Source organism: Micrasema longulum, unplaced genomic scaffold, assembly GCF_059751315.1.
Source record: "Micrasema longulum isolate JH-2025_06_02 unplaced genomic scaffold, ASM5975131v1 h1tg000331l, whole genome shotgun sequence".
NCBI lineage: Eukaryota > Metazoa > Arthropoda > Insecta > Trichoptera > Brachycentridae > Micrasema > Micrasema longulum.
The window spans coordinates 635,643-1,057,767 of NW_028277535.1; the positions used below are offsets into that span (position 1 = coordinate 635,643).

The 422,125-nt window shown below is 31.9% G+C and overlaps 9 protein-coding genes across 15 annotated transcripts; 6 read left to right on the top strand and 3 right to left on the bottom strand.

Annotated features, from left to right (window-relative positions):
- Nucleotides 1-38,995: 38,995 nt before the first annotated feature.
- On the top strand, nt 38,996-47,484 carry LOC148282414 (basic helix-loop-helix transcription factor scleraxis-like). Its single transcript, XM_088225106.1, has 4 exons — nt 38,996-39,302; nt 40,491-40,624; nt 43,942-44,039; nt 46,312-47,484. The coding sequence occupies exons 1-4, from the start codon at nt 39,103-39,105 to the stop codon at nt 46,369-46,371; spliced, it is 492 nt and encodes a 163-aa protein (XP_088081232.1). The 5' UTR covers nt 38,996-39,102; the 3' UTR covers nt 46,372-47,484.
- Nucleotides 47,485-50,185: 2,701 nt separating this feature from the next.
- Nucleotides 50,186-272,116, bottom strand: mew (multiple edematous wings). Of its 2 annotated transcripts, XM_088225104.1 has the most exons (17): nt 271,642-272,116; nt 79,094-79,221; nt 77,225-77,254; nt 70,488-70,605; nt 68,085-68,198; nt 67,419-67,630; nt 66,004-66,214; nt 62,911-63,307; nt 60,702-61,091; nt 57,926-58,127; nt 57,575-57,726; nt 57,244-57,494; nt 56,636-56,738; nt 56,017-56,143; nt 53,710-53,975; nt 52,728-52,952; nt 50,186-50,912 (listed from the first exon to the last, which is right to left on the bottom strand). In XM_088225104.1, exons 1-17 carry the CDS (start codon nt 271,821-271,823, stop codon nt 50,691-50,693), a joined length of 3,330 nt encoding a protein of 1,109 aa, XP_088081230.1. In that variant the 5' UTR covers nt 271,824-272,116; the 3' UTR covers nt 50,186-50,690. The 2 variants fall into 2 exon arrangements, with proteins under 2 accessions (XP_088081230.1, XP_088081231.1); XM_088225105.1 differs by lacking the exon at nt 77,225-77,254.
- A 2,615-nt stretch (nt 272,117-274,731) lies between these two features.
- LOC148282416 (uncharacterized) lies at nt 274,732-309,767 on the bottom strand. Its single transcript, XM_088225107.1, has 8 exons — nt 309,500-309,767; nt 302,353-302,521; nt 300,641-300,733; nt 282,678-282,872; nt 279,622-279,891; nt 278,717-279,065; nt 276,502-276,758; nt 274,732-276,004 (listed from the first exon to the last, which is right to left on the bottom strand). The coding sequence occupies exons 2-8, from the start codon at nt 302,509-302,511 to the stop codon at nt 275,672-275,674; spliced, it is 1,656 nt and encodes a 551-aa protein (XP_088081233.1). The 5' UTR covers nt 302,512-302,521; nt 309,500-309,767; the 3' UTR covers nt 274,732-275,671.
- A 10,407-nt stretch (nt 309,768-320,174) lies between these two features.
- LOC148282417 (HEAT repeat-containing protein 6) lies at nt 320,175-345,862 on the top strand. 2 transcript variants are annotated; one of them, XM_088225108.1, is made up of 16 exons: nt 320,175-320,556; nt 320,667-320,909; nt 321,957-322,238; nt 322,444-322,650; nt 323,478-323,762; nt 325,734-325,924; nt 327,136-327,365; nt 329,636-329,988; nt 331,624-331,831; nt 337,005-337,171; nt 337,568-337,690; nt 339,571-339,695; nt 340,914-341,001; nt 342,186-342,410; nt 343,289-343,504; nt 345,308-345,862. In XM_088225108.1, the coding sequence occupies exons 1-16, from the start codon at nt 320,404-320,406 to the stop codon at nt 345,563-345,565; spliced, it is 3,354 nt and encodes a 1,117-aa protein (XP_088081234.1). In that variant the 5' UTR covers nt 320,175-320,403; the 3' UTR covers nt 345,566-345,862. The 2 variants fall into 2 exon arrangements, with proteins under 2 accessions (XP_088081234.1, XP_088081235.1); XM_088225109.1 differs by lacking the exons at nt 320,175-320,556; nt 320,667-320,909; nt 321,957-322,238 and having other exon boundaries at nt 322,505-322,642.
- A 310-nt stretch (nt 345,863-346,172) lies between these two features.
- Nucleotides 346,173-351,415, top strand: LOC148282418 (uncharacterized). The gene is made up of 2 exons (XM_088225093.1): nt 346,173-347,534; nt 351,308-351,415. The coding sequence occupies exons 1-2, from the start codon at nt 346,173-346,175 to the stop codon at nt 351,413-351,415; spliced, it is 1,470 nt and encodes a 489-aa protein (XP_088081219.1).
- A 2,762-nt stretch (nt 351,416-354,177) lies between these two features.
- Nucleotides 354,178-367,104, top strand: LOC148282419 (uncharacterized). 2 transcript variants are annotated; one of them, XM_088225110.1, is made up of 10 exons: nt 354,178-354,413; nt 354,619-354,727; nt 354,890-355,015; nt 355,151-355,236; nt 358,139-358,307; nt 358,714-358,882; nt 359,308-359,635; nt 362,199-362,846; nt 364,467-364,557; nt 365,424-367,104. In XM_088225110.1, exons 1-10 carry the CDS (start codon nt 354,395-354,397, stop codon nt 365,626-365,628), a joined length of 1,950 nt encoding a protein of 649 aa, XP_088081236.1. In that variant the 5' UTR covers nt 354,178-354,394; the 3' UTR covers nt 365,629-367,104. The 2 variants fall into 2 exon arrangements, with proteins under 2 accessions (XP_088081236.1, XP_088081237.1); XM_088225111.1 differs by lacking the exon at nt 362,199-362,846 and having other exon boundaries at nt 354,181-354,413.
- A 6,612-nt stretch (nt 367,105-373,716) lies between these two features.
- LOC148282420 (uncharacterized) lies at nt 373,717-381,783 on the top strand. 3 transcript variants are annotated; one of them, XR_015822103.1, is made up of 11 exons: nt 373,717-373,839; nt 374,074-374,227; nt 375,203-375,421; nt 377,960-378,205; nt 379,189-379,395; nt 379,803-379,989; nt 380,211-380,326; nt 380,537-380,773; nt 380,859-380,966; nt 381,241-381,484; nt 381,744-381,783. XR_015822103.1 is itself a non-coding variant. In XM_088225130.1 (10 exons), the coding sequence occupies exons 1-10, from the start codon at nt 373,748-373,750 to the stop codon at nt 381,379-381,381; spliced, it is 1,707 nt and encodes a 568-aa protein (XP_088081256.1). In that variant the 5' UTR covers nt 373,717-373,747; the 3' UTR covers nt 381,382-381,499. The 3 variants fall into 3 exon arrangements, 1 of the variants encoding a protein (XP_088081256.1); XM_088225130.1 differs by lacking the exon at nt 381,744-381,783 and having other exon boundaries at nt 381,241-381,499; XR_015822104.1 differs by lacking the exons at nt 380,537-380,773; nt 380,859-380,966; nt 381,241-381,484; nt 381,744-381,783 and having other exon boundaries at nt 379,808-379,989.
- A 3,503-nt stretch (nt 381,784-385,286) lies between these two features.
- LOC148282421 (translocon-associated protein subunit gamma) lies at nt 385,287-391,502 on the top strand. Its single transcript, XM_088225115.1, has 4 exons — nt 385,287-385,529; nt 387,700-387,919; nt 389,503-389,634; nt 391,313-391,502. Exons 1-4 carry the CDS (start codon nt 385,394-385,396, stop codon nt 391,377-391,379), a joined length of 555 nt encoding a protein of 184 aa, XP_088081241.1. The 5' UTR covers nt 385,287-385,393; the 3' UTR covers nt 391,380-391,502.
- A 258-nt stretch (nt 391,503-391,760) lies between these two features.
- LOC148282422 (uncharacterized) lies at nt 391,761-420,950 on the bottom strand. 2 transcript variants are annotated; one of them, XM_088225113.1, is made up of 3 exons: nt 419,566-420,948; nt 394,729-394,839; nt 391,761-393,769 (listed from the first exon to the last, which is right to left on the bottom strand). In XM_088225113.1, the coding sequence occupies exons 1-3, from the start codon at nt 420,857-420,859 to the stop codon at nt 393,651-393,653; spliced, it is 1,524 nt and encodes a 507-aa protein (XP_088081239.1). In that variant the 5' UTR covers nt 420,860-420,948; the 3' UTR covers nt 391,761-393,650. The 2 variants fall into 2 exon arrangements, with proteins under 2 accessions (XP_088081239.1, XP_088081240.1); XM_088225114.1 differs by lacking the exon at nt 394,729-394,839 and having other exon boundaries at nt 419,566-420,950.
- Between the last annotated feature and the right edge of the window lie 1,175 nt (nt 420,951-422,125).

The window sequence follows — 422,125 nt, forward strand, 5'->3', positions numbered from 1 at the left end:
CTGTCTTTACCAGTTAATTTAATCATGAATGTTTTGAGAATGTCCAAGTCCTTGTAGACAGGCTAGATTTCCTGCCTAGGGAGGTATTTTTTTGATTTTATTTTTTATTAAGCAATATATTTCACAAATAGTACATGTTTTTTTTTTTATTCTATACAAATCAACTTGTATACATCTAGTAAATGTTATAACTGTAACTCTCCAAAAAAGTGACTCTTGTGCTTGGAGAGTGACTTACTCTGTTATAGTTATTTATTTATTAGAATTTATATAATTTTGAAAATACGAGTACCTTTTATGATATAAAAGGTAAAACAGAAAATAATAATACATGCAAACCAATTGACATTAAATGCAGTTTTTACACTTGTTCAAAAAACTGGTTTTTTCGTTAGATCTATGGAATCTTAGTGAAGGAAATGTGAATGTTTACACATGGGCAGAATGGTAAATGTTACACAGTATGTTAAGTGGCCACTTGAACCAACCAATGACAGATCATAAGCCCTGTAAATGGTTAAGCTTCCATACTGGGAATATTTGGCTACAATAGTTTGGAGAAAATAAGAAATGCATATTTGCTCATGTATTTTTTCGATTGATCCGTGGTATTACGATCAACAAAGGTGTAATGGAGAGTATTTTTCTTTATGTTCCCAATGACTACCTTAGATATAGGTAGCTCAAGCTGTTTTATCTTCCTGCTTGCAGAACCAACCTGCCGATGGTAATGCCAGTAGGAAAAGCAATGTCTTTACTCAATCGTATCTCTTCGGATATCGACATCTTTTATATTAGTGAAAAAAAAGTTTATGAAGGATAGCATTCTTTCTCTATAATTTGTATATTCTTTGTATATTCGTTGAAAAGTATTCATTTTTTCGTGTTATGTATGCATTGAAATATTTTGCAATGTACATAAACGTTTATAAAATAAATAAATTGAAATTGAATTCAAAATGATAAAATGTTAGTCTTCCGGCATTCGTTCATTTCTTGTTCTATAAAAGTCTTCACTGACCATTTTGTTAATGTTATTAATACTTATGTCATTAATTATCACCTTCGCACCCACGCTGATCTGTATAAATGTCACATTCCGAATTATAATGGAAAACAAATATAATTGTATTCTAATTTCCTAGTCGTCCGCCTTATGGAGTAGTGATTTGTGCATCTGACTACCTTACATGTGGTCCCGGATTTGATCCCTGCAAGGTCGACACGAAATATCTAATTTAGGCAGGTCCGTGGACACAAATCTTATTGTTTTGCGTTTTAGTCATTAAATAAAAATTGAACATTCGTTTCTTTTTCATTGTTAATTTGATGTATTACCTTTTGTTTCGTGGTTTCTTCTGACTAGCATAATAAAGCATTAGAATAAAAAACATCTTCGTGTAATCATAAAGAAAATCATAAAGACATGTTTTTAACAGAGATGAATCTTATCATACTACAGAAGAGATTAAGAACGTTTTAGAGAAGGTAATATGAAATTCAAGGCATTTTTTAAAAATATTTTTTTTAATTATTGGGGATATCAACAGTAATACATGTAACAAAAATGTAACAAATAAAATATACAGAGAAGTAAAAAAATGACAGATAACCACAGAAATACATTAAATACACGTACAATACATACTAGTGTGTTCGTGTGAGTGTAAGTGAGTGAAAGGGTGATTTACGGGGCATATTACTTGACTGGTTTAAGTGACCACTTTACACAGTGTGAACAATTATCATTCTCCCTATGTTTGATACCACACACTTCTTCAATTCCTTTATCTGTCGATTCTCGCAAAATTAAAGTGCCGTTAAAAAACCTTTTGGTCAGATGAATCCAACATCATGAAACTTGAAAAAATATCAGAACACTACCACATACAACATTCCAAAACAAGACAAGGACAATCGTTACTAATAAATCAGGGACTGAAATTATACAATAAACTACCAGACAAAACTAAACAAAAGACTTAGACAAACTTTTTAAAAGGCGTAAAAAATAGGATTATCAACAAAAGAGTATAAATACAAATTAAGTTAATAAATAAATTTAAAAAAAAAAAAACGCATCAATAAAATCTTAAAATCACATATTTTTTTAACTCGATTTACCTTAACTAGCAACTATTAGAAGTTAGGTCACATTTAGTTAGTGGTCAAGACGCTTGACTCACACACGGAAGGTTACGGGTTCATCACTTTCCTTTTCTCAAATGAAATTTATTGTACGAGAACTTTCTAAGAAAAGTTGCCTGGTTTGCTCGGATTACAAAGGGGTAATTATTCCTGTTTTGAAATAGAGCAATCTCTTTATCCGTGTTCATTGGAGAAACGTAGAACAAAGATGGACCATACATGTACTTTCAAAATGCTTCATGCTATTACTGATGCCCCATCTCTGTTGCAATCAATTTCTTTTCATGTTCCCAACCGTGTCACCAAAAGTCAAAATCTGCTACTTGTCAAATCTTTTTAGAGCAACTTTTATGCCCCAATGTCCAGAATGTGGAGATTAGTCAATTCGTCACCCAACTTAGAAATATTTGGGATAGATCTTTCGTCTTTTCGTAGATCTCTTCACCGTTAACGCATTGTGAGATGAAGATGGATTGGTATGGTTAGCTCGAAGTTCTAAATGTTGATTGTATGTTTGAATATATTGTATGCCATTATTTATTTTTTCATTTATTTATTATTTACATACATTATTACGTTTTAGTTATTTTTAAAACATTAAAAAAAATATGTATTTTTTTGCAGGACTCACCAAGCCAATTAATATGGCTTGTCGGTAAAGATCCTTTGTAGTTGTATAATAATAATTACTACTAACTTAAATATAAGGAGCGAAAAAAAGTACAAATAATTTATGCTTTCAAAAAAATATTGAGAAAAATGTAAAAAAAAGCAAAAAATATGTGAATGATAACTCAATTATAAGATAAAAAATAAATAAATACAGAACCGGAGTGCCAAAATTTAAAACAGAAGTGTGTACATAATTGATAGGCACAAAGCATTTTATTAAAAACATTATTTATTAACATATCCATATCTATATCTAAGTCTATATCTATATCACATCCTCATCCATATCTTTACATATATATACCCATACATGCACACATACATATCCATACATACATATATACACATATATACACAAACATACATATGAACATACATATACACACATAAACATCCATGAGAATATTACATAGTTAAAAATTCTATTTTATATATATCTTTATTTACAAATATTCCATTTTATTCATATTTAAACTCCTGATCGAATAACCAGTCTATTATTTTGCCTTTTCCCTTTTGGTAGTGCCATTTCTAAGGTTGTTTGGTAACAAATTGAACATAACGGGAACCACATTTTTTAGAGTATATTTTAATACATATTTTAATCACATATTTTAATTACCCTTTTTCGACGAATTGATCATGTCCAATCAATTCACTCCCCTCTTTTCTCAATCCAATGAGGTACATATTATGTACTTCTGGATTACTTTCTTTCAGCACAAAGATGCTAAGGCTAACAGATTACAGAGAGCTCCTTCAGGCAGCTTTTCTCGTTTGATAACGAGCAAACTTTCCGTGTATGCGGGCACTGCCAAGGAGACTTATGTCCTCAGATGCGGTGCGCGGTATGTGGTAGGCAAGCTGCAACCCTTGTTTGTTTTTGCTACACAGTTTTATGTTATTTTTGTACAGTTTCTTGCACATATTTTTCTTCATGTAACTGTTGTATTTAGGTATGGCGTATTTTTAATAAATAAAGGTTTAAGTTGTGTAAGAAATAAGGATATAACATAATCAACACAAGGTGGAAGACGACGCAAGAAATTGGCTTGATATTTGTATATTTTTTAGCTATAAAAAATGATTGGTAGTTAAGTGGAAAAGCATGATGATGACCACAAAGTTCGTGGCTCGCTCAATTGGAGCAATATTTTAAATTATGCATATAATAACTAGTTTTAATACCTGTTTCTGCCTAATTATAGACATCTTACCTCATCTCACAATATAATGTGTTATTAGTTACATACTACGATTCATCTTTGTACGAAAATATTCCTAATTTGATATATTTTATGCATAAATCTAAATCGTTTTGCAAATTCATTGACCAATGTAGATATTTCGTCGTAATTACTACCTTTCTCGAATTCAATGTTGCATCATTATAAACGATAGAATTTTTATCATTTTTACGAAATTGCACCACGAAAATTTAGTTTAAATGAAGTATTTATGAACGCAAGGTTTTTGATGTGCGCAGATGATAAAAAAATATACTTCAAAGTTAAGAATCCCCTTGGCTGTCTTAAACTTCAAGATGATCTAAACCGTTTGACAGAATACCATTTGAAAAATCGTATTAACGTCAATGTATCAAAGTGTTTGCTTATTTCTTTTTCGCGAGGTCGACATCCCATCCCATATCATTATATATTAGAAAACCAACCTGTTCAGAGAGTTGATACCGTACGCGATCTGGGTGTTATTCTTGATAGCAAACTTACATTTCAGAATCACTTCGATGACATATTGACCCGTGCACATAGAAACCTTGGTTTTGTACTTCGTACATGTCAGGTATTTAAAGATATCGCGTGTATTAAAATGGTCTACTTTGCTCATGTTCGCAGTTTGCTCGAGTATGCCTTTTCTGTTTGGTCTCCACAATATGTCACACATAAAGAAAAGTTCGAGAAAATTCAATGGACATTTCTTAGACATCTTAACTGGAGATGCAGGTATATCGATCTCAATTATATGTCTTCCTGCAAAAAACACCACTTGCTTACTTTAGAAGATCGCCGTCTACTGTTGGACATGGGGGTGCTTCATGACATACTCAGTGGACGCCTTGATAGTCCGGCTCTTTTGTCGGAGTTATCATTAAATGTCCCCGGCTACCGCACCCGTCACACGTCGAGCTCTCTATTTCATCTGAAAGCAGTTCGTACGAACTATGCCCAGAACTCTCCACTTATACGTTTTGTTAGTGAATATAATTTGAACTTTCCCCTTATTGATCCATTTGATTGTAAAAAAATAACATTTAAAATGCGCGTCTTAAAACATACTTTTTTGTCTTATACTTAGTTTCAATAATGAAGTCTTATTCTATCTTATTTTATTTATTTTTTTTATATTTCATCTCTAATTCTTAATATTTTAAATATATTTATATTTTCGACACTTGACACTTGCGAAATATTACACACATGTCCACCCTCATTCCAATATAACACCTACCCTCTCACTCACTTACACTCACACAAACACAAACACACTAGTATGTATTGTACGTGTATTTAATGTATTTCTGTGGATATCTGTCAATGGTTTTATTCTCTGTATATTTTATTTGTTGTATTTTTGTTACATGTATTACTGTTGATATCCCTAATAAATAAAATAAAATTAAATTTTAAAAAAAGAGAAATCTGTTTTTTTTTTTTAAACTCCAGAAGCGTTACAAAGTTTTTTTAAAAAGCCCCATAAACATAACTCTTTGTTATACCGGTTTCGAAACGTACCCGTCACTTAGGTAGACAGAAAAATCGGTAGGTGGTTATAAACTATTATATTTGAATCGGGTTGTGGTCCCGTGGCTAGTGTTGCGGACCCACGGGCCAGAGGCCCGAGGTTCATCCCCACTCTACCCCAACTTGATTTTCATTTTCTAATAGTGAGTTATTTACAACTCGTTGAAAATGGCCACCAAAATTGAAATATTTGTTTAAATTATAAGAACGCTAATATTTCTTTAAAAAATATATATATATATAACTACTTGAGCAACATTTAATAAAATATTTGACGACAGAGTGAATGTTTAAAATGTTAACAATATTACTTTCTGTTTCCAGGCCATAGAAACAGAAGGCGACTAAACTACTCGTTATGGAGTAGTTTTACGTTTTGACCATTAGTTTCTTTATAGACGTCGCTTAGGACGCAACTCCCGATTTGAATTCAACTATGCCATGTTGTCGTTTTAAAGTGTAGAAATACTGCTAGGATAAAAAAAGGATGGGATCACATTTCATATGTAAGTAGCAAATTCATTACTTAGAAATTTAATTAGTTTTCCATTTGTCAAATTGTCAAAGAAAACAAAATTGACATTTTTTTAGTGTTGCCAGAGTAGTAAATTTTTTACACTACTTTGCTCATCTAATGAGAGAACTATCGAAAATTGGACTTTTTGGATTAAACAACGCCGTGTTGGACATTTGACCTACATTATCTTTAAAACATAATTGCATAAAATATTATTTAACATGGCATAAAAATATTCGCTTTATGTAAAATAAAATTACTAATTCAATTACTCTATTAAATGACCCTTTACTTATCTACTCTGTTGTGCCAATCAATGTTCCACGCGTACAGTAAAACTTTAGAGAAATTAACAAATAGCGTTTTTTTAAATATATTTATCTGACATTTGTGTTGTGGATATATTTTTCGCGATCTGGCAACATTACGCGGCGACTTCACGTATGCGCGCGGCAAAAGAAGGGCAAAGTGGAGGGTTTTTTTGACACAATCCGATGTATTCAATTATAACGGACTCAGTATTGATGTAGACATTTTTAACTGCACGTTGTATTTGTACAGAAAATTTCTTCATGGGGTCGATTATTTGGGATAGTTGCTGAATGTGCATCTTGAGTGGTTTATGCTATGTATATGTGCCGCATATAATGTATATGTTTGTGTATGTTTTATATGTGCGTTCATGTGTGTGCGTGGATGGCTCGGAGTGTACATTCGGTATTTTTATTTATTTTAATTTATTACCTCCATGGAAAACGCAAATGTCAACAATTATTCTTTTCTCACTTAAAATTCTTATTTATTTTTTATTTTTTGTCACATTTAATGTTTATATCTTTTTAATTTATGAAAACTTAATTGGTCTTTTTATGTTAAGAAATTGTTGTTTTTAATACTTATTTTGTATGACTGTATGTTTTCTGAATAAAATAAATTAAAATAAAATAAAATAAAATAAAATAAAATAAAATAAAATAAAATAAAATAAAATAAAATAAAATAAAATAAAATAAAATAAAATAAAATAAAATAAAATAAAATAAAATAAAATAAAATAAAATAAAATAAAATAAAATAAAATAAAATAAAATAAAATAAAATAAAATAAAATAAAATAAAATAAAATAAAATAAAATAAAATAAAATAAAATAAAATAAAATAAAATAAAATAAAATAAAATAAAATAAAATAAAATAAAATAAAATAAGATAAAATAAAATAAAATAAAATAAAATAAAATAAAATAAAATAAAATAAAATAAAATAAAATAAGATAAAATAAGATAAAATAAAATAAAATAAAATAAAATAAAATAAAATAAAATAAAATAAAATAAAATAAAATAAAATAAAATTAAATAAAATTAAATAAAATTAAATTAAATAAAATAAAATAAAATAAAATAAAATAAATAAATAATTCTACGCTCCTTCTGGGCTATTCTTAATTCTATGTTCCAGGCGTATGAAAAATACATTTCTGTGAGTGGAATAAAACCAGAACCCTGGGCGATTGTTTTCGACTTGATGGCAACACTCACGTTAAAATCCTGAATAAGGAAATCGAGTGGAGGTAAGTCAGCCTCGTAGTGTAATGGTTAGCGTGTTTGCCTACCATGCTTAAGGCCCCGGGTACGATTCCTAGTAGGACCGACGTGAAATATTGATTGGAAAGGTGATTCTATAATGTAATATTTCAGGTTCATATTAATTTTATTATCAATTATTCATTTATATTTTTACTTTGCAATGCACTGCACTCATACACACAATGAGAAACTGCCTTGGACTGCAACCGATATGTTTGTAATTAAAATGTTTTGAGTATGTACAAATGTTTGTAGACAGGCTGGATTTATTTATATTAAAATTTGTATTGCATGATAAAGGTTTTAGTTTTTTTAACTCACAAAAGTCAACAGACGGAAAGGTTGAGGAAATTTAGATGTTTAAATATACATGAGCAGAATGGTGAATATAAAACAGTGTGCAAAGTAGCCACTTAAACCAGCCAATGACAGATCATATGCCCTGTAAATGCCTAGACTTCCATAATCCGTTCTCACTAATATTTTATCTCTCTGTTGTAACAAATTAATATGCTAGTAATTATTGTAGTAACATTTGAAGTATAATGTGTTATTATTTGCAATTATGAACTGTTTATTTATACAATAATTACCGTTAGAAAATCAATTTATCCCAAGTCAAAACATGGCTTTTGCAAAATCAATTAATTTTATACACTTAATGAACAGATGCACGATTCGGGTCTGCATTGAAAATGTTTCTGTAACCATAAACTATGAGGAATAATGCTCCTAACAGATCGTTATACTTACGGTATATTATATAATAACAGTTATCACAGATAAGGTCTACTTTTACTTTCCCAAAGCGAAGCGTGATCAACCATTATTGTAAAAGATTACATATTTCGTGGTGTACCTACACCAAACTATCCGATAATGTACCAACAGTTAATTCTTCAATAAAGTGGGCTGATGTGCTGTGTGACCCTTTTAGTTATCAATCATTATTTTAGTGGGGTTTTTAAATGCTTAATATTAGAAAACATATTTTATAACAGTTAAATAATACTGTAAAAGAAAATACATTACAAGTTTCAAGAGCAGTTATTTTTTCAGTAAGATTTATTTTAATTAAAAAAAATAGTAGGTACATTTAATAAAGTATTATTCACATTGTAAAATTATTCAAATAATTAACATACCTGCCATAGAATTAAGAACAGTCCAGAAACCGTAAAAGGGTAGTTTTACGTTTTGACCCGTTTGTTTCTTTATAGACGTCGTTCAGTACGCAACTCCCGATTTGAATTCAACTATGCCGTTTTGTGTCGTTTTAAAGTGTAGAAATACCGCGGGGATCTTTAAGAAACAGGATGAGAGCACATTTCATGTGTAATTAGCAAACGCATGTGTAAGTAGCAAATGCATTACTTAAAAATTGAATTATTTTTCCACCTGTCAGATTGTCAAAGAAAACAAAATGGACATTTCGTTAATGTTGCCAAGGAAGTAAAAAAGTTTACCCTAATTTGCTCATCTAATGGAACTAGAACTAAAAAAAATTGTATCTCGGATTAAAAAACGTCGTGGTGGACATTTGACTGACATTATCTTTTAAACGTCTAATATTATTTAACATGATATAAAAATATCCGTTTTATGTAAAATAATTTTTTTTTATATTACTTTACTTATCTACTCTGTTGTGTGAGTCAATGTTTTCGCGCGCACAATAAAATTTTTGAAAAATTGCTTTTTTTAACCTTACATTTGTGTTATGATTATATATTTTCCTATCTGGCAACATTACGCGGTGGCTTCACGAATGCGCGCGGTGGAAATGGGGCAAAGTGGGGGGATTTTTTGACACAGTTCGATGTATTCAAATATGATTCTAATTCTATGAATTAAGAATAATCCAGAAGGATACATGCATTACCTGCATGGAATAATTATCCAGGTACATTTTCTTTATATTCGTCATCAGAAGAGGAATAATACGTATTTGTGCATTGACATATCAATACACATAGACATCCCTTGAGCCCTTCAAAATGATGACACTTAACTCATACCCAAACGCTCAGTCGTGCCCAGCGCGGACTTAGTCATTCTTCGACCACCATCCAGGTGTGACGTTCTTGTGCCACGAAAGCGTGTAAAAACCTTCGGGATAAACATTGTAAAAAGAATTATGTAACGTCTCATTGGTAAATATTTGCTCGTGGGTGATCAACAAAGATTAAAACAATTAATATTCAGTTATAAATATTATGTTTTGTTAACGTCAAACTACGCCTGGCGGCGCAATTGCGAAGCTCTTTTTGGTTACAGAAATGCACTGATAGGAATACGTTTTCAAAATATAATAAACCTGAGTCAATATTAGTTTTTCATTCCCTAAAATCCAGTGCAAACAAATGTTTGTCGAAATTATAAGGAATTTAAAGAAAGCATCTGATTGTAAGCTATCAAAACCGAATTTTGACTGTCAACGTTAAAATACAAACTTAAAAAATAAGTATCTTTCAAGTTTTGGTAGCATATGCATGATCGTCGAATGCAGCCCTGATTAAAATAAACAAACTTAGTACCTATAAGTACGTTTTCATGTCACTACTATTACTTTTTCATGTTGCTATAACAATAACAATCAGTTGCTAAGTTTGTTTTGGCTGGATTCAAAGATCATGCATATACCAACAAATATTTGCATAAAACAGTTTAAAACATTGTGAAAAGATGTTGGACGACATGATGTAACAGTGCAAATAAACGTGAGGCGTAAGATCTTGTAATTGAAAGGTAAATTGAAAATAAAAAACATTTTTTTTGAAATATTGCAACTGTCAAAATAAATCAACTGATAAAACAGTCTGCATTCTGAATACATGCAGTTTTGCAGCAATATAGCGGAGGTCTAAACCAATTCAATTAAACTTTGAAAAGTGTTCAATAGAGGACATCACAAACTCAGTGGCGTGCGTCGTCCGCTATTGTCACGTGCAGAGCTCCCGTGATAAGTTTACAGTTTAATATGATTTGTTCGTGTGAATTGAATTCTATCAATGTTCTCAAGGAAGTAAGGGCTCTGAATTTAAAGTTTGACAAAGTTTTAGAGTTCTTAATGAATTGTTCGCCAATTCTTAAAATCAAAAATGTGTCTAGAGAGTTTACCTCCGACTACAACGTTGCCAAATAGTGCGGTGTCAATTAGTGAAACAAGCCATGGCAATATTGCCCTCCCGCTTGCACCGGCTCTGCCGACTACAGCGCCAATGCCGGCTGATCCGACTCTGTTGACCGACTCAGCTCGTATACCTACCTCGGCGGGAATATCCGAGGATTGCCGTTTAGCGAAGTCGCAAACTACTTACGCCTCTAGAGCTGCGGACCCGCCTCCACCTCTTACCCGCGTGGCTCCGGCTCGCCCTAGTGCACCTCCTGCGACAACTATATTGACTAGACGAGCGTCACGAAATATAGTTTCTTCTAAGGGAAAGCAGCCACTGAACGGTGTGTCAGTGGCTAAAAACAGAACTAGGAAAAACTCCTTGTTGTCGCTGCCAGTGGCGCAGATCTCTCCCGCGGCTCCCGTTACGGCGCGGAGCGGCTCCCGGAGTACTCCGACGTCCCGGTCCGTGTCGCCCGCTATGTCGGCTGCTGTGCCGGTCCCGGGGACATCGGGCACCCGGACTCCTGGACTGCCCGCTCCATTACCGGCCAAAGAAAAAGGAGAATGGACGGTGCCCAAAATGCGCCGTACAAAACCTGTGCGTGGGAATATGAAGATGGAAGAAGATAATCGTAATTCTAGATTGTTATACTTCCATTTTTATCCTTTCCATAAAGACACTACTGTGAATTGTTTTCATGACTATTTAAAATCTTTAGTAAGCTCAGCCTCATTTAACGTCTTTAAAATTAAATCGAGGGGAGACTACGCTTCCTTTAAAGTGGGAATACCCTCTACTGCAGTGGGTGAAGTTTTGAAACCTTCCCACTGGCCATGTCACTCGTACGTGAAGGAGTGGAAGAACAGGATGGTGACCCCGCGCCTACCTGGGGCGCGGGAAGAATGACTAGGTGGCGCCACTTCTGCTTCTCGCACCTTCAATTTAACATTTTTATATCAAAATACACGCGGCCTTAATTCTAAATGTATAGATTTCTACAATGAAGTGGTCGGGTGTGAATTTGATATAATATGTTTGACAGAGACATGGCTCAGTGCCAGCGTTTTAAGCTCGGAACTTTTTACTCCTGACTTTGTAGTGTTTCGGAGAGATCGTGTCACTTCTAGTAGTGCTCACAGGCAGGGTGGGGGGTGTTTGTTGGCCGTGAGACACAGAGAAGCGATGAATATTCAGCGGTTTTCTGAGTTGGAAACAACCAATGAAGACTTATGGCTTAAGCTAACCTACAATGACACGATTATTTTTATCTGTGTGGTTTATTTTCCACCACAAAGTACTGTAGAATCTTTTAAATTATTTTTTGATAAATTGTTATGTAATTTACATTTACTTGTTGATAAGCGTGTCATTGTGTTGGGTGATTTTAATTTGTACTCTGCACGAGGGGGGGAGGTGGATACTGACCTTTCTTTCCTCTGCTCTGTGCTGAAACTCACTCAGTACAATGGCATTCTTAACAATAAGGAACGAACGCTAGATTTAATGTTCTCAACAGTTCCGATATCCATTTTTCGAAGCGAGTCTCCTCTCACTAAGGAGGATGCTTATCATCCTGCATTGCTTTTTCAGTACAAAGTTAAATCTCTAAACACACGCACCGCCGTTCCCATAACGCATATAACATCGGAAAGGGGATGGGATTTTACTAAAGGTGATTTCCGTTCCCTTTACGACTCCTTTTTTAATGCTGATTGGGACGGCATAATAGATTTAACTGATGTTAATGAGGCTGTTCATTATTTTTATAACACTGTTTACAATTGTTTAGATATGTGCTTTCCGAGGAAACACCCGGCTGTGAGTAACAGGAGATATCCGAGGTGGTTCTCTCGTGATATTATCAGTGACATCAGAAAAAAACACGGATACCACAAAAAGTGGAAGTCTTCTGGTGATCCATACTACTACTCTCTTTTTAGTAATCTTCGAACCGAGGTAAAACAGAAAAGAAATGCAGCCTTTGACTTTTATATTTCCGATATCGAATCAAATATCTTGCGAAATCCCAGTGACTTTTGGAGATATATTGGCTCTAAGCGCCGGGATGGAGGGATCATGGACTCCATGACCTGGAAATGTCAAGACGTTCGAAATGTGGATATTGTGAATGCTTTTGCTAGTAATTTTAAATCTGTTTACTGTTCTACTCCGAATAAAGAGGTGCATCTAAATAAACAAAGTTCGTCTCAAGGCTCGCAAAATATTTCAATAGATTATTTCAGCGAAACTGATGTCTTCAAATCTATTAGTTCTTTAAAGAACACTTGTTCACTTGGTCCCGATTTTGTTCCAACCGCTGTGCTGAAGAGTTGTGTACACATTTTCAAAAAACCACTAACTGTTATTTTCAATCTGTCCTTAAAAACAGGTGTCTTTCCGGAGTTATGGAAGATCTCCAAAATTTCTCCAGTGTTTAAAAAAGGGAATAAAACATGTATCGAAAACTATAGGCCGGTGGCAATTTTATCTGCTCCTGCAAAGGCATTTGAATGGTTGATATATCATTTTGTCTATCCCCAATTAGAACCATTCATATCAAACGAACAACATGGATTTCGGCCTGGGCGTTCAACCAATACAAATTTGATGGTGTTTACGAATTTTGTCACTAAGTCACTCGACAAAGGTGCTCAAGTAGACTGTTCGTACAACGATTTTTCCAAAGCGTTTGATAAGGTAGATCACCAACTTTTGCTTCTGAAACTTCAGAGGATTGGCTTTAGCGACATTCTTCTGAAGCTATTCACAAATTATCTTACAGATCGTAAGCAATATGTGTCATATGGACTGTATCAATCTGAAACATTTAATACCTCTTCAGGGGTTCCTCAAGGATCTAATTTGGGACCATTGTTATTTTTAATCTTTATAAATGATATTGGTAAAGTCATAAAATTTTGTAATTTTCTCTTATTTGCTGACGACCTAAAAATTTTTTGTGAAATACTGACTTCTTCTGATTGTATTAAACTTCAGTGTGACATTCAAAATATAATTCAATGGAGCAAACAAAACAAATTGTTCTTCAATGTTTCCAAATGTTTTGTAATGGCATACACAAGAGCATCCAAAACAATATACTATCGTTATCTCATGGACGGAGTAAGACTTGAAAGGGTTTCAACGTCCAGAGATCTCGGGGTGTTGTTTGATGCTCAGTTATCTTTTAATCTTCATATAGTTAATATATGTAATGACTCCCTTAAAATGCTTGGTTTTGTTCTTAGAAATGCCAAGATCTTTTCTAACACTCAGATTTTGAGGACATTGTATAATTCCTTGGTAAGAAGTCGTTTGGAGTTTAGTTCCATTATTTGGTCGCCACATGAGACTCGATACTCTTTGATGGTGGAGAGAGTGCAGAAAAAATTTCTGCGCTATCTGTACCTTAAAGAGTGTGGATATTATCCTTGGCTCTTCCCAACTGACTTTTTACTGGGAATGCTAGGCTATCAGTCATTATGGAGGAGGAGGGACGTTCATTTGAGTGTTCACTTTTTCCAGGTGATCGGTGGTCGCATACATAACTCAGAAATTCTGATGGATGTAGGTCTGTTCGTACCTGATAACTATCTTCGACAAAGACAGCATCGATTGTTTTACCTACCGCGATGCAGAACCAACCTGCCAATGGTTATGCCGGTTGGTAGGGCAATCTTGCTACTTAATCGCATCGCCTCGGATGTCGACATATTTCACGACAGTGGGCCTTCCCTTAGGAAAGCACTTTCTAACATTTAATTTTTCTTTTTACATTTTGTTATATTATTTTAATAACATAATTATCTACTGTAATTTGTGATTTATTATTGTATTTAGAATGAATTGGGTCTTTTTCTGTAATGTTCTAAATATCTGAATAAATAAATGAAATAAATGAAATAAATGAAATAAAAATATTTTACTCTATAGGGCGTGTCTATGTATTATATGTCAATGCTATTTATGACAAAACATTTTTTTTCCAATACCAGACAATACAAAAATCAGTCGGGTCAGTACTATTTAAGCTCCTAGCGTCACTGCGACCCTGGTAGATCTATTGGGAGGACTCCCCGTAAATAAGTTCTCGTCCATCAAGTACTAAGAGGAGGACGAGTTTTCTCTTGTTGCTAAATCACCCACTCCAAGCCTAGATCCTTGAAGTATCGGACTATTAGGCAGGGGACAAGCGCTCTAACATCCTCAGGGCCTCGATTATGAAAGGCTATCTTCATCGGTAAATACTGAGACGGTATAAATTTATGTATATTTATCTACGAAAGTGTGTATATTTGTATGAAAAATCTAAGTATCTTCGTCCGTTACCGGTAATTGAACATGTTTAGAAAAAAAAGTTGTAATCATATTCTATTTTACAGAAAACTTAATTTTACTTTGTATATAATCTTGAAGATAAATTTTATCTTCCCATCATAATCAAGGCCCAGGTTAAACCCGTGGTCCCCCGAGGATGCGACTTCTATTGTGATATTTATAAAGCATCACATTATCTGCACTGCAATAAGAATAACCTTATATATATATTTGGATAATTTATATAGCGCCGTTTTTGTGAAAATCACATCAACCTTAATATTCTTGTACACAATTTTAACTAATTTACTTGTACACAAGTTAAACTAATTTTTTGAGTTTAAAACTGAGCATGGAAGTATAACGAAAATATAATATAAAACGCCATATTCAAAAAATAAAACTTTGTATTACATTTACAAATACTTTAATAAAAAATATAAATTTGCTTTTTAAATGAGTAATTTTATTTATCACAACGACAGCATACCTTCATTTGAACGTAGTTATGTAGAAAGCAGCCAGCCATTGAAAAGTGAAACTGAGATAATAGCACTTTTGTGAAAACAGTGAATAATCAAATCTGCACAACAGTTGGAATGTTTTTTACTTCGACAGATGATAAACAATAAATACATCAGTTTTTTTAGATTTCAAACAAGTATCTTATTACGTATTTGACCAATTTAAGTAGTAGTTTTAAAGTGCCGTAAGATTTTCTAGAGCTGATGGTATTTTCTGCGAATTGAGAAATGCCGTTTTTAAGATCGACAGTGTTTTCAGAAGGTGATTATTACATTATACGAAAGTGGCCTGGCTGTTTTTAGCAGATCATAGAATTGACTTTACTGCAAATGATAATATCAATATGTCATTTTCTCCAAATTGTAGACTGGGGGTTTTTGCATAACTACGTTCAATTGTTAAACCTTTCGTTGTTTGTTTTGTATTTTTTAAAGTAAAAAAAGGCTGTTAAATATCATTAAAATATTTTTTTATTTATAGGTGACCTAGTAACAAAAATTAATAAGCAATAAAATATCTTAAAACATTTATAATATAATTACTATGACTAACAATGGTTTTAATTTAATTGAATTTTTTAATATTAATTGCTCTAAAAATTCATACAGTCTTAAAAATCACTACTACATTAAACGTACAAATTACTCATAAAACATTTCTGTTTTATAAGTTTTCCAAAAAGGTATAAAAACCCATATTTTTTATTTTGTCACTAACGCCCAAAAATGGGTATTTTTCATCTTCTTCGCAGTCTCAATCCTCGGGATTAGTTTGCAGCAAAGTCTCGTCCTCTCGTCCTCTATTGGTCTCTATTTTCTGCAGCCCTCTTCAGCTCGACATATGAGGTGCAGTTTAAATCTTCGCACACTTGCTCCAAATATTCCCGTCGGGGGTGCCCTCTCTAATTTGTCCCTTCAGCCATTCCCTCTATGATGTCGTGCAGGAGAACCTCATGGCGCATAATGTGGCCGATCCTAAAATCGCTAAATTCCAAATATCTCATAAACTATTGGCCATACATTGGTTTACTTAATTTTAAGCATTTGTGTACCCCTACCTCGTTCTACTGGGAATACGTCGAGTTACCAATAGCCCTGTATTGATAGATCCTCAAATAATATTGCAATTTGTCAATTATTGTGATCTAGCATATTTTAGTAGATAGTACCATTAAAGGTTTGAATAAATCTAGATGCATACCATTTACCCATAACTTGGTACGTAAAATTAGACGCCTAGGAATGCAACCTTACTAAACCCGTTAGTTCACAAATTAATACTTTGAGCCTGCTTTTGTGTGCTGACCACTGACCTAGTTGTTAGGTGCATACAAAGGAATGGAGAAATGCAACGCTGATCCGATAGTTAAAAAGATTCAATTGATAAGGGATTGTATTTTTTACTTTCAGTGCTGCAGAATACCATTTATTAACTATATTTAAAGTTACATGTCATAATTTTAGCTACCCACTAAATCTAGAGGTTTAGTGGGACGCGTTTTTTTTTAGCAGGTTAGTTTTATATACCTTACATAATAATAAATATAATAAAATCAATAATTGAAGGATTTAGGATATAAAGGATGGGTAATAATTTTCATATGTTTTTTTAGTTTTTCAGATAAAAAATATAAGTATAAAATAATGCAATTATATACTAATTTTATATAAATATAATGCACATATTTACATTAACGTTTCCCATTACGTAATAGAAAAAACATTGTGGTCACGATGTTGACGAGATGGTAGAAAATAAATGAGAACCATAAACCATTATAGAATATTTCCTATTATTTTTGCATTGAATTCCTTTAAATTTATTGAATTTTAATTCCGATATTTTAATATTTTTTTATTAAATATTGAACTTAATATTGTGACCACCAAATTGTAATACATTTTTTAATGAAAAAAAATTAAAACATGATTTTTTTTTTGTTTTATTAGAAAAATATTTAAATGCTAAAAGGGAACTAGTCCATGGATTAAAAAAAATATAATAAAAAAACTTACCAACAAAATAATATTTTTCATATACTTTGATATCAGTATTACTTATTTATACTAAATTATTAATTAAAAATATGACAAGTTCCTTAAGAAAAAAATAAAAGACAGTTTTTATCGATTTACTCAAACATTGAGTCTATGTGTGTAATAGTCTATTCTGTTAAAAAACCCTTCTCTAGTGCCACAATCCCGGAAAAAAATATTACGATTGTATGACAAAAAATTCAGACTGCGTATTCTCTTAATAAAATGACTAATTGTTTTTATTTTTAATCAAAAAAATCGTTTCACTCAAGGAATAGAGTTGCAGTTATTATTGCAATTAACCGAAAAATTGAAGGTAACGTCTTTGTAAACATTTAACATAACATTTTCTGATTATTTCTAAAAATTACATTTGTATCTGCGTACATATTAGATATGGTAACAAATTGTCTTCTTTTCTTGTATATAAATAATGAAACTTTTTATAAGCACCTGGTTATAGCGTATAATTAATGGTTAAATTGCAATTTGTAAGATTGATTTTCGCCGTTTAACAAAATAGATAAGAACAGTTTTTTCTTAATTTTATAACTCTTTAAACGCATTTCAAAATTAATAATAGATCCATGTTTTGTTTACTTTTAATGTTTGTATAAAACAAACCAGGATGTTACATCTCAATATTCAATTTAAATGGCAGATCTAATCACTAAATGGTACTTACCGCATTTAGCTTAAGTTAAATTATTTGAATTGATAAATCGTTTTGATTTCCCGATAAATGTGCGAATAAAATTCATGATCCTAAATTCCGTACCGAAATTGGAATTAAAATATGTTAATACAATTTATTTTAAAACCTTTTGTTTGTAGTCATGCTGTGATTGCTGTTTAAATTTGAAAATACAAATTGAAATTATAGGTTATTGACATCATATCACACACCTAGATATATAATAAATATATCATAAGAAAAGGTAAATAAATAAAACAGAAAGTAATATTTATCTTGAAAAGTTCTGAATCTGTTACGGCTTTCTGTATGATAGTAGGTATCGGTTAAAATGCGATATTTCCTTTAATTTTGAAAGCTCGTAATATTTTTTTTTATATGTATTTAACGTAAAAGCAAACGTCGGCCTCGTGGTGTAGTGGTTAGAGCGTCTGCTTACTATGCAAGAGGTCGTCCGATTCCCGACATGGTTGACATAAAATATTTATTTGAAAAACATGTTTTTACACTTGGATATTTCGTAGTCCCTGGACTGGCACCTCACACTTAAGACTGATCATCTTACCTTCATGTAACAAAAATAATCAAGATATGCTGCGATTTGTGTACCACTGCAGTGCCCCATGAACTATTAGGAGTAGAAGGGGAATGATAACGATGATAAAAATAAATCGCAATATAGAAGAGAATGCTTTCTTTCGAATTATGCATAAAATTGACTGTTTTACTTTTGGTTATGATTTTTAAATTTGGAAAAAAACGAACACCCAATTAGTATATAATAACTTGATAGGTCTTGTATGGGTAACATTTGTTATAAAAAATTCCTCATTTTGAAACTATATTTCTACCATTAATTAACCAATGTGTTCTACCTGTCATAAAATACGGTGCGGAGACATTGACTCTGACCAAGCTGTCTTCTTATAAGTTGAAAGTTGCACGGAGATAGAAAGAACGCATTATACTTGGAATAATATTAAGGAAAATAATTTAATCTACAGTCAAACCAAAGAATGTGATGTGGTGGAAAGGATTGGTTAGTTGAAATGGAAATTGGCAGGCCATAGCACTCGAACGTCTGATAACAGATGGACAAATCGTATTCTCGAGTGGATACCGAGGAATACGAGGCCCCAAAGACGACCGCCAAAAGTCGAATGATATTCGGAGGTTTATCGGGAAACAGTGGATGAAGACGATGCAGAACCTTGATTAGTGGAAGAAACAGAGCGAGGCTTATGTCCCACAGTAGAAAATATTTGGATGTCGTAATTTGGCAAAACATTACAACTAAATAAAAAAAACATTAAAAATGAATTATTATTGATCATTCGATAGACTTACTTACAGACGAACAGAACATAATCCACTTTCTCGTTTGTGTAAGTACCTAAGTCAATATAATCAAATATTCAAGAACCTCTCCGAAAGTGCTTAATTAATTACAAATATTTTTATTGCTATTTTGCACTATCGCCCTGGATATTTTTTATTGATAGTTCACCTACTAGCTGTTCCGATTTTATCTACGTTACTCTTCAACTTTTAAGAATAATTTTTGATTAATTTTCATATTGTTAGCAGTTACGTACTACGACCACGTTACGAGGTAAAGAGATAAAATGACAAAAATATAATACAAGAACAAGTAGAGGGAACTCGATCTCTCCTAAGAGTTCTTACAAGTCAGAGGCGACTGGTGTCTTTCAAGAGGCCTCCAGAAGCGGATGGAGGCGGATTTTAACTACTTGCTTCCCTCCTGCTACCGCACCGTGCCTACGACTCTGCCAAAAGCAAACGACTAAGACAGGATCACTATTATATCTGCTCGGGAGTGTACGAGTTGTGAAGAAATACCTCGTCCCGAGAAGGATAATTTGAACACTGGACTTGTTGGGGTTAGGAAGAGTGCGCAACTTCACTAACCTGCTAATGATGAGGCGTGACATGATGCTGGAACTTGGTGGAGAAGCTGGCGGTCGTACGAAGCTGGCACAGCTTGTATGGAGATAGCCCTCGATCTCGTAGATTTCCCGCTCAGCTTTGCCAAAAGGAAAATAAGAAGCAGGACCCTTCAACCCTGGAACGATCGTTATTTGAGTGAACCTACCGGAAGTATAAATAAAATGTTTTTCCTTACCATTTTCCATGCCTATGATTTCAGAAGAATGCAGAATGCTGGCTACGAGCTCACCCAGATGCTTACGGGTCATAGTGGGTTCATGAGCTACCTGCATAGCTTCAAACTCTCCGAGATCGACAGCTGCCCATGCGATGATAAAACTCTTCAAGATGTCCCTCACTTGTTGATGCATTGCCCCCTTTTCTATGCGACATCCCATCGGTGATAGGTAATAAAGAACTCACACGAGAGGTAGTATCATACATGGTCAATATAGTGCAGGCAATTGGTAAAATAAACCACAGGAGGGAACAAAATGCCGAACACTCCTCTAGTGGAACGGAAGGCCTGTTGACTACGGCCAACAGGCCGGCTGCTCCTGAAGAGTTTTAAGTGGTTTCCTCTCCACGTGAGCAAATGCTGAAAAGTTCCTGATTGGCCCACATTAGTATATCCCTCCTGATCCCAACAGTTAAGATAAGTTTAAAGAAATTTAATTACAGAAAAATCCTATTTTGAAATATAAACCTTGTATATTATAAGCAAGGTAAATAATAAAACAACTCCCATATAAAAAAAGATAGCGGTCTAGATAGACCCTTGCACAGCTAATGGATAATAATTTGTTGGGACCACTTTACTAACGATTTATTTATTTATTGACGAACTTATGCAGTCCATTCTAACAATGGTAAATACAAGTTCTTATAATAAATACAGGCACTAATCAAATAAAACACAACTAAATCAAATTAAAGCTAGGACAAAACAGGACTTGTAAGATGTTCGTATGGTACTGATAATATAACGTTTTGTCCGATACTCACACATATAATTATTGTTACGTGGAGTGCGCTAGGGAATGGGAAAGAAGGGTAGGTCCGAACACTATCAATTTGTTGTATCTGTAAATGTCTTGTTATTCACCTAATTAATCAATTATGAAAATAAAAATGGCATTATATTTACAGTAAAGTATTTTTTTCCAGTATAGTGCACTAGAAGATGTTCGATTAGGAAAATCCACTAAATTTTCTCATAAGGCTCTTGATTGGAAATCCCAATGAAAAAGTGTATCCGGCGCACCGCCTTTGATCGAAATACAAATTTAATATTGCAGTAGTAATATATAATATAATTGTATCCCCGTCCAAGATCAAAATATGTACAATTAATAATTGGCCGATACTATCTTCATAATGTCTGTAAGTATATAATATATATAAAGCCAGAGTCGATTATTGTAATGGTATCTACGCAGGTCTACTAATGAATAAAATGACTCGCCTACAGTCTGTATTGAATACCGCAGCGAGACTTATTTTTGGAATCTCTAAGTTTAGTCATATCACTCCACTACTTCGGGAATTACACTGGCTACGTTTTGTTAGGGTGAAATACAAACTCGGTTGGCTTATGTATAAGTCACTGCACAACTCTGCTCCAAAATATCTAAGGGAGCTCTGCATTCCAGATGAACTAGCTGACATACGTCTTACGCTTAGATCAGCTACATCTACGTCGAAAGGAAAAGTTATTATACCTCTACGCAAACAGCGCACTAAATTCGGCGAACGCGCATTTGCGGTCGCAGGCCATGGATGGAATACGGCATGGAATGCTCTCCCAGCAGAGGTTTGAAACTGTGAGAGTGAAGTGATGTTTCGGAAGAAACTTAAAACCCACTTGTTCTCTAAATAATTTGAATAAATTCTTACCATGTACGACAAAGTACATTATTTTTCTTAAATTAAAAAGTTAAAATTAAATTTATATATTTTTATTTATATCCCTACAGAGATGAGGGAGAATTTTTTCAAATTCAAGGTTCAGGATTATGGATATTCGAGCGTTTACAGGGCTTATGACCTGTCATTGGCTGGGTTAAGTGGCCACTTTATGTAGGTACTACAACATTCCCCATTATTAAATTTACATCTTTATATAATCACTTTGTAAAGCCCCCTTGAGGTATTATATTACGAAAATGGCGCTTTATAAGTTCCATAATAAAAAAATTTAAAAGTAGGTGGGTATGCGCAATATACAATATACACTCAATTTATAATTATTTAAATTTTTGTGTAGTAGGATGGTATAAAAGTTCCTAAACTATAATCTAAAAAGTATCAACCAGTACTAAGTAATTATTGCCAAATCTGTACCTTAAAGCATAAACCGACTTTGAGCGAAATGTTCAGGAAACAAGACTTTTTGATTGTGCGATTTCCAAAACATCACTTTTAAGACAAATTAATTATTTCAATATATAATGAACTTGCAATGTAAAATAACGATAATTATGGTAATAATTAATAGTACATATTATTAGGTGGGATGCGCACGAATTGATAAGTGGATCAGGCCAAATAGGTAGAAAGATGTTATGTGTGTTTCTATTTAGTGTTTTTATTTGAGAGATTCCTGTAATTTTATTATATTTTATAAGTATTTGATTTTATGATTGAATTGTGTTAAGTAAAGCATCTTTCAAAATTATTTAAAATGTCTTCCTCGGCACGGGACACCTTATCTTATATTTTCAAAATTGTTTTATCTTGGTTAATCTTAGCAAGGGAGTGAAATCCAGCATTGTCTACTCAAGCATTTGGACGTACTCAAAAATTTGTTTTAAACATCACCACACCGCTGATTACCAGTTATATGTTAATTAACTCAAATTCACTTTAAATGCGTATTCATTATAATTTCCCAATATACACACAGTGGTGATTAGGGCACTGCATTAGTCCTCAAACTGCAGTGTATCTATATCGTTTAGATGATATTCTGAAATTAGTCTGCAAACATCAAGAAATACTCGAAATCATATTTTATGTAGATAAAAAAAAAAAAAAATAAATGTACATTATATTATTGTTTATTTCAAATCCCAAATAAGTGCCCGGGCGGATAAAAAATACAGTTCTGAGTGTGAAAAAGAACCAGAACCTCGAACGAGCGTTTTTGACTCGATGGTACTATTATTGTTTTCATAATATATTATTATGGTGTAAATATATTATATATATAATAAAAGCAGCTTTAGAACATGCATTTTTGAATCTAGTAAGCTGCTAGAATTATTTTCTTGCATTTCAATCATACGTCTAATATTTATTTTGTATTGCATGTATGTTAATACTTTTATTTTTTGCCAATAAACGCCGTATTTTGGCAGTGAACCTGATGATAAGAATTCTGAAAAAGGAAATCGAGGGGAGATAAGTCCACATTCTCGAAGTCCTGGGTTCGATTCCTGGCACGGTGGACGTGATATATTCGTTTTAAAGTTGGTTCTGCACTGCAATCTTTCAATTTTCCTGGACTGGCACCTTTAGCGTAAGACTGTTCACCTTACCTTTCACGTAACAAAAATCATCTAGATACTCTGCAATTGCAGTGACAAGGCCGTACCCTATGCACCACTCAATGCGGATAAAGAAGTGGCCATGATTTTTATAAAAAATATTCTAATTATTTTAACAGACCGTACTGTCGTTTTTTTCGAATGTAGAGGTTTGGGAAGTACTAAATAGATTTATTGTCGTAATTGAATAAATAAACGAAATACAAGATTTGTATTTTGATAAAGGTATTTTTAACCCTTCCTTTACTGTGCAAAAACACCGTCGCATTACTGTTTCTGTGTAAAGGCCGTTCATCATTACAAGAATTTCCAAGTAAACAAACCAATCGCATGATACCCGACGGAGAATAGCCTTTTTCATACATATTATCTCAATCTAAACGGTACTGTAAAATTATAGTGGATTGACAATAGTTAGATTTGTTAGTACCTATGAAATATTTGCGTTCTTATTATTTACCCAAATACTTAATTTTGATGGCCATTTTCAACGAGTTGTAAATAAATCACTATTAGAAAATGGAATCAAGTTGGGGTAGAGTGGGGTTTGAACCTCGAGTCCGCAACACTAGCCACGGGACCACAACCCGATTTGATTATTTATTAGAGGAATATTATTACTTTTTTCATGTGAAATACCTCCATGTTGTTTAATTTTAGTCCTTTTTTATTATTTGAATGCAAAATTTAGACTCCTGTATGCTTATTGAAATCTTGATTTGATCTCTGATCTTCTGTGACCTCTGATCCGTGAGTCCGCAACACGTGGAACTACAACCCGATTCAAATAACACAGTAGAAGTTAAGAACACAAAATAGATTTTAATGATAATTTTATCAACATCATTATTCAAATTTAGCGAGTATTCTCAGGTAAAAATCCCTCAAAAGGAAATGGACTGGAGATTAGTCGCTATCATGGTGTACTGGTTATTTCGTTTGCATGAAATAAGTCAATGATTGTAAAACAATAAATATCAATCCACCGTATTATATTTTATCATGCCGTATAGATTTTTTCCGTGGTGTGAAATAGGCCAATCACGCGATATCACGCAGTGGGCTCGTGGTTTGCACGTTCACAGCAGTCCAGTCTCAGTGAATGTACGGTAGTCGAAACTAGTGGTAAAACCTCAGAGTAATAATTCACTAGAGAAGCCCTTTAGCTTTATCGCACAGAACAAAAGCGTTCCAAATTTTCGGTTTGGATTTTAGTTTAACAATATATCGATATAATACACCAATACTTTAACCCCAGAGGCTCTTATACTTCACAAAAGTTAACAGATGGAAGAGTTGAAGAAATGAAGATGTTTTAACATAGGCAGAACGCTTAATGTTACACAGTTTGTAAAATGGCCACTTCAACCAGCCAATGACAGTACATAAGCCCAGTAAATACCTAGACTTCCATATTTCCTTCCCAAAATGTTTTCCTTTTGTTGCAACAAATTTTGATTTGAATATCGGATCCTTTTTACCATGAGAAATCCCGCTAGTCGAAAAGCTAGTAAGTCATAAAACAGTTTTATTTATTTGCTTCCGAGTTGAAAGACAAAAGAATGCACCGGACTCTAATCTCCAGTCAATTGATATGAATTATTTGTTATCACATCATCTGACATCACATCATCTGACTTTCTTGGCAAAAATAGCCCGCAATTTTTATTCTTTATTCAAAATAAATATACTGAGTAATAATAACAAGATATTTTATTTAATATTAATATTTTTAAGAAGCTTCGTGTTTTTTGTTTTGTGTTTTTTTTTGTTTTTTTCCTTTTTTTTTTGTTTTTTCTTGTTTTTTTTCTCTTATTTTTTTGTTTTTTTTTGTATTTTTTGTGTTTGTTTTTTGTTTTTTTTTTCAAACATCATTCAAGTTTGTTGGATGGTAACTAGGAAGTTTGCTTTAAACTTGCATCAAGTTTAAAGAGTTGCAATCTCAAACTTGGGTCAAGCTTGAACTCTTGATACTTCAAACTTGATACAAACTTGAGGCAAGTTTAAATTGCTATCTGGGTTTGAATCGTAAAATGTTTTTTTTTAATAATTGATTCAATTATTTATAGTTAAATTCAAAAGTCTTAAAATTTTTCTATTGTATATGTGAATTATCTCCGATTTCCGATAAAATGCTTTTTCTTTGCCCAATAAGTAATTAATATTTGATTAAAATGTGTTTTAACCTATTAGTAAATGTATAACGGAAGAATACCGAAATATTTAAAACTATAATAAAGTTATTAAATGCAATGTGCGCTGGCTACACTTCACCGGGAAGGAAGGGTTAAGTATGGATGTGTTTTTGCTATTTCGATTGGCGTAGATTAATTCCTTAAAGATTTATTTTCCGCTTTTATCGCCCTGTCAATCTTACCAGAGGCGTAAATACCCATAAATAAGTGTTCCCCAAATCCTCCGGCACCCTAAAACCCGGACATAATAACGCTGACTTGACACAATTTGTAAATTAAGTTGGTTCATTGAAAGAAAATTGAAAAAAAAAGCTTCCAAATATAACAAATGGTTTACCAGGAAGGTCAGTGAGGTATATTTATGGCGTATATTCTTGGTAATGCAATATTTGAAAAATAAAAAGGAATTTAGTAAACATAATGGTTTATGCTTGTGAGATTTAAAGAACCACATGGATCCCATTGAAATTGATTGAAAAAAAAAGTTTGATTTATTTTTAATTCTATTGTATGCAAAAATAAAATCAGAATCCTCCACAAGTGATTTTGACCCGATGGGATAGCTAGTCTCAGGTAAAAATCCTGAAAAAGCAACCAAGTGGAGGTAAGTGGACCTCGTAGTGTTCACCTATACTTTGGTCCCTGGTTTGGATCCTGGCAGGGTCGCCATAAAATATTTGTTTTTAAGGTAATTTAACACTACAAAAAACGTGAAAGTGATTCTTTTAAATTAAGTATTTATTTATTTAACTTTTTGTACATAATGTTATTTGTACATTGGCGGGCTTATTGCCAAATGGCAATTTCTTCCAACCAACCAATAAAATAAAAGTTTTATTTTTATAATTCAAGTTACAGAACGTATTCAATAGTAAAAAAGATTAAAAAGCTAAAGGTATATTAAAATAGAAATAAACGTAATAAATAACCTTAAATCAAAACTATTACTCAATGGGAAAAAGGAAAAAAAGAGAAAAGAGGAAAGGAGGAAAGATTAAGGAAGAGAAAGGAGATGTTTCTTCAGACGTGATTTAAACAGAGATAATGTAGTAACATCTTTGATGGTGGATGGGAGATGATTTCACAGTCGAGCCGCATGGACACCATATGAGTTAGAGAAGAAAGAGGAATTGTGGATGGGTATTAAGAGAGTGCCTTATACGTGCCTTAAGTACCCTTGTATAAATATAAAATAATATTTTCAATACACAATGACACAACATACATCAGAAATTTAGTGGGGCTGGCTGTTTTCTGCAAAATGCACATCTTAGGTTGTGAGGTCAGCCAGACTTTAAAAATCATTAAAACTAGTCAATAATCGGAAGAAAAAAATTATTGTAAAAAACCGAATGAATGCATTATTTATCATTTGTCAAAGTAAAAAAAAAACCAACTGTTGTGTTGATTTGATTATTCACTCTTTTCACAAAAGTGATTTTATTTCAATTTATTTTTTCTATGGCTGGTTGCTTTCTGCATAACTGCGTTTAAATAATTTTCTATTCTTAGAATGTAGTCAAACTACATAATTTGTACCGAGATTTTTTTAAAGGTGACGTTTTTTAACCATAGTTTTGTATCTTTAAAAAAATGCAATCTTCTTCGATGCTGGTATCAGTGAACTTTTTCACATGTAGTTCACACTCATAAGGCAGCGGTTGCGAATCCTTTTTCGTTTTAATTAGCTAATTGTCGTTGCGCCGGCAATATCTATTAAGTGAACTTTCGTTTTCAAAAGTATTTACAATTATTTTTACTAACAATTTGGTTTCAGCAAAGATTACACAAAAATCTTTTTTCAGTACGAAATTACGTGTTTTTTTGTTATCAATAAAAAAATTATTACGGTTTTACTGTTATCCCATAAACATCGTATTTTTTACTTAATTAAAAATTAACATAATAAATACGCGAAAAGTTAAGATGATTCATTCGAATGAAAATAATCGTATGCATTCGATTACTAAATTCATTCGAATGAAAGTCCGAATGCAGTAATTCGTTCCAAGGAATTAGTAATTGAATGAACAAATGCATGAATGAATGAAAGAACGAATAAATTGATTGCCACAAGACTTTTTTTAAAATCCGTTTACCGTTTAACCCCTAATACTGACATTGATGATGCTGACTTTTATGCTAATTCTGTGGGCACTCCTCCACCCCTATGCTGATCTCTATTATCTATGGTATGCCGGAAATTAATGAACAATTACAAACAAAAAAAAAGTTTTTTATTTTTATTATTTTACAAAAAACTCATTTGGGACCGTACATAAAAAGAAAACTTTTTTGTGACAAAACATAGTATCCGTTATCATAATTCAAAACAGTAAGAAAACATCCCGATCCCTCGTATATGTGAAGCATTTAACAAGAATTTCAATAGTCTTGATATATTTTAACACTCCATATAATAAGTACAGAAGGTTTTATTTAGAATAACAGAGAATGAACGTTTTGTCTCTTTTCTTGCTCTTAATAATTTAATCAAATGCAATTTTCCACTCCTACTTCCTTAAATCTTCCTTCACCACTCCATATCAATTTCCTTATTTTCCTTTCCCACTATATTCTTGTTTTGTCCATATTTTTTTTATGTATAAAGTATATTTATTATTTATGCAGTTTAAACTTTGAGCCGTCGGCGTCGTCGCTTTACTGCAGAATAATTTAGTGAATACATATAATTGGATGGCAGGCCCTACTATGTATACATTTTTTTTAGTTTTTATTTATATGCATTTAACCTGGACATCTATTTGTATTCGAAATAAATAAAATTAAATAAAAAGAATACAAGAAACATAAAACACATTATTATACACTATCTTAGAATAATATATCAATAAATAAATTAAAAGTTAATCTAAAGAAATTGTTTGAACACTTGTAAAAACAACATTAAATTTTAATTAGTATGAATGTATTATTGTTTTATGTTTTATGTTTTTTCTTTAAATATCCTATGTTTTTATTTTTATTTTTCATGTACTTGTATTTAAAATTATATAAACTCATAAATAAACAACTAAAACAGTGTAAGTCACTCTCCAAGCACAAGAGTTAGTTTATTTTTTTGGAGAGTTACAGTGATAACATTTACTAGATGTGTAAAAATAGATATGTTTAGAATTTTACAAAAATATGTACTTTTTACGAAATTTATGAATAAAAAATTATTTTTTTTATTTTTTAAAAAAAAAACCTTAAAAATTACATTAATAACTATTACTATCAAAAAAATTAAGTTATATTTTTTAATTGCGACACTTTCAGGTTTGCTATTCGTCTTTTCGTTGTTTATTTCATCAGGCAGTTTATTAAATTGGGAATGGCCAATATTTCCAGAAACTTTTAACCAAACTTCGTGGAGCAATATTTAGATACATGAAGATTTTTTGAGTTTCTGATATTGTGGTTGTGAATATCTTGAATAAAGTGTATTTTAAATATGCGTGAGCCGATAAGTTTATGATATTCAAAATAGTGTTAGCGACGTCATGCAGTGCCATTTCCTTGAAAGGAAGAATGTTTGTCTGTCGGTAGATATCCTTGTCATGGGAATCCCATATCAGTCCAAGAATGTTTCGATTCAATTCTTTCGATTATTTCATTCATTCAATTACTTATCATTCGATTGCTAAATTAGTTCGATTATTTTAATCTCTAATTACACATGACAAGATCTTATGGGTACAGGTTCGAGTGCCCATGGTTTACTATATATTCACTAGCCGACTGGCCTGTAGCATCCGTGTTCTTTCAAATCTTTTATATTTAATGACAAGCCTTGTGCAGTCAGTGTTTGTAATTTTTTCCAAGACCATTTATTTCTGAACAACTTTTTTGTTAAACGCCAACGTAAGTCACAATGTCCGCTATAAACTGTTTTAAATTTCATTTTAAAAATTTTAGGATAGTTAAAGCCAATATATAATTTACAATTTAAATATTGAACATGGAAGTCTAGGCATTTATGGGATGTCTGACTGGTTATTTTCTGATTTTAGTGTCCACACACATCATCGTCTGTAGTAAGGTGTATACTAAAAATATTTTTTATACCATTAACATTTTTATGTTCACGCATTTTAACTTTTTAATTAAATGTCTGTATCAACGCATTTATAAAACACTTTCAACGAGAAGTACTTTCGAAAAAAACTATTTTAATAATTTAAAGTTTCAAAAAGAATACTCAACGTACTTAAACTGCCATCTATTGAAAATATTTTGAACTAAATAAATAATTTTTTTTAATAATGCTTCTGGCAAAGATCAAGAGATGTCTACTGTAAACACAAACATAATATAAATAGTGAAATGCAAAATTTATCCAGTGACTCCAATGATTTTTTTTAATTAATAAAAAACCTCGTTTTGCTTAATTGTTTATTTAAATTAGACAAGAATCACGCCTATATATAAGATACATATCTTCGGAGATACTGCAATACCACGTAACGTGTTTTTTGTACGAAAATGTTTCTCTAAAAAATGAAAGTTTTTCTGATACTCCAGAAATATTTTTGGTTGATTTAAAACGTCAGTAACGTTGGTTTTTGCATGTAATTGATTAAAGTTGATGTGTAAAACACACACAAAATTATTTTAATGCGCCAATGTGTCTCCTTGCTCATGCTGATCATCATGGTTTCGGATGTGACAGAGTTTAATGAACACTTGTATATCCCCAGAATCCTCAACTCACCGAGTTTTTACGGCGTTTTTCCTTTTTTTTCCTTAAATGTATTTTTTTATCCCTTTCTCTTTCCTTGGTTCCACTTTCACTCTCCTTCTCAACTCATTATTTGACCCTAAATTCCTCATCATTTAATATGTATAACATAATGTCTTTATTTAATATGTGCAAGCCTTATCTCCCAATTGAAAAACAGTTGTTATTTTTTAATTAATAAGGTTTTTTTTATTTTAACATGTGTATGTTTCTTTTGATTTATATTTATGGTTTTTTAGTACAAAATTTTGACCAATCTCTAACCAATCTGTTTTTTGGTTGGCTGGAAGATATTTCTCTTTGCAATTAGTCCGCCAAAATACTTATTCTTTGTTCTCAAAGTTTTAAATATGGAACTGGCAGAGGAAGGGTGAAAGCTGAGTGAACGCGGTTGAAATGCGATATATTAGACGAATGTGTGGGAAATCAATGTATGACAGGGTTACGAATGATGAAATCAGGCGAGAGTGTAAATCTGAGTCAAGTATAATTGATAAGATTAAGAAAGAGTCTCTGAGATGGTTTGGTCACGTAGGACGAATGGACGACAAAAGAATGGTAAAACAACTATACAGGTTGTTCATTAAACCCTGTCACATCCGAAATCACGATGATAAGTATGAGCAAGAAGACATATTGGCACATCAAAATATTTTTTTAGAACAAATATTTTTATTTGTTTTAAATATAAAAAAAAGCAAATGGTTGTTTACTTCTGCAGGGGTAAAACGAGGAGTGGGAAGGGGGGAGTCTGATACGGCGCCGCGCTCCCTTACTTCTCTCCTGCAGAATTAAGCAACCATTTGTTTTTTTAAAAACTCTAATCTTAAAAAAAATCTTTGTTCTAAATATTTTTTTAAATATGCTAATATGTCTTCTTGCCCTTACTGATCATCGTAGTTTCGGATGTGAAAGGATTTAAAGAACGCCCTGTATATGGCGAAAATGAACGGTAACGTGAGACGAGGACGACCAAGGAAGACGTGGCATCAAAAACAGACAGAACCGAAGGGTGTGTATGGCAAGATGTATGAATGTGGAAGAAGCTAGGAATGTATGCCAGGATAGACGTGTGTGGCGGTCCATTCTCTCTGCCCACCCCTACGGGGAAATGACGTGATGGTAGTAGTAGTAGTAGTAGTAGTAGTAGTAGTAGTAGTAGTAGTAGTAGTAGTAGTAGTAGTAGTAGTAGTAGTAGTAGTACGTATAAAATATTTTGTTCACCTACCTACTAAATACAAGCGATCAAAATATTTTATAAATTACATTGGACTTATTACTTTCTAAAAAAATAAAAAAAGCTTCATCAAAATATTATTTTTTATTTGTGTGGTACCCACCGCTCGAGCCCAAGAGTAAGTATGTTTGGGGTAATGAGCACAAATTCATGTTTTTTTTTTAATGCTTTGGATCAGAAGAGTATTTTATATCAAAAAATATAGTTCGGAGAGATTTTTTAGTCAGAAATCAAGAAATTCGTTCATCATAAATACTTAAGTCTTAAGTTACCCAATTATCAATATAACATTGGACCACCCATAAAAACATCATTAAAGTTATGTTTTCATGTAATTTTATAAATTTTGTGGTCAAATTTAATTATATGGAGCATTCAGAACACCAAATAATTAATAAATTTGCAGCTGGCTCGATCCAATAAAAAAAATTTAGAAAAAACTTGTTGAAGTGGTCCAATGTTACCCGAAATGACTGATTAGTGTTACACAATTTTTATTATTTTACAAGAACACTACTACAGTTTCGGGAGAGCACTCCTCCCATCGACGGGTTATATAAAACTAATATAGTAAACACAGAATATTGTTCACAATGTCATAGAATTTAAACAAATTAATCAGTGAAACCTAGAGAAGGGGGGTTTTTTTCCACTTATTTAAGGTGTTCGCATATAAATTGATAGTTATCTAAAGTACAGATATGAAAACATGATCAATAAGGGAAAGGACGTTACACTTGTAAAATAATAAAAATTGTGTAACAATAATAACAAAGTTTACTTTTCATAATTTTATTTATTTTTATTTCAAAGTTTTATTTATCGGCCTCGTGGTGTAATGGTCAACGCGTAAGCCTGCCATGCAAGAGGTCTCGGGTTCGATTCCCGACATGGTTGATACGAAATATTTATTTAAAAAGGGTGTTTTCACACTAGAATATTTCTTAGTCCCTGGACTGTAAACTGAAGCGTAAGACTGATCATCTTACCTTCATGTAACAAAAAGAATCAAGATACGCTGCGATTGGTGTACCAATGCAGTGCCCTATGCACCATTGGGTGCGGAAAGGAAATGATGATTATAATGAATAATGTATAATATACATATAAGAAAATAGTTTACATAATTGTATGTGTGCTATGTTCATATTCATGTAGTCCCTGGACTGTAAACTGAAGCATAAGACTGATCATCTTACCTTCATGTAACAAAAATAATCAAGATACGCTGCGATTGGTGTACCAATGCAGTGCCCTATGCACCATTGGGTGCGGAAAGGAAATGATGATGATAATGAATAATGTATAATATACATATAAGAAAATAGTTTACATAATTGTATGTGTGCGATGTTCATATTCATGTAGTCCCTGGACTGTAAACTGAAGCATAAGACTGATCATCTTACCATTATGTAACAAAAATAATCAAGATACGCTGCGATTGGTGTACCAATGAAGTGCCCTATGCACCATTAGGTGCGGAAAGGGAATGATGATGATGATTTTCATAATAATTTATAATGAAGTGTTACGAAGTGAATGCCGATTCAATTAACAATATATAATATTTTATATTTAACTTGTGTTTAGTTATCCCCTTTACAGTTCTAATTTATGCATAACTAAAGATGTGGTCATTTAACGAGTACAGTCATCTTTGTCTGCTAGATAGATTACAGTTTCAATCTGACTGTAATTAATTTCTAAATGCCATTACAAAATCGTCATAAAAATAAAATAAGTTTTGACTCGATGAGTTTATCTACCCCACAACATCTGCTACCAATCGCCTGGTTCACAGTTCACATCCCCCTAGTGTTTAAAACCAATAACGATCCGGAATAAAAATATACATGATTTTTTATCCGAAAATGTGTTCACTATCACAGTTTACACAACCAAGAACTTAAGTTTGCTAGTGAAAATTCATTCCTAATCAACGGCAAAACCAATATTATTTTGAGTTTGTCTAACTGGGGATTTAAAAAAATTGTAATCAATCCTTCTCTTAAATGTTCTTCATCTCTGTTGTAATATGTTAATATAACCAGCTCCCCAGGGAGTTGAATCCAGTCCTTGTCTACAAAAATTTGGACAAACTCAAAATATTGTTGATAAATTACCTGGTCCATGAAGAAGTATAGAAATTTAAAAAATAACATTTTCAGGCGTTGCCTAGTATGTAGGTGAAATAATTCAATTAGATGAATCTCACCCGCATAAATAAAGGTTTCAGCTCTTTAACTTCACAAACATCAACAGATGAAAGAATTAAAGGAATAAAGATGTTCAAATACAGGCAGAATGGTGAATGTTACACAGTGTGTAAAGTGGGCACTTAAACCAGCCATTGACAGGTCATAAGCCCTGTAGATTCCTAGACTTCTAAATTACCCTCTCTTAAATGTTCTTCATCTCTGTTGTAATATGTTAATATAAACAGCTCCCCAGGGAGTTGAATCCAGTCCTTGTCTACAAAAATTTGGACAAACTCAAAATATTGTTAATCCTTATGGAGTTATCAAGAATAACATATTACGACCGGCGCGACATGGAGAACATTATTAAGAGGGGAATATGGAGGTCTACGCATTTACAGAGCTTATGACCTGTCGTTGGCTGGATAAAATGACCACATAACACCCTGCGCAACATTTACAAAGAGGAACTTCAGCGCTATGGATACAAAAATGTTTTCTTGCGCTCGGTAAGAATTGGAGAATTAATTTTTTTGAAAATGCACGAAATTTAAAAAAAAAAAAAGTAAATGAACTACTTTGAACGTCACTAGTTCATATGAATCAGTCAATGGTGAACAATCAATTGAATGGACCAATCGGCAGAACCGACCAAGAAAAAGCAGAAGAGAACTTGAAACGTCATACGCGCAGTAATTTCATAAATACAAAACTTTAAAAAATCATAGTGCCGATAAAACAAAACACGTTTTTATTTTTTTAATTTTGGCTTAGTTAAATAGTCTATCAACAAATAAATAAAAAAATTAAAATAACTGATCTTCCTCATTCTGCCTTTTCTTGAACATCCATACTTCTATCATTTAGTATTCGTCTAGTCACACACCAGACTAATAAAGTCGGTCACAATGAAACCCGGTCACTGGTGAAAATTTTATAAATAAAAAAAAGCAAAGTTTCCAATAAAAAATGTAAATATGCTGAAATGTATAAATAAATAAAAATATTAAAAAATTAGTAACTATTTTTTTCAGGTGTATAAGTTGTGTCGGTTTTTGTTCAAATTTAAGTTATTTAGTTTACATTAAATTAGTCCATAATATACATATTCTCCTTTATTCCCTCGATTGAACGCGAACAGAAGGTGTCGAAAATGCTCACAGACTGTCGTCTTCTTGACATTTAATTTTGAAGGCTTGTAATCAAATAAAATAATATTTGTAACATAAAAGCAAACAGGTGCGAAGGTTTTCACGGTCACTGTTATCAATATGTTTATTTTTTGGGTGATACCGTGTGTGTTGGATTTGTTTCGACGTTTCGGCTACCATTGCAGGAGCCATCAACTCAGCTTACCCTGAAGATGGCTCCCGCAATGGTAGCCGAAACGTCGGAACAAATCCAACACACACGGTATCACCCAAAAAATAAACATATTGATAAAAGCAAGCAGTTTCTTGTAGAGAAAACAATTTTCTTTCGAATTACGTATAACCTTTACCATTTTGTTTTACTTTTCTGGCTAATTTTTAAATTTGCAAATTGAAAACAACTCATGTTAATTTCAAATAAATAATAATCGATTTTCAGAATAGTCATGTTATTTTAAAATGGGCTACAGTAAATCCATTATATTTTTATGGCGTTAGGTATTATTGTTGATAGTCAGAAGCTACAGATTCCAGCTACATATTTTAATATGTGCATATTATTATTATTACAGAAAACAGTGTGGTCTTTCTTCTCTTTGTTTTGACATTCAATTCATTCGTTGACAAATGAATCGTGCTTTATTCCAGGGCCGCTATCAGTAATATTTTTATACTTATTTGGGAAACAAACAATAAAAAATAATTTTAAAAAACAGTAATACGAGTATTCACACAAGAAAGGCATTTTCGCCATTGAGTTTTTTTTTTTTTTTTTAAATTTATTTTTCAAAAATATTTACAAAATAGTTAAATTAAAGTCCTGCTGAGTTGCATACATACAACTCGTCAGCAGGTTCTTATAAATTACATCGATTATTTTCACTTAACCTACATTAACAATAATTTGAAAAAACAATTACATATTACATTATGAAAAATTAAAAACTATCACTAATACAAAAAACTTTTTTCTAATAACCATAATTTGAGCAAACGTCTCACTCTTGTATTTAACTCAGTATTTTTAATATTGTTTGTTAACATGTTAAATATTTTAGGTATACTGTATTGCAGTGTCCTTTGGCCATATTTATTGCAATATCTAGGAACAGCTAGCCCTTCCATACTAGTAATCCTGATGTTGTAATCATGTACCAACTTGAGTTTATACTCAGTGCGACGCATGCTGACAAATTATAGAGATAACACTCCAGACATAATATATAGAGATAACACTCCAGACATATCCAAGCTAAAAAGTCGTCCCCAAAGAAAACGAAATGGCCAGCGGAGGGAGCAAGTGTCGCACGTCATATCACGTCGACTTTGGCAAGCAAAACGCGTAGAACAGTAAAAAACACTGACTGTTTACATCGGTCTACTGTAAGTTCCATTCAGTGTGTCACCTTTGTTTATCGTTTCGCTATACGCCCGACTAACTGAGCGGGACAGAGACAGGAGATAGCTTGTAACATATTAGAAACACATTTTTGAACAATAAAATAACTATTTTAATTAAGTATTTGATTGAGATAAAATCATTACTTACCGGTGAAAGGTTATACCATCGCTTTTTCTATCTTTCCAGATCGATTTGAGCAGTATCTTAGGGTACATACATATAAGCATTTTAGTAATTGCGAGGAGAAAAATAGCCGGCGAACGCTAGCAACCGACTTAAGTCTGTTATATCAAACATTTGCCAATTGGCCGCAGGTTGAGGGACCATATTTCGAACGCTCATGCTTACTCTAGTTATATACCACAATGATTTTCACAAAGCATATTCAAGAATGTGTAGATTGTATAATGTATAACAATATTGAAAACGCAGAGATTTGCATTTTTGACACTGAATTGTTTAAGTTTTAGAAGTGTCTATGGTTGCGCAACATTTACAATTTTTATTATTTATTGCACATTTACTGGGTTGGTGCGTTAAATTTATTTACTACCTACTGTGAGAATGTTGCAATTTCGATACTGTGGGTACAATCTTTTACACACCGACGCAATAATACCATACCCGTCAACGAATGTGGATGTGATCTTTGTATTCCCAGCACGAACGCTAAAAAGTTATTTTAGCTATCTATAAAATATTCAATCCACCGCACCGTGTCGTGTTGTCGCGTGCGTCACGAATCAAGAAAACGACAAGTGCCCAGTTCACCACAGGATATCTGATAAAGCCTGCCGCGAAAGAAGTTCGATCATTGAGGTTAAAAGACTCCCATTGAAAGGTAGGTGATTGAATTATTTTTTATCGGGGTTCAGTGGCAAAGTACATATTATATAACGATAACGCAATTTGCAATGACAAAAATGCGCAAACCAGCGAATCCTAGAATACGAGCGACTAACTGGTATCTGGCGAGTGGCGCGATCATATGCACAACCAGCACAACCATATACACTTCTTAAACGTAAACAATTCAGTGTCAAAAATGCCAATCTATGTCTTTTCAATATTGTTTTTTTTTAAGCCAATCAACGGGCTTAAGTAAGCCCTAACAGATTAGTTATACAATATTATACAATCTACCCATTCTTGACACTGCTTTGTGAAAATGGCTTTTTTATGTGAATACTAGTATACAAAATGTGTTTTTATATTGATGAACGAATTCTTACAATAATTATTATTATATTTATGGTGGAGTGGTCAGCTCGTTTGTCTACCATGAAAGAGGTCTCGGGTTCGATTCCCGACATGGTTGATATTAAATATTTATTTAAAAGGTGTTTTCACACTAGAATATTTCATTGTCCCTAGACTGGTACCTGAAGCGTAAGACTGATCATCTTATCCTCATGAAACAAAAAAATATCAAGAAACGCTGCGATTGGTGTAGCAATGCAGTGCCCTATGCACCATTAGGTGCGGATAGGGAAGGATGATAAGGTTAACCATTATAATACTAACATAGTTAATTGGAATATTTTTATAACTGTTTTCATGTTGCCCCTGTAATATATAAGTGATTTTATTTTTTTAAAGAATTTATATTTCTCATCTTAATGATTAATCTTAAGTAATCTTAATTACACAAATCTAGTTCAAAAAAATATATTTCAATATTTTTTTAAAACAAAACTCATTTCTCCTTATAGTTATCAATAAAAAAAATACGTATACAAAAACTGTTCTCAACTACTTATAATATTAATATATATTATACAATAATTTATTGACAGGTCATAAGCCCTGTAGATGCCTAGACTTCCATATTGCCTTCTCTTGAATGTTCTTCATCTCTGTTGTAATATGTTAATATAAACAGCTCCCCAGGGAGTTGAATCCAGTCCTTGTCTACAAAAATTTGGACAAACTCAAAATATTGTTTATAATTTAATGTTTACAACGTTACTTAACAGATATTGCAAGGACAAAGAAGACTAACAGATTAATAAAGGCCACTCATTCGAACGTAGGTACTGTATATTTCTATAAAATTTATTGTGGCATAAAAGTTTTGTTATTTATTATTTAAAAGTTCGTAATTCAACTCTGATCCTGGTAAGTCTAATCTACTCGCCATTAGGTACCGCATCGGTGCGTGGTATGTTATGTAGATCAACGAATAAGGGCTTGCTGTGAAGACGTTCCCTCGGATCAGATTCTATTTTTAGTTTGGTGGCTATTAAATTTTTCACACAATAGCCATAGAAAAAATACGCAAGTTTTTGTTTTCGAAAATGGAATCATACCAGAATTTCGTTTTTTTGGAAAATATGGCTGACGCTAATTCGATAAATGGCGATAAATGTCAAGTGAATTTCGTGTTTCCTTTGCCAGTTAGTGATGAAGTTAATAATAATTGCAATTTTGAAGAAATTGAACTTTCTGGAAGGCAGAGGTATCAGGCTAATGCGCGGGAAAGAGATCGAACCCAAAGGTTGGTTAATTTGCGTTTTACTTTTTTTGCACGCTGGTGGTGCAATATTATCATGGATACTTATCTTTTGTCAAAAAAACAGTTTGTAATTTATTTGTCTAACACTGAGACCTAGAATTAAGTCCAGAAGAGAGCGTAGAATCGTATTTAAATACATCGGACTGTGTCCAAAAATCCCCCCACTTTGCTCCACTTTCACCGCGCGCATGCTTGAAGACGCCGCTTAATGTCACCAGATCGCGAAAAATATAATCATAACACAAATGTAAGATAATAATAATGTTAATTTCTCTAAAATATTATTGTACACGCGGAAACATTGATTGACACAACATAGTAGATAAAGGGTAATTTAATAAAAGTAATTGAATTAATGAACTTGAAAAATAAAACAAATTTTATTTTACGTAAAACGGATATTTTTATGCCATGTTAAATAATATTTGATGCTTTAAAGATAATGTCTACCACGGCGTTGTTGAATCCGAGAGGTCAAATTTTTATTAGTTCTCTTATTAGATCAACAAAGTAGCGTGAAAAATTTTACTACCCTGACAACACTAACAAAATGTCCATTTTGTTTTCTTTGGCAATCTGAAAAATGGAAAAAATGCAATTTTTAAGTAATGCATTTGCTACTTACACATGGAATGTGATCCCATCCTGTTTCTTTAAGATCCAAGCAGTATTTCTACACTTTAAAACGACACAATACGGCATATTTGAATTCAAATCGGGAGTTGAGTATTGAGCATTGAGCAACGTCTACAAAGAAATCAATGAGTCAAAATGTAAAACTACTCCTTTAAGAGTAGTTTAGTCGCCTTCTGTTTGATGCGCGTATGCAGTTTCTGGAATATTCTCAGTGCTATGCACTGAGGTATAATTACATAGAGATAATGCTTCATAGAACGATAGTTTGAAATTATGTTCTGAAAAATGAGCGCTGTTGCATCATGCCATATCAACAATGCCGTGCAAAACGCGTAGTAGAATAAAAAAGACTTACTGTGTATGGCAGTTTACTGTAAATTCAAAGCTGTATGTCGCGCCTATTTACGCTGCTTCACGTCTACTGACTACAAGTTAGGTTCCGGAACTTAGGTTGAATGGAACTCAAGACGGGTGCTTAGTGCTGCATCAGTAAATACATATATATCAATTTTATCTAATGGTTTAATTTGTCAGCAGTGTTAATACAGCCTTTGCGGTCCTTCGTTCACTAATTCCAACAGAACCGCAGGATAGAAAATTGAGTAAAATTGAAGTTTTACGATTGGCAGGAAGCTACATCAGTCACATGGCAAATCAACTTCTCACTGGTAAATATTATATTTATTTTCACTTTTTTATGTGCTATAATTATTTTTTCTTCTTTTCCACTCCGCTCCTAAGTGGAGCATATGGACATTAACACCGAAGACTTTATCGCCAGCCAGCATTCAATCCCCTGTCCCTAAATTCCACCGAATAAAGCCGAAAATCTTCATCACCCAGAACGTTGGGGGCTCGCAGGTGTGAGAAGAGGCAACTTGGGTTAAACCTCTCCTGAGGCATCCGGAGCACGTATCTTAACCATGTCCACTACTATTATATACTAAATGCTCGTTATAGGAGGCTGCTGCATCCTTTTTTGGAATCCAATGTTGGTAATGAGTTCAAACCACTTTGTACGGAATATTCTTTTCAAGACCCAGACGAGCGTAGTATTCCTGTAGTCTGTTTACAATGTATTGAAGATTACCAATAGATTAAAAATAAAAAAAAGAACTGCACAAGTTTACTTCTATGCCTCGGTTATGTGAAATTGATTTACATAAGATGAAATGCGCTGATATAATAAATAACAATAGTGCGAGGACACAGCCTTGGGTCACTCCAGTGGAGACTAACCAATCAGTCAAAGTGCTGCCGATTCTTACATGACAATGATGAACTTCAGCTCTACGGAAAATTGGATACAAAAAATGTTTTCTTGCGCACGGTAAAAATTAGAGCATTAAATTGTACAGCAAAGTTTCTTGAAAATGTACAAAAAAATCATAAAAATATTTTGACAAAAATGCGCTACTTTGAACGACGTCACTGGTTCATATAAACTCTGTGAGCTGTGAAGGATATCTGGTTTGCTTACCTTAAACGAACCAATCGGGAGAACTGACAGAGAAGAACCTATGACGTCACACGCGGAGTTATTTCAGAAATACAAAACTTTAAAAAATCATGGCGTTGATGATATGATATAAAAAAGACATTTAAAAAATTTGGCTTAGTTTAACACTTTGAGCACTGGTCAAATACATATAGAATTTTCCTTTTGCCCGGCCCATTTTTGTGAAATTTTATGCTTTGTGAAGGGTTTCTTAAAAGTGTCATAATTATGAAAATACTAAGTTAAATCAATTGATACTTCTCAGATTTATTTGAAATAATTAAATAAGTCATTTTTGTATGATAGTTTTGCCAATATTGGCCTTTATGGAGAGCCACATTGCGCATTGCATTGTTCGCACATATACAGGGCCTCACTGCTTTTTTTGTGCTTTGTATCCTGGAGCCGTGGAAACACATGATTATAATAACCATGCATTGTGTCCCGGTCCCGTGTTTTCACGTGGTTTACCAGCAGCAAAAAAGTACTAATAAAGTCACTTGATGTTAATAAAATGCACTTTTTTAGGCAGCTAGTAAGCAAGTAAAACACGGGATCAGGACACAACGCATGGTTTACAATCACGTGTTTACACGGCTCTGGGATTCAAAGTGTTTATAGTCCATTAACAAATATTAAAAAAAGCACTGAACTTAGGTTCTTTTCCAAAGTTAACCATTTCCAAAATATGGAAATCGTGTTATATATAACATCATATAGATTTAAGGATGAAAAATATGTTGATAATTTAATCTTGATTGTAGTTTAAAAGTTAGTTATTTTCCAACAATATGGACGTATCGTAAATAGTCAGCTTTGAAAAGGAATCCTACAACGTCTATGTGGAGCGTCTTTATAACTTCGATGATCTTGGAAGGAATTCCTTTCATTTCGAGAATTTTCCAGAGAGATAGTCGATGAGGACTATTAAAAGCTAAAACAAAATACATTTCAACTACCCATTTAACTATTTATTGTCCATTATATTTTTATTTTCCAAGAAACATCAATTTGAATGTTCCTTGCGTACAAATCTAGTTATTATTATTGTTTCTAAATACATAATAATATTATATTATGTACTTTTATCCTCTGACATATATATATATATATAGACACGTTATTCCTATCTAGCTTCATCAAAGATATAGCAAATATTGCGATGCCCTTAACGATTTGAAAAAAAGAGAAAGCAATTAACGATAAAGATGCATGCCAATATTTATTTGTGAGAAAGAGATACAAGGAAGGCAACTATCTCAGAGCTGGTATTCTGAACGGAATTGAGTGCGAAGAAATTGCTCTGTTAGCGTGTATTTAGTATGTAAATACGTGTTAAAAATGTGTTTTCTACACATGCTTTTGCGTTCAGAATACCACCCCTGATTTTAAATGGCAATTAGTATGCGCTTGTAAGGTGTCTAAGATATCGTATTCAATTTTACGTCATTGCTTTAATCTTGTGTGCTAACAGAAATCTATAGAAAAATATTTACAATCATAATTTTAATTATTGTAAATAATAAAGTACCAACCTAACAAAAACTGCCTTTTTCCCTAAGAGTAAAATGAATCATACGAAACACACAATAGCTAACATAATAGGTTTCAGAGGTCAATGAGAAGTCTAGAAACTCAAATCATTTTTTTGTGGATAACTTATATAGCGCCATTTTCGTAATATAATGCCTCAAGGGCACTTGTTAATTACTTTAAACTAAACTTTGATTTTACTCAAAACACTCAATATTTTCAATCGCAGGTAGGTTTTGTAGATCTATATAAAATTTAACATTCTGCTCATGTTTAAACGTTCATATTTATTTTTTTTTAAATTAAAGTCCAAAATTTATATGTATAATATCTATGCTTATTGGGATGAAAACATTCACATGCGAGCGCCGAAAAATTCCTACTGCCATCTGTTGAATTTTTGGATGAGCCGAAAAGTTTTTTGGTCTTCTAAATTATTTGGAAATTTCTACAACAATCAACAAGTGGTTTTGTTTCTATTAATCAATTTATATTTAATTAATGTTAGTAAATATTATTACATAACCGCTTAACTAGACTTTTTATGTTCGTAAGATGGGTACGTCTCGAAACCGGTAGACATAAAAAGTCGGTAAGTGGTTCCATACTAATAAATAGTAAATACTAACATTTATTAAAATGTTTGACCACAAAGTAAGTGCTTTGAACGAACATAATTTTATTTCTTCCTTCTCTTCAATCTACAATAATTGTTATTGGTCGTAAAGCATAAGTAGATTTTTCAAATGATTTATTTAAGAGAGAGGAGTCATTAGGTGACCTCTGATATCTCTTTTATGAAACTGGTAGGCTTACTACCTATTTAGCAAATCCAGAATGCTAAAGAAAGCGATCGACACGCCTAACATCTTCACTTACTAGATAGTAAGCTGCTCCCCAGACTAATGATATGGTTACCGAGCCTTTAATAATATGTAACATATTATTTTCAAGGTGTTAGCGACCAGCCTTGTTTGCAGTGGAAAAATGCTGAAGAAGATTCTTCTAGAAGTCAAGTCTGTACATTCTGTTGGTCTTCAATGAAAAAAGAGGCAAGTACAGAACAATATAATAGGGACTTTCATAAGTTCTTGCTATTCCCCCGAGAGATGGTGTTATCTTAGCCTTTTTACATCTGACAATACTACAGCCATCTTCAACGTAAAGCTCACCATTATTGTTTATTTAACACTTTACATATATTTACATTTTATAAGGGCGGGCATATTGCCTTAAGGCAATTTCTTCCTACCTAGCCAAAACCATTAGACTTGAAATGACAGTATATGTTATTCTGCCGAAGTGTAAAGAACATATTTTTTAATAAGGTTAAATATATTGCATTTCGTGCCAAAAAAAAAGATTTGCTGTGAATTTTATTCCACTACATTTTTCATATTTTTAATCTGCAATTGAAGCACATAGAATTCTTATGGAGACTTGCGGTGACCATGTTCTATCAGCATCCTTGAAATGCTTGCAGGTGCTTATTTGAGGCGGAGAGTGTAACAATGTGACATTGATTTGGGTACCTGGACACTCGAACATCGACGGTAACGAGGCAGCTGATGAATTGGCAAGGCTGGGAGCTGAGACATCCCCAATAGGCCCTAAACCCTACTGTGGGTTGCCCAAATATGCTACTCGTAATAAGCTTAGGTCATGGGCCAGGAAGTAGAGCGTAAGGCTCTGGCAAAAAGTACCTGGTCAGCACCATGCAAAGGAACTGATAAAGGGGTACAAAGCTCAGTCGAAATCAAATGATTATCCCGCCCACGGCTCTGCGAATTGAACAAACACCTTGCTAGAATGAACCTTTCCGAAACTTCTAGATGTAGGTTCTGCAGTGCAGAGGAAACACCTATTCATATTCTATGTGAATGTGATCCTAAAGCATGATGTAAACATCATAAAAGAAGCAGCATCCTCGAGGGACCCCTGGGGTAACTTGAAAATGTAAAAGAGCTCGCCCCCTACCTAACAGCTCGATACTTTACGGATCTGGGCTTGGAGGGGGATATTAAACAAAATGAGAACTCTCGCCTTCCACACAGCAGCCAAGCTGTTTAAAGACCTGGGCTTGGAGGGCGAGAACTATTCATAGGGACCCGTCACAATAGATCTTCGCAGGTCGCAGTGACATCAGGATTTTGTATAGCACTGACCCCCCCCTTTTAGAATAAGACATGCTCTTCACTAATTAAAAAATATAAAGCTTTAATTTTCACGAAAAAATAGCTAGAACTTATTCGAGTTCCCAATATAAAATGAAATACTAGGATACATTTTATGATTCGTGTAACGGTGATTTTTTTATTTTTATCACGCACAAGTTCAACCTAAAAGAATGTCTGTTTGCTATTTATTTTGTTGGTCTTCCCAAAAACACCGGTCATTGACAGTGGCTTTTTTCTTTTAACCCCCTCATTTATTACATCTTGAATAATATACAGAATTGGATGTGGGGTGCAAGAGTGATGACAAAAGCTGCAAACTGTTTGACTCCTGAATTACTGTCTGAACTCCTGGCACTTTTCAAACTCCCGGTACCCAAGGGTGCTATTGCTTTTATAATAGTTGTCGTAGTTGGGAATCAAAGCCACCTTCTATTTTCCCTTCCGTCAGTAATTTGATATCTGTGCTCGTTAAACAGTATTCTGATAAACAATATTTTGAGTTTGTCCAAATTTTTGTAGACAAGGACTAGATTCAACTCCCTGGGGAGCTGTATATATTAACATATTACAACAGAGATGAAGAACATTTAAGAAAAGGTGTACACAGTGTGTAAAGTGACCACTGAAACCAGCCATTGACAGGTCATAAGCCCTGTAGATGCCTAGACTTCTATATTACCTTTTCTTAAATGTTCTTCATCTCTGTTGTAATATGTTAGTATTCTGATTGACTATATTGTTGTTTACGTGGAGGAAATGCACAATTTACCTCAACCGTTGCATCGGTTTCCAGTTAAACTTGGATGGTTCTACCATATCAATGCCATGCCCTGTACTTTAATAAGGCCGGGCTAAGAGGATTAAGATAATGATTTTTACCTTATTTTTTACACTAAATTTTTATTTTTGTTAAAAAGAAATGTTTACGATTTCCAGTTTTTTTTTTTTTTTATCAGAGATAGGTTATGTTTTTTCTTAACACTTGTTACTATGATTATGATGTATTTATTTGACATATTTATGTACAAAATTAGTATTGACAATCCCTTCTCAAAAATGTTTTTCCTCTCTGTTGCAATAAATTTAGTTGTATAATAAATTTGATTACCTCCTGTATTTTTTTTAACATGGTATGTCTTCTTTTCAGAAATTTGGGCTTCCAAATGATATGCTCATCCATTCGATGCCAGAAAATGTGTTTTACTAAATTAATCTTAACAGCTTTCTTGTACATGTAATTTTAAGGAATCGTATTTATGTATATACCCATAGAATTGTTGAAATAATTATTTATATACATAGTATGTTATGCCAAAAAAACTGTATTTATTGGTTTTATTATTACAAAATTTGCAAAGCATCTATACGCAATAAAGCGAAATGCCATCTCTACAACTATGACACTGACTCTGAGGGTTTAGACCACTTGGAAATATGTAAAAATAAAAAAACTATTCTATTTGATTTTTTATTTGTTGAAGAAATAACAATGTTAAATTGTTATGTAAAAGTCGTTGGCATAAATCACTGGTGCGATTTCATCCTTTAAAAATACACTAGAATTAGTTTATTGTACATTTAATAAGATGATATATATATTTCGAACAAATAACATGAACATATTCACCTATTTACACATTTTTTAATTACGCAATAATGGCTTTTCAATTTGTATTTATATTTCATATCAAAAGATTAGAGTAAAAATTATATATATACACCTAAAAAACCGTTTAAAACAAAGTAAATAATGCATTTTACTTAGAACAATAAGCCAAATAGATTGTCCTAAAAATAATATTTACAGATGATTATCGTATTGTTTTTATAATTAGTTGGCAGTGTAACAATAATAAACCTTTAAAGATATTATTATTATTATAGTCTAATTGAATCATTTATCTTTTATAAATATTCAGATTAAAGCGATACTTATTTACTGTCACATCTATTACATTTTTTGTTTGTGATATTTTTATATCGACAGTAAAAAGGTTAAGTGACTAATGCGCCACTATAGTGGTATAGCAAAAATTGAGTTCTATACACCGCTTTCCTCGTAATTTTAAGGTGCATCATATGAGCCGACACCCATGGATATCAGATGTAAATTTTGGCATTAACACTAAGAACCCTCTTGTTCGATGTTCATAAAACCAATGTATTTTTATGATACAGAATTTGACTTATTTTTAGGAGTTGTCATTGAGGTTGATATTAAAATCTGTTTTTGATATTTATTCTATGTAGTTCTAATAGTTTTGCATTACATTGTTTTGAAACTGTTTCAAAATAAATAAAAAACACAAGATCCGTGTCCGAGCGGATTAAGAATACAGTTCTGTGTGAAATAAAACCAGAATCCTCGACAAGTGATTTTGACTCGATGGCTACTACTCTCAGTTAAAAATCCCGCATAAGGAGGAAATCGAGTGGAGATAAGTCCACCTTGTAGTGTAGTTTGCCTAGCATGCTGGAGGTCCCGAGTTTAATTCCTGGGACATGAAATATTGATTAAAAGGGTGGTTCTAAGCTGCAAGATTTTATTTTACAGAACTGGCACCTAAAGCGTAAGGCTAATCATCGCCTTACATTCATGAACAGGTGATTGATATACACTACATTTAGTATGGCAATGCAGTGCCTAATGCACCATATGGTAATGATGATTTGTTCATTTTTAATTCTTTTAAATCTTTAATTGACTCTCGAAACTTTACTTTATGGCGTATTAGTCACTTTTACCGTTATATCGTTTTTTTTAAAAAAAACCTTTAAACTAATTATGTTTGTGGTGTTAGCACACATAAAAAAAATGATAAATTCAGTCAGTATTTTTTTAATCTGAGGGTTTTGGTAACTCAGTATCAAACTGCTTAGTAAAAATAACATGAAATATATATGCAATGAATAAAACTGAAAATTAGATTGTTTGTTGAAGTTGTTCCATTTCATATTTTTATTTATTATTTTGGTCTTGATATAAATAAGAATTAGGAACTTTAATATATTAAACAATACAAAATAATAGATATTAGAATAATATATATTTATACTTGTGACTGAATGCACCAGGTGGCTCAAATGTGCAGTTTACTATACATTTTCGATAAAACAATCACTTTTCTACCAATCAAAGTATTGCATACATGTTATAAATAGAGACTAAAATAAATTCAATATAATTTAACAAATAATGTAATTCCTAATTTAAGAAGGTACTAATTTTCATTTATGTAACTGGTTTGAATATTATCTTTATTGATTTTATATTAAAGCATCTTAATGATAAAGGCACCTCAAAAACTCACCAAACATCGAATAATACACCTAATGAATAATACATTGAACTACAATTAATACTAAAAAATGCATTATAATATATCGATCGTGAAGTATCGTTTAATTCATTTTTAAGTTAATTTAATTTGCTTATTCATCAAGAACACGAGAGCAATAATTTTTGGTAAAAGGGAATTTATATTTTTTCTTCCAAATTAAGGAACGAGTTTGATATACACGTATTCGATAGCACTGTTCTACAGGTCAATACCAATTTATATGTACACAAAAAATGCATAAAACAGTCTTAGTATAAATTTACTGTGGGTGATGTTTGATATTGAAACATCCCCAAGCACAGGGTCAAAATTTCAGATTCAAAATCATTCTAAACATATTTTTCATTGCAATGTAATATTTGTCTACATTTAAAAAATCAATAGACTGCACGTGTTTTTTAAGTGTATTTTTTCTGTTCCCACTTAATAAATTACTAAAACATCTTAAGTACATACATTCACATAAATATTTAATAATATTTATCTAGCTGTACAATATTGTTAAAATGAATACATATAAAATAAGACAATCTTATATTAACTTTAAAACTGGTATTGGAAAGATTAAAATTTGATTTAAATAAATTAAAATGTAAACAGTGTACATGGCTGGCTTAATTGGTGTATTAGGTGTTAACATAATTGTATTTTTTTCCAAATTTTAAAATAAGCACCAGTAATTTTTCTGCTCTAAAAGATAATTAATGTGTTTGCTTTTAAGTTACATATCGTCGCATTGGGGAAACAAGATTCTATCTAAAAAAACATGTTTTTTTTATGTGACTTTATTATATTTAGATTTAAATATCGGTTCTATTTGCATCATAATTTCAACAAAAAACTAAATCAATCCTTAATTATTATTAAGTTTTTTAAGACAATATTAATAAAAAACATTAGATAAAACAATGTCTTCATTTCAAACATTCATGTTTTAAAAAAATTATGAATATACAAAGAATCTTGTTTCCCCAATGCGACGATATATTATTTTATTTGATTAAAAGCCTTTCAAATGGAATGTCGAGCACACGAAAACGAGCATATTTGACACCCCTTTCTGTTTACATTCAATCGAGGGAATAAAACTGCCAAAGCTGCTCGCGATATTTGCGCAGTATACGGTGAAGATGCTATGAACTATTGGCTTATTTGTTGTAAAAGAATGAAAGAGAATACATTATATGTTGTATCCTCTAGATCTCTTCATTTAGAAAAAAAACTGACACAATTTGTGTTGACACCCAATAAATCTGTGGCTCGGGCCACTGGGTCAAGGGCCAATGTCGTAAATCACAACATTAGAGGAGAGTAATTTTATAACTATTTTGAGATGTTTATAATAAACTGTTTGAGGTGTTTGAAACTATTATTAATAAAAAAAAATTAAAATCACATATGTGTACATAATTTTTTTAAATACATATATTTTCAGTTGACATCGACCCTCTACAAAATGTTGGCAAAAAAAAATTTCATCCGACATTGGCCATTAGACCCAAGACACAGAAATTATGTATTTACAAATTTATATACAAATTACTTACAAAAAACATTGGCTCGTAAGTTTAAATGATTTAAATCTGTAATTTGATTTTGATTTATAATAATATATATTTTGTAAAATGACTTGTATGCAACAATATAAGATACTTTACACATGGATTTCTTACAATTCTATTTTTCTTAATTTCAGTCAATTATGGTGACTATTGGAATACATAAAAATATGTACTTTTTTCAATAACACTGATAAAATCGTCTCTTATTTTATGTCAATATTGTGCACAAATAAAGCATAAAAATACATTGTAAAAATTAAGAAAACTCCAGTCCTTAAAGTAATGATATCACAAGATATGTATGATCAATATCTACACATATCGTATAATGTTGAAATACATAAAAAAAAACTGCTGTCACCAAATCATAAAAATCACTAATCCACGAATAATTCCATACATAAATGCAAATATTGTTTATATAAATGTCCATTTTACGAACTAATTCACTTCGTGAAACCCAACTAATAGTGTAATTACCACTAACGGGCCCTATAAATCAGTTATCTGCCAATACCAATAATATTTCAATGCACAAATCAAGGTGGGATCATTTGTCATAAGTCACTAAGCTACAACACTTAACAAATTTGTTTTCAAGTTTTATTCACAATTCACCGGACCTAATGACCTTTCCCGAGGAACGGACTGTCTTCGTGATTTTTCTCAATGTTTCCGGAAAGTGTTGGGTCTGGTCTTCTTCTCTTGAAGAAGCCAAACTTCCACAGTATAAGGATGAAACAGATCAGGACTATCAGACCAGCAACTGCTGAAACGATGTACACCCACAGTGGTATTCCACTGGGTTCTACGGAAACTAAATCCGGATAAGCTATCGTTTCCACCTGAAAAATACAATCATATATTATTCATGGAGATTGGATATTTACAAATTTGTAGTAACTCGGTATCCTTTTAATGCTAAATGAATTGCCTAAATTAGTTGCACAGATGGATTTCATCCGCATCAAAAGTTAAAACAGCAGCCTACGTGGTGTAATGGCTAAGATGTTAGACTCACACGGAAGGTTCCGGGTTCGATTCCCGGTGAAAACAGGCAATTAAAATGTGAATTCTCTCGAGCCTGGGTGCTCTGTGCTGTAATTGGGCCTCCTGGCATTTTGCGATGCAAAAAAAGTATGAATAAAAAAACTATTCTTATAATTAAAAAGTACCTTCTAATCTTTGACAGAATATTTTCTTTTCTCTTACATTACACAAAAATATTATACCTGTATTTATTATAGGAACAAAAAATTCATTTGTGGGATTTTTTGTTTACTATTTTTACTGTTAATATGTATTTCATTTCTAGGTTATTATCCTTTATTTTTTAATACTCTGTTTTACCTCTTATGTATATTGTAAAAAAAAGTAAAAAATTATAATAATAATAAAATAAAATAAATTAAATCAGGCTAAATTTCTTTTTTGAAAGATTTTCATTTGTTTTCTTTAATCATACAGTCGTTGACAAACAATACGAGGTATAGAGAAAACATTTGAAAAAAATCAGAGCAAGAATTACAAACAATAATCATTAATAAATCTTGGACCAGTATAATCTAAAAACATTATTTCCACGGTTAGGAGATAAATGAGAGAAAAAAGGAGTGTGAAAAATACTGTTATAATTGTCATGTTTTTATGAAAATTGGCAAAATGGGTTGTTGTATTTAAATTTTATCATGCAACTTATTTTGTCAGTTTTGGTAAAAACTTGACAATAACGAAACAATATTTTTTTACTTGACTTGACTTTTTTCAATGCAACTGGCCAATTGGCAAAAAATCGGATTTGATACAACAGCACAGATAACAGAAAATGCTTGATACCAAATGTTACCATACATTATGTAAGGCTTTATATAAGGCTGAGATAAGTATTATCGACAAAATCAAGAAAGGAGTTTTGCATTGGTTTGGACATGTAGAGCGAATGGACAGTGAAAGAAGAGCTAAAAAGATTTGCGGTGTGAATGTTGATAGATGCAGAAATCGAGGAAGACTGAGAAAGACATGCATGACTAAGTCTAACAAATATTTTAAGATGGACATGTCAAAAGTCAAAGATGTATGAATATAAGAGGAAGCGAGTTCTGTGTGCAAAGTGATACAGTGTTCTATCATATCTGCCTACCCCTACGGAGAAACAGCGTGACGTTTTTTTTATATTTAAATGATATTCTTAGTCCCCTTCATTGAGATCTGTTATCTGTTTTGGCAAAAAGCTGCTACTCTTGGGATGTTGAGATCCAATTGTCCCTCCATCTTGTAGACGGTCTACCAGGAAGATGATGACTAGATGAAATTTCCTTAGCTGCAATGTTAGGGATTCTGGAGTTGTCTATTCTGTATACACGTCTCTCCTGTTCACATCTTCGGTGCCACAGGTCTGTCAGTTCTTAATTATGGATTGATATCTAAGCATTCTCCCTGTGATTGCTCTTAAAGTTTTTATTTCCGATGTTCTAAGCAGATTCTTTGCCTGGATGTGTCAGCTCTTGTTTCTGTCCAATATGTAATGATTAGCCTTTGCACTTATATATCAGTACTTTGCTTTCTAAACGCGTGTGTTTATTACTCCAAAAAAGATTACAAAGACATCCCGATGTGGTGGAGATACAAAATTCAATAAAAATAAACAAAATAATACTTACAGTTGTAGTATCATCGTCGATATTGTTCTGATGAATGTTGTAGTGATTGGGCAGGCGTAGTGTCGCTCGACTGGCTGCCGACACCCGCGCTACCCTCGGGTAGTCCTCCACGAGGGAACTGTTCCACAGGCGGCCGCGGACGCGGATGGTGGCCTCCTGGTTACGGGACAGCTTGTATATCACGCAGCGGATCTTGATACACTTGGCTGTACCTTGCCGGCAACTCTGAGAAGACAAAATACACTAAATTAATTGTTTTTATTCCACTATAGAGCATACTGCCTTTCTTCCGTCATATTTTTGTTCGTTTAAAAATGTATTTTATTTAAAAAGATTTTTTTGCACTACAATACTTCAAAGTCCTTGGACTAGTAAGCGATTACATTAATGATCAGTATTTATCAACTGATCATCTTCCCTTCATGTTATAAAAATCATCGAGATATGATGCAATCCGTGTACCAATGTAGTGTCCTACGCACCGTGGTGCAGATAAGAATATTATGATGATGATTGATTTATTTTGATGTATATATATTTTTTTAATTCTCCCGCTATACAAAGAAAGAATGGCCAAAAATATTTAGAATGTAAATGTTGATGGATGCAGAAAACGAGGAGGATCAAAATACACATGGGCATGACCAAATCCAACAATTACTTGAAGTTAGACATTTCAAAAGTCAGAAAAATCTGCAAAGAATCAACAAAGAATATGTGTGAAAACACATTTTGAATTTACCTTTCCACCAAAATTGCGGTCATCGGATTATGAAATTGTTTGCAAATTACATAATATAACTATCACGATTTACTTTTTGTTCTATGATGATTCTATGTTCAAAAAATTACACAGTTTTAAGATATACACATAGTATAAATTTATAAAACACTTATTCAAATTATACATTACTTGAAAAAAGTATATGCAAAAGGCCACGTTAACTGTAATTGTGTAAAGATTTAAAAAGAAGACACTCACCATGTTGACAACTTGATGCCTGTTCCCATCCTTATCTGTGTATGCCTCGGGTTTGACCACCATCTCACTGTCTCTTCGCCTCCTGCCTGCCGCAGACCTGTTGCTGGGAATTTCGGTCTCTTGGCTCCACTGAGGATCTGCTGTCCCGAGTAACGGGTCCAACCGTATAAGGTTCTCAAGCGGAATCTCTTCGCTCCCCGGGCGTGAAGTAAGACCGAGGGGGTTGATGTATTTATTATTTACAAAACATTCACCACCGCCTTGAGCTGAAAAAATCATCAATAATATCGGTCCCTACCCCAAAATTTTGTTTTTTGTTACTGCTTTACTTAAGTTTTACATTCTGAATAGTATCTTGTATTTTTCTAATTTATAAGTATCGTTAAACCTGTCAGTGGGAGGGAAAGATGCTTCGGTGAAAATACATTATTTGAAAATATTATGTGAAAAATATTTTATAGTTAAACTCCATTTGCTTGAAAGAGGAAAATCATTTATCATGTAATACTATTGTGTTTTATGTTTGACAAGTTTATTGCAGGTGAAGTGAAGTGAAGTAAACTCATTGTATAATCCAAAAACCTTTTTTCCTGTTTCTTTAGGAACAAAACCATAGAATTAAGAATAGTCCAGAAGGAGCGTAGAATCATATTCGAATACATCGAATTATGTCCAATAATTTCCCCACTATGCCTCACTTTCGCCACGCGCATTTGTGAAGTCGCCGGGTAATGTTGCTTGATGGGAAAAAAAATCATAACACAAATGTAAGGTAAAAAAAAGCAATCTGTTAATTTCTCTAAAATTTTATTGTGAACGCGGAAACATTGATTAACACAACAGTGTGGATAAATGAAGGGTCATGAAATAAGAGTAATTGAATTAGTGAACTTTGATTTTTTTTAAAAAGAAATTTTATTTGACATAAAACAAATATTTTTATATCATGTTAAATAATATTTGATGTTTTAAAGATAATGTCGTTCAAATGTCCTTCACGGCGTTGTTTAATCCGAGGTCTAATTTTCATTAATTCTTTCATTAGATGAGCAAAGTAGGGTAAAAAAATTTACTACCCTAGCAACACTAACGAAATTTCCATTTTGTTTTCTTTGACAATCTGACAGATGAAAAAATAATTCAATTTTTAAGTAATGCATTTGCTACTTAAACATTTGTTTGTCAATTACACATGAAATGTGATGCCATCCTGTTTCTTTTAGATCCTAGCAGTATTTCTACACTTTAAAAGGACACAACGTCTACAAAGAAACTAATGGGTCAAAACGTAAACCTACTCATATATGAGTAGTTTAGTCGCCTTCTGTTTGATGTGCGTATGCGGTTTCTGAACTATTCTTTATTCTATGCACAAAACATTCATGTCAATTAAAAATATCAAAATAAAACAAAAAAAATAGCAAAAAAGTCAGAGTGAAAAGTTTGACCATTTTGTCAGTTGGTTTACTCCACCTGCATGGGCTCAACTGAGCAAAGAAGCAAAAACAAGACACCGAAATGCAATATCTTTGGTTGCGCGAGTGGTTGATGGGATTGAGTGGTTTGTGGCTGGATGGACCACCAGTGGATGAAGGTCCACCTATCCTACCCATCCTGTGATCTCCCAACTTTCAATGTTTGTTATTATCCTCGTCTCTTTGGCCATGGGTAGCTACGGTTGCTATGGGAACAATTTTCCATATCCATAGCAACCAACATCAACAATCACACTGCCAACTATCCCATGTTCATAATTTTATCTGCCCGCATCTGCTCGCCCTATAATCATCTGCCCGCATCTGAACATTTTTACATCATCTGACTGCTGCTCCGCCACATTCATCTTGAAAAAGCCGTGTTCACCAAAAAGAAAAAAACTTCCCAGGAGCCAGGACTTGGAGATATCATCCGGATTCCTGTCCCTGATTCCCTTTCCTGTCTTCCTAAAGGTAAGATTTTTGTCTACTGAAGTTTGTTTAGCAGCATACTGTTTGATTCCGCATTTTTCATCTCCGCGCAACGCATCTCTTATTTCCTCGCAAAATTTAACACAGATCAACGATTCAGTCAAATAATATCACGTAAATTATAATCGCCACCCTGGCTGGCTCATGTGATATTATAGCTCAGAAAGTGATTTATTTAATGTCTATTGTGGTACTGAATATCATTACGTATAATTATTAAAAATACGTATTCTCCTCCATCCAAACATTGTAAATTAATATTATTCTAAAATTACTACATGAAAATTTACCATTCACTCGATGTAACAGAAGTTAGAAGAAACACTTAAAAAAAAAATACCTTCAACAGTTGGTACAGCATCTGGATACAGCAGCCACTTTCCTTGTGCCTTATTGTTAGCCACCTGATGCGGCCATTCCACCACAACTTCCACTGAGTTCACTCTCCACGGGCCCAGGTTGAATACCTAAAGGTGACAAAAGAAATAATAAACATTTTTAGGATTGCTGCTAATTACATGAGATATTTTTTTTTTTTAGAAACTGTATATATATTTTTTTTAATTATTTATACATGTTATCATACATATTTTTTCTATTAGAAACTTTGCCCAGCTTACAAGGGTACAATTTTCTCTGCCAGACTCTTATACGAAAGGATGTTAGTTTGATAAACTGTTCATTTTGATTATGATGTCCTTACATTAGTCAAGAATGGAACAGTTAATTTACCAATGGATGTCAAAGATCATCAAAATATAAGGGATTTAATGCATTTTACTATGGAAGGGCAAAATGTAATCAACAATAAAAGAAATTCAGGCGGGATTAGCCACATGACTACAATTTTAATTTTTGAAATCACTCATTCTTATTTTAGTAGCAAAAAGTTTAAAAAAAAACACCCTTTCTAACTATTATTAGAATAAGTTAGAACTAAAATTGTCTAAAAATATTACCTGGTAAGTATGAAGAACTCTAGATCCAATATCATCCAAATATTCCATAGCAGACTCTCCTTTAACCACGCCCCCGTAAAATACTTGTTCCGGTCTCGCTGATCTAAATTTATAAAAAAATTGTATTATTTACACATAATTTGAACGATACATATCGCTGTGTCTACTTCGGCAATGTGCCTTTGTGAAAATGACGACGAAACGTTAAATTATCTGCTCTTTACGACAGAAGCAAATAACTTTAAAATATTTGTGTAGAATATGTTTCCTCTTAATGTCAAATTCTTACTAGCCCTGAATGATTTCGATACTTATTTAATTTTGACATAATTCTAAAGGATAATTAATAAAAGTATTTGAATTTATTTACTTTAATTTTCCAAATCAAAATAATATGACTAACTGAATGTCCCTTCTCACTTAAGCCTATAATTTCAAGTATAATAGTTTCAATTTTACAGAAATAATATTATATTATTACATAACTATATAATACTGATTATAAACATCTCACATATTTATTTATTTCTTTTTTTGTCGTTTCCTTCAAACATATATTTTTTTACTTTCTTTGCATACAATTAAGTTTATAGATAATATTAAATTACCCCTTGATGGTGAGTTCTGCATTTTTAACAACCGAAGCCTCGACTTTCACTGGTTTTCTATTTGGCTGTATATCTTTCGATGTTGAATTTGCCCACACAACAAAGTCTACGGATAGTTCATGGTCCTCTAAAGATTTAGGGTCGAATCTCAAAGTGATTGGGTGAGGTTCTGGAATCTGCTTCTTGAAGGGATTTCCGAGCGAGCATATGACTAGAGTTTTGTTATGGATGTTACAAATGATGTGCTTGTCCTAAAAAATAAATTTTTATAAAAATACGAATTTTGATACGAATGTTCCAAATAACAATTATTACAGAAATATTTTCTCACAGTAACATTGGCAGCAATATAGTTGATTCCTGGATGATGCGATACAAAAAGTTGTGACTCATAAGCAGATTCTCCCAAGTTATCGGCTGTTACTACCAGATGCAATTCATTTTCTTGACCAAGAGTCAAAATGTATTTACCTTTCTTGTCTCCTACAAAATATGCAAAACGATTCAATGTGTGAAAATTTAAATACATATTTAGATAAGGTAAATTGTCTCTTCACCATTCATTTGGCATTAATAAACATTTTGTGTATTCACATCGCTACAATAAACTCAATTAAGATAATCCGAAGAAACTGTAGCTAAAAAATATGGAATCAAATAAAGTTACATGGAATTAAATTACCTATTGGTAATGCGAGCGCAGCACCAATAACAATGTTACTCTCGCAAATATCATCAGCTCCACAGTCTCGCAGTAAATCTGCCTGGAACTCGTTAGTGGCCTGAGTAGCGTTCAGTACTGGGAGGCCCTCCATAGATGAAAGTGGACCAGCACCGATGGACCAACGGGGTTCTGTCTGCACCAGAGTGTAGTTCACATGGAACTAGAAATACAAATAAAATTACATTCATTCATCCTAAGTATAGGCATACCAGAATCACTGAAAAGTAAATCAATTATCGATGGATCTCTTTATGTCAGTAAAACTTTAAAAATTACCTGCATCAACTTAATAGTTCGCAAAAAAAAAAATGTCTAACTGACACGTACATATTCATTTATGATTTAGGAGCAATAATGTTCGTTAATTGCAATACACTATGGTCTAATGGTTTATATCTTTGACAGTTGTTACAATGAGGAAGTTCAGTGGATTTTTTATATTTGCTAAAAGACTAAGCCAAAACTTTTTTTTTTCAATTTTTATATATTTCATTTTTTTGCACCACAAAAGGAGGCCCAGGCCAGGAGGACCAATTACAGTGGTGAATTACATCACAGAACACCCAGGCTTGATGAAAATCACATTTTCATTTATATGTTCCTCACCGGGAATCAAACCCGGAACCTTCCGTGTGTGAGTCAAGCGTCTTGACCACTACACCACGGAGGCCGCCATATATATATATAACTCTAATATCATAGGTTCATTCATATGAACCAGTGACGTCATTCAAAGTACTCGTAGTTCGTTTTTATTGAAATGTTTTTTATTATTTTTCTCATATATTTTCAGGAAACTTTGCAGTACAATTTAATGCTCTAATTTTTGCCGCGCACAAGAAAACATTTATTGTATTCAATTTACTGCAGGGCTGAAGTTCCTCATTATTAATACTTAGATCTCAACATCAACTTAACAGGCGGATACTGTTTTGATTTTTGCCACTAATGGAGCTACACGGCACAGGTTTAGAAAACCTTGAAAATGTATGGTAATGCATGTTCGACAGTTGTTCCATAGAGCACAGTGTTAAGGATGCATTATTCTACCCCATTCATTATAATATCAAATAGATATTTGAGCTGTGCATGCTATAAATAATACTTGATTTTGAGTTTCTCTTCTGACATTTGCTGGTGAAACAGCATTTTAATAATAATAAAAAGAGTACAGTTTTGACTATGTTTTAATTACAAATATTTCACCAGTTTACAGATTTTTTCTAGAATATTGTTTTCAGAAAATTACTCAATCACCCTGGACTGGGACACATCTGGAGCGCACATTGGAAGGAACTGTCAACTAGCGGCCCCTGGTATATTAAAAGAAAAAACTAAATGCATAAGGTTTGAACACTTTTTACTATGAAACTACATATAATATTCCAATAATTGAAATAAAATCATGATTTACAACCATTACTTTTACTTGTTTATAATTAGGTTAGTCACCAACCAGTCTAACGATGTCGGTCACAACAAAACCCGGTCACTGGTGAAAATTTTATAAATAAAATGTGGTAAAAACTAAAAAATGTATTATTCTTTTTTATTGAGTGTTAACATAAGTTGCGTTAGTTTTTTCCAAATTTAAAAATGAGCACCAAAAGTAAAACAAAATGGTAAAGGTTATTCGTCATTCGAAAGAAAAATTTCTGGTCTACAAGATTGTGTTTGCTTTTACATTACATGTATTATTTTATTTGATTACAAGCCTCTAAAGTGGAATGTAAAGTACACGAAAATGAGCATTTTCGACACCTCTTTCTGTTCGCTTCTAATAGAGGAGAAAACAAATAAGGAGAATTATCGGGGTTGGTATTAAATAAGAACGCCTTTCTCAAAAACCGCCATGAAAGTTTCATTACAAAGCTTTTATATAAGTATGGGTGTTTTTTTTTTTCAAATGAAGAGGACAAATTACAACAAATTAGTCAATAATATCGAGCCATAATCGGCAGAACAACGTAAGCGACAAATAGTGAATTGTACAGGAGGTTTTTTTAAATTTTTGTTCCATGTATATTTTTTTTAATAATTCGGCAAATGGGATTTATAATAGTTGGTTACTGCCAAAACTGGAATGACAGCCAAGTTGTTGAAATACCGTCCGCTTTTAAGATAGTGGCGGTAACGCTGTTTTGCCTATAACTCTGACAGTGGTGCGAGCTAGCGTAACCGCCTAGATTGTCGTCGGTTACGTTGTTTTGCTTGGTTAAAAGATAAAATGTCAACATATTTTTTATGTTGAGTGGAATGATGCGGAGTAATACATAAAAAAGTATAATTGGCTTATAATTTTGGTTTATTTGTAAATGTTGTTTTTTTTGTTTTTAAAAAAAATAAATATCCTTAAATGTGGCAGGTGAACTTTATAGAGCTATGATGTTTTTAACATTTGTACAGGGGACAATAAGGAACACTTTTCCTTCAAAAAACGTTGTTCTGACAATTATGGCTCGATATATTCTCGTTTTTCTCTCGATTGAACGCAAACTGAAGATGTCAAAAATGTTCACTTTTATCTACTAGACATTCCATTTTAAAGGCATGTAATCAAATAAAATAATATCTGTAACCTGAAAGCAAACACCATATCTTGTGTAGTGGAAAATTTTCATTTGAATCACGTATAATCTTTACCATTTTGCTTTACTTTTGGTGCTCATTTTTTAATTTAAAAGAAAATGGACGCAACTTATGTTAATAACTAATATAATTATTACGCTCGTACCTTGATGGGAGTCTGTATGTCTCTTGTATTCTCCTTGATGTATACAGTATGCTGTTGACAATGGAATCTATCATCTTTGGTCAGCTGAATATCCCTCTTGATGATATGAGACTTCTGGTCACTTCCTCCAAAGTAGACTCTAGAAAACTTCTTTCCACCAGCAAACGTCTCCGCTTCGATGACATAGTTTAATGTCAATATCTCGGCCGTGTTTCGTTTGATGAGGGATTCAATAGTGCAGCAAGTCTTGAACGAGAAGCAAGTATTGGGTGATCTGGGATCTCTGTCGCAGCCATGTTTTGATGGATCAATGTTCTTCAGTGTCTCGTTTGATCCAATGAACACCTTGATATCGATGATCGGACGGCCTCTTAGTAAAGCAATGCTGTCCTGTAATCATAATTAAAACACAATGAGGAAGTTCAAAGGTTTTTTATTCGTCAATAGACTATTAAACTAAGCCAAAATTTTTTTTTTTAATTCTTTATATCTTGCTATGCTTTTTTTATGTTCTTTATTTATTTATTTATTATATATATACGGCCTAAGCCAATTACAACAGAGTCATGAAGAAACATATATCTTGCTATGCGTTTTTTAAGTTCTTTGTTTCCGAAATTACACCGCATGTGACGTCAGAGGTTCTCTTCCGCTTATTCTCGGTCAGTTCTGCCAATTGGTCCGTTGGCAATAAGCAAACCGGATATCTTTCACAACTCTCTTCTCATTGGTCGATTCATATGAACGAGTGACGTCGTTCAAAGTAATTTGTTTTTATTTGCAAGTTCAGAGTTTTTTTTATTTGTTAATACACTATCAAACTAAGCCAATTTCAAAAAAAACATATTTTTGTGTATTGTATTATCAGCACAATGATTTTTTTTTAAGTTTTGTAATTTTGAAATTACTCTGCGTGTGACGTCACAAGTTCTCTTTGGTTAGTTCTGCTGATTGGTGAATTGGCTTCCTTTAAACCAGAAATCTATCACAACACGCTATCATTGGTTGATTCGGAAGAACTAGTAACATTGTACAAAGTAGTTCATTTTCTTTTTTTTTTTCATGCAGTTTCAAGAAACTTTGCAATACAATTTAATGTCTTAATATTTGAACTGAACTTCCTGACTGAGTGTCATGCAACAAGTATATAACATGATGGACCCAGAATCGAAAATGCTGAAGACCATTTATATCTATAAATCAATGTAAATAAAGTTTTGTAAACGGATTCATAAAGAAGAACTTTTAAACAATGGATTTTCACATTTATTTTCAGGTGAGAATCCTGAAAAGAGAAATTGAATGGAGATAAGTCCACCTCGTAGTGTAGTGGCTGACCCATTTATCTACCGCGCTTGAGATCCTGGGTTTGATTCCTGACAGAGTGAATATTGCTTTCAACCGTTTCGAAATTTTAGGCAAGTTTTAGAAACTCTCATTCGAACCGCTGTCGTGTCGATGATTTTAATAATTCCTCATATCCTAGTGTTTCATCAAGCTTCTAACAGATGTCTCTGAGTGTATGAAATCTAAAATCGTTCGAAAAACTTAACCTCGACGCGTAAAAAGGCACACGTCTTTATGCGCTTTTTTTGTATGGCTGGTCCTCTGAGCATGGAAACGGAGAGCGCGTTAACGCGCTTTTAGCGCTTAGCCAGATAAAGGCAGTTGTATATCTTCTTCATGTAACAGGTAATAGAAATATGCCGCATTTTATGTTCCAATGCAGTTTACTATGCCTCATCATCCTCATTCCCCTTTCCGCACATAATGGTGCATAGGGCACTGCATTGGTACACCAACCACAGCGTATCTTGGTCATTTTTGTTACATGAAGGTAAGATGATCAGTCTTACGCTTCAGGTGCTAGTCCAGGGACTATGAAATATTCCAGTGTAAAAACAATTTTTTTTTAAAATAAATATTTCATGGAATCGAACACGAGACCTCTTGCGTGGCAGGCAAATGCACTGCCCACTACACCGTGAGACGGACAAAAACTGTGCACCAGAAGAAAATGATGAATGGTGATGATATTGTATCAGTATCGAAGACTAATGATTTGAGCCCTGTTTTACTATAATTTGGTTTCTATTTTCTAGATTAGTTATTTACAGTACAAATATACTCCCAAAATTTTAATATTTTGGTCAATAATTATAATAACAAAATTACTTATATAAAATAATAGATCTAATCTTTCACTTACATCTTCATAAGCTCCTACAAGAAGATCGGGGTATCCATTTCCATCAAGATCAGTTCCTCCAGATAAGGAATATCCGAATGTCTTCAAAGTCATCGGCAACATCTCTGCGGTGATAATTTGCTTTGGTTGATTATCAAGCCCCTTCTGTCTGTTTCCGAGATAAATAAACACTACTCCATAACCGTCATACGGGCTACCGATGGCAAGATCATCGCACCCATCTTTATTTAAATCTCCCGCGTTCGCCAGAGCAAATCCAAACCGGGATTCTGGTTTTCCAGTCAGTTTCAAGTTGTAGCCAGAATCAAACCCATAGTTTTTGTTGATGTAAACGTAGACTGCTCCACCAGACTCGCGTCCAAAATGAAATGGGGCGCTAATGACCAAATCAGGTATACTGAAAAGGAAACATGAATAAGACACAAACTTTAGTAATTATATTGAAGACATAAAATGAATATATCGTGGGTGTTCTGCGAAAAAGCACTAAGTCAAAATTTTTCTGTTTTGACTTAATGATTTTGCTGTTAAAAAAAATACTCTACAATCTGCAAAAACACACTAAGTCCTATCTACACTACAAGTCGAGATATTTTCTGTTGTCAAGGTAACATAAATCCGTTCAGGGGAAAAGCACCAAGGGGCAAGGGACATTGATGGCCCCATCAATAATAATATTTCGGATATATTCAGCGGAGCTTATGGAGCTGTACTGACTTGAAAAAATGTGAGATTGTTGGTCGGCGACATGATATCCTGGGGATGTCTAGTAAGTGATGTCTACATGTTTCACTCAGGGGCAAACGTGGCAATTATTATTTCCTTTCTTTTCTCTTTTTACTAATTAATTATTATTTTACCTAATGTAATAGGTACTGTACATTAGATAAAATGATTACATAACTTTTTAATTAAAAAAAAACATTTCTCTCAAAGTGACAGTAGTAGGTACAATGTCACTTTAATTTGAATTCTTTACTGTGCTATTATGTATCAGCGAAAATGCACTAAGTCATGTCAATCCACTATTATTTTGAAAAAAATGTTCTGAAAGTTCAGTTATTATTTATTAAACCATTGAATAAAATGTAGTAAATAGATCAATTTATCATTTTTTCAAGTTGGCTTAGTAATATTTAGTATAAAAAAAATATTTCGTTACAAACTTTGAACTTCAATTATCGCATAAGTAGTAATTTTGACTTAGTGCTTTTTCACAGAATACCCATGATATCATGATTGATGAATTTACACAAGTAAAAATAAGATTTTGGGATTCGTTTTTTGAATATTTTTTTCCAAACAGTGTTGCCAGCAATAATTTAAAATTAAGCAGTACCTACATACATATTATTTAATTTTTCTTAAATGTAGGTATAATTTACACGCTTATTGAAAGTCAATATATAAATGAATAAACAAAACAACACAAGGAGATAGTCGGGTTTCAATAAATAACTACACATTCCAAAAGTAATCAAATGAACTAACACAAACAAAATAATATTGTCAGTGCCATATACTGCTATCTTCCATGTACTCATTAAGTCCATAATATGCCTTTTTTAGAAGTACGCTTTTTATAAAAATTTGAATTTATTGTCCGTCATAATTAGGACATTATCGGGTATTCTATTGTAGAAGCGTACGCAGTGCGCAGTGCCCCACAAACGATATGCTTACCTTACTGAGCTTTAATTTCAGGATTACCAATTTGTCTTTACTTCTAGTATTGTGATTATGTTTGTCGCTATTTCTTTTAAAGAGAGATATATTTTTACGCACATACATAATATTCTCATAAATATACTGACTATATACAGTCATAATGTTTATTTCTTTAAAAAGATTTCTTAAAGAATCGAGAAAATGTATGTTGTAAATACCTTGCACTGCCCTCTTTTGCAAAACAAAAACAGCGGAAATATCGACTGCCTGACCTGTGGGGTCTAAATGCCATAAGACATAATAGTGTGAAAATAGCTAAATAGTTTTTTTTATTTTTTTCATTTATTTACAATTTTAAAAAACCCGTTAGGGTTACATTAGAAATTTAATATTGTCTAGTCATTTTATGTCTCGTCTAGTCTAGTTAGTTCAGTCATCATGTGCTTTTTCAGATTGATTTTAAATTTGTCTCCAGTAAAAGTTTTCAAGTAGTAAGGTAGGTCGTTGTAGTGTTTAAGTCCATTATGTAGTATTTTTGACTGTCCTGTGTTTGTCTTTGCTTTTTTAATATGATAGTGTTGTTGTTGTCTGGTGTTATATTTGTATATGTCAGCATTTTTGACTAATATTATGTCGTCGTCTTGTATGTTTCCAAGTGTTATTTTGTGCACAATTTTTAAGGTCTCAATTTTAGTCAAGTAGTTTATGTCAAACTGGTGTGTTGTTTGTACAGTTCAGTCGTAGAGGTCAGGTAGGGTAGGTTGTATGTTAGTTTAAGAATTTTATTTTGTTGTCTTTGTATTCTTGTTATGTCTGTCTTGTTGCCAGTTCCCCAGAAGGCGATCATGTAACTCAATTTAGTTATGGTTAGTAACTAGGATAGCTTGCCTACCACATACCGCACACCGCATCTGACGACTCAAATCTCCTTGGTGGTACCCACATACAAAGAAAAACTGCCTGAAGTAACTCTCTATATTCTAGTAGCCTTGATACTTTTGTGCAGAAGATAATCCAGAAGTATATAATATGTACTTCAATGGATTGAGGAAAAGAGAGAAGTGAATTCGTTACTTACCGGGACATTGATTGATTGAACATAATTAATTTGCCTACTAGTACAAAATAAAGATTTTTCTTCGCAAGTGCAAAAAATCACAAAGTTAGATAGTGCAATAGTTAGACAGGCACTGTGGCGCAGATGGTCAGATGGATAATTGTGAAAATGGCGTCGCGAGTTCGATTTCCATGAATTACAAGAAAAAAAAATGGTCCGAGTATTGTGGTTTATTTTTCATAACATCCTTCCAAATCCTTACTTTCCCACCTGCTGACAACCCTCAAAAATAGAGGCTTAGCGAGTTATCCCCTTTTTCAAATATTTTAAAAAGTCAGAATTATAATTTTATCCTGTCTTGTACTTACCCGTCTCCATTTAAATCAGCTGTTGCAAGTTCATATCCGAAATTGGAAGCAAACTGCTCTCCACTGATAATAAGAGATACATTAATAGGATTCCACGGAGAGTATGAGTTCTTGGAGAATATAACAACTTGCCCCGTTCCCTCAGCCCGAGGGGCACCAGCTGCAAATGACATATTTGGACCGAAGTATTTCCCTCCAGTCACAGACATTCCTAAAAACATACATTTTTTTATGAGATTATGCACATTTATTCGTAACATACCATATTGATAGTTAATAAATCATTGTTGACAATATTGACATGTATAATAATACATTTAAATATTTTTCTGATGATGTACAGATCAATACTTTAAAATAATACAATTGAAAACAAAAAACGTCGCCTTCATTTGAATACAACGTTACTCTTTTTTTTTTCTTGTGTATTTGACATTATGATTGAATATTTTTCATCGTACAAAATAGCATTTATTTCTGTCATTTGAATGAAGATTGTTGACAGAAAAGATTTAAATTTCATTTCATTTTTCGAAAAACGCACATCTCAAAAAAGCCGTACATTTCTTGGGATACAGCGTAAGTCAATAGTTGGTCAGAAGTACAGTAGTTTACATATGTTTGGATCAAACCTCAGAATAATAATGCGCTACAGCAGTAGAGATGCCGTTTTGCTCAATTGCATAGAACAAAAGTGTTTTTGGTTTAACAACAGACGTGTGACGGACGGTTTCACTGCTGCGCTTGCGATTCTCGAACTAATTACCTACAGCCTATTGTTTTGCTGTAAACTATAGCTTACTTTGTGATTGATAATCCTAGAATGATTTTTCGTCCGTATGGGCTCTATGGCATTATACCGCTGAGGGTAAAATACTTAAAAATCATGTATACCTTAAAAACAAAATATTTAGTAAAAGAAATACCACTAAAAGTTCATACGAAATAACTGATTTATGGAGTTTTTATTGTCTTCTGTAAAGTTATCATTTAGTGACTTGCGTTGAATTAAAATCTGGCCACAAAAAGAATATTGAGGAATCAAACATTTTATGTAGTAGCATGCTTAGAGCACTACATTTTGAACACCAATTCTGTACGCCAAAATATAATAATCACTGCTTATAAAAATATTTTACAAACATGAAACCGATGTTGATTTAATAAATATAAAGGTTTATTCTGACAGGTATTTTTGTTTCTTTTGTTAATTGTAATCATTCTAAAAAGTTTTTTAAATTGTATTTTTCCATCTTTTCTTATCGTTACATTTCTTTATATCTTGATTTATGTTTTAAAACGACACATTTTAGGTAACGTAAAATACCTATCTAAAAATAGGAAATTAAAAATAGCAAATAATTTAAAGTTGTAGTAAGTAGTACGTAGTAAGACAAGAGGCTAATTTTCCATACCTAAATAGCTGTATTTATCTACAGGACTGGTTTCCTTCAAGAGAGGTCCTAAGTAAACAATTTTGTCTCTCTTAAGAAATTCGTCGATGGTATCCATGACGAAGACAGTTCCTCTCCAAGTGTATGGACCTGGACTTCCAAGGATCATGGTACCATCTTCCAGAAGAGAGCTGCTGGTACCAGCTTGACAGTAGCCAAACTCTTCGTGCTCTCTAAACAAAGACAAAAAAATCATAATTATGACACCATTTAAATTAATAGTAAAACTGACAATAAAAAATACATTTTTTTTTCAAGCGCTTGAGGTTGGCTGGCCATATAATTAGAATGGATGACGAAAACCCCATAAAACGCCTAACTCTCTGAGCCACAAGGACGACAAAGACCAGGAAGGCCCAAAACGGGTGGATGGACTGCATCAGTGCGGATACGGAAGGGCAGCAAACCGGGAGAGTGGAGGATTCTCCTGGATACAGCCTAGGCCCACCCAGAGCTGTTTAGCTTATGATTATGATGATGATCATGTCCAAAATATGAATAAGGAAGACGGGAAAAGACGAGCCAAGTCAAACGTTTAAATAGAGTTTTCTCAAAATAGGAAATAATGCATTTAGAGGGTCATATCAGTATACTGACGATACATTAAATTTTATATGTGTAACAAACCTGTTTATAGGACGGCCTTTGCATGGTTCCCAATTATTATCGTAGTTCAGTTCATTATCCAAAGTATAGCACAGTCCTTGACCGAACTGGGACTCTCCAGTTTTTCTTATATACCTGAAAGTAGTCAACAATGTTATGAAATATCTTCATAAATACTTTTTACGCTGTGGTGATGGTGCAGGTGACGGTATGTTTTAGTATTTACATGTTAATTAAGAGTTTTAATGAAGAGAAAGGTACGCCTCGAAACCGGCAGACATTAATAAGTCGATAAATGAATACAACTTTTGTACTTTTTATTTATTTTATATTTTTAAAAACCCATTATGGTTGTTATTTAAGAAACATTAGTGTAGTCATCATATGCTTTTTCAGGCTGATTGTCTCCAGTGTAATTTTTCAAGTGGTAAGGTAAGTCACTGTATGGCATTAAGTCATCAAATACAAATATTAATTAACATTAGATAAGTAAGCACCTACATTTTTTTAATATATTAAGTGTTTACATAAGTTGTGGCTGTTGTTTTCCTAGATAAACATTTGTTTGCCAAAGTATGTAAATTAATTTTAGTCTATTTTATTATATCTTATATGTTTTTAATTTCTCTCTTCTTTTCTTTAAAAAAAATCTTTCTTTATTTTTACCTTTCTCTAAACTTAATCTTTATTATTACTTAAATTGATTTTACACTCTTATTTTATATAATTTATGAAAGATGGTGGAGTTCTATAATTGAGAATATATGTAAAGAACGTTAGTTATGCTTACTTAAAAAATGTATGTATTTTATGTATTCTTGTTGAACTTCCAAATAAATTTTAAAAAAGTAGATTTCAGTGTACTGTTCACCCTGTTCCCGGCACTCACTCTTCGAATCCCACTCTACCCTAACTTAATTCCCATTTTCTAATAGTGAGTTATTTACAACTCGTTGAAAATGGCCCTCAAAATTAAATATTTGCATAAATTATAGGAATGCAAATAATTCTTTAATTTAAAAAAAATCAAAAATAATTCTTAACCTCTGTACTCGTATAACTGCTACCTTTTTTTGTTTATAGACTTTATTGTTTTATGTTTTATATAAGCAAATTTGTATTGTAAAAGCCCTATGGGCGTTTAATGTAAAAAAAAATTTTTTTTTTAATATGATCAATTATGTGTCAGGGTGAATCAAGAATACAATTCTGTGTGTGAAATAGAACTAGAATCCTAGACGAGTGTAAAAATCCTGAATAAGGAAATCGAGTGGGGATAAGTCCGCCTTGTGGTGTAGTGGTTGGCAAGGAAGGTTCACATGAAGTATTGATTAAAAAGGCGGTTCTAATCTGCAACGTTTCATGTTCCTGGACTGGCACCTGAAGCGTAAGGCTCACCTTACCTTTGTGAAACAGATGATCTATATACGCCGCATTTGACGTACCAATGCAGTGCCCTATGAACCATCGTATGTGGACAGTTAAGTATAAGATTAATGATATTTCACTGATTTCACTCTACCTTGGAGAGTGTGAAAAAACTTTCTGTGTTCAAATTCTCACATACAAAGAGAAAACTTGGAAAAAAAAGGCGGGTTTCGCTTGACTCGTGTCATGTTAATAAATAAATATAAATTATTAAAGGTTAACTAACATTTGTATGTGAAATATGTTTTGAACTGATTTTCCTGATATTTTAAAAACCAGTTTGTCGATTGTGTTCAGATATTTTACGTTACATGTCATGAAGTGTTACCCACATCAAGTAGATACATTTTATTCTCAGGCACTTGTTGAATTATTGTGTAAATTGTTATGGTTCTACTTAATTTAAGAAAAGTGGTTAATAAGCACTCAAGGACATTGTAAAACTAACTTTAAATTAGGTTAGTGAAGGTATTACATGAAATTCGGTTAAAAAAAATTTAAAAGAACTAACATCAGTTTTTGTTTTTGTTGCGCCACAACGGGTCAAGAGGCCCAATGACAGTGGTGAATTACAATACAGAACACACAGGGCTTAAGAAAATTCCTATTTTGTAATTTCGGCGCGAATCAAACTCGGGACCTTCCGTATTTGAGGCGAGCGTCTTATCCATTTTACCACCGGCTGCCATTTTATGCAATTTTAAGGAAAATAACTTTTAAGTTTAATAGTTAAAAAGAAATATGTCTCTCTATCTCAGTAGGTACTAAGATTTATTTAGATAAATTAACAAAATCTAAAGGAAATAATTCATAACTGGCTACACTACAAACTTCAAAATCACAAGTTGTGTAAAAGTTTATTACACTGTACATTTTTCACTTAGGTCTTTTCACCGTTAAAACTATGATATTTATATTCATGTCGTGCTCAGATAACTATTTTTTTTTTTTTTTAAATATTTATTTTAATTTTTTCAAAGAAATTAAATAGTTTACCTGTGTGCACAGACAACGACTTTCCCTCCAGAGCCTTGGCTTCTAACAGACACACCGAGCCATTGTCCATCCTTAATTTCATCAGCTCCAGGAGTCCTCAGGTCATCAGAATCGATGGCTATATTTTCAGTAAACATTTATCAGAATATTTGCATTGGAAAACAATGAGATCATAGTTATGAAACTATTGATGAAGAAATTATTTGCACATGTGCCATTAAAAAATGAAAAGGAATGTTTGCAATTTTGTATTCAATTTTAAAGATATTTTTAAAGTGTTAATCTAACCCCAAATATTTTATTTTATTTATCTACATGACACTGGCAAGTGCCTAGAAGAAATAATAGGTAAATTTTCTTTCAAATAATTTGATTTTGCTGTTTCTCAAAGTAAATTAAAGCAAGCATTTTCAAATATTATTTACAAACATTAATGTTGTCTCAGCCCCCTTGGTTATTATATTCCCCTTGTGAATATTTACTAAACAATTAAGAGCTAAAACATTGAATATTTAAATGTATTATAGTACAAAATAAAATAGAAAGTGTGACTTAACCTAAGTGTACAGCGATGCAGCAAATGGTATACACAATGTGTAACACCGAGAGAGACAGAGTCAATTTTTAAAGTGTTATTTATACAAACAGTATTTTGAATATGCCCAAATATTTGTAGGCACATAAATACCGAGTTCAACACTTAATGGATTTAATCAGGATTTACTAATGGCAAAAGCAGTTGCATTATTCCAAATGTGTTTTAAACCAATTGCACAGATCGTATACACATTCTGGCAAAAGGATTTAAGTCGATAGACATTTGCGGTTCAAATCCTTTTGCTAAAATGTGCATTAAACCTGTGAAGTTGATTTAAAACATATTTGAAATAATGAAACCGCTTTGGCCAGAATCGTGGCCTTGCACGATCGATATTAGGTCATAATTGACAATTACAAAGCTTGCATGGAAGTATTTTGACAAATTGGAAGTTAAATAAACTAAAATATTGTTAATGCATTATGATTAACAGCGTTATGATAATTATTTAGCAAATTTTGAGCATTTTGAACCAAACCAACTCGTCAGTTGAATTAAATCATATTAGAAAATTAGTAATTAAAACTCTTTGCAAAGTATTTTATGCATTTCTCTCGGTGTGTATTTTGGGTGCAGGTGATACTAAAAATAATTGAACAGGTTCCACAACATCTGGTGACTAAAATAGATGATGATTGTAATGGAATAAAGTACATCTGAACCTCGTGATGAAATCTAGATTGGATGCATTACGTCTGCAGAATATTCACAATGCTCCTAAAATAAAATAAATCCTGAAAATGCCATGCACAAAAACCTTTATATTTTACAATCGATTGTATTGCAGTTTTGTGTATTTGGCTAATAAAAATCAAGATATAATAATTACAGTGCTTTAAATTTAGTTTAAAAAATTGTGTTATACAAATACCTATAACGATTCCAGTGAATAATCATTAATCATTATTATTTTGAATTCCATTTGGTTTTAATTATTACTTGAGAAAAAAGTTTTCTAGTTGCATAACGTGTAACATGTTTTGCCTTCTTCTTCTTTCTATAGATCTTGCGATCTGTTTGACAGGAACAGAAAAATATACTTTTTACCATAAATAGTATTAGCTCATCTACGCTTGACAAATCTCTTATAAGTCGTAAACTTACTAGAAAAATTCATGAGATGCAATATTGTTTTTTTTATGTAAAAAAGAATCTGCATTAATTAACCTGAAACTTCTTACAAATAATTCATACTGTATTATGCAAGAATCTAAAATTAAATATGTTGAATATTGATAATATTTAAAGGGGGTTATTTTCCCAACAAATTAATGTACATCTCATTGATAAATTCCGTACAATGAAATGCATTGTCTGTGTGACTGATAGTAACTTGTGTTTATATTATTTAATAAATATAGAGATGTCTCATTCAAAGACCTCTCTACTGATATCGGTAATCATAAAACATTAATAAAAACAATGACTTTGTTTTATTTATATATAGGCACCACACTACATTCTTAGAAGAGTGTTGTAAATCAAATTTTATTCGAAAATATTATCTGCTGTTTTATTCTTTGCCTTGAAAGAATATGTTATAGTAATATAATGTCTTTACAAGACGAAACGCGTCACATATATTATTATAAAATAAAAGTAGAATCAAATCCAATAAAATGTTTTATTTTGGATACCTCGCCAAATTTAAATATACTTTGACTGAACTTTATTGAATTAGTTCATAATGTCTTAAAAACTTATGTGAATATTAATTACATCTCTTACGTCCTTGATTTATTAATATAAGTATATTTTTGAATACTTTAAACCTTTCTATGTCTTTTTTTTCGTATAACTTATTTTTTAACACCCTTCTTCTCACCGGTAATCTAATTTTTTTCTATCTCTAGATTATTGTATTCATGGAGCTGTTAAATTTAGACCCTTAATTGTTTTAAAATTGCATTTTATTTTATTTGTTGTTTTACTGTGACAAAGCCAATTTTCTTCTATGCATTCATTCTTTTTAAATTTTAATATTCATTTTTGTTGATTTTAAGTAGTATGTTTATTGCTTTGTTATGTAGAATTTGATTGTATTTTTTTTTCTAAAAAGCTTCCTGTCAAAAAAATATTTGCCTAATAACAAAAAAATGGATACCTACCATATAAACAAACGTAGTGATAAGTTATTGAAGAAAAACAAATACCAGTAGGTAATATGAATTTTAAAAACTTCACACATAATTTATTTAAATTAATTTTTCAAAAGTAAAAACCCTTTTTTTTCTCACATGGATCATAAAATATTGTGCCGTGTAATTATACAAATTGGTTAATATTTTGTAAGCAAATGCTCAATTTTAAAATACGTCCTTATTTTGATTCCGTTTTTTTATTCGGATCCTGCGCGTGCATCAAATTCTAGGTAAAAATAGAAAAGAAGGTGGCCATCACATTTTAAACATGGGGGGATCTAGTAAGAGTCTATCCATTTTCAAATATGAGATTTTTTTTTATTTTTATTCAGAATCTGCGCGCATGTACCCCCGAGTAGTGTGCGCACAACGCGTATTTATTGCGTATTATTTATTACGCATCGCCACAGACAGATTTTGAGTAAGAAAATAAACCATGTAATACGTTGAAATAGCATTTGCGAAATTAGGTACAAGATTTCTTGCTCGGAATTGTTTTCAGAATTCTGATCCATGTGATTCGGCCTTTACTGCGGTTAGGCTATGGCTATACGTACCTAGATCAAGGTTGGAGAAAATAGAATCGGCGCAGAGGGCTAATGTAAATATTTTCGATATTGTAAAACGGTTACGTCCGATGTCCGGCATAAATAACAATTTGATTCGCGGGTCGAGCGGGCATCGAACCCGTTCCACAGATAAATAATGAAATGAATCGGTGCCAATATCATTCATTACTCGAAACCCTCCGATTAGAGTTACTAACGCTACAAGATACTGATGTTCTTTATTGCCCACTTATTAAAATCACGTTTCAAATATTGACACAGTGTCAACACAGTTCATTGACAAACTGACAAATCACTCCTTTCTGATTGAGATATAAACCCATGCTGAAAAAAACAGAGGACATTCTCACTCTTTTGCCTCGAAAACGAGATTAACTCTTTGCATTTTATTCAACATAAATTAATTTAGGCTATAAATATAATACATCGAGTGTCAGAAAATTACGTTTAGCCAAAATTAAAACGTTAAATATGATTTAATTTTTTTGTAAAGAATCTAAAATTTTAAAATTATTATCGAAGTTTCAAGTAACATTGATAAAATTTTTAGAGGCTTTATAAAACTTCCGTTAGATGAATTTGATCTCCAGCTTTTTTTATCATTCTATTTATATTAAAAAACGTAAGTACATTAAAAAATGAAATAATCGCTTAAACATCAAAACAAAATTCACACAGCAGAATATAAAAAAAGCACGAAGAAAAATCCTTGTTAGATCAATGTCACAAAAAATCACACGAAAAAAGCAAATCACTCTGAATTAATTAACATAAATATAACTTTATCATATCACCTGCGGTAAAATATTCACTTAAGTCCTTTACTGAAGATACACCTTGCTAGATTTTTAATACTTAAATTTGCATTATTGAAAACATGTTGGCGTTGGAGTCATTTTATCAATAAGCATAGACTTCGACGAAGTGGTCCCAATCAATAGCGTGTTAAGGAAGTGATTAAATGATAAGGTATTCGTGGCAAAATTACACGATTTCGGAAAATAACGGTTAGAAGAAATATTCGACAGGCTAAGTGAACCTCATTAAATTTGTAAGGTGAAGAAATGTGAGGTGAATTAATAAGGTTACGTTGCTGCTAATTGAATATAAATTAATCGGATTATAAGGTTACCTTGGCGCCATTTCAACATCGATTACATTATTAGATACATTGAGTTATTTTATAAGATTCTGTTATATTACTTTTCGCTACCCCTCCTCCAAGATGGCGATAAACAATACTTACTCGGCAACGAATCTACGGATATTATTCAGATTATTTTTTATTCTGGTTCTATTAATGTTGTTACTATTCCTGTTATGTTTTAATCGCTAAAATATGTACGTCTGTAAAATTAATATAAGTTCTAACAAGACCAAAACCATTGCAACATTTTAATTAGTGTTAGTTATGTAGAATGTTTCGATAAATTCTAATATCAAATAATATTTGAAGTGTGATTTTTTTAGCTGGTCAGTTTTTTTTTGTAATGTTAGGAACATTAATTTCCCAAATTTCAATAATTACTGGAGCCGAATTATTGTAACAAGATTTTTCAACTATGGCAACATATTTTGTAAAGCAATAGGGATGGGACGCAGTTTTTTGAGCTATTGTTAGGCTCGTCGGACATAATGATTTGATTTTAAATGCCTTGAATAAACTAACAAATAACTCGCATCCGCATCATTACAACTACGATAAAAATATTTGTATTCCTTTTTATTTTCTTTTGTTGTCTCAAAAAGGAAACAACGTTACTATAATGATTGTAAACACAATTATAACTGTAATTTTGAAATTGACGGACTGGTTAGATATTTCATATCGATTATACAGCCTAAATATTATAGAAACATGAATACAGTAAGACATTAAAGTATAGCATCCTATATGCAGTGTAATAGGAAAATATTTTGTTATAAATTAACAAAAAATAAACGTATTTTTCACGTTACTTTATTTGGAGACAGCCTTGAATCATTAATTATTATGTTAATAAACTGAAAAACATTTCTTATAAGGCTAAGTAGCTTTAGAAGTGAATGTAATCGTCAACTTACGATCAGAGGGGAATTACTGAAGATTAATGTAAGATAAAAATGACGAGATGCGAGTCCATAATAATATACCGATGTTATGAAGCATAATGTAACTTTTATTCGCTCACCAAATACGGAATAATTTGTGAGTACTTACACGAGTAGATAATAAAGGTCAGCGCGAACGAGTTTAAATAATTTCGGTTAAAAATAATTCAATCAAAATAGCTTTCTGTGTTGAATTTTAAGACGTCATTAGTCCAAGTTGATCAAAATGGCGCCAGTCAGTGACGGAAACGAAGATTTTGTAACTTTTCCCCTCGATATTTAAATAAAAATTTTGAGAAAACTTCTAATTTTGCAAATTGATTTTGCGTTTTGCATGGAAATGGGACATTCCATTAATGGTAATAAAAACCTAGAATGGTTTTGATTTTTCTAGATGTTTGTATTTTACCAATAGGTATCTCATCTGTGAGAATGTTATTTTTTATAATATGTAGATATAAACGTTTATAACCTACAAATTTTACATTAAAAATCCCATAAATGTACGTAGGTAGGTATTAAAACATTAAATTAAACTCGTTTGTACTTCATCTAACATAGTTTATAAGCGTAGAAGTATCCATACATTTTATCATTTTATATATATATATATGTATATATATTTTCAAATAATTTTAATTTAATGGCGCGTTACCTTGGAAGTGTTTTGCCATACATTTTACCGTGTGGCATTCATTTATACCTGCGTAAATAATAATTCATTTAATAATTTTGGTAATTTAAAACGTAAGTAGAAGTAAATATTTAATTATTGTGAATAATGTACAAAAGTGGGATTTATAATATTTACCTGAAGCATTTTTCATGTTTAAATCCCAAATCAAAATAATATATGCGAATATGTATGTGGTTCTAAGTTTAAACTAACATGCATTTAAAAGTATTTGTAAAAAAACATGCACAAAAGCGTAAACCGTAAGCAAAATATCATGCAAATGCCCAACATGCTATCAAAAGCTCTTGGATATTATGGCGAAATCTTTCTTTGGCGAATTTCATTTCTGGACATAACGTTTTTTAAAGATGAATATTTTCGTACCTAAACAAATAAGATGATTTTATTTATATAGGCATGAGCAAATTAAAAACTCAATACCAACAGTTGGTTGAATTTGTATTTTTGGTTTGTTCGTTGAAAACTGATTGACCAAAAATGATATTCGCCGCAATACTTAATTTCAAAACAGCAGCTCCGAAGGATTGGATAGTAAGTAGATGATAAAAGAGTGAAAGATTTGGTTAATATATTTTAAGAGTATTAAGAATAAAAAGTTTTAAAAAGTAACAAGATATGACAGATGGGAGACCACCACTTACAGTTGTCATACTGGCCGCCAATTAGCTTCGCTTCACGGCGGCGCCACCGACAAAAATTAATCAAGTTGAAACAATTTGAAAAAAATAATCACAGTGTTCATTAATTATTACTCAATCAGCGAAATGTTTGTATTTTGGTGAATCCGCACAATTAACACACACCATCATTTCGCCGAAGCAAATCTATAATTCTAAAAGCAATTTTATTACTAGAAGAGGTATTCTGAAAAGTAAACTAAGCATATTAACATACAAATAACATTATTCCTAAGTGATTTATTTGGCATGTCTAATGTGAAGGTAAAATAATTACTAATCATCATACTAATGTCAGTAGGAATTTATAAGATTGTTTAAATAAATTATACTACCGAATATTTACCTAATCGATAATTGGATATTAATCGCTTGTTTATCTATTTGTTAATCTTATAAACTCCTTTATTCCTCTTTTTTAATTTTACTACGATTGGCTAATATTTTCGATACATGTCGAATTGTATCGTGAGTTAAAAAGTACCCATTTAGTATTTTTTAAATCTAATTTATACATAATGTTAACTTGGTTGAAGGCAGTACTTGTTGATAATATATCAATCTTAGCACACATTATTAAATTTATACTGTAGTCCTAATAATTATAAGTCAAAAGCAATAGTATGTATCTATAGCACTCATTTATAAATGAAAAAAACGTAAACCAATAACCCGTTCAACACTTCTTTCACAAAACAATACTTCAGCAGAGCATCTTGCACCATTATTTTGACAAACCCAACAAACAAACATCCCGCTACTTATATTAAGAAAATATGGGAATCATAACACATTTCTTTTGATTCTTTTCTTAGACAATAACAGTTGCATACAAACTGAAGGCCAATGAACGATGTATGAAAATCAAAATTCAAATTAAGTTCGGTAATGTTTTTATTAGAGATGTACAAACATGATATCGTCTCATGCCAAACATTTCTATGTGATTTCTGAAATGCACCATATACCAGATTATTACAAATTATTAAACTTAATAATAAAAACAATACTTTTATCCTGTAGTTGATCCAGATTAATATGAAATAAAATACAATACGAATCCAGAATTGTATGTTCATATTGTATTTCAATAACTCGATTCAACACAGTGGCATTTTGAAAAATTTTGACTCTGGGCAAAAAAAAACATATTTCGTAACCCCGGCGATAAAAATCAACAAATATAAAGTTATTTTTAAAAAACATGTATCTTCATTTTCAATAAAATATAATGGAAATAACATTAGAAATAAAATGAAGTTGTGAAATTTTTATTTTAAATTCTAAAATTATGTTTGTAAAAACGCATGTCTTAACTTTTATAGTTGAAAAATAAGCCGTACTGTGGTATACTATAATGGTTAATAGTCACTATTATCGCCGGAATGTATGTAATTTGCAAATGTTAAAATAAAACAAATCGATTTACTTTATCAAATCGAAACCGTGTAGAAACGGCACAGCACTAATTAAATCTATGAAACATCTATAGTATAAATCGAAAACTAGTATCTATGTATATACGTATGTACGTTTTTTCAATGTAATTTTATGGTCAATGAATGATTCATTGAATTCAGTGACGTTTTTTCCTTCAAACGAAAATCGGTACCTACAGCAAGAAAAATATTTCGAAAGTGAAGTGCTAAACTAAAAAAAATCAACTAAATTTGTAGTGTACGAATACTTTTTGTTGTATTTCAGTACCAAGTACCAACACACGCGTGTGAATTTGCTAAAGTGTGTTATTTTTATCGGTGTGACATTTGCTTTTCTTTGAACTATTGTTTCATGGGCTGTTTTTGTCGTTTATTTATTTAGATTGAAACTCACAGCGTTTTCCATCAGTCACAACCTGCTCGCAGTCATTTAGAAGCGTGGTCATAGGACACTTCCACAAGGCTCCGGATTTGTTGGTCCCCGGTTGCCTGTTCTGGTCCAAAGGCGCCCCCACGAGTAGCCTGTAACGATGACAATAACAATAAGAACCAATCAAAGATTCGAAAATATTTATTTATATCGTTGAGCACAAAATTCGGGAATTAAAAGCAAGAAAATAACATTCATAATTATGTGGTGCAAGTTATCAATGAGGACACCAATACGCAATGTCAACTTATTTTTATTTAATTAACGATATAAAAAAACCACGTATTACTTTTATAAACAATAGAGTAAAAATGTTTTTTTAAAAAACAATTTTTAAACTTTCCGAGCCTGAACGTGAGAAAAGTCCGCGAATTCCCGAGGGGGTACCAGGAATACCCCAGCTTTAATACGATAAATACGACTTTAAAAAAAGTCGTTACGATTGTCCTGGGCTGGTATTCCGAACGAAATTATAGCGTGGTATAGCGCGTTTTTACATACTAAATACGCATTATAGCGCACTGTAAACGCGTTCGGAATACCAGCCCTGGTAGTGTTTATAAAACTGTTCCATAATGTTTCGAGTTTTCTGCGAAATTCATACATTTTTTCATTAAATACTGTTGCAAGAAGTTGCTGAATGACATCGCGCTGCTCTCACTGTAACACTTTAAACAGCACTGATCTAATGTCACGTCACCCGTTAGCATAGAGGTACAGCAGGAAGTTGGGAGGAAGAATGCGTATAAAATGTAAAGCGCGAAATCCGGATTTTTGCGGTTATGACTAGAAAAAAACCACCAAATAGCCAAAAAACACGTGCAAACTGACCAACATATCAAAGAATATTAAACTGTAAAGGCCATAAATTGTTATGTTTGCTGTTTGCCCGGGGAAGCAAATATAAATGCGAATATTGAAAGAATTCGGCAAAATAATATTTTTATAATTTTGATGCGTTCTTAACATTATTGAGTAGGATTACGCAGAAATGAAATCAATGTGATGATCAACAAAAAAGTCATTGGAAAAAATACACCATCTGGGGGACCCTAGATCTAGATACCCAACGTAGGGGCCTAAGGAAGGGTTCAATTCAAATAAATATACGGAATATAAGAAAACATGCACATAGAAATATTCGTATTTTATCTTTTATGATACTAAATAATTAATGAATCGTAATAACAATTATTAATTTCGTATTTTACGGATAAATAAAAAAAAATATTACCATTGCAAAATGGGTCAGTTTCGCTAAAAAAAGATAAGTCAAAATGTGTCAAATAAAATATTTCTAGCATTACATAAAAATGAGTAAAATAAGTTACTTCGTCTAACTTATTTCACAGTAATTGTAATTTTTATCTAATACGCAACATTTTAAAATTCAATTTGCCTTACATTTTACAACAGTCGTAATAATTTAGAAATTTCTCAACACATACCTAAACGTCTAATAAATTATTGGAAATTTTATTTAGAAATCTTCAAACTTATAAAAGGTCTTATAACTAAAACCGTAAAACATCGCAATCTATTCATTATAAAACTTCATAAAATTATGCAATTTACAACTGTTTTTATTAAATACATTCAAACAAAACTTAAATTCATACGATTGTTATTACCTTATACTTTAATTATTTTAATTTAAACTCTTTTATTTCCATAAATATATAAAATCGTGATTTACAACTTCTGCTTGCAGTTGTATATAACATAGAAATTTGTTTAGTCTCCCGCCAGTCTGAGGATGTCGGTCACTGGTAAAAATTTGTAAATAAAAGTGTAATAAAACTTTATACGTATTTTTATTATTATAATTAAAATGTAGTTCCACCAAGAAATGTCAGTAGAAAAACTCAATATGGTAACCTATAATTTTAGAATAACGTTTTTTTATTAATGTTATTTACTCTCATTGCTGAACAAAGCTATTTCATTGCCTCCTTTTAAAATTTATATTTGAATTATTCAAAACAGTGATCAATGTTTCAATTAAATATTTAAATTAAACGTATCCAAATACGATAGCTGTTTCTTTGCATTTGTTCATTAAAAGAGAAGTTTCTCTAAAAATAGGAATGTCAGGTCGAGTATTAAGTATCCTTGATGATTTATGGAACAGGTCTAATAATAAAGGAGTAGAAATCACATTAATCAAGTGCAAGGTAAGAAACCAAATATCCCACGTAATTTATCATATAAAGTCAAGAATTTAGATAGTACACATAGGTAGATACGTCAAATGAACTCTGGTAAAAAATGACATGTCATGGGACATTTCAAGGACAATATTAATGCAGATGAATTATTATTAAAGTGCACCTATTCTTGGAGCAGTATTTTATCTTTTAACTAAGCATCTAATTAATCGTAAATGGATTCAACTGGTTATTTGTACCACGGGTAAGACGAAATAGATAATATTATCAAAACCACTTAGGAAAAGAAAGTGATGCCATCTTGTCACCATTTTATAACTCGACAGCTCATGTTCGAAATTAGGGCTCTAAGAAAAATATCATGATACTCGTATTCCAATAAATATCCGATATACATAATATAAATGAAAAGGTGTTAGTTATTTTGTTGGTATATTACTAAAGAGGAATAGACTCGATCCTTTGATCCCTGAACGTAGTAGAGTTTGTGAAATTTTTATTTTTGAATCATGTTAATTTTAGCTTTACAAACTATTACTTGATTACATTGTTTTTATTTTTAAAACCCCATATATACAAAAAATAGTAGTACAAATTTGTATCGTCAGGGAATTGCAATAATATAAATATACCCACAGAGGGAAACTACATAAAAGTTTTTACTTTATTTTGTAAATACAAAAAGCGGATTCAAATAAAAATATCAATTTTACACACTCACAATAATCAATTATTATATAAATAAATAAAATTAAAATAAAATACGTGGCTTTAAATTACGTAATATTTTATGATGTAATCAGAAGATGATAAATTGCAAGTTGCAGATAATTATTTTATACTATATTGGGATAAAAAATAAAAAATTTCAACTACGATAATTTAACACCAAATGGTATTTTTGAACGAAAATATCACCATTCAACTGAAAATAAAGGTCAAGTAAATTTATTAATCAATTAAGTTTGGCGAATACAATTACTATTTCGAGTTAATAGCTACGGAGTTGTTTATATGGAAATTCCAAATTAAGTCAACTGCGTATAAGGGGAATAAATAATTAAAATTAAAATGTCATGTGTACAATGTCCTTATAAGAAAAGTTGCGAGTTAAGAAATATTATAGTTATAAGTACCTAAAGATATTTCGACAATTTATTTATTTCAATAAAATAGTAACGTATTAGAGTTAGTGTAATAGGAAGCATATTTATTTATTTATTTATGCATCAACGGTTCAAAGAACCTTTTACAAACACATAATAATTTACAGAAATAATCACGGCAGTGCACAATAATCATGTAGTTCATAGTATGAAATAATAGAATAATTAAAACTAAACAATTTAGTAAACATATAATACAAAGAGTTAAAAAGAAACATAACATTTCTAAATATATTACATAATATATCGGACTTGACTAGTGGCATCATTCTAATTAGTTCGTTTTTATTAAAATAATTTCTTTCATACATTTTCAAGAAATTTACAATTTATTGCTCTAATTTTTACCGTGCGTCATAAAACATGTTTTATCCCAATTTCCCGTAGGGCTGAACTTCCTCATTATTTTTTTGAAGTATTTTGTTATTACACATATATTTGTTTCGCCCCCCCCCCCCCTTCCCAACATTCAGCAATGTTTGTTTTTTGCCGTTTTCTGACATTTCACGGCAAAAATAATCGATTGATTCGATGTTTGAATTCGATTACTTGCATGTCTCGAATGCTTGTATTTCGATTATCTAAATATTTCGATTATTCCCATCATTACATGAAATACTCGAGTCATAGAAACTTAAAATAGATACCGCTGTCATTTGTGGTATTTGAGAATGCTTGCCATAGATAAAAGAACAAAGGGGTGCCATACATCGCATCCCGTCTCGGGAGATTATTAGGAATTAGGTAAGACCTACCGTAAAGGATGGGGTAAGTACTTAATACCTAAGTAGCTTCCATAGGTCGTGAGCATATGGTTGGGTAATTAATTACTAGATAAAATTTAATACTCGTTTTTTTCCTAGCTCAGTTAGGGTGCATCGTTAAATGGATTTTCAGAGAAGGAGAAAAATTATTTAAGTATTTTCGTCTATGTAAGTTTGTAGAATTTTTTTCTGTACCTACGTACCTATTTACTATTTTACTGCAGCTTGTTATTTTCGTATTTTTATCTTAGCTGTTAATTATTATGGCTTAAGACAGGCTCAGCCTAAAAAACCATAATAAGTTAGTGTATGTGTAAACAAATGTAGTTTGAAATCAATAAAAACAATTCAAGTTCATTTCATCTTTGCATTAGCCGAATCCATATTACAGTACGGAATAATCGGATGGAGTGGTGCTCTTAAAACAAATATTTTACCGGTTGAAAAATACAAAAATGTATTATAAAAGTTATTTTTAAAAAACCGTCAACTTTTCCCACTGTTCAATTATTAAAAAAAAAAAAATTTTGATGTAAAATTGTTATATAAAAAAAAATTGTTAGCTTCAAATACATAAAGACAAAATAAATAGTACTATTTCTAGGTCACAAAACGTAAGTACGCGACTTAGAACAGGTCAAATTAAAAACAACTACAGCACAACATCATTATACTTACAGAGGAATATTTTTCTTTAATGAAATTAACAAAAATAATAAAAAGTACAGCCAGGAATACAATATATTTAAGAAAGAAGTGAAAAGTTACGTATATAATTATTCTTTATGTAACACTGATTAAAAACATCGTTTATAATTTATGTATGCTATCCAAAAAATATTCATAATTAAAATAAAATAAACTATTGTAAGACGTCACTCCCCATTATGTACACAGGAATTGTTTATTTCTTTTACGTAATGGGAAACGTTAATGTAAATGTATGTATTTAATTAATGTAAAAAAAATGTATATAGTTGTAATATTGTATTTTTAATTTGTTATCTGAATAAAAAAATAACTGTTTTTTTTAACCAAAATAACATTACAAATAGCATAAAATATTTCAGCTGTTATACCGGGACAACTTAAACCAGAAACGACCAGGTTCGACATAATTAAGGTATAATCTTTAGAGACTATACCTTAATTTTAATTATGTTATGCCCTTAGGGATATACTCTCCAATACTGAGGAGTATTTGCTAGATTGAGTTTTTCCTGTGATGATGATATTCCACAAGATTTATTTTGTATGTGTTTTCATTATAAAAAGTTTAATATTTTTACGCCCTACTAATAAGGTTTTGGTTTTTGACATTTACGACGACCAGTAAGCTAATAAAATATTGAAACCTGAGAATTGAAATAATATTGGTTGGTAAAATAAAGAAATTTACTTTAACATCCATAACCTACCCTTTCTCAGTAAAAATGCCCAAAACGGTGATAAATTAAAACTTTTATTTTGCTTGCTCACCAACGCGCTCGTATTCACTTAACATATATAAATAAATAAATAAAAATGTGTTCCGCGTGTTTTAGGCGGAGCAGTTAAGGGGGCAGTCCAAAATTAAATCTTAACTTTAACAATAGGGTATTTTCACATGTCAGTAATAATGTTTAAAACATAATATCATATTTATTCTGAGCAGATTTTGATTAATCAATAACATAACTATCATCAGAATCAAAACCAGTTTTTTTAATATTTTTAAATCGGGTTCTTAAAATAAGCACATGCAAAACGTCTCTCAGTTGGCGTCACGTCAACGTCACGCGTTATGCCCGCCGACTGCGCCTCTATCAAACATTGCGTACAAGTATGGCGCGAAAACGTCACACGTGCCGTTTGTCCCATAAGACGCGAAACGTCTCGTTTTTTGGATAATTCAAAATATACACATTTAAACCTTTGTAAAAAAATTATCCGAACTCCCACGAAAAAAGAATAGTACCATTAGCGTCGTACTTTTTTGTTCTAAAAAAACGAGAAAAAAACCTTTTGACGGACGAAAATGTTTTATTTTATTTTATTAAAATGCATATGCGATGGGATTTGAGCTTCAATTTATTTTTTGTTAAAATATCGAAAAAAAAAAGAAATTGTGTTTATTGAAAAATAACAACAACAATAATAATAAAAAATATGAAAATACGCTATTCTTGGTTTTTACTCTTATACCAACTTAGATCGAAACTATATGATTCGTTGTCGCATAGACTTAGGTTTTTTAAAAAAACATTTTAATGTTACAGTATTAACATGCGTATTTTTCTTAAATAAAGACTGTAAAAAATACACCATCAATGAACTAACGATTTTTTTTTCTTACGAACCAGGGGTGCTATTCTGAACCGCTCTCGCGGGTCGAGAAAAAAATTTGTCTTGTGTATTTTGTGTGTAAATACGTGTAATAACAATTTCTCGCCGTGGTTGTTTATCGTATTCGCGATCACAATGGATATCCGTGAAAACTTAATATTAAATATCAAAATATTTACGTTTCGCGACGTATAATCCTGGTGCGCAATTACATATTTTTGTTCACCGTTGTAAATATGAAAAGTATTTCAAAAGAGCAATTTTTATTTATTTATTTATAATTTATCATGCTATTTATTGCATTTAGCCAGCGGTTGGCAAGCCAAATGTCAAGAAAAACAGTCGCCATAGTAATTATATTTTAATTTTCTTTTTTTTAATTAGATACTCCTTACTATTTTGCAAATGCAATATATTGTATTATTTTTCATAGTAATTTATTTGTGATTGAGCTACTGGGATCATAAAATCGCACCCCCAGAAATACACTGTGAGATGTTTAAATTGACCAATTTGCCGGAGAGCAAAAACAAAGTTTCGAAAATTTATTAATGCTCGTAATTTAATGTATATTGAGATTATAATTCATAGTATTTTTTAGTATATTTGATAATTTGACTGATAAAATTAATATTTAAAGATCACGGTAGCATCATGTTACTGCAGTTTTCTTATCGATATTTTAATCAATTGATTTCAGTGGATACTAAAGTTTGTGGTACCTATATTTCGCTAAAAAAAATGCAAATATACGTGAGTTTTCTCCTATTTTTTGAAAATTTGGTTAAAGTACATTCATAACTAAAAACAGTCAAATTTAGACCTACGACAGTGTACTTCTGGGGATATGATACCCATTTTACGATCCGTAATTGGATGGTGGCATTGAATCAACCTGTTTTGTTCGACATATCTACAAGCCTACACTTCGTGATTGAGGCTCACCTCTGAAAATGAAAAAAAATAACTCCCACATTTCGTGTCGCGACATATGCCGGACACATTGTCTTTCTACTTGATGGTAATTATTGTTGGCTGTTGTATTGTATGAAGATTTTTATAATTCTGGGGAGTGGTCTGATGTTATTTGATTGTAAAGGAAATGAAAAAGAAAAAGCAAATAAATAAAACACGTCTCACGAAGTTCATTCACATTATCGGTTGGTATTATTCGTAAACTGTTTTAAATAAAGAATATGGCAATAATAAAATCTTATGTAGCCTTTTAGAAAGTGTCAAATAATGTGAAAGAACGCCAGCTTTGAATAGACATATGAGAGAAACTTAGAAATCTCCATTGAAGGAGTTACTGAGATATGTGCAAAAAACTTTAAAAAAATAATTGTGAGATTCCTAGTTATTCTTCACCAACTCAATGGAGGATGCAAAGTTTGCGGCGTCAAGTAGTATAATTGAAATCTGTTTTTGCAAGATTCAGAGACGGTTTTGAAAAACGCTATTATTTAGGTAGGTAGGTTTTTATGTATTGTTTATTTTGGCATCCATAACTAATTTTCGGTTTTTGGTGGAGATTTCTAAGTTTTCTTCTAAAACCCTTATACGCAATTTATAAAAAAAAAAATGTCTGACGGCAGGTGACATTCTTCCCAAAAGGGGAATTATTGTTATTCAATCTAAAAGCGATGAAACCCTTTGGGGTGCAATAGTAATAATTAATGAATGACACCCTTTGCAGTTTAAGTCCAATTTAAGAAAATTACAAAAGCAATTGTTACCCGCATGAGTGGTTAAATTTTTATCATTTTATTTTCAACCCCCGGTTCTTAAACCTCGTGGCGCGCTAAAATTGGGGCGGTTTTTGTAATCAATTTCATCAGGTCATATTAAACAAACTGCCGGGTCGCGTGACTGGATCAACCCGAATTGACGAAAGTACAAAGGGATACTTGGGGTTGATGGCTTAAACCAACGGGGAAGTTAAACTGTTTACATTAACTATTATTGACGTATAATAAATATACACGTTATTCCAATACTATCTACATCTTAGATATGTGGGACTCACCCAAAAACCAATGCCCACTGTCGCTTGACCTACAATCAATTCTTTATAACTCGATGACTTGGGGACCTTATGAGTTGAAGTACTCTCTTTCGGTGGAGAGGGTTCAGAAGAAATTTCTTCGGTTTCTCTACACGAGGGAGTGCGGATATTATCCATGGCTTTATCCCACTGAGTTCCTTCAGGGTATGCTCGGTTACATCAGTTTAAAGGCCAGAAGGAATGTGTTTTTAACTACGCTCTTCTTTCGATTGTTGCGCGGTATTATGGACAATCCTGAAATAATGCGGAGCATTAGCTTTTATGTTCCGGATAATTACCTTAGACAGCGGTGGCATAGACTGTTTCACACTCTAATATACAGGACCAACCTGCCAATAATTATGCATGTTAGAAGAGCTATCTCTATGTTGAACAATATTACTTTGGACATTGACCTTTTTCACGTCTCTGAGGGAGTTTTTCGTTACAAGATTCTCTTACTTTTTTAACATATTATTCTCTGGATATTATTTATACTTATGTGTTATTTTTATATGTATATACATAATTTTACCTTATTTCCATATGTATGAGATAAGATATTCAATTTTTTAATGTACATATATATGAATAAATAAAATTGAAAAATCATCTTAAGCATTTTGAGCCTTCCTGGTCTTCGTCGTCCTTGTGACACAGAGAGAGTTAAACATTTTAGAGGGTGTTCGTCATCCATTCTAAGTATGTGCCCAGCCCTCCTCAAGCGCCTCACCTTGATGGAGTTGAAGTTGAGTTTAAATTACGCGTATTCTGAATTACCTGAAAACGAGGCGTTTACGTTACTCTGCCAAAATTGTACGCAATAATTGTTAGAAGCGGAATCGGCGGGAATGACATGTGACGTCAAAGTGAGGTGACGCCGTCTGTGAGCCGTTTTTATGTACTCAACTTAAAACTAGAAAATTATTAACGAAAACTTATATTTTATGCATTCAAAGTCATATCATTAGAATTGTACAAGTCCGCTCTAAATATTTCATGCTTTTCCAACACTATTCCCGATTCGTGAAAATACCCTTTGCATATTTTTAAATACTCGTATAAATTAACAATATCCAGTTACGAAAAATGGACAAATGTAAATTATGCCCTGTGACTGTGACACATCAGAATTACTCAGCTTTATTAATTAATGGCTTGTGTTGTAATGTTTTATGACTGTTCACAGTTGGATAATATGGAAATTAAAATTAGTTGATTAAGTTCAATTAAAATTGTGAAACGTGCGAGGATTAAGCTTGTAAGTGTGAAAACAGCGAGTTTTAGCCTTCAAGTATCTATGTATCAGTGGCGGTATTTCCATAGAAGCCCATAAGCCGATCATGCCTATTAATTTTATTTTAAAATTACCAAATCTGGACCAAACGCTAAAAAATAATTCATTTCATTGTTTAAATTTCGCGCCACATGAGAATTAGAGACCTGTTTAACGTTGATACTGTTCGCATCTCGAGATCCGAACCGTCTAAAATCCGTGGGCGCGAACGACACTATGTCTTCTTATCTCGCTCACGCACGTGGGGTTTATATGGGGCTCCTTTCACGGCGCTATTCGCATGTGATGCAAATGGTAAACTCATAAAATGTTTGTCTGTATATGTTGAGTTTAATGTGGGAATCTGAAGCCAGCTTCTTTGGGGTAAAGTTAGCAGAGAGCGCCTCTCGTATTTTGAATCGGACGTAGGTACTTTACGATTGTTTATTATGCTCTTTTTTTCGGACTTTGATAATTTGAAACGGTTATTTTGATATAAACTGATTAAAAACCCGTACTGATTAAGATTTATAATAATTCACTTGCATTTTTGTGCAAACGTCATATATAAAATGAATCCGGAGATAGCCAACTTTCCGTTTTTATTTGCCTATCTGTAATGAACCTTTTCCTACATCGTATTTTAATAATAATTTATCATTATTATATTTATGTATCTGTGGGTTCTGATGACTTTCATTCAACTCTACGCATGCTATATTATTTTGATGTATTAATATATTACTTATTGGTAATGGTTGATATCTAAAAGGACTCTGAGACAGGGACTATGACATATTCTGGTGTAAAATTAAACAATTATTTCATGTCAACCATGTCGGGAATCGAAGCCGAGACCTCTTTCATGGTAGACAAACGCGCTGACCACTATACTACGAGGCCGTCAGTTAAATTGAAAAAATATGTAAATGGGCTTGGCCTTACTGGTAAACCCTAGGCACGCTACTGCTATGTACTATATTATTTGGGTAATCAATACGCTAGTACTACTCGTATCTAACATTTTACAACGATTACAGATAAATGATCATGAACTCTATTTTCAATCATTTATTTCGAATATAATTTTCAAATATTACTCATTTCAAATTAAAAAAATAACCGCACTAATTCCGATCCGTCTTATTGTCCGAGATTCTGTTTTTTTATGTATATATTCAGATTTTTATATGGTATGGTTATGGGGGTGATAAAAAAGTTTAAATGTTTTTTAAAGGATCTATGTTGAAAATATTGTAAACAATTTACCAGTCCTGAAAATGCCTTCTTAGGCGAAAGCGCTTGTTGGTCAAAATTAAATAAAAGTGAAACTAAACCAAGAACTTTTATTTTTCCAAAAATAATTAATATAATGAGCATTTGGTTATAACATGTACTTTTATGTACCCCTATAAATTCTTGAGAATGTTCATAATAATAACATTGCTGTAAAATTAATATCTAATCAAATTTCCATGTGATAAATGTACGGTCCAAGTATGATTCGTACAAAAACATAAACCTGAATAATATCAGATGTGACAGAAAGTTTGGGGAGTCTCGTAAAAGGATTTATCTTTACCTACAAAGAAATTAAAATGAACCCTCATCATGACTAACTAGGGGTAGGTTTATTTACTATTATTTACACAATATCAAACTGTGTAAAATGTATGAAAGGGTTTCTCACAAAACTTGACTTTCTTGACCTAAGGGATCATTCTATTGTAGTCGAATTTAACCAATTGAGAGTTGAATTGATCGACTATTGTCATTGATTTATATCACTTCGATAATGAAGTTGATCATGTATAAAATATGATACATTCATGTATTAGTTTATACATGTACATACAAGATAAAGCTGCATAAAATTATTATGATGTTTACATTGTTATAACAGTGAACAGAAACATTATAAAACAAGTATTTTTCCTTTTATTTTTTTTAAATCGTTGAATTTAATTTTGTTTCTACTGCCAAATCGATTTAATTTGTTAATATAATATTTTACTAATTTTTAAATTAATATTTAAATGCAAATTTGTTGCTACGCCGTTTTTATATTTTTTGGTTTCATTCCCGTCTTCCTTAAATTTTAGTTAATAGACTAAAATCAATTCTTTGTGTTTCTCATTTTGCGATTTCATTCTTTTTTGAGTATTATATATTTAGTAATTATAAAGAAAAAAATAAACACCTCATTAAAGATAATTTCAATCTTAACTTTTAATTACAAAATCATGCAATCAACCTAAAAAGACCTTATTCGTATTTTATGTCTGATTTTAATGTTTTTTACTATTTTTTTATTTTTAACGGTAGAATAAAAAAATATTTATTATTTAACAAGGTATTAAAAATAGTGAATGAGTATTATTAATATTAATTATTATCAACAGCAAAATATCTTAACCAACAATTTTGACCACATATTATTTTAGCGTGTTTCAAAAGCTAGGTTATTAATTTAGAAAGTGGAAACACTTGAATTAAATTGACGCTTTTATAGCCCTGTAAATAAAAATAGTACAAAACAGGTGTTTTATTATAAAAATACCATAAATCATGTTAATTTTATGTTATGTTAAATTTAAAAATTAAAAAAAGATAAATAGGCAGTTAATCATCGACATCTTCTATCTCAAAGAGGAATTGAGTAATGCAATATATTTTATTTTTTTATGTTTGAAAATGTGTCATTTAAATTTAGCGTCATTTCAGAGAAACAACTTTGTATCAAGTACTGTAAACCATTGGATTGAAGCCAAATACAAGCTTATAGTGACATCAATTAAAATTTTAGGTCATGCTGTCATTTGAAGTACCAATCTCTATACACCACAAACAGGAAAATTGCAGTGGTTTTACTACGGTTATTGTAAACTTATATTACAATGATAAAACATAATATTTATTCCATTTTTATTCTTAGCCTCTAATATTCCCACAGTACATTATTCTCAACAATTTTTGCTGGAAAAATTGGTCAATTTTCAAGAAAATTTTGCTAGCGTTATGGTCAACTAGATTTTTCTATTCTAAATTGGACGAAATTTTACGGGTAATATAAATGGTGCATTGGTACTTACGTATTAAATGTAAGAAATTACAACAGAGATGGAGAACTTTTTAGCGAAGGGAATATGGAAGTCTAGGCATTTACAGGGCTTATTACTTGTCGTTGGTTAGTTTAGGTGGCCACTTTACGCATTGTGTAACATTGACCATTTTGCCTACGTTTGAATATCCTGCAGTTGTAAGTGTAATTCCTTAATCTTGATGACTCCCTGGGGGTTGAAATCTAGTCTTTTGTCCACAAAAATTTAGACAAACTTAAAATATTGTATTAAATGTAGCTGACTAAGAGCCTTTAGAGGAGAGGCGGTCTGATTTTTATTGACACAAACGTATTTTCATATTTTCTCCTTGGATTTTGGCACTAGACCAGCTATTATTTTACGCACGATTGATATTTAGCATTGGCGTGTTTTTTATGGGAGCTTGGGCCATGCAAAAACCTAAAACAGAGCACAGTTTTATCTGCCGTCTTCGGAAGTACGGTAAACAAATTTGATAACTATTTTTGAAAAACGTAAGAGGTACAGAAAGAAAAAAGTATTTTGATACTTTTTCTACAAAAAACAGCTAAATCCGTTCAAATTTGAGATGGGGAAAACAGGACAGCGAAACTTTCGATTTTGTCAGGCATTTTAGTAAGGCAAAATTAGTCCGACATGCAGTTGTTTTTTTTGCTTAGTATCGGGGAGGCATTTGTGAGAGGGCGACAGAAAAACAATGTTCAAATAACTATTCATCAAAATTGTCTGGCGCCGCAGAGCCTTTTAATCTGAACAATATACTCTAAGGAACAAGGTAATAAAATATTCATATCGAAATTAAACTTTGAACTTTAATATTAAAATTTGAAATAAAATATTAACTATCTTAATTTTTAAATAAAACACTAATTTGTGTACGTATTCCACCATTTAGTTTATTTTTAGAACAATCATTTAATTCTTTGATTTAAAAAATCAAATTAGCTGGCTTATTTAATTTTTTTATTTTTTATTTCAAAATACAAAAATGTACAAAACATAATTGTATTCCTATGAGTTAGCAAACTCATTCTGAGATAGATACAATCAAAGATTATCAGATAAAAATACATTTAGTTGAACAAAATTAAAACAAAAGTTGACAATTCTCATAAAGACTAGAAGACTATTTATTTAAAAGCATTGTTTTATACTTGATTCTTAACAAAATATGTGACAAATAGTGAACAATGAAAACTTTCAAAAAATAGTGCACCTGTAACCTTAAAATCATAAAATTTTATATGAATCCATTAAAACCGTTTAAGAATGCATCAGCTTTTGACGCGAAAGTACCTAAATTTTGCTATTTGGAACACTACACCCATAATTAATAAATTACAACAGTGCTACTAATAGTGAACTGACATTTATTGATAAATACATAATATTTCAAATTTCTGCCTTCTAACAACATAATGATCAATCAAACCGCTCATACACGCGTTTGTGTAATATTCATGTAAAAAAAAGAATTAAACAGGAATGTTGCGTCTCATAAAACGAAATAATACGGACCAAAATGGACATCAAGTCGTTGGAACAATTGGCATAATCCCCCAGTAACTACACACGTGCGTTTTCAGAAATTATAACATGGCGACGGTATCTACCTACTATCTACAAAAGCTTCTCTTCGGACATCTATCTCCCTTTGTTAACCATGGAGTTGAAATAGTGTTTCGTTTATTTAGTTTTTTATTGCTTACTTCTTGGCATGAACACTTGATAAATTTACTACTACGCTCTATTTTTTGTAAATTTATTGATATCATTTTAACTTTGCTAGAATTCCACTCGTCCATGCGCTTTGTAGCTGCACGATGATTGGTTATCAAGCTTTCATATATCAACTATAAAACACTTAAATTTTGTAAATGGGGTCTAGAATTCCAATCGTCTATACGCTTAGTAGTTGCAAGACGTGTTGTAATCTTACTCCTTTTTATTACTCATGTTATTATTTTTCCAAATATCCTTAATACAATAAACTTATTTGTCAATTTTTAAAATGTGTAAATGGGGGCTAAATTTCTAACTGTCTATGCGCTCTGTAGCTGGAAGACGTCCTGTAATCTAGCTCCTATCTGTTATAATTTTTGATTGATCTTAATTGAAAACGAGGAACTAGAATCCCAACCGTCCATGCGCCCTGTAGCTGCAAGACGTACTGGGATATTTATTGATTGTACAGCGCCCTTGAGGTGATTTTCACAAAAATGGCGCAACATAAATTATCCAACTCTATATATATATATATATATAAACCTTTTTAAACACAAATTATAATATATTATTTAACATTAACTTACATAGGTCAAGGGTTATCGAAAAATAATTTAAGGAAATGATTTTTTAGTGTTATTTGATTTCCATTCGTAGACTGGTAAGAAATTGATTTAAGGTGAATAGGCAGGAGGTTATATTGAGTAGAGGCTGAAGAGAGCTGAGAAGCTGAGACTAAAATCAGTGTTTGATTTAAATTCATCATTTCACTATTCTATGCCCGCTCCTCAGTTGGAGCATATGGTGTCCACAAAGATCCTCCAAGCATTTCTGTCGGCTGCCAGCTCCTGTGCATCCTCCCATGTCAGGTTCGCGTCACGTAGTTCTGACACGAACTGCCGACGAACAGTCAGCAGTGAACGTCCTGGAGGCCGAGAACCTGATGCCTTGTAAAGTAGGCAAGCGTGGTTAAGGCTCTCAGAAGGCATCCTAAGCACATGGCCAAGCTGACCGTATCGCCTCCGCTTGATGATATTTGTCACCGGAGTTCTTTGCGCCCGTTCTTTTATTACTTCATTCCGCACAAAGTCAAACCACCGCTCACCTAAGATTCTTATGAGACACCTATTCTCAAAACTCAGAATTTTGCTGTTTTGGGCCCTAGTGAGGTACCACGATTCGCATCCGTAGAAGATAATAGGTGTTATGCAGGCGTTATATAGGCGGTATTTGGTTTTCACTGAGTAAATATCCGATCTTCAGACAGACTTCATACTGTTACTAAGTTGTGTTTCCAAAAGTGTTAAATACAATTTATAGTAAAAATTTCTCAAAATTCAACTGAAATTATTTCACGTAAAAACGTCTACTTTGATGCATTCAATCGATAAGCCATTTGGGTTCAATATCAAATTAATAAAACCTACCCTTATTCCTAGAATTGTGATCAGTCAATACCGTCAAGTATTGGCTATCCTGTGTCATTTATTCCGTTTCAACTTATTAGGGTGTGAGAAGAGATTGAAGGATATTTATAGAGGGGGAGAAAGGAGTGGCATTTTGGACAAGTGAAACCCTATACCATCGCTGGACAAACAATAAGATACTAAAACTGATTGGAAATGACAGGAGACTGAAGACCATCAGTAATTGAAATTGTATATGTGTTTGATGCTTAATGATATCACAATACTAATAATACGAGTAAAAAGTTTAAGTTTATTTTACCTTCATTTCGACTGCTTCAAAGATGGGATTTTGGTAATTTTGCAGGAGTGTTTTCATAAAATATTTGATTTTTCTTAGTATTTTCACGAAATTTATAAAGAAAAATATTAATAAAAAAATATATTTGAACGGATTTAACAACCTGTTTTTATTTTATTCAACTTGAACGTTGAACGCTCTCTTCAGTAAAACGATTCAAAGCCACTTATTTGTAATTATTATTTAAAAATAATGTTTCAACCACAATATATATCATTTGTTTATTTATTAAATATAAGGTCCAAGCTAATTACTTACTAATACTATTTAATAAACTAAGCAAACAGAACATAAATACATGTAGCAAAGTCAAACATGGACAGTAAAATAATAGTATATGTACAGTATATTTTCAAAAATACGATCTACATAATATACGACTTCGAGCTAAGCAATGCCAATCCTTCTTCATCACAAACTGTGTTAGTGGCGAAGAGATCTACAAAAAGCGGGAAGACCTATCTCAAATAACTCCAAGTTCTGTAACGAATGGACTATTGAATATCAATAAATTATGTTTGTGTATGTGTAGTAAAAAAATAACATATTTTCTAAGATACTTTATTTATATTTTATATATATATATATATAATAATAAAAATATTTGGCTGATTTGTATAGCGTCATTTTGTAAAAAATCACCTCAAGGGCGCTTTACAATTTTATACCTAAACTTATATTCTAACTAAACTAAAGGGATATATTATATTTCCAGATTTAAAATTAAGGGTATGATAGTCTGACGAAGTGGGATTTTAGGTGGGATCTGAATTGACTGGAACTATCGATGATTCGTAAGTTTGAAGGCAATTGGCTCTAGGCAGAGGGGCCGGCGGCGGCAAAAGCACGATCTCCAAAACTAGTGTTTGGGGAGCGCCGGATTTCGACAAGTTTTCATCTTCCTGAATCAAATGCTGACCTAAGAGCAGATTTTCTTTGACATGTATTTTTCCTAATACCAAGGTCAGATAGGTATTTTGGAGCCATTTCATGAGGGGATTTGAATACTGTCCAGCAAAGCTTGCATTTTATTCTCTCTGGGCTTTTTAACCAGTGCAAATCTCGAAGATGTATATATGTATATGTAGGTATATACATACACAGCATATTTCGTTTGATATTGATATATATTTTAAGTATATATAAGTATGTAGGTACTATTTTGGCATACATATACAATGTACTTACAAGGGGAGGTTAGCAAAATATAATATAATAAGACAATATTACACGTCGAGGGAAGAGATGTTTATTCTAGACTTAGCACAGTTCTTACTTAAGTGTTTCTTTTCAAATCGCGGAGCAGAAAATAACAAGTCGAAGGGCCATCGACATCGCCCTGTCACGAAACTAATTTCACTGAAAGCTTTATCACTCGTCGGGGGTGGCGGACTCGGCTGCCGGGCTGTCAGAAAGAACGGCGGATGATAAAACCATCCCTAGTTTGGGGGAGGAAATAAATCAACGGGTTGCACGAAGTGCTGATGGCATTTCCATTAACTCTCGAGTTATGGAGATTCCCCGCGCGACAGAAATGTTAAACAATTCAATTATAGATGTTACTCTTAACTTCGTTAATTGGACCGAATTCCGACTAGATTTCTTAAAATCCAAATTATATAATATCTATTCAAACAATACACAGCTTCAGAGGAACATTCCTAGTTGTAAACTTTTTTCTCAAACAACTCATTCTTTAAAAAAGTTTTTTTTAAATATAAATAATAATAATATATCTTTACTAACCATAATGTCATACAAACAAAAATAACAACAAAGGTACACATAGTTAAATGGCGGACTTATTACCACTAACAATTTCATGCAGTCTAACCAAAACCAAGTAATTCATGAAAAAAAAATTTTTTTTTAAAGTTTAGAATAAGCAAACAGTTAAACCATCGTACGAGATTATGGTGTCTATTACTTGCATTAATTATATCTGTACAATTCAATTTATTCGATTGCATTTTACAAATATTCATATATAGTATTGAAACATTTATTTATTAAAAACACTTTTAACACTAGACACTCCAATAAGGGTCTGATTCTACAGAGAGGAGTCAATACTTTTTTGGCTCAAAGGCAGCAATATTATATAGGCCCGAGGGTATATAACCTTATCCCAGTTTCGTGGAAATGTGGTGGGGTTGCCAGGCTGAGGAAGGTGTTGACGGCATTCTTAATCCATGGTCGGAGGGAGTCAGAGAATTTGTTGTCCGATGTAGAAGGACGTAAGCTTGTTTTACTAGTAATGACTTGGGACTTAGGATATAGAGATTTTGGTATTATTTATGTTTTCTCTGGATATTCATTGTTTACTTTTAAGACTGAAAAAGCACACATTATGATAAAACTGTAAATACTTTTAAATATCATTATAGATTACATAGTTTACTGCCTTAGAACGGGGAAGCTATCCCTAGTTAGGCAGTTTAGATGAACCAACAGCAAAAATAAAAAATATGTATGCTTACTTTTACTACTGAATTAATTTGTTGTATAAATAATTACTTGTAATAAATATGTAAAATAATAAAAAAAAAAAAATTAAAAAAACACTCCTGCAATTTCAGTTTATTTCCTTCATTTTATTGGGAAGCTTATAATATATATTATAATATAATCTGAAAATAGAGTAAATCCTTAATTTCTCAGACTAGCGTACTCCTCCCCTAACTAGCCGCTTCCCTGTCCTCGTCCGGTGCATATCGTTTCGTTGGTGAAATACGTTTTTTATGAGTAATTTACAAATGTTCATGAAAAGGATGAATACTGAAAAATAATCTAGCATAGGTATAAAGTAAATAATAAAGTCGCGTGGGGGCGCACAAAGGCGCGGTTTACAGCAATAAAATTATAATAAGGACGATCGTAAAAAATATGGGGTTCTGAAAATAGGCTAATGGACTTACTAACACGACACGAATGATGAACAAAACATGGTTTGAGATGCCACTAAACGCGAAATGTGGGGGTGAGTATATATTTTTTTCCCGATAAGTAAAACCCCGGTTTCGAAAAAATAACGGCTTTAAATGGATTAAGTGACCAGTGTTTTTAACCGTATTGAAAGAATCGCCCAAAAAACACGATATTATTTTTATAAACATTATGTATTTATTTCCTTTAATGTCATATTAATATCACATACATATAATAATATTTTTTTAAAAGTATCATTTTTTTATTAAAAAATATAAAAAAATAGTGAGATCCGTGAGCCTCATGTGATTGCGCCAATTTCTTAATTTAAGGTTCAAGTTTATTTATTTATTAGTGTTACTAACGGCCGTAGCCAATTTGTACAAAATTAAAGTTATATAATATTTTAAAAAAACATAGTTCATTGTTATGGTTAAGCTCTGTAAAAGTAATGTATAGTAAAAAAAAAAAAAGATTTATAGTAAAAGAGTAAAGTATAGAATAAAAGTAGTAAAAAGGATATGCATTTTAGGTTTGTAAATCTTACATCAATCTTGCATTAAAAAAATAATATATATTTTATTTATTAGGGATATCAACAGTAATACATGTAAAAAACAAAATATAACAAATAAAATATACAGAGAATAAAACCAATTACAGATATACACAGAAATACATTAAATACTCAATACATACATGTTTGTGTGAGTGTAAGTGTGTGAGAGGGTGGGTGAGTGGGTGTTATAATAGAATGAGGGTGGACATGTGTGTAAATATCATTGCGCAAGTGTCAAAAATATAAAAATATATAAAATATTAAGAATTAGAGATAAAACAAGATTATATTATAGAAACTAAGTATTAGACAAAAGAGTTTGTTTTAAAACGCGCATTTTAAATGTTAACTTGGTACAATCAAAGGGATCAATAAGAAGAAAATTCAAATTATATTCACGAGCAAAACGTATAAGTGGAGAGTTCTGGGCATAGTTCGTACGAACTGCTGGCACATGAAATAAAGAGCTTGACGTGTGACGGGTGCGGTAGCCAGGGACACTTACTGATAACTCCGACATAAGAGCCGGACTATCAAGGCGTCCACTAAGTATGTCATAAGGAACCCCCTTGTCTAATAGTAGACGGCGATCTTCTAAACTAAGCAAGTGGTGCTTTTTGCAGGAAGACATAATTGAGATCGGTTCCTTCATCTCCATTTAAGATGTCTAAGAAATGTTCATTGAATTTTCTCGAACCTTTCTTTATGTGTGACATATTGGAGACCAAACAGAAGAGGCATACTTAATGGCAAAAACGGACCCAAAAAACATTATAATCACATTGATTGAATATTATTTTGGCTTCGCAGTCATTTTGTAAGTCAAACTGCTCTTTTAAATTTGAACTGACACTTTCTAGGTCTGATAAAAATGGATTACCAGCCTCGGACGGTACAAAACTTTCACTCATAGGTGGTATTTTGAACTTTTTTGAATGGGCCTATATTTTATATAAAAACATGATATTGAACTTATTTTTCTATATTGAAACAATGCCCACGCGATCTTCTGCAGCGCCCCCTTAATGCTAAAAAATTAAAAACGCCCCGCCAGAATTTCAAAACGCCCACAAAAGGACGCTGGCGCCCCGGTTAAGAATCACTAGATTAAGTGATGTGATGGGAATGTTATTGTGTATTGTTTTATTTGTTTTTTTACAGTATACATAAGAGGTAAAACAGAGTATTAAAAAAAGGATAATTAGATAGAAATTATATACATATTAACAGTAAAAATAGTAAACCAAAAAATCCCACAAAGGCATGGCCTGTTCGTAGGTATACAAGAAATATTTATGAATTTTTGCTTCTATAATAAGTAGACAGTTTAAATATTTTTGTGTAACATAAAGAGGAAAAAAAATATTCTGTAAAAGATTCAAAGGTATTTTTTTTATAGTAATTAAAAAAGGAAATGAAAAATATTTTAAAAAACATTCTTTATTATTAGGGCAACAAAATATATCACAGAAAAAAGAGTTCATATCTTTAGTTTGAATCCAGGATAGTGCGTGTTTTCTAAAAGAAGGAAGTTTTTTAAAGTCTGTGATCAATGAAATATTATCAGTAAAAAAGAAATAAAAAAAAATTGGGCCTATAAAATACACATGTCTCTGCGCTAGACTCGTTTTACAATGCGGTATTTCTAACACACGATTCCTTCATTGACTTGATCTATTTGAATTATTTGTAAATAAATTTTGGTTCTTAAATTTATATTTAAAAGATTTAAAACAATTTATTTGTCGTATATCTAACAGTTTAGCTTCTTGGAACAATTGGAAAGAGGGAAAAGTGCAATTTTTGTAAAGCATTATTTTTAATATAAATTTTTGAACAGTTTCTAATGGTTTAATATGGTTGTTATAAGCTTCCTCCCATACAATTATAGTATAGTAAAGCGATGACTATGCAAGTGCATAATATTTTAATAGTATTTAGCTGGGTATTTTCCTTTGTAAGGTTGGAGCGTATGGCTAATAGCTACATTAAAAAATGCTAGATCGGATTTACCTAAATAATTGGAATATTTAGGAATAATGTATAATGAAAAAATATTTCATTAAAATTGCACTATGTTTAGGGCTACAGTTGCAAGTAAAAGTTGAAGGCGCAAATGAAACAAATTGACACAAATATTTGTAACAAAATATAACATGTTATTAAAATTTGACATCACTATTTTCAATTACTCATGTCAACTAGTTATCAAGAGTACTACCCAGATGTTTCCACTTTGCGGGTCAATTTTTGTAACCAAATATTACGTATACTTTTAATATATTGTTAGCAATTATTATGAGCAGGTGTTGTTATACAAATACAATTTGTTTAACTTACTCAACCAAAAAATGTGGTAATTACTGTAGTACCTATTTCCTACGTACGTGTACATAGATTAACATAGTAATATTATCATAAATACTAATATAAAATAATAAATATGAACGAAAAAGCCGACTGAATATGAACGAAGATCATTTAGTTTTGTTTAAGAAATTAAAGTATTTGAGAAAAAAGAAAGGACCACCGGAATGAACCTACTTTTAATGCGATATTGCTCTATGATATTCAAATAGTACACGCGGTGCAAACAAATGCACTTTTTTGTTAAAGTATGATTTTTTATTACACACTTCCACTAACAAAGACAGCTTAAATTAACATTTTACAACAGGGATGAAGGACATTTAAGAAAAGGTAATATAAAAGTCTAGGCATCTACAGGGCTTATGACCTGTCATTGGCTGGTTTAAGTGGCCCTTTTACACACTGTGTAACATTCGCTATTCTGCCTATATTTTTATTTTTTTATTAATAAATTTCATAAATGGTACATGTTTTTTTAAATGTTATCACCCTAACTCTCCAAAAAAGAGACTAACTATTGTGTTTGGACAGTGACTTACTACACTGTTGTAGTTGTTTATTGTTTATTATAAGAGTTCATATAATTTTAAATACGAGTACACGAGAAAAATATAAAAACATAGGATATATAAAGAAAAAACATAAAATAATAATACATTCATATTAATTAAAATTTAATGTAATTTTTACACGTGTTTCTTTAGACTTTCTTTAAATTTATTTATTGTTATTTTATTTTTAATAGTTTTTAGTTCATTGGACATTTAAACATGTATACTTCTGAAATTCTTCCATCTCTTGACGTTTGTGAAGTTATAAAGCTAATTAGAAGGAGGTCAAAAGCCCCGTGGATGCCTAGACTTCTATATTTTCTTCTCTAAAAAGTTCTCCATCTCTGTGGTAATAAGTAAATAATTGAAAAAATATATTTTAAAGGTTTTAAATGCATAAACGTTTTTTAAATCTTATTACCAAGCCCTCTCCAATTCGTACATATGCTCACATGGACACAAACGTCGCACACATACATTTATTGAAACTCTCCTATTTTTTTATTTTTTTTTATCATTAAATTTGCGGGGGTTTTCTGCTTATTATTGTGTAATAGCTGGAAAAATCCCTAGTATTTTAATTAAGTAACATATGTAAGTAGTAAACATCCTTACGAAACTCACTTTCCATGTCTCGTTTGGTTAAAAAAAAAAAAAACTCAAATTTGTGATTTGTAAAATGTGTTTAAATATTTTTTGCAAAAAATATTTTCTGGAATTCGCATGCGTTCAATATAAATTAATTGAACATACCTGAAACATTTATTAAATAGGTTATGACTAGTATACAACAGTGTATAAATACATTTATTGATATCTAAATAAACATACCTACGTAGCATTATTATCAAACATAACTGTCACTATTTGGGTACGGCAAAGCCGCGATAAAGCTCACTGGAGCGTTCTATTTCCTATTATTTGGAGCACGTGCAATTGTCGTGCATTACGTAATATTATTATGTAGTTGCTTTATGAATATTTCCTCCATTTCCGCAAACTAGTAGAACTTGTAACAAGAGGCGTTCGTTTCGGCTTATCGACTCAGTGTAATGGCCCATATTTACATAATTACCGGATTACTTGCCTAAATGCAACTGTTATGTCTTCATTACACTATTTTCTCAAATAAATGAGATGTTTTTACACAACTAAATAAAATTGTTCCATTAACTTATATTTAAACATAAATAAAATATTAACATAATACAACAGAGATGAAGAACATTTTTAATTCTTTTTTTGTATAAATCAATTTCATAAAAAGTACATGTTTTTGTAAAATTCTAAACATATCTACTTTTACACATATAGTAATGTTATCACTGTAACTCTCCAAAAAAAGCGACTAACTCTTGTTGTTGGAGAGTGACTTACTCTGTTGTAGTTGTTTATTTATAAGAGTTTATATAATTTTAAATATGAGTACATGAAAAAGAAAAATGAAAACATAGGATATATAAATAAAAAACATAAAACAATAATACATTCATACTAATTAAAATTTAATGTTGTTTTTACACGTGTTCAAAAAAATTCTTTAGATTAACTTTAAATTTATTTATTGATATATTGTTTTTAATAGTTTTTAGTTCATTGAGAAGATTATTATAATTTTTCACGCCTTTGAAGACAAAACTATTTTGACCATGACTTGTATGGAATTTAGGAATTTTAATATTATGTTGGTTTCCGAGTGACTTGTTCATCTCAAATTCTTTTATTTTTTCTTCTTTATAAATTTGTATAATAGAATTTATTTTATAAAGAGTGTCTACTGTATGAACCTTAAATATTTTGTATAGACATTCCGTATTGAATGTTGAGGGTTTCTTTAAAATTACTTTAATAATTAATCTTTGTACTATTTTAAAAGGGTTTAATATATTGGCATATGCACCACCCCATCCTGCAATACCATATTGTAACAAAGATTGTACAATTGAGTAATAAGCTATTTTTAAATGATTATTTTTTTAAATTTAATTGGCTGGTTTATTTATTTATTCATATTTTTTCCATTATAAACTACGATTAATATTAAAAATAATGTGACCTCACTGGGTTACCCGTGCTGAGGACACTTAACAAAATACTTTTTTTTTAAAAATATTTTTGCATTTGAGAATAAACAAAGAAGACTGAATAAACAGAGATAATTGACAATTTTTTTAGACAGTTTTAAGCACTACGTATTTATTTTTATAATTAATTTATGTCCTTCTAAATTATTCATATTACAAAACGCACAATGATAGAACAAAAACATAACATAAGCTATACATTTGTGGAGCAGTTGAGTCAATATTGGTTTTTGCGAATGAGACAATCAATTTTACTTCTACCTAGCTCCACTATCCATTTTTATAGCCTTTTTAACATTTTCTCGTTACTTATTGTTTTAATAGATAGTAGAAGTAGGTTAGATTTAAATTGAATAATACCCAAAATCCCTTTTTTCGAAGGTGGTATTTGTTTGCATTTGTTAAAGTTGTCTTTGTGTTGAGGATCTGGTGATTATATTTTTTGTATGTGATGTATTTTAAGTGGCCACTTTACACGCAGTGTAACATTCATCATTCTGTCTATATGTGAACATGAATATTCCTTCGATTCTTCCATCTTTTGACGTTTGCGAAGTTAAAGTGCTGAAACTTTTATTGTTGCGGGTGAGATTCATATGATTAATTTTATAAATGCTTTATTAAGTTAGTTTATAACATTTTAAGAACTAATATAAACTTTTAATAATATTACAACCTTTTTATCAAAATTTCTTATTAACATATTTTTTCAAATTAAGTTTAAATATTTCGTTTTTTTCTATTTCCTTTATTTCTTCAGGTAACTCATTGTATAGCTTCAATCCCTTGCACAATGGATTTTGAGATTCTGTTTTTCTCCTCATTGGTAATCTAATCTTTTGTTTACCCCTTGTTTCATATGTATGACATTGTTGTTTAAATTTTATTATTGTTTTTATTTTATTCATCCCCTTAATTATTTTATGTATAAAAATTGCTTCATTATATTTAATTTGTTTCTTTACTGTGAGCAAGCCAATTTTTGTGTGCATGATGAAGAACATAAAAAAAATAATATCCATGTTGTCTAATGTTAATATTAACAGCTCCCTAGGGGGTTGAATCCAGTCCGTGTCTTTAAAAAATTGGACAACCTCAAAACATTGTTGATAAATAAAATAATATTAAAAAATTTTAACATTACGAGAAATTGGATATAAAAAATGTATTCTTACGCGCAGTAAAAATTGGAGCATTAAATTGTAAAGAAAAGTTTCTTGAAAATGTACGAAAAACATAATAAAAAATATTTTAATAAGAAGAACTACTTTGCATGACGTCACTAGTTCTTCCAAATCAATCAATGATAAGAGTTTTGATAGATTTCAGGTTTAAGGTAAGTCAACTGACGAATCAGCAGAATTCATCGAGGAGAGCAGAAAGAGAACTTAAGACGTTATACATAATATAAAAAATCCTTTGTCGTGATAGTTTGCAATATTTGAACACAAAGAACTTTAAATATATGTATAAATAATAATAACTTAAACGTTATGTTATACCAGACCAGAAAACCAGACATACAAAATCTCCACTTTAATATTTCCTCCCAGCATAGATTTTTTGAAATTGTTTATTTGCATACATTTATGTAATATTCATATTCTTCCTATTATTTCATGTATATAGCTTTTTATTTAGTTTTTTTTAATTGCAAGTACATAAATTATTTAATTATTATTATTATATAATTATTATTATTTAACTGAAACTGAGTTCTCTTTGAAACACGTATAATTTCATATTATTTTTATTTTTACTAAAAGTTAAATGTAGCCTTTCGAAATCTTACGGACATAAATTAATACAACTTTTGTTCTAAAATAAATAGTACTTTCGGTACAACTTACACTTATCAGATCGTGCTGCATGTCAAAATGGATTAGGTCCATGAAAAATCTAAATCGCCCATGCCCCAGTAGACGCATTGTCCGAACGTCCCCATAAATATATAGAAACCGTGACATTTGGCGTTTGGAATTCACAATAATTACCGCGTGTCACATTTTACGCCATGCGAGGGAATTCCAGCATTTACGGTAAATATAAAGCTCACGTTAGTGATGCACATAATCGTAACCGGTTATTTGATAGATTTTGTAGTTTTTGCAATGCACAGAGGTTTATTGTTTTATAGGTGCGAAGGTTTTCACGGTCACTGTTTTCAATATCATCATAACATCACTTATTACCTCTGCAAAAACGTCGTGAAATAGCTAATATAATTTATGTATTAAAAAGTGCCTCTGGTTCGAATTGACTGTCCTGAACTACTATGCAAACTCTCTATTAATGTTCCTTCCAAAGTACTAAGGAATAACCTTCTTCTTTACATTCTTCTTGTTTCATCTTATTAAAGGCAAAATTCATATTCATGGCGAACTTTTAATATGTACTAAAAAAAATTATTAAACATTGATTTATTTGCGAATAATCATAATGAAGTTTGCTTTCGAAATAATTTGTAGTGTTTTTTCTTTTCTTTTTGATTTACATTAGATTACTGTTCATTTTAGGTTTGAGAATATTTTTTAACTTACTGTGATGTTACTTGTGAAAACCTGTGATTGGCTTATTTGTAACTTATTTTGTTTTATATTTAAGAAAAATATATCTGTTGGTTATCCAAATGAAGAATAATAATAAAAAATGTTTAAAATGTTTAAAATGTTTCTTTAAAATGAAACGTCGGAACAAATCCAATACACACGGTATCACCTAAAGAAGAAACATGATTGTTTCATTTATTTATTTATTTACGGACTTCTACAGTCCATTCTACAATGGCAAACACATTTCCATATAATACATACATACAATTGAAATAAAATACAGTTAAAGAAAATTAAAGCTAGGACAAAAAAATACTACCTTAAGTCAAGAGCTGGTATATCTTCTTATATTATTTTTAGTGGTGGGGGTCAGTGCTATGCAACCTCCTGATGTCACTGCGACCTATGAAGATCTATTGTGACGGGTCCCCGTGAATAGTTTGTTTCAATCATTTGAACAAAATTTACTTAGAAACATTATCTTTTCGTTTAAATTTCAAGAGGCGTAATCCGCCAGTCGAAAAGTAATTATATTTTAGTTATATAACAGTACATTTTTTATCAAAAATGCTTTAGAAATGTTTTTCTTTTTACCTGGTGTCTATTTAGTTTATTTTTTCAATGGTGCAATTTTAAAAGACCGGCGTTTTTAAAACGCAAAGTCGTTTGATTTCTTTACTTTTTATAGGGCTTCATTTCAAAATTCTGCCGACGATATAATATAAACATGGATATTATTTTTCATTATTTTTAATTTACATCAATTTTTATTCAATTACTATAGTTATGTACATAACATTTCCTGGCTAACTGAGATTCAAACCCCGTTGCAATCCTGACAAGTAAATATTATCAACTAAATTTAGTAAATGAAGTCTAGAACTTCAACCGTCCATGCGCTCAGTAGCTGCAAGACTTGTTGTAAACTAACTTCTATTTTTATAAATTAGTTTTTTATTATTTTTTTTAAATATCACTAAATCTCTTTAAAAAAAATAGGGGCTAGATTTCTTATTGTCTATGCGCTCTGTAGCTGCAAGACGTGCTGTAGTCTAGCTCCTGTATATCATAATTGGAGACGAGGAACAAGAATCCCAACCATCCATGCGCTCTGTAGCTGTAAGACGTGGTGGGATATTTATTTATTGTACAGCGCCCTTGAGGTGATTTTCACAAAAACGGCGCTATAGAAATTATCCAAATATATATATATATTGAAAGAAGTTATTCGATTATTTCCGACAATTGTTTCTACACATCACTAGCTTCAATCATATTTTGTGGAAGAGGGCTGTAGGCTGACGTCATAGTCGTGCGTAAATTGTAAATGGTTATAGCGCGGTTTGAGGCTCCCCTTTTAGTAAATGGATAGATAAAGGGATTCAAATAAGCCAGGAGAGGGGCTCCCTAATTAGGTGGTGACATTTTTATCTATGGAGCTCTAAATGTCAAACTGGGCGTTCGTAAATAAAACGTGGTTGCCATTTGTCCATAATGTTCATTACTGTCAAAAATATTAATTGGAACTTACTAATTAATGGTTCATATATCTAATCCAATGGCTTAATATTCTTCATAACTCCATGGCAATTTTCTAAACATTACCTACGAAGATTTAGGAAGGTAGTAAATTGGTAAGTCTTAGGTACTGTCCTCTGTCCTCGCTCATTGCTTAAGGGCCGTTTACATGTAGACAATACAATAGATAGGACAATGTTGTCTTGACCCAGATCCGTGAACAGCCTCGAGCGGGACAGACCGTTAGGACAATACGAAAATTCGGCAGCAGTTTACACATGAGCGCTGCGAAAATGAGTAGGACGGCGTTTATTACGAGCGAGTTCACGAAATATACTATTTATTTTATACCAAGATGTATTGGAATAGGGAAATATCACAGTCTACGAATACCGTTAAATATATATGAAACGGATTTTGAAAAATTAATTCTATTTTCGAAATCAATGTGGATATTGTGGAGAATTGTTTTTTGTACATAACTTTAAAAAATGAATTATAAAAAATATATCCCTAGAAAAACACGACATGATAATTGTGACGTCAAGATTGGTGAGAATGTTCTTTAGTTACAACGTTCAAAATAAACATGAATCGTGACGTATTAGGGGCGTGGCCAATGCAATGACCGATTTTACCTGAATTCAAAATTCAAAATTTAAAAATATATATAAGGGTAATAATTGTTCCGCGAATATAGCCTGCCCGTCTATCTTAGTGGCAATGGCTCGGAACAATTTTCGACCCACAAAATTGCTGTTTACACGTCGAGAATGGTCAAGTCCTAGGACAAAACAATATTGTATTGTCCACGTGTAAACGGCCTTTAAGGGTTAGTTGCGACAAAAAAGTTATGTTGAAAAATTTTTAAAGTAAAGAAAGTGATTGGTGCGTTTTCGTCGAAATGGACAAAACTGATTCATAAGTATAAAATAATAGGTTTACAAAAAAAATTGGCTGTGTTTAATAGTCTATTAAGAAATAAAAAATATTTTAAAAAACCACTAAACTTCCTAGTAATATAAACCTACAATATAATTTAACGTAACTAGGTGAAATAATTTGTCGAAAATCTACAACAAAGGCTTCATCTACCCCCACAAGATTTGGATGAGTACCGAAGGTTTATTTAACCCTTTACCGCATACTAAGCCGTGTATGGTTTCTAAAGTTTAATTTTGTTTTGCAACGTAATAATTTATCAAATTTAAAAAAAAAAACTCGAATTTTTAAAAGTGGTTCTTTGTAAAACGGAACATTTTATGTTTTTGTTTATGGCAAGCCCAATGTAACAATAATAATTGAACAGTATGCGCAACGCGCCTGGTTTGAGGAGTTCTACAAAAATAGTGCCACTTTTATCAGTGAAAAATAAATAGCCAAAGGTAAGTGACAAATATAATAAAAATAAATACATATAGAATTAAGATAAATACATACACAAATATAATAAAAATAAATACATTTAGAAATTCTTAAGAACATGGAATGTGTTTCGTATTTATGAAATTTTCTATATTTATCTTGTTTTTGAGCTATTTTTTGCAACCGCCATATTTAGCTTCGAATGCATTGCGGTCTAAAACATTGTCAAAGAGATATGGCTTGGTATGCATTTAACGTATTTGCTTTTTTTCAGAAATGGATCGTTTTCGCTTCTACGACACTTAGCATGTGAATCTTATCTCTGGTGATGGTTATTTGAGTGATGATGAGCTTGCTTGTGATTTTCATACATCATGATTAATTTGTCACTGAATCAATTTAAAATTTGGTTACTGTATCTATTTACATGATTGCATAAAAAGACATATATGGTTATGTATACATTTTACTTGAATGCATGCATACATTTATGTTTTTTTTTTCTTCTAAAATTCATGATTTTTTTTCATTTTGTATCATTTAGTTATTCTGAATTAAACATGTTTATGGAAAAAAATATTTTTATTTCCTTAATAATTAATGCAGTACAGGGTTTAAGAGGTATTTTTTGGGATTCGCAACAGAAATCAACAGATGTACGTAAGTGCATGAATGAAAGAAATATAATTTCAATATCAAAATTATTATATGGACTTCTTCAGAATAAAAACCAAGTCAATATATAAAATAAAATAAATATGAATTTTCAAACGCAAGCAGAAAAAACGTTCGACATATATTTATTTTATTAATTTTATTAATTTTATTAATTTTATTAATTTTATTCATTTTATTCATTTTATTCGTTTTATTCGTTTTATTCGTTTTATTCGTTTTATTCGTTTTATTCGTTTTATTCGTTTTATTCGTTTTATTCGTTTTATTCGTTTTATTCGTTTTATTCGTTTTATTCGTTTTATTCGTTTTATTCGTTTTATTCGTTTTATTCGTTTTATTCGTTTTATTCGTTTTATTCGTTTTATTCGTTTTATTCGTTTTATTTATTTTATTTATCCATCTTTTTTGCTTAAAAACTATAATTAACAATAAAAATAATGTGACCTCACTGGGGTTTCCCGTGCCGAGGACACTTAACAATATACTTTTTAAAATTACATTTGAGAATAAACAAAGAAGACTAACTTAAAAAAAACGAAGATAATTAACAAATATTCAGGCAGTTTTAAAAACATGTACATCTATATTATTTATGTTACAAAACACAATGAAAATAACAAAAACCTAACATAAGCTAAATTAATGTGACGAATATGAGATACCAAATTGGCCACAAAAAAATAATGATTCACTCTATGTTATCAAGAAAAAACCGCAAGTTTTTACATAATTTTTTTTTTTCCCAACTTTATGAGTAAAAGTTTTAGATTTGGATTTTAAATACGAATTATGAATTTCGTTTTGCAGATAATCATAACACACTTCATTTGAGAAATGACATAAAATGGGAGAGATAAAGATGATATCATCGTTCAGTTTAGTGCTTATCGCGGTTTTGGTGATAACATAATAAATGCTTTGAATGAATTAAAGTTACCTACTTCAATAATATATTGCACAAAAATAATTATTAAAAAATATTACATCAAATAGAACTCTGAAAAACAACCGAATCTGTATACTAAATATAATCTTCTCATACCAATTTGAACCGGAAATGTATACTCTACGTGCTGTTACCGTTATTTAACGCTTTGAAACGCATTTGAAAACGCAAAGAAAACATTACAAGTTTAATTATTACTAACTGGGTTCGAGAAAACATGGATAGAGAATTCATTGATAATACATAGTATAATATAACTACAACATTGCTTTATATATATTTATATATATATATATATAATAACAAACAATGCAGGTGAAAATGCCACAAACTTGGGAATATGTTAAGGGAGATATTCAGGGCCGCTGGAGAAGTGACGTCCAAAAGTAAAATGTGGGTGCCCCATATTGAGAGGTATCCAAATTACCCCCATGTAGATAGGTTTTTAGTTTTTGAACATTTTCGACCGGATCGGTTTCTATTACTTTTTTTAATTTCTGAAAGTTTTTTTCAGGATTTTTATTTTGTGACTATTTTTTCAAATGAATTTTTAAGGCACAAAATAATCCGCTTCGTAACATTAATGCAAGCTACAGAAGTTTTGACCTGAACGCAGAATTTAAGTTCGAGCGAGTTAGACTTGAACTTTCAACTTAAAAAAACAATTCCTTAGTTTCTGACCAACTTTAAGCTTTCAGAAAAAAACCTTCCAGAAATTAAAAAGTAATTAATTAATTAATTAATTAATAATAAAGTAATTAAAAACCGATCCGGTAAAAAAAAAAACAAAGTCCTATTACAAAATCATAACTCGAAAACTCCCCGCATCCACAGTATGTATAGACGGAACGCGCCTGGTATTGACATGCTTTTATGACACAAGCGGGTTTTGGTTTCGATTATAAACGTCACGCGGTCGAAGACCGACTAAACACGCGTTGGGCATGACTGAGCGTTTGGGCATAAGTTAAGTGTCATCATTGTTGGAGGCTCAAGGCATGTCTATGTGTATTAATATGTCAATGTTACCACTGAAATGACCTAATTGAAAAAGAATATTTATAGAGAAAATGTAACATTGTGTTTGGCTACATGAAATTAAAACACAAAAAATGAATGTGAGCCCCAAATACGATATTTATAGGAAACGTCTTCGTAAAAATATTTGAAATGGATTTAGAATAATTGATTTTATTTTTAAAATCAATATAAATATTGTGAAGAAATGTTTTCATACATAAATGTAAAAAAGAAATTTAACAAAAATACATTGCTAGAAAAATACGACGTGATTGGTCTGGTTGTTGTCACGTCAAAATTCGTGGTGTTGTTCTGAACAAATTTCAATGGCCAGAAACAAATAAACATGAATCGTGACGTATTAGGGGCGTGACCAATGAAATAACCGTTTTTGCGGTAATTCAAAATTACAAATTTAAAGTATTTTTTAAGCTAATATTTTTTTTATTTACTGGACATTATTTTATACACCTTTATTACTTTTGAAATGTTTTAAAAACCTGATATTACCCTATTTGTGCATCATTGAATCCCTAGGACTATGATTTACGAGGTATGTTATCCATTGAAAAAATATTTTCTTCTGTTTACTCTCGCGAGGAAACACCGCTATTTAAGCACTTTATAATAGTCAATAAATTGCATTCACGCTCGTTTATCTTATATCTTGTTTACAGTATTATTTCCTTTAAATATCTCCACTGAAAAGATAAATATGATGGAAATAAACTTTCGGGAATAGATGAGGCGCGAACGAAACTCGTTAAAACGAATTTGTATCAAAATAGCGCTGACTTAACGCACAATACTCGCATATCACTTGTTTTCCGACAGATTCATTTAATCTGTCAACGATATCATCTATTTTTATATTTTCGTATTAAATCTCATTAAATGTATTTTACGTGAAAATTAATATAATGAAACAGAATCACTCAAGATGATTTGTATACAGTAGCGCACCATGGTTTCTTTTCGGGGGGTGGGGGTTAAATTTTGTAGGTATAATAAGGTTAATAACAAAAAAGCTCTATCTTTTAAAACCTTAAAACATATTTTCTTTCTAAAACATTGAACACAAATTTAAAATACAAAACTAAACTTATTACTTAATGTGGTCAAGTTTACAAAGCTTTTCTGCTAGTTTTTTTTTGTTTTAGTACCTACGTAAATACGCGCTATAAATGCGTTCATAATTCTCTTCTTTTTTTTGCACCACAACAGGCCAAGAGGCCTAATTACAGTGGTGAATTACATTACAGAACAACCAGGCTTGAGAAAAATCACATTTTAATTTTTGTGTTCTCACCGGGAATCGAACCCGGAACCTTCCGTGCGTGAGTCAAGCGTCTTGACCACTACACCATGGAGGCCGCCGCTTATACCAGCTTAGGCGTTGGATTAATAGATTTGTAAATATATAACAGAGTTCAACCATTTAACTTTTTGTCGGAAGACGAATTTCGAAAATAAAATTGAATCGACGTTGTAAAACAAAAAAGTTATTTTATTTTTCGACGTTTATTGAATTGCTGATTTATTTATTTATTTATTCACACTCTTTATCAAAATAGAATTCCATGTTCACTTTGCCCAGCTAACAAGGGTACATACCCCGTTCCAAGCTAGGCAATTACATTTTAATATATTATAATAGTTAACAAATTAATATAGAGCACAGACAAACAAAATATAAACTTATTCGGATACACATTGTTAGTTAGTTAGTATTGCTTTTTACGTCACAAAATGTTCAATAAACATTTTATTTGATAAAAATGCATTGACCTAGATAGTATACTTCATGTCTTTTAAAGCTGTTGCGATAGAAATATAATTTGGGTGACCTAAAACTGTCAAACATCTTATTCAAATGTGCCCTAAGTTAACTTATCGTAAAAAAACATATATGAACACAATTTAGTGTGAGTTATTTCATTTGAGAACGCTGACATGTTCGTTTGTTTTATTTCAAATTTCAACCAGATGACTACTAGTGATGGGATATAAATTTATAAATGCAAATGCTTTGTGATTACAAAATTAACATACATATCCAAAATTCTACGAAACATTGTGTCCATCTCATTGATAATTATAATAATTGTGTACTTTGCGCTCGTAAAAAGTGTATTAATTGTGTAGATATTTTTTGTTTTGTACACCATTTTGTCAAAAAAGGACTTAAATTATATTGTAATGGTATTTGTTGAAATCAATATAGTGTAAAGTTTCCGCAAACCAGTTTTGTAAAATTTCCATTGAAAATAAACGTAAAAATGGCATTTTTCAATAAACAATTACAAAAGCGCCTACCTTGATAAACATATGACAAATACTTTTTTTATTGTAATTAAATACAAAAATTTCATTAAAACTTTGATAAAAGGCAGTTTTTCTGCGATTTCTGAAATGATTACATGATTATTAATAGGGTTTATCAAATGATCGATTCTATTATGTAGTTTAACTTTATTCTTTAGACTTTTCAGGACAATCAATCTTTTGTAATTCTCAGAACCAGACGACTCTCATCGTGAGTCCTATTGTAACATGTGTTACTATTTCATTTAGCATATTTCTATGGAATACTAGTGCGTGCCGTTGGATAGAAAGGTTGAAAACCATGGATAAGTATGTTAGGTATCCGTGTTGAAAACACTAAGTTTGCGCGGGAAGATTGACATTTGGAAAGGTGATATTAGACGTGTTAGTTCTGGGACAAGGGACGCCACCTGGAGCTCAATCACAGATGGCTATCGACATGCTAAAAAACGTGTAAAGTATTTGAGCGATCACCACGAACAATCATGAACACGCTGAAGCTATCGCGGTCGCGTTGCAAAACGAAATTCAACTTCGGTCAGTTCAAGAGGATTGGTTGAATCTCGCACACGCCTTCTTTCAATTTTTCTCGAGTGCCGTATTGCATTTAGCCGGCGGTCGGCAAGCCAAATGTTAAGAAAAGCAGTCGCCATAGTAATTGTTTGTAACTTGAAAACGAAATAACAAACCGGCACGAGATTACACGCGTGTTGACTTTTTTGATTTGACGTTTGACTATTATATGCGTGTAATCTCGTGCCGGTTTGTTATTTCGTTTTCAAGTTACAAACAATTACTATGGCGACTGCTTTTCTTAACATTTGGCTTGCCGACCGCCGGCTAAATGCAATACGGCACTCGAGAAAAATTGAAAGAAGGCGTGTGCGAGATTCAACCAATCCTCTTGAACTGACCGAAGTTGAATTTCGTTTTGCAACGCGACCGCGATAACTTCAGCGTGTTCATGATTGTTCGTGGTGATTGCTCAAATACTTAGCACGTTTTTTAGCATGTCGATAGCCATCTGTGATTGAGCTCCTGGTAATGGCGGCACGTTTGGGACGATCTAAAATTTAAAAGGTCTTTTTTTATGAAGCATCACTGCATAATATAAACTCGTCCATAATAATACGGCTTTAATAATTACTATATTTTAAAAACAAGTTCAGTTAAATTTACAAATGAAACGTCATTCACAGGTGCATTTAATTTTCTAATTTGTTTTATACTTGTTAAATGCATTTATTAAAACTATTTATCGTTGTAAAACTAAAATAAAATAATATAAGTTGTTCGTTTATTTTTCCCGTGTCCGGACGAATGAAGAATACAAATATGGGTGTGTAATAGAGCCAGAATCCTAAACTAGTTAATTTGGCAATGTATCCAAAATAAAACAAGTTTATTGGATTATAATTCTACTTTATTTTTTATAAAATATACAAAGGGTATATTGTGACGCGTTTCGTCTTGTTAGGACATTTTCAAACAAACTCTGGATACATTACCAAATTAAATATGGAATTCTACCAATTGTCTGCATACACAATAAATATCCTAAACTAGTGTTTTCGACTCGATAGTTACCCTTAAGTAAAAATCCTTAAAACGGAATTCGAGTGAAAATCAATCTGCCTTGCGATCTACTGGTTAGCTCATTTTCCTAGCATTCATGAGGTTCTGGGTTCGATTCTTAGGAAAGGCTTAAAATATTTGTTCAAATGATGGTTTTCACTGCAATATTTCATTCAGAAAGGGAATATGATGATGGTGAATTAAAAGAATATTGCGAAAAAATAAATAAAAATGACGATTTAGACAAACATAGAATTTGTGAGCCTTTTGAGAATTCATTGGGCTTCTTGAATACAAATTTAAGGTTCGATTTACGAAGAAATTACAAAAAATAAGACCTTCCATGTTTCTGTGATATATATGGTCCAGTACTCTAACCATCTTATTGGGCCTCATTGGTGAGTTACTTTGTTATACGAACGCGAATCTGTTATTATTCCTTTATTTATATAAATAAACTTATAAATCAAAGATATTCATTATTACTTCACTCTAGAAACTATAAACTCTATTGAAAAGACACCTTTACAAAATAAAACAAAAGAATGGCGAACATAATCCATATGCAAATCAATACAATATGACCCATAGAGTAGAACATTTGAGAACAGCTTATGGGTGATTTTCGCAAAACACAAAATATAAAACGGTTTGAATATAAATAGAACGGCGTTCTATTGTCATCGGGTGAGAGGACTGTAGTTTGTTTTGAAATTGGAAGGGAACGAGTCCATAGACCACGGATGATATTATTTAGAAGCTAAACTATTCACCGCGGGAGGTACAAGGACAATCATTTCAGAAAAAGAATGAAAATCTGTTCTTTTTGTGCGGAAATAAAAGAACGTGTTTGTGATTGGACAACTGCAATTTGTTCTGTATTTGTTGACCATTACTAACAAAATGGCGGGAATTCCGAAAGGTGTGACGCCAGGCGGTTTAAATTGAGAATAAACGGACGTCATGTTATTGAATGAAGAATACAGTTCTGTGTATATAACAGAACTAGAAAAATGAGCGAGTGTTTTCAACTTAATATCAGTCAAAAATCTTGTAGTGTAGATGTTGGCGTATTTACCTACCATGCTTGAGGTCCGGGTTTAATCCCTGGTAGGGTCGATGTGAAATATTATATTTAAAGGTAGTTTTACAATATATCTGCCCCTGGTACTATATGAGGTCACGGGAGTAACAGGGGAAAATTATAACACAAATCACCCAGACCTGAGAAAAAACATTTTATTTCTCAGAATCGAATTCGGAATACATGTGAGTGAAGCGAGCATCTTAAGCAAGCGCCATTACACTAATTGCGCTGTCTAAATGTTCCAAATATTTTTAATTTATTTTCGAGAAAGTGTTTCTTACCCTAAAACGGAACTGATTTGGTTGTTTTTTTTTAAGTAAAAGGATCAGAATGAAATTTTCTGTTTTGGTACTTTTTTCCGTTTTTCAAAATTATTTACCATATTTGCTTTACCGTACCGTTTTTCGAAGACGGCAGATACAACTGGCCGCTTTTTTGGTTTTCGGATAGCTTCCATAAGAAACAGTTCATCAAAAAAGCAAAACGAGACTCGTCAATGCTAAATTTCTATAGTATGTAATAAAATCATTGCTCAAGTGCCATAGTTCAGGGAGAAAATACGAGAACACGTTTGAATGAAGATACGTCTCTTTTTTCTTAACACAAGCTTCAAATTTGTGTATAGAAAATATTTAGCTTTGCACGGGATAATCCAGTAACATTATTTTTTTATTAAATATAAAAATACAAAAATGTAAACGAATAAATAATTAACATCTACAAGTTACACTATGTTTCAAATACTCGTGTTTCGATGTTTGACATTTTGAAACTTTATCTGCGAAATTGTATAAAACTCCTACGCAATGCGATTTATTAATGTTTTCATGGATACCGTGCTTTGCAAATAGTTAATTAAACTAACAGTTGTTACTTAGAAAGTCACGAACATGAAACGTTTGTACTGTAAAAGCTTGCAATACTGAACAACATTATCGTTACTCATATTCTTGTTTATTAGACACAATAAACGAGATATTTGTGTGCTATAGCGTTTTCGCAAAAATACGTAACCAAAAAATAAAACATTGAAATTTGTTGGTTCACTGAAATACGTATTTTCAAATATTTTTTTAATCAAATGACATGTTGACACAATACATTTAGACTATAGTCTGATAAAGAGTAAGGAAGTCATACGATTTTGCCATTTTAAAACGACGTTCTTTCAAAATTCTGCCATTAAAAAGAATGCGGAAATAAACATTAGATAAAAACAATAATTTTTAAGGCACTGATATGCTTAAAACATGCTCAAAAGTTTCATACAACTAAAATATAATTACTTTTCAAACGGCTCCTCAAATTGACACATAAATTAGGTACATTGAGAATCATATAAAGAAAGTGATTTAGTAAATCTTTTTCCAGTTATTTAAAGATTGAATTAAACAGGATAGTGTAAATGAAAGAAAACTACATTTTGCTTTTCAAAAAGAAATACAAGGATTTTAAATCACTCAAATTTTATGATATTTTCCTTTATTCTATGTTAAATTATGCAATAAAAAATTGATAAAAATAATTAGTTTTGTTCAAACTCTTATGGAATAACGTTTTTGGTATTTTTCTTAAAAGAATATTTTGGTTATAAATATTTAATTTATACAATATATTTTTGGCAAAATTTAAATATTTGACGGCAATAAAAAAAGCTTAAATCGTTTGCTAGGATAGACGCATATCTACAGATAAGCAACGCCTTTTAAAGGTACTACGGTCCACAGATACAATTTAAGAAGAAACTAAAGTATAAAAAATAAAACATACAAAACTTCTAGTGTTGGTTAGCTTAAGTGATCACTTAGTATGAACTTTTTTACAAAGATTAAGACGCGCCCAAAATATTGTTGAGTTATCTCTCGATCGAAAATTTTCAAATAAAAAAATAACGTTGTTAAAAAAAAACCTCTTCCATATAATAAAACCGTCAAATTAGAAAGGTCCATCTGTCATATGGGATTTTATCTGCTGTTGTACCCCATGGGACCTATGGCGATGTTCCCTTCGTGTATGAGAAACATTAATTTATTTATAACGCCGGTACCGCCTGCATTGGCGCACTGTAATTAATTTAACATTTATAAAAGCGCAGTCATTGTTTATCTGGGCGAGATATCGAACCCGAGTCTATGGGTCGACGGTCGGTCGGTAGAATTCAATATAGCCGGAGGAAAAGTGCGGTTTGGACCGCACGCTGTCAAAATATAACTGAGGGATGATTTCTAAGATACAATTTCAAATAAATAAATACATATTAAAATGCTAACAGTAATAATCGAGTTATTTAATATTATTCCATTTTTATATATTACAACAGAGATGAAGAACATTTAAGAGAAGGTAATATAGAAGTCTGGGCATCTACAGGGCTTATGACCTGTCAATGGCTGTTTTAAGTGGCCACTTTACACACTGTGTAACATTCACCATTCTGCCCATATTCGAACATCTATATTCCTTCAATTCTTTCATCTGTTGATGTTTGTGAAGTTAAAGAGCCAATATATCTTGGTTAAATCTTGTTTAAAAAGTTGTATAGCTTAGAGGCCAAAAAAGTATAATGCTTTTGTCCGTAGTTTGTTTTTTCCTTTGGGAGCAGAAGTATTGTTTTTTGTCTTTGCCTAATATCGTAAATTTGTTGTCCGTCATTATGCCTCTCAGGATTTTGATGGAAATGTCTTAAAATTGTTTTTATGTATATTTGTCTTATGTCTAGTACTGGAAATTCTGTAAAAAGTCGGTCTGTAAAGTATTGGTAAGGCTTTTTGTTGGCTACTCTTAGTAAGGCTTTTTGTGCTTTCATTAATAGCTCTAATATGATTTTACTTGTTTCTCCCCATCCTATTATATCGTAACTGATAATTGATTGTGATAGAGCATAGTACACATTAATTAAAGTTGTTTTGTTTAGGATGTTTCTAATATTGTTAAATGAATATATCATTTTTCTTAGTTTGGTCGCTGTCTTATCTACGTGTATGTTCCATCTTAAGTAACTATTAATGTAGATACCTGGATATTTTGTATTATCGACCTTAACAATAAAACTTTAAGAATATCTTCGGGACGACATTGTTGTTTACATTTAAGCCTGTAAAATATATTAATATTGATTGCAATCTATGTTAGACCAATATAATATAATACGGGCAATTCGAATTGATGTACCGTCATAAATATTATTACGTAAAATGCATGGGTATTTCAGAATACCTGCATCTCGCTGTAATGGTGATTACGTTCTGTCCTGTGGTTCTGCGGGCTGAAACAATTAATAATACTATTGTGCATATTGTGTGGGAGACGGGAGATCGATTAAACATTTTCATTAATTAGGTTGTGTGGGACGACGCTGAAACACGATCACAGGAACAAAAAAGCTTTACACCTTGTATTAATCTTATATCGTGCTGTGCAAATGTGAATTAAGTACTAACTTAAAGGTAATATGCTTATTTTATACAGCGAAGATCTTTTGATGTCAATGCCTACATTGTTGGTAGACAACTACGCCTTTTTGCAACTTGATTCCCATTTTCTAATACTGAGTTATTTACAACTCGTTGAAAATGGCACCCAAAGTCGAAATAGTTGGTAAATCATGAAAACGCTAATAAATCTTTTTTAGAAAAAAAATATTGGGGTAGAGTGGGGTTCGAACCTCGAACCTCTGATCCGTAGTAAGTCCGTAACACTAGCCACGGGACTACAACCCGATTATAATTCTGTAAGACTGTGTTTGTTTCAATAAATTAATCAAATAAAAGGTGCATTTTTATTAGGCAACTTTTTTTCTTTTCCGCGCCTATTGGTTTATAAATATTTAATTTTACAATACGCCCAAGGGGCATTTACAAAAAATATACAGGTAAGAACAAACATAGTAAGTAATAATTTAAAAAATAAACAACGCTTTTTTGTATACATGTAGAAACAATAAAAAGCATACTGTTATGCAAAATAAAAAGTGAAACTTTGCATAGTAAAAAAGAAAAATATATGGATATAAGAAAAGTGATTGAATTAAAATTATGAAAGGAATAGTTCCGAGATATTTTCAAAATAAACTAAAAAATAATGTGTTCTTTCATAGAAACTATGCAACAAGAGGATCTAAAAATATAAGACTGGAAAAGAAATCAAAAGCAATGTCCCAGAACTGCCTTATGTACAAGGGAATACAATTATTTGAGGAAATGCCAGAAAGCATAAAAAAATAAATAAATGTAAATATATTTCAAATTAAATGTAAAAAGTATATATGTGAAAAATATTAGGTAATATATAGTGTGAATAGTGAATATAATTAATGAAAATGTACATATGAACAAGTGAATATTATAAATTAGGATATTAAGTGTATAATAGTGATAAATAATATTAGAATAAGTACAGATGTAAATATTGTGTTGTAAATATATATTAGACATAGAACTAAATAAAATAAATAATACAAAATAAAAAAAAAGCAAATTGTAAATAATTTAAACAAAAAAAAAATAATAGGTATATATTTTTTGGCCTATAAGAAAGGTATTATGTGTAAAATAATTGTTATATTTGGTAATCACTAGTCTAACATAACTACAGTAATTTTTATCACAGATTTTTTAACTTCGATGACACACGTAGGTATAAATAATAGTCACAAGTTTATCAGCAAAACTTTTATTTAAACGCGTTATCAACATCTTTAGATATTATTTGACAGTTAAGTCGATTACCGTGTTGACAGATTAGAATACACCCAATTACTTCACGCCAGTAAAGGTGACATGACGAGATATCTTTTAAAATATTGGAGAGAACCAAAATTGCTAATTTGATGCACTGTTGATTGACAAAAATCAAGCATCGACACATGATCACACCCACTTCAAAGATGTTGACGAATGAAACGCGTGCTAAAAGTAAATCAGTTTGAGTCGTGATTTAATTTCGATGTAATCCTCTTCGGGCCTCAGAGGGGCGATTACAATCAGAAGATATGGAAGCCGTACCTCCACTGTGACGAAATAGTTAAGGATCAATCCTATATTGATAACGAATATACATTATCACTGACATTTTTTAAAACTTACATCTTGTTCGTTTTTAAAAATTTCATCTGTTTTTAAACAGGTTCAATTTTGACTACTTTTTAAAACTGTTTTTTAACTAGGCAAAATCGTGTTACGTTTTTTTTTCTAAAATAATAAACCAAAATTACTCGCAAACTATTAAAAATATACACACATAATAGTAAAATATCAATAAAATTTTATGTTTTTATCAACTTTATATAATATTTTATGTTTTTGCTCATATATAAATACCAATTTACTTCGAACGCATTTTAAACAACGATGGTCATAATTTCTATATAGAAACATAAATATTTATAAACAAATTACAACTGGGATGGAGACTATTTTAAAAAAGGGAATATATAAGTCTAACTATTTACAGGGCTTATGACCTGTCATTGGCTGGTTGTTGTAATTTGTAATTAAGTCTTTTAGTAATTTGCAATTTGTTAATCTTAATGATTTCACCCTAGGGGTTGAAATCCAGTATTTTGTCTACAAACATTTGGAAAATATTGTAAGAAATATTTATATTTGTTGCAACATACTTTTGTTCCTATCTTGAACAATTTATAATTTGTTTCTTACAGCACTTCTAATTTGAATTGACGATATTTATACATAATCAATGCAAGATACAATTTAAAACATAGATAGAATAGTTGCAAATTTATTTAATATTTTCTCGTTACTTTTCATTTAGATCTCCATCCAATCAACTTTGTTTATCTGTATTGAAATTACAATCTCATATAATCATAATTATTTATTGTAGAATGACTTTTATATAAAAGGATCTGCATAATTTTACGAGCAAAGATCCAGTAAGGCAGTGTGTGGGATTCAAATTGTTAATAAATTAACGTGTAACGAAGTATTACTATAATCCTTTTCTAGAATTTCGCAAATAATCTGCTTATTTATGAGAAAAGCAATTAAGAAGAATTCCAAATCTGTCTCATGAAAGAAACATTAATAATTTTAATGTTTTGTTTATTCTTTTTCATTGTTCTTAGTTGTTACAAAACTAAAGTAATTAAGTATCTTTTATGAAAACAAAAACAAACACAAAAACGATTGTTTGTTTTATCGTAGAAAACTCCAGAATTTTCGATAGAATTTGAAAATGATAATTTTAAATAAAGCCTAAGTATTTACAGGGCTTATGACTTGTCATTTGCTGGTTTAATTCGGTATTTTACACTCTAAAAATGAAAATTCATCATTCTGTCTTTATTTAAACACATTTAATCTAATTCCTTTAATTCTTCCATCTGTTGATCATTGTGAAGTTAAAAAGCTTTGGACTGAAGAAATGCGGACAATATCAAAATATTGTTAAATTAAATATTATTTATAATAAAATTGAAATAAATGAAATAACAGAGTTATCTTCGACTGTCTATAAAGAAAAATCGATATTTGTATACGAAAATGAGTATATTTGCATGAACATTCAAAGTAACCTATAATCAAACATGCTTAGAAGAAAAAAAAATGTATGCATGCTTTTCATACAGAAAACTTAATTTTACTTTGTTGATAAAATTTAAAATAAATGTTAACTTCTCATTGTAATCGGGGCCCAGTATACGTATTCTGATGGGATACTAAAATTTATCTTCAATTTTATCTACAAAGTAAAATTAAATTTTCTGCGTAAAAAATAGAACATGTTTACATTTTTTTTTTCTAAACCGACGATAATTTGAATTTTCATAAAAATATACATACGTTCATAAATAAATATCGATATTAGTTTATACCGTCTCAGTATATACCGATGAAGATAGCCGTTCATAATCGCGGCCCAGGGGTGCTATTCTGAACCACTCTTGCGGCACGAAAAGGCAGGTTTTCTCGTGTATTTTATGCGTAAATGTACGAGATTATACGGCCGCGAAAGCGTTTGGAATACCAGTCCTGAGCTTATTTTATAATGGGAAGATGACAAAGTTATCTTAAATGAAGAATACTCGTTTTTAGATCTTTTCGTTACCCAGTCTATTTCTAAATTTGAACTGAACCAAACCAATTAATGAAAAGTATCATGATAGAGCTGCTGTCGCCGCATATTATTCCCCGCTCCGGGTATATCCCCAATGAAGTTTACAACTCACAACACGCAAAAAAACGCGACTTTATGGTGCCCAAAGAATCTCGATAAAGTTAAAACGGAGAAACGCGGGAATGTCTCTTAAAAACAAAAACACCTATTAAATTGATATATTATGTCCTTCGAACCCTGATTTTTTGTCCCATTTACAAGCATAATCAGAAAACAAGTGCTTCTAATATGTATAAACTTTAAATAAATAAAATGGTTTCTGAGAAGACGCTTTCAACAAAATAAAAAAAAACATTAAGGGCGCTCTACCCTAATAAATAATCATCTTTTACGTTACACGCAATATCAGCGGGAGTCTTCAGATAAACGAAATAATCATTTAGGGTGTCGTTTTATTTGACATTAAAAACATGTTATAAAATGGGAAAGGTTTTAATGGGATTTTAAACATGCATAAATAAATCTGGGCGTTAGTTACCTGTGTAAAACTTAACACAATACCTGAGACAATAAAAATTGAGATTATTTACTTCAATGAAAAATTTCAGCATTCACTTGAAAATAATGAAAATTATAATTTGTTAATATATATGTTATTTTCTGGTAAAATATTTACATATTTCAAATGGAATGTAATGAAGGGTAAATGATAATATTAGTCAGAAGAGAAAAATAAAATAAACATACATAACTTTTATATAGGCCAACAAAAATGTGATTACGTATTTCTGGGTTATTATGCCGTATATTTATGTTATTCTTATTTGGCCAATTTCTGACGCATCGGATCTTACAAATCCACACGGCACAAAATTCCATGGGTGGAATATTTTTTATTTAGCGACAAACGCACTAACTAGTAACTACTACACCACGAGGCCGACTATTCTGCAATTGATTTTTTGTATGAGGATTTTTAAGAGGAAGTAGCCACTAATTAAATAAAAATAATAATACAATAAAAATCAATCTACCCTAATTGTATCGTGTCAAGTCTTGTGAATTTGTACGACCATAACTTACAGTGAAATATTGTAGTGAAAGCGTTCAGTTAATAAAATAAGGTGTGCACGACCGCTAGATAACGGCACCGCTCTCTTCTCTTGACATCTCCATAGCCGCTAGATAGCGGAACCGATTTCTTAGAAAATCATAGGTTTATATCTTCTCCCAGCGCTACTAAAAACGGCGCGATGATCAATTAGATGGCAATTTAAATTTAAATTGTTTAATAAAGTAACGGACTCCCCTGTGTTTTAGTGCATTATTTAATAAATATATTCCGACCGCTTCTATTAATAAAACATTTATCTTAAAAACGTGAGGTTTTTCTTAAGTTGGGCACAGTGCACAGTTAAGTAATTGAAAGATAGCGCAATGAAATAGGGAGCCTAACATTCACTTAAAAGGTCCATAAAACTTAGCGTGATAGAAGAAAAACGGGGCTTAGTAAAGTTACTTATCTTTGGAGAAACTAACCTCAAGTGAGTAAGAATGTAGAATGTAGAGACCTCTCTATACGGATGAAGTCATTAGCTTAACATTATGAAGGTTAAGTGAGTTTTAATCAGATATTATCGTTTTTATTTTAAGGAAGCTTAATTAAAAGAAACGTGTTTTATAATGGCTACAAACAAAGATGGTTCGAAGCGGTTTCCTCTTTTAGATACAATGCGTGATTCGTACATTTATAATATTTTATACTCGCGGGAAGCAGACAAACTAATTGATGAATTATATAGACGTATTTAAAAAAATCTTTTTTTAAAATTAAAATACTTTTACTCAATAAAAATATGTATTTATAAATTCCAACGATAAAAAAAGCATTGAGCTTTAGGTAGGTACATCATTATAATTTCCCATTATTGTGGCAACGGGGAAATATCACATACTACGAATACATGAAAACCCAATAAAAATATATGAAATGGATCTAGAAAAATTTATTATATTTTCAAAATCTTTATGGATATTGTGGAGAAATGATTTTATACGTAACCTTAAAAAATATATTTTTAAAAAATGTATCTCTAGAAAAACGCGACAAATTTGGCAGTAATAATTGTGAGATTCGTGTTGACGTTCTATAAAAATTTTAACGGTTACAAAAAAATTCAAAATTAACATAAATCGTGACGAATTAAGGGCGTAGCCAATTCAATGAAAGTTTTCGCAAAAATTTAAAATTATAAATTTAAAAATATTTTTTATGCTACTAATAAGTAGTAATTTTTATTTTTTTATTTTTATTAGACCCTTATTTTTTAATTTTTATTGTGAAGTATTGTGACAATTAAATATTAAGTCAGGAATTCTCTGGCCACTTCACTGGCTCATAGACAGCGTTGCCAGCTCTACCGATTTTTCAGTGGATTTACCGATCTACCGAATTCGATGGTAATTTTACCGATGTTAAAATATCTTGCATAATTGGCTATTTTTATCAGCAGCCACCCCTTTTCTCCGCCGCTCATTACAGTTTTTGAACTGTCTGTGATATGAAAACAAATTCTGGCCGGCAATGTGAAAGAAACAGTTTTTAGAGCAGTGTGGACCGTCACAAGTTTTAGCATAATTATTTTTTGTGAAACTGTTTCAGGTGACAATGAATCTACCAAACTAAAAACAAAAAAAAAAATAAATATAAAATACCGAAAGCTACAGATTTATTTTTCCTAATCTACCGACTTGTTGGAGGTTGGCAACTCTGCCCATAGATAAAGACGTTCGAGCAGGTTTCGAAATTATGTAGAAAAATTCTCTCGGCACGGGAGTATGTTCGAATATTTGTAAACAAGACTGGATTTTACTCCTAAAATGTCCACCTAAATCAGCCAATTACAGGTCATATACCATAATAAAAATAAATTTTAGACGCACTCAAAATAATGTTAAATTATACTCTAAATAAATACCGCTATGTGGTTATTGTTTGACATGAAATATTTATGTAAACACGTGTTTTCACACAATAATATTTCATAGTCCCTGGAATGGCATCTGAAGCGTAAGACTAATCATCTTACCTTCAGGTAAAAGGAAAAATGTGATAAAGATACGCTGCAATCAGTATACCAATGCAGTGCCTTATGCACCATAATGGGCGTAAAGGGAACGATGATGATGTGGTACTAAAATGAAGTAAAAAAACAAGCGTTTAGTAATAAATTTACACTGAAAATTTAAAGCTGTGTGTCATGCTGCGTCAAATAAATATTTACTGCCTTGAATAATAAGAAATAACGGCTACTTTGCACAATATATGGCTTGTTAGTTTAGTATTTAGTAAAGAGAGAACTCAAAAGACCACATGAATCACACGTTCTGTCTGCCTCGAACCGCACAGCATCATCGCTTATATGAGTCATAGGAAAATCAAAAGAGCTTTCACTGTAAATATATTTATATTCCCGGACGATCGTTTCTCATTGAAAACTGGATATTATAATTCCCCACCTTTAGAGTATAACATATTTATATATATAATATAAATAAATATAATATAAACTATAAAACTTCTTGTCATAAACATAATATACTTAGTCTTGAGGATCGTCGTTTGTTATTAGATATGGGTATTTTACATGACATTCTTAATGGACGTCTTGATAGTCCTGTTCTGGTTTCTGAGTTGGCCCTTAACGTACCTGGCTACCGCACCCGTCACACGAATCTATCTCTTTTCCATGTACCCACAGTTCGCACCAACTATGCTCAGAACTCTCCTCTGATTCGCTTGACGCGTAATTATAATTTATTTTTCAATAACATAGACATATTTAATTACAGTAAACTCACTTTTAAAACCAAAATTAAAAAACTATTATTTGAAAAAAATTATGTTTCGTTATAAAAAAAAAAATATTTATATTTTTACATTATAATTTTAAATTGTTTCTATTCACTCATATCAAATACACACTTACCCTGTCCTTAAACCTACCCTCACACCCATATACAATCACACACATATTCACATACCTACCAAAACCACACTCCACTTTTTTACACACGCATCCTCACACACAAAAAAAAACTCGCACACATGCACTTCTATAAATTATATTTAACTGAACTGGATTTTTATAATTGTATTTATGTGAAAAACTGATTTGGCTTTATTTTATGTTTTTTTTATTATGTTGTGTATATTTCTTTGTATTGCTGTTGTTTTTCTTAATAAACAAAATAAAATAAATAAAAATAAACATAATGTTATATTTCTGAACTTGAGAAATTAAGGAGAAAATGTTTTTTCCACATTTTTCCTCGTTATGTATTTTATAGATACAGTATAACATACTTCTTTTGACACAACACAACGTTATTTCATTCCCTTATCAATTGTTGCAAAAACGAGATGACATAGTTTGCAATCAATTTTGTACTTCCGTCCATTTCCAACTTCCTGTTTTCTTTAATGAATGAAAGAGCAGACAACAATAGCCGACTGAAATATATACAAACTCATGCAGAACGAACACACATATACAAACAAGTCGTATATACATACTTTACCCAATTTCCTATTAATTAATTACGAAAATAATTACAATTTTTCGAGCTTGTAATAACAAAGTTTTATTAGAACGCCCTTTGACTGCACCTGTTGTAAATGTCTTACAATCATTACGAAGGAACTATCAACCAACGGCCTATATTATTTGTTTTACAATATTTTTTAATACATACATAATACCTAGTTCCAATACGTTTTTACGAAAACCCCCGCTTTAACTTGCATATAACATAATAATGTGTTTAGTCTCTCACTAGTCTGACGATGTCGATCCCGATGATACTATAAACTTTTCCACTTTTAATTTTTAAAAAAATATTTCAAAAAGTGGAAAAAAATACAGTATTTTAATTAAAATGACATTCCACCAAGAAATTTCAGCAAAAAAAAATTATCTATGTAATTTAGTTACTGTAATTTAATCGTTGGTATGATTCGACAGACTCTCCGTTTTTTATCCTTTTATTTCCGTTTTCCGTTTTGAAGACTAGTATCGAGATTAATTTATTTATATTCTAGTTCTTGGTTAAAAGGCCCAGAGAGAAAAAAATACAAGTGTGCTGGACAGTATTCAAATCCCTTCATGAAATGGCTCCAAAATACCTTTCGGACCTTTATATTAGGGAAAATACATGTCAAAGAAAATCTACTCTTAGGTCAGCATTTGATTCAGGGAGAGGAAAACTTGTCGAAATCCGGCGCTTCCCAAACACTAGATTTAAAGATCGTGCTTTTGCCGCCGCCGGCCCCTCTGTCTGGAACCAATTGCCTTCAAACTTACGAATCATCGACAGTCCCAGTCAGTTCAGATCCCAACTAAAATCCCACTTCTTTAGACTATCATACCCTCAATTTTTAATCTGGAAACATAATATATCACTTAAGTTTAGTTAGAATGTAAGTTTATGTATACAATTGTAAAGCGCCCTTGAGGTGATTTTTTACAAAAATGGCGCAATAAAAATAAGCCAAATATTATTATTATTATTAGTTATATTTTTTAGCAAATACTTCATTTTTGTTTTTGTTCACAAATGTATTAAAAAAATTAACATCTTCATTTTTGTTGTTTGGTAGAAAGAAATGGCCATATATATTACTTTGCTTGGGTCGTTTCTCTACCAAGACAAATTTATTATTTAAATAAAAGTATTTTTATTATGCTTGTACGTTTAAAGGGGAAAAAACAAATAAATTATGGCGGCCACTAGTATTTTTTTTTTTTCCATTATAAACTATGATAAAAAATATAAATAATGTGACCTCACCCGTGCCGAGAACACTTAACAATATCCTTTTATAAATATTTTTTTATGTGAGCATATACAACGAAGACTATACAGAGATAATTAACAAAATGTTTAGAGAGCTAAATCTCCTAAAATTTTTGCGCGCTGTTCTATGTAGATATTCACAAACATCAAATCATATTAGTTTGTCATTTTTTGAAAAAACTGAAGATTTCTGACAACGTCCCACACGCAATAATCAGATTCTGGAAGATTTGCGAAGTTTCTCTATGTAATGGACCGTGAATGGACACGAGAACATACGGCGGAATATCTATTCGCTATCTCTCCCATCAATTCAATCCGCCCTCGTAAATCTCGTATTTTATACATTAGAGCACAGCTTACAGGAGTGTACTTACTTCCGGGTTCACTGATTCAGTATAATATATTGTACAAAGACAGTTTAATTTATGTTTTACGGCTGCGTTCAATGGGTACAGTACCTCCCCTACACTGGTTGCAGTAGTATCGGTAAATTTAGATTTTTAATTTATTGCAAACTTTGAGTTAATAGCGATTTATTGCAAAATCAGTATCAATTTGAATATTAAAGTCGTCGAGTTAAATTTTATTTGAATTCTAAAAATATTTTTTCGCGAATATTCAATCTGGTACTGCGTGTCACAATAATGTTAATAAGCCATATTCGTTAGTTTTTTTGCCTGGCAAACGTGTATTATTTGCCAGCTAATTTGGCCTACAATCAAGTTTTTGCTAGTGCATTTAGAAAACATACGCATGTTATTTACCAGGAAATTTGACCGGCACGACAGCGACACCATAAATTTATTTGTCAGTGGTTGATACATTCGACTGATAACCACAGTTTTTGCCATTGCATTTAGCCGACAACACAATAATATACATAAATATATATCCACCAGTGTGTTTGGCTAATAACCGCGTTTTCTCCAGGACATTTTACTTTGTAGTCAATATTTTCTTTTTTACGATACTTGAAGAATGTCCAAATGTTTGAAGACACAGCTGGATTCCACTTCCTAGGGAGTTAACAAGATTGAGATTTATTGCAACAGAGCTGACTTCTCAAAAATGATTTTTCTCTCCGTTGCGATAAATTTTAGCCAATCTATTATTATTTTATTTTGAGTTTTTGGCGTTGTTCTGATTAACACAAACATTTCGATATTGGACTAATTTTCTTTTAGTCGTAAAAACCGTGTTAGAAAATGTGAAAAAAGTTTTAGTAGGGCGAGATTCGAACCTCGGACCACCTGGTCCGAAGTCCGCGACACTATCCACGGGACCACAACCCGTCCCGTGATTTTTGACTGTATCTTATTTTTACATTGAAAATGTATTCGCTCAGTTAGCAGCTTGTGTATTTCGTTTAATAATAGTGGCTTCTATGCTAAATAACATGGATGCAGTCAACTAGTCGATGGCGTATCCATTCTTGGTCGTACGCATGTCTTTTTTTTATAGGAGTTTACTTTGTGAAGAAAAACTCTAGATGTGCAGCGTATTTGACAACTTTTTATATACTTTTCTCTTCAAATCTACAATGAATGCAATCAATACAAAATATTGCTACCGTTTGACAGATGACCATTTGGCAGCATGTTTATGAATAGTTATAATTAGCTTTGAACCTAATTACGATAAGTTTGCTGAAAATATGCTAATATAATAATATATTATGTTTCCAGCGCGCCCTCTGATACAAAATAAATTGTTAATATTTATGAATTGTGAAGTTAATAATTAGCATATTGCTTACGTTATTAAAACATAAATAGAAGAACAGACAATTTTACTTGCCAAATCCGGTGTGAAAATATATATTTGAAGATTACAAAAAATACAATAATTGAAATAAATAAAAGAGATATATCACGTCTCGCATCGAATGTAGACTCGGGTTACACCACAGCCACACAAGAATTGATTACTTAAATACTAATTACATACATAGGTTTCCTTTGCATATAAAGAGGCATCAAACAATTAGCTTTGAAAGGGTTTACACTTCCGACAGCTCGTGTAAATTGTGCACTTATATAGAACTTCCTAAATGCATTCCGATTATAAATATAAATAAGGCTCTTTCCGGTTCAAAGTCTTAAAATAATCGCTAGAGCCAGCGCTTAATCCAATGGTGTACGGTGTTACCCACAGATGGAAGATAAGTCCATTGATTTATACTCTGAACTGTATTTAGTTAATTGCGGGTACTTAGTACCTCGCTACGAGTAATGGGAGGATTATCTCAAGTGGATCAGCTTCATAATAATTAATCATGCGTGTATTGTGAATTGTGAGTACGTCTTTGTAGTACAGATGTTGCTGTATCGATCTTTATTAGAAGAAATAGATACTTAAGACTATTAAAGGTAGAATTTTTTGAGATTGATCTTTCTAATGTTCCTATTTTAGGAAATAAATTAATTAGTAAGCAAATTTGTTATTTTAATGAGGAAGTTTAGTGGTTTTAATAAAAAAATGTTAATAGGCTATCAAACTAAGACTAATTTATTTTTGAATATTTTTATGTGACGAATTATCAGCGCCATGGTTTTTTTTAAAGTTTTGTAATTTTAAATTTACCCCTCCAGTGACGTCACAGTTCTAGTCGGTGAGTTCAGCTGATTGGTGAGTTGACTTTTCGGAAACCGGATATCTATCACAACACTTTTTCATTAGTTGATTTGGAAGAGTTTGTGACTTAATTCAAAGTAGTTCTTTTTTATTATTTTTTCCATACATTTTTGAGATACTTCGCGGTACGCGTGTAACAATAATTATATATATATATATATATATATACATTTTCCCGTAGCACTGAACTTCCTCGTTGTGAATGCTAAATGGTTCTTTATCACAATAACATATCTTCCTTCCGAGCGGAACGCACCCGTTTTTTTGTTTTGTCCTCCCCTTACGGGGGTGGTATTCGGATTCTCTGCCTCTGACCACCCAGGGAGTCCTTTTTTATCAGTCGTCAATTTATCAAGTCGTTTTATCAAAGTCGTTCTCTTATTGTAAATATCCGTGTTTTTACTTATGTTTTGTGTAGGTTATGTTTGTTATGTTACTATAGTTTTAAGAAATTGTTTTTGTATATTTGGATACGTTTATTTATGTAAATTGTTTGTTAACATATTTTTGAATAAAAAAAACAGAGGCATTGAGGGGATCCTGAGGGGATCCTGAGGGGTGGGGACGACGTGTTGGCCTCTGTCCATGCGTACTCCCCCCCCCTCCTTAATCTGCATAGAGTTTGTGTTCCTTAGGAATATTTATAATAACTTTCCTCTATGCGCAGCTGACAGAGAGTCCCCCAGGACTCTATAACAGCTGCGGGAGGACGGTGGGCTTAAGGATCTCCCCTCAATAACATATCATATGAAAGAAAAACATTGTTGACAATTTTACTTCAATTTTTTTTTATTATTTAGTAGATTTTACGCGGCTTTTCTCGCGTGGTATCAAGGAGAAATTAGTTTTGTCCTTCAACAATAAGAATTTCCCGGGTGGAATGAAATGTTTTGTCGAAATAAAAAGTAGCCTGCATCGATTGGCGACCCTCCAACTATTGCTATGCAAAAAATGCGACATTTCGTTAGTCTATGGCGACGTAGCTTCGTTGTTTTTTTTTCATATGAATTCATTTTTCTATTAGCGATTTTCCGAGGGAGTTATATGTTTATCGGGACAAAAAGTACCACGTTACACTTGTCAGCTTTTCAGTTATCTCTATGCAAAAAAATACGTTGATTGGTTGCTCTTTTACGACGTAAAAGGAACACAAACAAACAGACAAACACACTTTCGGATTTATAATATTAGCATAGTATGGATAAACTGACACAATTAAATATGTGAATTCACGTTAATATAATTAAGTTATTCAATAATTTCTTGATAAGACTTTAAATTGCGACAATCGTCGGCCTCGTGGTGTAATGGTCAGCGCGTTTGCCTACCATGCAAGAGATCTCGGGTTCGATTGCCGACATGGTTAATACGAAATATTTATTCAAAAGGATGTTTTCACACTAGAATATTTCATAGTCCCTGAACTGGTACCTGGAGCGTAAGACTGATCATTTTACCTTCATATAACAAAAATGATCGAGATACTTTGCGATTGGTGTACCAATGCAGTGCCATATGCACAGTTAGGAGCGAAAAGGGAATGATAATGATAATAAAAAACAGAGACAAAATACTGTAGTGTCATAAAAGTAAGAAAATCATAGGATTTAGCCATTTTAAAACACTGTTTTTTTTTTTAATCGTGCAAAATTAAGCAATCATGCGTTATACTTGAAACTTTCATATAACTGAAATATATTTACTTTTACTCGACCGGCGGATTACGCTTCTTAAAATTTAGATCAAACTTGATACATTGGTTCTCATATAACCTAGTATTAAAGACAAATTTGTTGAAATGATTTAAAAATTGAATAAAAGAACTGCCGCGGCAAAGTCTTATTTTTTTATTTTTAAATAGAAATATCTACCTGGAAGCATTTTAATTTACATACATTTTGTAGTATTTTTATTTTATTATACTTTAAATTATGCCTTCAATAATCGCTTAAAAAAAGAAAACAGTCAAACTGTTTTAGTTTATATATTTTTTTAATGGAAATTGGTTTCAAATTTTATTTTATATTTTTGTATTTAACTGTTTTTGTTATAAATATTTCATTTCTACAATACATTTTTAACAAAATTCGAACGCCATTTGACGGCCAAAATTAACATTTTGCAAAAAGCGAACTGTAAAACTTACAACCAAAACATGTTCTTTTTTTATTATTTATAATAACGCTCAATGGGCATTTTTAAGGACATGTTTATACATAGAAAATTATTATGAAGGAAAGTAGAAAGACACAATGGTATATAGTAGACTTGGTGGGAGTGGAAGCAGGAGAGAGGTGTTTATAATTTAATTTGATTCAGTGGTCGTTTATAGGAAGACAACTTTTTATCAAAGAAACCAAGACTGGTATATTTGTTGGCAGACCTAAGAATGTTATTAACATATAAATAGCATTCGATCTATGAAGCTATTGAAAAAAGTTAACTTCCCCGATGAGTGAAAAATGTATTATGATACGGTATATTCTACAGCAAAAAAATATTCATTAGCAAACACAGTTCCTTAGATATTCAACATCAAAGTATACCAGTACATCAACTATCACTGATACTTAAAAACTTTTTCGTTTTTAGACAAATATTTCGACAGGCCTATCGAAATATCAGCAAAGCAATAAACAATAAATAAAACCGTGACAGGCGGAAACATCAACATGTTTAAGTGTTCGCTTCTTGACAGAGCAATAATATTATTTTAAAATGAAGGGTTGTGAGTTGTGATGGTATTCAAGTTCTACACGATACAACAGCCATATGTAACAGATGTGCTCCGATTATTTTAAGTATTTAAGTACACATTATTATACACAATTATGCAGCACGTGCATTGAAAGTCAAATCAATATTATCGTTCTTTGCTTTTATAAATAAAGTTACCTACGCATGATAAGATAATAGAAGTCACAGCTATTTTTATAATAAAATAATGTGTTCAATAATGTACATTCAATATTATGTTTAGTGAAATCAACTATAAATATCTTACACCTTGCTCCAGTGCACTAGTTGCATATTTCGGTTCGTATGTGGAGTGATATAGAAGGCAGTGAAATAGGCTCTCTTCTTCTTTATTTCTCCTGCCACGCTTGCCTAGCTGTCCCTGCAGTACCAGAGCCCTCCTGAGTTGAATTCAATATTTCAAGAATAAATCTCTCGAGAAAAACAACGCCTTTCACTATAGTCCACAGCTACGGTACTGTGCTGTAACTGTAACAGTAATATAAGAAGGAACTCTTACGCACGTACATCTACAATAAAGATGATTTTTAAACCGTTTTTATAATGCTATGGAGTTTCATTTTTTGGTGGTTGAAGAAGGGTACGTTAATTGTAATGCTTTTAAACAAACACAAACAAACACAAACAAACCATCACGCCATTTCTCCGTAGGGGTAGGTAGAAAGGATAAAACACCATATCACTTTGTCTTTGCATACAGACCTCGCTTCCTCTACATTCATGCATACTCTCATGCATGCATGCACGCCTATTATTCCTACTCTTGACATGTCCATCTTCAAGTATTTGATGGACTTGATCGTGCCATGTCTTTCTCGGTCTTCTTCGTTTTCCGCATGCTTCAACATTCGCATCGTGGATCCTTTTAGCCGTTCTTTCGCTGGCCATTCGCTCTACATGTCCAAACCAACGCAGCACCCTTTCATTATTCTGTCGATAATGCATGTCTCAGCCTTACACAGTTCACGGATCTCGACATTTGTGCGCCTATCACACATCGTTTTACCAAACATTTGCCTGAGGGAACGCATTTAGTCAGCATTTAACCTACTTTCATTATTATTTTTCCAATTCCATACTTCGCTCCCATACATCAGAGTTGGTACTAGAACTCCGTTGTAAACGCTAGTTTTGCCTTCTGCGGTAAACCTTTGTTTGCCAAAGTAGATTTCAGTGCACCGTTCACCCTGTTCCCGGTACTCACCCTCCTTTCAATATCTTTCTCAGTCTTCCCATCCCTAATAAACATACTTCCCAGATACACAAATTCTTCTACCTGATTCAGAATATCTCCATTCACACTGATTTCACATGCAAGTTATATTTTAACCCCTTTCAAAAACCTTCACTATGTAAAATTGAACAAAATTACTAAATAAATTCATATTCAATCAAATCTGTTGATTTTATTAACGTCGTACAATAGGGTTTTATCTAAACGCCAAAATTAACGTCTTATGTTCATGTGTGTTAGTTATGTCGGTTTATAAAACATAGTATAAAATTCTAAGTAACGCGGTACAATTATGCCACTCAATTTATACAACTCAATTAACAAGTCAATATACAACTCAATTTCGGGCATAGTGGCACACCAGTCACATAGCCTTTTCATGGTCAATTTTCAGTTACAGAAGTACTTAGTATTTTTTATTATGATTTACCGAATACTGGGCCGTTTTTAAATAGATAGGAAAAAATCATTCGAAACGTGTCAGGAAATGTGGGTTCGAACCTGAGATCTCTGATGAGAGGTACAAAGATCCAAGTTGGCGACAATACCACTGAACCAGAACCCGACTCCCAACTCCCAAATGCCTAAGTATCGTTCCGATGATATCTTGTACAATTTATTTATCAAATGATTGCCGAATCTTATCAGAGGTACGCACTGCATATTACGGACCAATAGCTGTTTAATTATGGAAAGCATAATATCCTTATCATTAATTTTATCTGAGGATAATAATATAAAACTACGAAGTCGAAAAGTAAAAGAGTCAGTAAGGTCTGCTTTCGAAAAATCTTGATTTTTTTACTGATTAGTCATTTTATTCTTCGATGTACTCCATTTTTTGAGTTTTGGAGTTGCGTGTTGACATGACGTTTCTTTTTTTTTAGTTTTTGAGCTTGTTTTTTTTCAACCCTCTATAACAGAGTTTGTTTTTATTACATCTCTAATAATGAATTATTTGCTGTGCAAATGAATTAAAAACAACACTTTTGTGGTTAGATTTTTATTGTAATATAATAATATATGTATAAAGCACATTTATATTCTGAACGTACAGCTAAAAGTTTTAAAGATATTCATTCCAGCGAGACGTTTAATAAGCCTGCAGTGCCCATGTAAGGGCTCTAATGAAAACCTTTGGTAACCTTTGATCGCTTTCGGTTAAGTTTAAAAACTTCAAACGTACAACTTATATATTTTATTGATGACAATGTATAAACGGGTGTGGAGGATTAAATGATATCAAATAATGGTGGGTAGAATGATTGCGACCAGTGCAATCTCTACGATTCTCGGAAACGAATTCGTGGGAATAATTTGCAAGGATCGTTCGTCGTTAGGTAGGAAATATCGTTTTATTTTGTGATGCAACCTCACCGCTTGTGCCTCGAGGCGAGACGACTGTGGACTGTGGAGGCGGATAGCTAGTCAGACCATAGAATATTATATCTCAAAATGTCGGTGGACGCGGACGTAAGGAAGACATGAGAGGCGAATAATGCCCACATTATTGTAAATTGTAATCATTATCAGCTCAAAATGATTATGTTCAGACTGTTCAGAGTTCAAACGAGCATATTATAGTGATTTTTGGAAGCTTGCATGTGGTTTTTTATTACGGTTATTTGCAATAAATACACGGCTCCTATCATATTCATGTTAGTACAATCCGCGATAGATGACTTACAGATGAGCTAAAAATAAAAAAAATTGACTTACAACTTATAAAAAAATATATATATATTGATAATTCTTTTTAACAATATTTTGATTTTGTCCAAATTTTTGTAGACAAGGACTGGATTCATCTCCCTGTTTATATTGACATATTGCAACAGAGATGAAGAACATTTAAGAGAAGGTAATATATAAGTCTAGGCATCTACAGGGCTTATGACCTGTCAATGGCTGGTTTAAGTGGCCACTTTACACACTGTGTAACATTCACCATTCTGCCCATATTTGAACATTTATATAACTTCTACTCTTTCATCTGTTGATGTAAAGTGGCCACTTAAACCAGCCATTGACAGGTCATAAGCCCTGTAGATGCCTAGACTTCTATATTACCTTCTCTTAAATGTTCTTCATCTCTGTTGTAATATGTTAATTCTTTTTAAAATGGCACTAAATGAAAACACTGTATATTTTGTAATTTTAAAAATATTTTTAAAGCAAAGGGGACATCATTGAACGACATCACTCTTTATTATAGTAGATAATTTTTTTTTCTTTGACGTAATGGGAAACGTTGAAATATTAGAAATATAATATGAGAAATGTTAAGATTTAGAATAAAATATGTTGTTCCAATAAAAACATAAAGACTTATTAATCGATTATTAGATATGATATTACCAGTTGGGGCCTTCTTGTAAAACCAATATTAAAAAAAAATTACAAAACTTTTCTCTAAAATAAATCAACACATCAGCTAAAATTTATATGGTACCTGACCTTTTTAAAAAGCAAGGGTGCCTGTCTGTAAATGCTATTCTGTGGCTTAAATTCGTTTCTAGGTATCGGTATCGGTCTATCGCAAGAGGCTAAATTAGCAGTTCATAATGGAGTTCTGGTACCAACCCTAATGTATGGAAGCGAAGCATGGAGTTGGAAAAAAAGGGACGAAAGTAGACTGAATGCTGTTGAAATGCGATCCCTCAGGCGAATGTGCGGAAAAACAATGTATGATAGGTGCCCTAATGTCGAAATTAGAGCAGAATGCAAGGCTGAGTTAAGCATTATCGACAAAATTAAGAAAGGTCTTTTGCGATGGTTCGGTCATGTGGAGCGAATGAATGATGAAAGAACGGCTAAAAAGATTTATGATGCGAATGTGTCTGGTTGTAGAAGTCGAGGAAGGCCGAGAAAGACATGGCATGATCAAGTACAACAAATTCTTGAAAGTGGTCATGTGAAAAGTCGGAATAATCGACGTGCGTGCATGAGAAGATGTATGAATGTGAAGGAAGCAAAGGAAGTGTGCCAGGACAGAGTGGTGTGGCGTTCTATCCTCTCTGCCTACCCCTCTGGGGAAATGGCGTGATGGTTAGTTAGTTAGTTAGTATCGGTTTGATAGTACCTACCAGAAAAGGCATATACATTTACATAATACAAGGCTAGCACAACGTGAAGGCTTGTCAGTACTGTGGTTTTTAAACAAGTGTGGCCAAAGAGCGCTTCATTATACAATTCCTAAAATTTTCAATAAGATTCCTAAGCAGATCTTAAAAGGAAATGTTGACAAAACTTTTAAGAAAAAAAAAATCAATGGCTAATATGTAACAAGGCTTTATATTGATTGTTATTTTATGTTAACAGTCAACTATTTAATTTTTTGCAAATATTCTTTGTGTGAAAAATATGTATGCTTTTAGTTCTTAATAATGTTTGTAATACTTTTTAAATTTTTGTAATTTCTTTAACTTTTTTCTTTGTGCGGTTAAGTGGGTCTTATTATTTTTTATTTTCTATTCATGTTTACCTTCTTAAATAAAAATAAATACAAAATTTACTGCTTTTTACTAGGTACTGTGTAAGAGAATATATTATTATCTTACTGTGGTCCTACAGTGAAAACCTGTAATTGACGTATTTGATATTTGTTTTTTTTATGTCTACATTTATTTGACTTTCACATAGATTTGATAATGTATTTTAGATTTAGTATACCCACGCACAATCCATGCCTATATGGGATTTATCGTTTTAATGAATTAAGTTATATACCTATGTAATTAAAATGCAATAAAAAAAAATACAAAAAATAAAAATGACACCAAAAAAAAATAGATTTAATTATAATATTTTTCCAGAATAAGATCGGTAGTTTTTAAACATTTTTTTTCTATTTTTAACCAGTGATGAATAGAATTCTGCATTGGTACGCCAAATGCATCGCATTTTGATTATCTGTTAATGAAGGTAAGGTGATGAGCCTTAAAAATCAGGTGCCAGCCGATGCACAGTGAAATATTGTAGTTAGCCACATTTATATATTTCACGTTAACCCTGCCAGGAGTCGAATCCGGGGTCTTAAGCTCGGTTAACGAACGCTTCAACCACTACGCTACGGGGCGGACTTATCTCCACTCGATCTCGTCTTTCAGGATTTTTACCTGCTATCGAGGAAAAAGAAACTCGTCCACCACAGCTAATCTAAATCTTCTCGCGGGGTAGAGAGTGGATAATTTGCAGATTTTTATTTTTGGCATGCTACTACATTTTGCTTCGTATATGGCCACATTGATGATTAAACGACAAATGGCGTAAAATAAACAACTTAATAATTGACATTTCATAGTTTGACATTATAAAAATATTTAAAAAAATCTAAAACGGGTTAGTCAATTCATCCTAATAAAGTGTTTTGGGTAATGCTTGAGATCGCAATAATGTTCTGAATAAAAATCGTCCTGTTTTGTCTTAACGTGTTCGTATTTCGTCATCATTCCCTTTCCGCACCTAATGGTGCATAGGGCACTGCATTGGTAGACCATTGCAGCGTATCTTGATAATTTTTGTGACATGAAAGTAAGATAATCCGTCTTACGGTTCAGGTACCAGTCCAGGGCCTATGAAATATTCTAGCGTAAAACACCCTTTTAAATAAATATTTTATAAACCATGTCGGGAATCGTGGAATCGGAATGTCTGTCACACTAAAATATTTTAAAGTCTCTGGACTGGCATCTGAAGCGCAAGACTGATCATCTTACCTTCATGTAATTTTTTTTATCAAGATACGCTGCAATTGGTGTACCAATGTAGTGCCCTATGCACCATTAAGTTTGGAAAGGGATAATGTGACGAATGTTATTAAAAGTTTATATTAGTTCTTAAGATGTTATGGACAACTCAATAAAACATAAATAAATCAAAATTGTTAAAAAGGGGGTTCTAATTTCAAGTCCCGACTAGCTAGAAATTTCAGCTGAGTTTAGGCTGGACCTCATTGTTACATGTGTTTTTTCGCCTTTTGCTTTTGATAAACCGTAAAAAAATAAACATTTCGAGAGGTATCTACTGAATTTTCCATTCGGGTCGACAGATGCAAGTCTTCAGATCTCAAATATCTATCGGTATTCTTAAGCTGGCTTACCTCTAATAAACAAATATATGACAATCTGCTTTTTTCTTTTCGGATTAATATATATTTATATTGATTCAAATTTAAGTCCATTCTCATTACACTCTGTGTGGTCGAGAGAAGTATTACTGTCATATTTATTATTATTATCTGTAAATTGATTGTTGGGCTCGGAACTAAACCCTGAACCCATACCGTGACATGCTCCGCGGGTTAATGGCTGCTATGTTAATGCGCAATAATGCTATTAAAATGGCTGCTTTATAAATAGTTACGACAAAGAATGATTATAATTATACGCACGGTTTATTGATAGCAATAACCTAGTATCTCATAAAAATATATTAGAAAAAACCTATGGCATGGCACATTCCATTTTTTTTCTTTCTTTTTATTAAAAAAAAAAATTATGCCTGAATCAATTATTGCAAAGATTCAATTTATTTTTTTATTTTCAAACAGTTGCATTTATAGGGGAACTCCTAAAAGACGATGATGACCCATAAATATATCAGCTACATTAAAAAACTTAGCCAAACTCTAAATATTTTTGTATATTGTATTTTGTATTTGTTTTTTTACTATCTATTTGACCATTTTTATCATATTTTATTTTATTAGGTAAACAAACAGTGTGTACATATTGCCAATATTTTTGTAATAGTAGTGTAAAACACCAATTTTAATTATGTTAAATAAAATATATTTTTATTTTATTTTATTTATTTTAACACTTAATATACATATACAGTTTACATGCATATACATAAGGGCGGGCGTATTATTTTAAGGCAATTTCTTCCTACCTACCCAAACCGTTCAATTTGAGAAAATCAGTAATAATTTCTTTATAAAACAAAATATTGATAAAACATATATTTTTTAAGAAGTAAAAATTGACTTAATATCTAGACTATATTACGAAGAGTAATACGTGGAAAACCAGAAATAAAATATAGCCATACTATAGTAATAAATTAAATATGTGTTTTTCTTAATATTTACATGACTTTTATTTATTTATTTAACTTTTTGTACTTAATGTTATTTGTACATTGACGGGCTTATTGGCAAATGGCAATTTCTTCCAACCAACCAATAAAATAATAGTTTTATTTTTTTAAATTTAAGTTACAGAACATATTCAATGGACAATAAAGATTAAAAAGCTAAAGATATATAAACATAGAAATAAATGTATTTGTTTATAAATTACCTAAAATCAAAACTATTACTCAATGGGAAGGAAGATTAAGGAAGTGAAAGAAAATATTTCTTCAGACGTGATTTAAAAAGAGATGATGTAGTAATATATTTTATGGTGGATGGGAAATGATTGTACTTTTGACTTAAATAAGTAAGTTAAGCGCTACAGAAAATTGGATATAAAAAACGTTTTGTTTCACGCGGACAAAATTAGGTAAAATAATATTAGTATGGCGAAGTTTCTCGAAAAAGCATGAAAAAATAAAATATATAAACTACTTAGAACGACATCACTAGTCCATCCGAATCGTATAGCAAAGTATACAGAATACCTTGAAGTGTGATTCCAAATCAGATTACTTTAGTTGGTCTACACCTGTCCATAATAACTACACAATAGCTCGGTTTGTGGTTAGTGGTGAGACTTATCACCGGTCTAGGCTTCCCCGATCGTCGGTAAAATGGCATCAAATTACATAAGCACTTTACTCGAGACGATTTAAAATATACATAACCTTATTTTCATAACGTGAACATGAACATAAAATAGAACTGACTAAAATCACGGAGATAAAGTAAAAATTAGAATAAAAATAAAGTATATATATTATTTGTGGGCGTTTTTTAATACACGAAATAATGCTTAAAAAGCTCACCTATTACAAAATATTGACTAGTGGAAAATTTAAAGAAATATTGAGTCGAAACAGAGATAGAATAGTAAATGATAAATAATGTTCGAACCAACCAAAGGTGACAGACACGTGATAAGAAGATTAGAAAAAACGTATACTCTTATTTTATTGCATTATTTTATAAACATATCCAATTTTTACGTCATTATATTTAGGCAAAAATACAAAAAAACGAAACGAAATACCGCACCAAAATGGAGACCACCTCTTATATTACATTATTTTAACTAAAATATAATTTAAATTTTATCAAATAAAGGTAGGTAATACCATTTTTTTATTTATATTACGGAGATAAAAATATTTAAATTGCTTGTATTAATATTCTTTACACAATAAATTTAAAATTTATATTGGTACTCCGTTAAATTATAAAAATCAAATTCAAATTTGTGTGATAAAATGTTTTTTTAGTTGTTTCATCTGTATCTAATAAAGATGTATAAAACTACTTAAAATATTACATAGTCGGCGAAATTTGAAATGTTGCAAGGCACATGTAAATTGTTCAAATTATAATTTTAAATTTTCCCGGTGACAAGTTTCTTTTTTTTGTTTGAATTTCGTTACACAAATAAATAACATTACAACATGATAGCGAAGAGGCATGGAGAATTAAATTTCTAACGTATTTAAAATAATGCTTTTTCAATACATTTTCCAGCATAAATGTCGATATTTGTGCCAGGCGTGACCGAATCATTATTATGGCATAATGGCATTAGAGCCGGTGAAAATATATTAAAATTCTATAGGCAAAAGTGTATTTGATATTCAGATAGGTGAGTTGTTGGCGCAAAATATTAATATTCAAACGCACAACTTCTGAATAATTATAATACATAATATATATTCGTGTTTAGAAAACAATGGGTAAAATATTTTAAGAATTAAACTGTCATACTTTACTATACATCAACAGTTATGTATGAATAATAATTGTGTAATAAAATATAGCTCAATGCACATTCCTTCTGGTGTTTATACGATAAAAATGTACAGGTAAACATAAATAAGGTGAAAACCATTAATAGTCAAATGGTATCTACCCAATAAATAAAGCAAAACGACTTAAATATTCGTCAAATGAATTGTGACGTTGGCAGGCAACAGGATGCAGGAATTTGAGAAGTATTTCTGTTTAAATATTATGACCAACCAATAATAGGTCTGATAAGGTAATACTTCGAACAAAAGATATTTATCAAGCGATACAGGCAAAATAACGAAATTGTTTTTCAAAAATTTAAAGGATGCCCAGATACTTTTGGGCGGACTTACGAGCTAACTCAAATGCTTTCAGGTCATGGTGCTTTCTGAAAATATCTTCCCAGATTCAAAAAAGGGATAATGATTGCTGCCCTTGCGATGGACTCATCTCTCAGGACGGCCTCCATATAATATATGCATTCATAATATATACAGTTTTTCAATCACTTTGCCCAGCTGTTTGAAACAGTACTTATGATTTTCTTGTTGTATTACTGTAGAATGTTTTATTATTTAAATTTGTTTTTTACATTTATTCTTAAATTATTTAAACTTTCTACTGAATATGCTGTATGATTTTTAGGTTAATTTTTTAAATATAAATTTTGTATAATTTTAAGGTTCTTTTTTTTTATAAACCTTAGGTATAAGGAAATTTATGTTTTAAAAAAAATATATATCAAGCCAATTATATTAGTATTATAACTTTTTGTAAAAGACAGATTTGCCGTTTATATTAATAAAATAAAATAAAAAAATAAAAAATATATATTACGTGATTGTCCTGTGTTTGACGCCGAGAGGTTAAATTGCAAACAAATGTGCGCACAATACGGCCAAATTTTTGAAAATCATGATGAAGCAATAAAAAATTTAGCCACTGTGAAAAAGTACATTGACTTTTTGAAGACCTTAGTTATAAAAATAAAATAAAAATAATAAAGGAATGGACCCATACTTATGAAAAATAACTATTGTACAATATTAACATACTACGAAATAAAGCTTTGTATGCATAACCAAAGCAATCGATAACCGAACAAGAGGAAAAGAAAAGATTTTTTTTTAAATAGGTCACTATCCTGTAATTATTTCATACCAATTTTCTAAAATTTTATCCTTAAAATATGAATGAAATCCAGTATTTTCCTTAAAGATTTTGACATACTTAACAGGGTACTTTTTAAAACAGGGAAACTTGAAATCAAGCGAGAGTGCAAATCTTAGACGGGTGTAACTGATTAGATTAAAAAAGGGTCGCTAAGATGGTTTGGTCATGAAGAAAAAATAATAACGAAAGAATGATAAAACAGATAATAAATAATATAGATCGGGAATCAATGGTAACATACGACGAGGACGGCCAAGACGTGGCATGATCAGATAAACCAAAGTCAGGCCATGTCAGAAGCAGACACAATGTTGGGAATGTATGAACATAGAAGAAGCTAAGAATGTATGGCAAGATAGACGTGGGTGGCGATCTATCCTCTCTGCCTACCACTATGGAGAAAAGGCAAGATGGTAGTAATACTAGTAGTATTAGTAAATTAATATTATTTTATGTCTTCCTTGTCAGAAATCGAATCTGGGACCATAACAATTATAGTAGCCATATGCTATAACTAATGAACGAAAACTGATTAATAATAATAATCATCATCATCATCATTCCCTTTCTGCACCTAATGGTGCATAGGGCACTGCATTGGTACACCAATCGCAGCGTATCTTGACCATTTTTGTTACACGAAGGTAAGATTACTTAGTTTCAATAATAAAGTCTTATTTTATCTTATTTTATTTTATTTAATCTCTAACTCTTAATATTTTATACATATTTCTATTTTCGACACTTGACACTTGTGCAATATTTACACACATGTCCACCCTCATTCCAATATAACACCCACTAACCCACCCTCTCACTCACTTACACTCACATAAACACACTAGTATGTATTGTACGTGTATTTAATGTATTTCTGTGGATATCTGTCATTTTTTTATATTTGTCATTTGTTATATTTTTGTTACTTGTATTACTGTTGATATCCCCAATAAATAAGAAAAAGATCAGACTTACGCTTCAGTTACTAGTTCAGGGATTATGAAACAATCTAGTGTGAAAACACCCTTTTTAAATAAATATTTCAAGTCAACCATGTCCGGAATCGAACCCGAGACCTCTTGCATGGCAGGCTAACTCGCCGACCATTACACCACGAGGCCGATATAATAATAACCTAGTAAAAAATCATTTTACAGCTGTATAAAATGTACCTTAAACTGTTTATTTATCAAGTGTTTTAAACTATTACAAATTACTAGCAACACTCCTACAGACATATACAAAATACATATTTTTATTGATCATAATTTTAAATGGGATCGTCATATATTTAAACTTTGTGATCGATTGCGGACTCTTGTGAGTACTTTTTATAAGTTATCTTTTATTTTGCCTAAAATCACTCTTAAAATTATTTATTTTTCTTTAGTAGAATCAATAATAAGATATGGTATAAAGTCGTGAGGACATTCGAATAAAACTAATATTAAAATGATCCAGGGTCTACAGTATTCTATAGTTAAGCGAATTGTACCTGCAGAGATTTACGAACAAAGAAGTAATAATGATCTCCTGTACAAAACAATCAAAACTCTGCCTGTTCGAGGACTACTGTGGCTTTGCATCATTTTGGAACAATTTCATAGTAATACATTCAAGTTTCTTCTCAAACATAACCATAATACACGCTTCACGTCTAATGATGGCTTATGTAATAAATATGGAAATAGAACTCTCAAATATTAAGTACCTAGAATTTTTAATTTATTACCAAAAGAACTTAAATTTGACTCACATTGTAACAAGAGCAAAATAAGAGAGTGGCTACTCGATCAAGAGTTTATATATGAATAGTAGCTTAGGTGTAAATATTTTATTTTTTCATATATTTTCTTGTATTTAAAAAATAAATTTATATATTATTATTTGTATAAACATGTTTATTCTGATCTTTCCGGCTGTTAATTTTTATATGTTATTCATTGTTTTTATAAATGTAAATAATATTATTAAGTCAGTATAAATATAATCTTCACCAACAAGCTACAAAAAGTGGCTTGGTGGGATTTTAGTTTTAGTAAAAATATAACAAGTGAAATTTTTTTTAAATTGTAAAAATGTATAATTATGCTATTAAATCAAATAAATTAAATTAAATTAAATGACAGTTTTATAACTGTTCACAGCATGCGAGTTAAATTTAACGAATTGATAAAATTATAATGCATATGGCTCTTTGCCTTATAACAATGCGTTATTTAAGAAATGTATGGACGTTTATACTTGGCAATGGTATTTCAAAGAAACGTCAACACGTACTGGAAGTTATTTCTGACTTAGCGCTATTTCGGTGTAAGAAAACGCAATATATTACGTTTATGTATTTTTAGTATTAGATTATCGTCGTCTCTTGACTATTGTTATGAGTATAGCAGTATTTAATGTACAGAAAACGAAGGCATAAAAGTAATAGATACACGCATTTTTCACACAAAAAAGAAGCCCGTATCTGTGAATTTTAATGTAAAAAGATAAAAACAACATTTATAGTTTTATTAATCAAATAACCCGTAATTTGGTCACCAAATCGTCGTTTTGGTTATAAAAAAACTGACCCACAGAAAAACAATTGTATTCAATATTATTTTTAAGTTGACAATTTAACCAAATATGTTACTTTCGGAGCACCGATATTTCTTCAGCCAGAATTATGAAACCTTTGGGAAAACTCGTTTCAAAAAAAATATTATGAATACTCTGTTACGGAAAAAAAACATTAGCTAAAAGATTCGCATTCTATGAAACCCACTGCATCCATCTGCATCTAGGAAATAACAGGGCTGAATATTTTGATTTTAAATGGTGTTTTTTCTAATACTTTTTGTTTATTTTTTACACGACAAAATTGTTGACATAAAATTGATATGAAATTTTAATTAATTTTTTAAAAGATAAGATATTTAAATAATGTATTGCCTTACAAAATACATATATTTAATATAATATGTGTTTTCTGTACGAGACCTAGAACAATTGGAAATTTAAAATTGGTCAATTGAAAAAAAAACAGGAAAACATCATTATGCTTGCGAGTTATAGAGGAAAAACATTTTTAAAAAGGAAATATGTAAGTCTAGGCATTTACAGGGCTTATAACCTGTCATCGACTGGTTTAGATGGCTACTTCACACACTGTGTAATATTCACACATTCTGACTATGTTGGAACATTCACATTTTCTCAACTCTTCCATCTGTTGACTTTTGTCAAGTAAAAGAGCTGAAACCTTTATCATGTTGGTGAGATTTATCCGGCTGAACCAATTCACCTACTAGGCAATGCCTTAAAACAATTTTCCAATTTTGTATACTTCTTCTTTTACCGGGTAGTTAATTAACAAAGTTTTGAGTATGTCCAAATGCTTGCAGACTGGCTGGATTTTCTCCCTAGGGAGATGTTTATATTTAAATTTGTTTCAACAGAGAGGGAAAACATTTTTGAGAAGGGAAAATGGGAGTCTAGGCATTTACAGGGCTTATGACCTGTCATTGGCTGGTTTAAGTGGCCACTTTACACATTGTGTAACATTCACCATTCTGACTATGTTTGAGCATCCACATTTCCTAGTGAATTTTTATAATTCTTCTTTTACCGGGTACTTAATTCGACAATATTTTGAGTATATCCGAACGCTTGCAGACTGGATGGATTTCCTCCCTTGGGAGTTATTCATATTTAAATTTGTTGCAACAGAGAGGGAAAACATTTTTCTTCTCAAAAATATTTTCCCTCTCTGATGCAACCAATTTAAACATTAAATAAATTTTTATAAGGCCTTTTTGAGAAGGGAAAATAAAAGAATAGGCATTTAGTGGGCTTGTGACCTGGCTGATTTAAGTTACCACATTACAAACTTTCTAACGTTTATTATTGTAAGACGTCACTTGGCATTAATGTTTATAACAATGTTTTTTTTATTTAACATTATGGGAAACGTTAAATATATATATATATCATTGAATTATCCCATGAACATATTTTTAATAAATATCATGTATCAATATATTATAAACACAAGTTGGAAGGGCTAGCTGTCCCTGGATATTGCAATAAATATGGCAAAAGGACGCTGCAATACAGTATACCTAAAATATTTTACATGTTACCAAACAATATTAAAAATACTGACTTAAATACAGGAGTGGGACGTTAGCTCAAATTACGGTTAATAGAAAAAAGTTTTTTGTATTAGTGATAGTTTTTAATTTTTGATAATGTAATATGTAATGTCTTTCAAGTAAAATTATTATTCATGTAGGTTAAGTGTGAAGAATTGATGCAATTTATAAGAACCTGCTGAGGTTGTATATATGCAACTCAGCAGGACTTTAATTTAAGACTATTTTTTAAATATTTTTGAAAAAAATATATATATAAAACATTATTAATACAGGAATAATACAGTAAATAAATCACTGAAATTACTTGGCTTCATTAACATAATATCCTCTGATTTTACTAATGTCCACACAATCAAAACTCTTCATTGCTCAACTTTTCGCCCTCTTCTTGAATATGCCTCAGTGGTCTGGTCGCCATTCTATGTCAATCGCATAAATCACATTGAATCAGTCCAACATCGCTTGCTTCGAAAAATAGCGAGGATGCTTGGACTAGAGAGAGATAATTATTCTTATGCTGAAATAGAGTCAATGTTAAATATTTCTAGTCTACAAAAACGTAGAACTAATATTGACTCCATATATATGTTCGGCATACTAAATGGTATAATCGATGTTTCATCATTACTGGGACAAGTAAAATTCAATATTCCGACTCGTAGATTGAGAAACAATGAAGTACTGTTCATCGATCAGCATAGAACAAACTATGGCCTAAATTCTCCAATGACCCGCCTTTATCGTATTGTTAACTCAAGACAAGATCTGGACTTTTTTGGTTTAAGTTTACAACGATTTAAACGAGCACTAAATAAATAGTCCAGATCTTGTCTCGATGTCCCTTATGTTTGTCAATGCTTCTTTCTTTTTTTTTTAAATGTTTTAAACTATTCTTTTATTGTTATATTTAAACCTTATAAATTGTATACATGGACAATGTCCGTTAATAAATAAATAAATAAATTATTAATAATAATGTCGTGAGAACCAAATAATTATTTAAATGAAATAAAATCAACGCAGTTAGTCAACGCAATAGAGGTTTTCCAATAGATAATTTAGGTGATGATACGATTAATAGGTTATAAAATAATTTTGCATATTCCGCATAGCATCTAGCATCTCGATTTGCTTCCACAAGCTGACAGCCTCATTTAAATTTTATGTTATGGAAGGGAATAAACTAATGAAATATTCATGTCATTAAACCATCACTGGGTCGGTGTTTATTAATCATAAGTCATAAGCTAACTGCGAGCCAAATCAGAAAGTCTCATTATAAATACTCCGAGTCTCATTATGAAGTGCACACTTTACCAGAAACGGGCGAGTACGTGTTGGCATTTCACGATTTGTGAAAAGACCATTGCAAACGGGTGAATAGGTTAAAGTTGCGCGTACACATTACACAAAAACCCTAAAAATTGTTTTCATTTCGGTTATTGGACCGAATGCGATGTATTCAATATTTTAACGCGTAAAAGGCTGTGCTAAAAAATCCTTTACACGCGGTGATTCAATTTTTCAATTTATTTTATTTACATTTGGAGGAAATCCAGCCAGTCTGCAAGCATTTGGACATAATCAAACATTGTTATTTTATTTACGTTTACGTACATTACAAAAATATTTCAATGCATACATAACACGTAAAATCATTTTTATATACTTTTTATATACTATATTGTATTCATATACTCAAATTTAAATATACAAAGATGGTAAAATAAAAATACCCAGCAATTATAGAAAAAGATGCCCTCCTCTCTGAACTTTTTTCACTAATATGAAAAATGTCGATATCCGAAGAAATACGGTTGAGTAAAGACATTGCTCTTCCTACTGGCATTTCCATCGGCAGGTTGGTTCTGCAAGCAGGAAGATAAAACAGCTTAAGCTGCCTATGTCTAAGGTAGTCATTAGGAACATAAAGAAAAATACTCCTATGTTGATCGTAATACCACGGATTAATCGGAAAAATACATGAGCAAGTATGCATTTCTTCTTTTCTACAAACTATTGTAGCCAAGCATTCACTGTATGAAGTCAGGCACGGATAGTATCAGCACTCCCTTAAGTAAAGATACCTCAGAAATTTCTTCCGAACCATCTCCAGCATAAGAGAGTACTTCAATTCATGGGGCGCCCAAATCAGAGATCCACACTCAAATCTGCTTCGCACCAATGAAAGAATCCTAAGAACACGAGAATTTGAGAACACCTTAGCTGTTCGGAGAACAAATCCCAACATTTTGCGCGCACTGATGATGATGATGGTGATGTAACATTGTGTTACCTTGAGCAAAAGACAGAATATTCACAAGTTCAGACATTTAAAAAAAAACATAAGGACTTACTGTTAAATGATTCCTTTTCCATAATTTATAAAAAAATATAATAAAATTTAGGCCTGTTATAGCAAAATTAATTAAAAATCATAAATACGCTGGTCATACATATACTAGCATGCACTCCTGCTCAGTGTTAATAACCGACTGATTGAACGAATTTCTTATTTGGTTTTTGTATCTTTCACACAAACTCCGGCCACAAAACAGCGTCTCTGTCTTCCTTGTTATAAGTTGTATTCTCGTGCTCTCACTTAAACAGTAAAAAATATTTACTGTGGTATTGGCATCACTTTCATTCGTATAATTGTTCGTCGCATTGCAAGAAAAAATATTTTCTGTAATTAAATCCACCATATTTATACAAATTTGATTTTTCAAATCCGATGCAAAAATGTCCATTTCAAGATAGCAAAAAATCCAACTTAATCATTTAAATAAATAAAATAGATATATCTAGTCTTGTATCCTATATATACTTGTCTTACACCACAGCCACAGAAGAGTTAGATGCGGAAAAAGTTTCGACTAGACCAGTGGTCGGAAAACCGCGTCTCACAAGCCGCATGCGGCTCTAGCCGCTTATGAGCATGCGCAGTCTGGCTTTTTTTATACAAACGTATTTCCGTATTTTCCCCCTGGATTATGACACCAAAGCGATGATTCTTTAAACAAATTCACAGTAAGATATTCACCGTAAGCATGTCTCTACTGTGTTGATTTGTTTTTAATTATTAATTGTTTCTTATGGGAGCTAAGACTATCCAAAAACCCTTAAAAGCGCCCAGTTTTATCTGCTTTCTTCAGACATACGGTATAAAAATAAGACAAATATTTTTGAGAAACGCAAAAAGTATTGACACAGAATATTTCATTCTTTTACTGTTTCTTCAAACATCAAATTCGTTTTAGTTTTGGGGTGCGAAAATGGAAATATGAGACCTTGATTTTGTTTATTTTAGTTAGGCATAATCAGTCTTAGGTGTGGTTGTCTTTTTTGCGCAATATTCACGGAGGCATCTGCGAGAGAATAAATAAAAACTATATTAAAATACCTATTCATCAAACCGCTCCTCGCTGCATATCCTCTTTAGTGGGGCTCTCATAGCGCAAATTTCACTTTTTGTTAATCTATGGATCCTTAAGGTAAACATTTGGGATAATACTACTGAAAGATCAAACACGTGGCGAGGATATTGCAAATTCTGTCATTTAAGGCTGGAGAAAAATCACATTAATCTCGATGGGGAAAAATTTTATCCGATCTTGAATCGATCATGTTTTTGCGTTTTAATTAATATTCCACATATACATTATAGGGAATCGAACCTAAGACATAGAAGCCTTATAACCATAGGATGGTATTTTTATAAATATTTTTTACCAACAAAAAACATCATTAAATTCATTATACCGTAGGGTCCTCGATAACAGATATAGGCAAGGAATGCCTTTTCAACACACGACAGTAAATAATTAAAAACGTATATATTAAATCACAGGTCCACATATATCAACCGAACAATGCACCAAGCGCGGCGAAACGGAAACACAAACCAGACCCTATCCGATCAGCACTGGTACCGGTTGACTGGCACGAAACAACCAACGAAATTAATTGTAAATGTAAATTCAATTCGGGATCATTTAACATGGCAAGATTTTATTCAATATTGGCTACATCTCTCTTTTATTATTGTTATTGCAAATGACACTCCACAAAATATGTAAAAGAATATTTTAGAAAAAAATTGAAAAGTCCAATTTAATATAATTATTTTTTACACAAAAACAATTCACATTTCAGTTTTGTCTAAAGTATTTAAATTAAAAAAATAACAAATAATCCAAGAACACTTGTAATTACTAATTGAACCAACTTCTATTTAATTAATAAAATTCATGCAATACATGGTACGTTTTTTTATAACTATGGTAGAAAAAACATAATGGTGTTTATACCATTATGTACATCGTGACATTGATTTTATCGACTGTCTATCAAACTGAATTTCGTAATCATAACAAACAGCCCACATATGGTTACAATAATGATTTGTTGAAAATACAATTAAACATGCCTCGGGCATAGAAATTGCAAAAGAAAAAACAATAAACGTGGATATCCTCGTATAATTGTCTTCAAATTGTAGTGTGCTGTATAATAACACAATTAAATTGTAGGTAAGAAATATTAGAACTTTTTTACTGCAATGAATTTACAAATTTTGTCTAAAGTGATTGTGAATATTTAAGTGCGTTTATTACATTATTTATTTACACATATTCCCGCAAATCAATTTGTAACTGTACTAGTACTTATAGATAAAAATCAGGGGTGCAATTATGAATCTTCTCTAACCCCTAGATAGTGGTTAATTTAGGGATATTAATTTTTTCCATGCGACCAATTTTTGCATCATATATGGCCAGACCGATGATAAAACGTCAAAAAATATGAACACGTGAAATCAAACATGATGGTTTTCATTAAGAAGATTATTGCGACCTTAAGCATTATTTAAAACACTTAATAAGGTTGAATTGACTTAACCGCATTAGTTTTATTTCCGTTTTTGAAGCAGGTTTATACACCATTTGACGTTCAATCATCAGTTTGGCCATTATATGAAGCAAAGTGTCGTCACAATAAAAAAATCTTCATATTAATTACTCTCTAAGGGGTGGGGATGATCCAGAATACCACCACCGAACTAAATAAGCTTCTGACGTCATCGCGACCTGAGTAGATCTATTGATACGGGTCATCGTAAGTAAGTTCTCGCTCTCCAAGCCTAGGTCTTGAAAGAGTTTTGACTGTGGAGGGCGAATTTTTTCATATCGCTAAATCTTCTCCTACAAGCCCAAGTCCTTAAAGTAACGGGCCATTAGGTAAAGGGCGAGTATTCTCACGCCCTCAGGTTTAACCAATGGTTCGCCGAAGAAGCGGCTTCTTTCGCGATATAATTCACATACAATGTGTATTTGTGTATAGGTGTTGCAATGTCTGCACTGTAGAACCTACAGCTATAAATTTCAGAAAAGATTAATTGTAGAGAGGTTTATTCATTCTTTCAATCTACATTGTCTTGTAAAGCCTCTAGTGAAAATCGACTCACCCATTATCATTTTTTACTAATTGAAATAACCCATTTAACCTTTTGATGAATTTAATCAATAACAGCATTTTCCAATAACATATACCTTTCGATGAATTCAATCAATTACAGCATTTTACTTCAGGGGTAATCATCTTACCTAAAACAAAATAAAACAATATATTAGATAAATTACTAATTACCAAGTGGTTGGGATCTCATTTATAAACTAATTAAATTTATTTTAAAGTACATAAAAGTTTATAGTTTAAATAACACAAAAAACAGGGAGAAACACATTGTTTTATGTTCTTCTCTTAGCTATTCAAATAACTCATATCATGGGTAACCTTGATATCTTTTACTCGTATATAAATCGTACTTAAAGTAGCTTTCAAATTGATAGGACATATATATTTATTTTGGTAAAAATATTACAATTTGATGGAATTGGGTATTAATTACCGCGCTAGAAAATGAAAAACGCGGTTGAGAAAACACGAACCTAGAACCTTGAATCCAGGACTCACGATTCTACGGCAAGATCACAACCTGACTTTTGGAAACGTATATGATAATACTTACCAATGGAATCCTATCAAAAAAAACAATTAAAATAGACTTTTTAAAATTCGGTAAGGTATATAAAATAAAATACTTTTATTTTGTATAACTTACTAAATTTCATTATGGAATTCTACCAATTATCTGCACAATAAATAATAATTGACTGAATTATAGTAAAAGTTATCGCCCAGTTAATGAAAAATAAATATCTTTTTTAGTGAAAATATTTTATAGTTAACTTTAAAAAATATTGATTAATCAATGTTATGCTATTTCAACTAACATTTATACTAATTTACCAAGCAAAAAATAATAAATATAATAATATGCATAAATACATTCAAAGAAAGATAATTTTCTAATATTATTTCATGAAAAATACATGCCTACATTTTCTAATAAAAATTGCTGTGTAATCTTTATTATCCCGAAAAACTACTTTTCTGACGGAGGAGAATTGAGCCTTACATGATTTGAACGCCTGAATTGAATGAAATGAAAATTCCCCAAATATCAGACGTAACAATTGAACTGTTTTGTCAACAACTTGACTGTTCTGCCAATAAAGCCGGGTGCGCCCAAGTGTTAGGCCCCGACAATCTAATAAGAGAACAAAGCGAGAATGCATTCCTGTTGACTGCGATTATTGCTGCAATTCTGTGTACTGCAGAGTGCCGTATAGGCGTAGATGTACGAGTACCTATAGGTAGTACGGAGAGACTCATGAGTCGGAGTGTTTGCTTATTGTTCTCGTAGTCCATACATATTGGTTTAGCGGTTTGCCATCCACCAGTTGTGAGCTTCCACTCAGCAAAAAGCAAAATAAACATCTGAAACCTCAATAAATTATATAGGAATGTCTGTGCTTATAAAACACGTAGAATAATAGAATATATAAGCAGTAAAAATACATTTTCAGAGGAATAAAACCATTTCAAATGGACCATGCGGTAATGCCGTTTTACTTTTAAATCGTACGCTATTGGAACTTTAACTTGTTAACTATAAAGGAATTACAAAAATATAAATATAAAAGAACTACTTTGTAACAGGCGCGTGCGGTGAATATTATCATTGGGGATGCTGACGAAAAATAATCATTTCCTTACTTTTAGAAAGTATAATAGTAGATACAGGTAGATATCTACTGATATTTTTATTAAATATAATGTTAATCAGTTATCTGTTTGTATATTTACAGCGGCGAAGTTGTAAACATTACGCGAAACAAATTGCAATAAATAGTTATTTAAAACTTTTATATTACATAAGAGTCGTTTTTTCTTTGCATTACACAAGTTGGATGCTCTTAGGTCTACGGGCCTCGTAGAACAATACGACAACGTTATGAATATTTACATGCGCCTGCGCGCAAATGCGAACATTTGCTATCGTATTGGACTCAACATGAATAGTAGCATCCATATTTCATTGAAGTAAATTTAATAGATTTTTTTTTTTGAGTAAACAAATAAATAAGTATCCCTTTGAAGTAAATATAAGCCTAGTACATTACAAGCAAGGTAAAAGAATAATGCAACTCACACATTAAAAATAAAAAAGTAGCATCCAGATTCCAGAGTATCCAACGTGTACTAACTACTAACGTATACCAAGGTATTTTTATACTTTACTGGCTGACCCGACAGACGTTGTCCTGCCCGAACGTCGGCATGCCTTGGAAAAAGACTTTTCATTGATAAGTAGGTACCTAGATACTTGTTTGTGATTAAATTCCAAAACTAAAAATTGTATAAAATCCAATGAAAATAATTTAATAGGTAGAAATGATAAGAAATTTAAGAAAATAATCTGATTGAGATCCACAAAACACAAATGTTGTTTGTAAACATTCAAAAAGAAACTTTTATACACAAAAAAACAACATCTTTCCATTTTTTTGCAAATGCATTCTCCTCGAATGCAACCCTGGTAGATCGATGAATGCTCCTAACTTCTTTTTTACACATTCGATTGAATATTTTAATATCTACGAACACGCACAGCGCAAAGATCTATATTTCTCTGAAAACCGCACGTAAATCGGTAAAGCCATTTAGGAGGAGTACGGTGACATCATACTTACAAAGGAATTATATATAAAAAGATATTCGGTACGTTAATATAGGCAATACGCATACATAGGTAGGTAAACTGTCAATATTATTTGAATTTGTAAATCGTATGCGTTCGAACATTTTCTGCGATAATTTTATGAATATTTGTAATTTTTTTCTTTTTTATAATTTTGAATAGTAAAATATATATTATTTTTAAATTTTCAAGGGATGCGCGGCATCCCCGGTATATATGGGCGGAACGCGCCTGCTATCTCAAGTCAGCAAATCACAAAATTAGTCTCGTGTTTGTTTTTTATGTTGAACAATGACAATACAATAACTAATTATTTAAATGAGCAACAATCCAATATCACTAATTACGCTAGTTTTTCACCCGAGTACAGCTGAACGTAATCAGACGCATCCCGGCCGAAGGGTTCGGCGGAGCCGAAGTTTCGGTCAATTTTTTGCCGAAACCGAAACCAAAACTTCGGTCGTTGACGTGATATTTCAATGTCTCAATGAAATATAATCATAGTAAAAAAAAAACAAAAAATGAAATAATGCAGCAAAGTATTCCAAAAACCAAAATTCCAAACTGTCGTCAAGCGGAGGTGATATGGTTGGCTAGGCCATGTACTGCGGGTGCCTCTTGAGAGCCTTAACCACGCTTGCCTACTTTACAAGGCATCAGGTTCTCGACGTCCTGGACGTCCACTGCTGACTGTTCGTCGGCAGTTTATGTCAGAACTTCGAGACCAGAACCTGACTTGGGAAGACGCAAAGGAGTTGGCAGCCGATAGAGATGCATGGTGGCTCTTTGTGGATACCATAAGCTCCAACTAAGGAGCGAACATGGAATGATAATGATAATTTAGCACATATATTATTAATTTTCTACATTCTACTACTGGTTTATAATAATTTCGAAAGCGTCAAAAATTACCCAGCTCTATGTCTGCAATTAAAGTTTAACCAATCGTCATTCAATAAAAAAAATAATTAACGACACTAATAAAACTGTTTAGTCTGATGCCAGAGGATATTCGCTTTAATTAATTAATTAATTTAAATCGGGTTGTGGTCCTGTGGCTGAGTTATTTACAACTCGTTGAAAATGGCCCTCAAAATTAAATATTTGGGTAAATCATAAGAACTCAAATATTTCTTTTTTTTAAAAAAAAAAAAAAATTAACGATTAGTATAAACATTTCTCCACGTTTCTGCAGTAAACGGAAGACATATATTTCTTGGTTGTATATTTTATCCAAACAGTTCACTCACAAGTCGATGCGAAAAGCAATGTGCAAATAATGTTCCAGGATAGTCCTAAATCCTAACCTAACTTTGTTGACATTATTGTTTTACAGTGGCGCACCCATTTTTTTCTCGGGAGAGGTTTTTAATATTGTAGGTATTAACGTAGGTGCCTATTCTAAGAATAATAAACAGTCAACAATGGCAATATTTTAATATTTAGCTGCATCAGCGTCTTTTCACGATATTCCAAAGCAGTTAGGGCGCGATATTTCGCTATTTAATATTTTGCTTATTGGCAAACAAGGTATTGGTGTGGGCCTGTGGGCGTAACTATTGGTATATTGTAAAGTATTCAAATATGAGAAAAAAGAAGCGAAGTTTAGAATAAAAAAACTTTTTCTTCTATATGCAATACGTGAACATAAATAAATCATGGGCGGAAATACTAAAAAAATGTCTTACCAGTAGAAACAATTAAAATTTTTACAGGCATGTTAACTTTAAAATGTTTCCTTATTACTAAAGACAAATAAATTACATTATAAATTCAATAATACAAATATTGATGTGCCATATAAATGTCCTGCCTTATGTCTCAAATAATTTACAATAAGCTTATGTATATAAATAAATAAAAAATATCATGCTTTGCCATTAACTTAAACATTCTTAATATTTATATGAAGTGAACCAATTGAATAATTTTATTTTCTGTCGAATACAAACTTGTCTTTAAAAATTTTATCTGAGATTGAGATTGGAGCCGGATGGACGTCGCATCACTTGAGGTATTGTTTTAGTGCTTCGGTGAATCGTATAAAATACCGAACTCATACCCTCTCCTTAAAGCATATTTCAGCTATTGTTTTTTACCAGTCTAGCGGTTAGTCTATACCAAAATTCAATCCACTTTCAGTTTATCGATAGTAACTGCAACGTTACTTCTTTTATATAAAACATTACCAAGTTTTTTATAGTGGCATCAAAAAAAGTTTAGAGGATCTGTAGGCAATAAACTCTGGAATACAACAAACAGAAAACCTTTATTTCCATTGACAGATTTGTAATATGCGATTAAAATGCATTCCTCGCAATTAGTTGGTTTCGAACCCTATTGGCGCTGTGAGAAGTATAGAATCGGAGAATATTTTTGAACATGTCAAAAGATTTCATCATCATCATCATCGCAATCCAATCGCAGTGTATCTTGACCATTTTTTGTAACATGAAGGTAAAGTGATCAGGGACTATATTCTAGTGTGAAAACACCGTTTTAAATAAATATTTCATATCAACCATATCGGGACTCGAACCTGAGACCTCTCGGATGGTAGGCAAACGCGCTGACCATTACGTGATGAGGTCGACAACGAACCGAAAGATTTAATGCATAATAAATCAAATAAAACTTCACTGAATCGGGTTGTGGTCCGTGACTAGTGACGTGGACTTATGGATCAAAGGTCCAAGGTTCGCACCCCACTCTTCCACATCTTAATTTCCATTTTCTAATAGTGAGTTATTTACACCTCGTTGAAAATGCCCACCAAAATGAAAATATTTGGGTAAGAACGCAAAGATTTCTTTAAAAAATAAATATATATACATGATGTTCATTAAACCCTGTCACATCCAAAACCACAATGATCATTATGAGCAAGAAGACATTGGCACATTAAAATATTTTTTTAGAACGAATAAAAATTACAAAAATAAAATATCAAAAATGCAAATGGATGCTTACTTCTGCAGGAGAGAAACGAGGAGGGGAAAGGGGGAGTCTGATACCGCGCTCTCCTCACTTAACCCTTATACTGCTAAACAACGATATATCGTTGTTGTTAATCCCTATCATAAAGTTCTAACTAGACTGATGCTGACGTCATAATCCCCAAAAGGGTAAATGAATTCGGGAACTGCTTGTTGCACTTAACCGTCAGTGGTATAAAACATTTTCAAAACATAAACATTACTTATTCGACGGGTTATTATTTAGTTTCGTACCTTTTTCAGGCCTACGGAAAATTTAATACAAAAAATATTTTCTTACGCGCAGTAAAAATTTAAGCATTAAACTGTACAGCAAAGTTTCTTGAAAATGATTTTCGAAAATTGATGAAATTCTCATTATAAATTTACTTATGATGTTTAAATTCGCAGTGCTTTTAGGAAAAGAGAAACGTCTAAACACAGGAAACTTCTAGCTAGTCGGGACCTGAAACAGTGAACTTTTTTACATTCCAGAAATAGTGAAATAAAAAATAATTCAATGTTAATAGTAAGATTTTTAATCACTTATATGACATTTGAGGAAAATAATTATATTCGGTGTTTTCCCCGCTATTAAACCCGATTCAGTGATTACGAAAATATCGATGTACTTCCGTAATGAATAACTAATTGAATACTTTACCTTTAATATAAAAACTCTTATCTAGTGAGGTCCCTATATCACCGGAAAACCCCATAATTAAGAATATAAACAAATAAGTAAAGAGCCATAAAACATAAAAATAATTCAACATGGAACCTAATGATTGTCAATTAGGACGTTTGAATATTAAAAAAAATCATTTGTTAATTTATTATAATGGGTACCCACAGTAATAAGAAATCAAAACGTTTTAGCTGTTCATTAGGTAGTAATTATTACTCTACTAACAAAACGTAATTATTACTATAAAACTCTATTCTACAAACTATTCTACAAACAAAACGTAAATGAGGTATATCAGCTCGATATTGATCCAAAAATACTTCAGAAAAAGTTTCTTCGATTTCGTGCTTTTCGGAAGAGTCATATTATTAATTATTATCACTATCACTTAAAAAAATATCGTTATTGTCTTATTCACTTTCGGAATAGGTTCAGCTGCTAAGCCTCCGAGTTTCTCGGCGAGGTACTATTATTTCTTTATCACTTTCACTATCCGTTATCATTTTGAATGATATATTTTGTTAATTTATTCATAATAAAAAGGACGCTTTGCAGAGTTAAATTGTTAGTTAGAGTAACAAAGTAAGATTAAAAATATATATAAATGTAATAAATATGTAATTTACCTCAGCTGTTTGTAATTTCGGCAACTGTTATCTATCTCGCTCAATCTATTATGCGTGAACTAGCTATTAGTGAAACGGAATATTTTTCTTAGAAGAGATATCAATTTGTGAGACAGTTGTACAAAAACATTTTTTTTTTTAATTAAAATTATATTATAACAACTACCAAGAAATAATATCACTTCTTAGTACATTTACCGGTTACCTTTAAGTTTCAATCTAAATAACTCCCTACAAACATTTGGACTTACTCAAAATATTGTTGATTAAAATAACTTGAAGAAAAATTTAAAGTATTTTTAGGCATTACCTACGAGGTAAAATAATTTATCCAGATGAAACTCACCGACATCAATAAAGGGTTCAGCTCTTTTAATTTGCAAAAGTCAACAGATAGAAGAGTTGAGGTAATGTAAAAATAATCATGAATGTGGATGTGTAAACATACCCAGAATAGTGAATATTTCGCAGTGTGTAAAGTGGTCATTTGAACCAGCCAATGACAGATCATAAGTCCTGTAAATGCCTAGACTTCCAAATTCCCTTGGAAAAAATGTTTTCCCTCTCTATTGCAACAAATATCAAGATATATTTTACTCAATTTTTGTTTAGCATGCATTGATGGAAGTGGTAGGTTTGATAATATATAACAGAGCACTTTGCCCCGCAATCAACAAAAAAACTATCATAATTATTTCGTTTCAATAATAACAATGCGCCTAGAGATTGCAGTACGAGATCAGTTTTGTTTTTTTTTATTTTCAATTTAGAAAGGGTTTACAACCGCTGTACGAAAATTGTCTATTTGCGGCACGAATTGCCTATCTTGCTCACTCCATTGGGTTTGAATTAGATATTTATGAAATGGAAGATTTTTCTTGGAATTGTTATTAATTGATAAAACAGTAGTGTGTTTGGAAAACAACGTATTCGATAAAATATTTTTGAAATGTATAAATAAGAGGATTTCTGATTAGATTCTTGAAAAACTGCGTAGCAGCGTAAGGGTTAAGCTAGGGTTTCCTAGGACAGCGGTGCCCGTATCTTAACGGCCGTAGTGAACGGTGATGCGGCGGATTGCCGTCGTAACGGTGACGGAAAACGGTGTAGATAAATGTTACCAACACCATTTTCCTTGCTTATAATTTACCCAAATATTTCAATTTTGGTAGTCATTTTCAACAAGTTGTAAGTAACTCACTATTAGAAAATAGGAATCAAGTTGGGGTAGAGTGGGGTTTGAACCTCGGACCCCTGGCCCGTGAGTCCGCAACACTAGCCACGGGACCACAACCCGATATAAAAACAATTCAGCGTAATATACCCGGTTTCTGACAAAGCGTTCATTAATATTTCGTGCAAAACTTTCCCGTAGTCTTGTACCTCGCGTTTTGTATAAATTGCATGCCAAAAGACTCTTAATGAGGACTTGTGCGTAATTTGGTGGTCAAGTAAAATAAAACACGCGATATTTGCATACAGCCAGGAAGCCATTGAAACGTGCCAAATCAGCAACCAGGCGAAACTGGAGAGTGACGAATGACGAATCGTCGGGGCTACCATGATGTGTAATATATACCTACCGAAGCTGCCTACAATGGTGACGGTAGGTACAAGAAATGGAATAAATACTTTAACCACTGCAGTCAAACATCTTAAACAATTAGGGCCCAGTTCCTCCAAAAAATGGCACGTTGAACTCTTCAATTTCGGTCAATTGTTGACTAGTACTATACATAACTTTCCTTGAAAACGAGAATCAGTTTTTATACGGGTTGTGACTCCTTGGTAGTCATAAACGCGGACCTCTCATATGCTGTATTAATGAGTCTGCGACACAACCACAGAACCACAGCTCGGTTATCCCATTGCAAATGTCATTCCAGACGTAAACAAATTAATAAAATAAACACAACTAAAACAAATGAATTTATTTATTATAAAAAAATGATCTTTTTTATTTTTTATTGTAAAATTTATTTATTAACCCTCACAGATTATTACATTAATTTTACAAAAATAATATATAATTTTTTATTCATACTCTGTTGTTGATAATATTTTTTACACCTTTTGAAAAGTTTGTCTGAGTCTTTTGTTTACTTTTGTCTGGTAGTTTATTGTATATTTTCAGTCCCTGATTTATTAGTCTCGATTGTCCTTGTATCGTTTTAAAATGTTGTATGTTATATTGTTCTGATATTCTTGTATTATGTCCATGTTTAATAAATTTCTTTTCAAGTTTTAGTTCTTTGGCTACAATGATATTATTGGCTAACTTATGAATACATTTTAAAGATTCTAGTTAAAAAGGTTCATTAATATTTAATTTATTCGTTTTTTTTAAAGAGTTTACTAATATGGAAGGACGAGCTGTTCCTAGATATTGCAATAAATATGGCAAAAGGACACTGCAATACAGTATACCTAAAATATTTTACATGTTACCAAACAATATTAAAAATACTGAGTTAAATACAGGAGTGAGACGTTTGCTCAACTTATGGTTAATAGAAAAAAGTTTTTTGTATTAGTGATAGCTTTTAATTTTTGATAGTGTAATATGTAATGTTTTTCAAGTAAAATTATTGTTAATGTAGGTTAAGTGTAAATAATCGAGGCAATTTATAAGAACCTGCTGACGAGTTGTATGTATGCAACTTCGCAGGACTTTAATTTAAGACTATTTTGTAAATATTTTTTGAAAAATAAATTTAAAAAAAGTTCTTTAGTTGGTGTTAGATAAGGGAGGTCATATACTAGCTTCAATATTTTATTTTGCTGTCGTTGTAGTATGTTTATGTCATTTTGATTTCCTGTTCTCCATAGTTGTTACATATAACATATTTAAGATTTGACATAGGCTTCATACATAAGATTTTTTCCGTTTTTGGAACAAAGTTTTTGATTTTTGAAAAAACACTCGATTTGTAACAAAATTAATACAAGTATATTCATTAATAAAATCGTTTAAAAGTTAAAATTTGTTTCCAAATAATATTAGGGCCTCTGATGGAACTGACCATAAGCGACGTCGCGTCTTCACGTGCAAAACAAAGGGGTTCTTTCTTTTCCAAGCGATTTAATTATAGATGTAATTCGAATTTCAAGGCGCCTCGCAGCAGTCCTGAATTCACTCGCCTCACATGTCATTAAGAACCCGCGCTCTCATCTTTCAGACAATAGCTATAAATAACATTATCAAAGTGACAATTCGCACATTAAACTCAACTTTGCTTGCCAAATTATGCAGCTTAAAAATTTCTCCGCACGCATGCGACGTAAACATGCTTACAATATTATTTTTTTGGTGGGAGTTTTTCACAATTTTTCGCCATGCCTGGTTTGCACGGGTTTGAAATATTATTGAAAAGGGTATGTTTCTTCTAACTGCTCCAACTATTGAGTGAGAATCTGGCGGGATGGTCGGCTATGGCTTTCTTTTTCTATATATACATACATATACTAAAAAATATATAATTGTGTATTTTAAATTGCTTTTCTATTTTTTATCTCTGTTGTATAACAGTTATTAAGAATGTTAGTTCACAGTGCATTTATTTTAGAATAGATCTGCTTGGAAATACATATATTTTTAATCCATCCTAATGAATTAATTTAATTTTTCCTTTTACATTTTGTAAAACATAGTTTTGTATGATAGATTTTATTACAAATGTTTTAAAAATAGTAAGAGTACATACGTTTTAACTGTAGATATTATTATATTAATTAAACCGTATTAACTGCTACACCGCGGCAACCGTGGTGTAGTGGTTAAGACCCTTGACTCACAAACGTAAGGTTTCTGGTTCGATTCCCAGTGAGAAAACAACAATTAAAATGTAATTAATCTTAAACCTGAATGTTCAGTTCGCCGCTGAAAAGGGGAAATATCACATACTACGAATACCGATTAAAATATATTTAATAGATTTTGAATAGTTAATTGTGTTTTTAAAATCAATATGGATATTGTGAAGAAATGTTTTCTTACATAAATGTAAAAAAGAAATTCAATGAAAATACGTTCGTAGAAAAACGCAACATGTTTGGCCTTGATTGTTGTAACGTCAAGATTCGTGAAAATGTTCTAAATAAAATTCAATGGATGGAACAAATAAACATGAATCGTAACGTATTAGGGGCGTGGCCGAAGGAATGACTGTTTTTGCCGGAATTAAAAATTACAAATTCAAAAATATCTTTTATGCTACTTATAATAAGCAAAAATATTTTTTTTACTGGACAGTATTTCATAAACCTTTGCTACTTTAAAAATGTTCAAAAAAGTGATATTTTCCATTTTGTCCTCTTGGCAAGTTGAGGTGCAAAAAATACATATATTTTTTCTAATGACTTAATTATTACCGTGGCCTGTATTACGATGGGAACATTTATTTTCAATTTTTATCTACTAAGTTGAATTAAATTTTGTGTATGAAAAATATAATACGTATAATTTTTTTTCTAAACATGTTAACAGGCAATCGATGTAAGTACATTAAATTTCCACATTAATATACATATTTTCGAATATAAATATCATTTTTTCCTTATAACCGTCTTGATATGAATCGATGAAGATAGTGTTTGTAATTGCGGCCCATATACATACGTATACGTGTTTTCTGAATGTGATTTTTTTCAAAAGTTTACAGAAAAAAATTGAAAACGGAATTTCAATTTGCATAGGCGCGACGCCAATGATGTGTGTAACTGTTTGTTTCAAAAAAATTGTTTGAAAAACATAATTAAAATTTAACAATCAACTCGTAACTTCACAATATATTTTTATCGACTAGCTAAGAATTCAAGCGAGCATTCTGAATGACATTGAAACTAATCCGTTTACCTGAGTGAAAGATAACGATACGTAAGGCCGATCTAAGATCCCATCACAGCGGTCATTTTCCGTAGCTCGACGTTGATCGTAATAAAGTACAATTTAATCTGGGATCTTCGATCGTGTATAAATAATTCTCGGGTCTCTTTAACGCCACAGGCTGGAGGTCCTCGCGTATATCTTCCGTTCCCGAGATCCAATCTCTCGGGGTCCAGACATTTCCTTCGTGCTTCGTAAGACAAATGGATCCAGCCGGACGGGAGGATGTGAAGGGAATTCTTTACCGCAGCTAAAAATACCCGAGCCGTTGACTACGAGGAATTTTAAAAAGCGATCATTTATTCGATGATGCGGTGTTAAATTTGAACATGAAATAATAAATTAGGAGAACGAAGAAATGGTATGTATTGATTAGGGACCGACCGAAACAGGATCGAATTTCGGTGCCTGTTCTAGTTCCGGTCGAAACCGAAACCTATTTAAATGGGTTAAAAGTCACTTCAAAACGACCAAAATTAGGCGAACTTTACGAGTTCGAGTGTTAAATAAAATACGCAAATATTCTTATTCTTAGAGGTGGGGGTGAGTGCTATTCAAGCTTCTGACGTCACTGCGACCTGTGAAGATCCATTGTGACGGATCCCCGTGAATAGTTCTCGCCCTCTAAGCCCAGGTCTATAAAGAGCCTGACTGCTCTGTGGAAAGCGAGAGTTTACATTTTGCTAAATCTCCCCCTCCAAGCCCAGTGCCTCGATTATGAACGCTATCTTCATCTGTATATATCGAGACGGTATACTTAACTTCTGTACTATCTGTATCTTACCTCGGTATGTTCTACCTACTTGTCATATCGACATCATAATATGATCGAAATAAGCCAATGGAACGACCGCAAACAATTAGTCCGCGTTCCTTACGTCATTAACATTTAAAATATTTCTCATTTATAGTTTAAATAGGCTTCTGTAATAAAAATATATCACTTCAAAGCGATTATAAACTCCAATAAATCCCAATTCAAGCAAAAAATGCTCGCTTTAACATGAATTTTGTATGAAGAAAGGTAAATTAAAGGATATACCTATCAGTTTTTTTAAAAAGTGGAAGAGAAGAAAAAAAATAATTTAGAATGAAAGTTTATAAGTTTGTATCATGGTTAATATTAATAATTATACAAAGCAATAATAAATTTTAAAAACACAAGAGTAAAGAGTTAAAAACTCAAGTAAATAACTAATCATTCTTTGAATTTTCAATTATTAATTTTTAGTTGTTTTTCATTTATTGAAATTTTAAATGAAAATAATATTTACGTAATGAGAAAAAACTCGCGGTATACAGTTGCATGTCTTTCAAAGTATGTTTAGTGATAATAGTTACCAGTAACTAAACCTGAAAAATAATGCACACTAAAATGTCGCAAAAATACATAGCTTTACCGTTTTTATCTAGTGCTTATGCATTTCATCGAATTATTTGGGAAAATGTTATTAACCTTTTGTATCAATAAACGTTTAAATCAAAGAAAACTGTTTGCTTAGAAAAAAAAAAACATTATTTTCTTACTTCGAAATCAACCACACTCAAATCACCTAAATATTATGATACTTTTAGAGTATGTTATCAATTATACGTATCTGCATGTTTGGTAAATAATTTTGTTTTTACACGATTTGAGAAAAATTGCGTTTAATTCTTGATATTATATCACTGACAATCGAACCCGTAACCAATGGCACTGGAGGCAAACATCTAAGCCATTCAGTCATATTTTATTTACTACTGTAAGTGGGTACCACTTTTACTACTATACATAAGGCTAAGTACCACTTTAATGTCCCTTCTTAAATCCATAACAATTTGTAAACAAATTTCTAAGAATTTTTTTTTAAATATTATTAGAAGCAAATAAAATTTCAATTTTTATTTTCTATTTGGTGTCATATAAAATGTTCAGAACGTAGGTTTATTGCTGTAATAATATTTCACAACCAATAACTTACACCATGGAAAATCAGTATCTATCAAGGTATCCATTTACGTAAAATAAATTTTATACCGACTCCATTTTGCGCCCAAAAATTAAGAATATTTCAATGGTATAGGCCGTAGGTGTGTACCAAAATAAGAAAGATAAAGCCACACGTCCCATGAGTTAAAAATTAGACCAAAAAACATGACACGTCTAATAAACTAACAGTTTTGACGTCAAAGGTTTTGATACGTAAAATTAATACAATAGCTGGTCAAAAGGGCCTAACAAAACACTAAACCTTTAAAGGCGTCGAGGAAATTTAGTTTACACAATAACACCTACACGATAAATCAATACAAAGGTGAAATATGGACACCACGAGATTGTTTATAAGTTGATACGAAAAGAAATCCACTTAGATAACGCGTGCAACAATGATCCAATCTCCACAGAATGGAGAGAAATGAGAACGAAGATGGAACAAAGATATCAAGGGATTCAACACGAAGAGAAGGTTAGGAAAGGTTAGGTTAACTCGAGTTCGGTTCTGTCGACAAGGTTTCAAGCACCTCTTTCCATTTATTGCTTTTCGAAGGGATTGTCAACTTCGCTTCCGCAAAAATATCCCTCCGGGAAGATTGGTTATCAAAGCATATACTGAATAAAAACGAGCATCTAAAATAAGGTCATAAAGATAGGATAAAAATATTTCATTCGTGCATAATCATATAATTAATTACAGGAAGCGGGAAGTTTACCTTGCATCTGCTAAATCGTGCTTAACCAAGAAATATTACGGACAACTTCAGATAAAAATTCAAGGTTGGCTTTAAACTCGAATAATAAATACAGAAAATATCGAATTTGAACTACAATAATCCCTTTAATAAACAATAACACCCGATTCGATAGCCAGATAGATGAATTAACCAGATAAATTTGATTAGCGATCTAGAACAGGTGGTAATATCTTCATTCTTAAATTAAGAACAACTACTGCACAACATCATTATACTTATATACTTATTTAATGAAATGAACAAAGATAATAAAAAGTACAGTCAGGAATACAATATATTTAAGAAAGAAGTAAAAAATTACATCTATAATTTATCTTTGTGTAACACTGATTGAAAACATCGTTTATATCTTTTTGTAATTTATTTATGTTATTCTAAAAATATTATTAATTAAAATAAAATAAACCATTGTAAGACGTCACTCCCCATTATGTACACAAGAATTGTTTATTTCTTTTACGTAATGGGAAACGTTAATGTAAATATATGTATTTGATTAATGTTAAAAATGTATTTAGTTGTAATATTGTATTTTTATTTGTTATTAATAAAAAAAAAATAATAAAGAAAGTAAACATTCCTCAATGATTGCATCTTGCAAATTTTTAAACTTTGTGATGGTTGATTATTTTACTTTTCCTCTGAAAGAAGGACGCGCTTTTATAAATATCTATTATTTTGATACCTTTAACAATTTATTAAATGCAATTAAATATTTGTAAATAACCACTTATCGACATGTCTATGTCTACCGGTTTCGAGACGTACGTAATGGTCACCCTATACCCATTACACTCTCGCCCCTCTCTACATCCTCTCCCCCTTTTTACAACTATTTCTCCTACAACATAAATATTTTCATAACCATATCAGTTCATGTAGGGGTTGCTTACTAAAATGCAAGTCGTGTTGGTTTTATATTTTTGTGCAACTATGCTGAAGGTGTATTGTGGGTTTTGCATGTTGGTTTAATTAGTGTCCTGACGAAGAGGCGGGTACGTCTTGAAACCGTTAGACATAGAAAAGTTGGTAATATACAAATATTTAATAACATTTAGTAAAATGTTTGACCAAAAAAGTTATGATTTATTTATAGTACTATATTTAATAATGTTTAGTTAATACATAGGTGATGGTTCTAGCAATAATGTAGATAAGAGGGAAATTACACATTTTTTTACATTTTTAAAGTAATAAGGGTCTATGAAATACTATTCAGTAAAAAAAAACTTTTCTACCTATTAGTAGCATAAAAAAAAAAAAAGAATTTTGAATTCCCGCAAAAACGGTTATTGCATTGGCCACGCCCCTAATACGTTCATTTTTAACTTTGTTCCAAACCACTAAATTTTTAATAGAACATCGTCACGAATTTTGACGTCACAACTATTAATGCCAAACATGTCGCGTTTTTCTAGTTTAATGTGTTTTTTTTTTTATATAAGTTTTTTCAAAGTTATATATGAAAACATTTCTCTACAATATTTATATTGATTTTAAAAATACAATTAATTAGCCTAAATCAATTTCATACATTTTTATCGGTATTTGTAGTATGTGATATTTCCCTATTAAGATCAACGCGCAACGTCCAATAGCTTTGACTTCCCTGCGGTCCAGTTTTAATAGCCATTGTACCGAGAACGAGCTGTTTCCTCATGTTCGGTATTGTCCAACACGTTCAGTGGTGTAGCGCATAATATACCCACATAGCCAGGTAGTCCCAGGTTCCAGGTTACATACCTGCTCAAAGGTGCAACGCTTAATCCTCTCGGAATTACTCGCAACATCTTTCGAGATGAAAGAGATTTTACAGGAAGGTAACAACACAACCCAAACTGGTAAACAACCATGCGCTGAAATCCATATTTTTTTCTACAATGGTGTAACATTAGTTTGTTACTGTATACCGTTTGATTTTTTGATACAGTATCCTTCAAATCAACTTTAGCAAAGTGTATATGTACATTCATTTTATAGTCAAAATAAGTTAATGACAGAATGCATTAAGTCAACAGTCTTTATATATTTCAAATATTTTTTAATATAATTGCAAGATGTTGATTTTATGCTTTGCCTAAAATAAAGATTACTCTTTAGAAGTTAAAAAAAAAATTGTGGAAGAAATAATACGTTGAATGAATAAAAAAGCTTTAAATGCGATTATCTCGGAATTTGTTTAAATGAATTATGTCAGTAAAGCCTCTATATTTAGCACTTACTCAATTACATTTTAAAATTATACCTAATTATTTGACCAACGTCACAAAATTTCAAATCTCAAAAAATGCGCCCTATTAAATTAACCTAATTAAGTAACAGAACTTTTCTTGATTTAACCCTTTGATCCCTGATGTAGTAGAGTTTTTGAACTTTTTATTTTTAAATTATGTTATTTATATAAACGATTACATATTTTTTCTGTTTTTTTTTGAAAACTCATTTTAGAAAAAAATTGTGGTACAAATTTGTACCGCCAGGTAATTGCAATATTAAAAGTTATTATTTTTCCAGTACGTTATACCTACCTAGTTACAAAAATAAATGAAAAACCCGCATTATAATCAAACCACAAAAAAATTAGAAAAAAAAAACTTACTTGCTTTAATAATTAAAATAATGAGATTTGCAAAGGAGTAGTAATTTTACATGACCTAACAGGTGACAGCTCTACGCAAAAATGATGCTCTGGAGTCATTTTTTGGATATAATTCTGTCGAAGTCCGTCAAAACTTCTTTCAACCAACTGATGATGATGATTTCACTAAATAAAGATCTTATTTAGTTAATTTAAGTTTTTTTTTATTTATTTTTCATTTTTTTTATTTTATTGCTCAAAAAACTTATAATTTTTTAAGTACGTATTTTTTAAAATTATTTATTAAGGAAAAAAAACAGTTGTTATATAAGAATACAAAATATAAAACATACATACATCCAGTTAAAGTTTTTCACAAATATAATTAGAAAACATGTTACACAGTAAAAAGAAAAATAATATATTATATAAGACATGAGAAAAAAAAGAGCTCTGAAAAAGATGAGGAAATAGAGTGGAGGAGTGGAAGAGAGGGATTTTCATAATATAGTTGACCAATTCAAAATTTTGATATTATAATAAAATAAACATGATTAAAGTCGGGTTGTGGTCCCGTGGCTAGTGTTGCGGACTCACGGGCCAGAGGCCCGAGGTTCGAACCCCACTCTACCTCAACTTGATTTGCATTTTCTAATAGGTAGTTATTTACAACTCGTTGAAAATAGCCACCAAAATTAAAATATTGGTGTAAATTATAAGAACGCTAATATTTCTTTTACTAAAAAAAAAAAAAAAAAGGAACATAAACTTATTTTACACTGACAAATGTTTTATTTTACAGTGTTTCAAAAAGTTTTTTTTGAAGTCACAAAATTTTGTATTAAAAATATCTAAATGGGAACAAAGTTATTAAAATTATGTTGTATTATTTTTTTATTAATATTATTATCTAGTTATTCTCAACTTTACTGTGTTATATTTATATTTAGAATATAAGATTTTCTCATTGATATTGTTATCTTTTATTTAGAGATTTTATGTTTCTTTTTTACTTTTTTTATTATATGTTCACTAAATTTCTTAGTTTTAATTGTTCTATTATTTTATACTATGTACTACATGATTATTGTGCACTGCTGTGATTATTTCTGTAAATTGTTATTTTTTTGTAAAAGGTTCTTTGAACCGTTGATGTATAAATAAATTAATAAAAGTCGAGCAGAATTTTTGGATAAATATAGTATGTTAGGAACTGTACTGTGGTTCAACTGTACTCGCACAGTTTGAAGGCCACGTTGCTCGAGCTTAGTACAGAGATTCCGGATGCAGTGTTAATGTGCGCCCTGCACGGAGCATATGATAATTAGGCTCCGAGCTGGAGATAAATTGGTCAGTCGTGTTCCTGCCTGGTGATTGCGCCCTTAAGGGATCTTAAATCGAACGTGATACCAAATTACTATAATAAAACGAGTGACTCCTTGTTTTTTCATGCAGCCGAACAGAAATTGGGTGTCTCGTATTGACGACGGAATGTAATCATGGTGGTTTTTAGTATGAGTTCAACGTGTTATTACATATTGTAGGGTTTTATTAATTGAATTTTTATAGCATTTATTCAAGATAATCGTTTTTTGTTTAGAATCTAGGATGCTTTTTTATAAGTCATTGCGTCATTACAGAAATTCACGGTCTTAAGAAATTGTAGATACCAACCCCAACGTCTTTACGTTAGTTTTATTTCGTGACTAAGAGGAGTGCCGATATCATTAAATACACATATGCGTTATCAATTTCATGTAATATCTTATTTTTACCCTGCTGTTTTTTAACTCTTGTATTCTAGAATAACAAAAATTACTTATCTTTTAGATACCGTTTACGCAAATAACCCGCCTCGGTTAAACGAAAGTCTGTTTATAACTTAAAAATAAATTTAAAATATGTATCTGGTATATACATAAATGTACATGGCATTAACGTCAGCATCATATTCCGAAAACATAATTATTTTTTTGGCTACAAACTTTGAAAATGAACACGTTCATACAACATCCGTATTTAGTTTCGATTGATTTGTCTCCGCTCCAAGTTTTACTTGAGCTTTAAAACATGCACATAAAGATGTGATTATGTGAAGAGACAGGAAATTTAACGATTCCATCTTCAATATGTCTACAAACAGATGTTGCTTACGGCATGATTTTCAGTTCTGCTGTCATTACTAATTACAAAGAAAAACTAGTTATTCCATCCATGTACAAAATGGAGCTTGGTTGTAGCGAGGAGCTCCTACAAATTAGTAAATCTTCACTCATTCAACATGGCAGCCACGTCTCTTTTCACCCCCGTCACTGTAACAAATGACTTTTGAATGACGCGTTACAGAGCATTTTTGAGAGACGCCATCTTGTTTTCGTCACGGCAGCCTGTCACGTCAGTTCGAATTAAAAAACATCTCATTGCGTTTATTTATGCTAAGGGTGTGCGCACGCTAGTCAATTTTTTCGAATAATTACATTTTATTGTTGTCTTTCCTTTTCATTAATTTTAAGCGTGTCGAGGAGTGGCAAAAGTTACGAGGAATTAATCACTCTTTTAAATTTTACGGGGAGAAATGTGAACTAGGATAAAGTCCCGAGTGTTTATTGCATCGAAGGCATCTAAAGGCATGAATGTAGTTCCACGGGTCAACCGAGGGTTATTTAAAATTAGATTGATAACCGATTGCCAATCCACTGGATAAACCTAGAATAAAATCCATCAATTTACGTTCATAAACGCCTAAGACACTTGCAACTAAGAAAATGGTAGGTAATCAAAATAAGAATAGGATGATAAAAACCATAGAAAATAAGTATTAAAATTACAAAGTCCTTGTCGTCATTGGCATGATTCTTCAGTTTTTCACGGTTGTTAATAAGTTCATTACTGTTTTTCAAATTATTATGTAATATTTATATTTACTGGCTGTATTAACTTTCGATGTTTCTTAACAGAGTACCCTTTAAATTACAATAAGAAAATACATTAGTTACTTTTGACTACACGCTAAATATATTTTTTACCAGTGAACATTGTCAAACCAGTGGGAGGCTGAACAAATTCCTATGATAAATACAAGCAAAGGCGCTTCTTAATACCTATGTGCATAAGTGCAGTGGACTGCCAAGTAAAAATGTGAATAAATAATTGATATTAAATTATCGCCAAAGATCTATCGACATCATCTCTAGCGGTCAGCCTATCTTATCTCGTCATCTTACGCATGCGCTAATAGTCACCGTATAAAATTGATTTTGCACAAGCTTTTGCCCTAATTTTGTATGACAAATACTAAATATATTTTTTCACAGTATTACAAAATGTTATTATCATTATTTTCCTGTCATCGCCCATTGGTGCATAAGGCACTGCATGGGAACTCCAATTGTAGAGTATCAAATTATTTTTTGTTACATTGGAAGTGAGGTTAATGAGTGGTTGAGACGCTTGACTCAAACACGGAAGGTTCCAGTTCGATTCCCGGTGAGAGCACAAAAAAATAAATGGGACTTTTCTTAAGTAAAAGTGTTATATGGTTCAATTCACCACTGTAATTGGGCGTCCTGGCCTGCTAATATAAAAAAATATAAAAAAACTACTAACATATGTTATTCTAGTAAATGCCCCTTCGGCGTAAAGCGGAAAAAATAAAAATAAATAAACGATATTATCGTGGTTAAGGACTATATTTAATTTATGTAAAAAAGGGTTTTTAATTAACTTGAAAGTACGTTACAACTGACAGACATCGGTAGATATTTATTATTTTTTGATTCCCTTTTATTTATCAGAATGGGGTTTTGCTTTATTGTGTACAATTGTGAACTTTAACTTATTAAATATGGTTTCGTACTTGCCATAAAATATGAGCTTTCAACAGTTATTATTCAAGAATTTATTTAAATTGCAGCTGAACAAAATGAACATCATAAGTTTGCAGGGGCGCGGGCGTTTGAATTAAGTAGACATGTTACAAATCGATTTGCATAATGTTCATATATCAGTAAAATGAACCACCTTGCATTATAACAAACAATAAGTGCAATAAGTCCATTATAAATAATAATACTGGTTCTTATAATTCACTCGATAGCTACATGCTTGTATTCAAATTAAATAATGCATGCACTTAAAGTTTGTAATGAGGAAGTTCAGTGGTTTTAAAAAATATATGTTAAAATACTATTAAACTAAGCTATTTTATTTATTATTATTATTCTTATGTATCGTATTATCAGCGCTATGATTTTTTTTAAATTTTGTATTTATGAAATTACTTCGCGTGAGACGTCTCGTATTTTTACAGGACCTCGACTCACATGTTTAGTATATTTATGATTCATATCATTAATTGTAGTGCTTTCACACTTTTATATTACGCAGACAGGGTAAAGTCTAAGCTTTTAACCGAGTGAAACCGGAAACCTTTCACAACTCTCTTATCATTGATTGATTCGGAAGAACTAGTAACATCTTGCCAAGTAGTTCGTTTATATTTTTTTTTCATACATTTTCAAGAAACTTCGCAATTTTTTATTATTTTTTAACGCACATCTCAATGCTCTAATTTTTACCAAGCGTAAGTACGTACATTTTTACATTAAGTTTTCCAAAAGGGCTGCACTTCATTGTTATAAATGTTTGCTAAAAAATGATAAACAAAAATTAATATAAACCTGTTCTGAGGAGGACTGTACAGTGTTTTATGTTTTTTTTTTTTACATATTTCGCAATCATGACATTCATTTTAATTTCTTCTTTCCTAATTTTCTTCAGCCAGATTTTGATTTCTGTATTAAAATATTGTTTGTTATCATTTAACTTAATTTTATGTGGAAACATAAAAAACCATTTGGCAGAAAATATAATCCTTGCAGCTTTATCCAAATGTTGTGTTAACTAATATTTACAAGTATTTTTATTACTATTTACTAATTTATACATCTGATTTGGATACTTATTTACTCTTGACTAAATTCTTAAAGACAAACAATAAAAATGTTTGAATTCATCTAATTTTATTGGCCAAATTTAAATAATAAGACTCTTTGATATATTTAGTTTATCTCTGCCTAACTTAAAAAATAAAGTGACCAACATATTTTTATCAAAAAGAGCAAATCATCTTCAGAAGATTGGGTTGGAATAGTTATAATTTGATTGATTAATGTATTTTGTTATTGTATAATTTCTTTAAAATATGTATGTATTTCAAGTAATTAATAATGTGTATAGTACGAGTATATTAATATTTCATACTCGATTTTTTTTATTTTTAATCTTTTTATTTCTAAGCACTCTTTATACTACATATATGTAAATGGCAGAAATGCCGTATATAAATAAATAAATAAATAAATAAATAAATACTGATTTTAAACATCTCACATTATTACAATATTTGAGTTTGTCCAAATTTCTGTAGACATCAGACTGGATTTCACCCCCTCGGGAGTCATTAAGATTAACAAATTACAACAGGGATGGAGAATACCTCAAAGAAGGAAATATACGAAATAAGGAAAATGACCTTAAAGGAGGGAATATGGAAGTCTAGGCATTTACAGTGCTTATGACCTGTCATTGGCTGGTTTAAGAGGCCACTTTACATACTGTGTAACATTTACAATTTTTAATGAAAGAATTAAAGACATATGGATGTTCAAACATAGGCAAAACGGTGAATGTTACACAGTTTCTAAAGTGGCCACTTAAACCAGCCAATGATAAGTCATAAGCCCTGTTAATGCCTAGACTTACATATTCCCTTCTTTAAGGTATTCTTCATCGCTGTTTAAATTTGTTAATCTCACATCACATATTTTTTTCCGGGTAGGTTTTTTTTGTCGTTTCATTAAAGCTATTTTTTATTCTTTAACTTTTTCTTTTATTCTTTATTCTTAAACATTCTTATTCTTGTTTTTAAGAGCCAAAATCACTCGCAAACGAGTGGAGGCATTTAAAAAAATATACAATTTTTGTTTTTTTCATTATACATATACTTTATTAAATTAAACATAATATATTTTTTTAATACTTAGTTTTCTTTCACACTTCATACTTTCAGGCATCTCGTCATGTAGTTTTAACACTTTGAATGAATAAACGATGTACCAAAATTAAGTAATTTTGATAGAAATCACGGGTTTTTAATTTTTTTAAATGTGCTTAATGTGTTTAGTTCTATTACGCATTACCGCTTACGGGAAAAAATACCCATTTATTTGGATTTACGCATTTCCAAAATACAACAAACTTCCTTTCAATAAATGAATGTTAAAATAACACGTCTTCTCTTATTCTGGTCTACGGTAATAAATTCTAAATGGAATAGGCATACAAGGCAGGAATCCCATTAGCGTAGTTAATGCTTCTCGGAGGAAATTGATCGTGGGATGTCAACAAAGGTTTGGTCCTCTTGAAGCCTAAACAAACTGTCCAAGACGACGTTCTTGGGGAGAAAATAAACAGAGCGAATGCTAGAAGGTCGCCTCGGTCAGAGTAAACAGACATTATGGGACGAGTCAGGAACAATACCCACGCGCGCTTTACCACTATTTGTTTTACTGGAAGTCAAACGAGAAAAACGAATAGAAAAGGAATCTTTATGCGTGTTCTGAACCATCGGTATATCTTTAAAAATCCCGCCATTCAAATGATTGTGGTATTAGAAAAAATAAGAACAGTATTCGACCCACTTCATACGTATTGTCCAAATTCACGTGATATAGTAAAAGTATTGTTGATTGATAAAATGAAATGTTTTAAACTATTGTTTTATTTATTTAGTGGCTACCTTAGATAAAAATCGTGCAAACTGATATCGACCAGAGATTACTTGACGTCATGATGTACTGGTTTATGCGGTTGCCGGCCACCAAATAAAAAAAAAACCAATTATAATACAATAAATCTGTGGCTTGTATACAAGGGTTCATATCTAATTTCATTTTAACATTTTTTTACAACATTTCATATGGTTGATTAATATTTAAAGCCATAGAATTAAGAATGGTCCAGAAGGAGCGTAGAATCATATTTGAATACATCGGACTGTGCCCAATAATTCCCCCACTATGCCTCACTTTCGCCGCGCGCATTCGTGAAGTCGTCGAGTAATGTTGCACGATGGGAAAAAATATAATTATAACACAAATGTAAGGTAAAAAAAAAGCAATTTGTTAATTTCTCTAAAATTTTATTGTGCACGCGGAAATATTAATTGACACAACAGAGTATATAAGTAAAGGGTCATTTAATAAGAGTAATTGAATTAATGAACTTTAAACTTAAAATATAAAACAAATTTTATTTTACATAAAACGGATATTTTTAAATCATGTTATATAATATTTGATGTTTTAAAGATAATGTCGGTCAAATGTTCACGATAGAGTTGTTTTATCCAAAATTCAATTTTCATTAGTTCTCTCATTAGATGAGCAAAGTAGGAAAAAAAATTCACTACCCTGGCAACACTAACGAAATGTTCATTTTGTTTCTTTGACAATCTGACAGATGGAAAAATAATTCAATTTTTAAGTAATGCATTTGTTACATACAAATTAATTTGCTAATTACACATGAAATGTGATTGCATCCTGTTTCTTTAAGATCCTAGCAGTATTTCTACACTTTGAAAGGACACAACACGGCATAGTGGAATTCAAATCAGGAGTTGCGTACTGAGCGACGTCTACAAAGAAACTGATGAGTCAAAACGTAAACCTACTCATTTATGAGTAGTTTAGATGCTCTCTGTTTGATGTGCGTATGCGGTTTCTAGACTATATTTGTTTAAAGCATTAATTTTGTCGTCAAACATTTTACTAAATGGTATTAATTTTTTGTATATAACCACTTACCGACTTTTCTATGTCTACCGGTTTTGAAACGTACCCGTCTCTTCATCAGGACGCCAATTAAACTAACACGCAATGTTCGTTTGCATGTTGGTTTAATTGGTGTCGAAGAGACGGGTACGTCTCGAAACCGATAGACATAAAAAGTCGGTAAGTGGTTATATACAAATATTTAAATAACATTTAGTAAAAAAAATGCATCGAACTATTTTTGTTTTTGCAATGTGCGGATCTTAAAAAAGACCACAAGACCTCTAAAACGTATTTGATTAAATGGATGGGGCACTTAATGTTTTTAAACTATTTCTTACATATATAAATATGATAATGCTTTTTTTATTTTCGTTTTAAACACAATAAACAGTTCACTATAACGCCACAAAATGGTTGAAACGCTTTAATTACACATATTTAATTACATTAAATTAGAAAAGGCCGAGTTGAAGGTAGGAGAAGCCGGGGTAGAATCCCATATAGATGGACTGACCAAATAAAGGTGGCTACGAGGCTAAAATTTAATGAGTCAGTTCGTCGGGCTGAGGACAGACTGGAGTGGATCAGAATTATCAGAAGTGTTCATGGTGATCACGATCCTCAGCATTGAGGGACCGACTTGGAAGAAGAAGAATGTTTTTTTTTTAATTTTCGTTTTAAACTCAATAAACAGTTAGCCACAAAATGGCTGAATGCTTTAATTACACAATAGCAATTGCCTACGAATCGATATGCCATCTATTACGCAATTTTAACATTTCTAATTATACGACATTGCTATCAAGATGATTCAAGATTTTAATATTTAAGTTTCTTAGCTAACTTAAAAAAGGTGTAATTTTGCTTAAATAGGGTTATCCAATTTGTTGATTTACATAATATCCTTATTTAGGATTTTTACACCTGAATTAGTCAAAATTATGTTTATCCAATACATGCATTTCATGCTATAGATATGTATGTAATATGTTAAAGGCGTATTTTTATTTGGTATGTTAATATAAAAGAACTTTAATCGAAACATTTGGATCTAAAATTGTAATTAAATCATCTCACCGATGATCTTAATAACCAAACATTTCCATTCGCTGATGGTTTCGGGGAATCAAGTCAGGTTATTCCTGTCTCTGTACAAGTCATCCATATTGCCAGCCCAGCGGTCAAGTGGATCAAACGAGATCCGCGTTGTCTAATATTAGTATGAAGTTATCAAGACATTGGTAAAACGCAGACAACCAACGCCTGAAGACAAACTTCCGCCACTTGAAGCTGATATTATCACAACTTGGGGTAGAATCATTAATAGAGTTCAAAGGAGCCGCCAAACTACCGGTGTGATGTTATCAATCATTAATTATTTAAATAGCCGCGATTACAGATATCTCAATACGGTTTTTAAAGTTCATATTTAATCCTAAATTTAGCGAATATGTGCACGTTTGTAGAGGTTAGGGCCGTTTTTACGCCGCCACAGTAAAAATCCTCCTAGGCCCCGATTACAATGGGAAGGTAACATTTATCTTCAATTTTATCAACAAAGTAAAATTAAGTTTTCTGTATAAAAAGCAGAATATGCATACAATTTTTTCTTCAACAAAGGTACTTTAAATGTTCATGCAAATATACTTATTTTCGTACACAAATATCGGTTTTTATTTATAGACAATCGAAGATAACTTTGTTACCTATCCATTGCAATCCTAGGCAATGAGTGCCAGGACGCTGGTGACTCATTTCACATGAAATTTAGTACATATAGAACGGCTCTTCTCCTATATTTTATTGGTAATAGTTCTAGGTAACTATTTGTTACCATTGTTAAAAATTGTTTAAACTTCTTTATTAGTGTTTTTTTTTATTTTTTCGTTTCTTTTCTTGAATTAATTTAAGTACAAAATATTTATCTTCATCTTTTTTTTACATCATTATATATTTTTATGCATAAATATATATTATTTACCCAAGTATTAGTTCAAATAATAATATATATATATATATTTTTTTTTGTTTAATGTTGTTCAAAATTGTTTTCTTAGTTTTTTTTTAACTAGTTCAAAGTATTTCACCAAATTATCTTTTTTAGACTTTCTTAATTTGTTAATTAATAATATTGTTTTTAATGCTCTGTATTACTTATAAGTATGCTTACATGTATGTATATTTAATTGTATTTGTAACTTATATGTAAGAGGCACTAAGTGCCGTTTATTTCAATAAAATAAAAATAAAATCCTGGCCCTGGCACGATAAAATAACATGGTTGGATTGACTTTTATCGTAAAATTATTAATTTTATTAAATATTTTATCTATTTATTGGCGCATAAACCCACTGACCAGTACACCACGAGGTCGAATAATTTCTACTCGACTACTGTTTGCAAAATTTACACCTTTAAACGAAATAGAAGTCTTTCAAGTAGATCGAGGGAATCAATTTTATAATTTATTAGTTTGTACAAAAATAATTGGTCTAAGATTACTCTTCAATTTTGAAGAGAGTTCATTCTATGGCACTACATAATTTCAACATAGTTAGAGAAGTTAAGGTTTACCGGTATTTGACCTGTTTAGAATTGGTGCTGGACCCTTTTTAATCTATTAATACTGTTATAGTAACATGTTTTACAATTAAATTTATACCTTTAAAAATATTATCATGTATAAAAGAACATACCTTATACTTTTAACGCTCATTAATTCATACGATTTCTGTTGTTTTTCCCAATAAAATTAAATAATTTATCATATATAATAGCATTGTTACCTAACAAAGGGTTTGATTAAAATGATAGACAATAAATAATGTTGCTTTCGACTCAATCAGTTGAAAATAACATTAAAAGTGTATTTAATGGAATTATTTAAATTTTCATAATGGTCACCTGCATAATATACCATAATGGTGTATTCTGATAATCCGGTTAAACTGTAATATTTAATAAAATTTAAATAATCTGGTGTAGGTCCAATTTATCACTTAAATCTTCTAATGTCATTATCAAGACTACAATACTAATAACGTACTCATTATGTACCCACATTCAGATATTCTCAATCTTAACGCACTAAAATGATAAAGTTTCATTAAGACGTCATAGTTGAAGATGAATTCTCCCTAGCGATTACGAAGATACACTGCCGATTTCCCCACCATCAAGTTTTGAAGTAAGTACATCAGTTTGTACCGACGGGTCTAGTACTTCTCAATACGCATAGCTACGCATTAAAAGTGTCAAAATTTAGTTCTACAGAGAAATTTTTCTTTTAATTACGATTTATTTAAACTTTTAATCGTTCTGTGGCTGGCACTTTTTTTTAAAAAGCCTATTAAAAATATGAGAGAGAATAAGGAAATTTTGAAGTCGAATTGAATTCTGACATAACTATCAGTTTTAAAAGCGAACGCCTAGATGCACCGATATTGTGGCTAGATTCTGTCCTATTAACATATGGAACATCTAGCCGTTACAATTTTGCAACTATAAAAAAAAATAGTAATTATATTTTGTCCACCTGTTTTACTATCTTTCTGAGTGTTATCGAGACGTTAAAGGAGCCGGTTTTGTAATCGCTCGGTAGATAAATAGAGACGATCGATAAGCATACTGTCTTGGTAATTGTCCAAAGTCATGTAAAAATCATGTTCAAGCGAGGCTTTTTTGCTTAAATTTGAATTTATTGGAATTTATAATCGCTTTAAAATGGCCACTTTTTATAACAGAAGCCTATTTAGAAAATAAATGAGAAATATTTTGAATTTTATTTAATTAAAGAACGCGGACTAAATTTTTGGGGTCATTCATTGGTTGGATTCAATCATATAATGTCGAGATGACAAGCCGATAGAACATACCGAGGTAAATAGAGATAGTACAGAAGTTAAGGATGCCGTCTCGGTATGTACCGATTAAGATAGCCTTTAAAATCGCGGCCCTGGACATGTAATCAATCTCACACTAATGCTATCAAAATGATATTTCGCACTCGTTTGGCTACATACGAACGAACGAACAAAAATGCTATTCTTGTAACCGAACACAGAACTGCTACGATTATATTCCTTATTCCGTCCCGTATACGGTTTTCAGAATCAGTTATTTTTTTTTAAATCATGGTTTTTAAGATTACAATGGTAATCGAGTGTTTCATTCGTTTTGTTGATCTCCCCTGTAAATTAACAGAAAAATATTATTAAAGATATGTATATATTTTCCATGGAACAGTATTAGGTTAGAGTTAACGATTTAGACCGACTAGTAATCCCATAATCCCCATAAAGCTCGAGTAATCCCATAATCCTCCTCGCAACAATAGGGGGGTTATTTCATGGCTGTTGGTCGCGTAAAATATGAAGACTTACCGGTCCAGTATAATGAAGTCCCTTGAGCGTGCGTTATGCTCATTAGCGTTAGGACAGGAATTGAGAAACAAGTTATATAACTCGCTTTAAAAAAATAACAATTCGAAAAAAATATCATAGCAAACATGAACATGATCACTGATCACAGTACCAGAGAAATGGCAAAAATCAGACTCTCATTTTATATAGGGCAGTAAAAAAATATTATGAATGAACATTGTTATTATTAGAGCACACACAATAATATGTTTGTGTGCTAATAAAAAAAAATAAAAGCAATAAAAAAACAATCATGTACTTGTATATTATGCAGCATACTACTGTCATAAAAACCTTTTAAATATTTTACCTTAAATAATACGAGAAGAAAAAAAATGCATACTAAAGATTTAAAAAAACTTTCTGTATATATCATATTTGAAGGGACATGGAAATTCATTATTAACAATTTAGTTAATTTTAGAATAAACCAAAAATAATAATAAAAAACTCATTTGCGGAACACTGGCTTCATATATTTAATTAAATATTTTTTTTAAAAAGGAATAATAACGTCAAATCTATATTTAAAAAAAAACGAGCTTAATGCAGCATTATTTACTGTTTTTTATCCTGACTGCGGTGGTATTCTGAAAGCTCTCGCGGCCGTAGAAAACACTTTTATCTCGCGTATTTAAATACGAAATACCCGAGATAAAAGTGTTTTTTACGGCCCCGAGAGCGTTTTTTTCGTTCTCTATGATTACCGAATAGAGCTTCTCGCTACTATCCGTGGCCCTGTTATAGGTCCTGTCGGATATACAGATATGGTGGCTTCTAAAAAGAATTTCAAGGCTTTTAAAAAGTTTTGTAATCATTTCGGCGAATTGATCATGTCCAAACAATTTAATCCCAGTCAGTGAAGAATTCACTTCCCTCTCTTCTCAATCCAATGAAGTACATATTATGTGCTTCTGGATTACTTTCTTTCAGCACAAAGATGCTAAGGCTACCAGATTTCAGAGAGCTCCTTCGGGCAGCTTTTCTCGTTTGACAACGAGCAAATTTTCCGTGTATGTGGGCACCGCCAAGGAGACTTATGTCCTCAGATGCGGTGTGCGGTAGGTGGTGGGTAAGCTGGCCCCGAGAGCGTTTGGAATATAACCTTTTTTTTTTTTTTGAACTCATATTTTTTTCAAATAGTTTAAAAGACAAAGATACTCATTTTGATGGTTTTTAATATTTCATACTCTTGAACTCAGTTTGAAAAAAAATGACAGTAATACCTTGAAAATCGTAAAAATGTTATGAGCCCGTTTTTTCTTTGTATCCTTCAATTATTATTTTTTTATTTAAGGGATAGGAAATTACGGTGAATTTAATATTACACATATTTATAACATGTACATATAAAATTAAGGAGAGTAAAAACCATTCGCTATCATGATTTTTCTAAATCATTGAAAGGTAGATAAAACCATATTCTTGTAGTCCATTTGCTCCGCTAAATGTTTAACAGGTTTGATCGAATTAGGAATGTTAATTATTAATTCAGTTTCATAATCGATCCAGGCAATTTAGCATTAGTTACGGATAAGTAAAATAATAACTTGTATAACAGTTTGATTACTATCAATAGTCGAAATTAAGGTATCGTTATAATATAATATCAGGTTAAATGCATGGTTTTCAATATTGAATGGTTTACGCAGTTGCCTACCATGCAAGAGGTATCGTTTCGGTTCTCGACATGGTTGACACGAAATATTAATTTTTAAAAATACATTTTTTTTAATTTTCTTGCGATAAAAAGCAAGTCGCGGAAAATGCACTAAATGTGGCAAACTGAAGTGAGAAAAAATCATATATACCGAACACGGTTTAACCTTCGTTTAAAAACATCATTTAATTGAAAGTTAAAATAACTTGTCAACCCATAATTTGTGCGTCAACGCTTGACCAAACAGTAAAATTGCACTCTGGCACTTAACCGCTCAAACTTTTTCTATGCATATAGTGATTTGACCGCCAAATCAATTATCAAGTCCACATTTCTCGTGAGTCGAAGTCACGTAAAATTCCAAGGCGTCTACAAAAATGTGTGGTTCGGCAACTCGTATTTTCTTTTGTCAAAACGAAGAACGAAGCTGAAACATGGACATTAATGGCGTATGAAAGGAAAATGATTGACGCTTTCGGGACATGATGTGGAGAATAATACTTGTGGATTGAACACGGCACGGATGTGTCTATGTTTGAAGAAATTTACATTGACTTGGGCTAGCGTATCTTATTCGTAACTCTTACAGCTAACAGCAACTCACCGAACGTTTTTTGGCAAAGATCACAAGTACACGTACATTTTAAACATTTTTACTGAAAAAATGCTAATTCTGATTGTTTTCTTAAAAGTCTAAAAATTAACTGGATGATGTAAGTTTACGATAAAAAAATACGAATAAGCGATGTTCAAGATGTTATGCAAACCAAAAACTATATTTCGTTCTGTTTACCAACTCAGATGAACTTCATCAGCGGATGTCTTTACGAGGATGCGCGGTTTGCAATAAAAGGAGTAATAATCTATGTCATGAAGAAGCCACCTAATCGATGGAAACAAATAACTATCCTCACATATTGTATGTCTGGTGTGTATGCAATAACTGATCGGAATTTGGTTAACACCATTAAAATGGACATCCATTCCGATGTCCATAAATTAGATCTCAAAATGTATAAACTGTTCTCCTCAATGTGTTACCCTGACCAAAAAATCTAAGATAAAATATCTGGGAATGATAATCGACCAAAATATTAAATGGAAAAAACAAATAGATTCAATGTGCAAAAGACTAAAAAAAATGTTCCACATATTTTTAAAGCTTAGAGGTATCTTATCGACGGATCAATTGAAGACAGTTTATTATGCTCTAGTACAGTCAATAATTCAATACGCAATAGTTGGATGGGGCTTTTAACGCTCAGCTTAGACCCTTAAATGTTATACAGAAAGAAAAAAAAAAATTATACTATTTAAACCATCTTGAACTGTTCAAAGAATTTAATGTTCCAAGAGTGGAAGATATCTACGGAAAGTGTTGTATGCTCCAGGTGCATAAGGAGAGCCTCCCATCGGACCGTATTACGGAAAGGTTAAGAACAGGATGCCTCGCTCTACAGAGAATTAAAACAACCACGGCCAAACATCATTATACTTATATAGGACGGAAGCTTTTCAATAATTTACCACAAAATCTACGTCAAGAAATAAATTACGGAAAATTTAGGGATAAATTAAAGAAAATCTTCCTGACGTAATTAACACTAACCGTATTTTGAAAATACAGATGTATGTATAATATGTGCCTGTGTACATCAATTTATAAATTTTGTGTTTTTTTTATTTGTTATTAGTGTTAATTTTTCTCAATTTTACAATTGTTTAATTTTTTATTTATTTTATTATTTTGTTTTGCATTTTTTGTTTCTTTTTTATAATATTTTGTAAACTTGCCGGACACAAGAGCCAGACTCTTTTTTGGCAAGTTCAACCTTAAGTGTTCCATTTTTTTAATGCATGTTTTGTTTTTTTTACGCCAATAAAGGTTTTTATTAGAAAAAAAAAATGTAAATATTGGATGGGTAAGAGGACATAGTGGAATTCTAGATAACGATAGAGCATATTAAAAGGCTTGGGATACTATGCTTAAAGAGCTTTCACCGAGTTTCCTCTTAGTTTTGCTAAGAAAAAAAACTAAATAGGACTCTGTAACTCTGGAATCAACGTTATTTGAACGAAACCACAGGACAGATAACTAAAATGTTATGTCCTTCTATATTTTTATGCATTTGATTTCAGGAAAAAGCAACGTATGACCCTCTAAATCACACAAATCCTCACGGGCCATAGCGAGCTTATGAGCTACCAGCACCGTTTAAAACTTTCCGAGATCAACTGCCGTCCATGTGATGATGAAACCCCTCAAGATGTTCCCCACTTGTTGATGCATTGCCCACTTTTCAGCGTCGAAAGACATAACCCGGACACGCTCATGCAGAAGCGTTGATGAGGATCTAAGGCAGAACTACTCTGTAATAAGTCGCAATGACTTATCAGAAGAGGTAGTATCTTCCATAGTTAGGATAGTGGTAATAAGAACAAAACACGATAACAGGACACAAAATGCCGTGAACGGAAGGCCTACCTATATTTATCAATAGTCGGGCTTCTCTTAAATAAGTTTTTTGTGGTTTTATCTCCATTAAGCAAATGCGGAGAAGTTCCTATAAAAGTCCACAACCAAAATTACCACCATTTCCCAACACTTCTAAGCCAGAAAATAATAATATTGCAACTCCCATAAGAAAAAGAGGTTTTACGGTTTTATTTTTCTTCAAACAAACGTATTTCACTACAGCGTACAGATTATGGCGCTACAGCGATGATTTTTTCGCACAGTATAGGTATGCACCAATGGCGTGTTCCTATTGTTTGTTTGCTTTCAAAGATCATCTAAATTTTTACATTATACGATAACTAATAACATTACATGTTGATTGAAATTATCACACCTTTCGATCTTTTGTTTAGCCTTTAATTTTTTTATGAACCTACGACTCAATAACAAACACAATAATGCAAAGACAACGGCAATATTGGCCCCTTGGGTGTTACGATAATTTCCGTTGAAATCATGCGAATATTAACGCACCGTGTGAACTCAATCCGACTGTTAAAGCCATGGGTGTAATTTGTTTTGCGTTCTGCGCTTATTCAGACAATTGCCCAGAGGAACAAAACTTAAGATAGTTCCTGACTATCTGTGTGGAGGGTCAGAGAGGCGGGAAAAGGCCACCCACGCGTTGGTCTTATCGAAAAATTAAAAAATGGAGTGATGAGATAGGGATAAGACCACCGTAAGATGATTCATTATAGAATTATATTTTTAGTTTTTGTTTTAGGAATAATATTTTTGTCGTAAATATTTCATTTCTACAGTACGTTTATTGCAAAAAAATAATATTCATATCGACCAATCGACAACATTCTGTGCTTTTTTTACTTTTTAACAGACGACAGCCTTATTACGAAATATCTTTCATTAACACGCGATATTTGAGTATGATTCTACTTACACGCACACATAAACATTTAATAATATTCTTACGAAGACATAAATATTTAAGATCCTATTACTGCAAGCTCAGTACAAACACATTTCATAAGAAAACAAGACAGTGAAATGCAAATTCCAGACATCAGGTTTCACACTATCGCAATACTAATCATCTTCTTGTAAATATTATCTTAACAAGCATCTTGAAATCGCACCAGACTGCACTCATATTAACCCCAAGTGCACATTAATATTTTTATTTATTTACATTAAATACTGACCATACAGCTAATAGCTGCAGCCGCCGATCAAAGTCCTCGATCATTAATTATATTACAAATTATATTGAAATTTTCCAACAAATCCAACACATTAGCAATATTATAAGATAGGTGAGGCTTTTTTCAATAAGTTGAACATCTACCATATATTTTGTTTAAAGATTTGTCTTCATTAGAAAGCTAGACTAACGATTTTTTTTAGAAACAAAATGTTATTTAATGATTACCCCAATATTTTCTAGTTTAAGAAACGCCTGAAAAATTATCATAAGTAATGCATATCCTTAGATCCTGAATTTCCCTTTATTTTATTACTCTTATTTCTTGGGTCCTCTTCCTATCTCCTCCCAAACTCCTTCCCATTCTTTTCCACCTCATTTAATACAATCTCTAGAATGACGATTTGACCATAGACTTCAAAAATATTAATACCATTAAAACGGCATTTAAAAAATATTAATACCACGGTGGCCTCCGTGGTGTAGTGGTCAAGACGCTTGACTCACAGACGGAAGGTTCTGGGTTCGATTCCCGGTGAGAACACAAAAATTAAATGTGATTTTTCTCAAGCCTGGGTGTTCTGTGATGTAATTCACCACTGTAATTGGGCCTCCTGGCCTGTTGTGGTGCAAAAAAAAAAATAAAAAAAATATAAAATTTTATTTTTTATTTTTTTTTAAATAAAAAAACTCTTTACCGCTAACTGGTTCAACCCCATCTAAAATATGATTCTCTGATTTGGTCTCTATTCTATACGACTCAACTGAATTCGTCCAACACCATATTCAAAGAAAGGAGGCATGGTGCGTGGATTGCAAAGCTGTAGTTATTCCTATTTTTAAATAAAGCAATCTGTCTTCATTGGTGAAACGTAGAGTGGAGATGGGCCTAATATGCATTTTCAAAATTCTAAATGCTATTAGTTATGTCTCATCTCTATTACTATCAATTTATTTTCATGTTCCCGACCGCATCACCAGAAGCAAAAATTCGCTATTCATCAAATCTTCTAAGAGCAACTTGTGTCTTTATGCCCCAATGTCCAGAATGTGTAAATTAGTAGATTCGTTACACAATTTGGAATTCTTCGGGACTTCGGGATAGATCTACCGGCTTTTCGTATATCTCTTCGCCATTAACACAGTGTGGAACGAAGATGGATTAGCATTGGTTAGCTTGAAGTCTTTTATGTTAATCGTGTTTGTGAATATATTGTAAACCGTTATTTGACCGCCCTTGTTTGTCTTTGCTACATATTTTTTATTATTTTTGTTCGGTTTCTTGTGCATATAACTTTTGTAATAGGCTTCGGCCGTGTATATAGTAAATGAATAAATAACCTTTAACATTTATTCTACCTACATTTTTTTCTATATTTATGTAGATTTTTAGCTTACGAATCGAATGTAAATAAATAAATAACGATAAACCACCGAAATTACAATTGATACCCACGCCAATTAATGTAAATATTGGAACAAACTATACAATTCTTGTTTTTTCTAAAGTTGTAGGTACATCACCTTTTAATCGAATATATTGTTTTTAGCTGGTAAAAAATCTTTAAACAATCGATAACGTAATATATTTCTTAAACGGATTATCGTTTGTTAGAAAGACAGTTAAAAAAAAAAGTAAAAGTAGGTTTTTTTTAATGTAAACTACAAGTTACATCTTTTAATTTGAGAAATTAAAAAAAAAAAAAAAAATTATTAACAAAACATACATCAAGAAATATTGCGAACAAAGACAGTCTCTTGTGTTTGGCAAGTCAGGTATTCGACAAATGATAGACAGATGTGAATATTAGAACTGAATTTTGTAAATTGAAGCTGAGTCAACCTCAGATTTTAACGCTCTCAGGATTTTCACTATAATATAGTAAATAATTATTATTTTTAACGGTTTCTTTCCATTATAATATTTCATTGTTTCCCTGGATTTGCTGTAATCAAGCGTAGGATTTATCATTTATAACTTTTATAAAATACTCTGAACTATAGTTATGCAGTTTTCTATGAATGTGTAGATAAGGATAAAAATAATATCTTTTGAATACGAATAATAAACGCATAAGCTGCAGGATATTCGAGGAAAATATTCCCATTGTTTATTTTGATATAATGTATGTATACAGCGCAGCGACATTATATAATTTTTATTCTGGCTTGGAAAGGCAATAAATCATGTTGATAGTTGATAGGCCAAATATCCTGGCAATGTTATCTCCAAGCCGGAACTAGACAGAGCGGAACCAGAAAGGAATCGATAATCTCTGGGAAGTGCAAAGCTAGGTCACAAACACCAGAGGAAAACAAACCGTGAAAAGGAGTATTAACCTCGATACGAATGTGCAATTCGATATATTTTGTAAGACAAAAAATCTCCGCTGGTGGTAAAATTCTGTATTCTAAAAAAAGTATCGATTGGGGATTTAACGATTAGCTTGATTTAAACCCTTGTGAATCTTATCGTTTAATAGTATTTGCTGTGTATCATATAACCCATGTGTTTTATGACACAAGTAAAATGGTGTTACTTAATAAATTCCTAAATATATACACTGGGTATTTTTATTTTACCCTTTTTTCACATTCATATTGTATTGCTAATTTTATTACGTGTTATGGTATGAATTCTTTTAAATATATTTTTATAATTAACATGAACGTATTAAATAAATTATTTTAATTTGAAATATTAAACGCCCAAACTACCATATTCTCTTTTCAAAATGTTTTCCCTCTCTGTTGCAACAAATTTAGAAAATGAAAAAAATTACATTAAAAAATAATTCCATCTGTTACCACTTTAAAATGAGTGTATGAATGATTAAAACATATATCATTTGTTTTATTACCGACTAAAAGTAAAAACATGGTGCTACATGTCCAAAAGAGAGGCAGAAAATAATTTTCTCCAAAAATCATATTATGTACATCACCTAAACAAGCAAGGAGCGCGAGTACGTCGGAGTACATTCGATATATTAAAAAAATCTATTATAAATCTATTTAACACCGGTAACTCGATACGCGTGTAACAAAATAAAAATGTTTTGTGGACATGTAACAAACAGATGATACAAAAATCAAATGCGGCCTTTAATGGATTGAAGAGCATTTCCCCGCTTACTAATAGGGTGAACTGTATCGACATAAAGGAAATATGATATTTGGATACTCTTAAACATAAAACATGCAATGATAGTCAATATTCACTGAACCGAGTTCACCTTGGGGTAGAATCATTAAATATATGTACACTGTAATGTCAGATTCTGAATTGAACTACGAAATAAATTCCCATAAAATCAACAGAGATTAATAGATATCATTTTATTAACTCTGTATATAAAATGTATCTCAACGTTGTGACTGTCTAGTAGCCATTATTAGTTCTGTGATTATTGATGTGGAGTGGTTCAATATTTCTTGGCTAACGAAAGGGAAATCAAAAGGTATTTGTTGAAGAATTGCAAGAACAGTTTTTTCTAGATAAGACCCAGTTTCAATTATTTATTTTTTCGATACTGGATATGAATAAACCCCGGGTTTAGTTTTATTTTACTATTTTGACAAATACAATTTATTGGAGAAATACAGGCAAGAATTTTTTCATGACGACTCGATGTACAGATTTGGCAATAAAATAGTAATTATATATTAAAATAGTTATTATATTTCCATACTGGTGTACTATAACATAAACTTATTTAAAATGCGAATGGTTGGAATATTTTATAATCGATCCACAGCTTAATCATTAAAAGAAAACGTGTAAAGGACGCAAAAAAACTATTTCATTTATAAAATAAATGGGAGTTAAATGAAATAATCAGTATCACAAAATTTGACTAACAATGCCATATATGATAGGACTAAAGATAAAAAATATAATATGACCAATGAATGATAAGAAAAATAAAAGAGTCTCAAAATTCGAATTATAAAGGGTTTGAAATTGTACAATGAATCAGTTACCCAAAGAAATAAATGAAATGAAAAGCCTGTAAATATTTCAAATGTTTTCTTTAAAAATACTTTCTTGATAAATTTTGGTATTAAATGTTTATAAGATTTTACGAGCTAACTCAATGGAACAAATCTTTTACTTTGTGTATTGTGATATAGGTAACAGATGCAGTGTGATTTATAGTCGATACAAAATTCTGTATCTCACTTTTAAAACATCGATTTATTCTACTTAATAAATATTCATAAAACTTCTCATTAATTGAACACAGTTCGCGTGGTCTCGTTCACATAAAATAGTAATAATTTAAAACCGATGTGAAGTGAAGGTTTATTAAATTGTAATGACGGTTATTAAATCCTAATATCGTAAATATATGTCCATTATAGATATGCGATTTTGAATTACATATTAAAAGCAATAATTACGTGATATTTATTTATATTATTTTTAATCGGAAAAAACACTACTTGGGATCGATTTCGGAAACAATCTGATGCACCACCGAGGTTTAAGGTGTCATGTGTCTTCAATAGTTAAGCATATACTTTAATAATGAACTATTGAATCCGTGCTGTTGTATGGAATGGAAGGATGGACTCTCAAAATATCCATGATAAATGAAATATAAGCGTTTGAAATATGATTGTACAGGAGAACACGGCGTATCTCACAAGCTAGTCGAGTGTCCAACGAAAGGGTATTGAATATAATGGAAAAAGATAGAGAACTTGTTACCACTATCAAAAGAACCGCATGCTTTGGCAACATGTTCTGTGGAGAAAAATATTCTCTTCTACAACTCACAGTAAAAGGGAAGATATAGGTTGACAAACATTGGAAGTAAAGAATCAGAATAATTATTAAGGATATTAATCTAAATATTTTGCAATTCCATTGAATCGTTTAAAAATCTGTTTTATATTTTTTTTATATATTTGTATTTTTAAAAAAATATTTTATTTTAACGTAAACTGTATATAAATATAATTTTTCTCTTTTGGGCTAAAATTGTTTTTCTATTTCTTCACAATTATTTTTATTTACGGGAAACATATTCGATAACCATATTTGCCGCAACAAATCAGTTTCTTAGAACAGGCATTTGCCTATATATTTCTGGCATGCCGACCCTTCATATACTGAGCCTACTCCCAGTACAAGAAAAAAATGTCAGATTGTCTTTGTGCTATTCTGTTAAGTATGAAATGCATGAATAAATAAATATGGTAGACGGGGTATGGGACGCTAAAGAGCAACATGGGTCAGAAATCTTCGGCAGATGCAGCAACGCTCATCAGAATAGTCCAGGATTGAGAGGTGTTTCAAGTTATGATCGCTAACCTCTGATACGAGCTGCACGAGAAGAAGAAGAAAATGAATTACTACTATTATTAAGATTGTTTGATTAAATATAGATTATTTTCTTAACTTCTTTTTGGATCTCAAATTTAGAACTTCTTTTACAAAACAGAATTTAATCCTTGATTGAAACAAAGTTACGTTTTCAAATTATGGAAATTATAATGCAACGGTTTTATTTATAGTTTACTAATAATTTATGATCAAACCGTTTCAAAGGGAAGAGGTATAACATATTACATTGAGTTTAGGGTACAGAATTTACGACTCCAGTCAACTTCAACGAAAGTTACAAATCAGTTAAATAGAAACATGAGAAGGGACTATTATATTGTATTACTGGAGCATCCATCATCCGTGCCATCAACACGTTTCTTCCAATCATCAATCAAATGTTGTAATTCCAACACCCACATGACAAACTCTCTCAATTCACCTTCATTGGAATCCGCCATTATCAGCTTTTTACTTTTGATATACGAGTACAAGGGGCGCAGACAGAACTTTAAAGGGGTATATATATTACATTATGGCACAGAGATGGTTTGGTAAAAAGGTGGTTTGTTTTGTTAAGAACCTCCCATAGCTAAAACAGTAATATTAACTACATAAGTATATTTGAGAATATTTTAAAAAGTAAATGGCTGAAAAAAACATAAGGAGCGCATATTTAAGTTATTATTACAATGAATTTTTTTTTGTTCAGTATTTTTTTTTAAAACATAATTTATATTATTAGTAATACGTCTTCGCTGTCGGTGTACACATTTTTTTGGTGTGTGCATGGTGTCCCACACTAAAAATACTAAACAAATATATTCATACATATATCATTGTTTATTTTACCCGATGTGATAATTAATAAGTTGCAACCACGAAAATGTCTTATTAATAGAAATTTCATTTTAAAGTGTGTTGAATACTCACTGACTCAACTGAACAATGAAAAATTCAGTCAGGTAGTTAAAATGAAACATTTTGTGCAAAAAAAACAACAAAAAAAAATATAAAAAAAAAAAAATAAACACACTTAAATGCCAGAATTATCAAGACAGTTTGTTAAGCGTATGTCTAAAAAACAATTATTTTATTTTTTAAATATGATATCTAGTCAGTTTTTTCCATGCGTACATTTTCTTTGAAGTATATTTGTAATTACTCGTATTATAAATTAAACTTCAATAAAATTAAAATTTCAATTATTTTTATGACAAATGATGAGGTGCATGAAAAGGTTTAGGACTGTATTAAAACGGGTAAAAAAAAATATACACAAACCTAGTAATGCTGTTAAGGTATAAAAAAAAATTGCCAAATTATCAATTGTATCAAGGAGTATCAGGGAGTTATTCATATTTAAAATGTAGGTGTTCAAACATGGGCAGAATGGTGAATGTTAGACAGTGTGTAAAGTGGCCACTTAAACCAGCCAATGACAGGTCATAAGCCCTGTAAATGCCTAGATTCACATATTCCCTTCTCTAAAATATTTTTTCTCTCTGTTGAAATAAATTTAAATATCAAATGTATGATGAAAAATATTACATTTGGTATACAGTGTTTATATGATATGAAAAAATATAAGCAAACATCTTTTTTTGGATAACTATGTATTCTGCTTTAGCTTCCATTCAGATGTGTTTAAGCAATCATGAATTAGGAAGTATTTAGATACAGACACTAGTCTCTATTAGAATTTCGTAAACTGTTTATATTCTGTATCAAAAAGATAATTAACAAAACAATCGTTATTTAACGTAGCCATGGCCTTAATTTTTGCACGTTTTAATGATTTTAATTGCTTGACTAAAATAAGATTCGATTTGAAGTCAGATTGGTAACTCCACATCGTGGTACTCCTGTTATAATAGAAAGTAGTGTACGGCACAAGAGGTCACATGGAGTGTAATTAATTGATTAACCTTTAACCACACCTTTATGTACAAAATACCTCGCGGGAAACCAGAAGTACTGTAAACAGTGTTTTTTTTTTTTTTTCTATATCCGATTAAAATGTTTATTTAACTCTTGTAATAAAACACTAACCAAAATAATACCACTGTAAACAATGATGTAAAGTCATGTTACACTAAGCAAAATTCGAGGTATTTTGGAATACAGAAATAAAAAATAAAAAATAAAAAATACTGATTATAATCGATTTGCCATAATTTATAAGGAAAATCATATAATTTAGATCTGTTTTAGCAAAATACGATCTTATTATTTAAAAGAACCCTGGACAAGTATTTTCGACTCTATGGCTGCTCTCATCTAAAAATCCTGAATAAGGAAGAAACGAAGTCGAGATAAGTCCACCTCGTTGAGTAATGGTTGACGTATTTGCCTACCATTCTTGAGGTCCTGGGTTAGATATCAGGAACGTGAAATATAGGTTTACAAGTTTATGTAAATTCAATATTTCATCACTCCTGGAGTGGAGCACTGGAAGTGTAGGACTGATCTAAGTACTATTAATTTTGTTTACCAATGCGGTGCCTTTTGCACCTCTGGATACGGAAAGAGAAATGACGATAATGTTAATAAAAAACTGAGAAGAATAATATTAATAATTTTTTGAAAACTTATAAATAAATTATTAACAGGTTGATTATAAATATTCCCAACCTTGTCAACAGAAGTCAAAATCTGCAATTTATCAAATCTAAAACAAAATTTTGTTTTTATGCCCCAATGTCCAGAATATGGAGATTAGTCGATTCGTCGTACAACTTGGAATCTTTGGGATAGATCTTCCGAATTTTCGTAGATCTCATCGCCATTAACAAAGTGTGGGATGAAGATGGATTGGCATAGGTCAGCTCGAAGTCTTATATGTTGATCGTGTTTATGAATATATTGTATACCATTATTTTATTGCCCTTGTTTGTCTTTGCTACATAGTTTTATATTCCTTTTGTTCAGTTTCTTGTACATATGTTTCTTCAAATAACTATTGACATTGGCTTCGTACATGTAATAAATAAATAAATATATTTTTTTTAATTCTGCTCAAAATCATTCTATCTTTATACAATACGAATCTTTATACAAATCCTGCCCAAATCCTCAGACAAGGCATAACTTTTTTTAGATTTTTTCTAAAATCACCGAGCATTTATTTTATTATATTATTTTCTTTTAAATTCCAGTTCTTGAACATAAAACAAAAGGCCATATGTAAATCTGTAACCGATGACAATCTCTCGGTTGTGTTCGGCAAAATATAGGGACGCTGGATGGGCATGAGAATAGACCAAAGTTATGGCTGGCGATATGGTCAGCATGAGCTGTCTGGTGATGTCCACACGCTCTACTGAGGAGCAAATGCGGAAAATAAGAAGACAAAACTATGTTTCTACACACTTTTCAAGGTTTGAAATAAGAAGATATGATGAATTTATTGCAACTTGCAACAATGACTGAACACAACAACCTACAGACCACAACTACTGAAGGAATGTTGTGTAGGAATCTTGATTTAAGATCATATCTTTAAATTAGCAGCATTCCTGTGTAACTTGATTTGCTGTATGCATTAGCCGATGCAAATAATATTGCGTATTGCAAATATTATTATTACAAATAAATATTTATTCTCTGAAGACAATAAAACAACAGAAAATACATTGCTTTGAACTGTTAAGTCTCACATATTTTCGCATCCCACATAGACCAACAAGACTTTATTTTATGTTTAACGGTCATCATAGTACTAATAAACAATTAGTCATTGAATTCACCAGTCACCCGCATGCAGCGATTACCAAATCAATACACTAATGATAAAGATTTATTTTATAACTCTCCGCTGATGATTAAGTTCTGTGTCCTGAAAAATAATCGATTACGAATTGAACAAAAAATTTGATTTTACTAATACTTGTTTTTAACTTCTTTTCGTATACCATTTGTATTTGCATAATATCTGCTTTTTGTGTAAACTATTATGTAAAAACTCTAAGGACGTGCATCAATAAATAAAAAATAAATAATATTTTGTTGTCATACAACAATTTCTGCCTCTTTTATTTAATCGTGGAGTAGTGGTCAGCGTTATTGTCTACCATGCAAGAGATCTAGGGTTTGATCCCCGACATAGTTGACACGAATTATTTATTTAAAAAGGTGTTTTCACACTGGAATATTTTATAGTTCCTGGACTGGTACCTCATCTTACCTTCATGTAACGAAAATGATCAAGAAACACTGCGATTGGTGTACCAATGGAGTGCTCAACGCACCATTAATAACGTTTCATCTTTAGTATTGGTTTCCAAGCATTTGGCAAATAACATTTCTTGGGAATTTTTTTCTTCTTTTATAAATCTCACATAAGCTTCGTAATGCTTCGTTTCCTGGTAATATTGACTCGTCAAGCTGTTGAGAGAATTCAGATGATTTTAAGTGGTCACATTAAGAGTTCTACACACTGAGCATATTGATTTTATTTTTTATTAAGTCTTGCGTGGATCCCCTGAATTGTTCAGGGACCCCCAAATCTATTATAATTTTCCACGGACCCCCTGAATGATCCCGGGGACCCTTGAGGGGTCCGTTAGGACCACTTTGGGAAGCATTACTCTAGGGGGTTGAATCCAGTCCTTGCTAAAAAAAAATATGGACGAACTCAAAATATTATTGAGTAAACCAACTGGTCCAAGAAGAAGTGTAAAAATACTACAATATTTTCAGGCGTTGATTTATTTGATTTAAGTTAATAAGTGAGATGAATCAACATAGTGAGAATTTTTAATTTTACAGTGTGTAAAGTGGCCACTTAAACCAGCCAACGACAGATTAGGAACCCTGTAAATGCCTAGACTTCATTCTTTAAAATGTTCATCATCTCTGTTGTTATATATTGACGATACCCTAATTTACAAATCCAATTCGTTATCTGCTATCGATTAATTGATAGTAATCAAACCGTTGAACAAGCTGTTTTTTTAACAGATCCGTAACTAATACTAAAATTGCCTGGATCGATTATGAAACTGAGTTAATAATCAACACACCCTGGCCACTACACGCCAGTTCAATTAATCATATTTTACATTTAGCGGAGCAAATGGACGATAAAAAAAATGGTGTACCTACCTTTATATGTTTTAGAAAAACAATGAATGTAAATATTATTTTAGAAACGTTTTAAAATAAGCTTCCTAATAAGGATATTTAACGTTTTTTCCAATTTCAAATAAATCAAGGTCTGTACTTATTAGTATTAATTTTTTTTTTATTTCCTACGAAAACGGTTCATCGCATCGGCCCCACTCCCAACACGTCACGATCAGGCTAAATTTTGAACTTTGTTTGTAACCGTAAAAAAATTAAATAGAACATCGTCACGGATTCTCACAAATATGTGACGTTTTTGTTAAGACACATTTTTCAACTATTTTATTTTTTTAAATATGAATGAAAACATATTGATTTCGAAATTACAATTATTTTTTTTAATTCCCTTCAAATATTTTTATCGGTATTCTAAGTATGTAATATTTCCCTATTTACTAATGCAAAAAGTAGTGAATGCTTCCAATAAAAGTTTTGACAAATAGGGAGAAAAAATATTAGTAATTTTCATTTATTTCATTTTTATTCATATTAACAGCAACTTGTGTTTTTTACAATAAATGTTGCAATAAATAAAATATACATAATATTATTCCGTGTCCAGGCGGATAAAGAATAGTGTGTGACTATGAAATATTCGGGTGTGACAACACCCTGTTTAATAAATATTTCGTATCAACCATGTCGGGAATCAAACCCGAGACCTCTTGTATGGTAGGCAAATGCGCTGACGCTGCGCGTTGATTTTACTCAGAATATTTCAGAATACTCCCTGGAATGGTACCTGAAGCGTAAAACTGATCATCCTACCTTCATGTAACAAAAATGATCAAGATACGCTGCGATTGGTGTACCGATGTAGTGCCCTATGCCCCATTAGGCGGAAAGATATTGATTATGACGACGATGATTATATTCCTACAAAAACGCTAATTTCCTTTCAATGTAAACAGTCTATTATCTGTATGTATTTGTATGTCAATGTGTAACGTACAGGCATAGATAAAGGTGCGGGTAATGCAATTAAGGTGTGATTAAGTTCTTAATTAAAACCTGTAAACGTTAATTAAAAAAGCGCACGAGTAATTTGAGCGCAAATTGTCGTTTCCAGAATTAAAGTTCAAAAACTTTCGACAAAAATAACAGTTTTACATTTATGGTAAGGACTATTTGGTGTATGGTAAGGTTTCAATATTGCCAGTGTCTGGATTGTGAATTTATAAACAATGAGAAATACCGATTCCTGCAGATAGCTTAATTTAAACAACAGCTAATTGAAACAAGGAAGATGTTGCACAATGCGTAATACAAAAGGTGACATGGTATACCTGAACGCATAATTTATTCACCTCTATTTTGTTATCTGTAAATCACACAAACGCTTATTAAAAACATATGTATTGTAATAAAACCAAGTGGTCCAGGAAGAAGTTTAAATATTGGAAAATTGTTTCCAGTAGCTTGTAACTTAATCACAAACAACTATCGACGTGCTAATAAGCGACGTGATAACAATTTCTCACCATGGTCGTTTATCGTATTCGCGATCACAATGCAAAATCCGTGAACACCTATTATTAAATGTCAAAATATGTACGCTTCGCGACGTATAGTCCTGCTGCGCAATCACATATTTGAACTTCAACGGCGTTAATATGGAAAATATTCTAAACTGCTATTTTGATTTATTTATTTATTATTTATCATCTTATTTATTTCATTTAGCCGGCGGTTGGTAAGCCAAATGTCAAGAAAAGCAGTCGCCATGGTAATTGTATTTTAACTTTCACTTTTTTGTATTAGATACTCCTTACTATTTTGCAAATACAATATATTGTATTATTTTTTGTAGTAAACGTCGATTTTTCGTCAATGAACTGTTTTTATTTATAAGGAAAACAAAAAACAAACTGACACGAGCCTTGACTTAGAGATTACACTCGCGTTGACTTATGACTGCGATAACTTAAGCATGTTCAGTATTGTTCATTGTGATCGCTCAAATGCTTAGCATGTTTTTAAGCACGTCGATAGTTATCTTGTGATTGAGCTACAGGCGTTGCCTAGTTTGTGAAATAATTTAATAAAATGAATCTCTTCACAATAATAAAGGTTTCAGCTCTTTAACTTCACTAAAATCTATATTAAAAGCCCCACTTAATTATCCGAATCTGCTTTAATGGTCTTGTGGCCTCTTTTCAAATCTGCATATTGCAAAAAAAAAATTTTTTTAGCTGTAATGAACAGTAAATTTTTTTTTTTTCAAAAAATCTTTATTTACAAAGATTTGCGTTTTTTTTATTTTTTGAATTAACATTTCCTGTTTTCAACGACCCTACCGCCGTCAGAGCAACCTAAGTATAAACAGTTAATTTCTCTGTCACCCTCAATCAAATTTCGCGATTCTGACGACGGCGATAGGATATGATAGTTCATTAGCTTTTTAGTAAACCGGAAGAAACAAGTCCGATCGAGAGAACCAGAATCGTTACCCACCACCGGCAAAATGATTCAAACCTATAAAGCCCAAAAGAAAATCATTGTTTATAAATTCACTATATTCCTAGCACCTAAAACAAATTAATAGATGGAAGAATTGAAGAAATCAAGATATTCAAACATGGTGAATATTACACAATGTGTAAAGTGGCCACTTAAACCAGCCAATGACAGATTATAAACCCTGTAAAATACTTCCATATTCCCTTCTTTAAAATGTTCTCCATCCCTGTTGTAATTTGTTAAGCTTCATGACTTCCTATGGGTTGAAATCCAGTATTTTTTATTATCATTATTATGGATAACTTATATAGCGCCATTTTCGTAATAAAATACCTCAAGGATGCTTTACATAGTGATTCTATTGTTAAATTGATTTAATTGAAGCTTATAAATTTGTAATTTAATTAAAACAATTTATTTTGTTGTCGCATGCTACGGATTTATTCAAATGATTTAGAGAACAAGTGGGTTTTAAGTTTTTTCCGAAACATCACTTCACTTTCACAGCCTCGCACCTCTGCTGGGAGAGCATTCAATGCCAAAGGGCCTGCGACCGCAAATGCGCGTTCACTAAATTTAGTGCGCTGTTTAGAGGTATAATAACTTTTCCTCTCGCCGTAAACGTAGCTGATCTAAGCGTGAGATGCCTGTCAGCTAGTTCATCTGGAATGCATAGTTCCCTTAGATATTCCGGAGCAGAGTTGTGCAGTGACTTATACATAAGCCAACAGAGTTTGTATTCGATACTCTGTGGAAAAAGTAGCCAGTGTAGTTCCCGAAGTAGTGGAGTGATATGACTGAACTTAGAGATTCCGAAAATAAGTCTCGCTGCGGCATTCAATACAGGTTGTAGGCGAGTCATTTTGTTCATTGGTAGACCTGCATAGATATATGTAGATACCATTATAATAATCGACTCTAGACACTACAAACGCATTTATTAATTGACGGGCGGCATCAAACGGCAAATTTTTGCGTATGCATTTAATTTGTCTCAGCTGGCAGAAGCATGAACTTATCGTTCTACTAATTTGAGCGTCAAGAGAAATGTCAGAATTGAGTAAAACTCCCAGTAGTTTAACGGTGGGTAAAGCGGTACTCCCTACATTGGGAAGGGCCGTATCCTGGATCAAATTCTGTCGTCTGGCTGAAGCCACCCATAGTTGTTCAGTTATTGATGGGTTTAATGTTAGTCTGTTTTCAGCCATCCAGTTTCCTATTTTCTCGATGCATCCATCAATTAAATTGACGAGCACACTTCTCTCGCCTGGTTTAACAAACAATTGGACAAACTCAAAATATGGTAAAAATAAATAAAAACGAAAATAATATAAATCAAAAAGACATATCATAGACATTAAAACATTTATTAAAGGTTAGATATAGGCATATCATATTACGATTACTTTGGTTTCTTTTTAAAATATTTTAACGATCTCTATTTTACGTTCACATAAGATAGAAAACCAAAATGTAAATATCTTTGAAGATTTGTAAACAAAGTGCATCGGTAGCGATATAAATAATTGCAACATGCCTGCTTCCCGTCCTAACGGTTTCAAAATGTAGGGTACAACACATAAAGGATGGATGTCAATTTTTGTGTTTTAAACTATTAATGGCATCTGAGGGCAGTTTACATCTACATTTCTTCTAAATAAAATTAGATGTAAAGGCTATACTTTCCAAGATAGTTGAACAAAATGCATACAGGGGATAAATAATATTTTAACTATATTTTGCACTCTACCAAAGCATAATGGGGTATGATAAAGTGGGCTGGGAATGAGTCGCCATATCTATTAATTCAAGTCCAAAAAGCAAATTATACTAATCATTTTCAAAAAATCATTTCAGTGTCATTTAGTACCACTGTTTAGAACACTAAAAGTTTTGAATGTGTGTCAGTTATTTAATATGACCGTGTTAAAAGATATTCGTGACTCCAAAAGAGCCAGAGCCATAACTAAAGGTAGTCTTGCGGTTCCTCAAATGAAGACAATATTTGTACAAAGGCACTCAAGCTTTATAGATCCTCGATCCTACAGCAAGCTACCTCAAGAAATTGCTAACTTTTCCAAAAATAAATTTCCAGTCGAATTAATATAGTAGCTCCTCAGAACAGGAAGAAGTCGGCTGGAAGAGATCCTAAAAATAATAACTTGGTGCCTTCAAGAACCAATGTATATTTTACATGAATTATTTTTTAAATGTTTTCATAATCTGTAATTCTTTTTTAAACTTAGTTTTAGTTTTTAGAGTTAAAATTTTAACTTGCTATTTTTTGTTACCCACTAATTTTATTTTTTTGGGTTTATTTTTTATCATTGTCTCTAATTTTTTAAACTTTATTATGTATTTTGAAAATATTGTATTTTCGTTTTTTTTTTTCATTTGTATTATAATAAAATAATATTCTTCTTATTTTTATATGCACAAATCTATAATTCTCTTTTAAACTTAGTTTTTGTTTTTGGAGTTAAAATTGTAACTTGCTATTTTTTTGTTACCCACTAATTTCATTTTTTAGGTTTGAAATTTTTAATCATTGTCTCTAATTTTTTAAACTTTAATATGTATTTTCGTAAAGAAAATATTTATATTATAATAAAGTAATATTCTTCTTATTGTTATATGCATAAATCCGTATATTTAGTTTTAGAATGGGTGTTCTTGTATCCAGTGATGCTGCTAGGAATATTTTCTTGCAATTTTACACGTCAAGTACTTATTATTATATTGTTTTATTTTTGTATTGCGATCATGTCCTTTTTTTGCCAATAAACGCCGTATTCCGGCGTTAGAAAGAAAAAGAATGGATGCCAGTTACATACCGGAAATAAAGCGATAATTTATTATTAATGAAAATAATTTCAGATGATATAAAACAGTGTTGGCTAATTACATTAAGCAGGTTCCTTTATATTTATTAATACGTTCATTTAAATGTCCAAGAGGTTTAAAAACTTCAAAACGTTTTTCGTATCTCAAAACATGCGTTTTTGACATTCATCCTTTATATTCTATACCCTTCAAACGCTCTTCCATCCGTTGCACCGGACACTAAAACTGTTTTTTTATATACAGCCGATGATCCTTCATCTCGCAAGTGTGGTCATCATCAACGTTTCAAGAAATTACCTCATCGCTAATTAGAGTGACGTCATATTCAATTATTTTTTTATTTAACCTAGACAGTAAGCATAATTGTTCATAGAGAGGTGATTCATTGATTCAACGAAAGGTGGATTAAAATGTAAATGATAAAAAACTAATATAACATACCACAATTGAATGAATACAATTATAATCTGTGTAGTTTAGTCGGCCTCGTGATGTATTGGTGCACAAATCGCAGGGTATCTTGATCATTTTTGTTACATGAATGAAAAATAATCAGTCTTACGATTCAGGTACCAGTCCTGTGCCTCGATTATGATGGGAAGATAAAGACGTCATACCTTCACCTTGAAGATAAATTCCCTCTGGCGATTATAAAGATATACTACCTTCAAGTTTTGGGTAAGTATAAGTATATGAAACAAGAGGAAACGTACGTCACGGTACACATATCTATGCTCTAAAAGGACATATCTTCAGTATGACGTCATAGTTGAAGATAAAAGTCACCCGACTGACTATAAAGGTACACTACCGATACCCCCCCATTTCCAAAAGTCATGCAAAATTCATGTTTAAGCGAGCATTTTTTGCTTGAATTGGGTTATTGGAGTTTATAACCGCTTTGAAGTGAGCACTTTTTATTACAGTAGCCTATTTAAAATATAAATGAGAACTATTTGTAATGTTTATGACGTAAGGAACGCGGACTAATTGTTTGCGGTCATTCCATTGACTTGTTTCGATCATATGATGTCGATATGACAAGTAGGTAGAACATACCGAGGTAAGATACAGATAGTACGGAAGTTAAGTATACCGTCTCGATATATCGGTAGTCAGATGACAGAAGGGACCATCTGTATTTTTGTCTATGTTTTAGTTTTCAAAAGTTTTAGTTAATATTTCAGTAAATACACGCAGAATTTTTTTTTAAATCAGCGTCATTTAGAATGGGAATTTATTATTGAAAAGCAACACTAAAATATTTTAGTTTGTGGATTAAAGTCTTGAAATTGAGACGTATTTCAGCTCTCCTGAACGTTTTTGAAAATTACAGATGGTCCTTTCTGCCATCTGACTACCGATATATAGATGAAGATAGCGACCATAATCACTGGGGCCCTGGGCCCCGATTACAATGGAAAGTTAACATTTATCTTCAATTTTTTCTACATAGCAAATTTAAGTTTTCAGTATTAAAAGCAGAATATGCATACATTTTTTTGTTCTAAACATGTTCAATTATAGGTTACCGACTAATATATTTTAAATGTTCATGCAAATATACTCATTTTCGTTCACGAATATCTGTTTTTCTTTATAGACAGTCTAGGATAACTCTGTTGACTCCCCATTGTAATCGGGGCCCATGGACTATGAAATATTCTAGTGTAAAAACACCCTTTTAAATAAATATTTTATATTAATCATGTCGGGAATCGAACCCGAGACTTCTTGCATGGTAGGCAAACGCGCTGACCATTTCACCTCGAGGCCGACATAACAAGAACATTAAAGAAATATAATATATAATATGTAGTTTGAAGTTATTAGAAAAATAGTTGATTATCTAGAAAAAATATTAAAAAAGTGTTTGTTTTTATTGTCGTATTGTTTCAGTATTTTTGATAATTTAATAAAATAATGTTTCTAAAATATTCGGTTACATAATTTAACATAATTTAATATGCAAAACAAAATGCGTTCTTCTTTTGACCGGTCTGTTTTTTTGGTGGCTGGAAGATATTGCTTTCAGCAATGTGTGTCCGCCAAAGTATCGACCCATATGTACAGAGAAAAATTAGAATAGGGAAAACATGGATGAGAGTACGCTTAACGCTGTCTAAAAGCGATCTCTCTGGCGAATGTGTGGTAAAACTAAGTACGATAGGTGCACAAATGTCAAGATTCGTGCATTGCGTAAAGCTGAGAGAATCATTATCAAGAAAGGAGTTCTGCGTTGGTTTGGACATGTAGTTAAACGGCTAAAAAATTTTTTTTCGAATGTTAATGGATGCTCAAAACTCTGAGAAAAAGACAGAGAAAGATATGGCTTTATCAAATCCAACAAATACTTGAAGATGGACAATATAGACATGGTAAATATCGGAATCGGCGCTCGTGCATGAAAGGATGTATGAATATAAAAGAATCAAGGTATATATCTTCTCTGTCTATCCCTACGGACCCCCTCTCTATGATTACCGAATGGAGCTTCTCGCTACTATACGTGACCGTGTTAAAGGTCCTGTCGGATATACAGATCTGGTGGTTTCCAAAAACAATCAAAAAACTTTTAAAAAGTTTAGTCATCATTTCGGAAAATTGATCATGTCTAATCAATGTAATCCCAGTCACTGAAGAATTCACTTCCCTCTTTTCTCAATCCAATGAAGTGCACATTATGTATTTTTGGATTACCTTCTTTCAACACAAAGATGCTTAGGCGACCAGTTTATAGAGAGCTCCTACAGGCAGCTTTTCTCGTTCGGCAACGAGCTTTTTTTTCGTGTATGTGGGCACTACTAGGGAGACTTATGTCTTCAGATGCGGTGAGCGGTATGTGGTGGGCAAACTGTCTATTTCTACGGGGAAACGGAATGATGGTTTGTTTGATACATTTTATTTTCCAAGCATAGTTGAAATCACTAGCTATATTATTATTTAGTATAACTATATATTATTAATGGTTTTGATGTTTTTAATTCGTGTATTGGTAATTGGTAATGACTAGATCCAACATCTTGTAAAAACATGATCGCTCATGAAACGCTCATCAAAACGTGTACTTAGCGAATATTGTAAAATATAATCAAACGTGAAAATAACTGCCATAAATTACAAACAGCCTATTGAAAAACATGACAAGAAAGATGATAAATTGCAGCTTTTTCACAATTTGCGCCATTAATCATGTTTTAAAACTGGCTCCACATCATAAAACTTTCAGTAGTGAAACACCACTAGCGGTGTGTGTATAACTTACACCTTTACAATGCGCGTTTTCTATTCATAAAATTAACACCTCGGACCGTTATTCGGTATGAAATAAACGGCATTCAAAAGCATCGTACCTTTAATTGCATTATAGTGTAGAAATTTGTGTTATTCGGTAGACAAGATGGCCAGAAGGCAGAGAGAGGTAAAGAATAAACAAACGGCATTAATGGATTTGTATTTTCAATATCCCAGATGTTCTGTGTTTTGGCCTACTTACGAAACGCCCTGTTTACGTTTAGCACGCGGAAGCTGTGTTCTGTGTTCTGTCGGAGCACGTGGAATCTTTCATCGGGAAAGTCGAATCTTGCGAAACCCGAAGTTAATAGAGATACATCAGCCGGGCGATTTACGGAGGGTTGGAAGACGAAATTAACCTGACGAGAAATATCTTAAGAGAAAATGCGGTGGCAGTGAAATTCGATGAATAGGCACATTCGATGAATAATTACATACGAGTAACAAACATAGAAAGGATTGAAAATGCTCAACAATTAGATTAAAGAAACAATAAACTGCTTTGCACTAACAGCCAATCTGCTAAACAAAGTGGATTTTTTACCCTTGAAAATAGGCGCACTATATCTGAATTATGCTATTTATATAATTTATTAAATAATAAAGTAGACTCTCTTAACCTACTCTCCAAAAGTAATCTTAATGTCCGCTTTCGCGTGACAAGAAATAAGTATTTATTCCATGTGCCAGTCTGTAGCACTAACTATGCACAACACTATTTCCTCTATCGTTCTTGCTCTAATTATAATGCTTTTTTTTTATCTATTGATACATTTAACACGCCCCTAAATTTATTTAAAAATAAATTAAGACTCGTTCTTTCTGGCTGCTATACGATCCCACTTGCTATTTAAAGATGCTCACACTTAGACACACCTGAACACTTACTCCCACACTAACACACCTCTACAATTACTCTCATATATATACACACAAACACACCCTTTTGTTGTACCACAATTTAAAATGTATGATTTTTATTTATAATCTTAGCCGGTCTGTCTTTAAACCGTATCTTTTTATATTATTATATTATTATCGACTGTTTGTGTCTGTAAAATAAATAGTTTTTTGTCGCTCTCTCGTAGATACCCAAACAATACAATTGCACGTCGCGTCGGACTGATTATGCCTAACTAAAATCGACAAAATCGAAGTTTCGCTGTCTAGTTATCCACACACATGGTTGAACTTATTTTTTTAGAAAGAGAATCATGTGAAATTTCCTTTATCGGTACTTTTTCCGTTTTTCTAAATTATTTATTATATTAATTTGTATACCGCACGTCCAAAGATGGCAAAAAAAGTAAGTGCTTTTATCGGTTTATGTATGGTATTAGTTCCCATAAGAAACAAATGATCAAAAAAACAAAACGATAAGGACACGCCAATCGTAAATATCTATAGTGTATTTACACTATAGTGTAAATATCTATAGTGTAAATATCTATAGTGTAAATATCTATAGTGTAAATATCTATAGTGTATAAAAAAATACTGCTCTAGTACTTTAATCCAGAGAGAAAATATTGGAATACGTTTGAATGAAGAAAAGTCAGACCGCGTTTCCTTTTAATGGTATAAATATGTGTAGTCTTTTTTGGTGATCCTGAGTTATTTGGATTCATTCCGACATTTCAGCTACCGTTGCAGGAGCCATCTTCAGAGTAAACTATACGTTCTGTATAAAATATCATATTTTTATGTACATTTAGTTTCATTTTTGTAGGGTGTACGCTGCGGTTTCTGGGTTTATGGAGAATCTCTGGTTCTAATGGAAAGGTCATATTACATTATTACAGTTTATTCGTATTAGTTTTTTTTTGTGAAAATGATTATTTTATGTATTGAATACTGAGAATTAAAAAATATCAACTAAAATACATAGCGAATACCAAACTTAATACTACGCTTTGTCGGGAAATCATATGCATAATTTTATAATTGATTAGTCAGGAGAAGTCAGCAGTGATCAATGGAGCATGCACGCAATCACGTGACTACTGACAAGCGACAACAGAGACCGGTCTCGGTAAGATCATTACTATCAACTTGGACAGGTTTGCAAGCAAGAAGCCAGATAGGCAAGCGAGCGAGCAGTCAATCAGCCAACCAGACAGGCATACCGCAGGACCACGAAACTGGGCCTTTATGCACTCATTCGTCTTTATAGTAATGCGTGTGCGATTTTCTTAAATTAAAAATGACAGGGTCATTGCAATTCAATAATCGCTAAGTCGATTTTAAAATCAGGTGCAACTTTTGCATATTGACAAGTGCCAACAGTCTTAAGCCGTAGATTTTACAGCGAGTATCCTAAAGCACTCAATATTGAATCTTGCATGGGACGTGTGCTTCAAATTGTAAACATGTATCACTTATTTTAAAATGAATCATCCTTTGAATGGCAGGTGGTAAAACGAGCTTCCGAGGTACTATAATAATGCTGAATATAACGTAAAAAATGTAATAAGTGGTAAGAACGACAATAATTGTTTGCATATCGATATATCGGGGCGTTCCTATTTCCAAGAGGCTTTCGATACATGGTCCCATATAATAATTCTGGGAATTTCCTGGAGGGCAGCATCACGAATGACGAGTTTAATCAAATGAGAAAGGCATCTGCTTAAGGCCATCGCCGAAAGACGCGCTAGTTGCATTGAACACACAGTGCATCACAAGCGTCTCCTACATGAGGTTATAACGGGAATATTTGTGAAGACAAACTCAGTGGGCGCTCTCGCCGAGAATACCTTGAAGATTTGCGCGAGTGTGTGAGCTGCAGGTCATTTGAAGAGCTGAAGAGGGCCGCACAGGACAGACCGATGTGGCCGAGGTGATGCCGAGATTTGCAGAGAGATAAGAAAATATGAGTAAATGTTCATTTATATGTCATTGATGTCATAGTACTTATTTACGAATTTCAAATATTTATTATAAAATGTGTATTTTAGACATGCCATTATTGTCACCGTACCTTTCTCAGTACCACAATCTTTTTTGTAGGTAGCAGAAGTATTAGGTACGTATACAGCATTGACATATTGTATTCAGGCAATAATCAAAGGATCAACCAAAATACGAGACTCCGGGTTGAAATCGAATTTTAATCGAATTGTGATCCTGTGGCTAGTATCGTGAACTGGCGGATCAAAGGTCCGAGGTCCGCACCCCGCTCTACCACAACTTGATTCCAATTTTGTAATAGTGAGTGGTTTACAACTCGTTGAAAGTGGCTACCGAACTCAAAATATTTAGGCATATCGTAAGAACCCAAAAGATTCTTCTTTTAAAAAAAATAAATAGTTTAAATACGATAGTAGAGTAGAGCCCTAAAAAACGTATTCGTTAGTTTTGCTACTTTTAAATCGTCTTTGTAATTTTTTAAAAGTAACTTTTAGTTTCTATAAATCAGATATAAGATTATTATTTATATCATAGAGTTTTTGAAAATACTCAATTGACAAAAAGTCAAGATGAATACTCGGCTTTGGTCGAGAGGGCGACAAAATGTGCATTTACCCTGCACAAGGCCTCTTCTTGCATCGCGACTCGTTTTACTACCGTTCATAGATAGCGTCATCAGATCGATACGCACTAATAGCAAAATATCATTCACGCAAGTTCTGAGAATTCTACTCGGTGAACTTGAAAGACATACCTGCGCCATTTTTTACTATGACGTAGCTGTTATTTAATATTTATGTTCTAACTTTGATCTAAAGTTCGTCTTGTTGAATTAAAAAATTCTGATGGGTCTTATTTATTTATTTATTTATTTATTTATTAACGGACATTGTCCATGTATACAATTTATAAGGTTTAAATATTACAATAAAAGAATAGTTTAAAACATTTAAAGAAAAAATAAAGAAGCATTGACAAACATAAGGGACATCGAGACAAGATCTGGACTATTTATTTAGTGCTCGTTAAAATCGTTGTAAACTTAAACCAAAAAAGTCCAGATCCTGTCTTGAGTTAACAATACGACAAAGGCGGGTCATTGGAGAATTTAGGCCATAGTTTGTTCTATGCTGATCGATGAACAGTACTTCATTGTTTCTCAATCTACGAGTCGGAATATTGAATTTTACTTGTCCCAGTAATGATGGAACATCGATTATACCATTTAGTATGCCGAACATATATATGGAGTCAATATTAGTTCTACGTTTTTGTAGACTAGAAATATTTAACATTGACTCTATTTCAGCATAAGAATAATTATCTCTCTCTAGTCCAAGCATCCACGCTATTTTTCGAAGCAAGCGATGTTGGACTGATTCAATGTGATTTATGCGATTGACATAGAATGGAGACCAGACCACTGAGGCATATTCAAGAAGAGGGCGAACAGTTGAGCAATAAAGAGTTTTGATTGTACGGACATTAGTAAAATCAGAGGATATTCTGTTAATGAAGCCAAGTAATTTCAATAATTTCTTACATGTATAAAGGTAATTTGTCTAATTGAATACACGTCGTTTCTATAATAATACTAACTTCTACCTTTTTAATGAATGAATTCAATGAATGAATTTGTTATTTAAAACTATGACGAAATGTAACGTGGCATGGACGTATTTTTGTTTATTGCTTACATTTGATATGCAAGTAATATGACCGTTACTCATATGATTAATTCTCCTTCCCATTCATGATTCAAAAAGTTTTAATACCATTACATTATAAATCAAATTAAAAATTAATAAACAAGACTAACGATAAATACCTACATCGATAGCTTATCGAAAATAATACTGCTCTGCTTAGCCTAGTAGTAACTGAAAAAATAGTTTTGCGTTTTCTTTTGTTTGTAATAGATATAACATAGCTTCACATACTTAATAAACCAAGTCATTTCTGCTTCTCAAATATGAGATATTCTCTTGTAAAAAAAAAAAATCTGATCCGCAAAGTACAAAACTGTAAATTTTTCAGTTCAGCAGATACGACTTTTCACCTGAGTAGTGCAGAATACTAAAAATTGTATACAAGTTATCGCAAAAATAACTAATTTAAATTACAAAAATATTTAAACATGTGTAAAATGAGTTGATTTAGAAAAGTTACTTTGTCAACTCATAAATCTGAGGCTTGGATCTGGAAGGGCAAATGTCTGATTTGATATTTTTCTTGCCACCATTTTGTAGAAGGTCGATGTCAATTTAAAAACTTGTTTTTTAAATCATTTTTACATTTGTTGTAATGTTTTTTATTAATATTTGTTATCAAAGACGACAAACAACGCCACGAAATTGCTAATTACGCTCTTGTTGTATTACGATTTACAACATTGGCCCTTATAGATCCAAGCCACAGATAATATCTGGTATTCTTTAGTCTATTTTATGGAAAACACGATTTGTAAGAGACTTTTTTTGTCGATACTAATGTTTTTCGTAATATTTTCATAAAGATAATCAAATTTGTATAACAACCAAAATGTTCAACAAAATTGTGACTGTATAAATGTAATATTAATTTCACAACAGACTGAATCGATCAGGCATTTTAATTGTTTTTTTTTTTTGCTTAACTCGCATATTTCTGTCCAGAAACAATCATTCCACCGTGAAGGCACTTACTAATTGAAAAATTAAATACCTTAAGAGCAGGAAACGTCAATAGTTAATGTGTGTCCCTTACCTGAAACAAAAAAAAACAAAAATGAAAAATTGTGCATCGCTTGGTGATTGATTAAACACTGTGTCATGGTAAAAACATTCATTCATTTACCACAGTACACATATTATGTAAACTAATAACGTGTCCCAAAGTTAATGAGATCAAAAATCATGAGTTGGGATACAACACAATCAAATGATAATTCAAGAAATATTGATGATTAAACATAGGCAGAGTGGAGAATAAAACACAATAAAGTGGCCATTTAACCAGCCAATGATCGGTCATAAGCTCTAAAAGCCTTGACTACCATATACCCTTATCTAAAAAGTTCTATGTCTCTGTTGTAATATGTTACACAGTTTTATTTTATTAAGAATAGCCAACAGATTAAGTTATTTATAAATAAAATAATATATTTAAATTTATTTCAACAGAGAAGGAAAACCTTTTTGAGAAGGAAATATGAAAGTCTAGGCATTTACGGGGCTTATGACCTGTCATTGGCGTGTTTAAGTGGCCACTTTACACACTGTAACATTCACCATTCTGCCCATGTTTGAACATCCACATTTCCTCAACTCTTCCATCTGTTGACTTTTGTGAAGTAAAAGAGCTGAAACCTTTATCACGTGGATGAGGTTCATCCGGCTGAACCAAATCACCTACTAGGCAACGCCTGAAAACAATTTTCCAATTTTTATACTTCTTCTTTTACCAGGTAGTAATACAATGTTTGAGTATGTCCAAATGCTTGCAGACTGGCTGGATTTCGCATTTGGACATACTCAAACATTGTTAAAATAATATATCATTAAAAAAAAAAAAAAATATGTACGTTCAATAACAGGCTCACAATTACCGTATTACAATGCAATATTATTTAACAATTGAAAAATGACAAACACAAACATGTCTACTTATTAACTTTCAACAAAATGTTTTTTTTTATAAACCGTAAATAAAGATGTATCGCGGGATACTTATAAGTTTTTTTATGCAAATACTGGATTTAACGCGCAAAGTATTTTTAATTTAATGATGATCTTGGAAGTCGAAAAGTTGTGATATAGGTACTTCAATATTCCCTTCTTAAAAAAAGGTTCATCTCTATTGAGATAACTGTCTATCGTTTATGAACGTAGGGTAAATAAATATAATGGTGCCTAGTAATAATGTTGTCCGCCAGGATATGCAATAATTGCAAGATGTGGGGCCTCTTTGTAAACCGGATTCCTCTTCATTACAGATTATCTATGGGTGAATTAATATTCAGTCGAATGAGGAGAACCGGTGAGCTTAAAGTTTCAATCTCGATTACTATCTTAGTGTTGAACACAAGTTATGAAGTGTTTTAATTAATTAAATTTATTTCCGATTCGTTGCTAATTGGACCAAATACTGGGCACTAGTACCTGTATAACGGAACTTGCTACGGTTTTACAAAACAATTTCAGGTACCATATTTAAAAATGGCTAAAATTAGCATTTACTTTTAGTAGTGCAGAAAAACTTTACTTTAAGTACATAAATATAATAGTGACCAACAAGTCCAAAGACTTATTTATCTGAGGGACATGAGTTTTCAAATAGATTTTTATAAATAATGATGCATCCAATATACAGTGTAATTCATTCGAAAAACGGTAGTAATTACGTGAAGAATAACAAATACACGTAATCCCCCGTTGATCGCGCGGGGTACGTTCTGGACGTCCATACGTCCGCGATAAGCGCAATTTCGCGATCAACTATGGATTTTTCCCGAACTACATTATTCATTGTTTTAGCATTTACTTTGTCGAAAAACATTTTGAATTTATTTAAAATGAAAAACTTTGTAATTTTTACCACATATTTATTTACACCTGATGATGAGTAATTCAGAATACCTGAAACTAGTTGCGTAATAATATATTAAACTCCTATATATATAAAACGTAGAACTTATATTGACTCCATATATATGTTCGGCATACTAAATGGTATAATCGATGTTCCATCATTACTGGCACAAGTAAAATTCAATATTCCGACTCAAAGATTGAGAAACAATGAAGTACTGTTAATCGATCAGCATAGAACAAACTATGGCCTTAATTCTCCAATGACCCGTCTTTATCGTATTGTTAACTCAAGACAAGATATGGACTTTTTTGGTTTAAGTTTACAACGATTTAAACGAGCACTAAATAAATAGTCCAGATCTTGTCTTGATGTCCCTTATGTTTGTCAATGCTTCTTTTCTTTTTTTTTTATGTTTTAATCTATTATTTTATTGTAATATTTAAACCCTATAAATTGTATACATGGACAGTGTCCGTTAATAAATAAATAAAATATGTGGTAAAAATCAAAAAGTGTTTAATTTTAAATCAAATTTTCGCGTAACTCTATCGGATATTTATTACAACCGTGCAAGATATAATGGCAGTGCAAGTTTGAACGTTTTTTAAACAAACTTTTGTTGCTACAAAAACTTCTTCTCCATTTTGGGATTTTAAGTGATCAGGGGTTCAAACTGTCAGTAGGACCGCTGTGAGTCACATCTTGCTGAAGGGTGTGGATTCTATAAAATTCTGCGAACGCCCAGTTGCATTCCACCGGCAACACTACGGACTAGTCCAACTCTTCAGCGTCCACGTCGCGAACTCCGACAATGGGATCACACTCATAACGGTGTGATCACAGCAGATAACGAGAGGATAAAAGGCGAGTTTTTGGCGCCTCCAAACCAGAACCAACCAGCTAAGGGAAAGTAACTCCGACAGAAAAATCCGCCAGAGAAGGCAACGGAAAACTCCACTTTGGTCATTTACTACAGTGTTATTTTTAGTTTATTTTCTAAAGTCACTACATTATGGAAAATATCGCGTTATAATGAATTCGCACTCGCTAGGGTCGTGATTAACGAGGATATTAAACCAAAACACTATTACGCCCTGCACTTGCGAATGGCTCTGCATTGAGTAAAAAAGATGAGACGTCTCTTCTAATACTTGGGAGGAAAACATTTTGTCGGAGTTGTGCAGGAAAACGGAGTTTTGAGAAAACGGCACATCGAAGAAGTATACAATGTCTAAAATGAGCCCAACATAATGCAATTTATTAAAATGGGAAGGCTGCGATGGGCAGAGTACGTAGAAAGAATGATTGAAGAGATAATAATAAAATAGTTCACACAAAGCCCCAAGGTAGACGAAGCGTCGGTAGACATAAACTCCGCTAGCTGGATGAAGTGCAGCGAGCTGTGGACGCTATTAGCTTCAGCGGCTGGAGGAGTATATGCCAGGTTAGGGAGAGATGGCGATACATTTCGGAGGAGGCCTAAGCCCAAGGTGATGAAGAATATTAATTTTATTACTATACTACATACGCTTTTTTTAGGTGAAAGGGAAAACTTTATGTATTCTAAATGAGATTTGATAAAATTAATAGCTTTTAACTATATTTAACTAATGGGCAAGATTGGGGGACAACATGGACCTGGTAGAAAGTCCTGGCTGCGAAACATAAAATACTGGACTAGAATGAGATTTGTCGTATAGTTGTTCCGGGCAGCGCTAGACAGAAAAGCATTTTTAAAAGAGATTACCAATGTCGGGGACACCAGATATGGTAAAATGAATACCCTATTTTTAAAGACACGATAGTAGATAGTACTAGTAAGTAATTTATAACGTGCGATCTTATTTGACTAGGAATAATTTTAATGCGAATACATTTTATTACCTACAAGAAGTTATTGCTAATCTACTTTATGTCTGTACGCTTTGCGCTTTGCACACATAGTCAGACCAGACTTGAGAAATAAGTTCTCATTTATCTCAAATTCAATCATGTTATAAGCACGCTTTAAATCTTTTACCGTCATTATGACAGCTGAAATAATTAAACCGCCATTTTATTAGACATGCGCGCGCAATTAAATGTGACAGTTGTTAATATCTATGGAAATTGGATTAGGTACTCAGTTTATTGCAGGAAGTCTAAATAGAAAATTCGACAGTTATTTTCCAAGAGCTATAAATAATAATCACTTTCCTTTTAAATATGCCCATTAAAATACGTTATATCTTTAAAAAGTCATGAGGAAGTTCAGTGACTTAAAAAAAAATGTTAATAGACTGAGTAAGAAAATAATGTTTTTGTTTTAATGTATCGTATTATTATAGCTACGATTTTTTAAAGTTTCGTAATTTTTAACTTACTCCACGCGTGACATCAATAGTTCTCTTCGATGAGTTGCTCAGGGCTGGTATTCTTAATCGTCTCTACCCCCTTGAGAATGATTAATTTGGGGATTTCTATTTTTTGCTTGCTTGACATTTTGCTTCATATTTGCCACAAATGATTAAACGTCAAAAAAATATGAAAACGTGAAATTTAATTATGATTTTCATTTATAACATTATTGCGGCCCTAAACATTACCCAAAACACTTAAATTCGTTTGAATTGACCAAACCGTAAAGCGTTAAGCAGTTTTAATCACTGTGGCCATGTACGAAGCAAATTGTGGTTGCACGAATGAAATAAATATCCCCAAAGAAAACACTCTCTCGGGGGTAGAGAAGATTCAGAATACCACCCATGATTGGTGATCTGGCTTTCCGGAAACCGGAAATCTATCACAACTTTTTGCTTAGTTTAGAAGATCGCCGTCTACTTTTAGACATGGGGGTCCTTCATGACATACTTATTGGACACCTTGATAGTCCGGCTCTTATGTCGGAGTTATCAGTAAATGTCCCTGGCTACCGCACCCGTCACACGTCGAGCTCTCTATTTCATGTTCCAGCAGTTCGTACGAACTATACCCAGAACTCTCCACTTATACGTTTTGCTCGTAAATATAATTTGAACTTTCCCCTTATTGATCCCTTTGATTGTACCAAATTGACATTTAAAATGCGCGTTTTAAAACATACTTTTTTGTCTTATACTTAGTTTCTATAATATAATCTTATTTTATCTCTAATTCTTAATATTTTAAATATTTTTATATTTTTGACACTTGTGCAATGATATTTACACACATGTCCACCCTCATCCAATTAGAACACCCACTCACCCACCCTCTCACACACTTACACTCACACAAACATGTATGTATTCTACGAGTATTTAATGTATTTCTGTGGATATCTGTTATTGGTTTGATTCTCTGTATATTTTATTTGTTCCATTTTTTTTACATGTATTACTGTTGATATCCCTAATAAATAAAAAAATAAAACACGACAAAAATAAACTTTACATTGATTGAAAATCATATTTTATTAATAAAACTTGGTGTCCCACAGGGAATGTTTTTATTATTGTTTTTGCTCTTCTGTAAAATTCATTATTCGTTAATGAGTCCGTTTCTGGCGTTTAAATTTGTTGAATTAAAAATAATGCTTTTTCATTTTATTGCTATTTCATGTTTTCGAGAGAGTCGTAGTGCGTACAAGCACTTTTTTTCAATCGGGGCTTTTTACGTTTTTTTATTATATTTATTTTTAAACATTAAAAAAATACGATAAAAACTGTATTCATATTTTTTTGCGCGACGTCGCATAAATTTTTTGAAAAGGTTTAAAATATGCATGTTTTGAATTACTCAAAAACGAGACGTTTCGCGCCCTGTGGGACAAATGGCACGTATGACGTTTTCACATATGACGCGCCATACTTGTACGCAATGGTTATTAGAAGCGCAGTCGGCGGGCATGACGCGTGACGTCAAAATGATGTGATGCCAACAGAGAGCCATTTTGATTTTGCTCATTTTTGAACCCGAAAATTATAAATGAAAACTTGTTTTAAATACGTTGATAGTAATGTCATCAATATCGTTAAAATCCGCTTTTAAAAAAATTACTACTCCAAGACAAGATCCGGTCTGTCTTAGTGATTTTTTTAAATCTATAAAGACTTAATATTATGTATCTTTTTTGGGTGATACCGTGTATGTTGGATTTGATCCGACGTTTCGGCTACCATTGCAGGAGCCATCTTCAGGGAAAACTGTGTGTTTTATAGAGAAATTTATATGTTTAAGTACTAGTAATTTGTACCGTGTCACAGTCAGCAGTAGGCACATTTCTAGTTTTGTAGGAAAGAATAATTATGTTTATGTACTAGTAATTTGTACTGTGTCGCAGCCGGCAGTAGGCACATTTCTATTCGTTTTTGTCATATGTAGTGCTGGGAACCATGTTGAATTTAATTTAAGCCCGTCGTCTTTGTTTATATTATTTGGATGTCTGTGTATTTGAATTGCCTCTTTTATTATTCGTGCACTATAATTACTAGGTTTATGTAGAATTTTTGGTTCAAAGGCGAAAAAATGTCCTGTGTCTATAAAGTGTTCCGCTATTGCGGATTTGTCTGGATGTCCAAGTTTACACGCTCTTTTGTGTTCGTCAATTCTCTTCTTTGCTGTGCGCCCTGTTTGTCCAATGTACACTTTATCACATCCTTGGCAACTTAGTTTGTACACGGCTTCAGTTTCCAGAGGATTTTTATCTTTTGGGTTTACTAAATGGTCTTTTATTTTTCCCACAGTCCCAAACGTTGTTGCAATATTTTGTTTCTTCAGCACTTTGGCTATCCTGTCAGTTACATTCTGTACATATGGCAGGTAAAAAGATACATAATATTGATAACAGTGACCGTGAAAACCTTCGCACCTATAAAGACTTACAACAAAAAAGTCCAGATCTTGTCTCGAGTTTACAATACGACACAGTCGGGACATTGGTGCATGCAAGCTATAGTTTGTGCTGTGTTGATCAAGGAACAGCAATGTTTAATATGTTAAAAACATAATGACACAACATACATCAGAGTTCATCAAAATCAGTAAAACACGTAAAATACGAAATTAAATTATTTTATTATTTTGTTTTATAAAAAAAACTAATCTGTACATTATTTATCATTTGTCAAAGTAAAAAAGATTCCAGCTTGTGCTGTAGATTTTCACTGTTTTCACAAAAGTGCTATTATTACAGTATCACTTTTCTATGGCTGGCTGCAGTCTGCATAACTACGTTCCAATGTACCAGGTAATAAACTAACTTATTGGAATTCAAATATATACGGCGTTACTTACATGTATGCATTTATATTCAAGACACAAGGTACACATTTTTTGGTTTAACGAGTTGGTCCAGTCATTATTCAGACACGAGCAGACATTCTCAGCCACCTACAAAACTCAACTGTGGAATAAATTTCGATTTAAATAGCTACTGAATTTATTTAAATATATATGTTATGTACAAAATTCTAAATACATAAAAATATTTTTTCAATTGTTAATAAAAATAAAATAGTAATAATAGTACATCTAGTAAATGTTATAACTGAAACCCCCAAAAAAAGAGACCAACTCTTGTGCTTGGAGAGTGACTTACACTGTTATAGTTATTTATTTATTAGAATGTATATAATTTTGAATATACGAGTAAATAAGAAAAAGAAAACTTATAGTATATAAAAGAAAAAACAGAAAATAATAATACATTCGTTCTTAAAATTAAAGGCAGTTTATACACTTGTTAAAAAAAACTCTTTGAATTTACTTTGAATTTATTTATTCGTATATTGGTTTTTAGTTCGTTGGGGATATTATTGTAATTTTTGACACCTTTGAAGACAATATCTTTACCAACTATATTTTTTATAGTAATAGATATCTCGGGATTATGTGTAGTATGCCTAACTAGGTACTACCTGTTTTAAGGCAGACATTTTTTTGCGTGGAGCTATTCAGCTTATTTAAGCAGAATATGACTACCTACTAGTGAATTTAGTATACAATATTAAATGTCATTTTTCATTTTTTACTAAAAAAAATTGTGAAGTATATTTTAATAAATGTTCAGACTTTTCTTGACCCAATTCCAGTTACCAATTTTTGTAAATGTATTCAATTGGATCCGGGTCATGATTTGAATAGTGGAAAATCTTTTTTTTTTTAAATGTTATTAATGTATGCCTGTCTTGTTTACCAAGGTATTAGGAATATTATTACTAAAAATAAAAAATGGACAGAGGCAAATATAATTCTAAAAAGGGACAAATAATAAATAAAATTTTGCATAATACGATATCCGCAAGTGGGTAATATGGTCAACGCGTTTTCCTACCATGCAAGAGGTTTCGGGTTCAATTATTCGTTGACATGAAATATTGATTTAAAAGGGTGTTTTAATGTAGAATATTTTATAGGCCCTGGACTAGCACCTAAAGAGTAAGACTGATCATCTAACCTTCGGTTTACAAAAATGAGCAAGATGAGGTGCGATTGGATTATCAATGTAGTGCCCTATGCATCATTAGGTGCTGAAAGGGAATAATGAAAAAAAACCCAAACTGTAAGGAAAAAAAAACGGAAAATTAATTATTTTTTTGCAACTACCATATTTAATTTAGGTTTCAGGGGTTAACATTAATAAACATTAGATTTCTATAATAATAACAATGTTTGGATAATTTATATAGCGCCATTTTTGTGAAAATCACCTCAAGGGCGCTGTACAATAAATAAATATCCCAACACGTCTTGCAGCTACAGAGCGCATGGACGGTTGGGATTCTAGTTTCTCGTCTCCAATTATGATATATATGAGCTAGATAACAGAACGTCTTGCAGCTACAGAGCGCATGGACAGTAAGAAATCTAGCCCCTATTTACATTTTTATTTTTTAAATTTTTATTTGACAATAAAGTTTAGAGTTTAAGTGATATTTTAAAAACAAAATAAAAAGCAAATTTATAAATTTAGAAGTTAGATAACAACAAGTCTTGCAGCTACTGAGCGCTCTATATTCCCTTTCAAAGAAATTCAGTCTTTTAAAGCTAACTAAGATATATTATATACTATTCCGTTATACGACAATATTTCTAGCGTGTACAGATATGTGTACATGCTAGAAATATTGTCGGCTTATTTCAATTCGGAGATTATAAAACAAACAACTTAGATAATAAAATATTTTAGTACCTATGCATATTTGAGTTTTAATTTCTCGGAACACTGGACCAGTTATCAGAACCTTCGAGAAAGCTGACAGGGCACTTGTAGCCGCGTGGGTGCATCGCCTGTAGCTAGTGCGAGAGGCCCTGGGTTCGACTCCGCGTGGGAGGCTAAAGAATGTGAACCAAATGAAAGGGGAAACATTTACATCCACATGTGACTGGTGCGGGTCATTGTAATCACTGCTATTCAGTACTATTATAGTAATGGAATCATTAGCATAAGCAATGTAAATATGTAAAAAAAACATCAGCATTAACAAATACAGAAATTAATTGACGCGACGTACTTAAACCTGCCTAAGGGTCTAATAAAGATTTTTTAAATATATATTTGTTTACATTAATATTTATTATTTAATAAAATTAAACATTTTAAATTACCATAATATTTGTTGTTCATTTTTATTTATCACAGTGTTTGTATTTTGTGTTATTAAATTTTAAAAAAATCTGTGATGGACATAGTCTTTTGTAATAGAATTTGATTTAACACGAAAAGTAAACCCAGTTTGGCTACTATTTGTGTTTACAATATGGTCAAGCAGAAGAAGTAAAAAAATAATTTTTGCACTTCTTTCTATAGCAGTTAGGTAAATCAACAATATTTTGAGTATGTTTAAACGTTTGTAGACAAGGTTGGATCCTACTTCCTAGGAAACTATCTAGTAAATTTAAAATTATTAATAGCTGTTGGCGTTGCCTAGTAGATGAAACAATTTATTTATTTACTATTTGGAAGAAAAAAAAACATAAGTTTTCACATATGTTGCATACAGAAAATAAAAATTTATAGAAAATATAATTGTGAAAAAAAGCAACATATTACAAAATAGATTAAGAAAATTTTAAAGAATGTAATATAGAAGTGTTCTTTAACTCTGTTTTAATATGTTAATACTAACAGCTCCACAGGAAGTTAAATCCAGTTCATGTCTACAAAAATTTGGACAAACTCAAAATATTGTTGATAAATCCACCTGGTCCGTGAAGAAATATAAAAATTTTAGGCGTTGCCTATTATTAATTCAATCAGATGAATCTCATCCGCATAAATAAAGGTTTCGGCTCAACAGATGAAAGAATTGAAGAAATATAGATGTTCGAATATGGGCAGAACGGTGAATGTTACACTGTGTGTAAATTGGCCACATAAACCAGCTAATGACAGTTCATAAGCCCTGTAGATGCCTAGACCTCTATATTACCTTCTCTAAAATGTTCTTCGTGTTTATTGTAATATGTTAATAATAACTGTTCCCCAGGGAGTTAAATCCAGTCAACGTCTACAAAAATTTGGACAAAATAAAAATATTGTTGAAAAAAGGCAATATAATTTTTCATTTCAATGAAAAAGGCAATTAAAGTACATTATAGGTATCAAAATAAAAGCAATTTAAAAATTGAGAAATGTTAGGAATTCAGAAGTTGCAAATAAAAATAAAAATACGCTATACTATATATATGTGTTTATTTATAGTAATAAAAATAAAGTAAATATAAATAAAAAAATAAAATAAATGTAGAGAATAAGAAAAAAATCGGTTGTCAGAAGGGACCATCCGTTAATTTTTTTTTTTTTTTTTTAAAGGTTTTAATTAATATTTCAGTAAATACACACAAAAAATAGCGTCATTTAGAATGGTAATTTATTATTAAAAAATAATGCTAAAATATTTTCATTTATGGATTAAGGTCTTAAAATTGAGTCTTTTTTCAGCTCCCCTGAACATTTTTGAAAATTACAGATGGTCCCATCTGCCACCTGACTACCGAAATACAGTTATATAAAATATTGTAGAAGGTACAAAACATAATAACGAACATACATAATAACTGACATCGTATAACTAAATAGGCGTACTGTCTTTATAAGATTAATCTCACCCACATCAGTTTCAGCTCTTTTACTTCACAAAAGTAAACAGATGGAGGAGTCAAATTTAATAATAATCCTATTAGATTTTATTAAATTTATAAAATTACAAAAATGGACATAGGCTATTGTGACACAAGTAAATACAGTTTTTGCTACCATTCGTGTTTGCAATATGGTCATGAGGATGAATGACGATATACAACAAATGCCCTCCATGCAATTTGTCAAACTCACAGAAAAAGTAATAAAGTTAAATTCATTTAAAATCGTGATTACAAAATTTTACAGAGTCATTTGTTTATTAACAAAAAAAACAATATTTTTTTATACCATTCAAATAATCCACGATCTTTAAAACGGTTTTTCGGGTAGGTATGTGGAGAGTAGTTTCACTGTTTGTTTTTCCATAAATAAATAAATAATAAAAAAAGCTGCGTCAAGTATAATTGATAAGATTAAGAAAGGGTCTCTAAGATGGTTTGGTCACGTAGAACGAATGGACGACGAAAGAATGGTAAAACAAGTATATATGGTGAAAATGAACGGCAACGTGAGACGAGGACGACCAAGGAAGACGTGGCATGATCAGATAAACAAAAATCTTAAATCTGGTCATGTAAAAAGCAGACAGAACCGAAGGACAAGATGTATGAATGTGAAGGAAGCTAGGAAGCTAGTAAAAAAAATATTGGAACATTTTAAACTGTAATCGTACAACACAAATAAACAAACCATCACGCGATTATTTGTGGGGTTAGGCAGAGAGTATAATGACGCCATATCACTGTCTGCGTACAAACCTCTATATTCATACATCTTCTCATGCACGCACGTCGATTATTCCGACTATCGAAATGTCCATCTTCAAGGATTTGTTGAATTTGGTCATGCCATGTCGTTCTTCGTCATCCTCTTTTTCTGCCACCACCAGCATTCGAATCGTACATAATTTTACCCGTTCTTTCGCCGTCCATCAGCTCTACATGTTCGAACCAACGCAGAACTCCTATCTTGATTTTATCGAAAATGCATGTCTCAGTCTTACATAATGCATTAATCTTGACATTTGTATACCTATCATACATAGTTTTACCACACATTAGCTTAAGAGATTGCATTTCGACAGCATTTGCCTACTTTTATTCCTGTTTTTCCAATTACATACCTCACTCCCATTCAATAAGGACCAGCGATAAGAAAATATTTTTTTGCTAAAGTTGATTTTAGTGCACTTTTCACCCTGTTATTCACTCAACCTCCTTTCAATACCTTTTTCAGTCTTTCCATCCCTAGTAATCATACTTTCCAGAATACAAATACCCTTCATACAAAATTGTTAAATCACCAATTTTGGTCAAATTGTCAATCATCAGAATATTCATCAGTTTTTGAGGATGATTCTGATGATGAAGTTGGAACAGTCGGAGTCAGCTGGTTTATTTTTAGATGTACCAACGGCAGCAGAGCCCGTTATACAAAGGAAAGTTAACAGAGTTATATTTAATTGCCTATTAAGTCAAATTGAATTTTCGGAATGATAATTCAATACTCATATAAAATATTTTTCAAACATGTCCAATTTCAGGTTTCCGACGATGATACTTAAATTTTCATACAAATACACACATTATCGTGCAGAAAATTAGTTTAACAACTATAATCGATTTAACTTTATGGGAAATTGAAGATAACTCTATTAACTTTGAATTAAATTAATCTTGAAAGGGAATAACATTCCAATAAGTAGAAATTCTTTTGCTTCCCGTTGCTAGAGGTTTTTGTAGGCTCAATATAAAGGGATTAGAAGATATCAAAAGCAGATTTAAAACATCTCGGCTAAAAATATATTTGATATTTATTTATTAAAACATGTTAAATTATGACAATTATCCACACCAAATATTGTATAAGGCGCTGAGCTGGATTGTTGCGTGTAGGTATTATACACAGAGCTTTTCCGTGTAGTAAAAAATGCAGTTATATTATGTTACGTACTATGCATAGTATATAATATAATGTTCTATGTAATAATGTCATTTTCAGAATGTCGATTAATATAGTTATTCATACATTTTACATTCGCGAGATTTTCATGCTTTGTCATTAACAACTCAAAGAAGGTAGTGAAATTTCAAGAAGCAAAACAAACCCGTAACAATAAATTTTCCTTTAAACTTGTATAATGGCTTCAAAGATTTGCGATTTTGCAGCCGAAGGCAATGCGTGGTATGAATTACGAAGACAGCTCGCAAGAATGTATACACCCATTAAATACTATGCAATCTAATTAACTCTTAATGCTTTTAATTTATTACGTCGTTTTGATGGATCTCAAAGAATATAAAAGAGGTAGGTAGCGATATTTTAGAAAAAAAACATAAGTAATTCACTTCAGTTTTTTGAAAGTCAATTTGATTTAACATTCGTTCATAGCACTCAAATTCCTTCTTACACACAAACATTAGACTTGTGAAAAAAAAATGTAAAAAAGGTGTTATCTTAATATCTAAATTAAACACTGATTTGGGTATGCTGATTTTGTTTATTTATTTTTTTAAAACAAAACACACATCACGGTACATAATTAACTGGTAATCATAGCATGAAAAAGATCCACCTCTCTTGGTAGGCGGTTCAACAGACCAATCAAACCCCACAGGCATCATCAAAGGTAAGTTGGTTCTACATTCAGAATGAGCAAAAAATTTTTGACTGACAATTAAAATGCACTTATAATTTTCGATATACGTATAAAATTGTGGCAATCATTGAATCCAGTCCGCACTCAATTAAACAGTTCGCATAATTTGTACGCAATATCAATAACTTTAGCACATTTATTCAGCTCCGATGCTCGACATAACAGCAGACGGGGCGGGTGCGCGTGCGGTTTGAAAGCTCTTAAACGAAAAGCTCCCGGATCCGATATCAAGCTGATATAGCAGGTGTGCATTGCCGTTTGCGAAATGTTAAACAAAATATCACAAGTTCGTTGACCACTGTTATTTCAGATTGAAATCGAGAAACTTACTTAAAGGAATGCTATTTCGTTTCTTAATGGCGTCAAAACGTAAGCAAAACGATATTATTTGATGACTTAAAAACATTAACCATTTTACTAAGATGTGTTATATTTTTTACATTTTTGTTTCGCATACCGCATACCAACAAAATTAAATTATTTCAATTTCAATTCAGTATTCTGCATGTCTTGAAACACCTGCGTTTCCTCAACTCTTCCATCTGTTGACTTTTGTGAAGTAAAAGATCTGAAAACCTTGTTGATATGGGTGAGATTTATATGTCTAAACTTTTCATCCAGCAAATGACAGATCATAAAATCCTGTTCCCTTCTAAAAATGTTTTTCCTCTCTTTTGCGAAAAAATTCCAGCATAATCCAACCTTGTCTACAAACATTTTGACATACTCAAAATATTATTAATTGAGATATATTCAATAGTATTGAGTAATTTTATTTACATTCAATATGCACAAGTAATTTTATATACTTTTACATATGTTTTTAGTTTAAAATTTAAGAATAAGTTTGTTATTATGTTTCCATTATGTTTTTAATTTATATAATATAATTTTATACCGCTTTTGTACATAATCGTTAAAGCGTAAATATGTCTATAAACAATGTTGTTATATGGTTTTCCCTAAATGAATTTTTCCAAAAAGTCCTTTTAATTAATGAATATTATACTTAAATATGTATAACATTTTTACTTAATAAAAAAATAACAAAAAAAATAATTAAGAAAATAATACTGGTAGATGATGGGTTGACAGTCTCAAAGAAATCGTTTCGTTTTGATAAAATAAATATTATTCTTAATTATTTACATTTATTACGAGACGCCTTGCCTGTATTATTTTTATGTAAAGGGAGTTTTATATTCTGGAATATTTACCAGGATATGCGTTTCATATTTCAGGACATACATCCTTTGTGAAAAAAACACCTTTAATGATATTTTGTACAGAGTACCCAGGTAAAATATAAATATAAGATAATAGAATGCATACGAGTATATACCGGATGAACCTTTTGAACGTAAAAACTTTTTAAAATAATTATTTTCCTTTCCAATTACACACTTATTTTCGTATTTCTTTTCTATTTGTTTGTTATCGAGAATATGAATTTTAATTTCTTATTAAATTATGATATACGAAATATATTAATAAAAAAATTTATACTGTGTAGTCCTCTTTAGAACAGGTGAGGATTCTTTAAAAAATTTCGTCCCAAACATATTTTATAATATGGCATATATCAATAAAAAAAATATTTTCGTAAACGTTACTTTTTATGGTATAATTTAAGTGAATACATCTTATAATTATATTGCAGGCCATATATATATTCTCTTTTTTTTTCAGGGATAATTTCATTATTACCTAGTTAAATACTAGCCACTTTATGTTTATGTTAAATTATTCTTAACTTTACTTTGATATATTTATATTTAGAACAGAAAATTTTTCACGTTTATTTCTATCTATTATTTGTCTCTAGATATGTTTCTTTTTTAATTTATTGTTCTTTTTTTTAATATTTTACTTTCACTAAGTTGTTTATTTACGATTATTCAACTATATTTCTTATTATATATTACATAATGAATTGTTCACTGCTGTGATTATTACTGTAAAACTTTTCATTGCGAAAGGTTTTTTAAACCGTTGATATATAAATAAGTTATAGTTACCTGTACATTTATCCGTATTCTTAATAAAATTAATAAAATACAATCAGTGTGTTTATAGGAAGATTCATAGAAGGATGAGTAATATACAATATCCACAATTTTTCTTGTAAACAATTTTCGAGAGAAAAAAATTTTGCGAACAATTTTTCTGAAATATTTTCCTTTTTAACAGTTTTTATGTGTGCATTTTTTGGTATTCACATTAAAATTGCATAAAACTTTTTGTATTCTCTCTAGGGCTTTCATCCAAGACTAAAAATTTCGAATGTCCCGGGAAATTTTCAATATCTAGACTCTAGATACGTGTATCGAAATTTCGATACCATCAGTAGGATACAGTATGCTAGCGCAGGCAGCAGGGCAAAACTGCCATTTTCTAACTCTTAAAAGGCTGTGCACCAAAATTCCTTCATACGCGGTGATGGGATATTCTGAAGTTCAGACATTTGAAAAAAAAAACATAGAGACATGTGAAATAATTTCTTTAATATAATTTATAAAAATCAAAATATAATTTATTTATATAACTGTATGAAGAGATGTCTGAAAGCATGGAGAATGAAAATAGTTGGATAGAATTTAAAAATAAATACTTTGTTTACTGTAAAATGATGTAATAGAAATGTAAGTAAATTAAGTGTAAATATTAGTTTTTATACTATGTAATACAAGCTAACTTAAGAAATTTTTTTTTTTAAACTGGTGTACACTCCCGCTAACTGCCAATACCCGACAGATTAAAATAATTAATTCTTTTGTTTTTGTGACTTTCACACAAACACCGGCCACGGAATAGCGTCGCTGTCTTCCTTGCTATAAGTTCGACACCGCTCAAATGTATGCTAAAGCTGCACATATTTTCTCTTAGCTCTCTCTGGAGCATGATGGCTGCTGCTCAAGCTTTTCAAGATCAAGATCACGTTGCAACAAAGTTAACCATTTGGTAAAAATAAGAAGCACGAAATAATATTTTCAATTAACACCATCTGAAATGAAAACCTTCCGGTCATCTTTATTAATATAATGATACAAACCAATTTAAAAGAAAACATTGTACGTTTTACAACAATAAAAAAGTAATTGGTAATTATTTTCAGATTCGCTGAGTAATACATTCAGTAAAAAGTTCTACGAATCAAATAATTACGATTCTTGAAAGATAAATACAGGGCAGAGCTTGAAACCCTGAGATACACATATTCTATCGGTACCAATTAACTTTTGATCGAGGTGATAAGATATAAATGATACCTCTCTGCACTTATGGAGAAGATTCTCTAACTAACGAATCGTGATTGAAAACCTACAGATATGATTGATCCAAAGTGATCTATCATTAGTAGATGTTTTTATACCGTCATAACCCCAGTGTCCAGTATGGATGCCGTCAGCGAAGTACTTTTAGTTTAATTCATTTTAATTTTACAAAAAATATCCAAAGCATGTTTCGGCGTTTAAGAAGTCAATTATTTAACACAGTTAATTACGTAGTACGTAAATCGTAAACTACCGTTGGTTTTAATAGCATCCTGAAATATATAAATGTTAGTAAATAACGAAATTGTAACCAACCGCTTGCCGACTTTTCGATGTCACCGGATTCGTTGTGACACTTATAATAATTGTATTATTTTCATAAGTAGCGTGTAAATTGAATCGGGTTGTGGTCCCGTGGCTAGTGTTACGGACTCACGGATCAGAGGTCCGAGGTTCGAACCCCGCTCTACCCCAACTTGATTTATACAGGGTGTTCTTTAAACCCTGTCACATCCAAAACCACGTTATCAGTATGGGCAAGAAGACATATTAGCATATTTAAAAAATATTTAGAACAAATATTTTTTTTTAAATGAAATATTTTAAAAAACAAATGGTTGCTTACTTCTGCAGGGGATAAGTGAGGGGAGCGCAGCGCAGTATCAGACTCCCCCCTTCCTCCTCCTCGTTTCTCCCCTGCAGAAGTAAGCAACCATTTGCTTTTTTTTTTTAATATTCTTTATAAAACAATATTTTATTGCCAATATGTCTTCTTGCTTATACTGACCATCGTGGTTTCGGATGTGACAGGGTTTAATGAACCCCTGTATATTCTAATAGTGAGTTCTTTACAACTCGTTGAAAATGGTCACCAAAATTGAAATATTTGTGGCCTTTTTTTAACACAATGTGTTCAAAATTAATGACAATATCATTTTTATTTAGATGTCATCGACAAGCCATATAAATTGGTTTGGTGAGTAATATATTTGTCATACATTTAGAGTACCATTATTGTAAAAAATGAGTTTGTTTGTTTTTCTTACATAAAAACTATTTTTACCAACGTATAAAAACATGCAGAAATTTGCCAAATTTATTATAAATTTTACAATACATAATCAAAGAAGGGAATTTTAATAAATAGGTATTTAAGCATTGTTTTTCTGTCACTTACTCGCAAATGCCTGCCCGATACTGTGCGAAAAAGAAAACGGTCGTCGGACTGATTTTGCCTAAATAAAATATCGACAAAATCGTCTTTACGTTGTCTCGTTTCCCACATCCCAAAATTAAACCGATTAGGCTGTTTTCGATTAGGCTGTTTTTTTAGGATAGAGTATTAAAATGAAATTTTCTGTTTTTCAAAATTATTTATCGTATTTATATGCGAGTACCATACGTCCGAAGACAGCAGATAAAACCGGGAGTTTTTTTTGGATTTTTGGATAAATAGCTTCCACAGCAAACAATTTACCAAAAAAACACAATGATAAAACACGCTAGATGAAACATTGTGAAGTTATTTGGGTGAAGAAAGTATTGCTAAAAGTCAACATTTTAATTTACATCTGGGAATATGACTCAATCATTTTTCTTGGTAATTCGTTTTCTGGTCACGCATATTTACTCATTTTACATTTTGATATAAAAGTTTGTTCAAGGATTTCCGACATGTTCTCACCACGTGTTCCCACGCTTCGAAAAAATCGTGTTAGAACTAATACAGTGTCAGCTTCGATGTTATGTATCTAGTAGCGTAAAGGGATCATCATTTCTGTCACTACTATATGCTGTTTACATTCTACTCTACATGAAGACCCGCAGTGATCAGGATTAGCTACTAGACATAAAATAAATTTAATTGATATGTTGTTTTTTAAATAGGTGCGAAGGTTTTCACGGTCACTGTTTTCAATAGGTTTCTTTTTGGGTGATACCGTGTGTGTTGGATTTGTTCCGACGTTTCAGCTACCATTGCAGGAGCCATCTTCAGGGTAAAATGAGTGTTTTCGAACCGAAAATTTGACAGTAACCCAGTGCACGAATAATAAATGAGGCAATTGAAATACACAGACACCCAGACGAGCTTAAATTAAACTCAACATGGTTCCCAGCACTACATACTACAAAAACGAATAGAAATGTGCCTACTGCCGACTGCGACATGGTACAAACTACTAGTACTTAAACACATACTTTTTTTCTACAAAACACTCAGTTTACCCTGAAGATGGCTCCTGCAATGGTAGCCGAAACATCGGAGCAAATCTAACACACACGGTATCATTAAAAAAAAAAACACATTGATAGTTGTTTTTTAATTGTATTTTTGATTTAGTTATAATATTTTTATAATTTATCACACCAAAAAAAACAGTAGGTTTTTTAATTTTACATTTACATTCATATAATATTCCATTTTTTTTTTTTACAGGACTCATCAAGCCAATTAATATGGTTTGTCGGTAAAGATTCTTTACACGAAAACATATGATAACACTTCATAGTTGTATAACAATAATTACTACAACTTAAATATAAGGAGCGAAAAAAGTACACATATAATATGTTTTCAAATAATATTTGGAAAAATGTAAAAAAAAATATTATACTACTACCATTAATATCAGAGACGCCCTATATCTACATTTTATGTATTCTGCCCACTTATTGAGAGTATTTTTATTTTGTATGTTCTTATCTGTATATTTTTTTTATACTTTATATGGCGACTAAGATTCGCATAGAATATGTAAATAAATTCGAATTTTAGTATTTATGTATTTAATAATACGTGAGAACGTGACTATGGTGTCGTTCTTTATACACGGTGTTTCAGAACCAGACTGCGAAACTTCACAGGAACATTCCTCATGGTAAAGTTTTTTTTAATTCTGACAAAAAAAAAATTTTCAAGACTACCCGTTTTACTAAAAAAAAAGTTTATTATTATTATAATTTGAATATCCAGTCAATCCTTTATGTCTCGGACTAGCATCCCTTCCACAAACCCCTACCCAGCCGCTTCCCTAGTCCGCGTCCGGTGCGTTCGTTGGTCAAATATGTTTATAATCTCAATTTTTAAAAAATATATAAAAAACCGATTTTCCAAAAACTTCATCAGGATATTTATAAGGACATCATGAAAAATGTTCCTCTAACGTGTCGCGGTAAGACCCTGAAAAACCATGTATAACGTCGGTATTCTTATTAAAACCCTCTAAATGACAAAATTTGAGAAATCTATTGTGATTACTTGATAGTGGCTAAAGAAAACGTGGTTATTGTAGAGGTAGAGTTCAATATAAAGAAATACGTCCTCTAGCTAGAGAGCGCTGAATCTGAGTGCCATTCGAGTGATTACTGATTACTTTCTGCCTCCTGCCGATTGCAACGTTCCACGTGGCTCCGCCCGCTCTTACGTCGTGACTGGTACCGCAGCGACATCTTTTGAGCAGCGAGTGTCATTACTTCACCACACTTATTGTGGTTAGATACGCAGTTATTCACCATTTTTAAAACTTTTTCAACTGATAAAATCCTCTAAATCCTCAGAGGTTACGTTTAAAGTGTATGTATAAAAGTAGCATGTATAAAATTACACGTAAATCTTAATGTTACATCTGTCAAACAACTTTATGTAAAAGCTTTGTTACTGTACGAACACAAACATTATTATCTACCTTCCATAACTCATTACACAAATAAAAGAGTTACTAGATACTCCACCCTGATGCTGCAAAAACAACTTACTACTACTCGGTTAAAGTGTACAGTCTACTTCCATTACCCATAAAGGCAATTAGTAAGTACTCTCAATATAAAATTGCGATTAAGAAATGGATAGTGGAGGTGGGTTGCGCACGGATCGATAGATGGATCAAGCCAAATATGAAATTCCTGATTATGAAATTTTGTCTGCAAGTTTATATGAATTTATTGTGTTTTTTATGATTATTTTAGTTTATTTTGCTTATTTTGTTTACGATGATAATTAGGTTAATTAGATTAATTACGTTTTTATTTTGTTACTATGTTAACAATACATGTTGCATTATACTTATTGTAAAATGTTTTCCTCGGGACGAGACCCCAGTGAGGGAACATTATTCTGTTTAAAAAAATTATATGAAATTGTAAAAGTTTAAATAAATAAATTTTTAAAAAGTACTTTTTTTTTAATTTTGGTGAAAACTATTAACTAAATTTACCAGCTATTTTTTTTATCTCATGTATTGAAACAATTTTAATGAAGTGAGTTGATTTGATGAGTATATATCATGTCCAAAATATGTATTTCTTAAAAGAAGACCGGAAAAGACTTGTTGAGTCGAAAATTCAAATTTTTCTTTCGATTTTTCTCAGTATAAGCAATACATGAAAATCCATGTATTGCTTATACTGAGTTGACATTGTATGCCCACGTCGCTCACCCAGGGTATGTATACATTTTTTTCTTTTAGATAAATAAAAAATAACAAACTAACGACAGCTTATTTTTAATATAACGGCGATCATTATTATTTAAAGTTATGTAAGAATTTAGAACATAAGAACTACCTCCACAAAAAAAACATTATTAATTATTGTAATATCAACGCAGCATAGAAGTAGTAAGTTTTCTATGCATATAATTGTATGTCCAAATTAATACTTAAATTATCATACTTTGTCTAAGTCCTACAGTAAAGAAAAAGTATATTTTTGAACACTGCGTAATATTGCATACGACTTGGTGCTTGACGTCATGGAGGCCAAATTTGTCTAAAAATATTCAAATATAAATCGCTGGAGGCAAAGATGATGTCAGTACTAAAAAGATGTGAAACATGCTTTTTAAATTTTATCATTTGTAAACCATGTGCACAATTTTGCTTCTGTTGACATGAAAACATTTTCAAAATGGCTGTAAAACACAAACAGGTGTTTGGAAGAAAAAATACTGACTTTTATTCGTTCCTCATTTCTTTTCACACATCACGCACAAAAAGAAGACGATTTTCTTAATTACCTAACAAGAAATTGAACCCTGGATCAAACACGTATAAATCAAACGCCGTTAGGAAGATTGTATTTAAACGGCATATCAATCTACTGTTCACTGTTTTTTAATGTTAGACATTTCCATTCGAAAAACAATTACAAAATTATGTAAAACAATAGTTATTTACTAAACAAAACCACTATCTATTAAGACAACTGTTTTATTAGCTTAATGTTTTTTTTAAACACTTTATTTACCTTATAAACTAATAAGTTGTATCAACAATGTTCAAAACATCAAAAACTTTATATTCCCTTCTCAAAAATGTTTTTTCCCTCTGTTGGAGCCAATTTAGATGTAATTAGTTTTAAATCACCCATCGTTGGAAAAAGTGCTTCACCAATTGTCATTGGGCCTCCTGGCTTGTGACGAATAAAAAAGGTACAAATAAATACAGAGTTAACACAAATAACCACTTTTATAAAAATCAATCGATAAAACAAACTCTTTTTCAAAAACAATACCCACTGTCAATAGTGGTTTTCGATTTATTATAATAGTTTATTTTCCTATAACGTAGCCTTGAAAGCTTTATATTATTTACTAAAGATAGCTTAACTAAATAATGGTTTAAAAACTACACCAAGAGAATATTATTGCTGCCGTTCATACGATGCAACATCAGCATCCTGATGTGATAGTAATGTTTATTTAAGATAAAATGGTATCCCACCCAATGAGAATTACTGAAATTCCTGGAAGGCCGCGTCATTTTCCTTATTATTTGCTCAGACTTCTGATAGTAGGTTTATTTGTGTGTGCATACAAAGTGCATCGCGTTACGAGGTACACGACACAGCTTTATACGAATCAATTGCTTGGTTAGGTCAGTTAAAAATGTTTTATTAGAAACTGACAGTTGATAATTTTTTGCTTCGATAAATTCTTGTTATTATAAAAATGATAAACAGTTCGATGATAAATACCTACCTACTTTTCTGATTATTTTATTATAATATAAAGATACTAACGTACATTTTTCTTTTATTTTATCCAAGACGAAAAAATACATACAGAGCTAATTACAACAGAGATGAAGGACATTTAAGAAGAGGAAATATGCAAGTCTAGGCACTTATATGTTGGTCTAATTGGTGTCCTGACGAAGAGGCTGGTACGTCTCGAAACCGGTAGACATAGAAAAGTCGGTGAGTGGTTAAATAAAAATATTCAATAACATTTAGTTAATTGTTTGACCACCAAGTTAATGCTTTAAATATGAATAATATGTATTGTTTCTTTTTTAAAGAAAAAAAATATAATTTAGGATCACTCCGTGTGAATCTGTTGAAGAAAAGATTTTATTAAGACCGAGTGAACAACAAAAAAACTTTTTATTTCTGTATTTATGTGTTATTTCTTTACTATTGTAATTTTGTTTTCTTTTTGCAAGTGATACTTTACACAAGTATAATCTTTATGTTTTTTTTGTATTTTGTAATATAATATAGAAAACTATTGTTAGCCTGTAACTTTTGTTTATTTGTAAACGCTGTATTTTGTTTGAAATTGCTGTTGTTTTCTTGAAGTAAATAAATATAAAAAATAGTAAAACATTTTAAAAATACAATTACAAATTATTTCAGCCATTTTCATTTTGATAAATAATTATGCTAAATTAAGATACCTATGTATGTTTACTGTCGTTAAATCCATTTTTACTTCTGATATATTTTTTTTCCTTATACTTTTGAGAATACATTTCCATATTTAAAAAAAATAAATTAACAAGGTTATTTATACACCGTCATACTAACCTATTACCTATTAATGTAATCAAAAAGAGTTTGTCTACATAATATAGAGATACCCAAGGCCGCATATTAATGTCTTTATTTATAAGCTAGCATCAATAAATCCGTGGCGAAAATTGCAGCAATAAAAAGAAAATATTTGAAATATTTATGGTTCTGGAAATAAGCTAAAGCGTCCTATGAAAACATACAAAAGTTAAAATAGAATGTATTTATACATAATCTGTATACTAAAAATAAGTAAACTTTAAAATAACCGACAACCAATGAAATCTCACAAAATGTTGACCTATTCTATTACACAGTATACGATTTGACGAATCTAGCAGGACGAAAATCGAAATCAGACTTTTAGGTTTTCAAATGACTCGAAGTGACAGTTTAGAGATGTGCCAGCAAATAAAACATAATTTTGTAGATTCCACTCAATCTATTTTGATTTCAAAAATGTTTTTATATTAGTTAAATATTTTTTCTTGCTTTATTTATGCATTTTCGACTACAAATAAATAAAGGAATCATATTTTATTATACCATAATACGAACACGAGAAGTTTTTGATGTGTGACCCAATCTAAACTTTTTAAGATTTTTTTTTAAAAATCTTATTAAAATAAATTTATCCTAAACAAATTTTAATGATGCGATGATATGTTGAGAACTTTTTCATGCCTCGACTCAGATTGACTTTATACTTTCGGAGTATCCGAAATTAAATCGTGTTTTTTAAGGTGTTTTTTATGACAGTATTACTAAGTTTTAACGAATATTTTGACAAATTTAAATGCAATAATAAATCAATCATTACCTCTACTTGAAAAACCCATCACTAAAGACTACTTAAAGTTACATAAAACACAGTTATAAATGCCCAAAGTTAACGTTCACGGCCGGCTACATGCATCCGAAACGGTAACTTCAATCATTGTTTTTGAGAGGACCATGGCACAATAAATACTTTGGAGTGCATTACCGGTTGAAGGAAACATTAAAAGGCATAGCCATATTACGGAAAAGCAATATTTAAACATTTCAATTCAAGACTTTAGTCTCTCTAGATTAGTCAAATCGTATGCTGTGTGTTAATAAGAATACAATAAAAATCATTCCTAATAATGAATGTAAAACTTAAATAGAGCGTGACTTTCTGATAGAATTTTAAACGGACACTAACTTTTAATAAGTAAAACACTAAATAAAACTATTTTATTAATATTTAGAACTATGTTTGAACGTTGTTATGCAGAAAGCAGACAGTCCACAATTTTGAAAAAAATAAATATTGGTGTTATCGGATGTAGTCAGGTCAATTCTATATTTCGGTAAACAAAGCTAGACCACTTTCTTACAAAAAACTGTATTAATCACCGTATGAAAATAGTGTAGTTCACAAAAAAAGCATTTCTTAATTTACAGAAAACACCCACAGCACTAGTGATAGGAAGATTAACTCCTCCAGAAACCTGATTCTCTTAAATAAATTGAAGTTAACAAATAAGCAAGTATTATAATTTTGTAGATGCATTAGTTGAAAAATACATGTGATAAAAAAACTGTCTTAATACAGAATATCACCTTATACATTCAGAATTTGAATGAGGTATTATTCAATATTAGATCTGGCTGTTTTATACTAAATTCATATTTTAGGTTATATGATTATAATTTTGTAGATTCATTAATTGAAACATACGTGTGATAAAAAAACTGTCTTAATACAGAATGTCACCTCATCCATTCAAAGTTTGAATTATTATTCAATATTATTCAATATTAGATATGGCGGTTTTATACTAAATTCATACTTTAGGTATTCAATATTAGATCTGGCTGTTTTATAATAAATTCATATTTAGCCAGACTTAAGAAAATATTTAAACTGGTTAATGTAAAAAACGAATGTGTGCATTATTTATCATTTGTCAAAGTAAAAAACATTCTAACTGTTGTGAAGATTTGATAATTTACTATTTTTATAAAAGTGCTATTATCTCAGTTTTACTTTTCTATCGCTGTCTGTTTTCTGCATAACTACGTTCAATTCTGACTTGCATTCGTGCGGCTTCTGGGTGCGTAAAACTGTGCATTAGATCTCGCTCTAGTATAATTATTAGGAACATACAAACTGATCTCTTTCAGTATATTTGGATTATATTATACTAGAAAACTTCCTGAAATCAGCTTAAAGAAATGTTTCCCAAAAAAAATTGACGACATATTTTTTTCAAATTTACGTATTCATCTTTATGTTAAATTTTAAATGCCTTCATACTCGTGTGTGTAAATTTGTGCATAAAATTATTTATACCTCAATGTAAAAACTATTACATAATATTTACCATCAATTTTGATGTGAAAAATACTTATAGTTCAGTCCGAAAACGATTTAAATGTTTCGTAAGCGGAAATAAACTATTACTCCTACGCTATGCGATATGAAAAACTAAATAATCATAAAGTTTTATTACCACTTTCCTTCCAAGAATAAACAATCTGCCCAGATAACCTTAGTTATTATATTAGCATAAAATAACGAAATGTCAGGACATATTTATATTTAACTGCTGACCAGAAGAATAAGTTTAAGAATCATTCAAGTTGTCACGGTTAATCTCCGCTTAAGGTTTCCCGGTGGCTATGTTAACATACTGAATAACCGCGCTGTTTAATATCATAGATCCTTGCTGCAGTAATAAAAATACCTGCATATTATTTACTCCGATGGCGCCAGGATAACAAAAGAAGGTCCTTACAATAGTCTGAAGACCCACCCTTAGTGTGTCGTCCAAGTTCTGTTCCTAGAATCCTCGCTTTATAGGCTATTGTAAAACGAAGGACCTTTTCATAATGGATGCCGACTGAAATGGGGGACATTTCAGGAAACTTTCACGGAAAGGTCAGCATTAAAAATAGGTTTTATTTAAAGCTATTTCATGCTCTATTTACTAAAATAAATCGGTTGATATTTTGAAAGTTTGGCATTCTGAATACCTGATAGGACTACTAGACATAATGTGCCATTTCACGTAGGAATTGCTGCAATAAATTATGCTATTAATTTACCTATTCCAAGATTGCAAAGCCTAAGGAACCAGATACATATTGACATTTTTCATACTAGCCAAATCAAGTTTAAACTTGCTATTAAAGATATAGTTTAGGAGTCTAACTACGGTTTAAATATTAATGTTAATTGTAGAAAAAGAAAAATATATATAAAGAAATACATGTGAAATATATATATATATATATATATATATATGCGTCAACCACAACCATAATACAAGATACTCTAATAGGGATCTGATACTAAGTGAAGGGGTCAACACTGTTCTGGCATCGAGACAACACTATAAAGTAGGCAAAAAGGTCCATAACCTTTTGCCAGAATCGTGGAAAGACGGGAGTGTTGTCAAGTTACGGAAGGTGTTGACCTCGCTCTTTCATGACATTGGTCGTAGGGAGTCAGAAATGTTGATGCATGCCATGGATTGGAGAACCTTACTGGATGTCAAAAATAAAATATAAAAAATAAGGAATAATTAAAAAAAAATATATTTATAGATGAGAACCATGAAGTTTCGCATAAATAAATTGTCTATGTTTTATGAATGTATGTATGTGTATGCGCATGGGTGTATGTACGTATGTGTGTATGTACATGTGTATATATGTGTATATTTATAAATATGTGTGTATATATGTGTATGTCTGTATGTATATGAATCAAAATGTGTATCCGAATAAGTTTATATTTTGTTTGTCTGTGCTCTATATTAATTTGTTAACTATTATAATATATTAAAATGTAATTGCCTAGCTTGAAACGGGGTATGTACCCTTGTTAGCTGGGCAAAGAGAACATGGAATTGTATTTTGATAAAGAGTGTGAATAAATAAATAAATAAATATTTATGCAACCTTATTTTTTAAATAGGTTTATTTTTATTTTTTGATATTTTAGTTTGATTTTTTTATTGTTGTGAACCCCTGAGGTCTTAGAACAAGACAGTTTGTATTATACTTAGGGCAGTCAATATCAATACATTGCAACAATACCAACAAATTAAGAATTAATTATTTTTGTAATTTCTAATTTACAGCGATATCTTTATTTTATTTACCTAAATATGTAAAGTATAATGATTTGAAATATATTATTATTTTAAATACCATGTATTATGTATAACTATATTGTTTTTGTAATATTTTATAGTTTTGTATAGAACACTGTTGTGTGTAATTTTTTTTTTTTTTTTAATTTTATATTTTATTTATATTTTTTATTTTATTTATGTATATATGTTTATGTTTATAAAAGGCATTTGTGCCGTATACACTAATAAAATAAAGTAAAATTTGGTATTTTTCTTTTTTGTATTTAAAACAAGAAAATGCACAACTTTGACTAATTGTGTAGATGAAGAAATAATTATTTATAAGCAGTTCTAATTTTATATTGGTAAATATTCACCAAGTCATAAAAAGTGGATTGATCAGATTTTTGTTTTTTTTTTTATATTTCTTATTGTGTATACCTTTTGTCTGTGCTGATATTCAATAAAAAAAAGGAATTGAAAAAATAATCAAAAATATAATGAAAACTTTTCATTATCTCCATCAAAAAAAGTTTCTTACAGACATTCTTTGAGTGATTTACGTCTTTGAAATGTCACAGAATACTTTTATCGTAGAATTGTATTTTTATTTATATAAAATATGAGAAAAAAACTTGTGGGAAAAGTATGACGTAGATAGTTTGGATACGCAACTATTGAGAAACGAAAAAAAGGCACGGTAAAATTTTATCATTATTTTAATTTAACGATTCAATGAAATGATTCAATTATGAAATCATGAAAGTGGATAGTATTTATGATAAAATAAAAGATTCTGATAAAATATATTTACTGTCTTAAAACGAGGAAACTATCTCTAGTTGGGCAGTTTAGACGACTCACCAGAAAATAACAAAAAATAAGTATGAGCATTTTTTCTACTCCGTAAACCTATGTATTATATTTATTCACATAACTCAATGTAAATTGCTGCAATAAGTATGTAAACATGTAACCATAAATAATTAAATGAAAAATATATACTGTGTATTTATTAATATTAGGGACGTAGTTACGTAAAAAAAACTGTGTCCAAGCGGAAGAAGGATAGGAGTATCTTCTTTATATATATAATTCCTCTGTATGTGTGATGTCACCGTACTCCTCCTAAACAACTTAACCGATTTACTTGCGGTTTTCAGAGAAATATAGATCTTTGCGCTGTGCGTGTTCGTAGATATTAAGATATTTCATCGAATATGTAAAACATAAGCTAGGAGCATAAATGCTTTATTCGTCAATCTACCACGGTTGCATTCGAGGAGAATGCATTTGCAAAAAAAAAGAAAAGATGTTGTTTTTTTGTGTGTAAAAAGGGTTTGTTTTTTAATGTTTACAAACAGCATTTGTTTTTTGTGGATCTCAATCGGATTCTTTCCTTAAATTCCTTATAATTTCTACCCATTTTTTTTTTTTTGATTTTTGGTAACACTAAGATAATATTAAATTCAACACATTTTTAAAAATCGTATTCCTACATAAGTACACCCCTTTGTTGTTGAGACGATCGGGGTTTGACGTTTGCAAAAAGAATGGCATATTTGAAAAAATATTTATTTTATGTTTTGGTATTCAACCATAAACAAGTACCTAGATACCTACTTAAATTCATTATTTAAATATTAACAATCTTTAGCTTTAGAATTTAATCACAAACAAGTACCTACTTATTAATGAAAGGTCTTTTTCCAAGCTAATAGTAAGAAAGCCAACGTTCGGGCACGACAACGTCGGTCGGGTCCGCTAGTAAATTATATAATTTGAGCCCTAAACGAGTGTTTTCAACACGATGGCTACTCTTAGGTAAAAATTCTATAAAAGGAAAATCTACTGGAGATAAGTCCGCCTCGTAGTGTAGATGTTTGCGTCTTCACCTACCATTCTTAAGGTCCCGCGTTTGATTCCTGGGAGGGTTGGACGTTAAAAATTGATTATAAGGTTTATTTAAACTGTATAATCTCATTGTACCTATAACGTAGGACTGGTCACCTTATCTCTGTGTAACAGATGTTTGAAATATGATGCATTTAGTTTACAAATGCAGTTCCCTATGCACCATTAGATGCGTAGGGGGGAACGATGATAAAATTAAGTAAAAACAAAACGCAAAATAAATATTTACGTTGAATACTTTACGGTGATTAAACACAGCAACCGTGACCACATACCAATGCAGCCGACCAAATCTACGCAGAAGTATTTAAGTAAACATATCACATTCCGGGTTTTCATATTTCTTTTTCTGAGCATAAAATTTCTCAAAACGCGCGGCGATATCAAATAATGCATAAATACGCGCCCCTTTCAGATTTATTCGTTCAAAAGCTTCGAGAACCCCATAACAATAACAACACTCAAACTGAAAAAGGTCTCCGAGACACCATAACAAAACCACAAATTTGTTATTTATTACGTGGTAGGGGGACTTTGAATAAAACAAAATTTGGACTTACTTACCCTCTACAAAGGGGAACTACGGAAATCTGAAGACATTCTAATGGATATCTACAATAAAACCGTATGAATGAAATTATCCAACGAAGTGATTTAATATAATAATACGTAATATTTACATAAGAAATCGTTCGATAAATATATCTGAAAACAATAAAATCAATTAAATCTTATTCTTATTATTATTCTCGGTCTCGTGGTGTAATGGTCAGCGCGTTTGCTTACCATGCAAGAGGTCTCGGATTCGATTCCCGAAGTGGTTGACATGAAATATTTATTATCAAGAGTGTTTTTACACTAAAAATTTTCATAGTCCTTGGACTGGTACCTGAAGGTAAGACTGATCATCGTGTAACAAAAATGATCAAGATACGCTGAGGTTGTGTAACAATGCAGTGAACTATGCACCATTAGGCGCGGAAAGGGAATAATAATAAAATAATATCTTATTCTATGTCCAGGAAGATGAAAAATACTAATCTGTGTTGTAAATAGAACCAGAACCTTGGACGAGTGTTTTCGACTAGATGGCTGCTCTCAAGTAAAAAATCCTGAATAAGAAAGCCGATTGGAGATACGTCCCCCTCGTTGTGTAGAGGTTGGCGCATTTGCCAACCATTCTAAAGTCTCCGAGTTCTATTCCTAGCAGGTTGGACGTGAAATATTGTTTTTAAAAGTTGTTTAAACTGCAATATTTCATTGTTCCTGGACTGGCATCTGAAGCGTGAGACTGATCACCCCTTCATGTAACAGATGATCGAAATACACTGCATTTGATGTATCTTATTTGTACGTAAATGAGATACACTTTGGATTTATAGTTTTACAGAAATTTAATCAGCCTAAGGATTGTAGAAGTTCCTACTCTTGGCAAATAGAAAAAGTTTTGGAAGTCTAACTAACAAACAACACACACCATAGTAATGACTGTTAGTTGATGAATGCAACGTTCAGCTCAAACATAAAAGAATGATGACAACAGAAAAGATATAATAGAAACACCAGCAGCTCAATCACAAATGACTATCGACGTGCTAATTAGCGGCGTGATAACAATTTTTCACCGTGGTTGTTTATCGTATGCGCGGTCACAATGAAACATCTGTGAAAGTTATCGATCGGGATTATTATATTTTTTAATATTGTCATACTTTAACCTAATGCTTGGCAACACCTAATATTAAATGTCAAAATTCAAAATATTTACGTTTCGCAACGCATAATCCGTCACATATTTGAATTTTACCGGTGTAAATATGGAAAATATTCCTAAACTGTCAGTAAAATAATTTTATTTTATTTTTTGTTTACAATTTATCATACTATTTATTTGTTTTGAATCAAATTGAGAAAGCAATTAAACGAAAAAATTGTTGAAGGTATGAACATGATAAACAACAAACACAACGTTTTATTTTCTTTGATTTTACTGGGTAGTTTATTATATTATATTACATTCATATATCTTAAGGCGTTTGGTGGAAGAGCCATTTTAATTGTTAATTTAAACAAACCGACACGAGATTACACGCGCGTTGACTTTTTTGATTTGACCACAGATTAATAGATTTGAAGTTTGACTACGGAACTTATCTATGGCGTTTTGCAACGTGACCGCGATTTAGCTTTAACTTTAGCTTGTTCATAATTGTTCGTTGTGATCGCTCAAATGCTTAGCACGTTTTTTAGCACGTCGATAGTCATTTGTGATTGAGCCCTGGTCAGTGCACTCAGGGTAGAAAACTGTATAAAAACACGAAACATTTCAATAATATTGCAGTCAATTAATGGAATGCAAGAACTTGTCAAGTGAAAGACGCTTGTTATATTTAAGAAGAAATTATTGATTTTAATGTACCATCCAATAAAAACTGTTTTAATGAATCGTAGCAATATACTTCATGCGGGTTTGATTTTGAGAGTTTTCTGAATACAGATGGACGCGGAGATGCTCCATTTTTCTACTTTCAAGTAGGGTGGAACCGTGCCATCAATTTACTTGTGGAACCGTGTGAAATGTATTGTCACCATTACAATTGGCCCTATTATACACAAAATGCTCTTGAAGTGGTATTATAAAGCCCGACACCAACCCCCGTTACGCAATTTAACACTAGTGCCAGAAAAATAGATTCTTGATAAATTGTTTTTATAAGACGAGGGAAATATATAAGCTTTGAAGTAAACAAAGGATCAAACTGGTTCTTGTAACAATAATAATTTCAGACTCTAGCAAAATCGAACAATGTACCTCGACTAAATTTATTGGATTAAACACTTTGTTATGAGATCTCTTGAATTTATTTTTAAGCACTATTATGAACTTTTTGAAACTATATACCTAGTAGTGATCAAAAATAAATTCAAGTGATAACTAATCACGCATTATTTATTAACATCATGAATTGCAAAATTTGCTTGAAAAACATGAGCCCAACGAAGACTTTAAAGTGCTCAAGGTGCTATATGAGTGCGCACCATTCATGTTTGGGTACTTCCTCTTCTGTTTTTAAAAGAATGTCCCAAATTTCACGCGGTAACTGGAAGTGTGAATCATGCAAATTGCAGGACCCACGCTCTAGATCCTCGAGCCCTCATGTGATTGCAAGTCAACTCTCTACTTCAACTACTGCGCAACCTTCTCATCCGGCGCCCCCAACGATACAGGCCCCACAAATAGTGTCTTCGGCTCTTGAGGAAAGATTGAGCGAATTGATGAAATCGATGTTCGAGAAATCAATTGACTCCTTGATGTTGAAAATAAAGAAAGTAATTAAAGATGAAGTTAGCGCTGCACTTGATTCATTTGCTTTCGATATTAATAACAAAATTACAGAACTTGAAGGTAAACTTTTGCAATCCCAGGTACGTATTGCCGATCTGGAAAACCAATTCGGTGATCATCAACAGTGGCTTCGAGTAAATAATGTAGAGATATCCGGAGTTCCGGAATTGAGCAATGTTTCACCCCCTGATATCATGATGAGGATTGCTAAGCTCGCTGGAGTGTCTCTGAAGCCTGATGATATCGAGTTTGCACATCGCGTGCAATCTTTTAAACCAGAGGCCGGACGTCCGAAAACCATAATTGCAAAATTAAAAAACCGTCAGCTCAAGGACAATATATTATCTGGTATTCGGAAACACAAAAATTTCTCATCTGCGAACATTGACCTACCCGGTGAACCTAGGAAGATTTTTGTTCACGACCATCTGACTCCATCTAACAAGAAACTTTTTAAAGACTGTAAATTGTTGTGTAATTCTTTAAAGTTCAATTATATATGGGTGAGAAACTGTAACATTTATGTAAGAAAATCCGACGGTTCACCACGAATCCATATTAGAAACGAATCGGATTTTCTAAAACTAAAATTATCAAAACTCGCCGTATAGTGTTATATAATATATTGTATCACTATTTTATCTTTTTTTACATACAACTTTTTACGATACTTCCATTTGCACAATTGTTCTACACACACTTGCACAATCTACCACATACATTTTTATTATTATTAAAAAATCAAATATTCAATATTTCACACTATTTTATTGTCAGAAAACTGTATCCTTATAGTGTACTATCATTTGCACACTTGTCCTGTACACACTTGCACATTCTACTGCACACAATTTTATTATTAAAAAAACAAATATTCTATATCTCGCACTTTTTTATTGTCTTTAAACTGAATCATCATAGTTATGCGCCTTTACCAAGGAGTTTAGTCACATTATTTATGGAATTATCTAAAGGTATATATTTTTCTCAGTTATATTATGTTTATGAAAGGCGATAAATTACAAATTCTTTATCAAAATATAAGGGGAATTCGCTCTAAATTATCTCTTTTTTATCAGAATGTCTTAAGTAACTGTTATGATGTAATTATAATCACGGAGACTTGGCTACGCGAAGGAATCCTCGATTCCGAAATTTGCGACAGCAGGTACGATATTTTTCGCCGCGATCGTGATCGCGTGGAAAGTGGTAAGCTCGACGGTGGGGGTGTGATGATACTGGTACATCGGAGCCTCGGTGCACGGGCGCGTCCCGAGTGGTCGCGAGTGGGTTCGGAGTGCTTGTGGGTTACCATTCCTTCGGAGTCCTTGCGCTCCCGCATGGGTTCGGCTGCGTCTTCTTCAGCTTCTCGCAACTTACATATTTGCTCTTCGTATGCCCCTCCTGACAGCATCAACTATGTAAACAAGGGTAAGAACCAAGTTTTCCTATCTCAACATATATTGCGTTTAACTTCAATATTTGAAAGTGTTTTTGAACTTGGTGGCGATGATTATTATTTTGTTGCGGGTGATTTTAATCTATCCAATATTCAATGGATTTCTTTTGACTCCCCGGTTTATATCCATAAAGGGTCAGCCGAGTTACAGGAATCAGCCAGGAACTTGATCGAATTACTCATAAAAAATAACTTTCGTCAATACAATTTGAATAAGAACTCTAAAAATAATATTCTCGACCTTGTTTTTAGTAATTTTGCATCGGAAGTAAGTCGCTCTAATTCTCCTTTAGTAAAGGAAGATGTTTTCCACCCCTCGTTAGAAATTTTCATTAATGATATTTTTACTGTCCCTCTTAAGGAAAACAGTTTACCAATTAGAAGGTTTCGGAAAGGAAACTACGATCTGATTAATGAAAAGTTTTTACAAATTAACTGGATTCAACAATTCCTCGGCTTATCGTTGGAAGATACCGTCTCCAGGTTTTATGATTTAATTAATGATTTGATCGTAACACACATTCCTCTCGACACACGTAGTCGCAAACGTTCATATCCTACTTGGTTTAGTGATTCTTTGTTAAAATTAATTAAAGAAAAAAAGAAAGTTCATGCCAAATGGAAAAAGTTTGGTAACCTTCTCGATTACGATGAGTTTGCTCTGTTGCGTCATCGACAAAAAATACTTCAGGAAGATTGTTTTCAAAAATATGTTGTATCTTTACAAAATAACATCAAATCCAACCCCAAGCAACTCTGGTCATATATAAAAGAACGTCGAGGTGGCTCTGCTTACCCTAAATCCTTCGAGTATAAAGATCAGAAATATAACAGTGGTCAGTCTATTTGTCAAGGATTCAATGATTTCTTCAGTTCGGTCTTCAGCAAACCTTGCACTTCATATTCTGTAGAAAATCTTGCACCACCATATTGTGATGACGGTAGTTTAATAGATAAAATTGAAACTACTGAAAGGGAGGTACACAAGTTCTTGTCTACACTCGACGTAAATGGAGGTGCTGGAAGTGACGGAGTACCTCCATATTTTATTGTAAAATGTGCAAAATCATTATGTATCCCTCTCAATAAAATAATTAATTTATCTCTCAAGCAAGGATATTTTCCCCTGAAATGGAAAGAAGCTCATATCTTACCAATACACAAAAAAAGTTCAAAAAATAAAATTTCTAATTATAGAGGTATTTCCATACTCAATACTTTCAGCAAAGTGTGCGAAAAAATAGTTTATTCTCGGATTTATCCAATCATAGTAAAAGGAATACCTCCCCAACAACATGGGTTTCTGAAAGGCAAATCTACTATCTCCAATTTGATAGAATTTATAGATTATGTTTTTCATTGTATGGACAAACTTGAGCAGGTTGATGTAATTTATACAGACTTCGAAAAAGCTTTCGACCGAGTGGATCATATCATTCTTATGAGAAAACTTTTAAACTTGGGTGTAAAAGGAGACGTTCACAGATGGATCTTATCTTATCTCAGCAATAGAAGCCAAGCTGTTGTTCTTGGTGGTTTTCGATCTGAGTTTGCTGATATTTCCTCCGGAGTACCCCAGGGTTCACATTTGGGACCATTGTTTTACAATGCGTATCTCTATGATATTTATGTTGTATTTATGAACGCAAGATTTTTGATGTACGCAGATGATAAAAAAATATACTTCAAAGTTAAGAATCCCCTTGACTGTCTTAAACTTCAAGATGATCTAAACCGTTTGACAGAATACTATTTGAAAAATCGTATTAACGTCAATGTATCAAAGTGTTTGCTTATTTCTTTTTCGCGAGGTCGACATCCAATCCCATATCATTATATATTATCAAACCAACCTGTTCAGAGAGTTGATACCGTACGCGATCTGGGTGTTATTCTTGATAGCAAACTTACATTTGAGAATCACTTCGATGACATACTGACCCGTGCACATAGAAACCTTGGTTTTGTACTTCGTACATGTCAGGTATTTAATGATATCGCGTGTATTAAAATGGTCTACTTTGCTCATGTTCGCAGTTTGCTCGAGTATGCCTCTTCTGTTTGGTCTCCACAATATGTCACACATAAAGAAAAGTTTGAGAAAATTCAATGGACATTTCTTAGACATCTTAACTGGAGATGCAGGTATACCGATCTCAATTATATGTCTTCCTGCAAAAAACACCACTTGCTTACTTTAGAAGATCGCCGTCTACTGTTGGACATGGGGGTGCTTCATGACATACTCAGTGGACGCCTTGATAGTCCGGCTCTTTTGTCAGAGTTATCATTAAATGTCCCCGGCTACCGCACCCGTCACACGTCGAGCTCTCTATTTCATGTGCCAGCAGTTCGTACGAACTATGCCCAGAACTCTCCACTTATACGTTTTGCTAGTGAATATAATTTGAACTTTCCCCTTATTGATCCATTTGATTGTAAAAAAATAACATTTAAAATGCGCGTCTTAAAACATTCTTTTTTGTCTTATACTTAGTTTCAATAATAAAGTTTTATTTTATTTTATTAAATTTTATCTCTATTTCTTAATATTTTATATATATTTATATTTTCGATACCTGACACCCTCTTTCCAATATAACACCCACACACCCACCCTCTCACTCACTTACACTCACACAAACACACTAGTATGTATTGTACGTGTATTTAATGTATTTCTGTGGATATCTGTCATTGGTTTTATTCTCTGTATATGTTATTTGTTATATTTGTATTACATGTATTACTGTTGATATCCCCAATAAATAAAAAAATAAAATAAAAAAAAAATAAAAAAAAAAAATAACAAAATGTTTGTTTTAATAAATTTAATATATATTTTTTAACAAAGTTAATACCGATTCAATTAATAATATTATCTACCTCGAATGAGGAAGTTCAGCCCTACGGGAAATTCGATGTAAAAAATGTTTTCTTTCACGCGGTAAATTTTAGAGGAAGTTTGGTGAAGTTTATAAGAGGTTCAGCCCTACGGGAAATCGGATGTGAAAAATGTTTTCTTTCGCGCGGTAAATTTTAGAACATCAAATTGTAGGTGCGACATAATTTCTTAAAAATGCATGAAAAAAATATTTTTATCAAAACGAAATACTTTAAATGACATCTCAAGTTCATTTAAATCAACCGATGATAAGAGAGTAGCGAAAGATTTCCGGTTTACAGTAAGTCAACGGACCAATCGGCAGAACTGACCGAGAAGAAGCGGAAGAGAACTGAGACGTCACGCGCGGAGTAATTTCAGAAACACAAAACTTTAAAAAATCATAGCGCTGATAATACGATACATTTTTTTAAAATTAATAATTTTTAAATAATTTCCGCTTAGTTCAATCAATAGTATCTTCCTCGTTCCCATGTCAAGACCTTATTCATGTTTAAAATGATTTATTTTAAAGGTTTTTGGAACAGACGGCATGTATGTTCACAAGTGTTGCCAATTAACTTCAATCATCAAATCACAATAATCCAATGCATACTAACATTTTATTATGTGAGTCACCTCTGTCGATTATTCAATATTAACATAAAATCTACCTAAGATAATAAAGGTTGTAATACCCCGCTATTAAAATCTCGACCTGTTGTGCCACACGGCAATACAATACGCCCAATACAATAGGTCTGCGAGAAACAAGATGATCATTAAAAAGCTGGGATCAACAATCGTTGGAGACAAATTCCAATTATATGTAGCGATGAAATGGGTGACGGAATAACAATAAATAAATTTAAATTTATTGCAACAGAGGGGGAAAACATTTTTGAGAAGGGGAGTCTAGGCATTTACAGGGCTTATGACCTGTCATTGGATGGTTTAAATGGCCACTTTACACACTGAGTAACATTCACCATTCTGCCCATGTTTGAACATCCACATTTCCTCAACTCTTCCATCTGTTGACTTTTGTGAAGTAAAAGAGCTGAAAGCTTTATCATGCGGGTGAGATTCATCCGGCTGAACCAATTCACCTACCAGGCAACGCATGAAAACAATTTTCCATTTTTTTTTTCTTCTTTTTTACCAGGTAGTTAATTCATAATGTTTTGAGTATGTCAAAATGCTTGCAGACTGGCTGGATTCTTTTCCTAAGGAGCTATTCATATTTAAATTTATTGCAACAGAGGGGGAAAATATTTTTGAGAAGGGATTATGGGAGTCTTGACATTTACAGGGTTTATAACCTGTCATTGGCTGGTTTAAATTGCCACTTTACATACTGTGTAACATTCACCATTCTGCCTGTGTTTGATCATCCACATTTTTTCAACTCTTCCATCTGTTGACTTTTGTGAAGTAAAAGAGCTGAAACCTTTATCATGCGGGTGAGATTCATCCGGGTGCCAGCCAGTCTGCAAGCATTTGGACATACTCAAAACATTGTGAACAAACAAATATAATGTGTTTGTTCACACACATTTTAATTTTTAAAAATAAAACGTAACTTCTGATTGATTCTGAAAACTCGTTAGCTTTGAAAAATTATAAATAACAAACATTCAAACAAAAATTCAGATCAAGTATTACCGTAATACATTTCGTATTTTTTTAGCCGAGTCGCCTTTAGTTGTTTGCGTTTACTATTTACGTTTTTAAAATTACCATATAAAATAATATTTGGTTATTCGGAGACTAAAATTATACTTAATGATAGATACAAAAAATACCCATAACGTAAATTATTATTGATTTATATGACCTCGCGGAATTACTTCATTCCTCACACCAAGATAATGTGTATAATTTGTAATATGATCATCAGTAGTTGTTGTTCTACCGGTCTGCATAAAGAAGATATTACGCACATCTAAATCAGTTAACAATAATATTTTTTTAATATTTGAATATTTTGTTTTTAAAAGGTGTTTTTTCCAGCTCTTGGGCCACTGCTAAAGGGCTTCTTCTCTTCGACCTTTAACAAGAAAGCGTCCATTGTAAGTCCGGCATTCGGCGTTTATCCGCCCACGGATATAATATCTCGCCCCTCTAACCGCCTTACTAGTTATATCACGCTTCAGACTGTCAAATTACTCTCCCTACTCCAACTGTCCCTTATCAGCGATCTCTTTCTATACTACGACCGAACAAATGGTCGGTTCATTTCTACAAAAGCGTCCGTCACCTCTCCTTAGAAAACGCATGCGGATTCAGAAAGGGAGTTTGCTTGTCAGAGAACTGAGAGAACGCCAGCCGCTCGTTTTGATCAAAGAACTCTTTGTTCCTTAGATGGATTGCAAAGGAAATAAATAGGGCAGATATAATTTTATTAATCAATGCGAAAATACTTGAACGAATCAAAGGCTTTTTTTACGTTACCAGCTGATGTATTATTTTAACTTATTCGAATATAACAAAAATGGCAGCTAAAACGAAGCTACATAAAGATGTTTCTATACATTTAAGTAGGCGATGATTAACTGTATATTTAATATGACAAAAATATACGAAACTGAGATTTATGTAGCTATGTAGATTAGATAACATGGTATTTTCCGCAAACAAATATTTGTGGAAACATTTTTTGCACTAATTCCATTCCTATCTGTGACAGCTAAGCATGGTCTAAATGTACATTTAAAGATAAAAGTTTCCACAGTAGATCAGTATCAAATTATACATTAATAAGTAATATGTCTCTATTTTATTATTTTACCACGACTTTCATGCGAGAGAGAACGTTTCGAAACAGCAACAAACTTAGCGTGGGTGACATCTTAACGTATAAACCATCTTCAATTACGAGCTCGTACTCGAGACTGGTCTCAAGGCCCAACCCTTCCATTACTTATCATTTTACAGAGCGAAGTTTATCATAAGCAATGCCTCGGTTTTACTTTATTTTGATTGTTAAAACATAAGATATTAATTAAGTGGGCAGAAGGCGATTTAACCAGTTCTTGTCTTCAAAACGATGTGTCATGGAACCTTGATGTAGATAGGCTCGGAACTTTGAATAACGTTTGTACTGAAGCAACTGTTGGAGGTGATGCAACTCGTCCGCTGGGCTATTCTATCCTCTTCCACTTCTCAAAATAGAATACACAAGTGCTTCTTCGTAATCGTAATCCATCACTTCAATATATACAAGCATTCATACATGTATCCAACATAAATAATTACCAAGCTTCTGAATTAATTCATTACATAAAATTGGAAACCTCCTTAGTCGTTTCGATATGCATTTCATTGAACTGTTGGAAAAACCTTGGAGAATTAGACAAAAGACCCTCGTTACAGTAAGAATGTGTAAATAGTGTGTGCGAACACCGACCGTTGTCCTATATTATATCACAATCACTCGGCGTACCATGTTGGATATGAGCTTTCTCTACAAAATTTTTAATAACATAATTGATAGCCCAGAAATTGTTAGAGGCATTTCATATCGAGTCCCTGTCCGTAGAACTCGTCAATCTGTACTCTTCGACATTCCTGACTCAATGACTAATTATTTAAAAAATAGCACTCTACGAAGAATACAGATTACCTATAATGACAGTTTTAGTGACATCGACATACTACATTGTAAATACCATATTTTTATCGGATCTGTTGAAGACATTTTAAATTTATCTCCTGCTCGACTTTTGACTTTTAATTTGATTTTTAATTTTATCTTTCAATTCTTAATTTTAACTTTTATTTTAAACTTTTAACTTAATTTTAATTTAAACTTTTCATTTTAACTTTAATTTTTATTTTTGATTTTCATTTTAACTTTTGATTTCCACTCTTAATTTATACTTACTTACATCTACTACCTGTATCTAATAATTTATTGTTGGTTGTGATTTTTTACAAATAAATTTAAATGTTCATGGAAGTAGAGAGAGAGGGAGGAAAGTAGATTAGCTATACAATGTCTTCTCCTTTTTATGTTCTTTTTATGTAATATTTTTATTTTTACTGTTTTTTAATACAATTATTCTACCCCTCTCCTCCTGCATTCATAATAAATTAGTGTGAAATCTGTGATTGGTCTTACTTTTTTTAATTGTTCTTTTATACTTTGTTTTATATAAAGACTGTATGATTTTATTAATAAATAAATAACAAAGTAAAGATGGTGGCATAACTAAGAAGGTAGGTACTGTAAACTGTAAGTAGTATTCAGCCGAGAGAAGAGGTTGATCATAGCTGACACGATTTCTAAACGCGAAGTGCTATTTTAAAAAGCACGAATTTCAAAAGTTACGCCAAGGGCCGCTAAACGCCGTTAAGGCCTCCGTTAGATTTTCCGTTATCGGGGAATAATGGACACTTCGTATCTTTATATTGCTTTCAACTGCAATTGATTCGTAGAGCACTAATGAAAATCACTAAAATAACGTCGATTTATTTTATTTACGACTGAAAACCGGTACTACATCATGTCATTATTTTCTGGAATCTTCTCTCAAGAGCCTTGTCACGAATGCCGCGTTGATGGATGCCAAAAATATCATTTACAACACCGAGAGTGCGAGACACGAATCCATTATTTGCTTTCTAAAGCCGGATATTGACGTTGACTCAAAAAGAGGAAACTGAAAAATGTTATCTTGCCATTGACAAACTAAATATTTTACCTCTTAGGTCATGATTTAAGAAACCATTGTCATAATCATTCCTACATCCATATCTAATGATGCATGGGGCACTGCATAAGAACTAAAATTACAACGTATCTTAATCATTTTTTGTTACATGAGAGCAAGATGATAAGTTCATGCTTCGGGTTCTAATCCACGGCTATGAAACATCGCGGTGAAAACTACATACTAAATACATATTTATGGTCAACCATGTCAATAAATCACATCTAAGACCTCGCCTATGTCAGGCAAATACGCTAACCACTAAACCACCAGACAGACGAGAAAGAAATTAAAAAATACTACAGTGGGAGTAGTTTTTTTTTTAATATTCACCCAAGCGGTATGGATTATTTATTAAGGGTTTTAATGAGCAAAAACACCAGGAGCCAATTAGCACAACATTTAACTCAATGTTAGGAATGCTCCTAATGGTAATACTTCGTAATTTGCGAAGCATTCAAAATTTTAACAGCATTGTATTCCATTGCAACAGCCTCTTTACAAAATGAGAAGAGATTTACAGCATTTGGCAAATCTACCAATATTTATTGCGTACAACTATATTTAGTACTGTTTAGCCTAATTTGATTAATGAGGTTGCTTAAGCTTTGTATATCACATTTCAATTCGATTTCATTCAAGGCTTTATCTCGTTATGAGGCCGTTGCAGCGCCAACATTTTGTTGGGCAACTTTCCTTAATGTTTCTTAGATGTCGGAACGATCAAAATCACATTAACTTATGGCTCCAGCGTAATGATAGGAACAGAATGAGGCGTGTGTTGTGTATGGTGACCACTAGCTGTACGAACACACGCAGTACCTACGCCGTCATCCAATTAGCGAAGATGTAGGATTCGCGTTGTATTGGACGCAGGTAAGGACGTTAGGTAGTCAGATAGCGACACGAACAATGGGATAAAAGGGTTAGACGAGAAAACTAATAACGAACCAACGTAGATAAATGTGTAGCCGGTGTAGCGAACGCAAACCCTGGCAGCAAAGTATTTTATATACCAAACTTCTATATTTATTACGCTAGATATTCCTATCTGACCGACGCAGTCAACACACCACAATTTATTCTGCACACAACTAGTTTTGATCCTTTCCTGCTTGTGCTTTAGAATGCTGTAATTTTACCAAACCACACACAAAAAGCAGTGAACAACATAGCAAAATCAAATCATATTAAATAAATCAAAGACAACTTAAACAAATACAAACTAATACCACTCTTGGACAAATGGATTTTTAGTATTATTCAATTAAAATGTATAACCTACTTCCACTATCTATTAAAACAATTAGTAACGAGAAAATTTTCAAAAAGTCTATAAAAAAATAGATAGTGGAGCTAGGTAGAAGTAATATGGATTGTCTCATTCGCCCAAACCAATATTGAATCAACAACTCCACAAGTGTATAGCTTACGTTAGGTTTTTGTTCTCTCATTGTGCGTTTTGTAATATAAATAATATAAACATATTACAACAAAATAAATCACGAACATCTGTTACTTATCGAAGTATAAAAAACCGTTTACATGCGGACAATACAATATTGTTTTGTCTACTTTTATCCACGTGTAAACAGAAAATTGTAGGACAAAAATTGTCCCGAGATATCGCCACCGAGATTGACGGGCAGGCTATATTCGCGGAATAATTATTACCACCGCCACCGCGCACGTATTGTCCTCGTGTGAACACGCACGGACAGGACCTTGTGCCAGTATCGATTTATTAGAAGTGAATGTGTCGCTCCCGCACATTTTTCTCCCGAAAATGGAGGCAGAAAAAAACAGTATTATTATTTAGTGCGTTATTTTCGTTCGTAAACTTTGAACTGAAAGCGTTCTCCCCTGCGCGGTCGAGGCTGTTCACGGATCTAATGTCATATCTATTGTATTTTCGACGTGTAAATGGCCCTTAAAGGATACTCGTTAGTGTTTATATTATATTTGTAGCTTTTAACAAATGTGTACATATTATCTAATAACCACTCGTAGATTGTAATGTATTTACATCCAAATAAAATAAAAGTTTATGCAGTTGTCAACATTTCCGTGTACCACATGGACCAACTGGACTTACTTCCGTATTTTCTCCCTGGATTATGGCACTAGAGTAATGATTTTTTTACGCGCTATAGATATTTACTATCGGCGAATCTCTGTCGTTTTGCTTTTTTGATAAATTGTTTCTTTTGGGAACTAGAACCATCCAAAAACCCAAAAAAGCGGCTAGTTTTGTCTGCCGTCTTCGGACGTACTGTATACAAATATGATAAAGAATTAAAAAATACTCACCAAAATCGATCAGTTTTGAGGTCCAGAAAACGGGACAACGGAACGTCAATTTTGTCGATTCTAGCTGACCAAAATCAGTCCGTCGTGCAGTTGTGACAGAAAGACAATGTTAAAATACCTATTCGTCAAAATTCTTTCACAACGAACATCCTCTTAAGTCCTCAGATGTGGCGTGCGCTATGTGGTAGGGAAGTTCTATATCAGGTAAAATAAATATCACACATAATAATATATATTTCTAAATCCCACCAAAACAACATTGTAATGTATAATCCAATATTCATAATGTAGCAGAAGGACAGTTAAGTCATATTAACTTGGTACAACAACATACACCAACATAAACCAACATCGCCCACGCCAAACAAAATGAAAGCTTTCGAAAGTGTAAAGAAACAAAACGGAACACGGAGGTGTTTAGTGTCTTGCACTTCAGGGTGTTTGGGGAAATTACTAACCATTACACTAGTCGTAAAAATGAAGAAGGTGCTTGTAATAATTGACCATCAATTTACACCTGATCATACCGCAATGGACTGGGCGCCGCCCGCGCCCCTTCTCTTCGTGTATTTATACATATATATATATATATATATATATATATATATATATATATATATATATATATGTAATAAATAATGGTTTCAGTACACCGAGACATGAAATCTTTGGATCATAATTCCGTAAGTGGTATTTTTCCTTCAGAATAATATATTAAGGTACGATTACATACAGGGGCGAACCAATAAATGGTCGTGAAAACATGTCCTTTAAGTAAGTAATCGTTTCGAGCTAATCTTCACTAATAACACGTTTATTTATTTATTTATTTATTTATTAACGGACATTGTCCATTTATACAATTTATAAGGTTTAAATATTACAATAAAAGAGTAGTTTAAAACATTTAAAGAAAAAAGAAAGAAGCATTGACAAACATAAGGGACATCGAGACAAGATCTGGACTATTTATTTAGTGCTCGTTTAAATCGTTACCATTATTACTAGTCTTTGCTATTTGTTGTTTGTTCTTATTGAACTTTTTCTATTTTATTATATTGCGACGGGTCCTCGTAAGTTAATTTCCGCCCTTTAAGCTTAGGTCTTTAGAGCCCGACTACGGAGTGAAGGGTGAAAGCTTTCATATATATTATATTGCTACATCTCCTTAAAGTTTCGGGCTATTGCTATTAGGTAGGGGCGAATGGGTTTAGCTTTTACTAGTGGTCCCCTGGATATGCGGCTTCTTTTGTGATATAAAACATTAGACTATTTACAATATTTAGAGTTTGTCCAAACATCTGTGGACAAAATACTGGATTTCACCCCCTAGGGAGCTACTAAGATTAACACATTGCAACAGAGATGGAGAACATTTTTAGAGAAGGAAATATGGAAGTATAGGCTTTAAGGAATTTTTTGTTAACATTCTTGTAAAACTTAATAATTGCGCCTACAGCTAAGGTATTTTTTACGTTTCTGCTCATATCTATATAGTTTGTTTTTAGTAAATCCTATTTCCTTTTTTTAGCTTAAATATATTTGTAATATTTTAATACTTTACTATGTGCCAGTAGTTTTTTCACTTGTTTGCCTGTTCCGCGCACTTAAATCTTCCAAATCTCACCCAAGCGATAGTGTCGACCAAAATACTCGTAAGTTCCAATTCGATATCGAACAGAAATAAAAGCAATCGTTAGAATCCAGCCCTGGCCTGGCATGTGTGTTCTGCTGCGGGTTCTCCCATCTTCCATATTGGGACGCTCCAGTCCCCGTCCTTGAAGCCCAGCACTAAACAAGATCTCCACTAATTGGCTCCACAAAAGGACCTGAAAGCTCTTCGTTTTGTTGTTTTTTCCCTGTCTCGCATACCGCGGCAGTGGATGATTATCGTGACTTGTATGCAAACTGCTAAACTACAAATGCTGTCCACTGGCTTTGCTTTTGTTAGTTTTAGCTGTTATCGGAACATTGGATCCGCTACGGTGTATTTGCCAACTGCTGCTATTTTTATGTACCTAATTTCACCATAGTGCGAAATCGGCAAAGCATCCGATTGAAATATTACTTTATTCTTCATAATTATTAGGACGATTTTTTCTTGCAGTTCCGAGTCTCGCGCGGATGCTCAGCCAGTGAACTTTTTTCAGTTTTCGAATTTTGGGGTCATTTTCAGAATTGAAATAAATTTTTTATCCAGAAATTATTTAATGAACTTTCAGATACTACTCCTACCATCACACTATTACCACGTGTGGGTAAACAGAGAGGATGGACCGGCACACACGTATTTCCTGACATTTCTAGCTTCTTCCACATTCATACATTTTGTCATCAACTAACATTTTATCAAAATACTACTAGGTTAATCGTCATTCCCTTTCCGCACCTAATGGCGTATAAGGCACTGCATTCGTACACCAATCGCAGTGTATATTGATCATTTTTTGTTACATGAAGGTAAGATGATCAGTTTTACGCTTCAGGCAACAGTCCGGGAACTCTGAAATATTCTAGTGTAAAAACACCTTTTTAAATAAATATTTCATGTCAACCAAGTTGGAAATCGAAGTATTACCGAAGGCATAATTTCAAGTAGAAATAAAGGAAAATGTCACAAAAAATTATGTGATTTAAAATGCTTATATTTCTTTTCAAAAACAAAAAAATTAGATTCTGCCGCGACCACTTTCTTGTTTAATTTATTATCTTCAAATCATTCTAACAAATTTTAGTTCAATACTTAGTCTTTCTTGAGATCCCAGATACTTAAGCTTAGTCTAAATTTGAAATTGCGTAATCTGCCGGTCTAAAAGTAATTATATTTTAGTTATATAAAACTTTTAAGTATATTTTCAATAGAAATACCTACAAAAATATTGTTTTTATTTTATATATAATTTTTTATTTTTTATTGCGCGATTTTTTAAAAACATTCGTTTTAAAATGGCAAAATCGTATGATTTCCTAATTTTGCGTTCGTTTTACCCGACTACAGACTTAAAAAAGCTAGAAGGAACATAAAATACTTAATGTAGCAAATATTATCATCCCTGTACTTGTACAACTACATACTAATAAAATATAAGTAACTCTCATCTGAAAAAAACAATGCTCTTAATTTAAAATATATTAAAATGTTTAGCTGGGTAGGTATGCCTTCAGCATTTAGATAATTGATCTGCCATTAGCAGCGGTCCAGCACAAACGGTATCTGGTTAAGAAATAAGCAGAATACAAAGCAATAAGTAATAAATCACTTCAACTCAAAGTAAAGTTAAGAATGCAGGTACCGGGAACCTGCCATACCTCGGGAGTATTAAAATTCGCCTACGTACACTTCCACAAGTAATCACTTCAATGGAGATTTGTGGCGAAGATTGGCTCAGGTAAAATATGGGCTCGAGAACTCTACAGATTACAGTCGTATTGTATATCCATTGGCCATACTTCGAAGCCAGGAATCGTCCGGTCATACATATAGTTTAGTGTGGGCAGAGCTTCGAACATGGGCGTATTTTTGACATTAACTTTATCGTTTCTATGGCGCGTATCAGCCGTGTTTCGAGTATAAATGTGAAATCGAATTACTCAATATTGAAATCAGAACCTGACGGGTTAAAAAGCCCGAGGTTTATAACATAATAGATGTTTTTGTGTACTTAGATAGGTTAATTTGGCGCATGTGGGCGTGAAACTGTGGACCACTCTATCAATAGCAAAGGTATAATCGTGAATATGTAGATAGATAAATACTCGTACCTACGTAAATTATATTTGAATGGATAATTGTTCAAAAAATCTACATCAAAGTCTTTTTACAAGAAACGCTAGACAAACGGAACTTAATTATACTATATTCTACACCTATACATACGATATGTATTTGAGGATAGTAGAATTATCAATATTACTCCAGAAAAACAACATCGGAAGCTATAAAAACAGCAGTGAAATCTAAAAAGTACAAATGTTTTAAGCAAACTTTTAAATTTTGAACAAAAAAATATAAATATGATAAAATGCATAAATAAATTTGAACAAAAAGGGAAAAACCTTACAGCTTACAACTATTCCGTAGCTTTAGTAAGATATTTTCTCTGAAGGTTGCTTGTCAACCAATATTATATCTGCTACTGAGTATACAAAGGGCCGAATTTTTTTTATAGTCTTTATTCAATAAAATACACACATTATTGCAATATTTAATACATTATAAAAAGAAATCAATGTATGAAAACATATTTGGCCCGATAAACTATTAAATAATAGTTTGTCTTCGGGTGCAGACATTAGTTTTAATTAAGAATCAAATGAAAGAGTACAGACATAATATTGTATACATATAAAATATAGAACATATATTGTTTTGTTTTTGATGCTTTCAAAAGTTAAAAATATTATTAAGAAAATAGAAAAGAAAAAACTCAACAAAACCAGATAAAATGGTTTAATTTCTTTTTTTAAATAAGTAGGAAAATAGAGAAAAAATAATACAATTAAAATTAAATTTACATGAATATATTTTAAACATAGGAAAAAATGTATGCACATAAAAAATTGTGTGTGCTCATAAATGTAACCAAAAAAAGATAAAAATAAAACAAAGTAAATAGAAAATTTAAATTTGTATCTACAGAAAAAAAAAGAATAAAAAATAAAAAAGTACCTATTAAAATAAAGATCTAAAAAATGTAAACAAAATAAGAAAGAAATAAAAGAAAAGGTTAATGAGAATTTTTTTTTTTTTTATATTCGCGTTTTTTATATCACGTTATCATTAAAAACACCGATTCACAGTAGAATCAGTTTTTTTAATATGTGTACCGAGCTATAATTTTATGTTTTCGCTTTTGCATTACGCAGCATATCCCTTTTCTTTAAAAAAATCATTTATAGCTCAGTGGGAAGTTGGTACTTCAATAGCCTTTCCCCGATTAATTTATTTGAACTATCCGAACGCAAATCGTTGATTATGCAAATCAACTGTGATGAAGGCAGTGGCTTCAGACAACAATTATTTCGGCTAAAGTTGTTTTATTAGTTTTAATGTGTTTTTAATCAATTACGGATGTCATATGTCTCATACACATTCTGGCACAATGATTGCGCCAGTAGGTGTTTGCAGTTTACGTTATTGGTTTAAAAAAAAACGCATTTAAAATAATGAAAAAATTTCCGCAATAATTTTAGTTTGAAGCCCTTGTACTGAATACAGTGGAAATATGAACATAACTTCCCTTTAATTAATTTATTGTGTTATTTTATTCCTGTACATTTTTACGTATAAAATAAGGGTGTTTATGTTAATTATAATTCATATATTATCGTTTATGATTCTTCTGATCGTTTCAGCCTGGGCCATCAAATAAAAGTGTTATAATTAGGGACTTTAGCCCTTCGGGAAATTGTATACAAATAATGTTTTCTTGCGCGCGGTAAAAATTAGAGCATTCAATTGTAAGGAAAAGTTTCTTGAAAATGTACGAAAAAAGTAATAATAAATATTTAAACAATAACAAACTACTTTGAACGACGTCACTAATTCATATGAATCAACCAATGATAAAAGAGCTGTGAAAAATATTTGGTTTACTTACCGTGAATAGACCAATCGCCAGAACTGACCGAGAATAAACAGAAGAGAACCTCTTAAAAATACAAAACTTTGAAAAATCGTAGCGCTGATACGATATATATTTTTTTAAATTAAAAATGTTGGCTTAGTTTAATAGTCGATTAACAAATAATAAAAAATTCTGAAGTTTCTAATTATTATTTGTGGTCACATGAATGCTCTAGAAAAACTGGGTTTCTGAAAAAAAATATATCCAAGTAATGTGTGGTGCAATTTGAAGTTTCTTCTTTAAAATATTCGATAGACAAGCGTTTTATTTAAAAGGGAGATTCGTGTAGTTTGCCGATCGCTTTATGGGCACGATTTTTATATCTTCTGGTGATATAATATCTACTTGCAAGTTGTGCGAACAAGACGAGAAGAATCTCGAGTTACCCGAGTAACGGTATCGGCCGACGACATAGCTGATTTTTTCTCAATTCGTATCAGAGAGTACCGAGAACCAGATAAACGAGAATATCTTCAATATATCGATACTTCTACCGTCGATGTCGGTAGGTTTGCGGATGAGTGGTAGAGCGCAAGATTGACGATCAAAGCTCCGATTGAGGCCTCATTATATTTATCATCATCATCAAATTCTTTTCCGCATCCAATGGTACATAGGGCACTCCATTGATTCACCAAATGCAATCTAACTTGAACATCTGTTACATGAGGTGATCTTACGCAGGGTGCCAGTCAAAATTTCATCGCCTCAATGAAGTTGTGTAATTTTTAAATTAGTCTAATTAATATGTATCCCGACGACATTACAATTTTTTTTAGTTCAGTACTTAGTCTCTATTCAGATCCCAGATACCTAAGTTTAGTCTAAATTTGAAATGGCGTAATCTGCCGGTCTAAAAGTAATTATATTTAGGTTACATACAACTTTTAAGTATTTTTTTTTTAAATTCCTTTAAAATTATAAATATTATTTGATTTATTTGTTTTTATTTTTTTATTATTGCGCGATTGAAAATAACCATTCGTTTTAAAATGGCAAAATCGTATGATTTCCTCATTTGAGTTCGTTTTACCAGACTACATCCTTAAGACAAACACAAACTTACTTACACAAATTGAACATGTTAAATAATTAGGACTAACAATAGACAGACAATTGACATTGACAACTCACATCAATAATGTAATTAGCAACATTATCGAGTCTTTTTTCAAAAATCAAAAATCTCATTCCAAAAACGGAAAAAAATATTATGTATGAAGCCTATTTCAAATCTAAAATATGTTATATGCAACAACTATGTGGAACAGGAAACCAAAATGACATAAACAGACTACAAATATAGGAAAATAAAATATTGAAGCTAGTATATGACCTCCCTTATCTAACACCAACTAAAGAACTCTTTAAAAAAACTAAACAGTTAATTGTTATGAACTTTTTCAACTAGGATCTTTAAAATTTATTCATAAGTTAGCCACTGATATCATTGTAGATAAAGAACTAAAACTTGAAAAAAAATGTAATCAACATGAACATAATACAAGAATATCTGAACAATATCACATACAACATTCCAAAGTGAGAAAAGGACAATCCAGACTAATAAATCAGGGACTGAAAGTATACAATAAACTACCAGACAAAACTAAACAAAAGACTCAGACAAACTTTTCAAAAAATGTAAAAAATATTATCAGCAACAGGGTATGAATAAAAAATCATATATTATTTTTGTAACATGAATGTAATAATCTGTAAGGGTTAATAAATAAATTTTCAAATATATATATTTTTTTAAAGCATCACTAATTGCCTTCGGTGAATTGTCCTGATTGATAGGTTGGCTTCTCGGAAACCGGAATTCAATCTATAACAACACTCTATCATTGATTGATTTAGAAGAACTTGTGACGTCATTTACAGTAATTAGTTTTTATAATTTTTCTCATACATTTTAGAGAAACTTCGCTGAATAATTAAATGAATCGGGTTATGGTCCCGTAGCTAGTGTTGCGGACTCACGGATCAGAGGTCCGAGGTTCGAACCCCACTCTACCCCAACTTGATTTCCATTTTCTAATAGTGAGTTATTTACAACTCGTTGAAAATGGTCACCAAAATTAAAATATATTTGTGTAAATTATAAGAACGCTAATATTTCTTTAATAAAAAAAATAATGTTTTAATTATTATGAAAATAAAACTGTCTTATGAATTTTACACAATTTAATTATTTTTCAAGAACACTACTGCCATTTCGGGAGAGCACTCCTCCCATCGACGGGTGATATAAAACTAATAGTACATACATAATATTGTTCACGGTGATCACAAATTAATCAGTGGTGAAACCTATTGAAATTAATTTTTACCGCGTGTCAGAAAACATTTATCAAATACAATTCCCGGTAGCACTGAACTTCCTCGTTATATTTTTAATCCTTCGTAACTGATATAAGATAATTAATTTAGTAAAATATTTATCATATTTAAATTTTGCTTCCTAAATGTATTGCTCGAGGACAAAACCCTCTATCAAATACTGAAGTAAAAAAAACGTTTTTGTACTTCTTCTTATACCAGTTAGTTAAATCAACAATATTATACCCAAACGTTTGTAGACAAGGTTGTATCCCATTTCTCAGGAAACTATCCAGTAAATTAAACAGTATTTCAGGCGTTCCCTAGTAGGTGAAATAATTCATAAGATGAATCTCACCCCTATCAATAAATGTTTCAGCTCTTTAACTTCACAAAAGTAAACAGATAGAAGAGTTAAATTATAATAATAATCCTATCTGATGTTATTGAATTAAAAAAATTACAAAAATTAACATAGGCTGTTGTGATACAAGTAAATACAGTTTTTACTCCTATTCGTGTTTGCAATATTCGTTCGTTTCGGGCATGTGGAGGAATGTACTTTCAGGTGGAAGGAGACGTAAATTTTCAAACATTAGCAAAATTGTGAATGTTATACAGTATGTAAAGCAATCACTTTAACCAGCCAATGACAGGCCTTAATAATAATAATAATAAATTTGGCTGATTTAAATAGCGCCATGTTTGTGACAAATCACCTCAAGGGCGCTTTACAATTGTATACGTAAACTTGCATTCTAACTTAGCTAAAGTGACATACTATATTTTCTGATTTAAAATTGTGGGTATGATAAACTAAAGAAGTGAGATTTTATTTAGGATCTGAACTGACTGGGACTGTCGATGATTTGTAAGTTTGAAGGCAATTGGTTACAGGCAGAGGGGCCGGCAACGGCAAAAGCACGATCTCCGAATCTAGTGTTTGAGGAGCGCCGGATTTCGAAAAGTTTTCCTCCGCTTGAATCAAATAAACCTAGTAAATGCCTGTACTTCAATTTCTTTCTCAAAAATGGTTTCCCTCTCTGTCGCAATAAATTTCAATCTTGATAGCTCCCTGGGAAGGGGGATCCAGTCTTGACTACCAAAAACATTGAGCTATATTCAAAATATGTATAGTTTATTAGGTATGTAAATTAATCTATTATAGTATTTATGCAGGTTTAAACTGTCCACCTATCAAATTCGACACGTGTGGCGTGTTAAACCATAATACATAATTCATTATTGCTATTACTATCTTACAAATATTTAGATTAGATATTAATGTCGATATTAAGACACGTTAATCACCAGACCATGCTGAGAAGGAGAAATGGAGTCGGCGTTGTAACATTATAACAAAGAAGGTGATAAAACTTTAGAAATATTCCAGGAATATATTCTCAACCTTATAATTATTATCTACTTATATCGTCTGTGTCCAGGCAGGTGAAGAATACAGTTCCGACGTTCTGTGTGTGATTTAGAACCAGAATCCTGGGCTGGTGTTCTGAACGATGTAGCGCGCGTGGAGAACGCTTTTTAGCGCGTTTTACATACTAACTCTAAAGCAAAGGGTCTTCTGCGGGTGCATACCACCGAAATAAGCAAAAACACAATTATTATGAAAAGTTGTATTTTGAGATATGCCACTTTTCAGTATTTATCAACTGTATACATTTTTTTAAAACCAATTAATCACAAGTAAAAACAACAACATCACAACACCAGTTTCTTAATTTGCGAATAATTTAATTTTACACAGATGCAATACAGCTTTAAAGCATTTTTCATACGTTGGGAAAAAATCTTTAATAATCTTCCAGAAATCTTAAAATCAATAGCAAATCATCATCATCATCAATCCCTTTCCTCCCCTGGTGGTGCATAGAGCACTGCATTGGTACACCAATCGCCGTATATCTTGATAATTTTTTTTGTTACATTAAGGTAAAATGGTCAGTCATACGTTTAGTTTTTTCTTTGGCAAAAATTAAAACATTTCAATCTAAATTTTAAAAACACACGAAACCTACCGTATCCTGCGCTGCTATTCCGAACGCTCTCGCGGCCGTAGAAAACATTTTTATCTGGTGTATTTTGTATTTAAACACGCGAAATAAAAGCATTGTCTACGGCCGCGAGAGCGTTTAGAATAGCTGCCCTGAACTCCACTCCATCCAGTATAAAATTGTGTATCTTTTAGTAGTGTAGTAAAATGATAAGTAAATAAAATATTATGTATATTCGGGTATAATATATAGTTTATATTATGTTTTTATTATTTTATTGTATGTTTTATAATATAAATAGTAAAGGTGTACATACATTCTTTAACCATGCTGAAAGTATGCAGAATCATGGAATAAACTCTCTTAAAAATCGAAGAATAATGTTAGACCAGTTATTTTTATTCAAATTAATAAACACTAAAATTTATTCTCCTAACCTACTTGAAAGACTTCCATTCCGCGTGCCATCTAGACCGACAAGACAAAATCTTCTGTTTTACACAGAAAACGCGTCAACAAACTATTTTAAACAATCTACAATACCTAGAATATGCGACCAATATAAAAATATATTTACAGAAGCTGATATTTTTTGTGACACTGTATGTAAATTTAGGTCAAAAATTATGGAAATTTAGAGAGAACCAGATATTTAACATTATTATTTTATACATATTTTTTCATTTCGTTTCTTTTACATTTATTATATTGAACATAATTTAAATTATTGTATAAAGTGTAAACATTTTTTTTGGTGTGTGCATGAGTGTCTTACACTAAAATACAAAGAAATTGGCAATATTTGTGTACATACTGTTTGTTTACCTAATAAAATAAACAAATTAAATATAAACTTAAATACGTAGTGTTTAAAAATTTCTGAACGTTTTGTTGAGTATCTCTGTATATTAAGTCTTCTTTGTTTATTCTCACATGTAAAAATATTTTTAAAAAGTATATTGTAAAGTGTCCTCGGCATGGGTAATCCCAGTGAGGTCACATTATTTTATTGTTAATCTTTGTTTATAATGGGAAAATATATATATATATATAAATAATGTAAAACGAACTCTATCTATAAACACGAGTTTTCACTCTATTAGAGAGGTAGAAATGTTATTATATCAATAATTATGTATGAACGAAACTTCAATAAATAAAACATTTAAAAAAAACATAAAACCTGTGTGTCACATCTACATTGAGTTTCCGCTTATAATTCTCTTAATATTTTATTATTGCTTAAAAAACATTTTTTCGTTTTTTTTGCTGAAATCTTTATTTTACTGATCATGCCATAATATGATATAATATGCCAAATGGTTTGAAATATCTTGTAGAATTTTAACTCATTTTGTGATTTTTGTCAAAAATAAGATGAATATTCCATCGTCCCTGGACTGGCGCATGAAGCCTAAGACTGATCACCTTACATTCTATATTCTATATAACAAAAATGCTCCAGATTCGCTACATTACCAGTTCAGTGCTCTATGCACCACTAGGTACGGATAGGGAAATGATAATGATTATTACGTTTATTATCTTCTTTTCATTTATTTATTACAATATTCGATATTGTATGGATACATCGACACGACGCGCGACAGTGGAAAGGCAAAATTTACTAAGCGACATGTAGCAACTTTACAAAAAATCCAATTAAAGTTTTTCTGTTTTTTTTATTTATTTATAAAATGCGCGATTCCTACGTAATTTAAATAATAAAAATATATATTAATCACTTTTATTGACTCTTCTGTAAAATTGGCTACATGTCGCTGAGGAGATTTTGCCTTTTCACCGTCGATATGTATTATTTATAATTTTTCAATCCCTTAAAAGTTCCTACATTATATCCGAGTTAATTTTTTTACGAGTATATTAAAATATTTTTACTTAGGAGCATATTCTATATTTGCTTTATTATTATTGTAAATTTTGCGTATTTACGTTCATTGCATATCATAGGGGATATTATACATAAATACGTTAATTAACAGAACAAAGTAATTCAGTATTTCCAATAATGTGAACATATAAGTTCCTACGCGTAACCAGGTCGGTAGTCGGTACTAGCATAATTACTATACAAACGCCGACAAGTAAAATGTTTAGTGCCATGTGGTTGTTTATATTCTCAAAACAATTGCGCAACTCTTCATGAAAATCTGCCAAACGCCCACAAGTAGTGTGTAGGTACTGCGGCATACATACATTGTACATGTACATTGCACAATCTAACAGAATACTGATAAATCGAATTATATAGGTGAATTTACGTAATATTTATCACAGTCCTACATTGATAGTAAAACTAAAAGATAAGAACTAGTACTCTAACCTCAGAACTTTGTATTATTCCGTATTTGTTATTTAATAAAACAAACGCGCTAGTCGACTGTTTACACAGGTTTAGATTTTAGGTAAATCGGTAACAAACACCTGTAGAGTTACGAGCTGTGAGCGCAGGTATCCGATTATTATTTGAAGGCCTTTTGTTTACACCGAGTGGGTACCGGTGTCGATAAAACCTAAAAATGTACAATAGCCAATAAAAACGTACCAGCTTATCGCAGATTCGTTCTCGTATATCGTCTGATGCTCTGCAACAGAATATCCGAAGTGCGATCCATTTTTCCCTCGTTTTATCACTGGGATCCTCGTCTCCAAATTAAATGTTATCGATAGTTGAAAAACACAGATAAAACATGTCACAAATAACACACCACGCCGTTGGGCGAACATTTTCACTGAATAAATACAACTTTTATTGAGAACGATCACTAATCAATCTTTTATCACGGTCGTCTTCATTTTATTCATAAATCGTATTTTTTAGATTCGGGTTTCGCGTCATCGCAGCGCACGTCACTACGATCTGCCGGTCGGAGAACGAATTGAGATCGGAGAAGTTGGACGATGAGCGCGCGTGAGTCGAGAGTCGGAGTGCGAGGTAAGTTCGTTCTATACTCGGTGAAGTACGAAACGAACATTTCTGTCGCACCTCGTACCATTCGTTCAGCGGTCAGTCGTCCTGTGACAGTTACTTGGAAAATACGCTATCGTGCGCTTTGCTACGATACAAATAAATGAACTTTTTTTTATTTACTTATTCAAATACAAAAAAAAACAATTGCATCGGGTTGAAATTTCAGCTCTTTAGGTGTTGAGCTGGCATGTTTTACATAAAACTTGTAAATCGGATATTTTGAATAACAACCACAAACAATAATGTCTAAAATATACACATATCTTAAATTATAAAAAAATATTATTTCAAAAATTAAAAAACTATATTTAAATGAATTATTAGTAAAAATATACAATTAATAGAAAAAAAACTAACAAATTCTCATGTTAAATAGAACAGTTATAAATATCAATGTTAAATTAAGACAGAACTAAGAATCAAAATAAAATTAATAAATAATAAAAAAATATCATTAGTATATTTTTTTTACGAAACTTTGAAATTTATGATTATCAATAATAAAAATATATATATACCAATAGTAGTTTAAAACATGACAAAATTGTATAAGTAATAGTAAAAAAATAATGACAAAAAATCAGTAATGTTTTTAAGCAAAAATATGAATCAAATATTCAAAACAAAATAATCAATATTAGTTAAAAACAAAATAAAATTGTATAATATCTAATTAGTCTTTTTATTTAAATGCTTAAAATAATTCAGAACATAATATTACGATAAATAATGAAAATTCATATAAACGTTCCTTCATAACAACTGTTATTTTTTTAATAAAATAGATTTGTACAATAATAATTAATAAAAACATGGAAAAACATCAGTATAAAAAATTAAACCTTTACGAAGATAACAGTTAAATTATAATACCTTCATCAAAATAAGTAGCAATATGTTATACATTCCAAATATTAACCACCCTAAAAGTATAAATAAATTTAAATTATGCATGTTTAAAAGAATGTCCAACCGTTTCTCGGTACTTTTAATTCATACCTATTGATTTTTCTTACTTCCCGGGTATTTGAAAGTATTTTGGAAATCAGTAAATGATATTATTATTTAATAAAAACTGTAAAATACACAATATCTATGTATATAATTTCGTTAATAAAAAATGTACGACTAATAATTATGATGACGACTATAAATGAACATTTTCAATATATTCTTTTTTTTTCAATGACTTTTTTTATTCTTACGAATCATTTTCTTTTTAAATTCACACAAAAAAATATTCATAAAATGTTTTCACTTCCGTAAAAAGTACCAGGGGGTTAAAATGGTACTTTTGAAACAGTACATATTATGAACTAGGTACTTACATTATTAAGATAGTTCATTATAGATTTTTGTATGCAATAGAAATGATAAAACCCATAGAAGCGAGCTTCTAACATGGTTATTTTTATTGTTGCATGATACGTATTATTATTTTTAAATGGTAGGTAGTTGGTAAACCTAATGAATAGTCATTTGTAATCAACGCATGACGCGGGACACGAGGTGTGATACGCCAGTACGACAGGTATTAAATTAGATTGTCACTTTCAACATTGCGCCTGATTTCTACAATTTGCAGAGCACCTTTTTCTTCATATTCTCTATGGGAAAAATTTGCTTTCGAAATAATTCGATGTATATTTTCTATTTTTTGGATTAACATTAGATTACTGCATGTTCATTAATTGTATGTTTGAGAATATTGTTAAACTTACTTTGATGCTACTTGTGAAAACCTGTTATTGGCTAATTTGTAATTTGTTTTGTTTTAAATACAAATAAATATTGCTGTTGGTTATCCGAATAAATAATAAAATAAAACACAGATTTCAATTTGGCGGCTATTCGTAAACCGAATATCTTGTAGCGCCATCTTGTGACAAACTTGATAGCGACATCTGTGTGCTATTTTTTAAAACTTTTGAAAATGATATTGTTTGATAGGTAGATTGAGAAATATGTTTTGTGAAACTGCACATAGACAAAAAAGAATGAACAAAAAATAAAAATGTTTTTTAGGCGTTGTGGCTGGGTAGGTAAATAATTCGGGTGAATTTCTCAGACATCAATAAAGATTTTAGCTCTCTACGTCACGAAAAATTAAGAGGTAAAATAATATGATAAATATGGCAGAATGTTGATTGTTACATGATGGGTAAAGTGGCCACCTAAATCAGCCAAAGACATGGGTTGTGGTCCCGTGGGTACTGAAACAGATTCTGGATCCAGGAGGTCCAAGGTTCAAACCCCACTCTACAACAACAGTTTTTTTCTCATTTTCTGACACCGATATTTATGACTTAAAAAAATGGCATACATACATACCAAAAAAAACTGTTAGCTCATTGCGCACCGATATATAACTAACTGATGCTTTGATTAAAGGTTAATGTTGAATTCTACATTTATTCTACATGTACATATTGACAATACTGTTCTGTTTTTTTTTTTATTGATAGTAATTTTATTTACCTCTAAATAAACTTTTACTTATTTGAACAGAATATTCAAATCAGAGTAACTTGATATTTTTTTTATTAGAATAGTAACCTTAATTTTAATTATTTGTCTTGTGAACAATATTAGTGTATTTCTAAATTTATTTATTTTTAATCTGATGTCGCACGTGAGAAATTAAATAAATAAAAACACAAAACATATGAATCACATAAATTTATTGAATACAAAGGACAACAATATATAAATAATTTGCTTTAAATACTGATTCTTCCTTAAATAACATTCAAATATGTACTATATATTTATTTAATATGATACTGAAAATACATTTATCAATTTATACCATCATAAAATGCATTTAAGTCTTCAATAACCCTTTTGTGAAAGCCTTATTTTCATATTAAATATGAAGACTTTTGAACATATTATAATACATATTATGTATTTAATGACAAAGAAATAGGAACAAAGTTAAGCTACCAAAAGGATAAACCAGAACTTTATAATATACAAAATTATGTGAAAGAGGCACATGTACATGTAATATCAAATGTGCCCTGAAATACTTATTCTCATATAATTTTTCATATTCAAAATATCACAATACATGATCAGTTTATTTTTGATTGTATATATTTCAATCAGATTCTTGCTAGAGAACAATAGCTTGATAGCTAAATTTAATAAAAAATACATTTCTCATTCCTAGCATGTACGCATACAATTTTCCAGGAAAAACATCTACTTATAATATATTTTTTAACAGTTTATCGGAAAATATAATTTTGAAGGCATCTTAAAAATTAATAACAAAATCAGATCTGATTTTTCGCCTTTGGGGCCAGGAATGAAGCTCAGATTAGATATTTCTTAAATATACTTTCATGTTCTACAACTTTACAAAATTTAATAAAATTTTATACCAAAAAGATGATTGGAATGCCTCAAAATTACAAATAAAATGAGTACACATGTTTTCAAGTATGAAGTGATCTTTGGATAAAAAATTATCACAAATTAAATTTAAAACTACGAGGAGTAAAAATTATGTAATACATATCATTACTTCAAGACGCTGCCTTAGTTCCAAAAGGGCTCCATCTTCTCTCATACATTCGCTGAAACGAAAGAAGACTTCTCAGGGCATTGGATGGAAAGTAAGTTCAGTTTGAGATTGCACGAACAGTTGGTTGAGCTGAGACGCCAGACCAACATTGTGAACCCTGACAACCTTCGCTTTGGAGCTCTCCGGATCTTTCTGTACCATGGCAACTCCAGACACTCTCATGAGGTGGACTTCCGAGTCCACAGAACCACCTCCGGTAGTTGCGAGCTTCATGTGACAAGTTACATCCACTTGAATATACTTGATGACAGATTTTTTGGTTTTTCCAGGAAGAGTAATGAACTCGGTTTTCAGCTCAATTTGCGGCAAATCAGCGCGGAATATTTGGGCATCTCCGAGATGTTCCTATCGGCAAAAAATTCTTAGATTGTAAAAATTCTTTAAATCATTAAAAAATGTAGTTTTTTATAATTTAATCAATAAAATGGTTTAAACCCTTTAACTAATTAAACTGTAAACATTTTTTACTACACTTTTTCCACAAAAATAAATACAGAGAAACTAAATTAAAAATCCATTATAATATGCAATTTACTAGCAGGTTCTTAGTGCAATATTTCTAAATCTCTAAAAAATATATATTTATTGCATTCAAACACCTTTTTTTGGATATTTGGAAACATCAATTTATAGGCTGACTACATAAAATCATTAAAACATAAATTTTTTACCAATTTTAATAAATCTCTTAATGTTACTTTTAATGGTGGTTTGTACAGGTAAAATTACATTGAAAATTTTTTGTGAAATATCTTTAGAATATATTCATTACTTTTACATTTAATCATATAAATATAAAGTATCCCCCTTATACCTTAAAATACAACTTAATAACAATTTACCCCGTTTGCAGTGACTTCAAACTTCATCCCAGCATGCAGAGCTCTCGGTTCGAAACCAACACCATCGGTGTGTGAGTCCGACCAAAAGTAGTTCTCGGGATCGTTCAGGGTGTCTGGCTGGAAGGTCAGCCTCTTGCCATAGCCCATACCAACAGACTGCAGGAGGAGGGAACGACCCTGGAACAGATGGCGACGCCAGCCCACAGGACGAACTCGGTAGTGGAAACCAGAGATGATGCGAGGATCGACATAGGTTCCTGAAAAAAAAAAAAAAGAATAATTAGCAAAACATATATTGGATTACCAGCATCTTACACTGAGGATACGTTACCACAAAACACCTTGTAAAAAGAGTACCTGTACTACAAGAATAATGGTGGACAGGTTTCCTTGCATGAAATTGAGTGATTGTTTAATGCACATTAAAAAAAAAATGGTAATGAAGATTTATTTACTATCATTTCCAGACAATTCACACGCACATCTGGTACAACATTGTTTTCATTCATTGAAATATCTAGACCCTTCACCACACCTCTTTACATATATACTGAGTAGCAAGTACATGCAAAAGGGTGTAGAAAAAAAATAGCATTACTTTTATATATTTGACAATTTTGTAGTCTGCATTACTTTACGGGTTGTTTAACCTATTACGTAATGATGGCTGACAATACATACAAGGTAGAAGTTAATGAATAGAAAGCAAATGGCTGCTAAACTGCCAGTATGTACAGAAAAATATATCCATATTATCCGCAGAAGCCGTATTGAGCAAGCGAATTGACCTATTAATGGGTGAATTCTGATTCGCATACCCTATGGCTTCTGGGTGCGTAAAACAGTGACGAGATCTCGCTTTAGTATAATTATTGGGAACATACAAACTGATCTCTTTCAGTATATTTAAATCACATAAATTTCCAGAAATCAGCTTACAGAAATGTTTCCCAAAAAAAAATTGACGACGAGATTCGTGTGTGTTGAATGTTTATGCATTGTCATATTTCATTTTGTAATAAGTCTGCCAATGTAAAAAAAGTTAATTAAATTAATATTCACATTTTTACGATTTGCAAAAAATATCTTCATTTTGGTGACCATCATCAAAGTGTTGTTAATAACTCGCTATTAGAAAATGGAAATCTAGTAATGGTAGAATGGGGTTTGAACCTCGGATCTCTGATACGAGAGTCCGCAACACTGGCCACAGACCCACTACCCGGTTCATTGCCCATTCACCCTGTCAGGAATCGAACTTAGGACCTCAAGCATGGTAATTGTTTTTTTTTACTTGAGAGTAGTCATTGAGTCGAAAATACTTGTCCAGGGTTCTGGTTTTATTTTACATAAAAGAACTGTATTCCTTATCCACCCGGACAAAGAAATCGTCAGAAAAATTGAGATTTTAATATAGACCCTTTTACAAAATGGCAACAAATGTTTCTACACAAGATTTTATTTTTCGTATTCAGTACATATTGTAAAAAAAAAGCAATAAAATATTAATTCATCTGTATTGTAGCAGATTCTTTTCTTCTTTTTATAAAGCAATTTTCACGCAAATGAACAAGCATTAATTCAAATGTGGTATGCACCCTTGTAAGTCGGACACAGAGCTGGATCTACCATAGATTCAGTTGGAACAAAGAACCAGATGCGCGCTAACGAGAAAGGGGAGAATACTGTGGTCGTAATTTACTAATGTGTATATTCCCGTCCCTTTTTAGTAAGTGACGGGGCGGTATACCCCGTTAGATCCTGCGTTTTAAGAAAACAGCGGATAATCATGTGAAATAAATTTAAACATTGTGGGTTCTTATACTGCAGCAGGCATTTGATTTTTGAATGTTCCAAGTTCAATGTAATATTTCAAGGGTGATTTTTTTTGCACCATAACATGCCAGGAGGCTCAATTACATTAGTGAATTACAGTACAGAATACCCAGGCTTGAAAAAAAACAGTTTTTTGAAAAAACACTGGGAATCAATCCCGGAACCTTACATTCATAAGTCGAGCACCTCCTCTCTGTTGCAATAGATTTAAATATGAATAACTCCCTAGGGAGGAAATCCAGCCAGTCTGCAAACATTTGGATATATTCAAACATTGTTGATTTGACAATACCTACAGAATTTTTTTACTGTGTTTGCTTTAACACTCAAGTGGGGAATGAATAGATGTAAAACAGTTGGTAATATAAATTATTCTTACCAACAACAGGGAGTTCATAATTCTCCAATCCAACGATGGTATACTTTGTAGGGATATCAGATATAGCCCCTCCAGACACGTTGATTCTTCTCAAGCACGACTGGACACCGGGTTTCAGTTCGAAGCCCTTCTTGTGTGACTTTACTCCAATAGAAACATTTATGACTTTAATAACAGCAGCTTCCTTCATTCCTCTGGATTTCTTCACAATAGCAATTCCAGTAACAGGAACTACATTTGCTTCGCCACTCTTTTCATACCATTCTACTTTACAAAACGTGTAGATTTTGACTTTCTTCTCGATGGATCCATCCTTATTGATCACCTGCTCCTGTTCAATTTGCTCTTTCTGTAAATAAAAATGTACATTTGATAAACTTTTAGTATGGATAGAATAATCAATCATACATTTGTTGCTAACTACGACACAGAAGAAACTACTAGTATATAAACACATAGTTTTTTTTCTACACAACATATAGTTTACCCTGAAAATAACTTCTGCAAAGGTAGCAAAAACGTCAGACAAATCGAACCTACAATGCATCACACAAAAAAGACGATACATATTAACAATCACCCAGTTTTGTAATGCATTTTTTAAATTAAAAAACTAAGATAGGGGATAAAGGTGTACCAAAAGAATAGGCAATAGTCTGCTCACTTCACTAAATTGAAATACATACGCAAGTTATTCAGGTTCTAGCAATTATTTTTCAAACAACGAAAATTGAAAGCTGAGACGTTCATGGGCTACAAATTAAGAACCCTCAAAAGCAGCATAAAAAATGACATATTTGAAGATATAAGATATCAAATTTACTAATTAATATTTGAGAATCTTAATCCTTTAAGGTACATGTTTCTAGGGATATTAAACTTTTTTTAAATTAACAAAAACAAACCTGCAATTGAACCACCTCCAATGTTCCTTGAGCCTCGTGGTTCGTATCAAATACTGTGAATTTGTCTCCAACAGAGACTGCCTCAATCTCAAACCCAAATCCCTCAGGTCTGGAATCGCTCCAGAAATAATTCTCATTGTCATTCAAGGTAGAGTCCACTGGCTCGAAGGTGAAGCGGCGAGCATAGCCGCGTCCAATACTCAGCAATGTTAAGGCCTTATCCTTAAAGAGACTTCTCGGCTTCTTAGAACTTACTGGGCCACTCAATCCCTGAAAACATTCAGAACACGTTAGTTTCATCTGATACACATGTCGTGCAAGAGTATTGTTGGTGAGAAGTAAAATTTAATTCAAGGGTGAAAAAGTATACAGGCAAGATATTAATTATCATGCGAAAATGAAAAGAGTGTCCTAGATATTTATTAGAATTTTACTTTAGTCACTGTATTGAAATAAAAGTGCATAAGATTTCGTTTCAAGTTTTGGATTTACAAAATATTTAAACTGTTTGTATCTCAGATATATGATTGTTTTATTGAATTACTGAGAATCCTGCCAATAGAATAATTTTAAATACAAATAAATGGTAGAGATTAGAAGTATAATACACAAAACAATATTATCAGCTGATATACATAATTTTTAACATTGATATGGTAGGTTTAAACCAAATATATTTAATAGTCTAAAACATACAATACTCTAAATAAAATAAAAACATACATATCGGACTTTACATAGATGAATAAATATTATAAATACATAAAATAAAGGTACATGAATGAGCAATGCAATATGAATGTGATTAATGAAAATGACTGAATTAAAATGTATAAGTTTTTGAGCTTTCTCGGAAAATGGTTGATTGGGTAGAATAACTTATACAATATTATTTATAGTATAAAATAAATACAATTGCATAAAAATAAAATAAAAAACGACTCACATTGTCCTTTATGGACCAAGGCCTCCAGCCCTATTTACGCTTTTACTGGAATTCAAAACAAATACATTTTATGGGCGAGGTTGAACCTTGCCAATATAGTCACCTGCCGAAATGCAATCATTTTGCTAAACTTATGTAAAACCTGTAACACTATTGCCGCCGTACCAAAACCGATATAACAAATAATTCTTTTAGTTGTTTCAAAGAACTGAAACAGAATTATTTAAGTGATCTATCTGCGTTCCACAAAAAAAAATCCTAGTATGGAATACACTTATTCATGTCACATGAGAATTATAATTTAAGATCATTCATCCATTCACTACATAGAAGTTTATTGACATATCTTTCTTTATTATGTCTTCATATCATTCAATAACTGATATTTGTACCTATAAATATTATTCGAAACAATATTGATTGACTTGATTCGTAGAAATGATACATCAGAATACAAACATTCATCTGTCATTCTTTAATCTAGAACTGATTAAACATCAAAGAATGTTCAAATGAATTGTACAAAAACAGATGTTTTATGTTTTAATTCATCCAATTTTAAATGCATTGACTCCGGAAAACCACCAAAGCACTTGTTTTGGTGTGAATATAACAACTAAACGATAATTGAAACAATCAAAAGTCCATTTTCCATTTCGATCTGCAGTTGAGAGTATCACAGTCCTCATGCGATCAATAGTGATGTTTGTGATGGATAGAAATAATGCATGTTATACAGTTTGATGGTGACCTGCTTAAGAATGGTAAGCAAACATAACAAAATGTCAGGAATGCATGCAACTGAAGCAATACATAATATTTTTCAGTTTTTAATTCAACCTCAGAATGTAATGTTCAATGGTGGTTGATTGAAAATAATGAATCACCGATAAACCAACCCAGATCAATTATAGATGACAAACACTTTTGAAAAAATTATGCTATTTTTGGCCATATCAAATGACACGAATTTAATACCAAATAGGACTTATTAAAACTCTTTACGATGTAATTATATTTTGTGAGAAATTGAGTTTTTTCCATTTTCTGCAATCATTTGAATAAGTTTGATAATTAAAAATTGTGAGATATTCATAGTTTAATAACTACAATATAATATCTACAAATGTAAAAGAGTTTGAATAAGTGTATTTGGGTGTAAGCTTAAAAGAATACTCACCAAATAGCCCTAAAGTAATTATTATTACAATTATTCTTGGGTACCTTGAAATATCTGATAGGATGGTATCAGATGTTTCTAGGAATGATCTCACCAACCGAAGCATTTGTATAAACTGCTTACAACACTTAAAAGCTATCGAGAAGAAACTTACAATATTGATTACATAATTAAGATTTACTGAGTAATTTTACTAACCAGAGAAATATGAAAAACACGGTATGTTAATAAAAATTTGCCATTATATAGTCAACTGAATAGAAATATGTATTTTTACAAAACAATGCATTTCCAATTGACAGAATAAGCGTTGACGTATAACAACTAGACACTTTATTGCCTTGCCAACCGCATCTTATATTTAGCAAATATTCCGTTGCCTACAACAATCTAAAATAAAGAGATGGCAAATCAAGATACCCATGCAAACATTTCGAGAAAGAGATGTACATATTTCCTTAGTTCACATTTTTATATAACTCGTTACCATAGCAACTAAACTGGCTGTCAGTGATTTATTTATGTGCTGTTGTGAAAAATTATTAATCAGAATATTACTAAAAATATTAATCCTATTGATGAATAAAATGATTCATATGTTCAGCTTTTGACAGTTGTAATTGAAACTAAACCATTTTCTCATCACACGTGATGGCATATTTTTGCGTAATGTCTTGATTGATCACGATGAAAGTCCGTTAGAGAATGAAGGCACAGAAGGCGAATTAAAATGCAATTTTTTGGGCTTGTAACGTGTCTATTTAATTATATGTCATTTTTAAGAGGATTAAATTTGGAATCTTCAATGTAAAATGGTCAATAATCTCTTGAAAGTTTCTGCTTTGCCTTACGATAAAAAATGGGGATGAACACGGAATTGAGAAATCTTAAAATCTAGAGCAATTGGCGGTGAAAAGTTTATCATCTTACCTCTAGAGGACGGATTCTGTAACGGAATCCGGTGTGGACACGAGGATCAATGTAGACTCCGATGACTGGTAGTTGATGCTGGGCTAGCTGGGGAACCACATACACAGCGGGGATGTCTCCGAGGGCACCGGCATCCAGGACTAATGGTCCTCGACTGATCTTCCTCTTGGACCGACCTGCCTTCTCGATCTGGCCCTAAAATCGAATTGAAGAATTTTAAAACCCAACAAACATTAATAAAAATTGCAATAACGGTGGTGCATGGGCACTGCATTAGAACATCAAATGCAGCATATCTTGATCATCTGTTATGTGAAGGTGAGGCGATTAGTCTTACGCTTCATATGCCAGTCCGGGAACAATGATATATAGAACCAACTTTAACCAATATTTCATGTCCACCCTCCCAAGAATCTTATTACATTTATTACATATTTTTTTCATTTACCATACCTACCAAATTCAAAACAAAATAACATAGGTAGTAGTATTTCCTACATTTTATTAAAAATAACTAACTATGTTAGTTTTAATATACAGTAAACGAAATGGGTGTTTTCATACTAGAATATTTCATAGTCCCTGGACTGGTACCTGAAGCGTAAGACTGATTATCTTACCTTCATGTAACAAAAATGATCAAGATACTCTGCGATTGGTGTACCAATGCAGTGCCCTATGCACCATTAGGTGCGGAAAGGGAACGATGATGATGATGACAAGTAAACGATAAAGTTGTTATAATTTAGCCAAATATAATTATACTTTATATTTATGGAATATTAGTTTGTATAGTTCAGTGCCATTCCATTTTAAGTTTCTCATTATGAATAATAAAGTCACCTACACTGTTTGCTTTTGAAAATAAAATAAAAACAATTCTAAGAAATGTTATTTCTACAAATAAGGTGGAAAAATGGTTTTTTATCAATTACATTTTTTTATAATCGTAATCAATAATGATCAGTAAAATAAAAAACTTTCATTTATTGCAACAGATAGAGAAAACTTTTTTGAGAATAGTTATGGAAGTCTAGGCATTTACAAGGCTTATGACCTGCCATTGGCTGGTTTAGGTGTCCACTTTACAGACTGTGTAGCATTCACCATTCTACATATATTTAAACATCCACATTTCTTCCGTCAGTTGACTTTTGTGAAGTAAAAGAGCTGAAACCTCTATCGATGTGGATGAGATTCATCTGTCTGAATTATTTCACTGCTGCAATAAATTTCTAGAAAGTGAAATCTTGAGCCTTGTCTACAAACATTTTGACCTACTCAAAATATTGTTGGTAATAAATTAACGGATTTAAATCTACACTGATTTTTTTTAAGAACTCGGTTTAGCATTGTCTAACTATTTTAACATAATTAAAATTAACAGTAACTTCGATTACACCATTTTAACTTCTAGAAAATACATATAAAGTATTTAGCTCTCGTACAGATTGTTTTTTAAACATAACACTTTTTTATTATTTATATTTTAACAATAAAAATCCGAAAAAGATCGCTGGTAAGTTAAAAAATAAACATTTGTAATTTTAAAATATCGCAAACCTTTGAATAATATTCACGGATGTAGCAGATCAGTTTTTGGATAATAAAGTTCATCAAATATGGAAACTGAGAAACTAATAACATTATTGATAGAAATATAAACGAAACACTACTATTTTCAATTATCCTATCTTCACAAAATCACATCTCACGGTTTATGCACTTCAAAAACTGTTATCGATTGTTTTTTTCAATTCTTCCACAAGTAGTATCAAGAGACGGAAGTGAAATGTTCAAGCTTATAATTAATAAGACCAGTATGTATATAAACATTAAGAAGTAATATTATAGATGCAATTTCAAATCTGTCCATGCCCTTAGACAGCTGCCAAAATTACTATGGCGTAATAATATAATGTATTATTTCGCGATAAGTACCCAATGAAATACATTATAAAATCAATTGATTTAAAATATAGGTACAAGAATTTTAAATAATCACCTTAAATAAACAATATCAAATAATTCAAAGCCAAACTAAAGAAACACGTGAAACCCACTCCATCCTAACTTCTATATCGTATTCATCATCATCTCGTAGTAAAATATGTATATTTTGCGCTTTTAAAATTACAGAAATTATTTAAAAAAATTGTAAAACGAACTCCCCCTCTAAACACGAGCATCTTGATCCACAACATGGAATTTAACATTTATCTTTAGTTTTATCTACAAAGTAAAATTAAAGTAAAAAAAAGTAAAGTTTTCTGTATGAAAATCAGAACATGCGTACACTTGTTTCTTCTAAACACGTTCAATTATAGGTTACCGACGAAGATACTTTAAATGTTCATGCAAATATACTAATTTTCGTACACAAATATCGGTTTTTTTTATAGACGGTCGAAGATAACTCTGTTAACTTCCCATTGTAATCGGGGCCCTGGGGTGCTATTCTGCACCACTCTCGCGGCACGAAAAAACAATATTTGTCATGCATTTTGTATGTAAATACGCGAGATAATACGGCCGCGAGAGCGTTTGAATACCAGCCCAGAACGTTAAGAGGATAGACGGTGTCTGGGAATTTTTATAAATAGGTATTTGAACATTGTTTTTCCGTCACTCCCATTTTTACTACACCCGAAAAGTCAGTTCAAATGCAAACTTAATAAAAAATACATCAAGTATTTTCAAACAACAATGAAAAAATAATTTACGTAACATTCAAATCGCTCGAGTTTTATACAAAAATTAAATAATATAATTTATTATAGAAATACAATTATAATATTATATTTATTTTTTATTGCACTTTTATTTATAAATTTTACCAGTGATCTGGTTTTGTCGTAACCGACATTGACAGACTGGTTGTTTGTCAGGCAATTGACGATGTCGATCACGACGAAACCCGGTCACTGGTAAAAATTATAAATGAAAGTGCAATAAAATATATATATGTACGTGTTTTTATTATTATAATTTTACCGTGATTTGTGATGAATGACGATAAATGACGCCACGTGATTTCATTTTTTCTCATGAACTAAAACACGAGTGAGACAACATTAAGTTAAAACTAATTTACTATATTTTTTACTCTATACTGCCTTTTCACAGTTTATAATGAACTTTGATTAAAACAATTATTTTTTAATGGGATTCTGAAGCCGTTCCAACCGTTAGTCAAATAATATTATAACATATCAAGTGTTAATTCTTAATAATATTTATTTTTAACCTGTGAAGTAGGTACGTTAATGAATTAATTTAAGCTTATGTGGTCTTAATTATTATTGTAAGAATGAATTCTCCTAATTAAAAAAAAAAAGATTTGTCAAATAAATCTCAGCTCCGCAGTGTAAATAAATTAATGTATTCGCGTGTTGTTTTTATCCGACATGCGACAACCGCCTTAATTCAAGTAGGCTATATGTTGTAAATAAACGTAATATTTATGAATGTCGTCAATGCAAATTATATTTAAATTATGTCTACGTAGGTACAATAATTGAAAAAAATCGTTACTTAAGACTAAATTGAGTCTTAAAATAACCACGATCAACAACTAGATTGACCTACGTCCTGGATCCAGATGGTAAATCTTTTTATTTTTCACAATTGAACCAATAACGGCAACTTATCGCTGACGTACTTGTTCATTGAGGAATATTTTTATTGCGCGGAGAAGAAAGTCCACATCCACTAATATAATAAATAATCTTCTAAATGAAACGGAATAGGACTCGAGGGAGTGGTAGTCGAAGTTACAAAAACATATACACTATTGAATCAATTATAACAGAAGCCCACAAGTGGCAGACGCCAATCAAATACATTGATACATACAACATACCTAATACAAAAGAAGCTGTACCAATACTTTTATATATGTTTGCCAACTCAGGGCCAGTTGCATACAAACAGTGAAGTTAAATAAAGTTTAAAGTCAAATAATTGTTGCGTTTTTGTCAAAATGTGCACAACGAGTTGTTTAATTTTACTTGTTCATGGGAACTCTCTATTTTTTTTATTTATTATTTAACTTTTTGCACATAATGTATATTGTACATTGGTGGGCTTATTACCAACCGCGAAATTCACGAAAACGCAAACATTATTTTATTTAAAACTTCGTTTAATTTAACTTTGAATCGACTGAAAATCCGGGAGGTCAAATGAAAAACAAATCAAATGTTTTTTTTTATATAGAACGTGGAAGGTGTTGTGCAATAACCAACTAAGTGATGCAATGCTTTTTTTCGATTTTTAAGTTTAACTATTGATAGGAATACTTCATTATGTAATAAACAGTTAACGTTATTAAAATAAAGGTAAAACGTTTATAAATCATAAAAAGAAAAATCATTATTATTCAATTAAAATCTATAACCTACTTCCACTAGTTATTAAAACAATGAGTAACGAGAAAATGTTCAAAAAGGCAATAAAAAAATGGATAGTGGAGCTAGGTAGAAGTAAAATAGATTGTCTCATTCGCCCAAACCAATATTGAATTAACTGCTTTAAAAGTGTATAGCTTATGTTATGTTTTTGTTCTTTCATTGTGCGTTTTGTAATATAAAAAATAAAGATGCAGATAAATTAATTACAAACATAAATACGTAGTGTTTAAAACTGTCTGAATATTTTAGTTAATTATCTCTGTTTATTAAGTAAGTCTTCATTGTTTATTCTCAAAGTATTAAAAAAAGTATATTGTTATGTGTCCTCGGCACGGGTTACCCCAGTGAGGTCACATTATTTTTATTTTTAATTATAGTTTAAAATGTAAAAAAAAATGAATAAATAAATAAAAAATATCAATCTGGATTTGATAAACAATGTTTAATTTGAAATGCGACTTACACCAAACTGTATTTTGGTGCTAAAATGATTATTGCATAACACCGTCAGCATAGAATCACAAAACGTAATATTACAAAAAAAATTACTATTGAAAAACGTCACAACTAAGTGTGTTTTATTAAAAATTTTCGTTTTTACACTGCATACAGAATCCGAATGACTTATTGACAAAATGTAATTTACTACACTAAACACACGCTAAGCTGCTGAATTTGCGATTGGAGTTGAGGAACAAATGCAACTTTAAAAAAAATATATATAACATCTACCCCCTTTGTTTCGCCACAACTTAAAAAAAAAATTCAACAAAGAGTCACCATCATACAGCAATCGATTCCGGGAAATTTTAGCTATTTTCCGGGAGGGTTGGCAACCCTACTCCTGCATGGCTATTTTCGCAGTAAACTTTGGCCAGGCGAACAGACACGCGTCACAGATGCAGTTGATAAAATTTGAAAGCTATGACTCATATATATAAGCTTAACAGAGTAAATCCTACAGAAAATAATTTGACCTTTCATAAATTTCGAATGGATTGATTTTTGTTCGAAACATACTCGTGGCAAAGATCAGATAATTTTCCAATACCCTATAAAAGAACATTCAATTTTATAAATAACGAGCTGAACCCGGCAATGCTTTGCTATTGCTAGATATGAGTACATACATACTCGTATATAGATTAAATAAACACAATCTAAAGTTAAATATCAATTATTGTATATAGTGTACTTGTTGTACCTAAGTATTTGTTTATGATTGAATTCCAGAACTTAAAATAATTAATTTTCAAATATTAAATTTAAGTAGGTACTGAGGTACTTTTATATGTTTGAATTCCAAAACATAAAATAATGAATTTTCAAATATAGGGATTCTTTTTGCAAAGGTCAAACTCTGATATTCCAACCAACAGGGGTGCACTGTATGTCGGAATGCGATTTTCAAAAATGTATTAAATGTCAATTAATATTATTTTATCGTTATTGAGAATCTAATTTAAAGAAATAAATGGGTAGAAATTATAAGGAATTTAAGGAAGGAATCTGATTGAGATCCATAAAAAACGAATGTTGTTTGGAAATATTCAAAAACATTTTTTTATACATTTTTTGTAGATGCATTCTCGGCGAATATAGCCCTGGTAAACGATGAAAAGAACACTCCAAACTTTTTTTCTCCTTAATAAATTGAAGATTTAAAGAGCTATATATATGCTCGTGGCAAAGATCTACATTTCGCTGAAAACTGCACGTGAATCAGTCCAGTAGTTATAAGTCCATCGAGGACACACATTTCCTTTTATATATATAGATGTTGATAAATAAATTCATAATAAACTTAATTTTCTGATGACAAAAAACTGGCATAGGTAATGAGTGCAAATTAAAATTTTAGTCGGATTAAATATTTAAAATACCCAAATTCAATAAACATAAAACAATTTTGGTTACAATTATGTTCTTATTGCAGGGTTGATTTTACAAAACCGAAATTATTAATGAAATTAAATTTTCATGTACACACCAAGCCAGAAGACACTAAATCATGCGGTGCCAAAATGCTCTAGTACGAGTATTATGTATATTCTCCGGAAAAAATATATTGTGTCTAGGTATTAGGAACGCAGTAAATTAACAAATAAAAATAACAGCAGCTAGGCATTCATGAGGACTTCAATTTTTAATTCGTTTATTGAACTGTTTTAATAATAAGCGTAAGCAACCGTGGTTATGTATTGTATTTCGTCATATTTCTTGGCACTCGACAGGAGGATGTGGCTGTTATTAATAGTTCGCTGTCAGGGCATCACACATCACATTGAGGCGCCATATTGACGAAAATATCTCCACAAAATGAAAAATTCGATCTTGTAACGAAACTGCAACCCGTGGGTTCGCATGTCTGGATTGTGAAACTCCCGGGATTCCATAGTCATTAGACTGAAATAGTAACCAGGGATATTCAACAGTAAAATAGGGACCACAAATGTTCCGAGTAATTATAGAGGAAACTCAAAATAACGTTAGGATATTACGGTACACGCTGAGTTTCAGGGCAAAACCGTGAAAAATTAAAATTCTAAGTAGTACCTAAAGCATTTATATAATCTGACATGAGACACTAGAGACTGGGTGTAGGAATAAAGGTAAACTTTGAGTTTCTTCTTCTTCTTCAGTCTTATTCTCTCCACTGCGAGATAAAGGCCTCTTCCAAACGTCTCCATTCCTTCCTATCACCCGCTTTCATCATCCACGTTTTACCGGCAATAGAGGCGGTGTCATCGACCCATCTTTTCTGTGGCCTTCTAACACTTCTTTTGTTTGCCCATGGTCTCCACTTAATTATTCTGGGTGTCCACCTGCCATCATTTTGCCTCGCCAAGTGTCCTGCCCACTGCCATTTCAATTTCGCTGCACGATCCATGATATCCACGACTCCGATTCGGCGTCTTATTTCTTCGTTTCTTACTCTGTCTCTTAGACATACACCGAGCATCTGTCTTTCCGTGTATCGTTGGATGAATTTAAATTTCTGGCTACTTTGAGTTTACCTTTATTTTATTTCACTTTCATTGAACAATAAATCAAATGAGGTAATTATTTACTATATTTTAATGTAAATGACCGAGCGGATGCGTAAACTGATTAATTAATACGTAATTAATATTCCGTTCTCAAAAATGTTTTCCCTCCCTGTTGAAATAAATTAAAATTAATACGTATATATTTGTAATAGGTCCATAATGTAGAAGACTGAAAAATGTGAAATGAATAACATAATGTGAAAAATGTAATTTTTGAATGATCCCATTTTTTAGTTGAAGTACCTATACTAGATGTAAGTAGAAAGTAGTTAGGCAGTAAGATTTTAGTGACTTCATTGGAATATTAACCTATCTATCGGACCAAGGATCCTGGATATCTATCGGACCTTTTTATAGGAAAAAATGCATGTCAGAAAATCTACTCTTAGGTCAGCATTAGATTTAGGAAGAGGAAAACTTGTCGGACGCCGGCGCAGCCCAAGCTTGGTTCGGAGATCGTGCATTTTCCGCAACCGGCCTCTCTACCGGACCCGTATAACAATGGGAAGTTAACATTAATCTTCGATTTTATCTACAAAGTCAAAATAAGTTTTCCGTATGCAAAATATAATATTTATACTTTTTTTTTTCTCAACATATTCAATCACAAGTTACCAACAAAGATACTTCAAATTTACACATTTTCGGATATGAATATCGATTTGACTTTATGCCGTCTCTATATGTACCGATGAAAATAACGTTTGTAATCGCGGCCCAGATCTCAACTAAAATCGCACTTCCTTCGTTTATCTAACCCTCAATTTTAAAATCAGATAAATTAATTTGTAGTGTTAGTTAAGTGATTTTTCACAAAATTGGCGCTGTAAGAATTTACGATATAATATTTAAATAAAAAAATGTAATCAATTTCGTAGTAAAGTAAATTATGCAAAATTGCTATCAACTAGTTGATAATTCAAACCGCTGAATTACAAGTGCGCTTAAATATCAATTAATGTCTCATAATATATTATCTACAATCTGACTCAATACTTCCTAAGATACTTTCAACTCGCCCCCTATAAAATAGCAAAGCGAACTGATAAATACGTAGTAAACGTTTTGTTCGTGAAAACCCTAATGTTTTCTGTGTATATTCAATAGAATAACAAAAATATGTTACGCTCTTTCCGCATATTGTATGATGCAAGAAAATAAAGTATTTTGTTTAAGTTTCAAGTGCGTAATAATAATGATTCTACGTCAGGCCTTTTTAGCAAAATACAATATTGTGTTAAATAAAATTGTAATTATTATGCATTTATTAGCGATCACCCTTTGCACTTAAAATATCAGCTCACTGACGCGTAAACAGTTAAACTACGTAAATTCAATATAATATACGGGACACACCTAATAATAATAAGACAAAATGTTTAGAATATAATTTTCATCTACAAATCTGACATTCGATATAATAAACGGATGACATTATCGGATCAAGGGGGGTATAATATTATAAAACAATTGACCCGATTAACGCAATAGAGATGACGAAGGCGACCCGATGTGAGAAGTGATAATGATGCATCGCAAAATCTTTACTCGTGTAACCTTAGAGTAAATACCAGGGGCGAACCGTGTATAAAAGCGATTATGCACAGCTTACCATTATATTTGACTAACCATAATAATGTTTTATTGTAACTTTATTTACAGAAAAACAACTAAATAATTACCATTTATTTTAAATCATTTCTACCATTTATTTTAAATCATTTCCACCGTTTGTTTTTATTTTATTTTATTTTATTTTGGAAAGCCAACAGATTACAATGTTTATTAATTACAGTGTAGGTTGAATTATATATTAAGATCCAATTACAGGCCTTCTCGTAAGCTAAAAGATAAATATTACCAATAAGAAGTTAAGAATAGATATTATATTTAGATATGTATGTACATTTTACAGTGCGGATAACATAATAATAAGTATACATACATATTCAGCGAGTATAACATTTGCGATAATTATGAAGCCTTATAAGAAGAACAACTTAATTGAAGAAAATAATAATTATAAAAATAAAAAAATAAAAAACTCAAAAACTAAAATAAAATAAAGTGTTTATAATAATTAACCAAATATCAAACTCACATACACATGTACATGTACATATCCATACACAATGTAACTGCACAGGTAGGTATTTCGGTTAAATAAGATATTATATAAGAGAAAATTAAAAAACATATTTAAAAAAAAAATTAAAAAAAAATTAGTGAAACATAAATTGATTTTCAATTACTTTTCCAAAATTGTTGCATGTTATATTATTAATATCAATATGGTTAAATTTATTGTTATACAGATTGCAAGTTCTACATATATAAGAATTTTGGCAAGCATTAGTTTTATATTTAAAAATATGAAATTGGTTTTTGATCCTAAAACCAATTAGGGATAGGAGCTGTGGACAGTCAACCTGATTATTCATAATTTTGTACAGATATACAAGGTCAGCTACGTTTCTACGGGTTTTCAGTGGTTTTAGGTTAAGATGAGTGAGAAATTCAGTTTGTATTTTTATCCTAATATAAATATACATTTTATTAAAGCGCGCCTGACATAAGACCATAATTACTTTCATGCCTCATATTGCAGGACATATAGCGCTCCACGCGGTCATTTTTAGCACTAGTAATTACTAGAACAATGCGGCCAGTTGACATTTCAATTGAATACCTAATATCGACTGAATTCATAGAGGTATTTTTTATTTATTTTTTAATGAATTATATATTAAAGTAATGGATAATATATCTATAACACAATATATCACGAAGTTACATCGTTTGAGTTGATTTCATGGATAAGAGTTGTTGTATCACACAGGACCACAGAAAAATATCAATTAATAGTATATATTACTTACATTATATTATGTACCTCCTATGTAGGTACAAATATATGATATCTTTTATAGCTTACCTGTACATAAAATCACCATTCGCCACTGGTATATACATGTATATACTCTAAGCGTATAACTGAGATGTACATAATATAATCATTAATTACGAATGCGTTTCGTTTTATTAGTCTCAGACATTTAGTTTTGTAAGAGCGAACAAAAATTATGCATATTATTAAAATTAATTATAATGTGCATTTGTAAAAATTGTAAATGTTATGCAGAATAAATGGCACGCCCAACCATATTGTTTAAATATCTGAAAACTGTATTCCTCATATTTAATATTCCTCATGCATAATAAGAATGCATCTTTTCCCAGAATCCTAAACTATTATAACTTTTTTTTTCTGATTTTTTTTATTTTTTGTTATTGTATTTAGTTATATATAGAAAACTTCATTTGGCCTATAATTTTGGTTTATTTGTAAATGTTCTATTTATTTTTTATCATGGCTGTTGTTTGATAAATAAATATACAAAAAAGAAATGATACTACACTGTGAGTTGTTTTTTTTTTTACATAATGCTTACTGTACTTGGTTCACAGGAATAGGCAAAATTTTGTAAAAATTATCTCTTCTCGAAGCAACGTAATTTTATCTCTTTCCAAATGCAATTTTCCAAATTACCTCTTAGACCGCGAAGATTTATTATACATTTGTAACTTTAGGGGGGTACAAGGAAAGCTTTCTTTTGAGGCATTATGCCACGTGTCATTAGGATTAATCGATGTTTCAGACAAAGGTAAAGCGTCTATTATCTTAGAATGCAAAACAACCCGAAAGAACGCTAGCATCGACTGGTTGATAGTGAACAATCTTGGAAAGTCAATGTATGTATAGTTTGAAAAGTATAGCCTAACATTAATTACAATTTTCACAACGAAAATAACACGTCGTTTCATGGCGAATTCAACTAAAGTACGTTGAAAACCCCTGAGTTTCCCGATTAGTCAGGCTAGAGTTGTGGATATATATTCGCTATTGACTGAGTCATTAAACTAATTTTACTTCTGAATATTTTAAATAAAAATTAAAGTGTAATTTATTGTTGTAGGTTGTAGCGCTAAACGGCATTGCAGATCGAATTTTGTTCTGGTACCTTAGGTAAAACAAAATCGATAAAAAAGTTATCTACGTTTAAAAAAATATGGCCTATTGATGGTCTAATCCATATTTAATCATATCACAAGTTTGAATTACAATATTATAAAAATCCAATTAAGACATAGACTCTAGCTAAAAAGATAGAATCAGCTCACATTTGAAAATATGTAACTTCAAAAAAACAAGATGTTCTTGCAAGCACAAGAGAACGTTTTTTTAAAACTAAACTACTAAACTACTCATAAATGAGTAGGTTTACGTTTTGACCCATTAGTTTCTTTATAGACGTCGCTCAGTACGCAACTCCTGATTTGAATTCAACTATGCCGTGTTGTGTCCTTTTAAGGTATAGAAATATTGCTAGGATCTTAAAGAAACAGAATGGTATCACATTTCATGTGTAATTAGCAAACGAATGTTTAAGTAGCATTTGCTATTGAATTTTTTTGAATAATTTTTCCATCTGTCATATTGTCGATGAAACAAAATGGAAATTTCGTTAGTGCTGCCGGGGTAGTAATTTTTTTTACTCTACTTAGCTTATCTAATAAGAGAAATAATAAAAATTGGAACTCGGATTAAACAACTCTGTGATGGACATTTGACCGACATTATCTTCAAAACATCAAATATTATTTAACATGCTGTAAAAATATCCGTTTTATGTAAAATAAAATTGGTAATATATTTTAAAGTTATTATAAGTTTAAAGTTCATTAATTCAATTACTCTCATTTAATTACCCTTTACTTATCTACTCTGTTGTGTCAATCAATGTTTCTGCATGCACAACAATTTTTTAGAGAAATTAACAGATTTTCTTTTTTTTTACCTTACATTTGTGTTATGATTTTTTTTTTCCCTCGTGCAACATTACGCGGCGACATCACGAATGCGCGCGGCGAAAATGGGGCATAGTAGGGGGATTATTGGACACAGTCCGATGTATTCAAATATGATTCTACGCTCCTTCTGGACTATTCTTAATTCCATGTGTAAGGGCTTAACACCGCGAGCGAACGCACTGCACGTTTTTGGTAAGATCGCTTCCATTCGAGAAAGTTTGACCTCAGCAATGAACCCCGTGGAAGATCGGAGACTAAGGTTGAAGATGAGGAATCGAAACCGATAATGGAATGAAAACAATAGTAAGACAATTACGTAAATTCGACAAAGTAAAGAAGCTTGTGAAGTGGGTACACTAAAAATAAAGAAGCTTGAGAAGTGGGTACAGTAAAAGTAAAGTAGCTTGAGAAGTGGGTACACTAAAAGTAAAGAAGCTTGAGAAGTGGGTACACTAAAAGTAAAGAAGCTTGAGAAGTGGGTACACTAAAAGTAAAGAAGCTTGAGAAGTGGGTACAGTAAAAGTAAAGAAGCTTGAGAAGTGGGTACACTATGAGATGAATAAACGCCAGCGACAAGTTTGAATCGATGCCTGCATTGTTTCGCTGAGCCGACCAATAACGAGGGAATTTTGAGTAGGATCGTTACATGCGATGAGAAATGGATATTGTACGACAACCGTAACCGGTCTTCGCAGTAGTTGGATAAGGAACTATAGCCGAACAATGTCCAAAACGAAAGTCGCAGAAGAAGGTGGTGCTGAGTCGGCGTTATCCACTACAGCTTCTTTAGATCTGGCCTAACTGTAACCGCAGACATATATTGTCAAGAATTGCAGACAATGATGGAGAAGTTCGCAGTAAAAGAACCGAAGCTGCTCATCACCACTGCTGCTTCACGATGCTTTAGATAAATAATATGGAACAGTAGTTTGATCAATTCAATGTGCCTACAATGTTCATACAAAAAAAACATATACCTTTATAATTTTTGTATACAAACTACAAACGACAATTTCATGCGTAAGCATCTAATACAATAAATAATATCAATCCACCGTATGTAATTTTATCGTTCCGTGTGGATTTTTACGATCGTACGAAATGTGCCAAACGATTATAAGTGAAGCTACGATAAATTGTATTATTTTTATTCATTTAATTGATTGCAACAGAGAGGGAAAACGTTTTTGAGAAGGGAAAATGAAAGTCTAGATATTTAAAGGACTTATGACCTATCATTGGCTGGTTTGAGAGGCCATCGCCTGCTAGGCGTTGCCTAGTAGGTGAAATAATTCAACCAAATGAATCTCACCAACATCAATAAAGGTTCCAGCTCTTTAAATTCACAAAAGTCAACAAATGGAAGAGTTGAGGAAATGTGAATGTTTAAACTTAGGCAGAATGGTGAATTGTACAGTAAACCAGCCATCGGCAGGTCATAAGCCCTGTAAATGCCTAGACTTTCATATTTAATTCTCAAAAATGTTTTCCCTCTCTGTTGAAATGTGTTTTTTGTTCCAAGTCGGCGGCTTCGCACTGCGAAATTGCATAATCGATATGTTGTGTTCGATAATAGTTTGTTAGAAGAGAGTAGAGACAAATGCCAAAGGATATTACATGCTATAATGTCAGATCATTTAACTTTCGAGTGATATTCTATTTTTGTTCTAGCAAATTCCACAAACGCAAACTGAGTAGGTCCAAGTGAAAATATTTTAAGTGCCCATAGTATGGCCAAACAAAGGCTGGATTGACATTTATTGCAGCAGTGAGGGAGAAGAGAACGTGGAGGTCAAGGCTTGTGACCTTTCACTGGCTGGTTTAAGTGATCACATTACACACTGTGTAAAAGTAACCATATTTTCTCAACTCTTCCATCGGTTGACTTACCTAATTAAAAGAGCTGAGAGCTTTATTGATGCGTGAAAACGAATATTTATTTAAACAGTTAAATACGAATGTCATAATTATGCTAAAATTATTTTGTCAATTTTGGTTTTACGTTCCCCATAGTTGTTGCATTTAGCAAATTTTAGATTTGACATTTAAAAATAATAATTGGAACATACTGTTTGATCATAAAAAGGATTCAAGAAAAAAGAAAAAGACAACACATCAATTACAATATAATCATATGTAGTTATTAGAAATAAAAAAATGAAAGAGCAAAGAAAATAAATTTAATGTATGATGTTTTTTTTTTTTTACACAATACGAGAATATTAGAACATTATCATAAGCAACGTTCTAAAACGAAACAAGGACAGTCGAGACTAATAAATCAGGGATTGAAATTATACAAGCAACTACCAGACAAAACTAAACAAAAGACTCAGACAACCTTTATCGTTAAGTTTTACTTCTAGAAAAATTTAGTACCTTTGTCTGAAATTTGTTTTTGTCTTTGGTAGCAGAAGTTTTTTTTTTGTAATTGTCTTGTATCTTTCTTCAAACATTTTGATATTCTTAAAAATTGCACCTAGAAAAAGTCCTCAAACTTCCAATAACTAACTACATATTTACTTTTTGAGATAAGATTAACCTTGCTGATACTACGTTGGCCTAAGGGTACGGCGTCAATCGCCTAAAGATCTATTTCACATATTAAAACATATTCCATTATTATTATCGAAGTGAACTTTGGTTCGGCAATGATTGGTTTACAATGAATCAATTTAAAACCAGACACAATAAAAAATAATTCCGTCTTCAGTCGAGATTGTAATGTATAGGTAGATCCAATGTTCAGAATATTAAAATTCACAAAAGTTTCATCCAGATTATTTTATACATTTTTGTTTGCGTTTTAGTTAGGCTTAGCTCCGATTACAACGAGAGGTTAGCAGAGCTATCTTCGACTGCCCGTAAAGTAAAATCAAAATTTACGTACCAAAATGTGTATGAAAATTTTAATACATTCGTCGGTAACTTGAAATTGAACATGTATAAAAAAAATTGTGTAAATATTCTATTTTTCATACGGATAATTTAATTTGACATATTTTGTAAATAAAATTGTAAATAAATGTTAACTTCCCATTTTAATACGAGCCCAGTGCCCGATTATAATGGGAAGTCAACATAATCTATAATTTTATCTAAAAAGTAAAATTAAGTTTACTGTTTGAAAAATTGTTTTTTTTTTCCCAAACATTTATTACAGGTAACCGACGGATGTAATTAAAATTTTCATACAAATATACACATTTTCGTTAATAAATACCGAGTTTACTTTATAGACAGGCGAAGTTAACTTTTAACTTCCGATTGTAATTGCCCCCCTGGGCCCCGGTTACAATGGGAAGTTAACAGAGTTACCTTCAAATATTTATACTAAATTGAATTCTCAAGAAAATATTTTAATCTTACATATTTTGAGTGACGCGATAACCACCGATTCTAAACACAAAACTTTTTTTTCAACACACTTTAGATAAAAATATAAATCTAGGTGTGTGATTTTAAATTTTCTTTTTTTGCGATAAAAAGTTTTAAAATATTTTTAGTTGTTCGTAACACAATATTGACCTGAATCTTAAGCTGGATTTTACATTTATGTAACAAAGTTATCGAGATACTCTGCGATTGGTGTACCCATGTAATGCCCTATGCACCATTAGATGCGAAAATGAAACGATGACGATGTCTTTTAATTTAATTACCTAAATAATTTGTCAACATAAATATTTTGTGAAAAAAAATGGAAAGGATATTCGTTAAAGCATGTGATTTATTATATAATTTGAAGTGCTTACATCAATCGTTTTGTGATGATATAAATCGTGCAATAAGGATTATCAGCATTTTAGCACGCTTGCTACTATCACTACTACTAGATACTATCGATAAATTCAATATCACATTCTAGAAAGTCTGGAAAGTTCGATCAACTTCATAAAATTTTACATAAAGATGCAAACATAATAATATGTGTCTACCTGTTTAAAAAAAAAATATGTCAGCAGGTATTAAAATGCCTGCGAGGTTTCTTATTGGCTATAATCTGTTTCACAATATTATTTTCTCTTAACATTGATTACTATGCACACATGTATTTTAGAAATGCTGAAATATCAGAAACGTTTAAGTAAAAATAAAAAAAACACAAGGAGATTGAATAATAAATATTATGACTGCAAAAATTAGCTTAATAAATAGCCAAGGTAGTTGGAGAAATAATCGGAATTAATACATCAAGAATAATAGAAGTTTTTCATTCCAAGTCAGCTTCAGAACAGACTTTTTCAACATTTTAGTAGACAAAATCGGCTTTTGATCTTTTCTTGCAGATTTTAAATGCTTTTATATCAAAAATATTCCCACAAGTCCCTGAATCACACAGACTCATCGGGAATGAATGGAATAACTCACAGCAAGTATTTTTATCATGATCCCGTCAGCTTTCTTTAAAAAAAACCTACTCGAATATAATAAAATATTTTTTTGTTTGTATTGAGTGGGTATTTACGGAATGTTTCGCTGTTTGCATTCGCTACATTCAGAGTTCCCGAGTTACACTATGAAATGTATGAAATCCTTGGAAACAGAAATAATTCAGTTGGTACGCAGTACGTACTTAAACCTGACGTTGAATTTTTCAATGTCTAGCCTCCAGTCGGTGAGTAGATATTTATTTATGGTCTTGACAAGTTTAAACACGCTAACTGTACGTGAAGGCGGAGTAGAAACATGAGGCATATACCGGACGCGATGCACAAGGTGCAAGTCTGGCCAAAAACCCTTCGGTAATCCACATAAAACCTTGACCTCGCGTCGTCAATAAATTAGCCAAGACTAGCAACTTTGTTGAAAGATGGAAAATAGTGGACTCTGAAAAATCTGAGTTTTAGTTTACAAGCTTAACTCCAGAGTCGATAAATGCACTGAACAGTTATTTATTCATGAATTTAGTTGTTTTCGTCGTGTTTACACAAAATGCTGAAAAATCCGGTCATATTTGTAACCCAACATGACTAAAAAACCGGCGTTTCATATTTAGCCATGTTTTCCCTCAATTGTAGTTCGCAAAAGTCAATAAATCGTATTTTTTATAATATTTTAATTGAAGTGCACAGTAACTAACAATTGAATGACCTCAAAGATGAGTAATAAATTATTACGAATCGTAAATCTTCGGCAAATATTTGAAAACGCAACATCTGTTGCATGATCGAAATACACTCGAGGGAAAAAAGAACAAACCTTTTGAACGTCATGGAAATTTTTCAATACTTTGCACACTTTTTTGTTAAACAAATAGTCACTTTACGGCAAAAATGATTATTTTATTTCGTCATACTTTATTGCCATGCATTATCATAAATTGAGATTTTATTTCTAAGGTATTATATTAGAATTACACATTTGCATTAGACCTCGTTGAATTTAAATAAAATTTCTGGAATATATATATAATATATATAAATTGACTCTAAATCACGTACGTATAATTGAAACTAAAATAGTACTAAAAAGTACACTACGCAATGCTGGGGTCCCACAGGATTGTCTGATAGTTCTCTTATTAAATTTTACCAAATGTTCTACACAAGTACGTCGATAATACATTTGTTTTAAAGGTTCATTTAATACACCAATATTTTTAAATAGATAATAATAATAATCTTACCTGTATTTCGTGTTCGTAGAATACTTCTTCAGCATCACTATCGACATCTGAAAATGTAGCGAGATATCTCTTAGTTGGAATCTCTGTAGGCTCCTGTGTACAAAAAAATAATATACAGATAAAAATGATAGTGGTGGTAGATAAATAGTTTTTTAAACACGAATGAAAATATAAACGACGTTATTTTCCTGTTGTACATATAAAAGCATTGTTTGATAACTAAACTACATTATAAAGTGTTTGAAATAATAATACTATTATCATTTAAAACATACATATATTATGGTAATACGTCATTCATTAGAAGAGTGAATTGCAAAGCAATTATTCTTTCATTTTCATAACAAAAAACTAAAGAATTTCACTTCTGGATAGAACACTCTACAAAACTACAAGAATTCATGAAACAATACCAAAGAACCGGCCATCATTATGCAAATGTTTCAATAACATTCATTCATATGTCCATATAATGGAATCTGCATTACACGGTAATCTTTGTTTGAATATCAGAAGGCATTAGCTTCAAAGAAATTGAAGAAAAATGGCAATAAAATTAGCATGTCACCATTGTTGGTTTATTGATTCTACAATACATTAATTTTAGAGACAATCCAATCGATCACCTTGAAAATTAAACAGCTCCAATATGTACACCAGTCACGTTATTCGCGAAAAAATCTAGGTCATTGAGCGACCGCTATTTTTAGATAAGTATATATCTACATTAAGTTATATCAAATTTATATTCTTGAATATTAATAGCCGTTATGGATAATGTAAATAAAAAATGCACCTAGCGTGGAAAAAAATGCTCCAAATGGCGTAACCTAGATCGATCGTAATACATAATTTTATCACTGGAGCTAATGAAATAAGCAAGCTTCGTAACATTTTATGATTAATTACAATATCAACCTCAATATATTAATTAAAAATAAACGATTTCAGTTTTGGTAGATCAGTTCTTCAAAATGAACAGAAGAGTATCTGCAGTGCGGTCGAACGCTTAATAACCGATGTTAACGCCTGTCGGTGGGCCAAGTAAATATACAAAGTTGCGTTAGTAGGCACCTGGCACCGCTGAATAGATAATAAGACGATTATCTGTGGTAGGCACACCAGAATTTTTTTTAAAGAAACATTTGCGTTTTCTTCTGATTTACCCAACCCAAATATTTCAATTTTGGGGACCAATTTCAAAGAGTTGTAAATAACTCACTATTAAAAAGGGGATTAAAGTTACGGTAGAGCGGGCGCGAACCTCGGACCTTTGATCCGTGAGTCCACAACAATAGCCACGAGACCACAACCCGATTTTAACGATTTATTTGAAAACTTATTGATACGCGTACATAAATTAGAGGGTATTGAAGATTAGAATGAACTGCACAAAATATTAATGACCAATTTATAAAACGTCGGTTATGATGCACCATTGCAAGGGAGCAAAGGTACTCGTATAAAGTATGTTGAAGGCATTGCAGGTCCAAGGAAAGAAGGCAAAAGTTTGAACTAAGTCCTAGGAGTAATTAGATATAGTACTCGTACAAGTGCTAGATACTAGATATGATACAAAAGACAGTCACAGAAAGAAATTTGAAACATATTTTTTTGAAAGTTAACATTCCATGTTCCATAAATGAAAAACTCCGAGTTGCTGAAGACCCGAGTTAATGTTTATGCGTCCGTTAGAGTTAGTATTTCCCGACCTGAGCGCTCTGGAAGGTTTCCAGCATGTCTGACTCCAGCGGAGCAGGGAGAGGCTCCCACGCATGGCGAGCTCGGGCCATCTCCCACATCCTCTGCAGACCTGGTATGGCCACCTCCTCTCCCGGCAACTCGATGCTTGGACTGGCGGCGGCGAGCATCTCGGTAATACTGAAAAACAACATACATTAGTGAACAAGAGAATCACAGAACCTTTTAAAACTTTTTTAGTTCATGCGAGTATGAACTAAGAATATTGGATATTGGGGTATTTGCAAACTTCGCTTTCTGCTTCGATAGGAAATATTAGTTTTAATTATATAAGTAATCTGTGCCTAAAGTTTATTTAATGTGTTACTTTTGGGTGTTTACTCCGTGAAAACTAAATGTCGCCTGCATAGCACCTATTCTCCTCTGCTTTTCTCTTCTATTATTCTCAATAACGCTCTAAACAGTAAACGATTGATTTTTGAGAATAGAAGCCTCCGAAGAATACTGTTTGCGGTATTATGACTTCTTAAAGAATGTATAAATACGAACACGGACGCAGCAAATTGCGATGTCAACCTTCATCAAGTGAAGGCAATATGGCTGGCTGAGCCATATAATATCCGTATGCCTCCCGAGAGCCTTAGCCACGCTTGTCTGCTTCACAAGGCATCAGGTTCTCGCGAGCCTAGACGTCCACGGCTGACAGTTCGTCGGCAGTTGACGCCTGAACTACAGTACCTACTGATATTTAGTACGAAGAATGATAATGTCGTCACATTTATGACATGTTCAATGGTTCATCCGTTGGATAATATCTTCAACAAACACGTTCATGATTTACGAAAATAGGGATAACCTCTCTATTCAGCGGGATAAACGATGACGCAATAAAACGTGCAATGAGAGTGTTCGAGTATTATATTTCAACAGTTTCATTATTTTTTCCCAGATAGATTTATATAGATACATAGATTTAAGTTTCGTGAATAAAACATGGGTGGTAGTCTTAGCTGATATTTTAATTGTCAAGTAGTTCTTAATATTACGCTCTCAATCGTTAATTAAAGACGCTCAATAATCACATAAAATTAATAGAAACATGTTGGCGCAACGGTGCAAACTTTGCAAACAACTCACGTGTAAGATGATACTAATTGATGTAAACATGATTTGTCTAATTGACAAATACTTGTCCCCTGGCATCTCGGATTCCACAAATAGAATGTCAATTAACCGCTTAATGTTTGCAAGGAGCTCGTCAATTAACCGCTTAATGTTTGCAATCATAACTGATCGATTTTCGCGGCTGACGGCAGAACAATTGACGTTCAATCGGCGAAATGGGGAATGTGACATTGTCAAGTCACGTCATAGTATAGTATCGGTTAAAGAAGTTAACTCAAGTCAGTGAAGAGAATGCTCTTTTAATCGTTTCCAGGGCCCCGATTACAATGGGAAGTTAACAGACTTATCTTTGACTGTATAAAGAAAAACCGATATGTGTGTACGAAAATGAGTATATTTGCATGAACATTTAAAGTATCTTCGTCGATAACCTATAATTGAACATATAAAGAAAAAAAAATGGATGCATATTCTGCTTTTCATACAGAAAACTTCATTTTACTTTGTAGATAAAATTGAAGATAATTGTAACTTCCCATTGTAATCGGGGCCCAGGAAAGCCGTTTCAATCGGAAGACGCGAAAGCCATACCTACACTATATTGGTATTTTCCTGACCGATTACGGAGATACACTATCGACCCTGTATCTTCAAGTTTTTAGGTAAGTACATTGATATCTATCGAGGGCACCCCACGGTACATATATCTACGCACCACGGAAAAAATCATGTTCAAGAGGGCATTTATTGCTTTATTTGTGATTTATTTCAATTTTAAATCGTTTTGAGGTACCTAATTTATATCACAGAAGCCTATTTTAATTACGAAAGAGAAATAAGTCAATTTTAATTTGACATTGAGGGCGGAGTAAAGTTTGACAGTTTAAGACAGCGGTTAAGATTTGAAAATTCGAAGTAGTTACAGCGCATGCGTCAGATCATTTGACGTTTGAGATTACATAATGGGCATGCGCCCTAAGGTGCAATGGCAACGGAAAAATGTTGCCACTATGAAAAAAAAAAAATTACTTTTAACATATATAATTTTTTCATCTTCCTTAAAACACGTATCGGCATTTCGGTAGACCCGGCTTCGTAATATCGAGGCAGATGAATATAGAAGAAACGTTAAATATACCCTCTCGATACATACCATATACTGATGAACGTTTGTAATCGCCCCCCTGAGGGGCATCAACAACCTGCTATGGACGGAAAAAAAACATTATCTAATAATATCTACAAACTACGAACGACCTTTTATTCGAACATCTGTTATAGGTTATTTTTATAGGAAATGGTAGAATAATTTAATAAACGACCTTTTAATTTAAAGGGCACTTTCCAACACCCAATGTCAAACAGTTCTTCCGTTCTTCTTGTCCTAACTTCCGTATTGTTACCTGTAACATGAATGTCTATTACTTCTTGTTCACCATGTAATTACTCCCTCTTTGGTAGTAAGCAATAGCTGGTTCTTTTAGAACCAATTAAAACGAAGTATTTATAAAAGTATCGCTTATTTTTAATTCAATAATCAATTCATTACAATGGACTTCCATCAAACTTTCACTAATCATGTCATTGCACATAAACTGTTGAGAAGAGATTGAAGACCGATTTCACAAAGCGAAATATCTCGTTTTCTGGCGGAAATTGATTGTTCGATATGAAATCTGTCGATTGGTGAAATAAAATTTTAGCAAAACGATATAATGTGCGAAGTTCTAGCGAATCGAATTGGATTGGATTATCATTTAATTAAGTAATAATATGAATATATTTCAGAATTAACGTATGAAATTTGTTGAAAATGGCCCTCAAAATTAAATATTTGGGTAAATCATAAGAACGCAACCATTTCTTTTTCATTCAAAAAAAATATATATTAAAAAATATGTAAACACAAAAAAACAGTTAATGATGATTTCATGCAAAAGAAAACTTTATGTTATATTCTCACACAAATCAACTTCTCTATACATTCACATCACAAAATATGTAGATACGTACGAGTGTATAGTTTTTGTGAAAATTCGGAAAGTTTGGATTTTTAAAAGAACAGTTCTACTTCTATAATTTCAGTATATGAGTTAGGATGTAGAATTTCTATATGACGGTTTTTTTGTTTTTGTTTTTGTTAAAATCCTAGTAGTTATTTTTTATCGTGAAAAAACCTTCCGCAAATTTTAGTTTTTATAGATATTTCGCTTTGTGAAAACGGTAATTTTTATTGTTTCAAAACAGATATAATAAAATACTTATCTGTCTCGTGATTATATTCTACATTCTATTTTAGACTTTACCGTGGACAGACATTTGAAATGCTAACGGCGGCCTCCGTGGTGTAGTGGTCAAGACGCTTGACTCACGCACGGAAGGTTCCGGGTTCGATTCCCGGTGAGAACAAGAAAATAAATTAAAAATGTAATTTTTCTCAAGCCTGGGTGCTCTGTGGTAATTCACCACTGTAATTAGGCCTCCTGGCCTGTTGTGATGCAAAAAAAAAGTAAAAAAATAATAATTGCACATTTTTCTTTTAAAAAAAAGTAAAAGAAATGATGTAAGGGACAATGTGTATATTGTTCAAGAGAAGGAAAATAAAATTGAAATATAATGAGTTTTGTGTTTTATGAAGAATTTAGTTCTGTGTGTGTAAAACAGAACCAGCTAAACTCAGGTAAAAATCCTGGAAAAGAAAAGCAAGTGGAGAAAAGTCTGCTTCGTAGGTTAGTATGGTCGATGAGTTCGTTTACAATGTTTGAGGTCCTGGATTCGATTCCGTGGGGGGTCAACATTAAATATTCGTTTATAAGGTGATTTTACACTGCAATATTTCGCTGTCCCTGGATTGGCCCCTGACACATAAGACGGAACATCTTGTATTTCTGTAACGCATGCTCGAGATACGCTGCAGTTACTTTTCTAATGCATTTCCATATGCACCATCAGGTGTGGATAGGGTATGATGATGATACTATTTTTTGTTCTAAAATACAAATCCTTGGAGGATAAATCACGGGAGTCCACTTTTTGCCGTTTTGAAGTTGAAAATGCAGAAATTATCGCAATAAGCAATTTCATACATGAATAAAACACCGAAGCCCACTGTCGTCATAAAAATGCATTTTAAAGTTGAAATTAAAATCTGAGGTCTACTTTATTTTTACGCACACAACATCAGCATAAAACTACTATATTAAACATAAAGATATTTTAATTTGTACTTTTATAATAAAAAAACATTATATTGCATTAAAAGACCTTTATAGATTGAAATTATCTTATTTGGCCCAAAAGCCATCATGTATTTGAAATCGCACAATCACAAATTCATGTTTTCTAACCATTTCGTCAATATGACTCCTGGTACAGAAACTATTAATGCTCGTATTAACTCTTTTAACCTAAATTAATTCCTACGGATATAAAAAAATCGTTATATTATGTATGTAGGTACTAAAGGAATTAGTACCGACATATTTAACGCAAAATATTTATAATATTACAGACGCACTGCAAAATGGATACCGTCGGTATACTGGTAAAACCTTTTTAACAAAAAAAAGAAAAAAGTTTAAAATGCATGAGGTATGTCATTTTTCCATCTTTATAAACTACTGATAAATTCCTCTAAATCTTCCGAGGTTTAGTTTCAAAGAAAGCAAAACTGGAGATAAAACGGATATACGGTAACTTTCTGGTATCTTGACTATCCGGCCTTATTTTAGTTTCCGGCCGTATACCGGATAATATCTCAATGACACGTTGAACTCTCCTGACTTAATAACTACGATTCAATTCCGAATACCTGTTAGGACTACTAGACGTGCCATTTCATATAAGAATTGCTGTAAAAAAATATGCTTTTAATTCACTTATTCCAAGATTGCATTTCCCAAGGAACCAGATGATCTGTATTGACATATTTCATGCTAGTCAAATCAAGTTTATTTATTAATGCTTTATTAAATTAGTTTATAACATCTTAAGAACTAAGATAAACATTAAAAAATATTACGAATACAAAAATAAAAACTTCCTGGATATCTGGTATCCGGCATCCGGCCAAACTACTATCCGTTTCATCACTAAAAAAACCAATATACGAGTACATAAGTACTTTTTTTTCAATGTGAAAGGTGAAAACCATTAATTCCATTCATATGATTTTTTTTTCGAAATCTATACAAATCTTACATAAAGTAGCGTATGTATCATGTCCAAAATAAGAGTAAGGAAGACCGGAAACTGAAGAAAATAGATTTTTCCTAAAATAGGCAATAATGCATTTATGGGGGATTTTATGCGTATACCGACGATAAACCTACAAAAACGAGTAACGTATAAGCGAGATATGTATGAAAAATGCGTAATTATGACATTATTGCCTCTCTGCATACCCCAACAGCGAGGCATCGTGAAGGTTAGTAAGGGATATATAACATTTATTTTATTTTATTATTTCTTTTATTATGAATAACTTTTATAGCTCCATTTTATAATAACAGTGGAACTCGTAACGTTTATCGTAATCAGGAAATAAAAAATAAGGAGAAGTTTTTATCCAAATTTGTTGCAACAGAGGGAAAACGTTTTTGAGAATGAAATATGGAAGTCTAGGCATTTACACTCTATGTAACATTCACCATTCTGCCCGAGTTTAATCATCCACAGTTCCTCAACTCTTCTATCGGTTGACTTTTGTGAAGTAAAAGAGCTGCCTTTATCATGTGGATGAGATTCATCCGGCTGAACCAATTCACCTACTAGGCAACGCCTGAAAACAATGTTTATACTTCTTCTTTTATCAGTTGGTTATATCACCAATGTTTTTAGTATGTCCAAAAGTTTTTAATTTTTTATTTAATTGTGCAATTAACTTTGCTGGACATGTATAAGTTTTTTTAATGTTATTCCAATTCGCTGTATTATTTCAAAAGAAATAAAATCGGACACTTATTAATCCGGATAGTTGGAGTTTTACTATAGCTCAAGAGCGAACCTCAATACACAATAAAAAATATACACGTAGTACTTATTAATAAAAAAAATAAACTCAATCATTTGAATACATTTGTAGTTCGTTTTATTAAAAAGTTTTACTTTTTTTTTAGGCAAATTAAAATATTCATATAATCACTTTGAAAAGCGCCCTTGAGGTGCTTTGTAAGTTATCCATAATAATAATATTTATTTATTTTAATCTTCAAGTGCAAAAAAGGTACTTTGGCAGACTTATGGCTAAAAGCAATATCTTCCAGTCAACCAAAAACGCGACTGGTCAAAATAATAAGAATTTGTGTAAATTTGTACCAAAAAAATCAAATATGGGAATAAATATAATTATTTTTTTTACAGCTGTTTTTAGTGTACAGATAAAGCTTGAACATGTAAACATACATTATAATTAAACTTTGAGAAATAACTGAAATTTTTCAACTTTCGTAGAGGTCTCAAAAATACATTTTACTAATTGTGCATTAAAATATTTAAGTGAAAATTATATCTCGACACCGAGACATTAGTTCATTATAACATAACTACAAAACATAAAAGTTAAATTCTCAATTCTGGGTGAATTTGATAAACTGGACCATTTCGTGCACCGATTTCACCGAATGCATCGAAACCAAGATTGTCGTGCTGTCTCTTTCTTCGTGGGTGTTGAGAAAGCAGCAGGGGGAAAGGGAGAAAGTTCAGTCACCGATCAGGCAGAGAATGGGATAATCGAACATTCTCGAAACGTCTACTGCAGCTGGGAGGGCGCGTTTCGCGCGGATTGAGAATTTCGGACGTTTTCAAGGAATCAACGCCCACAAAATGCATAATAAATGTACAAAAGTGGGACATGTCATCAGGATTTAAATTTTAAAATGATCTGTACATACTACAAAACATTATTCAGTTATGAATCGTCAGTTAATTTCGTCGGTTTCGTAAATGTCATATATTATTTCCTTCAGCGAGTTAATTCCTGAAATTAATACACAAAAAAACTCATGCGCTTTTTGTATATGATATTATTCTCACCTGTTTATTCAAAAATATGTAAAAATGTAAGCTTAAATTATCCCGAAATCTCTCGGATTGCAAATATGTCTATATTGTTTCAATTTTACAAACTTTTAAACTTGATTTTACTACCGGCACTTGAACTGCGTTTTCACAAATAATCAACACGAAAGATTATGTTTAAAAAAACGTGCTTTTTAACAAAGTTATTTCAAGATTTTTATTTCGAAAATCGCCTCACTGACGCAGAGCTCACAACTCTAGGAAAAAGACTTCATTACTGAACGCGATCTGTCTCTAACTTCACTTTTATTAATGCCCGGTCTACACAGAACGCACTGCAAGTAAAACTGGAATTTGTCAAAAGGATCAAGATGGTTCTCTGACTTGAGAATCGCAAGCAAATGATAATATATTTTTTCTAAGAAAATGTGGATATAGAAATGTGTTGTATTTACAGCTGGTTCTCTACCGTTAAAAGCTGTGCATCTCTTTTCATTGAATACAAGGATGCAGGATAAAATAGAGATAGATAGAAAATGCATTTATTTATTTCTTAAAACCTTTAAATGGTCCAAGTTTTTTTTTACCTGATCCTTTTTAGGGCAACCAAAAGTCATAATAAAAGTGAATACATATGTATGTATATAATGACATGTATCTTAATTATAATGTTCCCGTTTTTTATAACAAAACGATTTTTTTCAAATCAAATTAATAATGATATTTAGCGTGGTTTTTGAGAATCGTTATGAATTAAATTAATTTAATAGACCGATTTTCTATTAAGAAGCGATTTGTTTATTTATTGAAAGAAAGGTAATAATGAAATAAGAATTGACAGTAATAATTAAAATAAGATTATAATAATATTGCAAAAATGTCGCGTCGTATTCAGATATACATGAACATTTTTATGATGCTCCGTCGCCATAGACTAATGGATCGTCATATTATTTTCATAGTGATAGTTGGAGGACCGGCAATCGACCAGGCTACTTTCTGTCTCAAAAAAATATAGTATTCAATCGGGAAAATTCTTATTGATAAACGACAAAACTAATGAATTATTTCATGAATTTCTCTCTTTACTATGCGAGTGAAATCGCAGGTAAAATCCAGTACTAAATAAGTTAATAACGTCCATATAGCGTACATTTAAGAACTGTTGTATATCTATCCATCCATATCCATTTGTCTGTGATTCCTTCACGTCTCAACTGAGCAACCGATTGACATATTTTTTGCATGAAGATTGCCAGAGAGGTGAGTTGTAAAATAGGCTACTTACTTTTCACCTAGAATTTTAAAGAAGTAAAACGAAAATGTATGTATATACAGGTGTTCTTTAAACCCTGTCACTCCGAAACCACGATGATTAGTATGGACAAGAAGACATTTTAGCATATATTTTTTTTTATTTAGAATGAAGAAAATTTAAAAAATTAAAATATTAAAAAAAAAACAAATGGTTGCTGATTTCTGCAGGGGGAAGCGAGGAGGGCTTGGCAGCGCGGTTGACGGTGTATCAGACTTCCCCCTCCCTCCTCCTCGTTTCTCCCCTGCAGAAGTAATAAACCCGTTGTTTAATTTCTATTTTATTTTTGTAAATTTTATTCGTTCTAAACAATATTTTAATGTGCCAATATGTCTTTTTGCTCATACTGATCATCGTGGTTTCGGATGTGACAGGGTCTAAAGAACACCCTGTATATATATATATATATATATATATATCAGTACTGAGCAACATTATTTTTGCTTTATCTATGGTTAGTTTGGTTATCTTTTCGTTTTTGTTTTGTAGTAGGATTTTGGATTTGTGAACAGAATGACGATGCTACGTTACCATAGACCTACGCATCGTCATATTTTTGCAGTGACAGTTGGAAGACCGGCAATTGATACCAGCTATTTTCTATCTCTAATTGTTTGTTTTACCAGGAAAATTCTTATTGATAAACGACAAAACTAATTAATTATTTCATTCATTTCTCTCTAATACCATGCGAGCGAGGCCGCGGATAAAAGCTAAGAAAAGTTATATGTGTGTAACGTAACAACGAACCAGAATCCGTTAAAAATAAACTAATTAACTTGGTAAATTAATGCTTTTAATTCATCGTGTATTATATTTAACACTTATTTTAATGAACTCGTAAGGTTTTACAATAAAAACACCTAATTATATAAAATTACAATTTTACCGACCGCGATGTAGGGTGAATTAGCACTGCACGTGTAAAACGGTCCTATAGGTATTTTATTGAAATGAGGAAGTTCGGTGGTCTTTTTTAAATTTTTTTATTCGTCAATAGAAATCAAACTAAGCAAAAAATATTTTTATCTATCGTATTATAGCATGTGACGTCAGAGGTTCTCTTCCGCTAATTTTCGGTCAGTTCTGCCGATTGGTCCGTTCACGGTAAGTAAACCGGATATTTTTGACGGATCTTTTATCATTGGTTGATTCATTAGCGACGTCGCGCGTCGGTCAAAGTTGTTCGTCATTATTCGTATTTTTTTCATTACTCCGCTTGGACGTTACTGGTTTTCTTCGGTGAGTTGTCCTGATGGTGAGTTGATTTACCGGAAATCGGAAACCTAGAGAAGTTTAGAAGAACTTGTGACGTTAATTACAGTAGTTCGTTTTTATTTGTTTTATATTGTTCCGTGGCTAGCGTTGCGGACTCACGGATCAGAGGTCCGAGGTTCGAACCCCACTCTACCCCAACTTGATTTCTATTATCCAATAGTGAGTTATTTACAACTCGTTGAAAATGACCCTCAAAAAGAAATATTTGGGTAAATCATAAGAAGGCAAATATTTTTTTTTTTCAAAAATTGTATTAACCTAGGCGTTTTTAATGATATTTTTACTAAAGCCATTAATTATGGAGTTTTATAAAAAAAAAACAAAAATATAAATATTATTTAATTTAAATAGGTACTAACGAATCTAATAAATATCAGTCCACTATAATTTTACCGTGCCTAAGTGTGAAATAAACTGTTCTTCATCGAGTATACAGTATACCGCGGCTGCGACTGGTTTGTTTATTTGGATATTCTTATAATAATGAACACACTTTAGTTTATACACGATACCTTGCAACAAAACATTAGGTAAATAATAATCATTCTGTATAATTATCATAACCACATGTAACACATTTCACTACAGACTCATTACTCACATTACTAACGAGTAGCTCTCTAGTCAACTTGGTGGAGATGTAAAAAAAATACAAAAAATCTTAGATTTCTGTTTGAGAGAGAGTACGGACGGGCTTTATCATATTGAAATTCTTTAAGTAATACGTAATCATAATATTTACAATGAAAGTAATTACACGTACCATCCTGGATTCATACTAAAGATATTAACTCTTTTTTCCTTTAATATAATATACTTGGTTTTCACTCACCGACTTATCTGTCGACCGGTTTCGAGACGTAACCCGTCTCTTCGTCAGGACAACAACACTACACCAACATGCAAATACCACTACACACCTTCACCATAATAGATTTGCAGAAATATAAAATCGACATGCAGGTTAGACACATGCTTCACTACGCCACCACCGAGGGTTAATGACTTATGAAGCTAATATTTCAAAAGGATTAACAATCGGAAAAGGAGGAAAAAGGGAGGGGGAGGGTAGGGTGATCATTACAATGAAATATCGAATAATGGACTATATTGGAAAGTTAATTGATTATTAATCAATGGGACATTATTTTTCAAAGCCTTCTTTATGTAAAAGATAATATAATAAAATATATGTTTATGTAAAAGAAATTTCGATACTCGTGTTAAAGAACACATGAGATGTCTTAGTAATAATAACTTCTCAGAATTCGCCAACCACATTATAGACTCAAATCAGGAATTTAATAAAGATACCGGTTTTAAAGTTTTACACATAAATTATAAAGGACTGAAAGTAAATAATATGGAGATTTTATACATGAAGAAGGCTTTGAAAAATAATGTCCCATTAATTAATAATCAATTAACTTTCCAATATAGTCCATTATTCGATATTTCATTGTAATGATCACCCTACCCCCCCCCCTCCCTTTTTCCTCCTTTTCCGATTGTTAATCCTTTTGAAATATTAGCTTCATAAGTCATTAACCCTCGGTGGTGGCGTAGTGAAGCATGTGTCTAACCTGCATGTCGATTTTATATTTTTGCAAATCTACTATGGTGAAGGTGTGTAGTGGTATTTGCATGTTGGTGTAGTGTTGTTGTCCTGACGAAGAGACGGGTTACGTCTCGAAACCGGTAGACAGATAAGTCGGTGAGTGGTTTTATACAAATTTTATTAACAAAATATTAAAATGTTGGACCACAAAGTTAATGCTTTGAATATTAATAATACTTGGTTTTCCTTTAATAATGGAGGGAATATATTTTTTTTGTTTCTTTTTTAATTATTAAAAAACAAAAAAGTACCTCATCTTCTTTTACAGAATACATTTATTAGCTCTTTCTTATATTACTCAAAAATATTATACCTGCCTATTTATTATAGGAGCAAAAAATTCATCAACATTTTTTGTGTATCCAAAAACAAGGCAAGCCTTTGTGGAATTTTTTGTTTACTATTCTTACTATTAATATGTATTTCATTGCTATGTAATTTATTTTTTTTAATACTCTATTTTACCTCTTATGTATATTGTAAAAAACAACTAAAAAATATAGCGTAATAAAATAAAAATGTTATAAAAAAAGCTGTAAAAATATATTTAAGTACTTTTATATAAATACTTCCCCTCATACACAAGCGTTAATCTGACACTATTTACTAATCGATTATTTATATTTTTTTCAGGAACAACCTGCAAATGGTTGTGCCTTAATAGTCATCACAGTAAACATTTTTTTGCAAATTATATGCAACTTATATAAAAATCAACTTTTAAGAAATTACGTAAAATTTGGATAGGATAGCGACTGGCCCATTTCAAACCACAGCGAAAATCCGCATGGCTTGATAAAATGCCTTGTGGTGGATTAATACTCAACATATAATTATATTTTTTTGATTATATTTATCAAATGCGAAGCAACCGTAATAACCAGTACACCGGGGCCGACTAATCTTCACTCGATTTCCTTTAACAGGATTTTTGCTTGTGAGTAGCCGATGAATAAATTTTAAATAATTTAATAATGTTAATCCACCCTCATTTTCCGTGTCGCGAGGATTTGATAGATGGCTCAAACGGACCCTGAGAATGCGACCGTAAACCAGCTACAGAAATCCAGGCAGGCCAAAAGCAAGATAGTCTGGAGTGACAGGGCGTCAATGACACAGACAGACGATGGACGGAGAACTGTGGAGGCCGGGAAGGCGGGGTTATGTTCAATATTGGACGAGTGAAGGCTGATGATGATGATGATGATGTGTGTATTTGGACGATACGTGTGAAATGAGCTATTATATTATATACAGGATGTTCTTTAAACTCTGTCACATCCGAAACCGCGATGATCAGTATGAGCAAGAAGACATATTGTCACATTAAAATATTTTTTTATAACGAATAAAATTTAAATAAATAAAATATCGAAAAAAGCAAATGGTTGCTTACTTCTGCAGGGGTGAAACGAGGAGGGGGAAGGGGGGAGTCTGATACTGCGCCGCGCTCCCCTCACTTCTCCCCTGCAGAAGTAAGTAACTATTTTTTTAAAATATTTTTTTTTAAATATGCTTATATGTCTTCTTGTCCATACTGATCATCGTGGTTTCGGATGTGACAGGGTTTAAAGAACACCCTACTATGAAGAAAGGAGTGAAGGGGGGGAAGGATAGGAGGAAAAACTTAAATATTCAGATAGTGACATTTCATATTCAGTAGCTCAATCACCAACAACTATCGACGTGTTAATAAGCAACGTGATAAAAATTTCTTACCATGGTTGTTTATCGTATTCGCGATCACAATGGATCATCCGTGAACACCTAATATTAAATGTCAAAATATTTACGTTTCGCGACGTATAATCGTGCTGCTCAATCACATATTTCAATCTCACCGGTGTAAATATGGAAAATATTCTAAAACGGCTATTTTTGTTTATCACGCTACTCGTTGCATTCAGCCGGCGGTTGGCAAGCCAAATGTCAAGAAAAGCAGTCACCATAGTAATTATATTGTTATTTAATTTATACCTTTTTTGTATTAGATACTCCTAACTATTTTGCAAATGCAATATATTGTATTATTTTTTATAACAAACGCCGATTTTTCGCCAATGAACTGTATTTATTTACGAGGAAAACAAAAAAACAAACCGACACGAGCGTTGACTTTGAGATTACGCACCCGTTAACTTATGACTTATGACTGCGATAACTTAAGCATGTTCATTATTGTTCATTGTGATCGCTCAAATACTTAGCATGTTTTTAAGCACGTCGATAGTTATTTGTGATTGAGCTACTGATAGTGATAGTGAATTATTCTATCAAACTAAACGGTTCGGGGTGAACCCCGAAGGCAGGTAAAAAGAAACAGCCTCAAGGCAAAAAGCCGTCCCTTATAAAATATCAAATGTGTAAGTATGTATATAAAGTGTAAAATAAATAAATAAAAAAATTGTTTGCCAAGTGTTTTTTTTTAAATAATAAAAAAAAACATTGCATATACAAATCTAGGTAGGTAAATAAAAACTTCTAACTCTTGGGCTTAATAAAAAAAAATATTTTTTCATTTATTTTACTTGAGTTTTTTTCCGGTACCTAAAAAAAATCCAAATATACGATTAGGTCATATATAAATACGCAATCAACAATAACGTTATTTATAAGCCGTATCTTCGGATTCCACATTCAACATGAAAAAAAATGTACTTAAGTAAACTTATTAATTTACGACAATCGACACCTTGACATGTGTGGATATGTGGTTATTCTCCGTTACATGTAGCTAACTGGTTTTAACAGGATTGAACGAGATGTTTGCGCTGTTGAACCGTCTGCATAATAAATCACTTAATTAGTTATTCATTTGTTTTATATTGTAGGTATATTCAATTACATTCATCTTATAAAAATGTTGTATTATTAGACACCTTATTATTTTATTATTTTTAATCTTGAAATAGGGCGCAAATAAACATATTGGGACCCTATTTGGTATATATTTGTCCAATCACCATTGTTGCAAAGTTCAAGAACGAAGGCGCGTGATAACTACTTTTGACTACAGTGTGGATATCTTCTTCTATTCCATCTTTTCTGCATTCTCCTCCAAGATTAAGGCGTTGCAAATTGAAAAATAGGCACTGAAATAACAAATGTTCGATACTCTGTGAAGAAATATCGCATGGACAATAGCCATCATTCCTTAATTTAAACCTATATAGATAAGTTCTCATAGCTCCGTGTCCGGCAAAAATTTGGGTCGTTTCGAAAGTACTTTGGTGACGACGACGGAAGTTCGCTGCATCAGCCAGCGTTGGGAAAAACATTTTAGTGATTTTACCTGTAGAAGAAGTGCGGTAATAACCCTCCCAACGCTGCTATTTTGTTTTATACAGCGTTTAGCAAAGCTAAGGGGAAATTCTGAGAAGAAAGATGCCGTTCTTTTACAAGTTGTAGCTCTTGCTCGTTTTCCGCTCTCTCATTTCCTACGATACCAGCATGTCCCCTTATCCAGCATATTTGAATAATCATCCCTCTGATTTTTAAATGCTTAATTTTACACTGAATATCTACAATCAATGGATTTACCGACCAAGTATCAGTTCTGTCAAACGTGACAATTTTGCCCAGCTATAACAAACTTTTACAAAATCTTTTTTTTTTTTTCAGGACTAATCCTATCCATTTAGTTAAATAGTGATACTAATTATTCTGAGCATTTTTACAAGTACAAAACGTTTGCTTTTCTTTTATTTATGCAATTTTAGAAGACAAAACATGCTGGGCAAAATTATCTCCCCTTTTTGACAATTTTGCCCACTTGGTAATTAACTGTTATTTTTGGTTTTATCATCCTTATCATACGGTTTATTACTACTTTTTGGGCAAAAAAAACAGTTTATCTTTAAACAATAGCATTATTGAGGCATCACCATTATAAAATCAATGAAAAAAACCGGTGGGCAAATTGTCAACTATTTCCTCAATTTTTCTATACAATGTGGATTTGTGGGCCAGGGTTGGCACATAATTGGGTGTTTAACAAAACCAAAGGAGTTTATCTCTAATCCTTTTAATTTGTTCGTGTTTGACTATGCATTAGCCATTTTTTTTTCCAAACCATTTCAGTTCTGATGCGATTTTCGTAATTAAGGGAGCTTGCCCCCAAAATGATTTTTCTTTAAATGTGTATATAGAAAAAAAAACGATCTTTAATTTTTTTGTACAGCAGTGCAATTATTTGCTAGATTACCTTTGAAATTGTATTTTATGTACAGAATTCATAATATTTTGTATGTTTTATTTTCTTCTTTAGACTGTTAAAAATATTTATACAAAAAACATTTTAAATAAAAAAAATAAGTCTTCATAATTTCACAAAAAGCTTGCAAATTTAATATATAAAACTTTCTAAAATGTGGTCAGATATTCTTACAATTTTAAAAATGGTTTAAATTATTTTTGGTAAAATTAAAATTGGTTTTTGTATAACAATTTTTAATTTACTCACTCTGAATGTTATTTGGAATTAACCACTGTTTTAAAATAACGAATTTAATTCGGCGGCCTCCGTGGTGTAGTGGTTAAGACATTTGACTCACATACGGAAGGTTCTCTGTTCGATTCCCGGTGAGAATACAAAAATTAAATATGATTTTTCTTATGACTAGGTGTACCGTGCTGTTTTTCATTACTGTAATTGGGCCTCACGGCCTGTTGTGGTGCAAAAAAAATCGATCTTGTAGAAAAGTCCTTGAACTGTTTAAATAAAAAATAAATCAAAAAAATAATTCTCTCCATATTTTAATGTATATGGCAATGTGTTGATCATCATTCTATGACTTTCGGATTCTGAAATACCGTTATTGACATAACAAGTTTCCAGAAAGTTTTGGCAAAAACTTGTCTCTTTAAACTTGTCGTAACAAGATTCCAGCAAATTTTGATAAAAACTTGTTGCGTCAAATTTTCCTTTTCAACCTTCCATCAATCTTAAATCAAGTTTGTACCAAGTTTCACTGCTATCTGGGTACCGTCAAGGTGAAGGTATGACGTCTTTATCTTCCCATCATAATCGAGGCCCTGGAATGGAATACAGCTTAGGTAGCGTTAAAAATCAAATAGCATTTTAAAAAAAACATTGTTTAATGGAAATAGGAATACTTCTTCAAAATTTACAAAACAACTGACCTTAAGCCCCATTTGGCCGTTTACTAAAAAATACAACGTCAGTCATAACATATTCAAAAGTCAAAACAAATCAAAAACTTAAGTCTACCTATTCACATACAGACATTGACATATTAATACATATGTAGACTAGACTAGAGTAAAATATTGTAAAAAGTAGTGACCCGAAAACGAGCCCATAGTTACTGAGTTTGTTTATTTTATCCAGGGCTGCATTCAACGATCATGCATGCAAAAATTGGAGGATACTTATTTTTGACACGTATTTATATTTTTTATTTTAACGTTAACAATCAACATTATTTTTTTATGGATCTCATTCTATCTTTAAATTCATTAATTATAATTCTGACCAATTTATTTATTTTCAATAGATTTTGAGGAATGGAAAAATGATATCAACTTACTTTTATTACATTTTTAAAACGTATTCCTATCACTACAGCCCTGTAACTAAGAAGAGCTTCGCAATCGCACCGCTAGGCGTAGTTTGGTGTTAACAAACAATAATATTCATATTTTAATATTAATTATTTTAAGCTTCACTACAAACATATAATGACGAATAAAAAGTTACACAATCCTTATTATTATTTTATCTGCAAGGTTTTTACACGCTTTCATGACACACGCAGTTATTTTGGTTTCGATTCTAAACGTCTTGCCTAGCTGGCAGTCAAAGAATGACGAAATAATCGTTGGGCATGACTGGGCATTTGAGCATAACGTCGCTTTGTTTCGTTTTTGTCCAACAAACCATTTTCGACGAAATTGAGTTAAGTGTATAGGAATTCTGATAAAGCCTTTATTTATATAATTCAAATGAAAAAAAAAACGTTTTCATTTTTTAAAGGGCTTTAATGAATTTTGTCTTTAAGCTGTGATCATTATTTATACCAATTTCATAAAAAAAACTTTAAAGCGTTATTTCTGCAGATTTGTGTTTTGGTCAGTTAGATTAAAACGATTTGAAGTTTTGAGGGCTCAGGGGCGTCAGGGCACTTCTATGAATATTAATTTGTCAATGCATATAGATTATTAATTATTATCGAGATAAATATTTGTAAGATAAAACTTTTTTTTTCTTTATACCGAAATACCACCGTGAAATACAATTTGAAGTTTTTATAGGTATTTACGCATTCATAATTTAAAAAATTGTTCAACATAATTTCTGAATTCCAACTATTAATAAATTATGAATAAAAATTAATGATAAACCAAAATTGATAATCTGTGGTTACCTTGTTGTTACCGATTATTGTATTTTATTTATTTATTATGATTTGAAATTCTAAAACGCAGGATAAAAAATTGATTCGTGAACGCAAGTACTTGATGAACTATTTTCTAGTACAGCTGGCAATAGTTTTTTGACATTTCAGACTCAGACTGTCGAAAATACCGATTACCAAATGTAACAGAAAAGCCTTGGTTTTCCAAAGTGATTCTGAACAAGTTTGAGACATTCTCCATATGCAGAATGCGCATTGGGCATTGGGCGCATGTGAAAAGGCCATGAAAAACGAAGAAGAAGAAGAAAATACCGATTGAAATTTTCAAAAAATGGCTGACGTCCGTGGGCAGTTGCACGCTCTCGCTCATAATTTTTATTTACTCTCATTAGAACAGAAATGTAGTGATAAAGTGAAATTGAATACAATTTTAGACGAATTAAATGCCATCGATTATAAACATCAAGTTTTAACAGATGTCAACGTGAGTAGTTTAATTTTTCCGAGTGTAAACTATGATTTGTGATGGTCCCATGTTTTCATTTAATTTCCAAAATATTGTTTATATTTCCACAGTGTTTTATTTCTGTCTAGGCCGTGATATCAATATTGAAGACAATATGTTGGATTGTGTCGCCATCAGAGTCATTCCTGGTTGCAAAAAGTTGCAAACTTATGTGCCGCCTGTTAAGAAAATATCAAATTCCTCAAAGTGACTGCTCCGTATTATGCATTTGGTTAATGAAAGCCATAACAGAATGTAATCACATGGTTTTGGAAGATATTCTTAAGTGCTTGTTCATAGTTCTCAAAACAAATGCTCAATTTGTAACTGAGGTAATTATTACAAGTAATTTATAAGTATAAATATGACTGTATTGTGTAATTGCTGTATGATTCAAATTCATTATTTAATAATTTAAACTTTTATGAATATTGTCATACATGCCTTTCGATTGTCTACTTTTGACATGACCAGTTGAGGTTTTTTTTATCGATTCAATCATGCTAAGATTGACATCAACCTGCATGGTTATCCCAAAATTAAACATAATGCAGTAGAATCCGCTTATTCTAAACATCATAGGTGTATTCTGTTGCCCATTTTAGACAACTTATTAAGTGGGCTTAAATTTTTATATTTTCTTAGAGATAAAATCCACATGTTAATTTTTCTTTTGTCTGCCGTAATATGTAGGATTATTTATGATGAAATTTATATTTATACTCTAATAACTTGACAGTCAACAGATCACAAAATAAATCAGATAAATAACAACAGAATACACTTTATTTATTTATAGTCTTATATAATTACACTTCAGGTAAAAACTATTGTCTAAGAATTACATTATTGGACCCTAGTGTTCAGAATGTCTTAAAAAATTGGATCATTTTTTAGTAATTCCTAAGAACATATGTTTTTTATATCGATGTAAAATTATTAAAGTGATAACACTTGTTTGTGCTCAAACCAACAGTGGTACGTGAAAACCAGCACAGACAGTATAAGTTTAAACCTTTTTGGGGGGCACTAGAAAACTTTTCATTCAAAGTGGGGGGTGAAATAAGTGTGAGGACCTATGATAGTAGATAGTTTTGGGACTGAATGATTACGATAACAATAACCGATTGATTACTTTATCCATGATTATATCTGAATTCCACTGTTTATGATTTTTTTCCTTTCTTTTTAGGTCTAAAATTTTAAAACAGAATTTAAAAAAAAGTTAATATTTATTTAAGTGACAGCAAAATGCTTACTATGTTTTATTTTATTTCAAAAAGGGAACATGAATTACTTGTGGCAATAAAAAAAATGTGTTTTTGAAATTGTCATTTAAAGCATCAATGTCTCACTAAGCCACAAATATCTGTTTTCAGCTTTATGAAGATCTAATAGGTAAAAATGGAATACTCTTCAGAATACTGAAGGATGACAACGTGGACGATAGATTCCTGAAGTCAAACTCTGAAAGCCCGTACTATATCGAACTGGGGGCCTTGAAATGCCTTCAAGCTCTTACTCAATCCTGTGATACTTTCCAAAGTAGCAATATGCCGTCAGGGCTGACAGATGTACTCTTACAGAAATGTTCAAAAGTGGCTGTATTTTATCTTTACAAAAAGAAACACAGAAATCAAGATGAAATTAGTTTTTGTGAGGTAACCAAATTTCCTTAAATTGTTCACTAATCATCACACCCATAAGACACTTAATGATATGATGTACTGCGATTAAAGTAACATGCAGTGCCCTCAGTATATTTAGTTGTGTTTTTTTCTTTTTAAACAACAACTCTTGCTCAAGTAGACTTGAGATCGATAAAGGTTATAAAATATCTTTAATTTTATTTCATGTAATTTACAGACTTTATCTTGTGCCTGCAATATACTGATCCAAATTTATTCCGGTAATAATGATGTTGAGAGGCTTCTTGGTGAAGTGATTGGAGCATGTAGATGTTGGATGCTTTATGCGTTAGATGGCTGTGAGAATACGCTTCCTCAAAAAGTTATGCCTTCACAACAGACTGTTGCCGAATTGCCCATAAAGGCCAATAACAAAGGTGGAAAGGTAAACTTTATATGATTCTTAGAGTTAAAAAACCTGCCCTGAAGGCTTTTTCTACTGAGCAAATTATCCAATCGCAACAATGCTGTGTACAATGTACTGATCACAGTAAACATGCGAGTCAGAGCGGGTTTCAGATCCGGCGCTGCTCTTTTTACAGAATTTTGACATTTGTGTTTGTTTCGGTATTCTACCCCATGTGAATTTATAAAGAAATATAATTTTGTATACTTTATCTGTGGAATTTACATGATTAATAATATTGAAACACACTTACAAGATCATTTCACATGACAGCCACCTTTCCCCCAGTTAAAATATTTCTACAAATATAATTTATTGTTGACTATTTATGTATGTAGGTTTAATAAACAAATCTGAAATTACTGTAATAAAATAATAATAAATAAATATGTAAATAAGAAATCAAATTATGATTGAGAAGTTCATATCTAAAACAATCATATTTTTAAAGTGCTTTTTAAACTGTCGTAAATATTGAAATAAATTTCAATAGGAATAGGTTTTAAAATTTGAAGTCCATTCATATTATAAGGTTGCCTCTAATCTCGATCCAATGATGAATAAGTTTCGTTTAATTTTAAACATCTCAATCTGAAACATGGAGGCTCCTGTAGTGTAAGGCTAAAATGCTTACGTCACGCTTAAAGGATTCCAGGTTCGATTCTCTATGAGATTACAATAGTCAGAATGTAATTTAAGCCTGTGTGTTCTTTGCTGTAATTCAGCACAAAAAAATATTATAATTGATTTAAATTACGTTTATATGCGTATTGTTTTCCATTCTTTATTTTTTCAATTTTTTTTAGCGTATGAAATTAAGGAAAAGTAAAAATGCTAAGCCTGTCAACAATTGGAAACATAATGCTGAAAGTGCAGCTAACCAATCTGTGGATGCTGATTCGAGGAACACTTTTGGTTATAAAGCTGCTAATGAGTCTGTCGCTCAATCTATTTCAATACCATTACCACAGTGGGCTGTTACAAGTGAATCTGATATGTCCGACTCGGAGAGCAGCCACCAAGCTAAACTGAAGGCTACCCAGGCCAACACAAGACTAGCGGCATTGAATTTACTATCAGTCATAATACGAGTAAGAATTTTATTTAAAAAATATGAATTGAAGTGTTAATTGCAATTAACATATTGCTCATCCGATAATATTGAGTTTTAACTATAAAAGAAACAGATTTTGAGTTAAATATACCGAATAAATTATAAAAACCGTACACTTACATTTACTCTTAGCACTTTGAGTGTAAAACCGTAGTATGGGCAAATAATGTAGTTGAGAGATTTGGGGATTTGAAGATTTCACTTTGCTTGAAAAACTGGGTTTTTAAATTATTTTGTTTTTACGTATATTTGCCTCGTCTTTTTGTCGGCCTCGTGGAGTAATGGTCAGCGCGTTTGCCTACCATACGAAAGGTCTCGGGTTCGATTCCCGACATGGTTGATATGAAATATTGATTAAAAAGGGTGTTTTCACACCCGAATATTTCATAGTCCCTGGACTGGTACCTGAAGCGTAAGATTGATCATCTTATCTACGTGTAACAAAAATGATCAAAATACGCTGCGATACACAGTGCCATATGCAGCATTAGGTGTGGAAAGGGAATGATGATGAATTTTTTTATTTAAACTTTCCTTTTACACTTTCAAGCTTGTGACAAATGTGATTGTTTTGTGAAAATTTGATAAATGATACAGTTGTACTTACCTTAATCTTACACTCTCGATGCAACATATTTGAATGCTACCATTCTCAAACAGTGCCATATTTGAACTATTTTCTTTCAAAAATATAATATCGTATTTTGAGACAAATTTAGACGGTAAACCTCTAATTATCTGGATTAATGAGTGCCAAATGTTATAACACACAAAAACTTACTTAAACATGTCCAGCAAAGATAATTTTTCTGACAATTGCGCCTGCGCCCTTTTTTATTTGTAACGTCTCCTTTATTTCCCGATAACGATCCAGATATTTAGCAATCCGGATGACTGGAGTTCGGATAAACGAAGTTCTACTGTATATATGACACATCGGCATCGCTTTGAAGGGCTAAAAATAAAGCAAACGTGGTTTTAAACACAATATATTATTTTAGTTCTTAATAATGTGAATATTAGCTTATATACAGGGTGTTCTTTAAACCCTGTCACATCCGAAACCACGATGATCAGTATGGGCAAGAAGACATTAGCATATTTAAAAAAAATTTAGAACGAACAATTTTTTTAAAGAAAATATTTAAAAAAACAAATGGTTGCGTACTTCTGCAGGGGAGAAGCGAGGGGGGCGCCGCCGCGCGGTTGACTGTATATCAGACTCCCCCCTCCCCCTCCTTGTTTCTCCCTTGCATAAGTAAGCAACCATTTGTTTTTTTAAATATTTTATTTTTGTAAATTTTATTCGTTCTAAAAATTTATTTTAATGTGCCAATATGTCTTCTTGCTCATACTGATCATCTTGGTTTCGGATGTGACAGGGTTTAAAGAACATCCTGTATATATGCTATCATTGACTATACAGTAGCTTATAATATAAACTAGCTGAAGAATAACATTAAAAAAAACTCAGGGTTAGTAAGTCACTAGCAGTTTAGTCTATACATTTGAGTCATTATAAGGATTTGAAGGCATGGCCAGCAGTTTATAGGGCAATGCATTTGAACACCAAATTCAATGTATTTCAATCATCTGTTACATGAACTAGATAACTAAAAAATCTTACAAGTCTTGGTTTTTTTTTGTAACCTTACCTACTATTTTGTTTCTTTGCCTTCGACATTGACATTGACATGTCGCCTGTCCCGATTGACCGGTTTGCCATCCCTGTTCTATAGTGTCTAAAGTCTATGTAAACAATTTGTCATTTATTCATTGTCCTTCAACCAGAGTGTTCATTCTATAATTTCACCCCTGTACTGGGCAGAAAATGCTTCTTACGGTTGTATAAAAAAAATTGACAGTCGTTAGGATATGTTTCTAGTATTGTATTGTATGTAAATATTTTAAAGTTGACAACCATTTTTCAGTCTCATTCTTGTTTCAGACATCAGAAAAGCATCAAACTTTTGGATACTGGTGGGCTTTGCTTCCCGAAGATATGTCTTCCAGTGGAACATCAGGTTTGGTCGCATGTCTGCAGAAGGAAAACAGCGGGACTTGTAGAACTGCAGCGCTGGCCGCTTTGTTATCACTACTGATAACTTCAAGACCTTACCTTGCTCAGGCTGAAGCCAGGTAAACACCTAACTGTATAATTACCATTCCGGTTACTTACGTATTCTTGGATTGTGACATAAGATTGCAGTCTAGGAAAAATACCTCTGGAAAATCTCATAAACTGAACATTTCTCTGTTTCAAAATTTATTTAATGAGGAAGTTCAGTGGTTTTAATTAAATTTTTTATTTGTTAATAGACTGTTAAACTAAGTCAATTTTTTTATTTTTTTAATTTTTATATATCGTATTATCGGCGCTACGATTTTTCAAAGTTTTGTATTTCTGAAATAACTCCGCGTGTAACGTCAGAGGTTCATTTCCGCTTATTCTCATTCAGTTCTTCCTATTGGTCCAGAAGCGATAAGCAGACCGGAAATCTTCCATAGCTCTCAGATCATAGGTTGATTCACATGAACCAGTGACGTCATTTAAAGTAGTGCGTTTTTATCAAAATATTTTTTATTATTTTTTCTGTACATTTTCAAGAAACTTTGTTTTACAACTTAATGCTCTAATTTTTACCCCGCGTAAGAAAACATTTTTTGTATCCAATTTCCCGTAGGGCTGAAGTTCCTCATTGCACCAAGAAAATTAAAGCATTTAATAATTTTATTCTGGTCATAATGATGGGGGTTAGTGTTATATCCTGACGTCACCGCAACCTGTGTAGATCTGTTGTGATGGGTCGAAAATAACTCTGTCGAAGATAATTCTGTTAACTTCCCATTGTAATCGGAACCCAGGTCCTTAAAGTATCAGGTTATTAAATAGGGGTCCAGCGCTCTCACATTCTCTTTTCACCAGTGATCAAAGCTAAAAATACACATTTTATCAATAAAATGTAATTCCACAAGTCATCATCATCATTCCCTTTCTGCACCTAATAGTGCATAGGGCACTGCACTGGTACACCAATCGCAGCGTATCTTGATCATTTTTGTTACATGAATGTAAGGTGATCAGTCTTATGCTTCAGGTACCAGTCTAAGGACTATGAAATATTCTAGGGTAAAAACACCCTTTTGAATAATATTTCATATCAATCATGTCGGTAATCGAACCCGAGACCTCTTGCATGGTAGTCAAATGCGCTGACAATGAGGCTGAGTACAGCTGAGCCACAAGTATATTTAGTTTTCTTGCTTTTTAGTACCATGCTGAGATATTTACCTATTTAAATCAAAATCATAAAATGTCTGATTGTTAAATGATTTTTTTTGAATCTCAGCAAACGCGCTATGACTGCGTTCACTCCCTTCTCTGTAATGCTGGGCCACACCTTGGAGAGTCTTCACACCCTGTTGTGCCAGGTCCTGAGCAGCGAGAGACACAAACCTGTGTTGGTGGCAGCTCTCAAATGTGTCGTGGCATGTATACAGGCCACGCCTTACACTAAACTAGGGGGGGGCATGCTCACTGGAATTGTGAAGCGCGTCAAGATACTTCTTACACATAGAGGTAATATACTAGCAATATCAATATTGTTTACATGTAATTTATAAATTGAAAAAAAAATGTATCAATGTTCCCTGTAATAAGTCTGAATTTTTTTTCTTCCTTTTTTAAGGGGCACGGTAATAAAAGGGTGCCAAACGGTCTCAAAATAACATGTGTAAAATATGATTACATTCTGATGAGTGAGGAACTACACATCAAATCATATTTTGTCCACCCCAGGGGAAAATTGAGTTTATGTTGGATTTTTATTAATATTGTCTAGCGGTTTGATTCTGAGTCCGTGCTATCGCAAGTTAATGCTGAAATTAACACAGCCACGCTTAACTTCCAATGTAAATTCAAATCCGTATTCTGGGCCGGTATTCCAAACGCTCTCGTGGCCATATTATCTCGTGTATTTACATACAAAATACTCAAGAAAAAACATTTTCTCGCGTCACGAGAGTGGTTCAGAATTGCACCCCTATTAACACGAGCTCGTGTTAAATTATCGCGAACTTAGAATCTGACTGCATGCCTCTCTAATTGTATAAAACACACGACAAATCGCATTTAACCCATATAAAATAATGTTCAAAGTTAGCTACCCACATCAAAACTAATTTTGTCAATGTGTAAATGATTTTGTGCAGTATTATGATGGCATGAACCGTTTTATGTTTTTCAAATTAATATTTAAAATAAAAAATAAAAATAATTTGAATCGGGTTGTGGTCCTGCGGCTAGTATCTTGGTCTCACGGATCAAAGGCCCATCGAACCCCACTCTACCCCAACTTGATTTCTATTTTCTAATAGTAGAGTTATTTACAACTCGTTGAAAATGACCCTCAAAATGAAATATTTGCGTATATCATAAAAAGGCAAATATTTTTATTTATTTTTTAAATATTGTCAAATACTGGCTAAGTAGTGGCCATATGCTCTAACAATACCTCTGTATAAAGAAGTTTGGCTAAGCGCAGTTGGTTAGAAAAAACAAACATTTACTCTTGTCTCAAGTTTGGAGACGGGGTTCTATTGATTAGTTACCATAATGAATATCTTTTTAAGTCTATCAACCATGAGAAAAGAAGGCACTATTCTACTAAATTGAAAGCCATATGTTCTAATTTTGTATAACATTTTAAGATTCAGTATAATTCCTTAGAATATGTCCATGTACTTGTAATTTTCTCAAACTGAACGGTTTGGGTAGGTAGGAAGAAGTTGCCTTAAGGCAATATACCTGCCCTTATAGGTATATATATTATATATGTATATAAAGTGTTAAATAAACAAATATGTACTTTATAGATGAAAAATAAGTTAGACGTTTTCAGACAATAATAATTACTGACAGGAAAATATTACATTTGAACATTACTGACATGACAAATACAATTAATTTTTTAGTTTAATACAGCAAGCATAATGCCTATAGTATTTTAAAGTTATTTATAATTCATATTATTAAGTCAATTCTAGGGGACATGAAAAATAAAATTTATTTTTGATTAAAAAATAATATTGTAGTTATGCATCAGCGTGTCTTACATTTTTGGTTGCTGGGCCAAGATGCAGGAGGGAAAAAAGCTGAGTCAGTTGACTTGCGCAACGGCAGCTTGCGCGCTGGCAGCTTGCGCGCTGGCTTATGAAAGGAATTATTTGCATATATTAGCATTTTAGGAGTGCGGCGAAGATTTCTGTTTGTAAAAAAGCGGAGGAAGCCTTGCTATTGGCTTTCAGGAAGCGATGTCAAGCATTCAATGATCGACTAAAGGGACATCTGATGGTCTTATGTGGAAGCTTTATATGCCGCGGAGTTAAAATTAAAATTACCTTTGATTGATTATTAATTGTCAAATTATGATACGTATTTTACATACATATGTTTTTTTTATGTAAAAATAAATAGATATTTATGGAAAAAATATGGTCCTTTTATGAGTTTCTCGAACCTCTTTGTAATTATTGTTTGATAAATAAAGCTACTGAAGATTATATCGTACACATGTTTGTGTTTTCTCAAAATGTGTCTGATTATTTGATTTATTTATAGTTACAGGTATTCATGTAACACTATATTTAATGTTTGTTTCTTTTTATAAATTTCTCAGACCCTTTGCTGTCGAAATTAATTTGCCACAATTTTAACATCTCTCGATTTGAATTATATTTTGACACGTTCATAATAATTGAAATGGTGTGGCGTGTTCAGAAATGCAAAATAAATACATCTGGAATCATCATGCGAGGTTGTTCAATTTTCTTTTCTTTTCTATTATCTAGATTGGACGATACAAGTAGCTGCTTTAATAGTGATGGGATGTGCCATATCAGTGGACACCCCGATACCAGAAATAATCTCATTATTACATAAACAACCTTCTGGGGTAGATAGTTTACAAGCTAAAACCAATGAAGAAGCTGAGAACCAAAGCAAACGCATCCCCGATGATTACGAATCTGACAACTGCTCGGAAGAAGACTTTGAAGAAAATGAAACCTTAAACACAATAGATATAAAATGTTTGGATATTGAATCTATTTCCTTTTCACCAGAGAGAATTGAAAGTTTGAGTTGGTTAGTTGAAATTTGCCTAGAAAATCTTGGATGGATTGTAAAAAATGGGGTTTTGGAGGTTTGTTATTTATTTTTTATTAATTTTATTTTATCTATTATAGAAATACAAGGTATAAGATAACTATTTAAAGTAAAAAGGCCAATTACAGATTTCACAATTATATCAATTTATTATGGATACAGGACAGGGAAAAAACCAAATTTAAAAAATTCAAATAAAAAGTATATGAAAAGGAGAAAACTTAGTTGATATAAAGAAAATTATGGAACTTTTTACACTCCTCTACTCTCCCCCTGTTTCTATGTACATTTATATTTATAGCTAATATTTCAAAACAATTAGATGTCCGTAGTATAATATGTAAAAGTTAAGCGGAAGATAAATTTAGGATGCTTTTAATAGACCTGATAAAACTATTGTGTAATATGTGGATGTCACTAAAACTGTCATTGTATCAACTCTTTGAAGAGTGCTATTTTTCATGCAATCGGTGTGGAATGTCAGTAATATCCCTTTATTGTGTTTTTATGTATATGTCTTTAATTAGCGTATTTTCTAACTATGTTTAAGGAAAGTATAAAAAAACCTAAATAATTTATAGTCAGAGCTAGCCTGTAGTTAAATTACAGTTTCAATTGTATATAATTTTTTTGTTAAATATATCATAATGTGCTTTGTTATAAGACCCCTTGAATTATATGATTGATTATTTTTGAGCACTACTATATTATAATAGTTTTGGAAAGCACAGCTCTTTTCATCTACAATTTCTAACTACACCTGTACACGGAAAGTTCTGCACTTTCCGAAACTATATAATACATATGTCGTCATGATCGTAGAACAACGACACATGTGATTTTCTTCAACTTTACATGAGAGCGGTAAATTTTGTTTGTTGACATTTTATGTCACGACTTGATAAATATAAAAGTACATAATTTGATACTTGGGTTAGTTATATATATATATGTATAATTTTTTTATTAAAAACTGGAATATAAAGCCTTTAATATAACCTTTTAAAGATCAAATGTAAAAAAAGTCAATATCGCAATTTTGCACATCCGTCGTTGTTCTATGATCACGGTGATATGTAATAGTGCTCTAAAATAAATAAAATGGATCTCATAACCAAGTACATATGTATTTTATTTAATAAACCGAATAAGGAAATTCAGTGCTACAGAAAATCTGATTTTAGAAATGTTTCATTACGCGTGGTAAAAATTAAATAGAGCATGAAATTGTACTGTTAAGATTCTTGAAAATGTATGAAAAAACTCATAAAAATGATTTTAACGACGTCCGATATTTGTTGTGTTAGATTTACGGAAGCCAATTTACCAATCAGCAGAACTCAATGAAGAGAATTTGTAGAATAGTCTATCAACTTTTTTTTTTGTTTTAAACTCCGATATAAAAAAATGAGTTTTTGATGCTTTAAAATGGTTTATGTATTTGAAATTGAAAAAAAAAAAGTGAATTAATATTTAATTAAAAAAAAAATTTTTTTTGGTAATAGTGAAACCAATAGGAAGACCCACAGTCTTTAAAATGGTTTTTAAGTATGTTGAGGTAGTGCTTTCACGAATTTGAAATGGTTGCTAATGTATAGTAAAAATTCTTTGAAATTACAATATTAAAAAAATACTCATGTATTGCAATCTTCATAATTGTTTGTTTTTTTAGGTTTCCCATCTCGCGTTAGTTACCGTCCGTCTAGAATCTTTGCAAGTCCTTTCTGCTGTAGCTCTGCAACATTTTGAACTTCTGATGGCTCCCTATTTGGACATTATGACATGCGTTTTCTGTTCTTCGCTCCGAGATCAATCAGCTGTTATCAGCCTTCACACTGCCAAGTGCCTTAGTTCCATGGGAGATGCAATGCAAAAACTGGGTAATTTTACCTTGAATTACCTTATCATATCATTTTACTATAGGTATATATTATAAACACCTCTCTCCCGCTTCCACTCCCACCTAGTCTACTATATACCATTGTGTCTTTCTACTTTCCTTTATAATAATTTTCTATGTAAATATATATGTCCTTAAAAATGCCCATTGGGCGTATATATAAATTAATAAATAAATATGTAAAAAGTGTTAATGTGCAATATAATGTTTATTACTTAAACAAACAAAAGAACTTTTCAATTTTTCAATTCAATTAATTTATTTAAATATAACATATACATTACAAACATACATTCAATACGTACAAATTATAAAAAAGAAAAAAATACATGAAAGAGATTCATGTCAAAGTAGTAGGAGAATCCTGCTCCGGAAAACCCCTTCGGATACATGGAACAGATCAATATCCAGAGTGATGTTGTTCAGTATAGTGTTAGCCCTTCCAACAGGCATAACCATCTGCAGGTTGGTTCTGTATATCCGAATATGAAAAAATCTATGCTGACGCTGTCTTAGGTAATTAACCCAATCCACGCGGGCGACTCACCGGTGAGCCACCGTGTACTTGCCCTGTACGCGGGCGACTCACTGGTGAGTCGCGAGTTTCTCACGCGATATCTGAATGAAAACATACTAGCAGAAGTCGAAACTTTGTCTCTAAAAAATCTCGAATCATCACACTACTGACATCTTGCGTCTTTTATCCAAAATATGGTTCCCAGCTAATCAGGCAACAGTTTTAAGACGAACCCTAATTTTGATTTGATCGACAGCAGTTTTAAATCTTCCCGCGCCGTTGAGAACGTGGTGACGTAAGTGGGTATTTAGTTCAGATAAGCGGCGGCCTGCAACGACTCCCAATCGAAGTATTCTTTGATTTTTTGCGTATGTGAAGAACTACATATAATCAATCGGTTCCGTTTTATTAGTGAGTTTATTTCATTCGGTGATGTGATAGTAAATATAATAAGCAAACAGTAATAATGTGCATCCTGTTTTTAGTGTAACATGCTTTAACATAGTGAGATATTTTAGTATATATCAGTAAACTTCTATTATCGCGTTTAAAACTTTTTTGATTTATATTTCTCGTATTTATTTATTTATAAGTGTTTTTTTCAGTATTGCGTAGTAAAAAAACTGAACATTGAAATAATATATTTAATAAGTTATGGTGCGTGTTTTTTAGAAATTGATTTTTTAAGTATTTTTTTTAGTTCCCAAAATTTAAAATGTCGGGTCCCGGTCTTAGCAGCGATGAAATTTTGAATAATTTAGAATCAATAGACTCAGATTTTGAAATGACTGAGAGTGAAAATAGTACTGAAGCTGTTGAACCCGATAACTATGATTCCGATACTGAAATCACTGTCGAGGAAAGTGATGACGCCTCGTGGATTGCAGGCCCTTTTGTACCTATAATACACGAATTCGATGATTTCGCATCAGGTATTAATCCTAATACAATGTTAACTGAAGATTCCGTAGAACTAGACTTTTTTGAATATTTTTTGAATAGAGAAATTATGACAAAAATAGTTAACGAATCCAATAAGTTTTATCAGTACAAAATGAGCACTGTTGATTTTACGGAAAAGGCGAGAATATAGAGTATTTTTAAGTGTTTTATTTTTAATCTAAGACCTTTTCAAGTGTTTACTATAAAAACTATAACGGCGCCCGGTGGTGTAGTCTGCTGCGGTACCCGCGCATGGCTCTGTTATGCGGTACGTATTATTATATACTATATGCACGCATCTACTTATGTAGTCTAGCTATGGCGACGCTGGCCTTGTATGGGAGATTATTTTCGATGATTTATCGAGTTTTAGTAACGTTTGAGGTGTTTATTTACATTTAGAAACGTACTTTAGAATCTTTGTGATGATTTCATTAACACAAGATGTTAAAATATGAGCGTTATTATTGTTTAAAGTCATAAATAAGATTAGGCAAAAGGACTGCCGCGTGTGAACGTAGCCGGGGATATTTTTGTCGCGTCGAATAGGTTAACATACAAACCGATGCTCATCATAATCTCAGGATTATCGACAATACCGCGCAACAATCTATAAAAATGTGTAGTCAAATACACATTCCTTCTAGTCTCTAAACTGTTGTAGCCAAGCATACTATACCCTGGAGAAACTCGGTCGGATAGAGCCAAGGATGAAACCCGCACTCTCTCATGTAGAGATATCTCGGAAACTTTTTTTGGATTTTGGAGAGTACTTCAGTTCATGTGGCCCTCAAATCATTGAGTCACTCTCGAGTCTACTTCCCTTGTGATAGTAGTCAATGTTATACTGGCGGCTCCCAACTTTTCAGGGCATTCATTTCGTCAGGGCAGTACATTTCTTTTCATTTTGTCAACTTATATATTTTAAATTATAATAAGTCTGACATGGTAAACAACGATCATAATATGACAGGCCGCGCGTCGGAACAGGGAACGCTTAATTTGCCATTGTTTTTGTTTGCATACTGTTTAGTACGCACAAATCAAACATTTTCGTACTAATATTATGTCATTACGAATGTTCAAAGTGACATTACCATCGAACTTCATACTTCAAATCTGCGAATGCGTTGGCAATGCCCAGAGTATGTATATTGTCTTCTACCTCCGACGCACGATTCACCGGTATGAAGCGTGGTATATCTCGCTCAAATGACGGTTTTAGTTGGATATGGTATTTTCATACAGATTTAGGGTAAAAGATTGTGCCAAAAAGAATATGCACGGTGACGATTGCTCATCATGCGTTGACAAGATGAGAAAATCTAGCTAGATCTTTTGTCGCTAATATTGAATATAATTTTTATTATAAATTACTAATTTATTTACACATATTTTTACTTGACAGTGCGCTGCACCTATGCACATACAAGGAGTAAAATTAATTTTATATATTATTATTTAACTTTTTACTTTAACTGTAAAATTTATTTACTTCATATGTTGATTTTTCATCTGTGCATTTTTCATTTACATTTTTACTAATATTATTTGAAAGGTATTTTGATTCAATGACAATATCAACTCTTCGAAGATTAAAAAATACATATATATTAGATACCTACCCAAAAATTGCTAAACCAAATATATGTAAATGAATTAAAAAAATAAAATAGGTAAAAAATGTGAAATAAATCTTACATTATCACAACTTGTCAGTGATAATCTTGATCACATATTGTAAAATTGAATTTCGACATGATCATAAAATATTATGGAATAAAATCCATTTTTATTTATCATTTAATTAAAAAATTACATTTACATAAGTTGTGCCCGTTCTTTTTCAAATTTACGAGTGAGCACCAAAAGTAGCAAACAAACCATCACGCCGTTTCTCCGTAAGGGTAGGCAGAGAGGATAGAATGCCACATCACTCTATCTTTGCATACAAATCTCGCTTCATCTACATTCGTACATCTTCTCATGCACGCGCGCTGATTATTCCAACTTCTAACATATCCATCTTCAAGTATTTGTTGGATTTGGTCATGCCATGTCTTTCTCGGTCTTCTTCTATTTCTGCATCCATCAACATTTGCATCGTAAATATTTTTAGCCATTCTTTCGCTGTCTATTTTCTCTACATATCCAAACCAACGCAGAGCTCCTTTCTTGATTTAGCTAAATGGTAAATGTTATATATAATTCGAAATAAAATGTTCTGCTCTACAAGATATTGCTTTTACATTACAATTATTATTATATTTGATTACAAGCCTTAAAAATGGAATGTCAAGTAGACGAAAGAGATTATTTTCGACACTTACTGTTCGCGTTCAATCGATCCCTCGATTTAGGGAATAAAGGAGAATAAATTATTGACTAATTAATTGTGAATTGTCCTCGTGCTCTCTTTATTTGGAAAAAAACAGATACAACCGTTATTTTTTCATATATCTGGCCTTTTTCGATGAATATTCTCCTTCAAATGCTTCAGTACGCCTAAATAGTATTTCTTACTGACCGTCTGGCCTGTTGGAAGGAACTCCAAGTGCACACGCCATAATAATCGAAGAAGACCGTCAATATCCTTTATTTTTAAAGTGACTTTTTTTTGGGTTTTGACTCAGTTGGCGAGCGCCACTCCGAAGATTGTCCACTTGTATCCACGTCATATTCGTACACCTTTGTCTCATCACCCGTAATGATGTGCAGAACGGTGGTATCATGCATAGAAAGCATCCTTCAGCGACAGATTTGCGTTAATTGTTTTGAGGAAAATTAATCAAAATTCGCAGAACACTCCTGGTTGCACGAGTGGTTGGTGGGATTTAGCGGTTTGTGGCTGGATGGACCGCCAGTTGATGAAGGTCCACCTATCCTACTCATCCTGTGATTTTCCAACTTCCAATATTTATTTATTCTCCTCGTCGCTATGGCCATGGGTAGCTACGGTTGCTATGAGAACAATTTTCCATATCCATAGCAACCAATATCAACAATTCCTTTTTTTCTTTTTGATAATTTTGTTCCGTCAACTACCGCATGTTCATAATTTTATCTGCCTGCATCCGCTCGCTCTTTTATTTTCTGCCCGCATCCGCCCACCTTTACATTTTCTGACTGCCGCCCCGCCACATTCATTTATATATTTTCCGAATAACTGTAGTGAAAGTGCAGCCGAAAAAGGGTAACACTACCCAGAAGCCAAGACTTGGAGGTAGCATCCGGATTCCTGTCCCTGATTCCCTTTCCCGATTTCCTAAAGGTAGGATTTTTCTCTGCTGTAGTTTGTTTGGCCGCATACTGTTCTTGTCTGCATCTGCCATCATCGCGCTAACGCATCTTTTCTTTCTCCACAAAAAATAAACACAGATCAATGATTCAGTCGAATAATACCCACGCAAGTTTATAATCGCCAGCCCATCACCAAAGATCGACTTGTTTATACTGCTGCTATAAACAAACTACATGTCAGATCGTGCTAAAAATTAATGCGTATGTATATCACAGTCCTATCAAGCCGAAAAAGAAGAAAAAAATACCAATATCTTGAGCGCGGAACTTTTAAATTACAAATTCCGTGTCATATTTAAGCATAATAGTAAGACTATTGAAAAAACAATTTTTCGTAAGTAACTCATATGTATTTTTAGCTACGTATGTGTTAATTTATTTCCTAATTTCGTAGACCCGTCCTCTTCAGCACTTAAGCTAGAAGACAGTGTTGTGTTTTGGACCCGAATGCTGAGAGGACCACTCACTGAACTCTTACAGTCAGAGCAGAATGCTCCTGGAAGGGCTATAGCCTGTGATTGTATCAGCAGCATTGGAGAGAGAACTTTAGTTAAATTGCCTGTGAGTATCATAAAAATTTATGCTGATAAACTTCTATATTATAATTAACTTTGAAAGGCATTATAATGCCTTTCAAAGTCACTCGCAAACGAGTGGAGATGTATTTTTTTATATTTTTAAATGCCATTACAAAAACAACAGATATTGGAGACAAATGCTTATCAGTCTTTCTTGATTTAGAAATAGCTTTTGATTCTATCTTCATTTTAACAGGGGCCACCTTAAATGCGTAATCAACAATATTAGATTTTCGGTGACCTTAAAAGTTATTTGGTCGTTATCTCTGAACTTGCAATTTAGAGATGTCTTATAAAAGAACTGATGATATTTGATATTTGTGCCCTGGAAGTACATATGTATTCTCAAGAATAATCATACCGATTGATGTAATTGCAGGCGAATTTGAACCTCCTATGTGCTACCCTGTTGCTTGGGTCGAGCGGAGATGATGAAGTCCTGGTTCGTGCTGCTGCCGTTAGGGCCCTTTCAGTCTGCATTATGTACCGACATTGGAGAGAGGTATGCAAATTTACTTTATTGAATCTGTTAATCAGGTAGGATTATCGCTGCGAAATTGGATTTAAAAAATGTTTTTCTGACATGACAACTGTATTAAAATTGAATTATGACGGGACTTTTTGATTGTATTAAAAATACTAAACTCTTTTAAAAATTAAACCCATTTTATATTAACTTTGTAGAGTCATTGTTTGTCCTTTTAGATGCTGAATCATAAACCTAGATATATAGAATGGCGTTGTTAATTGAATGAGGCAATCCTTGTGAGATAAATTATGAATATGTTCCACTTGTGACGTCATTGTTTTTCATCCCAAACCATAAACGACTCGGTCTGTGTCCAGGCTGATTAAGAATACAGTTCTGTGCGTTTTTTTATTTATTTTTTTATTAAAAAAGAAATATTTGCGTTCTAATGATTTACCCAAATATTACATTTTTATGGCCATTTTCTACGAGTTGTAAATATGTAACTCACTATTAGAAAATGGGAATCGAGTTGGGGTAGAGTGGGATTCGAACCACAGACCTTTGGTCCGTGAGTCCAAGACACTAGCCACAAGACCACAACCCGATTCAAATTGTTTTTTTTTTTGCACCACAACAGGCCAGGAGGCCCAATTACAGTGGTGAATTACTTTACAGAACACCCAGGCTTGAGAAAAATCACATTTTAATTTTTTTCATTCTCACCGGGAATCGAACCCGGAACCTTCCGTCTGTGAGTCCGGAGGCCGCCCATCATATATAATCAAAATCCTGGATGATGACTTTATGGCACTTTTAGGTCAAAATCTTGGGAAAAAGGAAAAGGAAATCGAGTGGAGAAATGTTCACAGTCGTTGGCGGGTTACCGTGCTCGGATTTCAGGATCGATTTCTGAGGTCGACATGAAATATTTATTTTTAAAGGTGGTTTAACTCTGAAGTATTCATTTTCCTTGGACTGGCACCTGAAGCGTACGATTGATCACCTCACCTTCAAACAGATGATCGAGATACAATGCATTTTATTTAACAATGCAGTGTCCTATGCATCATCGTGTGTGGATAAGGGTTTGATAAATAACCATATGCAGATTTTAAAATGGTTTGTTAAAAAAAAATAGCAGCCTCAAAACACAAATAAAACTTCAGTTGATTAAATATTACTACGCACAATAAAGTTGTTTATAGTATAAAGGATTTGGAAGGTAAACCAACAATGTTTTGAGTATGTTATTTAGATCTAAATTTATTGCCAAGAGCTGCTCTTTTACTTCACAAAAGTCAACGGATGAACGAGTTGAGGGATGGTCTTTAAACAGGCAGAATGGTGAATGCTGCACAGTGTGTAAAGTGGCCACTTAAACCAGCCAATGACAGTTTATAAGCCTGGACTACCATATATCCTTCTAAAAAAAATTCCCCCTCTGTTACAACACATTTACATTTGGATGCTAGTCAAATTTTGAATCGCGGCATATGCGGCCTTTTTCAAAGCAGTAAAACATCCTATTCTATAGTACCCCGGTATCGCTAAGTTTAGACCCGAAAGTGGAATATTCATCCTTTTTGTAGGTCTAGCACTTTGCTAACTAACTATTTATTCAATATTTTATTTATTTAACCGCCCATTACACAGCGTGTTACCATAATACGGGCGTGTAGCAAAATTTAGGTCATGTATCTAAAATTTGCAATTTAATTATGTAATTTAATGATGCGTATACATAATTTCTAAGCTGTGTACATTTACTATCCAATAGGTGATGACAGTGAATGTCATACAATTTTGTAATTCTTTACTGAAATTCAGCATTTTTCAGGAGACCATTTGGCATATAAGATAGGAAGACATAAACGATGAAATGCAGTAATCAACTTTGTCTTTTATTTCAGGATATTGGATTACTCAGTGACTGCGGAGAATCTGTGTTAAGAGTTATAACTGACCCTTCGCCGGCGGTTAAAATTAAAGCAACTTGGGCTTTAGCTAATATTACAGATGCTCTCTTACTGAACGTGTGAGTAAATAATATACATATAAAAAAATACTGCCCAATTTAAAAAATGTTTTCTTACACGCAGTAAAACATTGGAATTCCCCGAAAATGACACCTATCTTAATTTTACCGAAAAAGTCGCGTCCACCGAAGTTAGTTTTTAAAATAAAAACCTTGTTATACTTCCGGCATAAAATTATAATGTAAATAATACTTACTTTTGCGTCACCAATGGTATAGTACCACTGCAGTGATTGTGCATGTACATGATTACAGATTGTGAAATTTTCAAAGTGAAAAAACTCAACCCCACACCTTGAAAATCAACTCGCAACTGAATCCAAATTAAACTCGCCGAGGTAACTTGGGCAGGGAATAAACTAATTCTCTACCCATAGTAATAAAAATAAAACAAAGAATGTTTCATAAAGCATTGCAAAAAAAATACAAGTAGTTTCGGAAAACTGTTGACTTTATCGGGTTCTCTGATGTTTGTTACGGTTCTGAAATATTTTTGGTCATTGTTATGCCCCTTATTAAGGCACAATATTGGGAACGCGGCAATGCTATTCCAGTGTTTTTCATAAAATGTCTGATTTTTTTCTGACGTAATTATAGGATTTAATGGCAATTGACTTTGATGGCCAGATACTTTATTTTATGGAATAGCGAAGAGTATTTATTTTATTTAAAAATATAAATATTTACTATCTTTTACAGTGGGAATGCCGAACTCTGTTTGGCCCAATTTAGGTGTTCCGACCCTTAACTTGATAGTCTAATAACTTTTTTTTTTTTTTTTTAAACCACTGAACTTTCTCATCTTAATGCGTTCTCTCCACTACTTTGTTTGCTAAAAATGCTATTGATTCTTCAACCCAACCAGTCAGAAAAGCAGCCAGTCCACAATTTTGAAAAATGAGATATTCGTGTTATCGAGTGCAGTATGGTCAATTCTATGTTCTGCTAAAAACAGCCAGGCCTCTTTCATACAAAAAACTGTATTAATTACTTTCTGAAAATAGTGTTGATCACTAAAAGGGCATTTCTCAATTTGCCGAAAACACCTAGAGCACTAGAAAAATCTTATGGTATAGATACTGATGGGAAGAATAATGCCTCCAGAAATCTATGTATTAGAATAAAACCCCAGGCTGAAAGGCTTAAAATCTTTTATCGTATTGTAAATACAATGTATTTTCTGTTTTACTGTTGTTTTTATAAAGATTTTGTTTTTAGTGAAGACCCCGAAATAGAATCTATCGATCATAATCTTTTCGTAAGATTACTAGAGGAAAGTATTGCTGCATCTAAAGAAAATGATAAGGTATGTAACAATACAATTTATTCAAATGATAATTTGGATTAAACTGAATTCATAATTCATCATCATTCCCTTTCCGCACCTAATGGTGCATAGGACCCTGAATTGGTACAACAATCGCAGTGTATTTTGATATATATTGTTTTGTTACATGAAGGTAAGACGATCAGTCTTACGCTTCAGGTGCTAGTCCAGGGACTATGAAATATTCCAGTGTAAAAACACTGTTTCAAATATTTCATGTCAACCATGTCGGGATTCGAACCCGAGACCTCTTGCATGGTAGGCAAACGCTCTGACCATTACACTACGAGGCGGAATTTATAATTTCTTTAATATATAATATGTACCGTGATCATAGAACAACGACGGATGTGTGAAAAATGTGACATTGACTTTCTTTTATATTTGATCTTGAAAAGGTTTTATAAAGGCTTTATATTCCAGGTTTAAAAAAAATATATATGTATCTAACCCAAGTATCAAAGGAAATACTTTTGTAAAATGTCAAAATAAAATTTAAACCTGCGTCATGTAAAGTTGAATGTAAAAATCATGTCAATGTAAAAATAATGCAACATTTTTTTAAGAGTAATTTTATTGTTGAAATTAATATTATTAATATCACTTCCCTTCATCCTATTTGTTACCGAGTAACTATTATTTTATTAAGATAGTAAAATTCAAATAAATGTCACTTCTTTTTTAAATAGGCACCTAAATTGATCAGGGCCCCGATTGCAATAGGAAGTTAACAGAGTTATCTTCGACTGTCTATAAAGAAAAACCGATATTTGTGTACGAAAATGAGTATATTTGGATGAACATTTAAAGTATCTTCGTCAGTAATCCATAATTGAACATGTTTAGAAGAAAAAGTTGTATGCATATTCTGCTTTTTAACCAGAAAAATAAATTTTACTTTGTAGATAAAATTGAAGATAAATGGCCGGGGCCCGGGTACATTATCTAAGTTTATCACTCCAAAGTACTGTTACATTAATTATACATTCCAGGAAATAAAAAAAAAATATTTGGGGATTTGATATTATTTTTAATATTACAAAAATCACGGTGAAAGTAATAATATGTTAACCCAAAATATGTTTTTACTGGAAATAGTTTACTGTGGAATAAACATTTATACTTCTTTTTATGAAAATATGCAATGAAGGTTTTTTTTCTAGATAAAAATGAGTGCTATGCGCGCCATAGGTAACATCATGTTACGTTTTACTGAGGCCGATTTACAGAAAGATTCAAGACTGCATACAATCACTCTAACGGCCATAGAACGCCTTGTATATTGTGCATCCAATGGAAATGGGATGAAAGTCAGATGGAATGCTTGCCATGCTCTAGGAAAAACATTGAAAAATGAAAATCTTTTTATACAATTAAAAAAATGGCAGGTGGGTTTATTTTATTACCGTAAGATTTTTCTTAAAAATATATTTACTTTATATTTTATATCCATTATCGATAATTGGAAATACAGTAGAACTCCATTTATCCGAACTCCGGTCATCCGGATTGCCAAATATCCGGATCATCACCAGGAGATGAAAAATAAAGGAGATGTTATGATAATAAATAAAAAAGAGCGCTGGCGCCCAGCGCGTTTCTTCTGGACATGTTTAAGTAAGTTTTTATATGAAAATGTCTGGCAAACATTAATCCAATAATTGCAGTTTTATTGTAGTTGCTTACATATCTATACATGTATATTACAAAGCACAAATTACATGCGACTGCCTGTATACCACAATAATGGTAAGTAATCGCAGAGTAAAAATTTGCATCATTCTAGGTGCTATTTCTAGGTCAACTGTGCTAATTTCAGCCAAACTTTTACATCTGTCTTCAAAAATCAAACCCATTGACGGTATGTCATAGGGACATGAAATTCAGACGCAACATTAAAAATATTATTTCTAAATGAACTGTACTTTTTTGAGCCAAAGTTATCTAGGCCTTCTTTAGTATAAAATTCGACTCACTTTAAATTGTAACGATGTGAAATTTTCATACCAACTTCTCGTAATATTGAAGTTATTTTTTTTTTTAACACAGACCGCACGAAATTTTACAATAAAATGTTAATGGGCCAAAAAAACATTATAAAATCCCCATTTAAAATCGAGTAGCATCAAACTTTCTGATATGGCAGGCACTAAAGAAATGTAGAGGACAAGCTATGTCCTCTAGTTCATCTGATATGTATCTGAATCACGAGAAATGTATGTTTGCGTACTGTGACTAATTTACCATAATAGAATATGTATTTCAGTCTAGTGTATTTGGGTGCCTCTGTGACCTGATGGAAAAATTTCGGAACTTTAAAGTTAGATCCCACGCTGCAATGGCCCTGAAATCTCCACCCAAGAGATGTCTCTATGAAGAAAAGTTCCCTCTCATCTGGAAGGCTGTATTATCCTCAATGGAGAGTGCTAATCACATTGATGATTTTACAGAATATAAACACAAAGATCAACTGGAAGAACAGGTAAAGATTCTTCCACAATGATTACCACTGAACTTTCTCATTATATTTACTTACATCTTATAATTAATATTAATAGTCAAATGATCCGTTAAAAAGAAAAAAATGTCATATACAAGATAGAAATTAATATAAACATTGGAAAGTTTATATTTACAGTGTGTCCACCGGCAGATTTGACACTTTAAATCGCGCTGTCTCTGGTTATAGTAGAGGCTACGGAGAGATAGGTGTATCATTAGATGCCGGAGTGCTGCGGATTTTTGTATTAATCGAGTAGGTGGACAAGAGCCCACTGGGTTTTCACCGTTGAGATGTATTTCGAAAACAATAATGGAACCAATGTGGCAAGGCAACATTTTTGTTCTCAGTTTGATAACCGAAGATTTGATGTCATCGAACCAGTTGATATGAACGTGGGTGCAAAAGTTTGAAAATAACAAGATCAGTCGGAAACGAACTTTGACCCAGACCTTCAACTTCTGTTTTGAGTCTGGAAAACGTAAACCATGTGAGAGACAAAATTTTGCAGAATCCTCAGAAATCTGATTAATTATTATTTTTATTATTATTACGGATTACTTATATAGCGCCATTTTCGTAATATAATACCTCAAGGACGCTTAACATAGTGATTCTATAGATAAATATATTTAATTAAGGATTTTAAATTTAATTAAAACAACTTATTTTGTTATCACATGCTACGGATTTATTCAAATTTAGAGAATAAGTGGGTTTTAAGTTTTTTCCAAAACATCACTTCACTCTCATAACCTCGCACCTCTGCTGGGAGAGCATTCCTTGCCATAGGACCTGCGACCGCAAATGCGTGTTCACTGAATTTAGTGCGCTGTTTGCATAGAGATATTATAACTTTTTCTCTCGCCGTAGACGTAGCTGATCTAAGCGTGAGACACCTGTCAGCTAGTTCATCTGGAATGCATAGCTCCCTTAGATATTCCGGAGCAGAGTTGTGCAGAGATTTATACATAAGCCAACAGAGTTTGTATTCCACCCTCTGTGAAAAACATAGCCAGTGTAATTCCCGAAGTAGTGGAGTGATATGACTGAACTTAGAGGTTCCGAAAATAAGTCTCGCTGCAGCATTTAATACAGACTGTAGGCGAATCATTTTGTTCATTGGTAGACTTGCATAGATACCATTACAATAATCGACTCTAGACACTACAAACGCATTTATTAATTGACGGGCGGCATTGGGGAAAATTAATAAGTCTCCTTGGTGACATAAACTGGCTCCCGAAATCACCTGATCTTAACCCGTGCGATTTTCTCTCATAAAAATACCTTAAATCTCGCGTGTACAGCAATTTGCCATCAACAATAAGTGCCCTACAGGAAAATATCCAACATGAGATTGCAGCCATCCATTGCAGATTGTCCATCTCTGCGAGAGTTTTTTTCAATATGAGGTCTCGATTGCAAGAGTGTTTGCAACAAAATGGATAGCATATGGGTCATGTTTTTTTTCAAAACATAAATTACTTTTAATATATAATTATTAGAATTTTCATCAATTTTTTAGGTGTCGAATCTGCCTGCTGATACCTGCATATTATTGTGTTTATTCCATTGGTATTTGAACTCAGTTTTTCGTGTAGGCTATTCCATTATTCTCAAGTTTGTCATTAATTATTTTCTGGAATTACTTATAAAGACAATTCATTTTAATATATGTACTGAAAATTGTACTTTTAAAATGATTTCATAATGCTTTATAATGAGTTATTTAATTTATATAGGTAAATTGTTTTATCATACATATAGTTGATATATTTCCAGCTTTGTGTTACGCTGTGTCATCTCGCCTGTCTACTCACTAGCGATGATTTATCAGAAATCCTCGAACCGACAATTTTCATGTGGGAGGGAGCATCTCGTGTTCTGAGACAAGTTGCACAACGCGTTGAACCGCAGGGGGAAACCTGCACCAGGCTTCTGGATGCTGCAAAATCTGTCACTACAAAGTTAACTTGCAAGAATGATAAACAGAGAGAGTGCCTTAATATTCTACAAAACATGTTTGTATGGGAGACATAAACGATGAATTTTCACCCATGAAGTTAACGTAGTCTTATATCAGTTACAAATAGTAATAGATGGCGACATGAGGAAGGCCAATTGAGGACCGTTTTAACAAAGCGAAATATCTACTAACTGTAAATTTTTCAAGAGAAGGTTTTTTCATGTTAAAAATAAAACTATTAGGATTTTAAATAAAACAAAAATTACGTTTTATAGATATGTAAAATCCTTCCACGTGTACTAAAAATCAACAATGTAGAATCAGTAGAATTATTCATAAAAATGTTCTAAATATATGAATTTTCACAAAAAGCAATATCTACATATTTTTGTGATAGGAATGTATGGAAAATTGATTTATGTTGAGAATTTAATAAGTTTACTTTTGCGTGAAATCAACTAATTCAGGGGAATGTATTTTATCAGTGTTATGTATTATAGCAACACTGAGTAGGTACTTGTCTGGATAAATATGATCTGTGCATAAGTGTAAAGTCAAAGTGTTTTTACAACAATAATAAAGAGTACTTGATAATGACCCAACATGGGATAACTTAGTGTATCATTAATTATTCAAACATTACATTGGCGACGAGGAAAATGGCACTAAGATTTAGTGAATATGGCCCTAAGATTTAGTGAATATGGCCCAGGTAAAACCTGGAGCCATTATATCGACAGATTTTGTTTTGCTCTGGAAGCAAATCAAATACTAGAAGAAAATGTCAAAAAGGCCAACCTGTTAGCAAACTGTGGAGAAGAAACCTACGACCAGTTAGTAGCGTTAATATTACCTAAAAACATCAGAGAAGTTACATTTGAAGAAATTCTGCATGTATTAAACAAACACTACAATAAAGAGCCTAACGAAATCATACAATCTTACAAATTTCACAACCGGCAACAGAAAGTTGAGGAGTCAATAAATGCCTACATTATAGAGTTAAAAAAAATAAGTAAGCATTGTAATTTCATGGATTTACAAAGGACATTAAGAGATAGATTGGTTTGCGGCGTGAAGGACAAAAATTTGCAACAAGACTTATTAACGAGAGAGAAATTAACTTATGAAAGAGCAGTAGAAATCTGTCAAGCTTTTGAAAGTGCAAAAAGGGGCTTGAAGACAATACATCTTTCAACCTTGAGCAGTGAAGATAATAGCGAGCCGATGGAAATAAACAAAATAAGTGTGAATAAGAAAAATAATATGCAGATATATGAGTGTAAACATTGTGGAAAGAAACATAGAGGCGAGTGCCGTTTCAAAGAGGCAATTTGCAGGTTATGTATGAAAAGAGGACACATACAAAGAATTTGTTTTAAAAATAAATATAATAATAATAATGTAGAGGAAAACGGCGATGACATGTGTGGCGTGTATCATGCATGGGGGAGTGCAAAGGTGACTCCATATTATGTAACACTCGGTATAAACGGAGTCAAGGTGGATATGCAAGTAGATTCAGGAGCTAGCGCATCCATCATAAGTTACACATATTATCGAGAGTTGTGGCCAAAGGGAGGACCTGAATTGAGGCCCAATAATGCCAAACTCCAAACCTGGACGAAAAGTAGATTAGAGATTATGGGAAAGATGTTGGTAGAAGTCCAATATAATGGAAATAAACAGATGTTAACTCTGTTAGTAGCAAAAGGAAGTGGGCCGAGTCTACTTGGACGAGCATGGTTTGCAGACTTGGGAATCACAGTTGAAGGAATTCATGAGATACACAATATCACAACAGACAGACTGCTTCTGGAAGATATAAAAAAAATGTATAGAGATATGTTTAATGAAGGATTGGGAAAGTATAAGGGACCGAAAGTGTCAATACAATTACTAGAAGGAAAGTCTACACCCATATTCATGAAATGTAGACCCACACCACTGGCGCTAAGAGAAAAAATTAATACTGAAATAGACAAAATGACGGAAGATGGGATATTAAAACCAATAACATATTCAGAATGGGCGACGCCCATAGTACCAATTGTTAAACAAGATGGTAGTATAAGATTATGTGGGGATTATAGATGTACTATCAACAAAGCAACTAATTTAGATACATATCCTTTACCCACAATAAATGGTCAGCGCATTAGCCTGCCATGCAAGAGGTCTCGGATTCGATTCCCGACATGGTTTTTTTAAATATTTTTTTTTATATTAAGGCAATCCATCCTTAGAAGGATGATTTCTGCCAAGAGTAAAATTTATTTAAAGGAATAAAAATCAAAAAACATTTTTTTTAAAAAACTAAAAATTTATCATATTTTTTGAGAGGAAGCTTCCTATATGGTGGATAATTTCAGGATCAAGGATGGAGAGGAGTGATGCTATGTTAATAGGGTAAGGATATTTTTTTAAGGAGGAGTACATATTATGTTTGTCCCTTATTGGACAGCCAAAGAATATATGGTCTGGAGTCTCATGGTCCAAACCACATTCACACCATGGACTTCCTACAATATTAATTTCGAAAAGGTGGCTATTAGTGCAATAGTGGCCGATTCGTAGTCTACTAATGTTTGAGATTAATCTCTTAGACAATTTTTTTGTGTGGAACCAAGGAGAGCTTGGTATGCTCTCTTGGATATCTTTATAGAGAGTTCCCTTACATTTGGAGGTAAACTCCCACTGGGTCTTCCATTGTCGTTTTGCCTCGTTCTGAATTCGAGGGGACACCCGACATGGTTGATATGAAATATTTATTTAAAAGGGTGTTTTCACACTAAAATATTTCATAGTCCCTGGACTGGTACCTGAAGCGTAAGACTGATTATCTCACCTTCATAAAACAAAAAATGATCAATATATGCTGCGATCGGTGTACCAATGCAGTGCCCTATGCACCATTAGGTACGGAAAGGGAACGATGATGATTTATTTCAATACATATTTTATATTAAACGTAGGAAATTAAATTATTTAACCAAATTTGCCATTTGGGCATGGTCCTGAATATCTACAAACAAATAATGCCGTTAGTTATTTTATCAGCATTGGGTGCTGATTTTTTTTTTTTCTTATTTTCTATAGAAATTGATATTGTTTTTGATATAAAAACTTTATTTTTATTCACATCTAGTACTTACCTAAACAATATTATATCATATCTTAAAGTGCTGACAGCAATATACTTTACCCTATACCGAGAATGCATTAAGTCATTAAAGCAAGTTCCGAGATAATCGCATTTAAAGCTTTTTTATTCTTTCAACGCATTATTTCTCCCACAATTTTCTTTCCTTTTTTTAAAAATCTTTGAAAGAGTAATCTTTATTCTAGGCTTAGCATAAACTTTGAAATCAACATCTTGCTCCTATATTAAAAAATATTTTAAATAAATAAAGACTGTTGACTTAATGCATTCTGTCGTAGTCTCGATATGTTGCTTTAATTTTTTTTATTTTACAGAAATAAACACTCGACAATGATATAATAACATAAAAAAGATACTGTCATCATTAAATAGCAAGTGGGATAGTATCGCAGCCAGAAATAATAAGTCTTAATTTATTTTTAAATAAATTAAGGTGCATGTAAAATATATCAATAGATGAAAAAAAGCATTATAGTTAGAGCAAAAACGATAGAGGAAAGAGTGTTGTGCATAGTTAGTGCTACAGACTGGCACATGGAATAAATACTTATAACTTGTCACGTGAAAGGGGACATTAAGATTAATTTTGGAGAGCAGGTTAAAAGAGTCTACTTTATTACTTAATAATTTATGTAAATAGCATAATTCAGATATAGTGTGTCTATTTTCAAGGGTAAACAATCTTTTAACATACCTCTTAAAATACAATATATTCAAATATAAACACCGGTATAATAAACAATATATTTACATAATATATCTACTTAAGTATGTTTTAATATTATATAACAACCAATACTAATTTTTGTAATACTCGTACTCGTAATATATTTTCAAAAATAAAATATTTTGTAAATTTGGTTGTTTTTATTATTCATAATCATGTTAATTACCTATGGTATCAACAATATTTTGAGCTTGTCCAAATTTTTGTAGACAAGGACTGGATTCAACTCCCTGGGGAGCTGTTTATATTAACATATTACAACAGAGATGAGGAACATTTAAGAGAAGGTAATATAGAAGTCCAGGCATCTACAGGGCTTATGACCTGTCAATGGCTGGTTTAAGTGGCCACTTTACACACTGTAACATTCACCATTCTGCCTATATTTGAACATCTATATTCCTCCAATTCTTTCATCTGTTGATGTTTGTGAAGTTAAAGAGCTGAAAACTTTATTTATGCGGGTGAGATTCATCTAATTGAATTATTTCACCTCTTAAATGTTCCTCATCTCTGTTGTAATATGTTAATATAAACAGCTCCCCGGGGAGTTGAATCCAGTCCTTGTCTACAAAAATTTGGACAAGCTCAAAATATTGTTGATAAAGTACCTATGGTATGTTTATACAAATAAATATAAATAGGTAGGTTTTGTTTGTCTTATAACTTTTAAAGTTACCTCCAAAAGTTTAGCAAGTGCACGCTAGCCAAACACCAGCATCCGCACGCTTGCAAATGCTGAAGTTAATCCTGAGCGTTTATTGGTTTAAGCCTACAGTATTTATATTTATGTATTTTAGATGTTTGTAGCACTAACTTTGTAGTTCATTGGTATATTTTAAAGGTATAAATAAAATTACTTTGTTTAAAATATATATTTATGGCTTCCCTTGATCTGTGTACAAATTACCGACGCTTTCCTAACGATGGCGAGCACTGTCAACCATCCCCGAGACAAGAGAAACGACCGATCCCAAAGGTGGCTTCCCAGTCTTCCCACGCTTTCCAAATGCAAGCTTGAGATTTCTTCTACATACAAGTTGTTTTTTTTTTCATCATTAGAATGCCGACGTATTAATAGGTCGATGATTTTAACAAAACATTTTCTTTGGGAAAGCAGTTTTATATAAAGTTTTTAACTGAGAATACTATTTAACAAAATTATTATTCAAACCAAAAGAAAAAATCACACTGGTTAGGCAGATAAGGAAAGAGGATAGATTGCCACACCACTGTCTTTTCATGTGCCTGAACATTGCACGTAATGTAAAACCGGCCAACAGAGGGCGCTGTCAAAAATTTGTAAAACAGAACTCGTAACAGATTACTTTCTTTTTCACGCCGACAGCCTCCAAATAAATACGTGCCGTTTTTACGTGCCGATAAAAACGGAACGTATTTATTATTAAAGCTCCTGACATAGAATTTATAATTCTATGGCTCCTGATAATAAATTATTCTTACCATTGTAAACTCAATGAAAAATTATTTTTTTTATTAGTAAGTTTTGAAGAAAATACCCATCCTTGTTTTCAAATTTAATTGAATTTGAGAGGAAAAAATACATCAGAATTTTTTTCTGAAACGTTTGTCAAACGCATATTTCAGCAATGAGTTTAGAGTCCCTTGAATTTATTTGATACTAGCGGACCCGACGGACGCTGTCCTGCCCGAACGTTGGCTTGCCTGCTACCTGCTATTTATAATAAAGCCTTGTTTACACGAGGACAATACAACATTGTTTTGTCCCAAGACTCGACCATTGTCCACGTGTAAACAGTAATTTGTAGAACAAGACTTTGTTTCTGGACATCGCCTCCGCGATAGACGGGCAGGCCGGGAGCAAATTATCCTCCGCGGAACAATGATTACCCCCACCCCGCACGCAGGACTCGACCATTGTCCACGTGTAAACTGCAATTGTAGGACAAAATCATGTCTCGGGACACCGCCACCGGGATAGACAGACAAGCTATTTCGGCGGAACAGTTATTACCCCTACCACCGCGCGCGGCCGCCAGCGGGAGTTTTTGAGAAAAAGATTAGAAATCTGTGGAATTTCGAGCAACGGAATAATACATTTTCGTTTATCAACGAGGACATTAGTAGGAATTTTACACACAAAAAACTTAATATCTAGCAGTAGGTACTTACAATTCATATAAAATAGGTTAAGGTTTAGTAAATAAGCATAATATGTGAAAACAAGTCATACATTTTGTTGTTTTAACCTAAAATTAGTGATATGCTTTTATTTTGAATTTTCATTCACGTCGTTTTGTTAATTAATAATGAATAAACTTTATTTATTTTGTATTATTACTATTATACTTACTTAAATCAATGCAAATTTATAAAATGTCAGTTTTTGTAAGTATTCGAAAGATGATCCTAGCAATATTTTTTTGTTTACTCTTCTACTTAAATTCATAATTCTTCATTTTGTTTTCCTTTAATACCGTGTATACCTTTGTCGTCTTATTATATTATGTATACGTGCTATTGAATAAGAATGTATTTTTTTGCTGCCCCGAGTTCCGAAAGTCCTGAATACTAAGTCACTGGGATACATAAACAGCAAGATAAATAAAAAATCTTAATACCTGCATACCTCAAATTTTATGTATCACGAGATTTTATGCTACTACTACTACTACTACCATCATCACGCCATTTCCTCGTAGGGGTAGGCACAGATAATAGACTGCCACACACGTCTATCCTGGTAAAAATTCCTAGCTTCTTCCACATTCATACATCTTGTCATACATGCCTTTCAGTTCTGCTTGATTTTGACATGACCAGACTTAAGATTTTGGCGTATCTGATCATGCTTCGTCTTCCTTGGTCATCCTCGTCTCACGTTACCGTTACGAGAAATTATGAATAAGATTTTTACTTATTATTTATCTGTTCGAATAATAATAGATGTTTCAATAATATCTGCTTTCAGAAATTTAAAAACATAGGTAATTAAAAAATGGATAAGTTTTATTTTTTCGGCATCCCAACACTGGCCAACGGCCGCATCGTATTTTCCTCTTATGGACACGCACGGACAGGAGACAGGACTTTGTGACGACAGCAATTTTCTCGACGCGAAATTGTGTCACTTGGAAGTTTTTTTTATTTTTCAATAATTTTAAGTACGTTTACATTTTTTTTGCAACTGGAGGAAATGATAAAGTTAATTTTTCTTTATAGCGGACGCGATTGTTTATGGCGCGACGCATTGATTGCCCAATTTATAGGGATAAACAATGTAAAAAAAATGCCTTGGAGGCAATTATAGCCATAGTGGGAATCCTAGGTTTCTCCGTTAAAGAATTAAAATTGAAAATTAAAAGTCTGCGGTCAATTTACCTGACTGAAATTAAAAAGATCCATGACTCTCCGAGATCGGGGGCTAATTCAGATGCCATATATAAGCCAAAAATACCATGGTTTAATAAAAATGGATTCATTCATTAATTACGTGCGATTAAAAAGAAATACAATAAATCATATGGCACGTACATCTTTATTATGACATATTAAATAAATAGGCATGGGTTACTCAATTGTAGTTGAGGCAAACCAATACATTCAAAGGCTTCCGAAGGATACAATAGTGTGTGTTTATTGAACACGTAGTCCCAATTTGCACGAAAATCCACACGTCACGGTAAAATAAAGGTGGTTTGACATTTATTATATTATTTTGTATGTATTTAAAATTTATTGAGGGGCTACTCTTAGGGGCAAATCTAGCAAAAGTAAATGAAGTGCGGATTAGTCACCTTATTGCGTTTGCCTGGCATTAAATAAATACATTTAAATAAACAAAAAAAATTAAGACTTTAAATGTGCCGTGTGGATTTTTACAGCTGTGTGAAATTCACCGTATTTCCAAGTAGGATTTATGACTAGATTAAAATATTCCTAACGCAGGTATAGGATGATGTTTAAATTTATTATTAAATACATATTCATTTTCTTTGTTTCATTTACTGAGATACAATATAAAATAACAAAAATAATGGCGAACGGTTATGCTGCGGTAGCAATTTCAGTGAATTCGGGTAAATGTAGTTTAATCTCGATGCTGATTAATGGTAAATAGTTAATTGAATATTTTGGTGTACGCATTTAAAATATAATATCATAAATATAAAACATGGATTAAAAAGACAAAATAATAAATAAAACAATGTTTTTGCCATTATGATGTTTCTATAGGTATAGATTTATTTATAAATCGACTGACTCGCAATCGTCAAGCATTATTTGTCGGAAAGTTCAACTGCTTTCGATCACCATTTTTAAGACTCAATATATAATAAAAATACTATTTCAAGTTTTATTCTAATTTTATGTATAAATGAGTCATTTTTAGATATCTGCGCGCCATCCAACTTTTAATCCATAATTTTTTCTTATTATTATCTAGTTCATCTTCCAACAATTCCAAATACATCTTGGTCAATAAACATATTTCATCTTTTCATCAGAAATCATATTTTTCGCAAACTCGCTCGCAACAAACGCCGTGCCGTCGTGTATTTATTTTCGTAGCGGTGACGTGTGAACTGTGGCCGAATTTTCGTTTTGTCCCAGCGTTTATGTTCTGCGCGGTCGAGGCTGTCCACGGAGCCGGGACATGACAATATTGTCATATCCATTGTATTGTCCTCGTGTAAACAAGGCTTTAGTATATTATACCATAGAGAAGCAATGAAATATCTTACCTTGGATGTAGTCGTTCGTAAGTAAATTGCTTTTACTGTGGTCTAAAGATATCTGTAGTCTGTTTTTTTAATGTTTTTTAAAACTTAAACATGGCGGCAAAATAACGTTCAACGTTGTCATTCGATTTTTTCAATTGTTTGGGTTTTGTTGTGATGTCATTCAGTGGATTCAGTGTTATTAATTACATAAACATCGCAACGGTGTGAATATATTTCAATAACTCCGAATGGACATTTTTAATTAGTATCATTTCATTTCTTTAAACTCTTGAAGTATCTAATAATAATGGAGTTTTCGGACAAAGGTAAATATACTTAAATTTTATTGATTTTTGGTGTGATAAAATTTATTTTTACAAAACTTTTTCAATTTACATGTTATACGCGTTAAATAATTTCTTATGCTGTAATGGCAATTTTAGAACTTAATGGCTTTAAATAGGTTATTTTTTGTATGTCAGTCGTTACTTTTCGTAAATCATTATTAAATGAAAGTGTATTTATTTATAGATTATGATCGTGTGGTAGCTAAAATATTTGATTCTGTAAAACACAAGCGAGAAAAGATTCCTGTTCACAAAGTTATGAAGATGATAGCGCCTTACGTAGGCAGCGACAGGTTAGTGTTAGAATTTATTATCGTGTCACATTATTTTATTGTGTGAAATTTGATTGAATACAAAAGACTACAAACACTGTTATTTATCCTATTTTTGTAAATTTATTCTGTAAATTGAGTATGAAAACTTCTACTAAAATATAACAGATCTTGAACTTACAGAACGGAATTTAAAGCATTGAAAGATATATTGGATCCATTTTCAAATAATGTAAAAATAGATCAACACACGTTGAAGGCTGCTCTTTTAAAATGGACAGAAAATATAAAGATTGAAAAAGATACCTGGTAAGTAAACACTTTTTATGTTTTGAATGAAAGATTTTACACTTGCTAGTTTTTTTATTAATTAAAAAAAGTAACTCATCATTTAAATTCTTAATTTTCATTAAATTTACTTATGTTATTTTCTTGTTTTTTCAGTATTGTTGAAGATATTTCCATGATGTCCAATTGTGGTACGCCTGATCAGGCCCAATATATTTCTTTTGGTAGCATGTCAAGTGATGGTAATTATTTAAATTAAACTGTTAATAATCGTGTTTCTACCTATTTTATTTGAAGGAAATATTTAGATTAATTGAAATTGTAGCCAAAATTGAAAATTGGCACACCAGCTGCGGGTTATCTCGATCATTTTTGTAACATAAATGTGAGATGATCAGTCCTTATCAGTCTTATGCTTCAAAAACACCTTTAAAAAAAATATGTTAGTCAACCATATTGTGGGCATACAAGGAAAACTGGCCAAGTCAATTTTTTGCAATTGTGAGATTTTTTCAGATATGCAAGCCTCTTATAGGACATTTATAAAAGAAATAAAATCTAGTTTCTGGTGTACAGAAATCACTGCACAGAAAAAGTCTCCAAAACAACTATGGCGAAGCCTTCAATCTGTTCGTGGCGACTGTATAGCAGAGACATCTAACACAGGCGCTACTGCCACTGATTTTGCCGACTTTTTTACAAATAAAGTCGAAAAAATCAGACTGGCGTGTAGTTCAGCGAAAAAACCTGTAATTTTAGCTAATGCCCTTCAAAAATTCAGTAAATTTGAACCAACATCTATAAATGAGGTTAAAAAAATTGTTGCAGCATTACCCAACAAACAATGTATATTATATCCGATGCCAACATGGCTTTTGAAAAAATGCATTAACGTATTAGCTCCATTTTTAACAGATTTATTTAATACATCCATGGAGCGCAGCATTGTTCCGAGAGCCATAAAGAAAGCAAATGTAACTCCACTTTTAAAAAACTCACAACTTGATGTGGAAGATCTTTCCAGTTTTCGCCCTATTTCAAATCTTCCCATCGTATCAAAAATACTAGAAAAAATAGTTTCTCATAGTCTCGTTAACTATATCGAGCAGAATTCTTTATTTTCGGTAAGGCAATCGGCATACCGACGTTTTCATTTCACGGAGACGGGAGTGATAAGAGTACTATCTGACATTATAACGGCGGTAGACTCTGGTAATCTGGTGTTGATGGCTCTTCTGAACATGAGTGCTGCATTCGATACTGTAGACCATAATATTTTGCTTAAACTTCTGGAGAAAACTTATGGTATCCGTGATCAGGCACATATGTGGTTCAGTTCATATCTTAATGAAATAGAATATGCAGTTGTGTTCCAGGGTAAAAGCTCAACCAACTTTCGGGTGTCTACAGGAGTGCCTCAAGGGTCAGTACTCAGACCACTCCTCTATCTCCTTTACACTAAAGATATAGAGAACATTATCAAAGAATGTGGATTGTGGTCTCACTGCTATGCAGATGATACGCAGATTTATTTTTATTGCAAACCAGGCGAGAGAAGTGTGCTTGTCAATTTAATTGATGGATGCATCAAGAAAATAGGAAACTGGATGGCTGAAAATAGACTAACATTAAACCCATCGAAACTGAACAACTGTGGGTGGCTTCAGCCAGACGACAGAATTTAATCCAGGATACGGCTCTACCCAATGTAGGGAGTACCGCTTTACCCGCCGTTAAACTACTGGGAGTTTTACTCAATTCTGACCTTTCTCTTGACGCTCAAATTAGTAGAACGATAAGTTCATGCTTCTACCAGCTGAGACAAATTAAATGCATACGCAAAAATTTGCCGGTTGATGCCGCCCGTCAATTAATAAATGCGTTTGTAGTGTCTAGAATCGATTATTGTAATGGTATCTATGCAGGTCTACCAATGAACAAAATGACTCGCCTACAATCTGTATTGAATGCCGCAGCGAGACTTATTTTTGGAATCTCTAAGTTCAGTCATATCACTCCACTACTTCGGGAACTACACTGGCTACGTTTTCCACAGAGGGTCGAATACAAACTCTGTTGGCTTATGTATAAGTCACTGCACAACTCTGCTCTGGAATATCTAAGGGAACTATGCATTCCAGATGAACTAGCTGACAGGCGTCTCACGCTTAGATCAGCTACGTCTACGGCGAGAGGAAAAGTTATTTTACCTCTACGCAAACGGCGCACTAAATTTAGTGAACGCGCATTTGCGGTCGCAGGCCCTATGGCATGGAATGCTCTCCCAGCAGAGGTGCGAGGCTGTGAAAGTGAAGTGATGTTTCGGAAAAAACTTAAAACCCACTTGTTCTCTAAATCATTTGAATAAATCCGTAGCATGTGACAACAAAATAAATTGTTTTGATTAAATTACAAATTTAAAAGCTTCAATTAAATTAATTTAACAATAGAATCACTATGTAAAGCGCCTTTGAGGTATTTTATTACGAAAATAGCTCTATATAAGTTATCCATAATAATAATAATAATGAGGCAAATTTTAAATGTAAAAATATGGCCAATTATCTAATTCCGTTATTCATATTCACATAGTAAAAAATAGAAAGATATAATGGGGAAATATTGCGTTTTTTTTATTTACATGTTTAAAGTAATAAATGTCTGAAATACTGTACAGTAGTAAAAATTTTTTTTGCTAATTATTAGTAGCATAAAAAATACTTTTAAATTTGTAATTTTGAATTCCCGCAAAAACAGTCATTCCATAGGCCACGCCCCTAATACGTCACAATTCATGTTTATTTGTTCCTGCCATTGAACTTTGTGTAGAACAAGTTCATGAATCTTGACGTCACATCAACCAAGGCCAAATATGTCGCGGTTTTCTAATAACATAATTTTATTGAATTTCGCTTTTACTTTTATGTATGAAAATATTTCTCCACAATATCCATATTGATTTAGAAATTACAATTAATTATTCTAAATCCATTTCATATATTTTTATCGGTAATCGCAGTATGTGATATTTCCCTATTGTAAGATGCGTATGTATGAATATGTTATGTAATTGTGAATATATGCCAGTGCTTGTAGGTGTGTGTATGTTGATCATGCGATCAATTGTTGATTATATGTTGGCAGCTTACAGGGAGCGCATCGCAGAGTTGCAGTCAGATGTGGCAGAACGTGACCATCACATGCGTACACTACGCAAGCAGCTGGACCATGCTGCTCTTCTCACACAGCAACATGAAGACACCCTTACTATGCTGGTGTCCGAGAGAGAGCAACTGAGGAACAAGCTACATGCGTATGTATATATATACTACTTGCAGATGTGGCAGAGCGTGACCATTATGTCCCATGCATTGCTATACCAAATACAGCGCATGTTGATCATCTGTTATATGAAGGTACGGTGATCAGTCCTACGCTTCAGGTCCCAGTCAAGGAACAATGAAATATTACAGTGTAAAACCATCTGTTCAAGTAATATTTCTTGTCCACCTTTGCAGTAATCGAACCCGGTACCTCAAGTAAAGAAGGCAAGTGCGCCAACATTAAACTATAAGGCGGACTTATCTCCTTGATTTCCTTATTCAGGATTTTTACCTGAGTAAAGGATTCTGGTTCTATTTCACACCCGGAACTGTATTCTTAATCTGCCCCGACAGAGTGACTTATGTAACATCAGTTTCCTTTATTTTGTCTTTCAGTGAACAGACTAGCAATGCTGCTTCCACATCTCTGAAGAAAGAGTACGAGGATCTGATTGAATGTCTGAATGCTTTAAGAGAAAAATCTTCCACTTTACAAACAAAACTGGACATGTTGAAGAAGGAAAATTTCACACTCGGCAATAAAATTAATCAGTTGGATAATGAGGTATCTATATGAATATTTTCAGTGGTGTTATTGTTGTAGAACGCATCAGAATGATTTGTATGTTTGAAGTCAAAAAGATTTGTCGGACTCACAGATCAGAGGTCTGAGGTTCGAACCCCGCTCTACCACAACTTGAGCCTATTTTCTAATGGAGAGTTATTTTCAACTCATTAAAAATGGCTCCAAAAATTGAAATATTTGGGTAAGAATGCAAACATTTGATTTTAAAAAAAATGTTTCTAAAATAAGTCTTCTTATTTTTAAACTATCTCTGTGGACTATCTCCATTAGATTTCCTCTTTCAGGATTTTTACCTGTGAATAGCCATTGAATTGAAAACACTCGTCCAGGATTCCTTTTTTTTTTCACACACAATTGTATATATCAATTTTACGAGAAATCTATTGAAATGACTTGTTTTTCAGAAACACTCTCTAACACAGTTACTCGCTCAAAGTAATGAAGATAAAAATAAGGCTATCCAACTCCTGTACCTGGCACAGAGCGATATCGAATCTCTTAGGAAGGAATGCTTCCAGTTAAATGAGAGGATATACGAGCAGGAGAAGACTATACAACACCTTACCAGCGTTAAGTGCTCCCTTGAGATAGATTTGCAGAACACCATAAATAGATCTATGCAACAGAAGATGAAAATAGATGATAGTTTCGAAGACAAAATTGATAAAGAAGCGAGTGGGCTAGATTTAAATTTTAACATTGAAAAATCTAGATTTGATACTCCTGAATCAGGTATGATCATTTTTAAAATCGATATAATTTATGCATCTGCTTACCTTACAAATTATTTTTGTAATAATCCCTTTTAAAATGTGAATATTTTTTAACAGGCAATTTAAAAAAAAAAGAATTCTAATTAATAATTCATAATCCACCAAAATTGTACTTTGATCATATTGTTAATACAAATTTACCATTTTGATCAATTCCCTTAAAAAAATGTTTCGAAACGATAGTAAATATATGCATATTTTTAGCATTATATGTATAATTTAAACAGAGTATTCTGTCATAGCTTTTCTCCGAACTTTTTAACAAATCTCCTACTCTTAAATTAGGACAGGGGGATGAATTAGATGCGAGTGCTTGGGTGGAGGGTTATCCTATTTAACCAATTATTTTTTTCTGTACTCTCTTTATAAAAAAACAGATTATCAACGGCACTCGGACCATGTTTTTATCTCTCACTGATATCATACTACCGATTGTTATTGGACATAAATTCATATGATACTAAATTTCGAAAAATAACCTTTTTATAACAAGAACTCAGTTCGAGGGTAGCATAGTCAGAATGCCTTAGATGATCAATTTTGTCTTCACTGTATTTCTAGTTACACATAAAGAGAATCCTTGACTTCTTAAATTATCACATTCAGCTATGCACCTTAAGAATATTTTTAATAACAAGCGTTTTCGCCAAAGTAGGCATCTTTAGAACTGGTAAATTGGACAGACAACATGTCCTTAAGTAAATCCTGATGTCCTTATCTCCCAAAACCTTGTAAAAAAATAGTATGAATGTTGAAAATGATATAAACGATTTACCCATAGAATTAAGAATAGTCCAGAAGGAGCGTAGAATCATATTTAAATACATCGGACTGTGTCCAAAAATTCCCCCACTTTTCGCCGCACGCATTTGTGAAGTCGCCGCGTAATGTTGCCAGATAGCGAAAAAAATAACCACAACTCAAATGTAAGATTTTATCTATATTTAAAAAAAAAACAATTTATTAATTTCTCTAAAATCTTATTGTACACGCAGAAACATTGATTTACCCAACAGAGTAGTTAAGCAAAGTGTAATTTAACAAGAGTATTTGAATGATTAAACTTTGAACTTAAAAAATAAAATAAATTTTCATAAAACGGAAATTTTTATGTCATGTTAAAAAATATTTTGTTTTAAAGATAATGTTGGTCAAATTTCCACCACGGCGTTGTTTAATCCGAGAGGTCCAATTTTTGTTAGTTCTCTCATTAGATGAGCAAACTGCTAGTCCAATTCTCCATCTTAGAACAGGCTGTGCCATGTTAGATGGAGACTATCATAAACAGAGAACACTCCGTTTTCATTTCCTGCTATTAAGTATGATATTATTTTTTTTGCAATAAATTTATAAATAAAATAAATTATTGGAAAGTTAAACTAAATTCTCAGATAGATACCGAGGTGCTGGGTTTCAAAGAATATCGTATAAAAGAGAAAGAAATTGAAAGTTTATGCCCTGTCCAAAAGAAAGCCATTTTAATTCTTTGCGAGAGAAAGACATCAATGATTTTTTTCAAATGAAGAGTTCAGTCATTTTTTTAAACGATTTCCTCATTCCTATAAATAAAACCTTTTTAATAAGAACATGTCAATTCAGTCTACCCGATAGTTTTAATTTCCCCTTTGTTGAGTAAGCTTTTTGTAATATTGTCTTTTAAAAACAGAACTAATCATTAGAGTTTTACATTTAAATAAATGTTTTTTTGTGTCATAAAAAAAATTCTCCTCAAAATGCATTGATCAAATTATGGTTCGCTTTGTTGGTTTCCAAAACTCATCTCGCTGTACTCTTTGTATTATTTTTATCCACTCCGTTTTCCCTCTTTCATCAGCAGGGAAGCTAAAATTCCACTAAATCAATTAAAACCAATGCTTTTATTAATAAAAAGTAGCGTAAATAAATTGACTACCCTGGCAACACTAACAAAATGTCCATTTTGTTTTCTTTGACAATCTGACAGGTGGAAAAATAATCAAATTTTTAAGTAATGCATTTGCTACTTAAACATGAAATGTGATCCCACCTTGTTTCTTGTTGCTCCTAGCAGCATTTCTACACTTTAAAACGATACAACACGGCATAGTTTAATTCAAATCGGGAGTTGCGTACTGAGCGACGTCTACAAAGAAACTAATGGGTCAAAATGTAAAACTACTCGTTTAAGTTTAGTCGCCTTCTGTTTAATGCGCGTATGCGATTTCTGGACTATTCTTAATTCTATGGATTTACTAGTCCTAAAGATGCCAACGTGGGTGAAAATGCTCATTGATCAAATAAAACAAAATAAATCTTAACCAAGGAATTTTTTTGATATTCTTATCAAAATTTGAAGTTTTATCGAAAAATATCTATAAAAACATCAATTCTACATGTATATTTCGATGTTAAATTATCTTATCCAGTAAACATTTGTATGTGTGAATAATGTAAGCAGTTAAGGATTATTCTGATTATTATATTATTTAAGTATTTCTTGTTGTCTGCACAGATTTCTTAATCTTTTTGCATGGATTATTTAGATATATCACTTCCTTATGAAAAATCTGATAGACAAGAAGTGTGTCACGATGAAAACCATATTACAAGTACCCCGAGAAATCATGTTTCTCTGATGCAAGAACTATGCGAAGTGTCGCTACTTCCTCCTTGCTCCGATACAACTAATTATGACAATTTCAAGTCTTCTTTACAAGGAATATATCCCCCAAATTGTTTAACTTACAATATGGAAAGTGGCGAAGATATTCAACCGTTCAGTGAAAGCAGTTTTTTTTCTCCTCACAAAGGCAACACTGATGAATACACTTATATTGTTAGTCTTAAGAAAGAAAAAGAAGATTTCCTGGTGAAATTTAATTCTCTAGAAACAGATTTAAAAGAAGAGAAAGCGATAAATGAAAATCTAGTTGGAGAATTGAATGAAAATAAGACTGAAATTCTTCAATTGCGTCATATTATCGAACTTCAAAACAAGAGAATATTTGAAATGAATAATCACCAAAGATTGCTGAATTTTCAAAATCACTGTTGTGATAATGCTATCAAACAGACAAAAGTTAAAGTCAAGATGTTTCGAGGATTTATGGAACAGAGAACTAAATTGTTAGGAAGGCATATTCGAGGAACTGTACAAAATAATCAAACTCAAACGGATGGAGAAATAATCGGTAATTTAGCATGGGGCATGCAGAGTATAACTATGGATGTTAAACTGTTACAGTAGAATCATATTTTTTGTGTGACTGAATAAAAACAGAAAAATACGTACATATGTATATATTCTTTTAAAATGTTTACAATGTGTTGATCTTTGAAATATTTTAAATCTTTTGTGCTTGGAGTTATTAGTTTATCATTGTGCGATGAAAGTTGTTATCATTTTTAATGCACTGAATTTGAAGCCTATGTTCATGACCTTGGCGTACTCTTTTACCTATCCAACAATATTTGCATTGTATTTAGTTATACTCGTATATAGAAAACTATAATTGGCCTATAATTTTAGTTTATTTCAAATATTGTTTTTTTTTGTTATTATGGCTGTTGTTTTCTTTTAATAAATAAATATTTTTAAAAATCAAAAAAATATTAGCCCAAGAACTGTTACATATTTTCCAATAAAATCAATTTTAAATTTTTTCCAAAACCATTATTTTTTACCGAGTTACTATTTTTTTTAAAATTTGTTAAAATAAAGAATTGTGATTATTTTTCTTTATGTAATAAAAAAAAAAGTATTTTTAGGCGCTGGTTTGTAGATGAAGTCAGATGAATTTCACTCCCATTAATAAAGATTTCCGCTCTATTTCTCCATAAAATACAATAAAATTGAAGAAATATGGATGCATACATGTCCATTTGATATTGTTCGATGTTTTCATGCTTATTAAGAAACCGATGAAACTATTTGGCAATCACAAATCTGTGGGAAGTCAAAGTTGATTATATATTTTTTGATACTTGTTAATCACGCAACAAATCACCACACATGTTAGAAAATATAATATTATATGCATGTTCCTTCTACTTTTAATTATATGTATTGTGTTTCCTCAAGTATTGCATGGGTTTTCAGATGGTTGCGTTAATATTTTCTTTCCTAACATTACTCGAATGTATGAAGACTTAACATAACCGTTTCCATATTTATACTCTGCTGTCTGCACTTATTTACAGTAATTCATTTAGTAGCTAATAATTTATTTTGTGGTTATTTTTATGTTGTTTTTCCACCAAAAGTGTCAAATGAAAACAATGTTGATTACACAAAAACCCTCGATTGATAGTATCTAACTCTAAAATTTGTAGGCTACATATAAGAAATAATTTAAATGTTTAATTTATGTACGTAATTATGTATGTATATATTTATTTATTTACTTTTACCGTTTTTGCAACGTACCGGTCTTTGTTTTAGGTCCCGACTAGCTAGGAGCTTCCCGTGTTTAGTCCTTTTTTTATTGAATGATACAAAAACAATCAGCATCAATAATAATCATATTAAAAATTGAAATAGAAATTACGAAAAAAAACTATAAAAATGAATGCCATATAAATAAAAAAACAAAGGATATTAAAAGGTCTACATGTTATTAACATTGCGATTCGCAGACGTCTTTATGTCCACGTTAAATAACTTAGAGCCCAATACCATGAAATGCCTCTGAAAATGGCAGTTCTGCTTTGTGTATTGAAATATTTTTGTTTTGTATTTTTAGTTTTATATTTTTAACAAGTCTTACCTAAATGGTGGGTAAACAGATTAAATATAATTTTGAATTTTTTAGATAACAATGCTGTTGTAATTTATACTGCGGAACCTCTATCAAGAAGTAAAATGTTACGTTATAGATTTGTAAGAACTTTGAAACGTGTTTGGTAAGTTTTATTTTTTAAAATTTTGAGGTCCAACCATGTTTTATTATGAAATCTCTCATGTAATTAACCTAGCCGGACCGAAGGGGGGTATCGAATCCCCTATAGACCGATTTGGTTAATTTCACTTTATGTACATAAGCATTCGGCAAACTAACAAAAATGAATAAAATACACGAATGAGTAAAATATGTGTACGCGAAAACATGAATAAATTATTGCACAGTCATAAACACTTTCAACGTTTTATTCTCCTGATGCCATATACAAGTGGCGCTGGGGTCGTTTGCCCCCCCCCCCCGTTCGGATCATGTGTAATTTTTGGATGCTTAGTGAGGGAAAGGTTAAATTGAGATTATCATCCTGAAGCTTTTTTGTGTTAAAATCAGTTATCAATAAATAAATTAAGGAACCTCTGTTTATATTGATTACCTAAAGTATATTTATATAAGAACAGTTCCGAGTGTAGCCAGAACCCTCGATGAGTGTTTCTGACTCGATGATACTCAGGTAAAACATCCTGAAAAGGAAATCGAGTGGGGATAAGTCTGACTCGTACATTTGCCTATTATTCTTAAAGTTATTTAAGATCATTTCAATTCCTGGCACGAGTCAATATGAACTATTGGTTTTAAAGGTGGTTCTACACTGCAATATTTTCATGTTTCTGGACTGGATCCTGAAGCGTAAGACTTAACTTTACATTCCATGTAACGCATGGAGGGTTCCGGGTTCGATCCTGGTGAGATCACATAAACGAAATGTGATTTTTCTCAAGCCTGGGCGTTCTGTCTTGTAATTGGGCCTTTTACCCAGTTGTGTAATATAAAAACCATACAATTTAATGTGACTCACTGTTTTCATTCCAGGTCCAATATGCTACACAATGTGTTGTTCTGGGGAACATTAATATGCCTTTCTTTAAGCTATTTACGCCTCTTTAATACTATGAAGTATTGTAATATTATAAAGAATGGCTCTAATGTTCGTTTCTATCCTTGGGAGTGGATATCCATCAATGAAATCGTCTTCACTGTATTCGACTTTAAAAACAACGGCCCAGTGCCCATATGAGATGTCCATGGGTTCAAAGATATTTGTACATATTGTTAGGAAATTTCTCAAAAATGTATCATATTGCTGATACTTTTTATTTATGTTATGCCTTGTGCAATTGTCACAGTGGACGTTCAAACACCTTTCAAAATATTATTTTAACTGCATTAAAACTAAACATTGTTTTAAGGTATCCTAATGGCAGTGAAAGTATTTTAAATTTATTTACTCTGTTATTTAATGTATATTGTCGAGCCGATGTCACAACTCCGGATTTATGACTTCTATTTTGAGATTTACCATGAAAGTACGTTTAAAACAGTATCGTACACTACCAACGCATTAATATGAAATTGTAAAAAGACCAGATATTTAAGTATGTTATGATGGTGATGACATACAAAAGGGTATTTTCACAAATCGGGAATATTGTTAAAAATATGTCAAATATTATAATTGGTGTCACTTCACTTTGACGTCACACCTCATGCTGGTCGAGTGCGCTTCTAACAAACACTGCGTACAAGTATGGCGCTGTAACGTATTATGTGCTGTTTGTCCCATAGAGCGTGAAACGTCTCGTTTTCAGGTAATTTAAAATATGCTTATTTGAAATAATCATAGAAAATTCACCATCGTAATTTTATGCTTATTTATAAATACCAACAATATTTTTTTAAAAAGACCTTATTCAAATCATTGATACACTAGATGCAGCACTAAGCATCCTTCCTGTGTTCCATTCAACCTAAGTTCCGGAACCTAACTTGTAGTCGGTTAACATAAGCAGCGTAAAATGGCGCGACATATAGCTTTGAATTCACAGCAAACTGGCATAAACAGTTAGTTTTTTTTTTAGTTTACTATGCGTTTTGCACGGCAATGTACACACGAAAATTGTTGTTTTTTGGAGCATAATTTTAAAATATCGTTCTATGAAGCATCATCTCTAATACCTCATTAATTCAAATAGATTTATTTTGCCAGTTTTAAAAAAACAACATACTTCAAAATGACATTTTTGCAGATACATACTTCATTTTGGCACTTACCTAACTTTATATAAAAAATTTAGTTACTTTTTTGCATGTTAAAGATAATGATGCATTAGCAATGTTTCAAGTTAAGTTAATGTTTTTTTGTTTAAAAAGTGAAAGTTACTGTGTTTGTATAATAGGTGCCATAATTTTTCACTAGTTATTTTTTCACAAAGTCAATGTTTAAACTTAACGTTATGATGATACAGTATTTAGTATCTAAATGCTGCTGTTAATGTTGTGATATTTTGTGATCGATCATCATCAACGTCATATAGCATATCTAAGAAAGGGAAATAAGTGATTAATAGTAAGTATTCCATTTTATTTTAAAACCGTGTGATTATTATAATTAACTGTGGCAGTCAAATGTTTGAACGACCATATTTTTTTTTAATTGTCAAAACTGTTATCTTTAACTTATCACTGAAATGTGAAGACAATATTTAAAAATAAATACATGTTAATATTATTTTGATTATTTAAATATATATCATATGTATAATATTACAAATATATGTTCATTATAATGTTACCTTTTATCTTCTGTTTAAATTTATAAATTATTAATTAGGTATATTAAAGTCTTAGATTTTAACCTTGATGTAGAAATCCTTCATCCAAAGCGACCAAACAGATCATATTTTCACATTCCTGACTCAATATTAATCAACAATATTTTGAGTTTGTTCAAATATTTGTAGACAAGGACTGGATTTGACCCCTAGGGAGTTATTAAGATTAACATATTAGAACAGAGATTGAGAACATTTTAGAAAAGAGAATATGAAAGTTTAGACGCTTACAGGGCTTATGACCTGTGATAGGCTGGTTTACGTGGCCACTTTACACCCTGTAACATTCACCATCCTGCCTATGTTTGAATATCCTCTATCCCCCAGAATGCAACCGAATAGTGAATCTTACACCTATTTTCCCGTAAATGCCTATTTTCCCACATTCTCTTCTCTCAATGTTATTCATCTTTGTTGTAGTACGTCAATAATTTTTCAATTATATATTTTTTTAAATCTTTCTGACTAATCCCAGTCGCAAAGAAATTCGCAAAGAAGTCGCAAGTAAATTAGTAGGTGTATATTTAAATTATAATAACTAGCCATAAAAAACATATTTATTGTAATTTAAACGCATTTTCACAAATAAATGTCTGTAGAAAAACACAATCTATTGTTTACGAGGGTTGATTGACCTCACCTTTGTCCTATTTCGGAGTGGACGAGAAAAAGTTTTTGTATTATTTGACGCGGTCCCCTGGACTTGTATGCATTTATTCAAACCACGCTCCAACATTTTTATAGCTTCCCGGTAGAACATTTGTCCGACCCCTGCTCAGATCATGATCTCATCGCCATTCAAAAATTTCTTCCCACAACTGTAACGTACATGTTATCGTGATTGCGCTGGTTTGTCACCAGCGTCTTCCGTGAGACTTTCTGGCGTAAACGGGAGGCTACCCTAGGCAGGGCCAAAAGACAAAGCCGGATGGTAGAGGCACGACTGCACCGACTACAAGTCAACCTCAATAGCCCTGAAAAGGTTTTCCACCCAGGCCGAGTAGTATAGAGGCAAAGACAGCCAGCAGGCAGAGTGGAGGCGATGGCAAGAGAGCGGAGATACAGAAATAAAGTGCGATTTTCACTGTTCAGAGACTAGAGCTCAACTGATTTATTGCAACAAAGGACATCCTTTTAAAGCGCCACGCGTCGGGCTTGATGGTGCGGGCCACAACCCTGCGCCGAGTGCCAGAGTGGAGGGGGTCGTAGTACCGCCACCACTCCAGGTATTGTGTCGGCCGCAGGTCTCGTAAATACCGAAGCGCACCGTATAGCGTATAGCGGTCCCCCTTTGGTCTTATAACATTGTAAATTTACCATTCTGTATTATTTTATAATAGTTTCTAGGCTATAATCTCCTCGGTATCGCTGAGGCCAGACTCGAAAGCGAACTTTTGTCTTTATTGAACAGAATTTTTCAGTGATCAGCGGCCTGCCGTAACTAAACCGTTGCAGGCTTTAACTCATCGATCGGTACTTAAAGACGTATGCATATTACGCTACATAATGCATACACATCTGCTTGACTGCTTAACTCGAAGCTGGTCAGAGGTTGAGCATATTAATCAACCTTCGGATATCGTTATTATACCACATTCCAACTTGGGCAAAAAAGCAAGAAAAAAAACTAGTCTGAAAACATGGCTGAAATCATTTATTTATTTTATTTATTCACACAAACACATACATATTACAAAAAATATAATAATAAACTTTTTAAGTCTTGTTGCCAAACATTCTTTGTGTGTAAAACTTTATTTTAGAATCGCACATGAATGGTATTTATTACGTAATACAGTAATTTCAAATATGCTGTAAGTAATATTTTTCTTAATTGTTATTACATTGCTTCCCATACAAGACTTACGCTATAGTGTCTGATCACAAATTGATAATAGTATTATGTACACATACAATGTGCCATATTTTATTGAATTATTTTTAAGTTAATTAATTTTTATATGCTTATGAAAAATGAAGATCTGTCAGCGATGTGTTTGAAATTATTAATCTTGTGAATTGTATCAAAGATACACGAATATAGAATTTTTAGGACAATAATGTTTTATATAATACACGATTATCAGTATTAGTCTGTAGCCAGTGATGACTAATTCTGCTTAAGTTTATAATGTTTATGAAACATATTTTTTTGCCTAGGGAAAAAAAAATTGTTTCCTTAAAAATATATAAATTGCACAATTTTACGTGTTTCCTTTGCGCAATTTTATTCATTGTCCTAATAATTAAAACAATATTTATTATAATTTTGTTATAATGCTGTTTCGCTGTGTGAGAACTGTTGCTAAAACCAAATGCACATTTTAATTTCAATCGCATTTCATTTGTGAAGTGTTATCAAATTAAATTCTAGTGTGTTGCATTTGTGAGTATGTTTAGTATTTGAATTTTCAATTATTAAAAAGAAAATCCATCTCTTTAAATGATCCCATTCCCAGAAATCAAGAAAAATTAATAAATGTCCAATATACAGAATTTCATTTTTTACTGGAATAAAATCAACTAGTGGAAGAATTGAAAAATATGGATGTTTAGAATGGTACATCAGTGTGTAAAGTGACCACTAGACCAGCTAGGTCAAATTTCTATGTTCCATTTTAAAAGAGGTTCTACATCTCTGTTGATATATCTTTGGTCGGCGTGCATTACAGACATTACATTACTGATTTTTAAATTAACACATTTACTCCGATCTGCAGTACGCTCTTCCTCAGAAAGATCGCCTACTATTGGTCCCACGTGTATTATATGATTAAGGAACATCCAATCAAAGTTAAAAATCCCCCATATGAAAATATTGTTTTTGCCGAAATTGTAGATTGGTGGTAAAACACGCTGACCGACGATATATATATATATATATTTTATAATTTATATATGCCATAATTTATGTTTCAAAATAATTATATGAAGGTATTATACTTGTTATAATCTAAGCAAAGTGTACCGCCATTACTTATTTTGTTCAAATAATGTTTTTAATCTTCAAATGTCACATTTTGAGATAATAATTCTTATTTTTTTGTGTTTACATTTTTTTGGTTTACCCAAATACTTCAATTTTGGGAGCCCTTTTTAACAAGTATTTATGTATAACTCACCGGGTTGTGGTTCCGTGGCTAGTGTTCTGAACTCGCAGATCAGAGGTCCAAGGTACGACCCTCACTTTATCACAACTTTGTTCCCATTTTCTAATAGTGAGTTATTTATAACATTGTCTCTTACAATTGAAATATTTGGGTATCATAAGAAGGGAAATATTTATTTAAAAGAAAACCAACATAACAGTACCCAACAATGTGACAGGTATCATATAGTCTTTGTGATATTTGTAAAAGTAAAAACATGATTGACTTCAGAAAACTATGCATTTTCTTAAATGTAAACATTGGACACAATTTAGTTGTGCTAAAAAATAGTATTTCACAGTATGAGTTTAAAGGTTTTATCTATTTATATAGTCTGTGTTTTAATCTTCCTTTGTATTTTATTAGTAAAACATACTAATATTGATCGTTATTATTTAATGCTTTTACAGAACCATTGTTATTAATACAGTAGTAATTTTTATCTCTCTGAAATAAATATCCATATTCAAATATATAATCTGTCTTGAAGAATAAAAATCTGTACACAAAATTTAATTTTATTTATATTTTAATTTCCAAGTCTATTATAAAAAAATATGTTTGTCAATCGGTTATGATAAGGCTAACTTTGGGAAAACTAACAACTTTTTTCTGGTCAGGTGAGTTTTGTATTTTTATTTGGTTACTACGGAAACAGTGAAACGTTGCTTAGAAACGACTTTTCATACAATATGTGCAATGAAGAAGTTCAGCCCTACGGGAAATTAGATATAAAAAAAAATATGTATGAAAAAAATAATAAAAATTATTACTAGTTCGTCAATAGTTCTCATAAATCAACCGATAATAAGAAAGTTGTGATGAATTTCCAGTTTACGGTAAGTCAACTGACAAATCGGCAGAACTGACCGAAAAGGGGAAGAGAACTTGAGACGTCACGCGCAGAATATTTAAAAAATACAAAATTCAAAAAAATCATAGCGATGATAATACGATTCATAAATTTTTAAAAAAAAATCCCTTTCTTGCTGAAAAGTAATAAAAACAATTAGGCATAAGTATTTTGTGGTTAGAAGTATTCAGGCTCACATTATTTTATACTATCTAATTAAAATTTTATTTACAAAGTATTTGAATTTAAAAAGTTGACAATATTTGAAAAACACATAAAACATTTTTTAGTAACTATATTAGAAATAAATTTTATTTCTAGTGTACCTACTACAAACAATGAAAAAAGAATTGAGTCTTTTATTGAACAAACAATCTTCTGAGACTTAAAATTCTTCTGTCAAAATACACTTCTGTTTTCATATATTGCAGTTATAGAGTGAAAAATTGTGACCTTTTAATACTCCACATTATTTAGTTAAAATATTTCAAACAAAAAATGGGTTCAATGAGTAAGACAGGACTGATGGAAAGTTTACGAAAGCCGGTGGAGATTAAACGAAAGGTAACATACATACACCATTTTTTATATTGACAGCAAATAAAAAGGGGTGTTACGTATAATACAGATTTTAAATACAGGATAATAAATAAACAATAACGTGCCCCCAAAAAACAAAATTGAATTATGAAGTATTATTTTGACATAAATTATAGTATAAAATATTTTTTTACTAATAAAATCAATTTTTCAACTCTGAGTATTGGTGTTTTCAAGAAACATAGTTCTCTCGAATTAGAAAAAAATAAGAAGAGTAATTTCAGAAAATACTTAATATAATGGAAACAATAAATTTGCAGCAATTAAAAACATCTACTAAAAGGATATATAATATATTAATATTATAAACTGAATGAATCCCTTCCAATCATCAAAATGAAATTAATCTTTGAATTGACCTAAAAATATCTAATATTGCTTAGAGTTGGGAATAGAAAGAATTGATGCGTCTCATCAGTTCTATATAGAATATATCAATATTGATGAGCTTAGTCTTATTATTTCTCGTGTGTTTTTATTTTTTCAGAGTCCAGTAGAGTTGTCTTGTTTAACTGTGCCAGCTCCATTTGTTCTCCGTCCATTTGCTGGTCTCTACAATCCGTTCTCTTTTGGATGCTCCATACTGTGTAATCATCCAGCCGATGCAGAAATCAAAGATGTAGTAAAAAGAGCCAAAGATTCATTGGTCAGAATTTAGTTCTTATAATTTATGTTCAAATATATTGGTTTCACATACTAAGTACATAATTAATATAAGAATAGGGGGGCCATACAGAAATCATTTTCAGTCTAATTCCCATTTCTTTTTTTTTCCTGATGCGTTGTAAATGTAACTGCCCAATTGACTATGGGGATTTTGATTCTCTGCAATAATTTCTCAATGACCGACCGGGGATTTTAATATGTCATCATTAAATTTAAAAGATTTCAGATTCAAGTGCATCTTTTATATTTCTATTGCCCAAACCTTTGAATCTAAAATTGACATCTATCTTAATGGTGAAGTGCTAATAGCATAGCACTTCACCATTAACTTCTTTAATGATGTTAGTAGTTTTTCTGGCATTCAAGCCCCAGTCGAAAAAAGGTAAGATGCAGTGCCAAATGTGTCCTATGTCAATTTCTGTTTCGGAAATTACACTTTAACGAGATAGATTTTATTACTCCTAGATAATAAACAATAGTTAAAAGCAAAAAATCCTCTTACTTCAGCGTATATGGATACAAACTGCGCTCTAACAGCAGGTCATAAAATATGCAATTTCTTTTTGGTACCCCTAAAATGTACCAATTGAGGGCATTAAAAGCAAAGATAGCAAACTCCCGTTTTGGTGTTTTCGAGAAAAATAACAAAAACTGCTACACTAATGCCAAAGAGAGTCTTTATGTTAGAAATGTTATTTTTACTGAACTTAAACTTTAAGATACTAATAAATTAGCTTTAATAGAAACACAAATTCAAAAAACTTTCTTAATGGCATAGCCATTTTGAAAATTTAAATCTGAAACCTGTCATTGGTCGAATAAAATGGCTAATGGATATTGCTATGTTTGCTTAACACTATTTTCAAACCATCAGAAGTATGTTATTTAACTACATTTGCAACTAAACCACGATTTTTATAAAAATAAAACTGGAGAATGACCTAATAACCAAAAAAAAAAGTTTTTTGTACGTTGCTATCATTGTTTCCAATGCTCTCAATTATTGTACAGATTTATGGAAAATCTCATTTACAAATTTCAAAAAAGTTTTTAAAAACTTGGTTTTTATAAAAAATTTGTAGCATCAAATACATCACATTATTGGGACAATCAATGACAAGCATGTGCTGTTTTGTCAACCCCTTTAACCTTGTAGTGTTAACTGTTGGTAAATTATGTAGTACATATTACATAGTTAATTGATTAATACATACTTTTTAGATTTCTGAAAACAAAATTGAATTCTTTGCTGAGGAAATGGCAGCACTGCGTGCATCTATGCAACAAGCTGAAAAGTTACATATCAACGAAACCACAGTTGATTTTGTTCCCGAAGAACTCTTTCGTAGGTATGCCAGAACATGCAAAAGATTTTTTATGTATTTGTTTATAAGTATAAATATTTTTTAGCATTTTATAATTTTGGTAAAAAATTTCTAAAATTAGTCTTCAAACTTTCTTTCGTTGCAGTTCTGCAACTTATTTCACTGTATTATTACAGTTTTATGTAATTCATTATTTTTTTTAATTAATTCTAAGCATACAAAAATTAAATAATCATCATTTGACTTTCATTTTTGTAGATATACACAGACGGATTCTCGTCCATTGACACCTGCTCCCACGCTGGCCAGTGCAGTCTCTCGGGGGTCCTTGAGGAGAAGATGCTTAACACCCGATAATCCACCGACAACTAGACAAAAGCTCGTTTTAGATTTACGAAGAAGTCACAGCCAGGTAACTTATTCTTCTTTTTTCAGATACAGTTTTTATTCCAATGAGCATGATTCAACAAAATTTGTGTTTTAAAATTATTTTGTATTGTGTGTATATAATCTTCATATAATCAATTTCCAACTCATCTACATAAACCACAGTAAATATTGAAAATTCTACTTGATGAGGGTTCACTTTAGTTTAGAGTAATTTCTCAATAAGCACTTCAATAATCGTTTTTTAATGTTTTCATAAAAGTGAAAATTATTTAATTGTTTTCTTAAAACCAAAACAAGAATGTTTCAATCAATGGAATGTGGTGAAAGAAGTGGTATTGACACCAGAACAATTCAAACTGGGTTATGGTCTTAGAAGAAAGTGATAAATACACATAGCACCAAAAGTATAGCCCATATTGTCTATAATTGTGTATTAAAAATATGTCTTATGTCACAAGAGTATCGTAATAACATAAACTGATAGATCAGTCTGCCACTCAGATTTTCGAATGCAATTATGTTCATTATCTCTTTATAAAATTACATATTTAGGTTTGGAAGACATAAATCAAAATGAAAAAATTGTCCTACAAAGTGTTAAACCTTTTTATACCTTAATTATTGTATTACCATTTTCTAATACTGAGTACAATAATTGAAAATGGTCATTAAAACGGAAATATTGGGGTAAATCAGAACACAATCATGCATTTTTTAAATATTAGCAGGTTTAAATATAATAATCAAATAAAAATCATATTTCAGCCCAGCTGTAACATTTTAAACATTTTGAAAAATGTTATTGAAATCAAAATTTATGAAAAATCGTCAGCTAACATCAGCTGCAATGGCATGTCAAAGTGAGAAGTAGAAGTTTCACTTTTATTCTGCTGATTTAAGCATCCAGCAGGCTTTGAATTTTATAAAATTACATTTGAATAATAAAAAAAAAAAACTGTTCCCTATTTATTAATTTCTTTTGTCATTTTTTATTAAGGAAACATTGTGCTGGCATGGTTTCCAAACATCGGAGATAAGTAGTGGTTTCGGTCTAGGCAGCAGTTTGGGAACCAGTACTACTCCCGGTAACACTGACCCACCCAAGAAATTGGCTGTCGGAATCGGCCACCAGATGCCACCCCTTGTGTCACCCGCTACTCTATCTGTAAGGTCACCAAGAGGGAATGTTACTGATCGCTCTTCCAGAGTATCTAAGGTAATGAAGCCATTTGAAGAAGTCAGAAGAATTACTTAAACATATTGATAAATAATAGTACACTTTCTATTTTGATTTTAAATTTGTGTATAATGAATGTTTTTTTTTTAACCCACATTAAAAATATCTGCCTTAAAACAGGTTGTCCCTAGTAAGGCAGACTAGACACAATCCAGAGAAATCTATTGTAAAAATGTAGTAGATTTTATAGGAACTGTCGGCCTCGTGGTGTAGTGGACAACCACTGTTGAATCTAGAACTGAAATCTTTGCTATAGGTGTTCATCCGGTCGCGCCAGTGCTGTGTCTTGAAGATCGCTGCTGAAGGCCTCCCGTGTTACGCAATCATCGCGACTGTCGCACCGCGTCATTCTATAGTATTGTTTCAGGATCTGATCTAAAGGGAAGTGCTGCAGGAAGGAGAATGATTAGTGCATTTTCTTACCATGCCAGAATGTATGTACTCTGAGGCAAGAGGTCTCAGGTTTTATCATGAAATATTTATTTAATAAAGTGTTTTTTTTACACTGGAATATTTCATAGTCCTTGGACTGGCAGCTGATGCGTAAGGCTGATATTTTGCTCTATAAATTATCCAGACATAATGTGATTGGTGTGCCAATACAGTGCCCAATGCACCACTAGGTGTGGAAATAAGAATGATGATGATAATGCTATTGTATTAGGAACTAGAATTGTATTATATTATGGTTGTTTTGATTTATTCCAATCCAAAGAAATATTTTATATGGTATTGCTACACAGGGCTAGTATTGAAGTAAATAATTTGATAAAACCTATTTTTTAGGTATTACTTTGCACTGATGTAATATATGTTTAAGATTGACGATCTTGTTTTTATAAACTTAACAATCAAAATAACTTTGTAAGTAATTGTATTCTTGTAGCACCTTATGCACCATTTAATACAAATAAAGTTATCAGGGGCAAGTAGAAGTGTTATCTAAATCAATTGATAAGTAATAAAATAAATTCTTACTTTTACTTTTTATTTTGACTCCATAGTGATTATCTTTTAACAGTTGACAATATATTGATCAAGTTTATATGATAACCTTTGCCATTTAGTTAGGTTTCATATTCCAACTAGACCCCTTTTTAAATTTGAAAATGAAAAAATCACTCAAAGTAACTAAAAAAGACACTTCAACAAAGAGTAAATTTGAATTTCGTTCGATAACAAAATCTTTACAAACTTCGAAGATTGAATTTAAAGATTCAAATTTCAATAAAACAAATAATAATGTCAGTTTACCTAAATTTGTGCCGGAAGAAAATTTACCAAATAATAGTAAAAGTGCTAACTTGTCTGAGCAATTGCCAAAAATAGTTTTACCGTTTGGTGTCAAAATTAAAAATAGTAAAAGTAATAGCGGTGAAAAATTAAAGAAAAAAAGGAAACCGAGTAAGAAAAGTAAGCCTTCCAGAGCGAGGTCAAAACGAATGGTAAACGAGTATCAGAGAATTGTTTCTCCATGGCTAGACGAGTCATCAAAAGACTTTTTTACCTACCTCGAGGTAATACTTGCAAGTATTTTTATAATAAGATTCTGAACAGCAATCAGAACTTCTACCTAATTAATATGAAACAAGACTATCCGATTTTTCTATTTTCAATAATGAGGAAGTTTAGTGCTACGGAAAATAGGATATAAAAATGTTTTTTTAAATGCGGTAAAAATTAGAGCATTTCATTGTACAGTGAAGTTTTGCTAAAATGTTTGAAAAATGAATAAAAATGAACTACTTCAAATTACGTCATAAGTTCTTCTAAATCAACCAATAATAGAGTGTTGTGATAGATTTTCAGTTTCTGGGAAGCCAACTAACCAATCGGAAAACCGAAGAGAACAAGTAACGTCTCACCTTGAGTAATTAAACAATTACAAAACTTTGAAAAATCGTAGCTATGATAATACGATACATAAAAATATTAAAAGATTTGCTTAGTTTCATAATCTATTAATAAATATAAAAAAACACTGAACTTCCTCACTAAAAAAAACATATAAATGCAATTTGGTTTACTGTGGGTAAAAAATCTTTGACCTGTTTGTAAAAAATTCAAGAATTTTATTATTTCACATAAGCCGTAAATAACTTGTACTGGAAAAATGGGAATCGAGTTATGGTAGCGTGAGATTTGAGCCTCGAACCTTGATCCTTGAGTCCACAATATTACCACGGGATCTCAACCCGGTTTCATTGGCATTTCAAATATGTTACTATGAAATCTGATACCCTCCAACAATGTTTTAAGTTTGTCCAAAAGTTTGGAGACAAAGACTGGATTTAACCTAGGGAGTTATCAAGGAGTATGTGTGTTCAAACAGGCATAATAGTGAATGTGTGTGTAACAGTGTGTAAAGTGGCCAATTAAACCAGCCAATGAAAAATCATAGGTCCTAAAAAATGTTCTTCATCTTCCCTGAGAACAAAATTTAAAAACACTTCCTTTAAAAATATGCCAAAATGTTTTTCTATTTTAAGATCGTTACTATTTAAATTATTTTTTTAGAATCAGTTGAGAGTGTTACAATCGAGAAATCCTCCAAGCACCAACAGGTCTCCTGCTGCAAAAGGGGATGAAAGAGATGACTCTGAAGATATTCTAGAAGGCATTATAGATATTGTGACAGAAGATGAACATGAATTGGTGGATGTTGCTTCGGGAGAGATGCGAAGAAGAGGTAGAAAGAAAAAGCGTGGAAATAGAGTGGCTTCCGCTGTTCTGGTGCCAAATACAAATGATCCGGAAACACAGGTAATTTGTTTTATATAACTGAATAAATGTGTTGTGAAAACTGAAGTTTTGTTACACTCGCATCTATTTTGTGATTACCATTGATATTTATGTATACACTAGATGTGGCACCCAGAGCTTATCTTGTGTTTGGTGGGAAATAGTGTTTTTCCTTGTATACGCTGAAATAAATGTGTGAAGCAATATGAAAGGGCGAGACGTATAATTTTAAATTCAGAGTAAGCGGCATAAACAATTAGTACTTAGCGTTTTTCACCGCAATGTTATTCAATAATTTTTATTGTGGTTACATACTTATTTTCCACTGAGGTATATTTAAATAGAGATGATGCTTCATAGAAGGATACTTTGAAATTATGTTCTGAAAAATGAGCATTGTCGCGTCAACATTGCCGTGCAAAACGCATAGTAGAGTAAAAAAGACTAACGATCTATTTATTTATTTAATAAACGCCCAGAGGGCTCTTATAATATACAGTTAAAAGTACATAAAGCATTATAGAAAATAACATAAAATAAAATCATAACTATTATACTAAACATGTAGCATTCTTAAAAAAGAAAGAAAGAAGAAAGAAAAAGGAAATAAAGTGAAGATGAGTAGAGAAAACACATTAAAAAAAGAAGAATTGAGGGATGGCAGTTTACTGTGAATTTGAAGCTGTATGTCGCACCTTTTTACGCTGTTTCACATTTACTGAATGAAACATACATGCATGGAATATATCAATGTTATTTTCCGTGGTGTTTATTTAAAAACTAAAACATTTTTAAACCGTTAACAATTTCTAAAAAATAAACAAATAAACAAATAAACACACTATTTGTACTTCAATCAATTCAATTCACTTTTAAATATGTCAATGACTTTCAGCAATTGAAAAATTAAATAAAACAAAAATGTACATTTTGTTTCAACAAATTATGCACTCAAAAAAACAACATAGATAATAATATGTTCATTGATTGGTTCTTCATTATAGATTGCTGGAATAGATTCTGAATCTCATAATCCTAGTGCAAGAGCCTCCATCGATGCATCGGAAGAAATAGATCCCAATATACAGAATACTTCTGCTGGGAAACAACCCAGGGTAGTAATACAGGACTCTTTTTTGGAAGCGGGATTACTAAGACAAGTACAGAGAGAAGTTGATAACTTGGCTATTGAATCAGAATTTGATCCAAAGGTAGGAAGTACCTATTTAATAATTTTATATGGTATCAGATAAAATTAGTTTTAAGGCCTGTGTAGATTTCAAGGAATTGTCTTCTTTATTTTTTCGTTTAACTAAAACATATTTTTTCAATCACATTTTGTCATTTTTACTTAAAGTACTATTAACTGTTTAAAAAAAAAAAATAGAACATCGGCAAAAAGCAGGGTTGCCAATCTGACAATACAAATAAAATATAATCTTTTGCAGCTAGCTACCAAATTTTTTTGTGCATATTTTTGTTGCTTGTTCTGTTTTCATTTAAAGTGTGAAGAGACGCACATTATATATTTATTAACATAATCAGTGATCATTAATGTTATATTCTAATATCCAAATGAATAAACTTGTTAACCTCTGGACCAATTTCATGATTTTAGCGTAGATGTGTGTTAGAAGAAGCTCTTCGAACTCGGCCGGAAAAAGAATATGGCAAAGAAATGACTGAACTTCTTAAGGAATTTAAGCTTCCACCATTGAGTTTAAATAAATGGTTGCATTTACCAAGAGTTTTCTCTAGAAGAAATGCTATATTTTCACTCCCGATTGATCGCAGGGATCTTGCAGGTATGTTAAATATCTCCATTGTTACTTCAAAATGTTTTCTTTTATCATTTTACAACTTATTAAAAAAAAAATGAATGAATTCAAAACGAGCGAGAAAACTAAAATCTCTATATTTGCTTCAATATTAGATTTTACTAATTCAGGAAATGTATTATCTCAAGTAATAAAGATATTGTTTTTTTATTCTAAAATTTTAATGTGTTATATTTTACCTATTTCAGATCTTTTACCAATGCAGTATGTTTCGGAATATGTTAATGTTTCCAGTTCTAAACAATTACTTTACCAAACAGTACTGGATCAATTCAATCCCAACTCTTTCACTATGCCTTTAGAGGTAGATATTTGATGTATAACAATTAAAATTATTATTACTTTGATGGAAATTTGCAGGCACAACATAATGGTTCAAGCAAACAGATATCTGTAATGAACACATTTCATGTTTTTTGCTATCCTACTTATTTTATTATAATTTATCCTTTGGAGTATTTTAAATTTCTGTCAACTATGTTTTGTTCTGTTTTTTTAATTTACTATTTTTTAGTCGATCAAAGAAGCTCTACAAGTAATGATGGGTGAAACTCTATCAGAAGATATGGCAGAATCATTCCGGTTATTACTTCACTGGGACTCTCTTACATTAGAAACAATAAACAAAATGACTAATAAAAGCACATTGAAAACTGACGATTCACATAAATTAGAGAGTTGTATAATAGACAATGTTAGCAAATCTGATGTCAACTTGTTTGCAGAGTTCGACGTAAAAGATAAAGATGAAGTATGTATTCCCATGTAACCAAATAGATAATTGTTAATTTTTGTATTTTTTTTAAATATATTTTTTTATCTACTTCAATTTTTAGGCTGTTGAAAATATTGGGATACCTTTTAGACTTTGGTGTGGAATTTGTGCTCTTTGTGAAAGGATATATGCTCCTTTTCCCCCTATCTTAAGGGATCCCCCTCATGAGGTAAATTTTTCACTCCTGTCACTTTATATCATGAGCTCTAATACAACTTGATGCCCATTTTTTAACATGATTATTTACGGTTAACTAAAAATGACCACCAAGTTGAAATATTTAAGTAAATGATAAGATTGCTAAAATAGTTCTTAAGAAAATTGTGTCATTTTGTGTAAAAAAAATAGAAAACACTTATTTGGGCATTAAGCCTTAATGATTATTAAAATCATTAATATTTTAGTTTATCTGTTTAGCTAATACGAAAAAAATGTAATTTCAGGTTGAAGTAGCTGACTTTGATACTTTACAAGGAAAGCTACAATCACAAAAAATAGATGATAATCTATCTTATATTCTGTTTGCTATTCAAGATTCACACATAGATGAGGATAATATAAAGACCCATGAAAAGCAACAATAATTAACAAACATAATACAGTATTTTTAGAGGGTTTAATACTTTATGATCCATACTAATATCTTCTTGCCAAACATGTACACAAATTGTATACTCGAAATAAACGGTATGAAGTTAATCTTATTCTGTACTATTCTTATTATGTTGTTTTCGCGGAAGCATTAAAATATTAAAAATAAGTAAAAAATTGAATGCATACCTACCATTTATTTATTACAAGCTGAACCCGGCAATGCTTTGCTATTGCTAGATTTGAGTACATACTCGTGTATAGATTAAATTTACACAATCGAAAGTTTGATATCAATTATTGTATTTAGTCCAAATTAGATATATAAGCATACATTATTATTTTTGTGTTTCAGTTTACATAAATTGTGAGGACAGAAAATTTTGATAAATAGGTATTAGAACATTGTGTTCCTGCACTGTCTTGCAGATGCCTCCCCGATACTGTGCGGAAAAGAAAACTGCATGTCAGACCTATTGTTAGAATAGACAAAACTGATGTTTCGTTGTCCCGTTTTCCGTACCTCAAATCTGAACCGATTTTGTTATTTCTTTAGACAGAGTATCAGAATAAAATTTTCTGTATCGGTACGTTTTGCCGTTTTCAAAAAAAGTTATATTTGTATACCCGAAGACAGCAGATAAAACTGTACTTTTTTTATCGGTTTTTGGATGGCTCTAGTTCCCATAATAAACTATTTTTATAAAAACGAAACAACAGGAACTCGCCAATGGCAAATATCTATAGTGTGTAAAAAAACACTGATCTAGTGCCATAATCTAGAGAGAAAATACGGTAATATGTTTGTATGAAGAAAAGTCGGACTGCAACATTATTAAGTATACTTATGCCCGTATGCAGAGACAAAACTTAAGGTGAGGAAAGTACATCCTAATTTCAAATGCAGAAAATAACCCGAAGGTGAAGACAATAGAATGTACTTTCCTCACCTTAAGGTTTGTCTCTGCATACGACAAAACTTAAGGTGAGGAAAGTACATCCTAATTTCAAATGCAGAAAATAACCCGAAGGTGAACACAATAGAATGTACTTTCCTCACCTTAAGGTTTGTCTCTGCATACGGGTATTAAAAACTTTACTTCATAATGTTTTTATGTAACCAAAGAAACAGGTTCGGTGTTTTTAAATAAAACCATCGACCTATTAATACGCATAGACACACCCGTAACCCTCTAAAATTATGATACTTAACTCATACCCAAACGGTCAGTCCTGCACTACTCGTATTTAGTCGTTCTTTAACCGCCAGCCGGGTTTTGACGTGAGCTTGACATTTAATTTGAAACCGAAATGCTTGGTTGTGTCGTAAAAGCGCGTAAAAACCGTTCGGAAAAAACATAAAAAATATGGTGTAACTTTTCATTGGTAAGTAGGTACATAGGTACTTGTTTATGATTAAATCCCAGAACTTAAAATGATTAAATTTGAAACCAGACTATCTACTACACTAGTTTTTACTTGTTTCATTATATCTCTCTCTTATTTGAGCTTTGCTCACTTTAAATTATAGCTAATCAATGACCATCTTGCCCCTACCGTAGTTATGTCTCCCACGCCGTCTCATAGCCCCTATATTAAGGAATGCTCGACCAACTGCAGGCAGAGTGTGCCTTGAGCCTATTCAACAGTAACAGATTTCCAAACTAAGAACATTACACCTGAACAGCCAAGCCTTCTTGTCTCCCAGTGAGCTGTGAGGTGTGATAAAGTGCTTCCCCTGTGCGGAATACTTTACTAGCACTCTCCACCTTATCTGGTGAACCGAGGATATACCTAGTCGGTTATAGGTCTCTTACTGTAGCGAGTAAGAACCTTTTGTTTACTTCCCGGTAGTCCCGAGATCTACCCCCATAAAAGACAATATACACTTTTTTTAAGACAGTACGCCGACCCTAATATTGATTGCTTTTTATTTGTGTATAGTTTGTTCATTGTATAAGGTTAAACCTGACAGTATAATTTTATGACAAATTCATATAAGTGGTGTTTTAGTATTATATAGTTGAATATATAACCCCGCTTTAATTTGTTCACTTCAAGTGTCGGCCTCGTAGTGTAATGGTCAGCGCGTTTGTCTACCATGCAAGAGGTCTCGGGTTCGATTCCTGACAATCCCGACATGGTTGATATGAAATATTTATTTAAAAGGGTGTTTTCACCTTAGAATATTTCATAGTCCCTAGACTGGAGCGTAAGACTGATCAACTTATCTTCATATAACAAAAATTATCAAGATAAGCTGCAGTTGGTGTACCAATGCAGTGCCCTATGGACCATTAGGTGCGGAAAGGGAATGATGATGATGATGACAATTTTCAAATATTGAATTTATGGGATGCACTCTTGTAAGCAGGGCACAGTTTTTAATAAAAAAAAAATGTAATATGGTAAATGGTAAAAAAAATATATAAAATAGGTTCCTAGGTACTTGTTTATGGTTGAATTTCAAAACTTAAAAATATTAATTTTCAAACATAGAATTATTTTTTCAAATGTCAAACTCTGCTCTTCTCACCAACTCACCAACAGGGGTTCACATTATTTAGGAATGCGATTTTCAAAAATGTATTGAATGTCATACAATATTATTTTAGTATTACTGAAAATCCAGTAAAAAGAAATGAATGGGTAGAAATTATAAAGAATTTAAGGAAATAATCGGATTAAGATCCATGAAAAACAAATGTTGTTTATAAACATTCGAATATTTTTTTTTTATCCACAAAAAATAACATCTTTCTAATTTTTTGTACATAAATTCTTGGCGAATGCAGCCCTGGTGAACGTAAAAAAAACATTTATGCTCCTAACTTTTTTTCAATTGAATAAATTGAAGATTTTAAGGTCTATAAATATGCTCATGGTAAATACCTACATTTCGCTGAAAACCGCACGTAAATCGGTCCAGTAGTTGTTCAGTTTATCCAGGACACACATACGAACATTACCTTTTATGTATATATAGATTTGTATTCTCTCAAAAAGTTACTCTTATCAAGTAAAAATAAATATTTTGAAAGTGTGAAGTATTATGTATTTTTTTACGTGAACAGTCCTGCAATCCGTTTTAACTTTTATTATTTTTGTTAGTTTATCTCACCGAGTAATAATACACCACCCACTTATAGATTCGCCAATACGGACAAAAACCATTATATGATTATCAATCACGATCATCATACAGCAGTACAACGGGCCGTAGGTACTTTCAGTATAAATATTTCTTTAGTCTGTGGTAGGTACGAGGTCGAGAATTGCAAGCGAAACCGAAACCGTTCGTTGCACATTTGTTGTTAAACCAAACATTTAGAACGCTATTATTCTATGCAACAGAGCAAAAGGGCATCTCTATAAGCGGGAGCGAATTATTACATTTTTCCATTATTTTTTTTGCACCACAACAGGCCAGGAGGCCTAACTACAGTGGTGAATTACATCACAGAGCACCCAGGCTTGAGAAAAATCACATTTTAATTTTTGTGTTCTCACCGGGAATCGAACCCGGAACCTTCCGTGCGTGAATTAAGCGTCTTGACCACTACACCACGGATGCCGCCAATTAAATTACTCAGGTTTATCCAGTGTCCCCTCTAACAGGAAAAGGCGGTGATGGTTTATCTCGAAAATGCCTCTGCAATTTATGTCAAAACGTCAACATGGGTTTATTCAAAGAACAATTATATAAAATATTTTGTGATTATAAAAAAAATATCAAAATCCATAATAATCACTAGGTAGTAAAAGATACTAACAGTGGACGTAGGTAGGTACGTTTTTTGTTTTAAAAGTACTTACTTAAACCTTGCTTCAGCGTGACGTATTTTTTATGTTGGCGATGCTTTTGACACGTCCCGTCATTCGTGGCGATCGTGGATACTTTTTCGAGTGGCTGGATTCGAAGATTTTGGTTGTGTCGGTTGTGAGTTTGCTTTGGTGATTGTACGGATTTTGTTTTAAGGAACTTTTTACATTTATAAATTAAAAATGGCAACTAAACCAGCGCCTAAAGCCTTCACAAAAGACGAAGAGCTATTGCTGCAAGATTTCAGCAGAAACGTATCCACAAAATCATCTGCTCTATTTTATGGAAATGCTTTCATTGTATCTGCCATCCCAATATGTGAGTATTTCTGTATATACCATGCATTATTAGTAAAATAATACTTAACAGTGTATTGAAATGTGTTTTAAAAGGTTTTTCATTTATAAATTAACTTAAATGTTTTAAAATTTCCTTCCATGATGTTTATCAAATCATGTCAATATTTTTTCTGCTGCTCAAATTCAAAAGAATCTGCCTGGTTCTCAAATAATTTAAAGGAATTATATTTGTAATTAGTGTTAATATAATAAAAAATAAAGAAACATGCAAAACACTTTCATATTATAAAAAAATAACTGTTGGTAAGTATAACCTATTAAAATCGTACAATCACCTCAAATAAATATCTGCGTGATGCAAATAACCTATATCCACAGCTTAATTGTGAAATATTCAATCTACAAGTACAGCAAGACACGTTATGTTTATGCAGAAGTCCGGATAATTGGATTAACCATTAAATTATGGCAGTGTTTTGAAAGAAAACGCAAAATTTACCCTGAAGACCACTTTTTTATTGCTTTTGAAATAATACAGCGAATTGGAATCTCATTAAAAACTTACTTGAACATGTCCAGCAAAGTTAATTGCTTTGACGAAGAAACTCGTTTCCGATCATTTTTTTATTTGCTCCGGATATTTGACAATCCGGATGACTGGAGTTCTGATAAACTGAGTTCTACTTTATTTTTAAATAATTTTAATGTAAGTAATTGATTCAGATAGCTTGTTTCCTATTTTTACCTGCAAACACGGCTTTCTTAAATTATTTGCATAAATGTTACTCTTGAATTTAAGATATCTTACTGAAATTGTTTTGGAACAAATACAAACCTTTATTTTATATAGTTTATAATTTTGCTGTTTAGATTTTTTTTATGGAAACCGACAGTGAATGAGAGAATTTAAACATAAAAAAATTGACTGTTATGAAATACACCCCACTCAAATTTAAGTACTTTATGTAATTTAATACTTTTTAGTTTTGTATTTATATCTTGTTGCTTTATTTTCTAGTACTTTGTTGCTGCGTGTTGTTGAATGTTGTGTTTACATCAAATTGATGAAAAATATTTTAACTAGAACATTAGGAATAGAATGAATCAAATTTAGTTTATGGTTAACTACTTGACAGTTTTTTCCGAGTGTGACTTGGCCATGAATGTTTTCTATACTGACTAGCCAGAGTCTCTTTCAGGCAAATATTTTTTCAAATTGTTGGGTGTTTCTCCCTTTATTGTTTGGGTAGATCTTTCAACTTTTTTTCTCCTAACGGAATATATTTTGGTATAAAGTTTAATCATTCGCTTTTTAGCATTTTTAGACACCCATTTTTACCAAAATACTACCGTTAACAACTGTGGTTAGAGTTACATTTTTTAAAGAGTTTAATGTTACAAATTTAAAGAGTTTGGTATAAAATAAGTAGTGAATATACATAAATTAATATTAGCGTTCATATATACAGATGTTCATTAAACCCTGTCACATCTGAAACCACGATGATCAGTAAGAGCAAGAAATTGGCACATTAAAACACATTTTTAGAATGAATAAAATTTAAAAAATAAAATATCAAAAAAAGCAAATAGTTGCTTACGTCTGCAGGGGTGAAACGAGGAGGGAGGAGTATGATACGATGACAACCACGCGGCCGCGCTCCCCTCACTTCTCCCCTGCAACCATTTGTTTTTTTAAATATTTTATTTAAAAAAAAATTTATGTTCTAAATATTTTTTTAAAATATGCTAATATGTCTTCTTGCCCATACTGATCATTATGGTTTCGGATGTGACCGTGACACTGGCGACTCCTGACTGAAAACATTGGCAGTGCATTTCTTTAAATTTTGTCAACTTGTAACTTGTATATTAAATTCAATAATATTACAACAGTATGACAGGTCTGACGTGATAAACGAGCAATATTATATAGTATGACATGCGTTGGCAATGCCCAGTGTATGCATATTATCTTCTCCCTCTAACGCACGATTCACCTGTAAGAAGCGTTGTCTATCTCGCAGAACATTCAGACTTGAGAAAAATAACATTGATTTTTTTGCACTCTCACTGGGAATCAAACCTGAAACTCGTGCGTGAGGCGAGCATCTTAGCTGTTACACCACGAGGGCTGCAATTTTTTTCCTTGTATTTTTACTGTTTATGAATCAATTTATACATTGCAGGGTTGTTCTGGAGAATCCACATGATGGACATGTTTTCCTCTCTGGGCTGGTTCGTCCTGGTGACCTGCGGCTGCACCTACCTGATGGCCATGGCCTACCGGAACACCAAGTTCCTCCTCAAGCACAAGGTGGCCGTGAAGCGAGAGGATGCCGTCAGCCGCGAGATGACCAAGAAGCTGGCCGAGGACAGGAAGATGAGCCGGAAAGAGAAAGATGAAAGGTAAGGGTCCTTATTTATCCTTAACCTTCAGGAAAGCAGGGAAAGGTCTCTTGGCTAGGTGATAGTTGTGTAGGATTTTTGCTTGTTGATGCAGGGAGCTTTACACCAGTTAAAGATAACAGAACAAAACAACATTATGCTTCGATGTGTATTTATTACATGTTGATTAAAATACAGAATCTAACTAAATTTAAAAATGAAGTGGCGATAACTGATTTGAACTGATCTAAGTTACGTCATATCTAAACTGAACTATTCTAAACTACTCCATTGATGGTACCTAAGGGTGTCACTGCTTTTATGGTAGATATCCATACTGTTCTCTATGCTACTAAGCTTTCTATTTCATTTTCTATTTCCCTTACTATCAGCAATTTGACATCCGTGCTAGGTAATCAGTAATTTTAATGTTTTTACCACTTTCTTGCTTACGTGTAGGAAACACATGATTCACCTTTTGCACTGTTCTTAAGACAGGCGGCAGTGGGCATTGGTTTTCGAGTGAGTCCCATAGTTGTTTAGAAGCAAATATACTTACTGTTTCTATAATTACTTGGCAAACTAGCAGCATTAAGCTGATGCACTGTGTTTTAAAGAAATAAAATATAAATAAATAAAGAAATACACGTACTATAATCAGAGCCTGATTAATACACGGTCTTGGAGGGCGCAAAGAAAACAGCCAGGCGGTTGTTGCGGCGACGGACACAAATATCTGAAATTGGCACATTTTGACGGGATGATCAACACCTTGCACACGGTGTAAGAGTTTCGCATACAGGGATTTCCCACACTTTAATTCTCTGCCCCACATAGTCTTATTTTCCATTTTTGTAAGTCGCAATGTGAAGTAAATGGTGTATTTTGATTTTGTGATGATTTGTTTTTGTTCTGCATTTATGGAAGTATTTGGTTGGCTCAACTCAAACAAATACAAAATACATTTATTTATGAACAGTTAGTAAGTCTTATATAAATTAGCTTCACGTGATGTTGGTTGGCAGATTATACTTGATACTAATAAGCTCGAAAGGCGAAAGATCTTTTTGTGCATTAATAAGTGTGAACAATTATTTACATCCGATACTCGGTCAACAAAAACATGTAGCGCTTGTAACAGGTATTAATTGTTTTCTAGTAATTTATTTTTAGAGGGCAGTTATTTTCATACATTTTCTGAGTGAAAAGTAGACAAAGCTTAAATCGGGTCCTGATTACAATACGAAAGAAAACTTAAGTTTTTGTGTTCATCCAGTTAGTTTTTGAACCCAGTAACTGAACATGCAACAATCACTTTTTCCATAAAGCTATTCCATTGCTCCACAATTCGGTTTGTTAGGAAGTTCTTTCTGGGGTTATATGAACGAGATAAGTGTTCGATTGAAAATAATGATCTCTGAGGTGGCCGTTATTATTTATAGTCTATTGAATATCAAATTATCGTTGCCCACTGCAATGTTTAAAAAGATGTTCATGTACTCGTAATAACAAAGTTATTTTGTTATAATACATAATATTGAAAAATATTTTTCACAAAATTGATGCTAAAATATTAAACGATATACTGTTTCTTTGTATTGCAGAATTCTGTGGAAGAAAAATGAAGTAGCAGATTATGAAGCAACAACCTTCTCAATTTTCTACAACAATGCCTTGTTCCTGGCTCTTGTCATCTTCACAAGTTTCTACATCCTGCGATCCTTCTCCCCAGCAGTGTATCCTTTTTACTGTTTTAAATACTGTTGATTATAATTTATACATATTAAATTGATTCAGATATATTTTTAGCTAAATATTGGTTCTTTAAAACGAAACTTAATTCAAAATGTTTTACTGAAATACAGCCAGTAACAAGAGGAAATAATTATTTTACTCTGTCTAATAATGTTGAGTCGTGAGTTTCTGGATAGTTCCAGATTCTTGATTTTATATTCCTGAGGTTTGATCCCTTACCTCTATATACTTTAAGCTGGCTCTGAATTAAATTTTTGCAAAAGGATAGAAAAGAATATTGATTTACCAAAAAAAATCGAAGAAAATTTATTAACTGACTTAATTATTTAAAACTAAAAACCTTTTACAAGTAATTTTATGAAATTATTTATCATTTTTTCAAGAACACTGTCTCAAACTGATAAGTGGTTGAATACTAATATTTACTAACATTAATTGATGATAATTTATTTTTTATGTTCAAAGCAATTAACTTTGTGGTCAAACATTTGAATTAATGTTAGTAAATATTAGTATTTAACCACTTACCGACTTTTTATGTCTACCGGTTTCGAGACTTACCCGCCTCTTTGTCAGGCCACTCACTTCACCAACATGCAAATACTAAAATACACTATCACCTTTACCGTCACCGTAGTATCCATAGTATTTACGAAAAAATACATAAATTGCATGCAGAGTGCAAACACCACCATGTCCGAACATGCACTAAAATTAGATTTAGAGATATGTTGCAAATTTCTAGGGAAGGGGCTAAGTGGTTGAACATTACACGATTGGTTGATCTTTTAATTAAAAAGTGGGCTATATTGAAAAGATATTTGATTATTTATTAGAGGAATATTATTTTTTAATGTGAAACACCTCCACGTTGTTTAATTTAAGTCCTTTTTTTATTATTTGAACGTAAAGTTTTAACTCCTGTATCCTTATTAATATCCCGATTTGAATTTATGAGATGATTGGCAAACTCTGAAAAATTATCATTATTTTAACATCTCATGTGTAAAAACACATGAGATGTGTGAAAAATGATGCGAATATTAAAGCTACATGATTGAAAAATTAACCAATCGTGTAACCTTCAACCACTAAGTCCCTCCCCCGCGAATCCTGCGACATATCGCTAAATATTATTAACCTAATTTTAGTGCATGCTCTTACATGGTGGTGTTTGCACTCTGCATGTAATTTATGTATTTTTTCATAAATACTATGTGTACTACGGTGATAGTAAAGGTGATAGTGTATTTTGGTATTTGCATGTTGGTGTAGTGAGTGTCCTGAGGAAGAGACGGGTACGTCTCGAAACTAAGTCTTAAATAAGATTAATTTGATTAAAATATGTTTAAAACATGTCTAAAATATAATTTGAAAGGACTACACGAATTTACTCTAAAAGAAGCAAACCAGCTATCAAACTAAAAAAACAAATATTTCTATGTATAAAAATGATATACATACTTGGGGATACCAGTTAGGTAGTAAATAAATTATAAATTTATTGTATGTTTGAATGAACACCTAAGTTTAAAGACTAAAATTATATCATGTAATGTGACAACAATTTACTTTCATTAGGGTATGTAGTGAGAGACTTTGTGTCCATCTTAACTGTTTATTGTATTTTGATACTTTCCTTGACTACATTATTTTCAGTAACTATGTTGTATCCGTGTCAGCAGCCGGAGGTCTCCTGGCTCTCCTGTCCACAGGAACTCAGTAAGGAGAGTATCCCAACGGCCTTCTGTAGAACACCTAACATCGCATCATTTGTTCCATCGCAACATTATTAATTACTATGTATATTTATTAAGTGTTTTTCTCAATAAAGAATTTTTTACACTAACGTATTTTCTTTTTTCTGTTCTGTTAAGACGAGTAAGCATTTATTTATTTTAATCGGGTTGTTTCATTTAATAATAAATCCTGCACTGAGGACACACACTTAACATATAGTTTTTCTCCTCCATTTGGAGGCTAGTGAAAAAATCAAATTAAGATCATCAGACATTAATTATATCTGACTTTTAGGTAACTTTCATAATATCATATATCATTTTCACATATTAATTAGTAAGGAATTTAATAAATTGAAGAGTAAATATTTCATTTATCATTCTTTATTATTTACAAATATTCTTTTATTTGATTTTTGACAATCATCTTACAACTAAAATATGTCATTGAAGGGTTCACGGCAAAAATGTGCTGATTAACACATAATAAATTTACTGGAGAGGGAGAGATTGTGGATACTGGATTCAAATATCATCGGGTTTCTGGCACAAGTTGGTAACTACATTTTACTAGTTGTGTTGTATTTGCACAAGTTAAAAACCTCATCCCAAATAAAACTGCAAGTTGAGTTTTATAAAATATTCTTTTTTTGTATTTACAAAATATGAAATATTTATAGGATTTACTTTTTAAACAAAGATTATTTGATGCTATTTTCTCATTTCATTTTTTGAAAATTTGTAGTTGACAACTTGTGTCAGAAACCTGACGATAATTAATAAAAAGGGTTTTCGATTAATGTAAAATATATTTTTACACCCAATCAGAGAAAAACTAACAAAAATATCGACATTAATTTGAAAAAAACAAGCTCATTAAACCTGCGTCACATTTTTGATTGGGTTTTTGCCAGCGATTAACTCCACATGTTTTTCTTACAATTTATAAGACAAGGATCCCCGTTTTGTTCTTTTTTGATATTCCATTCTAATGAACTCATCCAGGAGAAAAACATTGGATAAATATTTTGAAAAGTGAAAATAATCAATTAGCCACTTTTTGCCGTGTACCCTTAAATTATTTTTGTTTAAAATTACTTGAATCTTAAACCTAATAGCAGCCATTAAGAATCACAATCATAAAAAAGTATTGTCAACTTTTTCTGTGAAAATTATACTGAATTGAAATTGGTAAAAAGTTATTAGTTAAAGTAAATTTTTTATTTAACATAAACATGTGCATTGATTTAATTTTTCAAGATGGTAAATATATAGTACTACAGTAATAACAGTCTGATCTGCAAAGCTAATGAGCACAATGTAGTATGGGCATGTGACGTAACTTCGTTAGTAGAAAAGTAATACATACCTAAATTATGAAATTAACTGTTAAAGGATCTTTAATTGACTCAATGTTGCGAAGATATTAAAAACAAATATGTACCTAGGTATTTGTATTTATTTACAAATAAATCTGCGGAACATACTTTCTAAATGGCCAAATATGTATTATAGAAAAGGGCACACTATAAATTTCCATAGATTTTTAGTTACGAATATTTACACAACTCAAAACTTTTCAGAATTTAATAACTTCTACCATAAAATAATTTAACTTAAACAATTAAAATAATGTAGTAGAAATATTTACAAGAATCAAGGAAATACTGCAATATTTTTGTGCCAATTTCAAATAGCATAATATACAGATTATAATGGTCTTACAGTCAAAGTAATTATTTACTACATAGTCTATGTGTATGTCAATGCAATTCAGCAATCTGAATAAATTTAATGTTTAGTTAATGCAACATTTGAAAATCAATTTTTAATTAATTGTGTGAATATTTAGATGTAATTGTTTTGTGATTTGTATATCTTTTCAAAGAATAATGATTGTTTTGAACATATAGGAACGATATAAAAAATAGTTTCTTTGTGTTTGTTAATAAATAACATTATTAGAATCAATCTTTAAAAACACGATTTGGAAAATACTTTGAAAATATGCAACACAATTATTTTTAAATAATATGCTGTAAAAAGCATGCGAGTGTAGGAAAATATATTTCCTTGTACACAATTTAATTTTGTAAGTTTAAGACAAGATGTTTTGTAATTTTGAATGTTTGTTTGTATTACAGTGTTTATTTTAAAACTTAAAATTTAATAATGCGAAACTAATATATTTATTGCACACAACATAAAACTGAAAAGTCTTATACTCATTGAAATACATTGTATATCTTATTTTATAATCAGTACATCATCCCAGGGTGAACTCCTTCATTACGTTGGAAGTAAACATTAGGGTTACTACTGAATGTTGGCTCAAGTGTTGTGTACATGTTGGCTTCGTCCGATCTCATCAAGAGCCCTGTAAAAATACAAAATTATGTTATTTTTGACAAACATAATGATATACTAGATGAGATTAACAAATGTGGAAAGTAAGAATATTCTCAGATACATAATACTCAATAGAGCAAATATGTAACAAAGCACAAAGATAAGATCATATTTTTGAATTAGTCTTGGTGGTGAAAAAATCCGAGTAAAAAATACTTTATACCACCCCTTTTAAATCAAAGGTTTTTTTTAAAAAATTGTTTTAAATGAGATAATAACAGCAAAATGTTTTCTAAAGATTTTATTATTTTAACTTACAAATGTCAGTACTGTGACAGAAAGAGAATTTTTGTTGATTAGCTTTCTCTCAAAATTATGGTTTGGTCTTTTCATAACCAAGATTTATAAGATTAATAATGTTTCAAAAATATGCTACTAGAAGCATTTTATGTGGGATGCAAACTATTAATTTGAGAGTTTTCAAAATAGAAATTAGTATGCACATCTGAAATACCCCCGCGATATTACACATGCTAAGTAAAGTATGCATAGTGTAAAATATAAACTGTTGAAGCAGCATTCATTCATTATTAAGTAAACGTAATATCGCTGGAATATATCTTGACATGTCTTGTGAAATTATAAAATATGGAAGAGAGTGCAGCTTTTTACAACAGTGGATTCAAGAAAACACATTTCCTTTGAATATGAATGATATGAAGATAAAATATTTTGCCATATTCATTTATTAATTCTCTACATAGTTATGTAGTTGTAAATACATCAATGCTTGAACATGGGAATTATGTTAGGGTAAGTGTGGTTCAAGCCTCAGATACCACGGAATAACAACCCGGTTAAAGAACCGGGTTGTTATTAAATTATTTAACAAAGGTGGTCGAAGATTTTTATGTTTTTATTTATTTATACATGATAAGAGTGCATTTTGGTGTTTCTTAAATCCGCCTCTGTTGAGTGCCAACTTACCTGGAGTGAATCTCGGTGGCGGATAGTAGTAGTGACAAGGAGGTGCATAAGGGTGCAGAGGAGGCATTCCGGGGTAGCAGTATAGTCGTGCCAGGGCTGCTGGGTACCGATCTGTGAAACATCTCTCATCCGTCAACATTTCCAGTGCATTGCCTAATGTATTCCAGTGATATTACGATTACAAGTGCGTAGATAAGGTGAGGTGTTCATTGATCAATCAATTCATGTTTTGTAAGGAATTCCAGATAGACAGAAATATAAAAGGAGATTATTTTGAGAATAGAATTTGGAAGACCTTGAGGTTCAAGCTAAGCTCATTCAAAATAAAAGCAAAATAAATAACAGATTTTATTTAGATTTTATGATAAGTATCATAATACTTATACCTCATAAGGCATACTTATCATAAATAAAAATTCGTGTTTGAAAGTCGTCAAATATTGAGATTTTTTTGTGTGACAAATAAAATAATGTTTTAGGTAACTTAGTTAATTATTTTTTAACGTTAAAAAAATAGTCTTTACTATTTAAAAAATGGCCTTTGCGAAAGATTTTTACAATAAGTTTTCTTTGACCTTTCGTTATTTTATTAAGAATATTTTTTTTAATTTACGAAAAAATAATTATTTGATTAAATTTGAAAAATTGAAGTACGACATTAATCGAACGGACCAATTGACTCAAATATGACGTCATGATTTATCCTATCTATATATTTTATCCTATCTTGTTTTTTGTCTTATATTACAGATTATATAAAAATATAATATTGTTTTTTGTGTCCTTAAAACGTCTCCGTGTCCAGACGGATGAAGAATACAGTTTTACGTGTGAAATAGAAACAAAATCCTGGACGAGTTTTTTCGATTTAATGGCGGCGGGTAGGCTCTCAGGTAAAAATCATGAAAAATGAAATCACGTGGAGATAAGTCTGTCTCGTAGTGAAAAAGTTAGCGCGTTTGCTCACCATGTTTGAGTTCCCTGGTTCGGTTCCTGGTAAAGTCAACGTGAAATATTAGTTCAAAATGGCGTTTTTACACTTCATTTTTTAACTGCCACCCTTATGCCCAGCGGTGCCAACCCTACCGATTTTGGGAGCAATCTATTGATCTACCGAATAAGGAACTTCAGCCCTACGGAAAATTAGATACAATAAAAGTTTTCCTGCGCGCGGTAAAAATTGGAGCATTAAATTGTACGGCGAAATTTTCTGAAAATGTACAAAAAAAAAACATTTTAATAAAACGGACTACTTTGAAAGACGTCACTGGTTCATATGAATCAACCAATGTTAAGAGAGTTATGGAAGATTTCCGATTTGCTTGCCGTGAATGGACATGGAACGGGGCAGAACTGATCGAGAATAAGTGGAAGAGAACATCTGACGTCACACGCGTAGTTATTTTAGAAATACAAAACTTTAAAAAATCGTAGCGCCGATATATAAAAATTGCAAAAAGGAAATTGGTTTAGTTTAATAGTCTATTAAGAAATAATAAAAAAAGCAACCACTGAACTTCTTTATTCGATTGAAATTCTACCGATTTTTTAAAATCTCAGTTTTTACTTTTGGGGACGTAATTTGTTACGATATAGAAATAGTTTTATCTATGAAATTTAGAACAAAACTGTTAATATTTTGACAACATCTGCTACCTCCGGGGTTGGCAACGATGCCCCCCCCCCGCTTTTTACTTTTGGGGGATAATAAATCTGAAAGTTGGCAATCGTGGCTACCTCAACCGGTTTACGCCATTTGGGTGAAAATCTACCGAAATCTACCAATTTATTTCTCAGGATCTATCGATTTTCGCTTGACGGAGATTGGCAACTCTGCCTTTGCGGATGCAGACACAATGAGGATGATAAATATTAAATATTTACATTCTAATGTAGGTACAGATCATCTTTGTTTTATAGTACGAATCATTAACTTAGAATTGAGACGACAATTTTTGACACATTTTGTCAAATAATAAGAACTAACAATATAACAATAGAGGCAGTTAGTTCTTCCACTGTTATATTACAAAAAAATAGTTTGGTAATCATATAAACATGTTATAAATTTGGTTCAATCTCAAACAATGGTAAAAAATGTTTTATTGTCATTTGACCAAGTTAAGAGTTGCTTTCGAAACAGTACTTTTCTCTACGCTTGTGGGTTGCCTTTTCAGGGTTACGCACTGCAACATTTTTATTGCACTGGCATTACTGATATATTTTTTACAGTCTGAAATGGAATAAGTTTGCCAATAAAAGCGAAGTAAATGGAAATAAGTACCTACTGCATAATTTGTAATTTTATAAGAATAATACCTACATATTACTAATAAGTTGAATTTTTAAATGTTTCGAAAAATACATGTATAGGTAAATATGCCTTTGGCAGTGAGGTTTTGTATTCAGCTCCTAGCTATGACAAAATGGGTTAGTATCTACCTCAGAGTAATAATTCTCTAGAGAAGCATTTAAGCTCTATTGCATACAACAAAAGCGTTTCAAATTTTCGGCTTGGGTTTTAGTTTAACAACAAATGTGTAATGGACGGTTTCGGTTAGCGCTTGCAAATCTCAACGCAAGTCCGTTGTATTGATGTAATTTGTAGCTAACTTGGAGGTTAATAAATCATGGAATGATTTTTTTCCGTATGGGCGACTCTATTAGGTTATTCTACGACTCTAAGGTAAGTATTAAGGTTGAATACAATATTGCCTGCAATAAAATATAATGAATAGATAACATTATTCGACCTTGGGGTGCTATTCTGAATCTTCTCTACCTTATAGAATGTGGTTTAATTGGGGATTTTCTTTTCATGCGACTACGCTTTGCTTTATTTTTATAGTCAACCTGATGATTAAACGTCAAATGATGCATAAAACTATTTAAAAAACGGAAAAAAAAAATAAAACGGCTCGCTCAATAAAAAAAATAATTATGTGTTTTGGGTAGAGGCTTAAGGTTGTAATGGTGTTCTGAATGAAAATCATCTTGCTTGGTTTCACGTGTTCGTATTTATTTGACGTTTAATAATCAGTGTGGTCATTTATGAAGCAATGTATACTAACATGCAAAAAATAAAAGTCCACAAATTTGCCACTAACTAGGGGGCAGAGATAATTTGGAACACCAAACATTGGTAGCGGTAAATACATAAATAAGATGCACGCTCAGGAATCGCAAGACAAATCAGGGAAAACACCAAAGTAACAGATGTGGGCAAAATAATAGCAGAAATAATGTGGAATTGGGCGCGTCATATTTCTTAGATGTAGAATGGTAGATGGACGAAAAAATGATGGACTGTAGGCCGAGAACAGCACGCAGAACTGAAGAGGACAAAGGTCGCAAACGATAGCGGTTGACAGGGAGTTGTGGAGGTCCAAACGGGAGGCCTTTGTCCAACATTGGACTCGAGTAGTAGACTGTGTAAAAAAAAAGTAAAAACGCTACTCAAAAACAAAGTGGATGAGTTTAGTTAAACATAAACTTATATCATTTTACAGATTGTGCATAATAGCAAACTACTACTCAACTATGGTAAGGAATGTTTTGATTTTAGAAATGCGTAAATGTGAGATTCAAAACGAGTGACATTAAAAAAAAAACAACTTTATTTTACAATAGTTTTAAATAGTTTTAAAAAAATAAATTATTTTTAAATAAGCATAAAAATTACGATGGTAACGGCATCATTATTTTAATCGTGCGATTTCGGTTAAATTTCCTAAAATAAGTTCAAAATACGCATATTTTGAATTACCCGAAAAAAAGAGGTTTCGCGGCCTATGCGACAAGCGGCACGTATTAGGCACGTTAGTGTACCGTACGCGATGTTTATTAAAAGTGCACTCGGCGAGCATGACGCCAACTGCGAGCCGTTTTGCAGGTGCTCGTTTTTAAATGTGAAAATTATAAACGAAAACTTGTTTAAAAAATATATATTTATATATTTATAAATATATTTATTTAAAAATATATAATATAATACCAAAACATAGACGCGACGCGTCTATGTTTTGGTAACCCTGTTTGTGACTGATATGATAAAGCGTGCGTGAAGATCGATGACTTTTGTTACAGTTTATATTACATTTGGAAGAAGCCAAATCGTCTTCCTAATGTTGCAATTTGCTATACATTATAATATAATACACTTGCCGTTGTTCTGTTTTTACCATCATGGTTATTTCCGACGAAATGATTCAATTAGACATTTTGGAATTCCGTTATTTCGGTAAATGTCAATATTACTCAACAATATTATTTTACTTTGACTGATTAAATTTAACGCTGGTTTACCGTACGCTGCACCACTTCAGTTGAATATTAAAATATAAAATGCACAGCTTGCATAAAATAAAATAATACTTTGAAATGAGACATACGAGTAGGTACGACAGATTTTCCATCAGCAACCATTTTATTGATTGATTTGGTGTTTATTTTGTAGAACTCCATATTTAAACTTATAATTAGAATACATTCGTTTGAAAATGCCCTAATAAGGCGAAGCAATCGTCACGAAGTTTTAATTTTTATATGTTTATATTTGTAAAAATAAAATAAAGTGTTCAGTAGACTCAAATCAGTGTTTGATTTCTAATTATAAGCAACCATTTTCATTTTTTTTTTTTTTTTTGCATTTTATATTAGTCTGTATGTAAAACAAAACCAAAACCTTCGATAAATGTTTCCAACTCGGCTACTCTAAGGTAAAAATCGTGATAGGTAACGACGTCATAGAATCGTGGTTAACGCGTTCACCTAGTATGTTTGAGGTCCTGGGTTCGATTTATAATTTTTTTTTTTTTATTTTTTTTTTTTTTTTTATTTATTTTTCAAAAATATTTACAAAAAATTCTTAAATTAAAGTCCTGCTGAGTTGCATACATACAACTCGTCAGCAGGTTCTTATAAATTACATTAATTATTTACACTTAGCCTACATTAACAATAATTTTACTTGAAAAACAATTACAGATTACATTTTGAAAAATTAAAAACTATCACTAATACAAAAAACTTTTTTCTAATAACCATAATTTGAGCAAACGTCGAACTCCTGTATTTAACTCAGTATTTTTTATATTGTTTGGTAACATATTAAATATTTTAGGTATACTGTATTGCAGTGTCCTTTTGCCATATTTATTGCAGTATCTAGGAACAGCTAGCCCTTCCATACTAGTAAACCTGGTGTTGTAATCATGTACCAACTTGAGTTTATACTCGGAGTGCGACGCATGCTGACAGATTAATTTGTACCAAAGTAGAGCCCTAACAGATAATTTATTTACAGATTTATACATTAATGATATTGAAATATTGTGTCTCTGGCGGTATACATCTTTATGTAGTAGCAATTTGATCATAGAATTTTGCAAGGTTTGAATAAAATTAATATTAGTTTCACTTGATAACCCCCAGGAAGTTATGGCGTATCGTATAATTGATTCAGAGAGAGATAAATAAATAATTCGTAAAGTATTAACAGGGACATAATATTTTAATATGTACATTCTATTACTTATTGCTCTTAATCGCTTACACAATTTTCGAATATGTACATCCCATTTAAAATTACAATCTATATTTAAACCTAAATAAACATACTGCTCAATATTTTCAATATTTTCACACATGCACGGTTGCGTAATATCACTATGGATACACGTATAGTTATGTGATAAAATTGACGGTGTTGTGTGAGTTTTATAGTTCGGTGATCTTATGTGCATAAGTTTGGTTTTCTTTGAATTAATTATTAAACCTGCATCATGGGACCATTTTTGCAGGTTTAAAAAGTCTTCTTGCAATAATTTCTCTGCAGTTTTGAGGTCTTTATGAGACACAACTAAAGCAGTATCATCGGCGTATACATAGTGTTTGACATTATTAAATAGTTTATACATGACTGTCACATATATTATATACAAGGTAGGGCCCAATATTGATCCTTGTGGCACCCCCGAAGAAACATGTTCTATTTTACTATTTTCATCTAATACTTTGACACATATTTTTCTATTAGTTAAATAATTTTTGAAAAGTTTTAAAAGGTTTCCTCTGATTCCAATGTCATTTAATGTGTCTATTAATTTTGAATGGTTAATTGTATCAAATGCCTTTGAATTGTCGATAAATAGAACAAGGGTGTGATATTTTTTATTTAGTTCATTATTTATTCCATTTGAAAAGTCTTGTAATAATAATTCCGTACTCTTTTTCTTTTGGAAACCATATTGATATTGATCAATTATAGAAAATTTTGATAAATAATTAATTAATTTTTGAGCTATGTATTTTTCTAATATTTTTTCAAAAACAGGTAAAATACTTATTGGTCGATAGTTACTAATGTCTGAATGTTTACCACTTTTATATATGGGTCTGACTATACTATATTTAAGTAATTCTGGTATTTCCGCTTGGAGTATAATGCAATTAATAAAATGTGTTAATACTGGTCCTAATAAATCAATATGTTTTTTTACATCATACATTCTAATATTATCAAATCCAGCAGATTTACTATTTTTAAATTTTTTAACTATATTAACGACATCTTTTATTTTTGCTCTAGGCAAAAACATGCTCTGCGGTTGTTTGTCAATTGACGCATCAATTGTTTTTTTATTACAATGATGTAGCATGTTATTTATACTTTTTGTAAAATGATCAACAAAATCGTCACTAATATTTTTAGGAGTAGTATCATTCTTTATTAAATATTTATTTATGGTTTCATCGCAACTGCTTTTACTCCTTTTCCCTAACAACTTATTTATTTCGTCCCAAGTTTTCTTAGTATCATTGAAGCAATGTTTGAATTTATTTCCATAAAAAGCAATTTTATTTATCTTAATTAATTTAGTAACATTATTTCTTAACAATTTATACTCTTTTTCATATGATTTATTTGTAGGAGTACTTTTCCATCTTTTATAAAACATGTCTCTATTTCGTATTTTTTCTAATAAATCATTTGTGACCCATTCTTTAATAGCATAGGGTCTAGCTTTTGGTTTAAAATGTATGTTTTTTTTACTTTTTTTATAAATTTCATTGAAGCAGACATATAAGTTATCATAAAGTATAAGACAATTTGATTCTTCTATAAGAGAGTTCCAGTTATATTTCCTTATTTCATAATCAATATGTTTTTGAGATAATATAGACAAACGATTAAAATTATTTTGTTGAGGCATGGATTTATTTTTATCAAATATAATTTGAATTGCTGTTATAAAGTGATCAGCAATCATCGTGTCGGTGACACAAGCAGCTATATTATTTTCACTTATCAATCTAACATAAATATGATCAATACAAGACTTAGTAATTTTGCCACTAACAATCGCTTCCCTAGTTACATCATTTATACACTTTATAAAATAGTTATTTGCAAGTAAGTTTTCATATGATATTATCACAGGATCTTGAGTATTGAGCACATTTAAATTTATGTCTCCCATAAGAATTGCTTCCACATGTTGAAAATTACTTTTAAGAATATGATCTATTTCATTGAGAAAATAAGTTTTATTCATATTTGGAGGTCGATATGCAGCGAGTAGGTTAATTTTGGTTTTATTTTTTAATGTTAGTGTTCCAAAAATATTCTCAAAATTTACAGAACATATTAATTCAGGTTGAAAAACAATATTTTTATCTATGAAAAGCAAAATGCCTCCTCCAGATCTTTTATTTCTACAAAAACTATACGAGTTATAGCCCGGAATATTAAATAAGTTGACTAACTCACTTTTTAGAGACGTTTCGCACAGCATTATTACATCAATTTTATCCAAACAATTTTTAAAATATATCATAAATGAGTCCCAATATTTAGTAACAGATCGAATATTAATTTGGACACATGTCAAGTGTGTGACTGTGTCATCTTGTTTCATAATCCAGTCTTCTATTTTATTTGTTCTTGTATAATTGATTTCAATATCTTCATCCATATATGAAAAAGCCATATCTAGTACTCAATTTTTTGCTGCGCAAATAAGAGCATTTTTTTATATATAGGACATGTTTTATCATTTGCTTGATGATTTACAGCATTTTTTTTATCATTTTTTTCATTGTATTTAGAGCAGTTAAGACAGATTGGTGAGCTTTTGTCTTTTTTAATACATTCTCTATAAGAATGATCATCGGCACAAAAAGAACATTTAGGTTTTGTATTATCTTTGTGGAGACATCTAGCAGACGAATGTCCAAAGAATAAACAGTGAAAACACTGCAGTAGAGGGTTTGCATCCTCAACATATATCCTTTGATAGCCCAAATATAATTGACCTTTATTTACCAAAAGTCTTCTCAATGCACAATCGGTTTCTACAATATAATTTGAAGTATCGTTGTATTTACTCTTAATAATTTTCTTTATTTCAAAATGCGCATCCTTAATTATTTTTATTTCTTCATTTTGACCCATCAAATCATTGAATAAATGCTCTTTTTCATATTCATTAAACACACCTTTCAAAATCACTGTAGGTTTTCTTTTCTTCATCTCCTGGGCCTCGACATCATCCAATTCCTTGGTTATAATTTCACTAAGTTTTTGAGCATCAGCCTTATTAGAACACTTAACAATTAGTCGATTTTTCGATATTTTTTTTATTCCATACACTTTTATACCGAATTTAGATATTTTAACGCCTTCTGTTAACTTTTTTTGTAAACTCTCAGCTGTTTCATTTATTTTTGTAGGCGTTTTAAAACAGAATAGTCATTTCGAAAGTTTAGACTATTTCTATCTACCTTCGCCTTATTGAGAGTACCCATATTTAGAGTAAGTTTTCTTGCATAACTATCTTCTGCGAGCATTTTATTCGTATTCATATTTTCAATTTGTTTATTTTTTTCTCCCATATCAACAGCTATGTGACCCATCAAAGCAAGTATTTTATTTGCTTTCAAATTCACTATATTTTGTTGATCCTTGCTAAATTTTTTTGATGGATCCTGTGTGGCAAGTATTAATTCCTCAATTATTATTTTAGTTTCCTCAAGTAAAGTATGTGGATTCATTTTTAATCTTATTATATTAATTAAAAACTAATGATCTTATTCCTTCAGTAATTATAATACAGTATCAAAAAAACAGTATTAAATTGGTAACTGTTTTTATTTTTATATTTATCAATAGATGGCAGTAAAATGCGTTTCTACTCTCTGCTTTATCAGTTGAATTATTTAATTCAAAACAGACATACCCGCAAACTGTCATAAATCCCAAAAATGTGACAATTAACTTAGTAAAACTTTTTACTCACAGAAATAACGCTAAAGATTATATTATTCTGTTTAATGCTTTTCTTGAAAATTTGCAAGCATATATAATCTACCCCAAAATCACCTCTGATAATCAAAACTTCACAAATTAACAATATTTAAAACAGTTTTAACGGAGCGATCAGAAAAACACGTCGTACTACGTAAGTAGGTGACTCGAATGGTATATAATTTATATAATACCATCCGTTTCGTAATCATAGCGAAGTAAATGTAAGTAATTTTTTTATTTATTTAACTTTTGTGCATTGGCGGACTTATTGCCACATGGTAATTTCTTCCAACCAACCGACAAAATAAAAGTTTTACTTTTATAATTCAAGTTACAAAACATCATCATTTTGACATCATCATCATCATTGACGTGTCGTTTGGTTATTTTGATAAATTGTTTCTTATGGCACTATGTAGAACCATCCAAAAACCCAAAAAAGCGTCCATTTTTATTTGCAGTCTTCGGAAGTATGGCATACAAATATGATATATAATTTTGAAAGATGGAAAAGGTAATGACAGAAAATTTCATACTGATATTATTTTTTAGCAAAAAGTTTTAGAGTGACGAAAATGAGACAGCGAAAAGTCTTAAAATACAATCGTTTAATATTTTTGAGAACAATGATATAAAAATAATAAATTGGATATCGTTTATGTTCTAAAATTGGTTAAATGAGATAAATCGATTTTCAGTTAATGCTACGGTCTGGTTTGCAAAGAGGGAATTTGGTTAGTAATTTGGGTCGCTTCATGAGATTATTGCTTTTAAGCAATAAATAAAGATTAGCACAAAATTACTATTACATTCATGACTTAATTTTATATATTTACAATTACTTTTCTAAGCGGTTTTACTTACAAGAAATTATTTATATACATGTACATATATGATAGAAAATAAACGTAAATGACATTGAATAAAAATTGGCTGAAGTATATTAACAAGAAATTAAATTTTTAAAAAAGAGCATCTAGACGTAGAAAAAAAAGAAAACTGTAAAGTCCTCCTTAAAACAGGTTATACATTAGTTTTATATTAATGAATGATTTTTTTAAATAATAAATAATTTTGATAATTTTAATTGTTAATTTGATTTTAATACATGTTTTATTCATGTTTATTTTCTTATTAATTCGTAAAATTTTTGCAATTTTTTTTCAAGTTATAAAATAATTTAACTTCAAATTATTTATTAATTTTGCCCATTTTATGAAAATATGTATTTATGACGTGTTTACATGTTATGAAAATTATGAAAAATAAGTAGTGTATTTTTTTTTATTGTTTCATTATTTATGTGTATTATGTATTATTTTTCATTGTTTGTAAACCAAATGAATGAACATTTTTTGTAGATTACCTATAAAATAATTCACTGCTCGCCACTTGTACATTGTACATGTTGCGTCGTTTATAAAGTAAAAAAAATCTCAGTAACGGACATGACACGATATATTTTTATCAAAATAAGTTACTTCGCCGCAAAATTTTATCATCACCTCGCGAAGGCGAAATGAAGATTTAGAAAGAAATAATTTGGGTCTGACCAATGCAGTGCCCTATACACTATTAGATTCGGATAAGGCTATTGTTGTTTCAGAAAAAAAAGAATATGTTTTTCCAAAAAACCACCATTACAGTATATTTAATACAGTAATTATTTTTTATGCTTTTGCAAGTCTTGTTGGAAATAGCAAAACTATTATTTTAAAACAGCGCGACATGACATGACATGACATGACAGGGTAATTTTTGCTATTTATTCTTAATATCCTTATCCTGAAAACACATAATATTAAGTAAAGTATTGTAAAAATATAACAGGGTTGTCAGAAACTAGCTTTGCGACCGGTTTTTCCAGTTATCTTTCTGCGAAACCTTTTTTACCACAAAAATGTAAATGTCACTGCAAACTATAAAATGATCTACAAATATATTTGTAGATATATTGGAGAAGTAATATGATAGATATAGCATATTCGAAAGTACAAGTAACATAGGGGTGAAGTGTTTGTTCCGGATTTTTATTACAAATGAAACATACTTATTTCTAAATTTAACAATTTTGGTGCTGAAGATGATAAGTGAAAGCGCTCATTGGTCAAATTAAATAAAGTAAAACCTAGCCGAGGAATTGTTATTGATGATTTTATCAACATCATTGACTGTGGAGCCTTATTACGAAATATCTACAAAAACATAAATATTATTTCTAACTTTATTACAACAGAAAGGGAAAATATTTTTGAGAGGGGAATGTAGAAGTTTAGGCATTTAAAAGACTTATGACTTGTCGTTGGCTGGTTTAAGTGGCTATATTACATACACATTATCATAATTCCTTTTCCGCACCTAATGAAGCATAGGGCACTGCATTGGTACATCAATCGTATCTTGATCATTTTTGTTATATGAATGTAAGATGATCAGTCTTACGCTTCGTCCAGGGACTATGAAAGCTCGGCTACCCTAAGGTAAAAATCGTGATAGGTAACGTCGTCATAGAATCGTGGTTAACGCGGTTCACCTACTATGCTTGAGGTCCTGGGTTCGATTTATAATACCATCCGTTTCGTAATCATAGCGAAGTAAATGGTAAAAAAAAATAAAACAGTATATGGGTAATTTTTTAATTTATTCAACTTTTGTACATTGGCGGACTTATTGCCAGATGGCAATTCCTTCCAACCAACCGACAAAATAAAAGTTTTACTTTTGTAATTCAAGTTACAAAACATCATCATTATCATTACCTTTCCGTACCTAATGGTGCATAGGGCACTGCATTGGTACACCAATCACAGCGTATCTTGATATTTTTTTGTTAGATGATGGTTAGATGATCAATCTCACGCTTCAGGTATCAGTCTTGGGACAATGAAATATTCTGGTGGGAAAACACCCTTTTAAATAAATATTTCATATCAACCAGGTCTGGACAATTTCCGATTCGGGTTCGATAACCCGAGATCTCTCGCATGGTAGGCAAATGTACTGACCATTACGCCACGGGGCCGACTACATACTCATCCGCATCAACAAAGGTTTCAGCTCTTTTATTCCACGAAAGTCAACAGACGAGAGTTGAGGAATATGAATATTACACAGTATGTAAAGTGGCCACTCAAACCAGTCAATGACAGGTCATACGTCTTTTTTTATGCAATGAAGGAGAAATTAAAAATATGCAAATTCTTCAAAATAAGGCGATAAGGATTATACTCAAAAGAAATATCTTTTCTAATGTAGCAATTTTTATGCATAAAATAATTAAGGGGATGAATAAAATAAAAAGAATAATGAAATTTAACCAACAATGTCATACACATGAAACAAGGGATAAAAAAAAGATAAGATTACTAATGAGGAGAAAAACAGAATTTTAAAACTCATTGTATAAGGGATTAAAGCTGTACAATGAGTTTCCCAAAGAAATAAAGGAGTTAGAAAAGATGGAAATACTTAAAATTAATAAAAAAAAATATGTTATTGAGAAAATTTGATAAAAAAAATTGTCATGTTATTAAAAGTTTATATAAGTTCTTAAGATGTTATGAACTAACTTAATAAAGCATTAATAAATAAATATGCCAAGAATTCTAGATTACGTAGACACAAAAATGCCTTTTTCCTCTCTTTTGCATTAATATTTAGATCTAAATAACTTCCTAGGGAGGAGAATCCAGCCAGTCTTTAAACATTTGGACATACTCAAAACATTCTTATATATTCTACTCATAAATGAATATCAACTACTATTCATATTCCTTTTTTCCCTTCCATCTGTCGATTTTTGTGATCAATATGCGAAGAATTGAAGAAATATAAATGTTAAAACAAGCAAGGTGGTGAATGTTACACAGTGTGTTAAGTGACCACTTCAACCAGGCAATGGCAGTCATAAGCTCTGTAAATACCCAGGCGTCAATATTCCTTCTCTAAAATGTTCTACACCTCTGTTTTGATGTAATATATTTTTATAGTTGAACTTCTCATCAAGCCACTTTCATTTAGAGTATTTGTTAATTTACAACTGCTTTTGAACACTGATTTGTATAATATTACGTTATTATTTATTAGGTTTCTGGTATGTGATTTGTGTTACGAGTCTAACGCGCTTGACTCGATTGTAAAACTGTATTATATTGTATTCTGCATTTGTTGCTAAAACTGGTATAAATAAATTAACGTTGTCCACTTTGAAACAAAACACGCTACAAATTTACAAATGTAAATTAGAAAGTATGCGATATATTTTAAGGTATTATGGCATATTATAAAGACGTTTATTAACAATTTTATTTGAATTTGCTTCGGTGAATTGTTAGCCTTTGTGTTTAAAAACAAAACTTGTAAAACTTTTTTAAAAAGTTACGCAATTTATATACTTTAATGATACCAGTGCAATAGAAAAATTAATGCCATTGTGTTTAGTTTAATAACTAAGCAAAATTGTAGAAAATGTCATCAATTTTGCAAATTTTGATAACAATTCCATTTTCCTTGGGGTGAGGAATTTGTGTTGGAAACTTGGTTATAATATTTCAATTTGTCAAAATCAATCAATCAAAATGTTCGTCATTGTTTGATCTTTCTATATCATCATCATCATTCCCTTTCCTCACCTACTGGTGCATAGGGCACTGCATTGGTGCACCAATCGCAGTGTATCTTGATCATTTTTGTTATTTTTTTGTTATATGAAGCTAAGATGATCAGTCTTACGCTTCAGGTACCAGTCCAGGGACTATGAAATATTCTGGTGTGAAAACATTTTTTTAAATAAATATTTTATCTCAACCATGTCGGGAATCGAACCCAAGACCTCTCGACCTCTACATTCCACGAGACCGAAACGTGTTATTTGTAATTTTCAATAATGTTATTGTTTTACTGTTATATTATTTATCTACCATCAAACGGGGTTATTCTGCCTAATTTAAGGACATTTTTTCATTGTAAATGTTTTTTATTACTTTTTATATTGATGGGTTCAATACTATATTATTTCTTTGTTTATGCACCCATTTCCTAGCACATTTCAACAGTTTTAATTTCCAAAATCAAATCTTAACTAACTTATCTCTCGTTTAAAAAATTTAGGGAAAATAACCCCGGGGTTATTTTGCCTACATTGAAAAAAACTAATTTTTAGTTTGTTGAAATATTTAAAAGTTGTTTTAATTCGATTATAAGTGTTGAGAACATGTTACATATTTATCATCAATGTTAATTATATACTATGCGAAATTATTGTCTAAATTAATATGTATGCCAAATTGCCCCCCCTGCTGTCAAATTTCATATAAATTTAGATTTGCATCATTTTAGGCGTCAACTAGAATATATGCTAAATCTTTTCAACTCCATTTTCACACAATAAAAGTAAATAGATTCTACATTATTTTAAAATAGTTAAATAAAAAAAAAATGTTTTTATAAAAACAGAATTCCAATTTTGAGATATAGTTTGATTCTGTTTCTGCTTGACAGAAAATGAGAACTCTTATTTTTACCTTAACTACTGACAGCTTCTTGACGAGTATATTCATCGTAATTTCTATTACGCTTTGATCCAAATTGTGATTTGTGTTCTTGCCTTATGATATCAAAAGTATTTTTTCAAAATATAACTTTGGCGATATTGTAGTTTTTTTTTTTTAAATCAAAAACTTTATTCCAAAAACGGAAAAAAAACAATGTACAAAGCCCATGTAAAAACTAAAATATGTAATATGCAACTACCATGGGGAACAGGATATCAAAATGACACAAACAGACTAGAAATACAGCAAAATAAAATATAATAAAATATCTAACAGCAACTACAAAACTTTTTAAACAAACTAAACAATTAAATGTAACTAAGGTCTTTAAACTAGAATCTTTAAAATTTATTCATAAATTAGCCACTGATGTAATTGTAGACATCGAATTTAAACTTGAAAAAAATTGTACTAAACATGGACACAATACGAGAATATCAGAAAAATATCATTTACAACCTTCTAAAACGAAGGAACAGTAGAGACTAATAAACCTTGGTTTGAAGCTACTAGACAAAACTAAGCAAAAGACTCTTTCAGACAACCTTTACAAAAGACGTTAAACATACTCGTATTATCATTAACAGTAAATTGTGAATTTCAAAAGTAAAAATATTTTATTAAATGTATGTAACCGGTAAGGGTTAATCAATGAAATTTTAATAAAAATAAACAATAAAAAAAAGCAATTAAACATTTTTTTTATATATGTTAACCTAGGCAGAATAATCTGAAATAATTATTTTCTTACTATTTTGCCTGCTGATTTAAATGATCTTTCTAATTGAAAATCCATAAAGATACTGAAAAATTCCGAATGCGTAATTTATATCATATATACATGGTATATACGGTACATCAAAGTAAAACATATGACCAATATATGATCCTATCATGCATGATGCATACTTACTCAAAAGTTTGAGCGGTTGTCGCCTCGGCCTTTTTATACCAGATTCAGAAATAAAAAACGTTAGAGTAAACAATACAGCCATTTGCAAATGTCAGTACAACCAACTAAGGTAGTTAAAAAAAAAATTTTCATCTACTGCTAAGTAAAAAAATATGTTGCAGGTACCTAAATAAAATAAATTTCACGAATCAGAATAACCAGGCAGAATAACCCCTTAGTAGGCAGAATAACCCCGTTTGACGGTACTATATTATTTGTGTCCAGGCGGATAAAGAATACTGTTCTGTGTGTGAAATAGAACCGGCACCCCGAACGAGTATTTTCGCCTCGATAGCTACTTTCAAGTAATAGTCCTTGGCTGGTATTCTAAAACTTTTTTAGCGCGTATTTGGTTCGTAAAACGGGCTGAAAAGGCGTTCTTTACTTTAAAACCTCGTACGGGCATTCTGTTGGGACCTCCTTCCGTAGTCGCCTGACCAGAAAATTGTCAATACTTTCTTGATATAAATTTGACTGATATCAAGTACTTTTAATCATTGAAATAATAATTCAGATGGGTAAGTCGGAGGACACCGAAGCATAACTTTAAGAATTAGTTTTTGCGTCTTGATTAGGGGGTTCATGACAATTGTTGAGCAACCTCCCCAGCTAATTATGCCATAGGCAGCCACCGATTGGAAAAGCGCAAAATTTTTGAGAGTGCTAACGTCCAGGATGTTTCTGAGTGAGCTAAATACATTAATATAATAATAAAACTAAAAATAGTATAATTATAAGCTTAATTGAAATGATTCCGGGACCGCAAGTTTTGTATTCTTATAAATGAAAAAAAACCACTAATTTACAAAATTCTCGAAAGCCTAGATTTCCAAATAATTTATCTTTACACAGATGCAACACAACGCGGCTTTAAATCATTATTCATATGTTGGGAAAAAAAACTTTAATAATCTTCCGGAAATCTTAAAATCAATAGCAAATTTTAAAATCTTTAAATATAAATTAAAAATACAACTGAGACCCATCCTATCCTGAACTCCGTACAGTGGAAAATTGTGTATGTTTTATAATATAATAAAATAACTAATTTTAAGGAATCTGTTCTATATAGTAAAGATAAAACGTAAATAAAATAAAACATATCTTTATATATATAATTCTTCTGTAAGTGTGATGTTACCGTACTTCTCGTAAACGGCTTAACCAATTTACGCGCGGTTTTCAGAGAAACATAGATCATTGCGCTCTGCGTGTTCGTTAATATTAAAATCTTCAATCGAATTTGTAAAAAAAAAGTTAGGAGCATAAATGTTTAATTCATCGATCTACCAGGGTTGCATTCGAGGAGAATGCATTTGCAAAAAAATGGAAAGATTTGTTTTTTGAGTATAAAAAAGTTTGCTTTTAAATGTTTACAAACAAAATTTGTTTTTGTGGATCTCAATCAGATTTTTTTCTTAAATTTCTTATAATTTCTACCCGTTTGTTTCTTTTTATTGGATTTTTGGTAACACTAAAATAATATTAAATTCAATATGTTTTAAAAATCGTATTCCTACACCCCTTTGTTAGTGAGATGACCGAAGTTTGACGTTTGCAAAAAGAATGCCATACTTGAAAAAAAAAATATTTTATGTTTTGGAATTCAACCATAAACAAGTACCTAGGTACCTACTTAAATGTAATATTAGAATATTATCAATTTTAAGTTTTGGAATTAATCACAAACAAGTAGTAAGGTACCTACTTATCAATGAAAAGTCTTTTTCCAAGCTAATAGCAGGGTAGCCAACGTTCGGACAGGACAAGGCTAGTATACATATGTATACATATAAATATAAAAACGTATGTAAAACGAACTCCCTCTCTAAACACGAGTTTTTCCCTTTATTAGAGAGGTAGAAACGTTATGATTCATTATGTATGTACAAAACATTTATAACTTTATAATTACTTTGTCAAAAAATATTTTTCAATAAAAAAATAAAAAAATCCCATATAATATATCGACATAATCATATGGGGTAGGGAAGCAATTATAAAATGTTCATGTGCTACGTGATTTCAATGAGTGGTTATAAAATATGTTATTAACTAAAGGTCTAATGAAAAAAGAAATATGCGCTATAAAGGTGCCTAGAGGATAATGATTAATATAGAGTCACAGTAAGGATGTTTCATCGCGTCTGGATAACGTAGTTACGACTTCCTGCGCGGATAAAGTGATTATATCCTTAATAAAGATTATTTATTATTCTTGAGATAAGTCTTATTGAATCGACATGATTATATGACACTCTATTTGTATAATTATTTTTGCTATTGATTGAATTTTACTGTAGTTATATAATAGTTTATACTTTTAAAAGAAAGGTAAGTAATACATGAAAAATGCTTCTACGTTTCAACTAGTTATTTTTTTACGTCAATTTGTGCTTTTGCCTTAAAACTGACACCTTCAGACTGGTGAATATTTTAGAGATGGAGAATATTTCAAAGAAGGTAGCAAGTTGCAGGGCCTATGAGCTGTCATTGCCTTGTTTAAGTGGCCACTTTACACACTATGTAACATTCACAATTTTGCCTATGTTTAAATATTTACATTTCTTCAATTCTTCCATCTGTTGATTTTTGAACTTAATTTGATACAAGTAAACACAGTTTTTGCTACCATTCTTGTTTGCAATATGGTCATGCAATATCCGACAAAGGCCCTCCATATAATTTGCCAAACTCATATTGAAAGGGGCAGTGAAAGGAGTAGATTTAAATTGAATTATATTAGCTATTTTTGAAATGTTTGACAAAATTAGTGACATGACAAAAAAACAACGCTTTTTGTATGAGCAGAACCAACAGGAAGACCCACGGCCTTTAAAACGTTTTTTTTGGTATGTGGAGGGAATACTTTCACTGTTGATTTTTGCAAAGCTAAAACATGATAGTTTCACGTAACTGAATAATTTCCAAACTGACTGAAAAAAAATACAACTATGTAATTATAATGTATTATTTTTATTCCGTATCCAGTTTATTAATGTCATCTGTTACACGCAGAAAAGGTGATTAGTCTTACGGTTCAAGTGCTTGTCCACGAGCTGGTGATCAGCACGGAGTTTTAGTCCCAACACTTAAGTATGGAACTGGCAGAGGAAGCATGAAAGCCGAGTGTACGCGGTTGAAATGCGACCTCTTCGACGAATATGTGGGAAATAAATGTATGACAGGGCTAAAAATGATGAAATCAAGCGAGTGTAAATCTGAGTCAAGTATAATTGATAAGATAAAGATAGGGTCTCTGAAATGGTTTGGTCACGTAGAACGAATGGACGACGAACGAATGGTAAAACAAGTAAATATGGCGAAAATGAACGGTAACGTGAGACGAGGACGACTAAAAAAGACGTGGCATGATCAGATAAACCAAAATCTTAAGTCTGGTCATATCAAAAGCAGACAGCGCCGAAGGGCATGTATGACAAGATGTATGAATGTGGAAGAAGCTAGGAATGTATGCCAAGATAGACGTGTGTGGTGGTCCATTCTTTCTGCCTACCCCTACGGGGAAATGACGTGATGGAAGTAGAAGTAGTAGTTGATAAATACTATAGAGTGTCGTATCTAAAAAACAACTTTTGCAAATGACAGCTTTTTTGCTCATGACGGCAGGGTACCTCTATTAACATATTGTCCATTTTTTTTGTGGAAATAAAACGACACACTTGCCAAAATATAACTCTTTATTCTTTGTACTTTGTTAACGATCACTTAGATTATTAAATTAAATCGATGAAGAAGTTCAGTGCTACAGGGAATTTTATGTTAAAATATTTTGTTACACGTGGTAATGTAGCATTTAATTGTGTTGCGATTTTTTTTTAAATAGATCAAATATAAAAAATTATAAAAATGAACTATTTTAATTGACGTTCTTCTAAATCAACTAATGGTAGGGTTTGTGGCAGATTTCCGGTTTCCGGGAAGCGAACGCATCAATCAGGACAACTCACCGTAGAGAACTAGTGACGTCTCGCGTGGAGTAATTAAAAAAATTTAAAAACTTTAAAAAATCGTAGCGATGATAATACGATAATACGATTAACAAATATTTTTTGGCTTAGTTTGGTTGTCTATTAACAAAAAAAAATGTTAAAAAGCCGTTGAACTTTATCATTAACATATTTATAATAGCGATACCTTTTTAAGTTAGCTTAAAAAAATGGAGAATAAAGCTTTAATAAGGCAAAAGTGACTGAAGGCTTTCATGAAAAAAGAATGTGTTAATGTCTCATTAAAAATAAGCACGCAATATAGTTTTTCTAGTCCTTTATTGGCTCTCAGCAATTATTGTTTATTTATACCATAATATAGTTGAGTCATTTCTCGGTACTGTAAGACAATATGGTAGCTATGGCAGTAATTATCGATTAAAATGAGTAAGTTAGGTTGGCCGTGGAAAACCTTTATGGCAGACATATTGTGCGCTACAAAAACTGGCGTATGTTCTCAGAATTCATTTGTAGTATAACTATTGTGCTAAACGATAATGAGTTAGTACAAAAAATGTCACCTGTCGACTAACGAATTGCGAATATGTATGTCTATGATAAAAAAAATTAACATGTAGATAATATTATTTTCAGATATTCTTTTCAAATTAATCTTTATTTAATAAAATAAATAAAACAACTTTGTTTTTAACCGCTAATTTTTATTTTTCATCGACCGGTTTCAAAGCAAACAAGCTTCTTTGTCAAGGTTTACGTAACTAATGAATTGAATCCTTTTTATTTTATTTCTATCATGTTCACTAAATACTACACGTGGACCCAATAAATCAAGTGTTTTTTCCTCTTACACGGGTGGTAATTTGATATCCTTATTTTCGAAGTAAGCCAGGAGAGGACTAAAAGAAATATTGTTTATATGGTTATTAATTATTGTTTTCTTATTATGAATCGCTTTTTTAATTTCTAAGATTTCTAAGTTGTCTAATTTTAATATTTTATGTTCAACATGGAGTACTTTTAATCCAGTGTCTTTATTGAAGTTATGATTATTTTCTATCAGATGATTTGCGAATTCAGAAAAATTATTATTGTTTAAGCATCATAAATGTTCTTTTACTCAAATATTAAAGTTTCTTTTAGTTTTTCCAATGTAGATTGAATCGCAATCATTACAATTTAATTGGTATATTCCAGATTTATTATATTTATGGACTTTGTCTTTGTGATTTTTTAACAATGTTCCTATATTATTAGTTGTGTAGAAAGCCGGTTTAATGTTTGATGGTAGGGAATTTGATATTTGAAACCGGTCGGTAAAAAATAAAAATTAGTGGTTAAAAACAAAGTTGTTTTATTTATTTGATTATAATGAATAACCACAAAGTTAGTGCTTCAAATATAAACTTTATAATCTTTATTTATTTATTAAACTTACGTAAAGTATATGCGCATATTGGTGGGCTGATTTCTATAAGAAATATCTTCCAATCAACCAAAACAGACTGGTGTAAGTTGGTCAAGGTTTGTACTCAGCGAATTTTTTCAGCTTTTTATTAGTAGGCAGAAAGCGCTTGGACATAAAAAACGGATTACTAAGAATGACTTCTGTGAAATTTGTTGTAAATTTCTGTCATTTTTTAAATCTGTTTTTTTTGTCAATTTTATACTTCACCAGTATACATTATATGATTGAATTTATAATGAATTCCTCGAATCAAATATCCTGTGTTCCTCAAATCAACTACTTTGAATAACAATGTACTCCAATGTAGCATATTTAAATGTTCCAAACGTTTAATTTATAATTCCATAATGTTTGATTTTTTCTGTATTATAATTATATATACTTATTTAATCTAACTCATAGGATCGAGCCGCACTCCTCTCCATTTGTGTAAACGCAAATATTAAAAAAATGCTAATAAAACAGGAAGTTTGTTTTATTATTTTTATACGTTATTACTTTTGATACGCTATTTGAGTAAAAAAAATATTTGAATAAAAGAATAATTGAATTTGACAAGAATTTTTTATTTATTTGGAAAAAAACGTTATTTAACATGCAATGCACAATTAAACTTCACATTTTTTACAGGGATACAAGTTATTCATCACACTATGATAACGCAGTTATAAAATAAAAAATAAAAAAGTAAAAAAAGAAATGCTTGAAATAAAGAAATCGGAACTAAAAAACCTAATGTAATAAAGTAAATAAATCATTTTCAAAATGTACATGTCTAATGAATAAATAGTTTTAAACTATAACAAAAAAAAACCATTTGAACAAAAACATTACAAATCGGTGTATCGATTGAATCCATAATAATATTTCATAGCAAAAAAAGGATTTAAAACATTTAAGTTTGTAAGTGAAAATTCTTGATGGAAGTTCATGGTAATTTATTATATATAAAATAAAATAAAATATCTTAACTGATTAAAATAGCATTATATCAACTCATTTGTTAAGCCGAAAAATTTTTGATAATGATCCTTAAGATAAAAATAACTTTATTTATTTTACTCTCATAACACTTCGAAGATGTCGCGAAAGCGATGAAACCGGTCACTGGATATTTCAAATTTGAGGATTAAAGTATCACTCGTCTTTTAATTATATAAGAAAAAAAGGTATTAATAAAATAAACACAAGAAATCAAGAAAACCCACAATAGCCCACTTAATTCAAACATGTAAGCTCGAATGGTGAGATTTACAAATGCGGTAACTTACAGGGCCTTACTCATAAACTTGGCATAAAGTTACTCTTAGGTATAGTGGTAGAACACGGATAGGAATACCATCTTTATTATAGTGGTAGAATACGAAGGGTATTCCCATTCTTATTTTACGACTATGCCTAAGCGTAACTTTATAACAGGTTTAAAAGTAAAGTCCACAATTTAAATATTTAATTGAACTATTTTTGCAAGTGCACTGTTTATTTTGTTTGGACATAAATAAGATTAATTACGTGTATAATCATTGCCAAAGATATACAAGAATTATGCACATTAGAATACAATTTAAAAAATACGTAGACTTGATTAAAATCAACAAAGGTGTACTATAAGTATTATGTATCCCGATGATTAGTTTTTGACCATATCACACTGGATAATAACGTTATGATTATTATTTTATTTTTTTAAAAAATTTTACACACTCATACGTTTCAATAACATACTTGATCGTTTTTATTTTATTTCTTAATTCATTGTTGTTTTCTGTATTTTACCATAAAAGTGACATAATAAATTAATATACTCTTAGACTCATAGAATCCCTGGGCAATGGGATCACACTCGTAACGGTGTGATTGCAATAGATAACGAGAGGATGAAAGGCGAGTTTCTGGCGTCTCAAAATCAAAACCAACCAGCTAAGGAAAGGTAATTCCGACAGGAAAATCCAACAGAGAGGGCAACGGGAAACTACTCTGGTCATCTTTTTCCAGGAATCACTATGGCAAATGCATCTAATAAGCAGTTGTCCTGGCTGCGGAATATAAGAGTAGCGCAGGACCAAGATGCTTCCGCTGTAGGGATCGCCAACGTCGGAAGGACCTGACAAGGCACCGCAAGAAGTAGACTCATAGAAGAAAATAAAAAAAGCTAATTTTGTGTAGGTTTGCTTAAAAATGTATAAATAGGTTCGTACTCCCATTCGATTTACAAGAAGGTCGATATTATATATTTTTGTTTCGAAAATTTTATACTCTCATTGCTGTCACCCTTATTGGTTTTATTTTATTGTTAAACTGGATTTTTTTAAAATTCTTACTTAATGACGCTCACGAAAGTAAGAACAAATACATTTATATAACTTCTTTCTCAAAAAACAAAATAGGGTCAGGGGTGCAGAAAACGGGAATTTTTTTAACTAAGCATAAACAGTCCGACGTGCTGTTGTGTTTTTTGTACAGTATCAAAGAGGCACCTGTGAGAGAGTGATAGATGAACTTTGTTCAAATACCTATTCATCAAATTTCTCTGACACCGCGTATCTTCTTAAAATTAACAATCGTTACATTATAACTTTCTCGTTTCAATGACAAAAACATAAAATTATAATTTTGAGCCGGGTTGTGGTCCGGTAGTAGTGTTGTGGACTCACGGACCTAAGGTCCGAGGCTCAAAATCCCACTCTACCACAACTCGATTTCAATTTATCCAGCAAAAGTTATTTGGGAAAAGGTCTGAAAATAAAATTATTTGAGCAAATAATAAAAAATCAAGTATTTATCTTTTTAAAAAAAAAAAAAAACAGGAACAAGCATAATCTGAAACACAGTATTTTTTAAATAACCTAGGTACTTGACATAAAGGAAGTTTTATATTTGTAAAACGTTTAAATAATACGATAAATATATAATACATTTTTACGATTAAAGATAATCAATTGATCGAAATGAGTTCATATGCTTTATCACATTTACATATTTTATTACTTTTTTTTATAATTGATGACATTTTTAAGAAAATTAAACAGTTTAACTTGAAAATGCGAATGCGGTTGCCAATCGTTCATGTTCGTACTAATTCACGGATACTTTATGCACTTAAATAATAGCCAATACAAAAGCTTTTAATTCATGAGAATTTAGATAACGTATCCGACTATTGCGTGTACTGAAAGCGAAGGATTTGCGAAACGAAATTAACTGAATTATACGACTGGATAAAAACTTTTTGGTGCTATGAGTATTTTCTCGTATTAATTTCAAGGATTCTTTTATCTTAAAATCAGGTTTTATTAAAAGTCTTATTCGGCAGTCCAATTTTCTCTCAAGTTGGTAGTCGGTTCAAATAACATTAAAATACAGTAGTAGCCAGTAAAGCCCGACGCGTGTAAATTGTGAAGAAATTAGAATTTTCATGGCTGTCGTAACACTGTCATTTCATTTGTACGGTTTCGAGCGTAACGGAAAATTATAATTGATTTTATTTTCATTAGTAAATTATGGGAACAGGAAGAAGATACACGCAAGAGAAATCTTCAGGAATCTGGTGCCATAGTAAAAATGAAAATGTAAAAAAATCAACTCACCGGCAGGGGGTGGGGGGACGGGCTGTTTACGGGCGGATGCGGGCGCGGCGGGGGGCGCGGGCACTGTCCCCACCACTCCGTACTTGACGGGCTTGAAGTGGAAGAATGAGGGCGAGTAGCCCGAGCCCGCCCTGCTGAGGGAGCTCAGCCGCTCCTCGCGTTCCGCGGTGCCCTCCCCGCCCTTGCCGAGCGCCGCCAGCTGCCGGCCCTTGGGGGCGAACATCACCAGGAACACCAGCGCCGCCGTGAGCGCCAGCCCGCCCCCCAGCCAGCCGTCCCGGTGGCGGGGCGCCGCCATCAGCGCGCCGCCCGCCCAACCCGCCGCCAGCAGCGCCGCGCCGCCCGCCGCCCACGCGATGTAGCCCGCCTCGCGGTGGTTGTCGCGGATACCTCGGCTCTTGGCGGCCAGCACGCCCACGAAGGAGGCCAGGAAGGCCACGTACACCAGCGACAGGAGCAGGTCCCCGAACGGGGCCCGGCAGAGGCCGGGGGGTGCGGGAGATACGCGCGGCGGGGTGCCCCCCAGCCACTGAGCCCCGATGGCCACCTGGATCATGACGGCGAAGAACAGAAGGAGCGCCTGGTAAGGGGCGGGCAGGTAAACGCCCCCGTTCAAGCTGATGAGGAACACGCATTTCACTAGCAGGGCGGAGAACACGAGGGCCAGAGACACGCCCGCCCCGAATCGGACGGCGGCGCATGTGAGGGCGGAGGGGGCGGCCGCCAGGAGGGCCCCTTGCGCCGCGCAGCAGAACAGGCCCAGTAGGAGCATCTGCCCCAGGAATAAATGGCGGCGGCTGGGGGCGGCGCGCCAAACCTTGCACAGCACGAACACCTCGAACGCGGCCATGGCCAGCATGATCAGCGAGGACAGCCCCAGCAGGGGCAAGGCCCACGGCTCCCTGCGGAGTCCTCCGGCAGGGGGCGGTGGCGCGGTCGCGTTCACGACGGTGGCCACTCTCTCTTCTTCCTCCGGCGGAGGGGTCGGCTGGGGCCGGGGCTGGATCTTGGGCAGGGGTGGCCTCTCGGGGACCAGGAAGAATTCCGTGCTCATCTCCAGTCGGTGGGCTTCCGTGAGGCCGGCGTGGCGTTCCGGAGGGGACGGAGGAACTATCTCGTAAACATCGGCGTCTCGCGGCGCCAGCGGCGGCGGCTCAGTAGTGGTGGTGGCGGCGGCTCGCGGGGGCTGACGGGGCCCCAGGCGGTCCCCGAAGCGCGCGCGCGCCCCGCGGCCCAGCGCGAGCAGCGTCAGCAGCGCTAGCAGCGCACGCGGCCGCACGCTCCGGCGGCCCATGCTGCACTGACACGCTCCCCTGGTTGGCCCGGAGCTCCTCCGCCCGCCTCCTCCCCTCGCCGTCCCACCGGCACTCCCCCGCACCGCCCGCACCGCTCCTCCTGAAACAGACAATACAGAATGAATGTCAACGCGCGGTAAAGCAACATTACCTCACTTGGTCGCGTGGAGTGATGTAACGATTTTCAATTAAGCTCACTGAGAGGGTACCCAGTACTCCGTATATTAAACCCTGGTCGTTTTACCTCGTTATATTTTTTACTCTGCGTATCAGATCTCGACTTCCTCATACCAATAAATCATTCGAGGACAATTTTATCGATAAATCTATTGATTGAGGCACTTCCTTCCCCGGGAAAAAGGTTTCGCCTAAGAAAGCTCTAATCGATTTAAAGTATATCATAAAGTTGGGTTATTTATGTACTTTATTATTTATATATTCATATTAAACACCCTAGCAGGCTTTTAAATTTTGAAAAATAGAAATAAATAAAAAAAAATAAGCACAAAAATACAAATGGTAATTGAATCATATAATATAATTGTAACCAGGTACATACGCATATTATGTAAATGTATACATATGCCTGTGTATATTTATTCATTCTGTATTTTTTATTTTCAAAATGTTTTATTTTTTAATTTTTATTTGCTGATTTACTTATTATCTACTAAATATTTTTATTTGTTATACAATATTGTTTCTGTTTTTAAATGACTTTTTACACTTGCCAAACACAAGAGGCTGACTTTTTTTTGGTAAGTTACAACCTAAATTGTTATTTTTTTCATTTCAATGTTTTTTATGCTAAATCAAGGTTCCCAGGAAGAGTTTGCTAACTCATGGGAATACAATTATGTTGTTGTACATTTTTGTATTGTGAAAAAAAAAAAAGGTTACTAAATAAAAAAATAAAAATAAAACCACAAAAACAATAATGGGACTAAAACACAAAACAGCTAAATGTACAAGTAACTAAAATCTCACCAAGCCACTTCCTGTGGCTTGTTTCTATTATAAATAATTAACATATGATAAAAATATACATTTTAAATTATGTGCATTGTGCATATAGATAGGTACTTTTATAATTATTATTAATAGTAGGTTATTAAAATATTTGTAAGTGTTAAAAGGAAGTATATAATTATAATACTGTGAATGCCTAGAGTAAAAGTCGAAGCGTGAAAGCTTCTTCAAGGTGGATGTGCTTTTATTTAGAAAATTAAACACGCAATAGAACAAAACTTCCTCTCGGAGTTATT

Coding starts and splice junctions, on each gene's coding strand:
- LOC148282417 (XM_088225108.1), top strand. CDS start 320,404: ATGGCTGACGTCCGTGGGCAGTTGCACGCTCTCGCTCATAATTTTTAT. Junction 327,366..329,635: donor GATACTTCTTACACATAGAG/GTAATATACTAG, acceptor TCTATTATCTAG/ATTGGACGATACAAGTAGCT. Junction 337,172..337,567: donor GAACTTTAGTTAAATTGCCT/GTGAGTATCATA, acceptor ATGTAATTGCAG/GCGAATTTGAACCTCCTATG.
- LOC148282414 (XM_088225106.1), top strand. CDS start 39,103: ATGGAATCATACCAGAATTTCGTTTTTTTGGAAAATATGGCTGACGCT. Junction 39,303..40,490: donor GAAAGAGATCGAACCCAAAG/GTTGGTTAATTT, acceptor TTAATTTGTCAG/CAGTGTTAATACAGCCTTTG. Junction 40,625..43,941: donor GGCAAATCAACTTCTCACTG/GTAAATATTATA, acceptor ATTATTTTCAAG/GTGTTAGCGACCAGCCTTGT.
- mew (XM_088225104.1), bottom strand. CDS start 271,823: ATGTTCGCCCAACGGCGTGGTGTGTTATTTGTGACATGTTTTATCTGT. Junction 67,631..68,084: donor AAAGGCCGTCCTATAAACAG/GTTTGTTACACA, acceptor GTCTTTGTTTAG/AGAGCACGAAGAGTTTGGCT. Junction 66,215..67,418: donor AGATAAATACAGCTATTTAG/GTATGGAAAATT, acceptor GTATGTTTTTAG/GAATGTCTGTGACTGGAGGG.
- LOC148282418 (XM_088225093.1), top strand. CDS start 346,173: ATGGCCCTAAGATTTAGTGAATATGGCCCAGGTAAAACCTGGAGCCAT. Junction 347,535..351,307: donor CAGAATGGGCGACGCCCATA/GTACCAATTGTT, acceptor CTGCAATTGTAG/GACAAAATCATGTCTCGGGA.
- LOC148282422 (XM_088225113.1), bottom strand. CDS start 420,859: ATGGGCCGCCGGAGCGTGCGGCCGCGTGCGCTGCTAGCGCTGCTGACG. Junction 394,840..419,565: donor CGTCCCCCCACCCCCTGCCG/GTGAGTTGATTT, acceptor GATGTTTCACAG/ATCGGTACCCAGCAGCCCTG. Junction 393,770..394,728: donor GCCACCGAGATTCACTCCAG/GTAAGTTGGCAC, acceptor GTATTTTTACAG/GGCTCTTGATGAGATCGGAC.
- LOC148282421 (XM_088225115.1), top strand. CDS start 385,394: ATGGCAACTAAACCAGCGCCTAAAGCCTTCACAAAAGACGAAGAGCTA. Junction 385,530..387,699: donor TGTATCTGCCATCCCAATAT/GTGAGTATTTCT, acceptor TATACATTGCAG/GGTTGTTCTGGAGAATCCAC. Junction 389,635..391,312: donor CGATCCTTCTCCCCAGCAGT/GTATCCTTTTTA, acceptor CATTATTTTCAG/TAACTATGTTGTATCCGTGT.
- LOC148282416 (XM_088225107.1), bottom strand. CDS start 302,511: ATGCTCGCCGCCGCCAGTCCAAGCATCGAGTTGCCGGGAGAGGAGGTG. Junction 300,734..302,352: donor AAACCTTCCAGAGCGCTCAG/GTCGGGAAATAC, acceptor TTTTGTACACAG/GAGCCTACAGAGATTCCAAC. Junction 276,005..276,501: donor TTGAAGTCACTGCAAACGGG/GTAAATTGTTAT, acceptor TTTTGCCGATAG/GAACATCTCGGAGATGCCCA.
- LOC148282420 (XM_088225130.1), top strand. CDS start 373,748: ATGGCAGCACTGCGTGCATCTATGCAACAAGCTGAAAAGTTACATATC. Junction 373,840..374,073: donor CCCGAAGAACTCTTTCGTAG/GTATGCCAGAAC, acceptor TCATTTTTGTAG/ATATACACAGACGGATTCTC. Junction 375,422..377,959: donor GCTCTTCCAGAGTATCTAAG/GTAATGAAGCCA, acceptor TTATTTTTTTAG/AATCAGTTGAGAGTGTTACA.
- LOC148282419 (XM_088225110.1), top strand. Junction 354,728..354,889: donor CCTTACGTAGGCAGCGACAG/GTTAGTGTTAGA, acceptor TTGAACTTACAG/AACGGAATTTAAAGCATTGA. Junction 355,237..358,138: donor TGGTAGCATGTCAAGTGATG/GTAATTATTTAA, acceptor ATATGTTGGCAG/CTTACAGGGAGCGCATCGCA.